This window comes from Muntiacus reevesi, chromosome 3 (genome assembly GCF_963930625.1).
Source record: "Muntiacus reevesi chromosome 3, mMunRee1.1, whole genome shotgun sequence".
Classification (NCBI taxonomy): Eukaryota; Metazoa; Chordata; class Mammalia; order Artiodactyla; family Cervidae; genus Muntiacus; species Muntiacus reevesi.
The window spans coordinates 53357989-53934704 of record NC_089251.1 but is presented as its reverse complement, the minus strand read 5'-3'; the positions used below and the strand labels follow the sequence as shown (position 1 = coordinate 53934704).

General features: G+C 41.0%; 2 protein-coding genes, 1 non-coding gene and 2 pseudogenes across 3 annotated transcripts; 2 read left to right on the top strand and 3 right to left on the bottom strand.

The window, feature by feature from the left end:
- Window positions 1–76170: 76170 nt before the first annotated feature.
- LOC136165615 (U6 spliceosomal RNA) lies at window positions 76171–76277 on the bottom strand. The gene has a single exon (XR_010662622.1). It is a non-coding gene; the product is annotated as a U6 spliceosomal RNA (small nuclear RNA).
- Window positions 76278–102389: 26112 nt separating this feature from the next.
- On the bottom strand, window positions 102390–368631 carry DNAH6 (dynein axonemal heavy chain 6). The gene is made up of 77 exons (XM_065927280.1): window positions 368516–368631; window positions 366493–366725; window positions 355531–355707; window positions 350561–350820; window positions 340198–340465; window positions 334682–334816; window positions 334480–334600; window positions 333521–333635; window positions 331310–331478; window positions 328354–328470; window positions 319448–319648; window positions 313463–313583; window positions 309561–309712; window positions 307263–307415; window positions 304305–304556; window positions 301020–301148; window positions 296350–296463; window positions 292507–292650; window positions 289229–289441; window positions 288468–288560; window positions 285909–286028; window positions 283392–283572; window positions 279680–279776; window positions 277077–277296; window positions 273699–273863; window positions 273500–273613; window positions 271026–271151; window positions 270785–270940; window positions 269639–269800; window positions 265388–265525; window positions 264005–264172; window positions 260026–260174; window positions 259036–259143; window positions 252797–253352; window positions 251727–251849; window positions 245084–245266; window positions 244402–244545; window positions 234738–234959; window positions 233575–233722; window positions 230129–230286; window positions 226542–226673; window positions 222383–222554; window positions 221315–221461; window positions 220628–220701; window positions 218457–218611; window positions 210921–211152; window positions 206548–206700; window positions 204976–205116; window positions 201989–202231; window positions 200532–200699; window positions 199621–199856; window positions 197679–197940; window positions 196264–196387; window positions 195071–195267; window positions 193604–193807; window positions 190829–190954; window positions 186134–186298; window positions 181174–181241; window positions 179814–179994; window positions 178204–178383; window positions 173496–173729; window positions 166824–166959; window positions 162235–162404; window positions 156687–156877; window positions 148507–148667; window positions 144388–144476; window positions 143162–143308; window positions 140010–140148; window positions 127518–127637; window positions 126388–126509; window positions 121699–121828; window positions 118005–118132; window positions 112124–112309; window positions 111505–111577; window positions 110319–110470; window positions 106347–106569; window positions 102390–102493 (listed from the first exon to the last, which is right to left on the bottom strand). Exons 2-77 carry the CDS (start codon window positions 366715–366717, stop codon window positions 102390–102392), a joined length of 12462 nt encoding a protein of 4153 aa, XP_065783352.1. The 5' UTR covers window positions 366718–366725; window positions 368516–368631.
- Window positions 368632–392798: 24167 nt separating this feature from the next.
- SUCLG1 (succinate-CoA ligase GDP/ADP-forming subunit alpha) lies at window positions 392799–431761 on the top strand. Its single transcript, XM_065929091.1, has 9 exons — window positions 392799–392952; window positions 403043–403146; window positions 408085–408201; window positions 411442–411654; window positions 411799–411856; window positions 419749–419832; window positions 421919–422070; window positions 429856–430044; window positions 431509–431761. The coding sequence occupies exons 1-9, from the start codon at window positions 392856–392858 to the stop codon at window positions 431533–431535; spliced, it is 1041 nt and encodes a 346-aa protein (XP_065785163.1). The 5' UTR covers window positions 392799–392855; the 3' UTR covers window positions 431536–431761.
- Window positions 417584–419735, top strand: LOC136162763 (ribosomal biogenesis factor-like; annotated as a pseudogene).
- Window positions 431762–524801: 93040 nt separating the features above from the next.
- LOC136165732 (5S ribosomal RNA) lies at window positions 524802–524919 on the bottom strand (annotated as a pseudogene).
- Window positions 524920–576716: the final 51797 nt, after the last annotated feature.

Sequence of the window (576716 nt, the reverse complement as noted above, 5' to 3'; positions counted from 1 at the left end):
TGGTGCTACTTTTACTTGTTCCTTGGAAGTAAATTTATGACAAACCTAGACAGCATGTTAAAAAGCAGACATTACTTTGCTGACTAAGGTCTATGTTTTTTCCAATAGTCATGTACCGATGTGAGAGATGGACTGTAAAAAAGGCTGAATGCCAAAGAATTGATGCTTTTGAATTGTCCTGCTGAAGAAAACTCTTGAGAGTCCGTTGGACTGCAAGGAGATCAAAGCAGTCAATCCTTAAGGAAATCAACCTGAATATTAATTGGAAGGACTGTATATTGTCACCCTGCTTATTTAACTTATATGCAGAGTACGTCATGAGAAATGCTGGGCTGGAGGAAGCACAAGTTGGAATCAAGATTGCTGGGAGAAATATCAATAACCTCAGATATGCAGATGACACCACCTTTATGGAAGAAAGTGAAGAAGAACTAAAGAGCCTCTTGATGAAAGTGAGAGGAGAGTGAAAAAGTTGGCTTAAAACTCAACATTCAGAAAACTAAGATCATGGCATCTGGTCCCATCATCTCATGGGAAATAGATGGAGAAACAGTGGAAACAGTGGCTGACTTTATATTTTTGGGCTCTAAAATCACTGCAGATGGTGATTGCAGCCAGGAAATTAAAAGAGGCTTACTCCTTGGAAGGAAAATTATGACCAATCTAGACAGCATATTAAAAAGCAGAGACATTACTTTGCCAACAAAGGTCCGTCTAGTCAAGGCTATGGTTTTTCCAGTGGTCATGTATGGATGTGAGAGTTGGACTATAAAGAAAGCTGAGCGCCGAAGAATGGATGCTTTTGAACTGTGGTGTTGGAGAAGACTCTTGAGAGTCCCTTGAACTGCAAGGAGATCCAACCTGTCCATCCTAAAGGAGATCCAACCTGTCCATCCTAAAGGAGATCAGTCCTTGGTGTTCATTGGAAGGACTGATGTTGAAGCTGAAACTCCAATACTTTGTCCACCTGATGTGAAGAGCTGACTCATTTGAAAAGACCCTGATGCTGGGAGGGATTGGGGGCAGGAGGAGAAGGGGATGACAGAGGATGAGATGGTTGGATGGCATCACCTGCTCGATGGACATGGGTTTGAGTAAACTGCGGGAGTTGGTGATGGACAGGGAGGCCTTGTAAGCTGCAGTTCATGGGGTCACAAAGAGTTGGACACGACTGAGTGGCTGAACTGAACTGAACTGAACTGAAGATTCTACAATATTAAATGGGTGAATCATATAGTATTTAATTAATACACATTGATTTACATTTATATTGTTTTCAGTAGTTTGCTACTGCAAACTACTACCCCTAATGGTTGCAGATCCCAGGGCAAGAATATAAATGGAGACTCACATGCCACGTGTTTAAATATTTAATTTATAAAGCAAATTAGCATACTGATGAAGAAAATATATTTTATTCCTCTGCATAAGAGATTCAATTTCATTATATAATTTAGAAAATGTGATGTGATGGTTTTTTTGAGTGAAAGTGGACAAACTATCACAGATAATTGAATTTGAAAAATAGTATGCAGCTCTGGGCATTCTATTCATAAATTGGGACATTTAAAAGAAGACCACAATTAAGATATACTAATAAAAACATTTCTAATAAATTACTGGAAATTTATTCCACAAATTTTTCTTCTGTTCTCACTTAAGCATAATTACTAACTGTGTTGGTATCAAGAGTTTTACATAACTTGTGTTCCAAAGATAGTAATTAATATATTTATATATTATAAATATATAAGTAATATAATTATATATTATATACAAATATATAAGTAATATGGTAATATAAGTAATATAATTATATTCTAAGTGTACAAAATTTAAACACACAGGTGATTTTCCTTATTCAGGGAAGTTTTGTACCATAAAGTCTCTGCCAAAGCTGAATTGGTAAATATCAAACTATTATTCCAAGAGATAGTCAGTTTCCTGTAAACATCTGGTCAGAACATTTTCATCAGCTGATCCATACGTAAGCTTGTTTTATGTGTGTTTCTGTTGAAAGACACCTTACTTAGGATATATTGTTGATTCATTAATGTTGAATGCACACAGCCAACAGCATAAAATGCCTGGACAAAACTTATGTAACAAGTGCATTTTTCTCTGTAAAACATGTCTCAGTCTTATTCTCAAGAACACTAGATAGCACTTCAGCACTCTGGTTGGGCCATTTTAAACAATGAAATCACCAACAAAAATGAGAAAAATGAGGTACTAAATAGACTGCAAAAAGAATACTTATTTATAGTATAAGAGCTGAAATAAGAAGGCAGAGTGTTGCCTTGTGTGGCCTCCTCTGGGGAACATGTGCCTTGGGAGCTCAAATATTCCAGCATTCTGTGTGTGTCTTCAAGTGACTACAAAATCACTGTGAGCTTGATTTGGGGGTTAAAAATGAACTTTAGCCTGGAGAAAGAAATGGCAACCCACTCCAGTATTCTTGCCTGGAGAATTCCATGGACGGAGGAGCCTGGTGGGCTACAGTCCACGGGGTCGCGAACACTCGGACACGACTGAGTGACTTCACTTCATTTCTTCACTTCACCAGATACAAGATCACTGGAGCCAAGATCTTGAACTTCTCAGCCTTGAAAACTGTGAAAAAATAAATATGTTGTTCTAAGTCACCCAGTTTTTTTTTTTTTTTAAAAAGAACTTTAGCAAGTACATAATTCTCAACTATGGTATCCATGAATAATGAAGACCAACTTTATTTTCATAAAACATCTGAATTCAATAGGTAAACAACAGCAAAAATTCATTCATGTTTGAAATATTTTCTTTTATTCTAAAGCAAAATACAAATAATTATTAATAAATTTCAAAGTCATGTCAACATTTTAAAATATAAAATAATATTTTTGTAGGCATAATTGAATTCAATGAAGAATTTTCTAAAAATTAAACTATTTGCATTTATGGCATTCAAAGTCAATCTTGCGGCCATTAGAAAGAATCTGTATTTTGCTTCATAAGTATTATGTCCGGATCTACAGATGCACAAATTAAAGAATAATATGTGTACACACTGCTCTATTTTAAATGGATAACCAACTCTGTAGCACATGTAACTATACTCAATGTTATATGCCAGTCTGGACGGGAGGGGAGTTTGGGGTAGAATGGATACATGTAAATGTATGGATGAGTCCCTTCACTGTTCACCTGAAACTATCACAAAATTGTTAATTGGCTGTACCCCAATTCAAAATAAAAAAGTTTTTTAAAAAGTCAAAAAAAAAAAAAAAAGAATAATATGAGTTGTTCATTACTGCAAATTATTCCTTAGCTGTCACATGCAACTATTGGGAATACTGTGCTAATCTGTGAGCAATGCCTGCAGCTGCAGGAATTCCTGTGCTAATTTTTGGAGGCGCAGACTGGAACAGGAAAAGAAGCGAGATAATGGGCGCGTGGTACTCCTGGGAATCATCGTTAAGCAAGAATCTATGAGAGAAAAAGTTTGAGTGACAGAAGTGCCTGGGTAAGTGCCTCTATCATTCCAGTCATCCCTAAACACAATAACACATCATCTTCGGTGCTGTCAGCAGCACAGCCCACAAAGCTCCCTGGCACTGAGATGCGGTCACCCTTTGCTTCCGGGACTTAGAGCCGAGGAAGCCTGCGAGGAGGCTGTTGGTGCTTGTGTGTGGGGTGTGCCTGTGTGCTAAGTGGCTTCAGTCGTGTCCGACTCTTCGAGACGTCATGGACGGTAGCCCACCAGGCTCCTCTGTCCATGGGATTGTCAAGGCAAGAACACTGGAGTGGGTTGCCATGCCCTCCCCTAGGGGATCTTCCCCACCCAGGGATCGAACCCGGGTCTCCTACATTGCAGGCGAAATTCTTTACCTTCTGAGCCACCAGGGAAGCCCTGTGTGCGGAGGGCCGTCTACTAAGTGCCAGCGCCCCTTGCCAGGGTCTATGGAAAGCACCACCAGAAAGGATGCTGTGAATGATTTAAAGCAAACAAAACCCTAGCAAGCTTCTGTGAAGGATAAATTCTCTCGGCTTTTTTGAATCATTGTTGTAGTTGTCACCGATTTTCATTCATTTCTAATTTCTTTTTAATTTGCATAATTACTAGAAAACTGGCCTCTTCTGCATACTCTTTTTTTTTACCCTCCTACTTACAGAACATCCAAAATTTCTATTTTCTTTTTAGCTGATTTGTTCATTTGAAAATTCATATTCTTTTTCTGTCTCTTTTATGCAGTGTGTTCCTCTTTGGCTTGGAGCCAAATTTAACAGCTTCCTCCCAGTGAAACCTTACCAAAAGCCAATTACAAGCTTACTGGGAAGGGAATAACAATTTATAACAGGCAAGTAGGAAAAAAAGGTTTTATTTATTATCTTTGTACCTTCAGAAAGGAACGTGGCAAATGTGTGCTTTCAGATTGTTGTTCAGTTGCTAAGCTGTGTTCGACTCTTTGTGACCCCATGAACTACAGCATACCAGGCTTCCCTGTCCTTCACTATCTCCAAGAGTTGGCTCAAGCTCATGTCCATTGGGTCAGTGTTGCCATCCAACCATCTCACCCTCTGATGCCCCCTTCTCCTCCTGCCCTCAATCTTTCCATCAAGGTATTTTCCAATGAGTTGGCTCTTCACATCAGGTGGCCAAAGGATTGGAACTTCAGCTTCAGCATCAGTCCTTCCAACGAATATTGAGGGCTGATTTCCTTTAGGATTGACTGGTTTGATCTCCTTGAACTCCAAGGGACTATCAAGAGTCTTCTCCAGCAGCACGATTCAAAAGCATCAGTTCTTACGCACTCAGCCTTCTTTATGGTTGAGCTCTTACATCTGTACATGAATTTCAGGTAAAACTCCTCATTTCTAATAAAGTACCTCAGATAGCACGTGAGGTCAGGAGACCTGGGTCCCGGTGGTGGTACCATTACCTACTAACCCTGGGCTCTGAGCCAATCACTTCATTCTCTGAGCTTCGATTTTCTCATCTAAGAAATGAAGATAGTAATTGAGCTGTCATGAGGATCAGGGAGATCAAGTATGTGAAAAAATTTTGTAGGTGAGATGTATTATATGAAAGGGAGTGGTTCAACTACTTTAGTTCATTTTTATCATTTTTCCCCACACTAGGCTAATTACTTCTCTGCAGCATTTTCTGAGCTACTTTCAGTATTGTTCTACTTGCATCGTTACATGTGGCCCAATAAATGCTCCCAAGCTGAAAATGAATTATTCACAAGCGATTTCTGGACATGTTAAAGGGACAGGGTCATTTTCGGCATAGTGATGATGGGTGGAATAAACTGTCAGAGTCCTGAAATTAAGATCAGATGATATCTGGAACTGATGGGAAAATGTTAAAAAAAAAAAGAAAAGAAAAGAAAATGTTTACCAGGAAGTTATGGGAGAGTTCCAATATAGAAGTGGGAGGGGAAACAGGAACCGGAACTCGCCCATTGTGTTAATTTGCTAGGGCTGCCATAACAGAACACCAGAGACTGTGTCTTAAACAACAAAAGTTCATTTTCTCACAGTGTGCATGCTGGAAGTCCAAAGTCAGGGTGTGAGTAGGTTTGGCTTCTTCCAAGCCTCTCTCCCTGGCTTGTAGATGGCTGCCTTCTCACTGTTCCCTAACAATGGTCATCCTCTGAGCATGTCCATCCCTGATGTCTCTCTGGGTATCCATATTCCTCCTTATAAGGGCACCAGTCAGACTAGATTTGAGCCCTACTCTAATAACCTCATTTTAATTTAATCATCTCTTTTAAGGTTTTATATGCAAGCACGGTTATATTCTGAGGTGCTGGGGATTAGGACTTCCAACATAATGAATTTGGGGAAGAGACACATTCAGTCCATAACGCCCATCAACACTTAAATCACATGCTTGTACAGGTGCCAGGTTTGGTCCAGGACAGGAACTCTGACTCCTAGCTCTCGGTCAACTGAAGCAAACATACAAATTTTTGTCCGCAAAGCATAGGCCAATACATGCTGTAAGCGGATGAGGAAACCAGGGAGCCCTCACCTGAGAATCTGAGTGTCACTTGCCCTGGCTCATTCTTTCATTTGCTCATATATTTATTCAACAAGCATTTCCTAGTGCCCGTCAGGTGCTGGGCAACAGACCGGGTGCAGGCATCTGGGCCTCTAACTTTTATGTGTTCATGGTTTCTAATGGGAAATAGACACATAAATAAATGGATGTGATGACATGTGATGGATATAACAGAACAACTCCACAAGATTCAGTGGTGACATGGGCTAATCCACATGGCTGTGGACATTTGAGCTGAGTCTTAAGGAATGTGTAATGTCACCAATAATAACTGATATTTATGCAATCTTTTCTATGTGGCTTAAAGCACCAATTCGGTGCTTTAAGTTTTAATTATGTTATCTCAATAATAATCATCTTAGCCACAATTACTACTGGGTTATTGAGTCCTTATGACTACCGTGGGGGAAGTATTATTACCTTCATTTTACTAATGAGGAAACAAAGATCTAGGGAGTTTGTTAGGGACTGAATGTTTATACCCCCCCCCCTCCCCGCAAAATACACATGTTGAAGCCTATAGCCTAGAGCACTGATATTAGGAGGTGGGACTGTTGGGAGGGAATTAGGTTTAGCTCAATAAAGGACAGAAATGGTATGGACCTAACAGAAGCAGAAGATATTAAGAAGAGGTGGCAAGAATACACATAAGTAACTGTACAAAAAAGATCTTCACGACCCAAATAATCATGATGGTGTGATCACTCACCTAGAGCCAAACATCCTGGAATGTGAAGTCAAGTGGGCCTTAGGAAACATCACTATGAACAAAGCTAGTGGAGGTGATGGAATTCCAGTTGAGCTATTTCAAATCCTGAAAGACGATGCTGTGAAAGTGCTACACTCAATATGCCAGCAAATTTGGAAAACTCAGCAGTGGCCAAAGGACTGGAAAAAGTCAGTTTTCATTCCAATCCCAAAGAAAGGCAATGCCAAAGAATGCTCATACTACTGCACAATTGCACTCATCTCACACGCTAGTAAAGGCTTCAGCAATACGTGAACCGTGAACTTCAGATGTTAAAGCTGGTTTTAGAAAAGGCAGAAGAACCAGAGATCAAATTGCCAACATCTGCTGGATCATCGAAAAAGCAAGAGCATTCCAGAAAAACATCTATTTCTGCTTCATTGACTATGCCAAAGCCTTTGACTGTGTGGATCACAATAAACTGGAAAATTCTGAAAGAGATGGGAATACCAGACCACCTGACCTGCCTCTTGAGAAACCTGTATGCAGGTCAAGAAGCAAAAGTTAGAACTGGACATGGGACAACAGACTGGTTCCAAATAGGAAAAGAAATATGTCAAGGCTGTATATTGTCACCCTGCTTATTTAACTTATATGCAGAGCACATCATGAGAAATGCTGGGCTGAACAAAGCACAAGCTGGAATCAAGATTGCTGGGAGAAATATCAATAACCTCAGATATGCAGATGACACCACCCTTATGGCAGAAAGTGAAAAGAACTAAAGAGCCTCTTGATGAAGGTGAAAGAGGAGAGTGAAAAAGTTGGCTTAAAGCCTAACATTCAGAAAACTAAGATCATGGCATCTGGTCCCATCACTTCATGGGAAATAGATGGGGAGACAGTGGAAACAGTGTCAGACTTTACTTTTGGGGGCTCCAAAATCACTGCAGATGGTGATTGTAGCCAGGAAATTAAAAGATGCTTGCTCTTTGGAAGGAAAGCTATGATCAACCTAGATAGCATATTAAAAAGCAGAGACATTACTTTGCCAACAAACGTCCATCTAGTCAAGGCTATGGTTTTTCCAGTGGTCATGTATGGATGTGAGAGTTGGACTGTGAAGAAAGCTGAGCACCGAAAAATTGATGCTTTTGAACTGTGGTGTTGGAGAAGACTCTTGAGAGTCCCTTGGACTGCAAGGAGATCCAACCTGTCCATCCTAAAGGAGATCAGTCCTGGGTGTTCATTGGATGGACAGATGCTGAAGCTGAAACTCCAATACTTTAGCTACCTGATGTGAAGAGCTGACTCATCTGAGAAGACCCTGATGCTGGGAAAAATTGAGGGCAGGAGGAGAAGGGGATGACAGAGGATGAGATGGTTGGATGGCATCACTGACTGAATGGTCATGGATTTGGGTGGACTCTGGGAGTTGGCGATGGACAGGGAGGAGTGGCATGATACAGTTCATGGGATCGCAAAGAATCGGACACAACTGAGTGACTGAACTGAACTGAGGCCATGAGGGTGGAGACCTCATGATGGAATTAGTGCTCTAATCTAAGAAAATGGTGAGCATGTGCTCAACTGTGTCATCTCTTGGATTGGAGACCCCATAGACTGTAGCCCTCCTGGCTCCTCTGTCTATGGAATTCTCCAGGCAAGAATACTAGAAAAGTTTGCCAGATCCTCCAGGGGATCTTCCTGACCCAGGGATTGAACCTGTTTCTCCTGTGTCTCCTGCATTGGCAGGTGGATTTTCTTTTTTAAACCACTGAGACACCTGGAAATCCCCCATCTAGGAAAAGAAGGAAACATGAAAACCTCCCGCCTCTCTCTGCATGTGCAGGGAGGAAAGGCCATGTGGGCACCAGTAAGAACGTGGCTGTCTGTAAGCCAGGAAGGAGCCCTCACCAAGAGCTCAAATGGCTGGCCCCTTGATTCTAAATTTTTCAGCCTCCAGAGCTGTGAGAGATAAATGACTTTTATTTAAGCCACCTAGTCTACCATGCTTTGTTATGATAGCCCAAGCTAAGATAGAACCAAAGGAACAAGCCCAGGCTCTCTCGGTCCTAAGTGACAGAGCAGCAATCTGAATCTATGTTGATATAAATCTGGACAGAATTTAGGCAGAGGCGAGCATGGAAACAGTTAGTGAGGGATGGAAGAGACTGTCCAGGTAAGAGATCAAGAGGCGCTGACTCAGAGAGTGGGGCTAGGGATAAAAAAACGGAAGAATCTGAGAGTTGATCACCACAGAAAATAAGCAGTGGTGGGTGTGATATGTTAGTGTTGGTCGCTTCAGTCGTGTCTGACTCTTTGCAGACCCCATGGACTGTAGCCCACCAGGCTGCTCTGTCCATGGAATTCTCCAGGCAAAGAGGTTTCTAGCAGGTTCAGGTGACATAGCAACTTGAACAGAAATAACTAAGACTGTGTGTTAGGCTCTGTGCTAAATGTCCCTCCCTGTGTGTCCAAAGCCTCACCCAGCTTGATTATTTTTTCATAAAATTTATCATACCATGTAACTTATGAATGGGTGTGTGTGTGTAGATACATAGTTAATAAATAGCCAAGACTGTAGCCTACTCAAGAATCAAGGTGACACATTAAAAAAAACCCATCCCAGGGACCCTGATGGTCCAGTAGTTAGAACTCAGTGCTTTCACTGCTGTGGCCTAGGTTCAGTCTATGGTAGGGGAACTGAGATCTCATATGCCATGCAGCAGTTTCAAAAAAAAAAAAAAAAAAAAAAAAGACATCACGGAAATTAGGCAATCTGGCCTTAGAGGGCACCTAGTTCCTTTTACCTGCATGATCAGCTCAGCAAGTACAGAGGTCCAAGAATGCCCCAGGGCCTCAGGGAGAAATATAGAAGTTCCCTGAGGGATTGACTGATACGTTTGCAGAGATGAGGGTATCACTACGGCAGGGGCTAACTGACCTCATAAAGAGGGCCCCAGGGAAGGTTGCCCAAGCCAGAGATGAAAGTAAAGCGGCCTTCAGATTTCAGGTAATGTGCAAGTCAGGAGATCAGCCAGGAACACAGGCTCTGGGCTGCATCAGCGGCAGATGCTTCGGTGACAGGTGAGCCTCTGGCTCTTGGACCTCCTTGGGGAGGAGGCAAAAAGAAAGAACCATCCAACACTGAGCATTTCTCCCTGGCAGGTGGGAGTGTGGGGGGTTGAATGAAGTCCTAGAAGACTGTTTTGATCAGGAAGAGACTGAATTACCTTTAACTGGCTCACCCACTCACTATCTGCTGGAGTGGGCTCCTCAGCCCTCCCAGAGAAAGAAAGCAAGCTGAATCCCCCTCCCCTCACATGTGCTTTGCAACTTCCCCAGACACATACCATGTAAACGTCTCTCCTATTTGCTTTGTCTTTCTTGTGGCTCAGCTGGTGAGCATCTGCCTGCAATGCAGGGGACCTGAGTTTGATCCCTGGGTTGGGAAGATTCCTTGGAGAAGGGAGTGGCTACCCACTCCAGTATTCTGGCCTGGAGAATTCCATGGACTCTATAGTCCATGGAGTCACAATGAGCTGGACATGACTGAATGACTTTCTCTTTCACTCTCCTGTCCCGATATCTGTGTTTTCTGTGAATAAGGTGTAGCAGTCCTTACTGTCTCAATAGAATGACTCTCTGGGTGACTGTATTAATAATGCTTTTTATTTGTTTTATTAAAAATTTATCCCTTTATTTTTGACTGTGCTGGGTCTTCGTTGCTGTGAAGGCTTTTCTCTAGTTGCAGTGAGAAGGGGCTGTTCTCTAGTGGCGGTGTGTGGGATTCTCATTGCAGTGGCTTCTCTTGTTGTTCAGCATGGTCTCTATAGCAGGTGAACTTCAGTAGTTGCAGTTCCTGGGCTCTAGAGCACAGGCTCAATAGCTATGTGGTACATGGGCTTAGTTGTTCTGAGGCACATGGGATCTTCCTGGATCAGGGATCAAACCTGTGTCTCCTGCATTGACAGGTGGATTCTTTACCCTGAGCCACTAGGGCTTAGGGCTGTAAAACTTTTTAGAGACAAGTAATATCACATGTTGGGTTTCCGGGGAAGCAGACTCTGAGATGGTTTAAGGTGCAGGATGTTTGTTAAGGAGTGCCCTAGGATTACCTCCTGTGGAAGGGGAGGAAGGAAGTGAGACTGGGCAAAGGGAAGAGAGCTAAGATGGCTTCAGTCTCCCTTTGGGGCTCTGGAACTAGAGTTGTCCCAAGAGGGGCTGAGCAGGTGCCTTCTGCTGCTCAGGCAATACTGAAGGGCCTGACACAAGTCTGCAGATAATGCCCTCAGCCAGCTAGGGCAGCTAACCCTCCCTTGAACTGGGATCTCAACTGTGCTTCAAAGTGTCCATCCCAGGAGGTTTAGGGTAAGAATGGCTTCGGGCTGGAACCTGACTGCTGCCAGCAGCCCCCTTGGAATTTTGAGCACCCCACAGTTTTCATGATCCTTGTGCTTTCTCTCTGGGTCTGGCCTGCTCTTTCCTGGGCACTACCTGGATCACCCTCACTGTGTTCTTCTGACCAAGTCCTGGAGGAGATACTCACAATGACCTAGGTCTGGGATTCCCAAACCCTTCTGTGGAATACTGATATGAGAGATGCTAGCATGATCTTCACAAGCTGGGTGATATGTACACACAGGTTCATACTCCTCCCCCTTCTTTTGTGTGTGTTTGCAACCCCACTCCTGGGCATATACCCAGAGAAAAACATGGTCTGAAAGGATATATGCACCCCAGTGTTCATTGCAGCACTGTTTACAATAGTTAAGACATAGAAGCAACCTAGATGTCCATCGACAGAGAAATGAATAAACAAGATGTAGTACATACATACAACGGAATATTACTCAGCCATTAAAAAGAATGAAGTAATGCCCTTTGCAGCAATGTGGACAGACCTAGAGGTTGTTATGCTGAATGAAGTAAGTCAGATAGAGACGGAGAAATATTGTATGACAGTTCTTATATGCGGAATCTAAAGAGAAATGATGCAGGTGACCTTATTTGCGAAACAGAAACAGACTCACAGACTTAGAGAATGAACTTATGATTGCCAGGGGGGGAAAAAGGGGTAGGGGGAAGAGAGGGAATTTGGGATTGACAAGTACACAGTGGGTATTTAATACGGATAACCAACTAGATCCTGCTCTATAGTACTGGGGACTCTGCTCAATATTATGTGGTAGCCTGGATGGGAGGGGAGTTTGGGGGAGAATAGATACTTGTATATGTATGGCTGAGTCCCTTTACTGTCCACTCGAATCTGTCACAGCATTGTTAACCAGCTATCAGTTCAGTTCAGTTCAGTTCAGCCGTTCAGTCATGTCTGACTCTTTGCGACCCCGTGAATCACAGCACGCCAGGCCTCCCTATCCATCACCAACTCCCGGAGTTCACTCAAACTCATGCCCATCGAGTCGGTGATGCCATCCAGCCATCTCATCCTCTGTCATCCCCTTCTCCTCCTGCCCTCAATCTTTCCCAGCATCAGGGTCTTTTCCAATGAGTCAACTCTTCGCATGAGGTGGCCAAAGTATTGGAGTTTCAGCTTCAGCATCAGTCCTTCCAATGAACACCCAGGAATGATCTCCTTTAGGATGGACTGGTTGGATCTCCTTGCAGTCCAAGGGACTCTCAACAGTCTTCTCTAACACCACAGTTCAAAAGCATCAATTTTTCGGCACTTAGATTTCTTTATGGTTCAACTCTCACATCCATACATGACCACTGGAAAAACCATAGCCTTGACCAGACAGACCTTTGTTGGCAAAGTAATGTCTCTGCTTTTTAATATGCTGTCTAGGTTGGTCATAACTTTCCTTCCAAGGAGTAAGCGTCTTTTAATTTCATGGCTGCAGTCACCATATGCAGTGATTTTGGAGCCCCCAAAAATGAAGTCTGACACTGTTTCCACTGTCTCCCCATAACCAGCTATACTCCAATACAAAATAAAAATGAAAATAATTATCCACAATACCATTATCATCTTTAATAACATAAACAATAATTCCTTATAATGAACAAAAACCCAGAGTTCAAATTTCACCAAAGTCTCTTAAATGTTGTCATTATAATTCATTTGTTTAGATTGGGGATCAAATAATGCCCAATTACTCTAATGGGTTGACGAGTCTCTCGCATGCCTGCGTGCTACCAGTTGCTTAGCCATGTCAGACTATTTGCGATGCTCTGGACTGTAGCCCGCCAGGCTCCTCCGTCCGTGGGATTCTCCAGGCAAGAATACTGGAGTGGGTTGCCTGTGCTCTCCTCCAGGGGATCTTCCCAACCCAACATGAACTCGTGTCTTCTGCATTGCAAGCAGATTTCTTACTGCTGAGATATTGGGAAAGCCTGACAAGTCTCTTAAGTCTCTTTAAACCTCTAGTTTCCTCTTCCTCTTTTCTTTTTTTTCCCTTATAATTTATTTGTTGAAGAAAACTGATCATTTGTCCTGTAGAGTTAGTGACCACACTAATTGAATTTTGCTATTTGCATCCCTGGTGGTGGTGTTTAACATGTTTCTGTGTTCCTTGTATTTTAAAGAAAAAAAAATCTAGTAGGAAAAATAATGATCTAATGTAATTACCTGAATAAAACTATTTTTATTCCTGAAAAAAATCTTCATAATGGAAGATATAAGCAAATATATCTCCTTTAAGAAAATATGAGGTGGTAATGAGAGGAGGAGGTATAGTGAAGCAGGTGAAAGTCTGGATTCTGAAGTCAGAGTATGTGAGTTTGACTCCAGCACCTACCAGAGGCAGTGACTCGGACAAGTGACTTAACCTCCATATGCTGTACTCTGCTTCCCTGAACAAGGAGGGCAGGTCTTGACAGATGGGGACATTGTCCATATCCACGTGGTTGTTTTGTGGAAAAAATATCAAATATGAAGCACAGGATGTTTTTTTTTTTTCAAAGTTGTACATGTGTGTATACAAGGGCCAACTGAAGAAAATAATTTTATAGATGCCTCATTTCTGGGAGACTATAAAACACATTTCTCTCTGTAGATGTACCTCTGGTTTTGGACTGTGTGTGTCCATACACACATGGAGAGAAGCTGACCCTTGGACTGGAATTCTGAGCCACAAGGGAGATTAGATTAGAATCTAATCTTTGTTAGATTCAAACTCACAAAGAAGTGAGTTTCCTTCTTAGGAAGAAGGAAAATCTCTGAGCCCCTGGGAAGGATGACTTACGGCCTACAGATGAGAGGGGATGCAAGCAGAGACGGTTCCTCACTAAGGCTACCGACAGTCTGTGAAGCCGGGTTGCATGTTAAAAGACCTTGGGATGCTGGGGGGCAGCCAAACTCTGGCAAGAAATGAAGAAGCAAAGACGAGAAGCCTCCACTCTCCATCATGAAAATATCAGATGTCAGAGCAGTGGCATTCAAAGGCTGGTGGGGTCTCAGGGACCAGCTTGGGGTCATGGCAGAGGTCAGCAGAGAGAAGATGGCTGGGAATGCTGGTAGCACGATGCATCTCTTGAAAGAGGCCAGTCACTCAGGGCCACTGCTTCTAACAGATAAGTCAGAGTCACAAGAATACCCATGGTTTCCTCTGCCCTTCTTCTCTCCCCAGCACTCTTCCCTGCAGAATTATTTATGGTCATGAGAAACGACAGGGAGGCCCTGTTGTGGAGAGCACTGTAGCTGCTGGGAAGAACAAGGCTATTAGATTTTGAAGTGGAGGAATGTTCCCAACTGGACAAGCCATAGAGTGAGTGCTCAAGAAGCATTCAGTCAAAAAAAAAAAAAAATCATTAAGGGCTTCCCTGGTGGCTCAGTGATGAAGAATCCACCTGTCAATGCAAGAGATGTGGGTTCGGTCCCTGGTCCAGGAAGATCCCACATGCCATGGAGCAACTAAGCCTGTACGCCATTACTACTGACCCTGTGCTCTAGAGCCGGGAAGCCACAACTACTGAAATCCAAGTGCCCTAGAGCCCAGACTCTACAACAAGAGAAGCCACCACAACAAGAAGACTGTACATTGCAATGAAGAATAGCTCCAGCCTGATGCAATTAAAGAAAGCCCACGGAGCAAAAATGACCCAGCACAGCCAAAAAAAAAAAAAATCAATAATTTAAAAAAATCGTTAAAACTAAATGAATTATAAGAGTTGTGCTTGGTATAAAATAATCAACTATATAGAAGCTCTCTGCAGTGGAAGCTCAGAGTCTTAACCACTGGACTGCCAGGGAAGTAATATAGAAGCACAGAGAATCAAAACGGAAGTCCCTCTGCAGAAGTCATGAGTTTGGTGTGAACATGAAGATCTTCCTCATTTGTTCAAACAGCCATGTAACTTTTCATTTTAAGGACTGTTTGAGATTGTTTTTTATTGTTCTAATGCTCCAGTGAGCCCAGTTTCACTTCTAATGCTTCAGAGTGTGTGTGTGAGTGCGTATATGTGCATGTGTGTTTGCACATATGTGTCAATATTTCCTTTGGACAGATTTCTGCACTGGAATTTCTAGGTCAAGGGGCATCCACATTTTAAATGGTGCTGGACAGTGTTACACAAAACCTGTACATTTCGACTGAATGTTGCCATGCTTTTACTTTTGCCAATTTAAGTGGTGAAAAAATGTAATCCTTAGCTGTTTTATTTTGCTTGATTAAAGGAATATTATATCTTTTAAACTGTGGTAAAATACACTTAACAAAATTTACCATATTAATAATTTTTAAAAATCATTTTTGAGTGTACATTTCTGTGAAATTAAGTTTATGTTTATTGTTGTGAGACCATTACCACCATCCTTCAGCAGAAGTAATTTGTTTTTGATTAGTTAACAAGGGGCTTCTCATTTATCCATTCACTATTGTATTTTTCTTTTTCTCTCTTTCCTCCCTCCATCTCTCCCTTCTTCCTTCTGTTTCTTTCTTCAGCCTCTTTATGATCTTTGCAAATTTCCTAACCTGGCTTATCCTTTTTTCTTTCTTCTATTTTTTAAAGAAATGTGTATTTGGGCTTGCTCAGTCACCAAGTTGTGTCTGACTCTTCTCAACCGCATGGACTATAGCCACCAGGCTCCTCTGCCCATGGTATTTCCAAGGCAAGAATACTGGAGTGGGTTGCCATTTCCTTCTCCAGGGGATCTTCTAATCAAGGAATAAAACCTGAGTCTCCTGCATTGGCAGGCAGATTCTTTATTACAGAGCCATTAGGGAAGCCCTTAAAAGAGATGAGAGTTTCTATATTACCAGTATCATCTATTTTTAGTTTTCTACATTTTGCTTGGTTCCTTCTATATTACATTAGTTCTTAATCTTCACATCTTTACAAGTGTTATTATTCCCACTTGGCAGATGAAGCAGCTAAAGTTTACTGAGTTTCCATGAGCTGACTTGCAAAAGTCCATAAGGGTAACAGGTGGCAGAAACGAGATGGGACTCTAGGTCTCTGGCTTTTTCAGTTTGGAGCCAAAGGGAGGCTGCTTGACGCAGTAAGACTCTGCTAAGGGTGGGGAAGGAACTGGCAGCCCACTCCAGTGTTCGTGCCTGGAGAATCCCAGGGACGGGGGAGCCTGGTGGGCTGCCGTCTATGGGGTCGCACAGAGTCGGACACAAATGAAGCGACTTAGCAGCAGCAGCGGCAAGGGTGGGGCAGCAGAAGGAGTTCAAAAGACTTCAGGGGGAGGCTGCGGTGGAGGAGTCTGGGCGGATCTAGAAGTGGGTGTTTCTAAGGGTGGAGGAAATAAGAGACAGGCTCCTCTGTTCCCCTACTGCTCTTACAGGGTGAAGGGTCACCGCAGGACCTTAGAATTGAGAGTCTTGTGGCTGCTGAGTAGAAGCCACAGGGCATGGTCAGGAGGTCCTTTCTGGGTGCTAATTCCAGGAAGTTTCTTGTTGTCCCTCTCCCCCACTCAACTCACCATCTAGTGCAGTGGGGTTTCACTTCCTTGTTATCACTTCACTTTTCTTCATCCTCTGCCAGGGCCTGGCCAGGGGCCTCCATCGTCTCTCCTAACTGGCCTTGACATTTCCATTCTGGGTCCCTCCAATCTCCCCTCCTGCCGTGGCCTGAAGGATCCTTCTAAAACTCCCATTTGACAGCCTGGATGGGAGGGGGGTTTGGGGCGAGAATGGATACATGTGATGTATGACTGAGTCCCTTCACTGATCACCTGAAACTATCATAACATTGTTCGTTGGCTTTACCCCAACACAAAATGTTTTTGGTGCTAAAGCGCACATTTGATTGTGCAACTCCTTTGCTTAGGACTCGTGGGTGCTCAGCAGTGCCTTGTGGATGGGGGCCAACTCCTCCCAGCGCACAGGCCCTTCACCTACTGGTGACTCTTATCTCTCTGCCTCCCTATCACTTGCTTCCATTGATGGGTCCATCAGGCTGAATTCCATGGACTAGGTAACTCTCACTCGTGCCTCAAGGCCTCTCCCTGGAATTCTGTTATCCTACTAACTCCTACTCAAAACATAGGTCTCTGTTGCAATAACATTCGGCTGGGAGGCCCTCCCTGGAGGGAGAGCCTGGTTACGGGCTGCCTTAGATCTTTGTCACGTACACTCTACCACCTTGTAATTTTCTTTTTGTCAGTCTGTCTTTTGATCCTGGCTGCATGTAGCACCACCAGGGCTGCTTTTAAAATACTGATGCTTGGGGAATTCCCTGGTGATCTGGTGATTAAGACTCTGCACTTTCACTGCTGAGGGCGTGGGTTCAATCCCTGGTCAGGAAACTAAGATCTTGCAAGCTACATGGCGTGGCCAAAAAAAAAAAAAAAATGCTGATGCTGGGGCCCTAGAAAGTTCTGAGTTAACTAACCAGTGGTGGGACCTGGGCTTCAGTAGATTTGGAAGTCCTCCAGGTGAGTCTGATGTGCATCTGTGGATGAGAACATTGTTCCATCGTGGGGCCAAGAGTCCTGTCAGAGTCATCATTCTAAACTCTTCACTTGGCATTGAAATGCTCATGTATTAATATTTAGTAAGTGTGTTGAAGAAATGAATGAAGTGGTTTCTAGAAGGGATGCAGGAACCACTGGAGACAAAATACAATGCACACCATACATATGCTGGGTAGCAAGTTAAGAGTTTTTGAGAGGTTTTAGAGAACAATTGGGGCTTCCCTGGTGGCTTAGCAATAAAGAATCCATGTGCCAATGCAGGAGACTCAGGTTCAATCCCTGAGTCAAGAAGATCTCCTGGAGAAGGAAATGACAACTCATTTCAGTATTCTTGCCTGGGAAATCACATAGAAAGAGGAGTCTGGTGGGCTACAGTCCACGGGGTTGCAAAGAATCAGATATGAACGTTGCTACTGAACAACAACAACAACAAGAGAACAATCACTCACCTGTCATGAAAAAATGCATCAATTATTCAGGTCACTTAAAAAAAATTGTAGTTTTGTTTAGATTCATAATAAAATTGACATTCAGACTGTTGTCACATGTGTGTGACTCATCCTTCTTTGGAAGCCTTCTCTCCTCCCCAGGCCTTCTTGAAGTCAAATGCTGCACTGTTAAGAGACCCCAAAGTTCACCTCCCAGAGACTGGTATGTAATTTAAATTTTACTGAAAATGTCCTGAATTTTTCATTACTCATGGACAATAAAACATGATAAAACTACCCTGACCAACACCCTGAGTTTCTTTCTTCCCTAATAGCCTTCTGTGGTTTCCTTGTGTCTAGTCTTTTCATCTTTCCTCCCATCTCTGAAAAAAAAATTTCTCTCCAATGTCCAGCAGTCCAGCTTTTTGCCTCTGTCTGCATATTCCACTGAGAAAACCAGAGTGGCTGAGTGGTGACCACTCAGTTTCTCCAACACTCTCCCAGGAGGCCTCAGTTCATCCAGATATATCATTAAGCTCCTTCTGTCAAAAATCAGTCACACAGGCACCATCGCTGTGCCAGAATTCTGGGGACAAGGTATCATTCACCTCATCACTGAGTCACCCATGTGGACGAAGGGAGGGAAGGGGTTGGAGAAGAGGAAGAGGGGCAGAGAATGGAAACATGCCAACATTGGGAGAGCTTCTCCCCACACCAGGTCTGACGTAAGCCCCTTGTGAAAACACATGGGATGGCTTGCGGTGCTGGCCAAAGTGACTTCAAGCAGAATAGTAGTTATCAACACCCTTCAGGCACAGACCACCAGAGACACAGCTGAAGTTGAATTAGTTGGATTTCTTGCTCTTTGCAACTAGGAAGAATGCATACTTTGAGGAATGTGTGTGCCATCTCAGAAGGAGGGTGTTGGGAGGGCTTATTAAAGGATTTGGCTTTGCTGTTAGGTGATTTTGGGAGAGGTTTAAGGAAGCAAGGCTTTGTTCTGGATTGAGTATTTTCAGGGAGTCAGTGTAATTCTGAAATTCGGATTGAGCATATGTAAGAGTTTGCTAGGGCCCCATAGACTTGACTTGGGGTGGCTTGAACATCAGAAGTTAAACATTTTTCATGTTTTGAAGGCCAGAAGTCCAAAATCAAGACATCAGTGGATTTAGTTCCTCCTGAGGCCTCTTTCCTTGGCTCAAAGATGGTCATATTCCTGCTGTGTCCTCACATGGTTGTCCCTCCAAACCCAAGTTCCCCTGTGTCCAAATCTATCATGTGTCCAAATTTCCTTTTCTTATAAGGACAGCAGTCAGATTAGATTAGGAACACTGTGTGTGTCTATGCTCAGCAGTCTCTGACTCTTTGCAACTCCATGGACTATAGCCCACTAGGCTCCTCTGTCCATGGAAATTTACAGGCAAGAACACTGGAGTGAGTTGCCATTCCATACTCCAGAGGATCTTCCCAATCCAGGGATCGAATCTGTGTCTCTTGCATCTCCTTGCATTGGCAGGTGGATCTTTACCACTAGTGCCACCTGGGAAGCCCAGGAAACACCATAACAACCTCCTTTAACACAATCACCTCCTAAAGACCCTATCTTCAAATACAGTCACCTTCCGAGGTACTGAGGTATGTACTTCAGCATATGAATTTTAGGGGGACCAAAGTTCACCCTGTAATAGCACTTTAATACATGTTGTTTATAAAGTGGGGAAAATGATGGAGACCAGAGCTGGGATTGGTAAAAAAGCATTAGTTACTCATTCATCAGGATAGGTGATGTTTAGTTCTTTTTGTGGTTTGGATAATACTCACATTTTGTCTGTGTTGTACAGTAATTGTGGAGTGGTCTTGTTTTTGTCTTTATCCATGATAGTCACAGTGCAGCCTTGGCAGATGTTGATATTCTGTGAATTATTTATGCTCAGCAGGGGAACACCACAATCTGGCTGTGGATATTGTACAGCAACACCAAGTCCTTGTTGATAGAACCAGGTCAGCTCCTGGCTGTCAGGAGATGTTTCTTCTTTCTTGAAATCTGTGTACTTACTAAGCCAATGCAGCTTTGGGATGATTGCCACCCTTTCCCATTTAGAAATTCTGGTACCAAACTTGGGAGACCAAGAGTATGGCAAGACTCTAGCCCCCTCCCAGGAATGCATGGAGCCTGGAGACCAAGAAGTGTAGGGAATCAGTCTTCAGCTGCCCACTTCTAAAACACACCCTGATGGTGGAGTGCCATGCTGGAACTTCTGGGAATTCCTTGGCACCCCACTTCACCTGGTATATTTGTTTTCTGTTACTGTGTAACAAAGCATCTCTAGCTCAGTGGCTTAACACAGCACACACTTATCTTGCAGTTTCTCTGGGTCAGGAGTTCAAGCATAGCTCAATTGGATCCTCTCACAAGGCAACAGTCAAGGTTTACCCAGGACTGACTTCTCAACAGAGGCTCTGTTTCTGAGCTCTTGCAGTTGTTGGCAGAAATCATTCCCCCAAGGCTGTAGGACTCATGGCAACTCATTTTTCAAAGACACCAAGGGAGACTTTAGCAAGCTTGTTACTCCATGGATATCACATCCCTCTTGCCACATTCCATCCCTTCTGCCGCATTCCACTCATTAGAAGCAAGTCACAGGTCCCGCTCATACTTAGGACAGGGGATTGAACAGAAGTATGAATACCAGGAGGCAGCTGTTTGGACCATTTTTGGAAACTTGTCATGTAGTAAGTGACTCAGAACTTAGATGGTTGCGGTTTGGCATAGCCAGGCTGGGAAAGGCACAGAGGTGCAATGGAAGCCATGGCAAATCTTCTGTGTATCCTGAAAGCTTTGCTTTTGAGGAAAGATCTGATTTTGGGGAAAGAACAAGAAGATATCCAGGGCATTATTTCCTCAGGTGATTTCTGTGAAGGGACCAAGACTCACAGGGTGGTGTAAATTCAGGAAGCCATCGGTAGGAGCACAAAAGAATTTAAGAGTAGGTAGACAGAAGGAGGGTTGCTGGGGTATCAACTGTACTTGAAGGAGAAACACAAAGAAGCAGGGGAAGACTTAAAATTGGGTCTCTGACAGTGGGATGTGAGTGGTATGGATCAAGAAAAATGTTCAAGTGAGGGAATTGAACCAGATACAAAAACTTTCTGGAGAAGCAGAGAGCAGGCTACAGGGATCTTTAGCATCTCCTTCCTGACCATGAAGCAAAAGCAAGGAAGACCTTCAGCCCAGTTGCCTTTAGAAGGTAAGTGAGGACCAGGCCATCCCCACCTGCTGGTCACCAGGTCAAAGGTAGTATCCTAGAGTGATGGGGGACAATGTATGTAGGGTATATGTGATTCTACTGAACTTTTAAACACAGAATGACTTGTAGAATAAATCCTCTGTAATGATGGGTCTTGGGCTTCCCAGGTGGCACTAGTGGTAAAGAACCCACCTGACAATGCAGGAGACATGAAAAAAAAAAAGATGTGGGTTCGATCCCTCGGTTGGGAAGATACCTGAAGGAGGGCATGGCAACCCACTCCAATACTCTTGCCTGGAGAATCCCATGGACAGAGGAGCCTGGTGGCCTACAATTCAGAGAGCCTCAAAGAGTCAGACATGACTGAAGCAACTTAGTATGCACTCAATGATGGGTCTAACAAAGGCAGGAAGTCCCACTAAAAAAGTATTAGAACCAAACAAATTTATCTATATACCAGATGTTTCAAATTCAGTGTCTGACCATATCCTGGGTCATGAAACAAATCCAAGTAAATTTAAAATATCTTAAATTATACTGAGTTTGTTCTCTGATTATAATGGAGTTAGATTAGAAATCAACAACAACAAAATACCCAGGAAAAACTCATAACTTGGAAATTAAATAACATTCTGCTAAACTATCCATGATCAAAAAAAAAAAAAAATCAACAAGGAAATTAGAAAGCATTCCCAACAGCATGGTAATGAAAATAAAGTTTTTCAAAATCTGTGTGATGCAGCTAAAGCAGTGCTTCAAGGGAAATTGATAGCTGTAAATAATTATATTAGAAAAGGAGAAAGTTTAAAAGTCAATGATTTGGATTTCCTGGTGGTCCAGTGGCCAGGACTCTCCATACTCCCAATGCAGGGGACCCAGGTTCCGTCCCTGGTCAGGGAGCTAGATCCCACATGTTGCAATTAAGACCCTGAGCAGCCAAATAAATATTTTTTAAAAAGTCAATGATCTAAGGTTCCACCTTAAGAAGTTATTAACAGAAAAAGAAGAGAAAAGTAAATCCAAAGTAAGTAGAAGGAAGGACATAATAAAGGTAAGAGTAGAAATCAAAGGAATAGAAAAGAAACTTTTCTTTTCCAGAGACTGGGCTTCCCTGGTGGCTCGGATGTAAAGAATCTGCCTGCAATGCAGGAGACCCAGGTTCGATCCCTGGGTGGGGAAGATATTCTGAAGAAGGGGATGGCTACCCACTCCTGTATGTTTGCTTGAGAAATCCCAAGGACAGAGGAGCCTGGCTGGCTGCAGTCCATGGGGTCACAAAGAGTCGCACTCGACAGAATGACTAACACTTTCACTCAGAAAAGAGAAAAGAGAAAATTAACAAGCTCTATCATGTTTTCTGACACATTATTCCCCTCTCTCTTCCTTCTAGTCACAGCACATTGGATTAGAATTCATTTGGAGTGGGGGAAAGAGTATGAAATAATAGTTCCTTCCTTTGGAGTTCTTGATGTTTGTATCTCACAACCAGAGAGAACTTTTTTTGCCAGTAGGTGGCGGCACTGTCACCTTGAAAATCAGGACAGGCTGCCTTCTGGGTTGGCTTGGGGACCAAAGATAGCCTGGGGCTGAAAGGAAGGCGTCATTTCAAGGTCAGTTCAGTCGCTCAGTCGTGTCCAACTCTTTGCGAGCCCATGAATCACAGCACGCCAGGCCTTCCTGTCCATCCCCAACTCCCGGAGTTTACTCAAACTCATGCCCATCGAGTTGGTGATGCCACCTAGCCATCTCATCCTCTGTCGTCCCCTTCTCCTCCTGTCCCCAATCCCTCCCAGCATCAGGGTCTTTTCCAATGATTCAACTCTTCGCATGAGGTGGCCAAAGTATTGGAGTCTCAGCTTCAGCATCAGTCCTTCCAATGAACACCCAGAACTGATCTCCTTTAGGATGGATTGGTTGGATCTCCTTGTAGTCCAAGGGACTCTCAAGAGTCTTCTCCAACACCACAGTTCAAAAGCATCAATTCTTCGGCGCTCAGCTTTCTTTATAGTCCAACTCTCACATCCATACATGACCACTGGAAAAACCATAGCCTTGACCAGACGGACCTTTGTTGGCAAAGTAATGTCTCTGCTTTTTAATATGCTATCTAGGTTGGTCATAACTTTCCTTCCAAGGAGTAAGCTTCTTTTAATTTCCTGGCTGCAGTCATCACCTGCAGTGATTTTGGAGGCCCCCAAAATAACACTGTTTCCACTGTTTCTCCATCTATTTGCCATGAAGTGATGGGACCAGATGCCATGATCTTAGTTTTCTGAATGTTGAGCTTTAAGCCAACTTTTTCACTCTTCTCTTTCACTTTCATCAAGAGGCTTTTTAGTTCCTCTTCACTCTCTGCCATAAGGGTGGTGTCATCTGCATATCTGAGGTTACTGACATTTCTTCCAGCAATCTTGATTCCAGCTTGTGCTTCTTCCAGGCCAGCGTTTCTCATGATGAACTCTGCATATAAGTTAAATAAGCAGGGTGACAATATACAACCTTGATGTACTCCTTTTCCTATTTGGAACCAGTCTGTTGTTCCATGTCCAGTTCTAACTGTTGCTTCCTGACCTGCATACAGGTTTCTCAAGAGGCAGGTCAGGTGGCCTGGTATGCGCATCTCTTTCAGAATTTTCCACAGTTTATTGTGATTCACACAAAAGCTTTGGCATAGTCAATGAAGCAGAAATAGATGTTTTTCTGGAGCTCTCTTGCTTTTTTGATGATCCAACGGATGTTGGCAATTTGATCTCTGGTTCCTCTGCCTTTTCTAAAACCAGCTTGAACATCTGGAAGTTCACAGTTCATGTATTGCTGAAGCCTGGCTTGGAGAATTTTGAGCATTACTTTACTAGCATGTGAGATGAGTGCAATATTTCAAGATAGGAGAAGTCAATTCTGGAAAGTAAATCCCCACTTTTAGAACAGGGAAGTTAGAGATTATACATGCACAAACACACACATGCAGAGTGCTTAAGCCGAAATCTCCATGGAATCAAAGTTTGAAACACTTGCCCTTTAAAACCTGGGTTTCTGGGGGACTTCCCAGGTGGTCCAGTGGTTAGGACTCCAGGCTTCTAATGCAGGGTGTTTGGGTTACATTCCTGGCTGAGGAACTAAGACAATGCTTGCCACACGAGTGAGGCTACTCCCCAAACAAAGCAAAACAAAAGAACCCCAAAACAGCCCCCCTCCCCCACTTAATTGGAAGTACCATAGGTGGGAACCTGAGGCTAAGAAAACTCCTCCCATTGTGTGCAAATCAGGGGCACCCTCTCCCCAACTGCCACTCTAAATTTCCATCAGATTTCCCAAACACACGTAGTGCACTGGACTTAAAACAATTAAGATCCCCTGCCTAAGAATGCGCCATTAAACACCACTAATAAGTTAATCAAGCAGGAGTCTGGGCTGTCAAGTGAGGAGGTGGAGTACCCTCAGGCCTTGGGTGGGAGGTGGGAAAGGCTTTTTCCTCCACGGTCCCTGCTGTGAAAAGCCCCTTGGGGAGTTTGGAGTGGAAATTTTGCAGACCTACTGGGTGCATCTGCGTTCTGGTTAAGTCGCTCAGTCGCGTCTGACTCTGCCACCCCATGGACTGTGGCCTGAAAGGCTCTTCTGTCCATAGGATTCTCCAGGGGTGGGTTGCTATGCCCTCCTCCAGGGGATCTTTCCAAACCAGGGGTTGAACCTGTGTCTCTGGCGTCTCCTCCTTTACCACTAACGCCACCTGGGAAGCTCTACGGAGGTGCTTTTCCTAAATGTCCTCATTTAATCTTTGCAGTAATCCTTTTTATTATCTCTCCAAATCCCTTAAGAAGGCACTTAATGGAGTGCTTGCTCGCTTTCGTGGTTCCGGGTTTTAAGTGAATGCACACACTGAGTATTCCCCTCTTTTTCACTCACACAAGACTTCTGTGCGATTCCCTTCGTTTAAATGAACTTGCCTTTAAAAACAGCCTTTCATTTATTTCTTTGGTCTATTTCTTTCTAACAAGAGTCACCCTCAGGATTGGCAGCAGAAATGTAGACAGGGCAGGAGGCAGTAGGATTTTCGGTTGAATTTAGATGACAGTCCTGGAGTCTCACTTTTCCCTTCTACCCGGCTCACAAGGTGTCGGGTGGCCAGGGCTGGGTTTGGGCGGGAGAAGCCGGGCCAGAGCTCCCGAGAACGACTCCGCGCGGGGCTGGTGGGCGGCAGAGCGGTTGAATGGGGTCGGGATTTAGCCCCTCGTGGCCGCCACCCGGCTCGCCCCAGCCCCGCCCGGAGGCGGCCGCGCCAACCGTGAAGGGAGCCGGCGAGAGGCTCCCAGGATCCCCAGTGCTCCACGGCCGGCGCTCGGCGAGTCCGCAGCCTCTAGGTCGCCGACTGCTGGGCTGGGCGGCCACTGCTGAGTCCTTCCTTGCCTCTGCGTCCCGGGCCTCAGAGTAGGGCCTCAGAGAGGAGGATGAGTCCCTGGAGCTGGTTCCTGCTGCGCACCCTCTGCCTCCTGCCGGTGAGCTCAGGCCCTCCGCGCAGCGCGCCCGCCTCTGCTAACTTCGAGCTCGACCTCCCAAAAAAGGCGCGCGGTAGGCGCAGACGCTGCAGCCTCCTGGCACCTCCCGGGGGGTGGGGTGGTTACCTCCCATCCTCGCCAAGCTCCGCGCTCTCGGACCCCGAGCCGACTCGGCAGGCCAGGCTCCCACCTGCCTCGGCGGTTCCTCCTAGCTTGCACTTCTCGCCGCGCCCCCGGTTCCTCTTTCCGGTGGGGGCGCAGCCCTCCGGCCAGACGAGACTGTCCCCCAGCCCCGCCGTCTGTCAGCCGAAGGGAGTCTCGGGCCAGATCTCCTGAGTCTCGCCAGCCTGCTTCGCTGGAGATTGGGACTCGAACCTGAGAAGACCCGGTGGGCCCGGAACTTGGGCTCATTGAAGTTTGTTCTGCCCGCTCTTTGGTATAGTTTCATTTATGCTCTTACGGAAATGATAACAAGCCCGCAGCAGTTGCTTGATTTAACCTTTGTCTATTCAGTGCCTGAGTTAGGAAGGATTTGGAGGCTTCCCTGATAGCTCAGTTGGTAAAGAATCCGCCAGCAATGCTGGAGGCCTCGGTTCGATTCCTGGGTCAGGAAGATCCCCTGGAGAAGGGAAAGACTACCCACTCCAGTATTCCGGCCTGGAGAATTCCATGGACAGTCCATGGGGTCGCAAAGAGTCAGACACGACTGAATGACTTTCACTTTAACTTAGGAGGGATTTGGGAGAACTGAAGTCATCCCCCTTGATTTACTGATATGGGAAACTGAGGCTCACAGAGGGACATTTGGACTTCAGGTCACGGAGCACGTTCCTGGAGAGACCGGGTCTGACACTCACTGTGCGCCTCGTTAGAACTTGACATCAGCGTTTTGGGGTGAGGGGAACCTAGGTGAGAGAGGCCCCGTGACCTGCTCGGGCCCACCCAACCCTATTGGAGCAGAAGCCGAGCGGAAACCCCGTAGGTCTGGCGTCTCCGGCGCTGGACCTTTTTCGAAGAGAGGGTTTCCTTTTCATGATCAGTTTTCTTACTCTCGGAGTTTTCTGCCTTTCTAAAGTCCCTCTCTTATGAGCGGTGTGGAAGTTGAATTTTGCGAATTTGCATCAGTGGTTTCAGTCTCTGTGGAGCCCTGGTGTGGTGGGGTGGTCGTAGACCTTGCGCCCTCGGAAGCCGAGGGCCAGAGTTCGGGTATCTGCCTACCTTCCGTGATTCCTGCGCAGCATCAGAGGTCGCGTGATTTTATTCATTGTCCTAACCTCAGCGAGGGAGAGGGTGACCTCACTGAGCCATTCCTGGCTCACGGGTTGCCTAAGAAGCCACACTGTGTTCCTATGACGCCCTGGGCTAGGGACCTGGGGAAGCTGTCCATCTAGTGGAGGTCAGTCAGTGGCAAGACTGTTTGAACACCTGCAGGCTGTAGAGAGCGCTGTGGATGGGTTCTTCAGGGGATGAGATTGTAGAGTCAGGCTCTGGAATCTAGCCTCCCATCCCGTGTGGCTGCTTCCTGCTACATTCTGGAAGGACTGTGGCTTGAGAGCTGGCTTGGTTTTCAACTTTCATTCATCATTAGGGAGATCTCCTGAGTCAACTTCAGCCACAGACAAGGCAGGCTTGACCCAGAGCACGGCACAGGTTGTTGATATTGTTCAGTTGCTCAGTCGTGTCTGACTCTTTGTTACCCCATGGACCGCAGCACACCAGGTTTCCCGGTCCTTCACTGTCTCCCAGAGTTCTCTAAAACTCATGTCCATTGAGTCAGTGAAGCCATTCAACCATCTCACCCTCTATTGCCCCCTTCTCTTCCTGCCTTCAGTCTTGCCCAGCATCAGCGTCTGTTCCAATGAGTAGGTTCTTCACATCATGTGGCAAAGTATTAGAGCTTCAGCATCAGTCCTTCCAATGAATATTCAGGATTGATTTCCTTTGGGATTGACTGGTTTGATCTCCTTGCAGTCCAAGGGACTCTCAAGAGTCTTCTCCAGCATCATAGTTCGAAAGCCTCAATTCTTTGGCACTCAGCCATCTTTATGAGCTTTCTTCTTTCCTTATCAACATTTAAACACAACTCTAGAGTTCTTTACTACCGCTGCTGGAGTCTATGCCACTTAGTGTTTCTCCCCACAGAATATCCTTCAGGATTGCCTATTAAAGATTATGTCATTCCCATCCCTCCACCCACCTGCCCTCTTATCTGCTTTTCCAACTTACTTTTTTTTGACTTAAAAAATTACTTATTTATTTTTAATTGATTGATGATTGGCTTACAATATTGGTTTCATTTCTGTCACACATCAACATGAATTAACCATAGGTGTACATTTGTCCCTTCCCTCTTGAGTCGCCCTCCCACCTCCCACCCATTTCCACCTCTCTAGGTTATTACAGAGCCCCCATTTGAGTTCCCTGAGTCATATAGCAAATTCCCATTGGTATCAAGTTACATATGTTAGTGTCTATGCATTCATGCTATTCTCTCCATTTATCTCACCCTCTCCCTCTTCTCCACCAGCCTTGCCCATAAATCTGTTCTCTATGTCTGTGTCTCCACTGTTGCTGTGAAAACAGATTTGTCATTACCATCCTTCTAGATTCCACATATGTGTTAATATATGGCATTCGCTTTTCTCTTTCTGACTTACTCTGTATAATAGGCTCTAGGTTCATCCACCTCTAGAACTGACTCAGATGGGCTCTTTTTTACGGCTGAGTAGTGTTCCATTGTACCACAGCTTCTTTATCCATTCATCTATGATGGACATCTAGGTTGCTTCCATGTCTTGGCTATTGAGAATAGTGCTGCAATGAACGTTGGGGTACATGTGTTGTTTTCCGTTTTGGTTTCTTCAGGGTATATGCCTGGAAGTGATATTGCTGGGTCATATGGTGGTTTTATTCCTAGTTTAAAGGAATCTCCTTACTGTACACCACAGTGGCTGTATCAATTTACATTCCCACCAGCAGTGTAGGGTGGTTCCCTTTTCTCCGCACCCTCTTCCGCACTTGTTTTTGGAGTTTTTTGATTATGGCCATTCTTGGGCTCCAGAATCACTGCAGATGGTGATTACAGCCATGAAATTGAAAGATGCTTACTCCTTGGAAGAAAAGTTATGACAAACCTACACAGCATATTAAAAAGCAGAGACATTACTTTGCCGACAGACGTCTGTATAGTCAAAGCTATGGTTTTTCCAGTAGTCTTGTATGGATGTGAGAGTTGGACCATAAAGAAGGCTGAGTGCTAAAGAATTGATGCTTTTTTGAACTGTGGTGATGGGGAGGATTCTTGGGACTCCCCTGGACTGGAAGGAGATCCAACCAATTAATTGTAAAGGAAATCAGTCCTGAATGTTCATTGGAAGGACTGATGCTGAAGCTGAAGCTCCAAAACTTTGGCCAACTGATGGGAAGAACTGACTCATTGGAAAAGACCGTGATGCTGGGAAATACTGAAGGCAGGAGGAGAAGGAGATGACAGAGGATGAGATGGTTGGATGGCATCACTGACTGTATGGACATGAGTTTGAGCAAGCTCTGGGAGTTGGTGATGGACAGGGAAGCCTGGCATGCTGCAGTATATGGGGTCACAAAGAATTGGACACAATTTAATGACTAAATGACAACAACGCAAAGCCAATTTACTTCAGTGTAATTGCAACTGGTTTCCTGAAGTGTCCTCTTGGAGAAGAGGAGATATTGCAGGTCCAGGAGCTGGGATGGGAGGAGCTGAGACGGGCTGTGGTTTAGGGTCTTAGCTCATAATATACAAGCTGTCATTGTGTGCCTTTGTTTCAGTGCATGGATTACACATGTGTGTGTTAAAATCTTTGGTGATTCAGGCAATAGAACTTCTTGTGTCTCTATCATCCATGGATAAGTCTTTTTCTTTTAAAAGAAAACTGTTCATGGTATATGTTTTGTTTTGTTTTTTTGAAATCATCAAACCCTTAAGATACTTGGCTCTGTCTAGTAGTATCTGGGGTTCACAATTACATTGCAAGTAGAGTGGTAGAGCCATTTTGGTTTTTAGCTTTTTTGGAGATAAATAGCCCTTCCACTGAGGGTGTCCGTGTGAGGGAGGCAGGGACAGCTGCAGCTGTAAGGTTGCTGCAGCAGCCTAGGGGATCACCTGTTTGCAAAGGTGAGGTAAGGACTTTTCAATCAGATGCCCTGATTACTTGTCTCTAGATGGGCTAGTAGGGAGGTATCTGTGGCCAATGGGGGAGACAGTGTGCCCTTCTGGGTCAGAACAGAACAGAACAAGATAAGGATCCTTTCTTTAAAAACACTTAAAAATCCTGGCTTAAAAAAAAGTGAAGTCTCCCCAAGTTGTGTTATCCTGAAAAGAGAGATAGGAAAACTTGGTCCCCTGAGGATTTAAAGATGTCAGTGTGGATTCACTCATGCCATGTGGCACAGCCAAAAAAAAAGGTAGATGCAGAGTCAGGTGGTCCTCCCGAGTGATGGCTAATTAGAGTACTAATTGAAAAAGATGTAAGTCTGATTGTCAAGGCATGTCTGTTGCATGTTAAGGCAGAATAATGTGGTGTTTAATACCTGGGGCTCAGGAACAAGTCTGCCTGGCTTCAAATCCTGGATCCATTACTCAGCAGAGATAAGACCTAGGGTAACATAATAAACCTCCCAAAGCCTCAATTCCTCCATCTGAAAATGGCCAGTGCCTTACTTAGGTGTGTATCCTCCTTCCTCCTCTCTTCCCCATCTCTCCTGCATGGATACCATTTAGGTGTTCACCCCCATCATGCCCCCAAAACCATTCTTGTCTGGTCCCCCACTGACCTCAGTGTTGCTGCAGCCAGAGGTCAGTTGTCAAAATCCTCAACTTGCTTGGTTCACCAGCCACACTCAACCCACTGGCATACTTTCTCCTCTCCAAAACTTTCTTCTGTTGGCTTCGTGTTCTGATTTTCCCAACCAGCTGGCAGGCTGCTTCTCTTTTTCTGGCTGTTGTTCTTTGCCTTGACTTCACAAGGTTGAACCATTTCTAGACCCATTCTGTCCTGTTTGCAATGAGTCCCTTGGAGATCTCCTCCCATCCTGTGCTTTAAATAACATCAAAGTGAAAGTGAAAGCAGCTCAGTCCTGTCCGACTCTTTGCAACCCCATAAACTAGTTCATGGAATTCTCTAGGCCAGAATACTGGCATGGGTAGCTTTTCCCTTCTCCAGGGGATATTCTCAATCAGGGATTGAACTGGGGTCTCCAGCATTGCAGGCAGATTCTTTACCAGCTGAACTATTGGGAAAGCCATTTAAATAACATCAAGATGGTGACAAAATCCTCTTTCTTATCTGTAGCCCAGACCTCTCCTGGACTCCAGACACATGCTTCTGCCTACCCACTTGGCTTCCCCACTCTAATGGATGGTCTGCTTGACACTTCATCTCACAGGGCCAAAACCAAACTTTTAACCTTCCCTCTGAGTCTTGTTCTACCCCTTATTCTCCATCTGGGTTGATGATAACTTCATCCTTTTAACACATTACTGACTGGGGGATTTATGCAGAAACTAATGCCTGTGGCTGGAGATTTGTTATGTAAGTGAATATTGAAACATTCCAGTCAATAATGTTTGGTTAACAATAGATGTATTAATACGTCTCTGGTCAGTAAGTTGTTAATTAACTGATTCATCATCAAATCCTATTAGCTCTCGATTCCAGAGTACAGCCAGCATCTCTGATCACTTCCCATCAATTCTGTCACTCCCACTCTGTTCTCTCTCTTGGATCATTTTGGTAACTTCCTAACTACCCTCTTTTGTCTGCCCTCTGTAGTCTGTTCATCACAGCCACCAGCATGGGCCTATCAGCACGTTAGCTTATTTCACTTTTCTGATAAAAACCTGCACGAACTTCCATGTTGCTAGCATAAAAGACCCCACTGTTCCAGAAGTTCAGGGGCCCTGTTGACCTCTCTGACCTTTACCTCCCGCCTACCTCTTGAAATGCACAGCTTCAGTCATACTGGTCTCCTCTCTGTTCCTGCAGAAAATTGAGGGCCTTTCTGCCCCAGGGTCTTTGCACTGCTGTTGTGTCCTCCTGGAGGGAATACAATTCTCTGAGATAGCCCTGTGCTTTGACCTCTTATCTCCTTGTTGGCAAGGCTTAAGCATTCTACTGGACGTTTAGGGACTTTCCTGCTCACCCTATTTAAGACAACATCCCCTCCCCCTCCACCAGTACTTCCTGCTTGCTTTCTGCTTCTGTGTTCTCCTTAGCAGTTACCACTAAAATACCCGAGGCAGGGACCTGTGCTCCATTTACTGCAGTATTCCTGGTGCCACGTGCCTAGAACTATGCCTGGTGCTTGGTGGGCACAGCGTCAAAAGTTGGGAAACAGAGGAGCATTGAACAAATGCAGGGAACCATCCATGTGCCATGCCTGGATGGTGTCTGGCACACAGTCAATATCAGCCAGCTGCTTTCAGTATCATTACTATCAGTACGTGGCTAGATGCCAGAACATGAATATCTTCTCTAAAAAAATCTGAGCAATTTTGGGGACTTCCTGACAGTCCAGTGGTTAGGACTCTGCACTTCCAGTGCAGGGGATGTGGTTCAATCTCCGGTTGGGGAACTGGGATCCTACTGGCTAAGGGGTGTGCCCCCCCTCCGCAAAAAAAAACCTAAAAAAATTTCTGAGCAGTATTCAGTGAAAATATCATACAGGGGCCCTATTTCTAGACTAATACTAGTTGAAAAGGCAACAATAAAATAAATAAGGAATAAACTAAAAATGGACACATATAATTGAACAGAATTTGTTTCTGAAGAGAAGTGCAGGTGTTATGAGTAGAATGGGATGTTAGGGAGCTTAAGTGTGTTGGGTGAAAATAAACCAAAACCAAACCAAATTGAAACACCCCTCACTCCCCTTACCCCACCCCCACACTATGATCCTGCAGTAGAGGTTTGTTTTTTCTGGAGATGTATTGGTTTATTATCATGATACCTGGATGGATGACAGTGAATCAGGTGCGCATGGATTTAATAGTATTTCAGCTTTTTAGTGTGTCTTCCAGTTGGAAACTGTGTAGAAATCCTTTGGTAGATCATGTGGAACTATGTGACCAGATGCAGAGGTCAGTGGTCTCCAATCATATCGTCATCCAGGACTCCTCTGATCACCGACTTTCCCGCTAAAATGAATAGATAAACCAAACTAAATCTATGCTTGGAAGGCCACGTCTAGCAAATCAGTTGCAGCTTTTGGATCTTTGTTGCATCATGCAGGATCTTCCCTTGTGGCCCACGGACTCTCTCGAGCACAGGGGCTTAGTTGCCCTGAAGCATGTGGGATCTTAGTTCCCCAACCAGGGATCGAACCCTTGTCCCCTGCATTTGAGGGCAGATTCTTAACCACTGGACCGCCAGGGAAGTCCCTTTGTTACCCATTTAAGATTAACCAGAGCCATAACTGTCAACTTCAGTTTTTGATTACCATCTAAGCAGTGTTTTTCTACGAGCTTGATCTAATTCTAATCAACAGTGAGATATTTCACTGCTTAATTAGCCTTGGCAACCATTTTCCGGTAGACTAGAGTTTCCATTTGGCTTTTTGAAGTAGTATTTAAACCCTGGGGACTCTCATTACTCCCTAAGAGGACTCTTGAGTACTGACCAGAGACCCTCTACACAGTTCATCTCTTAATGCTAATTTGACCATTAACAGGTTTTAAAAATTATTTGAAAAATGTAGTCTTTCTCTCATTTGTTCAATCATTTAACTGTTACTTGTTTAACTTGTTTATTACTATTACCTATGATAAAGGTTCTAGAGGAGGGCATGGCACCCCACTCCAGTATTCCTGCCTGGAGAATCCTGTGGACAGAGGAGCCTGGTGGGCTATAGTCCATGGGGTCACAAAGAGTCAGGCACGACTGAGCGACTAAGGACAGCACAGCATGATAAATGTTACTAACTGCCATTCACTAATGAGGAAACTAAGATATAGAGAAATGAAGTGGCTTTAAAAAATTTCAGTGGGGGGAATTTCTTGGCTGTCCAGTGGTTAGGGCTCCAGGTTCGATCCCTAGTCAGGGAAATAAGATCCCACAAGCCACACAGTTTGACCAAAAAAAAAAAAACAAAAAAAAAATCTTAGTGGGGTGGCTGAGTCAGAAATAGAATTTAGACTTCTTTTCCTCAATTAGTGCATTCTTGAAAAAAATGGGTGTGTGAGCAGAATTATAATTTGAATACTTTAAAAAACAAGGTTGGGACTTCCCTGGTGGTCCAGTAGTTAAAACTCTGTGCTCCCAACTGAGCTAGGATGCTCAGTTTCCTCACCTATAAAATAGGGATGATACGGCCCATGTTGTAAAGTCCTGAGGATTCAGTGCAAGATTACCAGCAGGCCTGGCTCATAGTGGGCACTGCATATTAGTTTTCTTCCCCTTACATTTGCATAGTATTTATGAAGTGTTTTCCACGTTGCTGTTCTATTCGCTTCTGACAACAGAATGATAGGGCAATTATAATTATCCCCATTGGAAAAGATGAGAAAATAAAGTTAAACGGGACTTTGTTCATTTTAGAGATTAACGGTGGTTAAGAATTCGCCTTCTGATGCAGGGGACACAGGTTCGATCCTTGACTAGATCCCATATGCTGCAACTAAAGATTCCACACTTGCAATGAAGACCCGGCATGCTGCAACTAAGACCTGGTACAGCCAAATTAAAAAAAAAGTTTCATAGCCTAGAAGCCTGTGAGATGAGTTCTGTCTGGTGTGCTTGGCGTTTGAGAAAATTGAGACCTTGTTTTCCAGCTGGAAGAGTTTATTTAACATCAGGATTTCTAGTCTCTGTCGAGAAGTCCCTTCTGGGGCACCAGGCCTGTTCCCCTGTGGCCAGCCCCGCTTGGGCTGCTTAGACAATGTCCTTTGTGGAGAGTTGTGGGCCACTGACTGGCCCCCCTTGTTATGTCACCCCCAGCCGGTGTGTTTTCCTGCCTGCCTCTGCCCTCACCTGAGTGGTCAGATGGTGTTTTTGTGAAGGTGGCAGAGGGCCAGGTGGTAAAGAGCAGGCTGCCTGCTGTGAGAGTAGGGCCCCTGCCCCAGCCAGCTCCACCCTCATCAGTCCTACATTTTGAGGTTTGTGTAAGTATTTTACTTGAGACTAGACTGCTGCTGCTGAAACAGCCACACGGAAATGCAAATATAGTTGATCCTTATCAGTTGTGGGCTTCCCTGGTGGCTCAGATGGTAAAGAATCTGCAATGAGGGAGACCTGGATTTGATCCCTGGGTCAGGGAGATCCTCCAGTATTCTTGCCTGGAGAATCCATGGACAAAGGAGCCCGGTGGGACTACAGTCCATGAGGTATAGTATAGTATACTATACTATGTGTGTGTGTGTGTGTGTGTATATATATATAGTATAGTATAGTATAGAGTATACTATATACAATATACAGCATACTATTGTATAGTATACTCTCCATGCATGTATAGTGACATGGAGACCTGCCCAAAACTGAAAAGTTTGAGTGGTCTGATGCACACGCTCCCAGCTGAAGTCCAGTAAGTCAACCCTGTGTCTTGTTTCAAACTAGGAACAAGTAAACAAGTGGACTTTTTGTGATCTACTGAGTGCCACATTTTTTTTTTTTTTTGCATTTTTATGCTTTTTAGAGGTGATTTGACTGTTTAACATAAATTCAGGCTTAGCGCTGAAGTGCTGTCTAGTGTTTTTAAACACAAGAAGGCAGTGATGTGCCTTAGGGAGAAAAGACATGAGTTAGATGAGCTTCATTCAAGCATGAGTTACAGTGTTGTTGGCTGTGAGTTCAGTGTTCATGAATCAACAAAATATATTAAATAAGCTGCTTTTCAACAGAAGCACACTTGACAAGGTTTATGTATTGATTTGTTGATAAAAATATCATGACCATAGTGACTCCCCTAGTGGTCCAGCGGTTAAGACTCCGAGCTCCCAGTGCAGGGGGCACAGGTTTGATACCTGGTTGGGGAACTAAGATCCTACATGCCACACAGCGAGGCACCCCTCAAAAATGACATGACCAGAGGCACATGAGAACATAACCCTGTATTTTCCCTAGGAGTATTTGGTAATTTAGTCTTCATATTGACTTTATAGAACATAACTATGACAAATGATGAGACTGATCATAAATTGAAACCCCAAAACCCAGGAAAGCATGTTGCATAAAAGGCTGCTGAAATGAAGCCTTTATAAAGAGAATGCATTCTAAATTTTCTTTCTTATAAAACCTGTATTTTCACATTTCTGCGTTGCTGAATGTGTGACTCATTCCATGTATATATCTGACATTTACACTTGAACTTCTTTGCTTTTAAACTTTTAAGCTATGTCCCAAAGCATATGGGATTTTAGTGTCCTGACCAGGGATTGAACCTGGGCTCCCTGCATTGGGAGCAGGGGGTCTTAGCCACTGGACCACCAGGGAAGTCCCTGTCAGTTAAAGTGCATTAGATACCTCTAGGGGCCAGTGGAAATTTAGCAACATGAAATAGGTGTTCTTGTGTTGCAGACAGTCTGGTTGGCTTGGTATGTTGGTTCTCAGAATAAAACCCATTCATCCCAGCCTGCAAATTTTTAAGTGCTGAAACGGAATTGTTATTTAAAGGTTTAAGGACATTCAACAGCCTAAAAGGGGCTTCCCAGGTGGTGCAGTGGTAAAGAATCCGCCTGCAAGGCAGGAGACATGGGTTTGATCCCTGGGTCGGGGAGATCCCCTGGAGGAGGAAATGGCAACCCACTGTAGTATTCTTGCCTGGAAAATCCCATGGACAGAGGTGCCTGGCGGGCTACAGTCCACAGGGTCCCAAAGAGTCGGACGTGACTGAGTACACATTCTCTGACTCTCTCAGCAGCTTAAAAATGGTGTTCTGGAATTGAAAATGAAAATTTTAAAAAACATTTATTCATTTATTTGACTGTGTCGGGTCTTAGCTATGGCACTGGAGATCTTTCGTTGTGGTGCAGGGACTCTCTCTTTGTCTTGTGCGGGCTCAGTAGTTACAGGGCGCAGGCTTAGTTGCTCCTCTGTATGTGGAATCTTAGTTTCCTGACCAGGGGTCAAACCTGAGTTCCCTGCAAGGCAGATTCTGGGGAAGTCCTGATAGTGAAACTTTTAGAGACCATCTTGCTAAAATTTTATAGTATTAATAAATACTCAGATGCTAAAATATAGTGTTTGTTTGGCATGTTAAGATCTATAGACAAAATGGGGACCACTGATTGTATCAGTGACCTGAGGGTGTTTTCTTGCATTGTTTTGGAAACCCCCAAAGCCAATATTATAATTTTTTCATTGTCTGCATTTAATACAAATGTTTTCAAAAAGACAGGTGCTTTGATTTAAAGGCTCATTGATTTTGACCTTACCAGTTTGAAATTTCTGAGCATTTTTATCTGAGCCAAAGCCTTTTGTACTTCCAATTGCAGGGGAAAAGGCTTGGAAGTAACATATTAGCTTGAGGAAGATATCTTTGTAGTCAGGTGTGCAGCATCATTTTTTTTAGTGATAGGTCTAAGAGACATTTTAAGCACTATAATTATACACTGAGATGTCATGTTGATTTCATGACATCTTCCTGAGGTTCAAGTACATTCATAAACTAAATTTCTTATAAGACCTTTTTAAAATTGAAGAATAATTGGCTTAGAATGTTAATTTCCACTGTACAGCAAAGTGACTCAGTTATGCATATATACACACATTCTTTTTTATTGGGTTGGCCAAAAAGTTCATTTAGGTTTTTCCGTAAGATGTTATGGAACGAAATTTTTGGCCAATCCAATATATTCTTTTCCATTATGATTTATACTTGTCCATCCATTCTATATGTAATAGTTTGCATATACCAACCCCAAACTCCCAGTTCATCCCTGCCTGACTCCCCTCCTCTTACAGGACCTTGAGGTTAAGCTAGTGAGGTTAGAGTTATTTAAATTTAGGAGAAACTTTATATTACTTGTTTCTAAGACTTTTTTTCTTTTACTATACCTCCCTTATGTTTCATTTTTAGAGATAAGCAATAAAATACTCACAACCGAAGTGTCCAGCTCAATGTGTTTTGGCACATGTATATAGTCACCACCAGATCAAGAAGATTTCTGAAAGCCCAGAAAGTTGTATAAAGTTTTCACTATAGCATAACTCTACAGAAAATTGCACTTGATGAATTTTCACAAACAAAAACCATGCGCCCCCTGTCCAGGGCAGGAAACAGAACAGCTCCAGCTCACCATAAGCCCTGTGGTCCTACCCTCGTCCCCACCCCAGGGATACCCCTTGTCCTGAAAATTTTTGAGCATAAGTTAGTTTGACTGTCCTAGAATGTCACATCAATGCAGGCACCCAGTATGCCCCTTTGGTGCTTGTTCTTTCACTCAGCTATGCTCTGTGTGGTTGTCCATGGACCGTTCTCACTGCTGTGACACATTGTAGAATTCCATCTGACTTTCAGGGTGATAGTTGATGGAAGCTCCCTTTTCAGTAAGCGAGATCATTTGTCCTCTTTGTGGTAGAAGACAAACCCTAACTCATCCTCTGGGACTCTTGTCTTCTCTTGCTCATTTGAGGGGTGGCTGGTTCCTTTCTCCTTAATCTGTAGCAATCGCCTGTTGTTCTGAAGAAGGACATCACTGGGTGCTGACTACACACTGAGAGAGGGAGATGGCCAACCCCGTGGGTTCCTGAGCCCATTTCCCAAACTAGGAAGAGGCCAGAGAAGCAGGAAGAAGCAAACAGCAGAGCAGTAAGGAGAGTCAGGGTCTTGCCTTTGAGGGCGGGAGGAGCCCTGAGGCCTATGCTTCATGGCTCCTCAGCTGCTTCTTGGATTGTGGGATACAGGGAGCTCAAGACTGAGCTAGTGGAGGAAGCCCTGGATCCAGAGCCAGAAGAGCTGGGGTTAGAATTCCCACACTGTCACTTACCAGGGTGTGACTTTGAGGGGGTTCACTTAACTGCTCTCAATGTTCTTTCTTTCTTTATGGCTGTGCTGGGTCTTTATTGCAGCACTTGGCCTTAGTCACCGGGTGGCATGTGGGATCTTGCTATGCAGATGTAAGGGGAAGAGACCTAATATAGAGTGCTCACTCTGAGCCAGGCCTTGTTGGTAATGTTACTTTGAATCTTCAGGATTTTACAACATGGGCAGTATCATCCCTATTTTCTTGGATTGATCCTTTGATCATTATGTAGTGTCCTTCTTTGTCTCTTTTCACATCCTTTATTTGAAAGTCTATTTTATCTGATATGAGTATTATGGCTCCTGCTTTCTTTTGGTCTCCGTTTGTGTGAAATATTTTTTTCCAGCCCTTCACTTTTAGTCTGTATGTGTCTCTTGTTTTGAGGTGGGTCTCTTGTAGACAGCACATATAGGGGTCTTATTTTTGTATCCATTCAGCCAATCTTTGTCTTTTGGTTGGGGCATTCACCCCATTTATATTTAAGGTAATTATTGATAGGTGTGGTCCCGTTGCCATTTACTTTGTTGTTTTGGGTTCACGTTTATACAACCTTTCTGTGTTTCCTGTCTAGAGAAGATCCTTTAGCATTTGCTGAAGAACTGGTTTGGTGGTGCTGAATTCTCTCAGCTTTTGCTTGTCTGTAAAGCTTTTGAATTCTCCTTCATATCTGAATGAGATCCTTGCTGGGTACAGTAATCTAGGTTGTAGGTTATTCTCTTTCATTACTTTAAGTATGTCCTGCCATTCTCTTCTGGCCTGGAGGGATTCTATTGATAGATTAGCTGTTATCCTTATGGGAATCCCTTTGTGTGTTATTTGTTGTTTCTCCCTTGCTGCTTTTAATATTTGTTCTTTGTGTTTGATCTTTGTTAATTTGATTAATATGTGTCTTGGGGTGTTTTGCCTTGACTTTATCCTGTTTGGGACTCTCTGGGTTTCTTGGACTTGGGTGGCTATTTCCTTCCCCATTTTAGGGAAGTTTTCAGCTATTATCGCCTCGAGTATTTTCTCATGGCCTTTCTTTTTGTCTTCTTCTTCTGGGACTCCTATGATTCGAATGTTGGGGCGTTTCACATTGTCCCAGAGGTCCCTCAGGTTGTCCTCATTTCTTTTGATCCTTTTTTCTTTTTTCCTCTCTGCTTCATTTATTTCCACCATTTTATCTTCTACCTCACTTATCCTATCTTCTGTCTCTGTTATTCTACTCTTGGTTCCCTCCAGAGTGTTTTTGATCTCATTTATTGCATTATTCATTTTTAATTGACTCTTTTTTATTTCTTCTAGGTCTTTATTAAACATTTCTTGCATCTTATCAATCTTTGTCTCCAGGCTATTTATCTGTAACTCCATTTTGTTTTCAAGATTTTGGATCATTTTTATTATCATTATTCTAAATTCTTTTTCAGGTAGATTCCCTATCTCCTCCTCTTTTGTTTGACTTGGTGGGCATTTTTCACGTTCCTTTACCTGTTGGGTATTTCTCTGCCTTTTCATCTTGTTTAGATTGCTGTGTCTGGAGTGGGCTTTCTGTATTCTGGAGCTCTGTGGTTCCTTTTTGTTGTGGAGGTTTTACCCAGTGGGTGGGGTTGGACGATTGGCTTGTCAAGGTTTCCTGGTTAGGGAAGTTTGTGTCGGTGTTTTGGTGCATGAAACTAGATTTCTTCTCTCTGGAGTGCAATGGAGTGCCCAGTAATGAGTTTTGAGATGGGTCTATGTGTTAGGTGTGACCTTGGGCAGCCTGTATGTTGACCTTCAGGGCTATGTTCCTGCGTTGCTGGTTAATTTGCGTGGTGTGTCTTGCTCTAAAACTTATTGGCTCTTGGGTGGTGGTTGGTTTCAGTGTAGGTATGGAGGCTTTTGGACGGTCTCTTATTACTTAAAGTTCCATGTAGTCAGGAGTTTTCTGGTGTTCTCAGGTTTTGGGCTTGTCTCCTGCCTCTGGATTTCAGTTTTATTCTTCCAGTAGTCTCAAGACTTCTCCAACTATACAGCACTGATAATAAAACTTCTAGGTTAATGGTGAAAAGATTCTCCCCCATGAGGGACTCCCAGAGAGGTTCACAGAGTTACATGAAGAAGAGGAGAGGGAGGAGGGAGATAGAGATGAGCAGAAGGAGAAAAAGGGGGACTCAAGAGGAGAGAGACAGATCTACACAGTTGTCTGTTCCCAGAGTGTTCTCCGTAGCCCAGAAACCCACAAAGGTTCACAGAATTGGATTGGGAAGAGAAGGGGAAAGGAGGAAATAGAGGTGTTCTGAGGTAGAAAACAGAGAGTCAAGATTGGGAGAGAGTAATCAACACACTCCTGAATAAAAATGGGAACTGAATATTGGATTCTTAAATGTCCACAATTTATATCATATACTGAAAAACAAAGATTAAAAATCTAGAGTAGAGGTTAGACTCTTAAAAATACAATATTAAAAACAAAAACCAAAACACACAAAAAAATTTTAGAAATATATATGAAGTTTGGTTTAAAAATAGGGCTTCTCTTTTTTTTTTTTGGTAAGGTTATAGTGTAATGAAAATGAAAATTAAGAAGTAGTAGAGGAGTAATAGAGGACTTTAAAAGGAAATAAGAGAAAAAGAAAAATAAAAAATAGAAAAGAAAAAGGGAAAAAAAAGAAGAAAAAAAATTTTTCCTAATTAAAAAAATCATAAACCTCTATGAAAATGAAAGTTAAGGAGTAATGGGGGAGTTATAGGGAATTTTAAAAGAAAATAAAAGAGAAAAAATAAAAAAGAAATAAAAAAAAAGTAAAAACATATCTAGGAATTTCTCTGGAGCTGTTGTGGTCAGTGTGGGTTCTGTTCAGTTTCAGATATCTCCTCCTTCCAACTTACACTTCTCGATATCTACAGGCCCCTTCCGGTGTAGTCAGTGTTATCTACAGGGATTTTAATCTGTTGCACTGGTCCCTTCTGAAGCGGTTCCCTTTGTTTATTTGGCTTCTGTCTGCCGATCTCTTCAGTGCCTAATTTCCGCCCTGACACAGGCGGGCCGAGGTGGTCTCTTGTTCAGGTTGCTAGTTCCGTAGCGCTGCGGGGAGGGGCTGCCGCTGCTTTCCCCGCTTAGGCTGCTCAGGCTCCTGGCTGTTCTATATGGAGCGTGCCCCACGCTGCGCGCGGTTCCAGCCCTCGGGTGTTCCACAAAAGCGCGGAACAAAAAGCTGCGCCTGCTTTTTGTGCCTTCCCAGTCGGAGCGGCTCAGGCAGCCAGGAGCTTGACGGGCACCTTCTCCCCTCCGCGGTCCCCAGCCCCAGTCCCCGCCCGCGCTGGTCGGGTGCCTGCGCCATGTGTCTCTCTGCGACCCCCCCCCCCCCCCCACCCCGCCCCGGTGGATGTCGACCATCCAGAATCTCAGGAGGTCTTTGATTAGAAACTGGAAGCCTGTTTGCAGTGTGGTAGGGGATGAGTCCTTGGGGCCGAGTTTGCCCCTTCCCCCTCCCCCCTGCCTCCTGCCTCCGGAGGGGCTGGGCCGGTCCGCAGCCTGGGAGCTCTTCTCTGGACTTGCTCGGTCCCTTTGTTCTGTGAACAGCCGGCAGTGTGTTCTGGCCTGTTAATTTTCTCTCTCTCTTTTGCTGTCCCACAGTTTAAGTTGGTGACTCACAAAAGCTCCCTCCGATTGCCCTCAGGGCACTCAGGCCCGGTCCTTACCCTAAGCAATGCCGCCCGCTCCTCTCCGTTCTGCCCCCACTTGCTGGTGGCAGATGCGGGCGTCTGGGGTACTTTTCTGCTGGGAGTTGCTTTTAGGCAGGTAATCTGTCGGTTTTATTTATTGTTCCCCTCCCAGTCAGGTTGCCCTCCGAGATTCAAAAACTTCCCCCAGACCTGCCAGTGCGAGGGTTTCCTGGTGTTTGGAAACTTTCTCTATTAAGACTCCCTTCCCGGGACAGATCTCCATCCTTAGCTCTTTTGTCTCACTTTTTATCTTTTATATTTTGTCCTACCTCCTTTCGAAGACAATGGGTTGCTTTTCTGGGCTCGATGCCCTCAGCTAGTGATCAGAAGTTGTTTTGTGAAGTTTGCTCTGCGTTCAATTATTCTTTTGATGAATTTGTAGGAGAGAAAGTGGTCTCCCCATCCTATTCCTCTGCCATCTTAGCTCCTCTCCCCCATCCCTATTTTATAGGTGAGGAAACTAAGGGACAGTGAGCTTCAGGGCACTGAAGAGTAGCCCCAGCTTGCCACAGCTAAAGAAAAGCCCCTGCAGTAGTGAAGACCTGGCACAGCCAAAAATAAATCATTTTTTGACAAAAAAGCATGCTTGATCTGCCCTTCGGGTCCATAAAATTTAGAGTTGAAAAAGGATGTTCAGGTGCTCAAGTGGTTCCAAACATACATGAAAATTTTCCTCTTGATGCATCAAATATCAACTTTTAAACTTTAATTCAAATTAATTAAAATTAAAAGTTCACTTCCTTTGTCATAGTAGCCACAATTCAACTACTCAACAGCCAACCTTACATGGCCAGTCACTGATGCATCAAACAACTTAGTCCAAAATCCTCTGCTACAACTCAGATCTCCAGGGTCTCACATTGGCCACCATATCCTATTGGATACTCAAGGTCACCAAGACTTTTAACACATCTAGAATCAAATGCAAATTCCTCCATGTGTTTGCTCTGTTCTTTTTTTTTTCATGCGAAGTTCATGCCTACTTGGTACTCCTGGCAGCATGGCCATTCCCTGTGTGAAGAAAGCACATTGATAGCTTTAGCTTAGCCCCCAAGATAATAGCTAAAAACCTTGTCTTGGGATCCCAGCAAGTTCCCGAGATGATAGATGAAAGCTTATGGTGTTCCACTGGATTTGTGGTCTCTGAAGGAGAAGATTTAACTCAGGAACCAAAAGGCAGTCTCAGTCACTCAGAGCTTTGTGTAGTAGAAATTTTATTAAAGTGATAGTGACAGAAAAAGTTTCTGACATAAATATCAGAAGGGGGTAGAAAGATTACCCACCTTGTTAATTTAATCAGGTCTTTATATACTTTTCTGCTGGCTACTGAGAACAGAAAAAAATACCTCAAGGTTATGAAAATGTTGCCCAGACCTTTTCCCATAGCATACATCCTGGGATGACATCAGCACCAGATTAGCCAGAAGGAATGGGTTAATCCAGAGCTCAAGGCTGTGGAAGTTTTACCCAGACCTTCTCCCATAACATATGTTCTGAGCTCAAAAAAGCTTGTCGTTGAGCCAGAAATACTGCTGCCTATGAGGCCTACATGTCTAAGACAAAAGACTGAAAAAGAAAGAATGTTCACCTCTTCCTTTTTTTTTCTCTTCACCTCTTCCTTAAAGGGGCTTAGGCTTGGACTCCTTATCAACCTGCCTAAGTTAACTCTCTTAACATGAGCTCAGCCATGAGTGTCACTTCACTTCCCTCTCCTTCTGCATAGATTGGTTCCCATTCAAGACTTTGAGTTTCTTAGAGAAGTGATGTTTCTAAATTCCATCTCCACAGTCACGTCCCATCAGGCATCTCTGCTCAAGCTCCAGACATGGTGCATTATGTACTTCCTCCAAGGAACTAACCAGAATGACTGACTGTCCAATCACAAGATTCCCCCGCCTGCTTCCCCAGTGAGGGACTGGCTGTCAGGGTGTAGTGTGGTGGGAATATGAGACAGCCCCAGTCCGCTTGGCATTGGGGTCCATCCTTGGGACCCAATCACACTTGGGTCTGTGGTCTGAGTCATGGGATCTGAGAGCTGATATGAATATAGCCAACAGGTCTGGCGTTTCCCTCAGTGTTCCACGTGCAAGGCCTTGTTTCTGGGCTTCCAGTAGCCTAAGAGGCAGTTAGTGGGATATGAGTCCCTTGCAAACCTCACAGTGCTCTTTAGATGATATGTTTGTGTTCTTATTCTCTGAATTGCTGTTGGCAAAGAATGGTTCCTTTGTATATTGTTTATTCTTGACAGTGGGCTTCCCTAGTGTCTCAGATGGTAAAGAATCTGCTTGCACTGCAGGAGACCCAGTTTCCATCCCTGGGTTGGGAAGATCCCACTGGAGAAGGGAATAGCTACCCACTCCAGTATTCTTGCCTGGAGAATTCTATGGACAGAGGAGCCTGGAGAGCTATAGTCCATGGGTCTCAAAGAGTCAGACACTACTGAGTGACTGTCACTTTCACTTTTTCATTCTTGCCAGTACATGGCACTAACATATTTGCCATGTCAGCACTTACTGTTTCTACAGTATGTTCCAGCAGTAGCTGTGTCACTACCAGTTCCTGTCCTTTTTATCCCAGGACCTAATAACTCCATCACTCTTTCAGCTGAGAAGTTCTTTTCTTTTTTACAGAATGAAATCTTAATTAAAACAACAACAACTTTTGGCTCTACCACATGGCATGCGAGATCTTAGTTCCCCAGTGAGGAATCTAACTTGTGCCCCCTGCATTGGAAGGGTGGAGTCTTAACGACTGGACCGCCAGGGAAGTCTCACAAAATGAAGACTTAAATGATGGTTTCATCTGATGGACATACTTGGAGGTGCGTTTCTTGAGTCACAGTTTTGGAGAAGATGTAGATCTTTCTTCTTTAGAGGAAGCGCTCTTTAGGCAGGTCAGTCACTTAATAGAAGAAGCACTGGAAGTGTCCAGGGCGGAGGGAGTTGGGGAGGCAGCCCCTGCCCCAAGGAGATCATGGTCTGGCTGGTGAGGCTGGGCAAGTTCCTCAAAAGATGCCCCATGTCTCTGTCCTTGGCTAAAGTTGGTGGAGGTTGGAGAAGAGGGAAGTTGAGAGGTGCTGGCGAAGTTGGGTTGGTGCTCCCTCCCTTGAGATAGCTTCTGGAGGAGAGGGTCAGATTCTTTGTGAAGGAGGCAGACCCTCCAGGCCCAGGGGAGGCTGAAGGCAGGAATACTGCATAATGCCTTGTTTCATACTTTGTAGTTCTCTTTGCATCTTCTCCCATCAGTGTGTTGGGTCTTAAGAACAGCCCTGTGGGGCTGGTAATTCTCTGTTCTCAGAGGCCATAGAAAGAGTGAGGGTGGGTCAGCGAGCAGAAGCCACTAGGCAGAGTTTCCTACTGGAATGACCCTGGTGTTGCGGCTGGAGTCTCAGGAGACTGTGCAGGGCTGGCCTGCCCCCTTGGTCTCCAGTTTTCTAATCTAGTTCTGCCTCTGAGCACGGCCACTCTCCTAGATTTACAGTCTGACTTGTTGAGGGAGTTCCTGCTGCTCCCAAGTCATAAATTCCAGTAAAAGCAAGAGATCTTATCTTTGAGACTGACCATGTTTTCCATCATTGAGATGGAATGTGCTTGAAGATGGAGATCATGATACGAATAAAGTTATTTACAAAGCAGAAGCAGACTCACAGACATAGAAGTCAGACTTATGGTTCCCAAAGGGGTAAGGGAGAGGGATAAATTTGGATCTTGGGCTTAGCAGATACAGACTACTATATATAAAACACATAAACAACAAGAAGCTACTGTAAAGCACAGGGAACTATATTCAAAGTCTTGCAATAATCTATAATGGAATAGCATCCAAAGAAGAATGTATAGATATATATGTATAACTGAATCACTTTGCTGTGCACCTATATACTTTAATTTAATAAAAAGGTGAAGATCTTGATATTGCGTCTTTCCTTGGTAGGTTTAATTTACAATAAAGACCTAGAAAAAAGTATGTGAAATCTCTGAAAGGGACGTGCGTACTCACTCACTAAGTCATGTTAGACTCTCTGAGACCTCATTGACCATAACCCGCCTGGATCCTCTGTCCATGGGATTTCCCAGGCAAGAATCCTGGAGTGGGTTGCTATACCCTCTTCCGAAGAGGAGATCTTCCTGACCCAGGGATCCAACCTGCATTTCCTGCATTACAGGCGAATCATTTACCACTGAGCCACCTGGAAAGCGCTCTCTGAAAGGGAACCGGTTCCTAAAATACGGGCAGATTTGCTTTTGAACAAAAACATCCTTCGAGGAATTCCCTGGTGGTCCATTTGTAAGGAATCTGTGCTTTCACTGTGTAGGGCCTGGGTTTGATCCCTCGTCAGGAAGGCCAAAAAGAAAAGGAAAAAGAAAAAAACAAAAGGACACATTTCCTAGCCTAGTGAAGGACTCAGGAGAGCTCACTGTAGGTACACACTGTTCCCTCCGCTGGGAACCTTTGCCATGCTGCACCTCTGGCCGACAGCTGATTCAGCTAACATATTGGTCCTCTGTGAAGGCCTCCCAAGCCTAAAGAACCCTCTGCTGTCCTCTCAGTGTCTCCATGGCAGCCTCTGCCCCTGATAACTGCCTCCCCCAAAGGCTCAGGCTTCTCCAAAGCTGGGCTACGGTCTCTTGGTCCTTGTACCCCAGCTTCTAAAAGGGCACCTGGTGCCTTGGAGGGGCTCATCAATGGCTGTTGGCTAACGAGTGAGCTACTGCTGAATGTGTCAGCCATCTAGGATGTGTGAAAGTCCGATCTCAGTGGGCACAGCTTGGAAAGAACAACGAGAAACCAGTGAACTTGTGGATACCTTGCTAAACTGGGATACAGCTTGAGTGTGTGCTGATAATTTACAGAAGTTGAATATAGTCTTTCTGACAGCTGTTTAGAATATATATAGACTGGCACCTTAAAATTCACATTAAGTTCAATCTTTCTTGCTTGTATTGAATTCTTTTGCTTTTTAAAGATTCTTTCCCCCACATTACCACATAATATTTTCATGTTCTTTTTTTTAAGTTAAAAAAATATTTTTTGGCCACACCACATGGCATGCAGGATCTTGGTTCCCTGATCAGGAATCAAACACGTGCCCCTTGCAGTGGAGATGCAGATTCTTAACCACTGGACCACCAGGGAAGTCCCTATTTTTGTGTTCTTATGCAGAGCTGGGTGAAGTGTTGAAGTTACTGTAAATGCCCCAGGAGTAGTGACATCTCTTCCTTGATTTAACCTGTCCCTGCTTTCACATATAGCATCCACACAGGTGCTGCAGGTGGACACAGTCTTCAGAAGTTGGAAGTCTGGACTGGTCCATTAGCCAAGAAGAAGTTTTCCACAGCATTTCTTGGCCATCCCTTTAGTCCCTTATTTTTTGACCAGTAATGGAAAATTGAATCAACGGTATCCCTATGGCTGGCTGTGATGTTCAGATACTGCAGAGTTCAGCTCTGTGTTTCCACCTGGGCGCAGGCCTGCTTGGGACCTGAGTCGTCATTCCTTTCGTTTGTGAGTCTTTATTTGGGACACATCTTCTGAAGCACTCAGCATGGACTGGATTCTCTGTTTCTCATTTTCAGGATTCAAAGACAAAGCAGGTGTTGATCTCGCCTTCCCCCGGATCTCGGTGGCCCTTCTAAAGTCTAAAGTGAACTAAAAAAAAAGTCTTTTTGTACAGGTGCCTGGATCCCACATGTGCTGCTGGGTTTCTGACCTCAGCTGCATCTGACCCTGCTTGGCTGCCTTTGGGGTTACAAGAGCAACACTTCAAGGGAGGCTGCAGTCTCAATTTGGCTCATTTTAACTTAATTACCTCTTTAAAGACCCTTCTCCAGAATTAAGAGTTCCATAAAGAAGACTGAGCACCAAAAATTTGATGCTTTTGACCTGTAGTGCTGAGAAGACTCTTGAGAGTCCTTTGGACAGCAAGATTAAGCCAGTTGATCCTAAAGGAATTCAACCCTGAATATTCATTGGAAAGACTGATGCTGAGGCTGAAACTCCAATAATTTGGCCACCTGATGCAAAGAGGCTACTCACTGGAAAAGACCCTGATGCTGGGAAAGACTGAGGGCAGGAGGAGAAGGGGGTGACAGAGGATGAGATGATTGGGTGGCATCACCATCTCAATGGACATGAGTTTGAGCAAACTCTGGGAGATGGTGAAGGATAAGGAAGCCTGGCATGCTGCAGTCCATGGGTTTGCAAAGAGTCAGGCACAACTTAGCGACTGAACAATAAACCAGAGTCACATTCTAAAGTACTGGGTGTTAGGGATTCAACATAAATTTTGGGGAACATGATTCAGCTTGTAATAGCATCCAGGGTAAAGTTGCATAGTTTGGGCAGAGGGGGTAGATTTTGGCATCATTTCAAAGGTGTCTTGTTACAGGAACCAACTCAAGGTAAAAACCTATATGCAAAATAGAAAGCCCAGAGATAAATCCATGCACCTATGGACACCTTATCTTTGACAAAGGAGGCAAGAATATACAATAGAGAAAAGACATCTCTTTTACAAGTGGTGTTGGGAAGACTGGTCAACCACTTGTAAAAGAATGAAACTAGAACACTTTCTTAACACTATACACAAAAATAAACTCAAAATGGATTAAAGATCTAAATGTAAGACCAGAAGCTATAAAACTCCTAGAGAAAAACATAGGCAAAACACTCTCTGACATAAATTACAGCAGGATCCTCTATGACCCACTTCCTAGAGTAATGGAAATAAAAGCAAAATAAACAAATGAGACCTAATTAAACTTAAAAGCTTTTGCACACAATGAAGGAAACTATAAGCAAGGTGAAAAGACAGCCTTCAGAATGGGAGAAAATAATAGCAAATGAAGCAACTGACAAAGAATTAATCTCAAAAATATGTAAGCAGTTCATGCAGCTCAATTCCAGAAAAATAAATGACCCAATCAAAAAATGGGCCAAAGAACTAAACAGACATTTCTCCAAAGAAGACATACAGATGGCTAACAAACACATGAAAAGACGTTCAACATCACTCATTATTAGAGAAATGCAAATCAAAACCACAATGAGGTACCATCTCACGCAAGTCAGAATGGTTGCTATCAAAAAGTCTACAAAAAATAAATGCTGGAGAGGGTGTGGAGAAAAGGGAACCCTCTTACACTGCTGGTGGGAATGCAAACTAGTACAGCCACTATGAAGAACAGCGTGGAAATTCCTTAAAAAACTGGAAATAGAACTGCCATACGACCCAACAATACCACTGCTGGGCATATACACCGAGGAAACCAGAATTGAAAGAGACATGTGTGCCCCACTGTTCATTACAGCACTGTTTATAATAGCCAGGACATGGAATCAACCTAGATGTCCATTGGCAGACAAATGGATAAGAAAGCTGTGGTACATATACACCATGGAATATTACTCAGCTATTAAAAAGAATTCATTTGAATCAGTTCTAATGAGGTGGATGAAACTGCAGCCTATTATACAGAGTGAAGTAAGTCAGAAAGAAAAACACCAATACAGTATATTAATACATATATATGGAGTTTAGAAAGATGGTAACAATGACCCTATATGCAAGACAGCAAACAAGACACAGATGTAAAAAACAGACTTTTGATCTCTGGGAGAAGGCAAGGGTGGGATGATTTGAGAGAATGGCATTGAAACATGTATGTTATCATATGTGAAATAGATCGCCAGTCCAGGTTCAACGCATGAGACAGGGTGCTCAGGGCTGGTGCACTGGGATGACCCTGAGGGATGGGATGGGGACGGAGGTGGGAGGGGGGTTCAGGATGGGGGACAGACACCGTACACCCATGGCTGATTCATGTGAATGCATGGCAAAACCCATGACACTATTGTAAAGTAATTTGCCTCCAATTAAAAAATAAATTAATTAAAAACCTATATGTGCATGGTCAGGTGAGGGGTTGTCTAGCAGCACTGAGTACATTGTAGGCACTTTCAATGTGGCTGAATCTCTTGTAGCAATGTGATTTTTGAGGATGTCACTAGAGGATGTTGTCAGGTGGCAGAAGTAGTGGAATAAAATAGCAAGTTTCAAGAGATGTTAATATTTACAATATTAGAAGGCTCAGGGTGGAGCCCAAATGGAAGGACATGTGAGAACTGCCATTGGTTAATTTAAAAAGTCCAAGTAGAAAAGGTGTCATTTAGCTAGCTGATTTTTTCTCATTTTGTGTTATAACCGATTTAAAATGCTGTCTTTAACCTTTTTGTGGGTGTACTGTATCAAATTGACCCAGTAATCCAACCTCTATGAATTTATCCCAAGAAATGATGGAGCAAGTGACAAAGATGTATGTTGATTGTGGTTAACTGCAGTGTGTGATGCAAACTATGGGCTCAGCCACTGAGAATTGGTTAAATTATGGTCTGTCCAGGCTGTTGAATCCAATATGGTAATTAAAGGTGCTTATGTAGATATGGATCATAGGGACTGGGTAGACAAAGGCATGCATGCATCTGGCCTGTGTTGGGAGTGGGGAGTGATAGGAACTGTGGCATTTAGGGGGTGAAACTGCTAAGTGAAGATGACAGTGGCTACTTGGTTCTAGTTGTTTGCTGGCCATGTGGAAATGTGTACCCAGTGTGGCCAGACCTTCCCATTTAAAAAATTTTTAGTTTGGAAGAACATTATAAAATCTATTTATTTTATTTTATTTTTTTCTGTTTTAGTCAGATGGCTTCCCAGGTGGCTCAGTGATAAAGAATCCACCTGCAGCGCAGGAGATGCAGGTTGGATCCCTGGGTTGGGAAGATCCCCCTGGAGGAGGGCATGACAACCCACTTTCAGTATTCTTACCTGGGAAATCCCATGAACAGATGAGCCTGGTGGGCTACAGTCCATAGGGTCACAAAAGAGTGGGACATAACTGAATGACTAAACATCAGCAACGACAACAAAATTGACATATAGCATTACGGAAGTTTAAGATGTGCTAAGTCGCTCAGACATGTCTGACTCTTTGCAACCCCATGGACTGTAGCCCACCAGGCTCCTCTGTCCATGGGATTCTCCAGGCAAGAATACTGGAGTGGGTTGCTATTTCCTTCTCCATTAAGGTGTACAAAATGATAATAATTTGATGCACACAGATTGTGAAATGATTATCACAATATGTTTAGTCTGTTGTTGTTCAGTCGCCAAGTCGTGTCTGATTCTGTGACCCTGTGGACTACAGCACATCAGGTTTCCCTGTTCTTTACCATCTCCCAGAGTTTGCTCAAACTCATGTCCACTGAGTTAGTGATACTATCTAACCATCTCATCCTCTGCTGCCCCCTTCTCTTGCCTTCAATCTTTCCCAGCATCAGAGTCTTTTCCAGTGAGTCGGCTCTTCACATTAGGTGGCCAAAGTATTGGATGTTAAGTTTAGTTAATATTCATCACCTCCTATTGGTACAAAAAAGAAGAAAAATGTACTTTTCCTTTGTGATGAGAACTCTTAGGATTGACTGTCTCAGGAACTTTCTTCTCTTTTTTAATAAAAAAAAATTTTGGTGGCACCACATCTTTGTTGTGGTGTTTGGGCTTCTCTGTTTGTGGGGTGTGGGCTTAGTTGCCCCACAGTATGTGGGATCTTAGTTCTCTGACCAGGGATCAAAGCCACATCCTCTACATTGGGAGGTGTATTCTTAACCACTGGACCACCAGGGAAGTCCTTGACTCTCTTAAGAACTTTCATCTACACCACGCAGCAATGTTCATCGAAATCATCGTGTTGCTGGTTATATCTTTAGAACATATATTTATCTCATAACTGGAAGTTTGTACTTTTTGTCCACCTTCCATCCAATTCCCAGATTTTCTGTTTTTTTAAAACAGAAATCAGAAGTCTGGAATTTTTTGGGAAATGTTCTGGTTTTTTAATGTTGGTAAAATGCTTCCTTGGTGGCTCAGTGGTAAGTAATCCACTTGCCAATGCAGGTAATGTAAAATGTTAGTCCCAACTCCAGACTTCCTGAATTAGAGACTCTGGAAGTCTTCAATTTTCCAGACCAGAATACTGGAGTGGGTTTCCATTTCTTATTCCATGGGATCTTCCCAGTCCAGGGATCGAACCTGCATCTCTTGCATCTCCTGCTCTGGCTGGTGGATTCTTTACCACTGCGTCACCTGGGAAGCTCCTCCTACTGTCACAGAATTCTTTTCTAATTTTTATCTGTTTACTTTAATAAGCATATGAGAATTTGAGCTGATTTCCATGGAAAGGCTAGGATTTGCCCAGGTGGAAGAAACAGGGAGATAGTTCAGATGAGCCAGCAGTACTGGCAAACCTGGCCAAAAGCCTGATGTGCTGGCTGAATGGTAGTGGGCTGGGCTTGTAGGAGTGAGGTGGGCAATGAAGCTTGAGAATGAGTGTAAGGTGGGGAAACCACCGTGCTCCCTGAGGGCAGTGCCCCCTCGTGCAACCAAGGGGTGAGGATGTTAGGGGGACGACATGGCTACTTTCCAGGGACAGTGAGAGCAGAGAGCAGGACTGTAGGACATGCACCTGGCAGCTGAGTTTGGGCCAGATGGGGCCAAGACGCTGGTCACTTCTGCAGGGCTGTTGGCGTTAGTTAGCCTCTTGGCTGAGTGCTTCAGTTGTGTTAGCCCAGGACCTTGGGCCATCAGGAGGGAGATGCCAGTGGTCTGGGGGAGAGAAGCAGGAAACTCAGAGGATGTCTGTCATTTAGAGTTGCTCTCTGTGTGGACTTGATCATGAGCCTCACATAGGTTGTTGTTTAAAGAAAAACCTACTACAATTGCTGATATTGGAGAAAATGCAAAATAAGAGAAAGGCCAGAAGCAGCCTGGACTCCAGGACTGTTGACTACAGTAAAAACACACAAGGTGAGAGCTATGAGTTTGGGTTTTATTTGGGGGCCTTACTGAGGCTGGTAGCTCAGACGGTAAAGAATCTGCCTGTAATGCAGGAGACCTGGGTTTGATCCTTGGGTTGGAAAGATACCCTGCAGGAGGGCATGGCTACCCACTCCAATATTCTTGCCTAGAGAATTCCATGGGCAGAGGAGCCTGGCAGGCTACAGTCCATGGGGTTGCAAAGAGTTGGATGTGACTGAGTGACTAACTCTTCCACTTTCACTTTTCACTGAGAACTACAGCCTGGTCGGCAGCCTCTCAGACAGCTCTGAAAGACTGCTCCCAAGAGGTATGTGGGTGCAGGGGGCAGTCAGTATATATGTGGTTTTGATGAAGGGAAGATGTATAACCGGGCACACATCTTGTTAAGAACATAGCTGCTAGTCACAAGGAACAGATGTCTCTGTTAATGATTTTATTGCTTTTTCTAAGTATGGGAAGATGTTGGAATCCAGGTTCATTAAACATTTCTCCTAAAAATATCTGTCTGAAGGCCTCTTCTGCCAGTTTTTCCCGGAGCACAGAATGCTTTGTTTCTGATCTCCACCCTGAGCTCCTCTCAGTGTGGGTTAAAGGTCAGTGACTGCTGTGGTGAGTGACTCAACCACCCCCACTCCCCCTCCCTCCGCACCCCCGCCCCCGAGCCAGATGGTGGCGGGCAACATTCTTTGCTTGGCAGAAGCAAATACAGTGTGTGGCTGTTCTGTGAGCTGCTGTCCACTTGCAGTCCCAGGTCCAGACATGGTTAAGTGTGTAAAGCCAGCTTTTTGTTCTTCATATGATTCTTTGTAGGTTATTGCTCCCAAGGCTTGTCTGTCTTGTCAGAACTTTAAACAATTCAAAGGGAAATTACCTTTCAGGGCTTTCCTGGCTCAGTGGTAAAGAATCTGTGTGCAATGCAGGAGACCTGAGTTCAATCCCTGGGTTGGGAAGATCCCCTAGAGAAGGGCCTGGCAATCCACTCCAGTATTCGTGCCTGGAGAATCCCTTGGACAGAGGAGCCTGGCAGGCTATCGTCCATGGAGTTGTAAAGAGTCGGACAAGACTGAAGCGACTTAGCACCAGCAGGCACCTTTCAGGGCAATGTAGAAATAACAAGAATGGAAATTTCTAGGAAGGGACTGTGACAGTCCCGAAGGGCTTAGCAGAGTTTGTGACTTTTACTGGGGCTTGGAGGTGGAGGGATTCATGTCAGTTCTTATTGTTACTCCAGCATCCTGTGGGATCTGAGGGGAGGAAGTATGCTTGTCTGCTTGGACTGCCTATGGTATCATAGGATACCATAGACTGTGTGACTCAAAGAACAGAAATTTATTTCCTCATAGATTTGGAAGCTCCAAGTACCAAATCAGAGTGCCGCCTGGTTGGTTTCTGATGAGGTCTCTCTCTTTTGTTTGCAGATGGCTGCTTCTTGTTGTGTCCTCACATGCCCCTAGGGGGAGCAAGAGAAAGCTCTGGTGTTTCTTATTCTTCTTGCAAGGACACCAATGTTATTGGATTGAAGCCCCACCCATATGCCCTCATTTAGGGCTTCCTAGGTGGTGCAGCGGAGAAGGCAATGGCACCCCACTCCAATACTCTTGCCTGGAAAATCCCATGGACAGAGGAGCCTGGTAGGCTGCAGTCCATGGGGTCGCTAAGAGTCATAACACGACTGAGCGACTTCACTTTGACTTTTCACTTTCATGCGCTGGAGAAGGAAATTGCGACCCACACCACTGTTCTTGCCTGGAGAATCCCAGGGACGGGGGAGCCTGGTGGACTGCCGTCTGTGGGGTCGCACAGAGTCGGACACGACTGAAGCGACTTAGCAGCAGCAGCGGCAGGTGGTGCAGAGGTAAAGAATCCGCCCTCCAATGCAGGAGCCGTGAGAGACATGCATTTAATCCTGGGATTGGGGAGGATGATCCTTCTGAAGTAGGAAATGGTAACCTGTTCCTGTATTCTTGCCTGGAAAATTCCATAGACAGAGGAGCCTGTTGGGCTACAGTCCATAGTGTTGCAAAGAGCTGGACGTGACTGAGCACCCATGGGTGCTCCCATAATCTCAATGACCTTCTTAAAGTCCTGTCTCCAAATACTGTCACAGGAGGTTGAAGTTCACAAGAGAACTTTAACCTATGAACTGGGGATGGTGGGGGGCGGAATGAGGGAAATAGTTCAGTCCACATCCATAACAGAAGACAATGTGCTCAGTCACCCATGAAGTCAGGGCACATGTGGGCTGGATGGGAGGAGAGGTGGTCAGGGGACCTGATCAAAGGGAGGAGAAGGCTGGGAGGATGTGCAGGAGGTGGCAGGAGGTGAAAGAGGAAAGGCCCAGTGTTCTCTTCCAGCTTGTCTCCCTGTGCTCTCCTGGAATTCAGAAATCGTCATCATTAACAAAATGACACTTCTTCAGGTCGGAACATCACTGAACATCACTGAAGTTTCTCTGGTCCTCACCTGAATCCGCTGGCTGAGGTGCTCCCAGGTTCAAGTTTTGAGAAGCATCTTTTCCTTCTGAAAGGCAGACCTCACATCCTGTGAAGTGTGGGGAAGCTTTAGTTCCCAAGTCTGGCAGCATCTATTAACATGACAAGAAAAGGAGTCAAATTTCCCCCATCATTTTGCTATGAAGGGTCAGTTTAGACTGTTCAAAGGGCAGGGTCCCTTTTTAGGCAAAGAAGAAAAGAGATTTTTAAGAGTGGCCGAGGGGCTTCCCTGGTGGCTCAGTGGTAAAGGATCCACCTGCCAGTGCAGGAGCCTCAGGTTTGATCCATGGTCCGGGTGGATCCCACATGCCAGGGGACAAATAAACCCATGTGCCACAACTGTTAGGCCTGTGCCCTAGAGCCTGGGAGTTGCAGCTACTGAGGCCTGTGTCCCCAGAGCCCGTGCTCAGCAACAAGAGAAGCCACTGCAATGAGAAGCCCGCACGCTGCAACGAGAGAGTAGCCCCTCCTCGCCCCAACTAGGGAAAAGCCCACACAGCAAGGAACACCCAGCACAGCCAATAAATAAGTGAATAAATAAATAAAATATTAATAAAATAAAAGAGTGTGTGAGAAAGGGTGAAGTAAATGAGCTTGAGGTGGGAGAGGTAAGGACCAGAATCCTCAAGGTGTCTTGAAAAATGATGTGAGTGGAATGACCTGAGAGTGAGAGAGAGCGTCCTCTCTGCTCCCCTATTCTACTTAAAGGGACTGAATCGCCCACAAAAGTGAACTAAGAAAAATGAAGATGCAACAAGCCAGTGCCCCAGAAGGTGAGGACTGTGCCTAAACAGATGCCAGGGTCTTTGTTGAGAGCAGCAGCTGATGCGGTGGGCTGGGGCTGATGGGAGCCACATTATGGGTGGTGTTTTTCATATGCAGAGCAGCCCTTTGATCTGAGGGGTATGCAAGTGCTGGAAACTGGAGAGGCTCGGGTGGAGGGGGCCTTTGTCTTTGACAGAAAAAGCATCTGCCTGACTCCAGCTGCCTTGCCTGCCCCTTCAGCCTGTGGGCTCCCACAAAAATGTCTCAACGGGAACCTGGGTCTCCCCACAGCTGAAGAAGTCTCAGGAAAGAGAAAGAAGACTGCTGCAAGTGTTGGACAAGGAGCTTAATCAATTCTTTCCACAGCTCGGAAAGAAAGGGAGAGAAGAGAGGAAGTGCAGAGGCAAGCGGAGAGTGGAAAGGGAGACAGGGCAGGAAGCAGGGACGAGCGGCAAATTTGAACACGGAAATAAACGGTTGGGTAATAAGCTTGCTGTCTTTCCCAGTGAACATGACTCTTCAGAAAAAAGTGCAGGTGGGACGAGTATGTGTCATTGGAGTGAGGGAGAAGAGTATTCAGCTGACAAGACATGGCTTTTGATGGGCTGATACTTCTTTCTTCCCCTAAAAGGCAGTATTGCTGTTGTTAGTCACTAAGTCGAGTAAGTCACTCAGTCATGTCTGACTCTTGGCGACTCCATGGACTGTAACCCACCAGGCTCCTCTATCCATGGGATTTCCCAGGCAAGAATACTGGAGTGGGTTGTCATTTCCTCCTCCAGGGGATCTTTCCCACCCAGGGATCAAACCTGCATCTCTTGCATTGGCAGGCGGATTCTTTACCACTGAGCCACCAGGGAAGCTGGCTAAAAGACAGTATAATACAAAGCAAACACTAAAGTGAAAGCAGAAATCTGTTTATCTAGCTGTGTTTTTGCAGGGTGAAAGTAAGTCCCTGTATGTCTTTGCACTGTTAGAAACTTCATGCTAATTGGAATTTTATCACAATCACAATAATTTATAATAGTTCTTCCTTTCTTGTTGTTTCTTACCCTTCTTACAGTCTCAACCGATACAGATTAAGATACTTGAAACAAAGCAATGGCTTTTTGTCCTGAAGATGAGTATTTTCTGCTTGTGGAGATTTTTGAGTTCATCCTATGGGGTAGATGTAAATCTTTGGGTGTACATCTCATACACTATTTGTATGAGCATGTCCACTCATACTATATATTTAAGTCAGATGTCTGCCCAGACATGGGCATTTGGCATGGCATGGCAGACAGTTGGCATGGTCTGGGGTGGGGAGGGGACAGGCAGAATCGGGTCTTATATCAGATTGTCTCTTTAGGGGCTCTGGTTTGGGCAGCAGTTTGGGAGAGCAGGCAGCATGGTGATTTGGCACTTCTTGAACACCTAGCAGAAAAGAAAGGTCTGAAATAAAAGAATGGTTTCGTAGATTTTTCTTTCCTCCTATAGGTGGAAATTGACCTGACACAGTGATCTAGGTGAGGGCCATTAGTTAACAGATTCGGAAGGTGGATTTGGGATTGTTTTTGAATCTTTACACCTGAGTGGCACTGTTATAACCAGGATGGAGCATTCAGGAGAAGTAGGCATACTGCTTTTGAAGTGGGGCTGGAGAAGACTCTTGAGAGTCCCTTGGACAACAAGAAGATAGAATCAGTCAATCCTAAAGGAAATCAACTCTGAATATTCACTGGAAGGACTGTTGTTGAAGCTGAAGCTCCAATACTTTGGCCACCTGATGAGAATAGCTGACTCGTTGAAGAAGACCCTGATGCTGGGAAAGATTGAAGGCAGGAGGAGAAGGGGGCAACAGAGGATGAGATAGTTGGATGGTATCACCTACTCAATGCACATGAACTTGGGCAAACTCTGGGAGATGGTGAGGGGACAGGGAGGCCTGATGTGCTGCCAGTCCACGGGGTCACAAAGGGTCTGACACGACTTGGCATTTCAACAAGAACAGGCATACTGCCTCTCCCTGCTTAGGGGTACATGTGCTCTGAGGAGTCAGACCTTGCCTTAGGGGAAGTCGTCTTTGGACACCTTGAAGAGGTCAGGGTCAGTCCTGCTGCTAGCCTCACCAGCAGCTACCCAGCTTCTCAGTGGAAAGAATATGAAGTTTGGAAACCATAGATCTGGGTTTAAGCCCTGGCTTCCCTGTTTCTTAGCATCGTGACCTTGAGCCATATAGTCCTTGAAAGATAGTCCTTTCTACATCTGATTCCTCATCTGTAAAATGGATGTGATGAAACAAACCTCATAGGATTGTAATGAGGAATAAACAAGATAACCTTTATAAAGTGCGTCAAAGACATTTAATAAGAGTTTGTTTTGCTTTGCTTCTACTACTGTAAAGTGGTTGGGTTTACCTGTAACTAGCAGGTTTACTCTTATACCTCATCCTTGCTGACACGTTTTACTGAATAAAAATTTTTTCCCCCAGCTGAGGCATGTGGCATGTGGAATCTTAGTTCCCTGATCAGAGATCCAACTGGGGCTCACTGACACATTTTAAACCCTCGGTTCCCCTTGCCACATTCCATTTCTTTATTCCTAGGCATTATTTTCAAACTAGCAAGAGAAACTGGAACAGGGTTGGGATTGAATTCTGTTTTTGAATCCAACAGCTAGTCATCTTACTTGTTTTTACTCTAAGTGTTCCTCTTGGAGTGATTGGTCCAGGACCCAATCTTCTTAGTGATTGGTTCAGCAATCTGGGTTTAAGCCAGTCAGCACACAGTATTCCTGTCTACTTTTATAGGTGTGGGTGTGAGCATGTGTCTTTTGTTGGGTTCATCTGGTCAAGGAGATGTTGGAAGGGAGTTTTTGTTGTTGTTGTTTTGTTTGTTTGTTTTTGCTGAGACTGGTGTTGGATTTTCTCGTTATAAGGGCAGTTACGTAGACCAGAGGAGTCCTGATCTTACTATGCTCCTCTGCTTTTGACTTTCTGCTGTGTGACAGCCTGTTCTGTCATTGTTTAAGCCAATTTAATGCTGGGATGTTTGTGTTAATCGCTCAGTCTTGTCCAAATCTTTGGGACCCCTGTAAACTGCAGCCCTCCAGGCTCCTCTGTCCATGGGATTTTCTAGGCAAGAATACTGGAGTGGGTTGCCATTTCCTACTGCAGGGGATCTTCCCGACCCAGGGATCAAACTTGGGTCTCCTGCACTGTGGGCAGACTCTTTACTGTCTGAGCCACCAGGGAAGCCCTGATTCTAGCTGATACCTGCTGTCTCTGTAACAGTTCCATATAAACTCCCTATGCATTACCCGAAGTCACCACATATGTATCCTAAACAGTGTGTTATTGGTGTTGGTTTTTCAATTGTTCTATACATGCAATTACATGATATACATTCTTCTATGCCTTGCTGGCTATGCCTTGCTGGTTTACTGAACATTTTGCAACAGTCATTAATGCTAATAAATGTGGCCATGATTCGTTTTGTTTGTTGCATGGCATCTCACTGTACATATACCATCATCTATCCTGCCTCTTTTTAATGGACTTTTGAGCTGTTTTCAAGTTTCTGCTGTTTCTAATTATTTTGCTGTAAACATTGTGGTATTGTGTCCTAAAACATATGAAAGTCTCATGCTCAGATTCTATGGATTTCCTTTTATTTAGTTGAACTGAAGTAAGGAAAGATGGAATGACTCTGTAGGGATCCGTCACTAAGTCTGGTTTTCCTACTCTCCTTTTTCTTTAACCTGCTTCAGAGATTACTGCCTTCTTGGTCACAGGATTTAGACCAGGATTTAGTCATAGGATTTAGGTACCTGTGATCTTTAGCCTCTTACCACCCTCTGATGTTCCTCTGCTCTTCATCACAGTCTTAGACACACTGTACCTTCCACCAAGAGTTGGGGCACTTTTAAAAAAAAATTGAAGTGTAATTGATTTACAATGTTCTTACATACAATATTCAGTTCAGTTCAGTTCAGTAGCTCAGTCGTGTCCGACTCTTTGTGAACCCATGAATTGCAGCACGCCAGGCCTCCCTGTCCATCACCAACTCCCAGAGTTTACTCAAACTCATGCCCATCGAGTCGGTGATGCCATCCAACCATCTCATCCTCTGTCATCCCCTTCTCCTCCTGCCCCCAATCCCTCCCAGCATCAGGGTCTTTTCCAATGAGTCAACTCTTCGCATGAGGTGGCCAAAGTGCTGGAGTTTCAGCTTCAGCATCAGTCCTTCCAATGAACACCCATGACTGATCTCCTTTAGGATGGGCTGGTTGGTTCTCCTTGCAGTCCAAGGGACTCTCAAGAGTCTTCTCCAACACCACAGTTCAAAAGCATCAATTTTTCGGTGCTCACCTTTCTTCACAGCCCAACTCTCACATCCATACATGAACACTGGAAAAACCATAGCCTTGACCAGACGGACCTTTGTTGGCAAAGTAATGTCTTTGCTTTTTAATATGCTATCTAGGTTGGTCATAACTTTCCTTCCAAGGAGTAAGCTTCTTTTAATTTCCTGACTGCAGTCACCATCTGCAGTGATTTTGGAGCCCCCAAAATAAAGTCTGACAGTTTCCACTGTCTCCCCATCTATTTCCCATGAGGTGATGGGACCAGATGCCATGATCTTAGTTTTCTGAATGTTAAGCTTTAAGCCAGCTTTTTAACTCTCCTCTTTCACTTTCATCAAGAGGCTTTTTAGTTCCTCTTCACTCTCTACCATAAGGGTGGTGTCATCTGCATATCTGAGGTTATTGACATTTCTCCCGGCAATCTTGATTTCAGCTTGTGCTTCTTTCCAGGCTAACGTTTCTCATGATGTACTCTGCATATAAGTTAAATAAGCAGGGTGACAATACACAGCCTTGACATACTCCTTTTCCTATTTGGAACCAGTCTGTTGTTCCATGTCCAGTTCTAACTGTTGCTTCCTGACCTGCATACAACTTTCTCAAGAGGCAGTTCAGGTGGTCTGGTATGCCCATCTCTTTCAGAATTTTCCACAGTTTGTTGTGATCCACACAGTCGAAGGCTTTGGCATAGTCAATAAAGTAGAAATAGATGTTTTTCTGGAACTCTCTTGCTTTTTTGATGATCCAGTGGATATTGGCAATTTGATCTTTGGTTCCTCTGCCTTTTCTAAAACCAGCTTGAACATCTGGAAGTTCATGGTTCACGTATTGTTGAAGCCTGACTTGGAGAATTTTGAGCATTACTTTACTAGCGTGTGAGATGAGTGCAATTGTACGGTAGTTTGAGCATTCTTTGGGATTGCCTTTCTTAGGGATTGGAATGAAAACTGACCTTTTCCAGTCCTTTGGCCACTGCTGAGTTTTCCAAATTTGCTGGCATGTTGAGTGTAGCACTTTCACACCATCATCTTTCAGGATTTGAAATAGCTCAAATGGAATTCCATCACATCCACTAGCTTTGTTCGTCATGATGCTTTCTAAGGCCCACTTGACTTCACATTCCAGGATGTCTGGCTCTAGGTGAGTGATCACACCATTGTGATTATCTGGGTCATGAAGATCTTTTTTGTACAGTTCTTCTGTGTATTCTTGCCACCTCTTCTTAATATCTTCTGCTTCTGTTAGGTCCATACCATTTCTGTCCTTCATCGAACTCATCTTTGCCTGAAATGTTCCCTTGGTATCTCTAATTTTCTTGAAGAGATCTCTAGTCTTTGCCATTCTGTTGTTTTCCTCTATTTCTTTGCATTGATCACTGAGGAAGGCTTTCTTATCTGTCCTGGCTATTCTTTGGAACTCTGCATTCAAATGGGAATATCTTTCCTTTTCTCCTTTGCTTTTTACTTCTCTTCTTTTCACAGCTATTTGTAAGGCCTTCTCAGACAACCATTTTGCCTTTTTGCATTTCTTTTCCATGGGGATGGTGTTGATCCCTGTCTTCTGTACAATGTCACGAACCTCCGTCCATAGTTCATCAGGCTCTCTATCAGATCTAGTCCCTTAAATCTATTTCTCACTTCCAGCGTATAGTCATAAGGGATTTGATTTAGGTCATGCCTGAATGGTCTAGTGGTTTTTCCTACTTTCTTCAGTTTAAGTCTGAATTTGGCAGTAAGGAGTTCATGATCTGAGCCACAGTCAGCTCCTGGTCTTGTTTTTGCTGACTGTATAGAGCTTCTCCATCTTTGGCTGCAAAGAATATAATCAATCTGATTTCGGTGTTGACCATCTGGTGATGTCTGTTTTTGTTATATTCATTTGTTGTTGTTGTTTTTTTTTTTATTCCACATTTAACTGATAACATACAGCATTTGTCTCTATCTGACTTATTTCACTTAGTATAATACCCTCCAGGTCCATCCATGTTGTAGCAAATGGCTAATTTTCATTCTTTTTTGATGGCTGAGTTGTATTCTATTATATTTATAAACCACATCTTCTTTATCCATTCATCTTTTGATGGACACTTAGATTGTTTTAATATCTTTGCTTTTATAAACAGAACTGCTATGAACATTGGGATGCATGTATGCTTTTGAATTAATGTTTTTCTTTTATTCAGATACAAACTCAGGAGTGGAATTGCTGGATCATGTGGTAGTTTTATTTAATTTTTAGGGGAACCTCCATGCTGTTTTCCAGGCTGCACCAATTTACATTTTCACTAACAGTGTACAAGCGTTCCCTTTTCTCCACATCCTTGCCAACATTTGCTTTTTGTGGTATTTTTTATGATAACCATTCTGACAGGTGTGAGGTAATCTTACATTGTAGTTTTGACTTACATTTCTCTCATGATTACTGATGTTGAACATCTTTTCATGTGCCTGTTGGCCATCTGTATATCTTACTTGGAAAAATATCTATTTATATCTTCTGTCATTTTTTAGCTAGTTTTTTTTTTGATATTCGATTCTGTGTGCTATTTATGTATTTTGATATTAACCCCTTATTGGTCACATCATTTGAAAATATTTTCTTCCATTTAATACGTTGTCTTTTCGTTTTGTTGATGGTTTCTTTTGCTGAGCAAGAGATTTTGAATTTAATTAGACACCATTTGTTTGTTTTTGCTTTTATTTCTTTTGCCTTGGGAGATAGATCCAAAAAAAAAATATTGCTGCAATTTATGTCAGGGAGTATTCTGCCTATGTTTTCTTATAGGAGTTTCATGGTTTCTGGTCTTATAGTTAGATGTTTAATCCATATTGAGTTTATTTATCTTTTTATGTGGAGTGAGAAAATGTTCTAATTTCATTCTTTTACATGTAGCTGTCCCCCAACACCACTTATTGAACAGACTCATTTTTTCATTGTATATCCTTGCCTCCTTTGTCATAGATTAATTGACCATATGTACGTGGGTTTATTTCTGGGCTCTGATTCTATTTCATTGATCTATATATCTGTTTTTGTGCCAGTACCATGCTGTTTAGATTACTGTAACTTTTTCTTTCTTTCTTCTTTTTTTTGATTACTATAGTATAGTAAACAGAAGTCAGACAGTATGATACCTCAAGCCCTGTTCTTCTTTCTTAAGATTGCTTTGGCTAGTTGTGGTCTTCTGTATTTACATACATATTTTAGAATTATTTGTTGTAGTTCTGTGAAAAATGCCGTTGGTATTTTGATCAGGATTGCACTGAGGGCCCACCAATTTTGGAGTAGGACTAGTCCTTTCCAATTCTTCAAGAGAGAGCCAGCCCAGCAGGGTTTTTAACCGGTAGAACCTGAAGTAGCTGTAGATCAGCTCGTCTCATTTGTGGTGTCCTAGATCCTTCCTGGTGGGACTGTGGTGAGACCAGGAGCAGATCTGTTCCCCAAGTATTAGTTTCCTAGTGCTGTGATGCCACAAACTAGGGTGGCTTAAAATGATAGACACTTATTCTTTCATAGTTTTAGGGCCTAGAAATCTGAAATCAAGTTGTTGGCAGGGCCATATTCCTTGAGAGATCTGGAGAAAAATCATCACTTCCTCCTTCCAGTTTCTGGTAGTTGTCAGGAATCCTTGGCTTGTAGATGTACACTCCAATCTTCACTTCTGTCAACACATGACTGTCTTTACACTGTGTTCCCTCTGGGTGTGTGTGTGTGTCTGTGTGTGTGAGTGTATCTGTCTGTGTCCAAGTTTCCCTGTCTTTTAAGGACACTGTAATGGAGTAGGGCCCACGTCAGTGACCTCATTTTAAATTGACAACATCTCCAAAGACCCTGTTTCCAAATAAGGTCATATTTGTATATCCTGGGGGTTAGGATGACCTTGCCTTTTGGGGAGATAAAATTCAATCCATAAGCCCTCTTTTGCCCAGTCTAGTGGCTCTACACCTGGTTAAGGAGATGGATTTTGGGTTGACCAGCTTTTCTTGTCCTGTGGTGACTTTCACCTGTCCTGTGGTGATGGTGACTCTTCCTATCATTAAATCTATCTTTTTTTTTTCTCTTTACTTTTTATTTTATATTGGAGGATAGCCAATTATGGGCATGAGTTTGAGTAAACTCCAGGAGTTTGTGATGGACAGGGAGGCCTGGCGTGCTGCGATTCATGGGGTCACAAAGAGTCGGACATGACTGAGCGACTGAACTGAACTGAACTGATAGCTAATTAGCAATGTTTAATTGTGATAGATAGTTTCAGGTGTGATAGTTTCGGGTGCACAACAGAGGAACTCAGTCATACATATACATATATCCATTCTCCCTCAAACTCCTCTATTCAAGCTGTCATATAACATTGAGGAGCTCTATATTTCTTTTTCCTTCTGGGCTTCAGCTTTGGCCCAGCAGACTCTGGCTTCCATTTTGCTCACTTATGGAGTGTTCAGTCTGCATGGTTGAGAAGAGAAGTCCCATCAACTGAACATTAGCTGTTTCCCTGGTAGTTCAGGTGGTAAAGAGTCTGCCTGCAATGTAGGAGATCTGGGTTCGATCTCTGGGTTGGGAAGATCCTCTGGAGGAAGGCATGGCAACCCACTCCAGTATTCTTGCCTGGAGAATTCCATGGACAGAGGAAACTGGTGGGCTGCAGTCTGTGCAGTTGTGAAGAGTTGGGCATGACTGAGCAACTAACACTTTCACCTTCACCACTAACTTACTATTAGATTGATGAAAAAGTAATTGCAGTTTTGGACCATGAATTTTAAGTCATGACTAGGCTCAAACACATCTTTATTAATAAAACTAAGAAACTCTACAACCAATATATTTTTGCCAATGAGAAATAAATTAGTGTATTCTTGTAGCATAAAAATCATTGGTTTAGAATTCAGCAAACTCTTGGAAAGCATTTTCTGCCGCCTGCTTGTTGTGGAAACATTTTCTCTGCAAAAAGTTGTCAAGATGCTTGAAGAAGTGGTAGTCAGTTGGTGAGAGGTCAGATGAATGTGCGGGGGGTAGGACAGAACTTCGTAGCCCAATTCGTCTAACTTTTGAAGTATTGGTTGTGCAAGGTGCAGTCAGGCATTATTGTGGAGAAGAATCGGGCCCTTTCTGTTGACAAATGCTGGCTGTAGGCATTGCAGTTTTTGGTGCATCTCATTGATTTTCTGGGCATACTTCTCAGATGGAATGGTTTCGCCAGGACTCAGAAAGCTGTAGTGGATCAGATAGTCAGCAGATCATCAAATAGTGACCATAACTTTTCTTTGGTGCAAGTTTGGCTTTGGGAAATGCTTTGGAGCTTCTTCTGGGTCCAACCACTAAGCTGGTTGTTGCATAAAATCCATTTTCATCGCAGATCACAATCTGATCGAGAAATGGTTTGCTGTTGTGTCGAATAAGAGAAGATGACTTCAAAATGATGACTTTAAAAATTTTCATCAGCTCATTAGGCATCCACTTATTGAGTTTTCACCTTTTCAATTTGCTTCAAATGCCTGACGACTGTAGAATGGTTGACGTTGAGTTCTTGGGCAACTTCTGGTATAGTTGTAAGAGGATCAGCTTCGATGATTGCTCTTTATTGGTTGTTGTCAGCTTCTGATGGCTGGCCACTGCACTCCTCATCTTCAGGGCACTTGTCTCCTTTGCAAAACATCTTGAACCACCATTGCACTATACATTCATTAGGAGTTTCTGGGCCAGATTTGTTGTTGATGTTGCCAGTTGTCTCCTCTGCTTTATGACCCATTTAGAACTCAAATCGTTCAAATTTGCTTTTTGTCTAATGTTTTTTCTATAATCTAAAATAAATATCAAATAAACAGCAAGTATATGCAGAGTACATCATGAGAAATGCTGGCCTGGATGAAGCACAAGCTGGAATCAAGATTGCCTGAAGAAATATCAATAACCTCAGATATCCAGATGACACCACCCTTATGGCAGAAAGTGAAGAACTAAAGAACCTCTTAATGAAAGTGAAAGAGGAGAGTGAAAAAGTTGGCTTAAAACTCAACATTCAGAAAACTAAGATCTGGTCTCATCACTTCATGGCAAATAGATGGGGAAACAATGGAAACAGTGAGAGACTATTTTCTTGGGCTCAAAAATCACTGCAGATGGTGACTGCAGCCATGAAATTAAGACACTTACTCCTTGAAAGAAAAGCTATGACAAACCTAGACAGCATTTTAAAAAGCAGAGACATTACTTTGCCAAAAAGGGTCCGTCTAGTCAAAGCTATGGTTTTTCCAGTAGTCAAGTATGGATGTGAAAGTTGGACTGTGAAGAAAGCTGAACACCAAAGAATTTATGCTTTTGAACTGTGGTGCTGGAGAAGACTCTTGAGAGTCCCTTGGGCTACTAGGAGATCAAGTCAGTCCATCCTAAAAAAAGTCAGTCCTGAATATTCTTTGGAAGGACTGATGCTGAAGCTGAAACTCCTATCCTTTGGCCACCTGATGAGAACTGACTCATTTGAAAAGACCCTGATGCAGGGAAAGATTGAAGGTGGGAGGAGAAAGCGTCGACAGAGGATGAGATAGTTGAATGGCATCACCGACTCGATGGTCATGAGTTTGAGTAAGCTTCGGGAGCTGGTAATAGAGGGAAGCCTGGCATGCTGCGGTCCATGGGGTCACAAAGAATTGGACAGGACTGAGCGACTGAACTGAACTGCACTGAAACAGCAAGTAACAGGTCATTAGCAAAAAACATAAAGTGAGTAATGCACATTACAATGATGTATAGCATAACTACATTTATTTAAGAATGTACTCCAATATCAACTGGCAAATTTCAACAGTGCAAAACTGCAATCGCTTTTGCGTCTACCTAATAGTTGTCATTGCAGTTGCCACACCCCTGCTGCCCCCTAGGGGAGGACTGACTCCTGGTGACATGCTGGAAGCAACCCCCAGGACAAGCTTGCAGCACTTACCCTCACAGGCCCCACCCCATTGTCATGCTGGTTGCACTTCCTCCTAGATTCCTAGTGTTGCTATGTTTGTCTGTCTTGGGTCAGCAGACTTGGTTGATGCCATGCTCAGAGCAGCTGCTGCATTCTCTGTGGCTACACCTGTTGTTGCCCCATTTGAAGCCCTATAGGTTTCATGGTTATGGAAATGTGTGTGCTTGGGATGGGTACACTGGCCCTGTGTTTTTTTGGTGCTATGTTGGATTCCCTCCTCCCAGCATAACCAGAAGAGGTGGCCCAGACACCTCAGGGACCTCCTGATGGGCACCTGGTCCTGATCCCCTTCTCCATGGAGCCTCATGGCCAGTGCCGAGGGAAGGAGAAACAAGGGAGGCAGAGAGGACAGAAAGTGAGACCAGAGCACCTGCTCTTCCTGAGATGCACTTCCTGAGATGGAGCAGCTCAAGGTATAAGTAGAAGATCATCTGAAGCCATCACCTCCACTCTCCCATTCTGTTTGATGCAGGAATCCCCTCTGTGTGGTCATTCCAATTTTGATTGAACAGTCCCAGTGCCAGGGAGCACCCCGTTACAGTTCCCCAGGGACCATCCTCATGCACTCACATATTTCTTACGTACTTGTGCTCATCTTTCTTTCTTCCTCCCTCCCTCTCTTCCTTTCATTTATTTGGCTGCACTGGGTCTTGCTTGTGGCATGCGGGATCTTTAGTTGCAACATAGGAACTCGTAGTTGCACTGCAGCATGTGGGATCTAGTTCCCTGACCGGGGATAGAACCCAGGCCACCTGGACTGAGAGCTCAGAATCTTAGCCACTGGACCACCAGGGAAGTCCCTGTGCTCGTTTCCATGGGACAGATTCCTAGAAGCGGAACATGCACATTTTCCATTTGATGGTTAACAAATTATGCATGCGTGGAAACACATACTATCGATATACACAGAAGACAAGTACAGGGTAATCATGACAAGATACGGAGCTCAAAAAGTAGGAGGGACTTCCTAGTAGTTAAAAGTGTCTCCGAATAGAGCAGAGCCTCTGACTTGGCGTATAGAGCAGAGCCTCTGACTTGGCGTAGCAGGTGTTCAAAAGGTAAAGCTTGGCACACTCCGGAGAATCACTGGGAAACTCTCCAAGGAGGTAAGTGCCCCAGTGGTGGCTTCAGTGGCCTGGAATCCTTCCAAATGCAGTGCATTTTCCAGGTGAGACTTGGAGAACATCTGAGGTTCTGCAGGACCATCCCGAAGCTCTCTGAGCCCCTCTCTTTGCAGACGCTTTCCCTGAGCTTTGCTTGTCCTCTGCTGCAGACATGGGCCTGTCCACTCTATCCCCAGCTGCGATGCCCTGGACTCTGCTGGGATTCTCCATTGGTGGCCTCAAGAGATAAACGAGTTTTCCTCAAAAGGTCAGAAGTCTTCCTATGAGCCCTCTTTCTCCCCAAAGCAGCTCCACCTCCGAGGGGACAGCCTGACTCTGCAGGGTGGGAGAGGGCTTGCTGCTGCTATTATTATTATCATTATGAATTAATTAATACATTTGGAACTGCATTGGGTCTTAGTTGTGGCATGTGGGATCTAGTTCCCTGACCAGAGATCCAACCTGGGTCTCCTGCATTGAGACTGCAGTCTTAGCCACTGGACCACCTGGGAAATCCCTACCGATATTATTATTATTGTAAATGCATCAGGCTGACCCCTGGTTGTCCCCTCCAGGTTGCTCAGAGTCCTAAGATTCCGCCGCCTCCACCTCATCCTCTCTTCTCTAACGCGTCTTGCTTTGATTTCAAGTGCTCTGAACAGATTGACAGTGAGTGACAAGGGCCTCTGTGAAGTCAGCTGCCCAGCAGTTTTCCTTTAAGAGGATCTGTTGACGCTGTGTCAGCACGGTAGTTTGGCAAGAAGCAACCATATGGGAAACATTAGGGAGGAATTCTCGGCGCTTCCTGGTACATTCCCAAAGCTGGGCTGAAGAAGTTAGAATGTGGGGTTTTTTTGAAATAATGTTTTACTTCTTTAGTATTTATTGGAGTTTGGTTGCTTTACAATGTTGTGTTAGTTTCTAGTGTACAACAAAGTGAATCACCTGTATGTATACATATATTCCTTTTTTGTCACTTGTTACCAAGTCTAAGTTCTTGCTGGTCATCTCATGACAGGCCAATAATTCTGAGAGATGAGGTGTTGAGGTAAGCAATACAACTTTATTTGGAAAGCCAGCTGACCGAGAAGATGGCAGACTAATGGCAAACTAATAACTATCTTTTCAGGGTTCGAATGCCAGGTTCTTTTATACAACAGAGTGTGGAGAGATGAGAAAGTAAAGTAAAAAGGCCGTTAATCTTGCTAATACCTTCTGGAATGGCCTCTGGAAGGGGATGTGTCCATTTCTTCCTTCTTTAGCCATCCACAGGTGGGCAGCATCTTGAACAAAGCCATTTTGATTTAACATTCAGACCGAGGGGCAGGGTTCCCCGAGGCAGGCCCTTGTGACAGAAGCAACAGGAAGCAAATGTTAAAGTAGAAGAAACAGGTGTAACATGGAGTCAGTTCTCTCCTGTAAAAACCACAGAGCATTGGGTAAAGTTCCCTGTGCAATACAGTAGGTTCTCATTAGTTATCTATTTCATACATAGTAGTGTATATATATATCAATCTCAATCTCCCAATTCATCCTGCCTCCCTGAAATAATGTATCAGTAAGTTGAGTCCACTGGAAGGCTTACGTTTGTGTGGAAAACCCATAGAAGCAGTACTGTTTCAGAAGCATGCTGGCCCCACCTGTCAGCACCCTGACAGCCCACATCCTTCCTTGTGAGGACATGAGTCAGACCTTGAAAACTATGGTGCAGCGAACTGTCAGTAAGGGTCAGAGGACTGGGCTGGGAACTAACTGCACTCAGGAGACATTTCATATCTGAACGAGTTGAGTCTGATCTGTAAGCATCTCTGGAGGTTCTTAGAGCTCTGACCCTGACTGAATTCAGTCAGTCGCTCCCAGCCCTGCCTGCGTGTTGGAGTCATCTGGGGGTTGTTGTAGGCGGTGATTGACACTGCCGGAGCACGAAGGAGGACAAAGTGGCCCAACGTAGGGGGCTGATGCAAGCGCTTGTCCTGGTCTACAGGCAGCCCTTAGGAAGCATGAGGCGACCCATGAAGTGCACTGTGTGGACTGTTATCTGGATGAAAGGAGATGAACAAGCTACAGAGCGGTGGGTGAGGCCTGCCAAAATTTCTGTCCACCATGACATGATGGATAATGAGTTGTAAACCATGGTTGGGAAAAAAAGAATTGGTTTAGGAGGTTTCTGGGAAAAAAGCAAACCATCTGGGTATCTGAAAGGGAAGGCTTATTTGAGATCTTGGGGGAATGAGTCTGAATCTTTGTAGTATTGTATGAAATCTTCAACTGTCGACTTCTGCCTGGATTTCTCTTGGGGTCTGCCTGAGTTAGCCTGAGCCCAGAGCAGAGGGCCCATGACAGCTTTGGATTAAGGGCCATGAGGTTACCTCCTGGGTGCCTCCAAGGGGCTTGTGCATCCAATCTGCTTTCTCACTGGAAAGGCAACCTTAACTTTGTCTCTTCTTGCTCTCAGAAATTTCCCTTTTCCTTTTCTATGATTTAGCTTAGTCACTGATACTATCTTGTGGATAGAAAATCTCAGATTCCATTTACTTCAAGAAGAGTGGAGAGTGTCACTGTTTGCCAAGATTTGGCATTTTATTCCTTGCTTGTTTTCCCTTACATTGTAATACACAGCTTCAGTATTTATTTATGGAAAGGTTTTTTTGTTTTTTTTTTTTTTTAATTTGAGTGCTTAAAAACCAAAGGAGCAAAAATAAAAAAGTGGAGGAGATACCTCTGTTTCTCTCTCTCAACCGTCTGTCCATGTATGTATCTGGCTGCTTTACATGCAGAGGCTACTCTTGGAAAGAGATATAAGACACCAGCAGCAGTGATTACTTTTGAGGAGGGTGACTGGGGAACAGGAATGGGAGGGAGATTAATTTCTTTCTACCCTTTAAAATTTTTACCATATGCATGTGTGAGTGTGCTAAGTCACTTTAGTCGTGTTCGACTCTTTGCAACTCTGTGGACTGTAGCTCACCAGGCTCCTTTGTTCATGGAGTTCTCCAGGCAAGAATACTGGAGTGGGCTGCCCTCTTCCAGGGGATCTTCCTGACCCAGGGATTGAACCAGCATCTCCTGCATTGGCAAGTGGAGTTCTTTACCACCAGTGCCAACTGGGAAGCCCACTGTATGCATGTTAACTATTTAAAAAAAAGAGTACAGCTGTCCAACTTATCGTGGCTCTTCTAAACTGGTGAGGAGTTCCTCAATGCTCTATAAAAATTATTTGTGTTTTATATAGTGAGTTTTTCCAGTAAGTGTGGCTTAATATTTTAATTCTTAGAATGTATCTTCTCTATTAGTTGCAACTCAATTCTGGTTTTATTTTTTTTTTTTTTGTGGAATGACTCGCACAGACCAACTTCCTCTTCCCTCACTTAACAAAAGACCCATGAGCTGTTAATCAAGCTGTTATCTCCATGGTATTACTTTGCTAAATGCACTGATTTCATAATTATGTGGAATCCTCTTGCTTTTGAATCTGTGTATCATATGTAAGACTGAATCTACTTAATAAACACTGAGTAACAAGCTGAAAAAAAAGAGTAGAGCTGAGATTGATATGTTTTATGAATTGACTTGTGTTGCCAGATCTTACGTTGAAGTACTAACCCCCAGGACCTGTGAATGAGACCTAATTTGGAAACTGAATCTTTGCAGATGAGGTCATCAGGGTGGGCACTAATCCAGTATGAGTGTGTCCTTATAAAAAGAATAAATTAAGACACAGAGCGACCCACAAGAAAAACGAAAGCCACATAAATACTGGAGCTATGTTTTTACAACCCAAGAAACTCTCAGAAGATAGGAGAGAGGTCTAGAACTCTAGTGCCTTCAGAGGGCACATGTCATTGCCAGCACCTAGTTCCTGGACTTTCAGCTTCCAGAACTGTGAAACAATACATTTCTGTTGTTTCAGTTCCTCAGTTTGTTAAGACAGTCCTAGGAAACAAGTGCAACATGTGAGAAAATGTTCACAGAAACTGCAAAGAAAGGAACTGAATGGAGACAAGGGGTAGTGGGCAGGGAGGAGTTGCTTGGGGAGGAGGTGGGGGGCGGCGTGCATGGCCACTGACACTCGTTGGGACCCCTTGCCTGCCCCTATGCCCCTTTCCTCTTCCTGGTTGCCTCCTCCCACCCCGTCCTGCCCCCCCATCCCAGCTGGACATGCCACCCACTGCTCCTGGGCCTTCTGGTTGTCCAGTTAACAGTTATTGTGCCCCACTTGTGACCACCTGTTACTGATCCCACGGTGTGGGAATTTAGAGCACTGACCGAAATATTCCAGGTTCCTTCTGAATGATCTCATCTGAATGGGATGGCTGAATGGGATCACTGATTCAAAGGACATGACCTTGGGCAAACTCCGGGAGATAGTGAGGGACAAGGAACTCTGGCATGCTATAGTTCACGGGGTCACAAGGAGTCAGAAGCGACTTAGCAATTGAAGAGCAACAACAGGTCACTGACAATGCCCGTCAGGAGGAACTTCCTGGACTCGGCGTCTGCGGTCAACTCAGTCAAACACAGCTGCTTCTGAGGATTCTGCTTCTCTGTGAGTCACATCCTGAGACCCCACATTTGTGAGACTGCCTCAGCCTCTGGTAAGCACAGTAAGGAGAGAAAATTACATGAGGATGATTGACAGCTGATAACCTTTTGGAGATGCCACTGCAGGTTTCTGAGGAGGCTAGGTCTGGCTCTCAGTGGCTTTAGCTGGGCCGAGTTTTGTTGTTGTTTAGTTGCTAAGTCGTGTCCGACTCTTTGTGACCCCATGGACTGTAGCCCATCAGGCTCCTCTGTCCAGGTGATTTCCCAGGCAAGAATGCTGGAGTGAGTTGCCATTTTCTCCTCCAGGGGATCTTCCCGACCTAGAGATCAAACCCACATCTCCTGCATTGGCAGGCTGGTTCTTTACCGTCTGAACCACCGGGGAAGTCTTCCTCTGGGTTTCTTTCAATGTGTTTCATGAAACAGATAATGAGCACTTGGGATCTGCCAGAGAGAACTGTGGGCCAGGCTCCTTCCTCTTCCCAGCCAAGAAAACACAGCCCTCTCCACCAAATCTCCTAGGTGGGAGCTTGAGACACAGTAGTCAGTAGCTTTCCTGTGTTGACCTTTAATGTGTAAGATGCTTAAGGCCTCTTGGAAGTTGTTAGGCTATAAATAAGCACAATATAAAAACTTCCAAGGTTAAGTTAGAACCATTGTAGCAGCTCTAAAAGGAAAGACTCGGTGACTATAGGAAATTGTATTAGAGATTCAAAAAGGGCATTTGTGTATTTTTTTAGGAACAAGAGAAGGACTTCGCATCAACTCAGACACATGTCCAGTTCATTGTTCACACTTACTTAAAATACACTGATTTGTAGTATGGCCTCCTCAGAGTTGCTGGGTGACACAAAATGATCTCCTTCCTGCCAAGGAAAAGCAGCAAAGGGCTAACTTGGGAAGCGTTTTGACTTGCTGTGAATGGATTGTCCCAGCAAGTCTGGCATCACTGACTGAAAGTTTATTTTGGGTCGCTACCTCTGGGAGGAAGATGTCCTGTGATATCCCAGGTCCCTCGCCCCTCCCCGTCTTCTTGACATCACCTCCCCCACTTCCAGGTAAAATGAAACCCCAGGAGGGCAAGGATCTTGTTTTTCTTGTTCATTACTGTCTCTTCAGTGCTCGGATCCAGTAGGCATCAGTAACAATTTATTGGCTGAATTAATGAATGGAAGAGGAATGAATGAGCTTCAGGAATTTTTAGCACTATACTTGCTGTTGTGATTCTGTTCTTCATTAGTTGAGACAAGAATGGTCATTGACATCTCTCATGACATCTTTCACAATCCGTTACACTCTCTTGTTCTTTTTTTTTTTTTTTCCCAGTGGGTTTTGTCATACATTGATATGAATCAGCCATAGAGTTACACGAATTCCCCATCCCAATCGCCCCTCCCACCTCCCTCTCCACCCGATTCCTCTAGGTCTTCCCAGCCCACCAGGCCCGAGCACTTGACTCATGCCTCCCACCTGGGCTGGTGGTCTGTTTCACCATAGATAATATACATGCTGTTCTTTCGAAACATCCCACCCTCCCCTTCTCCCACAGAGTTCAAAAGTCTGTTCTGTACTTCTGCGTCTCTCCTTCTGCCCTGCATATAGGGCCATCGTTACCATCTTTCTAAATTCCATATATATGTGTTAGTATACTGTAATGTTCTTTATCTTTCTGGCTTACTTCACTCTGTATAATGGGCTCCAGTTTCATCCATCTCATTAGAACTGATTCAAATGAATTCTTTTTAATGGCTGAGTAATATTCCATGGTGTATATGTACCACAGCTTCCTTATCCATTCATCTGCTGATGGGCATCCAGGTTGCTTCCATGTTCTGGCTATTATAAACAGTGCTGCGATGAACATTGGGGTGCACGTGTCTCTTTCAGATCTGGATTCCTCAGTGTGTATGCCCAGAGGTGGTATTGCTGGGTCATATGGCAGTTCTATTTTCAGTTTTTTAAGAAATCTCCACACTGCTTTCCACAGTGGCTGTACTAGTTTGCATTCCCACCAACAGTGTAAGAGGGTTCCCTTTTCTCCACACCCTCTCCAGCATTTATTGCTTGTAGACTTTTGGATAGCAGCCATCCTGACTGGCGTGTAATGGTACCTCATTGTGGTTTTGATTTGCATTTCTCTAATAATGAGTGATGTGGAGCATCTTTTCATGTGTTTGTTAGCCATCTGTATGTCTTCTCTGGAGAAATGTCTGTTTAGTTCTTTGGCCCATTTTTTGATTGGGTCATTTATTTTTCTGGAATTGAGCTTCAGGAGTTGCTTGTATATTTTTGAGATTAATCCTTTGTCTGTTTCCTCATTTGCTATTATTTTCTCCCAATCTGAGGGCTGTCTTTTCACCTTACTTATAGTTTCCTTTGTTGTGCAAAAGCTTTTAAGTTTCATTAGGTCCCATTCGTTTATTTTTGCTTTTATTTCCAATATTCTGGGAGGTGGGTCATAGAAGATCCTGCTGTGATTTATGTCAGAGAGTATTTTGCCTATGTTCTCCTCTAGGAGTTTTATAGTTTCTGGTCTTACATTTAGATCTTTAATCCATTTTGAGTTTATTTTTGTGTATGGTGTTAGAAAGTGTTCGAGTTTCATTCTTTTAAAAAATATGGAACGCTTCACGAATTTGCGTGTCATCCTTGCGCAGGGGCCATGCTAATCTTCTCTGTATCGTTCCAGTTTTAGTATATGTGCTGCCAAAGCAAGCACCACTCTCTTGTTCTTGATGGTGCTTTGCTGACCATCCACTCAATTTCCAGAATTCTACACTAACCCAGGATTATGATTGGCATTTTGCTCCCTAGCCTGTGCTTCCCCACCCCTATTCTCAGCCTCTGCAGTGCCCAGTCTTTCTGTGGCTGGAGGACCACAGGCTGACAGGGAACCTTCATGATGAGCACCACGAGCCAGGTTACTGTCCAGATGTCCTTCCACCAGGGAGAGTGTGTAATTCTGAATAGGGATGCGTCCGATAGCATGAATCTCTATAATGCACTAAACTCCCCATCAACTGTTTTAATGTCTTAAGGACATTCTCTTTCCTCAGTAAATGGAAAGAATAATTTCCTAGCACCCTTAAGGATTAGGCAAGACCATGTGACTGCTTCTAGCCAATGAGTTGTGGGAATTCCAGGCAAACTGTAGGTCACCTGCCATGTCCACTCCGTGGCACCCCATGGAAACCATATATTGGGAGGGCAGTGTCACACGAGAAACAGAACTGGATTCCCAAGGGACTAGATGGATGAAAAAGTCACTAACTCACTCTGATTGTGTGAGCAAGCTAAATATATCTGCTAAGCCACTGAGAGTTCAGGTTTAATTTGTTACTGAGACATAGTTTACCCAATTTTCCAGGCAAGAATACTGAATCCCTTACTCCAGGGGATCTTCCTGATCCAGGGATCAAACCTGCATCCCTTGTGTCTCCTGCATTGGCAAGTGGATTCTTTACCACTGCACTACCTGGGAGGCCCCTATCCTGACTTATACCAGGGGAGAATATGGGAGTTTAAGAGCATTCAGGCTTGGTCAGGACAAACATTTAAGGAGTAAGCCCAAATGCAGACGTCCCAAAGCTGGCTGAGAGATAAGCTCAAATAAAATGTGAGTCTCTAGGGGGTAAGACTCACTCCCCTCCCCCATTAGCCCAGCATTCCTCCCCTGCCCTCACCCCCATTTACTTTTCTGAGAAGTTTGGTGGGTCTGGGTTTCCCAGAGATGCTTCCTGTTTGTCTTGGCTGGCGAAATTTTGCTGAGCTTCCTTTATGAGTCTTCAGCCCACCTGAGACTTCAGTTTTTGGCAGAGTCATTTCTAGATTTTATTCATTCAGCCAAAATTTATTGAATGTTTACAGTATGTCAGGTCCTGTGTGCCGGATGGGAAGAATAGAGAGGTGAGTAGGGCATGATTGCTGTACATGGGGTGACAAAACAGGGCGATGCCATTAGTGGTGTGATAGAATAGTCACAGGATGCTCTGGGCAAAGAGGAGATGGTCTCACTGTGCCCCGGAGTGCCCTCAGGACCGTGGCTTCCTGAGGAGGAGGTTCCCGTTTCGATATCCAAAGGACAGGAGTGTTATCTGTCATAGGGACGAGGGTAGGAGGAACCTCCCAGGCAGAGGGAACAGTGGGTGAGCGCGATCACAGCAGTGTGTTTGCACGGGTGTGCCACTGGGGGTAGTCGGTTCGGAGGTACAGATTGTGTTAGAGTTGGAACTTCTGTATAAAATTGGCTTTGGGAGATTGTGTTACCACTTAATGTTTATTGAATTTGTTTTAATGGAGAATTAAATTTTTACTAACAAAGAAAAGCACAAGATAAAAGAAGTTTTTAGAAAAAACAGAAATAACAATCTTTTGACTGGTTCATACCCATTGACTCAGTAGGCCTGGTCTTAGGAATCTATACTAAGGAAATAATTAGAAAATAGAAAGAACCTTCTGCTCCCGGATGCTCTTGATGGTGTTATTCATGATAGTTTAATTAAATGATAGCATGTAGTGTGATGCTAAGGACTCCATACTCTGGTGAAATGCTTACACTGTCATACAAAAAGTGTAGGATACTAAATTTTATATATAATACACACACATATATATATATACACACAAATACATACATACACATATAGTAATTTTATTTATAGGGATCCCCAGGTGGCGCAGTGTTAAAGAATCCACCTGCCAATGCAGGGAAGACAAGAGAGGTTGGTTTGATGGCTGGGTGGGGAAGATCCCCTGGAGAAGGGAATGGGAAACCACTCCAGTATTCTTACCTGCAAAATTCCATGGACAGAGGAGCCTGGCTGGCTACAGTCCATGGAGTAACAAAGTCAGACATGAGTGACTGAGCATGCAATAATTTTATATATAATACAATCGATTGCATAAAATAAATAAACTCAAAGGAAATAAACTCAAAATATCACAGGTTTTAAAACCAACTATAACCCGAGTGTTGAAATTATCGGCAGTTCAAATTTCTTCTGTGTAACATCTTCTGTTTTCTAGATACCGTGTGCTTGGTGCACTTACCTGGATGGAAAAAGCTTTTGTGTGCCCTTCCTTCTGTCTCGTTTTCTGCCTTCCTCTTTCCGTCTTTTCTCCCTCTTGTCTCTCTCTCTCTCCCTCCTTCCTACCCTCCCTCTCTTCTTTCCAGTTTCAGATGCTTAGGTCTTTACTGTAAGCCTAATAATTTAAATTAGACCATGTGACAGAAGTCAGTTATGCAGCATACCTCGTGTATAGCATATGGTGGTGAAGATCTCAAGTCCTGGTGTTGAACTGTTTCCGTTCACACACTTTGTGGGGACACTTTGGTTTGCTAAGCTTTGTGATCGTAAGCAAGTTATTTAACTTCCTTTCCCCTCATTTTCTTCTTTTTAAACATAGATTTAAAAATAGTTACTACTTCAGGATGTTGAGAGCATTAAATGAGCACAGACGTGAACTATTTAGCAGGGTCTATAGTTAGCACTCAGAAAATCACTTATACTATGGAACTTATGGTTGCTGGGGGGAAGGATAGGGAGAAAACATAGTTAGGGAGCTTGGGATGGACATGTACACACTGCTATATTTAAAATGGATAATTAACAAGGTCCTACTGTATAGCACATGAAACTCTGCTCAATGTTATGTGGCAGCCTGGATGGGAGGGGAGTTTGGGGGAGAATGGATAAATATATATGTATGGCTGAGTCCCTTTGCTCTCTGCCTGCAGCTATCACAACATTGCTAATTGGCTATACTCCAATACAAAATAAAAAATAAAAAGTTTTTTTTAGAGGAAAATCATTAATGTTATTGACTTGGTTTTGGTATGCAAATTTCTTTAAAGCTTAATCATCAAAAACAAAGACTAACATCTCAGCAAGTCTTTGTAAACTTCTCATGAACAGGTGGACACATGAGCATGTTGAGAAGGACCTGAATAAACAAAGTTCTTATTTAATGTATAATGTCCCTGTGACTTAGCACACACACATGCATGCATGTCCCATACAGCGTTCCCCAATTTGCAGACAGCTGTGTCCATTAGAATGAGTGGCTCAGTCTTCTTTAAATACCAAGCATCTCACAATAAGTGGCAACTATTAGAGGAAGGTCTCTAGCAACAGGTAACTTGGGCTTGTCCCTTAATGTCTTTAGAACATCCAAAGCCATCAGCAGGTGTTTCTGAGCTGAACCTGGGGATCTGGAGGAGTTATACTGAGATGGAACATGTGAGACCTTAGCCTGGGGCGTGGCGTACCTGAGAGGTACTTCAAAATGCCTCCTGGTACTCCCTCTGAAGATTCCTTCCTCCAGCTGATCATAAGTCATTTAGCAATTCCCGGTGGTGTGGATAGGTCCTCATTTTAAGGTTTTGGAACCCATAAGCTCATCTTGAGTTTCCTCACTTAAACCAAAATTTGCAGACCTGTCCATGAGTGGATGTATCTGTCTCTGTCAACTCATGTCACCAGCAGAGGGGTAGGAAGGGTGGAAACAGAGCATAGTTTTGGTATGCATGATTGTTCAAAGTTTAATTATAGCAAAGACAAACATCCTAGTATGGCTTTGTTAGTTTCTCATGAATAGGTGAGAACCCCCAGGGCCCATAGAAAGTCCTGTCCCAAGACAGAAGAGGCTGATCTATAGATCCCTGGGGAGCTGACCTCTGAGAGCGGGGGGGGGGGAGGAGGAGGTGTCCCTGATGGAGGGGGCATGTGGAAAGAAGAGAGGAGAGAAGGGGATTTTATAAAGAAGGACCTGCCCCCTCCCTCTTTGGTTAAGGCCCTAATGGGGACAGAGTAACTGAGGGAGGAAAGGATGATGAAGGAGGGTATGTGGTAGGCAGGCCCATGCACAGTGGCCTGTGAGGAGCAAGGTGACAAGACTCCTGGCCTCTTGGCCACTCAGAATGAAGAGGAGAAAGCATGGAAGGAGAAGGAAGGGGATGGGGGCTGCACAGTGTCATTTGATGGCTTGAGATCTGCAATGTGTTATCTCCAGAGAATTGAAAACTTGATGCTGAAGACCTCAGGGTCAGACAGGTCCCACCTGCATTTGAGCCAAGTGGGTGGGGCAGGCATTCCAGCAAAGGCAATATCCTATACACTGCCTACTGGGGTATCTGTCAAAGGTGATATGTCCGCATCCATACTTGGGTGAATGAGAAAGAAAAAGTCACAGAATCTCTGGTGTTGTCAGAAGTCTTGTGGAGGGTGGTGGTAGTATTAGTTGCTAAGTCATGTCTGACTCTTTGTGACCCCATGGATGCAAAATAGCCATGGGGTTGCAAAGAGTAGCACGCCAGGCTCCTCTGTCCATGGGATTTCCCAGGTAAGAATACTGGAGTGGGTTGCCATGCCCTCCTCCAGGGGCTCTTTCTGACCCAGGGATTGGACCCATGTCTCCTGCATTGGCAGGCAGATTCTTTACTGCTGAGCCACGAGGGAAGCCCTGTGGTGGGTGTCTGACCCAGTTTCCACCTGGTGCCATATTCTCTGTCTTTCCCTCTGACCTAGCTCTCCAGTGCCACAGAGAGGTCACAGCTTTGTAAAACTCCTTGAGTCTGGATTGTCCCCAGAGATGTTCTGGGCAACCCTTCTCTTGTGATGTGTACCCTTAATCAGCTTGGGAAACCCAGCGCGCCCTCCCCCTCCTCAGGGAGAAGCACAGTGCACTTTAGTGCGTCAAAACTCTGGGGAGTTTTGTAAGGATAAAAACCTGTTTGTCTCCCACACTGTTGGTGGGAGTGTAAGTTGGTACAGCCAATATGGAAAACAGCATACAGGTTCCTCAGAAAGCTAGAAATAGAATTATCATATGATCCAGCAATCCCACTCCTGGGCATATATCCAGACAAAACTACAGTTGAAAAGATACATGCACCCCTATGTTCATAGCAGCACCATTCACAATAGCCAAGACATGGAAACAACCTAAATGTCCATTGACCAATGAATGGATAAGGAAGACATGGTACATATCTACAATGGAATATTACTCAGCCATGAAAAAGAACAAAATAATGCCACTTGCACCAACATGGATGCAACTAGAGATTATCATACTAAGTGAAATAAATCAGAAAGAGAAAGACAAATACCATAAGATATCATTTATACGTGGGATCTAAAATATGACACAAGTACATTTGTCCTTGAAAAAGAAACAGACTCATGAATGTAGAGACCAACTTGTGGATTCCAAGTGGGTGGGAGGATGCGGGAGGTTGGGGTTAGCTGATATTAGCTACTATATATAGAATGGATAAACAAAGTCCTACTACACAGCATAGGGAACTGTATTCAGTATCTTGTGATAAACCATTATGGAAAAGAATATTAAAAAAGAATCTATATATATATTTATGTATAACTGAATCACTTTGCTGTGCAGCAGAAATTAACACAACATTGTAAACAAACTATATATCAAGTAAAAAAAATTTAAAAAGATAAAAACCTGTTTGATTTTGTGTAGCCCTCATTTCTCCTTTCTTGTGCCATAATAGAGGCATCCCAGTTGGCGCTAGTGGTAAGGAGCTGCAAGAGATGTGGGTTTGATCCCTGGGTCAGGAAGATCCCCTAGAGTAGAAAATGCAACCGACTCCGGTATTCTAGTCTGGAGAATCCCATGGACAGAGGAACCTGGTGGGCTACAGTCCATGGGGTCACAAAGATTTGGACACGATGGTATACACACACACACACACACACACACACACACACACACACACACACACACACACAGCCATAATAACTTTCATTAACATCCCGTGGACCTAATAAACTCATTAGCCTGCAAAGCTGCCCTGATGGTTGGGAAAGACCTGTGTGCATTGTGTATAATCCTGTCTGGTTGTTCATGTAATTCGAACATGTTGACATGTGTGTCTGTGTGTCCCTCCCTGCCTCACTTCCCCAGCTTCAGCCGGTCCTCACAAGCCAGCTCTTTGGGTCCCTCCCCTCTTGGTAATGAGAGAGTTCCAGGTTGTCAGTCTCCCAGGTGTCATCTGATGGGCTGATGTGGGCAGGACTGTCCTCTTTTTTCCTTTGGACACCACCCAGGGATTTGAGTTCCTTTTTTCAGCAGCAGGGTCCATGTTCTTACATAACCAACACAGGTGAGGCTATTTGCCAACCACGGACAGAAGAACGAAGATGGCAGCTTATTTTTGCTGCATCAGTGGACTTAAAAGAGACCTGTGTTTTCTCCCCTCAGATCGTCTTTGCTTTGAACCAGACCCGCCTGCAGCAAGAGAGCCTATGAGCAGGCAGCCTTCAGGTTCCCTGCACACAGAGGACCTCCTCAAACACTTAACTGTGGGGACCTCGGCTCCATCATCTTCAGCCATGACAGCTCCCAGATGAGGGCCCTTGACCCCCGCCCAGCTCAGCACACATTTAAGTGCAAGAATAAGGACATTACCTGCCGACACCAGGACATCCTGTGTACAGAGGATGGAGGTCATGAAGGGCTCTAAAAATAACCGTGCCGATGTATGTATTGAGTGAGATGCTGCAGTCAACAAAGACATTCTTTAGGAAGCTGAGGAACAGTGGGGGTGCTGATGGGAATTCATTCCAGATGAAGTCAAAGGATAAAGCTTCTTGGGACTGGGCAGCAGGCATCATGAACCAGCCTGTAGAGAGGGGAAGGCGTCTGATTCTGAAAGCTTCCTGGCTGACTTAGGTAATGTTTGAGAAATGACGGAGCAGAGTGTTGGCTGCGGCTTTTGGTGGCTTTCAGAAACATGTGAGCACAATACAACAGGAAGTGTTCAAGGTATTCTTACAATGGGGTCGGGGGCACACAGAAGAAGCTGGGGAGGCTGCCAGCATTTCCAGACATGGATTGCATCCTGCAGTGTTATAGTGAATGTGGTAGAGCTAGTGCCATGAGTGTTGACATAGGACAGGCCTGACCTGGGGACCATCTAGGGATGGTCAGGTTGGCCAGGTTTCAGAGGATGGCAGCCTCGCTACCGGAGGGAGGTGGATGGATATTTGTTATGCTTTGATCAAGAAGTGTCCCTTGAAACAGACCCTGGCTTCCTTCCCTCCTCTACTAAGATCAAATGAAAGTGGTGAGTCCAGCGGAGCTTCTGATATGGGGGAGTGTATTGTCTCCCCCACCTGTAGGAGGAAGAGAAGGAGAGACAGGAGGGAGCTGGTGGGTGTGAGTGATGCTGTGTGGGTCTGTTAGCTCTGGGAATCCTGTCATATTGAGTGAGTGTAAGATGCGAAAAAGGAATGTCCCAGGGAGAGGGACTTGCCCTGCAAATGTCAAAAGAGAAAATGAACTTTCCAGGGAGTCTAGAGTGGGAGGAAGTAAAACCAAGGCAAAGCATACAAGAGGAAGGGGAAAGCAAGAAATACACTCAAGAAAGCACAGCAGAGTTTATGGTGCACTCTGAGTGGGGGTGGGGGAAGTGGGGCAAAGGGTCAAGATCAACTGGGAAATTATAATTTGAAGCTGTAAATAGAAGTTAACATGGGCGGGGGAGTGGGGCTTGCAAGTTACAATGGGCAGATGGCAAGGCTGACAGAGCCGTTAGTGGGTAGATGTCTCATGTGTTCCTCTCCTGTGGCTCTTCAATGCCTGTCCTGCTCCCAGCCCCTGTGGGTGATGTGGGGTGTGGAAGGTGCCTGCCCTTGTGGAATGAGGGCCAGGCGGGTGTCTGAGTGGTATAGGTCCTAGGTCATGTCTGACATTTAGAAGGTGGGGCAGGATGGCAGGAGGCAACCACCTTGCACATTCGGGGATGTTTCTGTGGAGAGGATACTGGGACAAAGGGAGTGCTGTGTGAAAGAGAAGAGATTTTTGGGAAACAGACAAGAGGATCTTATGTAAATGATATGACTTAAAAAAAAAAGATGACAAAGGGGAAGATGAAGGTATTTGACTTGAAAGTGAAAGAATATCATTGCAAGGAAATAGCAGGACAGCTGTTATCCATAAAGCTGAAGCTGATGGCTCATTACAGAGAGTGAGGACTTCCTAGGTGGCACTAGTGCTAAAGAACCCTCCTGCCAATGCAAGAGACATAAGAAACACAGGTTTGATCCACAGGTTGGGAAGATGCCTTGGGCTAGGAAATGGCACTCACTCCAGCATTCTTGCTAGGAGAATCCCATGGACAGAGGAACCTGGTGTGTTATAGTCCCTAGGGGCACAAAGAGAGAGACACGACTGAAATGACTGAGCATGCACACCCACTTGCAGAGAGTGAGGATTTTCAAAAGGTCTTTTGGAGGTTCCTGGAAGTTGGAGATGGAGGAAGGTGGATGTCTTTTTCTGTATTGGGCTCGGGCAATGGTTAAGAGGAGGAGAGGAGGGCGGGGCGGGGAGGCTGAGGTTTGGGGCTGGAGAGAGAAGGTGGTGTGTCAGCTTCACCTACAGCCACTGTGTTGCAAAAACCACCCCTGGTTGGCACAGTTTTGGTGTAACAGCACCCTGTTGTTAGCCAAAATACTGAAACTGGTTACCATGTGCAGCAGAATCAGGTGAAATGTTTTACCAGTAGGGTAAATAACACTGGAGAAAGCATGAGGGAGAAACAGGAATTAAAGAAATAAGGAAAATATAAAGGCATAGAATTTATAAATCAGCCATAGAATTTCCATGTATTTGGTAATTGAATTGTAATAGTTGATTCTAAAGTATGTAAATATGTAGTTACTTTTATGAAAAAAATTGTGTGTGAATAAAACAAGCTAAAACCATCTATGTGCTTGGAAGCAACCCAAGTGTTCACTGATGAATGAATAAAGAAGACGTGGTACATGTAATACAATGGACTATTATGCTCTCATAAAAAGAATGAAGTAATGTCATGTGCAGCAATGGATGCAGCAATCTCTAGAATGGACCTAGAGATTATCATACTGAATGAAGTAAGCCATACAGAGAACAAATATTATATATCACTTATATGTGGAACCTAAAAAATAATACAGAAGAATGTATTTACAAAACAGATTCACAGACATGGAAAACAAACTTATGATTACCAAAAGGGAAAGAAAGAAGAGAGGCATAAATTAGGCATACGGGATTAACAGATACAAACTGCTGCTGCTGCTAAGTCACTTCAGTCTTGTGATCCCATAGACGGCAGCCTACCAGGCTCCGCAGTCCCTGGGATTCTCCAAGCAAGAACACTGGAGTGGGTTGCCATTTCCTTCTCTAATGCATGAAAGTGAAAAGTGAAAGTGAAGTGGCTCAGTCGTGTCCAACTCTGCAACCCCGTGGACTGCAGCCTACCAGGCTCCTCCATCCATGGGATTTTCCAGGCAAGAGTACTAGAGTGGGGTGCCATTGCCTTTTCCAAGATACAAACTGCTATACATAAAATAGAGAAACAACAAGGATTCATTATATAGCACAAGAAACTATATTAATGTCTTCTAATAACCTATAATGGAAAAGAATTGAAAAAAATATATTTATAACTTAATCATTTTGCTACATACCTGAAACTAACACAGTGTTGTAAATCAGCTATACTTCAATTAAAAAAATAAAAAACCAAACAACTGTGGATGTGCTGTGCACAGAAATTGTTTCCTTTCTTTCCCAACTCCCCAACTCCCATTCAGGCTGGCACTTAACCTTGAGCAGAGTTCCATGTGCTAACAACAGGTCTTTGTTAGCTATCCATTTTAAATACAGTCCCTTCAGCTTTTCACCTGAAACTATCACAACATTGTTAATCGGCTATACTCCATTACAAAATAAAAAGTTTAAAGTTTTAAAAAAAGAAGAAATTGTTTCCTTACAGAAACACATGGCATCAAACAGAACCATTTAAGTGGAAAAACAAATTCTGTTTGAAATAGCCTAAGAGTTCTTTCAGGGCACTTTATTTAATATTTTTCACTTGGGTTACAGGGAATGATATCACAGTCTGGAAAAACAGCAGGCAGGGGGCTCCCAGAATGGTGTGTCAATCTTTTTGTTTTTCTTGACAGCAACTTGACTCTTTGGGCTGGGTGATATGATGCTCAAAATTAAGCAACTTCATTCATAACTCTGTTGTCCTTATTTCTCTTTATATTGATGGAGGTTTTCAATTTTAACGCCACACTACCACTGTAGTCTTGCTTCACTGCTCAAGAGTTTGACAGCTACTTCCTCTGGGGAAGGTTATCTACAAGAGAAAGTAGAGGAAAGGGAAGCGGGTGAAGGCCCTTTTGGAGGAGTTCCCTTGACAGAGGCTTTTTCTTTGCCTTTGGAGCCGGTGTGTTGCAGGTTATCTCTGATCAGACTCAGGACGCTGCTGCTTCTGCCAAGGAGGGGATATTGAGAGGGGCCCTGGTATGTGTGAGAGGAGTGATGCCTTCTTTGACTTTTTTAAAATTAAACTTTTTATTTTCTATTGGAGTATAGCTGATTAACAGTGTTGTGACAGTTTCAGGTGGACGGCAAAGGAACTCAGCCATACATATGTATATTGTGTTCTCAGTCATGTCCAACTCTTCAAAGCTCCATGGACTGTAGCCCTCCAGGCTCCTCTGCCCATATGATTTTCCAGGCAAGAATACTAGAGTGAGTTGCCAATTTCTACTCCAGGGAATCTTCCCAACACAGGGATCGAACCCTCATCACTTGTGCCTCCTGCATTAGCAGGCAGATTCTTTACCACTAGCGCCACCTGGGGAGCACCAACCCTACATATACATGTATCTGTTTTCCAAACTCCCCTCCCATCCAGGCTACCACATAACATCAAGTAAGCAGAGTTCCATTTGCCATACAGTATGTCCTGGCTGATTATCTATTTTAAATATAGCAGTGTGTACTTGTCCATCCCAAACTCCCTAACTGTCCCTTTGATGGTGTGAAACTTTGCTGGATGGGCTGGTGCCTGTTATGTTCGCTCTTTTTCCACGAGGGTTTCCTGATACACTCCCTGGCTGGAAAGGCATTTACCTGGCACTTAATCCCAACTTTTTCCTGGCACCTTTCTGTGTTTTAACTTCCCCTAAAATTTTTCTTCTCTGTGCTACCTAACCGTGAGCTTCCCAAGCCTAAGGTACACCAGCTGTTATTAACTATTAGTAGTGTACATGGAAATAGACTGGAAAAATTATTTCCTTTTGTGGAATATTGAAATATATTCCTGTATTTCTTGAGCAATTCTAACGTATCTTGGCAGCTTCCAGAATTAAGGATGGAAATGCTGGAGGCTGGGCAATATGCAGAAGGAATATTTGCTTTTTTCTTTCAGTTCTTCCACTTGCTTCTTGAAATTGGACTAGTCACCCCACTCGGTTTTTTCTTACCGGATGCAGTGACTGTACAGAAGCACTTCTGGAGCGGAAGAGTGAGTGATCTAGTGTCATCTCCTGGTCTCACAATTCTTAGCTTAATTATATCTGCAAACTACCTACCTGCCTTTTTTTTTTTTTGTTTTTTGCCATGTAAAATTTCTCCCTGGTGGCTCAGTGGTAAAGAATCTGCCTGCCAATGCAAGAGACTCCAGTTTGATCCCTGGGTTGGGAAGATCCCCTGGAGAAGTGAATGACTATCCACTCCAGTATTCTTGCCTGGAGAATCCCATGGACAGAGGGGCCTGGTGGGCTACAGTCTATGGGGTTGCAGAGTCGGACATGGCCTAGTGATTAAAACAACAATAAGATATTCACAGGTTCTAGGGGTTATATAATCAGTTTATCACAACATCTGAAACTCAATTAACGTAGTAGCTCATATTGATGGAATAAAGGACAAGAATGACAAGATCATCTCAACAGGTGCAGAAAATGCATTTGACAAAATGGAATCTTACAGATAAAATCACTATTCAGACTAGGAATGGAAGGGGACTTTATCAACCTGTTAAAAAAATTTCTATGAAAAACCCATAGTTGGTATCATATTTAATGAAGAAGACAGAATCCCTCTAAGAACAAGACACAGATGTCTGCTCTGACCATATCTCTTTGACCTTGTGCTGAAGGTTGTAGCCTTCAGGGAAATTAGACAAGGACAAGAAATAAAGGCTATTCACATTGGAAAGGAGGAAGTGAAGTATCTCTTGTTTTCAGAAGACATCATCTTAGGTATAGAAAATCTTAAGTAATACACACACACACAGAGAAACCTATTAAAACTATTAACTGAGTTCAGGATATAAGATCAATACAAAAATTATTTGTGTTTCTATACCCTAGCAATGAATAATGTGGAAATAAAAAAACCAGTTCCACTAGATTCGATATCTTATAATAACCTATAATGGTAAAGAATCAGAAAAAGAACCCATCTATGTACAACTGAATCACTTTGCTGTACACTTGGAATTAATATTCTAAATTAACTATACTTCAATTTAAAAAAAAGGTTAAAAATAAAAGAAACCAGTTCCAGATGCAACAGCACAAAAAATCTTTAGGACTCAATTTAGTAATGAGCAAGATGTACAATAAAAACTAAAAACATCATTGGAAGGAATTAAAGAAGATCTAAATAAATAGAAAGACATCTCATGTTTGTGGATTGGAAGACATAATAAATAGTGTTAAGATGAAGTATTCCCCAAATTGAGCTACACATTCAGTGCAAGCCCTATCACAATCTCAGCTGATGAAAAATTTTTAAAATTAGTGGTAAGGGTTGCACACAGTATGAATGTTCCCCAAATTCCCGAATCAATGAATTTTATGTTATGAATATAATGTCCAAATGAAACTGTTTTAGGAAAAAGTCGGATTTCTTCATCTTGTTTGTTGAAAAGTTCTACTTGAAACAAATGGCTTGGTAGCCCTGGGTGGGTCTGGGAGCAAGTTTCCTTCTTGTGAGTCGTGTATGCTGTAGTTGGATGGCAGACTGCTGTACTGCCCACATCAAGCTTGTCTCAGTGAGCTGTCATCCATTGCTCTGCAGGCACCCTGACAAGGCTCAGGTCTTAAAGGTGTCTGTGGCTTGTCCCCCAGTTGGGTGGTGGAGGTTCTCTGTTAGGATTCGGAGCTGGTGACTTTGTTCCAGTAGCCTTGCTAGGTCTGAGAGATGAAACAAGAGAGAGCTGGGTGCTCAAGGCTGCCCGCCTCCTTAGTGTGGGTTTCTGCCTCCCACTCCTGCTGACTTGGCTGATGTTTTAAGAGCTTCCCAGATGTCCAGTGCTGGGATGATAGGGTGCTGGGGGCAGGGACCAGGTGAGGCTTTGAGATGACATTGGTCTGCCGATGTGAGGAGGGCCGGCCCTCCAGATGGAGACTGTGCTGGACGGATGGCACAGGCAACACTGGGACACCTGGGCTTGCCTGGTTCTCAGGCGTGGTACTTTATACAGCTGCAGCTCTGGATAGAGACCTCACAGTCCCCGGACCCTCCGGGTGTTGGGAGTGTCCTGGAAAGCCACCAGGGCTGAGCTGTCTTCACGGGGATGCTTTCTGCCCCGCGTGTGTCCATTTCTCCTGGTGCCTTTCTGAAGGCTGAGTTAATCAGAGGGAACCACAGAAATTCAGAAATTGCTCTCAAACTCTTAGCCTTGGCAGTGTGAGATTGAAAACTTTTAATTGTAAAGTGAGGATAAGCCCACCTCAGTTTCAGAGGTTTAAAAGGAAGCAGTAGCTTTTGTCATGGGGACCTGCAGGTGAAAGATGAGATGTGGCGCTTCTCTTTGGAGTAGGAGGAAATTGAAGTCATGCAGTATAGTATGTTCCATAATGATAACACTCACTGATAGGGACTGTTCATTCACTGGACAATTACTGTTTTCATTCCTATTTGGTTGAGAGTGTGGACGCTGGAGCCAGACCACCTGGGTCTGAGTTGCAATTTGCTTAATCTGTCTCTGCCTCTTCCTCATCTGGATAATGGGGTTAATCATACACCTGCCTTATAGGATGGTTGGGGGGGAGGCAGAATGCTGTGTAAAGCACCCAAAACAGGGCCACACACCTTGTAATGCTCAGGAAATGGTAGTTGTTTTTATTGTTGTAGTTTCTTCTTGCTAACATGGACTGGGTAAGGGCTAGGGAGGCAGGGGGTGAAAGCCGTCTCTGCAGCACTCTGCAAGCTCAGCCCCCCTCCCCCAGTCCAGGCATACTCTGTACATGAGCTTGCTCACTTCTACACTGGGCCTTGCCAATGTTCTTTACTTCGGAGTCCTTTGCATGTTTGCATGCTCAGTCGCTCAGTCATGTCCGACTCTTTGTGACTCCATGGGCTGTAGCCATCCAGGCTCCTCTGTCCATGGGGTTTCCCAGCAAGAATACTGGAGTGGGTTGCCATTTCCTCCTCCAGGGGATCTTCCCAAATTAGGAACTGAGCCTGTGTCTCCAGCATTGGCAGGCGGATTCTTTGCCACTGAACCACCTGGGAAGCTCTGAGTTAGTTGCCCCTCTTCAGTCTTGGGTTCCTAGACTATGGCTGGACCCAAGGATGCAGTAGAGCCCAGTACCTTCTCCTCTAAATACCACCCTCAGTCTCCCCAGGTTCTAAATTTCCTCTGCTTTTTATCTCAATGGAGTCAGCAAGGGAGAGTATGGATGGACCTTCATTTGTTTTCCTGGTCTCTGGCTCTTAAGTATTCTGTTGTCAAAATTGCATAGACCCTGGGGCCAAGCTGCTTGCATTTAGGTTCTGCTTTGCTGCTGCTTTGTGTGTGAAGTCCTGAACCTGTTTTACCTGTTTTCCATTTTCAAGTGGAGATAATAACAATCCATCTAAGTTTTTTTTTCCCCTGGATCAGAGGATGGTATGGTGCAATTTAATTAGCTATTTAGGACATTAATGTGCCAACTGTCACAGAAGGGGACATCGTGACCTCGGAAGATCATGTCAGTTCTGAGCATCAAAGACTGAAATGGAAGAAGACAAATCCCAGGATCTACCCCTTGAAAATACTTATTTTAAGATGCCACTGTAAGATTGTCTGGTTGATCTTTGAGGCTTTTTATTGAAAAAGAAAAAAGCGATATGAAATCCAGGTTGAGGTTTCCAGCTATGGTGGCTTCTGCTAAATGGAGGATTTTATTATGTATTTATAAGTATACCTAGGGCAGAAAGGGGCTGGGGTCTTAGAGATGCTCAGTTTTCACAGAATGGTCAGGACTTTCAATACTGGACTCTGAGGTGGAAGGTTGGGACTCAGTGCCTCCTTAGCTGTTTGGCTCAGGGCAGCACCCTGCCCACCTCTGATCCTGAGTCCTCATCTCTGAGACACTGCTTATTGCCCGCTGTGGCCCCACTGCAGAAGCTCTCCGAACTTCTGGGTTGGACAGAGGGAGGGGGTTGGCAGGGTTATTTCTTGGTCCTTGGGCATGTATTTGGGCGGTGTGTTTAGGGGCCACAAAAGCTGCCACATTTCTGATCGTTTTTCTCACCACAGGGCATTTCATGGGCAACAGCACAGTTTTCCATGTTCTGTGGTAGGAAGGCTGTGAAGTAGAACATCCCCCCACTGGATTACCCATCAACAAATAACCTTCCTGTGCTTCAGTCCCGGTTGGGGAGCAGTTAGGGGAGCCAATTGCCCCACGGGGCTGCCTGGGCACCAGAGCGAGAGGTGTCCAAGGGGTTCCAAGGGCCCCAGCAACAGCCATTAAGCAACCTCTTGGCCCCCGGGTCAGCTGGCGCCCCCAAGTGGCTGGGATTGTGTCAGACAAGTTGGCCGGCGGAGCACTTTGGGTAGCAGAGGCTCCAGTGGCCTTTTGTCAGCAGAGCTTGGGGAAGACACGAAGGTGAAGGGAATTCTGCTCTTTGGTCCTGGGTCCCAGGCCGGGTGATTCAGCTCAATGCTCTGTCTTTGACCTGGACATTTGTGAAGTTGTAGGGAGGCATGTGGTGGAGTCAGTCATAAAGTAAGGTGGAGGGGGTGGTGGGTGATGGTGGGGTGGTGGGGCAGAGATGCAGGAGTGCCTGCAGACCCATCTCTGAGACAGCAGCAAAGCCCCTTCTCTTTCTCTGAGCTGTTTCCTCCCTCCAGGTCTGTTTATTTCTCATTTTTATGCAGAGTCAGCCTCCTGCCCTGTGGACCTTCTGTAAAGAATTCAGACGGCCAGGATCCCTCACTCTCAGCAATGCTGCCGCCCCATGCTGGCCACCCTGCTAGTCTCTGCCCTGTGTCCAATCCCTCTGGGCACTGGGTGGCCCTTCCTACCCCCCTCTGTAGGTCTGACTGGGCTGCCATAACAAAACACCACAGACTGGGTGACTTCAGCAGTGGAAATTAATTTTATCATGGTTCTGGAGGTTAGAATCCAAGATCAAGGTGTCAGCAGGTTTGGCTTCTCCTGAGGCCTCTCTCTTTGGCTTGCAGATGGCCACCTTCTCACTATCCCTATGTGGCTTTTCCTCAGTATAGTTCTGGCTTCCCTGTGTCCACACTTCCTCTTCTAAGGATACCAGTCAGATTGGCCTAGGACCCACTCTGAAGGTCTCATTTTAACTTAATCTCTTTAAAATTCTTGTCTCCGAATACAGTTCTATTTTGAGGTTCAGGGGTTAGGGTTTCCGCAGGTGAATTTTGAGGGAACACAGTTTAGCCTGTAGCTCACCTTCCGTTCCTGGCTCACTCCCTCCAGATGGTGGTCACCAGCGCCCCCTCCTGGCAGAGTCCTCAGCTGTGGTGAGAGGACTCCAGGAAGAAAATGCCAGCCCTTGGCTGGGCTGAGGCGGGTGGAGAGGGGGATCCAGCTGTGGTGTCTGCCTGATGCCTGCCCTTCTCCAGGTGCCCTCTTTCTCTTCAGAAAAACCACCTTCACCTCATGTTGTCTCAGACCAGGTCTTCCGCTATCCCCTCACTCCAGAAGTTCCTCCTTGGGAATCCACTTTCCATTTTAGGAGCCAGGATTCTCTGGGTCTCCTTCAGCGGGAACCTTGGCTACATCCTGGGCTTGTCTCACCCCCACCCCTCTCGGCATCCTGCATTCCATGTATCAGTAAAAACAGTCCCTCACACAGTACTTTCTAGTTTACAAAAGCCCTCACCTAAGACTTCTCATTTTCCACCTTCACCAGGGCTTTGGCTTCTTCTAGTAAAACCTTTCTCGGATTTGTCCCCTTTGTTCCTAAGGTCATCATCCTCTGGTCACTCCTCCACCTTTCGGTGGGACTCATCTTGCAAGTGTCTCTTACTCAGAAGCCTTCAGGATTTCTTGTTGTTCTCTTCGAAAGACCAGTTTCTTCATACTGACACCTTGGCACCGAGACCCCGTGTTTTCCTAGGTTCTGCCTCTGATATTCTGCTTCAGAAACCTATGTCCCTGCCGTTGCCTCTCCGCCTCTGTTAATGCTCTTCCTTTCCATTGTCTGCAGTGCCTTCTCCTCTCCTTTCCGCACTGAGAAAATCCGGCCCCAGGTCTCCAGCCGTCTTTCTCTCCTATCCTCCTTCAGCTCTGCGGGGAGAGCCAGAGCTGAATAGAATCCGTGGATCTTTCCTCACCCCCTGGACTGAGTGCTTGGGTAAAGCAGAGTGGACTGGACCCTCTGATCATTTCTCAGCCTCTGACCCCAGGCTGACTGGCAAGGCTGGGATTTGTCACTCTCTCTTTGGGTTGTCAGAGTGTGTGTGTGTGAGTGTGTGTGTGTGTGAGTGTGTGTGTGTGTGTGTGTATTGCTGCTTGCTCTCAGACTCCTTAAATCTGCCTCTAACCCTGACACCTGCCCCTGAAGGAAGAGAGCTCAGGAGTCAATATTTTAAAAATCTGTCCATGAGATTCTGACACACAATGAGGGCTAAGAACCAGTCCTATCATTTACTGGGCTGCTCACATTTCCTGGGGTGGAAGGAATATTTATGGATTGATTGGTGCTAACTGGTTCACACAGACTGTCAATCCTTAAAACTGTAACCAGGAGGGGTTAATTTTGAGTTTACATCGGATCTGCTTCTGTGACTTTAACCCTTACCTTGCCACTTTCGTTATTATAGGCATACCTAATGAACAGACTGGTTCCAAATAGGAAAAGGAGTACGTCAAGGCTGTATATTGTCACCCTGCTTATTTAACTTATATGCAGAGTACATCATGAGAAATGCTGGCCTGGAAGAGGCACAAGCTGGAATCAAGATTGCTGGGAGAAATATCAATAACCTCAGATATGCAGATGACACCATCCTTATGGCAGAGAGTGAGGAGGAACTGAAAAGCCTCTTGATGAAAGTGAAAGAGGAGAGTGAAAAAGCTGGCTTAAAGCTTAACATTCAGAAAACTAAGATCATGGCATCTGGTCCCATCACCTCATGGGAAATAGATGGGGAGACAGTGGAAATAGTGTCAGACTTTATTTTTTTTTGGCTCCAAAATCACTGCAGATGGTGACTGCAGTCAGGAAATTAAAAGAGGCTTACTCCTTGGAAGGAAAGTTATGACCAACCTAGATAGCATATTAAAAAGTAGAGACATTACTTTGCCAACAAAGGTCCATCTGGTCAAGGCTATGGTTTTTCCAGTGGTCACGTATGGATGTGAGAGTTGGACTGTGAAGAAAGCTGAGTGCCAAAAAGTTGATGCTTTTGAACTGTGGTGTTGGAGAAGACTCTTGAGAGTCCCTTGGACTGCAAGGAGATCCAACCAGTCCATCCTAAAGGAGATCAGTCCTGGGTGTTCATTGGAGATGAAGCTGAAACTCCAATAATTTGGCCACTTCATGCAAAGAGTTGACTCGTTAGAAATGACCCTGATGCTGGGAGGGATTGGGGGCAGGAGGAAAAGGGGACAACAGAGGATGAGATGGCTGGATGGCATCACCGACTCGATGGGCATGAGTTTGAGTAAACTCTGGGAGTTGGTGATGGACAGGGAGGCCTGGTGTGCTGTGATTCACCGGGTCGCAAAGAGTCGGACACGACTGAGTGACTGAACTGAACTGAACTGAATGACCTGCCTCAGGAAGTTACCTTTACCCCATCCACCTGTGAAGGACTGTGACATTCTTGAATTCTTTGTGTGGCAAATGGTGCAGCCACCTGGTGCCCCTGTCTGCTCACTTAGTGGCCCAGAAATTCACATTTTGGGAGGCCAGAATCACAGATAGATATGACATCTTTGTTTGTTGATATGACAGGAGATATTCCATTTCACACCACCCATGAAATGACTGTAAGGAAGTGAAACTAACACACCCTCATATCTGAGGCTTGCCATTCTAGCAGATATTTGCAGGAATTAAATGGTATTTTTACTTTGTTTCCTCACCTCCCCCATCTCTGATCCATAAAAGAATCTGGCATTCAGGCCCCGACAAGATGGTTATTTTGAGGTTCTGACCTACCATCGTCTTGGTTAGCTGGCTCCAGAATAAAGTCTCTTCCTTGTCTTAACACCTTGTCTCAGATTTATTGGCCTTTCATGTGGGGACCAGAGCAGGCTTGGGCTCTGTAACAAAACCAACCTCTGAGGTGGTGGTTTCTTCTTACTGATGAAAAAACTGAAGGTGATGCAGCTCATCAAAGTCAGGAGACAGTTCAGAACCTTTGCTTGTACTGCCCTTCTCTTTCTGCCTTTTCTTCTCCTACTTTTAGCTTTCAAGCCCCTTCCTCTTTGTTCATGCAGTTTCCCCTGCCCGGGATCTGTTAGGGGAAGCACACTGACTGAAATCACTTACCCTGGCCAGGCACCATAGTAACCATTTGCGTCAATTATTTTATGACAGGAGGTTCTTTTAATGAACGTGGAACTAATAAACCATCACTAACCAGAAGAGTTCAGGACAGGTCAAAGGGAGACATCACATGTCCTACCACCTCCCAGAATCCCTCTCACTGGCATCCACCTTAGCTGAGCACTGCATGCACTACCAAGAACTCTAAGTCAGAATGATTGGCCAAAGACAACCTGGAAGCTAATACCATCACCATAAAACCCAAGATTCTGAGCCAGGAACTGAGCAGTTCTCCTAGGTTCCCTTACCCTACTGTTTTCCTCCGGGGTACCCTTTCCAATAAAATCTTTTGCTTTGTCAGTTCATGGGTCTCCTCGGGATAATTCATTCCTGGGTACTAGACAACCACTTACAGGCCCTAGAGGTGATCCCCCTTCCTACAACAGATCCACTCAGTGCCCCCACCCCTAATTCTATCAGAGTCTGTGAGAACCAGCACAAAGACCTGGGTTCCCCTCTCATGTGATCTTCGGGAGTTTGGTGTATGTGGCTGCAGCAGCTGTCCTGACTGTGCTCTGTGAGGGCTGCATCAAAGAGTTTTCAGTGGTGATCTTGTCTGGAGTTCTCTTAGGTGAGGCTGCAAGGGAGCATGAGGTCTCCAAAGATGCTCCTCTTCAGGGAGAAGAAGAGATGAGGGGCTAACAACCCAGAGCCAGGGAGACACCCACAGTTAAGGGGTGGGTGAGGGGGCCTAGGGCAGTGGCTGTGGAGAGACTGCCTTCCTTCCTCCCCTTCTTGGCAGCATGTGATAATCCTTAAGGATGATTCTGAGCATATGACACTTGAATCTGGGCAGGGCTCCGTGGGTGTTAAAGAGTCTTTTTATGAGCATGGACCTTACAGGGATACAGGAGGGATTAACAGGGTTAAGGGCCAATTCAGTTGTTCTAAGTAAATAGTATTTAAATATTTTTCACCCCTCTTTAAATGCTGTAATCTTCAGTGACTTTCTAGATGGTGGTGATCCATTGTTAGGCAAATGCAGTAACTATAAGCAATTAACAAGGAATCTTACATTTCTTCCCCAGAGCTAGGCGATCTGGAGAGAATGTAATGATGGCATATGAAGGAAAAACAAAGCTTCGAAAGTGGTCTCTTCTTCTCCTGGTGACTTCCAGACCGCGGCCTCCCCAACCTTCTTAAACTTTCACATTATCTGCCTTTGTGAGGTGCTGAGCCTTAAAGGTGTGGGAGGGCATCATGCTGTGGGACCTTCCTTCGATCCCTCGCCCTTCCTCTCCAGAAACCCATTGCCTCTTCTGCCATCTTGGCTACGGAAGTGCCCGCCCCTGAAGCGCTAGTACCGGAAACTGGGTCTACGGGGCGCTCACTGTCGCTGTCGCACGTGTCTGGGTCCAGAAGTGCCCACCTGCCAGGGATAGCACCAGGAAAGTTCCAGAAGAAGTGGAGGCGACTGCAGCAAACGCAGAGTCTCCGGCAGTTTAGTGACCAGTGGGTCCGACTGGAGGAGAAGTGAGGCAACTGGGCCGGCCAGAACCCCATCACCTGATGGATCTTCACTCGGTAAGTGCGGGTGAGCAGCAGTCCAGGAATGTGGGTCTTATTTGCTTAGGCAGAGGTTCAAGGCTGTCGTTGGGGTGAGTGTCCCCACCATTAGGGAGCAGCCTTTCCTGTTTCTCACAGCCCTGGCGGGGGGGCGTCTTCTGCCCGCTCTGATGGAGGGGAACCCAGATTAAATTTAACCAGCCTTCACTGATGGAGGTATACACTGACCTGTTTATTACCTTCTCAGTCTGGGGTCTTTTCTTTCAAGGTGGCCATGCAAGCGTTGGACACCTTACACCTGAGCTGAGCTGAAAGGACCAAGTGAACCTGAGGTCATGGGCCTCTTGGCTCCTACTGTCTTGACCTGAGATGGCTGCATGGTGTTCCCACCAGACCCAAGCTGGGATAGGGGAGAGAGCCAGAGAGCCAGGGAGGAATCATACTGGCTTGGTGGTGCCTGTGTGTGTGGTCAGGGTCCTTGCCTGACATTGCCCAGATGCTGATGATTAGCAAGTTTGAGTAACCTAGTTTTAATAATCCTTGAACCAAGAAGCAGAGAGCTGAGGGAGAGTCGTCAGTGTGCTAGTCTTAGCATCTGTACCATTTGGTTTTCTTGTGGCTGGGGTAAAAAGGCCGAGATGTAGGAAACCTATTAACATCCTAAAATCCAGTCCTGTCTTTGGAGGAGAGAGGTGGAAAGAAGCCGTGCAGGCCTCTGGGGGCCTTGGAGTGTCTAGTTGCTCCTGTTGTGCCCAAAGACACTTTTTCTTTGTCAACGAGTGCTGCAGTCCCACAGCTCCAGGTCCCTGTTCTGGACAGGCACATCTCCACTGATCTGTTGCTCCTCGTCCCAGGCAATAACCCCACAGCTAGATGGTGGCCAGCAGTGCCTACCTGTCTCTCTGGACTTCTGCATTCTTGGTGCTGGTGCTGGCTTTCCAAACAGAGACATACTTCCTATATTGACCAGAGGAGTCAAGCCAAGACCCTGACCCCTTGGACTTGAAGGACAGCCCTTCCTGTACTCCACACTCTGGGCTGGCCCTGATAAGCACAACCCAAAAGAGACTCAGAATAAAAGTCAGCACTGATTCTTTTTTCCAAGGAATGACTTTGGGTTATCCACGAGTGCTTGGGGGAAGTGTATAGTTTTGTAACATAATGAGCTGTGTGATAATAATTAATTGTAAATGAATTGTATGAAAATCATTTTTTGTGTGTAGATTTCCCCCTCTCCATTGTGTATATCAATCAGAAAACTCTTTTTGCTGACATGCTCTGAATCCCACCTCTGCTGTACTCCTAGCCCCACTCCTGGGCCTGCCTGCAGCCATGGACCTTGTCCCTTCTTTCTGCCACCCTTCTCCTCATTGTCTCCTGGTTCTGGCTGCAGTGCAGACAGCAGGCCCTGGGACTTCTGTTCTGCTCCTCTCTGTTCAAGGTCTGGTGACTAGGGTGCCTCCTGCACTCTGACTGATGCTTTCACCAGGTATAGTGTGTGAGGTTGTTTTATCTACATGGGAAGACTGATGGATGGTAGGGTTTGTCAGAGGTGCTATGCGAGAAAGTGATTTTCAAACTCTCCTCCTACTCTTGTCCTGTGTGTTATTTATTATTTATATGTCTTTGCGTTTTCCGAATAAAGTATTATGGAGAATATCTCTAAATAGTGAGTAAGAACCAAACTGCCCTGATTGATTCTGAAATGGAAACTTTCAGCTAGTTTCCACGCACTCTCCCCCCAGCCCATCCCCCGGGATTCACCTTGGTTACCGACCAGGAACTCCTACATGTGGCTGAGTTTCCTTATGGTTCTCCTGCACCTCTGAGCAGCTCACAGAAACCCAGAGGGCCTACCCAGAACTTGGACCAGGCCGATAAGCAGTAGGTGTGTTTGGTTACCTTGATTGCCTGGGCTTGCAGCTCTGCTTTCCTTTCTAGAGACTTTCTCTCTCTCTCTTTTTTTCAAACTTTATTTTGTATTGGTGTGTAGCTTATTGACAATGTTGTGGTAGTTTCAGGTGTTCAGCAAAGAGACTCAGCCATATGTATGTGTATCCATTCTCCTCTAAACCCCACTCCCATCCAGGCTGCCACTTAATATTGAGTTCCATGTGTTATACATGTCCTTGTTGGTTACCCATTCTGAATATAGTTGTGTGTACATGTCCATCGCAAACTCCCTATCCTTGTCTCCCTGGCAACTGTAAGTTTATTTTCTAAGTCTATGAGTCCCAGAGACTTTCTTGTGGGTTCATTCTTTATCGTTTCCAGGGCTGGGAATGTCTTTGGGGTCCCACAGAAAGAGTAATGTGATGGCACTCAGGATCCATGTCCACCACCTTTGCTCCACTCCGTGCCCCCTGTGGGAGGGCTGAGGTGGGAGGGCGGAACTTTCACAGATACCCTTGCTGCTGTGATCGAGAGTCTTCTCATGAGATACACTGAGGGAGATTCAGAAGGTGAAAGGGGCAGAAGACCCTTTTCTTCAATAGTGGTGGCAGTTGTGTGCCGGCTCCAGCAGACACAAGTTTGTGCAGTGGCTAGGCTCTGCATGAGGTTGGCACAGTTTCCTGCAGCTTTCTGATCTCGGATTATAGCTGCTCAGGTACCTAATGTCAACCATCTGACTTCTGCAACTGTAGCCACTCCCATAGCTTAGGAAGTACCTCTTCCTTCTTGAAGCACCAAGAGGAGTTGCTGATTTCTGCACTGATGTAAGTGGTGCTCCTTGCTTCTCAGTGACTTGAGTCTGTTCTTAACTTTGGTAGGTAGCTGGATGAAGGTGGGGTTGTTGCTGCTGTTCAGTCACTCCATCGTGTCCGACTCTTTGCCACTCCATAGACTGCAGCACACCAGGCTTTCCTGTCCTTCACTATCTCCCGGAGTTTGCTCAAACTCATGTCCACTGAGTCAGTGATGCCATCCAACCATCTCATCCTCTGTCATCCCCTTCTCCTCCTGCCTTCAGTTCTTTCCCAGCATCAGGGTCTTTTCAGTGAGTCAGCTCTTTGTATCAGGTGGTCAAAGTATTGGAGCTTTAGCATCAGTCTTCCAATGAATATTCAGGGTTGATTTCCTTTAGGATTGACTGATTTGATCTCCTTGCTCTCCAAGGCACTCTCAAGAGCCTTCTCCAGCACCACAGTTCGAAAGCATCAACGCTTTGGTGCTAAGCCTTCTTTATGGTCCAACTCTCACATCCATACATGACTGCTGCAAAAACCATAGCTTTGACTAGACGGGCCTTTGTCAGCAAAATTATGTCTCTGTTTTTTAATATGAAGGTGGAAGAAGGGAGGTAAACAGGAGGGAAGGATTACTGTGGCTGATTCTGTTCTTTCAACTTCCTGTTAAGCGGGTGTCATGGCTTTCTCCAGAGGCCCACATCCTAGCTGAGTGGTGCCCCCAAGTTCTTGGCTCATATTAAGGCCAAGGAAGCAACAGATTCTGTTGGCAAAATGGTTTGCAAAACTCAGTGGTGGTACAGTGGATAAGAATCTACCTGTCAATGCAGGGGACATGGGTTCAGGGACATGGGTTCGATCCCTGGTCTGGGAAAATTCCACATGCCAGAGAGCAACTAAGCCTGCGTGCCACAACTACTGAGCCTGTGTGCTGTAACTTCTGAAGCCCACATGCTTAGAGTCTGTGCTCTGCAATAAGAGAAGCCACTGCAAGGAGAAGCCCACACACAGCAACCAAAACTAGCCCCCACTCGCCGCAACTAGGGAAAGCCTGGGCACAGCAGTGAAGATCCAGCACAGACAAATAAATAAAAATTTAGAAAACAAACCACCCCAAAGTGGCTGCTCCATGTCAGCACTGGCCCAGCAACCTCTGAGGTGGCAGGGGCGCCAGTGCACCTGGGGGGGACTTGGCCAGTTTTCACATGAAAGTGTTAGTGGCTCAGTCATGTCTGACTCTTTGCAACCCTATGGACTGTAGTCCAGCATGCTCCTCCGTTCATGGGATTCTCCAGGCAAGAATACTGGAGTAGGGAGCCACTTCCTTCTCTAGGGGATCTTCCTGACCCAGGGATCAACCTGGGTCTCTTGCTTTGCAGGCATCTGAGCCATCTTTACCATCTGAACCACCAGGGAAGCCCAGTAGTTTTATCCTAAAGTGGAAAGTTCCTCTGTACTTGGACAGGAGTGACCTACTCTTTTGTGAGAGCACCACAGGCTCTTCTAAGAATTGCAATCCAGCCCCACAGGGTGGAGGAATGTCACTGTGGGCCCAGATCTCATGCATTGGGCTCTTAATCTGGCCTAGAAATTGAAGGACCTAGGGCCATGTGACTGACATGTACACTGGGCCTTTCATGTTCATGTAAAGAGGAAGGAAGCTCTGATGGATGAGGAAGTCCTGGGCTCTGACTCTGCCCAAGCCCTTTCTGCCCCTTCATGCTGGGCCCAACTCCTTACAAATGGGAAGCTGCCTCTCACATGGGGGAGGGGGAGTAGGCTTAAGATGTGAGGGTTAAACCCACTGCTTTTACATCAGAGTTTAAATTACCAGCAGAAAGAAAGAACTCAAACACTTTATTCTAGGTTATAAAAGAAATAAAAGCCACACTTGCTACGTTTACGCCAGATCACAAGTAAACTTCTTTTGCTTATTTGTAAGTTATGCAGAATTTTCTCCCCATTAGGGAAAGACCTCTGGTCTGGTTCTCTTTCAGCACAGAGGTGGCATGTTTTCACTCATTTAGCTGGCAGAGTAAAGCCGATCCTTTGGCAATCCAGTAATCTTTGGACCTCTTGGAAGGTAAGAGGACGGTCACCACAAAGTTGGTTGAATGACCTAGTAAAGGATACAAGGAAGAAAGTGTTGTTAAAGAACAACCCCATAATATAAAAATCATGGTACCAGGAGTCAAGACATCTGGGTTCCAGACCTGTCTGTGCCTCTAAAGAGGCAACAATTCTCTGTGGAGTTCAGTTTTATGCTCCATAAAATGAAGATGTTAGAACAAATGATCCTTTAGGACCTATCCAGTTTAGACCTTGTATAACCTTAGAAAATTATGTTTCAATCTCCCTGCAGTCTGTCTCCGAGCATTGCATTAGGAGATTGAGGCCTGAGCTTTTAGTGAGACTCAGGGGATTTGGTTGGTCGGTTAGGCATCCATCCATTTGTCCGTCTGCTTGTCTGTCCATCGGCTTGTCTGTCCATCCATCATCCATTTGTCCATCTGCTTTTCCATTCATCCTTCCATCCATCCATCCATCCATTCATCTATCCTTCTGTTTGTCCATCCATCCATCCATCCATCTATCCATCCAGCCATCCATTTGTCCATCTGCTTGTCTGTCCATCCATCCATCCATCTATCCATCTACTTGTCCATATGCTTGTCTCCCTCCAGCCAGCCATCCATTTCTCCATTCACCCATCCATTTGTCCATCTGCTTGTCTCCATCCATCCATCTACACTTTGTTCCACCCAGGTAGGCACTGGGTTCCTGAGTCACAGGTAGTTTGTCCTCAGCTCTGAGACATCTGAAGTAAGAGATCAGTTTTGCAGTTTCTTCATCATGGGCCTGTGTGAGGGGACGAAGACCAGGATGAGAAGAAGAGAGCCTTGCCCTCAAGATGGGAGCTGCTATTTCTGGCATTCACAGCAAACTTCATCTGCCTGGAAGTTGGGAAAACTGGGGGTGTCCCCAGCAGATAATGCCTACATCTCCCCTCTCCTTATCTTTGTATGTCATTCCCTGCATGTGCCTTGGTGAGTGCTTGAGTAACATTTTTTTTTTTCATTTATTTTTATTAGTTTGAGGCTAATTACTTTACAATATTGTAGTGGGTTGAGTAACATTTTTATAGCAATATTACAGTAGATATATGTATAGTAACCATTTGTTTGATTTGAGATACAAATAAGGTCCGCATCTTGCAACAGTGATGTGTCTCTTGGATCTCTTTTGATTGGTAGTTTCCCTCTGTTTCTTTTGCCACTCCTTTGTAATATATTTGTTGGAACAACCAGGCTGTTTGTCCCATAAGGTTTCCTGGAGTCTGGCTTTTGCTGACAGTGTCCCTTTGGTGATTTTACACATGTTTCCCTATCCCTGTAAGAGTGGTTAGATCTAGAGGCGTTATCATATTGAGGGTTGAGGTTTTTTGGCAAGAATACTTCCTAAGTGGTGTGCACTGCCATCAGGAAACGCCTTGTGTCTGGTTGTCATTCTTTGAAAGGAGTGTCCAGAGAAGCTAATTATTACTTGTTATTTAGTCACCAAATTACGTCTGACTCCTCTGTGACCCCATGGACTGTAGCCTATCAGGCTCCGCTGTCCATGGACTTCTCCAGGCAAGAATACTGGAGTGGGTTGCCATTCCCTTCTCCAGGGGATCTTCTCTTCTCCTTCATTGGCATGTGGATTTTTTTTTTACCACTGAGCCACCAGGGAAGCTCAATTACTATTTAGAGCCATCATTTCATTTAGGTTAATCATTTTAAATTTTAATGGTGACTAAGTCCACCTGTGATTTAATTTTTATAGTGATATGAGATAAGGATCTTAGTTTGGCATAACCAGTTGTCCCAGGATCATTTATGGAATAATCTCCCTCTTCCTGACCAATTTTCTTTTCTTTTTTTAATTTTTTTAAAATTATTTTTATTAGTTGGAGGCTAATTACTTCGCAACATTGCAGTGAGCCTGACCAATTTTAAATGATGCTGCTATTTCATGTGAAGTTCCCCGTATACACAGTGTGTTTCTGTGCTGTCTGTCCAGTACCAAATTTGATCTGTTCATTGAGTCTTGTGCCAGTGCATTGTCATATTAATTACTACTTTTGCCTCTTCCTGCAAACCACAGACTTCCTGTTGGAATTTTAGCCAATAATAAATAAGAGGAAAAATGACTCTGTTAAAAAATGGACAAAAGATTGGAACAGACACTTCATCTGAGAAGATATAAATAAGCACCAGAAAAGATGGTTACTGTCACTAGTCATTAGGGAAATGAAAATTCGATACCACTATATTCTATTATCTATCTATCATCAAGCTATCTGTCATCTATCATCTAAAATTAAAAGGACAGATCATACTAAGTGGTGGTGAGGATCTGGAGGATCTAGAACCCCCATATACTGCTGGTGGGGATGTTAAGTGCTGTGGTCACTTTGGAAAACATTTTGGCTGTATCTTAAAATGTTAAACATATACCTACTGCCTGAGTCATCATTCCATTCCTAGATATTTATCCAAGATAAATAAAGCATATATCCCTACAAAAACTTGTAAATACCATATTAATTTTAAAAATACCTTTGAATAATGTGTGTTTTAGACTTGTCATGTGAGTCGTAGATCATGTGACATGAGTGGCTACCTTAGTTCTACTCTGTACCTTGCCCTGAGAGGACATCCTTTAACTGAGAAAAATAAATATCACCGGTATCTACACATCCTCCATTGAAATGAGAACAACTGTTTTAGTTCTTTTTGCCCTGCTCCCCCATATGATATTTCTGTCATTTGGAAATTTAGTTCCAAGTTATTATAAATTCATTTTTATCATCAAACTATTAAAGATTTAACTCTGTGTGTGAGTTTTAAATAGAGGATCAGTAGTGATTAATATAGAGACTTTGTATGTTCAAGACAATTGTTATTACAACTTTCCTTTCAGATGATAATCTGGTTGCATTTGCCATTCTAGTTTACCATTTGCCATTCTAGTTTACGGTCATTATCTTCAACACTTTGCAGAGGTGTCTCTATTATCTTTTTATGTGCACTGTGGATGATGAGACACGTCTTAAGTCAATCTGATTCTCATTTTCTGGAATTTTATTTCCAGCCTATTAATACATTTTATCTCTTTGAGAATTTTCTTTCTGATAATCATAAGTATCACTTTGATATATCTAGGTTTCTTTTAAAATTTGATTGTTTATTGGCTTGTTGTATATTTTAAAAAATGATCTCTTCTACGTTGTGAGCTCTCTTAACCTGAGGACTCAAGTGTTTCTTCGGTTCTGGGGAATTATCAACCACTTTTTCAAATATTATTGCTCTTCCGTTTTTCTCTCTTTTCTCTTTCCAGATTACCTACTAGATAAATGTTGGAAATTTTGACTCTTTCCACAGTGTTACGTTAAAAAAAAATTGCTTTGAGCTGTATTTTTAGGGATTTCCGCAGTGCATTCTCTTGGTTCACTCTTTAGCTATTTGCATTCAGTCTTTCATTTTATCTATTGATAATGGCTTTTTAAAGATCTGGTTCCTTTTTTTCAGGGCTGTATCTCAGTTTCAGGACTACTAAGATTTCCCCTTTTGTACCATGGCATTCGTTTATTTATTTTAAAACCTCTTTCTATGCTGAGTCACAATGTTTTAGTGTCTACTCAGTCCATCATTTTGAAATTAGGAGACGTTGCTCAATAAACTATTTTTAACTCATTACCTCCACCAGACTAATAGAAACAAGCATTGGTTTTATAATATTAATCTATACTCAGCATTAATATGAATAGAATTTACAGCACTGATAAATTTGTATGTTATAAGCGGCGTTATTTTAAGCCTGGCTAATTGACCCAAGACCACCATTTGTACATTACAAAAAAGCATTTGGATTTTGGTTGTAGTCTGCATTTAGTCATTATTTATATGCTGATATGAGAATGTCCTCACCTGTGGTTGAGAGGGTTCCTGCTCGAGCCCCTGTCTTATAAAGTGGGGAGTGGTAGAGTGTTGGGCTTGGCTCATAATTTTGTCGTGGTTCAAAATGCACCACAGGCAGCATTGGATTCATCTGTCCAGGCAGTGCATCTTCTATCACCATGTCCTTATTATCCCATCGAGAAGCATCCATGAACATCCCATGGACAAGAACGCCATCCTCAGGAGAGGGCAACTGAAAGATACGCAGACGTTCAGAGGTGAGAAGAGCAGGAGGGGTCACCATCTTGGGCCTCCTCCTATTCCCACATCCTCAGTCAGTTCGAAGAACTATTCTAGAGATTCTCTTATCCCTCACATCTTAGAGAGGAAAATGCCAAGGCTCCAAAAGGTGAAATAATTTGCTTTTCAGTTTTCACCAAATCTCATACTCCACGAGGAGTTCACACTCCACGTTCACACTCCTCGTTCACACTCCACGAGGCTGTCTGGTACATGGTACCCCAGGGAAATCCACTGATGGGCTTCAGTCTCTGATACCATGATGTTAGGATCTTCCCCTTCTCATGGGAAGTGGCCAAGAGGGCTGATTATCATCTGTTATTTTTAGCAAGGCCTTTCAAAGATCTGAGTGCTCTTCCAGAAGATAGATTATATAACTGTGACAATATTTGCAGAATGCTTATGGAAAAAATTTTAAAAGAAATTTTGTGAGAGAACAAGACAGAGACAGAGACCCTATTCCTCAATGTCCTGTGGTTAGATGTCATCACTAGTGTCTAGTTTCTGCCAGGCATGAGCTCTGTGTATCCTTCCTCAAGCACTGAGTGAATCTGGCCAGTCCTGGGGCCCTAGATCTTTTTACAATTGGAGCTTCACGCCTGCAGACAGAGGACTAAGCAGTGTAGTTTTAAGTGGTATGTTTTATAGTGAATCAAAGGATGATAGGCTCTTTTTGGTTGGACTTTACTTTCTAGCATCTTGTAGTTTGTCCCATGGGTACAGCGTGGTGCAGTGGGCCTTCCTGTTATTGGGGCTGCCACATACACTTGTGCAGGTTTGCTTGAGTAGAGGCTGAAACCATCTTGCCATGTACTTGTCAGGCTGTGTGTAGTAGTCATCTGCACACACCTCCAAGAGGGGTGCCTTTTCCTAAATGGCATCAAGGCCGCACTGGGCTGACAATGGCCCCGTTGTTGGTAGCAGAACTCAAGTTGTCTAACAATCTCTTGCTGTGTTTTCTGGGAGGACCAAGAGATGGGATGACCAAGAGATGGGATGACTATACAATATGCAGTCTCCACAGAAAGCAGATTCCCAGGCATCACTGTAGCTCATTGTACATGATCCATGTGGAGATGTGTGTGTACTGGTGCGGCTGGAGGGCAGAGAGACCAGTAGTTACTGTGAACTTCTGTCTGTCAGTTGGCCTATGTGGCAGATAGAGCATGCCAGGCACAGAGCAGGGCCAACATCCAGGATGGCCTGGATGAAGGCTTTTATGTGGGTATTGTCCTGCCCTTCTGCAGACTCATTATTCCTGACCTGGGCCTGTGACACTCTCCTGGCTGAGAAGGGTCTCAAAATAACAGCGAGTGCATTTCTAAATTGATTTCCTCCCTACTTTTACATGCTAATACTTTAAGATAAAAAAATTTTGAGGCTAAAACAAATGTTCTTAAAGACATAAACTCTTTCACTGTCATTTTAAGATACAGGCAATTAAGAGGCATGGGGAATTATAGTATTTTGTAGAATAATCCATGAATATGGGAACAATCTTACTTTTGTGCACTTTTGCTAATCAGAGCAAAGACTAGATAAAGCAGATCTGAGTGGGGTGGATACTGATTAAATTACCCAGGAGAAATTACTATTAATACTATGATATTTTAAGGAAACTCACTAAAAGTCACTTATCTCATCTACACTGACTGGCTAGCAAACACACATTCCAGATTGCTTAGCAAAAGCAATCTGGAACAGATCTTTGATGTCATAGCACACATAGAAAATGACATTTATAAGCCCCCCTGGGATGGACAGGTGCTCTGGAGGCTCCCCTGCCCCATTAATATCTCAGCACATTGGAGGCAGCCAGCTCAGATGAGCAGCAGTGAGTCTCAGCCCTGGCTGTATGCTGGAAGCACCCAGGGAGCTTTAACAAGTAGATGACTGATGTCATCGGGGTGATTCTGATGCAACTGGATGTGGTCTGGGCATCAGGATGTTTTTAAAGCTCCAAAGATGATTCTAACCTGCAATCCAGGTTGAGATATTCTAGAGTAGGGATTCTCAAACTTGAGGGGCTAAGAACCCCCTGGAGGACTTATTAAAGTATAGATTTCTGGATCCCAGTCCAGAGTTTCTGATTCTGTCTGGAATGGGTCCTTGGGACCCATAAATAAATTGTAATTTACTTTACTTTAAAAAAAAAAAATTAAGTATGTTGTGTTAGTTTCAGGCACAGCGATTCAGTTATACATACATACATATATATATATATATGTACATGTGTGTATCTACTTGTATATATGTATGTGTTTAGTTGCTCAGTCTTGTCCAACTCTGTGATCCTTTGGACAGTAGCCCGCCAGGCTCATGGAATTTTCCAGACAAGAATACTGGAGTGGGTTGCCATTTCCTCCTCCAGGAGATCTTCCTGACTCAGGGATCAAACCTGCATCTCCTGTGTCTCCTGCATTGCAGACGGATTTTTTACCCACTGAGCCATTGAGGAAGCCTCATGTACTTGTATATATATTCTTTTTCAGATTCTTTTCCCTTACAGATCATTACAAAACATTGAGTATAGTTCCCTGTGCCACACAGTAGGTCTTTGTTGCTTATCTGTTTTACATATAGCAGTGTATATGTCTTAATCCCAACCTCTTAATTTATCCCTTCTCCCCTCTCCCCACTTTTTCTTTCTCCCCACTTTTCTACATCTGTGGGTCTGTTTTCTGTTCTGCAGATAAGTTCATTTCCAATAAGTGCCCAGGTGATGCTGCTGGTCTGGGGATCACACTTCAAGAATCTCTATTCTAGAGGGAGTAAACCACGTAAGCAAAGAGCCTGAACTGCTTCCTTAGTGCATTACTACTGGTTATGTAATGTAGTGACAGTTACATGATATGTGAAGTTAGCCTATCAGCTCTGCTAGGAGACAGCTGAGAGAATGAGGCAGATAAGTTTAACTTCTGGTAATAGTTATATACTGTGAGTGGACTACATGGTGGTCACGTGACACCTGCAGTCTCATTGACAATGCACTGCAACTCTGAAGTTGGTGGCTCGAGCCCTATTTTGCAAATGTGAACACTGGCTGCAGACATTTTAATCATTGCTGTAGCGCACACAGCTGGGGAGAGGGAAGGCAGAATTTACCCAGGCCTGCCTGATGCCGAAACTCTGGTTTTCAACCTCTTGCTACATTGCCTCCTCTGGTGGCTCAGCGGTAACAAATTCGCCTGCCAATGTGGGAGACGTGGGCTCAGTCCCTGGGTTGGGAATATCCCCTGGAGGAGGGAATGGCAACCCACTCCAGTATTCTTGCCTGGAGAATCCCATGGACAGAGGAGCCTGGCAGGCTACAGTCCACAGGGCTGCACGAAGTCGGAGATGACTTAGTGATAGACAACAAATATTGCCTCCACATGAATGAGAAAGTTACTGTAAGTAACTAAAGAAATGAGCAGTATTGATGTAAAATATATTCTACAGATCAGACTAATTTAGGTGGTTGCCATCCAGTCTCTGATAATTGGAAGCTTGTCTTGAGAGTCTGACACAACTGGAGCGACTTATTATTATTTTTTTTTCTGAAGCGACTTAGTATGGATGCATGCACGCATGCTTGGAGGTGTAGACCTATCCTGTCCTCTCCGACTACTGTAAATGGAAAGTGGGAGGGGAGATTGCTCGAGATCCTGATGACAGTAGATAGAAGCTGCTGTGCTGTAACAATGGTCAGGGGGACAGTACCTCTGTGTCCATTGGCAGTTCTTGTCCAAATTGCACTGTCTTGGCAGCTTCTATGACTGTGGCTTGATCCCGATAGACAGGAACCATGTTGTATTTGAAGCTCAGCTCATCTATAGGCAAATTGTATTTGCGAGCATGATTTTGAAGAGTTCCTGTAAATACGAAAGCCAGAAAGCTGAGTTGCTATTATCCAAACACAGCTTCCACTTGCCTGGACCAGGATGCTCTAGCATTAAAGAGCTTCCTCTCCATCCAGAAGACCCAACCGTTAACATCTTACTCTGAATTACTGAGAGGGGTGGAGTCAAAGCATGTATGAATTTTGGGCCTGGTGGGAAAGAGAGGGCCAAGTCTAAAGTGTACTGCTCTGCCAATGGGGGAGACAAGCTGGCAAGGGTGTTTCAGAGCCCAATCTTCCCAACTTTAACATCTTGCTTAGCTTGTCCTGTATGGGCTGTTTCTGGGCTGTGTATGAGGGACTCGGGATGAGACAGATTAAGAGCTGGACTAATTAGCATCTAGGGCTTCCCTGGTGGCTCAGCAGTAAAGAATCCACCTGCCAATGCCGGAGATGCAGGAGATGCAAGAGATGTGAGTTCAATCTCTGGTCATGCAGATCTCCTGGAGAAGGAAATGGCAACCCACTCCAGTACTTCTTGCCTGGGAAATCCCATGAACAGAGGTGCCTGGAGGGCTATAGTCCATCGGTCATAAAAATTTCGACAGGACTTGCAGACTAAACAACAACAAAATTAGCATCTAGGAGCCCAGAGGCTTTAATGCCCTCTGGGGCTCTCTGACCAGAATCCCTGAGGACCACTGGAGGAGCACCAAAAGGACTTTTTTAGAGAGAAGGACGCTTCTCAGAGTTGGAACCAAAGATATTGGAGCATGGGTCCCTTGGGGACTTGGGGCAGCTGTGTGTGTTCTCAGGGAAGCAGCATTTAGACTTGTAAACTGAGAGCAGCGGGGATTAAGTTGTTGGGGGAACACCTGCTATTTCTGCCATCCTTTTCCTCTGCAAGCGAGGAAGAGCAGGGCCTTGTTGGGTGCCGTATAATCAATTCCCCTTGGTTTAGGCCATCAGCAGTCATGCCATTTTCCCAGTTCCCAGAAACCCAGCATGACTCATCACACACTTATTGATTTTTTCCTAGGGGGATTTTTCTAGGGAAAGCAGTGATACCTGTTAGAAATCCTTGAGGGAAGAAGAAACCGGAGATCCAGAAGGACTTGGGCTGTCCTCTTTTGAGCCACAGCTAAAGGAGAAACATTATACTATAATGTACTTTTTTTTGGCCTGAGATAGCAACTGTCATTTAAAGCAGAGTTATATTTCAGAGGGTCTCTTAGGAGGCAGAATCTAAACCAATCCCTGAGTTATCACTGGCCCCATTCTTACTGCCTGCCCTGTCCCCCTTCCTCACCTACCAGGCTGACCATAAACCCAGAACCTGGTTATTACGGAGGTTCTAGAAGAGGGAGATAACAGCAAGGTCACGCTTGGCCACTTGGACCCATGTCAGATTGGTTCTGTACCTCATGATGGGGATTCTATGAATAAGATCTAAAACCCAAGGATGGCCTGGAATTAAAATGAAAAGTGGGGATAAGGGCACAGGGCAAACTATACTATAATCAGTGCAAGATTTTAAAAGTGATGCTATTCCAGAAGTTTCTGTTTCTTTGGATTCAGATGATCCCTCAGTGGTTGTCAGTATTTCAGTTAGTGAGGGCTTCCTAAGGACCCCAGGGCCAACCATGTCATCAGATTGATCAGACCCCAAAGAAGTAAATTTTCATACGTCCACAAATGCAGTCCTCAGAATAAGGTCTTTGACCCAAGATCCTAGTGGTTTCAGGGATGGGTAGGCGGTATTGGACCATAGAGAGGGAACCTGGTTGTTGAGGAAACTGTTATACACCTTTTCCATTTCCTCAGACATCACCACCAGTCCAGCAATGGCTTTGTTGAGTGTATCTAGAGAGGTCTGAAAGAACAAGAAAGGATTGGTGTTATCAGGTGGGAATGACCCTCGTTCATGGTGGCAGGTGTTGCCTTGGGCTGAAGGGCCTGCTTGGTGGCTTGTGTCCTCTCTGCAGACCCTCTGCTGGGTCAGACCTTCCAATCTTCGTGCAGTTTTTACAACCTGTGACATAGAGGTATAAGACCTCAGAGTGGGCATGGCTTAGGCAGTTAGTAGCATGATACAGTGAAGTGGATGGAGAAGGGAAGGTGAAGAAACGTCTTCCAAGCACTTTGAGAAGTGCCACTGTCCAGCTCTCCTCCAGGCTGAAGGAAGAATGAGCCTTACAGTTAGTGATCTGAGAACCACGGCGGGATTTGGGGACATGGGAAGTACCTCCAACTCTGCCCAGAGGATGCCTGCAGCCCCAGCAGTTATAGCAGGAAGGGGAGATTCTTAGATGAGACCAATCTTTCAGTTGATACCAGAGAGCTTCCTTATACTGGAAATACTTCTTTAAAGATACACTCCTTATCATCCCCTCATCTCAACAAAAGACAGAGGCTGGCAGCAGTCCTGGGAGACGCTGGGCCAGCAGCAGCCATGGGAAGTACAAAGCAATATCTGCTATCAGGCTAAAGGTAAAAGCAGGGTGTATAGATTTGTATAGGGATTTCCCAGTGGCTCAGCAGTAAAGAATCTGCCAGCCAATGCAGGAGATGTGGGTTCAATCTCTGGTCTGCAAGATCCCTTGGAGAAGGAAATGGCAACCCACTCCAGTATTCTTGCCTGGGAAATCTCATGGACAGAGGAGCCTGGCAGGCCATAGTCCATGGCATCTCAAAAGAGTCAGACACGACTCAGCGACTAAACAATAACAACATAGATTTGTACATGGCTCTCGTGGGTTCCAGTTTTGTGAAAACTGCTGCCATATATGGGGGAAATATTACAGGAAGATATTAGAGGGCAAATTTATGTTGATGAAAGTGTCCAATTCTTTGCGAACCCATGGACTGTAGCCTGTCAGGCTCCTCTTGTCCATGGGATGCTCCAGGCTAGAATACTGGAGTGGATTGCCATGCCCTCCTCTAGGGGATTGTCCTGTTCTAGGGATCGAAACCTCATCTCTTACATCTCCTGCATTGGCAGGTGGGTTCTTTACTAGTAGTGCCGCTTAGGTAGCCCAAGTCCTAGGACCACATGCAAATAGTTCTAGAGACAAGGTGACATGTGAATAAGACAGGGCTAGTCATCCTTCTATTCCTTCATGGAGTTTTTCCCCTCTTCCCATCTCTTGTCACAAGAGGCAGTGCTGGAAAAGAGGAGTTTTAAGTAGATATGCCCTTAGGATCTGAGGAACCATATGCAGCAGAGCAGAGGAAAAGGGCCTTTAGCCAGGGCCAAAACACCACTCGACCTTAGACACCAAAAATGGAAGAAGGTAGCAGAAGACATATCTAAGATGCCTGGAGAACACTTGAGTCAGATTGCTGGAGGGACCAGGCTGCCAGTGCCGTCTAGATCAATGGAAAGTAGACAGAGGTCACATTGCCACCAGTTCTTCCAGAGGCAGTGGCTGACAAGAAGTCATGTTCAGTGAGAAGAATGCACTTCAGATCTTTCTCCCTTACATCTAGAAGCTTGCAGCCCTGAGCGACCTCATCTCTCCCAGGACCTGCCTGGTCTCATGGTCCCGTACCATCAGGAGGCCAGTGAGCTCACCAAGATGGCAGCCCAAAGCCCCGGATGCTCCCATCCCTTGGCCTTTCTTGTTGCTGCCACAGTGCAGCCTGGCTGTTTGCTGGGTGAAGTGAAGGTGAGGCTGCGACATAGTCAGGGCCAGGCAGGAGTGGGCAGGGGTCAGGATGAGGGAGCCTAGCACCCTGTGGTGGCCACTACCCTCCCTCTAATGGGAGTGCTGAGCTCTGACTCCTGATTGCCTTGCAGCTTGCTTCTCCCGGGGCTCCTCTTTCTTCTGCTTTTATTAGGTGAATTCTTCCATTAGTGGTGGACACTACTGTTTGACCAGGAGGGACTTTGTTCCTGAGAGCCACATTAGTTCACTTGCATGTTCAAATATTCATGGAAGATTTAGGCTGTGTCAGGCACTGGGGAGACAGAGATGAAAAGTGTTAGTCACTCAGTTGTGTTTGACTCTTTGTGACCCCATGGACTGTAGTTCATCAGGCTCTTCTGTCCATGGAATTCTCCAGTGAAGAATACTACTAGAGTGGGTAGCTATTCCCTTCTCCAGGGGATCATCCCAATCCAGGGATCAAACCTAAGTCTGTTGCATTGCAGGCAGATTATCTACCATCTTAGTCACCTGGGAAGCCCCCAAACAGATATGAATTATGTATTAATACCAATCCTTTTGTCTTCAAGTTCATTGTCTGCTGGGGGAGCCATACTCATGGAGGAATAATTACAAAGCACGGTGGTATGTTGTACACAAATACAGTGATGGACACAGACACCTCAGGTGATGGAGCCCTGAGAAGGGGGCCCTGTCATCTGGTGGTGGAGGGAAGGACAGGTGTTCCAGGAAGACTTTATGAGGAAGTGACATTTGGACTCATTCATCCTTAAGTGGGTGACCATGCATGAGGTGGAAGAGGTCAGAGATGAGCAACATCTATCTCTTCTTCTTCCTTTGAATAATCCGCTTGCCAAGCAGATGTGGGTTCAGTCCCAAGGTTGGGAAGATCCCCTGGAGGAGGAAATGGCAGCCCATTCCAGTATTCTTGCCTGGGAAATCCCATGGACAGAGGAGCCTGGCAGGCTACAGTCCACAGGGTTGCAAAAAAGTCGGACATGACTGAGTGACTAACAGCAACAACAATCACATTAGTTTTAGCTGGGCACAGAACAATCCAACACAGAGACTACATTTCCCAGGAACACTTGCTGCTGGAGTGCTGGATGTGATCAAGTTTTGGCTAAAGAGATATAAGAAAAAATGATGTATGCCACTTCTGTGTGACATTTTTATGAGGGAGCTGCTCTCCCTTGGCCCTCTTTCCCCTGTCTCAGTGACCGGCAAAAGGGAACACTTGGAACAGTCACCTTAGTACCAAAGGTGGAAGTGACCCGTTGAGGCTGGCAGAGCCAGCCATCCAGTGGGATTCCTGATTAAACTCACAAAGCAAGAGTAACTACCTGCCTTAGGCAGGGCTTCCTCTAGGCTCTTCGCAGAGAAAGAAGTGAATTCCAATCTTGTTTTGGCCACTGCATTTGGGAATCTTTATCACAACAGTTTAATCTATACCCTGATTCATTCAATGTAGAAGGTGATTGCTTACTTACTTGCTTACTTAACTTATATGCAAGAGTATATCATGTGAAATGCCAGACTGGATGAAGCACGAGCTAGAATCAAGATTGTAGCGAGAAATATCAATAACCTCTCAGATACGCAGATGACACCACCCTTATGGCAGAAGGTGAAGAGGAACTAAAGAGCCTCTTGATGAAGGTGAAAGAGGAGAGTGAAAAAACTGGCTTAAAACTTTATATTAAAAAAACTAAGATCATGGCATCCAGTCACATCACTTCATGGCAAATAGATGGGGCACAATGGAAACAGTAAGAGACTTTATTTTCTTGGGCTCCAAAATCACTGCAGATAATGACTTTAGCCATGAAATTAAGATGCTTGCTCCTTGGAAGAAAAGCTATGACAAACCTACACAGCACATTAAAAAGCAGAGACATCACTTTGCCGACAAAGATCCGTCTAGTCAAACCTATGGTTTTTCCAGTCATGTATGGGTGTGAGAGTTGGACCATAACAAAAGCTGAGTGTCAAAGAATTGATGCTTTTGAAGTGTGGTGTTGGAGAAGACTCTTGGGAGTCCTTGGATAGCAAGGAGATCAAATCAGTCAATCTTAAAGGAACTCAGTCCTGAATATTCATTGGAAGGACTAATGCTGAAGCTCCCATACTTTGACCACCTGATGTAAAGAACTGATTTATTGGGAAAGACCCTGATGCTGGTCAACATTGAAGGCAGGAGGAGAATGGGATGACAGAGGATGAGATGGTTGAATGGCATGACTGACTCAATGGACATAAGTTTGAGAGGGCTCCGGGAGTTGGTGATGGACAGGGAAGCCTGGTGTGCTGCAGTCCATGGGGTTGCAAAGAGTTGGACATGACTGAGTGACTGAACTGAAAAGGTGATAAGCTCTGACCTGACTAGTTGTCCTTCTGGTACTGCTGTTTACCTAGTAGACGCAAGGTGAAGATGTCACATGTTCAGCTGACCTAGTTTCCCCTCACCCCCATCCCACGAGCCTGGGTTTTGTCAGACAATCAGAAACATTTGGAGACTTGATTTCCTAATAGGGAATAGTTAGTCTTTAAAAGATCTACCCTAGTGCTTCCTTGGTGGGCCAGTGGTTAAGAAACTACCTACCAATGCAGAGGACATGGGTTCAATCCCTGGTCTGGGAAGATCCCACATGCCACAGGGAAACTAAACCTGTCAGCCACAACTACTGAGCTTGTGCTCTAGAGCCCTGGAGCTGAAACTACCGAGCCCATGTGCCACAGCTACTGAAGCCCATATGTCGAGCCCATGCTCTACGAAAGAAGCCGTTGTGATGAGAAGCCCATGCATTACAACTAGAGAAAGCCCATAAGCAGCAACAAAGACACAACACAGCCAAAAATAAAAATAAAGTTCATTCACATAAAAAAATAATCTACCGTGGCTGTCCTCTCCAGTCTTATCACTGAGCCTTAATCCTGTGCCAGCTGTTTGGTTCCCAGCTTGGCAGTAAAACTTCCCCTGTTACTGCTCAGTAGTCAGTCTCTGTTTCCCTTATTAAAGTCATGCACAGAGAAACCAGGAAGTCCTGTAGTCATCATTACAAAGTCAAGGGCCTTTGGAAAGTATTCCTGAGCATAAGGCAAAAGTTTAAATAGTTATTCTCAAATTTTAGTTGCAATGACATCGTCTGGGGGTATTCATTTAAAATTCACCTCTGCAGGAATTACTCAAGATTCCTCACTCGGTAGGCCTGGAGTGGAATCAGGGAATTTATACTTGGAACACACAGCATAGAGGATCCTAATGCAGGTGTTTTATGGCCCATACTTAGAGAAACTTGGTTTTCATAGTCTTCAGAAAGACTATGGTATTAAATGCTAACTAGACATTGGGCTTCCCAGGTGGTGCTAGTGGTAAAGAACCCTCCTGCATATGTAGGTTAGACATAAGAAACATAGGTTCTATCCCTGGGTCAGGAAGATTCCCTGGAGGAGGGCACAGCAACCTACTCCAGGGTTCTTGCATGGAGATTCTCATGGACAGAGGAGTCTGGTAGGTTAGAGTCCATAGGGTCCCACAGAGTAGGACAGGACTGAAGCAACTTAGCATGCAAGCAGACACTGGGAACACTGAATCTGAATCTCTCTTAATTGAGTGCTTAGGTCCCTGCTCAAATTCCTAAAGCGTCAATCAAATTCTAAGGGTGCAAGTTAGGATAATGAAGGGTTTGTAATGCCCTGTAGTCATAAGCCATTATTAGAGAAAGGGAACACAGACTAGTGAGAGGAGGGTGAATTAAGGTTTAGACAAGTTGGGCTTGAAGGGTTGTTAGCACATCCACATGGAAATGTTCAAGTGATGGGAATGGAAACTTCACATTGATATACATGCTCCACAACGCTTTGATCCCCAAGAGCAAGGATGGCAGTGAGCACTCATACGTGTATCAGCTTCAGCAGATTGTTAAACCGGTCCACTTCCTGTCCAAGAACAGTGGTCAAGGAGTTAAGGCGTCCTTGAGGATCCTTGACGAAAAGGCTCTCAGAAGCGTTTTCCATCTCCAGAATTTCTGAAATACACATGGCAGGTTCATCAGATGGATTATCATTGATTTCTCGCCTTATAACATTGCACTTATCTTAAGCTTTCTTAAAGCCAACTTCTCTTGTCCCTGGGCCCAGGATGAACAGGAGTCAGGCTGTGCACACTTCAGGGGCAAGTGCTACATGGTAGACAAGGGACATCCCTGAGACCAGAGGTGCCAGGGGTCTCAAGTTATCTCCTCTGCCTTGGTGTACACAGGGTATGTAAGCCTCACTCTTCCCTGCACACCCATGTTGCATCTAGTCACTTGGTCTTATCTGACTCTTTTTGTGACCCCATGAACTTTAGCCCACCCGGCTCCTCTGTCCATGGGATTTTCTGGGCAAGATTACTGGAGTGGGGTGCCATTTCCTTCTCCAGGGCATCTTCCTGACCCAAGGATTGAACACATGTCTCTGTGTCTCCTGCTTTGCAGGCAGATTCTTTACCGCTGAGCTGCTGGGGAAGCCCTCTATGTTGCATCTAGGCATCTAGGAGAGGAAGGGTTGGGGCAGGACACCCCCCCAAGAGAGGAGAGACTTGGCGTTTATCTTACTGTTGTTCAAAGGGGCTGACTGGATTCTGAAATGAGTTCATGGTTCAAACTGGATGAAAAATTGTGCTCTTCTCTTTTCCTATAATCCACCCAGTGGGGGTTCATATAAGCTCTGAACAAAGAAGGACCTGCATTCTCCTGACATATCTGAGCAAAGCATGAGAAGACAAGTGGTTCTGAGCTATGTTCATTAAGTTCCTTCTAACTACTCATTTTGGCTGCTGTAGAAAAATCACGCTGCAGTGTGGGTCAGTGCAAGCTCTTGGGTCCATAGGGCTGTGGTTACAGGCCCCTGCTCTTCTCCTTCTGTCTGTCCCCTTGGGCTATTCCGAACCTCAGTTCTCCGGTTGAGCCAAATGTACCCCTACCCCCTCAGTCTCAACAGATGGCATTGCTTATCATTTCACAGCAAAAGTACAAACTTAATGAAGCATGGAGAGAAAAACTTCCTAGGTGTCAATGGAACTCTATGAAACAAGAACCTTTACTCTCCGTTCATCTATTCATTCATCTACCCATCCATCCATCCATCTTCATCCCTTTTTCTACCCAGTTCTCCATCTCATGTTTATTAAAAAATGCTTTCTAAAATAACTCAGTTGCTTTGATATCTATAGAACTCTCTACTCAAGAGAAGATTCTTTTGAGGACCTGTTTAGGAGGAACATAACTGCCGTCTGAGGTCACATAGGTCTTTTTTTGGGGAGGGCCTTTAGAGTATTGGTGGAACTTCACTGGTGCCTCGAATGGTAAAGAATCTGCCTGAAATGCGGGAGACCTGGGTTTGATCCCTGGGTCGGGAAGATCCCCTGGAGAAGGGAATGGCTACCCATTCCAGCATTCTTGCCTGGAGAATTCCATGGACAGAGGTTACAGTCCATGGGGTCCCAAAAAGTTGGACACAACTGAGCGACTTTCACTTCAAGAGTATTGGTAAAGCTTAATGTGATTGCGTGCACGCGTGCTCAGTTGTGGCCAATTCTTTGTGACCCCACAGACCGTAGCCCACCAGGCTCCTCTGAAATTGAGTTTTTCACACAAGAATACTGGAGTGGATTGCCATTTCTTACTCCAGGGGATCGTTCCAACCTACTGATTGAACCCGAGTCTTCTGCACTGGCAGGTGGATTCTTGACCACTGCACCACCTGGGTGTGCTACTATATGTAATAAGAAATCTGCATTTTGGTCTTTGTCTCCATCTTCTGGCCAGAGTGCCTAAAATTCTTATAATTTTCTCATTGATAAGAGTGATAGGAGCATCTTTTATATAATTATTGGTTTTTGACCCCAATTCCTGAAATAGCTCTTGATGGATAAAGGTGAAAGGGGTATCTTTTATTATTGATAACAAGCCCTTTTCAACCACACCTGAGTTTATGTTAAGGAGGTGACTCTAGTACTAACCCTAAAGATGAGGGACTGGTTCTCAGGCAAACTAACCATGTGATTAGAGATTTGGACACTCTAGCTTTACTCTCTGACCTCCTGGGAGAGGGGAGGGGCTGGAGGTTGAGTTACTCATTAAAGGCCAATGATTTAACCAATCATGCCTATGTATGGAAGCTTCCATAAAAACCTAACTGAAGGAGTTTGGAGAGTTTCTGGGTTGGTGAACACATCCATGCGCCTGGAGGGTCATGCACCCTGACTCTGCAGGGACAAAATCTCCTGTCCTTGGGACTCTTCTGGACCTTGTCTTATGTATCTCTTTATCTTGTTGCATATCTTTATCCTTTATAATATCTTTTAAAATAATCTGGTAAATGTAATGAACTGTTTCCCTGAGTCTTGTGAGCCAGTCTAGAAAATTACTGAACCCCAGAAGGGGTTTGTGGGAATCCTTGATCTATGGCTGGCTGGTCAGAAATAAAGGTCACAGCCTGAGGACTTCCAGTTGACATTTAAAGAGTGGACAGTCTTATGGGACTGAGCCCTTAACCTGTGGGATTTGTGCCAACTCTGGATAGTTAACATCATAACTGAGTTGTAGGACATCCAGTTGGTGTCCAGAGAGTTGGAGAATTGCCTAATGTGGGGAGGCGGGTAACCCATACACTTGGTATCAGACTACTGTGAACAGAGACAGAAGCACAGTTTACTTTTATAGTCACTCATTTTTTTCTCTGCCTCATCTTTTTCCTATAATGACATTTCCAACCATGAAAAATAGATTAAGGCATCTAAATCTATAGTCACTCTAAGAAAAGTGTGAAAGTGGATCTCTGTGATCATTTAGGAAGTTTCCTTAACTCACCAGAAAATGAAGTGAAATAATAAATTATTCTTCTCTACTTCTCACTTCCCAGGTGGCCTTAGTGGTAAAGGGCCTGCCTGCCAATGCAGGAGACATAAGAGATGCAGGTTTGATCCCTGAGTCAGGAAGATCCCCTGGAGGAGGGTATGGCAACCCACTCCAGTGTTCTTGCCTGGAGAATCCCATGGACAGAGGAGCCTGGCAGGCTACAGTCCATAGGGTCGCAAAGAGACGGACATGACTGAAATGACTTAGCATATATGCACGCACTTCTCTTGTTGGAGAAAAAAAGTGAAATGGATTCTAGAGCAGGGCTGTCCAATAGAATATTTTATGATGATGGAAATGTTTTCCGTCTGCGTTGTCCAATATGGCAGCACTTAAAATGTGACTAGTGCAACTCAGGAAATGAATTTTAAAGTTTAAGTAGCCACATGTGGCTAGTGGCTACTGTCTTGGACAGTATAGATCTAGAGACATTAGGAAACTCAGAAAAAAGTCTGTTTAAAGTTATATTGGGCTAGAAGCCAACTTGCTCTTCATGCTTCTGGCTGTTGAGATGTCAAGGGGCTGTAGGCTTCTAATCTATAAATAGAGGCCTCTACATTGAAAGAGCTCTCTCTCTATAGAAAGAAAAACTTCTACATAATAAGCAGATTTGGACACCTGCCTATCACTCAGCTTTCTGAGTTTATTCCTAAAAGTCCCATTACCCACATAAGCCAACATTTATTTACTACCTGGAACTCTGGTCCGGACAGAAGCAACAAGTTCTTGGACAATTTCATCGTTGCTCTTTCCCTCTCCACCAGAAGAGGACCTTGGTTGAACGTCAAGTATAGTGTTGATCAAAGTGTTGGTCTCTTTGTACTATAATGGTGAGAATAGACAAAACAGTGAGGACCCAAATTCTCAAAAATATAATTTTGCAGCACATACAGTTTATTACAGAAATAATAGCTGTTGCCAAAACCAAGGACATTTTAATTTTTTATGTTGAAGACAGAGTTGGTAAAATGTGCTCATTGGAAATGCATAGTATTTCATCTATGGTGTTACAGTTAAATATTTCTGGTTGAACACTTTAATGTAACTGTCATTTAATCATATTTTTAAAAATGGTTAAAATGATAAATTTTACATGTTTTACCACAATAAAAAATGGTTAAACAATCTTTGGTTAATTCTTTAAAAGGCAGTTATGAAAGTGAGGAAGAAATAATGAGAATTCAGTTTTAGAACATACTTTTATTCAAATAATGTTATCTCAATTAGAAAAGTATTATAGAACATTATTAAAAATTTACAAAACACAGAAAAGTAAAAAGAAAAATTATTCATGATTTTGCTTTTAAGAAATATTTATAACTTTAGTTTACCTGCCCCACCCCTGAGTTAGCCATCTGACTACCAGGGAAGTCCCCACTGGCTCTTTCTAATGTGATTTATTTTTCCTTTGATTTTATGGTTAGAAATTCCTATTCCAAGATCAGTTAATATTGTTAATTTTTCTAGATTTTTCCTTTATTCAGAAACATAGTATCTTCTCATGTATATTTGTTGGAATCTCTTAGAGGTTTTCTTTATACTGGTCATAACACTCATCATTCACTTACCCAAGAAAAGAATTCAGAACCTAGAATTACAGATCTTGATTGTAAAAATTATATTTTACATGACAGATCTTTCAGATATTACTTTTGACATGTTCATTAGGTCCTAAACAACTGTGATGTTATTTACTTAATGCTAAAGTTAAATAGTTTGATTTCCTTGCTCAGTGCCAACCATTTAATAGTGACTTTTCCATTTTAGTTTGTGATTCCCAGGTGTTGCTAGTGGTAAAGAATCCACCTGCCAGTGCAGAAAATGCAAGAGATGTGGGTTCAATTCCTAGGTTGGGAAGATCCCCTGGAGGAGAAAATAGCAAATCATTCCAGTACTCTTGCCTGGAGAATTCCATGGACAGAAAAGCCTGGTCAGCTACAGTCCATGGGGCCACAAAGTGTCCGACATAAATAAGCACATACACTGTTTTAGTTCTTGACTTCCTGGTTAGTCAAAAGCCTTGAAACATTTAGAACAGCCAGGCCCAGTTTTCTTTACTGGTCTCTAGTATGCACCTTTGTAAGTGTAGTTTGCTGAGCTGAGGAAGGAATCATTCATATTTTTTGCATTAAGACTCTATTGATGATACAGAATTATCTAACCTAAAGCAAAAAGAAGGGATATGTTGGCATATATAGCTGGGAAGAAGAGAACTCAAGTCATGTGGGTTTCAGGCATGGATGGATCTAGCATTCTCTCTCCTGTTCATGTATGGTTGTTTCTCTCAGTCTTTCCTGTGGCAGATGAGCTTCTTCATGTGGTAGGGAGAAGGGGTCAGGGTATCAGGGTAAGAGCACAGAATGCTGCAGACATGTGGCATCTTAGTCAGTCATCCCAGAGGAAAGACAGCCCTCTCCCAGTCCAGCATCTATATATCTTGTCTCAGGAAAGGACTCTCATTCTCCTAGCATGGGCTATGGACCTGCTCCTTGGACCAGGTCCAGTAGCTGGGTGATGCTGTGATGCCTGGGTCACATGCCCACCTCTGTGAAGGCAAAGAGTGGTTGGAGGTTTTACCAGAATCTAATAGAATGAGGAAGTGGAAGCTGTCCCAAAGGAAAGAGGTAGGAATCAGGTGCATACTGTGCCAGAAAAATGAAGGAAGGGAGGCTTGAAAGAAAAATATACCTGGGGCCTCACCACATGCCTATTCTCTCATTCTCAGTCATTCAGAACTGATGGAGAACACAAAAAACTACATTCACAGGTATACATTGCCAAGAACGCTACTCTTCCCCAAAGTCTTGACTTCTCATTGAATGCAGCAAGTCTATCATTTCCACACTGTTCTCTCACCTCCACATCCACCCACTCTAGGGCAAACAGTCAGATAACTGAATATTAACACTAGGTTTGGCCACCTCTTTTTCCTCCTGAAAGTAGAATCAGGAAAAATAAGATATTCCAACTCTTCACTGAATGTGCCGTGCGTAGTTGCTCAGTTGTGCCCAACTCCTTGCGACCCCATGGACTCTAGCCCAGGCTCCTCTGTCCATGGGGATTCTCCAGGCAAGAATACTGCCGTGGGCTGCCATGCTCTCCTCCAGGGGATCTTCCCAACCCAGGAGTCGAATCCAAGTCTCCCGCCTTGCAGACAGATTCTTTTACCATTTGAGCCACCAGGGAAGCCCTTCACTGAACAGCAAACCAATTTTTAGGGCAGAGAGCATGACATAGGTTTTGGATCACTGAGAAGTCCCACAGTTGTTTTGTACATGTTCCTTGATAATCTAGGCTGATTTTACCCTCTAATTTGTCTCTTATTGTAGAGACAAAATTTAAATTGCAAAGAAAGGTGATTCCCTTCAGCTTCATGAGGCCAATCTGGTCTCCAACATTTAGAGTATTCCAGGGCCCCAGGGACATACCTCTTTTCTTGGCTTTGCTTCACCTAAAGATTCCAGAACATGATAGGTAATAAAACTGGAAGGATATGGAAGGGACCGGTCATGGGGGAGTCTTGAGTGCCATGCTGAGGAGGTTGGACTACCCTTAAGTAATGGCGTGGCATCAGAGGGTGTTGGGGGAGTAAAATTATCCATTTTGCTCTTTGGACCTACTGCTGTGGTCAAGTTGTTGTTATTCTGTTGCTAAGTTATGTCCAATTCTGCAGCCCCATGGCCTGTAGCATGCCAGGCTCCTCTGTCCTCCACTATTTCCCAGAGTTTGCTCAAATTTGTGTCCATTGAATTGGTGACACTATATAACCATCTCATCCTCTGCCGCTCCCTTATCCTTTTCCCTTCAATCTTTCCCAGCATCAGGGTCTTCTCCAGTAAGTCAGCTCTTCTCATCAGGTGGCCAAAGTATTGGAGCCTCAGAATTAGTCCTTTCAGTGAATATCCAGGATTGATTTCCTTTGAAATTGACTTGATCTCCTTGCAGTCCAAGGGACTCTCAAGAGTCTTCCCCGGCACCACAATTCAAAAGCATGAATTCTCAGTCTTTGTTATGGTCCAACTCTCACATCCATACATGACTACTGGAAAATCATAGCTTTGACTATACGGACCTTTGTTGGCAAAGTGATGTCCTACTTTTTACTATGCTGTCTAGGTTTGTCATAACTTTTCTTCCAAAGAGCAAGTGTCTTAATTTCATGGCTGTAGTCACTGTCTGCAGTGATTTTGGAGTCCAAGAAAATAAAATCTGTCACTGCTTCCACTTTTTTGTCTTCTATTTGCCATGAAGTGATGGGACCAGATGCCATGATTTTAGTGATCTGGTCCTATGACCTTGATGAACTGTGCTTTCATTTTTAAATTTTTAGATTATTTTTTAAAAATTAAGATATAATAACTAGGGAACTATATTCACTATCCTGTGACAAACCATAATGAAAAAGAATATGAAAAATAATATATATGTATATATATATGTATAACTAAGTCACTGCTATACAGAAGAAATTAACATTGTAAATCAATTACGCTTCATTAATTTTTTAAAAATTATTGAGTCAAAAAATTGAGATATAGTTGATGTACAATATTATATGTTACAGATGTACAGCAGAATGATTCACAATTTTTAAAGGTTATACACTATTTATAGTTATCATAAAATATTTCCTCCTTGTGTTGTACATTATGCCCTTGTAGCTTTCTAATTTTATACATGATAGTCTATACTTCTTAATCTCTTACTCCTGTTTTGCCCACCCCCCCTTTCCTTTCCTCACTGGTAACCACTAGTCTGTTCTCTATATCTGTGAGTCTGCTTCTTTTTTGTTATCTTCACAAGTTTGTTGTATTTTTTGGATTCCACATATAAGTGATATCACACAACATTTCTCTCTCTCTGTCTGACTTATTTCACTCAGCTTAATGCCCTCCAAGTCCAACCTGCTGTTGCAAATAGCAAAATCAATGATCTGTGCTTTTGAAGAGCAGTGTTTAATTTATCTGCCTTGGGTATTTGCTATTGTACTTTTATAACCTATTCATCTGTGGATCCATAAATCCTTGTATAATATGATATAAATATCCCCAGAATGGAGAGAGGAGAGCAAAAGAGAAAGGACTGTCTGGATTACCATCCAAATCCCCATATTATGGAAGACTAGCAGATAGATTATGGACCAGGCAGAGGCTAGAAGGTGAGGGGTGGACAGTGACAAGAAGATACCTAACTATCTTAGGATTCCATGAAAGATCCAGAGACAACAGGTGGCTAAATTGGAACCAAATGCTGAAGCTGAGGTGAACATTTATTTTATTTATTTAAGAAGATTATAATTTACACAAGCAGTGAGATGATTATGGATGTTTCAGGTTTATATACACAAAATGAATATGCATTTAAGTTGAAAGGCCACATACCTGGTAAACTAGGTTGGCATTTTCATGCATTCCAAATATTTCTGGGTCATCTATCAAAGGCAGGTTTTCAATGTAGTCTTTAAACTCTTGCAGGCTGTCAGCCAGGGGTGCAAAATAGATACCTGTTATTGAAGACACAGAAGGCAAATATGTCTTAAATAGATGACCTTTGAGTACTGCCAAGTTTGGTGCTTCTCTGTCTGTTCAGATGGTGGCTATTATCAGCTGCATCGTGGAGAAACAGGGATTTTTTTTTGCAAGCCCCCTAGCTTTCATTGTTGTGTTAGATTCCTTCGCATTTTCTGGAGGCCGTTAGCATCTATCAGTGTCCTAACATGTCAGCTGCAGAACATTCCAAGATTCTGAGAATTCCGGGATGTGCTGCTGAAAGGTGTGCTCTGAAGTGATAGAACTTTGAAAACACATTTAGACAGAGTACAATCTATTTTAGACCAGAAATAGTTAAAAACGGTTATCACACAATAGATATCTTTGTACTCTTACAACCAAAGCTGAAGCTTTGACAATCCTGGACAGCATATTAAAAAGCAGAAACATCACTTTGCCAACAAAGGTCCATGTAGTCAAGGCTATGTTTTTTCCAGTAGTCACGTATGGACATGAGAATTGGACGGAAGAATTGGTGGTTTTGAACTACGGTGCTGGAGAAGACTCTTGAGAGTCCCTTGCACAGCAATGAGATCAAACCAGTCAATCCTAAAAGAAATCAACTCTGAATATTCATTGGAAGGACTGATGCTGAAGCTACAATACTTTGGCCACCTGATGCAAAGAGCCAACTCATTGGAAGAGACTCTGATGCTGGAAAAGATGGAGGGCATGGGGAGAAGGGGGCAACAGAGAAAGAGATGGTTGGGTGGCATCACTGACTCAACGTTCATGAGTTTGAGATAGTGAAGGACAAGGAAGCCTGGCATGCTGCAGTCCCTGGGGTTGCAAAGAGTCAGACACGACTTAGCAGCTGAAAAAGGAACAAAGAAAGGGGATGGTGAATATGGGGGTCTAGGTGGTGAGGACTGGACACAGACAGCTCCTGGTTGGAAAACTGAGGATGCTGTTAATGACTTCTTGGAAAAGGTCTTTTTCCATAGTATTGAAAAGTCACTCACCTGATTCAGAATATTTATAACCGTCTTGTAATGTTTCAGGAGAAAAAAATCTTTTCAAGACAGTACGAAGGCATCTTTGGTCCCAGGTATCCGTAACTCTTCCACCATAGGTAATTTCACCTGAAAAGGAGTTTGCATTTAAAAACGTTGTTTGTTTTTAATTGATATGCATACCCACATTCTAATAGGTTTATTTATTTACACATTTGGCACACTGAGTGTCTTTCCACTAATCTATCTCTAAAGATAATAAAAGTCAATTTTTAAAAAGCAGAAAGAAGACTAGCATATGTTGTTGTTGTTTAGTTGATAAGTTGTGTCCAACTCTTTTGTGACCCCCACCTGAACTGTAGCCTGCCAGACTCCTCTGTTCATGAGGTTTCCCAGGCAAGAATACTATGGTGGGTTGCCATTTTCTCCTCCAAGGGATCTTCCTAACCCAGGGATGGAACCCTTGTCTCCTGCATTGGCAGGTGGATTCTTTACCATTGAGCCACCAGAGAAGCCCAAGGAGGTATTTGTACTTTCCCCAATTATTTTGCCTTTCCCAAATAATTGAAACTAAAGCAACTGAGCTCTGTTTACATATTTCTTCCTTCTTCCTATTTTTTTTTTCCTTTGTTTAAAAAATATTGAAATATTAACTTTTGGCCTTATCCCATCACTGACTGTAGTATTGTAAAACATACCTACTTTGCATCAAAGACTGCTTTTTTGGGGGCCAGTAAGCTAAATGAAACCAAAATATTTACAACAAGGCATTCAAAATCTATGCATACCTTATACATTATTGATGTACAAGGAGGAAAGGATAGATTCAAGATGCAAGAGACAATTTACCTCACAGAAATTAGATTATGGGAAATTAAAATTTATTGGTATCCCATCTCTCTTTCCACAGAGAAGCTATGCTTCATTGTCACCCCCACGTTACAATAGGAAAGATAGTTATTCTGTGCTGTAATGGTTGTATAACTGATGTGGTGGTTTAGTTGCTAAGTCATGTCTGACTCCTGTGACCCCATGAACTGTAGCCTGCCAGGCTTCTCTGTCCATGAAATTTCCCAGGCAAGAATACTGGAGTGAATTGCCATTTCCTTCTCCGGGGGCTTTTCCCCACCTAGGGATTGACCCTTCATCTTCTGCCTGGATTCTTTACCAGGCAGAAGGTGGATTCTTTACCCCTGAGACACCAGGGAAGTCCACTGCTGATATAATTCCTTGGAAAAATTCCAGACCCATTGCTACAATTTATTATTCACCTCTGTAGTGCTCCAAGAAGAATTTTACCTATGATACTGATGTTGTCAACTTCTGAATCTTTTAAATGTTTATCTGCTCATCTCCATCTCTTATTAAGTCAAGATTTTTTTTCCCATTCTCTTTCAAGCTGAGATGGTTGGTTGAGAGAAAGTTATTTGTGCTTGGATCTTTGTAGTTTATTTCTTCCAGGACAGCAGCGTGCTAACTGGCATCTATTTTTCTTCTCCTGTTGAAGCACCTCCGATCAGTCTTTTTTTTAAAATTTAATTTCTTTATTTTAATTGGAGGCTAATTACTTTACAATATTGTAGTGCTTTCTGCCATACATTCACATGAATCAGCCATGGGTGTACATGTGTTCTCCATCCTGAACCCCCCTTCCACCTCCCTCCTCATCCCATGACCTCAGGGTCATCCCAGTGCACCAGCCCTGAGCACCCTGTCTCATGCATCAAACCTGGACTGGCGATCTATTTCACATATAATATACATGTTTCAATGCTATTCTCTCAAATCACCCCACCCTCGCCTTCTCCCACAGAGTCCAAAAGTCTTTTCTTTATATCTGTGTCTCTTTTGCTATCTCGCATATAGGGTCATTGTTACCATCTTCTTAAATTCCATATATATGTGTTAATATACTATATTGGTGTTTTTCTTTCTGACTTACTTCACTCTGTTTAATAGGCTCCAGTTTCATCCACGTCATTAGAACTGATTCAAATACATTCTTTTTAATAGCTGAGTAATATTACATTGTGTATATTACCACAGCTTTCTTATCCTTTTGTCTGCTGATAGACATCTAGGTTCCTTCCATGTCCTGGCTATTATAAACAGTGCTGCGATGAACATTGGGGTACACGTGTCTCTTTCAATTCAGGTTTCCTCGGTGTGTATGCCCAGCAGTGGTATTGCTGGGTCATATGGCAGTTCTATTTCCAGTTTTTCAAGGAATCTCTACACTGTTCTCTATAGTGGCTGTACTAGTTTGCATTCCCACCAACAGTGTAAGAGGGTTCCCTTTTCTCCACACCCTCTCCAGCATTTATTGCTTGTAAACTTTTTGATAGCAACCATTCTGACTTGCATGAGATGGTACCTCATTGTGGTTTTGATTTGCATTTCTCTGATAATGAGTGATGTTGAGCATCTTTTCATGTGTTTGTTAGCCATCTTTATGTCTTCTTTAGTTTAGTTCTTTGGCCCATTTTTTGATTGGGTCATTTATTTTTCTGGAATTAAGCTACATGAGCTGCTTGTATATTTTTGAGATTAATTCTTTGTCAGTTGCTTCATTTGCTATTATTTTTTTCCCATTCTAAAGGCTGTCTTTTCACCTTGCTTATAGTTTCCTTCATTGTGCAAAAGCCTTTAAGTTTAATTAGGTCCCATTTGTTTATTTTTGCTTTTATTTCCATTACTCTGGGAGGTGGGTCATAGAGGATCCTGCTGTGATTTACATCAGAGAGTGTTTTGCCTATGTTTTTCTCTAGGAGTTTTATAGTTTCTGATCTTACATTTAGATCTTTAATCCATTTTGAGTTTATTTTTGTGTATAGTGTTAAGAAAGTGTTCTAGTTTCATTCTTTTACAAGTGTTTGACCAGTTTTCCCAGCACCACTTGTTAAAGAGATTGTGTTTTCTCCATTGTATATTCTTGCCTCCTTTGTCAAAGATAAGGTGTCCATAGGTGCGTGGATTTATCTCTTGGCTTTCTATTCTGTTCCATTGATCTATTTTTCTGTCTTTGTGCCAGTACCATACTGTCTTGATGACTGTAGCTTTGTAGTATAGTCTGAAGTCAGGCAGGTTGATTCCTCCAGTTCCATTCTTCTTTCTCAAGATTGCTTTGGCTATTTGAGGTTTTTTGTATTTCCATACAACTTGTGAGATTATTTGTTCTAGTTCTCTGAAAAATACCATTGGTAGCTTGATAGGGATTGCATTGAATCTATAGATTGCTTTGGGTAGTATACTCATTTTCACTATATTGATTCTTTCAATCCATGAAGATGGTATATTTTCCCATTTATTTGTGTTATCTTTGATTACTTTCATCAGTGTTTTATAGTTTTCTATATACAGGTATTTTGTTTCTTTAGGTAGATTTATTTCTAAGTATTTTATTCTTTCATTGCAATGGTGAATGGAATTGTTTCCTTAATTTCTCTTTCTGTTCTCTCATTGTTAGTGTATAGGAATGCAAGGAATTTCTGTGTGTTAATTTTATATCCCGTAACTTTACTATATTCATTGATTAGCGCTAGTAATTTTCTGGTGGAGTCTTTAGGGTTTTCTATGCAGAGGATCATGTCATCTGCAAACAGTGAGAGTTTTACTTCTTTTCCGATTTGGATTCCTTTTATTTCTTTTTCTTCTCTGATTGCTGTGGCTAAAACTTCCAAAACCATGTTGAAAAGTAGTGGTGAGAGTGGGCACCCATGTCTTGTTCCTGACTTTAGGGGAAATTTTTTCAGTTTTTTCACCATTGAGGATAATGTTTGCTGTGGGTTGATAGTATATGGCTTTTATTATGTTGAGGTATGTTCCTTCTATGCCTGCTTTCTGGAGGTTGTCTTTTTTTTTTTTAATCATAAATGGATGTTGAATTTTGTCAAAGGCTTTCTCTGCATCTATTGACATAATCATATGGTTTTTATCTTTCAGTTTGTTAATGTGGTGTATCACAGATTGATTTGCAAATGTTGAGGAATCCTTGCATCCCTGGAATAAAGCACACTTGGTCATGATGTATGATCTTTTTAATATGTTTTGGGATTCTGTTTGCTAGAATTTTGTTAAGGATTTTTGCATCTATGTTCATGAGTGATATTGGCCTGTAGTTTTCTTTTTTCATGGCATCTTTGTCTGGTTTTGGTATTAGGGTGATGGTGGCCTCATAGAATGAGTTTGGAAGTTTACCTTCCTCTGCAATTTTCTGGAAGAGTTTGAGTAGGATAGATGTTAGCTCTTCTCTAAATTTTTGGTAGAATTCAGCTGAGAAGCCATCTGGTCCTGGGCTTTTGTTTACTGGAAGATTTCTGATTACGGTTTTGATTTCCGTGCTTATGATGGGTCTGTTAAGATTTTCTATTTCTTCCTGGCTCAATTTTGGAAAGTTAAGAACTTTTCTAAGAACTTGTCCATTTCTTCCAAGTTGTCCATTTTATTGGCATTATAGTTGCTGATAGTAGTCTCTTATGATCCTTTGTATTTCTGTGTTGTGTGTTGTGATTTCTCCATTTTCATTTCTAATTTTGTTGATTTGATTCTTCTCCCTTTTTTCCTTGATGAGTTTGGCTAATGGTTTGTCTATTTTATTTGTCTTCTCAAAGAACCAGCTTTTGGCTTTGTTGATTTTTGTTATGGTCTCCTTTGTTTCTTTTTCATTTATTTCTGCCCTTATTTTTATGATTTATTTCCTTCTACTAACCCTGGGGTTCTTCATTTCTTCTTTTTTCTAGTTGCTTTAGGTGTAGAGTTGGGTTATTTATTTGATTTTTCTCTTGTTTCTTGAGGTACGCTTGTATTGCTATGAACCTTCCCCTTAGCACTGCTTTTACTGAATCCCATAGGTTTTGGGTTGTTGTGTTTTCATTTTCTATGCATATTTTCTATGCATTCGTTTCAATGCATATTTTGATTTCTTTTTTGATTTCTTCTGTGATTTATTGGTTATTCAGAAGCGTGTTGTTTAGCCTCCATATGTTTATATTTTTAATAGTTTTTTTCCCTGTAGTTGACATCTTACCACATTGTGATCAGAAAAGATGCTTGGAATGATTTCAATTTTTTTTGAATTTACCAAGGCTAGATTTATGGCCTAGGATGTGCTCTGTCCTGGAGAGGGTTCGTTGTGCACTTGAGAAAAAGGTGAAATTCATTGTTCTGGGGTGAATGTCCTATAGATATCAATTAGGTCTAATTAGATCACTGTATCATTTAAAGTTTGTGTTTCATTGCTAATTTTCTATTTAGTTGATCTATCCATAGGTGTGAGTGGGGTATTACAGTCTCCCACTATTACTGTGTTACTGTTAATTTCCTCTTTCACACTTGTTAGCTTTCGCCTTACATATTGCTGTGCTCCTATGTTGGGTGCATATATATTTATAATTGTTATATCTTATTCTTGGATTGATCCTTTGATCATTATGTAGTGTCCTTCTTTGTCTCTTTTCACAGCCTATTTTATCTGATATGAGTATTGCTACTCCTCGTTTCTTTTGGTCTCCATTTGTGTGAAATATCTTTTTCTAGCCCTTCACTTTCAGTCTGTAGGTGTCCCTTGTTTTGAGGTGGATCTCTTGTAGACAGCGTATATAGGGATCTTGTTTTTGTATCCATTCAGCCAGTCTTTGTCTTTTCATTGGGGCATTCAACCCATTTACATTTAAGGTAATTATTGATAAGTATGATTCCATTGCCATTTACTTTGTTGTTTTGGGTTCAAGTTTATAAACCTTTTCTGTGTTCCCTATCTAGAGAATATCCTTTAGCACTTGTTGAAGAGCTGGTTTGGTGGTGCTTAATTCTCTCAGGTTTTGCTTGTCTGTAAAGCTTTTGATTTCTCCTTCATATTTGAATGAGATCCTTGCTGGGTACAATAATCTGGGTTGTAGGTTTTTCTCTTTCATCACTTTAAGTATATCCTGCCATTCCCTTCTGGCTTGAAGAGTTCTATTGAAAGATCAGCTGTTATCCTTATGGGAATCCCCTTGTGTGTTATTTGTTGTTTTTCCCTTGCTGCTTTTAATATTTGTTCTTTGTGTTTGATCTTTGTTAATTTGATTAATATGTATCTTAGGGTGTTTCGCCTTGGGTTTATCCTGTTTGGGACTCTCTGGGTTTCTTGGACTTGTGTGACTATTTCCTTCCCCATTTTAAGGAAGTTTTCAACTATTATCTCCTCACGTATTTTCTCATGGCCTTTTTTTTGGTCTTCTTCTTCTGGAACTCCTACGATTTGAATGTTGGGGCGTTTGACATTGTCCGAGACCTCTGGTCAGTCTTGTTGGCTTAGCCACTTAGAGTGAGGGTGTAGCTGACTCCCTGTATCAACAGTTCTAAGAAGGAAGAAGGAGATGCTGTTGTACTTTCCTGAGAATATTCTTCAGTTACCCTCTGGGAAGTCTTGGAACACAAAGTTGGGTTAAATCTTTGTGGTCAGTTTATGGTCCTGGGGGCTAGATGGGAATATAAAGGTCAAGTTTCTTCAGTTGTATGATGATGTCTGGGAAAGGATGGTGGCTTGGAAAAGTCAGGCTCCAATAATTAGTCAGTGGTGAGAGGAAGAGTTGTCCTAAAATGCATTATTCTAAAAAAAAAATTCAGGGACTTTCCTGGTGATTAAGTGGTTAAGATTCCATGCTTCCACTGTTGGGAGCATGGGTTGATACTTGGTTGGGGAACTAAGATCCTACATGCCTTGCAGCAGGGCCAAAAAATTTCAAACTAAAATATCTACATTTTGAGAAGTAGCATGGAAATTATTTGCCTTAAAAATCAGGCTTGGTGATTTTGTGTCCAGATTCAGTGTTACCTTTTTTGTTGGATCAAATGAGTAAACCAGGAACTCAAATAATTTGACTCAAGGTATCTGACTCACTTTTAGGCTTACTTTTAAGCAGCAATCTTCAGGATTTAGAAGAAGAACATTTGGGAAGGGGTGTCCACCACACATGTCCACCGCATGTCCTAGCCCTGGCATGATGGTTCCTAAGGGTCTCACTGCAAATCCTGATGTCATGGTTTTCCCCTTCTCTTCTATTCTTATCCCCATGGGTTGGTTCAGGGATGGCCTGATACAAACTGGACAGGCCTGAGGTTTGGCTTTGTCCTTGTCCACTCTGTGCTCAGATCTGATTCCTGGACTTAGGCATTGCTCTGGCTTACTCTATAAAATTTTAAGGATTCCCCGCCCCCCCCCCCCACTTCCTCCAACCCCAAACAGCTTCTCATATTCAAAGCCTCCTTAATCTTTTTCTGTTTATTCTCTCCTGTCTAGTCTCCCCCTTGGTGTTGCTAAAATCCCCTTGTTCAATTTTTCATCTTGCTTTTACTATAGCTTTGTAAATGATTGCACCTCTTCCCAGCCTAAAAGACTGTAATTGCCAACCATTGCTTATAAGGTAGAGTCCAAATTTATGAAGAACACACACAGGCTTTCAAGATGTGCCTGCAGATCACTTTTTTTTTTTTTTTTTAGTTTTATTGAAGGTAAAGCTTTCTTCTACATACAACACCTCTTTTAAAAAATGATTTATTTATTTAGTATTGGCTGTGCTAGGTCTTTGTTGCTGCATAGGCTTTTCTCTAGTGCAGAGCAGGGGCTACTCTCTAGTTGTGGTGTGTAGGCTTCTGATTGCAGTGGCTTCTCCTGTTTCAGAGCACACGTTCTAGAGTGCTTGGGCTTCAGTAGTTGCAATTCCCCAGGCTCTAGAGCACAGGTTCAGTAGTTGTGACGCATGGGCTTAGCTGCTCTGTGGCATATGGGATCTTTGTAGACTAGAGATTGAACCTGTGTCTCCTGCACTGGCAGGTGGATTCTTTACCACTGAGCAACCAGGGAAGACAACATCATCTCTTTATAGCCTGCTCCAGCACTACTGAACTGTTCACAGTGTCTGCAGGCATAGCTCATCCTGACACTGCTGGGCCTTCCCATCAGTGTTCTCTCTGCCAGTGTGTTCTCCTGCCTCTTCTCTTCCGCTGAGTCCAATCCACTTTTCAGCATCCCGCCCAACCATCACACCTTGGTGGAGCTTCCCTAGATTCCTCCAGGTAGCATTATTTGCTCCTTTTGAATTCCCATAGCATTGTCCTTACAACTTCTATTTTGGTAATTATACCATATTATAGTTTATTTATTATCTCCACCCATGAATTTTTGGTAGATGGGGGCTACATCATCTTTGTATTTCCAGCCTTTAACATAGTAGAACTAAGCTGTATTTTCTGGATTAATCCATAGATGACTGCCTAAAATTTCATCATGAGCAAATATCATTGCCTGGATACAGCACTGCCTTTTTAAAATAAGTTTTAAAATTTATTTTATTTTTGGCTACACTGGGTCTTCATTGCTATGCTCAGGCTTTCTCAAGTTGCAGCTAGAGAGGGGGCGACTCGTCGTCGTGGTGTGTGGGCTTCTCATTGCAGTGGCTTCTCTTATTGCAGAATACAGGCTCTGAGCTTCAGTAGTTGTGGTGCATGGGTCCAGTTGCTTGAGGCATGTGGAATCTTCCCAGACCAAAGATTGAACCTGTATCCCTTGCATTGGCAGCATATTCTTAACCACTCTGGGCCACCAGGGAAGTCCCCAGCATTGCTTTTTCCCTCCTATTTTTCAAAAACCTTTTTAATGAGCTATACCTTGAACATCATAAAAATCACTTAAGTTTCACATGTATAACTAGTTTTTTAGTAAATTGACAAGACTGTGTAACTATCATCATAATCTAATTTTAGAACATTTTTATTATCTTCCCCAGAATACATCTTGTGCCCATTTGCAGTCACAGTCCTTTTTATTCTGCCCCATGCAATCATTCTTTCTGTCTGTATTCTACTTTCTGTCTGTGTACTTGATTTTTTCTGGAAATTTCACACAAATGGAATATACAGAATGTGATATTTTGTGTCTGGCTTCTTTGACTTAGCATGTTTTTGAAGTTCATCCATGTTGGAACATGTACCAGTACTTTATTTCTTTTTATGGAGCAATTATGGCTCAGCTGATAAAGAATCTGCCTGCAATGCGAAAGACCTGGATTCGATCCCTGGATTGGGAAGATTCCCCTGGAGAAGGAAAAGGCTACCCACTCCAGTATTCTGGCCTGGAAAATTCCATGAACTGTAGAGTCCATGGGGTTGCAAAGAGTTGGACACGACTGAGCCATTTTTACTTTTCAATACTACATTGCGGGGTTTTCCCAGTGGCTCAGCCATAAAGTATTCACTTTCAATGCAGGAGAATCAGGAGACATGGGTTCCATCCCTAGGCTGGGAAGATCCCCTGGAGAAGGAAATGACAACCCACTTCAGTATTCTTGCCCAGGAAATTCCATGGACATAGGAGATTGTGGGTTACAGTCCATGGGGTCACAGAGAGTTGGACACAGCTGAGCACACATGTTGTCAATCTTACATTGTATGGAATATACCTTGCTTTATTCATCCATTCATCAGTTGATAGACATTCAGGTTATTTCCACTTTTTGGTATTATGAATAATGCTGTTATGAACATTTATGTACAAGTTTTAGTGTGGACATGTGTTTTCATTTTCCCTGATATATATGTAGGAGTGGAATGGAATTTATAGGTCATATGGTAAGACTACTAAAATATTTTCCAAAGCAGTGGCACCTCATTACATTGCCACCAGCAATATATGAGAGTTTCAGTTTCTCCACTTTCTTGATAACACTTGTTGTGGTCTTTTTTTTTTTTTTTATTATAGTCATCCTAATAGGTATAAAGTGGTATTTCAATATGGTTTCAATTTTCATTTTCCTAATGATTAATTGAGCATCTTTTCATGGGCTTATTAGGCATCTGTATGTATTTTTTTGTGAAATGTACATTCAAATCTTTTGCCCATTTTAAAATTGGATTTTCTTTTCTTACTGTTGTAGGAGTTCTTTACACACTTCATAGACAGGTGCCTTATCAGATACATGACTTGCAAATATTTTCTCTCAGTATATGTCATGCTTTTTCATTTTCTTGATAGTGTTTGCTGAGGTGTAAAAGCTTTACATGTTGAAAAAGCTGAATTTATTATTTTTTTTTAATTACTAGTGCCTTTTGCACCATATCTAAGAAGCCATAATTAACCTAAAGTCATGAGGATTTATTTATATGCTTTCTCTTAAGAGCTTTATAGTTTTAGCTCTTACATTTAGATACACCACTCAGTTTGAATTAATTTTTTTGTATGCTATGAGATAAGGATTCAAATTCTCTCTTTAGCAGTTAGGTATCCAATTGTCCCAGCATCATTTGTTAAATTGTCTTGGTGCCTTTGTTAGAAATGATGATAAATATAAGTGTTTATTTCTGGATTCTCAATTCTGTTCCACTGATTATATGTCTAACGTTATGCCAGTACTATATAGTCTTTTTTAAAAAAATTGAATTTAGTTGATTTACAATATTGTGTTTAAGGTGTACAGCAAAATGATTCAATTATACATATATGTGTATATATCTTTTTTCTAATTCTTTTCCTTTATAGTTTATTACAAGATATTGAATATAGCTCCCTGTGCTATACAGTAAATCCTGTCTTGATTATTGTGGCTTTGTATAACTTTTGAAATTGGGAATTATAACTCTTCTGACTCATTCATTTTTTTCAAGATTGTTTTTGTTTTTGGGGCCCTTCACATTTTCACAGATTTTATGATCAGCTTCAGCTGTTAAATGTGTCAGCGATTGTGTTAAATCTGTGTTGTGCTTGTGCTTAGTTGCTCAGTCGCGTCTGATTGTTTGCGACCCCATGGACTGTAGCCCACCAGGCTCCTCTATCCATGGGATTCTCCAGGCAAGAATACTGGAGTGCGTTGCCATGCCCTCCTCCAGCGGATCTTCCCAACTCAGGGATCGAACCCAGGTCTCCCGAATTTCAGGCAGACTCTTTACCATCTGAGCCACCAGGGAAGCCCGTGTTAAATCTATAGATTGGTCTGGGGAATGTTATCACTTTAACAATGTTGTATCTCTCATTTCATAAGCATGTCATGTCTCTTCACTAATTTAGATTATCTTTAATTTTCTTTGGCAATGCTTTGCAGGTTTCAGTGTACAAATCTGCACTTCTTTTATTAAATTTATTCTTAAGCTGTTTATTCTTTTTGACATTATCATGAACATAATTACAAATATTTTCAAATTGTTCATTGCCAGTGTACAGAAAAGGAGTTAGTTTTTGTATATTGACTTTGTATCCCACAGCCTTGCTGAACTCATTTCTTACTTCCAGTTTGTGTGTGTGTGAATTCTTTAGGATTTTCTGCATTCAAGATGTTGTCATCTGCAAGTAATTTACTTCTTCCATTCTAAACTGATGCCTTTTATTTCTTTTCCTTCTCTAATTTCCCAGGATAGAAACAACAACATTGAATAGTAGTAGAGAGAAAAGATATATCATTGTCTAGTTCCTTTCTATGCTTTTCAAAACCCAGTTACTTTCACGGCAGTAGAAACAACTGAGCTAACAGAAAGGTCAAAGGTTCTAGGAAAGAAAGCAAGCAGAGAAAAGCTAGGAAGCAGAAATTTCAGGGTATGTACAGGGTGGCAGGGAAGAATACTGTCTAGTTCACTGTTATGTTAAGCAATCTTGGCCCCACAGGACTGGCTGGGGGTAGAAGTACAAAGGAGCTTCCCAGGTTCCATGCCCACCCTTCTTCGTCCAGCCTGGAGATAGGTCCTCATCCATTTTCACTGTTGTTTCACTGCCCTTCACTCAAGCATGTTCCAAGGTGTCACATGCTGTTCAAGTCTTTAGATCAGCTGACCCCTCTCTGCTGTTCCTCATTTTCTTTGCTCACCAATGAAAACCATCCATTCCCATTTTGCTCCTTTGCAGGCTCTCTCCCTCCCCCACCTCCTAATGGGAATTTTTTCTTCATTATTTGGGCCTGCATGGTCTACACTGGATCTAGTTTTATCAGTAAGATCTCACAGGGCCACAGTTAATATTTGCTAAAAATTATACTCCATAAAATATTTTTTCCTTTGTTGTAAGTACCCCTGACTCAGTAGGTCTCTACTGGTGAACCATGTTGAGATTCTTTTGAATTTAAGAGCACAAACTCTGGAGGCTGGACTGCCTGCATTTAAATCTTGCCTTCACCCTTGTAAACTGTGTGCTTCAGTTTCCTTATTCGTAAAATAGAGATATAATGGTCTTTACCTTATAGGGTTCTTATGAGGATTAAATCTTCTAATTCATGGGCTGTGCCTGAAATGTGCTTGGCATGTAGCAAGAACTATCTAAGAGTTCACTATTATTATCTGAAAAATATCTGTCCCGTCTTCTCTGTATAAACATTCTTATGATAGTCTTATCATGGTCTTATCTTCTCAAAGGGAATATCAGAAGTCATCACCACCCTCACCATACACTTGGGAGGACACCATCTTGGTATAAGCCAGGTAGGTGTAAACCAACAACCGTGTGGTGGAGAGCTGGACATCAGACCATGTGGGCATACTGACCAGTGATGTAAATCAGTGCATCCCAGGGAATCTTTCCTTCTTGACAGTAAAGGTTGAGGTTCAGTAGAGCGCATTCCCTGTCACTATCATTAAATTCATAGCAGATATTCCAACCAAGAGGGCCAAACTTTTTTCTCTCCTAGAACAGAAAATGAAAGTGGTCTTAAAATTTGATAAAATTAATTATGCATTAAATACTTGAAAACCAGAGTTTCTGTTGAAGTTTGGCATCCTCATTGTGCAAAATGCCATTCAACTTGAGTGAGGCTTTCAGTTTGACTTTCACCAAATAGGGCAGGCACCTCTTCCTACAACTCTGGCCTTTTTCCAATTTTCCAAAAGATAATTAGATGTTACTGGAAATGTGAAATCGTGACAGAACTGACAAAAGAACACTTATTTTTCATGGTAAAATAAAATATTTCCCCATCAAAATAGGAAAAAATATCACACCTTAGAGTCTTCTTGGTATAAAAATACTGATGCTAATCACCTGTCTGATGGAGAGAGCTGCCCCTAAATCTTCTCAGTATTCTGTCCATCACTAGACTTTTCAGTCATGCCTGATGGGTTGATTATACACTGATTTCTCTATAGAGATCTTTTAAAAAAACTGGTATCCAGAATCTCAGTTCCTGTTTCATGACTCTCCACAGGGAAATCTTTCCTGCTCTTTGTTATCGCCCTCTTCCACCTAATTTCTTAGCTCTAAACTACTGATTATATCAGAGGATGGGTGCCATGTTCCCTCTTCTTTTTCTTTTTTTAAACTTATCTTTTATAAAATTTTTAAAGGCTACACTCCATTTACATTTGCTATAAAATATTGGCTATAGTCCCCATATTGTACAATACATTGTTGAGCTTATCTTATACTCAACAGTTTGTACCTCCTGAGAGAGTTAATTCTCAGATAGGTTGATAAGGAGTCCCTGGCTCTCAAGGAGGAGAAAAGGACAAGTTTTTTTTTTTCCTACATTCCTTCATCTTAGTCACATAAGACATTATTTTCTTTCAGCCCAGAGCTAATTATTACACAACAAGACAACTCATCTTGATCAAGGGTATGTTTTTCCTTAAGCTCTGTACTAATGATTATATAACAGCAATGTATCTTGCTCAAGGACATGTTTCTCCTTCTTAAGGAGAACCTTCTGTCTAATCCTGTTATCTTACGTGGGAGTGGGTCTGGCAAGACCTTTCTATTGTTAGTTCTAATCCTGTTATCTTAAGATGTATGTTGTGGGAGTGGGTCTGGTAAGACCTTTCTATTGTAGAAACCAATTGTAAAAGTATATAAGGCCTTGATAGAACTATTGAGTGGGGCACTCTCTACCCCCTTCTGATATCTATGTCAGAAGCTTTCCTTATCCCTTTTTCACTGTAATAAAACTCTGCTACACAAAAGCTCTGAGTGATCAAGCCTTGTCTCTGCCCCAGATCTAAATTCTTTCCTCCAGAGGTCACAAATCTGACACCATTCATCATAAACTATCACTCCTCCTTCCCCACCCCATGTAGCCTCCCACCTGTAACCACTAGTTTGTTTTCTGTATCTGTGGGTCTGCTTCTTTTGTGTTATATTTGCTAGTTTGTTGCATTTCTTATATTCCATGTATAAGTGATGTTATACACTATTTGTCTTTCTCTGACTTATTTCACTTAGCATAATGGCCCTCCAAGTCCATCTATGTTGCTGCAAAGGGCAAAATTTCGTTCTTTTTAATGGATGATTAGTATTCCATTGTGTATATGTATATATTTGTCATCATTTTTATCCATTCATCTTTGAGGGACACTTAGGTTGTTCCCATATAATGGCAATTGTACTGTTTGCTCCTCTTGATTTCAAAATTTCCCTAAGTCTTAAACCACTTCCTACATCTCAGATGCTTTTGTAGTAGAACAAAGGCCTCCCTCATAGACCCTCTAATCCCAGAGTCTTTGATTTTCTCTAGGGTCTTGTTTACTTATTTATTCCATATCTTGCATATTTAGTCTTTGTTTTTTTCTCTACTCTTTCTTGGCAGACCAAATACATTTGAAAACCAGGCAGCCTACCTAATCAAGATAAGGATACAGAGCTAAAGTCAGAGTTCCTGTACAAGGCCACAGAATGGACACCAGGTTAGGGCAGTGAGTTTGAACAGAGGGAAGGAGAAAGTAGTGCTGAGTTGAAGGTCACTGATCAGGGGACTTGGGGATCTAATCACAGGGAGGAAGCCATTAAGGGTGGTAAGCCCACTCAAACAGAAACAGGTGAGAGTGAAATTATTGTAATAAAAAATGAAGATTTGCTGACCAACATGATACATATGTGTAAAGGAGGAAGGATAAAAACAGTCCTGAAATTCTGATGGTAGGTGATTAAAAAAATGGGACCGCCAATTTCAGGAGTAGAGTCTGGAGGGGAAGCAGATTTTGTGAGTGAAGCACAGCTGAGGAGACAACTTCATGCTTTTGAATTTGACCTACTGCATTCGTCCAGGCCATGTGGCTCCTTAGGTCAGAGCAGAGCTGGGAGGCAAAGCTGTGAGGTACAGAGGCAAGAGTCATACAGAAGTCAGGGAGTGTGCATGTTAGTCGCTCAGTCATGTCCGACTCTTTGCGACCCCATGGACTGCAGTCTGCCAGGCTACTCTGTCCATGGAATTCTCCAGGCAAGAATACTGGAGTGGGTAGCCATTTCCTTCTCCAAGTGAGCTTCCTGACCACAGGATCGAACCCAGGTCTACATTGCAGGCAAATTCTTTATCATCTGAGCTACCAGGGAAGTCTAGGGACTGAGTTAAAACAACTTGGGTTCAGACAGAACAAAGACCTCAGCATTTCACAATGTCGTTTGTAAGCTTTTAATTCTTACTTTTTATTGATTTAAAGTGTTAGTCACTTGGCCATATCCAACTCTTTGCAACTCCATGGACTGTAGCCCGCCAAGCTCCTCTCTCTGTGGAATTCTCCAGGCAAGAATACTGAAGTGGGTAGCCATTCCTTTCTCCAGGGGATCTTCCTGTCCCAGGGATCGAACCTGGGTCGCCTGCATTGCAGGCAGATCATTTACCATCTGAGCCACCACAGAAGCCCCCTTGTTGACTTTTAACCTAATACACTTCTCCTTGTCTATATTTAAAAAATTAGCAAATTGGGTGTACCTGAATAATTGCATGGAAGAAACAAATGCCGAATATTATTTGTCTCCATTTTCTTCCAAGTATATTTTCTTCAAAAAATGAAGGCATCATTTCGGTAAATGCACGTCTGATATTTGCACGTAAACCTTTTGGAGGCTCATTGGTTACCTGTATTTAGAGACACATGGCAGAGAGTGTAGCTGTACATTTTTGCATTCTTTCCAAATAACACATATAGAAGCCAGTGAGGGGATGCAGGTAACTGATGCCTGGGAACCATTCCTGCTCTGTTCCTGCCGGCTCTGTATCTCTTTCAGCCTTGGCCTCTGGAGAATAGGGGGTCTTCAGGCCTACAGTGGGTGGGTGAACCATCTCCACAAGAACCTCAGACCTTTCCATTTGGTGTCCATTTTTCTAACCAAAGGCCAGAAAGGATGCTCAGGCCTTCTGCACTGGATTTTCTGTTCATCTCAATGTCCACAATCACTCCACACTTTGCCTTGATGGCACGGGGTACCAGGGAAGAGACAACCCTGGTTCTTGAGTGATCATTCATATGCAGAAGTGTGTGTTAGTTGCTCAGTCATGTCTGACTCTTTGTGACCACATGGACTGTAGCCCACCAGACTCATCTGTCCATGGGATTCTCCAGGCAAGAATACTGGAGGGGCTTGCCATTTCCTTCTCCAGATTCATGCAGAGGCTTCCCATATATGGAAACTTCGATCCCTAGTCGGGGAACTAAGATCCTGAATGCTGTGCAGCATGGCCAAAAAAAAAAAGAAGATGCCTTCTAGGACTTGCCATAGGGTCTCCAGCCTCAGTTTGAAGGTCTATTTTCCTTAGTAAGTCTCTCTATCCAAGCTTTCTGAATCACGTGAAAGATGATTGAGGTTTCAATCCATCAGCCCTACTGCCTCTGGGCTTTCCTGTCTCCCACATGCTGAAACATTTTCTTAACTCTGGGAAGGGTTCTATTCTCACCTCTCTGTGTCCTAGACATTTTCTTGGAGAGGGGAAGCAGGGAGGTGTTGAATGACTGGCAGAAGGGCACACAGGAAGGGCAATGGCCTGGGAAATTGTTTCCCTACTCACTCTCCGGTGAATGGACACTGACTCCTGCCTCCCCACCTTGGCTGACTGAACCCTGACACAACCCTGCACAGGCCCAGTGGGCTCCCTGGATCCACTCGGGGAGCACCCTGAGGCCAATCATGTCACAGAGTTCAACCATGAACATATGTTACCTTGACCGAATTTTGAAGGACTGTCACAGGAAATGTATTACTAGGCATGGAACTTAAAAAAAGTCGAAATGTGTCCTTGATAACAACATCTGTTTAAAACAAAGACAAAAAGAAAATGATTAATTCAGTAATATTTTTCTATAAGAAATAATTATTATAGGATAGAAAAAGATAAGCTCTGTTTAAGAACTAGTTTATCTTTTTAAAATATTTGATGTTGTAAAATGTTCTAAAATGGAGGTGAGGGGACTCCTTCTAGAAGCTCTTCACCCAGGTGAGTCTGGCAGTCTGGATGTTGGCACAGTTGAGTAAAGAAATTAAGAACTTGTTCTTTTCTTTTTTTAAAAAATTATTAATTATTTTGACTGCGCTGGGTCTTCATTGCTGTACATGGGCTTTCTCTGGTTGCAGCGAGTAGGGGCTACTCTCTGGTTGTGGTGTTCAGGCTCTAAAGTTCAAGGGCTTCAATAGTTGTGGTGCACAGGTCCAGTTGCTGTGAGGTATGTGGAATCTTCCCGGACCAGGGATCGAACTTGTGTCCCCTGCATTGGCAGGCAGACTCTTAACCACTGGACCACCAGGGAAGTCCAGGAATGTTAATTTTCAATGCTTGATAGAAATGTTAAGGATCATTCCTCCGAAATTGGTAATTTTTCAAACGAAAAAAAGGACAGTTACTGTCTTTATGCTTGTGAAGTTGTTTTAGTTTTTGTTTGTCATTCAGCTTAGGGAAAATTGCATGAAAATGGTCAGAAAGCCTTATGGAGAATAAAGGAATGTATTCCTTCTGCAGAGAAGAAGCAAAGAAAACTCAGTGAGCAGGGAAATGGAGAGACGTCACAGGTAGCATCAAGAAGTCAATATGCTTCCTTTCTGAGTTGTGCACAGAGAACCTAAGAAAGAACAAGCTGCATTCCAGATTCAAAAGGTCAGAGCAAAACTGGGAAAACCACTGTTCCTGTCACTGGAAGACACAAGTATCATCCAAGGAGGCCTTTCTTGGCATTGGTCTCTAAGCAAAAGTGATGGTGTTCCTCTGGTATGCTCCTTAGGGGGAGCCCCCAAGCAGTGGCTATTCTGTTTACTTGGAATGCTCTTCCCTTAGACTCCCTGACTTTTCTCAAGTGTTGATCAAATACCAACTTCTCAAAGAGGTCTACCCAGACCACCTGATTTAAAACTGCTCTCCACCCTTCCTCCTTACTCCCATTCCACCCCGACCTTCCTGTTCCTCCTTACTTTACTTTTAATTTTTCTGAAAGCACCAACCACATTCTATCATACCATATACATTACTTATTTGTTATGTGGTTTGTTTATGTGGTTTGTCTGTCTCCACTCGCTAGCACGTAAGCTTGAGGAGGGCAGATGACTGTGGTTGCTTTGTTCACCAACATGCCCTAAGTAGCTAGAACAGTGTGTGGTACACAGTAGGTTCTCAAATATTTATTAAATGAATGGCTGCAGATTAAAGTTGTATTTATGCTTCTTAGTTTAGTAATCTAAACTAATGAGCTACATTAAATAGCCAAGATTAAGTTAGTTCTAGTATTGTTCTAGTAAAGTTAGTCCACTTTTTGTTGGTCCAAAAAGTTCAAGGGAAGAACCCAAACAAACTTTTTGACCAACCCAGTGCAATTCTAGAGCAACATTAAAGTTGTTTCTGTGGTAAAAAGTTTTTCAGTAATCATGTGTGGATACGAGAGTTGGACCATAAAGAAAGCTGAGCACCGAAGAATTGATGCTTTTGGACTATGGTGTTGGAGAAGAGTCTTGAGAGTCCCTTGGACTGCAATGACATCAAACCAGTCAATCGAAAGGAAATCAGTCTTGAATATTCATTGGAAGGACTGATGCTAAAGCTGAAGCTCCAATACTTTGACCACCTGATGTGAAGAACTGACCATTAGAAAAGACCCTGATACTGGGAAAGATTGAAGGCAGGAGGGGAAGGGGACAACAGAGGATGAGATGGTTTGATGGCATCACTGACTTGAAAGACATTATTTGAGCAAGCTCTGGGAGTTGGTAATGGACAGGGAAGCTTGGCGTGCTGTAGTCCATGGGGTCGCAAAGAGTTGGACACTACTGAGCGACTGAATTGACTGACTGATTAGCATAGAAGTCAGATATCATAAAATCTTAGGGCTAATGATTTAATTAACCAAACACTCCCCCTCCGCCCCCAAACAAAAAGACTGAAGAGTGAAAAAGGCCAGGCTTAGAGAAGCATCTTAAAAATCCTTTTTTTCTCTCATGACTGCAAAGGCATCAAGGATCTTAACATTTACAGACATCATAGAAGTTTAGAACTGGAATAGAATAGAAATCATCTTAGTATGGGACTTGTAGCAGTGGGGCTGTGTAGTCACTTTATTTCTGAGGAAGCAGAGGCCCAGAGATGAGGTGTGATATATACAGTCAGGCAGTGGTGGGGGCCAAACTCTACTCAGGTCTTAGAATTTCAAGACCAGAGGCTTTCCCCCCCTTTCTTTCTCTCTTTTTTCTTTCATTCACTTTCTCTTTTCAACTTCTTACCTGAATATAATTTTTAAAAATATTTATTTATTTATTAGGCTGCTCCTGGTCTTAGTTGTGGCATGTGGGATCTAGTTCCCTGACCAGGGATCTAACCTGGGCCCCCTGCATTGGGAGCATGGAGTCTCAGCCACTGGACCACCAGGGAAGTCCCTCCCTGAATGTATTTTATTTTATACTGGTTCAGGTTAAACATTAGAACCCAAATGGTTATGTTAGTAAACAGTTGTAACAAGGACCAGAAGAGGATTTTTCTGTCCACTTAAGCACTTAAACTTCATCAACAACTTCTCTGGCTTCCGTGGCCCATCCAGCCTCCTTGGAGGTCTGGCAAGGTCACTGTGAAGGTGAATGACTGGTCCTTATTCAGAAGGCTCCCATAGTACCTCTGCAGCAAACTGCTTTTTAGATGCCTTCTCTAGTATTTTTTTTTTTAATCATAATCCTAATCAGGATAAGGACTCTGATGATACAAGTAATAAACAACTTATCATTTTTCTTTACTTATTTAAATAGAAGTAAGTCACAGACCCCACAGGAAGCAAGCCATCTCTTGTTTGTATTGCGAAGAGTGGAAAGAGTGGAGATTCTGGATGGCAGATGCTACAGACTCTGTCCTTGATGCAAGCAGTGTGTAGAAGGCAGGGCACGGGGCAATCAGGGAGTGAGGGATCTTTGGGGAAGGCTGCTAAGCCCTGTTGGTGGCTTGGTGACCAGTGCAGGCTAGCTGCTCTGTAAAGGAGAAGGTCTTCATCTTAACAGGCAACAATAGGGAAAGTCATCTGCATAGTTCTCACCTTTCTAGAAAGCCCTCTGTCAGGACACAAAAGAGGACACCAGAGAAAAGGCCCTGGATATCCCAGATGGGCAGTTCTCTGCCATGACCTCCTGGGACAGTGAGGAAGTGTGTCCTACCCAGCTTATTATTATTATTACCTATCATACAGTTCCTAAGGTTTCAACTATTTTTATACCACTGAATAAAAATGAGTCAATTCCAATTCCACTTCTTCTCTCTTTGCAGTCCATTATACTTCCTTGAGTGGGAAAGAAGGCAGTGGTAGTATAGTTAGTGGTGGCAATTATGACTTAGATGTTGAGCAAACCCATGGGGGTGTGTGTGTCTATGAGACACTTGTGAAAGTTAATTGTCATGTGGGTTATAGAGGATACAAAGTAGTAAAACACCACCATGAGAATTGGTGTTAACTTGAACTCTGTTCCTGAACTTCTCTCATTCTGTAGTGAAAAATAGAATTTTCTTCTTTTGTCCTAAGTCCATTTTCTATTTCTTTTTTTATTAATATCATGCTTAGATGTTATTTATTTTGAATTCAAATGGTCTCCCATAGAGGGTAACATGAAACAAAAATGACCCAGTTCATTGTACCCTCAGCTTGGAGTCTGAACATTTTTATTTGAATCTGGGTCGTGTAACCTGACTAAACCCCTCTAGATCTCAAATTTTTCCTTTTAATATAGGGTAAACAATGCCAATAGTAATTATTATAAGGATTGGACTCAACAAGAAAGGCCACATAAAAATTGTATTAGTATATAAATGCTATATGGTTAACATACTTGAATCTGTGAAGGTTTTAATTAGCTCCTCCATTGCCAACATCCAAGAAACAGCAAGGTGGCAGTTTTGCAGAAACACCCAGTTTCCCGATTTCATTGCATCCTTGATCATTCTTTCAGCAATAGGTCCTTGTCCTTGTCCCAGTGAAATTGACTGCACCCTGAATTCAAAAACAACAGTGAAATGCTGTTTCATATTACTTATAAGTAATGCAACTATTAAGAAATGTAAATACGGTAGGCTTCTAGAATATGCATACATTTCAAATTCTCATTCTGATAGATGTAAAAATATTTCTTCCTATTTTTTTTTTACTATAACACACAAAAGTGCATAAGACAAATATAGTTCTGTGTATACAAATATACAAATAAAAGTGCATAGAGGAAATAAACGTCTGTGCTTGAGAAGAGAACTTTCCTAACACCCCAGAGACATCTCTCCTATCTCCTTTCTATTCCAATCATCTTCCCTTCCTCCATCCCAAAGGTACCCTTTGTCCTGACTTCTAATGCTATAGGTCAGTTTTTAAAAAGTTTTTGAAAACCCAAAGTCTAACATACATACAAAAGTACACAAATCATTAGTGCTTAGCTTGATGAATTCTCTCAAAGAAAATGTACACAAGAACCACCACCCAGGGCAAAAAAAAGAGAACATTACTAGTACCCTGTCAATTAGTATCCTCCCTTTGTCTCAAAGGCAACAATTACTTTGAATTCTAACACCATAGACTAATTTTGCTTGCTTTTGAATTTATATAAATGGAATCATAAAGTGTATATTTATATTTGGTCTATTTCAATCAACATTATTTCTTCAGATTAATTCATATTACTGTGCATCTTTCATTTTCATTGCTGTATAATATTCTACTATATGCTTATATCACAGTTTATTCACCCATTCTGCTCTTGCTGGACATTTGAGTTACTTCTGGTTCTTTGTTATTACAAACAATGCTGCAATAGCCATTCTCACAGATGTCTCTTGGCATACATGTGTACTCCATTTTGTTGTGTATATTCCTAGGAATGGAACTGCTGTTTGACAGAGTATGTGTATGCTTAATTTTTTTTATAATATCAAATTGTTTTTAGGAGTGATGCCATCATTCTACACTTGTACCAGCAATGGGTGAGAGTACTTATTTTTCCATAACTTTGCTAACACCTGATAGATATATAATGGTATCTCATTGAGGTTTTAAATTATTTCCCATTTTCATAGGTTTATTTATTGGGCATTTGGATATTTGCTTTTATATTCTTCTCTCCCCTTTTTTCCTACTGGTTCACCTGTCTTTTTTTTTTTTTTTTTGACTTCTAAGAGTTCTTTACATTGGATATAAACTCTTTGTTATTATTATTTTTTTTATTGTCTTCACAGTTTTGCCTTTTCCAGAATGTCATATACTCAGAACAATCCAGTATATATAGCCTTTTCAGATTGGCCTCTTTCACTTGGTAATATGCATTTATAGTTCTTGCATGTCTTTTCATGGCTTGATAGGCTCATTTCTTTTTAGCACTGAATAGTATCCATTGTGGGCTTCCTGGGTAGCTCAGCTGGTAAAGAATACACCTGCAATGTAGGAGACCCTGGTTCAAATCCTGGGTCAGAAAGTTCACCCGGAGAAGGGATAGGCTACCCACTCTTGTATTCTTGGACTTCCCTGGTGACTCAGATGGTAAAAGAATCCACCTGCAATGCAGGAGACTTGGATTCAGTCCCTGGGTTGGGATGAGCCCCTGGAGGAGGGCATGGCAAGCCACTCCAGTATTCTTGCTTGGAGAATCCCCATGGACAGAGGAGCCTGGTGGGCTACAGTCCATGAGGTAGCAGAGAGTTGGACCTGACTGAGCGACTAAGCACAGAAACCACAGCACAGTATCCATTCTATGGACACACCACAGTTTATTCATCCATTCATCTACTGAAGGACATCTGGGTTGCTTCCGAGTTTTGGCAATTATGAATAAAGTTGCTATGCATTTAATGTAGGCTCTAGTATAACGTAGGTTCTTGGGTGAACATAAGTTCTTAACTCCTTTGGGTAAATGCCAGATGGCTGATCATATGAAACACTAAACTCTCTTCCAAAGTGACTCTACCATCTTGTATTCTCACTAACAATGAATGAGAGTTTCTGTTGCTAGTATGCATTAATGCAATCTATATTAAGTCCAGTAACCTTGCTAAATCCACTAAAAATTAAGATACATTTTATCAGAGTAGAAGAATGTCCTATTTCTGTTTTTCTCTTTTTAAGACATGATTTTCAGATTCTTGGTTTATTAGGACATTTCCCACCATGAATTCATGTTGAATTTTAATAGATGCTTTTTCTGCTTATGTTGAATTAATGGTTTTCTTCTTTAAGGATATTTTGCCATTACTCTTTCAATGTGGTGAATTAAATTAATTTTCAGTATTTTAATGCATACATTACTGAAATAAACTGAGAATTCTGGGAAGGTTTTTAATAATGAATTCAATAAAAATTATTGAACTATTTATATATTCTGATTACTCTATTAGTTTTTTAAAGGTGTGCTTTTGGAGGAATTTTCCTGTTTATCAACATTTTCAAATTCATTGGCAAAGTTTACTTTTTAAATATTATGCTTTTAGGATTATTTTAATGTCTGCAGGTCTGTAGTGATATTCTCTTACTCATTCATGATATAGGTTTTTTGAATTTCTGTTTCTTTCTCTTTGTATCAGCAATTTCAACAGAGATTTATATTTTATTAAATTTTTCAAAAAAGCAACTTCTGTTCTTTTAGATCTTGTCTATTGAATGTATGTTTTCTGTCACTAGTTTCTGCTCTTAGCTTATTATTTTTTCCTTCTATTAGAGCGTAACAACTAAGTTTTCATTTTAGTTCAGTCGCTCAGTCGTGTCTGACTCTTTGTGACCCCATGAATCTCAGCATGTCAGGCCTCCCTGTCCATCACCAACTCCCAGAGTTTACTCAAACTCATGCCCATCGAGTTGGTGATGCCATCCAGCCATCTCATTCTCTGTCGTCCCCTTCTCCTCCTGCCCCCAATCCCTCCCAGCATCAGGGTCTTTTCCAATGAGTCAACTCTTCGCATCAGGTGGCCAAAGTACTGGAGTTTCAGCTTCAGCATCAGTCCTTCCAATGAACACCCAGGACTGATCTCCTTTAAGATGGACTGGTTGGATCTCCTTGAAGCCCAAGGGATTCTCAAGAGTCTTCTCCAACATCAGAGTTCAAAAGCATCAATTTTTCGGCACTCAGCTTTCCTCACAGTCCAACTCTCACATCCATACTTGACCACTGGAAAAACCATAGCCTTCACCAGACGGACCTTTGTTGGCAAAGTAATGTCTCTGCTTTTTAATATGCTATCTAGGTTGGTCATAACTTTCCTTCCAAGGAGTAAGCTTCTTTTAATTTCCTGACTGCAGTCACCATCTACAGTGATTTTGGAGCCCACCCCCCAAAAAAGTCTGACACTGTTTCCACTGTCTCCCCATCTATTTCCCATGAAGTGATGGGACCAGATGCCATGATCTTAGTTTTCTGATCTTAGAGCTTTAAGCCAACTTTTTCACTCTCCTCTTTCACTTTCATCAAGAGGCTCTATAGTTCATCTTCACTTTCTGCTATAAGGGTGGTGTTATCTGCATATCTGAGGTTATTGATATTTCTCCCGGCAATCTTGATTCCAACTTGTGCTTCTTCCAGCCCAGCATTTCTCATGACGTGCTCTGCATATAAGTTAAATAAGCAGGGTGACAATATACAGCCTTGACGTACTCCTTTCCTTATTTGAAACCAGTCTGTTGTTCCATGTCCAGTTCTAACTGTTGCTTCCTGACCTGTATACAGGTTTCTCAAGAGGCAGGTTAGGTGGTCTGATATTCCCATCTCTTTCAGAATTTTCCACAGTTTATTGTGATCCACACTGTCGATGGCTTTGGCATAGTCAATAAAGCAGAAATAGATGTTTTTCTGGAACTCTCTTGCTTTTTCAAGGATCCAGCGCATGTTGGCAATTTGATCTCTGGTTCCTCTGCCTTTTCTAAAACCAGCTTGAACATCTGGAAGTTCACGGTTCACGTATTGTTGAAGCCTGGCTTGGAGAATTTTGAGCATTACTTTACTAGCGTGTGAGATGAGTGCAATTGTGTGGTAGATTGAGCATTCTTTTGGATTGCCTTTCTTAGGGATTGGAATGAAAACTGACCTTTTCATGTGGCTACTGCTGAGTTTTCCAAATTTGCTGGCATGTTGAGTGCAGCACTTTCACAGCATCATCTTTTAGGATTTGAAATAGCTCAACTGGAATTTCATCACATCCACTAGCTTTGTTTGTAGTGATGCTTTCTAAGGCCCACTTGACTTCACATTCTAGGATGTCTGGCTCTAGGTGAGTGAACACACCATCATGATTATCTGGGTCGTGAAGATCTTTTTTGTACAGTTCTTCTGTGTATTCTTGCCACCTCTTCTTAATAACTTCTGCTTCTGTTAGCTCCATACCATTTCAGTCCTTTATCGGACCCATCTTTGCCTGAAATGTTGCCTTGATATCTCTAATTTTCTTGAAGAGATCTCTAATCTTTCCCATTCTGTTGTTTTCCTCTATTTCTTTGCATTGATTGCTGAGGAAGGCTTTCTTATCTGTCCTGACTATTCTTTGGAACTCTGCATCCATCTCCTTTGCTTTTCACTTCTCTTCTTTTCACAGCTATTTGTAAGGCCTTCCCAGACAACCATTTTGCCTTTTTACATTTCTTTTACATGGGGATGGTCTTGATCCCTGTCTCTTGTACAATGTCACGAACCTCTGTCCATAGTTCATCAGGCTCTCTGTCTATCAGATCTAGTCCCTTAAATCTATTTCTCACTTCCAGTGTATAGTCATAAGGGATTTGATTTAGGTCATACCTGAATGGTCTAGTGGTTTTTCCTACTTTCTTCAGTTTAAGTCTGAATTTGGCAATAAGGAGTTCATGATCTGAGCCACAGTCAGCTCCTGGTCTTGTTTTTGCAGACTGTATAGAGCTTCTCCATCTTTGACTGCAAAGAATATAATCACTCTGATTTCGGTGTTGACCATCTGGTGATGTCCATGTGTGGAGTCTTCTTTTGTGTTGTTGGAAGAGGGTGTTTGCTATGACCAGTGCGTTCTCTTGGCAAAACTCTATTAGCCTTTGCCCTGCTTCATTCCATACTCCAAGGCCAAATATCAGCCTGAGTTCTTAGTCTGACATTTCTGGAACCAGAAGTCATTACATATATATACATTTACATTAAGTGTCTTATTACTAAACCCTCCTGGTTTTTGACAGGTTATATTGTTTTTGTCATTGTCCATTTATTGGAAAATTTCCAGTATGATTTCCCTTTAACAAACAAGCTGTTCAGTAGAACATTTTTTTGCTTTCCAAGTATTAAAAAAATTAACTTTTAAGATTTACAAGACTTATTGTGGTCAGGGAATAAGTTTTATTCTTTTTGAAATACCTATCTCTTAGAAAATGCTGCATACGTATTTGAAGATCTTGCATTTGTTTTATTTGTTGAGTATAAAGATTAAGGCTTATTAATTTCATCAGCCAAGTATTTTACCTTTATAACACCTTTTTAACACCTTTATAACAAAAGGTTATGTCACCTTTATAACAAAAGTTATAAAGTTAATATAAGTATTTATGTATCCATACCCAGCTTCAGAAGTAAAACATTATCCATATGATCTGAGCTTGCATTATGTCCCTCCCTGTTCACTTTTTTTCTTACCTAAACTTTACCTTCTACAATGTCACTGCTTTCCTGGACTTGGTATAACTTTTATATTTTTATTTATATGATTATTGCAAAAATGTGAATTCATAAGCAGTATATAATATATATCTGTTTAATAATTTTATATTATTTATCAAACTTCTCCAATATTGTATAATTTTTGTGCATCCTAATTTACTTTGCCCGATATTAGTTTGTGTGACCCATCCGTATTAATAAACATAGTCCTAATTTATTTATGTTCATGACTATAGTTATTATATTCAATTTTATGAATATGCCACAATTTATATAGTTTTTTAAGATGGACATTTTGGTTGTTTCCAGGTTTTTCTTTGTTGTTGCTATTATAAACATGTTTCTACAAATGTTCCTGAATATGGCTCTTTGCCCAGTGACTGACTTTGAACATGCAAATTCAGTAGTGAATTGTTGGGGCATGGGGAATACTCTCTGCAACTCTGATATACTGCTAATTTCTGTTCAAAATGGTTTTAACTAATTTTTCACTCCCACTTGCAATATGAATATTTCTATAGCTCCCTGTCTTTGGTATGGCTTTGCTAATTTGATGAGTGTGAAGTATCTTCTTAATGGTTTTAACTTATTGTTTCCTAATAACTAGTGAGGTTGGACTGGGTCACACAGTGCCCAGACATTAAGTCAAACATCATTCTGAATGCGTCTGTGGGGATGTTTCTGGGTGAGATTAATATTTGAGTTAGCAGACTGAGTAAAGCAGATTTTCCTCCTTAATGTAGATGGGGCCCACCCAATCAAGAGAAGACTTGAGCAGAAGACTTGAGGAAGAGGGAACTCCTTCAGCCTGACTGAGCTGGGTCATTTTATTTCTTTGCCTTTGGACTCAAATGAGAACGCTGCTTTTCTTGGGTCTTGAGTCTGCTGGCTTTCAGATTGGGACTTGTATCATTATTACTTCTGGTTTTCAGAGCTCTGGACTCGGACTAGAATTACGCCTTGACTTTCCTGTGTTTCTTTCTTGTTGACTGCAGATTTTGGAGATTAGCCTCCATAATCATGTAAGCCAATATCTCATTTTATGTATAATATATATACACACATATATAGCATAATATAGTCAAGGCCATGGTTTTTCCAGTAATAATGTACAGGTGTGAGAGTTGGACCATAAAGAAGGCTGAGTGCCAAAGAATTGATGCTTTTGAACTGTGGTGCTGGAGAAGATTCTTGAGAGCCCCTTGGACTGCAAGGAGAGCAAACCAGCCAACCCTAAAGGAAATCAACTCTGAATATTCACTGGAAGGACTGATGCTGAAGCTGAAGCTCCAATATTTGGACACCCTATGCAAAGAGCTGACTCATTGGAAAAGACCCTGATGCTGGGAAAGATTGAGGGAAGAAGGAGAAGGGGATAGCAGAGGATGAAATGATTGGATGACATCATTGACTGAATAGATATGAGTCTGAGCAAACTCCAGGAGATAATGAAGGACACAGAAGCCTGGCATGCTGCAGTTCATGGGGTCGCAAAGAGTTGGACATGATGGAGCAACTGAACAACAACAACAATAGGGTAATATATATATGTTATTTACATAATATATATAATTTGTATTATACGTGTATGTGTATATATATATCCACATATATCTGTTTCTCTAGAGAAGCTTGACTAATAAAGATTGTTGTTGTTTAGTTGCTCAGTTGTGTCCGACTCTTTGAACTTCAAAGAACAGATGGAATTCATTGTCATGTAATCTCCATGCAAGGGCCTGTTGGAGCTGGAGATTACCTCCTAGATATGAGACCCCTACTCTCCCCTGCTATCCCATGGTCTTGTGTACTTTCCTACCCATCAGAACACCATCTTGGGGAGGACTGGGGAAAGAAGGAGTCAGGAAGACTGAGTTTTCATGAGAAAGGAGTCAAAACAGCTTACTCTGGAGAGATTTAAGTCTGAAAAAATATAATATTGTAAATTCATAAGTTTAAACTTCCCCCTCCCTTTCTTACTCCGCAGAATAGAGGCTCAGGAGAAAGAAGAGATTAATAATACAACCTAAAGAGCTATGGGATTTTTTTGTACATTTGAGCATAAGGCGTAAACTACAGTCCTTTTACAGTTACAGTAAAATAATGTCTTAAATAGCAAATGTTTTAATTATTATTTCATTAATTATGCTTCAATGTTTAAACAATCTCCCCTTTGCTCAAATGAAGTTTACATCTCTTTTTATGAATTTACTACCACTTTAATCACATGCATAGCTAACTATTAAAGTATTTTAACTTATTTAGTTAGGGATACCTGAATTAGGAATCCACATTCCACAGAGGAAAGGAAAAAAAAAGGCAAATTTTAACTAGGCGATGTTCATATGAATGATTAAAACTGCACAATGTGACCTTACCTTTCTGAATATCCACTTTCCCGGGCAAACCTCTGAAATGCACCCATGGGATCTGAGCCTGTGCTTAAGATAAATACCAGGGGAGTGTTGTATGACATGTCTTGATACAGAGTGGGCAGGTCCACAGGTGGTGTCTCTATAAAGGCTTTCCCAAGATTTTCTATTACAAAGTCTGTAAGAGCAAAAACCACCTGAAAGTTGAAAGAAAAAACAGTGAAAGACTATATCCATTTCAACATGGTATCAGAAGCTCTAACCAGAGCCATCAGGCAAGACAAAGAAGTAAGGCAGCCAGATCAGAAAGGAAGAATCAAAAATGTCCTTATTTGCAGATGATATGATCTTAGAGTCAACCCTCGAACAACATGAGTTTGACCCAAGATATGGGTTCATTTTCATTTTTATGCATCTGAATATCCAATTTACCCAACACAGTTTATTGAAGTGACTATGCTTTCCCATTCTGTTTCCTCTAATGGCTATACCAATTTACATTCCTGCTTATACCACTCATAAAAATAAACTCAAAATGAATTAAAAATTTAAATATAAGACCCCAAACCATAAAACTCCTAGAAGAAAACAGGGGAAAGGCTCCTTGATGTAGCTTTTGGCAATGAGATTTTGCATATGACACCAAAAGCACAAATAACAAAAGCAAAAATAAGCAAGTGGGACTATACAAAATGAAAAAGCTCCTGTGCAGCAAAAGAACCAATCAACAAAATAAGAAGACAACCTATGGAATGGGAGAAGGTATCTTCAAGCCATACATCTAATAAGGTGTTAAAATCCAAAAATATATAAGAAATTCATGCAACTCAATAGCAAAAAGATCCCAAACAATCCAATTAAAAAATAGAAGATCTGAATAGGCACTTTTCCAGAAAAGACATATATCTGTCTACTTAGCATCATTAATCATCAGAGAAATGTAAATCAAAATCACAATGAGATATCATTTCATACCTGTTAAAGTGACTATTATTAAAGAGACAAGGAATAAATGTTGGTGAGGATCTGGAGAAAAGGGAACCCAAACTGAACTGAACTGAACTGAGGCATCATTGCTAGGAATGTAAATTGATGTCTCCACTATGAAAAACAGTATTTATATTTTGCGAAAAGTTAAAACCAGAACTACCATATGATCCAGCACTCACAATTCTGGGTATTTCTCTTAAGAAAATGAAAGCAGTAACTTGAGAAAAATACATGCACCCCCATGTTCACTGCAGCACTATTTACAATAGCCGGGACATGAAAACAACCTGTGTCTTTCAATGGATAAATAAATAAAGAAAATGTGATACACACACACATAGGAATATTATTCACTCATAAAAAAGAATGAACTCTTGCCATTTGCAACAAAGTGAATGGACCTTGAGGGCACTAGACTAAGTGGAATAAGTCAGACAGAAGAAAACAAACAAATTATCTTTCATACGTGGAACCTTAAAAATAGCAACAACAAGGCAAAATATTCTGACATAAATCACAGCAATATCTTTTTTGACCCAACTCCTGCAATAATGGAAATAAAAACAAAAATAAACAATTGGGACCTAATTAAACCTAAAAGCTTTTGCACTGCAAAGGAAACTATAAAAAAAATGAAAAGACAGTCCTCAGAATGGGAGAAAATAATTGCAAGTGAAACAATTGACAAAAGAGTAATTTCCAAAATATACAAGCAGCTCATGCACCTCAATATCAGAAAACAAGCAACCCAATCAAAAAGTGGTTGAAAGACCTGAACAGGCATTTTTCCAAAGAAGACATACAAATGGTCAATAAACATATGACAAGATGCTCAATATCACTCATTATTAGAGAAGTGCAAATCAAAACCACAATGAGGTATCACCTTACGCGGGTCAGAATGGCCACCAACAAAAAATCTACAAAAAAATAAGTGCTGGAGAGGATGCGGAGAAAAGCGAACCTTGTTGCACTGTTGGTGGGGATGTAAATTGATACAGCCACTAAGAACAGTATGGAGATTCCTTAAAAAACTAGGACCAGAACTACCACATGACCCAAGAATCCCAGCACTGGGCATGCACCCTGAGAACACCATCGTTCAAAAAGATAAATGCACCACAATGTTCACTGCAGCACTATTTACAATAGCCAGGACATGCAAGCAACCTAGATATCTATCAACAGATGAATGGATAAAGAAGTAGTGGTATATATATATATATACACAGAATATTACTCAGCCATAAAAAGGAATGCATTTGAGTTAGTTCTAGTGAGTTGGATGAACCTAGAGCCTGTTACACAGCATGAAATAAGTCAGAAAAGGAAAAACAAATATCGCATATTAACACATATATATGGAACCTAGAAAGATGGTACTGATGAACCTATTTGCAGGGGAGGGATAGAGATGCAGACATAGAAAACAGACTTGTGGACAACGAGGGGGAAGGAGAGGGTTGGATGAATTGAGGAAGTAGCATTGGATCATATACACTGCCATGTGTAAAATGGATAGCTAATGGGAGATTGCTATATATCACAGAGTGCTCAACATTGTGTTCTGTGACAACCTAGAGGAGTGGGATGGGGTAGGGGGTAGAAGGGAATTTCTGCAGGGGAGACATATGTATACTTAGGCCCGAGTTGTGTTGCTGCGTGGCAGAAGCCAACACAACACTATATAACAACTACCCTCCAATTAAAAATAAATTAAAAAAATAGGAACAACAACAAAAACTTCTGGATATAGAGCATACACTGGTGTGTGCCAGAGAGGGGAAAATGGATGCAGAGGGTAGAAGGTAAAAATAAAAAATGTAAAAAATAAATGTGTGTGTGTGTGAGAGAGAACACACTTCATTTCCCAAGATTGAGATTCTTAACTAGAATTAGATAATCATACGTGGAAGAGCATTTGTGTATTTTCTAAGAAGGCTTGCAAATTTCATCATATTCTTCAAAGGGTCCAAGAGGCAATAAAAAAAAACCAAAAAACAAAAAAAACCTCTCAACATTGTAAATCAACCATACTCCAATAAAAAATTAATTAAAAATAAACAAACAAAAAAATCCTTGTCCTCAGGCTGACCTGGATTTCATGACTGGGAGGGGTAGGAAATAGTTTTCTACCAAGCCCCTTTGCTCCTCCCCTCTCCAAGCCTAGGTGGTGCCTGAGGGGAGTGACTCCACCCACTTCTGGTGCAAGCCTCGACTCCATTTCTCATTCTATTTATTTCTTTTTTGTTCCCATGAGCAATCACCCTAACCACAGCTTGAAGGACCTGGCTCTGAGCTATTCCTGGCCCTTCTCTGGAACCCTCTTCCTTCTCCCAACTGGTCTGCTCTCGAGTCTCTGCTAGGCTTCCCCACCCAAGGGCACTGTTCCAGGTCTCCCTGCTGCTCCCCCGACACTCTCCAGTCTGCCCCCACAGGATGATGGTATGACACAGGAAACGATTTATATGAGAACTTGAGACTATCACCTCTTCAAAGAGGTCCTTCTTGGCTTCCTACTCTAGTTTCCACTCTACTACTTTTATTGAAACTTCCATTTCATGTCCTTACAATAACTTTTTGCAAGCAGAAAGTATTTTATTCTTTCTGTCCCTTCTCTCTCTCACTAGAATACAAGCCTTTGGGAGTAGTTTTTCTTTTTCATAAGAAAAAAGATTTTTTGCTCTTTCACAATTGTATCCTCAGTGCTTGGAATACAACAATTGCTCACCAAGGTATTTGTTAAATGTTTTATGGACAGAAGCTGAGGGACAGGTACTGGTCTTTAAATGATAGAAGGTGAGTCTTAGGTCTTTCCTGAGTCTGATCTTCTTTGGACCAGAGAAATGAGAATATTGGCTATGAGACAAGGCCCCATGGCAGGTGGAATCTTGCATGGATGTAGCCCACCAGCATCTGTTTTCTTCCCTAGAACTCTTGTGTAGTCATATTTCTACTGCATGATGCAATTTTGCTATCTGTAGCTGATTGGACCAGGAACAAAACTTAAGTTGAGCTGGACCAATCAGAATCTCTCTCTTGAGAATTTGAAACTAGAGGAACAATTTCATTGAGAGTTGAGTGCTATCAACGGCAATACTACAGAGTTATGTTCAGTGAGTTGCCCAGTGAGCTGCTCCTCCTGAAGTGTGATTAACTGGCTTTTCCTCAAATTTAAAGAGCTACCCCAGTATCCTTTTATTTTAATATGTCCTTTTTAGTCTTGAACTTATTAAATTTGTTCTCTATGGTTATAACCTTAAGAACCTTAGCTCATACACAGAGACACAGAACCTGAAACAAAAACAACAAAAAGTTCCCATAGTCTATAATTTTCTAGCCTATGTCTCAATCTTTAAAACTCCTTCTTTGGGACTACTGCTGTTTAATCATCCTTTCATCTTTGTCAGTATCCAACCTGGTAGCCACTGTCCCATATCCACTGAAGACTTGCCACCTAGCTTATGGCTTCCTCTCCATTTATCTGTTCCAGTGATTTATCAACTGTGGCTCAGGCACTGTCTGGTCATCATCTGGGGTGACACAACCCAGGTTCAGGGTCCAGAAGGACCTCCCATATCCTAACTGCACAGTGCCTTGACCTCAAACTCTAGTGCACATCATCTCATCACTTTCTCAGTCACCCATACCTATGGCCACCCTCAGGACATAGTCACCACTTGGAACTTCTCATTAGAAGTTTTAAGCTCAACTTTGATCACAACCTCTCTTGTCCTTCTTACTGTGCTAGATTCCTAGTTCAACTACATTTGCTTCCAAAGAAACTTTCAAGGTTTTCCCTCTTCTTCCAGTCTATAAGCTTTTTCTTGAAGCTCTTCCCTTTATAGAACTGCTTTTACCAACAGTCTCAATGACCTTCTATCTTCCATTCATCTACTGCAATTATCAGTTGTTCAGGCCAACCCCACAGCCTTTCTGTTTTCCTAAAGAGATGGTAGAAAATCCAACAGTATAGCCTCATTGTATCACTTTTTTATTAGATTTCACATATAAGTGATATTATAGGATATTTCTCTTTCTCTGTCTGACTTAACTTCACTTAATATGATAGTCTCTAGGTCTATCCATGTTGCTGCAAATGGTGCTATTTCGTTCTATTTTATGCAAGCTGCCATAATTTCTTACATAAATATGTCAATCATCTTCAAAATGGTCTTGGTGACTATGTTTTTTCTGTTCAAATGCCTCGTTCTCACTGCTGCCAAGTTCTGAAAGGCCCACTAGTCCCCTGCTAACACCATCCAACAGAGCCCTGACCTCCCTGGCAGGAAGCACAAGTTCCCCATGGCAACATTAAGGAAGTTCCTCTGGGTCCCCGGATGACTCTCCAGCCTTTTCTCTCATAATTTCCTACATAAAATATTGTGCTTTACTAATAACACAAAGTTTCCGTTTCTTATTAACAACACAAAGTCACAAACCACTTCCCAGATTTGGCCATTGTTACTTTCTAAACAAATCTAATCAGTCCATGAATCATAACTGGCTGGTGAGCTTTATCAGAAATAATTATAACACAGTTCTTTAATGAAAAATATCCTACCTTTTCTTCTTTACAGCATTTAATAAGGATTAACTTATGGAAAGAACTTAGTTCTGGATGCCAAAAATTATAGCTTGAGGGCCCCCTTTCCATTGTTATGAGTTGATCACTCTCCTTCACTATAGAATAGGCATCCCGATCAGGTGGGTTAATATAAGTCTCAAAAGACCCTGGAAACACAATTTTAAAACATGCTTTAATTACAGTTGCTATGACCGTGATATTAAATAAATGTGTGTACTTAGTTGCTCAGTTGTGTCTGACTCTTTGTGACCCTTGGGACTATAGCCCGCCAGGTTCCTCAGTCCATGAGATTCTCCAGGCAAGAATACTGGACTGGGTTGCCATTTTCTATCCCAGAGGATCTTGCTGACCCAGGAATCGAATCCACATCTCCTGTGTCTTCTGCGTTGCAGGTGGATTCTTGACCCACTGAGCCATTGGGGAAACTCATTAAATAAGTATATTTGGTAAGGAAGAAATTTCTATGTTTACTATCAATTTTTTATATTACAGCAAATGTAAATATATTAATCCCCCTCTACCCAACCTAATTAGGAAATACTGAATTCAAAATTGGATCAGAAAATGAATTCAAACCACTTACAAAACATTACATTTTTACAAAATTACAAATTTTGTAATTTGTACATTTTTTGTACAAAATTACAAAACATTAAAACAAATGACAGAGAAGTTACAAATTAAAGGATGCATAGAGATATATCAATCAAATGTGAGCAAAAAAAAAAAACAACCCTAAGTGATAAGAAGTGATAAGAGTAACATTGGCTATATTAGAATTCAAAGCAAACATAATTAAATGGGACAAAATAGGTCAAGTTATATTAAGTACAATACAAACTCAATAATAAAAATACAATAAAATAAATCAGTATGTGTCAGACAATAGCATAAAAATACATCAAACTATCACTGCTGGGACTTCCGTGGTGGTCCAGTGTGAAGAATCTGCCTTCCTATTCGGGGGATGTGGGTTTAATCCCTGGTTGGAGAACTAAAATCTCACATGCCAAAGGGCAACTAAGCCTGAGTGCTGCAACTAGAGAAAGTCCGAGTGCCACAACAAAGACCCAGCGAAGCCCCACCTCCAAAAAAGCCCCCAGAACCACCATCACTATTGGAGGCAGAAGAAAAGGCAGAAAAACACATAGCAGTGATAGAAAATAACACAATTATTAGTGTGAGACAGATGAAGCAAATAAAATATTCAGACATATATACTTTTTTACCATATAAATAGCATATGAATAAATTGTGTATTATACATGAGTCCTGAAGAATTGATGCTTTCGAATTGTGGTGCTGGAGAAGACTCTTGAGAATCCCTTGAACTGCATGGAGATCAAACCAGTCAACTATAAAGGAAATCAACCCTGACTATTCATTGAAAGGACTGATGCTGAAGCTGAAACTCCACTACTTTGGCCACCCTGATGTGAAGAACCGACTCACTGGAAAAGACCTGATGCTGAGAAAGATTGAGGGCATGAGGAGAAGGGGCCAACAGAGGATGAGATGGTTGGCTGACATCATCAACTCAAGGGACATGAATCTGTGCAAACTCAGGGATATAGTGAAGGACAGGGAAGCCTGGCATGCTGCAGTTCACAAGGTGGCAAAGACTTGGACACGACTGAGCGACTGAACAAGAATTAGCACTGAAATTCCTGCAGGGCGCACAGAGTGCTGCTGTAAGCCACTCCGCAGACCAACACGGCCATCTAGTGATGAAAGAGGCTGCTGGGGTTGAATGTTACACAAAATGGTTGGCTTCCATGGCAGGCTGGAAAATGACTTTCTCTGGCTAGTCTGTGGGGCTCTCCTCTGAGGGCCTAGCAATAGCAGCTACAGAGCTGGTGACAGAAATTTAGTGACACTTAAGCCCATGGCCTTGCAGCAGTAGGTAATTCTGTAAGACTTTTAATTTCCATGTGAGATATAGACAGGTACATGGTATGAGACCGCAGGGTACAGCACACCACAGCACTTTTTAGTGGATGCATTATTCTGAGAACCAGGCAGTAGAAACATTTATTCCAAAAGGACTTCTTTTCTCCTCAGGTTCTCATTATTGTAATGTAATGATCACTAGAACTTTGGCTAATAAGGCAGGATAATTTAAAATTCTAACTCCCAACTAATAGAACATGAAACACACAGAAACCATCAGAGGCACAAGATTAAGGCAATTAGGAGGCCTTTGGAGGTGAGTGGCTTTGAAATTAATTACTAAACTTCACCTGCAAAGACCTAAAGCTCACTTTCAGAACATAAGCCATCCTATCACATACAAACCTTCGTAACACTGCAGGATTTCCAGAATCAACCTTGAAATTTAACAAATGAAAGCAAGGAAGTTGTTTTAAAGTGCTAAAATTTTAGTCTCAGATGACAGTAATAAATGGTGCCTTTTGTCCAAACATGATGAGTTGTTTCCAGAATTACTTTGTCTTTTAGCCTTTATGTTTGTGAAGTTCCATCTAGCCCCTTCTGCTTTGGGTCTTTCCCCAACTGTCCATCACTAGACTTCTCCTATGAGTATTTTTCTTCTGTGTTCTACCTCTTCCTCTAGCCATCTTGTTTAATTGGTCCATAATATAGAAACACAATTTTCATTTGGTTTATTTACTGAAGAGTATTTTATTTTCCCTAGTCTTTATTTAGAAATTAAATGAGCATATAAGGATCCCAGAATTTCTGGTCCACACAGCCTTTAAACCACAATAGTTACTGGGTGTACTCAGGAAAAAACCCATTCATATGAGAAGTAGAAGAATAATTACTAAAAATAACAACAGAACACACAACTTCAAATGAGTACAAGGAAAATAAAAAAAGAATGTAGACAACTGGCCTGCAGGAAAGAAAGAAGAAGTAAAAAATAAAGAAAAAGCATGCCAAAGAAAAAAATCACTATAAATAAGGTGACAGAAGTAAGTCCAAATAAGTGAGGATTTTCTCAACCCTGCCACTACTGCCATTTCGTCAAGTGGTCATTTGTTGCAGAGGGTTGTTCTGGTTGTTTTGAGCATTGTAGGATGTTTAGTTACACCTCTGGTTTCTACCTACTGGATGCCTGTAGCACCACCCCAGTTGTGGGATCCAATAATGTCTTCAGAATGTCCCCTGGGGAACAAATCTTCCCCAGTTGAGAGTCACTGAAATAGAGGTATAACCAACTTTACAATAGTTGGATTAAAAATTGCTTGTTTAAAAAGAGACTGCCACATTGCTCAAAGCAACAAAATCCTACTAAAGATACACTGAAGCATGATGATGACCCAGAAGAGATAAAAATAAAGAATGTAGAAATATACAGAGGGAATACTAATGAAGACAATCCTGCTGTAATAATATTAGTAATACTAATATTAGAAAATGTATTTTAAGGCAAAAAGCACTATTCAGGTATTTTACTTGTTAGGAAGATAATCACCCTAAACCTATTGACGCTTAATTAACAACTTTGATTCCACAAGATATAATGGGAGAAATTCTAGAATTACAGAGAAATTGTCATAGTGGTATACCTTAATATATCTCTCTTAGAAAATGACTGGTTAGGTGTAAAAAACAGTAAAAGAGATGCCACAATTAATAGGTTTGAATTAAACTTTACTTGGGGCTTCCCTGGTGGCTCAGTGGCAAAGAATCTGCCTGTCAATGCAGGATATGTGGGTTCAATCCCTGGATCAGGAAGATCCCCTGGAGGAGGAAACGGCAATCGACTCTGGTATTCTTGCCTGGGAAATCCCATGGACAGAGGAACTTGGCAAACTACAGTTCGTGGGGTGGCAAAAGAGTCAGACATGACTTAGTGACTAAACAACAACAGCAAAGATTACATACACGTAGTAAAACATGGGGGGAAAGTAACATAGACTGTTATAATTCAGAGCAGGCATAACCTTTGGGAAAGAGGGAAAGGGTTCCATGAAGGAGTATAAGGGAATTCTGTGATACTAATGCTGGTCTAGTTCTTGACTTGGGTAGTAGCTCAGAATTAGTATTTTATAACAGGCTGTTGATTTTGATTTGTGTAATTTTCCATATGTATGCTGTCCCTCAGTAAGAAGTTAAAAAAAAGTACAAGCTGCCATGCTCAGTTGTGTCTGACTCTTTGCCACCCCGTGGACTGTAGCCCCTAGGCTCCTCTGTCCTTGGGATTCTCCAGGCAAGAGCCCTGGAGTGGGATGCCATTCCCTTCTCCAGGGGAATCTTCCTGACTCAGGGATTGAACTTGTGTTTCCTGCACTGCAAGAAGATTTTTTACCATTGAGCCACCAGGGAAGCCAAAAACAGTATGAGGTGAAGCTAAAACAATACTTGGAAGTAAATGCATCTCTTTAAAATGGGTATAATTGTAAACATGAAATATTGAAAATTCATGGGCCAAGCATTTACCTCAAGAAACTGGGCAAACAAGTAATTCAAAATTTCTTAAAAATGAAGACTTTCCTAGTGAAAAATACTGATACTGCAGAAGAGGTTAAAGGAGACTTTTAAAGTTAAGGTTCATGAATTTGTTTACAACCTCCTATAGCAGATCCTTTTTGATGTATTACCTATGCGTACGGAAATAGGATATAACACTATATATTGTGTAAGTCCTTTGAAAACTGGAAATAATTCTTCTAAGTCACAGCAGGCGAACCACATGGCAGTAACCAGCCAGGGAAATTCGGGCTTAGGTGGGCGTTCCTGTTAGAAGACAGAAAAAAAGTGAATAGTAATTCACAAAGACAACCACAGAATATGCTTTCACCTTGTCTAAGTGAAAAATCAAGCTCTAGTAGCATATTAAAAATAACCATTTGCCCAGGACAGATATAAGATATGATGAAATAGATAAGCTGTTGAATCAATTCTACCTGTTGGTGTTTGAAATTAAGTGCAGCTGATGAAAGCTTTTCATGTTGACATGTGCTGAAAGTCATTGATCTTGTGAAGGGTTAACAATAAATCTGTAAAGTCTACTTGTAGCCTGTTCTCCAACATGCCACACCGGTCTCTCCCCACCCCTCAAATATTCTTATATTGATGATTTTTTTCCCTAGAGAACTAGTTTCCAAATCCAGTTCCTAGATGATCTCACTTCTAGGAGACAGGGAAATCTGAGAAGTAGAGCAAAATAAGCAGCAAGACAAGTAGTAATCTCCTTCCAGCTGGGCTGAGTGTATATGTCTAATCATTTCACATATTACCAGAAATTTCAGGGAAAAGTATCATATGCCATCTGGCAATATTTCATGAAGCTCTTACATGTGGGTAAAGAGTTTTAAAAGAGACAGAGAAACAGCTATAATTGTAGACTGAAACTAGGTCTTTGAAAATTTAATGAATATTTGCCTGAGGCTTTTATCAGTTCAGTTCAGTTCAGTTCATTTCAGTCATTCAGTCATGTCCAAGTCATTGAGACCCCATGTACTACAGCATGCCAGGCTTCCCTGTGCATCACCAACTCCCAGAGCTTGCTCAAACTCATGTCCATCAAGTCTGTGACGCCATCCAACCATCTCATCCTCTCTTGACTCCTTCTTCTGCCTTCAATCTTTCCCATCATCAGGGTTTTTTCTAATGAGTCAGTTCTTCCCATCAAGTGGCCAAAGTACTGGAGCTTCAGCTTCACAATCAGTCTTTCTAATGAATATTCAGGGATGATTTCTTTTACAATTGACTGATTTGATCTCTTTGCAGTCCAAGAAACTCACAAGAGTCTTCTCCAACACAGTTTAAAAGCATCAATTCTTTGGCACTCAGTTTCTTTATGGTCCAACTCTCACATCCATACATGACTACTGGAAAAACCATAGCTTTGACTAGATGGACCTTTGCTGGTAAAGTGATGTCTCTGCTTTTTAATATGCTGTCTAGGCTGGTCATAGCTTTACTTCTAAGAAGCAAGCGTCTTTTAATTTTATGGCTACAATCACCATCTGCAGTGATTTTGGAGTCCTAGAAAATAAAGTCTGACACTGTTTCCACTGTTTCCCCATCTATTTGCCATGAAGTAATGGGACAAATACCTGTGAAAAGAAGAGAAGCAAAAAGCAAAGGAGAAAAGGAAAGATATGAGCATCTGAATGCAGGGTTCCAAAGAATAGCAAGGAGCGATAAGAAAGCCTTCCTCAGTGATCAATGCAAAGAAATAGAGGAAAACAACAGAATGGGAAAGACTAGAGATCTCTTCAAGAAAATTAGAGATACCAAGGCAACATTTCATGCAAAAAGATGGGCTCAATAAAGGACAGAAATGGTATGGACCTAACAGAAGCAGAAGATATTAAGAAGAGGTGACAAGAATACACAGAGGAACTGTACAAAAAAGATCTTCATGATACAGACAATCACGATGGTGTGATCAGTCACCTAGAGCCAGATATTCTGGAATGTGAAGTCAAGTGGGCCTTAGGAAGCATCACTATGAACAAAGCTAGTGGAGGTAATGGAATTCCAGTTGAGCTATTTCAAATCCTAAAAGATAATGCTGTGAAAATGGTGCACTCAATATGTCAGCAAATTTGGAAAACTCAACAGTGGCCACAGGACTGGAAAAGGTCAGTTTCATTACAATCCCAAAGAAAGGCAATCCCAAAGAATGCTCAAACTACCACACAATTGCACTCATCTCACATGCTAGTAAAGTAATGCTCAAAATTCTCCAAGCCAGGCTTCAACAATACGTGAACCATGAACTTCCAGATGTTCAAGCTGGTTTTAGAAAAGGCAGAGGAACCAGAGATCAAATTGCAAACATGCGCTGAATCCTTGAAAAAGCAAGAGAGTTCCAGAAAAACATCTATTTCTGCTTTATTGACGATGCCAAAGCCTTCGACTGTGTGGATCGCAATAAACTGTGGAAAATTCTGAAAGAAATGGGAATATCAGACCACCTGACCTGCCTCTTGAGAAACCTGTATACAGGTCAGGAAGCAACAGATAGAACTGGACATGGAACAACAGACTGGTTCCAAATAGGAAAAGAAGTACGTCAAGGCTGTATGTTGTCACCCTGCTTATTTAACTTATATGCAGAGTACATCATGAGAAATGCTGGGCTGGAGGAAGCACAAGCTGGAATCAAGATTTTTGGGAGAAATATCAATAACCTCAGATATGCAGATGACACCACCTTTATGGCAGAAAGGGAAGAACTAAAGAGCCTCTTGATGAAGGTGAAAGAAGAGAGTGAAAAAGTTGGCTTAAAGCTCAACATTCAGAAAACTAAGATCATGGCATCCGGTCCCATCACTTCATGGGAAATAGATGGGGAAACAGTGGAAACAATGGCTGAGTTTATGTTTTTGGGCTCCAGAATCACTGCAGATGGTGATTGCAGCCATGAAATTAAATGACACTTACTCCTTGGAAGGAAAGTTATGGCCAACCTAGACAGCATATTAAAAAGCAGAGACATTATTTTGTCAACAAAGGTCCATCTAGTTAAGGCTATGGTTTTTCCAGTTGTCATTTATAGATGTGAGAGTTGGACTGTGAGGAAAGCTGAGTGCCGAAAAATTGATGCTTTTGAACTGTGGTGTTGGAGAAGGCTCTTGAGAATCCCTTGGACTGCAAGGAGATCCAACCACTCCATCCTAGAGGAGATCAGTCCTGGGTGATTATTGGAAGGACTGATGTTGAGGCCGAAACTCCAGTACTTTGGCCACCTGATGCAAAGAGCTGACTCATTTGAAAAGACCCTGATGCTGGGAAAGATTGAGGGTAGGAGGAGAAGGGGACGACAGAGGATGAGCTGGTTGAATGGCATCACCGACTCAATGGATATGGGTTTGGGTGGACTCTGGGAATTGGTGATGGACAGAGAAGCCTGGCATGCTGCGGTTCATGCGGTCGCAAAGAGTCGGGCACGACTGAGCAACTGAACTGAACTGACTGAATGCTTAAAAGTACAAAATCCCTATTTTGCCCTCTCCCCACATCATGCTTCTGGCAGTCACTTATCTATTCTCTGTTTCTATGAGTTCTGTTTTTTTGTTTTCTTTTGTTTGTTTCCTTTTTAGATTCCACACATAAGAGAGATCTTGTTGTTTTAATTGTAATCATTTTGATGCCATCATTTCGTGGTAGTTTTAATATAGAACTCATGAGTTATGGTGTTTAACACTTTTTCAAATATTTATTGGCTATTCTTCCTTTATGAAGTGACTGTTCAAATAATGTGCCTGTTGAAAAGAATCAGAGTATTTTGCTATTATTATTGATGCAATACTTGCTGTGATAAAGAACCTATGAACAGACCCACATTTATACAGCCATTTGATTTCTGACCCAGATGTCAAAACAATTCAATGGGAGTTTGCGACCCCACGGGCCGCAGCCTGCTAGGCTCCTCTGTCCATGGGGTTCTCCAGACAAGAATACTGGTGTGGGCTGCCATTTCCTTCTCCAGGGGATCTTCCCAACTCAGGGATCAAACCCAGGTCTCCTGCATTGGCAGGTGGGATCGTTACCACTGAGTCACCTGGGAAGCTCTAAAATAGCTTATTGAGATACAATACAGATACCATGGAATTCATCCATTTAAAGCATACAATCCAGTGTGTTTTAGTATATCACAGTTATTGTAACTATGACCACAGTCAATTTTAGAATATTATAGAATATTTTTTCTCCTTACACAGATACACACACAAAACCATGATGTGTTTAGCAATTTCCCTCCCACCTGCCCATGCCCTCTAGCCTTAAACAGCTAAAACTAGTTCTTTGAAAATTTAGTGCTTGGGAACTAAACTTTGAGAGCTTTCTATCTCTATAGATTTGCCTGGTCTGAATATTGCTGTTCATTTGCTAAGTCATGTTTGACTCTTTGCAACCCCATGGACTGGAGCATGCCAGGCTTCCTTGTCCTTCACGAACTCCCAGAGTATGCTCAAATTCATATCCATTGAGTCACTGATGCCATCTAACCTCTGCCGCCCTCTTCACCTTTTTGCATTCAGTCTTTCCCAGCATCAGGGTCTTTTCTAAATGAGTTGGCTCTTTACATCACGTGGCCAAAGTATTAGAGCCTCAGCTTCAGCATCAGTTCTTCCAATGAATATTCAGGGTTGATTTCCTTTAGGATTGACTGGTTTCATCTCCTTGCTGTCCAAGGGACTCTCAAGAGTCTTCTCTAACACCACAGTTTGAAAGCATCAATTCTTCAGTGCTCAGTCTTCTTTATGGTCCAACTCTCACATTGGAACATGACTACTGGAAAAACTATAGCTTTGACTATATGGACCTTTAGTCTAACAAAACATGGTCCACTGGAAATGGGAATGGCAAACCACCCCAGTATTTTTGCCTTGAGAACCCCATGAACAGTAGGAAAAGGCAAGAAAACAGTGTTAGGAGAGGATTAAGAGAATACGTATATATGCAGGGAGGGTGAGGGTCAGGGAAGCAGGACTGTTGGATGGAGAGGTCTTGCCTGGGCTTGACTCAGAGTGCTGGGTCAAATGAAAGCATGAAGTCCAATGTCCCAGTGATACATTGAGACTCAAATACTGGCAAGCTCGTGCAGGTGTCAGGTCTGTAGGGGCCAAGGGCAGGGCTTCAGATGGACAGAACAAAGCCAAGAGTTTAGAGTTGGGGTGGATGGTAGTCAAGGGTTGGGTGGCTGTGTTTCTGATCTGTGAGTGACCAGGTCTGTGGTATGTGGGTGGGTTAGGCCAGTTAGAGAGACTGGAGCAAGTTAGACAAATATTATGTTATTACAGAAGGCAACAAGCAAGTTCTATTCTTCCCCATGTTTTATAATGAAAGATGTGTCCAGGCAAGAGAGGATCATGACTTCACAAACACTATGGTCAGATCTGTGAATTACTACTTTTACTGGATTTTAACTCTTCCCATTTGTAAATGGTAAACTTTTTAAAACATGTTCCCATCAAAACCAAGCAGGACCCTTGGGACTCATAGGCCCCAAACCTTTCTGTGTCCCTTGATTTCTTGATTACAGGAAATAGGCTTCATTCAGCCTCCATAACCTTCCATGAGTTCCAATAAGCAGGTTCAGTTCAGTTCAGTTCAATCACTCAGTCATGTCCAACTCTTTGCGACCCCATGGACTGCAGCATGCCAGGCTTCCCTGTCCATCACCAACTCCTGGAGCTTGCTCAAACTCATGTCCATTGCGTCTGTGATGCCACCCAACCATCTCATCCTCTGTCATCCTCTTCTCCTCCTGCCCTCAGTCTTTCCCAGCATCAGGGTCTTTTCTAATGAGTCAGTTCTTTGCATCAGGTGATCAAAGTATTGGAGCTTCAGCCTCAGCATCAGTCCTTCCAATGAATATTCAGGACTGATTTCCTTTAGGATGAACCGGTTGGATCTCCTTGCAGTCCAAGGGATTCTCAAGAGTCTTCTCCAACACCACAGTTCAAAAGCATCAGTTCTTTGGTGCTCAGTTTTCTTTATGGTCCAACTCTCACATCCATATGTAACTTTGGAAAAACCATAGCTTTGACTAGACAGACCGTTGTCAGAAAGAAGCAGGTTCAATCAGCTGCTAATAAGGGAAGGGAGGGGATGTGGAGGGAAGGGGGAAACAGTCAAGAAACAATAGTGCAGCCTTGGGGCAAAGTCTGGTTCCCCTTCAGGGGATATACACAGCAGTATTTTTGAGGTGTTTTTCAGATACTGAAACTCCCACCAGGTGGGAGAAGTTAAATGTTAATGATGGTAAGATGCCACAAGCATGGAGACACCAGAAGGGTTGGAACCAGAGGCTGATGATGCTGACTCTCACTCACCTCACCACCAACCATTCAAAAGAATGTCCACAAGCTGATCACACCCTCTTTGAATCATTACTCTAAAACTCCCTCCATCCCCTCTAGGTTGGGACACCCAGTGTTAATTCACTGTGGCCCCCTCTGTCTGGAAAGCAATAAAGCTATTTTTTTCTACTTCACCCAAAACTCTTGTCTCCAAGATTTAACTTGGTGTCAGGGTGGAGAGGCTGGATTTGGCTTTACCATATGCTACCTCACTGGTTACTTCCAACATCCCTTTTCTATAGGTGAGGACACTGTTGCATAAAGAGGTCAAATGTTATAGTCACTACACAGCTACTAAAGCCAGGATTAAGTTATAGCCTGGGTCCCAGACTCCCAGTGGGCTACACAGCTGAAGGTAAAACTTTCAGTTACCAGAGTCACTGTGGAGCACTGCTAGGTGTTTATGAGCTCTAACTAATAACATTCACTGTCTAAACATTACACAGGTACCTTCTCCAGTCCTGCAGAACCTCGAAGAAAGAAATTCCATTCAGCTTCAGTTAATCTTCCTTGCTGACGCATGATCTCAACACAGAGCATAAAGCTGTAGATCAGTTTATGTTGTTCAAAAAGTCCTCTTGACACATTGACATAAGCAGTTAGGAGAGTCTGTTCCAGCAGTATTTCCATGCGCTGCTGTAGATCATCTATCCTTACAGACGTCTCAATTGTTGTGTTGAACAACTGTGAAAGAGAACTCTATCAGTGTCTCTGATTTAATTCAATTTTGTGAAGGAAAAAAAAAAACCCTGCTCTTCACCTGGACTCCCCCAAATTCAGTGACTAAATGTGTAGCAGCACAGGAGGTGAATAGTGTACAATGACAGAAGTCCAGGATTCATCCCCAATTCACACATTTATATGTAGTGTTCTGTGTGTTCCTTTTCCTCTCCCCATTTTCCAGAAATGGACCAATGCCAAATTCTTGACTGTTCTGTAGGGATCATCTTGATGTGGGACAGAAAATGGAAAATGAAGGTGAGCTGGCAGAACCAGTGTCTCATGTCCTCAAATCACATTTGATAAATCACTTTGGATGAGAGGCCTAAGTGAAACAGGAGAGAAGGGGGCAGGGCACAACATTTAAAACAATGACATAGCCCGAGGACACAACATGAACTGATTAGAATCAAATAGGTTCAAGGTGGCGGATTAGTTGACTTCCCCTAGACCTTGAGCCTCATTGTAACACCTCAGCAAACTAAATGACACACCCACAGGTGCCATGACAATTCCACGTGAAAGTCACTCAGTTGTGTCCGACTCTGTGAATTCTCCAGGCTACAATACTGGAGTGGGTAGCCTTTCCCTTCTCCAGGGGATCTTCCCAACCCAGGGATTGAACCCAGGTCTCCCACATTGCAGGCAGATTCTTTACCAGCTTAGCCACAAGGGAAGCCCAAGAATACTGGAGTGAATAGCCTATCCCTTCTCCTGCACTGCAGGTGGATTCTTTACCAACTGAGCTATCAGGGAAGCTGGCAATTCCAAGGTTGACCATAAATGTCAAAATGTGGGCAGTGGCCCAGTTCCTGAAATCCACTCCTTCCCCATAATAGCTGGAATACTCCTCCCACTCATGAAATTACCCACACCTATAAAAAGTGACATCCCCATATCCTGGGGTCAATCTGGTCTTTTGAGATGGTTCACACTGTGTCTGTGGAGTATGTTTCTCTCTAAATACATTCACTTCTTACCTATCACCTTGTCTATCACTGAGTTCTTTCTGTGATAAGACATCAAAAACGTGACCTTCATTAAGCCCTGAGACCAGGCCTGATCTTGGTTAAAAGACCGTAAGTTCAAGTCCCATTCTGGGTTGCATGGTTTTAGCAAGGCAGGATGTCAGAGTCATGCCCTCTTCTTGGCATTTCCACAAGATAATTCTTAGTGTGTGGGAAGAATGTGCAAGACTTTTCTTTGAAATTTAAGAGAAACCAGTTTTAAAGGGGGCTTCCTGGGTGGCTCGGTGGTAAAGGATCTGCTTGCCAGTGTAGGAGATGCAAGAGACATATGTTTGATCCCTGGGTCAGGAAGATCCCCAGAAGAAGTAAATGGCAACCCACTTCAGTATTCTTGCCTGGGAAATTCCATGCACAGAGAAGCCTGGCAGGCTGTAGTCCAGGGGGTTGCAAGGAGTTGGACACGACTGAGCACACGCTCTCAATTTTAAAGGAGACTTCCACCTTGCTTCCTACATAGAAATTCTGGAAACAGGTCTACTTCCCAAAAGATGCCCTACATACATTACAAGAATATCAGGAAGGCAGCAGAGATGCTGGCATTGAGGTTTCATGTGAGAGGGACAGAAGCAGCCCCACCCATTTCCTGCCACTTCCAAGTAGCGCAAGGCAACTGGGGAGAGAAGATCCCAAAATTCCCAAGGGTCTCAGGCTGTGTGATGAAGCTGAGCAGAGCCTGAACTGATGGGCTTGCCTGGAAGTCATGGGCAAGAGCATCTTGCAGTGGTGACTGGGGAGGGCCACCCATGTGACTTCAGCTTTGAGGGTCCACAGCACAAAGGGCAACGATGTGAGGTGAGGTCATGATGCCCAATCTTTTGGTCACCTTTAGAGGGGTCAAGATGCATTGCTCGTGGGGAGATCAGGTAGGTCAAAGGTGACTAGTTGCTGGAAGCCAGCTGAGGACCAAGGCAGACCGGGGTCAAGAAGTATGCTTCACTCGCCCCTAAAAATGCTGCACAGCCCTTGTGCAGGCCTTGCTGTATCCACTTCTCCTGCCAACAGGATGGAGTACAAGAGCTGACTCTCTCAGGCTCCTCACCAAAAGTCAAGCTTCTATTCCCTAAAGCAAAGCCCAGGGAGCTCTATTTAATACCCTGTCATGACTTACATGGGAAAAGAATCTAGAGAAGACTCTTGAGAGTCCCTTGGACTGCAAAGAGATCAAACCAGTCAATCTTAAAGAAATCAACCCTGAATATTCATTAGAAGGACTGATGCTGAAGTTGAAGCTCCAATACTTTGGCCACCTGATGTGAAGAGCTAACTCATCGAAGAAGATCCTGATGCTGGGAAAATGAGGGCAAGAGGAGAAGTGGGTGACAGAGGATGAGATGGTTGGATGGCATCACTGACTCAATGGACATGAGTTTGAGCAAACTCTGTGAGACAGTGAAGGACAGGGAAGCCCAATGATCTGCAGTCCACGGGGTTGCAAAGAGTTGGACATGACTTAAAGACTGAACAAGCAAAACAAAATATGTGTATGTATAACCGACTTATTTTGATAAACACCTGAAACTAACACAGTACTGTAAATCAACTACTTCAATAAAATTTTTTTTTTTTTAAAGAGCTTCAAGGAGGCATACCCTTATTCTAGAGAGTTGAGAGTTTGGTCAACAAAGAATAATGGAATTGTTACTTTAACACACAGAAAAAAAGAGGATTGGGGCGTTCTTTAACAACCTGACAAGAGGCAGAGTTTAAAGTCCAGTGAAGACGTGGTAAATTCGGTGCTCAAATAAAACATAGTGAATCCTGACACACCCTAAATGATTTCAGTGTGAAACGGATTTATGGATGGTTTGGTAGAGGATGTCTTGGCCAGGGTTGTCACCTGCAGTTGTGTTTTGGGTTTCTAGTTTCCCTTCCAAACTGAAAAATTCCAGTGTTTTGATAATTCATCCTACAATTTTTTTTCCTGTCAGTCCAACATATTTTCAGAGCATCTTCATTTTTATTGCTCAAAGGAGATTTTAAAATCTTGAAAAGCATGGAAATTCCCTGGTGATCTAGTGGTTAGGAATCAGTGCTTTCACTGCTGAGAGCCTGGGTTCAATCCCTGGTCGGGGAACTAAGATCCCTCAAGCTGTGAGGCATGCTAAAATGAAAAAACAATAACCTTGAAAAGCATGAATTGCAAAACACCCAGGATGAGAAAAGCATTATCAGAGTCATTTAGGTGGAATGAAAAGATTTACCTGTCCTTAAGTAGCTTGGTCTAATATGTGTGTGTGTGTGTGTTTGTGTGTGTGTGTGTGTATGTGTATGTCTGTGCTCAATTGTGTCCAACTTCTTGTGAACCCATGGACTGTAGCCTGCCAGGCGTCTCTGTCCATGGGATTTCCAAGGTAAGAATACCAGAGTGAGTAGCCATTTCCTTCTCCAGGGGATCTTCCTGACCCAGGGATCAAACCTGTGTCTCTTGAGTCTTTTCCCTTGGCAGGTGGATTCTTTACCACTGTGCTACCTGGGAACCTTGGTTTAATATCCACCAAGTAAAGGGGGAGATGGCAACCCCTTGTGAGAACAGCAACCCTGCCATTAGGGACAAGTGGAATGGCTTGTAAAGGCTGCTGCAACAGATGCACGTCTTGTTGGAAGAGAGCCCAGGTGTGTCTATACAATGTGCCTCCTATTTCTCGCAGTTCATTACCATTTTCTCCTGCAGCTCCTATTGCTGCTGGCCCCCTGACCATAACAAGGGGATAAAACAAGACATCTAGAGGAAAAACGAAGCTTGGTCTAGTGTATAAAAATTGTCTGAATATTTTAACGTCTTTTTTTTAAATTAATTTTTATTGGAGTATAGTTTCTTTACAATGTTGTGTTAGTTTCTTCCTGTAGAGTGAAGTCAATCAGTCACAAGCGTTCATATATCCCCTCTTTTTTTGGATTTCCTTCCCATTTAGGTCACCACAGAACACTGAATAGAGTTCCCTGTGCTATACAATAGGTTCTCATTAATTATCTATTTTATAGTATCAACTGTGTGTATATGTCAATCTCCCAGTTCATCCCACCCTTCCCTCGCCCACTTGGTAGCCATATTGTGTCTTTTTTTTTGGGGGGGGGGGACACTTTGCAGCCTGAGGGGACCTTAGTTCCCTGACCAGGGATTGAACCCATGTCCCTTGCATTGGGAGTGCAGAGTCTTAACCACTGGACCACCAGGGAAGTCCTCACTTATTTTTATGGAGGGTCAGAAATAGCCTCTTCGCTCCTGAAGTGGAAGTGAAAATCACTTCATTCATGTCCGACTCTTTGTGACCCTGTGGACTATAGCCCACCAAGCCCCTCAGCCCATGAGATTCTCTAGGCAAAAATACTGGAGTGGGTTGCCATGCCCTTCTTCATTTCGCTCATGGGGCACTGATACATTTCTTTAACAACAACAACCACGCACTTACCTGTTTAAAATATTTTAGTGAGTACTGATACATGGGATCTATCTCTGAGAGGCTTGCAATGACAAAGTACATAACAGAGCCTTGAGTGGCCACAGGACGATACTTCTCACGAGCGATGTTTATCATCCGTTCAGTAGACTCGGCTTCCTTCAGTCTGATTTTAATGGCACCGGAAGTGATCTGAATAAACATACGAAAACAAGTCCTTGATGTGCTTCCAAAAAATGGTGGGATTTAGGGAACATACCCAGTTAGGTCTAGGGAAGAAAGAAGATGACGAATTCATGATTATAATAAGGAGGCTCCCCAGACACATGACTCAGTCTCAGGACTCAGTGACCTCCATCTAACGGAGCTGACCTCCTTTCCAGGCAGAGTTAGGGATGGGCAGAAGAAAATAGGCAACACAGCAGACTGGGGGAGAAGTACAGCAGAATTTCTCTGAGCCTGAAACCTTGGTGCCTTCTGAAATGGAAACACTAACACACAATTACTCCCTGGCTTCATCATGAGCAGTCCTCAAGTGATCCAGGGTTCCTGTAAGGAAAGGAGATAGGAGGGGAGAAAGGATATCCATGAAACTGCTCACGAGAGGCGGGTGGAGAGAGCCCAAAAGGCAGTGATACCACATCCCACTCTGGAATAAGAAGGAAATCTAATGTTCTTTCTCTTTTCCCGGTACTCCAGGTGTACATACAGGGAAACCCGGGGGTAGAAGCTGTTGTTTGAGAAGGGTTATTGGCTCAGTGTTAAAGAATCTGCCTGCCAATGCAGGAGACACTGGTTCAGTCCCTGGGTTGGGAAGATCCCCTGGAGGAGGAAATGGCAATTCACTCCAGTATTCTTGCCTGGGGCTTCAGACAGAGGAGCCTGGTGGCTTACAGTCCAAGGGGTCGCAAAGAGTCGGACACGACTAGTGACCAAACAATAACTGTAATCGTAAGTAGGCTAGAGATGTTGTCAAGGTCTCTCGCCGCTCTCTTGGTTTTCTGTCTTTTGGCTTTGTGGCTCTGGGGAGCCTTCTGGACAGTGGGGTTTCCAAGATTCCCTCCTCTGTCTCCTTCAGTCTCTCTGCCTTTCTTATTGCTGTCCGTCCCTGTTCACCACTCTCTCATCTTCTTCAGGTGTGGACATCCCTAGGTTGGGAAATCCTAGGATTTGAAGTCACAGGGTCTAGGGCAGGGACCATAAGCAATCATTATAGAACCGCTGGCCTATGAACTATAGGCAGGAATTGGCAGTAAGTGCAGCCCGGGAGCAATCAATCTTGACTCTATTCTTTTTAAAAAAAGAAAAATTTTAAATTTATTTTTTAATTGGAAGAAACTTGCTTACAATGTTGTGTTGGTTTCTACTGTACAACAATGATGTCTCTACTCTATAGGAAGGATGTCCTCAAGGCAACGCCTTGCAGACAGAAACTAGTTTACAGATACAGGTGATAGGATACTGGAGAGAAGTCCCCACTTGTGAAGCTAGAGAAAGCCCATGCACAGCAATGAAGACCCCACAAAGTTAAAAATAAAATAAACTGGCAGGACCCTTAAAGGGTGCAGTTATATCTTTTGAAGTAACACGCTGTTTATAAATAATAAAAATATTTGACTTGCCTTTGAATCCTGGAGTGTGTCAATGAGTTCTTCATTGTCCAGAATATTTCCCTCAGATGTGAAGAGCATTTTCAGGATTTTCTCTTCAATAGCTTTCAGTTGGTTTTTATCGGTGTTGATCCTCACGATGAGTTTGATCCTTTGTTCTTCCAACTCAGGCCTCTCGAGTCGCACGACATCACTGGTGCCAAAGTGAATCCCTAAGTTAGGTCTTTCTCAGGGCTCTAGGGTTCTATTTTTCTTTCCGAATATCTCATTGTTTGTATCCTGAATACTACTTACCTGAATATTAATGCTACTAGCCAAATCCTAGTGCATAGGCCCCTCTTCTGGGTGTCCCCAGTGACTATTTGCTGCATTACATAACACGTTTTAATTCTTTATCTTAGATCTCAGAGACCTGATCCTGACCGTAGTGCCCATGGCTTCTGCTCGTCTTCTCTTAGGAAAATCTGCTCAGTGCTTCATTTCTCTAATCATTTAATTTCTGTTTCTAATGGCTACTTGTCCCAAGCTGAAAATGGTGCCTGGAACATTCTTTTCCTACTAAGAGGGGAGACTCATGAAATCCCACCACCTCTCTGAAACAATTCTTGGTTGCATCTAAAAAGGGGCTTTATTCATGATGAGAAAGCACAGGATGCTGGCCCCAGATAGCTAAGATGCATATCAAAGGAATGATTTCAGGGAGCCCAGATTCTTGCATCTTTCCATACAGAGAAAAGCACTAGATTCCTTAACTTGACTTAATCCAGTTTTCTTTGGTGGTGGTGGTTTAGTCTCTAAAGTGTGTCCGACTCTTGTGACCCATGGACTGTAGCCCACCAGACTCCTCTGTCTTTGGGATTCTCTAGACAAGAATACTGGAGTGGATTGCCATTTCCTTCTCCAGGGGATCTTTCCAAGCCAGGAATCGAACCTGGGTCTCCTGCATTGCAGGCAGATTCTTTACTGACTAAGCTATGAGGGAAGCCCATTTATGAGGGAAGTTTTCTTTAATTAACAGCAACCTTTTGGTTACTTTGTTGCAAAAACTCTTGTATATCCTGGCTCCCCTCCTTGCCTGCTCAGAGCAGTCCGTCAGAATGATCTTCGAGTCCCGTCCCCCAGGCTCGAAGCCCTCAGAATGTCCACCAAATAACACATAAATCTCAAAAGAAAAAGAAAAGAAAGAGGCTATACCTATAGCTTCTCTCGTCTAAACATGCAAACTGATGTCTCCCCTCACTTGCCCTTTCATCATTTGCCCCCATACCTCTATTTGAAAGCTAATCTTTTTCTTGTCAAAATTTCTAAACAAAATATTAGGAAATCTTTGCTCTCCCCACCACTCCCTTCCCACCCGCCCTTCGTTTTTTACCTTAACAACTGATCCTCCAGACCTGATTTGGTTACAGTGAAATTGATGATGGTAACTTTGATACACACCTAGAAGAGAAGCAGAGAGTAATTGGTTCAGACTAATAATATATGGACGGTTTTCTTTATTAGAACAGGGCTCATTATTGCCCAGCTGAATGTATTCCAGGTCTAATGGTGAACACACTTGCTACCCACACAAGGCAAGCAATAAAATCCTAGTCTAAGTTCTTTTTTTAAAAAAAAATTATTTAGCTATATTATTTGGTTGTACTGGGTTTTAGCTGCAGCACATGAGATCTTTGATCTTCATTGCAGCATGTAGAATCTTTAGCTGCGGCATAATTGTGGCATGTGGGATCTAGTTCCCTGACAAGGGATCGAACCCAGGCTCCCTGCATTGGAAGTGTGGAGTTTTAGATATTGGACCACCAGGGAAGTCTCATGTCTCACAAAATTATAATGCAATTTTCTCTACTGCCGTGAGTGACAATCTTGCTCCTCAAATGCCACCATTAAAGAATTGTATTTTACAGAAAGGTGAGCCAGCAAAGGGTTAGAAAGAAGCAGGCTCAAATTTTAGCTTTACCTGTCAGTGTGCATGTGACGTAGAACAAGCCAGTCCATTCTGAGCTTCAGGTCCTGATCCTTAAAAATTGGGAAAATAGGGGACTTCCCTGGTGGTTCAGTGGCTAAAGATTAGTGCTTCCAATGCAGGGGGTGCAAGTTCAATCCCTGGTCAGGGAACTAAGATCTCACATGTCATCTGGTGCAGTCAAAAAGTTTTTTTTTTAAAAAAGAGAAAAACTGGGAAAATAGGAAGCAACAATGCATAGGGTATTTGTGAGGCTAAATGGGCTAATAAAAATCACTTATAGTGACTTTCACAATGTTTACCTTTGTTAAAAAGAAGCTATATGGCTTTCACATAGTTTGCCTGGGTTAAAAAGAAACCATTGATACTAGAGTTTTATATACTTTGTCTCATCATACTATTTTTATGAAAAATTGTTGCTATAATATTCTGACATCACTCGGCTAGGGAAACTCGCTCAGTTGTGTCTGACTCTTTGTGACTCCGTGGACTGTGCCCAGCAAGGCTCCTCTGTCCATGAGATTCTCCAGGCAAGAATACTTGAGTGGGTTGCCATTTCCTTCTCCAGGGGATCTTCCTGACCTAGGGATTGAACCTGGACCTCCTGCATTGCAGTCAGACGCTTTACCATCTGAGCCACCAGGGAATAAGTCAACAGCAAAAATCATACATGTAGTGTTTAAATGTCATTTATTTTATAAACATTCTTACAAAATTTTAAACAATTTTGTTGACACATAGTTGATTTAAAATGTGTTAGTTTCTGCTACACAGCAAAGTGATTCAGTTTTATACATATACATATATGTAAACATTAACATTCCCTTTTATATTCTTTCCGATTTTATGGTTTTCCATAGGATATTGAATATAGTTCCATGTACTATTCAGTAGGACCTTGTTTTATATCTACACACATTATTCTTATTTAACCTTCACAGACAAATCCTTGAAGCAAGTTTTATCTCCACTTTAGCTGATTGATTCGATGATCCAAGAAGTGGAATAATCTACCTGCAGTCCCAGAGCTCGAACTGGGGAGGTGTGTGATATTCTCCCGAAAGTTAAATAAGCGAGAAACTGAAGGCTGTGAATCAGCACGTGAGTAGTGCTTAGTTGCTCTGTTGTGTCCGACTCTTTGCTGCCTCGTGGACTGTAGCCTGCCATGCTCCTCTGTCCATGGGATTCTCCAGGCAAGAATACTGGAGTGGGTTGCCATGCCCTCCTCCAGGGGATCTTCCCAACCCAGGGATTGGATCCAGGTCTCCTGCATTGCAGGCAGATTCTTTACCATCTGAGCCACCAGGGAAGCTCAAGAATACTGGAGTGGGTAGCCTATCCCTTCTCAAGGGGATCTTCCTAACTCGGGAATTGAACCAGGGTCTCCTGCATTGCAGGTGGATTCTTTACCAACTAAGCTTTCTTAAACCTAAAATGGCCCTTGGGAAGTGAGCTCTGGCAGCAGCTAGGCATTTAAACCCCTTGAGGCTGACAAGCAAAACCCTGACCTAGGCTTTTAAGAGCATTTCCCTCATTTTATGCCAGAAGGGTGTCAATTCAACCTGAATACATCTAGGGAAGACAGGCGGCTATGAGGATTCAGTCATTAAAATGAAATGATACTCTTTAGAATGTTATGTTCCAAGATGACTTTTAGAGGAGTGAAATTGAGGAAAATTCCCTTCTCTTACTCCTTGGACACCACTAGAGAATGGGTTGGGGCCTGTGGGGCTGGGAAGATCCTGCAGAACTAGCAGCTGTGCCTGGAGCGGAGGCAGCCCCAGGCTGTGATGGGGTGGGGAAGGGAAGTGGGGATGGGTAGGTGGGTAGGAGGAGCTGCCCCCTCAGAGCTCCCTGTGGCGAGGGAGAGAGGAATCCCAGCTGTCTTCTTTTCTGTTACAACTGCCTCCGGCTCTGCAGCACAAGAGGAGGGAATCTTCTGGATCTTACTGCAGTTCAGAGACTTGTGGATGGATGTGGGGTTCACACAGCTCCCCTCAATATTCTGAGAGCACGAGGAAGGGGACAAGATGCCCCTCCCCCAGAGCTCTAAGTACAGACTCCAGGCATTAGAATCATGATCCTCTGATGTCATCGGTCACCAGAGTTCTCAAGCAGGCCATCTTCTCATTTGAGGCTGTCTGCTGGGCGCCAGCACACTTAGACATTGACAGATCCCCCCACCCCTGGAGGCGCTCTTCGGCTCTGAGTCATTTCTCAGCCACAATAAGAGGGGACAAATGGCCTTGGTTCCGAGGAGAGAGAAGAATGATTCAGTTCAGTTGACTGAGTTGCTCAGTCATGTCGGACTCTTTGTGACCCCATGGACTGCAGCACACAGGGCCTCCCTGTCCATCACCAACTCCCGGGGTTTACTCAAACTCATGTCCATTGAGTTGGTGATGCCATTCAACCATCTCATCCTCTGTCGTCCCCTTCTCCTCCCACCTTCAATCTTTCCCAGCATCAGGATCTTTTCTTTTTTTTGGAGATGCTATTTTTTTTTTGTTTTGTTTTGTTTTTTCAGTTATTTTTATTAGTTGGAGGCTAATTACTTTACAATATTGTAGTGGTTTTTTGAGCCCGTTCTTTACATCAGATGGCCAAAGTATTGGTGTTTCAGCTTCAGCATCAGTCCTTCTGATGAATATTCAGGACTGATTTCCTTTAATATGGACTGGTTGGGTCTCCTTGCAGTCCAAGGGACTCTCAAGAATCTTCTCCAACACCACAGTTCAAAACCATCAATTCTTAGGCCCTCAGCTTTCTTTATAGTCCAACTCTCACATCAGTACATGATTACTGGAAAAACCATAGCCTTGACTAGACAGACTTTTGTTGGCAAAGTAATGTCTCTGCTTTTTAATATACTCTCTAGGTTGGTCATAAGCTTCCTTCCAAGGAGTAAGCATCTTTTAATTTCATGGCTGCAATCACCATCTGCAGTGATTTTGGAGCCCAGAAAAATAAAGTCTGACACTGTTTCCACTGTTTCCCCATCCATTTCCCATGAAGTGATGGGACCAGATGCCATGATCTTAGTTTTTCTGAATGTTGAGCTTTAAGCCAACTTTTCACTCTTCTCTTCCACTTTCATCAAGAGGCTCTTTAGTTCTTCCCTTTCTGCTATAAGGGTGGTGTCATCTGCATATCTGAGGTTATTGATATTTCTCCCAGAAATCTTGATTCCAGCTTGTGCTTCCTCCAGTCCAGCGTTTCTCATGATAAACTCTGCATATAAGTTTAATAAGCAGGGTGACAATACACAGCCTTGACGTACTTCTTTTCCTATTTGGAACCAGTCTGTTGTTCCATGTCCATTTCTAACTGTTGCTTCTTGACCTGCATACAGATGTCTCAGGAGGCAGGTGAGGTGGTCTGGTATTCCCATCTCTTTCAGAATTTTCCAGTTTGTTGTGATCCACACAGTCAAAGGCTTTGGCACAGTCAGTAAAGCAGAAGTAGATGCTTGTCTGGACCTCTCTTGCTTTTTCAATGATCCAGCAGATGTTGGTAATTTGATCTCTTGTTCCTCTGCCTTTTCTAAATCCAGCTTGAACATCTGGAAGTTCACGGTTCACATACTGTTGAAGCCTGGCTTGGAGAATTTTGAGCATTACTTTACTAGCATGTGAGATGAGTGCAATTGTGTGGTAGTTTGAGCATTCTTAGGATTGCCTTTCTTTGGGATTGTAATGAAACTGACCTTTTCCAGTCCTGTGGCCACTGCTGAGTTTTCCAAATTTGCTGGCATATTGAGTGCAGCACTTTCACAGCATCATCTTTCAGGATTTGAAATAGCTCAACTGGAATTCCATTACCTCCACTAGGCCCACTTGACTTCATATTCCAGGATGTTTGGCTCTTGGTGAGTGATCACACCATCATAATTATCTGGGTCGTGAAGATCTTTTTTGTATAGTTCTTATGTGTATTCTTGCCACCTCTTCTTAATATCTTCTGCTTCTGTCAGGTCCATACCATTTCTGTTCTTTATTGTGCTCATCTTTGCATGAAATATTCCCTTGGTATCTCTAATTTTCTTGAAGAATGATTAGATGATTAGAATTCATTAGAATTAGATGATTCATTAGAATGATTGGAGAGCAGAAAAGGAGCACAGGGAAGTGAGACAGGATAGGGATTGAGGACCCAGCAGTGGGAGGGATTTGAGTCCCAATCAGAAGGTGAGCAGAAGGGTGACTGGAATCAGTCAGGACTCTGAAGAGAAGCGAGTAGAAGATGGTGGGAGGAGGGAGTGAAGAGGGGAAGAGGGATTAGGAGGAGTCATTCTTTTCAGCAAGAGGAGACCCATCACACCAGCAAAATACTCTCAGACTGGGGGTTCCAGGCCTGCAGCTTGTACCTCAGGTAGGTAGTGGGGGTTTGGCAGTTTGGTCGTCATGTAGAACTTGAAGTTTTTATCATAATCAATGTCCGAGTCTCCAAGGCGAATGAGCAGTCGTCCACCACTGATGAAAGTCTGTTTCAACAGGATGGGTTCCAGAGCTGGATCCAGGGTTTCTCTAAGCTTAAACATTAAAATAATAAAATATATATTTTCAAAAGGCATTAAATTCACAGCAGCAACTTTTTCAAATTTCTTATTCAAACTTTACTCTGAACAGACAAATTTTCAGTGATCTTATGGATATTTCTTAAACTCCTCTCACTCCCTCTAACAGTGTATATTTTCCAGAATTTGTTTCCTTGATACTCTAGAGATAAGAACATGGGAATGTCATATATTTATTTGGGCTAAATTTATACACAGTTCATCAAGAGAAAGCAGCTAAGAAAGAAGAGAAAGCAGCTAAGAAAGAAGAATCCACAGGGTGGTCCTTGAACAGGTCCTAGACAAAGGAAACTCTGTTCACCTTCATGGTTTTTCTAGGTCAGGAGCAGGCAAACTCCATTCTGCAGGTCGAATCTGGCCCAGTGGGGCCTGTTTTTGTATAGCTCTTGAGCTAAGGATGGTTCTTACCTTTTTAAAGGGTCGTAAAACAAATAAACAAAAACCCCAAAGTAAACAAAACAAAGAAGAATATTTGTTCAGGGAATGTTTGTAGATACATAGTGCATACTAAGTTGCTTTAGTCATGTCTGACTCTGTGTGACCCTATGGACCAAAGCCCACCAGGCTCCTCTGTCCAAGGGATTCTCCAGGCAAGAATAGAATATGTGACCTGAAAAACCCAAAATATCTGGTTCTTCACAGAAAGTTTGTAGATCTCTACTGAACATCGAAAAATTGAAGCTTTTGAACTGTGGTGTTGGAGAAGACTCTTGAGAGTCCCTTAGACTGCAAGGAGATCCAACCAGTCCATCCTAAAGGAGATCAATCCTGGGTGTTCATTGGAAGGACTGATGCTGAAGCTGAAACTCCAGTACTTTGGCCACCTCATGGGAAGAGTTGACTCATTGGAAAAGACCCTGATGCTGGGAGGGATTGGGGGCAGGAGGAGAAGGGGGTGACAGAGATGAGATGGCTAGATGGCATCACCGACTCGATGGGCATGAGTTTGAGTAAACTCTGGGAGTTGGTGATGGACGGGGAGGCCTGGCGTGCTGCGATTCATGGGGTTGCAGAGAGTCGGACATGACTGAGCAACTGAACTGAACTGAACTCTACGTGACAGTAATTTGTACCCCCCCTCAAAGCAAATCTGATTGTTGGTAAGAACATGGACATGTAGACTTTGCCAACAACCCTCATGATTAACATCTTTATATCAGCTTGTATGTGATGGGGACCTGGGGGCTGCCAAAATTTGATGTAATTTATAGCTAACAAGACCTGGACTTCTCTGGTGGCTCAGGTGATAAAGAATCTGCCTGCAATGTGGGAGACTTGGATTCAATCCCTGGGTCAGAGAGATCCCCTGGAGAAGGGAATGACAACCGACTCCAGTATTCTTGCCTGGGAAATCCCATGGACAGAGGAGCCTGGGGGCTACAGTCCCTGCGGTCAGAAAGAATTGGACATGACTTAGAGACTAAACAACAACAATAGCTAACAAATCTATTTTAAATTGCGATGTGTTACCTGAGCATGCAATTTCTTAAAGCAAAAGTTTATGAGATAAAAGTCCCTTACTACCCACAATACAATTTTGTGCTTTTATACTATTTTTAATTTTTTAAAAATATTTATTTATTTGGTGGCACTGGGTCTTAGTTGTAGCACATACAATCTTCTTTTTTGTCGCAGGATATGGGATCTAGTTCCCCAATCAGGGATGGAACCTAGGTCCCCTACACTGGGAGCACAGAGTCTTAGCCACTGGACCACCAGGGAAGTCCCCAGTTTTGTGCTTTTTAAAGTCTATTCTATGATATGTCCCTCATGGAGGAAGTAGGTGAAGCTCCGCTTGAGGATTAGTTGGCTACCTGTTCAACACTCTGTTTCCATTCCCTCTGATGATGTTTTCAGGTATTTCCTTAATTTTATTAACATTTAAAAATCTGCATGACAAGGGAAGATAGGATTTCTTTCTACTAAGTGTGACACTGTGATAATTTTGGCACTAAAGTAGAGCTAGTCTTTCTTTTCTACTTTCATGTTGGCTTAACAGACTGAAGTAGTGTTTCTTGTAAGGTGTGTGTAACATTACCTTCGTGGCCTGAAGTATTTAGCTATCAAGCAGATTCTTTAGTGGACTGGATCTTTTGTCACTGAAGTGTTCTGAAATATTCATATACACCTTGATAGTTAAAAGAAAAATACTCATTAAAGCTGGGCTTCCCTGGTGACTCAGTGGTAAAGGATCCACATGCAATGCAGGAGACTCAGGTTCAGTCTCTGGGTCAGGAAGATCTCCTGGAGAAGGAAATGGCAACCCACTCCAGTATTCTTGCCTGGGAAATCTCATGGACAGAGGAGCCTGGGGGGCTACAGTCCAAGGGGTCACAAAAGAGTCAGACAGGACTGAGTGATTAAATAAGAACAACAACAACTTGTTAAAGTGACTTTCATCTTCTGGAATCTACTTTTTTAACCTCCCATCCCCTGTAGGGATCAAGTGCATGTGCCAAGCCTCTAGAAATTAGTGTGTTAAAATGAACCAACTTGATGGAAATAACTACCCATGGGACTTGTTTTCCAAAGAAAAGTGTTTTTTAGAGTGGCACGTTTATAAGTCTAACTAGGAATGTTGGAAAGCCATTTGAAAAGTAACTCAGAGCAAGTTTTGTGAATGTAGTGCTTAAACCACATTCCAGCTTTAAAAGTCGTAACAAGTGCAGATGAATTAAAAATACATAAAAATCTATTCTATCTCATTAAAAGATAGTGATTGAGATTGGTTAACTCTATTTCACACCCATGAATGGGTGGAGGCAAAATTTCAAAATACCACCCCACAGATGTAGAAAGCAGTTAGGTGTATAATCTGAGTGACACCAACTCACAGAAAGCGAGAGAGACTCCCTGCCAAAGATGTTTGGAGATCTCACCCTCTCCCGTAACTTCAGGGTTTAAATGGGGGCCTGGGACACATTACAGAACCTTGCCCATTTTGGTCAAGGTCACAGCCACACATGGAGGATTCCTCTGCTCTTTGGAGCTCAGACTGGGAGCCTGGTAACTTGCTGTGGATTTTCAAGACAATCAAGGCTGCTCAGATGGTTTACTTCACATTTCTGTGCCTCAGATTCCTCACTGGTAAAATGGGATAACAGTAGTAACCACCTTGTAAGGTGCAGTGTGGATTAAAGAGTTCATACACATAAAACACCAACACCAGAGTCTGGTGTGTAGGAAGCATTCAGTGAGTGATGCGTGCGTGGTAAGTTGCTTCAGTCGTGTTCGACTTTGCAAACCTATAGACTGTAGTCTGTCAGGCTTCTCTGTCCATGGAATTCTCCAGGCAAGAATACTGGAATGGGTTGCCATGCTCTCCTCCAGGGAACCGAACCCACATCTCTTTTGTGTCCTGCATTGCAGATGAATTCTTCATTGCTGAGCCACTAGGGAAGCCCATCAGTGAGTGGTAGCTGTTTCTAATATTAGCTGCACCATGCCAGGGTTGCGGCTAAGCTGCCCCAGGTCCTTGATCTGTTCTGAGCTTCTCGCCATTCTGCTGCTGCAGAGATCCTTCTAGACACAGTTACGCTGAGACTAAGCTCACAGTGTTCATTTACTCATTCTTCTCTTATACAACTAGTATGGGAACTTAAGTAAATAAACTACAATTGTTACCCAGTTTCTTTTGTGTCCAAGGCTACTGTGCATGCCGTCCTCTTTGCCTGGAAAGCCCATCTTTCTGAGTGCTCATGGTGAACTCATCATACAGGTCACAGCTTAAATGTTACTATTAGTAACCATGACGATAGTCAGCTCTCCCCACCCCATCTACTTATTAGCTATGTCAGCACTGGGTTTATCTCTTCCCTCTTTGTCTCCTTCTGTCTCATTTTCTCTCTCTTTTTTCTGTTTATTGTCTCTGTCCCCAACTAGATAGTCAACTTATTAAGGGCAAGAACCATCTTTGTATTGTTTGCCATTGATTCTCAAACAATGCGTGTTGAATGAATGAACAGTTTCAAAAACATCCACTCTTGGAGTGATTTGATTCTGAAGAAATAAAGCACAAAGACTTAACAAATATATACTTTTTTAAAAAAATGAAAGTTTGTATCATACCACTTAATCGAATTCTAACTTTGTGTCTAAGTGGAAAATAATATTTATACTTATTGGGGTGTTTTACTGGCTTCACATCACTGGTGCAAGGAGATATGCCCTGATGAAATTGCTGCTTTGAATTTCTGGGGCTGTTAATGATCAAGAGTCACACGAGGCCTGAGAATCAGCATTGTTAAAAGAGAGTGACCATCCCACTCAACACCAAAGCAGTGTCTTCCAAAAATTGGTTCAGTGACAGATCATTCCCCACATGAGAGTGTATTGTTTAAGGAGCAAAGCAATTGGTTTGACCAGTTAGAAAAGGGAGCTGACTGGTGTCTTTGTCATAATGTAGGCATTACCTGTACAGGATTTCAGATATGGTCTGAAGGTTGGAAACTAACACAAGCGAAAAAAAAAAGTGAAAAAGCAAACCTCTTCCAGTAAGACAGGTAAACCAAGCCGGATTGCATTTTCAAGAGTGCGTAAGAAATTACTATCTGTGAGCTTAATGATCTTTAAACCATTTTTGCTTTCTTTGTTTCTTATCCAGCGGTTTGCCTGTATGAGAAAGCACAGAGTAGGACATTTCAGTTTATAAAAATGTGAAAGTTTTTAAAGTTTATAAATTATGTTCAATCTAGAAACAAGTTTGAAAGATTTTACACAGCAAAGGAAATATTTCTGTTTAATGTTTTCATTCATTAAACAAAATGAAAAGACAACCCTCAGAATGGGAGAAAATATGTGCAGATGAAGCAACCAACAATGAATTAATCTCCAAAATATATAAACAGCTCATGTAGCTCAATATCAAGAAAAAAACAGACAATCCAATCAAAATATGGGTGGAAGATACAGCATTTCTTCAAAGAAGATATCAGTTCAGTTTAGTTCAGTTCAGTCACTCAGTCATGTCCAACTCTTTGCGACCCCATGAATCACAGCACACCAGGCCTCCCTGTCCATCACCAACTCCCAGAGTTTACCCAAACTCATGTCCATCGAGTCAGTGATGCCATCCAGCCATCTCATCCTCTGTCGTCCCCTTCTCCTCCTGCCCCCAGTCCCTCCCAGCATCAGGGTCTTTTCCAATGAGTCAACTCTTTGCATGGGGTGGCCAAAGTACTGGAGTTTCAGCTTCAGTATCAGTCCTTCCAATGAACACCCATACAGATGGATAAAAATACACATGAAAAGATTCTCAATATCACTAATTATTAGAGAAATGAAAATCAAAACTACAATCAGGTATCACTTCACACACTTCAGAATGACTATCATCAAAAAAATCTACAAACAATAAATGCTGCAGAGGGTGTGGATAAAAGGGAACCCTCCCACTGGTAGTGGGAATGTAAGCTGGTAAAGCCACTATGGAGAATAGTATGGAGGTTTCTTAAAAAACTAAAAATAGAGTTGTCATATGATCCAATGACAATCCTACTCCTGGGCATATATCTGGAGAAAAATGATAATTCTAAAATATATCAGTGTATGAATCCCAGTGTTCTTGGCAGCACTATTTACAATCACCAAGACATGGAAGCAAACTAAATTTCCATCACAGAGGAATGAAAAAAAGATGTGGTACACCTATACAATGGAATATTATTCAGCCAAAAAAAGAACAAAATAATGCTACTTGCAGCAACCCATGTTGCTGCAATATAAAGATTGCCATACTGAGTGAAGTAGGTCAGAGACAAACATCATGTGATACCATTTATATGTGGAATATAAAACAAAAGGGTACTAATGAACTTATTTAGAAAACAGAAATAGAATTACAAATTTAGAAAACAAACAGGGTTACCAGAGAGTAAGTGAAAGTGAAAGTGAATTCCCTGTCGTGTCTGACTCTTTGAGACCCCATGGACTGCAGCCTGCCAGGCTCTTCCATCCATAGGATTTTCCAGGCAAGAGTACTGGAGTGGATTGCCATTTACTTCTCCAAGAGAGTAAGTAGGGGAGGGATAAGTCAGAAGATTTGGATTGACATATACACACTACTATATATAAAATAGATCACTAATAAGAACCTACTGTATAGCACAGGGAAGTCTACTCAGTACTCTGCAATGGCCTATATGGTAAAAGAATTTTAAAAGGAGTGAATATATAACAGATTCCCACTTGAAACTAATACAACTTTGTAAGTCAATTATACTCTGATTTAAAAAAAAAGATAAAAGAAAAATCACTCCCCTTGAAAATAAAAACACCTTTTAATTCTAATGTTTGTGATTCTTTTTTGCTATTGTTCAAACTTGGGACAAATAAAGATTTTTTTTTTTTTTTTTTTTTTTACCATCTAGGTTAAAAAAAAGTTCACACAAGGTGTTCAAGATCCATCTATGAAAATAAAGCTAACACAAGTTGTTCAAGGTTGTTTCCCTTGCTTTCAAATTGACTCCATTTTCTAAACCCCATTTAGAACATGATGAGATGGTTAGATAGCACCACTGACTCAATGGACATGAATCTGAGAAAGCTCTGGGAGATAGCAAAGGACAGGGGAAGCCTGGCGTGCTGCAGTTCATTGGGTTGCAAAGAGTCAGACACGATTTAACAATGAAACAACAACCATTTAGAACAACTGATCCAAGGACTTAGGAGTCAGATAATGGAATTCAGTAAATTCCAGGAAAGCTGGCCCCAAATTCATCATGTGAAAGTGAAAGTGTTAGTTGCTCAGTCGTGTTCGACTCCTTGCAACCCCAAGGACTGTAGCCCACCAGGCTCCTCTGTCCATGGAATTCTCCAGGCAGGAATACTGGCGTGGGTAACCATTCCCTTCCTGACCCAGGGATAGAACATGGGTCTTCTGCATTGCAGGAAGATACTTTACCACTAGCACCAAATTCATCATACCCTGAACTCCTCAGAACTCCTCATCATTCTGACTCCTCAGAACTCTTAGGGACAAGGACTATACAGGAGTGAATTTCTGCTCCCATAGAAAACAGAAAACAAACGGTCAACTCTCTAAATAAAACCAACCAAAATCAAGTGTGCAGAGCACTTGGACTCTTCCTTTTTTACTTTCTCCATAAACTGAGGGATGTAAACTAGAAGACATATTGATGCCCTTGTAGGTTTACGTCCAAGATCTTACAAGTACATTGAAGTCTACTTTTAGAATTTGTAATAGAATGATATTAAGCAGAGTTAATAGGCTGCTCTTCATCTGGAGCACTGGTTACACACCTGATCTTGGGGATCAATCATCAAAGGCCACCTTCTGCCTTGAGTAACCAGAATGCCATTTTCCGTTGATATCAAGTCCCGGGGCAGCCCATCTGTATTCCACTGCCGTATTTCATAGGGATCACCGAGAGTGTTAATGAGACTGAAGTCGGGATTGATTGGGATCTCCAGAGACTGACAGTCCTGGATCCAATACTCTATAAGCTGTGGAAGGAAAAAAACTTACTTGTAAATGAGTTAGGAACACTTAGTAAATGAAGATCCACACAACAAATCCTACCAGGCTCCACAGACATCCTGGAATCAGAGCCCAGGACATAAGAAGTAGACAAAGAATTTAGGAGATCCAGGGGCTAGAACTACACCATTAGCTAGGTGTGACTTTGGGCATGTCATACACACTGTTGGGACCCCAGGTTTCTCAAGTATAAAACACAGGGGTTGTCATGGTAGTCTTCACTCTGGGGAGAGTCTGAGACCACGTGGAGAAGTTGGGGGTTCCCACAATGACTTTGGTGATCCGGGAATTAGCAGATGGGCAGAAGGCTGTTAGCATTCACCTCCTTCAATGAGTGGGGCAGACATGCACAACAGGGACCTGTCTCCCCCAACAGCACTCCTGGCCCCCCTTGCTTGATTAGAATCAGTTGACCCCTGAGCTCCTGGAGGGTCTCTATGAATCTTAAGCCAACTAGGTTTTAGAACTCAAGTCAGGGCAAAACATTTTTTGAAAGGCATTTCATGAAAGTGTTTTGCAATTATCTCCAAATAATCCCTGCTCTTTCCCATTGCTGAGCCTCTGTAGCAGCTTCGCCAATTCAGAACACTTCATCCTGGCTGAATTTGATGGCACTTCTGGTCCTAGGGGTGGGAGACTCCCTGTCTCTTTTTCTTCTCCCAGTTTGCTATGTTGTGTAAGCAAAGCTGTGAGTAACTTTCTAAGGCAGGAGAGGAAAAGGAGGACTGTGTTAAGGAAAGCCTAGGGGTATAGGGGAGTCCCTTGGACTGCAAGGAGATCAACCTAGTCAATTCTAAAGGAAATCAACTCTGAATATTCAATGAAAGGACTGATGCTGAAGCTGAAGCTCCAATACTTTGGCCACTTGATGGGACGAACTGACTCACTGGAAAAGACCCTGATGCTGGGAAAGATTGAAGGCAGGAGGAGAAGGGGGTGACGGAGGATGAGATGGTTGGATGGCATCACCAACTCAATGGACATGAGTTTGAGCAAACTCAGGGAGATGGTGAGGGAGAGGGAAGCCTGGTGTGCTGCAATTAATGGGGTAGCAAAGTGTCAGACATGACTTAGTGACTGAATAACAATAGGGGAGGTGGTTGGTAGTGGAATGTAGACCTAAGTTTCCATCATGGAGAACCTCCCTCTAAACCGAGAAAAATGACGCACACATCCTGCCTCCCCCAGTATCAGCTCCCCCAGTCCTCATAGGAAGCACGTTTGCTCACCAATTGCCTGTACTGGGCTGTGAAGGCCCCGTAGTAGGCCACACAAGCTGCTGCTATGAACACATTCCCAACGATATTCGATATCTCCTCGTTGAATTTCTGGATGCTTTCTTCCCATCGGACTTGCTCGTCTCCTAACGCAGCCGTCAGCTTTCCAGCACGTACCAGACGTGCTTTGGTCAGTGCCATCGTCTTCGCTAAAAAAATCAAACGAAAATCAGGTAATGTCATTCAGTATTTTCCTACAGTATGAGAAGTTTACTCATCTGCTTCTGCTTATAGCAGAATGAGCATTATTTGGTTAATGATGTCAGTAAATCTCTGGGAAACCTCAGGCCAATTTAGCCCAAGTTCTTGTTTCAGAGCCACGTCCAAGTTCTTTGAATTGCCTATGCAGAAAGTTCCTTTCATTTTATTTTAAATTAATTAATTTTAAATTGGAGTATAGTTGTCTTACACAGCTGTGTCCGTTTCTGCTGTACCACAGAGTGAATATGTATAAATATATCCCATCCTTTTTGGATCATCTTCCCTTTTAGGTCACCACAGAGCACTGAGTTCCCTGTGCTATACAATAGGTTCTCCTGAGTAATCTATTTTATGGGGGCTTCCCTGGTGGCTCAGTAAAGAATCTGCCTGCAATGCAAAAGACCTGGGTTGGATCCCTGGGTCAGGAAGCTTGTCTGGAGAAGGAAATGGCAACCCCCTCCAGTATTCTTGCCTGAAGAATTCCATAGACAGAGGAGTCCAGTGGGCTATAGTCAATGGTGTCCCAAAGAACCTGACATGAATTTATACAGAGTATCAACAGCGTGTATATGTCAATCCCAATTTTTCAATTCATCCTTCCCCGTTCCCACTTGGTATCCATATGTTTGTTCTTCACATCTGTGACAGAGAGCTCCTTTTTGATAACTCCTTTCTTCTGGCTGAAGACAGAACTTTCTTCCTGCCCCCATAGTATTTATTTTCTGGATCAAATTCATGTGCTGCTCTGTCTCATTCAGACATAGAAGTTGAATACATACAATATATTCAGTTCTTCTCATGTTATACTTGAAGGTTAAAACCATCCATCTAATGCAAATATGCCCATATGTTGGATGGAAGCTGAGATTCGACTGCCTGAAAGCACTGTCTCCTTTGGAAAACCTGGCATTTCCTAACCAACACAAATCTTATGAGTTACTTACCCAGACTTTCTTTCTCATTCACACCTTTGTCATATTCATCTTGTAAGGCTTGTATTTGTTCTTCCACTTGTCTTAGTAATGCTTGCTTTTCTCTCAAAGTAGCCATAGTGATATCAAGTTCAGCCTAATAAAATCAAGTAAATATTTTAAGAATAAGCTCCAAAGAGGGTTGAATTTGCCCATTTATAATGGGCTATTTTTTAAAAAATCAGATTTACTTTTTCCCCAAAAGATTTTGATACGATATACAAAATTAAACCAAATATAAAATAGAATAAAATATAAGAGCAGGACCAAACAGAACAAAACAAAGCCCAATGAATCATAGAAAGATCAGCAAAACAGATGTACAAAGCATTTGGAGGTGAATTAGTTACTACAATGAACTATTAACTTTAAATGATAAAACAGGGCTTCCTTGTAACTCTGGAGCCAGGGAGTTGCACCTACTGAGCCCATGTGCTGCAACTACTGGATGCCATGAGCCCTAGAGCCCGTGCTTCACGACAAGAGAAGCCACTGCAGTGAGAAGCCTGTGCACTGCAACTAGAGAGTAGACCCTGCTCACCACAGCTAGAGAAAAGGCCTGAATAGCAATGGTGACTCAGTGCAGCCAAAAGTAAATATTTTAAAAATGATCAAACAAATGAAATACTCATGCAATAGTGAAAACTAATCTTTCCTAACTAGTTATCTAGAGCAGAGGTCTGCAACTATGGCTTGCAGGCCAAATCCAGCCTGCTACCTATTTTTGTGTGGTTACAGTTTTAAATGGTTGGGGAAAAAAAAAATCAAAGGAATAATATTTCATAACACATGATGATTGTATGAAATTTGAATTTCAATGACCATAAATTAAGTTATATTGAAACACAGCCACACTTATTCATGTTTGAATCTTTGTTTACTTATTTATTTGGCTATGCTGGGTCATAGTTGTGGCATGTGGGATCTTTAGTTGAGGCATATAAACTCTCAATTGCAGCATGTGAGATCTGGTTCCCCAATCAGGGATCAAACTGGGCCCACAGCATTGTGAACATGAAATAACAATCTCTGCTAGCTATTTTGGGCTTCCCTGATGGCTCAGATGGTAAAGAATCTGCCTGTTAAGCAGGAGACCAGGTCAACTGCTCAGTTGAGAAGATCCCCTATAGAAGGGAATGGCGACCTACTCCAGTATCCTTGCCTGGAGAATTCCATGGACAGAGGAGCCTGGTGGGCTAGAGTCCATAAGGTCACAAAGAGTCAGGCATGACTGAGCGACTAACACTTTTGTGAAAATGAAAAATAATCTTCAAGAGGATGCTTACTATGTATATTGCATAGGGTCTCAGTGGCACCACACAAGAAGCTTGAATGTCTGATGATCATGGTCATTGATTCTATAAAATATCACAACCCAGACAATATACCTGTGCAGCACGGAGTTTCTGTCTCTTTGGCTCGACTTCTTTGACAACTCGAGAATACAAATCCATGGCTCTTACCCACATGCACATGGATTTACATGCTTTGGATACTTTCTCAACTTTTTCAGGCACAAAATCAGGATTATTAATATATTTTTGAAGTTTTGCCAGGATTTGAGGCTTAATATTTTCCTTATCATATTCTAAAAGTCTTCTTAGAAAGTTAGAGTCACCAAGAAGTTGCTTTGCTGTTGGCCAATCAGGTCTAAAAGACACAAATGGTAAGTTAATAGCATTGTAATAAAGGAATGTGACAACAAAAGAAATGTATTCCTTTGAGAACATTAAGATATTATTCTACAGATTAAAAAAATACTTTATGTCAATTACACATGATTTCATGGAATTGGACTGCAAGGAGATCAAACCAGTCAACCCTAAAGGAAATCAATTTTCAATATTCATTGGAAAGACTGATGCTGAAGCTCCAATACTTTAGCCACCTGATGCAAAGAGCCAGTTCATTGAAAATGACCCTGATTCTGGGAAAGACTGAGAGCAAGAGGAGAAGGGGATGACAGGATGAGATGGTTGTGGATGGTATCACCAACTCAGTGGACTTGAGTTTGAGCAAACTCTGGGAGATAGTGAGGGACACGGAGGAAGCCTGGCATGCTGCAGTCCATGGGGTTGCAAAGAGTTGGACATTACCTAGTGACTGAACAACAACAGTGTCAACTGTCTATGTCATTAGTTATGTAACTAGTTTAACTTGCTCTGAGTCTTCCTATTATAAAGGAAATATAACACAATTTACTGAGAGCGTTTTGCTAGACTTTAAGAGCACCATGAGTTACTACTTTTGTTTTCTAGGCATACACTTATGCTATTTACTTTCATAGTGTGTATAGCCTGTTTTTTCTTTTTAATGTTTATAATGACGTTTCTGAAAATGTTTTTATTTACTGGTTGAACGTGTTAGGCGCTCAGTTGTGTATGACTCTTTGCAACCCTATGGACTGTAGCCCGCCAGGCTCCTCTGTTCATGGAATTCTCCAGGCAAGGATACTGGAGTAGGTTGCCATTTCCTCCTCCGAAGGACCTTCCTGGCCCAGGGATCAAATGCAGGTCTCCTGCACTGCAGGCTATCTGAGCCACCAGGGAAGCCCCATTTACTGGTTGAGCTATAGTTACAAAAACTCACTTTGTTTGTATCTAACTGACTTGCAAAATTTGTAGAATGACATTTATGTTAATCTCCACCCAAAATGAGTTTTGTTTTACTGCTACTATTACTACTGTCATTTCTAAGCAAGAGAGAAAATTGAAGATAGTCTAAAGAATGTATGGCAAAACCAATACAATGTTGTAAAGTAAAATAAATCAATAAATAAAATAAAAAAAATACAGTATGCAAAGTCTTTAAAACAAACAAACAAAAAAAGAAGCTATAAGGATAGGTGTTTAATGATGTCCAATCTGTGTGTCACTTATAATTAAAAAAAAACCACTATTGGGACTTCCCTGGTGGTCCAGTGGTTGGAAATCTGCCTACCAATGAAGGGAACACGGTCTGGGCAAATTCTATGTGCTGTGGGCCAGCTAAGATTGAGCACCACAACTACTGAAGTCTGCCTGCTCTAGAGCCTGTGCTGTGCATCAAGGGAAGCCCCTGCAATGGGAAGCCGGCTATAACGGAGCTGGAGAGCAGCCCCTGCTCACCGCAACTAGAGAAAGTCCGAGTAGCCATGAATACCAAGTAGCCAAAAATAAAAATAAATAAATTAATTAAAAAATACTATTAAAGCACCAATCAATTTGTTGGATGACTGATCGAATCAATGAGAGGGTGGAGAAAAGAATGAAAACATGTAAATGAGAATGAAGGAAAAAAGCAAAGAAATTCCACCAGGCATTTTGTATTGGGTGATTGTGAGGCACTCACTTGGCATTCAAAAGAATGGAGATGGCTTCCATCACGGTCATGACCATATCTGGGGGCTTTGTGAAAACTCTGATTTCAGATATATCCGCTTTATCTAAGGAATCCAACGCTTTGTTAGCAGCCTCGAGGGCAGGGAGCGCTTCTTCAAGATCCCGCTGAGCATCGTCAGCTATGGCTTGAGTCTCTTCGGCTTTCACTTTTGCTATTGCTTCATCTTCTTGCACAACGCTACGGACCTAATCATTGAAACATGACTGCTCAAGTGATCTCAGTATTTGAATTTCAATGTTTAAAAACAAAGTGAATAATGGATAACCAATAAGGACCTATTGTATAGCACATGGAACTCTGTTCAATGTTATGTGGCAGCCTGAATGGGAGGTGGGTTTGGGGGAGAATGAATATATGTCTATGTATGGCTGAAACTATTACAACATTGTTTCTTAATTGACTATACTCCAAAACTAAATGAAAAGTTTCAAAAGTAAAGAAACAACAAAACAAAGGAATAATAGTGAGTTATCTATACCCCTTTGAATCAGACCAATGATGAAAGAAGATTAGGTATACTGCATTTTATACTGTTCTTTGTCCATTTCATGCCATGATGATAAAATAATGGAGATAAGAACAAATAATTAATTCATTCTTGGGAGAAGATCGGATGCTTTATATTTGTAGCTTGTACTTTTCTTACAGCTTTCTCTGTCCCATTCATTGCATTTCCTCATTCTCAGGGACAGAGCCAGGATTAAAAGCATGGCTAAACTGATCTACCAGTTCATTGTTTTAACAACATATTTAAATTAAATTTAATAACATATCAAAAAAGTCCAATTCTTTATCACTGTGTGTAAGGGATCAGCTGGTGGTCAAAGCATCCTCACCCACTGTCAGGTGATGCTGCATACCTGATCTGCATTTTCTTGATCCTCTGCCAATTTGTCCATCAGGGCTTCAACATCTTGTGATTTTGTTAAAAGGACAGGTTCTAAAGCTGAAAGATCTAATTTCATTTTATCTACTAGTACATTTGTTTCTAATAGCTTGGTGAGGCCATTCTTCACCCGTTCACGTGCCTAAATGACAAAGAAAATAACTATTATGTTGAGTATTACAATGAACTATGAGTTTATTGGTATCTCTCTCTGATTTATGTACTAGAATTTTGCACTGGCAGAATTAGTGAATCAGTTTGTAATACTGAACACTGAACGTACAGGAACACGTGGCCCTGAAGTTCACCACAGTGGGTTTGGATCCCTGGCCCCTGGCCACGGGAGTAGGGCATCGCTGAGGGATCACACTGTAATTTTTAGCCCCTGTGGTAGCTTGGTGGCATGGTGAATGAATGAGGGACAAGTTCAGATAGAAATTCCTGGAGCCCACAGTTCTGGGAGCTTGTTTCCTTAGGATGGACCAGCAGGGCTGAGGCCCACTGGAGACAGTGTCCCAGATACTCATCTCTGGTTGCTGATGTGTCCGCAGGGGTAGGAAACCCTTGACTAGGATCAAAGGGCAGTATTTGGTAAAGAAGGTACCTGGGAATAACTTTTTTGAGGATGAGACAGAAAATGTGGCTCCAATAGGCTGGTTTCAAAAATATCTGCTAACATTATTTTACTAGGCATACATTTACCAGGTAATATCCACTGAAAAACATTTAAAATATCTAAATGATAAATGATTCCACTTTTGTTATTTAAAATATTGAAAATTTTAGGTCATGTTAATAGCTTAATGATGATTACCACGATGACAATGTAGTAGGCAGTCACTATTCTGAGCACTTGTTTGTATCAGATCATATTCCAAGCACTTCACACACAGTACCTTATTTAAATTCTACAACAATCCAAGAGGTAGATATGGATTTTTAAAAACCTTATTTTATACTAACATTGGAGTAGTTACAAAACCTGCTCAAAGAGGTGCAGGAAGAAAGAGTCAGCGTAGAGGTGCTACCTGGTCTGCCTGACACCAGAGTTCTTGCTCTAAATGTGAATCACTGACAGGTAAGACAGCCAAACTCCCATCTCCATTACTAAACCAAAAGTTTCCCTTCTTACTAAGCACTGCAGAGGTGGCTAGATATGGGCTTAACTTTAATTCTGTTACAATGTCCATATCATATCCCCGAGTTAAGGACATTTATGTAAATGATAGAAGACAAAATATCAAGGAAGGGCAAGGCCTCTAGCCCACCAGCACAATATACTTTTTGGTCATATTGTAGGTTGTCAAGGGCATGTTAGGATGGAGAGATGTCCAATAGGCAAGATGGCACATAGATCTTCCACACATTCTGGTAAATGTTTTGAGACCAAGCAAAAAAAAAATTTTTTTTAATTAATAATATTAAACTTACAGAAACCAACTGCTTCCTCTTTTCAGTCAGCATAGACAGGTAGAGATTGATGAGTTCCAAGTAGGAGGTGGGTGTTGTGTAGTACCGTCTCCGGAGCTCTGCATAATAGCGTTCTGCCATATTGGAGACACTCAGGTGGACATTCACACACATGAGGGAAAGCTTTTCTTTCAGTTCTTCATTTACAGCATCAACATTTGAGAAAAACGTCTTTGAAACAGAAAGAAGTGCTTCTCTGGGCCACTGTAAATAAAGATATGATTTGGAAAGTCAGTTGCTCATTTCCATAATGCATGGTTTAACTATTAAGAGAAATGCATTTCTCTGCAACTCTTCCTCACTTTGGCCCCCCTTCACTGTAACTCCTACTTGTGTCCATGATGTCTCATAAACTGAATGGCTGTGTTCATTAGACAGAGGTCTGGATTTGCATTTGCTGACTCCAGCACAGTATCTGCTACACAGAAGTTATTCAATAACTACTATTGGTTGAATGAATAAGTTAGTCAGTTCAGTCACTCAGTCGTGTCCAACTCTTTGTGACTCCATGTACTGCAGCACGCCAGGCATCTTTGTCTATCACCAACTCCCAGAGCATACTCAAACTCATGTCCATTGAGTCAGTGATGCCATCCAATCATCTCATCATCTGTTATTCCCTTCTTCTCCCACATTCAATCTTTCCTAGCATCAGGGTCTTTTCAAATGAGTCAGTTCTTCAAATCAGGTGGCCAAAGTATTGGAGCTTCAACTTCAGCATTAGTCCTTCTAATGAATATTCAGGACTGATTTCCTGTAGGATGGACTGGTTGGATCTCCTTGAAGTCCAAGGGACTCTCAACAGTCTTCTCCAACACCACAGTTCAAAAGCATCAATTCTTCAGCATTCAGCTTTCTTTATAGTCCAACTCTCATATTCATATGTGACTACTGGAAAAACCAAAGCTTTGACTAGACAGACCTTTGTTGGCAAAGTAATATCTCTGCTTTTTAATATGCTGTCTAGGTTGGTTGAATGAATGTCTAGGTTGAATGAATAAACGTGGCTGTTTTTAATTTCATAACTAAAGTAATGTACATTACAAGGATCTCATATCCTCACTCTGTCTATTATACAATTTGAACTTGGTATAATCACTGTCCTGTTCACCTCAACTCATTTGCTTCTCTCCTGACTCTGAGCTCACCTGAACATCAGTCAAATGCAACTCTGTTACCCCATGTCTACAATCGTGCAGCTAGCACAGCTAGAGAAAAACCCATAGCTGTGCTAACTGGTCTCATTGTCAATTCACAACAACTAGCTCAAGTGAGTGTTCAGTGCTGCCCAGAAAAACTTCTGTGTTGTCTCACCCATCACTTCTGTATCCCCCCGAGTATTTCACACCCTGTGTTACTTCCTAAGACTGCTAACACTTCCTCTCTCCTCTTTACCATTCATGACTTTGCTTCCCACATCATTAATAAAATAGAAGCAATGCAAATAGAACTTCAGTGAGCTTTCACCCTGTCTTCCCCTCCACCTGCATTTTATGCTCTGGGGTGAGTTGTACATGCTCCCTGCCCAGGTCAGCTCCATCCCATCCCTTCTTGCCTGTTCAGTCACATTGGTCCAGCAATGCCTAACTCTGTCTGCTGCACCATCAATACAATTCTGTTTTCTGAATAATTTCCATCAGCACACGTGCGTTGCTTGTGTTCCCCACTTAAAAATACTTCTCTCTTGACCTCGCATACCCCTCTAGCTATTACCCATCTCTTGGTACTCCTTTGGGGCAAAACTCCTTGAAAGATTTGTCTCTGATTCCTCTTCCTTCATCTCTCTTGAAACTTCTCCCCCATCACTCCATTGAAATAACTCTTGTCAAGATCACTGATAACCTCTGCATTGACAAATTTAATGGTTTCCTCTTCTTTATAAATTCTATTTGCGTTTGTTCAATGATTGTCATTGTCAACCCTTGCATGTATGTAAATTCCCAGTGGGTTTTGAAGCTAATATAAGTACCTAAGTTGAGTTCTTAGGACAGTGTGTTACCTTTTTAAAATCAAGCAACCTCAGACATATACCTGAAAAAGACAAAAACTCTAATTCGAAAAGATACATGCCCCCCAATGTTCACAGTTAGCGCTATTTACAATAGCAAGACATGGAAGTGACCTAATTGTCCATATACAGATAAAGGGATAAAGAAGATGTGATATATATACATACACACACACATATGTACATATATACAATGGAATACTAATCAGCCATAAAATACAATGAAATACTGCCATTTAAAAGCAACATGGACAGACCTAGAGATTATCATACTAAGTGAAGTCAGACAGAGAAAGACAAATATCATATGATGTCACTTATATGTGGAATCTAAAAAAATGATACAAATGAACTTACAAAACAGAAACAGACTCAAAGACATAGTAAACAAACTTGTGGTTACCAAAGGGGAAAGGTGGGGGTAGGGATAAATTGGGAATTTGGGATTAACATATACATACAATTATATATAAGTGGCTCAGATGGTAGAGAATCTTCCCTCAAAGCAGGAGACTGGGGTTTAATCCCCAGGTTGGGAAGATCTCCTGGAGAAGGGAATGGCTACCTACTCCAGTGTTTTTGCCTGGATAATAGCATGGGCAAAGGAGCCTGGTGGGCTACAGTCCATGGGGTTGTAGAGTTGGACACCATTGAGTGACTAACACTTTCACATACATAAAACAGATAAACAACAAGGACCTACTGTATAGCATTTGCAGGGAATTGTATTCAATATCTTGTAATAACCTAAATGGAAAATAATCCAAAATATATATATATGTGTATATATGTATATATATACACATATATAACTGAATATATATGTAACTGAATCACTTTGCTATACACCTGAAACACTGTAAATCAATTACATTTTAATAAAAAAATTAAAGTCAAGTAAGTCCAACTTTTCAAAGAGATATGTTGTGATGTCACTGACCTGGACAAACCAGTCAATGGTGCAGCAGTTCACAAGGGATGGAAACATCCGGCATCGGGACCGGAAGGCCTCCCCAACGGGGCTCATGCAGAGCACAATGTGCAGCTTCTGACGGACTCTGCTGATGAAATACTGAAACACCTGACAAAAAGAAAGATATTTTCAGTTTAGAATAAGGCTGAGCCCATGATGAAAATAAGTGTTGGCTAATGCATCTGACTCTACCAATACCAAATTTTAAAAAAGTTTGTGGAGTGGATGTGAATTGTTTTAACATCCCATTCCAAGTCCTTTCTCATGCAGACTTGAAAGATTAAATGATATTTTTCAGACTCTGTTGCAACTTGGGTTTGGGATGTGATATGAGTACTCTTCCTTGGTGGATTTAAGAGACTCCTTGAATAAAGTGGAGAGGTGTGTTCATACAAAGTTTTGCTTTGAGGTAGAAGACCACTGGGAGAGAGAGACATGGTGCAGGGCAAGTAGTTTTGCAGGTGCAGAGTCCAGCAGAAATGGCATGGACCTGTTGTCACTATCACTGGATGTGGCTCCTTACTTCAGCTGCTCCCGACATAGTGGGGGACACATGGCTCGGGAGCTGAAGCAGTAGCATTCTGGGTTAGAGGCTTCCTGGCTCAGCAGAATGACTGTTGACTTCTACCGTGTCATTTCATAATCATTCCAAGGAATTCAGCGTGCTATCCCTTTGTTTAGCCCTCCCATTGTTAAAACCACTTCTGCTCATAATAGTTGTCTGTGCCCATAAGTCCTGACCTAGCAGTGGAGGAAATTCTCATGAAAGGACACAGAAGAGATAATGAGAAAGAGTGGCCAAAAAAGATGCAGAAAGAAGAGAAAGACCTGGGATAAACAAACAGTGGCTTAGAGAATCTAGCACAATGTTGGAGAAACGAGAGTGAACTGCAGTTGTGTTTTGTGCATGTGTGTGTGTGTGTGAGAGAGAAAGAGAATGCATTTCATAATTCTGCTGATAGGCTATTATTGTTGTTTAGTTGTGAAGTCGTGTGCAACTCTTTTTGTGACCCCATGGACTATAGCCTGCCAAGCTTCTCTGTCCATGGGGTTTCCCAGGCAAGAATACTGCAGTGGGTTACCATTTCCTTCTCTAGGAGATCTTCCCGATGGACCCAGGGATTGAATCTGAGTCTCCTGCATTGTCAGGAGGATTCTTTATCACTGAGTCACCTGGGAAGCCCTCTTGCTGACAAGGCATGGAGTCAAAAGCCCTGAACTCCTCAGGCAGGGCACTGCGGGAGGGGTGTGTGTATGAAAGAAACTTGTATTTAAGAAGGATAAGAGAAGCTTTCCAGTTTGGACAGGATTATGACCCTTTGTAGGTAGTAGGGATTGTTTTGTGCTTTCCCTAACCATCTCTGGAAGTCTCATGAACTAATGCTTTAAATGCAGGAAATAAAGTACATAGGACTAAAAACAAATTACATTGAAAAAATTCTATCCATGGACTGCTTAAAAGGGTTTGTGAATGACTGGAAAAAGGCTGAGACAACTTTTTCTTTTCCAAAATCTTATTACCATTTTGACATGTCCTACCTCATCTCTATTTCCCTCAGAAATTCCTACTTCTTTTGCTCTTGGTCTGGTGGCTGCTAAAACCTGCTCCAGTTCATCCTTTTCAAATAAATTAGGCACTTCACCTGAGTTCAGGATGTTATTTATATCTTCTAGAAACTCTTCCACTACAATCTGTAGAAGAAAGCAGAGTGGTCATTATAAGTTAGTCAACCATTTTACATTTACTTCCTATACATTATAAAGCAAACATATGATCTAAAATTCACATTGAGTTAATTTTATCTTTAAGAGAAGAAAACCTTGGGGGATCAAACCAGTTCAGTACTAAAGGAAATCAACCTTGAGTATTCACCAGAAGGACTGATGCTGAAGCTCCAATACTTTGACCATCTGATGCAAAGAGCTGATTCATTGGAAAAGACCATGATGCTGGGAAAGATTGAGGGCAGGAGGAGAAGAGGGCGACAGAGAATGAGATGGTTGGATGGCATCACTGACTCAATGGACATGAATCTGAGTAAACTCAAGGAGAGAGTGAAGGACAGGGAAGCCTGGTGTGCTGCAGTTCATGGGGTTGCAAAAGTCAGACATGACTTGGCAACTGAACAACTACAACAATCTTGGGAAGTAGCCAAGATGTTAAAGTAGGATAACCCTGAGCCCACCTCCTCCTATGGGCACACCAAAATTACAACTATTAATTGCAACGATGAATGAGAATGACCTACTTAATGCATAGAAATAAAAACAGAATTAGGCAAAATGAGGCAGCAGAAGATTATGTTGCAAATGAAAGAAAAGTGAAAGTGTTATAAGCTCAGTCCTGTCTGACTCTTTGTGACCCCATGGGCTGTAGCCCGCCAGGCTCCTTTAGCCATGGGATTCTCCCGGCAGAAATACTGGAGTGGATTGCCATTTCCAGGAATGAGATAAGATCCCGCAAGAAGAGTAAATGATGTCCCCTTCCAGATTTTACTGGTTCACTTTGCCAGAGATTGTTCTTTGCCAGTCAACTCAGTTTGGGTTTCTGGACATGTCAACTGGTAACGCCTCTTAGCAGGTGGGACTTGCTGTCAGTGTCTACTTTGGGGTGAGGACAGTGCCTGAGCTCTGAGGTCATGGGTGATGCTACTGGCTGAGAACAGTTGGAAAGGACTTCTGACTTAGTTTTGAACGAGCAAGGCTATAGGACGAACTTTGTGATTTCCTGGGTTCTCTGATCAGGTTTCCTAGACTATAGGAACTGGGTACTATATTTAGTAGTAGGTGGGGCTAGGAATTAGCTTTCCTGTCCTGGCAGAGTGGAATAACTGGCTTCATGTGCATCAAGGATGTCTGTGATCTCGACGCTAGCCAACCTGCCTGGCTGAGTGGGTGACTGGCTTTGCTGTGTGGACAATCTGCTCTTCCTGCCAGACTCTTTAAGCACTGCTGGGCTACACAGCTTTCCAAGTGTTCTGGTCAGGTTCTTTGGCTGGGAAGGGCCAAGAGCTACACTCAGCAGTGATCAGGGTGTGACTCAGTTCCCCTGCCTGGGTGAGTGTGGGGCCTGACCAGGCTCCAGGGCTGGCAAGGTGCTTCATTTGAGGACTTTGAATCAGGCAGATCTGCATCTGCTAAGCTCCTTGGTCAGACTGACTCTGCAGATGAGTAAAGCTGCTGGCTTGGACCACTACTTGGGTGCTGAGGGTAAGAACTTGGTCTGTCGTGATCAGAGTGCTGGTTATTATATCCTCAAGCCTTCTATGACACAACTGGATTCCTAGGGGTCAAATGCTGCAGAGTGTCTCACCATCTCTGTGATTCGAGACTGGGGTGAAACCCCAATGTGGCCCAGAACACCGGGGAGTGGGATGTCCATCCTGGCCTCTTTCTTCCCACTGGAGGAACTGGTAGGCTTGGGGGAGACCTCTTAATGTGGTGCTGTGATGGCCTGGGGTAGGGCAGTGTGGTCAGTGTGTAATTGCTCCTCTTATCCTTCTAATATGTCTGACTCAGTTACTGTGGCACAGGGGTATGCTTCAGCCTCACCCCCATGTTCTAGGACTTTCTCCATGTCTCATCCATGAATAACTGTTAGTTGTTCTTGTGAGGCAGAGCAAAGTGGGGACTGAGCTATAGGGCCATCTTGGTGATGTCACTTGCTGTCACTTTATTCTTGCATTATCTTCCTGATGTCATGAAATTGTTTATCTGTGTTCTCTTGTGACTCTCAGAGAATCTTTAGAACAATTATTTTGAATTCTTTGTGGGCCAACTTGTGGATCTCCATTTCTTGCGGCCAGTTATAGGAGGTTTACTGTGGAGTTACATTCCCCTGATTCTTTGTGATCCCTGTAGACTTAAATAGCGTCAGTGCATTTGAAGAAGCAGTCACTTCTTCCAGATTTCATGGGATGATTTCGGTAAGGGAAGATTTTTACCTGCAGGTTGCGATCCACTGGGGTGTTAGGACTCCAGGTCTAGTGAGGCAGGGCATCAAATGTGGGGGCATGTGGGATACGGTCCACAGGATCAACAACTATGTGCACTCTGCGAACACTGCAGAAGGTTCACAGAGGCTGCAAGGGTCACTGATGTCTTCAGCAGTGCCTCCATGTGCAGCTACCAGGGCCCAGGGCAGGGAGCTGGTGGTGGCCACATACTCAATGGCGTGTCTTCTCATTTGTAAAAAATATTTACAAACTCAGATATAAGCTCACTGCATGTAACAGATGTTAAAATATTTTTCTTATTTTGTGATCGTACTTAGTCATGTTTACTGTGTTGAAACTAAAATAAAGTTAAAATAGTTATGTGTCAGATTTATCACTTTTTCTTTGGCTGATTTCTGTTTTAAAAAAATTTTAATTAAAAAAATTATATATAGGTATTAAAATTTTTTATTGGAGTATAGTTGATTTTGGAGAAGGAAATGGCAACCCACTCCAGTCTAGTGGACTGCTGTCCACGGGGTCGCACAGAGCCAGACACAACTGAAGCGACTTAGCATGCATGCATGCATTGGAGAAGGAAATGGCAACTTACTCCAGTATTCTTGCCTTGGGAATTCCAGGGACAGAGGAACCTGGTGGGCTGCTGTCTATGGGGTCGCACAGAGTCGGACACGACTGAAGCGACTTAGCAGCATAGTTGATTTACAATGTTGTGTTAGTTTCAGGTGTAAAACAAAGTGAATCAGTTATACATATACCTATATCTACTCTTGTTTTAGATTCTTTTCCCATATAGGCCATTATAGAGTATTGAGTAGAGTTCCCTGTATGGTACTGCTGCTGCTGCTGCTGCTAAATCACTTCAGTCGTGTCCAACTCTGTGCGACCCTATAGGCGGCAGCCCACCAGGCTCCCCTGTCCCTGGGATTCTCCAAGCAAGAACACTGGAGTGGGTTGCCGTTTCCTTCTCCAATGCATGAAAGTGAAAAGTGAAAGTGAAGTCGCTCTTCGAGACCCCATGGACTGCAGCCCACCAGACTCCTCTGCCCATGGGATTTTCCAGGCAAGAGAACTGGAGTGGGTTGCCATTGCCTTCTCTGCCCCGTACTGTACAGTAGGTCCTTATTAGTTATTTATTTTCCCTAATATTAAAATATCCAAGTGTAATCAATGTAGAAAATGAAGTGAAGTGAAGTGAAAGTCGCTCAGTCATGTCTGACTCTTTGCAACCCCATGGACTATACAGTCCATGGAATTCTCTAGGCCAGAATACTGGAGTGGGTAGCCCTTCCCTTCTCCAGGGGATCTTCCCAATCCAGGGATCAAACCCAGGTCTCCCACATTGCAGGCAGATTCTTTAGCAGTTGAGCCACTTTATTAGAGAATAAATTCAAAATCAGTTAAACTGGTTGTGGTAGACATGGATGTAATCCTACTTTAACTTTTAAGTTAATTTAACTAAAATATAGCTATTATTTTTTCCTTTTCTTGAGTAAAGCATATCTCCCTAATTGATTTCACTTAGGGAATTACTTTTTTATATTTACCTCCACAGAAATAGTTTATCACCTTCTGCTGTCTACGTCCTTCCTCTCCAAGTCCCTTCTTAATGCTCTTAACCTCTGATTACATTTTCTTATGTAGAATTTAAAGGTGGAAGTAATAGTTGTTAAAAGAAGTAAAAACATATTATAACAGTATTTTATAAGGTCCAAGAACTCTGTTAATAGATGGAAAGATTCCCCGAACTACATCATTCATACAAGCTATTCAAAGGGCACATGCGATTATAACATGTGTCCTTTTCCTGTTATTTTTGTGTGGAAGTCGCTCAGTTGTGTCCAACTCTTTGTGACCCCATGGACTATACAGTCCGTGGAATTCTCTAGGCCAGAATACTGGAGTGGGTAGCCTTTCCCTTTCCTGTTCTTGTTCTTTGGCGATTTAAATATGTACCTGGGTGTCTGTGAAGAGGAAAACCATATTCTTGTCTTCTACACCAGCCAGTTTGTACAGCTTCCTCAGGTCCTCATGAAAACTGTCGTAATTATATCCCCGGCTCAACTCAATCTGCAAACATCTATAACCACATATGTGAGCTGCGAGCCTTGTAAGAGACTGCTTTCCTGTACCTCCCACTCCAACCAGCAGGGCGTTGCCTCTCTCCTGACGAATCATGCGAGCGATCCTGTGGGAGACGAAGCAGAAAAAGGTTTTGTTACGGGGTACAAATATGGCTTCTGCTCTGAGGGCCTGCCCCAGAGTGGAAGGCTAGTGGCTGCTGGAGAGTTATTCCCCAGCCAAAGGCCACAGGGAAGAACAGGGTATGTCTGAGGTTCATGGTTGGGAGAAAAGCACTGGTGGTTTCCTTATAGCCATCTCTTGTCTATTTCCTACATGCTGTTGACCTGGGTCATGAAAATTGAGAAAAACAAATATACTATATTAAATACATGTGGAATAAGAAAAATGGTACAGATGAACCCATTTGCAGGGCAGGAATAGAAATGTAGACGTAGAGAACAGACATGTAGACAAAGGCAGAGAAGGGGAGGGTGGGATGAATTAGGAGATTAGGATTGACATACATACACTACCATGGGTGAAACAGACAACCTAGTGGGAAGCTGTTGTATAGTGCAGGGAGCTCAGCTTGGTGCTCTGTGATGACCTAGAGGGGGGTGTTGGAGGGAGGTTCAAGAAGGAGAGGATATGTGAATACATATAGCTGATTCCCTTCATTGTTCAGCAGAAAAGAACACAACATTGTAAAGCAATTATATTCCAATAAAAAAAAAAGTCTCTTCTCCCTTTAAAGTGTGAAGGGTCTTATCAGGAATGCTGGCAGATTTAGGCCACGACTTACATTAATCATTATATTGGCAAGCAGGTCTTTATTTCTAAGGATGAGCAAGCAGAAAAATCACTGAACATAAGAAAAGAGACTGCAGCTCAAGAAAAGATCAACAGGAACAATCTGAAGTGGATTTACTATATACAATTTCTGGTTCATGTTAACAATAAAGATTTTTTTAAAAAAATGCTATCATGATACTAGAGTCAGTACTCAGAAATGGGGGAAAAAATCCAAGTTGAGGAAAAACTGATTGAAGATGGAAAATCTGACTACCAAAGTGAAAACATCAGTGGAAGATGGGTCTTGAAAATAGGATACAGTGAAAAACTGAATGGGTAGAGTAGAAGACAAACTCAAGGCATTTACCCAGAACTCAAATAAAAAAGATGATATTAAAAATTGTGAGAGAAAATGGAATACAAGGATGACAAATCTAGGAGAAACAAATGGAATCACAGAGACCACACTATAGGAACTGTAGAAGAAACGAAGGGACCAGAGTTGAAATAAAAGAAAAAAACCTCAGAGTTGAACCCATTGATCTGAGGAAGTTACTGAGGGTCAGGAAAGAAGGTCAAAGAAGAGAAGCAAAACACAATGTTTTCTAAAAGAGATATAAATATAAAATAAACTCTGTGTGTTTGTGTGTAGGTGAATGAATGTATGGATGCATATATGAAATAGAAATCTATATATCTACATTAGACATAATTTTGTGAGCATCTAAAAAGTAGATATAATAAACTACTCCCAAGGGGGTTTCCCTGCTGGCTCAGACTAAAAAATCTGTCTGTAATGCAAACAATCCAGGTTTGATCCCTGAGTTGGGAAGATCCCCTAGAGACGGGAATGGCTACTCACTCCAGTATTCTTGCCTGGAGAATCTCATGCACAGAGGAGCCTGGTGGGCTACAGTCCGTAGGATAGTAAAGAGTCCACCATGACTGAGTGAGTAACACTTTCGACTTAGCATGCATACATGAATCAATATATGAAACAGAAATCTACATTTTAGACATAACTAAAAATGTGTGAGGATCTAAAAAATAGATATACTAGATTACTCCTAAGGGATCAAATAATTATAGGCTGGCCTCAAGCATCTCTTTTACAAGATGCCATTCCACAGTGGTTAAGAGGGAAAACTATCATGTTATTTCTCAGAGAATAAACCACCTGCAAACCTATCCTAAAAGGTTCCTTGAGGTATATAGAGAAGCATGAATAAAATTCAAACACTCAAGAAAGGGGAAAGGATGTCAGTATAAAAGTGAGCAGTTTGTATGAGAGTCAAGTTCACTGCTGTTAAGATAAAACAGTAGGGACTTCCCTGCTGGTCCAGTGGTTGAGAATTTGCCTTGCAATGCAGGGAACACAGGTTTGATCCCTGGTGGGGGAACTAAGATCCCACAGGTTAAGGAGCAACTAACCCTGTACACAACGAGAGAGCCCACAAGCCATAACTGAGACCTGATAGAGCCAGATAAATGAAATAAATAAATATTTTTAAAGGTTGGTAAACTCTCCTTAAAAAGAAGTTGCAAATGTAAAAGCTTTTTTTGAAAAATTATCATTGAAAATCTCAGATTGGACTATAGCTTGCAAGGCTCCTCTGTCCATGGGATCCTCTAGGCAAGAATACTGGAGTGGTTTGCCATTACCTTCTCCAGGGGATCTTCCCAACCTAGGGACTGAACCCAGGTCTCCTTCATTGCAGGCAGATTCTTTACCATCTGAGCTACCAGGGAAGCCCCAACTGGATCATGAGAAACTAGAAAATCATGAAATGTTGTTGTGTGTTTAGTCTTTCTGACTCTTCGTGATCCTTTGGACTGTAGCCCACCAGGCTCCTCTGTCCATGGGATTCTCCAGGCAAGAACAGTGGAGTGAGTTGCTATTTCCTCCTCCAGGTGATCTTCCTGACCCAGGGATTGAGCCTGAGTCTCCTACATTGCAGGTAGATTCTTTACCGCTGAGCCACTGGGGAAAGCCCAGGAAATCATGAGAGAAATGTAAAAGCAGGTTTAATTTCTCCCTCTCAATCTCTGTTTTTTTAAGGAAAGCATCTTTCTATCCTCTATCTTCTTTATTTATTTCTAATCCATAATGCTGATAACCAAAATAATAAAAAAGGTTCAAATATTTGAGAAGGATAACGGCTTTATTCAGTTCAGTTCAGTTTCTCAGTCGTGTCCGGCTCTTTGCAACCCCATGAACTGAAGCACGCCAGGCCTCCCTGTCCATCACCAACTCCCGGAGTCCACCCAAACGCATGTCCATTGAGGCGGTGATGCCATACAACCATCTCATCCTCTGTCGTTCCCTTCTCCTCTTGCCCTCAATCTTTCCCAGCATGAGAGTCTTTTCCAATGAGTCAGCTCTTTGCATCAGGTGGCTAAAGTATTGGAGCTTCAGCTTCAACATCAGACCTTCCAATGAACACCCAGGACTGATCTCCTTTAGGATGGACTGGTTGGATCTCCTTGTAGTCCAAAGGACTCTCAAAAGTCTTCTCAACACCACAGTTCAAAAGCATCAATTCTTCTGTGCTTAGCTTTCTTTATAGTCCAACTCTCACATCTATACATGACCACTGGAAAAACCATTGCCCTGACTAGACGGACCTTTGTTGGCCAAGTAATGTCTCTGCTTTTTAATATGCTTTATTACTTTTTAAATTAAAAAAGTAAAATATGATAATTATAACTGATAGGAAAGAAACACTGCTAACTCTTTACCACATGTACACTCCATCATGAGGGTCTGGAAGCTATCCTGTTCTCCATGGGAGTAGTGTGTAGCTCATAGGTGGTGTTGTTCAGTTGCTAAGTTGTGTCCGACTTTTTGTGATCCCATGAACTGCAGCACGCCAGGCTTCCCTGTCCTTCACCATCTCCTGGAGTTTGCTCAAATTCGTGTCCTTTGAGTTGATAATGCCATCCAGCCATCTCCTTCTCTGTCACCCCGGTTTTCTCCTGCCCTCAGTCTTTCCCAGCATTAGGATCTTTTCAAATGAGTTGGCTCTTCACAAAGTATTGGAGCTTCAACATCAGTCCTCCCAGTGAATATTCAGGGTTGATTTCCTTTAGGATTGACTGGTCTGATGTCCCTGCTGTCCAAGGGACTTTCAAGAGTCTTCTCTAGCATCACAGTTTGAAAGCACCAATTCTTTGGCACTCAGCATTCTTTATGGTCCAGCTCTCACACCTGTACATGACTACTGGAAAAATCATATCTTTGACCATACGGACGTTTGTCAGCAAAGTGATGTTTCTGCTTTTTAACATGCTGTCTAGGTTGGTCATAGCTTTTCTTCCAAGGAGCAAGCCTCTTTTAAGTTCATGGCTTTATAGTAAGTGCTTCATAAACAAGTTGTCTGTTGACTTGTATGTGTGTGTTCACAAAAATGGACTTAAACTCTATACCACATTTTGTTTTGTGATTGTTTTGATAAATAATGCTTTATGGACATTCTCATGCTAGTTATAATGGCAGAGTTGAATAGGTGTGACAGGGACTGTAGCAGAGCCTAAAATATTTATCACCTGGTTATTTACAAAAAAAAAAAAAAAAAAAAAGCTGTGGCTCCTTTCCTTAGGAACTGCCAGCTAAAAACTGATACTTGCCATCTGGTTCTACAATAATGGAGTCACTTGTCACTGCAATTGCTGACCTTCAACACACCCTGAAAGGAGTTCAGGGTGGAGATCAGGTGTTTCCCTAAAGGTCCAGAAGCGAGCGACGAGAATGAAAATAGAACACAAAATCTGGTGCAATGGGTCAGGGGACCTGCAGCTTCTATTGGACTGAGGTGCAGAGTCCACTGTGAGTCCAGCTCTTATTTCTAATTGCAGACTATAAACTTTCTTTGATCTATCTTTCCCAAGACACTACATCAACATAGTCCAGATCTCCTTGTTTATACTCCAGGTCGTTCCTTTCTGGGATAGTCTCAGGAACAATCAGCAAGTGCGTAGGCAGTGTTCATACCTAATGCTGACCCAGTGTTCCAAGGTCCATGATCCCAGTCATACTCCCTTTTGGGTCTAGCCTTGGGGTTTGTAACAAGGAGATTATTCTTAAGAAAAACTTGAAAGATAACCATTAACACAGTTTCTTAATATATGCTGTTTTTCCAGGTGCGATTTCTGTGGAATTTCTCAAGGCTGTGAAAGTACATTATTAGAAATTCCCACTACAATCAGGAATGAGGCACTCTGTGCCCTGGGAAAAACTGGTAGGACAGGCCTTCAGATATCCATTTTCAGGAGATTTTATGAACTCAATTTCTTATATCGTCTCATATCTAGAAGAACACTAAAATCATTAAAGGAGACATCTGCTCCTTGTGACTAGCAGCAGCCTTCTGTCAAAATGTGTGCCTGACTGCATGTATCCCCCTTCACTAAAATCACATACATACTGACTTCCCCCCTACCTCTCTGGAGCAGTTCCTTGGAGTTATCTGAGAGGCTGTCTCTGGGGCTATGGTCCTCATTTTCCCCCAGATAAAACTTAATTCACAACTCTCACACTGTGCTTTTTTTTTTTTCCAGTCAATACATTCTTTGCTAATTCCTCTCCCAAAGCAACTAAGACCCACAGGTATGATCTCCACTGCTATGTCTCTATCACAACATACATCTAACAGAAGACACTTCAGATCATCTCTTTGCTTATATTTCCTCAGTTACCTCTGAGAGTATAAAGTTGAGGGTTCAATGGATATGTCCCAGTGTTTTGGTTTTTTTTCCCATAATGCATTAGGGTGCTACAGTGGATAAATATTGAATATTATTAATATCTTGCACTATTTATATTACTCTTTCCTTTTTTCATTTACTTTATAGTAATTTGTTACTTTCATTTGAGAATGAGAAAACAAATGGCTTGTCCATCTGCTTCCTAGTGTTATTTTTTTCTGTCAACTTACATATCAATGGGTAAAAACCTCCTTCCATTGAGAATCCTCCAAAGTTACATTTTCTCTACTGTAGAGGCAAGAGATACATTTCCTAATTAGCTGTTTAATTTTATTATTACTAAAAATTTTTTTGGCCATGATACACAGCATTAGGAATCTTAGTTCCTAGACCAGGAATTAAACCTATGCTCCCTGCAGTGGATGCCTGGAGTCTTAAGCATACTGGACTGCCAGGGAAGTCCCATTAGTGACTTTAGAGAGAGATCCATTTGACCATCCTTGGAGTATGATGATAATTTTGGGGGGCATGTAACAAATTGTCTGATGCAAACTGCTCTTTGAAAGCACAGGCTCTGAAGTCAATTCTAAATTTTCTGAGTTGAGAAAGCTTTTATTCAGTTATTCAATGCAACAAAAGCCTAGAATGTTAACAAATGGAAATGTACTATCTGTTATATTACTGAATATTTAGTATTTGCCCCCAAACTGCTTCCCACTATGGAAGCCCTGTTCATTGCTAATCATCAGTAGGTGTTTGAAGGCTCTTATTTCCTCTAATTCCTAGCTACCAATCTTCTCTAGAGGAAAACATCTACATCGTTATTCACATGGCAGTCCTTTCTGCCAGAAAACCAAATCTCCCCCATTCTACAAATGGTTTTTAATTTCCTTCTGTAATAATTTAAGCAAACTTTAAGTAGCCTGGTGATTTCCATTCATGAAAGTAAGAGAGGTTATAAATATAATTAAGCTGACTTTTCCTATCATCTGGTCTATTCTTCAGGAAGTTTCTCAGACCAGGATTCTGCTGTTAATTTATTTTCTTTCAGACTTAGGGACCGCCTGAGCCATGGGAATAAAAGTTGTTAGGAGAAAGCGTGCGGGTATTTTGGCAGGGGACAGATGGGAAGCAAGTGGTATCTTGACAACCCAATGATAAACTATTGTATTTTACAACCCTTGAGTTCTGATGAACATAAATCTTTGAATTAGAGTTAATTAAATAGCAGAAGTATGGGAAGCACAAAAGACTTGGCTTGCTTATGGCTATAGAAAAAATGGAGATTTGTCAATCTTAATAAGGTCCAACACTAAAATATAGTTGACAAGGGAAACAAACAAAGCAATTGTTGTCTTCCATGGTAGTAGCCTATGGGAAATCTTGCCCTCATACACATTTTGCACAGCGTATTCCACAGAATACTACATCAAATCTGGGTATCACATGTTAAGTGAAACACTGAAAAATGATAAAGGGCTCAGTATGTTGAAGACTGGAAATAATTGCTAACAGGAAAGAGTGAAAAATCTGGGATAATTGTGCCTGAAGAACACAAAGTGAATCCATTTTGGGCTGAGGCATCTACCAGTGAAGCTAGAATCTAAGCACTGGATATGAACCCCATAGCTTGTCACTAGCCAGCTAGAGGCTGTTGTTGTTCAGTCACTAAATTGTGTCTGACTCTTTGCACCCCATGTACTAGAGCTGACCAGGCTCCTCTGTCCATGGAATTCTCCAGGCAAGAATACTAGAGTGGGCCATTTCCTTCTTGCCAGTTGCCATTTCCTAACTTTTAAGTCATAGCAAGATTTGGTAATAAACCTTTGTCCATCTAGCAGTCAATTTAAAGAGTTTGTATAACTTAATCCTTACCTTTTAATATAAAAGAAAATAGATCAATGCATTATTGGGTACTTGATGGTACTTTACCTTGAAACATGCTCTATAGCATCTTGAAAGAACACCAATTTTACTTCTTTGGGGTTTATAAGGTTATAATCATCAAGGTAGTCCTGTAGAACATTTGCGATTTTCTCCATATCAGGCATGTCATCATAAATCCGGTCAGATTTATCTGCTCCAAACTAGAAGATGATTTATTGGATAAGAACCAAGTTGGATCAATTCTGATGTATAAACATATATAATATACATAACCTTAGGAGGGGTCATTATTTTTATTTCTATTTTTATTTAATCATTTGCTTATATATGCTAGCAGGGCTGTAAAACGAAGGAAATGGGATTAAAGCAACTCAGATATTCATGGTTAACTGAAAAATTCATTCAATTCAACCTCTTCAAGTGAAACACTGGAATTTCAAATGATCTTTGCAATAAAATTCACACAAAAGTTCAGAAAAAATTAAAAAAATTTTCTCACTTCTCTCTCATTTAACTTAACTCTGGTTTCATACTTTTGCTCCTAGGCTGCTGACATCAGAAAAGCAAAATGGTTGAAAATTAGGTTTGGCAGACTGTTTTATTAAAAAATCATGCCAGAACTATATGTAGTTTTTACATACTAGTTATTTGTTTACATAAATCATTGGGCATGGTATTCGGTACAAACTATAGGGCACTGAGTTCCTGTTTGGACCTATTGATAATTTATTGTCTTTGCCATAGCAACTGCCCTGGGGACATTTTGTTGTGAAATCTTTGACTAAAATACACATAGTCAATGAAAGAATAGTCCAGTTGCTCTTTTTGCTTTGCTTCATTTTCCTATTTGATAATACCACCATTAGAAACAAACAGGAAATATAATCACTACCTGAAAATAAACTTCAAACTTTTAAAAAGAAGTATTAGATATAGCTCATAGAATAGATCGTTTATTATTAGCATTTTTTTCCTAGGGTTACCAGAATTGGTGAGATATTGCATAAATATAAAGACGAATCCATTCATTTGTTTAAACTCCACTGGTTGAGAGTCACTGCTGAAGCTCTATGTAGGAAACTGAGGATTTAGATTGAACTAAACAGACATGGTCCTGCTTTCTCAGAGACACTAGTAGTGTTGTGTGTGCCCAAGCAAGAGTCAGCTTGGTAAAACAAGATGGCTGCCTGTCAACATAGGTATGGTAGTTAGTTAGATACAAGTCTTTTAACCTAGAATAAGGTTATTCACCTATAAGAAGTATATTCTAGGTAGGTCCAGAAGGTAAAATTAGGGCCTACATATAGATGTTATTAGGGGGGACAGACTTGAAGCACTTCAGTTCAGTTCAGTCGCTCAGTCATATTCAACTCTTTGTGACCCCATGAACTGCAGCATGCCAGGCCTCCCTGTCCATCACCAACTCCCGGAGTTTACCCAGACTCATGTCCATTGAATCAGTGATGCCATCCAACCATCTCATCCTCTGTCATCCCCTTCTCCTCCTGACCTCAATCTTTTCTAGCATCAGGGTCTTTTCAAATGAGTCAGCTATTCACATCAGGTGGCCAAAGTATTGGAGTTTCAGCTTCAACATCAGGCCTTCCAATGAACACCCAGGACTGAGGCAGTTAGTAAAAGGAAAATTTTGCTACTAATTAGAGCTACCCTGAAATGAAGAAGGCAGAACTGCTAACTAATTAGCTTCTCATCACTGGAAGTATCTGAGCAGAGTCTGAAGAGCTACATAGACTATGGTAAGAGAATTTCAGTCCTGAGTTAAGAGACTAAACTTCTTTGCTTCCTTTCAAATGGAATACCTGATAATTCAGTCTCTGATTCACTATTATCAAAATGAATGTAACTAGATCAGAATCAGTGATCTTTTTCTCTCAAGAGCCATATAGCAAATATTTTAGCCTTTGCAGGTCATATAGTGTCTGTTGCTAGTACTTTAGTCAGCCTGGTCATTAGAAAGCAATCAGATAAATAAGACAGAGTCAAATGGGTCTTGTGCTCCTATAGAACTTCATTTACAAAAATTAGTGGTGAGTAGATTTGGACTATGGACCATAGTTTGCTGATCACCCCCCACCCCCCCATCTAGGTCTTGAATCTTCACATGTGCAAAGCTCCTGTAGAATATGAACTTGAGCTAGAAAACAGTAAATGTTTTATAAACTTCAGAAGTAGTCAAGGCAGTACAATACACTTACCTTAATGAAATCTCCAAATATGATGGGCCTAGTCAAAAAATATTCCAGGCCTATAGCAATTCCAAAATGCTTATCTATTCAAAAAATAAAATCAATTTTTAATATGATGATTAGCTTGAATGCAGGGTATTAATGGTAAGATATACAGAATAACTACACCTGGTACTTTACTGAGAAGCCTAATTAATACACATGAAACTGAGAGAAAGCCCATGTTAACACCACATCACTTTGGTTTGATTGATAATCTCTTGAATTTAAGGTTAAGAATATTTACTATTAATAATAATCATTTTTATTAAATAACATATATGAATACATATTAATAAATAAATACTTTAGAAGTGTCCTGGCTTCTTACCTGAAAAAAATGCTGTTTGTTTTCTACTTTCCCTCTACTTAAAATTCTATACTGAATTAGGAATATTAATCCTTCCTGAATTTCAACAAAATGATTTTCATAATATTTCACATGTTGTTATGTATGTGGGTCATTGAAGAAAAAAACTTTTACTAATGAATGATTATAATTGATTTTGCTCATTTTAGAAACCAAACTGTGTCTCCTTGGTCATCTAATGGCTAGGATTAGAAAACAAATTGTTTTTCTCTAAAACAATAAAAATAACCCCTGAAAAAACCTAACTGAATAAAGAATGATAGACTGACATAAAGATTGATATTTACTGGCCATTTCTGTCAAAATAGCATGGAAATAGTGCTTATCTTCGTTATTAATCAAACGATCATGGAAGACTCTTTGACATTCATGGCAGAAGAGTCTGAAGATCTGTATTTCTTCTCTTATTGTTCCTGGGTCACACTGAAGAATACCTGTTTTTTCAGAAAGGGAGAAAGAAAAACTCTACAATTGTGGAATATCTGGTGATAGTTTAATTAATGAGAAAATCCGTAAATTCAACTTTATCCCATATTAAAGAAAATGGGTAGTTCCCGGTGAATATATACATATAATCATTGTGAGCTCATTTTTTGAAAGTAAAACTGGGGACACATTATCAGTGCAAATGAGGAGGGTAGCAGAAAGGGGATATGGGGCCTAAAGAGAACTATTATTATTATTTTTAATATCTTTATAGCTTATTTTATTTTTTAAAAAGTTTTGGACACATCACTGTGGCATGTGGAATCTTAGCTTCTTGACCAGGGATACGAGCCACATTCCCTGCATTGGAAGGCAGAGTCTTAACCATTGGACATTCAGGGAAGTCCGAAGAGAATTGTGTCTTTTAAGATGGGAGGTATTATAGCAGAATTGTATGCTGTTAGGGATGATCTGACAGAAGAAGAAGCACTGACAATGCAGAAGAGAAGGGGGACACATAAAAGCAAAATCCTAGAGTCAGCAGGAGGGGATGGGTTCAGTAGCAGGGGGGCTGTTGGCACATATTAGGGGCAGGGACAGCTGAATCACTGCAGTGGGAGAGAAGGCAGGGGCAGGGTATCTGGGAGATTTGGAAGAGGAGCCCTTTCTGGTTAGATTTTTTTTTTTTTTATTCAGTGAAAAAGAAGACAGGCCACCAGCTGGGAGTGAGAAATGGGATGGTGGTTTGAGGAAAGTTGTGAAGTAGTCAGTGAAGGGTTGGGGTGGAGGGTGACTAAAACAGGAATACTGTAATGGAATTTCCAGGCAAATCTTAGACACCCATGTACATACACTTTTACGCAGGGATGTGTGGGTAAATGGAAATGGAAGGAGGGTGTAGGCCAGGGAACGAGAGTTCCATACACTACCTTGCACACATTTAGATAAATCCCTCAAGTTAAAGACATAATGAGACTTGGCTGGTGTTGGTAGAAGATCAACACTCATCCTGTTGTAGATTTCAACTGAGGCTTCCACAATGTTGGATGCAGTTTGCTTTACAGCTGGTGTGAAGTCACTCAGGAAGCCGTTTAAGATGGCCTAGAACCAGAAATGTAATATAAGAGGGTTGGAATGTTTTTAACCAAAATTTATCTTTCAGATACTCCAGACCTGATGTTACTTTTTCTAATAATAGCAGAAATCCAAATTCCAGTGCAAGGACATGTGGGTGTTAAAATTCTTCTTTTCTGGGGAAAGGGATAAATTAGGCATTTGGGCTTCCCGGGTGGCTCAGACAGTAAAGAATTCGCCTGCAGTGCAGGAGACCTGGGTTTGATCCCTGGGTTGGGAATATCCCCTGGAGAAGGGAATGGCTACCCATTCTAGTATTCTTGCCTGGAGAATTCCAGAGACAGATGAGTCTGGTGGGCTACAGTGCAGGGTCACAAAGAGTTGGACACAACTGAGCAACTAACACTTTTCACAAATCAGGCACTTGGGATCAGCATATACGAATTACTGTCTATAAAAGAGATAAACAACAAAGTCCTACTGCAGTCCTATCTTCAGTAGGAAGATCCTCTGGAGAAGGAAATGGCAACCCACTCCAGTATTCTTGCCTGGAAAATCCCATGGATGGAGGAGCCTGGCAGGGAACAGTCCATGGGGTTGCAAAGAGTTGGACATGACTGAGCAACTTCTCTTTCACTTTCACTGACTCAATGGGACATGAGTTTGAGCAAACTCTGGGAGCTAGTGAAGGTTAGGGAAGCCTAGGGTGCTGCAGTTCACGGGTTGCAAATAGTAGGACATGACTTAGTGACTAAACAACAACAACAGTTGTATATATACAAATATAGTATTTTACATACAAATATAGTTGTATGTAGTTGTATATATATTTGTATGTACATATATATATAGTTTATATATATATACAAATATATATAAAAAATATATATATAGTATTTTACATACAAATATAGTTGTATATAGTTGTATATATATTTGTATGTATATTTACAAACTATATTTACATAAAAATATAGCTGTATATATACTATATTTGTATGTAAAATACTATATTTAGATAGTATATAGTTATATATATATATAAAGTATATATTTATAGTTACATATATGTTAGTTTATTTATCTATATTATCTCTCTCTATGGTAGAAGATCTATGAAGACAGGAGTGACATCTGTTTTGTTTAAAGTGATGTACCAACATCTGATGCATGGTTGATACTCATCAAGTATTTCTTTAGTGAATGAATGAAGGGCTATTAAACTGATATTCATAAATTAAAACCATCAGGTGACTATCGAGTTTACTGAGGATCATAGCTTGATATTCTGTCCAAAGATCTGGCTTATGTGAAATGTTTGGCAACTTTTAAAAAGTTTTACTGAGAATATGCATACAACATAAAGACAGAACTTCCATAGTTTAGGGAAAGATGACTTTGTCATGAGGACATTAGTAATGTTTTATGGAGTTGATCGTGGCTTTTAATCACTGCTGTTATATCTTTCTAATTAGAATTTACAGCTAAGTTCAGGGACCACCCTGGTGGTCCAGTGGTTAAGACTCTGCATTTCCAATGCAGGGGTGTGGGTTTGATTCCTGGTCAGGGAACTGAGATCCCAGATGCCAAGTGCTCAAAAAAAAAAAAAAGAAAAAAAGAATTTATATCTAATTTAGTGACAACATTATCAATTTAATTTGGTGTGTGCTATTCAATTTACCTTCAGAATGTATAGTGATGCATATTTTTGCACAAAAAGTTCCAGCAGATAAACAAATAAAATGTGTGTGAACTGTGGTTCTTGATTCACCTACAACTGTACATAATCCAAATTGTGCAAATTGTGATCCATTGTTAATGGGACTCTCCCCACATATATGTGTAGTTTAAGTAACTTAAAATAGACTCTCAAGAAAGTAGTGATATTACTGATTGTTTTAGAACTAAGAGATGATTAAAAACATTATAAATACAAGCATATTATGTATCATATATGTATACATAATTATGTAGACTCATAGGTTTCTTTTATATAGTAAACATAAATCTTTTATATAGTAAATATAAAAAACAAAAGTTTATTTGTGTTGCTATCAACAAATTTACTTTTACTAGTTGATTTTGCTTTTTTTAATTCTTGTTTATCCCCAAGTTCCTTCTCCTCCACACAATCACAAAGGACAGGAAAGGTGGACTGTGAACTCTTGAACTCTGCTTAGATGGGCTGTGATTAAAAAGAAAGCTTGGAATCCAAGTCCTTTCTTTCTACAGATAAAATATCCAGTCCGTTCTGGTAATGAGGAAAACACATGTTTCCATGTGAATATAGTCCAACTTAGGGGCCCCCAGAATCTCAGTTTTGTTGCTTTTCATTTCCATTGTGGCCTTAGTTTGGGTTTTAAATACTAGCCTCTAAGTTACAGCAGGAAGAAGCAATTGCTGCTCATTGTCACCTGTGACATATTTGCTGCATGATGCTCCTGTAAGTGACACATTTCTGTGGATGTAACATTCCTACAGGCAGAGGCAGGAGGCTGAGTGTTTGGATCAATTTGATTTCTAGGAGCCCAGATTCTATCTTCTTCTTCCCACCCAAGAAAGCATTTTCGAATGAGTTAACAATGCCATTTTGTTGTTGTTATTGTTGGGATAACTCTGAATTTGCTTGAATTTATTAAAATGTAAAATAATTTGTAAATTCAGTACTTTATCATCAGGCATAAGTTACCTGGGACATTCCCTCACCACTGATCACATCACAAGGGTGTGTTAGGACAGCATAGTTGTGAATTACTCATTTCAGACTTTAGAATATATACAGAAAGGTAATCAATAAAATGGAGGGGAAGTCTTCTAATACCTGTATTGGTCCCTGTTACCTGCTTCCTGTCACGTTCTTTACTTGCTGCTTAATTATGGGAGATAAGCTCCCATCCTCCCCTATTCTAAATTAAAGTACTCTCTAAAAGTTTTTCCAAATGTGGCATTTCTCATGCATCCTTTTGACCTTAGATCCTAAATAGCTTATTGTAATGACTTCAAATTTGTTAAAAATAATTTTCCATGGATGCAAGCTATTTCAGTATGAAAACTACTTTCCATAATCTGTTGTGTATGTGCTGGGTCTGGTCCTTTCTCTCCTCTAAGAAGGCCCCATTGGAAGGAGAGGCGGATGCTGGTAAATGTAGAGGCTGGTTAATGCCAGCATCACTGATTCTCTGACTCCTGGGCGATGGTCACTAAAGCCAGTTTCTCCTGACTAGTCACCTTTCTTAAGCTACCTGGATGCCCACATTACCACTTCCGGCCTCTGTGACCACATTCACCTGTGTGTTTCTGATTCTCTCTGTCAATTTCACCCTGCAGGACTCGGCTCACCAGCTGTCTCCTCTAAGCATCTTTGCTATTAATAGTTGGCATGACATACTCGCTTTGGTCATGCTGCTTCAAGATCTCTCATCATTCTATTCAGAATAATGCCATGCACTTAAGGAACACTTCTGCCGAGCACTTAACAAGGCAGAAACAGTTACTTGCCCCTTCTAAAGGACAAAGAAGTGGTCTCCTGGGGAAGTTTGTACAGGTGGAAGAAATACCGGTGGCTGTTTCTCTTGGGAGGGTGGGGGCGGCAGGGGTGATGAATTCTGGGTTAGGTATGTTGAGCTTGAACTCGTTGGTTATTGGGGCTGGCCTTTGCTGGGCAAGCGGACACAGACAGGGTGGTCAGGGAGGAGATGAGCACCGAGGTGGGAGCTAGGTGGGGATGGTATCTCCTGGGAGTCAAGGGCCCAGAATACAGCCTTCCTTAGAGGTATGGGAGGTGTTCTGACTCTCTTTCCTCATTTATAAGACTACCTCTGAGACTACAAACACAGAAGGTCATGATGCAAATGCCTATCAACTACTGCCTAGATGCCCCTGTGTTTACCTGGTTTCTGATCAGGCAAGGATGGATGGGATCCCTAGAAACACAACAGACTGTGCTGATTGTGTGAGCCTTGGAACAAATACATTTTCATTACCCCTTGTGCCCAGATTGGAATCCACATTCACCTGAAAAATCTGTTTCAGACTGTGCTCTGAGGGCATTGGGAGGCAGAGCATGCTGAAGTGCCGGATGAAGCGAGGGGTCACAGGGTTGCGGCCACCACCTGGAGGTGCACATGCTGATACGATTGTTACGTCCTGTATGGAGAGAAATCCACTTGGGTCACCCAGCAAAGATGGAGATGAGATCTACCCATCCCAATGGCAGGACTCAACCAACATTTTTGGAGGACCTATCATAGGACATCCTGGTAGCTCAGTGGTAAAGAATCCGCCTGCCAATGCAGGGGACCTGGCTTTAATTCCTGGGTTAGGAAGATCCCCTGGAGAAGGAAATGACAACCCACTCCATTATTCTTGCCTGGGAAATCCTATGGACAGAGGAGTCTGGTGAGCCATAGTCCATGGGGTTGCAAAGAGTTGGACAAGACTTAGTGACTAAACAACAACAACACCATCATAGGATAATATTGTGTTGTATTTTCCTGCACATTATCTAACCTAATTCTCACAACCACCTTAGGAGATCACTGTTGTTACCTCCACTTTATAGATGAAAAAAAAAAGAAATCAAGGCCCCAGATGGATAAATAAGTTACTCAAGGTCATTCAGCTAACTCACTGACCTTGCAGAAATATTTTTATGTAAAAATTGAATTTTAAAAAATTGCACCTTAGGTTAAAGTCCATTCATTCAACACATAGTAAGAATAATCAATTCTTATTATTTGTGGTAGTTATGTTCTATAAAGTCACTAGGAACACTGAATTAATGCACCCTGAGCCATTGCTCCGAGGGGAGAAACAGAGCTAGGTTCCTGCAAGCCTCTGGCCATAACATGTTCAGTTGGTCAGTATCTGATATTGCAGAGAACTCTGACCTTGCCTTCTCCCTAGTCTACACCTTCCCTGAAGCCAAGGGGATCTTTCTATAATGCCTCCTCAGAGGCTCCCCATGACTTACACCAGTGGTCCCCAACCTTTTTGGCACCAGGGACCAGTTTTGTGGAAGACAATTTTTCCACCTACAATGTGGGGGGATGGTTTTTGGATGATTCAAGAGCATAACATTTACTGTGCACTTAATTTATATTATTATTACATGAGCTCCACCTCAGATCATCAGGCATTAGATCCTGGAGGTTGGGGACCCCTGTCTTAGAAGATAAATCTATATTCCTCTTCACGGCTCTATGACCCCCTGGTCTGACCTCTGCTTCTCCTGTTGCTTTGGTGCCCACATTCCACACCCTGCAAGTAATGTTCTACACCCTGCAAGTAGTGTTCCAAACTATCTGCTTTGAGATGCAAATAGCTCCTTTTCCTTGGTTTGCCCTGCCTCACCTGCAAAATCCTGTTCTGATATCACCTCTTCTAGGAAAGATTCTCTGACCCACTGCCCACTCCTGCCTCCCTCTAGTCTCTCTCCACATTATAAAACCCTGCATTACAAACACACGCTCTTCTATCCTCTGAAGCTAAGGAGGCCAGGGCTGTCACACTTGTCTATAAATCTCATGAATCAAGTATGGTGAGAACTCAATATAGATTGAATGAAGTTACACACAGGAAACATCGAAGCCATATGTCATGGGCTGACTTATGTGTCTGTCTGTACCTCCTTTCCACCTCTCATGTGCTGAAGCCTTAACTCCAGGTGGTGCAGCGGTAAAGAATCTTCCTGCCAGTGCAGGAGATGCAAGAAACATGGGTTCCATCCCTGGGCTGGAAAGATAGATCTCTTGAAGAAGGAAACAGTTACCCATTCCAGTATTCCTGCCTGGAGAATCCAATGGACAGAGGAGCTTGGCAGGCAACAGTCCATGGGGGTGGCAAAGAACTGGACGCGACTGAGCAACTGAGCACACATATAAGAAACATCGAAGCCATTAGCCATGGGCTGACTGTCTCTACCTCCTTTTGGCCAATCACGTGCTCAAAATTCTCCAAGCCAGGCTTCAACAGTACATGAACCAGCTTTCAAGATGTTCAAGGTGGATTTAGAAAAGGCAGAGGAACCAGAGATCAAATTGCCAACATCTGTTGGACCATTGAAAAAGCAAGAGAGTTCCAGAAAAACATCTATTTCTGCTTTATTGACCATGCCAAAGCCTTATCACAACAATTTGTGGAAAACCCTTAAAGAGATGGGGATACCAGACCACCTGACCTGCCTCCTGAGAAATCTGTATGCAGGTCAGGAAGCAACAGTTAGGACTGGACATGGAATAACAGACTGGTTCCAAATCAGGAAAGGAGTACATCAAGGCTGCATATTGTCACCCTGCTTATTTAACTTACATGCAGAGTACATCATGTGAAATGCCAGGCTGGATGAAGCACAAGCTAGAATCAAGATTGCTGGGAGAAATATCAATAACCTCAGATATGCAGATGATGCCACCCTTATGGCAGAAAGGGAAGAAGAACTAAAGAGCCTCTTGAATAAAGTGAAAGAGGAGAGTGAAAAAGTTGGCTTAAAGCTCAACATTCAGGAAACTAAGATCATGGTATCTGGTCCCATCACTTCATGGCAAATAGATGGGAAAACAATGGAAACAGTGAGAGGCTTTATTTTTGGGGGCTCCAAAATCACTGAAGATGGTGATGTTAGCCATGAAATTAAAAGATGCTTGCTCCTTGGAAGAAAAGCTATGACCAACCTATACAACATATTAAAAAGCAGAGACATTACTTTGCCAACAAAGGTCTGTCTAGTCAAAGCTATGGTTTTTCTAGTAGTCATGTATGGGTATAAGAGCTGGACTATAAAGAAAGCTGAGCATCAAAGAATGGATGTTTTTGAACTGTGATGTTGGAGAAGACTCTCGAGAGTCCCTTGGACTGCAAGGATATCCAACTGGTCCATCCTAAAGGAAATCAGTCCTGGGTGTTCATTGGAAGGACTGATGCTGAAGCTGAAACTCCAATATTTTGGCCACCTGATGCAAAGAACTAATTCATTTGGAAAGACCCTGATGCTGGGAAAGATTGAAGGTGGGAGGAGAAGGGGACGACAGAGGATGAGATGGTTGGGTGGCATCACCGACTCAATGGACTTGAGTGTGAGCAAGCTCTGGGAGTTAGTGATGGACAAGGAAGCCTGGCATGCTGCATTTCATGGGGTTGCAAAGAGTCTGACATGACTGAGCTACTGAACTGAACCTCCTTTTGGCCAATCATGTGCTGAAACCTTAATTCCTAGTATCCACAATCTGACTATATTTGGAGATGGGTATTTAAAGAAGTAACTTAGTTAAGAGGAAGTCATTAGGATGGGCCTTAATCTAATATAATTGATGTCTCCTTATAAGAAGACACGATTTGAACAAAGATGGGCACAAGGAGAAAATCAGAAGACATACGGGGAACATGGCCATCTGTAAACCAAGGAGAGATGCCACAGAATAAAGCAACGCTACTGATATCTTGACCTTGGACTTCCCTCTTTGAGAACTGGGAGAAAATAAATTTCTACAGTTTGAGTTACCCAGTGTATGGTACTTAGTTATGGCAGTTCTAACAAATGAGTGCACCACATTTCATTGCTGTTTATATGGAGACATACATGGTCATTTAAAACTTAAAGTAACCTGTATATCTTTCCAAAAGAGTTTGTTTCTGTCATAAAATCCACCAAAATCTTGATATTGCCGAAGTAATTCAATGGGAGGCTGAGAGCCATAGCGATCCAGCCTAGGCATGTTTAGGTCATCAACAAAAATCACAACTCGTTTGTTTCCTGGTGCTCCTAGGGAAAGAAAATGAATTTAAGAATTATGATTTGTCTTCAGTAAGGTGGCTCAGATGGTAAAGAGTCTGCCTGCAATGCAGGAGACTCAGGTTCAATTCCTGGGTTGGGAAGATCCCCTGGAGAAGGGAATGGCAACCCACTCCAGTATTCTTGCCTGGAGAGCTCCATGGACAGAGGAGCCTGGCAGGCTAATGACCATGGGGTCACAAAGAGTTGGACACAAATGAGTGACTTTCACTTTTGAAACTTTCAAAACATAAGACAAAGCTTAGGTAAGGCTTTGAACTCAATGCACACCATGTAGGTCATAATGAGCTCAGCTGCTAAGTGTGAGGAGGGCCCTAGGGGAATCCTGAGTTAAGGAGGAGAGACCTCCCTCTCGCCCCATCCAGGCCCTGACAGGAAGCTATAGACTCAGCCAGGATACCCACATTATCAGATGGTCCCTCACCAAAATGGCAACTCTGACTCCAGTACCTTTGCCTGGGAAATCCCATGGACAGAGGAGCCTGGCAGGTTACAGTCCATGGGGTCTCAGAGTCAGACATGACTGAGCAACTGAGCATACATAATTGATTTACAGTGTTGAGGGATTCTTTTTGATTGCTTGAACCCTTTGGAAAATATGCTGAAAGTGCAGGCTTTCTTAGAAAATCCATGAGTGCTCTCCCAGATATGATTTTGTAATTCTAGAACCTCCATCTTAGGAAATGAAGCTCATTCTAAGCACAGCACTCACTCTCACCCTCCAGGTGCAGGATGATCCCAGCACTTCAAGTGACCTTCCTCAACCCCAGCCACTCCCAACTGTCCTCACCAACTGCGCAGCCTGGGCACAGAGTGAAGAAGGTCATTTCGCTTTCACACTAGGAAGCAGACAGATCTCCAGGTTTCCTTGCATAAATGCCATCCCACTACCCTCTATAGGGAAAACATGGCTGGATTTTCAAAAGCACCTTTATAACGTCAAAACAGGGATAGTGAAGGACAAGGAAGCCTAGCATGCTGCAGTCCATGGGGTTGCAAAGAGTCAGACATGACTGAGTAATTGAACAACAAACTACATCAAAGGGAAATCCACTGGAGCTGTACAAGGTCAAATTTAACCTAGAGAAAGTCAACATGTACATTCAGGGGAAAAAAATTTGATTAACAGAGAAAAGAGAACAACTTAAGCAGAGGAAGTGACTCCACCCATGCTGGTATCTGGCATCAGTGACAACTGCAAAGGAAATAAGGTAAATCCCATGGCCTCACCTCATTTTCTGGCCTCTGGAAGTCAAGTAGCAGGTCAGGGATATGGAAAGGTTCTAAGACAATCATTCATAAAAATTTGGGGCCCCCACCAGAAAGACTGGCATCTATTGCCCTGCATCTACCTGAGCAGGAAAGGAGGAACAAAAAGCGGTTGGTAGAGCAGCTGGCGCGGCAAGGCCTGTGAGATGATAGACCATGTGGAGGGCAGCTGGGCCTGGGCTTGGCCTAGTGCTCCACCCAGGAGGCTGTGGGCTGCGCAAGCAGACCATAACACAAGAGGCTATAGGATGTGCCGTGGGAAGGTGGGACAGAGCGGCTGAGACCCTCATTGCCAACAGCAGGGAACTTTTCAATGGAGAGGTCAGGGAATCTTCCACTGGGGAGGTCAGGGAAACTTCCTGTGGGGAGGTCAGGAAACCTTCCAGTGCAGAGGTCAGGGGAACCTTCCAGTGCGGAGGTCAGGGGAAACTTTCACTGGGGAGGAGGTCAGGGGAATCTTCCACTGGGGAGGAGGTCAGGGAAGCTTCCAGTAGGGAGGTCAGGGGAACCTTCCACTGGGGAGGAGGTTAGGGAAGCTTCCAGTGGGGAGGTCAGGGTAACCTTCCAATGCAGAGGTCAGGGGAACCTTCCACTGGGGAGGAGGTCAGGGGAACCTTCCACTGGGGAGGAGGTTAGGGAAGCTTCCAGTGGGGAGGTCAGGGTAACCTTCCAATGCAGAGGTCAGGGGAACCTTCCACTGGGGAGGAGGTCAGGGAAACTTCCACTGGGGAGGTCAGGGTAGCTTCCAGTGGGGAGGTCAGGGAAGCTTCCAGAGGGGCAGTCAGGGAAGCTTCCAATGGGGAGGTCAGGGCTTGGCCTGCACACGGTTCTTTCAGGAATCCTTCAGAGGGCCTGCTCCTGGAAGCGTGTCACACCAAGGGCATGGACAGCCGTCTGACCAGCAGAGAAGCAGAGACAATCCACAGAGGCTATCTAAACTTCATTTACAGAGAACCTTGTCCTTCCCTTCTCCTCCCATCCCAGTACACTAGAGCCTCCCAGAGGCAGGGTGGGAAGAATAAAAGAGCACCCATGCCCCTTTTCACCTCCAGCACCTTCAGCCACAAACCTGGCTTACAACAAAGGAGAGGAAGAGCTTTTTAAAAAAGTCTTTATTGAATTTGTGACAACACTGCTTCTGTTTTATGTTTTGGATTTTGGCTGTGAGGCATGTGGGGATCTTAGCTCCCTGATCAGGGATCAAACTTGCACCACCTGCTTACGTCATTGGACCACCAGAGAAGTCCCTGGGAGGAGTTTTAAATTAGGTTTGGGATTGATAAACAACAAGGCCCTACTGTAGTGCACAGGAAACTAGATCCAATCTCCTGGGATAAACCATAATGGAAAAGAATATAAAAAAGAATGTACATCTGTGTATAACTGAGTCACTTGGCTGCACAGCAGAGATTAACACAACAATAATTTAAAAAAAGACAAGGAAAAAAAACTGGGTTTGGGATTGAAGATTTCATTGGGCCAGATTCAAAATGACTGCAAGTGACCAGAAAGTTATGGTATTGATTGAAACAGTTGAAAAGGAAGGGTGAGGGAGATCCCCCAAGGCCTGGGGGCAAGTGCTGCCTGAAGAAACCCCAAAGCAGTTTCATGCTTATTCCCTACTGGGTTCAGGTAACTCAATGCACCAGATATAAAGAGGTTTGTTTGCTTTAAATAAGGGGAAACCAATGCAGGTTTGAAAGAAGAGCGAGTAGAGGGAGGGGGAGCCTTGGAGAGGTAGAGACAGAAGATGTTCTGAGTTGAAGGTGATGACAGACATAAACTATTGCTTGTTAACTGTAAGATATCTAGATCTAAAGCCATGAAAGAATATCATGAGGGGCAGTCAGGGAAGCTTCCAATGGGAGCTTAATTTACAAATAAATTAAGCAAAGGAAATGTCCAATTGTAACTTTATTACATGTACTGTTTTTGTGAATTAGCTTCATAAATAATTTATGTGAGGAAAATGACAAGAACAAATCTTACCTAGGATATTTTTTCTTTTCCTTTCCAGTTTTGATTCAATTATCTCTTGTGTTCTTGAAGATGAAGTTTGTGCAGAAAAATTTAGATAAACAGGGACATAGCCGGCTGATTCTTGAATTCTATTTAGCAATCCTTTTGCAATAACAGACTTTAAAATTAAAAAAAGATGTTAATTGATTTACACTCAATATCTTTCAATTATGTATATCAGTAATAATCTGGTACAATGAGTAAAATCAGGATAAGAGGAGGGAGGGAGGTTAAAGCTAGATGGAAATGTCTTTTTCTTCCTGGAGAGTACATTTAATTACAGTTACCAGAACCACGGAAATATTCTAATCAGCTCTATTTCAGCAAAAAAATTCATTTTCATTTTATACCCAAATCCATCTTGGTTACTATCCAAGTTAACTTGATAGCAATAATCAGAGACTTAGAAATAATTTAGAGGGAAAACAGTGAGTCCCTATTCACATGGACTGCCCCCAAATCAAGAAGACCAAATAATCAGCATTTTCCTCTATATTCTACTTTTCCTAAACACCATCACTGTGCTGAGTAGAAGTAAATGGGCAGGAGGCGAAAGACCTTCATTAATAATCTGCGGGGACACAAACAGCCTTGACAGGTTCCCTCCCTAACTTGTGAAGTGGGAGCCCTAGAAATTTTCAGGGACACAACAGAAAAGCTCCCAAACACAAAAGATTGGTTCACAGGGTCCTCTGGTTTATATATATTATTGACACCAAGGATTTATTCAGAAAGTGGCAAACTGGAGTTGATATAGATTCAGTATAGTTATATTCTTCCTGAAAAAGTGACACAAATTCAGAAGAAATTCTCCTGAGAAATAAGGTGTTATTTATGGGGCTCACAAGTCTAGATTCATCATGCCCTCATTCTGGACAGAGCTTCTTGTATGATGTGGGGCTTCCCCGTGGCTCAGATGATAAAGAATCTACATGCAGTGCAGGGGACCCAGGTTTGATCCCTGGGTTAGGAAGATCCCTTGGAGAAGGGAATGGCTAACCACTTCAGTAATTCCTGCCTGGAGCATTTCATGAACAGAGAAACCTGGCAGGCTACAGTCCACAGGATCATAGAGGTGGACACTATGAGCAACTGAGCAACTAACTCTTTCTTGTTTGATGTAGGTTTCCTACCTTGCCAACTCCAGTTATTCCGGTAAACAACACTGAATGCTTGACTGCCAGTAATTTTTCCATTAGGTACCCAAAGCGCACTGTGTCAGCTGTGGGGACAAGCATTTCAAAAAACGGAGTTTCTCGGCTGTATTTGAAGGTGGGTATGATTCGTTCCCAGGGATCCAGCCGTTTGGTGTCAAAATCCATGTGAATGCTCCACAGGTCACCAGAACTGGGAAGCTAGGATACAAAATTAAACACCACTATTGAAAGGACTGACACATGGTCATAGAAATAGTTACATAGAAGCAAAAGCAGTCAGAGAACATGGATGGGTTTGGATTTCTTGTTGCTTTGTAGAGAAGTAGTTGCTTAAGTATCAGAGTCCACTTCTTTAAGTAATCATGAAATACTGTACAGTAAAAGCCTGATGTACTGACTATGTTAAAACTATATTAAAAAGTATTTAATTCAACATTAAGCCCCAACATTCAGGGATTACTCTATGCCAAATACTGTTTGGTGTGGGGGGAAAACCCTGAATGAGACCCAGCCTTTGCCTTCAATGACTTTATATTCCCCCTTGAGGATGCAAGCACACTACTTAATACTCATGGAGAAGTAAGGGTTCTAATATAGTTTAGTACATCCACAGAGGAGGGATGGCTCATATCCACTCACAGGGGAATTGTAGTGGTGGCTAGAGATTTAGGTGGGCTTCCCTGGGGGCTCAGACAATAAAGAATCTGCCTGCACTCTAGGATTCGCAGGTTCCACTCCAGGGTTGAGAATATTCCCTGGAGAAGGGTAAGGCTACCGACTCCAGTGTTCTTGCCTGGAGAATTCCGTGGGCAGAGGAGCTGGGTGGGCTATAGTCTATAGGGTCACAAAGAGTCAGACAGGACTGAGTTACTAACATCTAACACATTAGGGGATGGTGATGCTACAACTCAGACTTGAAAGATAAGCAGGAGTCAGATGGGCAGAGAAGGGATGAAGTGGGGATGGGGAAAAAGGAGTCAGGGTTCACACTAAGAAAACAGGTCTGGAAGCCGTGGAAAGTGCCATGCATGTGGAAACTACAAGAGATAAGTCTGGACACACAGATGTGACTAAGTTATAAAAACCTCATTTGTTAAAGAGCTTGCAGCAAGAGTTCAGTGAAGAATTCTAAGTAGCTGGGTAACATGATCAGATTCCATTTCAGAAGGTTCATTCTGGCAGCTGCACAAAACAGTGGTGTTTCAAGCTTACTGGGCACTGACCCTTTTAAAAAAATTATTTTTAATTGGAGGATAATTGCTTTAGTGCTGTGTTGGTTTCTGCTGTACAACAGCATGCCCCTTCCCGCCCCTCTAGGTCATCACAGAAGTCATCACCGGAGTGAACTCCCTGTGTTATGCAGCAGTTTCCCACTAGTTATCTACTTTACATATGGTAATGTATGTGTTTCAATGCTACACTCTCAATTCATCCCATCCTCTCCTTCCCCTGCTGTGTCTACAAATCTGTTCTCTATGTCTGCATCTCTATTCCTGCCCTGCAAATAGGTTCATCAGTACCATTTTTCTAGATTCCATATATATGCATTTAACTATACAATATTTATTTTTCTGTTTCTTACTTCTCTCTGTAAAACAGGCCCTAGGTTCATCCACCTCAGTTCAACTGACTCATATTCTTTCCTTTTTATGGCTGAGTAATATTCCATTGTATATATGTACCACAACTTCTACTTTATTCATTTATCTGCTGATGGACATCTAGGCTGCTTCCATATTCTAGCTATTGTAAATAGTACTGCAATGAACACTGGGGTATATGTGTCTTTTTCCATTCTGATTTTCTCAGGATATATGCCCAGTAGTGGGATTGCTGGGTCATAATGTCATTTTTATTCCTAATTTTTTTAAGGAATCTCTGTACATTCTCCATAGTGGCAGTAACAATTTACATTCCCACCAACAGCACTAGAGGCTTCCCTTTTCTCCACATCTATTTGTAGATTTTTTGATGATGGCCATTCTGAACAGTGTTAGGTGATACTTCATTGAACTTTTGATGTGCATTTCTCTAATAATGAGTGATGTTGAGCATCTTTTCATGTATTATTGGTCATCTGTATGACTTCTTTGGAGAAATGTCTGTTTAGGTCTTCTCATTTTTTGATTGGGTTGCTTGTGTTTCTGATATTGAGCTGCGTGAGTTGCCTATACATTTTTTGGATTAATCCTTTGTTAATTGCTTTGCTATTATTTTCTCCCATTCTGAGGATTGTCTTTACGTTTTGTTTATAGTTTCTTTTGCTGTGCAAAAGCTTTTAAGTTTAATTAGGTCCTGTTTACTTATTTTTGTTTTTATTTCTATCACTCTATAAGGTGGGTCAAAGAGGATCTTGCTGATATTTATTGACAGTGACTCAATTTCACATGGTGATCTGGTACATACATATAAATGTGTTTGTTTAAATATGTATAATATTTACCCCAAGTATCACTCTATTTCACATTCTATTCTATTAAAAAAGCCTTATTAGGATTTTCTACATATTCAGTTATGTTTCCTTCAAATAATGACAGCTTTATTTCATTTCTAAAGTTTATATTTTCCCCCTGCCTTACTGCACTGGCTAGGATCTCCAATATAGTGTTAACTAAAAGTTGTGATGGTGGCTATTTCGTTTCTTTTTTTTTTTTAGTTAAAAGTGATTTTTATGTGTCCATGTTCTCGTCTAGTCCTTGTGCATACATGTATATAATTTTTAAAAGTCATAGAATGAGAATAGTTTTATAAAACATATAGATATATGGCACATGTATATAGGTATCTAAATATATATATATGATATGATTTTACAAACCACATTTTGTTTTGCTTACTTAAAATTATCACCAATATTTTTTTATTTGGTATATAATCTTTTTCATAATCATGGATGCTTAATATTTCAAAGTTCTAAGAGCTTTCTGTTTTATAACTCATTCAATCCTCACAGCAAGTCTATAAAATTGCCTTTATTTTGTATATTTGAAATTTTTCACTATTTCATTGGTATTTACTCTCATCTTTATTATTGCCTACCATCCGCTTTTATAGGGTTTGATTTAATATTCTTTTTTATTTGTTTGTTTTTAATTTTTTAAAAATTTCACTTGGAGGCTAATTACTTTACAATATTGTGGTGGTTTTGCCATACATTCACATGAATCAGCCATGGTTGTACATGTGTTCCCCATCCTGATCTTCCCTCCCACCTCCCACCCCATCCCCTCTCTCAGGGTCATTCCAGTGCACCAGCCCTGAGCACCCTGCCTCATGCATCGAACCTGGACTGTAGATCTATTTCACATATGGTAATGTACATGTTTCAATGCTATTCTCTCAAATCATCCCACCCTCGCCTTCTCAAACAGAGTCTAACAGTCTGTTCTTTATATCTGTGTCTCTTTTGCTGTCTTGCACATAGGGTTATTGTTACCATCTTTCTAAATTCCATATATATGCGTTAATATACTGTATTGGTGTTTTTCTTTCTGACTTACTTTGCTCTGTATAATAGGCTCCAGTTTCATCCACCTCATTAGAATGGATTCAAATGCATTCTTTTGAATAGCTGAGTAATATTGCATTGTGCATATGTACCACAATTTTCTTATCCATTCGTCTGCTGATGGACATCTAGGTTGCTTCCATTGTAAACAGTGCTGTGATGAACATTGGGGTACACAGCCTCTTTCAATTTCGGTTTCCACGGTCTGTATTCCCAGCAGTGGGATTGCTAGGTCGTATGGCAGTTCTATTTCCAGCTTTTTAAGGAATCTCCACACTGTTCTCCATAATGGCTGTACTAGTTTGCATTCCCACAAGCAGTGTAAGAAGGTTCTTTTTTCTCTGCACCCTCTCCAGCATTTATTGTTTGAAGACTTTTTGAAAGCAGCCATTCTAACTGGTGTGAAATGGTACCTCATTGTGGTTTTGATTTGCATTTCTCTGAGAATAAGTGATGTTGAGCATCTTTTCATGTGTTTGTTAGCCATCTGTATGTCTTCTTTGGAGAAATGTCTGTTCAGTTCTTTGGCCCATTTTTTAATTGGGTCGCTTATTTTTCTGGAATTGAGCTGCAAAAATATGTATATTTTTAAGATTACTTGTCATTTGATTTTGTTTCCTATTATTTTCTCCCATTCTGAAGGCTGTCTTCTCACCTTGCTTATAGTTTCCTTCGTCGTGCAAAAGCTTTTAAGTTTAATTAGATCCCATTTGTTTATTTTTGCTTTTATTTCCAATATTCTGGAAGGTGGGTCATAGAGGAGCCTGCTGTGATTTATGTCAGAGAGTGTTTTGCCTATGTTCTCCTCTAGGAGTTTTATAGTTTCTGGTCTTAATATTTAGATCTTTAATCCCTTTTGAGTTTATTTTTGTATATGGTATTAGAAAGTGTTCTAGTTTCATTCTTTTACAAGTGGTTGACCAGTTTTCCCAGCACCACTTGTTAAAGAGATTGTCTTTTCTCCATTGTATATTCTTGCCTCCTTTGTCAAAGGTAAGGTGTCCATAGGTGTGTGGATTTATCTCTGGGGTCTATTTTGTTCATTTATCTATGTTTCTGTCTTTGTGTCAGTACCATACTGTCTTGATGACTGTTGCTATGTAGTATAGTCTGAAGTCAGGCAGGTTGATTCCTCAGTTCCATTCTTCTTTCTCAAGATTGCTTTGGCTATTCAAGGTTTTTTGTAATTCCATACAAAATGTGAAATTATTTGTTCTAATTCTCTGAAAAATACCGTTGGTAGCTTGATAGGGATTGTATTGAATCTATATATTGCTTTGCGTAATATACTCATTTTCACTATATTGATTCTTCCAATCCATGAACATGGTATATTTCTCCATCTATTTGTGTCATCTTTGATTTCATCAGTGTTTTATAGTTTTCTACATATAGGTCTTTTGTTTCTTTAGGTAGTTTTGTTCCTAAGTATTTTATTCTTTTTGTTGCAATGGTGAATGGAATTGTTTCCTTAATTTCTGGCTATTTCATTTCTAAAAACTGGGTTGTGACTCTTTCAACTGACTTCATGATCAATTAATGCATTGCAACCTGTAATTTTTAAAAATAATGGTGTATAGCTTAATCAGAAAGGACAGGACCAAAAGCAAAGGGGTAATGAATTTGCCATTTTAACAACCCAGAAAAGAAATGAAAAGAATCTGAGTTATTCAGAGACAATAAGGATGAAGAGGAGGAGGACATGCCAACTCACTCCAGTATTCTTGCCTGGAGAATCCCAAGGACAGAGGAGGCTGGTGGGCTACAAGTTTATGGGGTCACACAGAGTTGGACATGACTTAAAGTGACTTACCATGGATGCATGCATACAAGGATGAAGAGAAGATGCCATATTTGAAAAAAATTTATTAGAAGAAAAAATTCTTTTACTATTTAACTCACTTTAACTCAGGTGAGTAAAGAAGGAAGAATCTATGCACTCATTGAGCTCTGGCTACTACCATGTGGCTGTCAGACCATTTATTGAGGCAAGAAACAAAAAAAGCCAACAGCCCGTTCATTTGGGACTTGCAGACAGAAGGAGGAATCCACCTTTTCATCTGGACCCCCTCCTGTTATCCAAGTAGCATTACCACTGCCAGGACAGGGGCTGGCCTGTCCTTCTAAACATCTTAGGTCATAATGCTTCAATAGCTTCTCATCACACCCAATGTGAAATCAAAGTCCTTACAATGGCCCATAAGGCTATATTTTTTGTCCCCCTGCTTACTTCCATGACCTCATTTTATACTACACTCCCACTTGATTTTTCCACTCTGACCTCACAAGTCTGCTGTTTTTTAAAACTGTCAAGCAATCATCCATTGAATAAAGGCATTCATATTTGCTTTTCCTTCTGACTGGAATGCTTTCCCCTAAGGAGCCATTAAAGCTTTGACTTTTTTCAGAACTCTGTACATGACCTAATTAGCAAAGCTTTCCTGACTAATATTAATATATAAAACAGTTTCCCCCAACCCTCAGTACTGTCATCCTTACTCTGCTTTATTAATCTCCACGGCACTTAATTGTCATTTATGTATATATGTCTGTGGCTGACTCCCCCGACTGTAATGTAAGGTCTATGAGGCTAGGGACTTTGGTTACTTGATTTAGTTCCCATACCCAGAATAGTGTCTGCCATGTAAGAGGTTTTCAACAGATATTTGTTGAACTGAATATTTGCCCTGGGCCATCTCCCACAGCCTTTTGATGAACCCAGATCATTTCTCTCAATCCAGAGGGATCTGTCTCTCTCAGATTCTCAGTTGTCCACAACTTGGTTCATCTTGTCCAATTAGGATACAATGATCTTGAAAATCCAGCAGAGTTTCATATCTACTAGAAGGTTCTAATCCATAGGCCTTAGTTTCTGATCTTAGGAATTTTTCTTTTGGTAACTTTTAATTTTGATATAATTCAAAACTTACAGACAAGTTGAATAGTACAAAGAATTCCCATATATTCCTTATATAGATTAACTGTTCACATTTTGCCTCTTTTGATTTAGTGTTTCTCTTACTCTAAGATGTCAGTTATATACACTATTCTCTATTATCCTAAGTACGTGAGCATTTCCTAAAAAAGAGGGATATTTTACAACCACACTAAAATGATTGAAATCAGGAAATTGAATATTAATACAATGCTATTATCCAATTTACATTCTATATTCAAGTACTATTAACTATGTCATTTATAGCCATATTTTTTTCAGTCTAGGATCCAATCCAGGATATTGCACTGCATTTGATTATATCTCTTTAGTCTCTTTATCTGAGAAAGTTCCTCAGTTTTCTTCCATGACAGACACTGTTGAAGAATATAGGCCAGTTTATTTTATGGAATGTTCATCAGTTTGAGTAGTCTTGGTGTATCTATAGTCAGAGTTCAGTTCAGTTCAGTTCAGTTCAGTTGCTCAGTTGTGTCTGACTCTTTGCAACCCCACGAACCGCAGCACACCAGGCCTCCCTGTCCAACACCAACTCCTGGAGCCTACCCAAACTCATGTCCATTGAGTCGGTGATGCCATCCAACCATCTCATCCTCTGTCATCCCCTTCTCCTCCTGCCCTCAATCTTTCCCAGCATCAGGGTCTTTTCAAATGAGTCAGCTCTTCGCATCAGGTGGCCAAGGTACTGGAGCTTCAGCTTCAACATCAGACCTTCCAATGAACACCCAGGACTGATCTCTTTTAGGATGGACTAGTTGGATCTCCTTGCAATCCAAGGGACTCTCAAGAGCATTCTCCAACACCACAGTTCAAAAGCATCAATTCTTTGGCACTCAGCTTTCTTTATAGTCCAACTCTCACATCCATACATGACCGCTGGAAAAACCATAGCCTTGACTAGATGGACCTTTGCTGGCAAAGTAATGTCTCTGCTTTTTCATATGCTATCTAGGTTGGTCATAGCTTTCCTTCCAAGGAGTAATCATCTTTTAATTTCATGGCTGCAATCACCACCTGCAGTGATCTTGGAGCCCCCAAAAATAAAGTCTCTCACTGTTTCCACTGTTTCCCCATCTATTTGCCATGAAGCGATGGGACCAGATGTCATGACCTTAGTTTTCTGAATGTTGAGCTTTAAGCCAACTTTTTCACTCTCCTCTTTCACTTTCATCAAGAGGCTCTTTAACTCTTCTTCACTTTCTGCCACAAGGTTGGTGTCATCTACATATCTGAGGTTATTGATATTTCTCCCAGCAATCTTGATTCCAGCTTGTGCTTCCTCCAGGCCAGCATTTCTCATGATGTACTCTGCATGTAAGTTAAATAAGCAGAGTAACAATATACAGCCTTGGCGTACCCCTTTTCCTATTTGGAACCAGTCTATTATTCCATGTCCAGTTCTAACTGTTGCTTCCTGACCTGCATACATGTTTCTCAAGAGGCAGGTCAGGTGTTCTGGTATTCCCATCTCTTGGAGAATTTTCCACAGTTTGTTGCGATCCACACAGCTGAAGTCTTTGGTGTAGTCAATAAAGCAGAAATAGATGTTTTTCTGGAACTCTCTTGCTTTTTTGATGATCCAACAGATGTTGGCAATTTGATCTCTGGTTCCTATGCCTTTTCTAAAACCAGCTTGAACATCTGAAAGTTCACAGTTCACGTGTTGCTGAAGTCTGGCTCGGAGAATTTTGAGCATTACTTTACTAGCGTGTGAGATGAGCATTCTTTGGCATTGCCTTTCTTAGGAATTGGGATGAAAACTGACCTTTTCCAGTCCTGTGGCCACTGCTGAGTTTTCCAAATTTGCTGATATATTGAGTGTAGCACTTTCACAGCATCATCTTTTAGGATTTGAAATAGCTCAACTGGAATTCCATCACCTCCACTAGCTTTGTTGTAGCACAGTAAAGTTATGCATTTTGGAAGGAATAGCTCGGAAGCAAGGCTGTATACTTCTCCATGTACCACATCAGAAGGCACAAGTTTGTGCTAATATTGATGATAAATCAGTCACCTAGTTAATATGGTGTCTACAAGGTTTTTCAGTATAATGACATTATTTTTCTCTTTACAACTAATAAGTTATTTGTAGAAGATGTTTTGAAACTATGTAAATATTGTTTTTCAAGAAACCTTCACCTACTAGTTTTTGCAACCATTGGTGATTCTTGCCTGAATCAATTATTACTACAATGGTTGCAAAGTAATAACTTTCTAACCCCATCATTTCTCCTATATAGATTAGCTGGTATTCTCCTGTAAGGAAGAGCTCTTTCTCTCTAGTTTATTTATTCACATATATTTTTATGTGGATCAACTCACAGACTTTTATTTCATTCAATGGCTTGTAATCCACACCATCATTATCTTGATGCTTAAATATGCCTAGATTTGTCTAATGGGAATCCCTTCAAATTGGCTCCTGTGCTCTTTTGACAGATGCCATAGTTCTTCAGGCATTTATTCACTATCTGACATAAGATATTCTGAGCTCATTTTGAACTTTCCTCAACTCAGTCCTGAAATCAGCCATTTCACTAAGGTGCTTTGGTTCCCTTTCATGGAAAAGAGTATTCAGAAATCAGCAACTAAGTATGCTCATTGCTATTGATGTGTCATTGCTTCTAGTTTGTTTCAGCACACAGAACTTGGAAATTTGTGTATGTATAGATATATACACCATATACATATGATCTATCTCTCTATTCCATGAGTCCCAAAAACCTCTAATTCCAATCCAATAACACAAAATACATTCTAATCTTTCTCCTCTATATTTGTGTATCCCTCCTCTTAACAGTGAGAAACCTGGTTGCCATTATCTCCAACATACTGATTCATTTGCTCAGTTTTAGAACACAAAGAAAGTAGTTTCAGAACTGCTAAACCATAGCACCGTGAAAGTATAAATTTACTAGCTAGAATTAAATATTTTTGTTAATAGTAGGCAGTTTTTATTCACTTTTACACCTTACATTCTTCATATGCCCTGGAGAGGATTCCTAAAAAATTTTAATGCAATAAATGTTATCGCTAGTTTAAGAAAGTGAATAATTTTAGACACCTTTCAAATGAAGAATTTATATTTATACCAGAACTAAAGCTTTGAAAGTTTTAGTCTTGAAATTTAATTTTAATGATTCAAAGTTATGTTAAAATTAAATTTATTTAGCTCTTACCCTGGCATCAGGATTGTCATCAAATTGTGTTCTAATAAATGTATCAAAAGAATCCCAGTGATTTTCAGTTAGATTTCCACCTAAAGACCATAAGTAACAGAATACAAAAGTCTGACACAGAACAGTGTTCAATTTTGACTGTTCCTGAAAGAACAAAGAGAAAACCTTTTAATATCTTATGTTAGCATAAAAAGAATCCTAAGTAGAAAAGCCTAAAGAATGTTTTCTCTTGTTTAGACTTATGTATTTTTAAAAGGGCATGGTGCATGTTTCTTATATTTCACTCAATAATGCACCAAGTGATGTTTTATAGTGGCATACGTTTAAATACTCTGATGAGAAAATGAATGGCAAGAAGCATGGAAAACAAAAGTTCAAGGGTGTCTTTCAACTATTATAACTATGTCTATGCTTGTATGAAGTTATTTAAGTAGACACACACTGGGAATATGTTACAGACTCTAAGGAAATTTAAACACTGAGTAGAGGAGTAAAATATAGTGTAAAATTCCTTCCAATCTAAGATTCTACAAATCTATTCACGTTCATTAGTCCCCTAAAAAAGTAACTTGAAAATCAAATAACTGTATGACAGAAAGTTTGGAATTGTTTATTTGCAAAGAATCTATATGATAATCACATTTTCCTGGCTTTACAACAGTAAAAAAAAAACTCTACCTACCATTGTCAAATTAACTCCATCTTTCTCAAGTATTAAAGACTCCAATAAGCAACAGAGTGTAGTAACTTTGCTGATGTCCACTTGTGGAATTGCTTGGTGGCATTTTTTATTGACAAAATTTAAACCATCATCAACATAACGCTGGAAAAGATTCAATATATATTCTTGAGTTTCTTCACTCAGCTGAAAATCAAACAAACAATATTTTAGCAAGACCAGATAAAATATATAATTAAGTTTGAAAATAATTGGTTCAAACTTGTATATTACATTATATCTTATGACTTTTAGACTAAAGGATATAAGCATCACATGATATGAAACAAGTTACATTAAAAAAAAAAGACATTCTATGGTAAGATTCTGGGTCACTGATAAGTGATCTTGATCTGGTAGTTGGTATATAGGTGTTTTGGGTCAGGAATATCCCCTGGAGGAGGGCATGGCAACCAGCTCCAGTATTCTTGCTTGGAAAATCCCATGAATAGCGGAGCTTGGCAGGCTATAGTCCATAGGGTCACAAAGAGTAGGACATGACTGAAGCTACTGAGTACACACACACACACACACATATACAGGTATTTATTTATAATCATTTTTTAAACTGTCAACATGTATTCCATACAGTCTTCTATACTGATGATTATCTTTCATAATTAAGAACAATGAAAAAAGTATAAAAAGAAGCATTGTAAATATTTATTCAAGGTAAACGACTAATTACCAAAGATTTAAAAAAGAATGTTGCCCCTCTCACCACTTTTATTAACATTGTACTGAAAGTCTTAGCTAATGTGATAGGACAATAAAAGGGGAAAAAAGTATACAGATTGAGAAGAAAGAAAAAAAATTTTCTTTACAATTATCCATACAAAAAAATCCCAAAGAATTGAAACAAAACTAGTAAGTAGTTATAGTAAAATTGTAGGATAAAAGGTAAATATACAAAAGTCAATTGCTCTTTTTATATATCAACAATGAATAATTAGAATTTGAAACTGAAGATACAAAATCATTTAATTAGCATCAAAAACATAAGATAGGCATATTTTAAACAAAATATTTCCAAGAGGAAATGTGAGGAAAACAACACAATTCTGATGAAAGAAAACAAAGAACATCTAAGTAAATGGAGAGGTTGTGCATGGATAGACAGACTCAATATTGTGAAGATGTTAGTAATTACCAACTTGATCTATAGATCTGATGCAATCTGAATTAAAATCCCAGTAATTTATTTTGGGAAGAGCAACAAAGTGAATCTTACATTTATAAGAAGAGGGAAAAGGCCCAGAATAGTGAACACAATATTGGAGAAGACAGTAGAAGAGCTGACTACCTGACAAGACTTAATGTAAAGCTACAGTAATAGACAGTGTGATGTTGGCAAAAAAAATGAGACAAATAGGTTAATGGTGTTAGAGCCCATAAACAGACTCATACAAATACAGTAACCTGATTTTTCACAAAGGAACAAAAGCAATCCTGTGGAGAAGGGATGGTGTTTTCAACAATGGTACTGGAATTGGGCATCTGCATGCCAAAGAGATACAGAAAGAGAGAATCCAGACATTGATACCATGGCTTTCAGAAAAAGTAACTCAAAATGGATCATAAACCTAAATGTAAAATGCATAAACATCAACTCATAGAAGGTAACAGAGGAAAATATTTATTTAGGTGACTTTTGATTTGGAAATAAGTTTTAAGATATAACACCAAAAGCACAAACCATACAAGAAAAGTTAGACCATTGAAATTAAAAATGTGTGTGCTGTGAAAGATATTGTTTGAAAAAAATGAAATGAAAGGCAGACTTGGAGAAAACACTTGCAAAATACATATAAAGAAACTGTATCCGAAATATATAAAGAACTCCCGAAACTCAGTAACAAGGAAACATACAACCCAAAAATAAGTGGGCAAAAGATGTGGACACCTCATCAAAGAAGATATATAGATGGCAAATAAACATATGAAAAGACACTCAACATCTTATATAAGAAAACTACTCACTGAAAGCAAAATGAGCTACAAATACATATGAGTTGTGTTAGTTGCTCAGTTGTGTCTGACTCTTTGTGACCCCAAGGACTGTACCCCACCAGGCTCCTCTGTCCATGGGATTGTCCAGGCAAGAATACTGGACTGGATTGCCATTACCTTCATATTAGAATGGCTAAAATCTAAGACACTACACCACTACATGCTCGTGAGGATGTGGAGTAACAAAAAACTTCTGTTTATTGCTGGTGGGAATGCATAATGGTGCAGCCACTTTGGAAGACAGATTGGCAGTTTCTTCATAGTTTCACCATATGATTGAGAAATCACAGTCCTAGGTATTTATCCATACGAGCTGAAATCTTATGTCTACACAAAAATCTGTATATGAATGTTTATATGAGCTTTATTAGTAATTGCCAGAACTTGTAAACTTTGAGGTGTCTTTCAGTAGGTGAGTGAATAAACTTGGTAAATGCATACAATAACACTGAGTATTATTCAGTACCAAAAAATGAGCTATCAAGCCACAGAAGGACATGGAGGAACTGTAAATGCATATTACTAAGTGAAAGAAGTCAATCTGGAAAAACTACAGACCATATAATTCCAACTATATGATGTTCTGGAAAAGGCTAAACTATGGAGACAGGGAAATTAGTAATGTCAGGGGTTGGGAGAGGGTGTGGATGGACAAACAGGTGGATCACAGATTTCTTGGCAGCAAAACTATTCACATGATACGTGATATATTCATTTATCAAAATTCATAAAACTGCACAACACAAAGAGTGAACCATAATGTAAACCATGGACTTTAGTTCATAAGCATGTACTCATATTGGTTCATCAATTTTAACAAATGTACCCCCATAAATGTGCTTAGTCACTCAGTCTTGTCTGACTCTTTGCAACCCTAAGGACTATGGTCCACCAGGCTCCTCTGTCCATGGAATCCTCCAGACAAAAATACTGGAGTAGGTAGCCATTCCCTTCTCCAGGGCATCTTCCTGACTCAGGGATCAAACCAGTGTCTGCTGGTAGGTTCTTTTGCATCTGAGCCACCAGGGAAGCCCACCCACAACAAAGAAAAATGCTAATAAAAGTGGGGACTATGTTTGGAGGAGAGAAAGCATATGCTAATCCTCTGTACTTTCTGTTAAATTTTTCTATAAACCTAAAATTGTTCTGAATAATAAAGTCTATTTAAAAAGTAAATTCAGAAAGGTTTAACATCTTATGGCAACCCATGATAGTCTCAATTCTGAGAATTACTTTCTTTAACAAGGTTTTCTGTTCATTTGCTGTACACCTAAAACAAATATTGTAAATCACAATATTGTGAATCAACTATACTCCAGTAGAAATTTCAAAAAAATAAGGTACTCTAAAATGGTATAGACGAACTTATTTGAAAAGCCGAAATAGAGACACGAACATAGAGAACAAACATATGGATACCAAGGTGGGGAGTGGGTACGGGATGGATTGGGAGATTAGGATTGACATGTATACACTAGTATGTATAAAATAGATAACTCATGAGAATAAACTGTGTAGCACATGGAACTCTACTCAATGCTCTATAGTGAGCTGAAAGGAAAGGAAATTCAAGTAAGAGGGGATATACGTATATGAGTGGCTAATTCATTTTGCTGTATAGCAGAAACTAACAAAACATTGTAAAGCAAATATACTCCAACAAAAAATGTCAATTAATGGTTGAGTAATATTCCATGGTGTATATGTACCACAGCTTCCTTATCCATTCGTCTGCTGATGGGCATCTAGGTTGCTTCCATGTCCTGGCTATTATAAACAGTGCTGCGATGAACACTGGGGTGCACATGTCTCTTTCAGATCTGGTTTCCTCGGTGTGTATGCCCAGAAGTGGGATTGCTGGGTCATATGGTAGTTCTATTTCCAGTGTTTTAAGAAATCTCCACACTGTTCTCCATAGTGGCTGTACTAGTTTGCATTCCCACCAACAGTGTAAGAGGGTTCCCTTTTCTCCACACCCTCTCCAGCATTTATTGCTTGTAGACTTTTGGATAGCAGCCATCCTGACTGGCGTGTAATGGTACCTCATTGTGGTTTTGATTTGCATTTCTCTGATAATGAGTGATGTGGAGCATCTTTTCATGTGTTTGTTAGCCATCTGTATGTCTTTGGAGAAATGTCTGTTTAGTTCTAAATGTCTGTTTAGAATTCATTTGAATCAGTTCTAATGAGATGGATGAAACTGGAGACCATTATACAGAGTGAAGTAAGCCAGAAAGATAAAGAACATTACAGCATACTAACACATATATATATGGAATTTAGAAAGATGGTAATGATAACCCTATATGCAAAACAGAAAAAGAGACACAGATGTACAGAACAGACTTTTGGACTCTGTGGGAGAAGGTGAGGGTGGGATGTTTCGAGAGAACAGCATCTAAACATGTATATTATCTATAGTGAAACAGATCACCAGCCCAGGTTGGATGCATGAGACAAGTGCTTGGGCCTGGTGCACTGGGAAGACCCAGAGGAATCGGGTGGAGAGGGAGGTGGGAGGGGGGATCGGGAAGAGAATACATGTAACTCCATGACTGATTCATGTCAATGTATGACAAAACCCACTACAATATTGTAAAGTAATTAGCCTCCAACTAATAAAAATAAATTAAAAAAATAAAAAAAATAAACAACAACAACAACAACAAAATGTCAATTATACCTCAGTAAAGGTATTTTTTAAGAAGCTGATTACGGGGAAAAAAGTAAGGTGCCCTGAGAGTAGGTCACAATATTCTTAAAATGTTGATGCCTAAGAGGGAGGAAAACAATAGTTCTCTGACTCATCTTTGGAGGGGGAGAGGCAGGAAGATGGCTTTCTCAGAATGGCGATTGAGATGAGATGGGGAAAAACATTTAAAAAGATTGCTTATTAAGTTAAGTGGAGTGGGCTGTCATTTCCTTCTCCAGGGTATCTTCCCAACCCAGGGATCAAACTGGAGTCTCTTGCATCTCCTGCATTGGCAGGCAGATTCTTTACCACTGAGCCACCTGGGAAGCCCTTATTAAGGTAAAGAGAAATCCCATTTTAGAATGGAGAGGATACAGAAGATAATATGGAACTGCATTGTTCTGAATAATAATATAAAAGTTTTTCTTCACTTTAGATGGAATCCTACCTCTAAGGTTAGAACGCTAACCTTAGATAAGGTTAGCGTTATCTTAGATAAGGGGCCTAAGATTGAGTCAAAGCTATGGTTTTACTAGTAGTCATGTATCGATGTGAGATTGGGCCATAAAGAGAACTGAGTGCCGAAGAATTGATGCTTTCGAACTGTGGTGCTGGAAGACTCTTGAGCATCTCTTGGATAGTGAGATCAAACCAGTGAATCCTAAAGGAAATCAACCCTGAATATTCACTGGAAGGACTGGTGCTGAAGCTGAAGCTTCAATACTTTGGCCACCTGATGTGAAGAGCTGACTCATTTGAAATGATGCTGGGAAAGATTGAAGGCAAGAGGAGAAGAGGGCGACAGAAAATGAGAGGTTGGATGGCATCACTGACTCAGTGGACATGAGTTTGAGCAAACTCTGGGAGATAATCAAGGACAGGGAAGGCTGGCATGCTGCAGTTCATGGGGTCGCAAAGAGTTGGACACGACTGAGCGACTGAACAACAACAACAACAAGGCTGAGTGGAAAGCTAAACTGATTTTTCTTCCTTCTGGCTCTCAGAGGCATTGTTGTTGTGCAGTTGCTAAGTCCTCTCTGACTCTTTTGTGCCCCCATGGACTGTAGCCTGCCAGGCTTCTCTATCCATGGGATTTTCCAGGCAAAAATACTGGAGGGGGTTGTCATTTCCTCCTAGATGGAATGTTCTTGACTCAGGGATCAAACCAGAGTCTCTTGTGTCTCCTGCATTGGCAGGCAGATTCTTTACCACTGAGCCACCAGGGAAGCCCCTCAGCAGCATTCAGTTCAGTTCAGTTCAGTTCAGTTCAGTCACTCAGTCATGTCCGACTCTTTGCAACCCTATGAATTGCAGCACGCCAGGCCTCCCTGTCCATTACCAACTCCCAGAGTTTACTCAAACTCATGTCCATCGAGTTGGTGATGCCATCCAGCCATCTCATCCTCTGTTGTCCCCTTCTCCTGCCCCCAATCCCTCCCAGCATCAGGGTCTTTTCCAATGAGTCAACTCTTCACATGAGGTGGCCAGTGGGGGCCTCTAAAATCTAAAAACAATGACCTGCCCTGGATTTAAGTGTTCTTTTCCTTTGTTGTGCATCCCCCTCATTAACTCAAGCCTTCTGCAGAGTCTTTTTTTTTTCTTTGTTAATGCCTCTCCTTGTTCTGCCTGTGTTTGGGGAAACTAAATGAAGTGTTTCTGTTTGTATGTGAGAGAAACTAGTTGGGGGTAGGGGAGGAGCAAGGCAGGGTAGGTAGAAACCAGAGTGACTAGGCGGGCTGGTGCGCTGAGGTCACAAATAATGAAGACAGCTATGGGGAGTATACAACCTCCTTGGAGGATCCCAAGAATTCAAGGGAGAGGGCTTAACCAGTTGCTATCTGGGCTCCTGAGAGAAGGGTGAGCCCTGACAGATGGAAAGGGTGGGGAGTGTCCAGTTGCACTTACTTTTTTAGAAACACTCTGCATCCAGGTTTTAACATAAGGCATCCACTTCAGTTCTTCAGGATCCACAAACACCATTCCACATCTACTGACTGTTGCAGGAGAGGCAACCTTTAGATCTTGCACCTAAAATTTGAAAAAGTTGAACAAGAAATGGCTAATGTGATACTTCCTTGTCCCTCCCAGTTCAATGCTAATAAATCACGCATTGAAAGTTTAAGGTAACATACTGTTAGGTTTTGCATACAAGAGAGTGAGAGAGTTATAAGTGACTTAAATTGGAGAAAGAAAGTTAAATGAGGCATGAGGAGAAATATACATACATATATATGTAAGTATAGAAGGATACTGGAGAAGGAGATGGCAACCCACTCCAGTATCAGTATTCTTGCCTGGAGAATCCCATGGACAGAGGAGCCTGACAGGCTACAGTCCATGAGGTGGCACAGAGTTGGAAAACGACTAAAGTGACTTAGTAGCAGCACAGATGGATGCTGTCAAATTCTTATGGGAAGGTATACATAGTTATTCCCTTCTTATTCCTTCTTACCTTTTTAGTCTTATATCCAATGCATAATCTAATACCTAGGACACAGTAGGTATTCAATTAATGTTGGATGAATGAACACAGCAAGGGTGGTGTCTTCTGTAATATTTTGTAAAGTATATTTGACCCGAATTCCTTTTCTAATCCCATTACCAAATAGTCATACCACAGAGGGATGACTTATTCTTCTTAAATGGAACAATTATTTTTAACTTGGAAAGCATTTCAAATCATGTAAAGACACTAATATATATAACTACCTCCAAAGGGAAAGAAACAAGTACTGGTGAGGACAGAATTTATTTTATTTCCCATTTATAGAGAGACAGGAACATTTGAGAGACTCTGGTTGTCAGAATGGAAAGTCTATTATAAAAGGAAAATTTGATAAATATTTAGTGTATAAATGAAACACCATGGTAGGTCTTACAGATAATCAAAGATAAATCAGTAAGAGAAAAAAAATTAATGATGTTATACCAATCTAACAAATGATTTCACTCCACAGTAAGGAATGTATATGTACCTCAAAAAGCATGTGGATTTGAGGTGTGAGTTTAATCCTTTCACTGTTAGCCAAGCAAAGCATCTTGTTATCATCCAGCACTGTATTCATATTTTCAATCCAAAGAGCGTCTACTGGCCCATCACTGACAATCCATTTATGGTCTTCTGAAGTATCATTCACAGCCGCTCGGACACTTAGTGCCATTAAACCATCTTTCCATTCCAAGGTTATGTTATTAACTTCACCATACAATTCACCCATTGTAATTGATTTAGGATTAAGAACATATGTTTTAACTGGTTGGTAAAAGGGATTCTCTACACCAAGTTTTTGCAAATTCCCTAAAGTTTCTGCTAGTACTTGGTACACTGTGGTCTTGCCACCACCTGTTGGCCCAACTAACATTACCCCATGTCTTACTAGCATTGTTTCATAGAACTGTATCACTTTTTTAACCATACACGCTTCAGGCTGAAGATTCTTTTTCTTCATGACATCTATAATTGTTGACTGTAATATACCATAATCATGTTCTGGAATTTGGACTCCAGGAAAAAGGTCAGATATGATTCCACTGGAAAAACAAAATAAAATCAATTAGGAACCACTGGCCATTGATATCCACCCATGTTACAAATAATTTTTTAAACATTACCAAGGGTCTTATTTTTCTCATTATCTTTTCTTCTAAACACACAATGCTACATTGTCTTATGTGTTATACCAGAATCTATCATTTCTCTGATTTTTGTATGATTTTGCTTGTTCCTTGTACAGTGGACCAATGTTCTTAAGTATATTGGGAGCTTTTTGAGATAGAAAATATTTCTTACACTTTTGTATTATACACAGTTCATGGCATAGTACCAAACATACAGGCAATGATTTTGTCAGTTTATTTTAAAAATTATATTTATATCTCAACTTTTCCCAAAAAGCACTTATGTGTGCTTTTCAGTTTAGTTCAGTTCAGTCGCTCAGTTGTGTCCAACTCTTTGCAACCCTGTGAATTGCAGCACGCCAGGCCTCCCTGTCCATATTTATAATGGTATATAAATATTTAGAAAAAAGGGATGGAAATGGAAATAGAAAACCAGTACTATGTAAAAAAGGGAGTAAAGGAAAAAATGGACTATTTCAACAGGAAACCAAATGGCTGTATGGGTAAAAAAGAAGTGAAACACTTACATACACAAAAAATGTTTGAGAAGCAGTAAAGAACTTAACATAAAATGACAAGAAAAGTACAAGATGGGGGAGATCAAGATGATGGAATAGGAGGATGTTGAGCTCACTTCCTTCCACAAACACATCAAAAATACATCTACATGTGAAGCAACTCTCACAAAGACAAACTGGAGACTTGCAGAAAGACTCTTCTACAACCAAGATTATAAAGAAAGATTCACAAAGAGTTGGGTAGGAAGGGAAGAGAAAGAAGCAATCAGGTTGGTATCTGTGCCTGTTGGAGGGGACACACAAGAGGAGGGGGCTTACATGGGCTTGGAGATCCTCCCTGGAGAGTGAGGGGTTTGAACCACATTGGGCACTGCCATCCTAGAAGCTGATACTGGGAAGACAAGCCTCTTAGCTGATTTAAAAGCCAGTGAAACTAACAGCAGAGCTGTAAGAAACCTATATCCCACTTGTGAAGAGTGGTTGTTTATTCCAAGAACAAGAGAGGAAACAGAATGAAACTGCCTAGGGCTCTAGGCTGTTTCCCACAATCCTCACCCTCGACTTTGTGCCCCAGCTCACAATGAGCACCTGCCACAGAACTGCCTGCTCTAGCACAGCTCCCCACTAGGGTGAAGGGTGCTATGTATAAGGAGAGTGCACAGTAAGAGGGAAGGAGCAGGCTTGGATCCAGCACTGAATCTGAGTAGGGCGAGGATGGCTATTACTGGAGTTCTTGGAGGCAGTGGTTCGGGAGTGTTCTAGAGCTCCGATGTGCTGGGACTACCCCAGTGCTTGCCCCAGCCTGCACTTGGCACCCAGTCTGGCCCCTCTTACTACATCGCTGCTTCTCTAGAGTAAAGGTACTGATGCTGGGAGAAGTAGATCACACACTCGGAAGAGAACCAGCCCAGACCCAACCCTCAGGGCTTCTGCTCCAGTATCTTGGGACCTGCCCCTGCTGCAAGAGCACAGTATTGACCACTGAGAACAGGACAAGCCATGGCTCACATCTGGCTCTGGCTCTAGACAGAGAGAAAATTACACGTCAAAGTCTCTGATACTATACATGCAAACATTCTCAACAATGATATGCCAAAGATTAAGTTGCATTTATTTCAGGGGTGCAAGAATGGTTCAATATTTGCAATTCAATAAACATGATATACCACATTAACAAAAGGAAAAATAAAAATCACATGATCATCTCAGCAGTCACAGAAAAAGCAGTTAACAAAATATAAAATCCATTCATGATAAAAATTTTCAAGAAACTTCACATATAATTCAACATAATGAATGCCACTTATGACAAACCCAAAGCTAACATTATATCCAGTGACAAAAAGCTGAAAACTTTTCCTTTAAAATCAGACCAAGATAAGTATGCCCACTCCTGTCACTTCTATTCTACATAGTATTGGACACCCTTGTCACAGCAATCAGATATGGAAAAGAAATAAAAGGAACCCAGATTAGAAAGGAAGAAGTAAAACCGCCACTTTTTGCAGATGACATCATATTATACATAGAAAATCCTAAAGATGTCACAAAAAATTGCTAGAACTCATCAACGAATTTGGTCAGGTTGCAGGATACAAAATTAACATACAGAAACATGTTGCATTTCTATACACTAACAACAACCTATCAGAAATAGAATTATGAAAACAGTCTCATTTACATTTACATGAAAAAGCATAAAATATCTAGGGACAAACTTGCCTACCAAGGTAAAAGACCTATACTCAGAAAACTATAAGAAACAGAGGAAAGAAACTGAAGAAGACACAAACAGATGGAAAGATACACCGTGTTCATGAATTGGAAGCATCAATATTGTCAAAATGATCATCTACCCTATAGATTCAGCGCAATCTCTCTCAGAATACCAATGGCAATTTTTCACAGAAATAGAACAAGTAGTTTTAAAATTTGTATGGAAATATAAAAGACTCCAAATAGCCAAAAATAATCTTGATAAAGAAGAAAAAAGCTGGAGTTATCACACTCCTTGACTTCCAACTATGCTAAAAAATGATAGTAATCAAAACAGTATGGTACTGGCCCAAAAACAAACTCATAGATCAGTGAAACAGAATAGAGAGCTCAAAAATAAACCCATGCACTTATGGTCAGTTAACCTATGACAAAGGAGGCAAGAATATATAAGGGAGAAAAGATAGTCTCTTCAATAAGTGGTGCAGGGAAAACTGGGCAGTTGCATGTAAAACAATAAAATTAGAACATTTTCTCACACCATATAAAAATGAACTAAAAACAGATTAAAGACATAAATGTAAGACTAGAAACCATTAAACTCTGAGAAGAAAACACAGGCAGAATACTCTGTGACACAAATTGTAGCAACATTTTTTTGGAATTGGTCTCCCAGTGCAAAGGAAACAAAAGCAAAATTAAACAAATGGGACCTACTTAAATTTAAAAGTTTTTCACAGCAAAGGAAACCACTGACAAAATGAAAGGACAACCTACTGAATGAGAGAATATTTGCAAATGATGAGGGGTTAATATTCAAAATATATAGATGACTCATACAACTCAATATCAAAAACAAACAAACCCAATTAAAAAGTGGACATTAGACTGAAGAGACATTTTTCCAAAAAAGACATACAGATGACCAACAGCCTCATGAAAAGATGCTCAACATCACTAATTATCAGAGAATGAAAATCTAAGCCACAATGAGATATCACCTCACACCTGTCAGAATGTCTATCAATGAAAAGACCACAAATAACAAATGTTGGTGAGGATATGGAGGAAAGGGAACCTTGTAAACTTTTGGTGGGAATGTAAACTGGTGCAGCCACTATGGAAAATAGTATGGAGGGTCCTTAAAAACTAAAAATAACTACCATGTTATCCAGTAATTCCACTCTTGGATATATATTTGAAGAAAATGAAAACACTAATTTGAAAAGACATATGAAGCCTAATATTTATAGCAGCATTATCAAGAATTATTACAATAACCAAGGTATGGAAGCAACCAAAGAGTCGACCAACAGACAGATGGATAAAGAATGTATGTATGGTATGTATGTTGGAATATTATTCAGCCATAAAAAATGAAATTTTGCCATTTGAAAAAATATGGGTGAACCTGGAGGGTATTATGCTTAGTGAAATAAGTTAGACAAAGAAATACAAATAATCTGTTATTACTTATATGTGGAATCTAAAAAATAAAACAAACTAGTGAATATAACAAAAGAAATAAACTCACAGATATAGAGAACAAACTAGTAGTTACCAGTGGTGAGAGGGAAGTGGGAGGGGCAAGATAGGGGTAGTGGATGAAGAAGTATAAACTGTTATGTATAAAATAAAGAAGCTAAAGAATATATTTTTCAGCACACAGAGTATAGCCAACATTTTATAATAACTTCAAATGAAGTATAATCTATAAATATTCAATCACTATGCTATACACCTGAAATTAATACAATATTGTAAATCAATTATACTTCAATAAAAAAGAGCAAGGGAAAAATACAAAAAGAAAATATAAGAAGTGAATTTATAGTACTGTGTTAAGAAAGTCTATCTCAAAAAGATAAAAATTCTATAACTTTAAACAGTTGATAAAGTGAAAAAATAAAAACACACAAGGAAAAATCAAACTTCTGTGAGGTAAGAGGTTTTAAACGTAACTTAGAGTGAATTATATACTTAGAGAAATATTTCCAATGTTTTACCAGATAAAGTTCATGATTTCTCACAAATTGCTAAGTAAAAGAGTACAATAGAATAATGTTCTAAGAATAATGAATATAAATGACTGAAGAACAGAAAAAATGATGCTCAGTGGTACTAAGAAAATAATGTATATAAAATAGGCTACTATTTTGGTATCTCTCTCTAAAACATATAAAAGAAAGGCATATTTTCATAAATCTGTATCTATAAATGTAAAATGCCTTTGGAGGATGTACTGATAGGATCTATCTAAATTTAAAATGTCCATACCCCATGATCTCAGGAATGTACTTCCTAGAATCTCACTTATAGCAATATCATAAGTGTGCAATCATTAATATATAGGAATTTTCATCATTGTGTTCTGCCAAAAGTGCAAAGACACATATTCTGGCAATCAGGGGATCTGATGGTGGACAAGGCAAAGAGGATCCCCAGTAAGGTTGTAAATAGACATCCCAGGATGACAGATGTGTATGACTGAAGGTCGTTTTTGTTTTTAGGAGATTGATACTCTGGCAGAATTTTGAAATGAATTAGTGATAGAGGTATAGAAAAGTTGGTGAAGGAATAAAAAACAAAAATTAAATAATAAATGCAGGAAAAATAAGAAGCAAGGTACTTTAATAACAAGGGAAAGATGGCTCAGCTTTGGTTAATATTTATATCTCTAAAATAAATTACGGAAATCCTGTATATTTAGCTCCGGTTATATTGTCACATGACTACACATAGAGGATAGGTTGGTGAGGAGAGAAGTGTGTCCATATCTTCATCTCTCTGTTAGTAACAATAACATCTAAAACTGAAAAGTCATGAAATGACACAAATATGGTACCAAAAGATATGGATAGAAATAGGAAAATGAAGGGATGAATAGATGAATTAAAAAGTTACTGTCTTTAGGAAGTGGGAGTTGGTAAAGGGCAGGAAACTGTTGTTTTCCCTGAGAGTAACTTAAAACAGCATTTCATTTTTAAAACCACATACATATATGACTGGAATAAACATAAAACTCAGTAATGAAGCTAGAAATAGAAATAGATAAAAGCAATCACATTTGTGTTGAGACCCCAATCTACTTCTTTTGAGTGTGGAACTTCTCTTAGGTCAGGAATTTGTAACCAAATGCTACTTTGCATAGCATGCAGTTTGGTGGTCAATATGTTGAAAAAAAAAAATGATTGGATTGATGCTAAAACTTTAGTATCTTTATTTGAAACTAGCATTTTGAAAATTGCAAAAAGTATCTCTAGAAAAGATAATACCTTGCTAGAAACTGACATGTTTGAAGATAAACTATCCTTCACCTTTACACAGTAGCTATGTTTTCTCTGTAACACTTAGACATTTACCTGAATAGAATAGCATCATCTGTTAGGAATTTTGGCAAGTTAGAGTCCCGCAAAGCTCTTATCAACACCACATCTTCACTGAGGTCTGGGTTCTCTCTTTTTAAAGACCTAAATTTAAAGGAATAATTCAGATGACATTGCAAGTACATAATGTTGAACATGATTTTCTAAATCTCTAGGCTAGGGATTCTGCTTGCAGAAAGCTGTGGAGGGCACCCCACTGCCAATTCCTACTGGAAGGATGGGACAATTTTCCTGGCATGCCCAGCGTCAATCTCTAAAACAGCACATGGACAAGTTAGGCACAGGCTGCTTTGCATTGAGGAAAATGATAAGGACATTTTCTCAAGGACCTCCTATCAATCCAGACTTTATCCAACCTGAATTGATAGCTCTCTGAATACATCAGAGAAGCCTGGTAGGCTACTGTCCATGGGGTCACAAAGAGTTGGACATGACTGAGTGAACTTCACTTTCACTTTCACATCCTGGCTCATGGTGGTTAAGCCTTTAATATGCTGAAACCCATTATATTGGATGCATTCAGGTGAAAAAAAAAGCTAGCCAAAGCTTAATGGCAGCTATGTCTGTTCTCACAGGGAAGAACTGTTGTGGGATGAAGAGAAATGCCCTCTTTCACTGTGGCAGAGGGGGTGTCAAGGTAAGAATGATGACAACAGTGGCAGTTAACATTTATTAATCATGTTGCTGGGAAAGACTGAAGGCAAAAGAAGAGGACAACAGAGGATGATATGGTTAGATAGAATCACCGACTCAATGGACATGAACTTGAGCAAACTCCAGGACATAGTGGAGGACTGGGAAGACTGGTGTGCTGCAGTCCATGGGGTCACAAAGAGTTGAACATGACTTAGCCACTGAACAACAACAACATGTTGCTTTAAGAGCCATCTGTGAATTACTCATGAAATGTATGAGTAATGCATGATACAGTTTGGAACTCAACTCTTGCCCACTTTGGTTTCTTACCCAGCCATGACCAGTACAGACTTTACAGCTCTCATGCCAAAGTCATAGTGATCCTGCTGAGAGAGCTGTTCACTGCAAAGTTTATACATCTGGGTCATTTTTCTTGCTAATATCTTACTCGATTCAAATCCTTCAGAATATAGAATTACCTAGAATGGAAAAATATAATGCAATGCCTGATTATATTATACTGATAACAACACAGTAGCATAATACCAATGTATTAAAAATCTAGTTAAGATATTAGATATCTCCAAGTGGTTGTTGTTGTTGTCCAGTCACTCAGGTGTGCCCAATTCTTTGCAACCCCATGGACTGAAGCATGCCAGGCTTTCCTGTCCTTCACCATCTCCAAGAGCTTGCTCAAACTCATGTCCATTGAGTCGGTGATGCCATCCAACCATCTGGCCCTCTGTCGTCCCCTTCTCCTCCTGCCTTCAATCTTTCCCAACATCAGGGTCTTTTCCAATGAGTCAGTCTTTCACATCAAGTGGCCAAAGTATTGGAGCTTCAGCTTCAGCATCAGTCCTTCCAGTGAACATTCAGGATTTATTTCCTTTAGGACTAACTGGTTTGATCTCCTTGCAGTCCATGGGACTCTCAAGATTCTTCTCCAGCACCACAATTCAAAAACATCAGTATGGCACTCAGACTTCTTTATGGCCCAACTCTCATATCTGTACATGACTATGGAAAAACCATAGCTTTGACTATATGGACATTTGTTGGCAAAGTAATGTCTCTACTTTTTAATATGCTGTCTAGGTTTGTCATAGCTTTTCTCCCAAGGAACCAGTGTCTTTTAATTGCCTGGCTGCAGTCACCATCTGCAGTGAATCTGGAGCCCAAGGAAATAAAGTCTCTCACTGTTTCCATTGTTTCCCCATCTATTTGCCATGAAGTGATGGGACTGAATGCCATGATCTTAGTTTTTTGAATGTAGAGTTTTAAGCCAGTTTTTTTCCCCACTCTCCTCTTTCACTTTCATCAAGAGTCTCTTTAGTTCTTTTTCACTTTCTGCTGTGAGAGTGGTGTGGATATTACATAAGGATGTCTGAGAATTGATTTTGCTTTCTTTCTATAGATGAAGATGTGGTCTTGTTATGTTTGGTTTGAGGAGCTGCAGAGCCCAGTGTGGAACATTCACATCATAAAGCCTGGATGGTGTTGTGAGCCTGAGTATAAAAGCAAGACTTGAACTTCCCTGATCTGAGTCAGGGATGAGTCAGTGATGCCCTCTCTTTAGGCTCCCTGATAGTCAAGGAAAGCTATACAAAAATGTGCAGCCTCCTCCTGCCCTAGGAGGGCACCATGCCTCTGACAAGTTTGTGCGCTCTTGGTTATATAAACCATTGATGACCATGGAGGGGGGTGTGGACCCTTCTTTCAATGCATAATCTACTCGAGTCACTGCACTTGGCCTCAGAATGAGATCTGAGATGTTGCTGAGACTGCATGCTGGTGTCTGTTTTCCTCATTGCTCTATCATGACCTATTAACACAGCACTCTGGGCACTGAAGGTGATTAAAAATACTTACTGACAACAGACCCTGATTCATTTGATCTGTAACAACAATAGGAACAGCATTCAGAAGACTGGATTTTTAAATTTCTCCAATTGATTCCTGAGTAATTTAATAATAGAACAGGAGGTGTGAATATGATGTTGGACTGAGTTTCAAGCCTGTTTTTTTCCTATCAGCTTTGGACAATGAGCAAGTCATTTACTGTCCTGTCCTCAGAGGGTCTAGAGTGAAGACGCCACTGTCTTAGCTGCCCAGCACTCCATCTTACCCATAGGGGCACTGCAGGACTCATGAGATGCTGTAGGCTTTATATTAATACTATTAAAAGTTGTAATTTTTCTAATGATAGGATTTGGCATGGTCTATTCTTAGGAAGTTACTTTTACTTCATTGAGAGGAATATTCTAAATTAGCTGTTGTCAGAAATTTACTAGCCATGGGGGTAACAAGTGCTTTCTGAGAAACTCCATTCTAAAAGAGGTGGTGTCCCTCCCAGAATATTGGAAATAAAAGCAAAAATAAACAAATGGGACCTAATGATACTTAAAAGCTTTTGCACAACAAAGGAAACTATAAGTAAGGTGAAAAGACAGCCCTCAGATTGGGAGAAAATAATAGCAAATGAGGAAACAGACAAAGGATTAATCTCAAAAATATACAAGCAACTCCTGAAGCTCAATTCCAGAAAAATAAATGACCCAATCAAAAAATGGGCCAAAGAACTAAACAGACATTTCTCCAAAGAAGACATACAGATGGCTAACAAACACATGAAAAGATGCTCCACATCACTCATTATCAGAGAAATGCAAATCAAAACCACGATGAGGTACCATTACACGCCAGTCAGGATGGCTGCTATCCAAAAGTCTACAAGCGATAAATGCTGGAGAGGGTGTGGAGAAAAGGGAACCCTCTTACACTGTTGGTGGGAATGCAAACTAGTACAGCCACTATGGAAAACAGTGTGGAGATTTCTTAAAAAACTGGAAATAGAACTGCCATATGACCCAGCAATCCCACTTCTGGGCATATACACTGAGGAAACCAGATCTGAAAGAGACATGTGCACCCCAGTGTTCATCGCAGCACTGTTTATAATAGCCAGGACATGGAAGCAACCTAGATGCCCATCAGCAGATGAATGGATAAGGAAGCTGTGGTACATATACACCATGGAATATTACTCAGCTGTTAAAAAGAATTCATTTGAATCAGTTCTAATGAGATGGATGAAACTGGAGCCCATTATACAGAGTGAAGTAAGCCAGAAAGATAAAGAACATTACAGCATACTAACACATATATATGGAATTTAGAAAGATGGTAATGATAACCCTATATGCAAAACAGAAAAAGAGACACAGAAGTACAGAACAGACTTTTGAACTCTGTGGGAGAAGGTGAGGGTGGGATGTTTTGAAAGAACAGCATGTATATTATCTATGGTGAAACAGATCACCAGCCCAGGTGGGATGCATGAGTCAAGTGCTCGGGCCTGGTGGGCTGGGAAGACCTAGAGGAATCGGGTGGAGAGGGAGGTGGGAGGGGGGATCGGGATGGGGAATACGTGTAACTCTATGGATGATTCATATCAATGTATGACAAAACCCACTGAAAAAAAAAATTAAAAAAATAAATAAATAAAAGAGGTGGTGTCCCTTGTGAACATTGAGCATGAAGGGCCTTCCAGAGTCTTAAAAATATCCTATATCTTGGTCTTGGTGATTACACAGGTGAATACGTATGTAAGGATTCACTCAGTTGTACCCTTCAGATTTGTGCGCTTTACTATATGCAAATTATACCTCAGTAAAAAGTGTTAAGAAAAATACATTTAAGATTTAAATTCACTGGTTATTAGCTAGTATGAAGAAACAAACAAACAAACAAAAAACAGTTTAAATAGAAAAGTTCCTAGATAGAGAAGAAACAAATACAAACATAAATAATTAACTTATTAATGATGGCTATTTTTTCTTTTTACTCTATTGATACAAACTAGAAACAAATCATTGTCTTTCATCATTAGTGATTGGTATTGTTTCTACTCAACACCCCTTGACTCTAATTAAGAAAATAATGCAGCAAGAGAAGTGATAATAATATAGTCTTTTCAGGATAATCTAGACATTTTAATTCCTACAGACAAACTGATAAATTCCAATGAAATGGCTAATTAAGTTCATTTATTTATTTATTCCAGTTTTCAGGGCTTAAAATATTCCAGATGGCAAACTGGACTTTGGGGATATAGCAGTTACACACACACACAAACACACACACAACATTCTAAGTGGTAACAATCATATCTACACACTTAAGTGGAAACAATACTGTATAACCTTGGCCAGAGTACATTCATAATGGAAACTTTCTACCATGATAGAAATCAAATACTAAATAAAAGAAACAAGCTTAAAGTTTTGCTGCTTTATAACATGAAGCTCACCTCTGCAATCAAGGCATAATTTGGAACCATCATTGCAAAGGGTCTAAACAGGGCTTTCAAATTATCTGGCAACTCAGTTCTGCCTGCATATCCAGGATTCATTGTGATGAAGGCTGCACAAGTCATAACCAACTTTATTTCTCGTCCCTCAAACATGAATCTAGAGAGCTGTTGAAAAGAAAGAGAAGATATAAGTTAACACTTCTCCAGATATTTGTAAATTCTTTCCCATAATTACTACTCGAGTACAAAACTTGTGTGATGTGTATTCAAGCAAAAACTACTGAATCCTATTGTTGGGAATGTTTTCCTCCTGATTCTGTCCTACTCACTCTCCCTCTCTTCTGGGCTAAGTACTTCCTGCTGTCTGCCTCCTTACCCCTGCCTTGCCCCAAGTGTTTCCTCTTTCTTGGCCTGGTCATAATAAAATAAATGAATAAATAATAAACTAAAATAAAATAATTTAAAAAATTAAACAACTTGCAAGGTTGTTCTGGTTTGTACTGGCTGAATACCCGCCTGCCCTTTGGTGCCCTCATGACCATAATTTTGTAAGGTCAACAAAACAGGGTGGTGGGGGGCTTGGTCCTGCCCTTCACTGCCATCACCTTTCCAGTACAAAATCCTTCTCCAGGAACATGCTCAAAGGGGCTAAAACAGATTTTAAATACTGAAGCCACCCTAATTTCATCTGTCCCTACACTCCTTGGCTTTTACAGTCCAGTGACTTCTGGAGAGTCAAGGCCCCTTTGGGTCCCCCAGGACCCCTCTCTCATTTTTTTTTTTTTTTACCAGCAACAGGCTGAGACTGGGGCCATGAGGAAGGCAGTGGAGCCCAGAAGAGGTAGAATTAGAGAAACAGAGCAGAGAAGTCAATGTCAAAGGCAAGAACAAGAAAAATAAGAGGAAAATAAGAGGTGGAGGAGAGAAGAACAAGGGAGTACAAGCATGCATGTGTGTGTGTGTGTGTGTTGGGGGAGCAAAGAATAAGAGGGTTACATGAAGGCACAGACTGAGTCTCACCAACTCTATATCCCTAGGTCCCAGCACAGTGTCTGCCATACAGTTGTTTATTGTGTTGCCTGGATGAGCAACTAATTCACCCAGCTCAGTTCCACTGCTGCAGTACTCACCAATGACACTGGAAACATGGACTAGAGAGGCTGAAGTTAGCACTGTCCTTCCTAAAATGCAACATGATGCAAGTTCGTTATTAACTTCTTGTTCTTTAGTTGCTAAATTGTGTCTGACTCTTTTGCGACCCCATGGACTGTAGCCCACCAGGCTCTTCTGTCCATGATATTTTCCAGGCAAGAATACTACAAACTTAAGAAACATGATATCTATGGACTAGAAACATGATATCTATGCCCAGCCCCTTACCTTTGCAGCTTTGGCATTCCTGATGGTAATGAGCTGCTGAGCAATGACGGACAAAACTTCTATGTCAATCCTATTAAATTCATCAAAGCAGCACCAGGCTCCTGACTGTGCCAGACCGCTGAAGAAGCGCCCCATCATCTGAAATCAAAAGAATGCCATTCAGCTCTGTAGTGTAGAGTTGAACTTCTCCCAAAGTTAAATTCTGAGCTGAGGTATTAAGAAGACAAGAGGTGGTATCTGCAAACAAGCAATAGGTTTGTGTGACTCCTGGGTCATGGCAGACGTTAACACCCTTTTCTTGGAGGAAATATCTTTTTGCCGCTCTCTGGATGATTTGTAACTTATTTTTATTTTTAAATAAAATGATAATCTGACCTACTTTTTCATAATCCTCATTCACCTATGTAAATACAGGTTCTCAAAGAAACTGACAGATAGAATAGATATTTTAATTACTTAAAAAAAACTTGAAAACTTTGCTGATGGAAACTTTCATCATCTTTACCAGGTACTGCACATGGCAGGCAACATGCAGGAACAGCTGAGCAGAAGCACAGTCACTTGAGCATACTAAGTTGCTCCAGTTGTGTCTGACTCTTTGGGACCCCATGGACTGTAGCCCGCCAGGCTCCTCTGTCCATGGGATTCTCCAGGCAAGGATACTGGAGTGGATTGCTGTGGAAGATCCTCCTCCAGCGGATCTTCCTGATCCAGGGATCAAACCCACATCTCTTACATCTTCTGCGTTGGTAGGTAGCTTCTTAACTACTAGTGCCACATGGGAGACCCATACACAGGGTAATGTAATGGTGGTTGATTTCTTCTACAGCAGAATCCTAGTGGTTCAGGAGAATGAATACATACCTGTGGCCATCTACAGAGGAAAGTTCCTTTAGAGACTTGAATTTTGGGTTAAGCATTAGTACAAATATTGCATCATACCATATCTCTATCTCTTTAAAAATAGAGCTAATGGTTTTTTATTTCAAGGTGGTCAACGGAGCACATAGGGATAACATCCCTTTCTCTGAAATGACCACGTATGAAAGACAGAACTCTCTCCATTTCTGTGTCTGCATTTGTACCTGCACCTACCTGATAAAAACATAATGGAAAGGAAAACCAGCAGCAGAAAGCAAGTTTTGAAAAAATATCTTGGAAGATGGAAAGTTCATAAATACCGATTACTCAGCTGAGAAGGGCAGAATTCAGTCCAAGCCAGAAGGAAGGAAGAACTACCCTTCAGGAAAATCTCCAAGAAACTCTGAACCCATCAGTAACACATGCAAGGAAAGCAGACAAGGTCCCAGGGCAATCCTTGGAAATTAGTCAAAGGTGAGTACTTGCAGTGATCAGGTTTGTGGGCCCTTCCTTTCTCTGTGCTTCTCTCTCCTCAAGTAGAGTAAACAGGGCTCTTGAGGCTGGCATTGCTGAATTTTCCCTCCAGCATAACACCCAAGGACTGCCTTGCTGAGAAAGGGCAAGATCTGTCTTTGGGAGACATTAGGAGATACTGGGAGAAGACATACTTGGGAGATAACGAAAGCAGAGAAAAGAAAATACAGATAACTTCAGACCTTCACATTACTCAATTGAGAGTCAAAAGGACAGACAGCTCCATCCATGAGTGAAACCCACTGAATTCTACTACTGTAGAAAAAAATCCTTATTATTTTGGTATTTATAAAAGGTTTCTGGCTTTCTGGCTGCCCATGCCCACATACTCTATGGGGAAGCCTGCCAATCAAATATCTTACACTCTCACAGAGATTACAGAAGCTCTTTCATTGAAAGCAGGGGTGAAACAAGTTATTCTAAATGATCAACTTAGTCCCCCATCCACGCTTATGGACTAATAAGTAAAGATCAACAGACGTTTAAGAAAAATCAACATCAAGAAAGAGAGAAGAAAAATAAACAAAATAAGCAACTCTGAAGAAAATGGAGGTAATCTGGGGGGAAATAGAAAAAATTTAAAAATTCAAATAAAATCCTCAAAGAGGTTTTAGAGGAAATTGCATTACTATAGTAAAACAAGATGCTCTAAAAAGAAAGAGTCAGAAATAAGAAACAATCCTTGGAACTTAATTATAATACAGCCTAGATTACCAAAGTGAAATAGATGGACTGAACAACGGAACAACTAAAGATCAAGCTGGCATTCTTTTTTGACTGAGCAGCTTGTAGGATCTTAATTCCCCGACCAGGGGACAGAGGACAGAAAGCTCACAATGATCTTGGTCATTCAGTCACAACCTGCTCATGGAAGAGTTTTCAATGGTATATAAGGACTGATGGCCAACAGGAGACAAAAAGAAGAAAATGAAACGTGTCTCCACTGGAGTGATGCTACGCAGTCTGTACCACCTCTGTTAACCGCCTGAAGTTACTACCTGCTGAAGTGAGCATGAGAAGTAGGACTCCAAAAAGGGGGAAAAGACATTTTTCAATAAAGGTGGGTTCCCACAAAGCTCTCTCTTAGTATCACTTAATTTTATTACTTTAAAAAGGGACTTAATTTTACTCCCTAGGCCATTTTAGCATGACATACAGGTTCCCCTAGTTTCAGAACTCAATGCTAATATATTTGGGGCACACTGGAAGCTCTCTTTCCCTTCATGTATGCTTCCTAAAGTCCACAAAAGGACTAATGTCTAATGTCAGTAACTGCTTCTGCTGTCAGCCACTTCTATGTGGGAACTGACAGCTGGTTTGTCCTTCCCTTGTTTCTGCTCCTGGAAGAGGCATCCACATCCACCTGCCCTATTGGGATGGACGAGGTGGAGGTGGCACAGTGTCTCCTTCGCACTGATAAGTCTTTCTCCTCCCCCGTGTCTGACTGGGAAGTTGGGAAGTTGCCAGGAATGACCTTTGTCTTTTTCTGAAGGTCCTCTACACCAGTGGTCCCCAACCTTTTTGGCACAAGAGATGGATATAGTAGAAGACAATTCTTCCACAGACTAGGGAGGGGGGATGGTTTCAGGACAATTCAAACACATTACACTTATTGTACACTTAATTTATAACCTAATGCCACGGCTGGTCTAACAGGAGAACAGCAGTTTCTAAAGTGTCATCTGGGGACCCCTGCAAGTCTCAGAGTTTCTTTTAGGGGGTCTGTGAGGTCAAAGGACTCATTATAATGCTAAAATTTTATTTGCCTTTTCAGTCTCATTCTCTCAAGAGAGAACAGAGTACGAAAAAGTTATTGATGTTGTTTCAGTTTCCACATCACAAATAATCTTTAAGAAACTGCCATTTGTCAAGTTTTAGTATAGTTTCAAAGAAGAATATCAGCAATTATCTGAAGAAGCTATTAACTTATTCCTCTCTTTTAGTGTGTATATCTGTGTAACACTAGATTTCTCTTCAAATACTCAATCAAAATAACGTATCTCAAAAGATTTGATGCAGAAGCAGATATGGGAATCTGGTAATATTCTGTTATACCAAACAAGAGATTTTAAAATATATAAAATAGTGTCACTCTTCTCACTAAATTTTTTGTTTTGAAAAATGGTTATTTTTCTCAAAATATGTTTATGCTAACATGTAAATAATTGATTATGGTTATTTTAAAACAGATAAATATTTAAGATGCATCAATTTTAACTTATAACATGGAAAATATCAACAGATATGATCCATACATATAAACAAAAACTCTTTGGAGGGCTCAATAATTTTTAAGAGTGTAAAAAGATCCCATGATCAAAAAGTTTGAGAACTACTCAATGCAAGAATCTTTCCCTGAATTCTCACCTCCTATGCATTTCATTTTTAATAAAAAACTTTGAATTGCTCATCTCTCTTTTAATATTGATTTATTTATATGGCTACACCAGATCTTAGTTGTGGCATGTGGGGTCTAGTTCCCTGGCCAGGGATCAAACCCAGGGCCCCTTGCATGGGGAGTACAGAGTCTTAGCCCCTGGACCACCAGGGAAGTCCCTACTCTTCTCTTCCTGTAAGCTTATTCCTTGTTCCTAGATTTCCCTGCTATTCTATCTTACACCTCATTTTTACCACCATTTGACAAATCCTGGCCTTGATTCCTACCTGGCCCACCCAGACTGCCTTGTGTTGACTACTCTCCCTTGCTCTATTTACTCCACTTTAATCATTCCTGTCCCCACTAGTTTTCCCCAGTTTGCCATCACTCCTTTTTCTCCTTCTTTTGCTGTGTCACACTGCAAACAGAGAAAGCCACATGAAGCACTTAATGTTAGCATTCATACGCCAAGACTGTACCTTGTAGTCCAAACCATCAGAGCAGTTAAAGACCACACACTGGATGGCAAGGGCTTTTGCGAGATCTTTGGTGGTCTCCGTTTTCCCAGTTCCAGCAGGACCAGCTGGTGCGCCTCCCAGGTCCAGCTGCAAAGCCCCCATGAGGCAAAGGTAGCAGCGATCCTGAAGAAATGGATAAATTGTCATTACTGAAGGAAACTGACACTGGCCACAAATTTATAAGTACTTTCTATAGTAGGAGGGTCATTATCTATTTTTTAAAATATGTTTTTAAGTGGAGGATAATTGCTTTACAATGTCATGTTGGTTTCTGTTGTACTACAGTGTGAATTAGTCATAACTAATATCCTCCTTCTTGAGCCTCCCTCTCACCCACCTCCTCATCCCACCCCTCCCCATCTAGATCATCACAGAGCAACAAGCAGAGTTCCCTGTGCTATACAGCAGCTTCCCACTAGCTATGTTTTACACACAGTAAGCTAAAGCTAAATCACTTCAGTCGTGTCCGACTCTGTGCGACCCCACAGACGGCAGCCCACCAGGCTCCCCTGTCCCTGGGATTCTCCAGGCAAGAATACTGGAGTGGGTTGCCATTTCCTTCTTCAATGCATGAAAGTGAAAAGTGAAAGTGAAGTCGCTCAGCCGTGTCTACTCTTAGCGACCCCATGGACTGCAGCCTACCAGGCTTCTCTGTCCATAGGATTTTCCAGGTAAGAGTCCTGGAGTGGGGTGCCATTGCCTTCTCCATACACACAGTAAAATGTATGTCAATGCCACTTTCTCAATTCATCCCACCCTTTCTTCCCTCCCTGTGTCCACAAATCCATTCTCTACATCTGATTCTCTATTCTTGCCCTGCAAGTTTCTTCTAGATGCTTTATATATTCATTAATATATAATATTTGTTTTTCTCTTTCTGACTTACTTCACTCATGAAAGGTTCTACAGCAACTGAAATATACTAAAAAATTCAGGCACATGGTCAAATAAAGTAAATAAGTCTCTGCTATACGAAGATGTATTCATCTTCGTGAATTCAATTCAATTCATCTTCGCAAATTCTTTCAAGGTTTAATCTTAGAAATGTTTCAGAACTATTATGGTGGGGAAAAAAAGCAGTCATGAACCTAATGGTCAGTAACTTACCGTGAGAGGAGTAATAACTAATCTTGGGCATGCACCTAAATACTCATATCCATAGGTGTACTGAGAGAGTGCCATCCTCGCCACACAATTGTCCAGGTCTACATCCCAGTAATAGCGCAGCTGTCTCTGCCAGTCAAAGGAGTCAACTACCTCCACCTACATAAGTGATGACAATGATACACTTGGTAGATGCATTAATTTTAGAAAGAAACATATGATTTTATTTGAATGAAACAGTTACCTTGGCTTGAACAAGTTCAGTGACTATGTCTCTTGCATGTACATCAATAGTAATTAAGGCAGTTATGATGTTTCTGTGTAATTTAGGAAGAGTGCCTCGGACTATTGCAGCCAGGGCATTTAATCTCTACAAATGAAAAAAAAAATGTGATCATTAATTTTCAAAAATCAGTTTACATGTATATCTTTTTACTATTAGGTTTGGAATAGATATTTGCCAGAATTATCTATAAAACTCAGTATCTATAAAATTAGATAGTTTTAGGACTTCCCTGAAGGTCCAGTGTTTAACATTTTGTGATTCCAGTGCAAGGGGCACAGGTTCAATCCCTGGCCAGGGGACTAAGATCCCACATGCCATGTGGCATGGCCAAGAAAATAAAACATAAAATAAAGATGACAAATTTATTAATATTTAAAAAATTAGGCAGTTTTGACAAGTGTCTATTCCAAATTTCATAAAAATCTGTAATTCTGTGACCAAATAGAACAACAGTTTAACTTATTTAATTCCAATACGACTTCTGTGAGGTACATACTAGATTTACCCCCATTTCACATGAGAAGACTTCCCTGGTGGCTCAGATGGTAAAGCAACTGCCTACAATGTGGGAGACCCAGGTTCGATCTATGGGTTGGGAAGATCCTCTGGAGAAGGAAATGGCAACGCATTCCAGTACTCTTGCCTGGAATATCCCATGGACGGAGGAGCATTGTAGGCTACAGTCCATGGGGTAGCAAAGAGTTGGACACGACTGAGCGACTTTACTTTCTTTCACATGAGAGGAAACTGAAGGTCAGACAGGGTTAGTAAACTGGTGGCAGTCACAGTCAATAAAGTGGCAAAGATGAGACTTAGGTAGACATTTGCCTTGAGGAAAGCTCTTAACCATCCTGTGATGATGTCTCCAGAGAAGACTGTTCTCAAAAATTAAATGTGATTAAGGTAGTGCTTCTCATTTATAGGGCTAGGTTCTTTTATTTTTGGATATTCAGAAAACTCAGGCATTTTAACCAAGTCAATGGCTGTTTAACCAAAAGCATTCACGTTAAGTCGTTAAATCTTTTTCAAAGAAGGACAGTGACTCTGAAAACCTTGATCGGCTGAATTTTCACTCAGGCTGATCCTGATCAAGGGTCACCTCTGTAAAGAGATCAGTGGGACTTTCCTTAGTGAGTCTTCTCTCTGGAGCTCTCTGAGGTGAAATTCTATTGAGAACTTTATAATAGAGTTTTATTTCAAGGAAGTTCTTTCCTCCTTTTTCTAAGTGTGATTTTCTAAAAAAAAAAAAAAAATATTTTGGCCATGCCATGCAGAATGCGGGATCTCAGTTCCCCAACCAGGAATCAAAGCCGTGCCCCCTGCAGTGCAAGAGCAGAGTCCTAACCACTGGACCACCAGAAAACTCCTCTAAGGGTGAGTATTTAAAAATGCAACATTGCTTGGAAGTAGAATTGAATTTGGAGTTGAAGATTTGGTCCTGCTGTAAGCTGCATTTTCTAAGGATAGCTCAAAAATTTGTGTAGAATGGTATTTAATTCATTCAATCTTATGGCTTTATTGATCATTGCCTGAGGGTTCTATAAAACAGTAGAAAAGCATGTGTTGGGCTTAAGAACAGAAATGGCATAAATCCTGTGGTTTTCCTGGATCAAATCAACTTCTGGGAGAGACATCAGGATCCAGTATATTATTTCTCCTTAAAGGTGGCAAACTCTGATAATCCTGACATTTTCCTTTTAAATTGCTTTTTTTTCCCTTCTATTTTTAAAAGTATTCATATAAATATGGCAATGCAGGCGACCTGGGTTTGATCCCTGGGTTGGGAAGATCTCCTGGAGGAGGGCATGGCAACCCACTTCAGTATTCTTGCCTGGAGAATCCCCATGGACAGAGGAGCCTGGCGAGCTTCAGTCCATGGGTTCACAAGGAGTCAGACATGACTAAGCGACTGACCACACACATAAATACTATGCAAACATCAAGGGAGTATTGCTGAAAAAACTTGAACAGAGATGGTTTTTGTGAGCACCCCAAATCTTTGGATATCATCTCAGAGCCTTACAATTTTTTTCAAACAGTTAAAAGCCATTCAGCTTTATTAATTAATATATATTTACTTCATACATAGTTGAAATAGAGCCTTTTACAATTCATTCTGTGATCTTTGATTAAAATACAGATTACAGGCTTTCAGAAACATATTTATTTATGTGACATAATGACGTAATGACACTTCATGATTTCTATGATTTACAAAACGGAGGCTAATCATTTAGTTAAGTAATATTTATGACTTCTCTCGTCGATATTAGAAAGATGCAGCAAGATTTTAGTAACGTGTCATTGTTTTATCCTTACAAGAAGAGCATTATAATTTCTGAAGTAGTGAATTTGTATCAACCACGCCCATAAGAGCCACTGGACCATCTTGCACAGTGATACGTCTGATATTAACCTGCCCGTATTCTCACCTCAAAGTTCACTTTTTCAAAATCTTCCAGGGCCTCTAAGTGATTCCCCTCTTCTTTTTCCAAACACTCCGTCAAATCGCGGCACCACATGATTTGAGAAACAGTCAGGATCACCTGCAGGGAAACACCCTCCTTCAATGTGGGCTTCCTCTCAGCCGAGTAAGATGCAGAGGTGGAGATTTAAAGGCGCCTAAGTTACCTGAGAAGGGTGGCCTGCGACCACCCACACCGTTCTCTGTTTCCCCAGATAGTCCGCGATGGCGGCTTTGCTCAGGCGGCGCAGAGACGTGAACATGGCTTCCTCCACTTTGCCCAGCCACTCCTCCACGTTGCCTCGGGCCTTTAGGCCTTTCCCCAGGCTCACCTGGGAGGTAATCAGAGAGGTGATAACATGCTCCATACCTCCCTGACAGAATCCTGAGCTCAGTAAACACGGAAGCGTGGCCACAGACACTGAAAGTTTCTATTGATATTCCCCTCTCACTTTACCCACTTCTACTTTAAAAACAACAACAACAACAATTGTTTGGCTATGCCTCATGCGGAGAAGGCAATGGCAACCCACTCCAGTACTCTTGCCTGGAAAATCCCATGGGCAGAGGAGCCTGGTGGGCTGCAGTCCATGGGGTCGAGAAGAGTGGGACAGGACTGAGCGACTTCACTCACTTTCACTATACCTCATGCAGAAGTTTTAGTTGTGGCACAGTGGGATCTAGTTCCCTGACCAGGGATCAAACTCATGCCCCCTGCATTGGGAGGATGGAGTCTTAGCTGTAGAACCTCTAGGGAAGTAGCTACCCACCTCTACTTAGTGCGTTATTTCATGGTCCCTTTGGGGCCAACTCTCAGAAAGAGCAGAGGTGTGTGTGTGTGTGTGTGTGTGTGTGTGTGTGTGTGTGTGTGTGTGTGTGTGTGTGTGTGTGTGTGTGTGTGTGTCTCAGCTGTGTGGAAAGAGGAGCCGTGTGTGTGTGTGTATGTATGTGTCACTCAGTTGTGTCCAACTCTTTGCTCATTTGTATCCCATCAGACTCCTCTGTCTTTGGAATTCTCCAGGCAAGAATACTGGAGTGGCTTGCCATGCCCTCCTCCCGGGGATCTTCCTGACCCAGGGATGGAATATGGTCTCCTGCATTGCAGGCAGATTTTTTACTGTCTGATCTACCAGGAAAGCCCAAAGAAGAGTTTATGTGTGCTAAATGAATTCCTTCACTTTCTTTGCCTACCTGCTGCCATATGATTTTTGGCTCCAACCATTCCTCTAAACCTGCTCAGGTTATTAAGGTGATCAGGTGGGTGCGTGCTCAGCAGCATCTGACTCTTTGGAGACAAGCAGACTGCAGCCTGCCAGACTTCTCTGTCCATGGGATTTTTCAGGCAAGAATACTGGAGTGGGTTGCTATTTCCTACTCCAGGGTATCTTCCCAATCCAGGGATCAAACCTGCGTCTCTTGCATTGGCAGGTGGATTCTTTACCACTGAACCACCTGGGAAGCCCCTAAGGTGACCAGTGTTCTCCCAATTGTTCACTCCAATTGACAGTTTTCGGTCCTTTTCACATTTATTTCTTGGACTTTCAATGACCTGCTGCTGCTGCTGCTGCTAAGTCGCTTCAGTCATGTCTGATTCTGCGTGACCCCATAGACGGCAGCCCACCAGGCTTCTCTGTCCCTGGGATTCTCCAGGCAAGAACACTGGAGTGGGTTGCCATTTCCTTCTCCAATGCATGAAAGTGAAAAGTGAAGGTGAAGTTGCTCAGTCGTGTCTGACTCTTCGTGATCCCACGGACTGCAGCCTACCAGGCTCCTCCGTCCATGGGATTTTCCAGGCAAGAGTACTGGAGTGGGTTGACTGCCTTGATTATCTGGGTTCCAGAATCTGCTCACTTCTTCTACCCTCGCTTTACATGTCCTGTGTTCCCTGAATTCTAGCCTAGGTCTTTCCTCTCTCTTCTGCACTAGTGATAAGCAAAGTCTTTTGCCAGAGAATCAATTTAGGTCAAGTAAAAAATATTATTGAGGTATACTTGGTTTACAATATTCTGTAAGTTTCAGAAATACAACATAATGATTCAATATTTTTATAGATTCTACTTCATTTAAAGTTATTACTTTAATGGTTAAACTGCCCTGTGCTGTACAACATTTCCTTGTTTGTTTATTTTATATATTGTATTAGTAGTGTGTACCTCTTAATCCCCTACCCCTACAATACCCTACCCTCCTTGAGTCTTCCCACTGGTAACTAATTTGTTTTCTATATCTGTGAATCTGTTTCTGTTTTGTTATATTTACTAGTTTGTATTATTTTTTAGATCCCCTATTAAGGGAAAATATACAATATTTGTCTTTGTTTATTTCCCTTGGCATAAAACCCTCCAGGTCCATGTATATTATTGCAATTGGTAAAGTTTATACTTTTTTATGGATGAGTAATATTCCATTATTCTGAATGGCATTACTGATGCAATGGACATGAACTTGGGCAAACTCTAGGAGATGGTGAGGGACTGGGAGGCCTGATGTGCTGCAGTCCATGGGGTCACAAAGAGTTGGACTGGACTTGGCAACTGAACAACAACAATGATATATATATATATATATATATATATATATATATATATATATATTCACACACACACACACACACACACACATATATATATATTCACATCTTCTTTATCTATCCATCTGTTGGTGGACACTTAGTTTGCATCCATGTCTTGGCTATTGTAAACAGTGCCACCATGAACACTGGGGTGCCTGTATAGTCCAAGTAAAATGCCTATGGGCTCTTACTGATCCCATAGATATACTACTGTGTTCTAACTGGACTAAAATCCTTGGCATTTCCCTGAATGATGTGTCTGTGTGGAATGCTCTCCCTTCCATATCTCCTCTCCATCCTCCTTGGCTGCCTCTGTGTGTGTGTCTATGTGTGTGTCTGTGTGTGTGTGTGTCTGTGTGTGATTCTCCTCTGTGATGTCACTTGGTTCCCCATAGTCTGCTAGTTCATTCAGTTGATGCCTACTGTATTCCAGGTACTGTGCAGAGCCTAGGAGACACTGCAGTCAAACAGTGACAACTAATACTTCATAGCACCCGCTTGGTGCTATTCTTAAGTAATGTACATACAGGAATACCTTAAAAATCCCTAGCAACTCATTAATTGGGAACTATTACTAATCCTCATTTTATAGCTGAGATTAAAGATTGGGAGTGGAATCCAGGTGACCAGGCAGTAGAACCAGCTCTTATCTAGGCTACTTCTTTGCTCCTTGTGGAGAGTTAAGACTTGGCTCCAGTTCTTTCCACCCTGTTTCCAAGAACAGAGCACACACCTCTGTTATTACATTTAGTATGGGACTTTTCAGTTGTTTGACTATGTCTCTGCTGGACTTTGAATTCTTTGAGGGAAAGAATTTAATCATGGTTATTTTTGAAATTGTTGAGCCAGCCCAAGACCAGGGCATGTAGCACTTGATGAATGCTTAGCATGCTGATGAATAAAATCTCCATTTTCCAACCCTGGAAGAGTAACAAAGTTTACCCATAAAGAATTATTAACAAGAATACCTTACCCTTTCTCCCTCTGGTGATAGCATCGCTAAAATATCATTAGTGTAAACCTTTTCTGGCTCTCCATCCATTCCAGGAATTTTTCCCTCAGTAGGAGGCAGGAGAGCAAATTCAAGCTTTGAAATGGAGTCGAAGCATTTCCTTAAGTGCGGCTGCACAGCTTGGGGATTTCGTGTCTGGGCCAAAATCTCCAAGAGCTCATCATTTGACAAGAAGTAAAATCTAGATTAAAGAATATACTTAAAATGTAACTTGAAATTGAAGCAAAACTTTATACAGGCATGAAAGGTGAATCCCTTGCCCATATCTCTTCCCCATCCACTGATTTCCTGGACCTATTGGTTTGAGGTTTCTGGAGAAGCCACACATCTCTAAATATGATTGTTATAAAGATTAGTGTGGCTGCATCTCAAGCTTCTGGAGTTAGTGCCTGGTACATAAAAGGTAGAAATTTTTCATAAAATTTGTAAAAATGCTAGCACTTGCTATGATACTGATTTGGTCACATGTCTGTTACTTGGCTTTGAGCTCCTAAAGTGAAGGTATATTATTTGTTTTCCCTAGAACCCAGTCTTGTACCTCATATATACCTGGTACTCAATACATAATTTGTTGAATAAATGAATGCGTGGTTGCTGGAACCTTATTTGATTCTGTGACTACACATATGTGGGCTGTGCTGATGTGAGCTGGCAGAGAACTTTCTTAGATCTTGCCCAACAGGGCCATTTGAAGGCATGAAGATACTCTATGAAAAATAAAAAAGAAACTGGAGAAGGGGCATACCTGGATGCTGAGGGATGAGAGAGAGGGATGAGGGTCTGGCTGGAGAAGACACCTTACTCCTATGGAGGAAACTGCCTATGAGAGATCCCTCAGGACTGGAGGAATCTCATGAGCTCATGGAAGGCACCATGTGAGACAGGGGGCCAGGTGGGTACCAGCCAACTCAGATTTCTCCTGCTGTACTGCCTCTCCTCTCTTCCCTGCCCCAAACCTGGAGATCCCAGAAACCTAATAGGAAGTAGGGAGGGTTGACCATTATACATCCTTATCACCACTAAAGACTTCAGCCTTGCAACAGGCCTGGGCCAGAGAAGGGAGATGTTTTCACTTTAAAAGAATTTCAGAGTTTCGATGATTACAAATTGTTTAGTGGGTTAAGGCAACAAGAGAATTTTTGGCATTATTATCTGAGAATGGCTAGAAAATTCATGAGGTCTGCTTAAGATTCTGAGCAGGAAGAGACTAGCCCCTTGAAGGTAATGCAGAGGTAGTCTTTAGAAATAAAGATGTTTTGGGGTTGCACTCTATCAGTCCTACCAGATACAGGATCATTCATCTCCCTTTTCAACTAATGAAACAGACAACTGTCAAGATTGAACCCTGACAGAGCAGGAACCATGCTGCATTCCTCTTGAGTCCCCAGGACCTAACTTGTGGCCCCAGGAACTAATTCTTATGGTTCGTAACATGTCTTTGTTAAGGCTTGGAAAGTGAAATCAATGGTGCACAGAGCCTCTTGACCTAATAAACACTGCAGACCTGGTTGACATAGTTCTAAACAAAAGGAAAAAATAAAAGTTGATGCTTTTGGTGTTCATCATTATCACAGGTAAATTTGTGTCCGGGTTTCTTTAAATATCAGAAGCAGTGTACAGATTTTCTCTGTACACTGGGGACACCCAAGCTGGGAGCCACTGATTTAAGAATGAAATAAAAGGCACATCTCAAACATATTCCTCTATCTTTTCCTGTGTTGCCTGAATCTGTTGAACTCAATCAAATCTTTCAGATCTTGGATATCTCGTGCATACACATACCCTAGCATGGTACCCAGCAACAACCCCTCTTAACCAAATAACCCACATAAGCGTGTAACACTGGTTGACATGGATAGAACTTATCAGCCATTTCTTTTACAGCTAGCAGGAAAAATCCACAGAAGATGAACATTTTGTGATAGTGTCTATGTTACAGTACAGTGTGCCCCAATGAATGAAATCTGGAGCTCTTGTGATCATCAAGTAGTCATAGTCTCTTTGTATATAAATGCACCAGAACAGTGGTATTTACAGTATTTACATGACTGCCCACGTGCTAACCACGAACTCCATTAAAGCAGGGATCTGGCCTTTTCTTCTTATGTCTTTAACACTGAGCAAAACATTTGGTATGTGTCTAGAATGAATGGATGAGTAAAAAATTTCATTTGAAATTTCTGAAATGACCTTTTAGATGACTTCTACAGTGACCCTCTTAGGCAATCAATTAGCCTAAAGAAGTCAGCTCAGGCAACAAAGGTCTCAAACTTTTTACGGATACATCCGTGGACACATGCACACATACACACCCAGCAGTGAAACAATGCTGTGATCAAGAGTTCTTTCAGCACCTATTCACTTAAACCAAACACTGTATCTTTATCCTTGACACTTACACTCCCCAATCAAGATATGAGCTGCATTGCTATTATGAAATATATTTCCTGCTTCCCTTTTTGGTCCCCTAATATTTTGAGGTTATAGTTTGTTTTAAAGTATATCTTCACAAAATCATGGAAACCCAACTACTAAAAATGTTGTTGGTAGCTTTATAAACTTACCTTGGAAAGATAACTCTTTTTGATTCTAAATATGCCTCTAGACACTTCTGAATTTGGTCAAGTAATGCATTATTATTTTGAAAAGTCTCCAGAAGTCCTGTTCATTGAAAAAAAGGTATTGGTAAAGTCATGTTGAAATAAATAGAGAATATAATTTTAAATATGATATCAACTTTTTAAAAAAGCTTTGGTTTTATTTGGTAAAAGAATGGTCTAATAAATTAAAATTTGGGAAGGTTGGTTAAGAATGTTAAGTATTTTTTAGCATCTATCTTATTCTATTTTTTAATTGAAGTATAGTTGCCTTACAATGTTGTGATAATCTCTGCTGTATAGCAAAATCACTCAGTTATACACATATATACATTCCTTTCTTTATCTTCTTTTCCATTATGGCTTACCCCAGGATACTGAGTATAGTTCCCTACGCTATACATCAGGACCTTGTTGTTTATCCGTTCTAAGTGTAATACTTTGCGTCTACCAACTCCAAACTCCCAGTCTATCCCTTAATAATGACATTAATTTTAATATTTGCCACAGAAGAACAAGCATTTAATTTGAAACCTTTTTATCTGGCATCACCCACTTCAGGGGATTAGGGGTGCACAAACTAAAGCCAAACAACTGCCTCCTCTTGACCCTCCAAACAAAGCCATTCTCTAAACTATACATATTCTTGGTCACAACTGCCTCCTCCTGACCCTCCAAACAAAGCTATTCTCTAAACGATACATATTCTCGGTCACTTCCTTATTCATGTCTTCTATTTCTTCTGCCATCTTTAGATGCTGAAGTTGTGGCAATCGCATCCTATTTCTTCATCACTAAACAGTAGCACCTTAAGAAGCAAGATTCATGTCTTACTTGACATTGATGTTTTGGTGCCTATCATATTACCTGACTTTCATACCTGTTGAAGAATCAAATCCAGTCTTTTCCATGGTCTCCAAGGCTCGATGTGATCAGTGACCCAATCCAATCCCAAACGCACCACCCAACCACACTTTCCTCTCTGGTCTCACTCCTCAGCCCTCTCCTGTGCACTGCTCTCCACCCTGCTCTGGGTTCCCTGCTGACAGGAGCACACGCTAAATGTGCTTTTATTGCAGGGTCTCTACCTGTGTTCTCTCCGATGTTAGCAATACTCCCTTATATCCACAGACATATTTCATTCCTTCATTCTTGCAGATTTCTACTCAAAAGTAGTCACTTTATCAAAATATCCTTTCAACACACACACATACACAGCAGGTCCCAGCTATTCTTTTGCCATATTACCCTGTTTAATTTTTCTTCACAGCTTTATCATCATCTGAAATTAAATATATATGTATACATGACAGTGTAAGTCGCTTAGTTGTGTTTGACTCTTTGTGACTTGATGGGCTGTAGCCCACCAGGCTCCTGTGTCTGTGGGATTCTCCAGACAAGAATACTGGAGTGGATTGCCATTCTCTTCTCCAGGGGATCTCCCTGACCCAGGGATCGAACCCAGGTCTCCTGCATTGCAGGTGGATTCTTTACCATCTGAGCCACCAGGGAAGTCATATATATATATATATATCTCCACACTTCTGTATCTTATGGCAGAAAATGAAGAACTAAAGAGCCTCTTGATGAAAGTGAAAGAGGAGAGTGAAAAAGTTGGCTTAAAACTCAACATTCAGAAAACTAAGATCATAGCATTCGGTCCCATCCCTTCATGGCAAATAGATGGGGAAACAGTGGAAACAGTGGCTGACTTTATTCTTTTGGGTTCCTAAATCACTGCAGATGGTGATTGCAGCAATGAAATTAAAAGACGTTTACTCCTTGGAAGGAAAGTTATGACCAATCTAGACAGCATATTAAAAAGCAGAGACATTGCTTTGTCAACAAAGGTCTGTCTAGTCAAGGCTACAGTTTTTCCAGTAGTCATGTATGAATGTGAGAGTTGGACTATAAAGAAAGTTGAGCACTGAAGAATTGATGCTTTTGAACTGTGGTGTTGGAGAATGCTCTTGAGAGTCCCTTGGATTGCAAGGAGATCCAACCAGTCCATCCTAAAGGAGATCAGTCCTGGGTGTTCATTGGAAGGACTGATGTTGAAGCTCCAATACTTTGGCCACCTGATGTGAAGAGCTGACTCATTTGAAAAGACCCTGATGCTGGGAAAGATTGAGGGCAGGAGGAAAAGGGGCAAAGGAGGATGAGACGGTTGGATGGCATCACTGACTCAGTGGACATGAGTTTGTGTAAACTCCAGGAGTTGGTGATGGACAGGGAGGCCTGGCATGCTGTGGTTCATGGGGTCGCAAAGAGTCGGACACAACTGAACGACTGAACTGAACTGAACTTCTGTATCTGAAATCCCTGGGACTAAATGTATTTTTGAAATCTTTTTTTAAATTCCAAAAGTTATACAACAAAAGTCCCGTAGGGACTGGGGCAGCACTCTGCAATAAGACACATTAATATTATTGCAGCAAAAGGTTTGAATATGCACATTGAGTGGGGGGGGGGGTGCTAGACAAGACACAAGGTCTTTCAGAGATATCCATGTTTTAATCCCCAGAACTTGAAAATTTATTAGTTTTTATGGGAAAAGGCACCTGGCAGATGTGATTACATTATGGATCACAGGCGGGGGAGATTATCATGGATCATGCAATGGGCCCAGTATAATCATGGGGTCTTTATAAGAGGTAGAGAGGGAGATGTGATGGCAGAAACATAGACTGGAGTGATAACAGCTGTGGCTGAAAGAGGACTGGGAACCAAGGAATATGGGCAGCCACTTGAAGCCCCCAAATTTTAAGGTTTTCAATTCTATCATCCCATAGAGTTTTTCCTGTTTGTTTCTGTAAGAGTCTTTGGGCAGAGAGCACAGGCCAGCAGCCTCTTCTGCCTGAGGGAAGCTCTCTGGGTTATCACCAGGACAGACCATGTGCTGCCATTTACAGAACAAGCCGTTGAGCTGAGGCTTTGATAGAAAACATGAAGTTCAATCACTGAGTATGTGCACTCTGAAAGATTTTGATCCTACATCCCTAGAAACAGGACTTATTAAAACACATTTCAACTGTAAAACACTGAGGACTCTACTCAATACTCTATAATGACCTATATGGGAGAAGAATCTGAAAAAGAGTGAATATATGTTTATGTATAACTGATTCACTTTGCTGTATACCTGAAACTAACACAACACTAAAAATCAACTATACTCCAATAAAAATAAACTAAAAAATAAATAAAACACATTTCAACCCTGAGGTTAGAATTATCATTAGTGGCATTATTCATAAGTGGCTGTAATGAATTACTTAAAAGTGTGGAAATTTTTATGGTTAGAAGTCTGTAAGAACTTTCACAGAATGGGTCAACTGAATGTAAATGTATATTTTGTAATCTAAAATTGTGAGATGGAAGCATCAATGATACTGTGTGAGGCAACATTCCCCAAAGCTACACACAGCAAAAGAAGTAGATGCTTGTGTGCCAAAACTATGAACTGAGCTGAAAGATAATGATGGACAATACATTAATAGTAATAAAATAACAAGTGTTCAATTCACATTGCTTAGCAAGAGTGTCAAAGGTACTACAAATGTTCCTGGTCATCAGTGCTGACTAGATCAAGGGTTGAATGTACCACATATTATCAGAATCTTACAGGTGATAAATGCTTTGGATGATTGTAAAGTCTTTTTGTGTGTTTCTTTTCTACCTGGTTGAGTAGCTGCTCGGAGAGCGTTAGGCAGCCGGTTAACCTTCCTCATGATTTCCTTCCATGACTTGTCCACTTGAAGGAACATCTTGGCCTCTGCAGGCAACTGCCTTTGAATATCTGGAGCATTAAAAATACTCTCTAGGTAGAGCCAGTTTCTCTGGCAGTTCAACCATTCTTCCTAGGAGAAAAATAAGGACATTATCAAATTTTTTCACCCAAAGTTGAAAATACACAGCTATGTTAAAAATAACTACACGATGAGTTACTGTATTTTCTACATTTTGGCAGTGTCTCACAGGCCTTAATTTTTCATTAAAATTTTTTTACTTTATTTTATATTGGAGCATAGTTGATTAGCAATGATATGTTAGTTACAGGTATACGGCAAAGTTATTCAGTTAAACCCACAGAAGCATCAATTCTTTTTCAAATTATTTTCAAGTTATTATTACAGAATATTGAAATGAGTTTCCTGTGCTGTGTAGTAGCTCTTTGTTGGTTATCTATTTTAAATTCAGTACTGTATACATGTCAATCCCAAACTCCCAACCTATCCCTCCCCTGGCCCCCACACTTTCCCCCCATAACGATAAGTTCATTCTCTATGTCCTCACAGCTCCTTTGAAATAAAACTTCTTTAAATATCCAAAACTCATCTTAGCCTAATTCCAACTCAGGTTTTTGGTATGAGTAGAGTTATAATGAACCCAAAGAAAGAGGATTAAAATGCCCAGAGGAGACATTCTAGGGGGAAGCAAGATGCTTCAAGGAATCTGAAGGGTTGGGAAGCTGTTAAGTTTAGTGACTGTTTCCAAATATATAAAAAAGGTTCTTTGCCCCAATGATGTCTATATTCTTCCCTCTCCCTCCTTTTAAAGAAGAAATATAATTCATTTTATTCAATTAAAAGAGTAAAACTCGCTTATAACAGAACATGTGGCAAAGACATAAGACTTGGAAGAAGAAGAAAACCATATACTATCTCTCCTCTTAGAGATGATCACTGTTAACCAAAGAAAGCACAAGTGCAGGGTCAGATCTAAAGTCTGTAGACCTCACCCTTCCACTGTGCCTCTTATCATCACATGTGCAGGCCTGAGATTTGGAAAAGAGCATCTCCTACCTCACTCTAGATTTGGGGGCTATGCCTAAACCCTAATATCCCAACCACTCCCTGGTTTGTTTCAGGTTCATACCTTCTATGCAGTTAATTCTCTGGAGGGTCCCTGTTATTCAGGGATCAGATTATAAGGTGTACATTGAAGAGGATGGATTCCTGAAAAAGGTTTCTATGAAATAAAGATGAGACAAATTGTCTTTTCCTACTTAGTGCCTGTATTAAGTCACAGATAACTTTTCATATTAGAACACATAGGGAATTGTCACCTAGGCATGTCCAGCTCTTTGTGACCCCCTAGGTTATAGCCCACCAGGCTCCTCTGTCCATGGAATTCTCCAGGAAAGAATACTGGAATGGGTTGGCATTTCTTTCTCCAGGGATCAAAGGATCTGCCTCCTGCATTGCAGGCAGATTCTTTATTGTCTGAGACTCTAGGGAAGCCCCAGAACATAGAGGAACCCCAACATAATTAATTCAAGATAAAAAACTTAAGTCAAAGACAGATGTTGGGTGGGAAAAAAATTAGAGCAGAGTAAGTGGGCTCTTTGTTTTATTATGGGAGAATCTGAAGTGGAATAAAATAAAAAGGAAGTGTGTATGAAAGGAAGGCCACCTTGGAGACTTCGAGGAACAGTAATAGTCCAGTAAATATGAGCTTGCTGTGATAAGACTCTTAAGGTGGCCCCAGGACCTGGGTTTCATATCCTTGTGTGATCCTCTCCCTCTGAGTGTGGGTGCCACCTGTGACTTGCTTCTAGTTGTGGAGAATGTGGTAAAGGTAATAGGATGTACATAATTAGGTGTATAATACACAAGGTTGTAGCCTCCATCTTGCCTACAGACTTTCTCTTCCCTGCTATACTGATGAAACAAGTCATCTTGTTGAGGAAGTCCATGGAAAAAATCTGAGCAACATGGAGGAGCTGAGGATGGCCTCTGACTGACAGCCAGTGAGAAACTGAAGCCCCTGGTCCTGGAATTGCAAGGAAATTATATCTGTCAGCATCTTCCCTTAGTTGAATCTCTGATGGGAACCCACTCCTGGCTTACATCTTGATTGAACCCTTGTGAGACCCTTAAGCACAAGACCCAGTTAAGCCATGAACGCCTGACCCACAGAAAACTATAGGATAATAAAAGTATCTTGTTTTATACCACTAAAGTTTGTGGTATTTTGTTTCAGAGCAATAATAACTAATTATTGATGGTATAATCTTATTAAAGAAGAGCTCAAGGTATTTGCATTCTCCTTATATTCTGAGAATAATAAAATGTCAGTAATTGAATCTTCTATCTAAGCTCTATATTATCTAACCCTAAGTGAACAAATGACTTCTAAGGTCCTGTGACTTTCCAATTCTCTGAGTCCGTGAATTGAAATTATCCTTACTCACCAGTGTTTGATTAAATAAAGCAAGCTGTTTCTGCCATTCATCTACTCGAGCTTTCAGTGGGCCAACATAACGTGACGAGGCAATGGTTGCAATGTTGATAGTGCTGTCATCAAGAAGGACCTTTCAGGAAAGGTGAAGAAAATATGTGCAACATCGTATGTTAGTGCTCTCAAAGATAATTATAGATATTTAACTCCAAGAGTCTATTTATTTATTTTATTTTTACCTAAAAATTTTTATTTTATATTGGAATAGAAATTTCTATTGGATTTACAATGTTGCATTAGTTTCAGGTGTATAGCAAAATGATTCAACTACACACATACATATATCCATTCCTTTTCAGATTCTTTTCCTATCTAGGTTATACAGAATATTGAGGAGAGTTCCCTGTGCTATACAGTAGGTCCTTGTTGATTATCTATTTTATATATAGTAGTGCGTATATGCTGGGACTTTCCAGGTGGTGCTAGTGATAAAGAACTTGCCTGCCATTGCAAGTTAGACACAAGAGATGTGGCTTCGATCCCTGGGTCCATAGTGTCGCACAGAGTCAGACATGACTGAAGTGACTTAGCACACATGCTCCCAGTGTGTATATGTTAATCCCAAACCACTTAAAAGCCAACTTTCTGAATTAACAGCTTAGTCCCACCCATTATTTCCCATCCACCCACTTCCTCTCCTTCTCCCCTTCATCAGGATTTACAACCCGCTCTGATGTTTTCTTCAGTGTCACCATGGAACTTCTGATTGTCAAATCCTGGCTATTTCTGTCATTATTAACGGCACACGTTTCTGTTTAGCTCAGCCCTTTTCTTCAATCTCCCCCTACAAGTTATCTGGTACTTTATACCACTTTGTCATCCAGGTCTTTATTTCTCAAAATGCTTAAAACTTGAAAAAGTAGCTCCCTTATTTATCTAATGAAACATCATTCTCCCTCAATTATCTTGAGGAAGAGGAAAAGTTAACTCATTCATGTCAAACTCTGGATGATTATAGACAAGTTTTCATCTACCTCCTTTCCCTACTCCTCCATATGCCATAGCAACCCTTGCAGAACATGTACATTTTAAAAAAGGTGTCTGCTAATCTAAAGAATTTTCATTGCTCTATTTAAATTATAAACTTCTTCAGAGCAGAAGTCCCATCACCTGTTATTACCTGGTCTCATACTGACTGATTTCCATCTTGGGTCTGCTCTCCCCTTCACCACCCAGAAGGCTGTCTGGTCTTGCTCTTCCAAACTATACCTGGCAAAGACATTTCATCTCCAATTCTAGTTTGGGGACACACTAAGAGAATGGGTCTTTGCTTTAAAAAAATATTTTATCGAAGTATGACTGATTTACAGTGTTGTGTTAATGTTAGCTATACAGCAAAGTGATTCAGTTATACATATCTATAGTTTTTCACATTCTTTTCTATTATGACTTATCACAGGATATTGAATATAGTTCCCGGTGTGGGATTTGCTTTTTAAATTGAGTCATAATCCCCAGATTCCTTTGCTAAGCAAATATGCCTTCAGATATTAAGTCACTAAGAATATTCCAAACACATGGATTAGATTTATCTTCTTTTGCTGTTATTAGGGCATGACCATTTACTTCTAATCTCAAAAATTTCAAGTGAATTTAGCTTCTTAGTGTGCTATAAACCTGAAATGCTTATTCATGCTTCTTTGCCTTATTTAAATGGTTTGAAGTGCCTTCTATTCTCATCTATAACTATTAATATCAAACTCCCATATTTTTAAGGTCTAGAATGTCTTAGCTGGTCTAGCAAGGATTCTCTGATCACTTCAGTTACAACTGATTTCTTTGCTATACCAAATTCTCCAGCAGTTACTGACTACAAGATTTTAAACTCATATATATATATATATATACACACACACATATATATATATACAGTTGATAAATGAATATGGAATGAAATAATGGAAATAATGTAAAACTTCATAATTACCCTAATCTCCTCCTAATTGCTTTTAAAATTCTTAAAATCCTCTTCTCCATTAGATGACACTAATTTGCTTAATTTTATTAAAGAGCATTAATGCATATGAAAACTTGTGATACTTTAATGTGTATTCCTTTCCATCTTATGCTTTGATTAAAAGGAAAAAATTCTTTATATATATATATATATATATATATGTCATATCTATTGCTTTGTTAAGTATTTCATGTACAAGCATTCATGTCCTGGTGGCTCAGTGGTAGAGAGCCTGCCTGCCAACACAAGAGATGTGGGTTTGACCCCTAGGCTGGTAAGATTCCCTGGAGAAGGAAATGACAACCCACTCCAGTATTCTTGCTGGGGAATCCCATGGACAGAGGCGCCTGGCAGACTACAGTCCATGGGGTCTCAAAAGAGTTGGACATGACTTGATGACTAAACAATTATTTATATTCATATTTTGCCTTCTCAATTAGATTTCTCCCTGACAACTCTCATATTTCAGTCCTTCATTATAATCTCCCATAGGATATTTAGGACTAGGTCTGGCAAGAACCTTTACCATAAATTTCAATAATTCAGTTTACCCACCTGTATATCATCTGTGCCACCCAGGATAAACACATCTTTGGAGTCACGGTGAGGAAGGACGACAAATTCAGTTGTTTTCCAAGAATCCTCCACCTAGGAAATTGTTCAAGTCTTAGTATATCTCAGTTCATTTATGCTTAGGTTGATAAATGAATATGGAATGAAATAATGGAAAACTCCATAATTATCCTAATCTCCTAATTGCCTTAAAATTCTTAAAATCCTCTTCTCCATTAGATGGCACTAATTTGCTTAATTTTATTGAAGAGCATTAATACATATGAAAACTTGTGATACTTTAATGTGTATTCCTTCCCATTTTATGCCTTGATTAAAAGGAAAAAATTCTTTTTACATAGATCCTTGGTAGATGTGTATTTTTAGAGTAAGGAGGTTAAACATCCTAAGTAGAGAAATCTCAATGAGCTTTTGAAGCATTTCATAGTTAGTCTTCTGTAATATGTACTTTGAAAGATAATATATTTTGGTATAAGAGATCTTCCTTGGTGTATGGTTCTTCATACAAAGCATGCAAATGTGTTGCCATCAAGTTCCTGTTGGAGTATAAGCTAAGCAGAAAGAAGATATGTATAGAGGTGATAACAATAATAATGATAGTAAATGTAGAGAAACAGCAGAAAGATAATTGATAATGAGACGGTGGAACTTGCAATGTTGAAAAACAAAGTTGATGATCTTCCCAGTGAATATGAAAACCTTTATATCTCAGGACCTTCAGAATACACATTTTTCAGGTTTACCTTTTTAAGGATTGTTTCTAAGGCAGCTTCTCCAGAAGCCTGTCCAGAAATGTCCTGAATTTCTTGGCCAAAGTCAAAAACATGCAACTCGGCGAGCTTCTCCAAGGTTAACGGAACTTCAAGGTCCACTAGGGTGGCATCAACTGTTTGTTCAATAGCTGCCCAATGTCTAGGCTTCAGAGTTGGGTTCCTCAGGTCCATGATAACTGGAAGCTGGAAAACACACACCCTCTGAGACACCATTCTTTTTATCCTAAAAAATACAGTCCAATTTGGGCATGTAAAAAGCTGGAAGGAATATCGCTGATGTATGTAAACAATGAAAAATCTGGACAAACTGCAAATTAATGACTTGTATTGAATTCATCAGAAAAGTGAGATTGCAGCAAAACCAGCTAACTCAATATTTAGAGAGATACTGGTACCCATAGCTTTCTCCACAGGAAGAAGTTTCTGAGAATTTGTTTACCTAGGAGAGATATCGTGGGTTGCCATTTAAGCTAGTTAGAAGATGTAGCTGAATTTTAAAAATAAATTGCTAAGACTGAGTGTAGGGTAGCATGAGTGTGAAGTCTCAGGGGCAACAAATACATAGAGGGGTACACAGAGAAGACTGGAATAATCCTAAGAAAGCCTATCTTATGGTGTGGTTAGAAACATGCAAGTAAAAAGGTAATAAGAAAATACTTTTACATTGTTGGAAGAAAACACAAAATCTGCCCACTCAGAATTATATGCCAGTGAAAATATCATTTAAAATAAAGGATAAAGACAAAAATTTGGGGAGCTCATTGCTAGCGTACCTACTCAGTAAGAAATATTAAAGGAAGTTCTTCAGGCAGCATGAATGTTATGAGTCAGAAATTTAGATCTCTACAAAGAAATGAAGAATATTGAAAATGGAATATATGTAAAATAAATTTCATTTTATTTCCCATTTTTATTCCTTAAAATGTAACTATATAAAACAAAAATAGCAGCAACATGTTGTGTTTATACTACATATAAAAGTAAAATACATGACAACATTAATACAAAAGATGAGAGGGAGGAATGGGGAATATGGTATTATAAAATCTTTATACTCTACATTAAGCAGTATAATATTGAAGGCTGATTTGGATTAATTGAAAACCTAAAAATTGCTTAAAACAGGTATGAACAATAACTCCGTGGAGAAGATAAAATGGAATAAAAACACATACAATTAAATCAAGAGAGGGAAGAAAAAGAGGAAAAAAGAAACAACAAACAAATTAAAAAACCAGCATGACAGCAGTTTTAATCCAATCAGATCAATAATGCTTTAAATATGAATGGTCTAACCATGTTAGTTAAAAGACTTAAAAAATCAGATTGTATAAAAAAGCAGGAACCAATTATGCACTGTTCGAGAAATCCTCTTTAAATATAAAGAGAAAAATTAAAAATAAAAAGATGGAGAAAGTCATATTGTGCAAATTCTAAAAGGAAGCTATACTATATATATATAAATTAATATATAACTATATTAATTTCAGACAATTCAGACTTTAGAAAAAGAAATCTTATAAAAAATAAATGAAGCCTCTCAGAAAACTAGGAAACTTTGTTATCTTAATATAAGGCATCTATAAAAATATTTGACTAACATCATACTCAAAAAGAGATTGAACGTTTCCCCTTTAAGATCAGGCACAGGACAAGTATATTTTCTCTCATCAGTCCTATTCAATATTGTATAGAAAATCCTGCCCAGTGCAAGAAGGCAAGAAAAAGAAAGAAAAGACACAGATTATAAGTGAAAAAATAAAATTGTCTCTATTCACAGTTGAAGTAATTTTCTATGTTGATAATTATGAATAATGTACAAAAGCTCCTAAAATTAAAAAGCGAATTTAGTAAGATTACAGGATATAAGATCAATATACAAAGGTCAACAGTATTCCTACCTACCAGAAATGAACAATTAGAATTTGAAATTAAAGCAGTATCATTTAAGGTAACATAAAAGAACAGTTTTAAATCTAATAAAGTATGTGCATAATCTGTGTGTTGAAAATTATAAAACAATAATGAAAAGAAATATAAGAAGACCTAACTAAATGAAGGGGTAGGCTGGTGGGAGATTAGAAAATTCTGTCTTGTGAAAATGCCAGTTCTCCTCAAAATGATCTATTGATTTAACACAGTCTCCCCCCAAATCCAAACAATTTGTTGTACATATTGATAAGCTAATTTTAACATTTATATGGAAAGGTAAAGGAATTAGAATTGACAAAATTGTGAAAAGAAGAACAATGAAGAACTTACACTATCTGATTTCAAGATTTTCCAGCTATGGTTAACAACACAGTGTGGTACTGGTGAAAAAACAGACTTAACAGAGCAACAAAATAGAATAAAGTATTCAGCAATAGACTAAAAAACATAGTTAGCAGATTTTTCACAAAGATGCAAAGACAATCAATGGAGAAAGAATACTCTTTTCAAATAATGGTGCTGGATCCACTGAATATCTACATGCAAAATGTAAATAACTCAAAATAAATCATATATGTTAATTTTAAAAAAGCAAAACTATAAAACTTCCAGAAGGAAATACAAGAGAAAATTTTTGTGATCTTTAGGTTTGGCAACAAGTTGTCAGATACTAACTAAAAAAGTAATATGTAAAATAAAAAATATAATAGGACTTCATTCAAATTTAAGCCTGTTGTTCTGTGAAAGTCACTATTTAGGGACTAAAGACAAGTCATTGACTGGGAAAAATATTTTCAAGTTACATATTTGAAAAATGATTTATATCAGACTGTATAAAAACGTCTTAAACTTCACTAATAACAAAACAAACAAGCCAATTAAAAATTGGGCTAATATCCAGACAGACATTTCAGCAAAGAAGGTGGATGAATTGCAAATAGACACGGGCAAAGATGCTCAACATCACTAATCATTAGAAAAGTGTTAATCACCATTATGAGATATTACTACACATTATTAGAATAGTTAAAATTAAAAACAAAGCAAACCAAATTTTAAAAGAACTCCTTATTGATAACAAGTGCTAATGAGGATAAGAAACAACTAGAATTCTCATACTATTCAGTTGCATGATTTGCCCAGCTAAAGAGAAGGATGCAGTTTGTGCCTCTGCAGTAACTGGATTTGTCTGTTGCTTCTTCTGTCTGCAAAGGTAATTTAAACAGGGAAGAATTCCTGGCTTTGGTTAAGTAGTAACTTAAGTAAGTAGTAACTGATTGACCTGGAGTTTCTGAAATAATTTCGTCTAAGCTTACCTTTTCTTTCATTTTTTCCACCTTACTTTTTAGCTGGGGCACAACACTGTTGGGTGGCAAGCCTTTTTCCAGTTGAGTCACAAATTTGGCATATTTAGAAACTTGACCGTTTAGAAATTCTGGATCCAAGGAGTCAAATTTGGACTGTGAAAATTAGGGGGAAAGGAGTTAAGACATATGATAAAAGGCAAACTTGAAATAGTAAAAATTTCTTTACTCAAATTTTCTGGTAGCTATGTTGTCAAATCAAATCAACTTTATGCTTTTTTAAATGGCTCTACTTATGAAGATTTCTAATAGTAGACCAGGCATTGTTTATTACTTTCAAGTCGTTTTCTCACATGTCATCAAAAGCAGTATTACAATTTCTGTAATTTATTACTAAGGGCCAATCATTGTAAAGTTACAGATAGCTAATTTTTATTCTTGTGACCTAGAAATTTCTTACCCAGTAGTCTCCTATTATATTTGATTATGTACACCTTTAATGTAACTTATTTAAACATGCACTTCAATGTATGCATGCATTTATATTTATCAGTTACATAAACATGTAAGTGTATACGTATCATGTCAGATGGTCATATGAATTGAAGGCAATAGAAAATTTATAAAAATGAAAAGATACTTGATGCTCATGGATTGGAAGAATTAATATTGTTAAGATGCTTATATCACCTAAAACAATCTACAGATTCAATATGATCCTTATCAAAATTCCAATGGCTTTTTTTTTCACACAAATACAACAAACAATCCTAAAATTTGTGTGGAATCACAAAAGACCCTGAATAGCCAAAACAATTTTGAGAAAGAATAACAAAGATAGAGGTATCAACCCCTTGATTTCAGACTATGCTCCAAAGTTACAGTCATCAAAACAGTATGGTACTGGCACAAAAACAGACACATAGATTAATGGAACAAAAATAAACCCGCACATATATGGTCAATTAATTTACAACAAAAGAGTAAAGAATATATAATGCAGAAAGGACAGTGTTCTCAATAAATGGTGTTGGGAAAACTGGGCAGCCACAGGCAAAAACAAAGTAACGAAATTGAATCACACACAAAAATAACTCAAAATGGACTAAAGATCTGAATATAAGACCTGAAACTTTAAAACTCCTAAAAGAAAACGTAGGTATTAAACTCTTTGAGAAGGGTCTTGGCAATGATATTTTGGATTTGACATGGAAAGCAAAGGCAAAAAAGTAAAATAACAAATGAGAATCTAACTAAAAAGCTTCTGCACAGCAAAGAAAACCATCAACAAAAGAAAAAGTCAATCTATTTAATGGGAGAAAATGTTTGCAAATTATATGTCTGATAAGGGACTAATATCCATAACTCATATAATTCAATAGCAGAAAAACAAATAACCTGATTAAAAGTAGGCAGAGGATCTGAATAAACATTTCTCCAAAAAAAATGTAACAGATATCTAACAGGTACATGAAAAGATACTCAACATCACTAACCATTGGGAAATTAAAATGAAAACCACAATGAAACATCACCTCATACCTGTTAGAATGGCTAGTAACAGAAAGACAAAAAATAAGCAGTGGAGAAAAGATATGGAGAAAAATGAATACTTGTGCACTGCTGGTAGAAATGTAAATTGGCACAACCACTATGAAAAACGGTATTAAGATTCCTCAAATAATTAAAAATAGAACTACCACATGACTCAGCAATTCCATTTCTGGACTTTTATCCTAAGAAAACAAAAACACTGATTTGAAAAGACATATTCATAGCAGTATTATTTACAATCCCCAAGAAACAGAGACAACCTAAGTGTGTTCACCAATGGATGAATGGATAAAGAAAATGTGTTGTATGTATACAATGGACTATTATTCCACCATAAAAAGAATGAAACTTTGCCATTTTGGCAACATGGATGGACCATGAGGGCTTTATGTAAAGTGAAATAAGTCAGACCAAGAAAAATATCATATAATCTCACTTATATGTGGAATCTAGCACAAAACAAAGCAACAGTCTAAAGTAAAACAACCAAAACAGAATAGATTGATGGTTTCCAGAGAAAAGGGGTGGGTGGATGTAATGGGTGAAAGAGGTCAAAAGGTACAAACTTCTAATTATAAAATAAATCAATCACGGGAATGTAATGTACAGAATAGTGACTAGTTAATAATACTGTATTGCATATTTGAAAGCTTCTAAAAGAATAGATCTTGAAAGTTCTCATAAGAAAAAAAATTATAATTGTGAATGGTAGCAAATGTTAATAGACTTACTATGGTGATCATTTTACAATACACACAAATATAGGATTGTCATATTATACACCTGGAACCAATACAGTGTGTCAAATATGCCTCAACTAAAAATTTATAAACATTCATTTTTTTCTAGATACAATGTCTACTTTTTGTGCACTTCCTGTGGTAAATTTGTCCCACGTTGGAAGCCACTACTCTAATATGGTGGGAATCAGAGCACTTTCTAAGCTTCTTATTTACTACTCAGGAGCATTTTCTGCTTCTGAGATAACTGATAAGTGAGTTATACAATGGAACCTAAAATCCTCTGTTATAATAGCATATATGTGTTTGTTTGTTTCATGCTTTCTTCACCAAAAGGTAAATTCTGTGAGAGTTTAGACTCTGTCCCTTTTATTGTCTGCTGGTATCCACTGTATCCAGAACATTATCTAGGAATCATTCTTGTGTCACTGTAGTTTAACCTAGATGTGTGACTTCTAATTATGGGTACCAGCACAGGGAAGCTGAACCAGCAAGTGTAAAGCAATATTTGTGAAGTTGATGGTATTTCTAGTATGTGCATATCACACTGGAAAGAACAGATGGTCATATATCCTGTCTCCTAGAGGGTTAATCTTTGTTAATGTTTGAATACAAGAGTAGACCCTAAGAACCAAGCCCTATGATACTTGCCCCCCTAATTTACTATGGTTAGAATTTACTAGTGAACTCTCAAAGAAAGATCCTAGATCTCATTACCATGATTCTATTTTATCACAGGGGGGAAAAATGGCTTCCTTAAAAAAAAAAAAAAGACAATGAAAACAGAACCTCAGCCAACAGAAATCTAATGTTGTAGATCATAAATAAAATTCTACAATCCTTCGAAACATCCCACCCTCACCTTCTCCCACAGAGTCCAAAAGTCTGTTCTGTATATCTGTGCCTCTTTTTCTGTTTTGCATATAGGGTTATCATTACCATCTTTCTAAATTCCATATATATGTGTTAGTATACTGTGATGGTCTTTATCTTTCTGACTTACTTCACTCTGTATAATGGGCTCCAGTTTCATCCATCTCATTACCCAGAGGGATCGGGTAGAGAGGGAGGTGGGAGGGGGGATCGGGATGGGGAATACATGTAAATCCATGTCTGATTCATGTCAATGTATGACAAAAACCACTACAATATTGTAAAGTAATTAGCCTCCAACTAATAAAAATAAATGAAAAAAAAAAATCTACAATCCTTAATAACACTTGGCTGTATGTATCAGGACAACACTGTATTCAGAAACCACAAAGCAGTTAAATGCTATATGGTAAGGTCCTTTGATCCCTCCTTCTTTTAGTGTTCTTAAACAGAAAACCTGAGAAGCCTGCCTTACAATAAAGCCTTCTTTGTGGTACTTAAAGATTTGTGTAGTAGAAAGACCTCTGTGCATTTCACTGGAAAGCTGATAAATTCCCACAAAATTATAATATTGTATATTTTACTGAAACACACCAGATTATTTAAAAACTATAATCCATACTACCATGATTTTAAAGTTAAATAATATAAGAATGATTTAAAAATTAAGAGTTTTTCTTTTTTTTACCTTTAACCATTCTTGCTGGAGTTGATCCCATTCAGATAAAGAATCCCAGAGCAATTGTTTAAGCTTCAATTCAGCACTAACTTCTTCCAAAGCATCAAACTTGGACACTTCGACCTTTAAAAATATAATAAGCAAAATGTACAATTTAATTTTCAGATATAGAGATCTCATATGTTATCTTCCTATTAGTAATTTTTGTTTTTTCATTTGTTTCTATCTAAGAGAAACAAATGAAAAAAACAAGTGACAAAACCCCACATACATTCAAATTTCTATTTGAGGGACAAAATAAAACTATATATCCTTAGAACTTAGAAATTCTCAAAAGACACAAACATTACAGAGTTTTAAGGGCATTTTCTCTTAAGTTGGATCATACCTGACTGGTTTTTTACAATAGATAGATGAATCCTCAGAGGCATCTATATCCTTTCAGTTCAGTTGAGTTCAGTCACTCAGTCATGTCTGACTCTTTGCGACCCCATGAACTGCAGCACGCCTGGCCTCCCTGTCCATCACCAACTCCCGCAGTTTACTCAAACCCATGTCCATTGAGCCGGCGATGCCATCCAACCATCTCATCCTTTGTTGTCCCCTTTTCCTCCAACCTTCAATCTTTCCCAGCATCAGGGTCTTTTCAAATGCGTCACCTCGTTGCATCAGGTGGCCAAAGTATTGGAGTTTCAGCTTCAACATCAGTCCTTCCAGTGACTATTCAGGACTGATTTCTTTTAGGATGGACTGGTTGGATCTCCTTGTAGTCCAAGGGACTCTCAAGAGTCTTCTCCAACACCACAGTTCAAAAGCATCAATTCTTTGGTGCTCAGCTTTCTTCACAGTCCAACTCTCACATCTATATATAACCACTGGAAAAACCATAGCTTTGACTAGATGAACTTTTGTTGGCAAAGTAATGTCTCTTCTTTTTCATATGCTGTCTAAGTTGGTCATAACTTTTCTTCCAAGGAGCAAGTGTCTTTTAATTTCATGGCTGTAGTCACCATCTGCAGTGATTTTGGAGCCCCCAAAATAAAGTTTATCACTGTTTCCACTGTTTCTCCATCTATTTGCCATCAAGTGTTGGAACCGGATGCCATAATCTTAGTTTTCTGAATGTTGAGTTTTAAGTCAACTTTTTCATTCTCCTCTTTCACTTTCATCAAGAGGCTCTTTAGTACTTCTTCACTTTCTGCAATAAGGGTGGCATCACCTGCATGTCTGAGGTTATTGATATTTCTCCCGGCAATCTTGATTACAGCTTGTGCTTCCTCCAGCCCAGTGTTTCTCATGATGTACTCTGCATATAAGTTAAATGAGCAGGGTGACAATATACAGCCTTGACGTACTCCTTTTCCTGATTTGGAACCAGTCTGCTGTTCCATGCCCAGTTCTAACTGTTGCTTCCTGACCTGCATACAGGTTTCTTAAGAGGCATGTCAGGTGGTCTGGTATTCCCATCTCTTTCAGAATTTTCCACAGTTTGTTGTGATCCACACAGTCAAAGGCTTTGGTGTAGTCAATAAAGCAGAGGTAGATGTTTTTCTGGAACTCTCTTGCTTTTTCTATGATCCAACAGATATTGGACCCTATATCCTTTAGGGCTTATATGTAGATGGTGGAAGAAGGATGATAGAAGATGGAGAGAATGCTTGTGTGGTAGTTGGTGGAGGGGATGGGGAGATTTAAGATGGAGAGAACATTCTGGTTTCTCACCTATTTCTAACCTAATGGACTGTTTATGAACCCTATAGAGAGAAAGGTTCCAAGAAAATCTAAAGAAGCCGTTTTCATGGCTTAGAGGTTAGTTGCACAGAAACTATGAAGCTTGAGATAAGCCAGGATTTCAAACATTCCACAGAACAGCAGTAAAATACACACTCTTATCAAGTGCAGTCAGAACATTCCCCAGGATAAATCATATGACAGGGTACAAAAGAAGTCTTAACAAGTTTAAGAAGATTGAAATCATACTAAGTATTTCTTTTAGCCACAGTGGTATGAAACTAGAAATCAACAACAGTAGGAAAGCTGGAAAATTTACAAATGTGTGAAAACTAAACAACACAGCCCTGAACAACCAATGGGTTAAAAAGGAAATCAAAGGGAAATTTAAAAAAATATTGAAACAAATGAAAATGGAAACAGCACACTATAACCTATGAGTTGTTGCAAAAGCAGTTCTGAGAGGCAAGTTTTTAGTGATAAATGGATATACTAAGAAAACAGAAAGATCTCAAATAACATATGTTTACACATCAAGGAGCTAGAAAAAAGAGAACAAGCTAAGTCCAACATTTTCAGAAGAAAGGAAGTAAGTTCAGAGTGGAAATAAATAAAATAGGGATCGGAAAAATAATAGAAATGATCAATGAAACTAAAAGCACTTTTTTAAAAGATAAATCTTTAGCTAGAACAAGAAAAAAAGAGAAGTGATTCAAATAAACAAAATCAGAAATGAAAAAGGATACATTACAACTTACACCACAGAAATACAACTGTAGCCCACCAGTCTCCTCTGTCCATGGGGTTTCCCAGGTAAGAATACTGCAGTGGGTTACCATTTCCTTCTCGAGGGGATCTTCCTGAGCCAGGGATCGAACCCATGTCTCCTGCATGGCAGGAGGATTCTTTACCACTGAGACACATAGGAAGCCATGATCATAAGAGATTACTATGAAAAACTAACTGTATACCAACAAACTGGATAACTTAGAAGCAGTGCATAAATTCCTAGAAATGCATAACCTATTAAGACTGAATCAGGAAGGAATAGAAAATCTGAGCAGAAAAATAAGAAGGAGAGCAAATCAGAAATCAAAAACCTCTTAGCACAGAAAAGCCCAGGACCAGATGTCTTCACTGGTAAAATCTACCAAGCGTCTATGGTGGGGGTGGGGGGAAGAATCAATGCCAATCTTTCTCAAACCTTTCCAGAACATTAAAGAGGTGGGAACACTTCCCAACTCATTTTACAAGGCCAGCATTACCCTGACAACAGGTATCTAGCCTTGTCTTCATTAAGAATTAGAAATGATTTCCTATACCTCTTATGCCTTCACTCCTGTTCCCCCTAATAACCGAGAGCTGGAGAGGAAGGTTGGATATGAGGTCCTCCTCTGCTGTGCTGTGTTTAGTCACTCAGTCATGTCCGACTCTGTGACCCCATGGACTATAGTCCCCCAGGGATTCTCCAGGCAAAAATACTGGAGTGGGTTGCCATGCCCTCCTCCAGGGGATCTTCCCAGCCCAGGATTGAACCCAGGTCTCCCACAGTACAAGCAGTTTCTCTACCATCTGAGCCTCCAGGGAAACCTGAGGTCATCCTAAAGAATCATAAAATGTAGATATGGAGCCTGGAAGGAGGGAGACACACTTCTATTTCAGGCTCTGGTTCTAGCTACACTATTCTTCCTGACCCAAAGGAGTGCCTACCTGCTATAGCTTTTTATTAGGTAATGTTTCATCCATAGTTCCCTTCTTACTGCACACTTTCCTGTCTAATAGGTCACTTAATTCAATCTGGGAACAACTCTGAACCATAATTCTCTCATGCACAAACCTCCTGCCTCAAGTATTATGTCAGTTGCACTTTCTAGTGCCCAGGTTATTATTCTGCAGGTTGCTCCACCAAACCTCAGGTCTGGAGTGGAGACCTGGAGGGCTCAGGTCTCAGAGCCCTCAGACCACTTTCTGGTCATCCATCTGGGGCTCTGGAAGGAATGGATGCATCTCCATGTGACGTCCAAGCACTTCTCTGAAATTTGGGGGAGACTATTAACACTCCCTCATTGCTGGTGGCCTCTGTTTTTGGTCCCAGGAATTTCTCCTATTTGCTTTTCTCTTTGTTCTCTAAAATACCTATTCTGATACTTTAGCTCCAACACTTTGGCTACCTGATATGAAGAACCTACTCATTGGAAAAGACCCTGATGCTGGGAAAGATTGAAGACAAAAGAAGGGGGTGACAAAGCATGATATAGTTAGATCGCACCACCGACTCAATGGACATGAATCTGAGCAGGAGACAGTGGAGGACAGAGGAGCCTGGCATGCTGCAGTCCATGGTGTCACAAAGAGCTGGATATGACCTAGTGACCGAGCAACAATAATATCTGTTCAGAGCACTTATAACTCTCACTCATTTCTTTTCATTTGGGGGGGGGCGCATATCATTTAGCTTTTTAATTTTTTGGAATCCATCTTTTGGCTGGCTTAGTCAAATTCTCTTCTTTCATCAAGCTGGCACGTCAAAACCAGAGTAAATGAGACAATATTGATGGTATCAATAATATACACATGAATGAATGTAAAAGAAGCTTGAATATTAAGAAAAAAATCAAGGGGTTTCAATTGATTACATTTAAAAATCCACATGCATTTTAACATAGAAACTACAGTTCCTGGTCGGAGTATTTGTCTATAATTCACAATTACTTTTTAATAAAGAAAGATATTTTGTCTCTCATGTGTCCTGATCTTTAAACATTTCAAAGGCAGAGAATATACCATATTTTGTATTTCAGATGATTCCAGTACAGTGACTAGCACATAGGTGTCTAAACATTGAGCACTATTGAAAATGAGTGTGCATCAATGTCACTTCTGTGCATACACAAAGATATATTTTATAGTTCTATATTTTAGGAACAGATGTGTAGCACTGTCATTACCTTAAAATTCTTCTGATAGGATTTATATTGAAAAGCTCGTTTTTGAAGATCATCCAGAACTAACAGCAGCTCATTCAACATGACCTTTATTTTCTCTTGGTCAGCATTAATGTCCAAAATCTGTGGATCCTGTAAAATTAAGATAGCTTTTGATTAGTCATTCCTACTTTTTGAAGTACGCCATCAAATTACATGAATAAACACTTTCAAAACATATTTTTGCTAATTCCTTCTAATTTTTAGAAAATATATGAAAATGGTTGCTTTTCTTGAATTTTAAAACAATGCAGATACCTTGTAAAAAGTACAGAAATGTATAAGTAAGTACAATGGGGATAATATTGTTTTTAAAGAGTACATAATGCATTTTCCTTTATCTTCTTTCCTATATTACATTTTTCTTTCAACTAACGAGACTTCAGTTAAGGAAAGGTGAATACAATATGGAAAAGAATGAAGGGAATATAAGGAAAATTATCATTTTACAGTAAAGGAATGATTATAATTTACAAAAAAGGTAGAATTTTATTTGATTGAAAAAATAGGCAAAAGCAATTTATGGCTTTAGAATTCAGGGTAGTGGTTGCTTTTGGAAAGGAAGGAAAGGTTAGTGACTAGAGGGCACCCTAAGGATACCAAGAACAATAGCTCTTGACTTGAGCAGTAGACATATGGATGTGTTCACTTTCTGAGAACTCACTGAGTTGTTCAGTTATTATAGTTATGTACAGCTTTCTCTTGCAAAATACAAAAATACTTAAGTACAAAAGTAAAAGCAATGCCAAGTTTTTTAGACTAAAAGTTGACATATAGTGAGTACACAATAAATGTTAATACTTTTAGCCATGTCAACACATATAAATGCATGCTGTAATCTTCAACATCGGTATTGTATTCCTTTGAGTGGAAGTACGTCAACACATTTTATTATTCTGTTGAAGGACACTGAGTTTTTCCCATTTTTTTCTGATTTGTTCATAAGTTTATATGGCTGTGGGCTTCCTTAGTGGCTCAGCTGGTAAAGAATCTGTCTGCAATGTGGGAGACCTGGGTTCAACCCTGGGTTGGGAAGATCCCCTGGAGAACTGAATGGCTACCCACTCCAGTATTCTGGCCTGGAGAATTCCATGGACTGTATAGTCCATGGGGTCACAAAGAGTCAGACACAACTGAGCAACTTTCACTTTCACTTCACTTTATATTGCTTTAAACTTTTGGGATAAGATTTAGTCAATGTTAATAATTAAATAGTAGATCATTATTATATGATCTATTTTCACATTTGCTTCAGTTAAGAATTATCCAGATGTCTATTCTAAGATCTTAAAAAATTCCTTTTATATCTTTAGGATAGTAAAATTGGTGCAAGTTAATCAAACATTCCTTATCACTTATTAATTTATACTCTGCCTCTTTCTAAGATGGAATTTTCTAATATGTGACTAAGATAACTCTAAAATTGTGACAATAGCTATAAAATATGCTAATAGGATGTAAAAACACTAATTTCAAAATAATAAATAGAAGCTAGGAAAAAGAGAATTCACTACTATTGAACTGAGTTTTTCTTACTTTTTTCTGATTCGACCATAAGACTTAAAAAAATTTTATTTAATTGGAGGATAATTACTTTACAATTTTGTGGTGGCTTTTGCCATACATTAACATGAATCAGTCATGGGTACATATGTGTACCCCTATCCTGAAACCTCTCCCACCTCCCTCCCCACCCCATCCCTCTAGGTTGTACCAGAGCACCAGCTTTGGGTGCCCTGCTTCATGCATCAAACTTGCACTGGTCATCTATTTTACATACAGTAATATACATGGGAAAGGAGTACATCAAGACTGTATATTGTCACCCTGCTTATTTAACTTATATGCAGAGTACATCATGAGAAATGTTAGGCTGGATGAAGAGTAAGCTGAAATCAAGATTGCTGGGAGAAATATCAATAATCTCAGATATGCAGATGACACCATCCTTATGGAAGAAAGTGAAGAGGATCTAAAGAACCTCTTGATAAAAGTGAAAGAGGAGAATGAAAAAGCTGTTTTAAAACTCAACTTTCAAAAAACAAAGATCATGGCATTAGTTCCCATCCCTTCATGGCAAATAGATGGGAAAACAATGAAAACAGTGAGAGGCTTTATTTTCTTGGACTCCAAAATCACTGCAGGTGGTGACTGCAACCATGAAATTAAAAGATGCTTGCTCCTTGGAAGAAAAGCTATGACCAACCTAGACGATATATTAAAAAGCTGAGACATTACTTTGCCGACAAAGGTCTATCTAGTCAAAGCTATGGTTTTTCTAGTAGTCATGTATGGATGTGAGAGTTGGACCATAAAGAAAGCTGGGCATCAAAGAACTGATGCTTTTGAACTGTGGTGCAGGAGAAGACTCTTGAAGAGTACCTTGGACTGCAAGGAGATCCAACCAGTCCATCCTAAAGGAGATCAGTCCTGAATATTCACTGGAAGGACTGATGCTGAAGCTGAAGCTTCAATACTTTGGCCACCTGATGCAAAGAACTGACTCATTTGAAAAGACCCTAATGCTGGGAAAGATTGAAGGAGAGAAGAGAAGGGGATGAAAGAGGATGAGATGGCTGGATGATATCACCAACTCAATGGACATGAGTTTGAGCAAGCTCCGGGAGTTGGTGATGGACAGGGAAGCCTGGTGTGCAGCAGTCCATGGGGTCGCAAAGAGTTGGACATGACTGAGCAACTGAACTGAGCTGAACTGAATGTACATGTTTCAATGCTATTCTCTCAAATCATCCCACCTTTGCCTTTTCCCACTGAGTCCAAACAAGTCTGTTCTTTATTACATCTGTGTCTCCTTTACTTCCCTGCATGTAGGATCATCATTATGTCTTTCTAAATTCCATATACATGCATTAATATACAGTATTTGTCGTTCTCTTTCCGACTTGACTCTGCATAATAGGCTCCAGTTTCACCCATCTCATTAGAATGGACTCAAATGTATTCCTTTCTATAGCTGAGTAATATTCCATTGTGTATTTTTGATCATAAGTACTAAAGCAATACATACATCTGTTAGTTGCAGTGGCCTAGAATTTATTCAGTACCTCAGAGAGGTTCAGAAACACTTTAAATTTTCAGTAGCTGCTCAAAGACATTGTTAATTGATTAGAAGGAAGCATAAAACAAAATGAAAGTTAAACCAGATTAAAATGAAATATGCTTTCTAAACGGTTTATTAAAATGCAATAGCCTTTACATAGATTATTTTAAAATTCTGCTTCAGCTTACCTGTGCTAGCAGCTTTACTTCATTTACTTCATTGCTTAGATCTTCAAGATCTCTACCCAAATGCAGACAAAATTGCTTAATGCTTGTTTCTCTGTCACCTACAGATTTATCAATGGCATTCCGAACAGCAACAACGGATGGCTTCATAGTTGCAAAAACGGCAAAGTCTTCAGGAGGTGTGGGAACCTGATACTGTTCAATGAGCTTGTACATCTGAACCACAACATTCCCTTCTTCTTCAAGGCTTTCAATCTAAATGGAAACATCAGTTGCTCATTAAATAAATCAGTGTCCTGTTATACCTGTTAAGAGTGACTGATAGGAGGCAGTCACTGTGCACCACGTTGTAAAGAGCCAGCACACAGAGGAGTGCATTTAATGCAGATCAAATTGGCTGGAGCTGGCTGGATGACAAATACAGTCATTACTACGATGCAGACAATGAGGTCTAGGAGGTAAGCTGTTCAGAACTGAGCACAGTTAATATTACTCTGATAAGTATTTACTTTTTCTCTCTCTCTTGTTCCCTAGTAAATTAAATAGTAGTGCTCAGTCGCTTTAGTCATGTCTGACCCTTTTGCGACTTCTTAGACTGCAGTTCACCAGGCTCCTCTGTCCATGGAATTTTCCAGGTAGGAATACTAGAGTGGGTTGCCATTTCCTCCTCCAAGGGATCTTCCCAACCCAGAGATTGAACCCGCATCTCTTATGTCTCTTGCCTTGGGAAGCAAGAGCGCAAGCACCACCTGGCAAGCCTCAGATTAAACAGTGCCAATATTTAAAGTTTTCAGAGATGGCAGGTGCTGTGAGGATGCTCAACTGTAACATCTGAGATTCCAGGCAAGTGTGCTGAGCAGTGAATGTCCCAGGGCAGGCCCTGAGGTGTGCGGACCATGTACCTCTCTGTGTAGATTCAGAACCCTGATCGATGGTAAGCATCGTGCTACCCTCTAATAAAGGCTTCTACTACCACTATTACTGACTCCTAAACATCTCTGCTCTGATGCCCTTGCCTCAGTGGACAGTGTCTTTCCTAATTTTCTGGCAAGGTCTCCCCAGTTTGAAGGGAACCCTCCTCGCCACCACTCTGCCACAAGGTTATAGAGGAAGCATCCAGGTTCTATAACTTGACCCACCTCCTGGCCACAACTTAACCAGGGAGCATCAAATTGGGACAGAGTGAATCCAGCTCAGTCTGACCTTTCTCTTGACCTTGGGAAGAGTTAGATTGTATCTGTGGGCAGAGGCCATTTGCTTTCACGGGTTAACAAAACAGGTCCTAAACAGGAGAAGAAAACTGTGGAGAGGCTTTAGAGAGATGGTTCTCAACCTTGAGCTGCGTCCCAATCACCCTGGCAATACTCCACTACTGTCCTCTATACAGTATGGTACAGTGAAGTACACAAAAGCAAAACGGCTTATAGAGGATGCACACATGTGACAATGCATACCAGATATGTGAACTAACTTACCGTGACTGGATATGCAAACGCACCTTCACATCTTTGGAAATTCCCAAGGTGAAAGTTCGCATGTAAGGGATTTACTGTAGAATTGTAATCTAGATATTAGTCCTAATGGAAGTCATGATCCTTCTTAATCTATATTTGTATAACAGTCAGGAAACCTACTAGCAGGAATGAAAGAAACCCAAGTTAAACTAGCTTAAGTAGGCAAGTGGGTTAGGGAGACAACAGCAGATATAGAGATTCTTCTTGTCTGTTCGCTCGATGCCAGCTCCCACATGCCAGTGCACTTTTCAAGTACTGTACTGTAAGATTAAAAATGTTTTCTTTGTTTTGTTATGCATTATTTGTGTGAAAAGTATTAGAAACCTATTACAGTATAGTACTATATAGCTGATTGTGTTAGTTGGGTACCTAGGTTAACTTGGTTGAACTTAGGAAAAAATTGGACTTAAGAAACTCACTCAGAACAGAACTCATTTGAATTTAAGGGACTTACTGTATTATCACTCATTACAAATAAGAACTGTAATAAACTGGGGTTGAGAGCACTGGCTTTGTTGTCAGAGACCCAAATTTGAATTCCAGCTGTACTGCGTACAGGTCTGTGACCTTGGACACAATGACCTATTTTGGTCCTCATTTGCTTATCTGCAGAATAAGAATAAAAATTATCTATACTTCTTTCTGGTGACTGCAGCCATGAAATTAAAAGACTCTTGCTCCTTGGAAGAAAAGCTATGGCAAACCTAGACAGCATGTTAAAAAGCAGAGACATTACTTTGCTGACAAAGGTCTGTATAGTTAAAGCTATGGTTTTTCCAGTAGTCATGTATGAATGTGAGAGTTGGACCATAAAGAAGGCTGAGGACTGAAGAATTGATGTTTTGAACTGTGGTGTTGGAGAAGACTCTTGAGAGTCCCTTGGACTGCAAGGCAATACAAGCAGTCCAGCCTAAAGATCAGTCCTGGGTGTTCATTGGAAGGACTGATGTTGAAGCTGAAACTCCAATACTTTGGCCACCTGATGTGAAGAGCTGACTCATTTGAAAAGACCCTGATACTGGGAAAGATTGAAAGCAGAAGGAGAAGGGGACGACAGGGGACGTGATAGGAGAGGTTGGATGGCATCATTGACTCAATGGACATGAGTTTGAGCAAGCTCTGGGAGATGGTGAAGGACAAGGAGGCCTGGCATGCTGCAGTCCATGGGGTCGCAAAGAGTCAGACATGACTGAACGACTAAACAATACTTCTTAAGCTTTTGTAAGGATAAAAAATGTAACATATGTAGAAAATGTAGTACATGCCTGACTAGTAGTGATCAATGTTAGCTGCCATTACTACTGTGAGGTAAGCCATCCACTTCCTTTGCCTGAAAGTGTTTCTGATATTCTGACAGCTATATCTTGACCTTCAGTCCCTCAGTTTTTCTTATTTGCCTTCCTTCCCATAAGATTTGGAATAGTGAGTTACACAAGAATCAACTCACCCTTTCCTGAATTTCGTCAAGAAATACTAAGCTGTTAACATATTCTATGGTAGTAGTTGGGACAAATTCAAGTTTGTATTCTGCATCTTGTGCCTCAGAGATGATGGCATCCACTTTTTTCTTGCTTAGACGAGGAAGCATATAATTCAGCACCTAGGAAAGAAGAAGGAACTGTGAATCGTAACTACTTGAGTATTTCTACTTTATTATGCATTTTAGATAAAGTCTAACTGAATGTCTGTTAAATTAGCAGGTAATGGAAGCAGCAGTATATGAAAGGGCTTTTTTTTTCCCCCCACACTGAAACAATAGGATTAGTTTTGAAAATTATTTCCAGAATAAGCTAGATTTCACAACTTATTAAAAAGTTTACCTAGGGACTTCTTTAGTGGTTCAGTGGTTAAAAATCTGCCTTGCAATGCTGGGAAAATGGATTTGATCCCTGGCTGGGGAACTAAGATCTCACATGCCAGGGAGCAACTAAGCTTGAGCACCACTACTGAAGCCTGTGGGCTCTGGAATCTGTGCACCACAAACTAGAGAGCCCACATGCCACAGGTAGAGAGTTTGTGTGCCACAAGGAAAGATCCCACATGACTCAACCAAGATCCCATGTGCTGCAACTAAGACCTGATGCAGCCAAATAAATAAATATATATTTTTTAAAGTCTGCCTAAATGCCCTGATATTTTGTAAGTACCCTTTCTGTTACTTTGTCCTGTGCAGTGAACATTGTGGTACCATCCTCAGTATCAACTCCACTTCTTTTGTGTTGGGTGGTAGTAATGATTCAGAGGAAGGTGATCTCTCCTTTAGAAACAAAGATTGGATTGAGTCTGATTGGTCATAAGGTAAAATGAGCATGGCTTTCTTTGGCTAGTGTGATTGGATTAGGGTGAACCTCTGACATTAGCTGATCCAATTAAGTAGAAACCCAAGACTTTTGTTTAAGGCTGAGATCTCTCTCTCTCTCTCTATGGACATGAATAAGGAAATAATTATCCTATGGAGGCTTTGACTACCATTTCAGAAAAGTGAGGGTATACAAGCTTCAGGATGAAGCAGGCACATCAGAAGGAAGCTGGCACATAGTGAATGGAAAAAATCAGGTCTTTAGAAACCACTGAGTAACTAGATCACACCTTCCTGATGCCCATCCACCCTCTGGACTTTTTAGATCCATACATTTTCTGATTGCTGAAGCCAGTTTGAGGTTTTTTTTTCTGGCTTAGTATACAGTAGTACTCATAGTGCTCAGAAATGTTTGCTGAAATTGACTTTGCTTCAATTCTCTATTGTCTTCTTTTTCAACAGATGAAGCAGAAAAGCTCTATAAAGAAGTCCAATGCCATACAGCTAATTAGTGTCAGAAAAGATATGAGCACTCAGGCCTGCAGTCTTTTAGACAGAGCACTGTCTTCTTTCACCTGCAGCAGGGGTCAGTAGGGGTTTTATGTAAGGGCTAAATAGTAAATACTTTAGATTTGCAGGATATATGGTCTCTGTCGCAACCACTCAGCTCTGCCCTGTAGAGCAACCATAGGCAATACATAAGCGAACTGCCACGGTACAAAACAGGTGGCAGGCTGGAATGACCCTGTGGGATAGATTTGCCAATCTCTGTTCTATACCATTGTGTCTCTAGAGGTATTTTTTAGAGTCTTTATTGAATCTGTTACAATATTGTTTCTGTTTTATGTTTTTGAGGGTTTTTTGGCTGTGAGGCATGTGCGATCTTAGCTCCCTGACCAGGGATTGAACCTGGGCCCCTTGCTTTGAAACGTGAAGTCTTAACTACTGAACCACCAGGGGAGTCCCTTTGGGGTGGTATTTGATGGTATATATGACTAAAGGAAGACCTGATAGTTATTGTAGAAGCAATCAAATCTCCTCAGCTCTACCACTCACTAAAATACAATCAGACCTTTAGGGACAGTTTCAGATCAGGAAACCTCAGTATCTAGGATACCTCAGTATCCTAGAGTCAACCAGCATTCCTACTAGGACTCTGAGCTGTTACAGCAATGTCTCCTCTGAAGGAAATCTTGAAATGCTCCAACAAAGGAAAAACGAGTGGATGTAAGAGACTAGTTTAAGGACTTTGGTTCCCTCACCTGCAATTGACTATGCTTGGGACAGAAAGGAAAACATGGAACTTACCCTACAAATTAAAGATGCTGAATAGACTTAATTTTAAATAGCTGCAGTAATAGAAAATAAAGACAGGCTATTTGCAGGAGAAAAATCGTAAAATAGTTGTAGAGACCATAATTAAACTTTTTCCTAGTTCATAGTTACCTCCAAGCATCGCAAAGGTGATGGAATTAGTTTTTCTTTTAGTTGCTTAGTGTCAATGAGCAGCAGTCCTACATTCCTGGTGGGTCTCAGAGCCACTGAATCCTTGTGCTGTCTGTGATATTTTTCCAGTTGTTCACTAAAGAAATTAACACCTACATAGAATAATTCATATACAGCAAAGAATATATGTTAGATTTTAAAAATCAAAATCATTGCATTAATACACTTACATATGTATTTAAAATGAGCTATCCATAGGTAGAGAACCTTGTATAATTTTAAAATGTTAATTCATGATGCTTTATATTCTTATAATGAAGAAACTAACATTTCATAATGTAAATATATTTTTTGACTTTTGCTAAGAATAGCTCATGAAAATAACTTGTAATTGCATTAGAGAATCTAGTCTATAATGGGGTAGATTCTAGAATCACACTGGTTTGAAGTTCACTTAATCTAATGGTTCCTCCACATTGTACCTCAAAATAAGTGTGAATATGCATCTTTAGTTGTATTCGATTCTTTGTGACCCCATGGACTATAACCCATCATGCTCCCCTGTCCATGGGATTTTCCAGGCAAAAATACTGGAGTGGGTTGCCATTTCCTCTGCCAGAGGATCTTCCTGACCCAGGGATTAAACCTGCATCTCCTGTGTCTCCTGCATTGCAGGCAGATTCTTTACCAAGAATATAAGGATATTAACAACAGAGAAAGATTAACAACTCAAGAGATCAGGCATAGCTAAAGCTATTTCCATTCCTCTTCCCAATACCTCTGCCAACCCTGCTCCCATGTCAAGTTAAGGCCATTGTCAACTTTGTCTGCCAGTGCTGCAGTTGCATTTTGATAATCTTCCTGTCTCCAATTTCTCCCTTTCCCAAATCACCAGTGGAAGTCTGATTATCTTGAAATCGTACTATTTGTCAAAAACAGATCTTACTAATACACATATAATACAAAACAACTCCTTGTCTTTAAAAATTCAGCTAACTTTATTTCCAGTTGCTCCCTCCACTTGAGTCAGACTGTTTTCCTTACTGCTTCCTGTTCTTCTCTAACCCTCTTCCACCATCCCCAAGAGAAAAAGTTGTTGATCCCTGCCTTTATTTCCATCACCTCTTGTCCTGGACACAAGGGGTAGTTTGACACAGTATAAAGAACACATCACACAAAGTCTTAGAAGTCCTAGGCCCAAGTCTTTGACCAACCTGTTGCTTTGGGTAAGTTACTTAATCTTTCTGAGCTTCACCTTCCTCAAGATACAAAAAAAAGGGATGACAATTACCTGTCTGACTCATTTTAGAAGGTTTTGATGTGTTTACTTTTGAGAAATGAAAAAATTAGGATATCAAATGATCTGAGAAAACCCCTGGTGAGGAAAGCTTTATAATGTTGCTTGGTCTAGTATTTTCCCAATTTATTTGAACACAGAATCTTTTTCATAGTATCATGTAATATCCTTCAGAGTAGTGGTTCAAGGAATACCAATTTGGGAAACACCAATTTTGTCCAATACTTTCATTTTATACATAAATAAATTTAGATCACTCAAAGTTAAATGACTTAGCCATGGTCACATTTATCCATGTTCAAAGGGAAACAAAAGAATAAAGCCAACAGAAGGGCACTCTCTTGATGAGATGGAGGTGGGATGGTTTGTATAACAAACTCTCAGGTCAGGGGAAACAATTTCTAAACCACTTACTCACTGTATAATCTTGGAGTTGCCTTATCTCTGTATTTACACTTACCTATTTATAAAATGAGAATACTCACCTATATAGAATTATGAGGATTAGATAAAATAGATTAGATGAGACAGCACAGTACCTATCATAAGTGCTTAGCAAGTATAGAAACTATTAGTAGACACTGACTTTTATAGAAATTTAGTGGCGAGATATGGCTGATTATTTCAGAAAGTCAGACCTGTCTTCTGATCACCTTCTGGGGCTAAACAAAGGGCAGTCTGGCTAAAAGTTTGGTTAAACAGGCATTTATTAAGTATAATTAACTATAATATATCCTAGGGCTTCCCAGATGGCACTTGTGGTAAAGAATTCCCCTGCTGATGCAGATGCAGTTTCAATCCCTGGGTGGTAAAGATCCCACTGGAAGAGGAAATGGCAATCTGCTCTAGAATTCTTGCCTGGGAAATCTCATGGACAGAAGAACTTGGAGGGCTACAGTCCATGGAATCACAAAGAGTTGGACATGACTGAGCACAATAAGTGGTAGGCAGTGTTATAGTAATTTGAGGGAATATGGTATAACAGGCAAGGCATGGTATCCAAGGGGCAAAGCTACATTCTAATGGGAAATAACCGGGTTCAGAGGTTTAGGAAGTACCAGAAAGTTCCTAAAAGAGGAAGAAAACAACTTTTAGGAGTCCAGGCCAATCTGCTCCAGATTCCCAGACAACAAATAGCTAATACCTATGATACCTTGGTTCAGAGATTGAGACAGGATTGACAAGCCAAGGCAGGACTAGATGAAGGGCAATCTGGGAGCTTGGTGGCCTTATCCAGTTAGGTAACTGGTGAGGGAGTAAAGGTATCCAACTTGAGGAACATGCTAACAGGAGACTCAGAGGCCTTTGCTCAAGGCTGTGAGTAGACGATCTAGATGGTTAGAACTGGTTATTCGGATTAGTCTATTTCATGTACTGAAATGCCAGGCTCCGCATCTTACTGTTACCATCGTGCCACCACAGTACCTGTCGGTTCCCTTCAGTTCAACACACGCTAAGTCTCAGTGTGACAGTGTTGGTGAAGAATGGTAGAAATGAACTTGTCTAATTCTTTTTTTAATTTCTTAAAACCCCACTTTTGTTTCTTGAGCAAGTTAGTGCTTTGGAAAAAAAAGGTCTGTTTCAACTTTTCAAAACTTAAGAGACATAAAAAGTAAATACAGTGTCTATTCTTGGATTAGATTCTGGGCCAAATCAGCTGCAAACTGCTTTATTGGGCAGATTCTGAATATGGACTAAATGTTGATTTTAGAGATTTTTTTTTCAGGTGTGAAAATATTTTGGTTCTGTAGGGACATGCTTTTTGAAGATGCATATTGAGGTATTTCATTTAGGGACTGGCATGTCTAATTTGCTTTAAAATACTTCAGTGTAATAAAAATAATGAATTGAAAGAAAAACACAAGAGTTTCCAGAAAAAAATAGTGCTCATTCATGAGGCAAAGTATCAGAGTAAACATTTTTGTGCATGAGAAAAAAAAAGAATAAAACCAGTTAATGAAACAAACCAAAAAAAGAATATGAATGATATGCTTCACATTTTTAAATGGTAATAATGAATGCTATATACTTAATTTTCATAATCACTTGGAAACTTTCTCGCCTGAAATTTCACTTGGGCATTGTATTTTATTTTCTTTGGTTGAAGAAAATAAGTTTAATAAAATAACTTCTCCATGGTTCTAATCTCATGACTAAGGTGTCGATTCATAGATTCATACCTACCCGGTTGCAACAGGGCTGTAAAAATAGAGTAACTTGAATTCCTGAGACAGAATGAATTCCTGAGATACATGTTACACTATGTAAACATTTTTTAAGGAATCTGAGGGGAAAACATTCCTTTCAACTCCTTTCCATATAGAGGCTATAGGACCTTTGCACTGATACAGTTTCATACTAAAAGATAAGCTCTTAGGGAAGAATTCCTTCCCATAATATTCTGAAATAAAACATAACAGTAAAACTAAAGAAAAAAGTGGTTCTACAGAAAATAATCTAGAAATGAATAAACTTTCGTGTTCTGTCAGGTCAACTCTTTTGGGCTACCATCTCTGTCACCACACACCACAAAGCAGAAACCTAGACCATGATAAACCTTGATATGACTCTTAGACATAATTAGCAAGGACAAATGAAAACTTACCAGGTTCTTGAAGTTTAAGAGCTTCTAGGTCAAGACTTTCATTTTCCTTGAAGAATATTTGAAACTTTTCAAATGTAGCTGCATATAATTGGGCAGATTCAAATGCTGCCTGTATGGCTTCCTACACATTATATAAAATAAAAACAGACAAAACTATATTTTTCCTGAGCAGAATTTAATTCTATACAACTAAAAAATGCAGATGCACACTGTGCTGTGACCTGGGGATATATAAGTGAGAGAAAATGTACCATTCATGATGACAAAGGGCAGTTAATAAATTCTCTAATGAAACTTAAAAAAAAAGATACATCTTTAAATGTGACTTCCAAAGAATCGTTCCTTATGATTAAAAAGAAGTAAACTTGTAATTTTTTAGCTTCATGGTGAACTTATACATCACTAGTAGATATATGGCAAGAGACAATGCCTATTTATTTTCCAAATCACAAATTTTATATCTTGGTTTAAGTGTTTTTGAGCCAAGGCAAAACCATTTAGCATATGTGCAAAAATACTTGCCTAATCTCATTATTAAATTCTCTATGCTGGCAAGTTTCCTATTTCAAAATGTCTTCAGAATTTGCCCTAATAAATACTTTCCCTCACTTTGCTTAAACTTGGCGCCAACCTCCACTTCCCTACAAGACTTTCCCATAGTACCATGTCAGTACACATTATCATGGTTCAAAGGCATCGTAATGCCTGCAAATGGCAGTTAGGACTTGTTTCTTGTTGATCTTGGCCTATTACTCCTTGGCTGCACTCCATTGTCTTCTCTTAATATTTCCTACTAAGACTTCTTGCAAATGACTGCAATTTGTCCCAAGGAAAACTAGAGATGACCAATGGAATTTGCCATTCCATACACCCCAATGCTAGGGTAGGTGGCTCAGACTCTTGCTTTACATACTTAGTGGGTAGTGGCAAAAATTTTAATTACAAACAATAGCACACACCCTAGATGGCCATATTTAGATATTTGTTCATTTATTTCCTTTCAATAGGCTTCTTATATAATATTCCAGAATGTTTCTGCTGTTTATTTCTTTACATTAAAAATTGAAGGGAAGATACTATGTCAAAGTATATCTCCTTTGAGCAGATTTAATAGTGTCTCTGGTACATGATCATGCAAGTGTTAGGCAGAAACACAATGGGTGACCCAAAAGTGGAAAGATCCACCAACATGTTGAAATATGATTTTTAAAACCTCACAGTATAGTTGCTGGAATAGTTCAAAGAATTCCATATACGGTCACTGAATTCCTTAAATTTTAATAATATATCACATTTGCTTTATGATTCTCTCTATATTTCTGAACCACTTGGAAGAAAGCTGCAGACACAAGATATTTCTAACACTAAATATTTCAGGGTTATTTAACAAATATAAAAATATTTTCTTAAGCTGTCATAGTATTAATATTATGACTTAAATCAGGAAATTAGCATTTATATTAATACTATTATCTAATTACAGACCTTTATACAAATTTTGCCATTTCTCCTAATAATGCCTTTCATAGCAAAATAAAAAAAATTTTGTTCCCCTGGCCCACTCTCCTATCCAGGATCAGGTATTGTATCTTGTCATATATCTTGGTGTCCTTTAATCTGGACCAATTTATCAATCTTTGTCATTCATGATCTTTACCTTTTTGAAGAGTAACATGTGTGTGTGTGTGTGTGTGTTTGTGTAACACTTCTTAATGCTTACATTCAGTTATACATTTTGGCAATAATGCAACAGAAATGATGTATGTTCTCCATGTATCATGTTTAAAGGCACATAATGTTGATTTGTCTCATTACTGGTGATGTTAACATACTAAAGTGGTATCTGTGAGGTCTGTCAATGTAAACTTACTATTTTCTCTCTTTAAATCAATAAATATCCTATGCAGAAATGTTTTGAGATAAAAGTCCTTTTTCTCACCATACCTTTGCATATCCATTTCAGTATGCATTGGAGATTCTCGCCTATTTCTATGGTTGCTATAATGGTGATCTTTCTTTAGGTTTTCCTTCTACATTTACTAGTTGGCATTTTACTGTAAGGAAGAACTTTCCATTCTCACTCCATCGATTCATTCATTCATTCATAAAATATGCTTATGTATTCTTATTTTATTCAAACACTGTTATAACCATTACTTATTTTAATGGTCAGATTGTTCTAGGGAGACCCTTCAGGTTGGCTTTTTAATCTTTTCTGCATGTCTCCATTAGTTCTTAGACATCTTCTTATTTGTGTGTGTGGGGGTGGGGGTGGCAGGACTTTCCTGGTGGCTAGATGGTAAAGAATCTGCCTGCAATGAAGGAGACCCTGGTTCAATTCCTGGATCGGGAAGATCCCCTGGAAAAGTAAATGGCAACCCATTCCAGTATTCTTGCCTGGGAAATTCCATTGACAGAGGAGCCTGGCGGGCTACAGTCTATGGTGTCACAAAGAGTCAGACATGACTAAGCAATTAATGCTTTCACTTTCACTCATATTTTGGTTCAACACTATGCTCTGGGCTATTCTTGTACTTTAGTTGTCCTAGGAATAAGCAATTTCTTCAGAGATAAGGATCTTTTGCTTTGGAATGATACATAGAAATCAATGTGTGGACACTAAATGGACTCATCGCTATTAGGATGTCACTGCTTCCACACCATCTCAGTGAGCAGAACAAGACACACACACCCACCCCCCACAAAGATACATACATGCATACACAAAACCCTATATATAGCTCTCTTTCTATTGATTAATTAAAAATCATGAGTTCATAATCCCATTTCCAATATAACACCATTCTGGCCTTTTCCATATTTGTACTTCCCTTTCTGAGTATGAGTAGCTTCATTTCATTATCCACAATATGTTTAGCTGTTCGCTAAACTCCAGAATACACAGAAAGTCATTTCAGAATTGCTAATGCACTAATACCACTGTGAAAAACAAACTAACTGGAACCTAATATTTGTTATAATTACAGTGATCATATAGACAAAACAGTGTATTTAAAAGTTACTTGTTTTAGTGTTTCCCCCTTCCTCGCAGTGTGGTTATTCATTTGAAATATAGAATAGTTCATTTGTTTTTTTTACTGCATTCTATTTTAAGATTTTGTTTCCTCATTCTCATGGCTTTCCTGTTGTTGTTATTTAGACACCAAGCTGGGTCCCATTCTTTTGTGACCTCATGGACTGTAGCCTGCCTGGCTCCTCTGTCCATGGGATTTCCCAGGCAAGAATACTGGAGTAGGGTGCCATGTCCTTGTCTGGGGGACATGTCTGTTCTTTATTGTACCCTTTGCATGAAATGTTTCCTTGATATCTCTAACTTCTTGAAGAGATCTCTAGTCTTTTCCATTCTATTAATCACAGTTGTTCTATTAATCATGCATGCATGCTCAGTCACTTCAGTCGTGTCTGACTCTCTGTGACCCCATGGACCATGGCCCGCCAGACTCCTCTGTCCATGGAATTCTCCAGGCAAGAATACTGGAATGGGTTGTCATTTCCTTCTTCAGTGACTATTAATCATAGTTGTATGATTATTTAATTACAGTTGCTTTAAATTCTGGGTCTGATATCTCCAATACCCCTGCCATGTTTGGGTCTGATACTTGCTCTGTCTTCTAATTTTTTCCCTTTTTAATAAACCTTGTAACTTTTTTTGATAACCAGATGTGATATACTTGGTAAAATGAATGGCTGTTAATAGGTCCTTAGTTAGAGGATGATATGTGTCAGGGAAGGGGATATATTTTACCTTCATCCTTTGATTAGGTCTCAGTCTTTTTTTGAACCAGTGCCTCTGGACTGTGAGTATCATAAATGTCTTTTGCTTTTTTCCCCCCTCTCTCCTTAGGTGGGACAGGATGGCTAGAGCAGGCTGGAGTTGTGTATTTCCCTTCCCTCAGGTCAGTAAAGACCTGACAATACACTAGCAAATTAAACTCTGGATAACTAATTTCCTCTAAGGGCAGGCCTTGTTAAGAACAGAGTGCTCTGATGTATTTCAAATTATTCCTTTTCCCCTCTCCCTGCTGGAAGCATGAGGAGATCTTTTTCTAATATTTACTGTGAGAACCTGGTTGAGCTGCAGGTAAATTTCATAATACTGTGGGAGTCTCCTATAACTGCGTCCCCTGAGTGTTTTACTCTGAGTTGTTAACACTGAGCCTCCAGCAATGTACCAGTTACAGTTCTGGCTTTCCCGTCCTGGCACTGGTTCTCACTGAGATTTCTGTCCATGAGTCTCTGCTCTCAGAACCATGACTCCCTGTATATATTTCTCTGTCCTTTCAATCTTGAGGGCTGTGGTTTTCCCTATGTCCTCGCCTCTCTTAAAAACGCATTAACAGTCTATTCAGTCAACGTGTTCAGCTTTTACTTGTTAGGATGGAGTGGCAACTTCCAAGCTCATTACATGTGGATCTACAAATAGAAAGATCAGTCTTATTACCAGCTATCTCTTGGTTGGATGAAACTCATCTTCGTTCCACAAAAACTCCAGATCAGCGTCAATTTCTCTAGGGCATGGTATTTCTGAAACTACTTTTTCTATAACCTTGCTACTTGAAGGACTGGCTTATCTAGATAAAAATTCTTGATTCATACTTCTTTCCCTTGAGTTTCATTAAAAAGTACTGTTCCATCATCACCTTGCTTTATATGTCATTTTTGAGAAGCCTGATGCTGGTCTAATTCTCTTACTTCCATATGTTATGTTATTATTTTGCTTTGAGACCTGGAGGAAATTTTTTTTTCTTTAAAAGATAATATTTTCAAGAGTATGTATCTCAGAGTTTATTGATCTAAGTCAATTTTCCAAGGTACTCTGTATATAGATTCACAGTTTCTTTTCTCGGGCTATAGTTATTTGCTTGTTCTACCCCTTGTTTTGTTTTTCTTCTTCAGAGACTTCAATTATATGTCTATTATTTTTTCTTTGCCTGTTTTCTATTTTGATTATTTTCTTTCTAATCATTTTTTTCTTATATCTTGTACAGTGGTAAAGAATCTGCTTGCCATTGAAGGAGACATAAGAGATGTGGGTTCTATCCTTGGGTCAGGAAGATCCCCTGCATCCCACTCCAGTATTCTTGCCTGGAACATTCCATAGACAGAGGAGCTTGGTGGGCTACAGTCCATAGGGTCGCAAAGAGTCATACAAAACTGAGCAACTGAGGAGATGCAAAAACACTAGCTTATTTTCATTCTCTTAGTTGTTTTCTTGTCTTTTAAATTTTAGTTTCAGTTTATTCTCCTTTGGACACTATGCCATTTATTCTACATTTCTGAGATAATTTTGTCTTAAAACAATACCATTTATATTTTGAATTTTGAATTTTTGAGATGTTATTTCACACATATTCAGGCTTGAATATGTGTTTGAGGTTATATACTTGAGTTTACAGTACAGCTTTTGTTTCATGGCTTTCAGGGGGAAGAGAAGGAATATTCATTAGCTTTTTTAATCTTCATTTTTCTGATTTTTCCTTATGGTAAGTTCTCATGTATTTAATATATTTTCATTAATTCAGTTCATGGATTTGGAGTAATTTATAAGATTTATAATTCAAAGGCATTCTATTTTGTTAAGTGTAGCAATGTGCAGATTATCTTCTGGTTGTGGGGAAAGAGTTGGGTATATTCTGATTTTTTGGTTCTTTTTTGTTTAGCAGGACCTTAACTTTTCATCAGTTGCTTTATTTCTTCTGCACCACTCAATGCTCAAATAATGACTCTTCTTCCTTTTTTAACCTTATTTTGTCCCCTAGAAGTTATGCCATCTTGAACAGCTTGTTCCTTTACGTCTTTTTCCTATCATCAGTGCTCTGATATACTAGGACTTTAAAAAAATTTCTTAACCATCTAGAGATTAAGTAGCACTCAATTTAAAGATAAGACAGGAAGAAAATATGTTGCTCAGTTAATTAAAAATTTAAAGTATTGTAAAAATGGCTTTAGTAAAAGAAAATATACCTTTATTTTGAAGATAATTGTGTGAAAATTCTTATCATCATCAAATACTGCTGATAAGCTTGGACCGAACCCACAAGTTTTTTCTTCCATTTTGTTGTTAATGTAAGGGCTGGTGAAAGCATCAAAATATGAATCAGGCACGAGATTAGGAACTGATAACACAGTGTTTTGGGAATGATTAATTGCACCTGAAATACCATCCTGTTAGAGAGAAAAGCACAAACAAAAATGTAAATACATATATGGGTATATTTATAAAAAATTTTGAATTTTCTAAAATATTAAAATAAATAAGAATAATTCATTCAACCATACCAAGTACTACATTGACTCTAAGTATATGACAAATCAGAAGACACAGCCCCTGTTTTTAGGAACTATGTTTTCTAGTTGAGAGAGAAACTGATAAACAAAAAATTGCAACACGTTAAGATGAATATATTACATTCATTTGAAATACGAACAAAACCCAGAAAAGTCATAAGGGAAAGAAAGCCAAGATAGGCTTAAGCAAATCAGGGAATGTTTAAAGGGTAGCTAGGTCTTGCTAGGTGGTATTAGTGGGAAAGAACCTGTCTGCCAATGCAGGAGACATAAGAGACACAAGTTTGATTCCTAGGTCAGGAAGATCCCTTGGAGAAGGGCATGGCAACTCACTCCAGTATTCTTGCCTGGAGAATCCCATGGACAGAGGAGCCTGGCAGGCTACGGTCCACAGAGTCACAGTCAGACACGGCTGACTAGCAGGCAATCAATAAAAGTTCATATTCTTTGAGCAGTATTTTCCATTCTAGATATCTAACTTTAGAGAACAATTAGGTATGTAAACAATAGTTCATGTGGAATGGCACTCACTGAAGCAATACTTACAGTAAAAACTAATTAAAGAAATACTTTAGTGTTCAAAAATAGAGGAATAGTTAAGTTATAGTATATTTATACAAATGAAAATTAGGCACCTTTTCAAAATGGTGTCTCCAAAGATTGATTAATGAATGACATGGGAAAAAGTTTATAATATAATGCTATAAAGCTTATAAAAAAAAAGAGAGGAAGATAAAACTAGTGTATAAATCCCATTTTAAAATGCATATGTAAAATCTCATGGCAAGGTAAGTCTGTTTGTATATATCAGTATGTCCTAAAACAAAATTGGAGAAAATGTCTAAAAATGTTAAAAGGTTATTTCTATTTGTGGCACATGGGATGACCAATGTTGCTAATAATGTCTTTCCGTGTCTTTCACATTCTCTTCAGTGAGCACAAATTAATTTTTAATTCATAATAAATATAAAATCTATCTAAATGATATAAAGAAAAGGTACTTCTTGATATGAACCTTAAAAGATGAGCAGGAGCTTCTCAAGTATACAAGATGGGAGTAGAGTTCTTTTAAGTCATTGTATGTGACAGGCCCAAGGAGGGCAGCAGGACTGTGTGCTGGAGTTTAAGTGCCAGTGTGGTAAAATGCAGTTAACCCCTCATGAAAGGCCTTGTGAGTGATGCTGAGCTAGTGGCCCATCATTCCCCAGATTGTGACCATGGACTACCCTGAGTTAAAAGGGTCCCAAGGTCAGATAAGTTTGGGAAGAAACCTCAGATTAAGGAAAGTTAAACAGGATTTTCCTCTGGATCTGTTAAAAAGATGTTTTCATATTTGTTAATATGTAAAATGCATATCACAACCCCCTGTTTCCTAGAATGTCTATCGGTATCTTATATAGCATCCTTTGAAAATGCTACTATAGACAATGGAGAAATTTAATTTTAAGTGACATGATAAGATATGTGTGTGAAATAATCTTGCAGTCAGCAATGCAGAAAATGGACTAGTAGAGAGGCAGACAGGTGAGAAGAGACTGTCACAGTAAGGATGGGGTTCTCATTGAAGAGAAGTGCAACTAAGGTCAACACACAGGAATTGATCCCAAAGAGTAAGGGAGGATCTAGGATGACTCCTAGATCCTAGATCAAGGCTTTCCTGATGACTCAGTGAGTAAAGAATTCACCTGCAGTGCAGGAGACACCAGAGACACTAGTTCGAACCTTGGGTCAGGAAGATCCCCTGGAGAAGGAAATAGCAACCCACTCCAGCATTCTTACTTAGGAAATCCTATGGACAGAGGAGCCTGGTGGGCTACAGTCCATGGGGTCACAAGAGTTGGACACGACTGATCGACTAAGCACAGGATGACACCTAGATTGCTGGCTTGGGCATCTGGATACTGTTTTTCATTCAAATACAGAAGGAAAAGTAAGTTTTGGAAGAAGTTGATAAGTTTAATTTATTTTGGTGTGTGTGTGCTCGGTCGCTCAATTGGGTCTGACTCTTTGTGACCCCGTGGACTGTGGTCCGCCAGGCTCCTCTGTCCATGGGATTTTTCAAGCAAGAATACTGGAACAGGTTGCCAGTTACTCCTCCAGGGGATCTTCCTAACTCAGGGATCAAACCTGCATCTCTGTTGTCTTCTGCATTAGCATGTGGATTCTTTACCTCTGTACCACCTGAGAAGACCTTATTTTGGTTAGTTGGACTTAACTGTGGAGATTTCCAGATGGCTCTAAGTCTGGAGCCTAGAATAAAAATACTGGATGGAAATATACATTTAAAGATGCCATTCTAGAAGCAGTATTTAGAACAATGGGCACAGACACAAGCACCCAGGAAGAATATATAGCATGTGAGGAGGAGAGAGCCTTTAAGGATCACAACAGTCAAAGGTCAGACAAAAAAGATGCTCCAAAATAGAGGACTGGAAAGGATGAGATGTGGCACAGGAGTAAAACCAAGAGAAATTTAACCAAGGGGGACTCTATTTCCAGAGGTGGGAGCAGTAAGTAAGAGTCATGTGCAATCAGAGGTCTGTTAAACACAACAGGAACAGGAAAGAATTGAAAAATGTATGTTGGATCAAGTATTCAGGTCAGTTCAGTTCAGTCTCTAAGTCATGTCCAACTCTTTGCGATCCCATGGACTGCAGCACACCAGGCTTCCCTGTCTATCACCAACTCCCGGAGTCTACTTAAACTCATGTCCACTGAGTCAGTGATATCATCCAACCGTCTCATCCTCTGTTGTCCCCTTCTCCTCCCACCTTCAGTCTTTCCCAGCATCAGGGTCTTTTCAAATGAGTCAGCTCTTCACATCAGGTGACCAAAGTATTGGAGAGTTTCAGCTTCAACATCACTACTTCCAGTGAATATTCAGGACTCATTTCCTTTAGGATGGACTGAGTGGATCTCCTTGCAGTCCAAGGGACTCTCAAGAGTCTTCTCCAACACCACACTTCAAAAGCATCAATTTTTCAGCGCTCAGCTTTCTTTATAGTCCAACTCTCACATCCATGCATGACTACTGGAAAAAACACAACCTTGACTAGATGGACCTTTGTTGGCAAAGTAATATCTCTGCTTTTTAATATGCTGTCTAGGTTGGTCATAACTTTTCTTCCAAGGAGTAAGTGTCTTTTAATTTCATGGCTGCCGTCACCATCTGCAGTGATTTTGGAGCGCCCCAAAATAAAGTTTGCCACTGTTTCCACTGTTTCTTCATCTATTTGCCATGAAGTGATGGGACCAGATGCCATGATCCCAGTTTTCTCAATGTTAAGCTTTAAGCCAACTTTTTCACTTTCCTCTTTCACTTTCAAGAGGCTCTTTAGTTGTTTGCTTTCTGCCATAAGGGTGGTGTCATCTGCATATCTGTGGTTATTGATATTTCTCCCGGCAATCTTGATTCCAGCGTGTGCTTCGTCCAGCCCAGCATTTCTCATGATATACTCTGAATATAAATTAAACAAGCAGGGTGACAGTATACAGCGTTGACGTACTCCTTTTCCTATTTGGAACCAGTCTGTTGGTCCATGTCCAGTTCTAACTGTTGCTTCCTGACCTGCATACAGATTTCTCAAGGTGGCCTGGTATTCCCATCTCTTTCAGAATTTTCCATAGTTTATTGTGATCCACACAGTCAAAGGCTTTGGCATAGTCAATAAAGCAGAAATAGATGTTTTTCTGGAACTCTCTTGCTATTTCGATGATCCAGCAGATGTTGGCAGTTTGATCTCTGGTTCATCGTCCTTTTCTAAATCCAACTTGAACACCTGGAAGTTCATGGTTCACATATTGTTGAAGCCTGGCTTGGAGAATGAGCATTATTTTACCTAGTGTGTGAGATGAGTGCGATTGTGTGATTGTTTGAGCATTCTTTGGCATTGCCTTTCTTTGGGATTGGAATGAAAACTGACCTTTTCCAGTCGTGTGGCCACTGCTGAGTTTTCCAAATTTGCTGGCATATTGAGTGCAGCACTTTCACAGCATCATCTTTTGGATCAAGTATTTGGATCAAGGAGTAGGAGATCATAGTTAACCCAAGCAAGAACAATGTCAGATGTCAAGACTTAAGTATATAATTTTTCCTTTAGATGAAGCTCTACATGCATATGCATGTTTGAAATGCTAAGACTAATGACCAAAATAAGAGTGAGAAAAAAATAGAAAATTCATGATTGACAGTCCTGTTTTTACTGCTATTGGCTAATTTGGGGCTTCATGAAGCAAAATCTTATGTGTGGTGTGAATGTATGAACGTGCTTAGCCTACGACTTATCTAGGAATTAAAAATACTCGTGTTGGGCTTCCCTGGTGGCTCAGATGGTAAAGAATCCACCTGTAATGCAGGAGACCCGGGTTCAGTCCCTGGGTTGGGAAGCTCCAGGAAAGACTATCCACTCCAGTATTCTTGCCTGGAGAATTCCATGGACAGAGGAGCCTGGCAGGCTGCAGTTCATGGGGTTGCAAAGAGTGGGACACAAATGACTGACTAATACTCATGTTGGGAGTAGGGTCCTACAACAGGAAAGATTAAGTGTTGAAGTCTTCAAGGCCTATCCCTTGACGCTTAAGGAGAACAGCCAGCTGCTAGCTGGAGAGAGCTTTCTTGTGTTATCTCCTGTACTCTGTCTTCCATGTTAAGGCTATGAATATTCTGGCCTGGAAAGGGCATGAAAATCCAGTGCCTCTCTTATTGGGAACTCCTGAGAGAGAGTCCAACCACAGGGACCTCAGCAGTCTGCTCATTCTTGTACCCTAAATGAGTCTGATGATCTCATAAATTACAGAATCAAAAACTGTTGGAAGAGGAAGCAACCTTAAAACTCACCTGCCTCCTCATTTCACAGATGCATGTACTGAATCTCAGAGAGGTAAGTGGTTTCCCCAAGGTCAAAGAGCCCACTAATTGAAAAGTCAAGACTAGAATCTAGAGATCCTGATTACCAGTGCTTTTCCATCACAGTACACTAGCTAAGGACAGAAAATATAGTCCCTGGTTGGTCTATTAACCTGTGCTTGTACCTGAAGGAGGAAAGCAGAATTCTAAGATATCTTCCCGGATCCACCCTCCCTGGTTTATATGCCCTGTATAATCCCCTTCTCTTGGGTATGGGCAGTATCTGTGAACACGATGGATGCCACAGTCATGATGAGGTTACATTATAGGGAAAGATGAAGGGACTTTGCAGACATAATTGACTGTGCGTTAATCAAGAATGTGATGGGACTTTCATGGCCCAGTAGTTAAGAATCTGCCTGCCAGGATATAAAATTAACACACAGAAATCCCTTGCATTCCTATATACTAACAATGAAAAAACAGAAAGAGAAATTAAGGAAACAATACCATTCACCATTGCAACAAAAAGAATAAAATACTTAGGAGTATATCTACCTAAAGAAACAAAAGACCTATACACAGAAAACTATAAAACGTTGATGAAAGAAATCAAAGAGGACACAAACAGATGGAGAAACATACCGTGTTCATGGATTGGAAGAATCAATATTGTCAAAATGGCTATTCTACCCAAAGCAATCTATAGATTCAATGCAATCCCTATCAAGCTACCAACGGTATTTTTCACAGAACTAGAACAAATGATTTCACAATTTGTATGGAAATACAAAAAACCTCGAATAGCCAAAGTAATCTTGAGAAAGAAGAATGGAACTGGAGGAATCAACCTGCCTGACTTCAGACTCTACTACAAAGCCACAGTCATCAAGACAGTATGGTACTGGCACAAAGACAGAAATATAGATCAATGGAACAGAACAGAAAGCCCAGAGATAAATCCACGAACCTATGGACACCTTATCTTTGACAAAGGAGGCAAGGATATACAATGGAAAAAAGACAATCTCTTTAACAAGTGGTGCTGGGAAAACTGGTCAACCACTTGTAAAAGAATGAAACTAGAACACTTTCTAACACCATACACAAAAATAAACTCAAAATGGATTAAAGATCTAAATGTAAGACCAGAAACTATAAAACTCCTAGAGGAGAACATAGGCAAAACACTCTCTGACATAAATCACAGCAAGATCTTCTATGACCCACCTCCCAGAATATTGGAAATAAAAGCAAAAATAAACAAATGGGACCTAATGAAAATTAAAAGCTTTTGCACAACAAAGGAAACTATAAGTAAGGTGAAAAGACAGCCCTCAGATTGGGAGAAAATAATAGCAAATGAGGAAACAGACAAAGGATTAATCTCAAAAATATACAAGCAACTCCTGAAGCTCAATTCCAGAAAAATAAATGACCCAATCAAAAAATGGGCCAAAGAACTAAACAGACATTTCTCCAAAGAAGACATACAGATGGCTAACAAACACATGAAAAGATGCTCCACATTGCTCATTATCAGAGAAATGCAAATCAAAACCACAATGAGGTACCATTACACGCCACTCAGGATGGCTGCTATCCAAAAGTCTACAAGCAATAAATGCTGGAGAGGGTGTGGAGAAAAGGGAACCCTCTTACACTGTTGGTGGGAATGCAAACTAGTACAGCCACTATGGAAAACAGTGTGGAGATTTCTTAAAAAACTGGAAATAGAACTACCATATGACCCAGCAATACCACTTCTGGGCATACACACTGAGGAATCCAGATCTGAAAGAGACACGTGCACCGCAATGTTCATCGCAGCACTGTTTATAATAGCCAGGACATGGAAGCAACCTAGATGCCCATCAGCAGATGAATGGATAAGGAAGCTGTGGTACATATACACCATGGAATATTACTCAGCCGTTAAAAAGAATTCATTTGAATCAGTTCTAATGAGATGGATGAAACTGGAGCCCATTATACAGAGTGAGGTGAGCCAGAAAGATAAAGAACATTACAGTATACTAACACATATATACGGAATTTAGAAAGATGGTAACGATGGCCCTATATGCAGGGCAGAAGAAGAGACGCAGAAATACAGAACAGACTTGTGAACTCTGTGGGAGAAGGGGAGGGTGGGATGTTTCGAAAGAACAGCATGTATATTATCTGTGGTGAAACAGACCACCAGCCCAGGTGGGAGGCATGAGTCAAGTGCTCGGGCCTGTTGGGCTGGGAAGATCCAGAGGAATCGGGTGGAGAGGGAGGTGGGATGGGAGACCAGCATGGGGAATTCGTGTAACTCTATGGCTGATTCACATCCATGTATGACAAAAACCCCTGAAAAATAAAAAAAAAAATAATTAAAAAAAAAAAAAAGTAAAAAAAAAAAAAGAATCTGCCTGCCAATGCAGGGAATATTGGTGCGATCCCTGGTCTGAGAAGATTCTACATGCTATGAGGCAACTAAGCCCGCGTGCTGCAACTACTGAAGCCTGCAAGCCCTAGAGCCTGTGCTCTGCAACAAGAGAAGCCGCCGCAATGTGACGCAAACACACCACAGTTAGAGTGTAGCCTCTGCCCACCACAACTAGAGAAAGCCTGCATGTAGCGAAGACCCAGCGCAGCCAAAAAGTCATATATAAATAAATAGACATATTTAAAAAAGAAAGGATGTGCTGAGCCACGGTAGACCTGACTGAATCAAATGAAAGTTCTTAAAAGAGAGATTGGGCCCTTCTCAAAGGAGATTCTCCAGCTGGTCTTGAAGAAGCAGACATACATATTTGAACTGGATGGTTCTCAGCTGACTTCTCTCAGGAAACCAGGGACTTCAGTCCTATAGCTGCTTAGAGATGAATTTTCACAACAACCTGAGGGAAACTGGAAGTAGATCCTTCTCCAGTAAAGCCTCTGAGGAAACCTCAGCCCAGACAACACCCAAAGGGCAGCCTGGAGAGGCCCTGAAGCAGAGAAGGAGCTAAAAGGTGCCCAGACTCCTGACCCACAGAGATGGAGGTAAATATTGCTTTAAGTGGCCAAACTAGTAGCAATTGACTGCATAGCATAGCAAAAACTGGATGTATGGAAGAAACCAACACAATATTGTAAAGCAATTATCCTCCAATTAAAAAATTAAAAATAGATACTAAAACAATAAAATCCTCTTAAATGTGACATATTTAAAAAAGATTTCAAAATGGTATTTACAACAGTGGTTTCTTGGACTCACATTAGAAGGATGCCTATAAGTGAGTGAGTGAAGTCGCTCAATTGTGTCCAGCTCTTTGCGACCCCATGGACTGTAGCTATTGGGCTCCTCCATGGGATTTTCCAGGCAAGAGTGCTGGAGTGGGGTGCCATTTCTTTCTCCAGAGGACCTTCCCGACCCAGGGATCAAACCCAGGTCTCCTGTATTATAGGCAGATGTTTTAACATCTGAGCCACCAGGGAAGTCCTCTAAATTCATATACAGATTATATTCTCCTGATAGTATACCCTATCAAGCCCCTAATCTGTCTTAAATGAAAGAGAACATGCTCAACTTTCAGATACTTTTTATGTAGATGCCATGCTGTGCACAGAACAAAGCTCTGTCTTTTTCTTACGATCATTTTAGAGAAAGGACAATAGTGAACCTGCTAATCATTTAACAGTAGAAAAATTGCTTCATTTTCCAAGAAGTTATTTATACACAGACATTAAGGGAGGAAACACTTACCAGAAAATCTTCCAAAGAAGGCTCAAAGAGCAGTGACTGGACTGTCAAAATCAGTTCCGTGAGAAACATCGGAATGAGAGATTCATCTTCTTCCTGCTTCTCCAACACAGGGGCCCCCTGCAATGAGCACATGTGCAGTGTTATAAAGCTATAAGTTGTTGGTTGGTTAGTCAGTAAGTCATGCCTGACTCTCTGAGACCCCAAGGACTGTAGCCTGCCAGGCTCCTCTGTCCAAGGAATTCTCTAGGCAAGGATACTGGAGTGGGTTGCCATTCCCTTCTCCAGGGCATCTTCTTGACTCAGGGATCAAACCCATGTCTCCTGCATTGGTAGGTGAATTCTTCGCCACTGAACCACCAAGGAAGCCATAAAGATGTTAAGTATCAAGGTCTAAAATAAAAAACCTCTGTATTACAGAAGGCACATAAACTCATACAATTAGCTGATTTTATAATGCTGGCATGTCTTTCAAAGAATACTACCATAGAAATTAAAATATAGAGGCAAATACGGAAAGATTATGCAATTATGTAAAACTTCTCTCCTTGTAAAAAAACTATCAACAAAGTGGAAAGGCAAACCACAAACTGGAAAAAATGTATCAGTAACGGATATAGCAGACGGAAGGTTGATTATATTTAAATAGAAATTACTTGATATAGTCAAAAGGAATATATACTAATAACATGATCACTGACAGTAAACTTAAATAGAAAAATGGGCCAAGGTCATAATCTGAAGTTTTTTAAAGGAAATGCCAGTCAACATCCTCTTCTTTCTCTTTCTCTTGATACTTTATTCAGTAACATTTCTTGAGTATTTACTGATTGCCAGACAGAGCTGAGTATTCATGTAAATCGCATACCAACCATATGTAGTGGATATTAGTAGGTATCATTATTACTCCCATAAGAAAATAGGATCTGGAGAAGGTAAAACATTTCATTCAGGACATACTGCTTCATAAATGGCAGACCAGAACAGACACCCAGGTTTTTCTCATCACAACACCTATCCCCTTGTCCTTGTACAGGGTTGGTAGTTAAAGGAACATAATACTTTAAAGTAGTGATACACTACTTTACATCCATCAGATAGACAAAGACTGAAATGAATGCTAACATCTAGATTGCATGTGAGTAAAAGTTCATCCTTAAACCTTGCTAGGAAGGTTGTAAACTGACACAAAAATTTCTAGGAATTTATACATAAATTCCAAAAGTTTTAATGAGTGAGTATATTTCTGACTCAACAGTTCCAGATTTAGAAATTTCTTCTAAGGGGAATAAAATCAGAGATGCATGAAAAATGTATAGACGAAGATGTTCTTTGCAGCATTATTTAGAGTAGTGCAAAAGTGATCAACAACAGAAAACTATTTACAAGATGTATAATACATTTCTATGTGAGAATGTTATATGGAAAAAAATACAAATTGACTTGGAAGATTTTTCATCATATATTGCAAAGTGGAAAAAGCAGCTGATAAAGCAGTAGGTAAAGTATGATTCTTTTTTCACCCTTGGAAATAAATGTCTTGGTATAGTAGAGAATGCTTTTCTTTGTGTATTTCTGTGTTTTTCAAATTTTCTGCACAGCATACATTACTTTAGTAATTAGAAAGATAAATGTTACTTTCAAAATGTGATAGTATTGAGGAAAAAAAGGAACTAAGAACAAGGAAGGAAAGAAAGTAAAGAAAAGGCATGTGCAGTTAAAATTCAACTTTTAGAGAAAATGAAAACTATTACAAAGAGCACCAGCCCTTAAACTGCATAGTTGGGTTTCCTGGGGATATATAGAGATATGGAGGTAGGAAGCTTGATGAAACCAGATAAACATGTTTGGCTGTGTTTTTAGGTACCTTGTATGGCACCATCTTTCATATCTTTTTGCCTTTTCATACTGGATGTGAGAGTTGAACCATAAAGAAAGCTGAACACCAAAGAATTGATGCTTTTGAATTGTGGTGTTGGAGAAGACTCTTGAGAGTCCCTTGGACCGCAAGGAGTTCAAACCAATCCATCCTAAAGGAAATCAGTCCTGAATATTCACTGGAAGGACTAATGCGGAAGCTGAAGCTCCAATACTTTGGCCACCTGATGCGAAGAACTAACTCACTGGAAAAGACCTGATGCTGGGAAAGATTGAAGGCAGGAGGAGAAGGGGACGACAGAGTATAAAATGGTTGGATGGCATCACCGACTCAATGGACATGAGTTTGAGCAAGCTCCATGGGTTGGTGATGGACAGGGAAGCCTGGCATGCTGCAGTCCATGGGGTCACAAAGAGTCAGACACGACAGAGCAATTGAACTGAACTGATGGTGCCATAATCCAGGATCGACTAGGGGAAAGTTTATTGGGATGACAGATAACATGCCATCTTTGTACGATTTAATCTCAAACATCTCAAATTACTCTAAGATCAACATCCTCCCAAGAGGTTATGCACTGAAAACACCAAGGTTTGCTCCCATGATTTTCTTCTTCTTGCCTCTAAACCACTGTTTATCTCTTTCATTTATACCACTTTACCTGCTTCTCTGGCAGTTCATGCTCACAATGACACCTGAACTCTAAGCTTCTTGGGGGCAAGTATTCTGTCTATGCTTTTCATCACTCTGTACCCAACACTGAGCATAGGGATTGGTACACAGTAGATACTTAAGGAATATTTATGGAGTGAACACATGAGGAACCTTTAGCAAATGCCTGTGAGAGTGACTGCAATATTCAGCACAATAGATGTTTTCTCTGCTATGAGATACTTGTTGATATGCTGATTTTCATTCTTCCATTCCGTATGTGCACAGTAGACTGTTTATACTGTGAAACCCCCTAAGCATTTCTCCTACTTTTTCCAGTACGCAAAATATAGCATAATTCATAGAGCATAGCAAGCACTTCTCAATGAATCTTGCCCAGTGAATTTTCTTAATTGTATCTGAATTTACCTTTTTATCAGTGACTTCAGGTTTCTCTTCTGTAATCCATTTCTGAATGACATCTGCTGAAGGTGTTCGTTTTAATTTGTCAGTGAGGTAATTCAAAAGAGAGCTAGCAGAATTTACTGTTAGGACATGCATTGTATTCTCAATTAGATAGTCATTTAGACGAATAAAGCTTGAAAAGAAAAAAAAAAAACAGCTTCAGTTTTCCATAGTCACTGCATATTTTTGAAAGTGACTCTAAAGCAAGTATTTAAGTTTTAAAATATAATTTCTCTTTGACTTTCTATTTATATTGTGATATCAGGGATTTACTGTCCAGAAGAGTTGTTCTTAGACATTCTTCACTCTAAAACACAAATATACAGCATCAATTTAGCTAGACGTTCTAACCATTCAATAGGGTATTTAATGAGCAATATAGTTATGAAAAAAAGCACATAGCTCATCTAGCCAAAGGGGCCATAAGAGGTTTTTTAAAAGATGCTTTAAAGAAGAAATTAGTAAATACACATCTGTGACTTACATTCTAATGGTAATGAAATCTTTGCTATTCAGTAATTGTTGCTGGACAGCAACTGCTAACCCCAAGATGAAAATTTAGTGCTTCCCTACTTGAGTGCTTAGAATGCAAACTGAGTCAGCAAGGCATTAGGAATAACTTTTTATTCTGCTTAAGTGGAGCCTGAGGTGCCTCTAGCCTGTGAGAATAGGCTCAGGGACTGCGTCATTGCTTTCTGTTGAAATACAAGCGTTATTATTCGATTATCTCACATTTAAGTGTTAGTCACTCAGTCGTGTCCAATTCTTTGCAACTCCATAGACTGTAGCCCACCAGGCTCCTCTGTTCATGGAATTCTCCAGGCAAGAATACTGGAGTGGGGAGTCATTCCCTTCTCCAGGAGATCTTCCTGACCCAGGGATCAAACCTGGGTCTCCTGCATTGCAGGCAGTTTCTTTACCATCTCAGCCACCAGGACTGGGACACAATTAAGGTTAATCAAATAGCTGTAAAAGCTGGACCAAGTTAATGAGCACAGAGTAACAGTCATCAGTGTTTTCTAGTGCCACATACACTCTTCAGGTAATATTTGGTTATTTTGTTTGCAAGGGTTACTTGCAGTGATGAAGTTTTAGAATGATGCAGAATCCAGTTGGGTAAGCAGGTGGGTCATAGCTCAGCTGGTAAAGAACCCACTCCAGTGTTCTTGGGCTTCTCTTGTGGCTCAGCTGGTAAAGAATCTGCCCACAGTGCAGGAGACCTGGGTTTGATCCCTGGGTTGGAAAGATCCCCTAGAGAAGGGAAAGGCTACCCACTCCAGTATTCTGGCCTGGAGAATTCCATGGACTGGGTTGCAAAGAGTCGGACATGACTGAGCGACTTTCACTTTCACTTCACTTCAAGTAGGTGGAAGGTTCTGGTGAAGTCTGGAAGGCAGACTTTCTTCCCTGGTCTCCTGGTGACAAAACCTGACTCAGAAAGGCAGTGGAACTTGGTGTGGCCACACAGCTGCCTGTAATTCTTTAGGGACCAAGACAGGTGGAGCAGACCCTCCAGATCCATTGGAAAGTCAGTGTCAGTCGCTCAATTGTGTTCAACTCTTTGCGACCCATAGACTGTAGCCCGCCAGGCTCCTCTGTCCATGGAATTCTCCAGGCAGGAATACTGCAGTGGATTACCACTCCTTTCTCCAGGGTATCTTTCCAACCCAGGGATTGAACCCAGGTCTCCTGCATTACTGGCAAATTCTTTACTGTCAGATCCACTGGAGAAGACTCCAAATCTCTATGTGCCTGGCTTCTTATTACCACCTGCCTGGTGCTCCTGACTGGGCCAGAGGGAGAAAAAACCTTAGAGATCAACAAGCAGTTCTTGACCCTTGGACATACCCACCATTCTTTCTGGACGCTTTGCTGAGTGGCAGCTGGAGGGGTGGGTTTCTGGGGCCTTCATTCAGGTTACTGGGTCCCCCAAAACCCTCATCACTACTAGCAAATCCTGTGATAAAGCTTTAACTTTAAAAGGTTTTTTTGCTGTGCTGTGTGGCATGTGGGATCTCATTTCTCCAACCAGAGATCAAAACCTCACCCTCTGTACTGGGAGTGTGGAGTCTTAACCACTGGATCACCAAGGAAGTCCCAAAGGCTTTGACTTTTAATGAAACCTGAGAAGGATGGAAGCTCTAGTTTTTCCTGAAAGAAAGAATAAACATTTACCATGTCAGCCTCATGCAGTGATGCCTTTTGCTGGCCTGCTCTGTGTAGGTCATTTTATCAGAGTCTCCTGCCGGCAACTCAATGAGACTTCCGCTTTCTGGCATTTTAAAAGGACCTACGAACAACAGAAGAGGCAATAACAAGAATCCTTCTGTAAAAATTCCATTTCTTTCAATATGGATTAAGAGACAAGTGAAATTTAAAACTTACAAAATGCTTTGGTTCATGAGATATTTCAGACGCCAGGAAATAACCCAGTTATCCAAACAAATTCCACATCAAAGGATTTCAACTCAACAAAAGATGCTAGACATCTTACTCACATCCCTTTTAATAGGATCTGATTTTCAGGAACACTTTTACTCTTCTTTTCTGCCTGCATAAAATTTTCCTTTAGCCTTCCTGCCAGGTGGGGCCAGTCCTGAGATTGTCTATACTAATAGGTCGAACATACATTTAAGTAGAGACACCCTGAGTCAACTATAAAATGCTTGTGAAAGAAAGGTTCTGTAAACCATTTTAGAAATACTATACACAAGCAGGGGTAATGAAAGAAAGATTCAGTATTTACTGTTTTCCCCCACTTTATAATATACAATGAATGTATAATCTATCAAGCAATGTTTGGAAGAACTGAAATATAGGATCATTATTTTAAACTTAGGGCTTCCCAGGTGCCTCAGTGGTAAAGAATCTGCCTGCAATGCTGGAGACGTGGGTTCGATCTCTGGGTCAGGAAGATCTGGAGAAGGAAATGGCAATCGACTCCAGTATTCTTGCCTGGAAAATCCCATGGAAGAGGAGCCTGGTGGGCTACAGCCCGTGGGGTTGTAAAAGAATCGGACATGACTTAGCAACTAAACAATGGCAGTTTAAACTTAAGAAAAGTAGAAAGAAAACAAGTTAACATTTCAGAAAGCCACCACTTTCAGTCCAGCGGCATTCTTTCCCATTCATACCCTCAGAAGATTCACGTGCACAGTCGTCAGGAATAAATCCTGCAGCACGCAGAGCAACTCGACAAGCTTTTCTGACCACATCTTTTGCCTCGTTTCGAAATTCTTCTAGGCGCTCTGTCACCTAGACATTGATGAATATATATCATTAGTGGCACCAAAGTATCAAAAATGGGGGAAAAACTCTTGAAACAAATTTTCTCACCTCTGCTAGCCGTACAACTTGTGCAGCTTTAAATTCTTGCAGGGTGTAGGTATGACATTTTTCAATAGAACATAGTCCCATAAAACTCAATTGATAACACAATTCATTTATTTTAAGGAGAGCTGGTCGCAAATACTGAATGAAAATAAAAAATTACCATTGTTTAGTTTAAAAAAAAGCTCAACTTTTAAGGTATAAAATATTTGGAAAGCAAGAATAGGAATTAAGAAAAATAAATAGCTCTGTATGTTAATTTCAGCTACAACTACGAAGAACATACATTAAAAAGGGATACTTCTGAAATTCTGCTCTGGAAGTATTTTTTGAGTTATCAGATTCTGTCTGAATTTGTCTGAATTTGTCTGAATTCCTTTCTTTTCATTTTGAATACACATGCTTCAGCTATGAAGTTGAGGGCAAGAAACAGAGGAGTGGGCAATATCTTAAATTTTACTAGGTTTGACTAATAGCTAGTAAAAGATTCTTAGTGTTCCTGAGGACTTTACAATGTCCAGTCACCATGATAATGGAGGTGCCCATCTATTGATCTAGGAGGTTATAATATAGAACAAAGACAAATTTCACTCTACAATTTCAGTGGGTAACAGTCACTATTAAGAATCTATCTTGCAGCGTGGTCTGGGAAAATGAGTGGAATTATTTGTGGAATAATGTCACATAATGTAACTTAATCTTCCACTATGCCATCATCATAAATCTGGGTTCTAGGATGCTGGCTTTGAAGGCACATGTTCCAGGATTGTTTCTAGGTCATTCCTCCTCACTTCTAATCTAATCAGAGGAGGAACAGATAAATTATATTTTTTTAAAGTTTAATTTACTTATATATGACAGTGGTTTAAGTATTGTATACAGCATACTCTTGGACTCTTTTCCAGGAGTTTCTAAAACAGGACAAACAGTAGTCATTTAGATGTCATGAAATAGTGCTTTAATTATTTATTCTAAGTACAAATAAAAGGAAGTTACAATTAGTAGAGCCCTCAGTGAAGAGATTTATTTGAGAAAACATCTAGGAAGTAATTTAGTCCCTAAGATTCATCTCATGGAGGAATTTTCATGATAAAAGAAGCAAAATACAATATTGTAAATCAACTATGCTTCAATTTTAAAAAGAAGCAGAAGTTTACAGGTGATGTCTCTGAGTTGAAATAAGATATTAAATGAATTAATATGAAGACAGAAGTAGAAATGAGACTGTAATCAAAATTGGGCAGCAAAAGTAAGAAAGTCCAGTGTACTGTGCAGAAAAAGTCTTGAACCAAAAATATAAGTTCTTTTAGTAAAGGGATAATTAGCTAGGATCCAAGTGGACAGCAAAACTGGTATTGATGGTCTGCCAAAAAGTGAGAGTTTGACAGTGGAAATTTGGGATATATATATATATATATATATATACATACACACACACACACACACATATATAATCTGAGAAATTACTTTGGCTTAACTTAAATATTGGCTATCAGCATAAAGGACAAAAGAGAAAGTTGTTGTGAATGTAAGAGAGACTGAAGGTGTTTTGTTTCTTCCTCTCATGATTGTTTCTGCTGTTAGCAAATTTCAGATGGAATTTGGGTTAGGTGGTTCATTCCTGGGCTGGTATATCAAGAGTGCCCATTGAAGGTGATAAGCATTAGCATTATTTTAATATTTTATAATAAGTATAAGTAGAATATAACCTTTAAAATTTGTAAATCACTATGTTGTACACCTGAAACATGTAATATTATATGTCAATTGTGCCTCAATAAAAATTTAATTAATTAACTGAAACACAACAGTCAAACTACTAGAGTCAATAATAAATTCTGCAAAATTTTAGGAAATAGGCTCAATATACAAAAGTCAATTGTATTGCTATATAGAATATATATATACACATACACACACGCATGCTGTTTATATATGGGGCTTCTCTGGTGGCTCAGACAGTAAAGAATCTGCCTGCAATGCGGGAGACTCAGGTTCAATCCCTGGGTCAGGAAGATCCCCTAGAGAAGGGAAAGGCTACCCACTCCAGTATTTTTGCCTGGAGAATCCCATGGATGGAGGAACCTTCTTGGGCTCCCATCCATGGGTTCACAAAGAGTAGAAAATGACTGAGAGACTAACACTTCAACTTTCACACTTTATACATATATCACTTAGACATATTCTATAATACACATATATTCTACACATATTCAAAATGAAAAAATCCAAAGTGAAATTTTAAAAAACAATTCCACTTACAATAAATAAAGAAATAAATAAAATATATTTAATAAATAAATAAAGAAAGAAAGAATAAAATATTTGGGAATTAATTTAACAAAAGAAATGTAAAATATATACACTGAAAACTACAAAACACTGTTGAAAGAAACTGAATAAAACCTAGTAAATGGAAAAGGACTCTATGTTCACAGACTTGAAAAGTTAAAGCTGTTAAAATGGCAATACTTCCTAAATTGATCTACAGATTTAAAACAATTCCTACCAAAATGCTAGTTGGGTTCTTTGTAGAAATTGACAAATTGATCTTAAAATTCATATGGAAATTCAAGAGTCCCAGGGAACTTACACTTCTTAATTTTAAAATTTACTACAAAACTATAATATTCAAGAGAGTGTGGTGCTGGCATAAGGATAGCTGTAGATCAACAGAAAAATAGTGAGAGTTCAGGAATTCTCACATTTACAAGCAATTGCTGACAAAGGTGCCAGGACAATTCAATGGAAAAAGAAAAAGGAAAAGAATAGTCTTGCAGCCAATGGTGCTGGGACACCTGGACAGCCACATGCAAAAGAACTCCTACCTCATACCATCAGCAAAAATTAACCCGAGATGGACTGAAGTCCTAAATGTAAGGCTTAAAACTATTAGAAGAAAATATAGGGGTAAATCTTTGTGATGTGAATTGAAGCAATAGCTTTTTAGATATCATACCAGAAGCACAAGCAGCAAAAAAATGGATAAATTAGGCATCATCAAAATTAAAAAATTTTGAGCTTCAAAGGATAGTATCAAGGGAATGAAAAGACAGCCCATAAGAAAAGTTTTGCAAATCATTTCTCCAATAAGGGGCTTGTATCTAAAATACAGAAAGAATTTTTACAACTACAGATAACCCAATTAAAAGTGAGAACAGTATCTGAATTGATAGTTCTCCAAATAAGATTTACAAGTGACCAAACTCATATGAAAAGATGCTCACCACTGTTAGCCATCAGTGAAATATAAATCTAAACCACAATGAGAGGGGTGGGATTGAGAAGGAGATGAGAGGGAGGTTCAAGAAAGAGGGGACATACGTATACCTATGTCTGATTCATGTTAATATTTGGCAGAAAACCACAAAATTCTGTAAAGCGATTATCCTTCAACTAAAAAATTAATTAAAAATATAAAATGATGTGAAAAAAGAAAAAACAATGAGATACCACCATCGCACAACCAGTAAGAAAGACTATAATGAAAAAAGGCAGATGTAATAATGGTGAGAAAATGGGGAAACTGCAGCCTTCCTATTTTGTTGGTGGTAATGTAAAATTGTGCAGTGGCTTTGGAAAGCTGTTTTGCAGTTCCTCAAAAGGTTAAACATAGAATAACTGGTCATCTGGCAATTCCACTCCTAAGTATATACCCAAAGAAATAGAAACATGTCTAGACTAAAACTCACATATAATTGTTCGTAGTGGCATTATTCATAATAGCCAGAAAGTGGAAGAACCCAAATATCTGTCAATAGGTAGATGGATAAATAAAACATACGTATCCATACAATGGAATATTATTTACCAGTAAAAAGAAATGCCATGCTACTACATAGATGGATCTTGAAAACATGCTAAGTTAAAAAAGTCAGTCACAAAGAACCACATATTGCATGGTTTAATTTATTTGAAATGCACAGAGTGGACAAATCAAGAGAGAGAATACGTAGATTGGTGGTTGATCAGAGCTGGGGCAGGGGTTGGGCTGGGGGAGTCAGGGAAACCTGATGTTAATCAAGGAGAGTGATCACTCTTTTTGGAGTGATAGAAGTCTTCTAAAATAGACCATGGTGATGGTTGATCATTCTATGAATATATTAAAACCATTCAATAGCATACTCTAAATGAATAAACTGTAGGAATTCTATTGCAACAAAGTTGTTATAAGGAAATGTGGGCACAGATGCTAATACGGTTGGTTTCTAAAAATAATAAAAAGAAAAATTTCAAGGATATCCCTTCAACATGGTCAGAAAAGAATGAAAAGAACCAACCCTCCTAGTTAACTTGTAAATATAAGACTAGTGGTGTGTGGTAATGATAGCATCTAATATTAATAGATATTTAAACAAATAAAATGAGTCTTTTGGTAGTATCAACCTAAGATTAAAATGATGTGAACTTTCTAGTCTGCTTGGACTACATTAAAAAGAAGATATTATCAAGGTCAAAGGACTATTGGTATGAATGGTGGGCAAAGAGAATGACAACTCTCAAGCACATGATATAAGGAAACAAACTTAAGGATTGAGAGGCTAAAGGAAGGAAGAACTATTCTATTTATCTAGGAATAAATTAATGAAATATATAATGACCAAGACACGGTAAAAGATGAAAGGTGGTAAAACAGTGGTAAAATAGGTTCAAATGATTGATAGATCCTTAGTGAAATCAGAGGTCTAGGGCTGAGTTTGATATCAAGAAAGATTAGAATCTTTTCGACAACTCAGAATGCTTGATTGGATGGAGGACTTTAGATGGTACATCTTATATACCTGTCTTTGTACTAACATCTTATGTGAGTTGTATTCCTTTCAAGTTCATTTATTGTGCAACTGATGTCTTGATAACTGTCTTTCAGACTACCATATGCAAAGAGAAGGAAATGACCAGTAAAATGCAAACATGAAGTTTCTGATATGAGAGGGTGGTGATTCAGTGTCATAAAATAGACACAAAATAACAGTGATTACAGTTCATCCCCAGGGGCCAATCAGAAAACTTCTCTTGCAAGTTGAAATTCAAGAAGTAGAGATTTTAAATATGGCCACATCCACTTTAATAGTTCCCTTCCCATGATTATCCCTTCCTTCAAAGTAAACACTAAAAATTTCCCTACTGTTTGAATTCATGATTGAAAATACATGTTACATTGGAAGATACTGGCTCAATGAAAGCAATGAAAGCAAGCCCACAAATTATTTTGGACCATATAGTCCAGAGGGTCTCAAAGATAAGAAGTAATAGGAGTTGCTAGCCTGCTCTATTCAAGAGGATACACAATTTTCCTGATCAACAACAAAAGGAATCATGAATCCAAACCTCTAAGGCTGCTTCTAAACAAAGGGGACCTGTGAAAACCCTAGGTAAAATGTAGAAACACATTAGACTGCTAGACCCTTAAATGACAAATAGGACAAAAACTGTCAATTCTCTTAAAAGAGGAAATATTCTATTTTGGAGATTAATTTTTTTCTGTTAGTAATTCTTTTAAAATAGGATTAACAAATACGTACATGATTAACAATAAACAGATCTTTTTGTAGAGATTTTCGACATCCACTGATTTTTTTGGAGCGAACATTCTTCTTCCACACGTTAAAAGCCTTCCATTTCCGAAAAAGTGAAAATATGGGAATCTTAGTGAGTTCTCTGTGATATAGATATTCCTGTTCCCATCGATCAATTTCGATAAATTCAATGTCATTATTATAAACATGTGTTACTGCCTTTTTGCTAATAGTATAATAGTCATTTTTATTGATGTTCTCATAATTCACAACCCTATGAACAAAAAAAAATTCGAGCAAATGAATACAGTAGTCAACATAAAATTAAGCAATTGCATTACTATTTTGTTTTAAAAAAGTAAAAGATTTCTGGAAAATAAATGTTTAAAATTTTTTTAAATTCTAACAAACCACTTTGAGACTGAATAAATTATTCAAGAAAAGGGAGCTACTTTTAACAACAGTTAGACTTACTGTAACTCTTAAGTATTTTACAATTTTGGCAGTATGTTTGATAATTTCAGCTATGTAATTTTTACAAAAACAATTGTAGATTTTTAAAGTGAGAGATACCTGGAAATAAGTTTTTATTTATCATTGATTGCTTAGAAACTATTCAATAATAATAGTGTGAAAGAGTTTTACTCTACCCAATATTGACAGAACTATGAAAAAGATCAAAACAAGAAAATAAGAACTGGATTAGAATCAAGACCCAGATTAAACTTTAAAAAGTCCAATTTATCACCACATATCAAAATAATTGTTAATGAGAAATTGTTTATTTCAAGATATTCCTCTTCAACTGTCATTAAGGGTATTCTTCAATCTCATTCATAATAAGAAATAGATCAAGCAAAGGAGTAAAGCAAGAATGGGATAAAAACCAGAGCAAGGATAGGAGCGGGAAGCAAAAGAATGAGAATAGAAAGGCGATTCCCTAAAACTTCTTAAAATCTTGCTTACAGACACAAAGATATTTGTAATTTTAACTATAGCACTGAAATATTGGATATTATTTAAATGTTTATTAACAGACCAAATGCAAAATATGACATGGCAAAAACAAAACCTCAAATTGTTTCTATGTTAAACTATGCAAAAATTGTAGTTATGTATGTTATACAATAATTCTAAAAATTACTATACAAAATTCAGACAGGATCCCTCCAGTGAAAATCAACTGTTTCCATGTCTATTTTTCTCTTCCAGTCCTTAGCTCTGCATTCTGAACCTGAGTTCATGATCTTTAGCACAGCCTTCAGGTCACATGTAAAATACCTGAAATTACACTTAGACAAATTTATGTACATATGTGGGATAAGTTTTTTAAGGGATTGGAACAAAATTCTCATATGCTTTGTGTCTGTTAATCAAAAAACGATGAACCAGTGGCAAAAATAATTTTTAGGTTTTAATTTCTATTTTTGTTTTAAGAACACTAAGAAAAATATTTAAAAATTAGGGCATGCAGGACCAGAATGAAAGTGAACTCAAAGCAAGAGCTCTTCAAGTGAGCACAAAAGGAAACTAGGGGGCTGGTGGGCTGTGGAGTGGGGGGAATCTCAAACGTCTCTCCCCCAATTCAGTGCTGTAACAGAAGAATTTCAACTTGCTTAGCTCCTACCTAACAGCACTGTCTGACTCTGTCTGTGTTCTAACTGACTCACAGCAGAAACATTTGGGAAAATGCCAGGTATTACATGTTGCTGGTAAGTTGTATAGAAAATGTTAAAATGTTTTTCCTTTTTTCTTTGTTAACAGTTTAACATATAATTAGGGCATTCTTCAAGTGATTCTCTACAAAGTGGGAAATTTCAACTTGTCTCTGAAACTGTAATCAACCTTAGATGTTTCATTAACTTCAGTCATCCAACCAACCTAAAAGCAAGAAAAACAGTTCACTAATGGCCCTGGTGTGTGCGTGTCTGGAAAACTTACTCTGTGTGGGTCTATATGCTACTAAAGGCCCTTCGATTGACAGAAGATAGCAGGCGTGGTCCATGACATTGAATTTTTTTTTTTTTTCATGACATTGAATTTTAACTTATGGGTTCTCAGTGCCACAAAGAGATTCTTTTTATTTACACTTTCCTACCTATTCAAGATTCTCATTCTCAAACCCCTAAGCCTTTTCCTCCACTCTACATCTTTACTCCTCACAGGGCAAACAAACACATGAGAGTCTTTTTAAAATTTGGATCATCAGCAAAAAAATCAGCTGGTGTGCTTAAGAATCCAGATTTCTGGGTCCAACACAGAACCAGAATCTTTATGTATAGAACTCGAGAGTCTAGCTTAGCAAATTTCCTGTGTGATTCTGACACACAATTATGTTTGTCACCACTGAATTCTATTTGAAAGCAAATCAACAACAACAAAAACATGATGGTGATATGATGAGCTCTCTTTTGTACCTTCACTTGAAAATCTTGTCCCAGAACTTCCCTGGTGGTCCAGTGGCTAAGACAACATGCTCCCAGCGCCGGGGGCCTAGGTTGGAACTAGATCCCACATACCACAACTAAGAGTTCACATGTTGCAACTCAAGATCCCACGTGGTCCAACTAAGACCTGGTGCAGCTAAATAAATAGTAAATTAAAATAAATATTTTTTTAAAGAAAAACTTCACTGTACCTTCACTGTGTTTTATCCCCTTGAATACATTTTTCATGCTTTCCTCCAAAGAGAGATGGAGAGGTTTCACATCACCTTTTTCTACCTCTCCTTGTATTTGAATACTTTTTCTCTGCATTTAAAAATGTATAGAACTTCACTTTAACTTGTAGAAAGCTTTCCTTTAGCTTCCTTTTTTTTTTCTTGACCCTGCTGCCCATTTAACTTAAAATCCCCTGTCATCTTCCTTCTCTTAAACTTCCTGATTAATGGTTGTATCCACTCCATCCATTCCTTCTTGTTGTTCAGTTGCTAAGTTACATCTGACTCATGGCAACCCCATGGACTGCAGCACATCAGGCTTCCCTGTCCGTCACTCTCTCCCGGAGTTTGCTCAAACTCATGTCCATTGAGTCAGTGATGCCATTCCACCATCTCATCCTCTGCCACCCCCTTCTCCTCTTGCCCTCAATCTTTCCCATAATCAGGGTCTTTTCCAATGAGTAGCTCTTTTCATCAGGTGGCCAAAGTATTGGAGATTCAGCTTCAACATCAGTCCTTCCAATGAATATTCAGTGCTGATTACCTTTAGGATTGACTGGTTTGATCTCCTTGCAGACCAAGGAACTCTCAAGAGTCTTCTCCAACACCACAGTTCGAAAGCATCAATTCTTTGACACTCAGTCTTCTTTATGGTCCAACTTTTACATCTGTGCATGACTACCAGAGAAACCATAGCTTTGACTACATGGACCTTTGCTGGCCAAGTGACGTCTCTGCTTTTGAATATGCTGTCTAGGTTTGTCAGAGCTTTCCTTCTCAAAGTTTCTGAAAACTAGTCTTGTTCCTCACTACTCTAATACAGTGATTCTCTTGAGGATCAGCAGGAATTTCCTTTAAGCCCAATCCATTTGGTAGGGACAGCAGGGTCAAGGAAAGCTTTGCAAAAGTTAAAGAAGTATATGCACAGTTCTCTGGAATCCTATTCTGCTTAGACTCTCTCGTTTGTTCCCAAGAGGCTAAACCCTAAATATACTCCTGGACTGTTGTGTTTTACTCCTCACATTGTAAATCTTGGCATTCATCTGTTCCAGGAATTAATCCTCTACTCTGAAGTAAGGGCTGTCTATTCAGCACTTCTTGGCATTCAGGATTCAGCCTCAAACTTCAACAGCTTCCTTTGTTTTTGTTTGTTTATTTATTTTTTGACTTTGTGTGGCTTGCAGGATTGTTCCGTGACCCGGGACTGGACCTGTGCCCTCAACGGTGAAAGTTCAGGGTCCTAACCACTGGACTGCCAGGGAATGCCCTCAGCTGCCTCCTTCATCAAGGCCTTTCTTTGAGAAAATAACCAGCAAAATTAGTCTTCCTTTAAGACCTCAAAAGAGAACTTAACTTTTTAAATTGCTGTGCTCTAATATTCCTATTTTGCTGGTAAAAGACTTTATGACCTAATTAACTTAAACAGAGATCCTTGGACAGTTAATCAGGCTGAGAAGAATGTCTTGAATAAAATTATACTTAACTGTGTTTATTTGGAGAAGGCAATGGCAACCCACTCCAGGAGTCTTGCCTGGAGAATCCCATGGATGGAGGAGCCTGGTAGGGTGCAGTCCATGGGGTCGCTATGAGTCAGACACAACTGAGAGACTTCACTTTCACTTTTCACTTTCATGCATTGGAGAAGGAAATGGCAACCCACTCCAGTGTTCTTGCCTGGAGAATCCCAGGGACAGGGGAGCCTGGTGGGCTGCCGTCTATGGGGTCGCACAGAGTCGGACACGACTGAAGTGACTTAGCAGCAGCAGCAGCAGTGTTCAACTGGAAAAAAAGATGCTTGTTGTCTTTTCTTGCTGTTCAGTGTAGAATCATGGAATCCCTTATCAAATTATTTTGTGGTAGAGCCTCTGTCCATCTGAAGTGAAACTTAGACTCAAGGCTTCTATAAATGTCCAAAAGAGTGTGTCATGTTAAGAGACTTGCATGGCCTATTGTGGGAGGTCATCCACTGTCCTGTTATTCTTCATTTCAGATAAACGAAATCTACTGTGGTTCTAAAAAGCATTAATTTTTTCTCTTGATTTTTCTAAAACAATCTCAATGTGATTTGATATTTCAAATAGCACCTTTATCTGTTAGTGATAGAACATGCATCCGTTCATCTTTAAACAGATGCACTAGACTAAGACTGCTAAAGTATGAGCCTTCTGATTGAGAATTTTGAACAGCCTCCTACTGCTTATGTCATTAAATCCAAATTATTCTGTCGGGTGATGTGGCACTCTTCTCCTGTCTATATTAGTTCCTTCTCTGTCCACACAACTGCCCTTTTTAATCAGGCTGGTCTCTCAATCATCTTAGGCTTAAGATGGTCGCCTCAGCACAACTTAAGACTATGCTAGAACGCATGCGCATGTCTTTGTCCACCTGATCCCTTTGCCCCTTCCAATTTCTACAAACAAGTGAGTAATTCTTTACCTGCTTTTAGGTGTTGGGGTGAATTAGATGAGTCAAATCTAAGTTGTCTTATTATCACACAGTTTTAATCACAGTTTATTACATAGTTTTATGATTTTAACATGTTTATTGGACAAAGGTAAACAAGCAAGAGCCTGGAAAGAAATTAGCTATTTCCTGAGTTTCGCATTTGTAAACCTCAATCTATTTGATGATGGTCAGTATCATGATTCAGTATGCATTCAGATCTAGCTTGAACTAGAGAAGAGTCATGGCTTGCTTTGCTTCTGGTTTGATTAACCAGAAATGGTAAAAATAACTGATAAGGAACTCCTAGAATATTAGACTAAAGCATAACTTCCAAGTTTCTTCAATAATACAGCACTCTATGGTCAATGGTTTTCAAAGTATGGTCCTTGGAACAGCAGCATCAATGTTACGTGGGAATTGCAAATTCTTAGGCCTTCTCCAGACCAACTGAATCAGAAACTGGGGGTGGTTAACAATCTATGTTTTGGCAAACCCTTTAGGGCCTGCTGGAGAACCATTGTTCTAGCCCCATGGCCTACAACTCTGATTGAATATTGGGATCATCTCATGAGTTTTAAAGAAATGCTGTTGCTTGGGCTGCACAACAAACCAATTAAATATAACTCTGGGGGTGGGTCTTGGGTGATTCTAGAAGCCAAAGCTGAGAACCACTGCTCTAGGTTCTTCAAATTTTTGTATAAAATGAAATAATCATTCACTAAGTTGTAACATCACCAAAATGGGGTGTGTGTGTGTGTGTGTGTGTGTGTGTGTGTGTGCACGCCTGTGTGTGTGTTGAAAGGAAGACAATCTGAAACTGGGATTTTTGATGATTCCAAGTGAAAATACCAAAGATCCGTGGTGTTTCCACTTGATTGAAATTTCTACATGTGCTAGCCCAAGAAAGATGTCACTATATTAGGCAACCTGGGGAGGTTTCTGATAATGTGGCTTGAAAATGATCTTTTCCTTATTATATAACATATGCCTCATTATAATGTTTTTTTAATAGTTATGAGTTCATGTAACGAGAAACGCTTTCACTTAAGAAAGCTGATATTTATCTGCATATTCTGTTTTAGACTACTAAACATGTAATCTAGATGAAAGGATAGAATAGCTTTAGTTTGAAATTTTAAAAACTGTCTAAAAATTATTTTAATATAACGGGCTTAGAAACTATCTGAAAACCAACTTGACCACTTAGAAAGTAATATGGCCTGATCCCAGTATAGACTTTTATATCGTCCTAAATCACATAATTACGTTTCATAGAATTCTAATCCCAACAGGTATCCCACAAGAATTGGTTCTTTGTTTATACAGGCTACAGTCTATAGGGTCACAAAGAGTCAGACACAGCTGAAGTGATTTAGTATACACTCAGGCACCTAGAAGGCTAGGACAGGAGCTACTTCCTGCCTTCTAAGCAGGATCAGGCTTTGCTTTTGCGTGGGATTCCTTGCAGCAATCCAATGGCCACCCCAAGCTGTCCTTTCCCAAGGTGACAACTCAGATGCTAGGACATGAGATACACAGTGGGTCCACTCTGGCTTAAGAGGAGTCAATATTTCTTCCAATAAGTTTAAACATAGATTTTAGGGTTCCTGAAGAGACATGCCCAGAGAAAGAACCAGTGTACTATGGAAAGTCCAAAGCTATGGCTCCCCATCAGTTATTTATAATTCAATTTTAGTTCCTCCCAATGCAGATATAATTTAGCAGTCAGGGGTCATTTTTATCATAAGCAATGTTGCCTAGAAACAACTGATATACTACTTTGTATCAGGTTACCAGGGGAACAGAGCTTCAGAGTTAACCAAAGGTCAGATTCTCATGTGAAGAGTGAGATCCTCTAAAGCAATGTTTCCAGCACTTGCATGTTTTAACACGTCCGAACAATGATAACATTTTATAAGGTACACTGGCGAAGACTTAATTATAATTTGTTTGTACTAAAATAAGAAAAATAAAACATGAAATATTCAGGGAAATATTCAATATTGAAGTTGATGAAAGTCCAGATAAAGTCTTAGCTCATAAACAACTGCACCTGTGACCATAGCTTTTTTGAAGTAGATACTGCATTTTTAATCAAGACATGATGGGTAGTTGGTTCAAATTCTTAATAATCACCACTGCTAAGGAATACTGCTTATGGAAATGGGAGATAGCAAGTGGCAGGTGATGATTTATTGCTCTGTGTCCAATGAATAGAAACTCCCTTCTCCACTGATCAGAATTTGGATCATCTGTTCTTTTGAAATTATGCGACAAAGGTACCACCACTCTTTAATTCTAACAGCTTTTCCTTTTCTCTCTTTGATGATTGCCATGTTGAAATTTCTTATTACAAAATGATTTAAAACCCAGTCAAGCATTTCCACATGAAGTATTTCAGAAGCAACGGTGAAGCTTTCTCTCAGACAGAGATGTTACTGTTTGACTTCATAACTTTTCCTTAAGTTTAAATTCTTAACAATGACTTAAAAACATCACTAGAGAGCCATATGAAATTTCACCTTTCCAAAGTTGAATTTTTGCTGTGAATTCCTAATCTTCGTCAGTATGTGTTAAAACATTTTCAGGAACCTTTAATAATTTTTTATAAAGTTCATTCAGGTACTCAAATGTCAGTTAAGTAACCCAGCTGTGAAACTAAAAACTATTTTTTACTAAATCCACAAAGTTGAATCATTTGCAAAATACGTTCCAATTCTTAACAAAATTCTGCCTTGGGATCACCTATGCACTTGAGTCTGAAACAAAAAAGAATGGTATTCTGCTCCTATATTTTTGTAAAAGGCGTAAAAACAGAAGGTCAAGTGGTGACTTGGATTTTATTATAGTTACAATTTTGATAATATTATTTAATTTGGAATTCTTAACTGCAGAGAAACATTTACATATGGGAGTTTTTTTGTGAATAAAAAAATGTATTATGTATCTTAATCTCAGAATTATCAGAATAAACTCTACATGGAAAATGTATTTTAAAGAAGTATTTCCATAACATCTTATTTTCTTTGGATATTTCAACCCCAGTAGCTTTCTTCCCTAAGAACAAAGTTCTTCCAAATATTTCATTGCAGGGATTGTAGAGCTGTTATCTAGCAGTTATTAATGTCTGCACAGTCATCAGTACACAGTATAATTTTAATAATGTCCTCAACTGTGGTCATCTCTGTTATGTAACATGTGGAGCTAATGGTATTACTGATTGATTTCCTTTGCTTTTCTGGTTCCAAATAGAATAATAATTTCCACACAGACTGGTAAAATTGCAATTCTGCAAAAGAAAGTTTTTCTGACATTAAATATTAACTTTGTGATTTTTTTTTGTTTTTTGGCTTCACAAAGTGGCATGCAGAAATTTTAGTTCCTAGACCAGAGATTGAACCTGTACCTCCTGCAGGGGAAGCAGAGGTCATAACCAGTGGATTGTCAGGAAAAGTCCCTGAAATTTGAATTCTTGCATTCCTAGCTTCTTAAGCTTCTTCATCAGATGGTAATCTAAAAATGGAATTTGGTTTCATATTTTGTTCTTGCACATGCCTTTGAAAGTTCAAACCCTTTGGGGGCAGGGTGGATATCTTTCAGTAAGGTGTTGATATAGCTTTCTCAGTGCTACTGATTCATTTGATAACATTTTCATACTAATGAGATATTTTTAAAAAAAAGGACAGGAAAATTGCTGTGGTTCATAAACCCAATTTGAGTTATCCTAATTATGTTGCCTAATTGCTAACCTTTTCTTTTTTGAACACTGTTTATCTGATCTAATTTATTCCATTTCCTCTCTGAATATAACTTTGTACAGGTGTCTCAGTAATGGTATGACATATCTTTGTTTTGGGTTGTTGGGGTTTTTTTTCTCTTTTTTTGCTATGAGAGTACAACTTCCAGTGATTTCTAGTTGGTATCTCAGTTCCATCTCTCTTTATCAATTTTCTATCGAGAAGAAAGCATTATTTTGCATTTGCTCTGGAAAAGTTCAATAGGTTTATGTGAGAACAGATTATTGTGCTAGATTTGGAAATGATAGAAAATGTTTCCTTGCCTTCCATTATTCTTTGAAGCAAATTCTCAGTCTCAAGGGGGTCTCATGGACTCCTCAGAGTTTCATTTTGAGAGGCAGTAGAGCAGAGAAATTAAGAGTATACATTCTGAAGTCAGCCAGACCTGTCATCTACTTATTGTACAATCTGGGACAAACCAAAAACCTCTAAAAAGCCAAAAAAAAAAAAAAAAAAAAAAAAAAACCAACAACAACAACAAAAAAACTACAGTGCTGAGTAAGGAAGAAGAGAACTCCTAAAAGAAACTTTTATCTTCTTGTTCAGCAGAGACTGGGGAAGGCAGCTCAAAGAATTTGGTGGCAAAGCTCAACTACAATCACCTTCAAGGAAAGACCATCTCAACAACTGTATTCATTCCAGCTAAACAACCATGGGCTTCCCAGGTGGTGCTAGTGGTAAAGAACCTGCCTTCCCATTCAGGAGACGTAAGAGATGTGGGTTCGATCCCTAGGTGGGAAGATCCCCTGCAGGAGGGCATGGCAACCCTCTCCAGTATTCCTGCCTGGAGAATCCCATGGACAGAGGAACCTGGAGGGCTACAGTGTATAGGGCTGCAAAGAGTCAGACAGGACTGAAGTGACTTAGCACACACGCATGCAAACAACCATAGAGGAAGGCTGGCATCACCTTGAAGCCCTATTTGCCCATTGTGCTCAACTTTAAATCAATTCAGAGACTCACATTTGGGTGACTCTTCAAATTATTTCAACAACAAATGTGTGTTTAGTAACAATAGAGAGTATATGTGACTGTGTGTGTACTATTAATCTATATAAATACCTGAAATTATCACTCATTTTACTTTAAAAAACTTATTTCTATTCTGTTAAGGAAAGCTGAAATGACAAGTAAAAAAAATCATGTATCATCCATTTTTTAATGCATGCCCTCTTCTTTTCTCAGTAATCACAAAATATCAAAATTGTTTGTAATATTGATTAAAGAAAATGGTATTATATTAATATAAGAAGCACAGCAGTATACCACTCCATAAAAAGTCTATAAGTAGAGATTAATGGGCAAAATAAGTAAAACTGTTGTGATTAAGATTCATTTGTCATTGGATGATAACCAAAATTATAATTTATCCTGTAAATCATTAATACCCAATTGATTATGGATAACACTTGCAACCTTATTTGTTATTTTTACTGCTAAATAGATTGCTTCATAAAAGAGAACTCACTTCAGATTATATGTATCATATTCAATGGAAGATCTTGGCACTGCGGAGATCATATAAAGAAATCCGATGTGTTCGTTTTCACGGATTATTTTAACGATTTGCAAGGGATCTCGAATGTTAGCTTTAATGACTTCTTCTCGGTCATGGAAATAGTACTTAGGGTAAGTTAAGGAACTAGTCTCGTAGAGGCCTCTTCTTCCAGTGCTGGTACGTGACAGTTTAGCAGGAGAGGGAGACGAGTCCGCAGAGGGCCACTGGATCTAAACAAAGCCAGTTTTTCAGAAAGTGAGTTTTTTATACATAGTATCAAGTATATATATGTCAATCCCAATCTCCCAATTTATCGCACTTCCCTCTTCATCCCTCGGTGTCCATACATTTGTTCTCTTATGTCTGTGTTTCTATTTTTGCTTTGCAACCATATTCCAATAAAAATTAACGTAAGAAACAGGGGCTTCCCTCGTGGCTCAGGGGTAAAGAATCCGCCTGCTAACGCAGGAGACGTGGGTGGTGTTCCATCCCTGGTCCAGGAAGATTTCACGCTGTCGCGGAGCAATGGACCTTGATAGACACAACTACTGAGCCTGCGCTCTAGAGCCCAGGAGTCACAACTACTGAGCCCATGTGCCCCAAACACTGAAGCCAACACACCCTAGCGCCTGTGCGCCGCAAGAGAAGCCACGGCAAGAACAGTGGTCGCGCTGCAACGAAGAGTAGCCCCTGCTTGCCACAGCTAGAGAAGAGCCCGAGTGGCAACGAAGACCCAGCACAGCCAATAAGTAAATAAACAAAATTATTTAAAAAAAAAATTAAACCCAAGTAAAAAACATGAGCTGGGGGGCGGGGGAGGGGGGCAGGGGACCACATATATAAGTAACAACTATTAACCACCAGGTCTAATTACCACACTGCCTATGTCTAGGGCTTAAAGGCAAGCATTTTTTAACTGAAGATTTTCTGATTATCATTTGGCAGTGATAGATCCCTGTCAGTACCCCTACCCAGATATCTGCCTTCCTCTCACACACCGCCCCAGCGACGACTCCCATTGCCTTCTCCCCTTCCTTTTTCAGTGTTTCTCACATCAAAATGCTCCCAGCTTCCGGGTATTCATGGGAGCCCAGCACTCCCCTTGCTCAGTTGTTCTGCATCTCCCCTGACCACGGCCTTTCCCGCCAACATCCTCTTCCTTCTGACGACCATGTTTTCCTGTGAGTGACATCTTGGACCACTGTCATCATAACTCATGATAAACTATATTTTTAGTGCCTGTGAAGGGTTGGTACATTGAGTATTGGGAATCAATATGTCATAGCCTTAGAGAAGGAGATGTATAACTAACTTACAGTTGCTTTTCTGGGGTCAGTGCTTCTCACAGGTCAGGGTGCACATGAATTTCCCTGGGGCTTTCTGTTCAAATGCAGATTTGCCAGCAAGCCGGGGGGGGGGGGGGGGGGGGGGGGGAGCCTGAGATTGTGCATTTCTCACTTGCTCCCAACAAATGCGGAAGCTGCTGGCCCTTGACCACAAGTGGAGCCCCACGGGCACGCCCCACCACGTTTATATACTTGAGTGCATGCACACGCGGTCAGTTACGTCCGACTCTTTGCAACCCCATGGACGGTAGCCCACAAGGCCCATACTCTTGAGCTTTGCTCCAATTCCTGGGTCCCACTGTCTGCCCTCAGTTCCACCCCACTCCTTTTCTCTTGCCCCTTTGGGACAGCGTCACAAATCCTCTCTTCCTGAGGAGGAGGTAGATGACTGTGTTTGAGGAAATGTGACATCAACTCCAACAGTCGTCCCTTTGTCTCTCTGACAGGACTGACTGGCTTTAAGATAAAAGACTCACCACTGCAGACCCGCTTTGATGAACAATTGAGGTTCATATATAAACGATGTCTTTATCGTCTATTAGCATAGTCAGTAGAAGCTGCCATTTCCACAAGAGAGTTACTACCATAAGCCCTCTGGAACAACTTCCCCCAAAGATGTGTATTCATAGAGGTCATTATTCTCCATCTCTGATTAAATACCCCACTGAGTAGGAGTTTCAGAAGAGAATCCTGGGAAGTTCAGAGCTAAAGGACATACATCTTTGAACTCAAAAGATAAAACGTGCTTCTTTCACTTACTGACCAAGGATAGTAGCAAAGGCATTGTTTTCTTATGTAAAAGAAGAGGCCAAACCAGATGCCAGAACCAGAGAAAACACACATTGCTTTCTTTGTCACAATGTTTCAACATGAGCTGTGATCAACTTTTTTTATGAGACAAGAGTGCTAATACTTTGACAGCAAATGTTTTTATTTTCTTTATTAGAGCGGTTAAAAAAGTATACTGCATTCTAAATGTGCTCATGTGCTCAGCCGTGGCTGACTCTTTGAGACCCCATGGACTGTAGCCTGCCAGGTTCCCCTGTCCATCGAATTTTCCAGGCAAGAATATTGGAGTGGGTTGCCATTTCTTTCTCCAACTGATAATCAATCTTCCTTAATTACCAGAAGCAAACCCTTTAACTTTCCTCCCTCCCTCCCTCCTTCCTCATTTATTCCCTCCCTTCCTTCCTTCTTTCCTTCCTTCATCTCCCAGGAAATCCTCATTGTTACATATCCACTCTAAACTCATTCTGAGAAATCAATACCCAGAAAAATAAATATTTTTCAAAATAAATATCCTTCTTTTAAATGAAATATCCCCTTCCTTCCCCATTTCCTTTCAAACTCTCTTTACTGAATTCTTCACTGAGTTACAGTTACAACCAAACATAACCTGTAATGTATTCCTTTTGAGTTGCTTCTTTCATTCCAGAAGTGCACAAAATCTCTCTTTAATTTTTTTAATTAAAAAAATTGTTTTTGTAGTTGATTTGGGGGCTTCCATGGTGGCTCAGGGGTAAAGAATCTGCCTGCCAATGCAGGAGATGCAGGTTCAATCCCTGGGTTGGGAAGATGCTCTGGAGAAGGAAATGGCAACCCACTCCAGTATTCTTGCCTGCGAAATCCCAGGGACAGGGGAACCTGGCCAGCTACAGTTCATGGGGTCACAGAGTCGGACACAACTTAAGTGGCTAAGCATGCATGCACAGTTGATTTACAATGTTGTATTAACTTCTACTGGACAGCAAAGTGATTCAGTTTGCTGAATTTTATGTGTGTGCATGCTAGATCTCTTCAGTTGTATCTGACTCTTTGTGACCCTATGGAATGTAGCCCACCAGGCTCCTCTGTCCATGGGTTTCTCCAGGCAAGAGTACTGGAGTGGGTGGCCATGACCTCCTCCAGGGGACCTTCCCCACTCAGGGATTGAACCTGAGTCTCTCATATCTCATGCACTGGCAGGCGGGTTCTTTATCACTAGTGCCATCAAGCAAGCCATCAGTTAAACATATATATATATATTCTTTTTCATATTCTTTCCCATTATGATTTATCACAGGATATCGAATATAGTTCCCTGTGCTATACAGTAAGACCTTGTTTTTTATGCTTCCTATATATAATAGTGTGCATAATCTCTCTTTTTAAAATTCAACCTACTTTATATCAAATGAATTAATTAACAACCAGATCTTCCTCAGCCCCACTTAAAATATCTGATTTTCTCTACTTCACAGAAACCAAATTAACCAAAGTTATACAATTTCATGTAAAGATTTCACCTGCCAATGCAGGAGATGCAAGAGATGTGGGTTTGATCCCTGAATCAGGAAGATCCCCTGGAAGAGGGCATGGCAACCCACTCCAGTATTCTTGCCTGGAGAATTCCATGGGCAGAAGAGCCTGGTGGGCTACAGTTCATGGGGTCACAAAGAGTCAGAAACGACTGAGCGACTGACCACACACACACACACACACACGTTCATGCAATTTATTATATGATATTCTCTCAGGATGATCTCAACCAAAGGCATGGGTGAGCCTTCTTCCAGCTGTCTTTCAAGTCCACAGTTGTCCCGTCTTATCTGCCTTGCTACCTTTCCACTCATTCCTCTGAGTTTAGTGCAATTCCTTAGGATAGTTTTTCTTCCACAAATGGTCACTCTGGCCACCAGATATAAGCATCCATTCTGTTTAGTTTTCCATTATTTTGTTCTTTAAATGATCAGTGAGAGCTCTTATCACACTCTACTAGGCTTAAGTGTTTACTTGTCTATTTCCCACCTCCAGATTCTATAATTCTCAAGGACTCAGCTTGTCCTCAACTCTTCATTCCTAGCGATCCAGCCTAAAGCCTGAAAGAGAGAGCTAGCACCGAAAGATCCTCTCAATAAAAAGCTCAGAGAATTCTTGCCTCTATTGGTATTTTTATTGCAGGTGTGTCCTCCATATTTTCTCCCATTTCTGTTTTTTGTTCTTGTTAAATATCTACAGGTATTCATGTAAAGCCAGGCTCTAGTGATTTTGCCCTACACCTACTATTCACTTATTCCTTCCCCACTCTATAACTCTCATCAATTATAAAAGTTGTCTCTCTAGCTGGTTCAGTTTCTATTTTATTGCCCTTCACCAAGGTCTTCAAAGATTTGGGGGAATAATGATGAAAATTTCATAAAAGTTATAATAACATTCAAAACACTATTATGTCTTCTTCTAACATGTCTTCTAGAGAACATCAGAAGATAGTGTACAGATGCTGAAAGTTTTCCTTTATGATTTTATCCTATTCTTGCCTGGGAAATCCCATGGAGGGGGATCCTGGCTGGCTACAAAAATCCTGGAGTCAGACATGACTTAAGTGGCTGAACATACATGCACAATTGAGTTACAATGTTGTATTAACCTCTGCTTGACAAATTTCCCTTAAATAGGAAGAACTGGGAGATATGTTGCCCAAATCCATTATATAACCTAATAGAAAAAGACTTTGCCACTAACATTGCGAGTTAAAAGTTTAACTCATGCTAACTCAAGTTACCAATGCTGTAGGAACTAAATTGAAAGAGTCAATGAAACACTTTAATACTATACCTGTTTTTTCTTTTTCACAGCCTCTCCATGCTCAAGAAAATGAACAAGAGATTTGGTAGAAACTTTTATTTCAGGACTTGTTGGAGGTTTTAGGACACCAGAAGCAATTAACCGGTTTCGGTTCTGTTCATATATGTAATCAGGCATCTTATGATCTTGGTGGACTTTTAGCACTGGCTTTGGGAAATAAACAGACATGTTAATCTCTTAAAAATTAATGTGAACTGGTCTTTTTCTTAACTAACTTGGGTTCTGACTCTTAGAAATTGATCACCTTCCAGGACTAGGACTACTTCCTATCTAGGCCACAATCATTATAGCAGCTACCACCAGTCTGTCCATGGCCTGCTGTGTGAGTAAGAATTTTCTACTTAGTTTCCATTAATTCTGCCTTTTAAGCACCAATGAATACTTCTAAGGGTGATGTTATGACAGAAAGAGTACGGAAGCATGAAATGACATACTCACAAATTGTTCAATACAAACCCCCTACCATTCACTACAACAGCTACCGTGGGAAGGATCATACATTCCTCCAACCTTACCCAAAAGTCACTGTTCACTTTCTATAGACATAACTGGTTGAAGACCATCACAAAACCACACAACCTGATTTTTTAAATGGGCAGAGAATCTGAATAGACTTACTTCCAAAGAGGAAATACAGATGACCCACAGACTCATGAATAGATGCTCAGTATCATTAATTATTAGGACAGTGAAAATCAAAACCACAGTGAGATATCACCTCACACCTGTCAGAATGACTGTTGTCAAAGAGACAACAAATAACAAGTGTTGCTGAGATGTAGAGAAAGGGGAAAACTGCTGGTGGGAATGTAAACCGGTGCAGCCTCTATGGAAAATAGTATGGAGATTCTTAAAAGAAATTCAAAAAAGAACTACCACATGACCCAGCAGAGAGTGAAAAAGTTGGCTTAAAGCTCAACATTCAGAAAACTAAAATCATGGCATCCGGTTCCATCACTTCATGGCAAATAGATGGGGATACAGTGGAAACAGTGGCTGACTTTATTTTTCTGGGCTCCAAAATCACTGCAGATGGTGATTGCAGCCAGGAAATTAAAAGACGTTTACTCCTTGGAAGGAAAGCTATGACCAACCGAGACAGCATACTAAAAAGCAGAGACATTACTTTGCTAACACAGGTCTGTCTAGTCAAGGCTATGGTTTTTCCAGTGGTCATGTATGGATGTGAGAGTTGGACTATAAAGAAAGCTGAGTGCTGAAAAATTTATGTTTTTGAAGTGTGGTGTTGGAGAAGATTCTTGAGAGTCCCTTGGACTGCCAGGAGATCCAACCAGTCCATCCTAAAGAAGATCAGTCCTGGGTGTTCATTGAAAGGACTGATGTTGAAGCTGAAACTCAAATACTTTGGCCACCTGAAGAGCTGACTTATTTGAAAAGACCCTGATGCTGGGAAAGATTGAGGGCAGGAGGAGAGGGGGATGACAGAGGATGAGGTGGTTGGATGGCATCACCGACTTGATGGACATGGGTTTGACTGCACTCTGGGAGTTGGTGATGGACAGGGAGGTCTGGTGTGCTGCGGTTCATGGGGTCGCAAAGAGTTGGACACAACTGAGTGACTGAACTGAACTGAACTGATGACCCATCAATTCCACTCCTGGGTATTTATCTGAAGAAAATTAAAATAGTAATTCAAAAAGATATATGCACCCTAAGTTCACTGAGGCTTTATTTACAATAGCCAAGATATGGAAGCAACCTAAGAACCCATCAATACACACACACACACACACACACACAAACACACACCCCATGGAGTATTATTCAGCCATTGAAAAGAATAGAATTTTGCCATTTGCAGCAACATGGATGAACTTGGAGGGTATTATGATAAGTGAATTAAGTCAGACAGAAAGACAAATACTGCATGATATCACTTACACGTGGAATCCAAAAATACAACAAACTAGTGAATATAACAAAAAAGAAGCAACCTCATAGATATAGAGAACTAGTAGTTATCAGTGGAGCTGAAGGGGCAACACAGAGGTTGCGGAGTGGGAGGTATAACCTATTGGGTATAAGATAGACTATAAGAATATATTTTACAAAATGGAAAATAGAGCCAATATTTTTTAATAACTGTAAATGGAGTGTAACTTTTAAAAATTGTATATAAAATACAACAAAATTCCAGTTATAAGATAAATAAATACTATGGATGTAATGTGCAAGATGATAGATGTAATACATATGAAAGTTGTTAAAAGAGTCCTAAGAGTTCTCATTATAAGGAAAATTTTTTTCTTAAATTTTGTATCTATATGAAATGATGACTGTTCACTAAACTTATCATGGTAAACATCTCATGATGTATGAAAGCCAAATCACTATGCTCTTGATGTCTAGCTTATACAATACTTTATGTCTATTATATCTCAGTAAAACCGGAAGAAAAAAAAGAGAGACAACCAGATTCTATATGTCAGTTTAATCAAAGAACACTGCACTTGGTATGGAAGTATTCAGTCCCAGAAAATCAAACTCAAGACTCTAGACCTAAATACCAACATATAGGAAATATAAGAACCAGAGAAATAGGTTAGCTACCATGGTGGGGATGCAATCAACAAAACTAGGCTGTGGGACTAGATAGACAAATAACCAAATTTTACCAATTAAAAATTTTTCCCAGGAAAAAATAAAAGAGCTGATGGAGAACTTATAAATCAAGAGACTTAAGAGAAATATCAATCAGTTAGAAGAAAAATATCAACCAGTTAGTGCATAGATCTTCTTTTGATCTAAATTTTAACAAGGACTTTGCAAACAAAATTATTATAAGATAATCAGGGAAATGTGAATTTTTTTTTAACAGTTTAAATTATTGTAACAGCTTTCTTGAGATATAATAGGCATACATTAAGCTGTACTTTGGAGAAGGAAATGGCAACCCACTCCAGTATTCATGCCTGGAGAGTTCAATGGACAGAGCAGCCTGGCAGGCTACAGCCCATGGGGTTGCAAAGAGTCGGACACAACCGAGCAAGTAACACACACACACACACACACACACACACACACACACACAAGCTGTACATATTTAAAGTGTCCAAACCGATGTGTTGACATAATTTGAAAGTCATATCCAGTTCAGTTCAGTTCAGTCGCTCAGTCGTGTCTGACTCTTTGCGACCTCATGAATTGCAGCACACCACGCCTCCTTGTCCATCACCAACTCCCGGAGTTTACTCAAACTCATGTCTATCGAGTCGGTGATGCCATCCAGCCATCTCATCCTCTGCCGTCCCCATCTCCTCCTGCCCCCAATCCCTCCCAGCATCAGGGTCTTTTCCAATAAGTCAACTCTTCGCATGAGGTGACCAAAGTCATATGTATATACATATATATATATATTTATGGTCTAGTTTTTTCATAAGATGTTTTTGGCCAACCCAATTATATATATGAGACAGTAAAGATAATGAACAGAACTCAAACATGAGCCTTCTCAGGTTCCTTTGCAATACTCCTTCCTAGGCAAATACTGATCTGCTTTGCATCATTATTTGTTAATTTGCATTTTCCAGGCTTTTATGTAAATGCACTAAAATAGTATGCATTTTTTTGCCCACCGTCTTTCAGCATAATTAATTATGCTGAGACTCCTCTATGTTGTTTCATCCATAATTCATTTATTTTTTAGGCTGAGTAGTATCCTATAGTGTGGAAACACCAAAATTCATTCATCTCTTGATGGACATTGTGGTTGTTTCCACTTTAGGACTTCTAAAAACAAAATGTTGGGGGGGGGAATCAAGATGGTGGAGTACAAGGGCATGGAGCTCACCTCCCCCAAAACACATCAAAAATCCATCTACAGGTGGAATGAGTCTCACAGAAAACCAGCTGGAAACTTGCAGAAGATCTACACAACCAAAGCTGCAAGAAAGATCTCCAGGTAAAGGGGTAGAAAGAGGAGGGGATGGAAGTGGCTTGCTGGATGGAACTGGCATCCCTGGGAGGGATCCATAAAGGAGAGAAGTTCCACAAGGTCAGACCCTCACCCTGGGAAACCCCCTGGCCTGCCGGGAGGTCCACTAGTGCAGATGGCCTGGAGAAGGCTAATTTGACTTGGGAGGAGTGTAGGTGTGCTGACTTACTTTCAGGGCAGACAGAGACCACTGCTAGTCACTGCTGCCATACCACACTTCCAATTCCAAGTACACACCATACCAGGCTCACCAAGGCAAACTGCCAAGTCTTAGACAGACACACCTTGGGAGAGGACTCCATCTACCTGTAGCGAGATAGCCTAGAAGGCCTAGCGTGTGATCTTGGTCAAACCTTGGATCCCTTTGCATGCACACACAGGGCGGGGGAAGGTCTGGTCCTTATGGACTTTGTCAGCGTGCACACTAAGTGGTGCCACAGAAACACACAGCAGCTAGGCCCTGAGTCCCTGGAAGACCAGAGGCAGGAATATACAGGTTTTCTGGCAGCAGAACTCTGGCCCTGCCCACTCTACACTGCAGTTTGGAGCTGAATCTGGGGAGGATGGTTCTGGGACAGGTCAGCAAACAGGCAGCCCAGGTCCCAGGTGGCAGCAAAACCACTCAGATCCCTGCAGCCACGAGCACCCTGGCCCCAGCTCCAGCCCACTCCACACCAACAGTAGATGTGGGACAAACACACAAAGAGACATGATCATGGGCTGCTTCTGGGTGGAACCATGGCTGCCTGCACGTGCCATCCACAGGTTCACTGTGACCATATGGGCCTCACTTGCTTTAACAGTCACCTCCTGTGGGGCAGGGCATTCACTTGTTGATGAAAAATGAATCAATTGGTTAATGAAGATATGGAAAGTTTTATTCAAGACATATTTGAGGATTATAACACAGACAGAGAACCTCAGAAAGCTCTGAGAATTCTTCTACTTGTTAGAAGTCAAGGCACAGTTATATAAGTGTTTCTGAGACAGAGATGTATATTAGATGTACATCAAATGACATATTATTGGCAGTTTACATGATTCAGATCTAAGAGTATTGTCATGGTGGGTCATGTGACCATGTATGAGATCAAGAAGGAATGTTTTCATTTAAAGAGCTATCTTGTTGATTCTGGGAGATGTTGCTTTTTATGGTTGAACAGGTATTCCTGCCTCTAGGAGAGATCTAGCTGATGCACATTGCAGATACACAAAGCGTGGTGCAAGGAGAGAGAAGGACAAAGGGCAGAGAATTATTAATGTTTCAATTCTTCTTGTTTAGCCATAAAATACAAATTTTATTTCATACACTCAAGGGCAATGGATCCTGATTAAACCCAACCTTCAGTGTTTCTACTCCAATAACTAGAGAACAGACTGTCTCCCCAGTAGAGCAGTGACAGCCATGGAGAAAAGAAAAGACCTCACCGAACATCCAGCACTAGCTCTGAAGACCACAATATCTACTGTCACAGCTACTATCAAGGAATAACAGCAAACACACTCAGGATAGATGTGGCTGGCATTCAGACCAAAGCCAGCCACTACACAAAAATACTGGACTCACACAGTCTACACACCTTCTACGAACACTCCTTCAAACACCAACTAGATAACTGGTTCTCCTAAATTCACAGAGACAGAGAAAGTTTAAGTGAAATGAAAAAGCAGAGGACCCATTCTCAGTTAAAAGAACGAGAGAAATTTCATGAAAGAATAAATAATGAAAAAGACTTCACCACACTATTAGACCCCAAGTTCAAAAGGAAGATAATAAAAATGCTAAAGGAATTGAGAAAGACGATTTTTGGAAATGCAGATCATTGTAACAAGGAACTAGAAAGTATACAGGAGAACCAATCAAAATCAGACAGCTCAAGTGGTGAGATAAAAACCAATCTAGAAGCAATAAATGGCAGACTAAATAACAAAGAAGAGTGAGCAAGTGATCTGGAAGACAGAATAATGGGAATCACCCAATCAGAATGGCAGACAGAAAGAAAAATGAAGGAAAAAAAGCAACACGTAAGATATATGGAGTAATATAAAGCATGCCAACCTATGCATAATGTATTCTATCAGTCTATTTGTCTATCTTGACACCAATACTATAATGTCTTAATTATTGTAGTTTTATAATAAATATTGAAATCAAGAGTGTTAGATTAAAAATTTTTTCTTTTTCAATGTTGTTTTGCTTGTTCTAAGTCCTTTGTATTTCTCTATGAATGTTAGAGTCAGCTTGCCAATTTCTACGAAAAAAGAAATATTACATGGACTGTGATTGGAATTGTGCTGAATTTATAGGTCAATTAGGGAGAATTGACATCTTAAAAATATTTCTTCTAGACCACACAGCATCATTCTTCATTTATTTAGATCTTTAATCTCTCTGTTATATTTTGTAGTAGTCATGAACAGATGTGAGAGCTGGACTATAAAGAAGGCTGAGCACTGAGGAATTGATGCTTTTGAATTACGGTGTTGAAGACTTTAAGAGTCCCTTGGACAGCAAGAACATCAATCCTAAAGGAAATCAACCACCAAACTGGACAAAGATAATACCACAAGAAAACTTCAGGTCAATACTCCTGACAAACATAGATGCAGAAATCAATAAAATACTAGCAAACAGAATTCAGCAATACCTTAAAAGGAGCATACACTATGATCAAGTGGAATTTGTTCCAGGGAAGAAATGAATTTTGGGGTTCCAAAATTGGGGACTGGCATCTCTGAAGGCTTGTCCATTCAGTCTGGCAGGTGATAAAGTCTGGGACTCAATCAGATGACATCTCCTCTAGGATTCATTCAGGTGACATCACCCAACCTAAAAGAGCCTGCAGTTTGTCTTGACTAGGTTCCCAATATTATTTTCTTAACAGTAACTATCATTAGATGACATTGCTCAGTTTATTTACTTAGGATCATTAGAATGCCAACTGGGATCTTGTCTGCCTTGTTCATTGCTTTTTCCCCAGAGCATGACTCAGAGACTGGAAAATAGCAAGTATCGAATAAATATTCAACATATATGAATTTATCACACTGATAACAAATGGAGCTTACTTTAATCATCAAAGGTTCATTACACCCTTTTGCCAAGTGAAGTAAATCCATCAGAGAAAATAAGTGTAAAAGTCCATGGGAAAGTCATATTAAAAGTCATACAAAGTTCATGGGGAAAAAATAGTAGGGAGGCCCAGATACTCCCCATTACACATAGTGCAGGCACACTGCTCTCTGGAGAAGAGAGCAGCTACAGACAGTACCCTACCCACCTTGCAAATGGAAGTTCAAAGACAACAGCATCTTTTACTTTGTATTTTTTGTTAATCTGAACTGCAATTGGTTGTATAGTTTTCTTTGTATTTAAGCTGCTAATTTTCTTATTAAATATTTCAATTAATTCCATCAGTTTAATTCAGTCACTCCTTTGTGTCTGACTCTTTGCTACCCCATGGACTGCAGCATGCCAGGCTTCCCTGTCCATCACCAACTCCCGGAGCTTGCTCAAATTCATGTCCATAGTCAGTGGTGTCATCCAACCATCTCATCCTCTGTTGTCCTCTTCTCCTCCTCTGTAGTCCCCTTCTCCTCCTGCCTTCAATCTTTCCCAGCATCAGGGTCTTTTCAAATGAGTCAGTTCTTCACATCAGGTGGCCAAAGTACTGGCATTTCAGCTTCAGCATCAGTCCTTCCAATGCATCTTCAGGACTGATTTCCCTTAGGATTGACTTGTTTGATCTCCTTGCTGTTTAAAGGACTCTCAAGAATCTTCTCCAACACCACAGTCCAAAAGCCTCAATTCTTTGACCCTCAGCTTTCTTTGTAGTTCAACTCTCACATCTATACATGACTACTGGAAAAATCATAGCTTTGGCTAGACGGATCTTTGTCAGCAAAGTAATGTCTCTGCTTTTTAATATGCTGTTCCTGGAAAAGAAATGCAAAAAGGCAAAATGGTTGTCTGAGGAGGCCTTACAGATAGCTGTGAAATGAAGAGAAGCGAAAAGCAAAGGAGAAAAGGAAAGATATTCCCATTTGAATGCAGAGTTCCAAAGAATAGCCAGGAGAGATAAGAAAGCCTTCCTCAGCGATCAATGCAAAGAAATAGAGGAAAACAACGAAATGGGAAAGACTAGAGCTCTCTTCAAGAAAATTAAAGATACCAAGGGAACATTTCAGGCAAAGATGGGTTCGATAAAGGACAGAAATAGTATGGACCTAACAGAAGCAGAAGATATTAAGAAGAGGTGGCAAGAATACACAGAAGAACTGTACAAAAAAGATCTTCATGACCTAGATAATCATGATGGTGTGTTCACTCACCTAGAGCCAGACATTCTAGAATGTGAAGTCAAGTGGGCCTTAGAAAGCATCACTACGAACAAAGCTAGTGTATGTGATGGAATTGCAGTTGAGCTATATCAAATCCTGAAAGATGATGCTGTGAAAGTGCTGCACTCAATATGTCAGCAAATTTGGAAAACTCAGCAGTGGTCACAGGACTGGAAAAGGTCAGTTTTCATTCCAATCCCTAAGAAAGGCAATGCCAAAGAATACTCAAACTACTGCACAATTGCACTCATCTCACATGCTAGTAAAGTAATGCTCAAAATTATCCAAGCCAGGCTTCAGCAATACGTGAACCATGAACTTTCAGATGTTCAAGCTGGTTTTAGAAAAGGCAGAGGAACCAGAGATCAAATTGCCAACATCCACTGGATCCTTGAAAAAGCAAGAGAGTTCCAGAAAAACATCTATTTCTACTTTATTGACTATGCCAAAGCCTTCGACTGTGTGGATCATAATAAACTGTGGAAAATTCTGAAAGAGATGGGAACACCAGACCACTTGACCTGCCTTTTGAGAAACCTGTATGCAGGTCAGGAAGCAACAGTTAGAACTGGACATGGAACAACAGACTGGTTCCAAATAGGAAAAGGAGTACGTCAAGGCTGTATATTGTCACCTTGCTTATTTAACTTATATGCAGAGTACATCATGAGAAACGCTGGGTTGGAAGAAGCACAAGCTGGAATCAAGATTGCCGGGAGAAATATCAATAACCTCTGATATACAGATGACACCACCTTTACGTCAGAGAGTGAAGAGGAACTAAAAGGCCTCTTGATGAAAGTGAAAGAGGAGAATGAAGAAGTTGGCTTAAAGCTTAACAATCAGAAAACTAAGATCATGGCATCTGGTCCCATCACCTCATGGGAAATAGATGGGGAAACAGTGGAAACAGTGTCAGACTTTATTTTTTTGGGCTCCAAAATTACTGCAGATGGTGACTGCAGCCATGAAATTAAAAGACGCTTACTGCTTGGAAGGAAAGTTATGACCAATCTAGATAGCATATTAAAAAGCAGAGACATTACTTTGCCAACAAAGGCCCATCTGGTCAAGGCTATGATTTTTCCAGTGGTCATGTATGGATGTGAGAGTTGGACTGTGAAGAAAGCTGAGTGCCGAAAAATTGATGCTTTTGAACTGTGGTGTTGGAGAAGACTCTTGAGAGTCCCTTGAACTGCAAGAAGATCCAACCAGTCCATCCTAAAGGAGATCAGTCCTGGGTCTTCATTGGAAGGACTGATGCTGAAGCTGAAACTCCAGTACTTTGGCCACCTCATACGAAGAGCTGACTCTTTGGAAAAGACTCTGATGCTGGGAGGGATTGGGGGCAGGAGGAGAAGGGGACAACACAGGATGAGATGGTTGGATGGCATCACTGACTCGATGGGCATGAGTTTGAGTAAACTCCGGGAGTTGGTGATGGACAGGGAGGCCTGGCGTGCTGCGATTGATGGGGTCGCAAAGAGTCGGACACGACTGAGCGACTGAACTGAACTGAACTAGGTTGGTCATAGGTTTTCTTCCAAGGAGCAAGCGTCTTTTAATTTCATGGCTGCAGTCACCATCTGCAGTGATTTGTTTCCTAGGTTAATCTTTTTTCACATAAAGTAACATTAAAATAAAAATAATGAAATCAGCACTATGGATCTTCAAGAATGTCTATCTCTTGCATGAATTCATACTTAAATTTGAGAAGCAATGGAGTAAGGGTCAATGTCCATTACATATATATACAGTTAAACATACACATATATATGCATATGTTTTAAAAACCTCAAAAGCTGATAGGAAAAAAGCAAACAACTTAATTTTAAAGTGGAAAATGGTTATGAACAGAATCCATGGAATAAGTAAGATGCACGCCACTGAATGAATGAAAATACACTCAATGTCTACCACATATATACTGCCTCCCACTCTTCTTTTACACTTTTCCTTCTTTGAATTCTCCAATCTCTGACTCTCTTTTCTATGGTAACTGTCATTAACAACAATCGGATATTTATCCTTTCTCCATGCTCAATTTTACATAAAATTTTATGTAATGTTTTACATAAAATACATATTTTTACATAATTTGTTAACTTCATTAATAAGATGCAAACCACAACAACAATGTGATGTCACGTTCAGCTATCAGTCTAGCAAAAATAAGAGAAGTTATAGCCTCAGTTTTGACAAAGATGTGGATTCTTAAAATTATTTTTCAGACATGCACAAAATTTTTCAGGACACTAGGCATTTGCTTGAAAATAATAAAATTATACAATTATACATATTACTCTTACTGAAGTTTCTAGTATGAAATGGTACCCAAGCACCTAAAATAGCCTTACAACCTACATGATTAAGTATCCGTATTGCACATAATGCTAGAGAGGACTTATGTGCTACAGAACTTTTTCAACACAGCATCCCACCACCTCAAACAGTACTTTTAGAATGCAACATTTTTTAAAATAAATAATTATGTTTACATGCTCTTAAGTCCTAACTTTCAAGTTTTCATTCCTTCTTTGTTAATTAAGAGTCTAGAAATTATTGCCATCCCCCAAAGCAACTCTGCAACTTCCTCTGTAGCCAAAAGTAGCTAAAATGCTGGTTTTCAACCTTACCAAAGGCTCCAGTTTTATAGGCTGTTGTCGTTTTCTCGTCCTTTCCTGAGCTTTTGTAGTGTGTTCAAATGTCAGGAATTGTGTATCACCTTGATTTTCTGTGGGTGTTACAAAACTCAGTCTTCCCCTTGTTCTTATACTGTTCAGTCTTGTAAGCATGGGGTTTTCTGACAGCTCTCCAATACTTTTCAGGTCCAACTCATTCTCTGAGAGACGAAAAGCCATCTTCCTCCCTGGAGAGGTCAGGGTCAAGAAAAGAAAAATGAAAAGTAAAGCGAAAGAATGGGGGAAGTAGGGTTAAGCAGAGGTGTTTTAAGAACCAAGCAGAGCTGCATTTGCTTATCCCCAAAGAAAACCTATCAAAGCTACCCCATTCTTCCCAAACTAAGGATTTGAATTAGAGTAATGAAAACTATGCCTGGCCTTCTAGAAGACCCACCGCTTAGGTGGGACCCAGAAATTTGCATTTCTAATAACTTCTGAGGTGATGCTGTTGCTGCCTCTGATTTGGGAACCACATATCTGCATGCATGCTAAGTTGCTTCAGTCATGTCCAACTCTTTGCAACCTTACGGACTGTAGCCCTCCAGGCTCCTCTGTCTATGGGATTCTCCAGGCAAGAACACTGGCGTGGGTTCCCATGTGCTCCTCCAGGGGATCTTCCCAAGCCAAGGATGAACCCATATCTCTTACATTTCTCCTGCATTAGCTGGCAGGTTCTTTACCACTAGTGCCAGCTGGGAAGCCCACTAGACCAGATTTGGAAGGATGAATAGAAATGAAATCATACTGAGACCCTTTCTCACATATGAGTGGGCAAAATATTTCTGAGGGTGGCGGTAGTGTTCAAAAGAAAGGTAATTCTAACACAGGCAATCCGAGATATCTAGCCTAGATACTTATAGGTAAACCAAGTAAAGGGAAAAAGAAGAGTTGATGGCTAAATCATAAAATAGTGCTTATGGGATTTTATGAGCATGAGACTCACTTGAGAAACTTGTGAAAAAGCAGATTCTAATTCATAAACTTTGAGTAGCAAGGTCCCAGAATACTAGAACTATGAGCGTTTTGTAATGGTCTTGTACTTTCACCAACACTCACACTCCAGTCCCATCACATGGATGGAAATACTTTTCTTAAAAACAGTATTAACACACACAAGGTCTTAAACCAGGTGTCAGCTGGTCCAAGTTTTAGTCTATATCAGCACTGGCCAATCAAAATACAATGCAAATTTCCTATGTAATTAAAAAATTTTAAGTAACCACATTTAAAAACAAAAAGGAATATAAAAAATTTTTTAAACATTTTATTTTGTGTTAGGGTATAGCCAATTAACAAGCAATGTTGTGATAGTTTCAGGTGGACAATGAAAGGACTCAGTCATACATATACATGCATTTGTCATTCTTACCCAAACTCCTCTCCCATCCAGGCTGATACGTAACATTGAGCAGAGTTCCCTGTGTTATACAGTAGGTCCTTGGTTGTTATCCACGTTAAATATAGCAGTGTGTACATCTCATCCCAACTTCTCCCTCACTACCCCTTTCCCCCATACTTCCCCCTGGCAAACATAGGGTTCCTTCTCTAAGTCTGCGAGTCTAAAAATAAATTAATTTTAATAATGTTTTTTATTTAATATAACTAAAATATTATCATTTCAACATATAATCAGTATAAAACTTGTTAATGTGATAGTTTTACTTTTTGTTACTATCTCTTTGAATTATTTCATCTTCAGGACACATTTTAATTCAGCAGAGGCCCCCCTGTGTGGCTAGTGGCTACCATATTGAAACAGGTCCAGATCTGACCGCTCAGTGAGAGATCTTGGACAAGTCTCTTGGTATCTCAATTCCTCAGTTTCCAGCCCTGTAAACTGGTAGGTAGGCAGTAGGAATCATTAAAATGAGACTTTCTCTGCCTCTCGGAGCCTTTCCTTCTATACTCCAAAGGTCATGCTGAGTTTCTTGCCTAGAAGTCGGAGTTCAGCCCCACAGCTCGATTCCTCAGGACTCACCAAGTCAGACTAGAGAAGCAGCCGCCACAGAGGGTCTCCTGAGACAGAGCTAAGACAGATCTGGGAGTAGAAAGTTGTCTCTTAAGCCTAGACTGTTTCCCGTTGCCTAGCAGCCACCGGACCTCCACTCGTGCTTACTGCGCCTGTGCAGGATCTGTCGCCACTGGCAACCCCTCAGCCAACTGCTGCTCAGATTCTGAGTCCAGGGCTGTGCCGAGCAGTCGAGCCAATGACTGTGTCAGAATATTTACGTCGTCGTCGCTGTTTGGTGGAGAGCCAGCCCTAGACCTGCAGGCTCCTGAGGTCTAGGCTGGAAGCCGGTGCAGCCAGAGGAGGTGGTTACGTCTGTTTGTTCCTTTGCTTGCCAGCGGCTCACGCTCACTGCCCCTCCCCCCTCCAGCAGTGTTTTCTGTTGCTCTTCAAGAGGTTTGAGACTGCCTGACATTCGCTTTAATCCAGCTTTGTCTGGTTAGAAAAATCAAGTGCTTTTGTAGACAGTTAAGGCCCCGCTCTCCGAGAGAGCGACCGTCCTGCATCTCTGCCGCACCCATTGACCTCCTCCCAAGAGTGTCCTAAAACACTAGGAATGCGGGTTGTTCCCCTCAAACTTCACCCTGTCCTTTATACTTATGTTCTTTATTACCTGAAAGGTAATTTAGTGTCCTTAGTGTCAGGCATAGCAAGTCCATATTACTTGGTCTCTGCACTATATTCACCAAAACAGACCCTGGATCTTGCATGGTATTTGCATGCATGCTAAGTCATTTCAGTCGTGCCTGACTCTTTGAGACTCTATGAACTGTAGCCCGCCAGGCTCCTTTGTCCATGGGATTCTCCAGGCAAGAATACTGGAGTGGGTTGCCGTGCGCTCCTGCAGGGGATCCTCCTGACCCAGGGATTGAACCTGTATCTCTCATGCCTCTCCTACATTAGCAGGCGGGTTTTCTACCACTAGCAGCACCTAGGAAGCCCCTATGACTTTTAGACCCACCAATTAAGGTGGTGCTCAGATGGTAAAGCATCTGACTGCAATGCAGGAGACCCAGGTTCGAAAATCCCATTGACAGAAGAGCCTGGCAGGCTGTACAGTCCATGGGGTCACAAAGAGTCAGACATGACTGAGCGACTAACACATTAAGGTGGTGCAGTGGTAAAGAATCCTCTTGCCAATGGAGAAGATTCAAAGAGAAGGGTTCAATCCCTAGGTGGGGAAGATCCCCTGGAGGAGGAAATGGCAACTTGTGGCAGTATTCTTGTCTGGGAAATCCAGTAGACAGAGGAGCCAGACGGACTCCAGTTCATGGGTCACAAAAGAGTCGGACAGGACTGAGGGATTAAACACACAACAATCAACAAGTCTCCAAATGACTGCTGGTAATGCTATATGGAAGCAACCCCGTGGATGCCCCATGCAGTTGCTTACTTTAGATGCCTTATCCCAGTTATTGATCAGGGGAAGCAGTCTTTCACCTATCTGGGGTAAATATTCCACCAGATGACAGAGTCTTGGTTTTCAGCCTCCCCTCAAAAATAACATAATCACCTCTGAAAGTCATTGTTTTACTTTTTCCCTTTTGGTCCTTTTTGTTTTAACCTTGGTATGTGTTTCCTGCTTTGAATGCAAAGCTGTATATGGAGTGCTCTACATATTAAACTCACAACATGCAATTTATCAATCTTAAAATACTCAGGTATGTATTTTACATGTCTACAAAGTGGAGAGACATGTTACATTAAAGCTGAAGGGATATAACAGACCACTCAATCCAACTGCTTCCCCATTTCATTAAAAAAAGCGCTGAGACTTACTCCAGGTCAGGCACCTAGCCCTGGTATAGAATACAATACAATACAGAATACAAATACAATATAGAATACAAATCTCCTAATCCTTAATCAGGACTAGGAAACAGCAAGAGAGGAACTTCAGTTTAGAAATAATTAAAAAACTCAAATGTAGATATCATAAGGTACACACAGGTAATCAATCAGAGTGAATACAATACAAACTAGTAATGAAAAAAATTCAAAACCAACCCAATATACATCAAAGCATATTATAATAATATGTAATGTGAGACACACCTCCCAAAATAGATTACATTTTGGACGTGCAATGAATATTTTTACCTGTTCCTTTCAAAGTTATGCAATGGGAGACAAAAACCTATTGCTCCTCAGGTCAAGAATCCCTTTTTTAGTAGATGAAGGTGTCTGTATTCTGATGTTAGCTTATGAAGCTAAGGATTTCATTCCTAGAGCCAAGAATGGTGAGGATAGGAGACATGGACACATAGAGTTTTATGAAGGTATGGCTATATTGAACACTAATCATCAAATCTCTAACAACTTATTTTTTTTTAATGTGGCAAGATGTCATCTTAATTATCAAATACATACATATCCAGTCACTTCAGTCGTGTCCGACTCTTTGCCACCCCATGGACTGTAGCCTGCCAGGCTCCTCTGTCCATGGGATTTTCCCGACAAGAATACTGAAGTGGATTGCTATTCAGTCCTATTGAATACTTAATGTATCAATACAAATAGGAGCTTTGTTTATTGCATGTTAATTGTTTCATAGTTTCTTCAATAGCAATGATTGTTCCTGTTTATTGAGTGCTTCCTATGTGCCAGGTACTATGCTATGTATTTTTCATTTATTCTCTCAAATACATCCAACAAACCTGAAATTCCCATCTCATAGCTAAAGAACTAGGCTACAAAGGATTTACAAGAATAGATAATGACAGCAGTAATACTAAGTGAAAATGGTTAAAATTTATTGAGCACTAAGTTAAGTTTTATATGTTGGACCTTTGTGAAAAGTTTCCTACTATTATACTGTTCATTGCAACAGCTCATATTGTATTAGAGGTATTATTGTACCTACTCCACCAAAAAGGAAATTGAGGCTTAAAGAGGTTGATTAACCCGAGATCACTCCAGAAGTGGTAAATGGTAGAGCTAAGATACACATTCAGATTCATGAAATTTAAGTTAAAGTTCCAAAATATTAGTCATGGAATTCTGTTACTGGAGGTATGGTAGACTATATTCTTAAAAATTCCTGAAGCAAAACTCCTGTGTATTTGGACAAACTCCAAGGCACATTGTTTTAACCGTATTGCTAAACTCACAAGAATAAGAGAACCATAACAATAGAGTACTGCTGATGGAAATGTAAATTGGTGCAATCACCATAGAATAGAAAACAGTATAGAGATTCCTCAAAAAATTGAGAATACAACTACTGTGTGGTCCAGCTATTCCACTTCTGGCTATTTATACAAAGAATACATATTTTCTAATATATTAGAAAAAACATATTCACCCCTACCTATGTTCATCACAGCATTATTTACAATAGCCAAAATATGGAAATAACATAAGAGTCTGTGAATAATGAATGGATAAAGAAGATATGGTATGTATACACAATGGAATGCTACTCAGCCATAAAAAATAAAATCTTGCCATTTGAGACAATAAGTATGGATCTTGAGGGTATTATGCTAAGTGAAATAAGACAGAAAAAGACAGAGACCATATTATTTCACTCATTCATATATGGGATATAAAATAATAATAATAAATGAACAAACCAAAGCAAGCAAAAATAAAAGCATAGGTATCACAGAGAGCAGAGATGTGATTGCCAGAGAGACTGCAGGTGGTGGGGAGGAGAAAATGGGGGTCAACTCTATGGTGATGGGTGGAAACTAAATTTTTGATGGTGAGCACACTGTAGTGTATACAGAAGTTGAAATAATGTGTACAATGTTATATACTTGAGATTTATGTCATATACCAATGTTACGGCAAAAAAAATTTTTTAAAAACCAAACTGTATACATAAGTGTGTGTAGCCAATTGTGTGTAAGCTGTACTTTAGTAAAATTTATCCAAGAAATAATAAAATGTATGCACAAACTTTTTAGAAAAGTAACAATTATTCCTAGAAGTACACTTCAAAATCACTTGGAAGTGTGAAAGAATTAGTCACTGAGTCATGTCTCACTCTTTGCCAGCCCATGGACTGTAGCCCTCAGGGCTCTTCTTTCCATGGGATTCTCCAGGCAAGAATACTGGAGTAGGTAGCCATTCTCTTCTCCAGGAGACCTTCCCGACCCAGGGATTGGACCCTGGTCTCCCATCTGAGCCACCAGGGAAGCCCAAAAATCATGCGAGGCTTTTCTAAACACACAGATTTCCAGGCTCATGCCAGACCTGGTAAATAGAAATCTTTGATGTTGGCGTTTAGGCAAATATAAGCTTAAAAATCTCTATATGTAAATCAAATGAACATCTCTGGCTAGGAATCACAACTGCAAGTGAAAATGTATGAATATTAAAAGATGTTACATTAAATAGGTCATAAAACTGTTTGCATAACATGATTATATTTTTACAAGCAGAAATATATATAAACTCAGCAAACTATATGGAAGAAAAATATAGTAGTTTATGCAATTTGTGGGTATTTTATACTCTTTGCTCTTCTGCATATTTAAAAGTAAGAGCTGTATACTGCTTTTGTGTACAAAAAAGCAGACGGTGGCTCAGATGGCAGACCCAGGTTTGATCCCTGGGTCGGGAAGATCCCCTGAAGAAGGGAATGGTTACCCACTCCAGTATTCTTGTCTGGAAAAGTGAGTTATTTTTAAGTTAACAAAGAAAATGTATGAGAGCATAAAATAGAGGGACCATGAATTTGGTGGAGGCCAGGGTGAATGGAGTAGGGACACAGGTGGAGGATTTAGCCTTCAGTGTAAACAAGACACACTTTCCTCCATGTGGAGGGAAGGAAGGTGGAAGTAGATTAGACGGATTGGTAGATTCGGGCCAGATTTCTTCTTTTTCTCTGTGAAGCAGGAAGTAAGCTCAGCCGCAGATAAGGATGGACATGGGGGTGGTCAGGCTCCTTATAATTTATATGGTGTGATAACCCATCTTTAATTTTGACTGTTCACAGTTTAGTTTCAGGGTCTGTAAAACTGCTTAAAATTGTGTTCATGGGTGGGAGGAATTGAGAGATTGGGATTGACGTGACTGATACTGTGTATAAAATAGATAACTAATAAGGACCTACTGTATAGCACAGGGAACTCTACTTAATGCACTGTGGTGACCTGAACAGGAAGGAAATCAAGAGAGGGGAGATCAGTGTTTGTTCAGGTGATTCACTTTGCTAAACAGTAGAAAGTGACACAACATTGTGTTGCAACTATATTCCAATAAAAACTAATTTTAAAAATACCTACAAAAAAAATTATAATCATGTTTTGTTCCCAGCTGTTTGATTTTCAAAGGAGTCTGTGATCAATCCTGGCTCAGAGCTGGGAACTCTGCCTATTCTAAGTGGTGATGGGGGTGGTGGCGGTGATATCATATTCTGTTGCTCTATCACCACCCTGTGATCAAATGGATGTACTGCCAAAGGTGGATTTGAAGCCCAGAGTTTGAACTTCCCACGTGGCTCAGGGATAAAGAACCCACTTGCAGGAGTTCGATTTCTGGGTCCCGAAGATCACCTGGAGTAGGAAATGGCAACCCACTGCAATATTCTTGCCTGGACAATCCCGTGGGCAGAGAAGCCTAGTGAGCTACGGGCCATGGGGCTGCAAAGAATCAGACACAACTTTGCCACTAAACAGTAACAGCAACAACAAAAATAGCTTTTCTTCTTAGATTTGGAAGGGACTTGGGGCGTTCTACAATCTAATGTCCCACACATTATGAGATCTAATAATAATAACTACAAAGTTTTCCTCCAAAATGTGGAACCAATGTTAATTATTCATGAATGCGAAGTCCCGCCCAAGCCCAGATAATTATATTCCAATTAAAGATGTTTATAGAAGTGATCTCTGAGCCAGTGTTGAATGTTTCTGAAAGGTCAAAAGCATTATGTGTGTTGAGACTGACTAAGAGAGTTTTGAAACACCCTGATGCCCAGGCCAGATGCCATGCTAATTAAATTCTCTAAGAGTGAGAGACCCAAGCATCAGGGTTTTATCTAATGACCTCTTCCTTGTGTGATTCCAATGTCCAACCGAGTCCAAGGCCCTCAGTCACAAGTCCTTGTTGTTCAAGGTATACTCCACCATGAGCCAGCAGCATTGCCACCGCCCCGCCCCCCCCAACTCCAGGAGTTGTTAAATTGTCGGATCTCAGGTCCTGCCCCAGATCGCCTGAATCTGTCTGTATTTTAATAATTCTCAGGTGACTCACTGCATATCAAATTAAATTCTGTTAAAGAGATCAGAATGGTTGTCCAGTAGGTCCGCTGGATACACAAGGCAGGAATGGTGTTTAAAAGGTGGGCTTTTCATCTCTGATCATTTCCAGCTACAGAAAATGTGTGACTTCTATGCCAGTGCTGAACATTTCTAGTTGTCTGAAAGATTCTTTTCTTTTGGTAGATGTCAAAATATACTTTCTAGCAAGTTCTGCAAATTGCCCCCATGGTCTCTTTTAAAATATCTGAAGGACTTCCCTGGTGGTCTAGTGGTTAAATATATACTTGCCAATGCAGGGGACACAGATTCTATCTCTGGTCCGAGAATATTCTGCATGCTAAGGGACAATTAAACCCGTGTACCACGACTACTGAGCCTGAGAGTTGCAACTATTGAAGCTCATGCGCCCTAGAATCCTTGCCCTGAAACAAGAGAAGCCTCTGCAATGAGAAATCTGCGCACCGTTAACTTGAGAGTAGCCACTCACTAGAGATAGCCCACATGCAGCAACGAAGACCCAGCACAGCCAAAATAAGTAAATAAAATAGACAAACACCTTGCAACAGCAATACCACTTCTGGGCATACACACTGAGGAATCCAGATCTGAAAGAGACACGTGCACCCCAATGTTCATCGCAGCACTGTTTATAATAGCCAGGACATGGAAGCAACCTAGATGCCCATCAGCAGATGAATGGATAAGGAAGCTGTGGTACATATACACCATGGAATATTACTCAGCCGTTAAAAAGAATTCATTTGAATCAGTTCTAATGAGATGGATGAAACTGGAGCCCATTATACAGAGTGAGGTGAGCCAGAAAGATAAAGAACATTACAGTATACTAACACATATATACGGAACTTAGAAAGATGGTAACGATGGCCCTATATGCAGGGCAGAAGAAGAGACACAGAAGTACAGAACAGACTTTTGAACTCTGTGGGAGAAGGGGAGGGTGGGATGTTTCGAAAGAACAGCATGTATATTATCTGTGGTGGAACAGACCACCAGCCCAGGTGGGAGGCATGAGTCAAGTGCTCGGGCCTGTTGGGCTGGGAAGATCCAGAGGAATCGGGTGGAGAGGGAGGTGGGATGGGAGACCAGGATGGGGAATACGTGTAACTCTATGGCTGATTCATATCAATGTATGACAAAACCCCCTGAAAAATTAAAAAAAAAATAATTAAAAAAAAAAAAAGATTACAAATCTCTCAAATTTAGAATGAAAACAGTGACACACTTAGATTAAAAAATAAAATTATTTGAGAGCAGAAATGTCTTGCCTTTAATCTTTCTTCTTTGAACCCCCCCCCTTTCAACCTTCTAGTTTCTTTAGTATGGTATTAATATATTTGCAGAACTCCTAGTAATTCTACCCTAAAAATGGCTCCCAGAAGTGAAAGTGAGAACGTAGACGAGGTGTGACATAACAAGAATAGTAGGAAAATGACTTTGGTTTCTCAGGAAATTTTACTAAAGCCTCCTTTTTCCTCCTGAAAATAGATATTAGGATCTTTGTCAAATGCGACATTATAAAGAACATGGATTCAGTAAACAAATCAATGCTGATGGTCCCAGAGAACCTCAGGTCATTCACACGTGACCACTGCTGGTCCCTTGAGCTCAGAGAGACCATAGGAACCTCCAATCTGGGCTTCCCCAGTGGCTCAGCATTTGCACTGCAGGAGACACAGGAGATGTGGGTTTGATCCCTGGATTGGGAAGATCCCCTGGAGGAGGACATGGCAGTTCACTCCAGTATTTTTGCCTGGGGAATGCCATGGACAGAGGAGCCTGTGGTCTACAACCCATGGGGTTACTAAAAGTCAGACACGACTGATGCAACTTAGCATGTACCCACTAGTGTGCAGAGTGGCAGAGAGGGGGCAGGTTTGTGGGACTGAGCCCTTATCCTGTGGTGTCCAACACTGTCTCCAGGTAAATCCTTGTCAGAACTGAGTTGGATTGTGGAGACGTAGCTGGTGTCTAAGAATTTTGTGTTGGCATGAGAACCACCCCTCCTCCTGCCACATGTTGGACATGAGGTCAGAATCTTAAGAGCATAGAGCAGGGTTAGCAAGTACCACCCCCTGAGTCAAATCCAGACTGTTGCCTGTTTTTGTACACCAAGTTTTACTGGAATACAACCATGATCATTTATTGACATATTTGTTGGTCAGTTGCTCAGTCGCATTTGACTCTTTGTGACCCCATGGACTGCTGCAGCACGCCAGGCTTCCCTGTACTTTACCATCTCCTGGAGCTTGCTCAAACTCATGTCCATTGAGTCAGTGATGCCATCTAACCACCTTGTCCTCTGTCATCATATTTACATATTTACTATAGCTATTTTTGCACTATACCAGCAGAGTCATATAGTTGTGACAGAGACTATCCGAACCACAAATATTTACTATCTGGTCCTTTAAAGACAAAGTTTGCTGACTCCTGCTACAGTGAATAAATATAATATAGTAAATAAAAATATAAAAAAGGACTCACCAAGTCAGGACAGACTACAATTCTAACTTCAGTTAGATTAAATCTCCTGGGAAAGGTCTCATTGCTGTCAATTTTTTGCCTCTGTAGACATTTTATAGTTTATATCATCATTTTTGGTCTTTAGACAAGTTGGAAATAGGTGAGCTGATACCAGAGTCTAGTAATTGTGTTTGCAAATGGTAAGAAGACAGTGAGTGACATGTAGTGGACAATAGCAGGAAGTTCTGAAACTTACACTTGCCCCAGGCACTGAGATATTTGACTAAAAATTGTTTGAAAAGATTATTCTTATAGACTCTTGGGCAAATGTGGCATTTTGAATATACCCAACTACTTTCATCCCTCCCTACAACTGTACAAAAGATTTTTTAAAGTTATAAACTCGGAGAAATTAGGAGAATGTGAGAAGAGACAATAGGTATAAAAATCTGGATTCTAGAAAGCAGAAATATGAGTGGTAAGTGGTTAAACAAACACAAAAATGATAGTCTAAGCTGTTGTGGAGAAGGATAATGTCCAACCTGATGGGCACTACAGAATCCCCAAAGCCTCTGAAATCAGCGGTATCAGATATCTCTGGAAATAGGGCCTTTAAATAAGGATGTTGGCTGACTGACAAGGAAGTGGTCAGGTCTTCAAATCTGGTCCACCCTCCCCAAACCCAGCAGAAGTCTGAAAACTTATACTCTGGAGTGAGTAAAATAGCCTCTAGACTGATACATAATATGCACATTTGAGGGTGGGTCACTATCCATGGGGACACAGGATCCATCAGATACAACTGGAGCGACTTAGCATGCACACATGCACACCATACTGAAAATAGTGAGACGACCTGAATATGTGCATACCAAATGAGATCACCCAACCCTCTTTTCCCACTTAATTCCCAGAATAATGGCCTAGGGTGTCCAACCATCTCAATTTTCTGGGACTGCAGGTCTTTCCAGGGTGGAGACTTGGAGTTTCAAAACCAATGCAGTCCTGAGCAAACCAAGATGTCACCCTAGTCTCAAAACATTAGCAGTTATACCCTTCCGTTCAGGAGACTGGAAGAATCTTCTTTGGGGAATTTTACTAGCCCAAGGGGTACAACCTGAACATATGGGGAGTGGAGGTTCTACATCTTAGTGGTCCAGTCAGATCAACCTTGTAGGGATGGTCTTTGAGCAAGCTCCAAATGGGCGCATGGACGTTCCAGTTGTGTTTTTAGATCCTCTTTCAGAAATAAGCATACAACTAAGAATTATTAGACAATTCAGGGAAAGTCTCACACAAAAGACAGAAGCTAGAACATCCAAACAGGATAAACAACAAGGAGAGGTAAGTACCTGATTCAAGTTGGGATGTCAGAGTCTTTCTCTTGGATCTCAAAAGGTGCACCTGGAAGGAGAATCTTCTCTTCCTCTCCAGCCATGTGCTGTTAGGATGTGTCTGGAGCTCCTGGAGGCCCTATTCTCCTCTGAAAAGGGAAGGCCACAGATGGCCACACAGAGATGCACTAATGGGACGTGAACTCAGCCTAGCATCTCTGTGGCTTTTCATGCCAAGATCATTATCTCTAAAGCTGTCTTTCTTTTTCCAAAGTTTGGTGGTATGAGTCAATAAATTCCAAGACTTTTCCAAAAAGGCAAAAGTTTGAACAGATTTTTTTTGTTCTGGTCCTGGTATGCCTCATGAATGGCATTGCCCATTCTACACATCTGCCTTTTTAATCCATATTCTATATCCAGAAAGTTTCCAAGTCAGCTTTTGCCCCTATTTATTTATATATTTATTTTTTACCTTTTATTTTTTATTTTTTTTAGGGGGGGCTTCTTTTTTTTTAAATTTATTTTAGTTGGAGGCTAATTACTTTATTTTGCCCCTATTTAGAATAAAGATTGTCCAACTTATGAGGATAAAAATACATGAGATTTCAGTGAGCATTGGATGCTTTTAGCAAACTCAACAAACACTAACTTTTCATTATCTCTCACGATGATGTCCTCCCCCCCAAAAAAATCTAGATAAATGACTGAAATATAGATATCTGGACCGTAAATCAAAAATAAAGAGAAGAAAGAAAACTGCATTAACTCTGCTAGTCTTCCTCATAGTAGTGAAGGGAAAACGTGGTATCCATAAGAATTGTGTTCAACAGCAAGTAGCAGAACACCCAATTAACAGTGACTTAATTGAACAGGCTTGTTGGGAGTTATTAATGCCATGTGTTCCTATGATTCTTGGCCTTATCATTATGATGGCAATAGGGTTATTGCAGTCCCAGCCATCATGTGCACATACAAGAGAGAAATAAGGGGATAAAGTCAAAGGATGTATTTACCTCTTTACAGAGGAAGAGCAAAAGCTCTTCCAGAAGCCTCTACATCAGACTAGATTTCCCCTTTGGGCTTCCCTAGTGGCTCAGATGGTAAAGAATCTGCCTGCAATGCAGGGGACCTGAGTTTAGCCCCTGGGTTGGGAAGATCCCCTGGAGAAGAGAAAGGCAATCCACTCTCACATTCTTGCCTGGAGAATTCCACAGACAGAGGAGCCTGGCCAGCTACAGTCCATGGGGTCACAAAAGAGTTGGATGTGACTAAGTGACTAACAATTTCACTGTCTATATGTCTTTGGCTGGGATAGGGTCCAAAGTTTACATCTAGCTGAAACCGAGACTGAGAAGGCAGGAAACAAGATTGTTGCAAATGACTTGTTACCATCATGATTCATTACCTAGGGCTAGACAAATGTGCCCTCCTCCATGAGGCGGTATTGACACAGAAGGACAGGCAAAGCGATGCTATGTGGGGAGGCATGCCTACCACAGGAACCAAAGTAAGTAAGTTACAGTGTTAAAAATACTGCTGAAACTGAAACTCTCACATATGGAGGGTGGGACTTCAGAAAGGTACAATCACTTTGAAAAGCAATTTGGCAGTTTTTTTACCTGCCTAGATGAATTTCACAAATGTGATTAAAGATCTTGAGATGGGGGAAATTATCCTGGATTATCCAGATGGGCCCAATGTAAACTTAAGAGTCTTTACAGGAGGGAAGCAAGAGAATCAAAGGAAAAAAGAAGTGAGAGGGAGGAAGCAGAGGTTGGAGAGATGCACTTTGAAGATGAGGGAAGGGGCCAAATGCCAAGGAATGGGGATGGCCTCTAGAAGTTGGAAAAGAAAAGGATTCTCTTCTAAAGCCTCCAGGAGTGATGCAGCTGTGCCAACCTTGGTTTTAGATTTCTGATCACTTAGTTAAAGTCAACTGTATAATATACACACTACCATATTTAAAATATGGGCTTCCCTGGCAGCTCGCACAGTAAAGAATCTGCCTGCAATGCAGGGACCCAGGATCCACCCTGAGTGGGGAAGATTCCCCTGGAGAAGGGAATGGCTACCCACTCCAGTATTCTTTCCTGGAGAATTCCATGGACAGAGGAGTCTGGTGGGCTACACAGTTCGTGGGGTTGCAATGTCAGTCCTCATAGACAGGGACTTGAGACGAGGTCCAAAGAGTGTTGTCAGCAACTCAGCAAGAGGCTGGTAGTGCTGACTTAGTTCTCCTGTGATCTGGGAAAGTGGACCAGTCCTTGCACTCTGACTGCTTCTTCCATTGGACCCAAATCATGTTTGCCAAAGTCTAGCTAGTGGTAAATAACCTGCCTGAAGAAGGAAACGGCAACCCACTCCAGTATTCTTGCCTGGAGAATCCCATGGACAGAGAAGCCTGTCCATGGGATTGGAAAGAGACAGACACGACTGAAGTGACTTAGCACTCAGCACAGCAGGAATTTGCCAAGGGCAGGCCCTGAAGTCTCCTAATTCATAGTCAGCTTCTTTACCATTGCTGACAATCTGCAAGGGCTTGGAATTTAGCCATAAATCTTTCCTATGTTGGGGCTTCCAGGTGGCGCTAGTGCTAGAGAATCTTCCTGCCAGTGAAGGAGATGCAAGACTCATGGGTTCGATCCCTGGGTCAGAAAGACCTCCTGGAGAAGGAAATGGCAACTGACTCCATATTCTTGCCTGGAAAATTCCATGGACAGAGAAGCCTGGTGGGCAACAGTTCATGGACTTGCAGAAAGTCAGGCACGATTGAACACATACACACACAAATAAGTGGATGACACCAAAAGCCAGACTTGGGGACTAGCTGTTCTCTGGGACCCCAGTTGAAGGCCTCTCAGTATCAGGAAGCTTCCTTTGCTCAACACTTTGGGCTGGTCCAGACACATAGGCAATCCTGAATCAATATTTGTTGAGTTGACATGTGATCTATTGATTCTAATCATTAAATTCCTTCTTAAACACTGAGTGCAGGGAACACTGCAGATAGCCTTGAAGATCAGGTTTCCTTGGGCATCTTTGTCTGTTGCAGATTTTGTTCTATTGCCTTTGCAGTGAAAGCAAGCTCCTCTTTTCTTGCCATGGGAAAGGTCAACAGCTATGCAAACCTGGGCAATAAAGTTAACTCTTAACCAGTTAGCTATTAACCAGCAGGCAAGATAACTTAACTCCTTATCAAACTCCAGGCACCTCCCTTTCCTAACTCTTTCCAGCCCCAAGTGGAAAATTAGATTAAGGCCTTGGGCAATCACAGTGTGCGTTTGCCGTCAATTCCTCCCCAAGTTGTATCTGGGTGGTAACAGGTCAGAATCAATAGCTGGCAGCTTGAGGGCTTCCCTGGTGGCTCAGACCCCACTCCAGGATTCTTGCCTGGAGAAACCCATGGACAGAGGAGCCTGGTGGGCTACAGTCCACGAGGTCACAAAGAATCGGACACGACTGAGCAACTAGGCACACACAGGCTGAGGTGGAGGAAGGCACCGATTGGCAGGCAGTCTGCAGGCTGAGGGGTGGTGAAGCTGGAAAGGGGCAGCGGCCTCAGGAGTTGATGATGGGGTTGGGGGGTGACTTAATAACCTTTTATACTTCCCTGGAACTTTGAACTTATTTTGGACCCATTTAAGTCTTCTTCCCCACTGGGGGGCCCACAAGGCATTGAATCCTTATATTTTATAATTAAAGCAAAGATACAGAATTGTGGAAAATGTTAAGCTATGTTTGAGAAAGGAGTAGTGTAAGGATGTGTGTAGAAAAAACTAATATCTCTAATGGGAAATGAGGCAGAAAAGAAGTTTGGGAAGAAGTCCCAGAAGACTTCAGGGATAAGCGTGTTAAGCTGTTTCCGACTCTTTGCGACCCTATGGACTGTAACCTACCAGGCTCCTCTGGTCATGGGATTCTCCAGGCAAAAATATTGGAGTGGGTTGCCATGTCCTCTGCCAGAGGATCTTCCCCACCCAGGGATTAAACTAGCATCTCTTATGTCTCCTGCAGTAGCAGGTGGGTTGTTTACCACTAGCACCATGTGGGAGAACTAAGTATTAGTAGCCATTAAAGTAAAATTCTTTCCACCAGGTCTCACAAAGTTAATATTATTGTGTAAAGTCACAGTTTCAACCCCTTTTTTTAATTTTTAAATTAATTAATCAATTTATTTATTTATTTGTTTATTATTTTTGACTGTGCTGGGTCTTCATTGCTCTTTTGAATGAGCAGGGGGATTCTTATTCACTGCATCATCAGGGTAGTCTTAATCTTTTTTTTAAAACTTAGTATCTTCCAAGCATTTATCCTAGGGTGATTGAAGGTTTTTGAACATGAAGACACCTCAGTCTGTGAACCAGGAAGTCTGGACGCACATCAAATACTGAAACTGCCAGTGCCTTGATCTTGAACTTCCCAGCCTCTAGAACTGCAAAAAAATACATTTCTCTTCTTTATAAGCCACCCAGTCTATAGTATTCCTTGGTATCAGCCCGAATGGACTAAGACACCACCCTACTCCATCCAAACATCATGGGAAAATCATGACCCTAACCCCACCCTGTCAACCATGGTCAGGTGGGTAACCACAACTTCCATACTTGCTCAAGATGTCTCATCTTCCCCCAGAAGACCTATGGGAAGCTGGCACTGTCCTCTCTACTCGTTAATAAGAAAACCCTCTCACAAGGGTATCAGTGGAGGCCATGTGGGATGCTAAACATCCACCCCCACCCAGTAGTAATGAAACACACTCCTTTTTCTCCTGGGTGGAGTCAGAGGTGGCCAAATGAGAGGCAGAACTTTCACCATCACCCAATATAACAAGGCATCCTCCACCTCCTGAATCATCATTACATTTCCTGTAAATCTATATTTCTTAATAAAAATAAAAATTTTGTTGTCCTCTTTCTCATCTCCTCATGGTTGTGCTAGGTGATTGTAAGTTATCAACCTGGGGGCAAGGTGAAGGGAGCAGATAAAGACAGAGAGACCAACCTAACATGACTGAGCTCATTTCTAATTGTTTCCCAACTGTTGAATAGTGTGAAACACTGTCTGCAACATTCGTTTATTCTCAATACTTGCTGGCAGGACTGGCATGTATGTAAAGGGCATTCAGAGGATAAGCAAATGCCAAATGTTGGGGCTACCTGAGGATCAGCTGGAAAGCTTTTTGAAAATGCAAATTCCTGAGATGCTTCCCTTGGGAGGTACTGAGTGCTTAGACCCTGCAGAAGCATCACTAAGCCAACAACACGGAGGTTCCCATTGGCTCCAGCTGTTGCTCTGACTCAGTTGCTGAACTTTGGTGTTAAGGGGTGTGGGTGATAATGCTTGATCTAAATAGATGACCAAGGACATATCATTTTTCTTTTCTCTTATGAGTGTATTGGTTTTGAATGAGAGATGGGCTTAACTTCCCCAGTTTTTGGATTATCAGAATAAAATAAAATTCAAGAAAAACCTGGAGTTAAACAAAATGTGCTGGCCTCAATGCCATCTCCACCTGTGTGACATCTGTGTTTTTGATGGCCTCCTTCTGGGAGCCTGAATCCTGCTGGCAGGAAAGCAAGCCAGGGAGACTTGGAAGGCCTCCTGAATCCCCTCTATGGAAATCATGCTCAGAAACATGATTGCCTCCGAACAATCAAGAACACATTGACTGCAAAACCTAGAGTGTCATTCAGAACCATGGCTACCAGGTGTTGATAAGTGAGGTCAAGTCTGCCCTGAGGAGCTGCCTCCTGAATAGTGGTGGTTGAAGAAAATAAAACTGTGAGTCTGGGGTTGCTGCTTGTCATGAGTGAGACAGCGAACATTGTGCTGGTCAGAGCCCCCAGACTGGTTTAAGGCTCCAGGAGGACAACCTGCTCTCAGCTCCTCACTTAAGGTGATGCTATTTAATACCTTGATACATAAAGGGCCTGCCTGGTTTATTTTACTTTCAGGAAGATCCAAAACTTTTAACCTTCTATTTAACCTGGAAGTATTTGTACTTAAATGTCAGCTGCAATATCGTGGTAAAAATAAACTAGTCGGATCAGAGGGAAGGTGAACTAACATTAACCACGGACCTTCCACGTGATCAGAGAGAAATTGACCTGACATTGATCAAGGATCTTTCATGTGATCAGCGGGAGGGTGAACTAACATTGATCAAAGATCTTCCATGTGCCAGGAAGTGTGCAATGTAATACTTTGTGTGAGTGTTGGTCTTTCCATTCTTTATAATAACCTTGTGAGGCAGATGTTATGATCTACATTTTATATATAGACATAAAGTTATATGTCTTGTGAAAGCCATGCAAGAGGGATGCTCTCTGGAGATTAAATGTGTGAAGGTGTACGTGTGTGTGTTGGAGGGAGGTTTCCTCTTCTTTAGGAAAAGAAATTGCCACCTATGTCACAGCATAGGAAATGGCCTGGGATCCTTTGAAAGCAGCTGGGACAGAGATCTGAGCTCTGCGCAGTCTGATGGCAAAGTCCACGTGTATTCTGTCCTATATATTTGTGAGCTTTGTTGCTTTCACTGGCACTGGATGGGCATGTAGAGGATATTTTCATTTGCTTTTTCAATTTAAATCGTGTCTCTTTACTATGTAATTCTGTGTCTCCTTGAGCTAAACTCTTCGGGAAGCGTTTTTAAGGAAAGATATCATGCTAATTGTTATTGGTTAAGCATTTGAACGTCTCAGGCTAAAATCACGAAGTAGGAGTAAGCAGGGATATTTGGAGCAGTGTATGACTTTAGGGCCTTGAGCCGTGAGAGCAGGACACAGATTCCAAGGGCACAGAGTCACTGCTGTGACTTTGCCTCTATCAGGGATGCCTGTTGCCCACCTTTGCACACTCCACTGACATCTATACCTTCAAGTGCATGCAAGTCATTCCAATCACCTAGCCCCAGTGTGATTTCTAGAGAAACCAAGACAGAAGTATTCTCAGTGAAGGATTTGGTTGGAGTTCTGAAGATGTATGTCTGAAGGGAGGCGGGTCCTCATGACTTGAGTTACACCTGAAGGCTATGCCCCAGAGTTTTCAGTTAAATGAGCCTGTGAGCCTGTGATAATAATGGGCAACATTCACCAAATGTTTTCTTAGTGTTTTACATGGAGTGTCTCATTTCCTCCACACAAAAACTCTATTACTTTTTAAAAAAAAATTAAATTTTATTGGGGAATAGTTGCTGTGCAATGTTGTGTTCGTTCCTACTGCACAGTATGTATACATATATCCCTTCTTTTTGGATTTCCTTCCCATTTAGATCACCATAGAGCACTGAGTGGAGTTCCCTGTGCTATATGGTAGGTTCTTATTAGTTACCTATTTTATAGGTAGTATCAGTAGTGTATATGCATCAATCCCAATCTCTCAATTCATTGCACCACCCTACCCTGATCCCCCTTGGTGTCCATATGTTTTTTCTCTACATTTGTGACTCTGTATCTGTTTTGCAAATAAGATCATCTATACCACTTTTCTAGATTTCACACATATACATCAATATGTGATATTTGTTTTTCTCTTTCTGATTTCACTCTTCATGACAGTCTCTAGCTCTATCCACATCTCTACAAATGACCTAATTTCATTCCTTTCTATGACTAATAGTCCATTGTATACATGTACCACATCTTCTTTATCCATTCCTCTGTTGATGAACATTTAGGTTGCTTCTGTGCCCTGGTTGCTGTAAACTCTGTGGTGCATATAACACCACTATTATTATTTATAAGTGAGACAACCAAGGGACAGAGATTCCCAAGTGACATAATAAAAGTAGGAAATACTCAGCAGGGCAAGAAAACTTGGGGGGAAGTGGGTTCAAAACTTTGGAGTTACTTTTTCTCCTGGAAAGAGACAATTTGTATCTCTGGCAGACAAAAATCTATAGGCTAACATAGAGGATCACAGATCATCCATAAAAACCCAAACTACTGATTATTCTTTCTGGTTAGAGAAGTAATGTGTTTAATGTTGGAGGATATTTAGAAGACACTGAAAAGAATGAATCTCAAAATAGAAATTATCTGTAAAATGTATAGTGAGTGAGTTTATTACCTTTGAATGAGACATGAAGCAAACCTAAATATATGTTCATCCCTCTAGGTAATAAAATAACAATCCAGTGGCCATGTGAGACAATGTCCCAGAATGAAATTGCATCCTCTTGGGTCCATGAAGATCCTTTCAACTTCTGTTAGGTGATACCATTCTTCAAAACCCAATACCCTCATTTATTTCACTAACATGTAAAGCCTCAATGAAAAAGGCAATTTTCAGAGCCCCAGGCTATGAAAATACTGTACACAGAGGAGTTAGGGACCTGAGACAGAGGATTCATGACCTGGTAGCCTTTGGAGTTGCTTTTTGAGGAGTCCATAGTCTTCCAAGAACATGGGTTACTCTCTTCCCCTTGGAGTACTCTTTCAGACCATACCTGACTTCTCCCGTCTCCCTTCCTCTCCATAGGCCTCAAGACCTTGCTTTTCTCTCCTTTCAGTACTAATTCTCAGGACTCTTCTTTGCAGTCCACTAGATTGCAGAGTGGGACACAATGTTACATCTCCAGCTACATTCCAGAATTTCAAGGAAAGTTGCTCTTTCCTGGTGTCTTGATTTTCATCTGCTACAAAAAATAAAAAAGTAAACACACACACACAGATACACATCTAGAGAGATATATGAATAATACATATACACACATATATAAAGATACATGAATATTTGTATATATATGTACACACACACATATATAGATATATGAATACATACACACACACACACACACACACACAGAAAAAGAGAGAGATAGAAAACTTTTAAAGCTGTACTTGATGAAGAAGGAAAATTATCCTAGAAGCATCAGAGAGGGGTGCAAAAGAAGCTCTCCTGGTTCTAATTCCAGAAATTCTCAACATGAATCACCTATTTGTGAAGATGTTGGCAATAGCTGTCAATATATGAATGCATAACTTGGGAGGGACCATCTATTAAACTGGGCCAATAGCATTGTTCCATTTCTCAAGGCAATGAGAAACTTTGTGAGAGAATGACTGGTCCAACTGGACATCATGGGAAAGCAATGATTACCCTGAGAAAGGAAAGGACTTGGACTTCAGGTTCTAGATTTCCCAACAGACTTCCTCCTGGAAGGGACATCTGGTTGATACTATGATGGGCCTCCCATATGCTCCTACACTGACGGATATGTTGTCTTCCTATTGGGGACCACTGTTGGCAGAGAATCTTCAGTTATCTCCCCAGCCACCACCACACTTTCAGGAATTTCATGGATTCATTATCATGCCCCTCCCAGGGCTGCTCACGCATGTTGATGACCCGTATTGCCTTGTTGTTGTTTAGTCGCTAAGCTGTGTCTGACTCTTTGCAATCCCTTGAACTGCAGCATGCCAGGCTTCCCTGTCCTTCGCTATCTCCCAGAGTTTGCTCAAACTCATGTCCGTTGAGTCGGTGATGCCATCCAACCATCTCATCCTCTGTTGTCCCCTTCTCCTCCTGCCCTCAGTCTTTTCCAGCATCATGGTCTTTTCCAGTAAGTCCACTCTGCATCAGGTGGCCAAAATATCAGAGCTTCAGCTTCATCATCAGCATCTTGCCTCGTTTAGGGCAATTGTTATGGGCACTGGCCAAGATTGGCATTGGGCCTGCACTTTCTCTTGGACCTCTCTCTCTTCCCATCTTGCTCTCTTCCCTTCAACAAGAGTTGGTCCCTAGAGTATTCTTGCACGGGGTATTCAGAGTTTCCTTCCTAGGGGACCAAATTTGCAATACGGCTCAAGTACGGGGAAAAGAAATTATGTTTGGAAGCCATTTCTTCCAAAGGAAAGATCAAAGCTCTTGACATTTCTGTAAGGGTACAATGCAGATGAAACCTCCCCTTCAGAGGTGCTATAACCCTTCAAAGAAGTGTAACAGGCTTTGAGAAAGGCTCTTTAAGTCAAAAGTCATTTGTCCTCATTCTTAGGCAAAGGTAGCTAAGCTAGCAGTACCAGTTCCTGTAATGGGAGAGGGAAAGAGCCTGCCTCTGCTCACATCAGTTAATGATGTTAAGTTGGTTCTTTCTCAAAATTGCGCTGTGTGATTCTGCCTCTGTAGCTGTACTTGAGATAAAAATAATCCCCAACCCTTCTCCCAATTTTCCAAAAGCTGAAGCTATTCTGAGGTTAAGTGTTTCTGATTTGTGTCATACCATCTCCCATAAACAAGGCCAAGAATACAAGCTCCCAATTCTCAACATTGTTTTATGAAGGGATCAATGATACCTACTGAGGGTTTAGGCTGTCTCATCAGCCCCGAAGACCTAGCCTCTCTTGTTTACAACACAGTTCTCTCTAAGTGTACTTTTATTACAAAGGATAAGGCAGCTATTTTTCCCTTTAAAAGGTAATTTTTTTCCCAGAAAGAAGTGGGCAAAACTGGGCTTAGGTACAATGTTCTGAATGTTTGCATCTCCCTCAAATTTGTATGTTGAAACCCCAAACTCCAATGTGATGTTTTAGGAGGTGGGACTTTTGGGAGGTAATTAGGTCACGAGGGTGATACCTTCTTAAATGGGGTTAGTGCCTTCATAGAGGGGACCCCAGAGAGCTCTCTCACCCTCTTTCTGCCATGTGAGGCTATAAGAAATAGGCGGTAGAAAGACAAGTGGAAGGAAGTTTTCTCACTATATAAATTTTTTGTACTTTTTGAATTTTGATCCATGGAGATAAATAACCTGTATTTAAAATGAATAATGGTGTCCCATTAGATCCAATTTAAAACTTCAATTGTTTACCTAATTCAAAGCTTCTTCCCCCTTTCTGGTCTGGCATGAACTATGGACCCCCAATCTGCAGCTAGATGGAGTAAGGTCTCTTTTCTTTTCTATTTACTCCTCCCTCCTTCACTCCCTTGCTCTTGGCCTGCAGGGGTGGGGTGCAGTTTGGATAAAATCTCTTTGAATGTGCTGTTTGTGGTTCTCTCCTGATGGTCCACATGCTCTAGGTTTCTGGCTCTTTGTGGATTTTTCAGTAGTTCCTCTCCTCCTTTCCTGACTAGTGAATTCCATCTGGACAGCATCCTGATGTGAGTTTTATGCTCTTTGGCTGAACTCTGATAACTCCCTCTGCCCCCTCTTGCTCCTGGGGGTGGGGAGAGGGGAGTCTTCCATGGTCTTTTATCCTAAGGTTCTTTGTTCCAGTAGATCCTCTTAGGGGGAAGCTCAGCTTTCTTTCCCAACGTCCATTTCACTGATGGGACTATTATGCATTTTGCCACACCAAATACTTCCCTGCCTGCCAACGAGGGCTGCTCCAGCTGGCCCCCTGTCTGGAATTCTCCAATCAGGATGCGGACATTAGTCTCTACGTTAGTCTCAACCAAACTCAAGTTTTCCTGAGCATTCTTTGCCCAGATCTACTCTAAGGCATTGTGAAGGGCGCATGAATTTCTGCCTTGGATTTAATCTCGTATTTTTGTCAGTTTGCTTGTTAGGAGCCCTCTCCCGCTAATCTGCCTGGGAGTGGGGGGAAAAAAAACCATATCAAACTGACAACTCATGACTCAGAAGAATTCCCTCACTGAATGAATTCCTGTCTTTTGCTGATTGGAGCTGCTGGACAGTGACAGTGAAAATCCGAAGACAAGTTTGGCCACTTCTTACTGAAGTCAGGAGAGAGGTAGCCTCTAGGCTCCCCTTCTTAGAATGTGGAGGTCTTTATGACTTGTTGCCAAATGGAAATGTCCTGTTCCACATCCAGTTACTAATATTAGTAAAAACCTCACAGTATCATCCTACCATATGAAGAAGAAAGTTACTATCTTTAGTAACTACCATTTATTGGAAAATCCCATGGACGGAGGAGCCTGGTAGGCTGCAGTCCATTGGGTTGCTACCAGTCGGACATGACTGAGCGACTTCACTTTCACTTTTCACTTTCACACATTGGAGGAGGAAATGGCAACCCACTCCAGTGTTCTTGCCTTGAGAATTCCAGGGACGGGCGAGCTTGGTGGGCTGCCGTCTATGGGGTCGCACAGGGTCGGACACGACTGAAGTGACTTAGCAGCAGCATTGAAGGTTTCAGTTCAGTTCAGTTCAATCGCTCAGTTGTGTCCGACTCTTTGGGACCTCATGAATCGAGGTTTGATGCTAAGTCACTTCAGTCATATCCGACTTTGTGCGACCCCATCCCTGGGATTCTCCAGGCAAGAACACTGGAGTGGGTTGCCATTTCCTTCTCCAAAGCATAAAAGTGAAAAGTGAAAGTGAAGTCACTCAGTCATGTCCATTCGCGACCTCATGGACTGCAGCCTACCAGGCTCCTCTGTCCATGGGATTTTCCAGGCAAGAGTACTGGAGTGGGGTGCCATTACCTTCTGCAGAATCGAGGTTTACAAGGTACTAAAAACTTTACATACTAATACATTAATTGGTCATAACCCTATGATGAGTTAGGGAGTTTCATCCCCTTCTTGGTGAGAAAACCTGAGACCCAGAGGTCATAAAGTCAGTGGCAGAGTTGGAATTTGAATCCAGATCTGTCTGACTCCAAAACAATCTGCATACAAAAATAAACGGTATAGATCATGTCTAGTGCAGTAGCCTCTCATTAATGAGCTGTGGACTTGGGGTGGTGGTGTAGTTATTAGCAGGGATTGAAATATCTTTAGGAACATCAACCACTGTGGGTGAACTCAATAAATAATGTAAATGGTATTTCTCTTACATGTTAAGTCAGTAAATAATGAGTTCTCTCTTTGTGCCAGGCATTGTTCTAGGTGCTGGAGATACATAAGTTTCCAAAATAAAAAAAAAAAAAAAAAAGAAAGAAAAGCCCTTTCTTTGTGGAGATGAAAATTCATTAAAATCATACCAAAGTTATATATTTCATCATCATCCATTTTAGTAATTAAATGAAACAAAAATATAAGTATTATTATGTAAAACTTTGCTCTTTAAAATGAGTCTTTATTCTGAACCTATCTGGAAACCACTGGTAATATTTAAATGATAGCAAGATGATCCATTAGATTGGAGGAATTTTGGGTACTGTCAAATCCAAGCAGGGATTTGCAATATCTGGGTCACAGAGCAAATACTGGGCAATCTCCATGGGTAATCCCACTCCTACCTTACATGTATCTCTGTGTAGATTATGATGATTACTTAAGTAAGTTAGGGTTATAATTTCATTGATGATAAAGATGAGGACTAACGATCAAGGTCAAAGGCAGGGAGGTGGGTTACTTTATTTCTTGCTAACCCTTTGACTCTTAAGACTCTAGGAGGTCCCTTCTAAAGCTCTTACAGAGTGAACGCTTTGTTCAAACAATGAGCGGTCTCATTTGATCTAGGGCTTCCCTAATGGCCCAGATGGTAAAGAATCTGCCCGCAAAGCCAGAGACCCGGGTTTGATCCCTGGGTCGGGAAGATCCGCTGGAGAAGGAAATGGCTACCCATTCCAGTATTCTTGCCTGGAGAATCCCATGGATTGGGGAGCCTGGCGGGCTACAGTCCATGTGGTCCTAAAGAGTCGAACACGACTGAGTGACTAATACTCATTTGATCTTTAACTTCAGTCCTCCGGGATCTCCAGGAGAGGCACTCTATAGGCTTCATAATAGCTTGTTTAACCAAAAGCTTCATATTCCAAGAAGTTAGGTGCCAGGAAGGTAGCGTTTGGTCTCTCTCTTCACATCCTCGTCTTCACTGCTCGAGTTCACATTCATCGTTCCCTTTGGTAATTCTTCCCGGTCCTTGCAAGGGTATCACCCTCTCCATATGGTAGATGGGGAAATGAAGGAAGTCTGCACCTTGGCCTTGGAAGGGCCTTGAAAGGTTCTGCATTGCTCTTTGCACCTCGCTTCACTGTTTCCTCACTCCTTTTGACACCGTGCCGGTGGTTTTGACTCCCCCTTTTCTCTTTCGCTTCCCTTCCCGCAGGCCCCCACCCAAACTTCCCACAAATTGTGGCCATTGAACTACATTTCCCATAATGCCCCGCGCCCGGCCGGCGTCGGTGGGGTGTCCCCTGAGCTGCCAGTTGTAATTATTGTCGGGCTAAAGCCACGTTTCCGGGGGAAAGTCAAGCTATTGTCCACTTCTTCGTTAAGAAGCCTTTTTCTTCTCTACCTGCGAGGGCCAATGTTGGGTGAAGAGGCCTCTGTGGAGGTAAATTCATACCGGCGAACGCTCTGGCCACGCGTTTCCTCCTCGCGCCTCGGCCCCCGCCAGGTTCCCCGGGGGCTTGGGAGTGTCATTGGCGGATGACCGCAGCCCTCGCCGCTGCCCGTGCCCCTGCGACCATGGCCTCTGGCAGCAGCGGCCTCGCCGCCGCCCGCCTCCTGTCCCGCGCCTTCCTCTGTGAGTCCGGCCGGGACTCTGTCCTCCAAGCCCCCGCGAGTTCTCGGCCTCAACTGGCCCAGCGCCCCGGTCCAGGCCGCGGCTGGGCCCTCCGGGGCGGGATCTCGGCGGGGGCCCCAAGCTTGGGACCCCCGGGGAAGGAGGAAGCTTTGCTCGTTATGTGGGGCGGGAGCCTGTTGGGCTGCTGGCGAGTGGGGAAGTAGAGCGACTCAGCCAGGATTCGGGTCTCGGAGCACTGCAGACGTGGTGTCTGGATCTTGCACGCCCTTGATGAGTGGGGGATGGGGGCGGCATCTGGACAGGATCTTCAGGAAAGTGACAAGTGATGTGGCCCAGGATGAAGTCTCTGGGAGGGTGAGTGGGTTGAGAAGTACGGGCAGGGAATCGGTAGGAAATTGGAGAGTCAGCCTGAGCCTTGTACAGGACGGTCCTATACTTTAAATTGTCTATTCCTTAGACTGTAAGGTGAATCTGCAGGAGAATGCATTTAGAGTCAGCACAGCCCAGAAAACTGCAAGCTTAGGGTTGGCTAGGGTCTTAACCAACTTTCTTGTAGTGTCTTCACCAGACAGTGTGAATTCTTCAGTTCCTGAAAACTTAACACCCAAGGTTGATAATAGCGCTGACTGTTGAAAATTCTTGCTATGTTCAAAGTCTCTGTGTTTGTTAGGTAGGTTGTGTAGGAAAAGACTTTGGAATCAGCCACATCAGCGTTTGAAGTCTGCCTGGTTCTGTACAGTCTAGGTAATAACTCTGGGGGGTGTTTCTACATCTGTTTCTCAATTTCTGTTCACATTCCATGAAATCATTACCATATTTTAATCAATCTGAGACACTGTCACTTGTAAGATGTACTGCTGTTTTGTCTGCCACTAACAGTGGGAAATGATTGCTAATTAAAACTGCGACACACCATTGGTTGTCAGTCTCATCCTGATTTAAGAAATGTAAAAAAAGATAAATTGAAAAAAAAAAATGCATTCTAAAAACGATGAAGTCCAGGATTCACCATGCAGAATAAGGGGAAGAATTTATATAAAGTACCTTGGATGAAATAGGTACTCTACCAAAGTTAGTTTTTTTTTCTATCTCCCTTTTTTCTGCTTTGCTCCTAGTTCTGCTGCTGGTACTGAATATTAGGATGAGATGATTCATTTCTTGAGAAAATTACATTTTAAAAGTGTACAACAATGATTGTACACTCTGTTGCTACACTTAGCTACCAGATCACCTGAGAACAAACCTTGGCAAGTAGGAAGAAGTTGGGTTTCTTTGGAAGAGTTTTCTGGAGATTTTTATTACATAATTTTAAAGGATAATCAAGGATATTGTAAGCATAAAGAAGAAAGGAATTAGTTATACCCATGTCTTTCTTGCTTTTCTGAGTTTCTGAAAAATTCTTGCTTCAGATAGGTTTGCTGTCTTAGGAGCAGAGTCTATAGAAGAAAGTGTCTGAAAGATTAAGATCTTGAATCCACCCTTAGCGATACTTAAAGAACCTGTTCTCATAGAGCTTGAGCTTCTTTATTCTTTATTCCTAGACTTCGGGATCCTGAGGCCTTAAGAGGTCATCTAGTTTAGCTTCCTGTTGCTGGCGTGGCCTTGAATTATCCTAGTCATGTGATTACCTTGTCACTAAAGGTCTGAGATCTAAACCAAGGTATCTTTTATATTAGAGAGGTTGCAAATAATGGGGTTGATGTTTAAGAACCTCTGAATCTCCCACATCTTCTCTCATGTCACATTCCTAAGCTCATTTCCATTCTCACTAGAAAAATCACAGCCACAACAATAGCACCTTGCAAACTTTTTTTTACAGACAATCACAAATTATTTAGGCTCTGAGGTTAGTAGTAGAACTAGAGTTACTGTGGAGTTTTATTCTCTTAAGTTTTAATGCACGTTTTGTGCTGAAGGTCGTAAGTGTTGCAATGTTGATTTGAGTTAGGAGAAAACTCCACAAACGCTTGTCGATGCCTCTGGGAGACCTGATGAGGGCAGCCTAGAATATTTAGAAATTCTTGAGCCACAAGAACAGTCCTTAGGAAAAGAGAGAAAGAACTCAGTTGAAACGGGGAGAGAAAATAAAATGAAAAATAAGAAGGATTTTTTCCATGAGAATGCTTAAGGATTTTATTAGCACCTTTGAAATTGAAATAGTGAAAGATTTCAAGAAGTATAGGTAGTACAAAATTGTTTTAAACACAAGCCAATAGTTCCTATGAGTTGGGTCTTTGAGAAGTAAATAGAGAACAAGAGCTAGTATTTTTTATCTTTATTGCGGTATAATTGACACGAAACATTAGTTTTAGGTATACAACCTAATATTTTGATATTTATATATATTGTGATGTCTGTCTACTGTGATATATGTCTATCACCATGCATAATTTCCCACTTTTGTTTCTTGTGATGAGAACTTTTTAGCTACTTTCAAATGTGCAATATGGTATTATCAACTGTAGTCACCATGCTGTACATTACATTTCATGACTTATTTTATAAGTGGAAATGTGTGTCTTTCCTCATTTGCCCTTTCACCTTCCAACTCTGGCAGCACCAGTCTGTTTACCTGTGAACTCAGGTTTTGTGTCTCTGTTTTTTTTTTTTTTTTAAGATTCCGCATATAAGTGAGATCATCTGGTATTTGTCTTTCTCTGACTTATTTTACTTTGTGTAATACCCCCCAGGTCCATGTGTGTTATCACAAATGGCAAGATTTTCTTTTTTATGGCTGAGTAATATTACATATTGTGTGTCTGTGTGTGCAAATTAACATATATACCACATTTTCTTTATCCACTCTTCTGTCGATGGACACTTAGGCTGTTTCCATATCCTGGTAATTGTAAACAGTGCTGCAGTGAATATGGGGCTTCCTTTCAGTTTAGTGTTTTTGTTTCCTTCAGGTAAATACTTGGAAGTGGAATTGCTGGGTCATATGATAGTTCTGTTTTTAATATTTTGAGGAGCCTCGATTGTGTTTTCCATAGTGTCTGCACCAATATCCTTCCTACTAAAGGCACCCAAGGGTTCCCTTTCTCCAGATTCTCTTCAACACTTACTTCTTGTCTTTTTGGTGATAGCCACTGTAACAGGGGTGAGGTGAAATCTCACTATGGTTTTAATTTGTGTGTTTCCCAGACAAATAGTGATGTTGAACTCCTCTTCACGTTACCTGTTGACCATCTGTATATATTCTTTGGAAAAATGTCTATTTAAGAGCCAGTATTTTTGAACTTCAGAAGTAAGGCGTTTTGATGCCAAAAAGTGAACCTTACAGCCAAACTGGTCCCATTCCTTTGTTTGGCAAATATGGAAATAAACCCCAAATATTTCCTTGCCAGTATCAGAATGGGTACTAGAGCTGAGGTCTTCTGACTTTGCAGCATCCTTTCTACTTGCTTGCTGCTGGGTGATACACTGAGCTTCCTTTTTTGAAGTTCTGATTTTTCTTTTTCTTTGGCAACCTCACTGGTTTGTTGAGAACATTACTATACTGCTCAGAGGTGTCATCTGCCTTTTCCACGTGTTTGCCAAGTTGTACAGGCCTGTTTCGGGAATTGGGAAGATATTTAGAAGTGTAGTTTGGAAAAGGGAACCCTCAACAGTGGTGTTTCTGATAACTAGTACCTGTTGTCATTGCATCTAAGAACCAAATCTTTATTTCAGAAATGCAAAATGGCCTTGATCTCAATGTATCAATGTAGCCATGAGAAGGTGACTTGATTATCTGACCTCAAACTTGTTTTTCCATAAAATAAAAGTAATTTCTCCAAATATAGGGGAAGAATATAATTTCCACCAAAGGCAGGCATTTTGTTGCCATAAACCCACATTTTTTAATATTAATAACATTCCTAAAATTGGGATGTCTTATAATTGATGGTATTTTACAGTAAATTGGCAGTATTTTCTTCACACTGGTTCTTAATAGCACTTCTTAAAATTGGTAGTGTTTTAGGTTTGATAAAATATAGTACTTAGAGCCCATTATGCTTCATCTGTAAGTAAATACTAAATGAATATATAATTTCACATCTGAATAGTAGATTGGAGCTTAGAAGTAAGTGGCTGCTGAGCTACTCTGCTATACTTTAAGGCCCTCTAGGTAGGGACCCCCATAGCCTGCACATTACAGATGCATAATACATATGATTAGTAAGTATACATTTGTTAAATCAGGAATACATACCTGATTAAATGAGCAGCAAGAGCATAGTTTGAGAGAGCAGTTGGAGTGGGAGTATTTCATGAATAGTCTCAGGCTCCTGGTTGGGAGCACAGTACTGGTCACACACCAGTGACCAGCGCCATCCGCGGTCTTAGTCCAATGTGGGCAGCTGCTTTTGGCCACACTTGCGTGCACGCTGCAGCCATCTTGTGGATGGTGTGGTCACTCTGAGGAAGAGAGGACTCGCATGTGGCTGGCTGATACACATTTTTTTCAGATTACTTAGTCTCTTTCGTTCATAGCCTTTATTACAGTTGGCACTGTTGGGGTTTTGTGTTTCTTTGTTTAGTGTTTCTATCTCAGGAAGCTTCATGTGGGCTTCAGTCTGTCTTGTTACCCCTGAATCTCTAGTGTCTGGGAGAGAGCCTGGCACAATGAATATCTCAAAGCAGTCTGCTCTTTTCATTCTATGTCAGTAATAAATAGCTAGTAGTGAAATCACACTTTCTCTACCCTAGTTATTATGCTGCTTGCTCTCTGTATTATTATCTCATCTATTCTCATGTTGCCTGTGAGGTGCATAATATTATCCCCATTTTTACGATATGGCTGCATCTTTAAAAATATTTCAGATGCTAAAAATTTACTAGTACATGTCTGCCTACTGAATGTTTTATGTAGACATGGATTAGTATATTTACATATAAGCATATAATGGTTATGCATGAGAATGTAAAACCCTTCTGACTTATTTGATTTTAAAATATGAATTGTATGTTCTCTCTTTTTAGGAAATGATTGGCCCTTGTGCTCATGTAGGATGTGAACCCAGTTCAGGGAGGACCAGGCACTTCACAGTTTACAGGCGTCATCTCCCATCTGTTGTTCCACTTACAGAAGGGAAGTCTGAGGCCAGGGGAGGTCAAAAGACCTGCCTCAGGTCACCGAGCTGGTGAGCGGCAGGCCCTAAATTCAAGCCCAGGCCTGTCTGATTCCTGGCTGTGCTTTTCAGCTGCTCTGAGAGGCAGTCCCAAGGTTAGGTTGGCCCATTTCTGAGAACCTGGAGAGAAGGCGACTCCACCACATTCCCTGGAGATGTCCCAAGGTCTTCACCACTGGGAAATTCTGCCTGGTGGCCGACTTCAGGCCTTCCTGCTGCCCTAATATTTAATTAAAAATACTCACTTCCATAATATTAGTTGAGTCATTATCTTCTCATAGGTTGATTTATGATTTGTTTGTCACCAGTTGTGTTTCTTGTTAATGGTTTTGTCCATTTTCCTGTTGGACTTTCATCCCCTCCTTCCTCTTGGCCCCTGGGTTGCTCAGGTTGCTATGATCTTCCTCCTTGCCTGTCACGTGTTACGAAACCACTCTCCTGGTGGGTCATTGCCTTTAACTCTGCCTGTGCTATGTTTTGCTTTAGGATTTTTCTTTTCTCCTGTAGTAGAATAGTCAATTTGTATTACATTACTGCTTCCTGGATTTCATTTGTTAAAAACAAAACAAAACTGCTTAGCATGGAATTTGTACTAGATTGTAGCAGCATTGAGGACTGCTAGCAGTATTTAGGACTGGATTTTTTATACAAATTATTGGGAAACCAATGATCTTTGCATGTACAAAATTAGATATAGGATTTTTTCCCCCTCTTTTCCTGGTAATGGGTTGACATTTTTCCAGTTCACACAAAAAGAGATGGAACTTTTGATATTTAGTTCTATATGTATTTCTTTTCATAGATCCCATCTCTTGTCCTGAAATTAAATTATTTCCTGTACATGTGCTTTGTACAGCCCTGTACCATATGCCATGGGAGATGCTAGGTACAAGCCATGGTCCTTATACTCTTGGAATTTACAGTTAGAAGTTCTGAAAATATTTAGATGATACTAAAAGAAACTTGTGCGTGTGCTCAGTCACTCAGTTGTGTCTGACTCTTTGCAACCCAAGGATTGTAGCCTGCCAGGCTCCTCTGTCCATGGAGTTTTCCAGGCAAGAATACTGGAGTGGGTTGCTATTTCCTACTCCAGGGGCTCTTCCTGACTCAGAATTTGAACCCGCATCTCCTGTTTCTCCCGCATTGGCAGGCGGATTCTTTACCACTGTGCTACTTGGAAAGCCCCAAAAGAAATGTAGCCAGAAATACTTTCTTGACTGCATTATTTCTAAGTAAAATTAACAAAATGTTTGCACCCTTTAGCCTGCAGGTGTGGTACTTATAATTAGACACCACATGAAAGTATTTTGTTTCCATTCTTTCTAATCTCAGATCCCCTCCAAACACCCCATTGTATTCACAAGTCACAAGTGTCATGTGAAAATTCAGGTTCCTCACCACATGACATTTTATTTAAACGTGAACTTACATGAGTCATTGCATGTGAAATTCTCAGGAGAATGAGTACATTGACTCATTGGAAGGTGAGAAATACTTGTCAGACGGTTTGACTAAAGTATGCCGTATGTTCTAGATTTATTTTTAGGAAATAGGGTACTCTGTTTTAGAGATCAGGTTTGTATTTAAAACCAAAATATGATTAGGCCTCTTGAAGCAATGGACAGACCATTGAAGACAGCAGAAATAGAATAAACTTTTTTTTTTTTAATTGTCATTACTTAGGACATTTGATTGATAATTTGGACGGAGAAGAAATCAAGTAGTGAAAGAAAATGACCAGTCTGACAGGTTTAATGTTTCTAGCAGCTGGTAGCTTGCACACTCTACCAGTCCAAATTAGAGAACTGTGGAATTGTTGGGAGGAAAGGTGAAGGGGTATAGTAGTGGTAGGGGTATAGTAGTGGTGAGGAAAAGGAGAAGCTGCTTTCCTTTGGGTGTCTGCAGCCTGTGATTCTGAGTTTGGACTGTCTATGGTGGGGAAGAGTTAGGAAAATGACATTGTTATTGTTCAGTCCCTAAGTCATGTCTGACTCTTTTGCGATCCCATGGACAGTAGCCTGCCAGGATCATTTGTCCATGGGATTTCCCAGGTAAGAATACTGGAGTGGGTTCTCCAAGTTTCCTTCTCCAAGGAAAATGACGTATGTGACTTAAAACTTGGTGAGATTTACTAGGAATATAAGTATATTTTGCATTATGTCCATTGAATGCAAACAAACGGCAAAAGCAGAAGAATTTCCTTGATTCTCTGATGTCACCAGTGGTGAGATTTATCATTGCTTTGATTATGATTCTGCCTTAAATAGAACCACCTGTCTTGACCTGTGTCATGGTGGCTTGGGGTGGCGGAAGTCTGGGGTCCTCCTTACAACTGCCAGTTGGGCGAGTGCGACTAGTGTAAAGGGCCAGAGAAGGGGCAGATTCGTCTTCTGTTTTCTCAACTTAAAAAGGCATTTTTGATGATTATGGAACACCATGGGCAACACAAGGTTTTCCTTTGAGTTTCATAAGTGCTTGATTATTCTCGCTTCCTCTCATTTCAGTATGGGTGATACCTTGTCTGGCATGTACAGGTTTCTTGTTGGGACAGATTGTGGTCAGAATTTCATTTCCTTATCTTTGAACATGTACTTTGGGGTTGGCTCAAAGGTGACGATAGTCTGTTGGTTCCAGCTTACCTGAAGCCTTGGTATCAGCTCATACAGTGAAAGGGGAGAGTTCATGTACCCATATGTACATGATAGATCTCCCAAGATCCACTTCTCTAGATGGTGTAGAATGGTAGGGTCATCACATAGGCTGAGCAATACTAAAGGGCTCCGAGGTTATCTGGGAGGTGAGTTGCTATTCATCACACGTGCGGATGTAGTTTTTATAAGCACCAGAGATCTGGTGGTGTGAATTCTTGGGCTCCATAAAGCTGATCTTAGAGATTTGGAGTAGAAGGAAATAGGAGAGGGTAATGATCGGAGTTGTACTGATATTGAAGCCGTGCTTTACAAATGTAGGCAGGCCTGTCCTTTCTCAGGGTGACAGGGCCACTCCTGCCCCATGGAAGGAGAAGTGAACTGTCTGCTGTAGGCTTTGTTAAGGTGGAGTGTAAGAGTACTTGTGGAGGACAAAACTGTACCTTCGGAAAGCAAGTGTGGGTTCCAGATATCCTCATCTTATTTGCTCTTGTAATCAGATCCTATACTTTTCCTCACTGGAAACTCCTGACAGATGGGCTGTGTGTTGAATATTCCAGGAGTGGGAGGGACTGTTGGGCAAGTTCTGCCAGCATATTTGCTATGAGTTTTGTGGTTCTGCGTCTCCAGCCGGGAGAATGGGGAACCAAGGGCAAGCACTGGTGAGGGTGGGCTCTCAGGCCACAGTTCCTGTTCGCTGTCCCGGGTTCAGGTGCTTAGCCATGCTCACTGGGCCGGGACTGCCCCTCAGCGCTCCCTCGGGGCCTCTTGTTCAGCTTAGTCTAGTCCAAGAATGCAGCTCATCTGTGTGCATACTGAATACTTCTCTCCGGGTTGGTCAGGGCGAATTCCAGCCCTCTCTCTTCCCTTGAGATTCAGGGGACTCCAAAATTCAAAGTTGTTGGAAGCTGAGGTCAGTGTGGGCTTCCCAGTTGGCTCAGTGGTAAAGAATCTGCCTGCCGATGCAGGAGGCACAGGTTTGATCCCTGGGTCGGGAAGATCCCCTGGAGGAGGGCATAGTAACCCACTCCAGTATTCTTGCCTGGGAAATCCCATGGACAGAGGAGCCTGGTGGGCTACGTGTGAGGTCAGTGAAGACGAATCAAGGGGTGCTCAAAGGGCCAGAAGCAGATCAGTTGTGGAATCTGAGGTCTGAGGGCTTAGGAGGATATAAGCTGTGATTCAGGGCAAAAAGTGTTGAGTCCACTCTGGACGAATTTATGATGAGATAGATGTCCTTTTCTAGACCTGACTTTCATGGGCTGCCTCAGTGGTAAGTGTTAGCAATTCAAAAGGGCCAGGATGGGCCACAGAGACAGCATTTTGGGGCCTTGGTGGGGATTTAGAAGATAGCCCACAATTTTTAATTCATCTGTGCTCTGCTTCCTACTGATTTTTGAAATACAGGGAGCTGGCTCTGGGAGCTACTTAGGTTTCTCAGTTTCACTGAGGTGTAAGTTGGTGAAAATAACTCAGGTGTTTTTTACATGTTTCTCCCTCATCTCCTTTTCCTATTTATTTTATTTTCCCAATTTCTTTTAGATGTGAGGTCTTCAGTCTTACATCAGAAGAGACCAAATTTAAATAATTTTTGGATTATGTTTTAGACAAGTTTTATCCTATGAAAGTGAAAGTCAGTCAGTCATGTCTGACTCTTTGCGACCCCATGGACTATACAGTCCATGGAATTCTCCAGGCCAGGATACTGGAGTGGGTAGCCTTTCCCTTCGCCAGGGGATCTTCCCAACCTAGGGATCAAACCCAGGTCTCCTGCATTGCAGGCAGTTTCTTTACCAGCTGAGCCACAAGGGAAGCCCTTATTTAACATTTAATGTTAATATTATTACCAGGGAATGAGTTGCAGAGTAGTTCTTAGTAGTTCTGACAAAGCTGGCCTGTTAGTTCATCTTTTGTTTAGAGATGTTGGGCTTAAAAATGGGGGGTCAAATAGGGAAAGCATATGGCTGTTTAGTAAAGAGTATTAGAGTGATACCTCATTTTTAATTTGAGCTATTTATCTGAGCACTGGATTTCTTTCTGAGGAATAAAAATTATGAACTTAACCTCTCCTTTCTTCATTCAGAGAAAGCTACAAGATTGGGGTTCTCAGTAGAAAGGGGATTCTGAAGAACAGAACAGTATCTCTTTTTTGTTTCTTTAATCAATTTTTATATTTAATATGTCTTATTTAAAAAGTGACATTGAAAGCTGCCACCATTATGTGATAGCTTCCTCTTTATAGGGGATTTTTTTTTTTTTTTTGCCACTTGGTTAAGTTCGTAGTCCAAAAGTTTAGAAAAAATTGTGTCATATTTTCTTTATTTTCAGTGCAACAGAATGGAATTCGGCATTGCTCTTATACAACTTCCAGGAAGCATCTCTATGTTGATAAAAATACGAAGATTATTTGCCAGGGTTTCACTGGTAAGCAGGTATGTGTATTAAGATTTTTGTTTTTTTAAATGTATATTAGAGATACAGAAATATTGAAGTATTGTCTGTTTTTTGTTTTTTTTTAATATCACAAAAGTCATAATACATGTTTGTAGCAGAAAGGTGTACACTACAGCAGTGGGGTTGTATCTCAGGAGGGGGTTAGGTGCTATAGTCAGGTAAAAATTGTATTTGTTATCTCGAGAATCCCTCCCTAGGAGTATAGTATTTTGTTGGAAACCCACATGTTTTCTTTCAGCAAGTATAACACAACTGATTTTTCTCCAACATTGGAACAGGTCACTGTTTCTTTAATTAAGCACTCAGTAAGGTAGATGGACATGAACTTGAGCAAACTCTGGGAGATAGTGGAGGACAGGGAAACCAGGCTTCCTATAGTCCATGGGGTCACAAAGAGACACGACTTAGCGACCGAACAACAACAGCAAGGTAGATGGCTTGTGTCTAGGCCTTGCTGTCTCCCTATCCTCTGCCTACATCATAGAATTTGCGCAAGTTTAAATATGTCTGTGATGTGATTCCACATTAAAGTGTGACCTAAGACTCTCCTTTCTCTCCTTCCTACCATTCTACTCCCCTGGAAGTCTTTCTGATAACAAGTTAACATGTATCCTTCTAGATACTTTTCTTACTCATATAAAACACTTAGATAATAGGCATTCTACAAAGTTTATTTTATAGGATGTGCTCTCTTTCTCTGTATATATGTGTATATATATATTTAAAACGTATTATACAGTATATAATATATATATATATATATAGCTGGTTTTAGAAAAGGCAGAGGAACCAGAGATCAAATTGCCAACATCTGCTGGATCATCAAAAAAGCAGGAGAGTTCCAGAAAAACATCTATTTCTGCTTTATTGACTATGCCAAAGCCTTTGACTGTGTGGATCACAATAAACTGTGGAAAATTCTGAAAGAGATGGGAATACCAGACCACCTGACCTGCCTCTTGAGAAACCTGTATGCAGGTCAGGAAACAGCAGTTAGAACTGGACGTGGAACACCAGACTGGTTCCCAATAGGAAAAGGAGTACGTCAAGGCTGTATATTGTCACCCTGCTTATTTAACTTATATGCAGAGCACGTCATGAGAAATGCTGGGCTGGAAGAAGCACAAGCTGGAATCAAGATGGCCGGGAGAAATATCAATAACCTCAGATATGCAGATGACACCACCCTTACGGCGAAAGTGAAGAGGAACTAAAAATCCTCTTGATGAAAGTGAAAGAGAAGAGTGAAAAAGTTGGCTTAAAACTCAATATTCAGGAAACTAAGATCATGGCATCTGGTCCCATCACCTCATTGGAAATAGATGGGGAAACAGTGGAAGCAGTGTCAGACTTTATTTTTTGGGCTCCAAAATCACTGCAGATGGTGACTGCAGCTATGAAATTAAAAGACGCTTACTGCTTGGAAGGAAAGTTATGACCAACCTAGATAGCATATTAAAAAGCCGAGACATTACTTTGTCAACAAAGGTCTGTCTGGTCAAGGCTATGGTTTTTCCGGTGGTCATGTATGGATGTGAGAGTTGGACTGGGAAGAAAGCTGAGCGCCAAAAAATTGATGCTTTTGAACTGTGGTGTTGGAGAAGACTCTTGAGAGTCCCTTGGACTGCAAGGAGATCCAGCCAGTCCATCCTAAAGGAGATCAGTCCTGGGTGTTCATTGGAAGGACTGATGCTGAAGCTGAAACTCCAGTACTTTGGCCACCTCATGCAAAGAGTTGGCTCACTGGAAAAGACACTGATCCTGAGAGCGATTGGGGGCAGGAGGAGAAGGGGACGACAGAGGATGAGATGGCTGGATGGCATCACCGACTCGATGGGCATGAGTTTGAGTAAACTCCGGGAGTTTGTGATGGACAGGGAGGCCTGGCATGCTGCAATTCATGGGGTCGCAAAGAGTCGGACATGACTGAGCGACTGAACTGAACTGAACTGAACTGAACTGAACTGAATACATATATATCTGTTAAATAAATTCCTGAAAGTAAAATTGAGTGTCAAAGGTTCTGTGTATTTAAAATTTTAACAGCTGCTACCAAGTTGCCCTTTAAAACATTTGTACACATTTATAGTTCTACTATAGTAGATACGCAGATTTTTTTTTTAAATACCAAGGAATGCTTCCAAATCTATTAGAAAATAATCCCTAACCTTAACTCAAAGTGTCCCTTCCTCAGTTATTAAGGGAGACATGGCAGAATAAAAGTGATGAATGATTTTTGTGCAATTTAAAGTTAATGATTTTTCTGTGATTAAAAGAACTATGATATTCATTCTGTGATATTTTGGTGATCTAGCATTGGCAAGTTTATTCTGTAAAGACCAAATTGTAAACATTTTAGGCTTAATAGGCCATGCAGTCTCTGTTACAGCTACTCCATAGCATTGGAACAGCAAAAGCAGTCACAGATAATACATCAGTGAGTGGACATGGTTGTATGCCAGTGAAACTTAATTCACGAAACCAGTGGTTGGCCAGATCCCTCAGGCCACACTTTACCAACTCCTGATCTAGAGGAGGATACCCAAATATCCAAACTTCTATAACTTTTTTTTTTTAAAGTACTTAGGAATTGCTTTAAACTTATTTCTTTTTTTTTGAAAAATGAATTTTGATTCGAAGTTGTTTCATGTGAAATGTTCTGCTTTTTGACTTTACTGAAATAACTGGGCACAGAAATGTGAATTGCAGTGGACTGTTCTTCTTTTTCTGCCATTCTTCTACTATTTTTAAAAAATAGCCACTGCCAGTGAAAAAAGAAACAACCATAACCTTGAAATTTTGTTCATAGATAAAATTGGTTTACTTATTCTGAGAGCCATATATTTTATGAATACCACTTCCACATACATACCCTTTATAGAAAGTTGAGGCTTCATGCTCATGAAATACAGTTTACCATTCTTCTGCCAATTAAAATCATATTCAGTCCCTTTTGGGATATATATTAATTTTATTAGCATATAATTAAATGTTTGATTAACCCAAATTCCACACATAAATTTATTATATGGAATGTTGTTTTTCTATTTGCTAAGCTTTATACGACCCTATGACATTTTCCCTGGAGGAGGGCATGGCAGCCATCTCCAGTATTCTTGCTTGGAGAATCCCCATGGACGGAGGAGCCTAGTGGGCTGCAGTCCATGGTGTTGCAAGTTGCAAAGAGTCGGACACGGCTGAGTGACTAAACAGAGCACATAACATTTTAACGTCTCCCTTTTTTAAAGAACCATTGTCTGTGCTGTAAGCACTATTTGTAACTGTCTCTGCTTCTTAAATTAGATGATGATTTGCCTAAATATTGAAATCCAAGGTTGGTTTCAGTGTCTTAGTTACTGGCAAATACATTCTCATTCACTGTTTTTTAAAGTCATTGGGAACCATAATTGTCTATTCGTTGGTTAAGTTTCTGCTTCTAGAGAATGATGAAGTCTGAAATTTAGAGTTTATCTCTATAGAAAATGTAAATTTTGTCTCATTTTTTTTTCACTGTGCACATTGTTGCACATATGAATGAGGAATATTTGTATTTCAGAGCAGATTCCAACAATGCCGTTTTCCCAAGGCATTGTTATGAGCCAGTAAAACTATTATTTTAACCGTACACTGGATGGTAATAGTGAGAAAACTAACAGAAACAAGGACATTAATAGGAAATGTCATCACTGTTCAGCACTACATTAGGACTAAAAAATGTGAGCATTTAAATTTATTTAGCAGTGTAGTAGTCTAGCGCAGTGCTTCTTTAACTGTCTGGAGTGAAGGACCAGTTTGGGTGTGTGTTTTTATTTCCACTCTATTGCAGAGCAGTACTTTTTACAAAATACAGTAAGTCATAGCAATATCATATTGCTATAAAATTTGCAGACATTTTCACTTATTTTTTTTATTAGACTTGTTTTTTGTTCTTTCTTTTTTTTTTGTCATTTCCCCCCCCCTCTTTTTGCATTTACCTCACTGCACACCCATAAGAGTCTACAGATAACACTTTGAATGGTACTGCTTTAACGAGAGCACTGGCCTGTGGTCCTTTACAAAACTCCATCATCGACTTTTAGATAAGTCAGTTAATGTGCTTGGGATTAGGTTTCCTGTTTTGAAGAATGAAGACTTTGAAATCAGGAAATTTCTGAAGTCCCTCTTAAAGCCCCAATTTTTATGCCTTTAACAGAACTTTAGTAGTCGAGTCAGCATTTTTTGGTCCTCGCAGAATGACCGTGTAGATCCACTTGGTTTTCAACAGCTACTCATTGAGTGCCTACTGTATGTAACTGCTTTGGGTGCCATCTCTCAGTGAACAAAGTAGATAGAAATCATTGCTTTAATGGAGTGGTGAGTAGAAGAGGGATGTGAGGACATCAGGGGTTGAGGAACAGGGAGAAGGAGGTGTTCTTTTCAGATCAACACCAGGGAGTTTCTGATCACCAGCTCTATTTGAAAGCAGAGTGAAAAGAGACCTCCTGTTAAAAACAAAAAACAAAAAACACAAAACAGTGATTTTGGCTCTGTAGAGACCTGTTTTACTTCAGGGTTGAAAGCTGTGTTCAGAAAGTTGATGAGGATGCTTGGGAATATGACTGTTCCTACCAGGTGGCTCAGTGGTAAAGAATCCTCCCAACGCAGGGGACGTGGGTTTGATTCCTGGATTGGGAAGATCCCTGGAGAAGGGGATGAGACCCCACTCCAGTGTTCTTGCCTGGGAGATTCCATGGACATAGGAGCCCGGTGTGCTGCAGTCCATGGGGTTGCAAAAGTTGGACATGGCTTAGTGACTGAACAACATCAACAGACAACAGATACTTAACATATTTGTTTTTCTTTTCCAGGTTGCTGAAGATTGCCTTTAGGCTTCCCAGCCAGCCTTTTCTCACTACTTTTGTGCTTTTCCCTCTCAGGGCACCTTTCATAGCCAGCAGGCACTGGAATATGGCACCAAACTAGTTGGAGGAACCACTCCAGGGAAAGGAGGCAAGACGCACCTGGGCTTACCAGTCTTTAACACCGTGAAGGAGGTAATGAATGGTACCTGAGTTTGGCAAGAAGAAGAAACAAAGGGAAGAGTTAGCACACTTTGGCTCAAGATTTTGACTGTGCCCCTTTTGGAAGTGTCACTTGCCTTCTAAAATTCCAGTAACCTAGAGAAATTTGAAACGTGGTAAAAACGATTGGGTTCACTTTAGTCACGTAGGCTCAGGATGTACTCTCCGCAGCATGGGTCATTTTTGCTTATAGGCGTACATCAGTTCTTCAGGGAAGAAGTGCCGTGGCTTGGCTTCTATTTGGCTTATTTTTCTTTCCTTCCCATTTCTTCTTCTGGGCGGTTAGAAGTGCACATGTCGGCATCCACGCTTGACCCTAACACTCAGTGTTAGTGGGAGCTCTGCCAGGCACTGTGCCAGGCGCTTCATCTTCATGGCCTCATTCAAGCCTCACCACAAGCCCCCAGGTAGGGGCTGGTAGCATCCCTATTTTAAAGACAAGGATACAACAGGTACAGAGGGTGAGGGGCCTGTACATAGCCTCACAGCTGATCAGTGGCAAACTTAGCCTGGCTCACAGTAAGTAAGTAGTGGCTGGTGTTCCTGTGTGGAATAGAGTCCAACGGGCAACTCACAGAGTCCTGGTCTCTTCCTCAACTTGCTGATTTCTCAATACTTTCAGAATGACTTTAAGCTAAACTTTCTTTGTTACAAGGCTAATACGTACTTATGGTACAAAGTTAGATGATATGAAGGTATGTAAAGTTAAGTTTTATATGGTGTTTTCCACTTCTTGAATTTTGCCTTCATAGACAGCTTATTTCAGCTCAGTGTATACTCTTCATTCTCTTTCTACACTTACGTGAATATGTACAAAAATAATAGTAGTATGAAAGAAGCCATAGTACATGTTCTTGGCTATTTAATTTTTAAAAGATCAAAGAAATAAACTTAGTACTTGGGATTGATGTATTGAGGTTAAAAAATAAAAATGTAGCACTCCCCGTCTTCTTAAATATACTTTTAAGGCGTGTTTTAAAGAATTTCATTTTTTTTTAAGTACAAATTTATAGATTTACTCTGTTTTTGGAATACTAACTTCAAATTGAGGTAATTTGAATTCTTAATGTAAATTAAGATAAAGGATAAAACAAATATTCAAATTTGGAATTTTCATTTTACTTTAAACTTGAAAATAGGGTATACTGTATATATGTGTATGTGTGTTTTGAGTGTATCATACTTTAGAGAGTAAAAAATTCATAAATTCTGTAGAATAATCATTTAAAGTTTTGCTTTGCATTTTTTAAAACTTCCTAGTTAAATTTGACTTTTGCCATGAGCCTTTTTTTTGCTTTCCTTTTAAAAAAAAGTTTTTGTTCCTAGCAGTTCATTTATTATTCATTTTGATACAAATAGATACGGCTTTTGGAAGATAATGTCAGTTCTTTGACAGATGCTGTTTATTTCTCCCCTGTTCTGCTCTTACAAAGAGATTTCTGAGTGAATGGAATGGTTTCCTTTCGTGTAGTATTACTTGCCGACACAGACCCTGTGGTCATAGTCCAGCTTCTGAAAGTCTTTGTATCCTTAAGAGGTAGGAACCCGTGGGATATATTTTCCATAAAATACCTGCACATCTATGATCTCATTTCTGTTCGTTCCAACCTAGTTTTTTTCTTTGGTGCCCACTTCCCTATTATCACTTTGAACATCATTTTTAAAAACATTGATTTCAATTATTTTTAACCCTTGGCAAGTCAGCATTCTTTGACTTGTTCATCTGTGACTGTCAAGATACCTCTCTTTATTAGGGATGCAGTAGAGAAGGCTCCTCGACCTCTGGGAACATGGGCAGTCAGTTTGGAATGATTCTCAAAGACACTGTCTTTTACTTCTGCCCCTTCCAGCTGTACCTGCATGTTCTGTAGCTTGGTATTTGTATCCATTTAAAATCTCATGGCTCAGCCTTCTAAAATGTTTTGATTTGTATCTTAATTAAGCTTCATTTTGACATTTATAGGGAGGTAGCCTGCTGTAGCTGAAAAGAACTGACGCTGTGGAATCAGATATCCTTAGGTTTGAATCTTGGCTCTGCCACTTCCTAGCTCTGTGACCTCATGCGAGTTATTTAATATTTCTTGGCCTCTACATCTTGATTTGTAGATAGGGTGGTAAGCAGGCAGCGTTGCATAGTCTTTCTCAGGGCCTCTCACAGAATAGGTGCTGCCTCTCTTGGAGAGTCAGAGACACTGACTGTCTCTGTCTTCAGGGAACTTCTGTTATAGGAGAAGAGTCATGGCCACATGTGGAAGTGGGTGGAAGGCTACATCTGTATTAATACATGTACAAAATATATAGAAGATCACAGAGAGAACAGTGGCCACAGTGGTGGTCTTTAAGTGCCTTGCATTGTGAGGGGTAATGTAGCATAGACTCTTAACCTCATATGACCGATGCTTGTTCTATGGCTATTTACGCATGTGTATTTTAACTTATTTCTAGTCAGCATGTATTAGAGTAAAAATTGGCAGCTAGGAATAAAACCACTTCATTTTGCTTCCTCTTGATAATATTTATTCTTTGATCTATTTTTATTTTTTTAATTAAAAATTTTTATCTATTTTGGCTGCATTGGGCCTTAGTTGCAGCCTGCAGACTCCGTGGTTTTGGTGTGTGGGCTCAGAGGTTGCAGCACATGGGCTTAATTCTAGCCCCGTGGCATGTGGGATCTTAGTTCTCTGACCAGAGATTGGATATGAGTCCCCTGCACTGGAAGGCAGATTCTTAACTACTGGGCCAGCATAGAAGTTTCATGGTTTGATAATATTTTTAAAAACATGTTTGAGAGCTGAGTTCTGAAGTTTGGGGCTCACTAGTCCTTTTCTCCTGAGGAGATGCAGGACCTTTTGTACTGAATGGGTGATAAGTTCTGAAGAACAGAAATAAACGTGGCCCAGGAATGAGGGGACCTAAACACCAGTCAGTGCTTTCGTGTGTGTTGACATGCTGTCACATCACCTGAAGGAAGGGGAGGTCACAGAACCTTCCAGTTTCGAGGGGTGTCCCAGTGGGGCGGAGAGGAGGCCACACTTAACTCTGCTGTTTTCTGACAGCAGAGTGAGCTAGTTAATGGGAAGAATGAAGACATCCCAGTGTCTCCTGGTGATGTCCTTTCCTGATCCCATGATATCATTAAAGCCATGGTATTGAGTTTGTTTTACAAAGTGTCTGACTGAACCTATAGTAAAGTGCTTTGTATTAATGTTTCAGGCCAAAGAACAGACTGGGGCGACTGCGTCTGTCATTTATGTCCCGCCTCCCTTTGCTGCTGCTGCCATTGATGAAGCTATCGAGGCGGAGGTGCCCCTGGTTGTGTGCATCACTGAAGGAATCCCGCAGCAGGACATGGTGCGGGTCAAGCACAAACTGCTGCGCCAGGGAAAGACCAGGCTGGTCGGGCCGAACTGCCCTGGAGTCATCAATGTGAGTGCGCAAAACGAAATGAGCCCAATTTTAGCCTCCAAAGGCTGGCTAACTTTGAATCAGTCCAAGTATATTTGTGTGTATGATCTTGGAGTTAAAATCTTTTTTTTCACTTTTCTGATACTGTGAATTACTTTCCTTTAGCCTGGAGAATGCAAAATTGGCATCATGCCTGGCCATATTCACAAGAAAGGAAGAGTTGGTGAGTATGTATTTCTTATAGATTATAAAACAAAATTTCTTGCCCCTATTCTCAAAATTAACAGAGATTTGATGGTACAAATCAAATTCATTTTAATTCTTTCAACTTTAAGAGAGTTTACCTTGAAAGTTCTGTAGTGAATTGATTCTGTGACCTGAATTAATGTTTGAGGAACACTAATTCTACAGAATCAAGATATTTTTGAGTTTTTTTTAAGATTCTTTTCCTGCTCAAGCACACTATGGATTTTTCCATGTATTTGCATGTATCCATAATTTTATCACTTAGTAATATTTTATTGAGTGATTATATCACAATTTGTTTGCCCATTCTCCCATTGATGAACATTTCTGTTATTTTCATGTTTGAGTCATTATGAATAAGATTAAAGTAAGCTTTTGTGTACAGGCCTTTTTGTGGGTACGTTTTCCTTTCTTGTGGGTAAAATGCTTGAAGTAGAATTGCTAAGTCATAGTGTCAAAGTATGTTCAACTTTTTAAGAAATTACCAAATAGATCTGCAAAGACACTGTGTTCTAAACTCCCACCATCAATGTCTGAATGTTCCAGGCATTCTGTACTTAGGCTTTATGGGCCTGTACTGAGTTGCCTTTCTGATCACTACCCTGCTTTTTGAGGGGCCCATAAACCTCAAAAACAACTAAGAGAAGTTTAGGAAAGTTCTTTAGACCTTGGTTCTTGAGATGGCCATAACATATTGATGAAGAAGTCCTCTGGGAGACTGCCTTTATTTTATTTTATTTTTTTTTATTTTTTATTTTTTTTATTTTTCAGTGGGTTTTGTCATACATTGATATGAATCAGCCATAGAGTTACACGAATTCCCCATCCCGGTCTCCCATCCCACCTCCCTCTCCACCCGATTCCTCTGGATCTTCCCAGCCCAACAGGCCCGAGCACTTGACTCATGCCTCCCACCTGGGCTGGTGGTCTGTTTCACCACAGATAATATACATGCTGTTCTTTCGAAACATCCCACCCTCCCCTTCTCCCACAGAGTTCAAAAGTCTGTTCTGTACTTCTGCGTCTCTTCTTCTGCCCTGCATATAGGGCCATTGTTACCATCTTTCTAAATTCCGTATATATGTGTTAGTATACTGTAATGTTCTTTATCTTTCTGGCTCACCTCACTCTGTATAATGGGCTCCAGTTTCATCCATCTCATTAGAACTGATTCAAATGAATTCTTTTTAACGGCTGAGTAATATTCCATGGTGTATATGTACCACAGCTTCCTTATCCATTCATCTGCTGATGGGCATCTAGGTTGCTTCCATGTCCTGGCTATTATAAACAGTGCTGCGATGAACATTGGGGTGCACGTGTCTCTTTCGGAGACTGCCTTTAATTTAAAGGACTTTAAAAAAAAATTCACCTGAAAGGAATACATGACACTACAAGATTTTCAAGGAGGTGGTGGAGAAAAGATGACCTTTTTTGTACTAATTATTCCTATTTTGATACCAGTACTAATATTCTCAGAAACCTCATTAACTTCCAGTCCTTAAATTAAGTGTTTAGGGAAAGGAAGGAATTTTCAGTCTCTTGGGTATTTCTGAAGGGGACATCATGTAATATAATAGCAGTGCAACAGTATAGTGGCTTTCTAGTTTGTGTTAATGATAATTAAAATTGTATAACAGCTAATTGAGTGTAATTGAAGAAAGTGATTAGATTCCAAATTGATATTTAATGATGCAGTATTTTTGCATTTATGTTAGACTTTTTACTCTCAACCTCATGTTACATACTTGACTCCTACATCTTTAAAAATTTTTTATTTTAATTAAACTTTTTATATCTAGATAATTATAAATTCACATGTAATCATAATATGGATAGATCTCTGTGTACCCTTTATTCACTGTCCCCCAATGATAACATCTTGCAAAACTATAATGCCATGTAACAACTAGTATATTGACATTATGACAGACATAAAGAATTTTTCCATCACTACAGGAATCCCTCATCTTAACATTTTATAGCTACATCCACTTCCTTCCTACTGCTACTCCCTTCTTAATCCTTGGAATCTAAAAATCCTCTTTTTTTTCCCCTAAATTTTTTAAATTTCAGGAATGCTATGTAAATGAGAGCATATAGTATGTAGCTTTGGAGATTGGCTATTTACACTCGGTATAATTCTCTGGAGATTCATTCAGATTATTGTATCAGTAGTTCATTCCTTTTTATGACTGAGTAGTTTTCTAGGGTACAAATGTTTGTTGAACTAATCACATGTTGAAAGATACTGGAATTATTTCCAGTTTGGGGCTGTTAAAAGTAAGTCTGTTGTATACATTTGTGTACTAGTTTTTATATAACACAAAAAATCTTCATTTCTTTGGGATGAATGCTCAGGAGTGCAGTTGCTGGGTTGGATAATAGTTGTGTGTTATTTAAGAAACTGCCAAATTATTACCCATCGTGGCTGTACTGTTTTGCTTTTCCATCACCAGTGTACCTGTGATCCAGTTTTTCTGCATCCAGTTTTTCTGCATTTGTAGTCACTGTTTTTATATTAGCCATTCTGATAAGTGTTCGGTGATGCCTCATGGTGGTTTTAATACATTCCTCTAATGGCTAATGATCTTGAACATCTTTTCGGGTACTTGTTTGTCACCTGTATATCTTCTTCCATGGTGGCTTAGACGGTAAAGTGTCTGCCTACAATGCAGGAGACCCAGGTTCAATCTCTGGGTAGGGAAGATCTCCTGGAGAAGGAAATGGCAACCCACTCCAGTATTCTTGCCTAGAAAATCCTATGGATAGAGGAACCTGGTAGGCTACAGTCCATGGGGTTGTAAAGAGTTGGGCAAGACTGAATGACTTCATTGTGTCTTCTTCAGTGAAATGTTTCTTTGAGTTTTATTTGCCGCTGGTCTAATTGATTACTGTGGAGTTTTGAGAGTTCTTTCTATATTCTAGATACTAGTACTTTGTTGGATATGTGGCTTGCAAATATTTTCTCCCAATCTGTAGCTTGTGTTTTCATGCTTTTAACAGGATCTTTCAGAGAGCAAAAGTTTTTTCATGTTGATGAAATCTTACTTATTGACTTTTTTCTTTTGTGAAATATGCTTTTGACTTCAAATCTGATAACTCTTTGCATTGCCTAAGTACCTTTTTTTTCCTGAAAGTTTTATAGTTTTATGTATTTTTATTTGCTTGCCTGTGCTGCACGGCAGCTTGTGGGATTTTATTAATAGTTCCCTGACTAGGGATTGAACCCAAGCCCTCAGCATTGAGACTGCAGAGTCCTAACTACTGGACTGCCAGTGAATTCCTGAAAGTTCTGTAGTTTTACACTTAAATCCCATAGTCCAATTCAAGTAATTTTTCTAGGCGTGAGATTTAGATCAAAATTCTTTTTGTCTGTTTGTGTTTGGTTGCTTCAGCACCATTTATTAAAAAGATCATCTTTCTTTCATTGAATTGCTTTTGTGTTTTTGTCAGTAAACTTCTTATTTGTTTTGATCTAATTCTGGGTTTCATCAATACTGTACAAATTTAATATTTTGTTGAAATAATAACTCTTAAAATTGGATAGATTGCTTCTTTGTACTTTTAAAAAAATTATTTTAACTTTTCTAGTTTACTTTTTCATATAATTTTAAGGTAATCTTGTCTCTATCTACAGAAATTATTGCTGGGATTTTTATGTAAATTGTGTTAAATCTATATGTCAGTCTCAGGTGAATAAACATGTTTACTCTGTTTCATATTCCAGTCCATGAATGCAGTATATCTTCATTTACTTAGATTGCCTTTGATTTCCTTCATGAACATTGTATAATTTTTAACATGAAAGTCCACTGTGTGTTTTGTTAGATTTACACTAAGTATTTCTTTTTATTAAAAAAAACCATTGTAAATTTTATTGTATTTTAATTCTGGTGTCCATATGCCTGTGGCTAATGTACAAGAAATACAAGTAATTTTTGTTTATCTTGTATCTTGCCATATTGCTGTAGACCTTAGGGGTTTCTTGGTAGATTCCTTAGCATTTTCTATGTTAGACAACCCACATTATCTACAAATAGGGATAGTTTTATTTCTTCCTTTTAGGACACTCAAGAGAAAGTCTTTTCAACTATTCATGTTTTGCTTGTTACTGTGTTCTTAGTTCTTGAGGCTCCAGCGTTCCTTCTTTTATCACTTCTCTTCTTTCCAGAGATCTTATTAATATATTAGCCATTCTTTTATGATGGAACTGTTGGTAACCAATTCTTTATTTTTCCCTTTTGAAAATGTTTTTATTCCCCTTTCATTCATAAAGACTAACATCACTGGGTACAGGATTTAGGGTTGACAGTTCTTTTAGTAGTTAAAAAATGTTGACCCATTTCTTGATCCCATGGATTCTGATGAGAAAACTGATATCATTTGAGTTGTTTTTTCATGTACAGGAAGGTGTTATTTTTCTCTTGCTGCTTTCAAGATTTTTTTTTTGAGGGGGGAGTCCTATTTTGATTTTCTGAAGTATATTAGAAGTTTTGGTGTGCATTTCATTGGATTTATCCTATTTTTAGTTTTCTCACCTTCTCACATGTAGATTTAAGTTTCATAAAATTTTGAATTTGGTAAAATATTATTCTTCAAGCACTGTTTCAGCCCCATGTTCTTTTTTCTCTCCTTCCAGGACTGTCATACAGGAATATTCAATCTTTTATTATAGTTCCATAGGTCCCTGAGGTTCTGCTCATTGTTTTTTCCTAGTCTGTTCTTTCTGCCACTCAGGTGGGATAATTTCCATTGTTTTATCTTTCATTTCACTGATTTTTTTCCTCTCTGCTCTCCATTATTCTATTTAACTCATCCACTGAGCTTTTAGCTTTGGTTATAGTATTTTTCAGTTCTAAAATTTCCATTTGGTCCCTATATATCTTCCTTTTCTTTTTTGAACTGAGGCTTCCTTCATATTTCTTTGATAAAGCTTCTTTTTTATTATTTATTTCAAGCATGTTCATAATTATTGAAAGTGTTTTTATCATGACTTCTTCAAATTTCTTGTTAGATAATTCTAACATCCTTTCATCTTGGGATTAGCATCTATTGATTGTTTTTTTGTTGTTTTTTTCTTTTTAATTCAGTTTGAGATCTTCCTGATTTTTGGTAGGTCAGATGATCTTTGGTTGAAACCTGAAAGTGTGGGCTACTATATTATGAGGTCTGGGTTTTGTGTGAACCTTCTGTTTTAGCTGACTTAATTCACACTGCTTCAGCAGGGAATGTGGGGGAGGTACATTGTTCCTGCCAGGTGGAGGCAGAAGTCCAAGTTCTCTTCTTGCTTCTATTGCCAGAGTGAGTGGGCTCCTGCTCACTGGGGAGAACAGTTCCAGCTCCTTACTTGGTCTCCCCTGACACTAGCGAGGATGGAGTTGTTATTGCTGGTCAGTAGTAAAAGCCCGGATTCTCCACTAGGCCTTTTCTGATCCCACGAAAAGGAAAGAGGCCTCACTGCTGCCAGATGAGGATGGACATCCAGGCTTTTCACCTGGTTTTCACCTGACACTGTGAGAGTGGGGCGGGACTCAGTACCAGCTTGTGTAGATGAAGAGCCTGGTTGTATACATGCTGGTGGGCATGCTGCTAGGGTGCCTTATTACAGCCTTGTAAATGTAAAGTCTGGGTTTCTTTTTTGGCCTTTGCTTATGGAGAAGGAAGTGGCAACCCACTCCAGTACCCTTGCCTGGAAAATCCCATGAACGGAGGGGCCTGGTAGGTCCATGGGGTCGCAAAAAGTCGGACACAACTGAGCAACTTCACTATGTGAGTACAGGTAGTGCATAGTTGGTATGGAGTGGTTATTGTCTGAAAGTTTTCTGTTTTGCTAGGCTGTCCTCTTGGTTCTTTTGCTAAAGAGGGCTACTCTTTGGGTAGGGAGTTCTGTGCCTTTGTGTGTTTCTAGGATGTGAGCTTCTTTATTTTTGTATCTGGGACACATGAGGCAAAAGGGAACTTGGAAACACTTCATTGTTTTACTGGAGTCTCAAGGTCTCAAGGACTCTACCTTCTATCTAACTTTCAGCGATTTCTTGTATTTGTTTTATATGTAGTGTTCAGGATTTTTATTTGTATTTAGCAGCAAGAATACAGGAAAATACCTCTGCTTTTTGGAAGCAGAATTATCCCTATGGTAGATATTTTTAAGTGATAGTCTCTCTTACTATATATATACTTCAAGGATGGCAGGAGTAATCTACCCTAAAAACATTGCTTTCATTACCTTAAATGTGTGTACTTTGCATTTATATGAATTATATATCACTTTCATTTTAGATGAAATTCCCTTAAAAGAAGGATAAAATCCTAGTACTGCTATTCACTGATTATTATACTGATCATCAAAAAAAAAGGCTGGAATAAATAAAATAGTTGTGCTTCCCAGTAATCTAGGGTGTTACATGAACAGGAACATAGTTCTGTCTTAAGAATCAAGTAGGAATGTAAAGGAGACTAGGTAATTACATACAAAGAAATACAACTAAGTTACTTATTGTCTTTGATTTGAAAGCAAATGCACCAAATGTACATAGGTGTTACCTACCTATCTACCCTTCTCATTTATGAAAGGTCTTATAAAGGAAGGACTATGTTGAGGAGAGAGGTTATAGACAGGAAGCTCCTGAGAGTGGGGGAAAACTGATGAGTGAGACACGTGGGGTATGGTGTTATTGGTTGTCATTTGTCGTGAGATAGGGTCCAACCAGTGATTGGTCTTATAACTATCACCAGTTAGATTTTGTTTAAGAGGGTGATTGTACTCCATCAATTTTCAGTTTTGACCCATTCGGTACATATTTACTGAATTCTTTTTGTTCCTTAACTGTGCTCTATATGGGGAACGCAGGGGTGGGGAAAACAGTCTCGGTTACTAACCCCTGGAAGTTACAAGTCCAACAGAAAAGATAATCACTGCAGAATCTCCAACAGCATTGGTGGTCTCTACTGGTCAATGTAGGAAAGCAGGGTTCTGACTTGAGGAATCTGTGTGGTCAGGAAACAGGAAGCCCCTAACTATGAATGTATTTTCTGAAACTGGGGTTATTAACCAAAGGTTAATACTTGAAATTTATGCCTTCTTTTTTTCCATATGGACCTTTATGTAGATTTATTGTTCCACTTTACTTTGCACTAGAAGGTCATTTTTTGTGGAAGACTTCAGATATCTCTTAACTGCTTTTGTAGTCATAAAACAAGCCTAACTAGCTGGATTGTATGCGTACAGATGGCATCACTTGAAACTTGAGAAGCCACACAAGGGTCTTTCTTGGAGGCCTGGTGAAGGACAACCGCCAGGAACCAACTAAGAGGGCAGAAGTCCAGGAATGTATTCCACGTAGCCAGCCAAAAAAACTTTAGGGTTAAAAATAAAGCGAAACCAGTTACCACTAATCTTAAAAAGATAAACATTGTGAATGATTAAAAAGTTAAAAGAGTGAATCAAACTCTTGTAGATATACAGAAGAAACTTGCAAACTTCCCAAAAAGCCTTTCCATTGAATCTCTGAAGAAACAGTTGATTTCTCAGCAGTGTCGTGAAAATGTACCACAGTTAATGTTGATGAGGCTACAAAACTAGTGACTCAGTTGTAATACACTGGTGATGCATAAAAAAAAACCCAATAAATTAAATGTTTTATATTAAAAAAAAAAACCCTAACTAATAAAATCCTTTCTTTTTCTAACTTTTAAAACCTCCCTGCTGTAATTTAGGCCTTTTCTCCTTATTCAATGACTTGATGGTGGTGGTTGTTTGGAGGACAAATTGTGGGATGGGTTCTTTATATACGTGTGTTTGTGGTTTATTTTACTATATGAGAGTCACATGAGCACTCTAATATTTTTGAGTTCTCCTTCTTTAAGGTATCGTGTCTAGATCCGGCACCCTGACTTATGAAGCGGTTCACCAGACAACACAAGTTGGATTGGGGCAGTCTTTGTGTGTTGGTGAGGACTTTTTCTAAACTCATTTTATCAGAGTTCAGTGTCTTCACTGAATAGGTGTAATAATAATTATTGGTTTGACTATTTGTGAGAGATTTTGATGTCATTTTATGAAAAAGATGTTATGATCTTGAGATTAATTTGCTTATACATGAAGCCGGCTGTTACATTTTCAAGATTCACGGTCCAGGGTTTAACTCCCACGTTTCAGAACAAACGTCCTGGGGTGTATGGCTCCTAGAGAGCCTTCGTCCCTGAAAACAGGACTCACTTTGCTTGTTGTGAAGCAGTGGTCCTTGAAGACAGGACTTTGGTCAGTGTAACTGGCACTGTGTTACCGTTGCCAGCTGTCATTCAGCGCTTCACAGGCACCGACTTCTCTGCCAATCATTGTCTCACTCTGCAGAGGCAGCCCTGTGAGGCCCTGCTGAGCTGGCACCGAGTCCTGTGGCCACTTGATTGGTAGATGGAGGAGGGTGAGCTCCCTGGACCCTCTCTGCCCCATCATACTGCCTCCTGTTTACAAAAGAGTTTTTACATTTTAAAATAATGTTGATATTTTTTGCCAAAAGCCAGGCAAATTTGTCGTTTTTATAGCAATTCCTTCATGTTTTTAGACCATCTTTTAAAAGCTTTTCAAAAGCAGCTTTTGATGATAAAAAAAAATTATGAAATATAACCCTGGAGTATTTTTATTGACTGAAATTGATAAAATCAGTATTAAACATTAAATGAGCTTTTCTATGTGCAAAAGCACAATCTTCAAGACAAGGTAACTTAACATGATAGAAAATGAAAAGTTTTGCAATAGTGTGGCAAGTTCCATCTTCTCTAGCTCTGTTTTTAATCTGTAAGTTGAGAGTAGTAATTCCTCTCTCACAGAGAGTATGATGATGAGGAAATGGCAGGTCTGATGTGTGCTAAGGCACAGACCTGACACGTGGTTTGAACTCAGTCGATGCTCCTCCCCTTCCTCAGCTTCATTCTTGAGTCATGCCTTCAAGAGTAGGAAGCCAATCCTGCCTTCAATAAGTTTATAACTTAAAAATTTAGAAAGTGGCCCCCAGTGGAGGGAATCTTGACTTGAATCCGATCTCAGTACTTGTGCTAAAAAGCCATGTGTTTGTGGTAGAGCCCCTGTGTGTGGTCTCTGTCATCTCCCATTCCAGGTTAGAGGGAAGAGGGATCAGGACACCTACCCCACCCACTGCAGGGACATGTGTCTTAACTTGTGGGTGGTTCCTCTGCAGTGTCCCTCACAGACAGTTACTTAGTGCAAAGAAATTTATTTATTTTTTCTTTTTTTTACTGTAGACGAATTACAAATATCCAGTATTTCTAATATGGCATTAAGTCTCCAGTATGGTAATAAGGTTTGTGGTTCATGTGAGCAATAACAAATCACAACAGACTACCACAGTGAGGGTAATAACATATAGACACCCACACCCACACACCAGGTGAGGGTAATAGCATACAGACACACCCCCCACCCCATTAGCTAATTAAGATACTATTATACTTCATTAACCTTTTGTGCTAGGAGATGATAAAGGAAACTTTTTGATTATAATATTAAGTGGTATAATTATTTTTATTATAATATTATGTAGTATAATTATTTTTAATTTCAGAATTAATTGCCTGTTATATGCAAAGTACTGATACTGAACTACTCACCAGAAGTCAGTGGTTAAAAGTTATAACTTACTAAAGAGTAACTGTATTCCTGAAAAAGCTAATGTGTTTTCAAAAGTAACGTTCTTCTAATTAGGGAAACTATATAGAATGCTTATTATTAAAGAGCTATGTAGGAGTAATTTTGGGAGGGGGGAAGAGTCTTGATAAGGAGACAAAGAAAAAGATGGCTCTTTTTGTGACTAGCAAGACCCAACCACCATTTAACATTCATGTACTATTATAAGCAGAAATAAGTTTAGCATTTTATGATTTTTTGAATGTTAAATGCAAGAGTGATAACACATTTAAAAATATTTGTAAGAAGGGTGTAGGCAAAATAAGAAGCCTGTTGAAACAATATTTCCTGACTTAATTTTCAGAGGGTGTTGATATTCTTTGACTTTTCCAGGCATTGGAGGCGATCCTTTCAATGGAACAGACTTTACAGACTGCCTTGAAATCTTTCTGAATGATCCAGCCACAGAAGGCATCATATTGATTGGTGAAATTGGCGGTAATGCTGAAGAAAATGCTGCAGAATTTTTGAAGCAACACAATTCAGTAAGTTTGGCTGTGGAAAGATACAGCTCTTTGCTCTTGAATAATATCTCAGGTTTGCTTTAGAAGTTGTTTTTGTTTAAAGATGAATTTTTTAAGCAAACATGAAAGGTAAAATTAAATCTTATTGAGCTGAGCCTGGAACACTGGCCACTCAGGAAATGTGGGACTCTTTCTGGGTTGATTCTCCTCCCCATTTCCCTTGATGCCTGTTCTTGGCTTCTCTAATGAATCCTCCCTCCAGGCATCTCCTTTTACTTCCTGGTAGGTCGTCTGCTAAATGGAGAACTTTCAGGCCATTAGCCTGAAAGCTCTCACCTGACCTACGTGTTTCCATTTTCACCTGTCATTGATGTCCTTTCTCCTGACCTCAGGGGATGTGTGTTCTTTCTCTTTGTCAAGGCTGGCTGTCTAGTGATCCTGTCCTTTATATCCTTTTCCAGGATCTTGTCTCCCTCTAGCTTCAGTCTTTCCTCATAGAGTAGCACTTTGCTTCAAAGGTCAAGTGGAAAAGCTTTATTGACTGTCCTATGAAGGCTTTTCCTTGTTGCCTCTCCCTTTGAATTAAATAAAAAAGAACAGTGTGGTGTTGTATCGTAATTGCTTTTAACTCAAGAGAATTAAGCTCTGTTTCTGGGGTGAAGGAGGGTGGTAGGAAGAGAGCGGGGGGCATGGTAAAGACAGGAGCAGCTTGGTGCCCCACGGTCCCCTCCCCCCATCACTGAGCGTGTGTGCTCTGAATTACTGTGGCCAGGGCCTGGGGAGAGCATGCAGATGGTTTCCAGGGTGGCCCTGACACTGACGAATGAGTGAAGAGTGAAGGTGAATCTTCAGGGGGCCGGGCAAGAGGGCAGAGAGAACTTGTGTCTGTGCTTGTGAAAGAAATTGAGAGTAAGTGTGTCAAAATTAAATGCCACAGAAAAATAATGAGTACCGGAGTTAAAGGAAAAGATGCTATCACCTGCAGAATAGCCTATGCAAAATGATGCATGGTTATGTATTGCTGTTGTTTAGTTGCTCAGTCGTGTCTGACTCTGTGCAACCCCATGGACTGTAGCCGCCCTACCAGGCTCCTTTGTCCATGGAGTTTTCCAGGCAAGAGTACTGGAGCAGGTTGCCATTTCCTTCTTCATATTTATATGTAATTGAAGGAATTTTCAAAGGCTGTTTTGAATCTACATGTTTTTCTTCAGTGGTAATTTTAAGAGTTCCTCTTATTCTGGTGAACTTTCCTGGTGGTTCAGATGGAAAAGAATCTGCCTGTAGTGCAGGAGACCCAGGTTCAATCCCTGGGTCGGGAAGATTCCCCGGAGAAGGGAATGGCTACCCACTCCAGTATTCATTCCTGCCTGGAGAATTGCATGGGCAGAGAGGCCTAGCAGGCTACAGTCCATGGGGTTGCAAAGAGCCAGGCATGACAGAGCGACTAATGCTTGTACTTTACTCTCTGGATCTCTTTCTTTATTTTTTATTCACTCCCTAATCCTCAGCGGTTAGGTTTTGTCTGCCGCTTAGAAGCTGTGTGACCTTGGGCATGTTCCTTAACTTCACTGTGCCTCAGTTTCCTCATTGGCTAAATAGGGGTACAGTCGCGCTTCCCTCGGTGCTCTTGTAGGGCTGTGGAGATAGATGGCCCAGAGCTGCCCCGGGCATGTGGTGAGCACTTTTGGCGGGCTGCTGTGGGGTCTGCTGTCTGCGCTGGCACTGCTTTGGCTGAAGTCAGCAGCAGCCTCCATTCATTCTCCTGGTCCTTCTCGTCTTTATCCTTTCCCAGATTTACCCTTTGTGCTTATTCCCTAAGTGTAACTGTTCATGGTGTATAAACAACGTTGTACTTCTCTCTCAGCTCTTGCTTCCCTTCAGTTACCCGAGATCTTAGTAGTTTGTGGAGATTCAAAGTATCATCATGTGTAATTAGTCCCTCTGCTCCGGTTCAGTCTCTTATCTTATCTCACCTGGACCATCTCAGTAATTTTTTTCCTGATGTCTCTGCTCCTTTCCCTCCCGCCTGGCCAACCTGCTGTTAGCCATCCGTGTGGGTTAAAGGGCAGACAGCATGGCTTTCCAGCTGCCTACACACTACCCTGACGCTCCTTTTCAGATCCATGTCCCATCTCATGTGCTGCTTGTCTTCATCCTTGCTTGCCTTCGCTTGTTCCTTCTGCAAGGCTTGCCGAACACCTGGCTTGCTCTTGTAGACAGCAAGCAACTGCTATAGCCTTGCTGCCCAGCTCAGCCTCTGGCATATTAGGAGACAGTAAATGGTGTATAAGTGAAAGAGTAGGTAAATTGGTAGGAGACTAGAGTAAAATGTTATGAGTCTCTCAAATTTACAAAGGTGAAGTTTAAAAGTTAAAAACTGACTTAATTTTACAAAAAAAAACCAAAAACACTTAGGTTAATATGACATAGTCATCGCTCGCTGTCCATGGATAGTACCCCTGCTGACACCAAAATCTGTGGATGCTCAAGTCCCTTATATAAAACAGTGTAGAATTTGCATATAACCTTCATATACCCACCTGTACTGTAAGTCATCTCTGGATTACCTACAATACCTAATAAAATGTAAATGCTGTGTAAATAGTTGTTAGTTTGGCAGTTTTGCTTTTTGAAACTTTCTGGGATTCTTCCCCTGCCTCACCAGAGTTTCCTGTGTGCAGTTGGTTGAATTCTCCAATGCAGACCTCATGGATAACAGAGGGCCAACTATATACTATTGTTAAAGTGAATTTTAAAATGTGTTTAGAATACATGAATCCCTTGATGGGAAAAGCTAAACGTTACATTTTGTTCATTTGCCATGTTTTCCTATTACTGATTGGTCTCATGAAGCTAAATTTTACTGAGGACCTACTGTGTACAGGCTTCTAGGTTGAACAGTGCAGGTGACATACTAGACGCTTAGCATGGAAACTGACACAGAGTGAATACTCCGTAATCTTGTGTCCTGCGAGGACTGTATTATCATCATTATAATGACAGTAGTTATCTGCAGGAGTCATGTTTTTTAACCTTTATCTTGATGCTTTGAGTAGATGTTTTTGTCCTTTTTTGAGTAAGGAAACTGGCAACTTGCCAGTGGTAAGTACTTCAGAGCTGAGGTTCCCTCCACGTGTGCCTGACTTCTCCATTACATCATCAGGGGTCAGAAGTCAGGTCGCAGGGCTCAGGGACATGATGCCACAGTCCTGGGCATCTGTTTGGATTCCACTCATGCCATCCTAACTCATCTTTTTGTTTTTAGTCTTTCACATTTCTGTGTCCTGTTCCACACTACATTTCCTCATAGTCTTTTCTATTGTATTTTTCGGTCCTTAAAAAAATCTCAAGTGACTCTTCTTTGACAACAGGATGGAGTATACATTTGTCAGACATTCTAGGTTCACCCTAATCATGTTCCCTTCTAATATAATATTCTCACTATTTGAGTATGGGGACAGGGATCCAGCAGAAAGTGGTGCCACTCACATATCAGATGCTGACATTCTTTGCAAAGCACACAGTGAATAAATGATTTAGCTTTTTCTTTTTAATTCTCTCCTATGGTAGATGTTGGGCATACAGAAGTAAATGAAAACATAGTCTCAGCATTCAGAGTCATCATTTAGGACAGGAGTATGTGGGGAATAAGTCACAGCCAGTGTGCTGTGGGTCATGATAGAAAAGTATAAAAGTCTCAGCAGAGTCACTGAACAGAAGACGAGCAACTGAAGGGAATTTGTGGAGAGAGTGGGAGGAAGAGTCAGAATGGTTAAAGAAGAGGCTTGAGCCACGTCTTTAAAGGTAAGTCAAGATTTGCCAGCTATCCAAGGAGGATGGAGAACTTTCTCAGCAGAGGCCCAGAGGCAGAGCAGTCTGGCATTACTGGAGGATAAAGAGCAGGGAAGATCTTTACGACCCAGATAATCACGATGGTGTGAACACTCACCTAGAGCCAGACATCCTGGAATGTGAAATCAAGTGGGCCTTAGGAAGCATCACTACAAACAAAGCTAGTAGAGGTGATGGAATTCCAGTTGAGCTATTTCAAATCCTGAAAGATGATGCTGTGAAAGTGCTGCACTCAATATGTCAGCAAATTTGGAAAACTCAGCAGTGGCCACAGGACTGGAAAAAGTCAGTTTTCATTTCAATCCCTAAGAAAGGCAATGCCAAAGAATGCTCAAACTACCACACAATTGCATTCATCTCACACGCTAGTAAAGTAATGCTCAAAATTCTCCAAGCCAGGCTTCAGCAATACGTGAACCGTGAACTTCCAGATGTTCAAGCTGGTTTTAGAAAAGGCAGATGAACCAGAGATCAAATTGCCAACATCTGCTGAAACATCGAAAAAGCAAGAGAGTTCCAGAAAAACATCTATTTCTGCTTTATTGACTATGCCAAAGCCTTTGATTGTGTGGATCACAATAAACTGTGGAAAATTCTGAAAGAGATGGGAATACCAGACCATCTGACCTGCCTCTTGAGAAACCTGTATGCAGGTCAGGAAGCAACAGTTAGAACTGGACATGGAACAACAGACTGGTTCCCAATAGGAAAAGGAGTATGTCAAGGCTGTATATTGTCACCCTGCTTGTTTAACTTATATGCAGGGTGAGAAACGCTGGGCTGGAGGAAGCACAAGCTGGAATCAAGATTGCCAGGAGAAATATCAATAACCTCAGATATGCAGATGACACCACCCTTATGGCAGAAAGTGAAGAACTAAAGAGCCTCTTGATGAAAGTGAAAGCAGAGTGGAAAAGTTGGCTTAAAGCTCAACATTCAGAAAACTAAGATCATGGCATCCGGTCCCATCACTTCATAGCAAATAAATGGGGAAACAGTGGCTGACTTTATTTTGAGGGAGTTCCAAAATCACTGCAGATGGTGATTGCAGCCATGAAATTAAAAGACTCTTACTCCTTGGAAGGAAAGATATGACCAACCTAGACAGCCTATTAAAAAGCAGAGACATTACTTTGCCAACAAAGGTCTGTCTAGTCAAGGCTATGGTTTTTCCAGTAGTCATGTATAGATGTGAGAGTTGGACTTTAAAGAATGCTGAATGTGGAAGAATTGATGCTTTTGCACTGTGGTGTTGGAGAAGACTCTTGAGAGTCCCTTGGACTGCAAGGAGATCCAACCAGTCTATCCTAAAGGAGATCAGTCCTGAGTGTTCATTGGAAGGATTGATGTGGAAATTGAAAGTCCAGTACTTCGGCCATCTGATGAGAAGAGCTAACTCATTTGAAAAGACTCTGATGCTGGGAAAGTTTAAGGGCAGGAGGAGAAGGGGACAGCAGAGGATGAGATGGCTACATGGCATCACTGACTCAATTGACATGGGTTTGGGTGAACTCCGGGAGTTGGTGATGGACAGGGAGGCCTGGCGTGCTGCAGTTCATGGGGTTGCAAAGAGTCGGACACGACTGAGCCACTGAACTGAACTGAACTGAAAGAGCAGGGAAGAGGGATGAGGATGAGGCTGGAGTCAGCAGTGTCAGAGTATGTAGAACCTGTAGAATCTGGCATGCTTCAACCTTCACGAGAGTCAAGTTAGTGGAAGCAAATTGTGCCAGTGAACTTGCACTGCCATGCACTTAAAAAAGTCAATTTTACTTAAGAATGTCCTTAATGAAGTAGTAAAGATTACTAATTTTGTAAAGTCTTGACCCTCAAGTCAGTAGTTTTGTGGTGAAATGGAAAGTAAAAGCACTGTCCTAGTTGAATCGTGAGCTAAATTAGCTGCTTTTTTCATGGACCACCAGTTTTACTGGAAAGAGTGACTGCCAGGAACACTGGTTATTGAGTATTTATTTGGTGAATCTTTTCTCAACAATGAACAAAGCAGTCCTGCTGTGTTTGTGTGTATTGTCAAGGAAAACAACTCATTGCATTTGTTGACAATGATTAAGTTTGAGCTTTCAAATGAATATTCTTAGAATACTTGTTTCTGCTACCATGGACTTAACAACTTCCCCCTACTAAAAACTTCTCTAATGAGGCTGAAGGTGGTAATGAAGAATGATTTGTTGATATTGAATGATGAAATATTATCAGCATTTAGAATGTTTCCGTAACTTCAGTGAACCTATGTTTTCCTTCCGACCAATTAATGTTACAAAATCATGATAGGTAAAAGATCCTAAAAGATGAGTGGATTTTAAAGTAACAAAGGACTGTGGTTCCAGATTCCAGCATTGCATCATCGTCATCTTTAGTCGTTCAGTTGTGCCTGACTCTTTGTGACCTCGTGGACTATACAGCCCACCAGGCTTCTCTGTCCATGGGATTTCCCAGCCAAGAACACTGGAGTGGGTTTCCATTTCCTTCTCCAGGGAACATTGCATCTAACCTTTAAGAAATTACCACCAAAAGAGGTTCATTTCAGTGTCAAAGAATATCCTCAGTTATCTGACAGATTAAAATATTTCTGCCTTTTTCAAGTACATATGTGTGTGAGGCCAGATTTCTCTTGTACTTCAGCCAAAATAACATTTTTGCAGTAGATCTAACGAAAAGCAAATATCAGAATCCTTTTGCCTCTTATTAAATTAGACGCTTAAGATTGACAAAAATGTAAAATAATGCCACTCTCCTCACTTAAATGTTTTTTTAAAAATAGTTTTAAAAAATTACTATTTTAAGAGAATAAATATTTATAAAATTTCTCAACTTTAATTTCTAATACTGTAAATATCTGATATAATCTCCATTAAAAAATAGTTCTTTGGGATCCACAGTCATTTTTGTAAGTATAAGCGGTCTCAAGACCAAATGATTTGAGAACTGCTGGTCTGGGAGAAGATAATAGTGCTTGAAGGCACCCAGATTCCACTTGTGCTCAGGTTCTGCTTTCTGTAGGCAACTCTGTTTTATCTGGATATCTTATTGCCTCTGAATTACTATTAAGAACATGGTATTTTCACTCACTGTGAAACATAACTGTATGTTGCTCCATGACATCTATTAAATGATTGATATATATATATATATTTTATATTATTTCTTCAACAACATTATGAGTCTAGAGCACAGGAATTCTTTTTTTTTCCTCCCACAGGAATTCTTATATTTCCTGTGTGTTGGGTTTTTATTTTTATTCTCAGAATCTACTGTTATGCTGTGCTGTTTATGCGTGTAGCAGTTGTGCATTAGAATGGATTTTTATTGAATAAAACCAGTCCTGATCTTCCTTCTTAGACATCCTATAATGTCAGAAGAAAGAACCCTCAGCTCCCAATCTAATTTAGCTATTTCGTTTCATAGATGAGGCAGCAGAGGTCTAGAGGTGATGGGCCTTGTCTAAGGTCCTGTCGCTTTAGTCAAGTGGAAATTGATCCTGGAGACTCCCACTCTTCAGTCCTTTCCAATATGCTATCTTTCTCTTTTAAATAAATTTATTAAAGGTAAACTAGTAATGAATTAAGACAAAACAACCTGACCTGGGTCTTAATTTGTTATAATCACAAATCCTATAACTTACGTATTTTCAATTTTTTTTTTCAAATGAAAGAGTCACATGTGTATGTGGAAATCAGCTTATGCCAGTGAAGTTGAAGTTTAATGTCTAAATAGTTAACAGTTTTGCTTCAGGATTGTTTTTGTGAGTTTGGAGGAAAAGTTGAGTCATCTCAAAGGAGAATGCAGTAGTTTCAGTCACAGCTCAGTATTTCTGTTGGTTTTCTTAGTGATAATGAGTGACTGGCCCCAACCACTTGCCATTTTCTGGCAGTCATGAATTGGAGGTCCAGTTTTGATCAACTTCTTCATCAGTGTGTTTAAATTCCCACTTTCCAGGGTCCCAAGGCCAAGCCTGTGGTGTCCTTCATTGCTGGTTTAACTGCTCCTCCCGGCAGAAGAATGGGTCACGCAGGGGCAATCATTGCTGGAGGAAAAGGTGGAGCTAAAGAGAAGATCGCAGCCCTGCAGAGTGCTGGGGTTGTGGTCAGCATGTCCCCGGCACAGCTGGGAACCACCATCTACAAGGTGAGCTGGAGCAGTGGCCTGAATGCTCGGAGGTTATGGGCCTTAAAGTGGGAGGCCACACAGGTGGCCTGGGAACTGTGGTCTTTTCTTCGGAGTCTCTTCTGTTTCTTTCATTCTGGTCTGCAGCTTAACGGTCTGTAGCAACCCCACCAAGATCCTAATATGCTAATTGGGCATGACCAGGAATAATGTTCTGATTAAAAAACTTGATTCATTAAACATTTCACTTTGCTGTTTTGTGAGTAGTGAGAGAGGGTTTACAAGAAAGGGTTTCACAGTCCGTAAATGCTGTGAATTCCATTTTAGGAGTGGTGCAGAAAATTGCCTTGTGTTTTGTTTTTTTCCATGGAGAGCTTTTGGGGGTATAGTTGTGCTGATTCCATAGGTATTTTTCCAGGGAGAGAGGTTGAAAACTGACTAAGAAGAGATAAAAACTGGGAGTCAGGATGGATGGAGACTAAGGACAAGGATGGGGATTTTTAGTTGGGGTCTTCCATAATCTCTTTGCAGTGATTTTTGGCAGTCTGTCTCTTTGATTGATCATTTAAGACTCTCTCTCTCTTTACTTTTATGATGATCATAGACATTACCAAAAAAAAAAAAAAAAGCAAAAAAACCCCCAAAATTTTGTACACATGCTGAAAACAGGTCCAGATAGTCTTCCCAGGAGGGAACATGTTTTGGCATACTCTTCTTTGGCACTATCCTAGAGATAATAAAATAAACTCCTTGGTTTATTGAATCTTTGCATGATCCTGTTGTATGGAATATGCCACTGTGTGCCATAGCGTTTAAAAGAAATCTGGGTAGTTAGTGAGTGTTGTGAGGAAGAATCTTCCTTATTTGAGAGAAGAGGAAGGGAAAAAGCAAATGCTTAAATTCTTATTGAAGGCATGTATTACCATTTTACTCCAGTAGGTGGCAGCAGGCACCTACACATCCTGTTGTATTCTAATTATCACAATGTAGAGAAACTGATTTTCAGTATTGTTGCCTTTTCATATATTTCTGAGGTTCTTGACGTTTTGTTTAAATCTGAAATGAATCTGTGTTTTATTCTCTGAGAAACTAAACAAACTTGTTTCCATTGCCTTATTAAAAGGGCTGTTGTGGCTCACAGATAGCATTGCATGTTTGGATAACCACAATGGAGTTTGTCAGCTCCTAACTGTAATACTGCAGTAGAAAATAAGCATAATTCCAAACCTCTCAGCCTCTGCATTTAGGAGACATAAAGTCTTAAGTTCTGAATCTAGCTTAGTGAAATCAGACTGACACGGACTCATTTGAAAGCTGTCATTTTGTGTTCAAGCACCTCATCCTGGTACATTTTACCTCTATAATTTTTGGTTGCTCAAGGGATCCTAAAGACAAGAGGTTTCAGTATCACTTTGACCATGAATGTAATTTGAGGCTTTAATCTTTTTATCCCCTCTCCCTTCTCCTGTTCCTCTGTTCCTGAAGGAGTTTGAAAAGAGGAAGATGCTCTGAAAGAAAAAACAAGACAGAAAATTCCTTAAGCCTATGGATGAATCATTGTAGCAATGGGAGCGGTGGCTGTTTGCTTCTGATGTCCACTGACCGTCCGCCCGCCCACCTGTCGCTGGTCTTTTCAGCACAACAGGAAGCCAAAACAAGGTTTAGAGTGTCCTACACTGAGGTGTTTTCACCTCACTAAATAAGAGAAGCAGCCAATAAATCTACCACTTGATTTGAATACGGCTTTGGAGACTTTTTATTGTTCCACCGTGGGCATGGGGAGAGGGGGAGAGTTGGAGGAGGCTGTGTGTGCACATGTATGCCTGTGTGCGTGTGTGTGTCTTTCATTGGGCTCTGTAGAGGACTTTCTAACTAAAACTTTTGAGAGAATGAGTATAAACATTTCAGTTTGGCATTATCAGATACAGAGTGACTAAGTTTCTCTGAATTACAATTTTCTCATATCTACATATATAATAGTCTTCATCTTACAGGATAGTTTTGAGGATTGGAGATAAATCTATGAAGTCCTTGGCACGTGATAAGGCAACCTAATTTTTGCCAGTGCCACCATCATTATCACTGGGATTATAGGCAGGAGCTCATCCAGGTTTCAGTTTTTGCCTAATTGGGAAGTGGAGAGTCTTGAATAATGCTTTGTTTTTCTGTGGTTCTGCAGAGGGCTGTTTCCTTCCCCACCCAGAGCCTACATTTCTTTGCTTGAGGTTTCAGACATTTCACTTTGAGAAAGCAGTTAGCCATCCTCTTGTTTGAAAGGGAGCTTGTTAACAAGCAATACCAGTGGAGAAGCAAGAAAATATTCTCACATTGTGTAGCTGCCCTGAAGGAAACAAGAGCTTCTGGAAATAGTAATAGAAGACCTTCAAGAAGGCTGTTTGGGGAGGCCTTTCTGGGGAGGAGTAATGAGTAGGTACTTAAGGGCTGGGAAGGTACCAGCCGTGCAAAAAGGAGGACACATACTCCGGCAAAGTCAGGGGACAGGAAAGAGCTTGTTTTGGGGAGGTGCCTGGGGAAGTGATCCCGAGAGGGGCTGGAGGATGTTTGGAAGACTGGGAAAATAGGTGTCCCATGACTTTGCATAGGAGATGGATCCAGCCCAAATATTCTGCCTGGGCCAAGGACCATGTTTGATGGACTTTGGGTCAAGTAGACTTTAGTTCCTGTTCATTTGTTTCCTCATCTTGAAAGTGGGGCACATGACCCCCACTCCACAGGCTACCTGGGTAGAATATACATTATGCATATGTGAAGGTGGGCTCTACCAGGGCTTGATGTTGCTTCATAAAACTTTTGTGGGGGGGTTATTTTTTTTTTTCTTATTTTTTTATTCCATAAATTCTTGAACTTGCCTCCTGCTTGTGCTCAGTGCAGCCCAGCTGACCTGGTAGCCAGGGAGGAAGTCCCTTCTAGTCTCTCTGATTGGCACCTCCAAGGTCCCTCCAGGGCAGACAAGTCCTCCTTTTGTCTGAGGCTTTGTGACAAGTACACAATCCAGATGAGAGGCCACTGACTTCAACATCCATTTGAGGGTCCCAGATTCCAGGCTCAACCCCCTGTTCTGTCCCACAAACACCCATCCCAAGATGACCCCTCTCTCCTCACACCTCTGGTCCTAACCCGGGAAGTTCAGCGCCCTCTTGGCCCCTTCTCTCTCCCACCTGCCATCTTCCATTTCTACTTGCCTTCATCTTTGCTTTCCATCTCCCCTCTCCAACCCCCGCAGCATCTTGAGAAGTCACCCACTCCTCATCTCTCACTTCTCTCCCCTCCTACAACTGCTCTGAGCAACTCAAACATAGCTGAGCAAGATATTTGGTTCTGGTTTTTCTGATTTCATATTTACAAGCAAAAGGTAAAAGTTTTAACTCATGACCCCAGTGCATTTTAAAAACTTTTATTACAGAAACATTTACAAAATGATTATGGTAATATAATGAACTCCTGTGCACCCATCACCCAGCTATGACATTGAGCAACATTTTGCTCTTACTGTATAATGTCTACCTCCAACCCATTCCTGCCAGTGTTTTTATTGTGATAGGTGTTTTGTCATGGTAAAATTTATATTTGCTGAAATGCATAAATCTTAGCTGTGTGTATTGAACAAATGGACAAAGGTATGTAACCACACCCTAATGAGGATATACAACATTTCCTTCATATGAGAAAGTTCCATCCTATTCCCCCAATAGATAATCTGTATTTTTTATTCATCTTAAATTAGTTTTTGTCTGCTGTAGAAATGTGTATGAAAGGGTTGCTATAGGATGTAGTTTTTTTTTTAGTGGAGAATAATTGCTTTACAATGTTGTGTTGATTTCTGCTGTACAACGTGAATCAACTCTAAGTATACATGTATCCTCTTCATCTTGGGCCTCCCTCCCCATCTCACCACTCTAGGTTGTCACAGAGTGCCAGTCTGAGCTCCCTGTGTTATATGGCAACTTCCCACTAGCTATCTATTTTACATATGGTAATGTATGTTTATCAGTGATACTTCCTCAGTTCATCCCACCCTCTCCCCCAGCTGTGTCTCTATTCCTACCCTGCAAAAAAGTTCATCAAGACACATGTACCCCAGTGTTCATCGCAACACTTTACAGTAGCAACCTAGATGTCCGTTGGCAGATGAATGGATGAAGTCGTGGGACATACATATAACGGAATATTACTGCACCGTGTGCTGCTCGGTTGCTCAGTCACGTCTGACACCTTGTGACCCCATGGACTAGAGCCTGGCAGACTCCTGTCCGTGGGATTCTCCAGGCAAGAGTACTAGGGTGGGTTGCCATTTCCTTCTTCAGGGGATCTTCCCAACCCAGGAATCAAACCTGTGTCTCCTGCATCTCCTGCATTGTCAGGCAGATTCTTTCCCCACTGAGCCACCTGGGAAGCCCCTACAGTGGAATATTACCCATCCATAAAAAGGAATGAATTTGAGTTAGTTGAATTGAGGTGGCTAAACCCACAGCTAGATAATACAGAGTGAAGTAAGAAAGAAAAGCAAATATATTAACATATATGTATGGAACCTAGAAAAAAAAGATAGTCTTTTATGTTTGGTTTCTTTCACTCTGCATGATTTCTGTGATGGTCTTCTAAGCCAATGCTTATATCAGAACTTTTTCCTTTTTATTGTTCCATTGTATGGATATGCCACAATGTGTTTACCCATTCTCTGGTTGCTGGCCCTTTAGTCATTTCTAGCTTTCTGCCGTGGTAGATTAAGCTGCTGTGATCCTTTATGTGCAAGTCTTTTTCTGAACATAGACTGCTTTTTTCTTGGAGAGATACTGGGAGTGGAATTGCTAGAAGACACGTTCTCCCCAGCAAAATGAGTCTGGTTTTGTACGTCTTCATCAACATTTGGTATTTTTGATCTTTAAAATTTTTGCTATTTCTAATAAGAGGTGTGAGGGGTATCTCATTGTGTTTTAATTAGCATTTCCCTGGAGAGTAATAATGTTGAACATATTTTAATAGGTTTATGTTTTTGGTATTTCTTTCTTTATGAAATATCTTTTCAAGTCTTTTGTCTATTTTCTATTTCATTGGATTTTTTATTTCTGAGTTCTGATAATTCTTTATATATCCTAGATAAAAGACCTTTCTCAGATATATACCAATAGCTTATGAATATTTTCTGACACTCTTTGACTTGTTCACTCATTTTGTTGCTGATATCTTGATGAATGAAAGTTTTTAATAAAGAGCAACATGTCTTTTCCCTTTTAATTCACTGCTTTCTGATCCTGAGACATGTTTGACTACTTCAAATTTTGTAGCATGATAAAAATTTTAGAATAAATTTGTTCATTTCTATAGGATGATGGTTGGGATTGAGTTAAGTAAGTTTTATAAACTGTTTTGGAAAGAGTTGCCAGTTAACCTTATTGACTCTTTCATATTCCAGTTTTCTTTCTTGCAAAAATATACACACGTAAATTGATTTTTGTACATTGACCTTCTACCCTAAAATGAATTTATTAGACCTAGCAGTTAAAAAAAATTTCTTTTGGTTTTTTTAATATAAAAATTCATGTTAACTCTGAGTAGAGTTTTGCTCCTGTTCCAGTTGTCATGCCTAGGTTCTCTTTTTCTTGATGTACTTACTCAACTGCAGTGTTGAATCAGTGTGAGAATGGATGCCTTTGTCTAGTTTTCAATCTTGAGGTTGTTTTTCCATATTTCACCATTAAAGTGATGCTAGCTTGAGGATGTTCATAAATGTCCTTCCTGGGGAAAATTTCCCTCTATTCTAAGTTAGCTGAATGTTTTTGTTGTTGTTGTTTGTTTTTTAATTGTGAATGGGTGATGAAGTTTATCCACTGATTTTTCTGAATCTATTGAAATGACTATTTCCCACCTCCTTTATTTGATCATTTTAAATGTTTCTTTCTGGGGAATTCCTGGCAGTCTAGTGGTTAAGACTCCATGCTCTCAAAGCTGAGGTCCCAATTTCAATCCCTGGTCGGGAAACTAAAGTCCTACATCCTGTATGGCATGTCTAAAAAAATGTTTGATTTTTAGACGCTAACTTGTATTCCTGTTCACAAAGGCCACTTGATTATGAGCCTCCCCTTGTCACATGTTGCTGAAATATTTTGCTGGTATTTTGTTAAGGATGTTTGTCAAAACTTTGTTTCCTTGTAATATCTTTGCCAGGCTTGGTATCAGGATAATATTGACTTTATACAGTAATTGGGAAATTTTCCTTTTTTTCCTCTATTTTCTGAAAGAGTTAGTTTAAGATTGGTACTGTGTCTTCCTTAAATTTAAATAAGATTCTCCTTGAATTCTTCATACCCTCTTCAGGAGGCTGGGTGTGTGGTAGGCTCTTGCTGAGAGAAACAGCAGGGTGCTGTCAACCCAGGAGTAAGAATCAGTCACACCTTTTCTGGAGTCCTGCCAAAGCCTCAGAGAAATCCTCACTGAATCTTGTCTCTTCAGTTCCCACTCCAACCCTTCCCCCTCAGGCAGAGATGCGGCTTCTCCTGACCACACAACACTCCTGCTATAGTTCTTCTTCTTTTTTTTTAATTGGAAGATTCCATTCATATGAAATGTCCAGAAATGGCAAATTTACAGAAACAGAAAGTAGATTAATGATTGCCTGGATCTAGGGCTGATAACTGTAAATGGGCATGAGGAATCTTTTCTCCCCCATTCAAATGTTTCAGTGTTTTTTAATTTATTTTTAATTGGAGGATAATTGCTTTAGTATATTGCATTGGTTTCTGCCATACATCAACATGAATCGGCCATTAGTATACATGTGTCCCCTCCCTCCTGACCCTCCCACCCACCTCCCACCCCATCGAGATCGGAGCTCCTGGCTGAGCAACCAGTGTCATACGGCAAGTTGCCACTAGCTATTTGTCATACGGCAAGTTGCCACTAGCTATTTGTCATACGGCAAGTTGCCACTAGCTATTTTACGCATGGTAATGAATATGTTTTCATGCTAGTAAGCATGAGGGAGCTTATTGGGAGGATTAGAATGTTCTGAAGCCAGTTTATGGTGATGATTGCACATTTGGTAAAGTTATTAACAAGTATTGAATAGTTACCAATATGAAAAATTCAAGTTAGGAGGAAAATAATGGGAGTAATGCAATGCATGCAAAGCATTTTGCACTATGTCAGGCATATAGTGAAAAGGTCATTAAACCTTCAGTTTAGTTCAGTTCAGTCACTCAGTCATGTCCGACTCTTTGCAACCCCATGAATCGCAGCACACCAGGCCTCCCTGTCTATCACCAACTCCCAGAGTTCACTCAAACTCATGCCCATTGAGTCGGTGATGCCATCCAGCCATCTCATCCTCTGTCGTCCCCTTCTCCTCCTGCCCCCAATCCTTCCCAGCATCAGGGTCTTTTCCAATGAGAACTCTTCGCATGAGGTGGCCAAAGTATTGGAGTTTCAGCTTCAACATCAGTCCTTCCAATGAACACCCAGGACTGATCTCCTTCAGAATGGACTGGTTGGATCTCCTTGCAGTCCAAGAGACTCTCAAGAGTCTTTTCCAACACTGTAGTTCAAAAGCATCAATTTTTCTGCGTTCAGCTTTCCTCACAGTCCAACTCTCACATCCATACATAACCACTGGAAAAACCGTAGCCTTGACCAGACAGACCTTTGTTAAACCTTAGGCAATGGTGAATATTTAAATAGTAATTTTTCCAAAAATTCTATCAGTCTTTGATTTCTGATCAGGTCACATTTGCCTTCCCATCTGCAAGGTTTGTAGTTATTTTTTTCTATATTTTCACAATGAAATGAGTAGTTTGAAATAATAAACAAAAACTCTTGGCTAATGGTAATTTTTAGATGTTTTTGATATTTATTTAAAATTTTTCTTTTATATTGGAGTATAGTTGATTTACAACATTGTGTTAGTTCAGATGTACAGCAAAGTGATTTAGTTATACATATACATATATCTGGGCTTCCCAGGTGGCGCTAGTGGCAAAGAACCTGCTTGCCAATACAGGAGACACAAGAGACATGGGTTCGATCCCTTTTGGGAAGACCCCTTGGAGGAGGGGATGACAATCCACTCCAATATTCTTACCTGGATAATCCCTCAGACAGCGGAGTCTGGTAGGCTACAGTCCATAGGGTCGAGAAGAGTTGGACACAACTGAAGCGACTTAGCATGCACGCATGTATCTATTCTTTTTCAGATTCTTTCCCATATAGATTATTGCAGCATATTGGGTAGAGTTCCCTGTATATAGTATAGGCCCTTGTTGGGTACCTATTTTATATATAGTGAGTGTGCAGCCACTGCTGTAGTTCTGCTCTGCCCGCTGCTCCAGCTCTAGCTATTGCCAGCTCTGAAAGCTGCTCTGCATGGGCCCAGCACAACCCAGTTCTCCAGGGAAGGCCTGATGTTCGTAGTCACATTAGCAACCTTCATATAATGTTCTAAACAACCAAAATGACAACTGTCCCCATGGGAGGAATTCTGGGCTCAGTACAAAATGGGATTCTCTTTTTGCCCTGCTTCACAATTCCCAGCCTTTAATCTGGCTGATTCCATTCCCACATTGCATTCCAAAATCAATTAGGTGTTGAACAATTTAATTCAATTCTGACATATAGCTACTAGGAATTAACTCAGACCTCATGGATTAGGGATCTCAGTCCCAAAAGACTGTCCCCGCTTTAGAGACCAGCTGCAAGTCCTGACTGTCCCCAGGCCACTCATCCTTCTGTCCTATGTGGCTGCAGATTTGAAGCATCCCACAAAGCCCTCAGGTTCAATAATTTGCTAGAATGAGTTACAGAATTCTCTAAAAGCAATATACTTGAGCTGACATTTTTATAAAGGATGCAACTCAGCAACAGCCAAATGGAAGAGATAAATAGGAAGGTCTGGGTGTGGGATGCAAGAGCTTCTGTCTCTATAATGTTGGGTTGCATCACCCTCTTGGTACATCAGTATGTTCCTTAACCGGGAAATTCCCTGAATGCCACTGTCCAGAGTGGTACTGATATTTCATTACATAGGCATAATTGAGTCAATCAATAACTACATGATAGAACTCATCTCCAGTCCCCCTCCCCTCTCTAGAGATCTTCAGGGGACCCTGAAAATGCCAACCCTCTAACCACATGCTTCATCTTTCTGGCCTGCCCAGGTTCTCCCTTGAAAGTATCCAAGATCTTACCATGAGTCATTTGTTGCCATCAACTCAGGTGTGATCTAAAAGGGCTCATTTATTTTTTTTTCCATTTATTTTTGTTAGTTAGAGGCTAATTACTTTATAATATTGTAGTGGTTTTTTCCATACATTGACATGAATCAAAACACAGGCAGTCTGTAGTGAATTTGGTCCCAGAACACTGCAATAAAGTTAAAATCACAATAAAGGGAGTCACACAAGTTTTTTGGTTTCCCGGTACATATAAAAGCTATGTTACCCTATACTGTATTAAGTGGTAATAGAATTATGTGTTAAAAAAAATGTACATACCTCGATTAAAAAATACTTATTGCTAAAAATACTCACTGTCTTCTAAGCTTTCAGGGAATAGCTGTAGCCTTTTTGCTGGTGGAGGGTCTTGCTTTTATGTTGGTGACTCTGCTGACTGATCAGGGTGGTGGTTGCTGAACACTGGGGGCTGTTGCAGCAATTTCTTCAAATATGACAGCAATAATATCTACCAGATGGATTGACTCTTCCTTTCAAGAATGATTTCTCTGTAGCATGCAGTGCTATTTGGTAGCATTTACCCACAGCTAAAACTTCTTTCAAAACTGGAGTCGATCCTATTAAAACCTGCCCCTGCTTTATCAGCTAAATTGATGGAATATTCAAAATCATTTGTTGTCATTTCAGCAATCTTCACAGCATCTTCACCAGGAGTGGATTTCATCTCAAGGAATCACTTTCTTTGTTCATCCATGAGAAGCAGCTCCTCACCCATTAAAGTTTTGTCATGAGTCTGCAGCAATTGAGTCACATCTAAAGGCTCCAATTCCAATTCTAGTTTTCTTGCTATTTCTACCACATCTGCAGTTACTTCCTCCACTGAAGTCTTCAATCCCTCCAAGCCATCCATGAGGGTTGGAATCATCTTCTTTCAAACTCCTGCTTGTGGTGCTATTCAGATCTCTTCCCATGTATCACAAGCATTAATGGCATCTAGAATGGTTCTTTCCTGTGGACTTGGGCATGGATGTTCCATTGTCTTTCAGCATTGCTGGGCCATCCCTTGTAGGTGTCTGACACTGTTTCTGAGATGAGGAACAGCGAGAAGCCCTCACCACCTTTGGCTCTAGGTTGGCAAGAGAAGGAGGCTTTTTCCAAAGCTGAGAGCAGAAGCTGTGCCAGGAGGAGGGGTTGGGGCTGGCAGGAGCTGTGGTCCTGCCTAGAGGAGCACAAGCACTGCCCAAGTCAAGACCCGACATGGAGGAAGTGAGGGGAATCAATACTCTGACCTCACATCCCTCTGGTCTTCTGATCTCCTGCCATGGGACTTGCAGAACCCAGCGGGAAGGCAGAGGTTGGGGAGCCCAGGGAATGCTGTGCGTAGTGAAGCCTCCTGGGGACACGGAGCAGGGCAGATCAGAACAGAGGCAGGTAGAGAAAGGATCCAGAGGGGTACATGGAGGGAGAGACACAATTCCATTCATCTTGACTCTTAACATTTGGGCAACACCCAGCCAGGAGAGCACAGGTCCCTTTGTGGGAGAAGCTGGGGAGAAGGCAGCTTTCAGGTAGGTCAGCAAGGGCACATTCGGGGCAATACCTGATGACATCCTTAGGGGAGTATTGCATTGCATCCTATGCTAAGTGGTATTCCCCAGGAAAAAGTAGTTAGTTGTTGATGTGCTCTCTGGGCTTCCCAGGTGGCGCTGGTGGTAAAGAAGTCACCTGCCAATGCAGGAGATGTAAGAGACAAGGGTTCGATCTGGGTTGGGAAGATCCCCTGGGCCTGGCAACCCACTCCAGTATTCTTGCCTGGAGAATCTTGTGGACAGCCTGGCAGGCTATACTCCATGAAGTCACAAAGAGTCAGACACAACTGAAGTGACTTAGCACGCACACACGCACATGATCTCTAAAGTGTTGAAAGATAAAAAAGACCACTGTAGGTGAGTATAGTTTTGTATTAGTGTTTCATGGGATGAGGAAGATGAATGGAGAATGTTAAGGGTATGAGGGCTGCAGCTAAAGATGGGTACCCTGGGGTCCAGGAGGTGAAGGGCCTGAGACCCAGGAGGGGTGGGCTCAGGAGGCTGGGCCAACTTGACGTCTTCGGAGAGTCCAGGACCCACACTCTGTAGTTTTTCAGAGTCTGGGTGGTGACTAGGCAGTTGTGAGCTCCACTCTCTGGCTGGCTTTTCAGAGTGGTTCTTGGAAAGTCACCTAGCCTTTTGCCCAGGGCACAGAGGGCAGGATGGACTTGTACCTGAGGCTCACACATGGATAGCACTGGCCCAGGAATCTCTTTGTGTGATTTCTAGACAGTTTGCCTTTGTCTCTTGCCTCTGGGATGGACACAGAAAAGCTGTAATGGAGATGATCTGAAGATTGATCTAACCTCACGTTTCAGGTTAGAGAGCTAAGACTCCTAGAGGTGAAGGCCAAGTTGGCTGTAAAACTGAAATTTGAATCCAGGTTGCCTGTCCTGGCCCCCAGACCTGTGCTTCACTTGAGAGTCATAAGGAGGACTTGGGGTCTGGTCCTCACCAAGCAGTTTAGAAGTGATGGGAGGGGCGTGGAATAGACAGCTTTTTCAGGACTATTGAAGGCACAGAAAAGTTATTCAAATATAGAGAACAAGCATATGGACACCAAAGGGGCAAGTGGAGGGTGGGATAAATTGGAGATTGGGATTGACATATACATACTACCTTGTGTAAAACAGACAACTAATGGGAACCTACTGAAGAGCATAGGCAACTCTACTCAGTGTGATGACCTAAACGGGAAGGAAATCCAGAAAAGAGGGGATATGTGTATATATATAGCTGATTCACTCTGCTGTACCACATAAGCTAACACAATACTGTAAAGCAATTAAACCTCAATTAAAAAACCACTTATGCAAACAGAATGAATTATGACTGTGATGCACCCTCCTTGAATTTTGCAAACAAGAGAGATGGGCTTGCCCTGGTGGGAGGCATGGTCAGAGTAAGATCTACATGAGACGTAGGGGAGCTGGAGGCCCAGACACAGTTCAGTTTCATTCAGTCGCTCAGTCGTGTCTGACTCTTTGTGACCCCATGGACTGCAGCATGTCAGGCTTCCCTGTCCTTCATCAACTCCCAGAGCTTGCTCAAACTCATGTCCATCGAGTTGGTGATGCCATCCAACCATCTCATCCTCTGTCTTCCCCTTCTCCTCTGCCTTCAATCTTTCCCAGCATCAGGGTCTTTTCAAATGAGTCAGCTCTTCACATCAGGTGGCCAAAGTATTGAAGTTTCAGCTTCAATATCAGTCCTTCCAATGAACACCCAGGACTGATTTCCTTTAGGATGGACTGGTTGGATCTCCTTGTAGTCCAAGGGACTCTCAAGAGTCTTCTCCAACACCACAGTTCAAAAGCATCAATTCTTTGGTGCTTAGCTTTCTTAATAGTCCCAACTTTCACATCCATACATGCCCACTGGAAAAACCATAGCTTTGACTAGATGGACCTTTGTTGACAAAGTAAAGTCTCTGATTTTTAATATGCTCTTTAGGTTGGTCATAACTTTTCTTCCAAGGAGTAAGTGTCTTTTAATTTCATGGCTGAACTCACCTTCTGCAGTGATTTTGGAGCCCCCCAAAATAAAGCCAGCCACTGTTTCCACTGTTTCCCCATCTATTTGCCATGAAATGATGGGACCAGATGCCATGATCTTAGCTTTTATGAATGTTCAGTTTTAAGCCAACTTTTTCACTCTCCTCTTTCATCAAGAAGCTCTTTAGTTCTTCTTTGCTTTCTGCCATAAGGGTGGTATCATCTGCATATCTGAGGTTACTGATATTTCTCCTGGCCATCTTGATTCCAGCTTGTGCTTCATCCTGCCCAGCATTTCTCATGATGTACTCTGAATATAAGTTAAATAAGCAGGGCGACATTACATAGCCTTGACATACTCCTTTTCCTGTATGGAACCAGTCTGTTCCTTGTCCAGTTCTAACTGTTGCTTCCTGACCTGAACACAGATTTCTTAAGAGGCAGGTCAGGTGGTCTGGTATTCCCATCTCTTGAAGAATTTTCCACAGTGTGTTTTGATCCACACAAAGGCTTTGGCATAGTCAATAAAGCAGAAATAGATGTTTTTTTGGAACTCTCTTGCTTTCTTCTTTGATTCAAATAAAGATGTCATATCTTTTACTAATAACTTTTTAGCTCATTAGGATTCTGAACTGTAAAGGAAAGCAGCTCAGCTGCTGAATTAATGGTGGTTCAATATGAGAGAACTTTAATTTTGACCCCAGGGTCGGTAGGGAGGGCTCTGATATCCTAAAGGAAATCAGTCCTGAATATTCATTGGAAGGACTGATGCTGAAGCTGAAGCTCCAATACTTTGGCTACCTGATGCAAAGAGCTGACTCACTGGAAAAGACCCTGATACTGAGAAAGATTGAGGGCAAGAGAAGGGAGTGACAGATGAGATGGCTGGATGGCATCATTGACTCAATGGACATGAATTTGAGCAAACTCTGGGAGATGGTGAAGGACAGGGAAGCCTGGCATGGTGCAGTCCATGGGGTTGCAAAGAGTCAGACATGACTGAGCAACTGAGCAACAACAATAAGATCAAAAGACTGGTTAGGTATGCTTTACCCTAAGGGGAAATTGAGCTGAGAATGTGAAGGTCAGCACTCATGGCTTTTATTCAGATAAAGATGTCATACCTTTTAATAACTTTTTAGCTCATTAGGATTCTGAACTGTAAAGGAAAGCAGCTCAGCTGCTGAATTAACGGTGGTTTAATATGAGAGAACTTTAATTTTGACCCCAGGGTAGGGAGGCCTCTGTCGTGTTATCTGGTGGGCCTCTGTTGTGTTATCTGGTGATTCCTAGCAGCTGGAGATGAAACACGCAGTGATCCAGAGAAGAGTGTGTCAATTTAGCAAGGCACCCTGTGACAAGTTTTCGGGGGTGAAGAGGAGGAGATGCTGAGTCCAAGAAAGTATCTAGGGAAGCAAGAATCATTCTCAAACACTACACCCTCGTTGGTCATGTAAGAACTTTCCTCCTCTCTGGCTCCAGTCCCAAAAGGGTGAGAATATCAGCTGACAAGTGAGGAAAATGGTGATGGGGAATCTGACTCTGCCCCCACCACAGCAGCTGATTGACTTCTTTCCTAGAGCAGGCCCTGGACCTGGTGGGGAAGGGAAGTGAGGCTGGTGAGGGTCAGGAGCCTTACCTGTGAGTGGAAATGGTTGATTATAGCTTGGAACTGGAAATACTAAACTCTGACTCAAACTTCCTCTAACTTTCAGGGAATGTTTTTCTCTTAAAAAAGAAAAAAAATTTTTTTTTTTAAAAAAAATTTGTGGAAAATTGCTTTACAATGTTGTGTTGGCTTCTGCCACACAGCAATGCTGCTGCTGCTGCTAAGTCACTTCAGTCGTGTCCGACTCTGTGCGACCCCATACACGGCAGCCCACCAGGCTCCGCTGTCCCTGGGATTCTCCAGGCAAGAATATTGGAGTGGGTTGCCATTTCCTTCTCCAATGCATGAAAGTGAAAAGTGAAAGTAAAGTCGCTCAGTCGTGTCTGACTCCTAGTGATCCCATGGACTGCAGCCCACCAGGCTCCTCTGTTCCATGAGATTTTCTGGGCAAGAATACTGGAGTGCGTTGCTATCACAGCAATGCTAATCTATCATAATTATATATATGTACATATTTACCCCCCTTCTTGAGCATCCCCTCCCCCCCCCCCCCCCCCCATTCCTCTCCTCTAATTCAGTATGAAGGGCCAGGCTGGGCTCCCTGTGCTATACTAGCACTAACTTCCTGCTAGCTATTTCTTTTGCACATGATAGTGTATGTGTGTTAATGACACTTTCTCAATTCATCCATCTTCACCTTCCCCTGCTGTGTCCACAAGAAAGGTTATTGAAGATAGGATGTGATTAGCGTGTGGACATGCTTCTGATTGGTTGGTGGTGAGGTAACCCCGGAGTCAACATCATCAAGCCGCTGGTTACGATCACTCTGCGATCTACATGCTTGAGGGCAGCATACAGTTAACTTCTACCTGGTGGGGATTTCCATATCTGCAAAATAGCTCAAAGGATATGGCTCAGAATATTATCTATAGCCCTTGAGGAGGAAATAAAAGTCTTTGACTTTGTTTAATGGCTAAACTATGATTATTTTGTCTTGCTTGACTGTTTTCCTTTGCTTCTACATTTTTCTCACTTCTCTGATGAAATTTATTCTTTGGAACTCAGGGAAGGCCTAGGAAGCCAAAGTTTTCTTACAAGTAAGAGGCAGGCAGAGGACATGGGGGAGGGGCCTGACCCTGGAAGGCCCCATGGGGTCCTGCTCAGTTACAAGGTCTGGGTTTGAACCTTATTCTGAAAGCCCCAGGTGTTGGGTCAGGCAGCTTTTCTGTGTAGCAGGAGGGAGACAAGACTCTGAGTCCATGGACACCATGTGGGAGGATGATGGAGTTGCTCTGTGTTTGCTTCTTCTTCTTCCTTTTTAACATTTCTCAGTGAAATGTAGACAAGGTCATCAGCTAAAAGTGAAAGTGGGGGAGGGTTGAAGAGGAAGGGCAACAGGTGACACTGTCCTCAGGAGAACAGAGAAGAGAAACAGTTCAGGTCTGTATCTTACACCTCCATCGCTGCTGCTGCTTAGTCACTGTTGTGTCCGGCTCTTTGTGACATGACCGACTGTAGCCTGCCAGGCTCCTCTGTCCATGGGATTTCCCAGGCAAGGATACTAGAATTGGTTGCCGTTTTCTTGTCCAGGGGATTTTCCTGACCTGGGGACTGAACCCACATCTCCTGCTTGGCAGCTGAATTCTTTACCACTGAGCCATCTGGGAATCTCACACCTCCACTAAGTACTCACAATTGTTTCCCTGCCCCAAACTCTCCTCTGTCTTGATTGTCATACCTCTCCCCCCTCTAGCTCAAGAACCTTCAGTGAGTCCCTATGAAGACAGTGAAGTTGACATTCCACAGCCTAATAAGCCCCACCAGGATCAGGGCCCCAACAGTTTCCCTGCTCTTTGATCTGTTCAAGGATTGCTCCTCTGAGAAACCAGGGATGGCACTTTTTCCTGTAAAGAACCAGATAGTAAATATTTTAGGCTTTGCCAGCGGGAGCTCTACACGGTGAGACCTTAATTCTGCTGTTGTCATGAGAAATCAGCCAGGGACAGTTCTAAGCAAGTAAAAATCTGTGTGCCCATCTAACTTGATCTGCTTGGAAATTTGAACTTCCTACAATTTTCATGAATCATGAAATATTTTTTATTGTTTTCAACCACGAACAAATGTAAAAATTATTCTTAGCTTGCAGGCCTTGCAAACACATAGCAGGCTGGATGTGGTCTGTGAGCCATCAGTGGCCAAACACTGAGATAAACCACTTTTGTTCCACTCTGACTATCCCGCCCGCCTAAGATCCATCTTATAAGTAGAATCTTCCCTAGTGGCTTAGTGGTAAAGAACCCGCCTGCCGGTGCAGGAGATGTGGGTTTGGTCCCTGCATCAAGAAGACCTAGGAAATGGCACGCCAGTATTCTTGCCTGGAAAATCCCATGTACGGAGGAGCCTGGCGGGCTATAGTCCATGGGGGCTGCAAAGAGTCAGACATGACTGAGCAGGAGTACAAATTGCTTATTTCTTGTCCTATACTTTAGCCTACATGCTTCCTCCTCCTTTTCCATCAGTATTCTCAATCTCCTACCCACCCCAGACTGCATGGGTATGCTGCTGGTGTTTGACTTCCTAGAGTCCAAATTATCTGAGTCTCTTTTTCTGTTCACCTGGACCTCTTTCTCTTTTTAAAATCTTTTCTATCATATGCTTCCCAAGCAAACTGTCTATTCTGAAGGGCAGAGCTTGCATTTTATGTCTCTACGTGTCTCCTGCAGTCATGCCCTACACCTACTTGGAGCTCAATAAATATTCCAGAAAAAAAAAGTGCTTCTTAAACCCTATTCTGCTGGCTCAAAGGGATTATTTTATGTGCAAAGTTCAGAAGTAAAAAAGCCAAACCCCAGCAAAATTGCTTCCTTTTGCATTCTTCATTTTGATGATGTCTCTAAGGTGTGGTTTTCCATATTTTTTATGCTCCTAATATACTCCAAATTACCTTATATTTCTGTTGTACCTAATAGAAAGGAGGTGACATGTAAGGGTACAGGGCCCCCGGTCACCTAGAGTCATATACCAAAACCTGTCTGAGTGATCTCCAAAACAGACTGCGCCAGACATTTTATTAAAGGCTTTTACCTTGTGCCATAAAGTTAATCCACACTGGAAGGAAGCAACAGGAATTTTGAGTGGGTTGAATGTAAATCAGCCAGTTGGGACAATGGTGACTGGGACTGCTGTGGGTGAAACGACACTATGTCATTCTGATCCAGGCATTATCTGAAGGTCATTGAACATATGTTATCTGAGATACTGTTGCACTCAGGGAAGGGAGGAAAGGGAGAAAGTAGCAGAAGATTTTGAATGGTCCAAATTCTGTGCCTGAGGTATTTAAACCGATAAACTTTCCATCCCACCAGCACTGCAGAAGCATTCAATGTAAGTCTGTAAAACCTTCACTTGAACTCAAATTAGCCTACATACTATTTCTGCAAAGTAGATAATGACAATAGCTGAGGATGTGTCTCACTCTAAAAGCATTGTTTTAAAAAAGGAGGGCTGACCCAACATTTTCCCTCTTCTCTCAGAGTCGTTACCTGAGGTACTTTAGGGCGGTGGTTTACTCCCGATCAGCCATGGGAATCCAGCCTTCAATGCTGCAGCCAAATCCTGCTCTTGTACTCCAGCTGGGAAAGCCAAAGACCACACATCCAGAAACCCACGTGTGGAAATTCTGCCCCTTCTTTCCTCACCAGTCTCTATCTCTGCCTACAAAATCTAACTAGTTGCTAAGTACTAAAATGTCTTATACAGAGGAGCTATATATATATATATATATATATTTATTTATTTATTTATATATATATATATATATAAAATGCAGCAAGCAGCAGAAAGCTGGAGATGATACCCATTTATCTTACAAGGCAGTCTTTCTATGAGAGTCTTCAAGATCTGCTTTTTAAAGAACTTGATACTCTCTGGGAAGTCATTAACTATGGTGATCAGGTCACCATAGTCTAGACTTACAAAGAAGGCCTAAAATCTTCTCGAACTTGAAAATTCCTAAGGCAAATGTAAGGTGCTCAATCCTTGAATTCCAAATTCTTGGGCTCCAAAATCACTGTGGATGGTGACTGCAGCCATGAAATGAAAAGATACCTGCTCCTTGGAAGGAAAGCTCCTTGGAAGATGCAAGATGCTTCTTAAAAGATGCCTGCGCCTTGGAAGGTGGGGGTTAGACAAACCTAGACAGCATATTAAAAAGCAGAGCCATCACTTCGCTGACAGAGGTATAATTTTTCCAGTAGTTATGTACGGATGTGAGAGTTGGATCATAAAGAAAGTTGAGCGCAGAAGAATGGATGCTTTCAGATTGTGGTACTGGAGAAGACTTTGGAAAGTCCCTTGGACTGAAAGGATAACAAACCAGTCACTTCTAAAGGAATATTCATCGGAAGGGCTGATGCTGAAGCTCCAATACTTTGGCCACCTGGTGCGAAGAGTTGACTCATTGGAAAAGACCCTGATGCTGGGAAAGATTAAAGGCAGAAGGAGAAGGGGATGGCAGAGGATGAGATGGTTCAATAGCATCGCCAACTTAATGGACATGAATCTGAGCAAACTTCAGGAGATAGTGTAGGACAGAGAAGCCTGGCACACTTCAGTCCATAGGATCACAAAGAGTTGGACACAGCTTAGTGACTGAACAACTGAATATAGTTCTCTGTGCTATATGCTAGAGCTTTGTTGTTTATCTATCCTATGCATACTAGTTTGCACCTGCTAATCCCCAACTTCCAATACTTCCCTCCCCATTTGTTGCTGCAAATGGCATTACTTCATTTATTTTTATGACTGAGTAGTATCCCATTCTATATATTAATGTTATACCACAACTTCTTTAACCATTTTTCTGTCAATGGACATTTAGTTTGTTTCCATGTCTGGGCTATCGTGAATAATGTTGCCGTGGACATAGGGGTGCATGTATCTTTTTGAATTACAGTTTTTTTCTGGATATATGTCCAGGAGTGAGATTGCTGGGTCATATGGTACCTCTAGTTTTAGTGTTTTCTTAATTAATTGATTTTAATTGATGGATAATTACAATATTGTGTTGGTTTCTGCATTATATCAACATGGATCAGCCATAGGGATACCTATGTCCCCTTCCTCTTGAGCATCCCTGCCAATCTCCCTATTTTTAGTTTTTTAAGGAACCTCCATACTGTTTTCCATAGTGGCTATATCAATTTACATTCCCACCAACAGTGGAGGAGGGTTCCCTTTTCTCCAGACCCTCTTCAGCGTTTATTGTTTGCAGACCTTTTAAGAATTACCATTCTGACGAGGGAGAGGTGGTACCTCATTGTAGTTTTGATTTGCATTTCTCTGAGCAATGCTGAGCATCTTTTCATTTGTCTGGCTTAATTTTTATTTGTTTATTTTGACATTATGATTTCACTGCACATTCCTGCTCTAACAGAACAGACCATATGTTTTATATATCAGGCAAATAGATAAGCACTTAAAAACATAAGAATTAAAAAACTAGTGCAGTCTACACAGTTCATATGCAGTGATTACTGAGGTATCTGGAGCCTTGCTCATGTACTTGGTTTGATTTCTGCTGGAGTAGAAACAGCCAGCCAGGGAGAGCCTCAAAACCCTTGCTTTCCAGCTTTCTGCTCCTGTCCTTATAGGTGATGGGCTTTAAAAGCAGGAGGCAAGGCATCCTTTTCTTTTTGTTGTCAGTTCTAAAGAGCGTCTGAAACACTGGAGAAGCAATGCTCAAATTGGGCACCAGGAGGATTCCTGGGGAAGCTTTGAAAGAGCACAGCTGCTTGCATCTCACACCAGAGCAATCAGAGCAGAATCTCTAAGGCAGGGTCCATCACCAAGCTCCCAGGGGAGACAGAAAGACAGATACTGCATGACGTCACTAACATGTGGAATCAAAAAAAAAGTCGGACTTGGGAACAGAGAGTAGGATGGTGGTTGCCCAGGGGCTAGTGGTGAGAAGGGGGAATGTTGGTCAAGGGGTAGAAACTTCCAGTTAGAAGATGAGTAAGTTCTGAGTATCTAATGTACAGCTTGCTGACTATAGGTAATGTTTTGTATTTTTACTTGAAGTTTTCTAAGAGAACAGATATTAAGTGTTCTCACCACACACATATACACCACCCCCCCCCCATACACAACACAAGGGTAATTATGCAACATGATGGATGTGGGAGTTAACTTGGTTGTGGTAGATATTCTATAATATATACATGTATCAACACATCACATTGTAAATTTTAAATTTACACATTTTTAAAATCAATTATATTTTAATAAAGTTGGGGAAAAAATAAAAGCTCCCAGGTCATTCTAATGTGCAGCGAGGTTTGAGAAGCACCGCCCTGGAGGAATAAACATGGCTGATGCATATTCTGAAGAGGAGTTCATGGAGTCTCAGCTATAGTGACTGTGTGTGAAAGTCTTAATTGCTCAGTTATGTCTGACTCTTTGTGACCCCATGGACTCTATCCCGCCAGGCTCTTCTGTCCATGGAATTCTCCAGATAAGAATACTGGAGTGGGTTGCCATGCTCTTCTCCAGGGGATCTTCCTGACCCAAGAATCCAACCTGTGTCTCCTGTATTGCAGCAGATTCTTGACTGTCTGAACTACCAGGATAGTGACTGGAGTGATGGCCAATTTAGGTTTTCTGTGACAAGCAAGCTTTGCTCCCAATCAATTTTTTTCTTCACACAAGTATGGAAGGAATGACCCTAGAAAGTCCCTCTCTGTGGCCTGGAAATAGGACTTTGGGACCTGGAATTTCTCATCTGATTTCCTACACTCCTTTCGTCAGTGGGGCAGTCAGGATTTATGAGGTCTGTAGGCAATGGGGCCATGGTGCTTTGAGGCTTATTCTTTGGGGTGTCAGAGTATTCAAGAGAGAGATGTCCCTGAGAGAATCAGAGGTGCTAGGATTCTAGGTAGTCATTCAATTTGCAGTCAGGAGGCCTGGGTTTGCTTCTCAACTTGGCTACTTACTGTGTGTGATTCTGGACAAGTAACTCAATGGCCTGAGTCTTGAAATTCTCCTTTGCTAAGTGGGGATGATGGCACATATCTCACTGGGTTGTGAAGATTAAACAGATAATATTTGTAAAATACTGAGCATAGCAACAGATGCCTAGCAAGTACCCAACAAAAGTGTACCTGTTGGTAAAAGGAAAAACAAATGCAAGGTGTCTGAACTCTACATGGCCAGACTTGGGGTCCTTAATAGCAGGAATTATTTCACTTGTGTTTTTCTGTCCAACCCCTACTGTGGGTCCTGTTCGTGTGTGTGGGCTTCCCAGGTGGTGCTAGAGGTAAAGAACCTGCCTGCCAATGCAGGAGACATAAAAGACAGGGGTTTGACCCCTGCGTTGGGAAGATCCCCCTGGAAGAGGGCATGGCATCCCATTCCAGTATTCTTGCCTGGAGAATCCCATGGACAGAGGAACCTGGTGGGCTAAGGCTCATAGGGTTGCATAAAGTCAGGTAAGACTGGAGTGACTTAGGAAACAAGCAAGCAAGCAATCATGTGTGTGGGACTGAAAGGAGTGGGTTGTAAGGCTCTGCCTGCAGTGAGGCTGGGGATAGAAGTAAGGCTCTTCAGGAAGATTCCCCTAAGCAGAAACCTGTTTCTAGCCTAGACTAGCGATCTTAAATTTTAGTGTATCTGAATCACCAGCAGGGCTGTTATAACAGATGTCTGGATCCCATCCCAGACTTGCTGAATCAGTGGGTCTGATGGGTATCCTTTGAGATACCCGCCCAATGATCCCTCCTCCTGGTGTTCATGCCTCTGTGTGATCCCTTCCCCTTGAGTGTGGACTGGGCTTAGGGACTCACTTCTACTGAAGAGAATATAGCAATGGTGGTCTAATATAATTTCTGTGATTAAGAGACTGTGGTTTCCATGATGCTCTACCTGTTGTGAACTGCCCAGTGGAGAGGACCCAAGTGGCAGGAAACTGACATCTCTAATAGCCATTGAGGACAAGAGGCTGGCCACCAGCTGTGTGAGTGAGCTTGGAAACACATCCTCCCCACTCCAGTCTTGGAATGACTGCAGCCTTGGTCAGCATCTTCACTGCAGCCTATGAGAGACTCCGAGGCAGAGGCACCTGGCTAAGCCACACCCAGGTTTCTGACCCCACAGAAATGGTGAGATAATAATTAGCTGTTTTAAGCCACCAACATTTGGGATAATTTGCACATAGAATAGGTAAGTAACAGTAGCTCTGGAGTGAAGCCCAAACATTACATTTTTATCAAGCTCCCAGATGATGTTGATGCTGCTGACCTAGGGATCACATCTGGAAACCACTCGCTTATTATCCTCGGATTATTCTGGCTTTGACTTCTCAATTCCTGATTATTTTTGGCTAAATGAAGCATCATTTGAATGTATTTCTCAGAGGACAGTGTGGAATAATAGCATCCTGCTCTCTCTGCCTTACTTCATCCTCTCTACCAATTGTATCCACCAGCTCAAGAGTTGCTTTCTTGGGCCAGCCTTCCCTGGTTATTAAATTCAAGCCCAGGACCAACTACAGTGCTTGATATGTGCTTTGGTTTGTAATTTTATTTCAGTAGATTAAAAAAAAAATTTCCCATTCGATATCTCATATTATATATCTCATATAACTCTTTAGGAAATCAAGTGGGACAGATGATATTATTCCCATTCTAGAGGTAAGAAAATGTAGTCATCAAGAGGTAAAGTGAATTGTTTAAGTACATAAGGAGATAGAATCAGAGCTAGGATTAAAAATCATGTCTCCTGAGTCCATGAAATGGACTCTTTTCTAAGTGTACACTTCACTCAACATCTATCTTTTGGCTCTTGTATTCAATGACTATTTGCTATGATGGCATAATAGAATGGCTGTATTATAACCTCTAATCAAAGATCAATGGTTGCAAGGAGTAGAAACTCCTTAACTTCAGTTAAGTATTATGGAAAATTATTGTAAGTTAGAAAGGTGATCTTCTCATGATCTGTAATTTTAAAGGATGCATATTTGGAAACATGAGCACTGAAGCCAGAAGTGGTAGCATGAGACAAAATTATTTACATAGATTATAGGTTCATCTGGGATAAAGTGCCTATTGCAACTGTGGTCATTGGGATAGCATTACAAGGACCATGGGGATGGGCTTGCTTCTTCCTGTAATATTTTTAAATTTTTATTGTTTATTTACTTGGGCTGTACTGGATCTTCATTGAAATATGAGGGATCTTTAGTTGTCATACGTAGGATCTTGTTCCCTGACCAGTGATTGAACCTGGGCCCCCTGCATTGGGAGTTTGGAGTCTTAGCCTCTGGACCATCATCAAAGTCCTCCAGTAGTATTTTTAAACCAAAAACAAAACAAAAAAAACCTCTTGGATTTCTAATTTTTCCTTTCAAGGCTCAGAGACCAAGTGAGTTTCTTCTGCCCTGAGAGAATCTCTTATCTCTTGTTGCCTCAGAGTTGATATAGTCAAAATCAGCTCCAGATTCTGATGGGAGCTGACCACACAGGTTGAGCTCATAGCTTCATTAGATCATTTACAAAGTTGGAGCATTTGTGGGAAGGAGGAGAAACTTAAAACTGGGAATGATCACATTTGGGAGGCTTTCAATGTTTCAGAGAAGCAAGAGAGAGCTTATAGATACTATGGAGTTTTTTGTGCAAAGCCCACACTTCCTTGTATCTTGGGCTCTGCAAATGTTGTGGCTTCCACCAAGCAGATATCCCCCTTCCCATGAGACTGTGAAGGTAGAGTGTACATAGGGAGGCACATGCTTCCATTCTGGTCAAGCTCACCACATGCTTATCATGGGAGAGGCAGTGTGGTCCTGGAGCCAACGGAGGTAATGGGAAGCTTCCTGTATTCTCAGCTTTCTTTCTGATTTGGCTGAGGCTCCCTCAGAGCGTGAGTTCTGCTGTGTGGTTCTGAAAGTTGCTCCTAAAATCTCAGCCTTGAGCCTGCCTTCCAGGTATATCTTCCAGTCACTTAATAACACTTAACAAATTCTTTTCTGCTTAAAGCAGTTGGAGCAAATTCCATCCTCTGCAACTGAACCTGGATACAGAGAGGTAATAAACTTATTATCAGTTTTTCTAACCATTGTAGAAATTGTTCATAACAACCATAAGAGGAAGACATATAAGCTCTGCTTGAATCTCTCCAGGGACAAGTTTCTTAGGGATCTCATTACATTTTGAACAAATTCCCATTTAAAAAAAAATTTTTTTTTTGTAGTTTTCTGGAGTCAATTTGTTATTTGAGGTCATTGATTTAGTTTCCTTGGTGAATTGGTTTGGTTTCCTATTAGTTTCTTGGAGAAGAAAAAGTCCTACCCAAGCTAAAACCCCAAATTCCTCTCCCTCTGTAAGATGGTTCCCAGTTTCCTTACCACTGTCTACAACTAGCTGAGAGAAAAAGAGAAGAAAGGAGGGGAGAGGATGGGGCTCAGATAGTCTTAGACGGTAGGTTGAAGTATTTGAAGGTGGCAGAATATGATGACATAAACCTTTATGTGGAAAAGAAAAGCAAAAAACAGAGGTTGGATGAGTATACACAAATAAAAACTCTTGTATTTCATGAGTCCTGGTACCAGCTCATGTTTGTTTTGTTAACCTCACTGGAATATTTTATTTTTGCAGTAATTTATCTTTCATCTATTCGTCCATCTTTCTATTGATGATTGAATGATTCTTGGGTCATCCACTTGATAGAATGAATTTTATTGTTTTGCCCAAAGTATACTTATCCATATTGAAAAGAAACCAGAAAGGGGAATAGAAATTAAAAACAAATGTAAAATTAGAGATGATTAAGTAACATTCCCCTGGTTATTTTTATTTCTCAAACTACTTTTCAAAAAATACGTTTTTAAATATGTTTATCATCTGTCTTCCTTCACCAGAATGTACACTCCAAGAGAGCAAAGACTGTTTTGATCCTTGCTGTATCTTTGGAGTCTGGTCCAGGGCATTAAATGGAGTAGATTCTCAAAAATTTAATGAATAAATGAATGTTTGCAGACATAAGGACAAAAAGAAAAGGGGGAGGTGGTGGACCAGGAGAAGAGACTGTTAGCTTCCTACTGTGGCATAACAAATTATCACAAATGTAGTCACTTAAACAATGCATATATATTTTTTATCTCACTGTTTCCATGGGTGGAATCTGAAGGGCAATGCTTGACTGGGTTCTCTGCTCAGGGTCTCACCAGACTGCAGTTAACATGCTGATTGGGATGCATTCTCATCTGGAGGCCCATCAGAAAAATATCCACATTTGAGCTTACTCAGGTTATTGGCAGATCCCTGGGACTTACTGGTTACTGGCTGGAGATTGCTATCAGGTTTGAGAGGCTCTCTTGCAGTCCTCCACCATGTGGTTCTCCCACAGTTCAAAATACAACATGACTGTTTGCTTCTTCGAGGCCAGCAGAGAATGTCACTTTCCAGTCTGCTGACACAGAGTCTTATGCAATATAATACCACCATGGGAATGACATCACCTCTGTCATGTTCTATTGGCTAGAAGCATGTCTAGGCTTTGCCCACACTCAAAGGGAGTGGATTATACCAGGATGTTCATTCATTGAGAATCATCTTGTTGTTCAGTCTCTCATTCATGACCAACTCTTTGCGACCCCATGGACTGCAGCATGCCAGACTTCCCTGTTCTCCACTGTCTCCCAGATTTTTCTCAAACTCATGTTCATTGAGTCAATGATGCCATCCAAACATCTCATCCTCTGTCATCCCCTTCTCTTTTTGCCCTCAATCTTTCCCAGCATCAGGGCCTTTTCCAGTGAGTCAGTTCACATCAGATGGCCAAAGTATTGGAACTTCAGCTTCAGCATCTGTCCTTCCAATGAATATTCAGAATTGAATTCTTTAGGATTGACTGGGTTTGATCTCCTTGCTGTCCAAGGGATTCTCAAGAGTTTCCAGCACCATAGTTTGACAGCATCAATTTTTTGGTGCTCCTCCTTCTTTATGATCCAACTGTCACACCCAAAAATGACTACTGGAAAAACCACATCTTTGTCAGCAAAGTGATGTCTCTGCTTTTTAATATTCTGTCTAGGTTTGTCATAGCTTTTCTTCCAGGGAGCAAGCGTCTTTCTTAGGGTATGTCCATCATAGGAGCCCAAAAATAGCCAAAGAAAAAGTTGGGTTTTGTTTTTAGGACATTTTATTGTCTTGTGAAATTCACTGTTCATTTCACAGAATATAACAGATTGAGCTTAGGTGGCCCCAGCTTTATACATTTTAGAAACTTTCAGGGTCTGGAACTTTTGGATTGGTTAATGATTCACACTATTTGGAGTTCTTCCCTAGATTTTAGCTTCTCTTTTGAGAAGAGGAAATTTCAAGACAAAAATTTAGACTGAATCTGGATCTATGTCTACTTAGGAAATAGAAGTGTCTTTGTGAACAAGAGGGGTAAAATTCCAAGCTGAGAGGTTAGGGTACCTGGCAATATCTTCCAATGATTTAATAGGCGATGTCCCTTGGACTGCAAGGAGATTGAACCAGTCAATTCTAAAGGAAATCAGTCCTGAATATTCATTGGAAGGACTGATGATGAAGCTGAAACTCAAATACTTTGGCCACCTGATGCGAAGAACTGACTCATTTGAACAGACCCTGATGCTGGGAAAGATTGAAGGCAGAAGGAGGAGGGGACAACAGAGGATGAGATGGTTGGATGGCATCACCAGCTCGATGGACGTGAGTTTGAGCAAGCTCTGGGAGTTGGTGATGGACAGAGAAGCCTGGTGTGCTGCAGTCCATGGGATCGCAAAGAGTCGGACATGACTGACCGACTGAACTGAACTGAAATATACAGTTGTGGGAGTGGACTTTTCCCTCAGAGTGGCACTATTTAGTAACAAATGAGCCTGGGCAGGTAAGTTCCTTAATGCAGCTCTGCAAAAAGGCATCCTTTTTTAAAAAATATTTTCTCTCTTTAAAAAAAAAAAAAGACAGAAGGTTTTCTACTCTCTGCCCATGTATTGTGAGTAATTCTGAGTATAGTGAGTAATTCACTACCTCACACAGCATCTTGTTGCATTTTTGGTGTAATTTATCAGGTAAATGGGTCCCCATTTAAACCTAACCATGCTTACCCAGACTTGACCATGTGTGAGAAAGTCTGGATGATTAGTAGGTGGACGTCACCTGTGAAAGAGAAAATGAGGTTCCTGTAGGGAAAGCTCATCCCTAGGGAAGAGGGAGTGAGGCTGACAAGGGTGCCAATGACAGCACCTCGATTCATTCCTTCCTTCCTTCAGTGAGAATACTCACCACGTGCCAAGGCCTAATCAACAGCAGACACAACTACCCAGTTTCTGGTCCTCTCAGCTCACAGCTCTTCCAACTCCAGTCTGGAAAATATAGAAGAACTCTGATTGGATGTGTTTGGCTCAGGTACCTGCATGTGGTACTGACACCCCCACCTCCCCTCGCCAATGCTGTAATGTAGCACAGACTGGTCACTGGCCTTTCCCCTTGTGGAACCTTGACTCAGGGGGTGGTTTGGGTGCTTTCCAGGTGGTGCTATGGTAAAGAAACTGCCTGCCAATGCAAGAGACATATGAGATGCGAGTTCGATCCCTGGGTATGGATGATCCCCTGGAGGAGTATATGGCAACCCACTCCAGTATTCTTGCCTGGGAAATCCCATGGACAGAGGAGCCTGGCAGGCTACTGTCCATGGGGTCACACAGAGTCGGACACTAATAAGGTGACTTAGCAAGCTTGGGGCATAGCATTGTGGGGTATCAGTTGGAAGTGAGGAAGCACTGTGATTCATTGTTTTGCCTGAGAGTTGAAAGAACTAGACTGACAATGAGAACAGAGGAGGTGAAAATGACACCACATGGCATCAGAAGGGTCGGTATTAATCACATCTGGGGAGACACCTTGGTGGCCTTTCTGAAATAGTTGGGGATGTTTGCAATGAACCAGAACCTTGAAATTTCCATCATACTCAAGAGAAAATTGAAGGACCCTTTGCACATTATTAGTCAGTGCCAAGTAACCCTGCTTTTACCACCAGTAAAGAAATCTGCTGAGAAAAAGGATTATATTTTTACCAGTTATTCTCATTATAACATAAACCACTCTAGTGGCTCTTAATTGTCATTAATAAAATATCAGCATTTTATTAAACCTTAATAACATATTCATAAAGTATTATTGTATTTTATTTATTCATATTTGATTGTATATAATCTCACTCCTCTCTGCTATAAGAAATGAGTCTAATAGTCACACTCTTAAGAGAGTTATTAATAGCTGTCTATATCTAATTTCAATTTTAGCAAGGTATAAATAGACTTTCAAAAATCTGTGCCAATGACTTGTTAATGGTCATGGAAAAAACTAAATGAAAAGAAAATTGTTTTCTTTTGACTATAAAAGTCACATTTGCATTTCCTCATGGGGAAGTTAGAGATATGAATAGGATGAGAACAACATTCAAGTTGATTGCAGTGCTTACTGTTGTAATATTTCTAAGTTTTGTACTTTGAGTTGATTTATATATATTGATTATTGGCATTCCACAATTTTATTCATCTTAAAACTTTTTTCTCTTCTCATTTCTGGTTTTTCTACTCTTCCTTCATCATTCTCTGTCTTGGTAATGTAGCATTTAACTTTGGGGAAATAGTCTATTTTATTTTTTCTGCATTTTAATGTTATTTCTTCTCTTGGTTCTTATACACAGTTGAGCTTCCTTTAAAAAATGTCTCAAAAATTTAAATCCCTTATTGAGTAAAAGAAAGCTCAAAAAGCATCAAATACTTTGCATAAGAAGGCTGAGCTCTGAAGAATTGATGCTTTTGAATTGTGGTGCTGGAGAAGACTCTTGTACAGCAAGATCAAACCAGTCAATCCTAAAGGAAATCAACCCTGAATATTCATAAGGATAACTGATGCTGAAGCTGAAGCTCCAATACTTTGGACACCTGATGCAAAGAGGCCACTCATTGGAAAAGACCCTGATGCTGGGAAAGACTGGACAGGAGGAGGACGGGGTGACAGAGGATGAGATGATTCATCACAAACTCAGTGGACTTGAGTTTGAGTTTGAGTAAACTCCAGGAGGTAGTGAAGGACAGGGAAGCCTGGTGTGCTGTGGTCCATACGGTCACACAGAGTCAGACATAGCAACTGAAAAACAATAACAAGAAAATGAAACACAGAAAGTCATAATTCTGATATTTTGATATTAACTTCAATTTATGATAAGTATTTGATATTCCAAAGATATTCCAAAGATACCAAGTAATACAATGAAAACCAGAATACTCATCTCAAGAAGAAAAATATAATCAACACAGCTAAAGCCCTTGTGGACGCTTCCTCAAAATGCATTCCTTATCCTCCCATCTCATGTAAGTATCACCCTGAATTTATTACTATCCCATCATGTCTTTTTGATTTAATTTACATATTTAAACTTGTCTTCAATAATATACATTATTCTGTATATTTTGCAATTTTATCAATACTAAAATTGTATTGTTCTGTATGATTTTTTTTTCAATTTGCTTTTGTCACTCAAAAATATTTATTTCTAACTTTTACTCACTTTGACATATAACAATAGTTCATGTTAACAGTAGTGTGTTATTCTAAAATGCCTCCATTTGTTACCACTCTCTTGATGATCAGCATTTAGACTCTAATCTTTCCAGTATTTCTATCTTGTTACATGCTATTACAACAGATGCAATAAGGCTGCTTACACATTTCTTTTTTTTTTTTATTCTTTTTATCCCCCATTTATTTTTATTAGTTGGAGGCTAATTACTTTACAATATTGTAGTGGTTTCTGTCATACATTGACATTAATCAGCCATGGATTTACATGTATTCCCCATCCCGATCCCCCCTCCCACCTCCCTCTCCACCCGATTCCTCTAGGTCTTCCCAGTGCATCAGCCCTGAGCACTTGTCTCATGCATCCAACCTGGGCTGGTGATCTGTTTCACCCTTGATAATATACATGTTTCGATGCTGTTCTCTCGAAACATCCCACCCTCGCCTTCTCCCACAGAGTCCAAAAGTCTGTTCTGTACATCTGTGTCTCTTTTTCTGTTTTGCATATAGGGTTATCGTTAACATCTTTCTAACTTCCATATATATGCGTTAGTATGCTGTATTGGTCTTTATCTTTCTGGCTTACTTCACTCTGTATGATGGGCTCCAGTTTCATCCATCTCATTAGAACTGATTCAAATGAATTCTTTTAATGGCTGAGTAATATTCAATTGTGTATATGTACCACAGCTTCCATTCATCTGCTGATGGGCATCTAGGTTGCTTCCATGTCCTGGCTACAATAAACAGTGCTGCGATGAACATTGGTGTACACATATCTCTTTCAGATCTGGTTTCCTCGGTGTGTATGCCCAGAAGTGGGATTGCTGGGTCATATGGCAGTTCTAGTTCCAGTTTTTTAAGAAACCTCCACACTGTTCTCCATAGCGGCTGTACTAGTTTGCATTCCCACCAACAGTGTAAGAGGATTCCCTTTTCTCCACACGCTCTCCAGCATTTATTGCTTGTAGACTTTTAGATAGCAGCCATCCTGACTGGCGTGTAATGGTACCTCATTGTGGTTTTGATTTGCATTTCTCTGATAATGAGTGATGTTGAGCATCTTTTCATGTGTTTGTTAGCCATCTGTATGTCTTCTTTGGAGAAATGTCACAACAGGATCCTCTATGACCCACCTCCCAGAATATTGGAAATAAAAGCAAAAATAAACAAATGGGACCTAATTAAACTTAAAAGCTTTTGCACAACAAAGGAAACTATAAGCAAGGTGAAAAGACAGCCCTCAGATTAGGAGAAAATAATAGCAAATGAAGCAACAGACAAAGGATTAATCTCAAAAATATACAAGCAGCTCCTGCAGCTCAATTCCAGAAAAATAAATGACTCAATCAAAAAATGGGCCAAAGAACTATACATTTCTTTGTGTCACAAGGGAGAGTTTCTCCAAGGAAGCTGTTTGTCTGAACTGTGTTATATCTGTACAAATTGCATAAGTTGAAGTCTTAACCCCCAGAATTTCAAAATGTGACTATTTTTGGAGATAGGGACTTGAAGGAAGTAATTAGGCTAAAAATGAGGCTGTTAGTGTGGGGACTAATCCAATCTGACTGGTTTCCTTAAATAAGAGATTAGGTTACATAGAGAGAAACGAGTTGTGACCTGAGGGGAGGCCATGTGAAGAGGTAATAAGAGGATGACTAAGTCAAGTGGAGAAGGATTGGAAGGACCCTACTGACATCTCGACCTTGGACTTCCAGCTTCCAGAAGTGGAAGAATATAAAAAAGTTATTTTTAATTGGAGGATAATTACTTTACAGTATCGTGCTGGTTCCTGCAATACAGCACATTGAATCAGCCATAGGTTTATATATGTAGCCCCCTCCTGAACCTCCCTTCTGTCTCCCAGCCCATCCCTCCCCTCTAGGTTGTCACAGAGCACCAGGTTAGAGCTTTCTGCATCATACAGCAAATTCCTACTAGCTATCTATTTTACATATGGTAATATATATGTTTCAATGCTATTCTCTCACCAGTTTCTATGCGTCCCACCAATTTCTGTTCTTTGAGCTACCCAGTCTGTGTTTTGTTATGGCAGCCTGAGCAGACTAATACACTCCCATAGGAGTAAACCTGCTGATGAAGGGATGTTTGCAAGTTCAACCTCCAGCAATAATATCACACACCCTCCAAAATGGCAGAAGCAAGTTAAGCTGCCACCACTGGACCTCTTCCAGTATCCCATCCTCACTGACGTCATGGTACTGCTGATATGGCATCTTATTATAGTTTCAATTTGCACTTGACTTTTAATGAGGTTGGACATCTCATGTTTATTAGCCATTTATGCTTTCTATTTTTTTGTAAATGCCTTATACATATGTCTTGCTCATTTTTATTTTGAATTGACTTGGCCAACAATTGTTAAATGTAGTGTCCTATTAATATCATTAGTTTACATTTTTAATTTCTAGCCTCATCTTTTCATGTGCTTACTAATTTTGTTAGCTTTAATTTTTAGTTACTGAGAGACTTCTTAAAATTCTGTAGTTCAATGGCTATCTGTTAGATTTTCCTTGGTTTTAAATATTGCTTTATACATTTTGAGGCTGTTATCAGAGATGCATGAATTTAGGATTGTTATATCTTTCTGTCAGTTAAATCTTTAATGACTTTTAAAATCTCTCACAATACTGTTTGCCTTAGTGTTTGTTTTGTCTGATATTAATAATATTCTTATGATTACTTTGGTTTTGATTTCCTTATTATAATTTTTCTATTCCTATACTTCCAACTTAAAAAAAATTCTTTATTGGATTTGTTACACTATTGCTTCTGTTTTATGTTTTGGTTCTTTGGCAATGAGGCATGTCGTATTTTAACTCCCTGACTAGGGATTGACCCACAGCCCCTGTATTGGAAGGCCAAGTCTTAACCACTAGACCACCAGGGAAGTCCCTACATCCAACTCTTCTGAGTACTGATGCTTTTTTTTTTTTTAATTGAAAGATAATTGCTTTACAGAATTTTACTGTTTTTTGTCAAACCTCAACATGAATCAGCCATAGGTATACACATACCCCTTCCCTCCCAAACCTCCCTCCCATCTCCCCTCCCATCCCACCCCTCAAGTTTGACACAGAGCCCCCTTTCGAATTTCCTGAGCCATACAGCAAGTTCCCGTTGGCTATTGACTTTACATATGGTAATATAAGTTTCCATGTTACTCTTTCCATATATCTCACCCTCTCCTCCCCTCTCCCCATGTCCATAAGTCTGTTCTCTATGTTTGTTTCTCCATTGCTGCCATGTAAATAAGTTCTTCACTACCATTTTTCTAGATTTGATATATATGCATTAGAATGATATTTATTTTTCTCTTTCTGACTCACTTCACTCCGTATAATAGGTTCTAGGTTCATCCACCTCTTCAGAACTGACTCAGATGCGTTCCCTTTTATGGCTGAGTAATATTCCATTGTGTATATGTACGACAACTTCTTTACCCACTCATCTGTCGATGGACATCTAGGTTGCTTCCATGTTCTAACTATTGTAAATAACGCTGAAGTGAACAATGGGATACGTGTGTCTTTTTCAATTTTGGTTTCCTCAGGGTATATGCCTAGGCGTGGGATTGCTGGGTCATATGGTGGTTTTATTCCTAGTTTTTAAAGGAATCTCCATACTGTCTTCCATAGTGGCTATATCAATTTACATTCCCACCAACAGTGCAAGAGCATTCCCTTTTCTCCACACCAACATTTATTGTTTGTAGACTTTTTGATGATGGCCATTCTGACCTGTGTGAGGTGATATCTGATTGTGGTGTCGCTTGCCTTTCTCTAATAATGAGTAATGTTGAGCATCTTTTCATGTGTTTGTTAGCCATCTGTATGTCTTTGGAGAAATGCCTATTTAGGTCTTTTTCCCACTTTTTGATTGCGTTGCTTGTTTTTCTGGCATTGAGTTGTATGAGGTGCTTGTATATTTTGGAAATTAATCCTTTGTCAGTTGTTTCATTTGGTATTATTTTCTCCCATTCTGAGGGCTGTCTTTTCACCTTGCTTATAGTTTCCTTTGCTGTGCAAAAGCTTTTAAGTTTAATCAGGTCCCACATGTTTACTATTGTTTTTATTTCCATTACTCTAGGAAGTGGGTCATACAGGATCTTGCTTTGATCTGTGTCATCGAGTGTTCTGCCTATGTTTTCCTCTAAGAGTTTTATCGTTTCTGGTCTTACATTTAGGTCTTCAATCCACTTTGAGTTTATTTTTGTGTATGGTGTTAGGAAGTGTTCTAATTTCATTCTTTTACATGTAGCTGTCCAGTTTTCCCAGCACCATTTATTGAAGAGGCTATCTTTGCCCCATTGTATATTCTTGCCTCCATTGTAAAAAATAAGGTACCCATAGGTGCATGGGTTTATTTCCGGGCTTTCTATCTTTCTCCATTGGTCTATATTTCTGTTTTTGTGCCAGTCCCATACTGTCTTGATGACTGTAGCTTTGTAGTATAGTCTGAAGTCAGGAAGGTTGATTCCTTCAGCTCCATTCTTCTTTCTCAAGACTGCTTTGGCTATTCTGGATCTTTTGTGTTTCCATATGAATTGTGAAATTTTTTGATATTGTTCTGTGAAAAATGCCATTGGTAATTTGATAAGGATCACATTGAACCTGCAGATTGCATTTGGTAGTATAGTCATTTTCACAATATTGATTCTTCCTACCCAGGAACATGGACTATCTCTCCATCTGTTCATGTCATCTTTGATTTCTTTCATCAGTGTCTTATAATTTTCTGTGTACAGTTCTTTTGTCTCCTTAGGTAAGTTTAATCCTAGATTTTTAATTCTTTTTGTTGCAATGGTGAATGGGATTGATTCCTTAATTTCTCTTTCTGATTTATCATTGTTAGGATATAGAAATGCAAGTGATTTCTGTGTATTGCTTTTGTATCCTGAAACTTTGCTAAATTCACTGATTAATTCTAGTAATTTTCTGATACTGTCTTTAGGGCTTTCTAAAGACAGTCATCTGCCAACAGTGAGAGCTTTGCGTCTTCTTTTCTGATCTGGATTCCTTTTATTTCTTTTTCTTCTCTGATTGCTGTAGCCAGGACTTCTAGAACTCTGTTGAACAATAGTGGTGAAAGTGGACACCCTTGTCTTGTTCCTGACCTTAGGGGGGAATGCTTTCAGTTTTTCATCATTGGGAATAATGTTTGCTGTAGGTTTATCATATATGGCCTTTATTATGTTGAGGTAGTTTCCTTCTATGCCCATTTTTTGAAGAGTTTTAATCATAAATGGGTGCTGAATTTTGTCAAAGACTTTTTCTGCATCTGTTGAGATGATCATATGGTTTTTGTCTTTGAATTTGTTAATATAGTGTATCATATTGATTGATTTGTGTATACTGAAGAATCCTTGCATTCCTGGAATAAACCCAACTCGATCATGGTGTGTGAGCTTTTTGATGTGTTGCTGAATTCTGTTTGCTGAAATTTTGTTGAGGATTTTTGCATCTATGTTCATCAGTGATATTGGCCTGCAGTTTTCTTTTTTGTGTTGTCTTTGTCTGGTTTTGGTGTCAGGATGATGGTGGCCTCATAGAGTGAGATTTGAAGTGTTCCTTCCTTTGCAATTTTTTGAAAGAATTTCAGAAGGATAGACATTAGTTCTTCTCTAAATGTTTGACAGAATTCTCCTGTGAAACCATCTCATCCTGGGCTTTTGCTTTTTGGGAGATTTTTTTAAATCACAACTTCAATTTCAGTGCTTGTAATTGGATTGTTCATAATTTCTATTGCTTCCTGGTTCAGTCTTGGAAGATTGAACTTTTCTAAGAACCTGTACATTTCTTCCAGGTTATCCATTTTATTGCCATATAGTTGTTCATAATAGTTTCTTATAATCCTTTGTATTTCTGCATTGTCCATTGTAACCTCTCATTTTTCATTTCTGATTTTGTTGATTTGATTCTTCTCTCTTTTTCTCTTAATCAGTGTGGCTAAAGACTTGTTAGTTTCATTTATCCTCTCAAAGAACAAGCTTTTAGTTTTATGAATCTTTACTATTGCTTCTTTTATTTTTTTTTCCATTTATTTCTGCTCAGATCTTTATGATTTCTTTCCTTCTATTAATTTTGATTTTTTTCTTCTTTTTCCAGTTGCTTAAGTGTAAAGTTAGGCTGTCTATTTGATGTTTTTCTTGTTTCTTGAGGTAGGATTGTATTGCTATAAACTTCCCTCTTAGAACTGCTTTTGCTGCATCTCATAAGTTTTGAGTTGTTGTGTTTTCATTGTCATTTGTTTCTAGAAATTTTTTGATTTCCCTTTTGATTTCTTCAGTAACCTGTTGGTTATTTAGAAACTTGTTGTTTAGTCTCCATGTGTTTGTGTTTCTTACAGTTTTTTTTTTTTTTCTTGTAATAGATATCTAGTCTCATAGATTGTGGTCAGAGAAGATGCTTGATACAATTTCAATTTTCTTAAATTTACTAAGGTTTGATTTGTGACCCAAGATGTAGTCTATCCTGGAGAATGTTCCATGTGCACTTGAGAAGAAGGTGTATTCTTCTGCATTTTGGTGGAATGTCCTGAAGATATCAATGAGATCCATCTCATCTAATGTATCATTTAAGACTTGTGTTTCCTTATTACTTTTCTGTTTTGATGATCTGTCCATTGGTATAAGTGGAGTGTTAAAGTCTCCTACTATTATTGTTTTACTGTCCATTTCTCATTTTATGTCTGTTAGAGTTTGTCTTATGTATTGAGGTGCTCCTATGTTGACTGTAAAGATATTTACTATTGCTATGTCTTCCTCTTGGATTGATCCCTTGATCATTATGTAGTATCCTTCCTTATCTCTTGTAATATTCTTTATTTTAAGGTCTATTTTGTTTGATATGAGGATTGCTACTCCAGCTTTCTTTTGCTTCCCATTTGCATAAAATATATTTTCCCATCCTCTCACTTTCAGTCTATATGTGTCTTTAGGTCTGAAGTGGATTTCTTGTTGACAGCATATATATGGATCTTGTTTTTATATACATTCAGCCAGTCTGTATCTTTTGGTTGAAGCAGTTAATTCATTTACATTTAAAGTAATTATTCATATATATGTTTCTATTGCCATTTTAATTGTTTGGAGTTGATTTTGTAGATATTTTTTCTTCTCTTTATTTCTTGATTATGTAAGTCCATTTAACATTTATTGTAAAGCTGGTTTGGTGGTACTGAATTCTCTTAACTTTTGCTTATCTGAAAAGCTTTTTCTTTCTCCATCAGTTTTGAATGAGGCCTTTGCCAGGTACTGTAATCTTAGTTGTAGGTTTTTTCTCTTTCAATACTTTAAATATACCCTGCCATTTCCTTCTGGCCTGCAGCATTTTTGCTGAAAGATTGGCTGTTATGTGTATGGGGTTTCCCTTGCTGCTTTTAATATTCTTTCTCTGTGTTTAGCCTTTGCTAGTTTGATTAGTATGTCTTTGCATGTTTCTCCTTGAGTTTATCCTGTATGGGACTCTTTGTGCCTCTTGGACTTGATTGACTATTTCCTATTCCATGTTGGGGGAATTTTCAACTATAATCGCTTAAAAAAATTTCTCATACCCTTTCTTTCCCTCTTCTTCTTCTGGGACCCCTATAATTCGAATGTTGGTGCATTTGATATTGTCCCAGAAGTCTCTGAGACTATCCTCAGTTCTTTTCATTCTTTTTACTTTATTCTGCTCTTCAGAAGTTATTTCCACCCTTTTATCTTCCAGCTCACTGATTCATCCTTCTACTTCAGATATTCTGCTATTGATTCCTTCTAGAGTATTTTTAATTTCAGTAATTGTGTTGTTTGTTTCTGTTGGTTTATTCTTTCATTCTTTTAGGTCTTCACAATTGATTCTTACATTTTCTCCATTTTGTTTTCAAGGTTTTTGATCATCTTTTCTATCATTATTCTGAATTCTTTTTCAGGTAGTTTGCCTATTTCCTCTTCATTTATTTGAATTTCTGTGTCTCTAGTTTGTTCCTTCATTTGTGTAGTATTTCTCTGACTTTTTTTTTTTAAACTTACTGTGTTTGAGGTCTCCTTTCCCCAGGTTTCAAGGTTGATTTCTTTCTTCCTTTTGGTTTCTTCCCTCCTAAGATTGGTCCAGTGGTTTGTGTAAGCTTTGTATAGGGTGAGATTTGTGCTGAGTTTTTGTTTGTTTGTTTATTTTTCCTCTGATGGGCAAGGCTGAGTGAGGTGGTAATCCTGTCTGCTGATGATTTGGTCTGCATTTTTGTTTTGTTTGTTGTTCAGGTGAGGTGTTCTGCACAGGATGCTACTGGTGGTTGGGTGATGCTAGGTCTTGTATTCAAGTGGTTTCCTTTGTGTGAATTCTCACTATTTGAGACTCCCCAGGGACGAGGGAGCCTGGTGGGCTGCTGTCTATGGGGTCGCACGGAGTCGGACACGACTGAAGTGATGCAGCAGCAGCAGCAGGGTTAGTTCTCTGGTTGTCTAGGGTCTTGGAGTCAGTGCTCCCACTCCAAAGGCTCAGGGCTTGATCTCTGGTCAGAAGCAAAGATCCCACAAGTGGTTTGTTATGACATTAAGTGAGATTAAAACAAACATCCAAAAATGAGAAAACAAAGATGAATCCCAGACAAATGGCAGTTACAAAATCAGGCAAATAATAATTAAAATAATGGAATATACACATATGCATATACACCCATGAGCAAAGTGAAAACAGCCCAACAAAAATAAAGAACAGTAGCTTGACCCAGCAAACAAAGTAAACTAAAAATTACATTTACTAGTTAAGAACAAAACTAACTAAAGCACAAACTGGAAAACAAAACTAAAGCAAGATGCCAAGGGGGGAATAAAGTAATGAAAACAAAAATAGCAAATATATTGAGAAGGAAAGAAAGAGTAGGTATGCAAAGTTAATAGAGGTAGATGAAGAAGATTTATATACATCAAAGATTAACTGCAAGGGGAAAGAACAGTAAGAAAAGAAACAAAGGAATAAATATAGAAAAAAATTAATAGGTTTTTAAAAAATTAAAAATTAAAATTAAAAAACGAGAAAGGAAAAAAGAATGGAAGAAGAAAGAAAAAAGAAAGGAAAAAAAAAAAAAGGAAAACTCCACAGAACTGCAAAAGCTCAATGTAGATGCAGAGATTTATACCAACAATAAAAACTGTGACTGAATATGCTGCTGCTGCTGCTGCTAAGTCGCTTCAGTTGTGTCCAAATCTGTGCGACCCCATAGATGGCAGCCCACCAGGCTCCTCCGTCCTGGGATTCTCCAGGCAAGGATACTGGAGTGGATTGCCATTTCCTTCTCTGTGACTGAATATACACATATACATATACACCCATAAGCAAAATCAAAACAGTCCAAAAAAATAAAGTACAAGAGATTGACCTGGCGAACAAAGGTAACCAAAAATTATTTCTACCAGAACAAAATTAAGTAAAGCACAAACTGGAAAGCAAAACTAGAGCAAGGTGCCGATTGGGGAATAAAGCAATGAAAATAAGACGAACAAATATGTTGAGAGGAAAGGAAAGAAAGAAAAGAAAGAAAAAATAGACATGTAAAGTTAAATAGAGGTAGATAAAGAAGATTTATATACATTAAAGATTAACTGCAAGGCGAAAAGAACAGAAGGAAAAGTATACAAATGAATAAATGTAGAAAAAATCATAATAGGTTTAAAAAATTAAAATTAAAAAAAGAAGGATAAAAGGAAACTCCACAGATCTGCAAAAGCCCAATGTAGAGGCAGAGGTTTATAACAGCAATAAAAAATGTGACTGAGAAAAAAAAAGCTCAAAAGCTTAATTAGATTTCATAGCGCCAATAAAATCAACAACTACAACAGAGAGTGAAAAAAAAAAAAAAAAAGAAAAGAAAAACAATTCCAAAAGAATCTACAGAGCAAGTAAAAACATAAGAATAATAAATGTTTTTCTTGAGTCACTGCTGTCAGTGTCTTTTCCCTCCCTGGAGGTCACAGTCCACCTCACCTCCCTAGGACGCCCTCCAACACTGTGCTGATCTCTGGACCTTCTGTGGGGCAGCTCAGATTCTAATCTGGTCCTACTTCTCTGCGTTCTTGCCTCCAATGTCCACAGGTATTAGTACGTTTTCTTTTGTGGGAGCTCTCAATGATCTTTTATATATTCCATAGACACAGAATCCTCCTAGTTGACCCTGTGGATTTAATCTGCAGCTTGTACAGCTGGTGGGAAGGTTTTGGGTCTTCTTCCTTAGCCACCCTGCCTCTGGGTTTCAATTGTGGTTTTATGTCCACCTCTGCATGTGGGTCGTCCACTGGGGTTTGCTCCTGTGGCTGCCCTGGAGGACATGGGTTTGCCCCTGTGAGGGCCAGGTGTGGAGGTGGTGCAGCTGCTTCAGTCGGAGGGGTTCTGGCAGCACCAGGTACTCAGGGGAGTTGGCGGCTAGGGCAGCAGGAAATACAGTGCTCTAGAAGGTGATGGCAACCAGTATTGGCCAATACACTCCAGTTTTCTTGCCTGGAGAACCCCCCTCCCTGACAGAGAAGCCTGGCAGGCCACAGTCTACAGGGTCACAAAGAGTTGGACACTACCAAAGCAACACTGCGTGCATAGATGCAAGACTTTTTTTTGCCAGTGGCAGCTCTGCCCCAGGGAGAGTTGAGAGTGAAGCTGGCACAGCTGCTTGGCTTGTGGGACTGTGGCAATGACAAATGTGCAAGGACATGGACTGCCTCCACCACAGGAGCTATGGCCCTATCAGAGTCTTTTTTTGAGCCTCTTCTAGCTGGCAGTCAGAAGGCCTTTTTGGCCAGCCTTGCCCCGTAGCTCTGCCCATTCAGGAACTTAGAGGGCTCCCTTGCCTGGGGTCCTTCTCTGTTGTTTGGGTTCCTCAGGCACATAGAGGGGCTCCCCTGGCTGGGGTCCTACGCTGGAGATCAGTGCATCAGTCACTTAAAGGAGCATCCTGGGTGGGGTCCTGCTCTGTATTTGAGTGCCTCAGGCATTTGATGGGCCAGCCTCTCTATTTTTCAGCCATCCTCTCTATTGTTCAGCCATCCTTTCTATTGTTCAGCTGCCCTGTGGGGAGAGAGGCTGTGGTGATGGCTCCACCCGCTACATGACTCAGCAGTATCGCCTTGCTTCCTTGGCTGCCCGGCTTTCCTCCACAGGCATTTCTCATCACAATCTTCTCCCTCACATCCCCGCCATCTGTTCCTCGACAGTCAACAGCAGCCCCCGCCCTGGGATCACTCCACACTGCCCAAATTCCAGCTCCCAGCCGCTGCAGGTTCGAGGGGATCTTCACCCCTGTCCAGGGTATGTATGGCTGCAGAAAGGACTGTCTGATTTTCATTCCACTTAGGCTGCAACAGGTCAGCTGTTTCACTCTCAGCCTTAAATGTTTCTCCCCTGACTCAGAGAATTGCCCCGATGTGGGGATCGAACCCCTGCTTCAGTTCCCCCACCTGCTTAGGGCAGGTCTAGTCCTACTAACACTCCTGTTTTTCCCCCAGTTCCTTCATCCTATTGAGTTTTGAGTGGTTCTATATATTCTTTTCCACTGGTCAGGTACTCCTGTCCATTCTCAGCTGGTGTTCTGCATGCACTTCTGTGTCTGAAGGTGTATTCCTGATGTATCCGTGGAGAGATGTACTTCACGTCCACCTACTCCTCTGCCATCTTGTTCTCCCCAAGTACTGATGCTTTTAAGCATTTTTTTGTGAATGACATTTAGTTGGATTTTTAAAATCCAATCTGAAAATATTTGTCTGTCAACTTCAGATTTAGTTCAGTTATATTTATCATAATTATTAATATATTTGGATTCATTTTGCAAATCTTAACTTTTGCTTTTTATTTGTCACATTTTTTCTTCTTTTTGTTTTCTTTTGGATTAATTTTTCCTTATTCAATTATTTTTTCCTTTACATGTATCAAAGGTTTTCTCTCAATGTTGTTATTTTTTACTTTCCCTTCTTGAGCTGTGTTCAGAGGGGCTTTGAGTGCCAAGTCTATATTCTTAATTAGCTCTATTATCTGTCTCTTTCCCCCTCCTCCTCTCTGAATTCAGGCCTTCATCATTTTACACATCAAGTATTGCAGTATTCTCTCTCTTCATTGCCACTCTCTATTCTCTTTTTTGTTCAGTTGCTAAGTCATGTGTGACTTTGCAAGCCCATGGACTGCAGCATGCCAGGCTTACCTGTCCCTCCCTATATCCCTGAGTTTATTCAAACTCATGTCCCTTGAGTTGGTGATGCTCTCCAAACATCTCATCATCTGCTGCCCCTGTTCTCTTTGTGTGTGTGTTAGTCACTCAGTTGTGTCTGACTCTTTGTGAACACATGGACTGTAGCCCACTGGGTTCCTCTGTTCATGGAATTCTCCAGGCAAGAATACTGGAGTGGGTAACCATTCCCTTCTCCAGGGACTCTTCCCAACCCAGGGATTGAAGCTGGATCTCCTACATTGCAAGCAGATTCTTTACCATCTGAGCCACCAGGGAAGCCCATTCACTTTGAGAGTACTCTAAAATATGACATTTGCTTAGAGCTCTTCAGTGGCTTCCATTTTTGTTTTGGGTAAAAGTCTAAATCTTCCTATGGCATGCCAGCGCCATGATGTTGACAGGTGACTGCCTCTCCTGCAACTCCCTCATATGGCACGTGCCCTGGCCACACGACCCCTGTAGCAGTTGTGAAATCTGCCTTGCTCATGGAACCACCATGTGTCTGTGAGATGTGGAATTCTTTCTAGTGTACAACTTGTATACTTGACAATTTCCCACTCACCTTTCAGGCTTCAGTTCAGGATTACCTTCTATATGAAACTTTAAAGACTCTCTGAGCCTAGGAAGCTGAGCCACATCTTCCTTTCTGTTTTAATAACATTCTGCACATGTTTCTGTTCCTGGTTATGGTTTGATCATATTTGTTTGGTAGATGCATGTTTAAGTGTCTTTCTTCTGTAGACTTTGAGCTTCTTAATGGCAAGAAGCATGTTTTACTATTCCATGGTTCAACAGAGTACTTGTCCCAACTCATATGTGTTGAATAAATGGATAAAATAATACATGTTACTATAAAGAAAAAGTGCCTGTGCTGTACTTAGTTGCTCAATTGTGTCTAACTCTTGTGACCCCATGGGCTGCAGCCATCCAGACTCTTGTGTTCGTGGGATTTCCCAGGGAAGAGTACTGGAGTTGGTTGCCATTTCCTCCTCCAGGGAATATTCCCGACCTAGGGATCAAACCCACATCTCCTGTGTCTCCTGCATTGCAGGTGAATTCACCCACTAAGCCATTAGGGAAGTCAAAGATACTATTTTATAAATCATAAATAATGTCACTCTCACATCTGATATTCATTTGCCTTTTTTCTCTCTCAGTGAAAGTGACTCACCTTCCCAGCTGAACTGTGAATTTTACATGGGGCAGAGGCTGTGTTTTATACTTGGCTGGCGTCACTTTGGTCCTTAGCACAGTGATAAGGATATAGCACAATCCCAGAAAATACTGGTTAATTGATGAGAGACTAAATGTAGCATACATTCTTGTCCTTTATATTGTATATATAAATATATGCAATTTATCCATACAATATATCTTTTTATTAAAACAAGGATGTGACAGCTAATCATTATAATGCACCCAGTTACTTGAACAAGGTGCCATATGGGGATGCATGTAAAAAGATTCAAATGCCTCAGGAGAACTTGACTCTCCCTTCAGTGGAATCAATGTCATGAGGCCAGAAGGTGTTGTGGTCAGTTCTCACCTTTTTCCAGCAACCCCCAGGCTCCTAGAGAGGCCCAGCCTGCCAGTCTCAGGGGATCTTGAAACTGCTTTCAGGTTTACTCATTATCATTATTTGGAGTATAATTGCCTTACAATGTCGTGTTAGTTTCTGCTGTACAAAGAAGTGAATCAGTTCTGTGTATACATATATCGCCTCCCTTGGGGACCTCCTTCCCGTATTACCCCTGCCTCTATCCCATCCTTCTATGCCATCACAGAGCAGTGAACTGAGCTCCCTGCGCAATACAGCAGGTTCCCACTAGCGATCTATTTTACACAAGGTGTGTATATATATATATATATGTCAATCCTACTCTCCCAATCTGTACTTACTCATTTTAGTCTTTTCATTTTTTTCTTAGAGACAGAAAACCTAAGACCATGTATCTTCCCTCTCAGTCTTTACACAATCACAAGTGTACTCTTTGGTTCTCCTTTTTCTCTTCAGGAGAGAGGGCCCTTCTTCCCAATGACATGAAAATGACTTAGGATGAATTTCTTTAATAGACAAAGTCTGTTAGCCTAATGTTTCTCTACAGGTATAGTCTCTAGATCAGTGGTTCTCAAAGTGTGGTCCTCAAAGAGTCAGCTTCAACATCACCCAGGAGCTTGATGTACATTCTTGTGCCCTACTCAGACCGCCTGACTCAGAAACTCAAGGTGTGAAATAGCTTGTGTCTAAACAAGCTCTCCAGGGGATTCTGACATATGCCAAAGTTTGGGAACCACAGTTTTCAACATTTGGCTAAACGTCTAAAAGGAATAATGCCACCCTCCCCCTTTTATCCTTTGTGTTCATTTTGTTGCTTTTGTTTAGTTGCTAAGTCACATCTGACTCTTTGTGACCTCTTGGACTGAGGCGCGCCAGGCTCACCTTCACTCTCTCCTGGAGTTTGCTCAAACTCATGTCCACTGAGTCAGTGATGCTATCCAACCATCTTATCCTCTGCTTTCCTCTTCTCCTCTTGCCCTCAGTCTTTCACAGCATTAAGTTCTTTTCCAATGAGTCAGCTCTTTCCATCAGGTGGCCAAAGTATTGGAGCTTCAGCTTCAGCAGTCCGTCTAATGAATATTTAGGGTTGATTTCCTTTAGGATTGACTGGTTGGACCTCCTTGGAGTCCAAGGGCCTCTCAAGAGTCTTCTCCAGCTCCACAGTCCAAAAGCATTAGTCCTTCGGCTCTAATCCCTCTTTGTGGTCCAGCTCTCACATCTGTACATGATTACTGGAAAATCCATAGTTTGACTACATGGACCTTTGTTGGCAAAGTGATGTCTCTTCTTTTTAATAGACTATCTAGGTTTGTGTTTATTTTAAAGACCTTTAAGCAGCACAGACCTGTTCATAAGCAGTCAGACAACAGTGATAGAACAAGACATGATCAGGTCACGGAGTAGTCAAAAAGACAGCATTGAATGTTCTTTGGAAAAGAGTCTGAAACCAGAAGTTGGCTTGTGTTCACATCCTGCCCTCATCATTTCTCCTTGAGTCATGAACACATTACTCAGCTTCTCTGTGGCATCTGTGGCATTGTGATCATGGGAATATTATGATCTTAGAGGGCGAGTTGTTGGAAGCACTTAAAGAATTCATATTGATAGGGGCTTGAAATAGTTTCTGGCACAGAATAAGTGCTCTGCAAGTGATTGTTAAATAAAATAAATGAACTTGAAGCTGAAAGTTCCATGATCTGGGATAAGCCCCTATGAGAGGGTCACAGAACAGCTGGGTTGATCACAACCCTTGACAAGAGACTTTGCTAGTGCCTGCTGGTGACCACTGTCTGTGTATCAGGACAGACAGACAGGGCTGTTTTCCCAGAAGATGAGGAAAGAACTGGGCTGCCAATGCCTGCAGAGTCCAGAACACCTGTATATATTTAAGCAGAATTGACACCTGTGCTGTTCAGATTCCTGGAAAGGAGGCACAAGAAATGCCACACATCATCCTTCACCAGGATGTAGCAGGTGTTTGAAATCCCCAGGTCATAATTTGCCCAAATCTTAGCGTTTGCGTATGTTCTGCTTTCTTTAAAAAAAAAAAAATCAGTTCCACATAACCTAGGGCCTAATATCCATCCCTGGTGGTTGTTGGTATATTCTCCATCATTTGGCAAATCTGATGCATTTTAACTCAGCTTTCAGCTTTCTGTAATCTCGCTTCATCAATCCTTCTTTGCTCAGGTATGTCTGCCTTCATTTGGCAGACATGGCAGATTTTTCATTTCCCCCGTGTAAATGACTTGTTTATTACAGTAGGGGTCCCTGGTCTTTGAAAACAGCTTACAGATACCCTTGAATAGAGCTCAGAAAGGGCTTCTTGAATAATAATGCCTAAGTAATCCGGAGATGAGCTTGGACTTCGCCTCTTTGAAATTCATGCATCATCCTAAGTGCTGTCATTTAAACAGAAAATGTAGAAGGCTGCCTGGAAAGGCTCAGCCTGAAATATGCTTTCTTTATAGAACTTATCATTTTAGTAGAAAACAAACAAACAGCAGAGAGCAAAGGAGAGAGTAGGTGACTCCTGGCATGTGTTTTACCTGAGCATAAGATTTGTTCTGATTGTACTGGGACTTTTCATAGTTCCTGATTTTAACTTTCAGATTTGTATTTCTCTTTCTATTAAATATTCCTCTGCTTCCTTACTTCTAGATGATGAATTTGTAGTGAAGGCAGAAGACCAAGGATGAGGAGACAGCCATCCAAAGTAAGTTAACTCTCAATTCCATTTATCTTGGAATTTTTGATGCATTTGTAGCCTGAACTTCAGTTTCTTTCTGGACCACACAAGTCCTTAAACTTGGCTGTGCACTGGAATCACTTGGAGATTGTTATGTATTTTGGACATTGCAATTTGTCAAACATTCCCAGATGATTGTAACATATGGGAAAGTTTGAGAACTGATGCTCATTGTGTCAACTACGTAGATTTAAAGATGGCCAGCCATTCACAGCTTCACCAGTGGCTCAGACAATAAAGAATCTGCCTGCAATGCAGGAGACTCAGGTTTGACTTTTGGGTCAGGAAGATCCCCTGGAGAAGGGAATGACAACCTGCTCCAGTGTTCTTGCCTGGAGCATTCCATGGACAGAGGAGGCTGGTGGGCTACAGTCCATGGTGTCACAAAGAGTTGGACATGACTGAGCACACAGCACAGCCATTCACAGAGACTGAGTCAGATAAACCTAACCTAGGTCCACTTGGAGATGCGGTGAGTAGCCTCTTAGGAAAGATCCCATTCTGAGAGTGGAAGGAGGCAGGTACACCCAGGCACTCACTTCACTCTGTCCCTTCCCTAGTGACATGGTTGCAAGTCTCAAACTTTGGGAGAGAGAGGACTGTGAGCAGAAATGAAATGTTTTTCCAGTGAAAGCTCTGTGAAGCATTGGGTCCCAGCAGAACTGGCAATACAGTGTGACCTATGACATAACGGGAGGTAGGCCCCTCTTCGTCACATACTGAGGCCTCTTGTAGGCTGGAGGGCAGCAGTGTAAGTGCCCTAATGAGCATCCTGCAGAACCTTGTGCCACAATAGTGTGGTTCTGGCTGAAGTCTACACCCTGGGTTTTGCAGGATGAGGGCCTGCCTCTGGTAGACAGGTTGGGAGGACAGCAGATTTGTCAAAGTGCTGAGATCATGTACATTGGCAGGTAACAAGATAGAGTTTTCTTGGACTCTACATCTAGCAGCAGGTGAGGGCTGGAGACTCAGGACATAGTTTATCCATGTAACTAACTATGTGAGGCTATAACTGTGCTCTTACACATAGAAAAATTTACTTGCTCAGTCGTGTTTGACTCTTTGTGACCCCATGTACTGCAACCTGCCAGGCTCCTCTGTCCATGGACTTCTCCAGGCAAGAATACTAGAGTGGGTTGCCTTGCCCTCCTCCAGGGACTCTTCCTGACCCAGGGCTTGAAACCAGGGCTCCTGAATGGCAGGCTGATTCTTTACCATCTGAGCTGCCAGTGAAGCCCTAGAAAATAAGAATGCTTTCTGACCATATTGGTTTAGCTCCATATTGGTTTAGTCCTAATGATAAGTTCTTTGTCTGAACTGAGGAAATAGCAACATAAGATGGTTTTGGCCGTTAGTATGGAATTGCTGTTAGAGGAATCGCTCATTAAGTTGTTCAGTGACCATCCAAAAGTTCCATGGGATAAATTTCTTTCAGAATACAAGAATGAATCTCTCTTGAATAATTGGGATGCTTCCATTTGTGAGCTAATGAGTACTGTGCACCCCAATTCATTGCCTGTCCTCCTGTCCTTCTCAAAATCAAATACAATAATGCTTATTTGCAATAAATATAACCTCGGGTGGTTAACAGCATTACCAGTAATGTGAGTCTTTCCTATAATGGCTTAGCTGTGATCTAATCATTTTTCTATGTGTCTTTTGCTTTAAAGCACTCCAAAATATTTTTTTTTAAAGAAGCAAAGGGAAAACATAAAAATCTCAATTTTATATAATTTTTTTCTTAGCTTTTTTTTTTAAAAACAAACAAACAACAGCTTTATTGTGGAATAACATGAAGTAGACATTAGGCATACCTGCCGTTGTGTCTGACTCTGTGGCCCATGGACTGTAGCCCAACAGTCTCCTCTATTCATTGCATTTTCCAGGCAAGAATACTGGAGCGGGTTTCCATTTTCTCCTCCAGGGGATCTTCCTGATCCAGGGTTTGAGCTCATGTCTCTTGAGTCTCCTGCATTGGCAGGTGGATTTTTTACCACTGGCACAACCTGGGAAGCCATATTATACAATAAGCTATACATAGTTAAAAGGTAACATTTGATGAGTTTTGGTATAATAAATACCCCTGAAGCCATCACCACTGTTTAGATAATGAACATATTTATCACTGGCAAAAGTTTCTTCATGTCCCTTTATAATCACTTCCTCTTATCCCTCCCCAGTTCCTTCTCATCCCTAGACAACTATGGATATGCTTTCTGTTACTACAGATGAGTTTGCATTTTTAAGAGTCTTATTCAAGTTGATTAATACAATATGTTCCCTTTTTTGTTGGGCTTCTTTCACTTAGCATAATCATTTTAAGATTTATCCATCTAGTTGCACGTATTAATGGTTTGTTGGTTAATGTATTAATTATGTATTAGTGGTTTATTTATAAGTTGTTTAGCCATTGATTAGCTATATAACAAATTCTTTATGTGTTCAGCTGCTGATGGACATTTGGGGTGCTTTCAGGTTTTCACTATTATGAATAAAGTTTCAATGAACATTCATGAACAATTCTTTGTGTGGACATATGCTTTCTTTCATCTCGAGGATATACCTAGGAGTGGAATGCTGCATTGTTAGGCCAGTACATATTTAGCTTTTTGAGAAGTTGCTGAATTTATTTTGCAAAGGAGTTGCACCATTTGAACATTCCTACCAGCAGTGTATGAGAGTTCTAATTGCTTTATATCTTACCCAACACTTGGTATGATTGGTCTTTTAACTTTTAGCCATGCCACTCCTGGACATATATCTGGAGAAAACTATAATTTGAAAAGATACATGTACTCCAGTGTTCATAGCAGCACTATGTACAATAGCCAAGACACAGAAACCACCTAAACATCCATTGATAGATGAATGGAGAAAGAAGGTGTGGTACATATACACAATTGAGTATCACTCAGCCATAAAAAGAATGAAATAATGTCATTTGTCATAACACGGATGAACCTAGAGATTATCATACTAAGTGAAGTAAGTCAGACAAAGACAAATATCATATGATATTGCTTATATGTAGAATCTAAAAAAAAGATACAAATGAAATTATTTACAAAACAGAAATAGATTCACAAACAAAATAAATTTATGGTTACCAAAGGGAAAGGGGGGAGAGATAAATTAGGAGTTTGAGATTAACATATATACACTACTGTATATAAAATAGATAAATAACAAGGGCCTACTGTATTGCACAGGGAACCACACTCAGTATTTTGTAATAACTGATAATGGAAAAGAATATGAAGAAGAATGGATTTATATATACATGTATATGTATAACTGAATCACTTTCCTTTACACCTGAAACTAACACAGCATTGTAAATCAACTACACTTCAATTACAAAGAAAAGACAAAAAACCAATTTAGTCAATCTAGTAGTTGTGAAGTGATATATTATTATGGTTTTGCTTTGCATTTCCCTAATGACTAATGATGCAGAGCATCTTTTCGTTTATTTGAAATTCATTTATCTTTGGTGAGATGCCTGTTCAAATTTTTTGCCAATGTTTTAAAAAGCTGAATTGTTTGTTTTCTTATTGTAGTATGTTGAAAGTTCTTTATGTATTTTTGGATATGAGTCATTTATTTGATATGTGATTTGAAAATATTTTCTCACAGTTTGTGGCTTATCTTTTCATAGACTCTGATTCTTAAGTTTGCCATTTAAACTTTGCCAGTGCAGTCCAGGCATGTGAACCCATGAGGAGTATTGTTCAGAATTACAATTTGGAGACTGTAGCATCCTCAGGCATCATCCCTCTCCCCCACAGTGATTTATACTCACCAAACATCCCGGGCTTGTCAATCTTGACTCAAATTGGTCTTCCTCTCAGAAGCCTACACCTCCTCTAGCCTCTCCCTGCCACATAGCCACTGCTGAGATTCAGGGAAGTCATGAAATGAATCCCCACCAGCTAAAATAGCAGTTGTTTATCTTTAATCTGCTTGACTTCAGATTGTATGTTTGTAACTCAAACATACAAGAATTTGGAAGTCCCTCCTATCTTTCTCCAGAGACTAAAACCTGGCTCTGCTGGGGCTGAGGAGAGGGAGAATCCAACAGTCTCTTCTCTTGTATGTAGGTTGCTGCTGCTGCTGCTAAGTCGCTTCAGTCGCCTCCGACTCTGTGCGACCCTATGGACAGCAGCCCACCAGGCTCCTACATCCACAGGATTCTCTAGGCAAGAGTACTGGAGTGGGTTGCCATTTCTGTCTCCAGTATGTAGGTTGGACTGAGTGAAATTACTGCTTTTTTGTTGCTTCCAAAGCTTCAAATGCAGGTGGATTTGTTTCTTGGGGCTGCCGTATCAAAGCATCACAGATTATCTGGCTTAAAATACAGTTCTGGAGGTGAGAAGCCCAAGCACGAGGGGTCAGCAGGGCTGGTTGCTACTGAGAGTTGAATATGTGTGCTCAGCTGTGTCCGACTCTTTGTGACCCAATGGCTGTAGCCTGCTGGGCTTCTCTGTCCATGGGATTTCCCAGGCTAGAATACTGGAGTGGATTGCCATTTCCTTGTTCAAGAGATCTTCCTGACCCAGGGATTGATGCCACGTCTCCTGCATTGACACGTGGATTCTTTACCACTGAGCCACCAAGAAAGCCACTGAGGGTTGAGAGGAAGACTCTATTCCAGGGAGACTCTCTCCTCAGCTTTTGTTTTGGTTAGTTCGTTTTTAATGATTACTTGAAGTATTTTTATTTATGTATTTGACTGTGCTGGATCTCAGTTGTGGCACACGAGACCTTTGATCTTAGTTGTAGCATGTGAACTCTTAGTTGCAGGATGTGGGATCTAGTTCCCTGACCAGGGGTTGAACCCAGGTTTCCTGTCTTGGGAGCTTGGAGTCTTAGCTGTTGGACAACCAGGGAAGTCCCACTTCTGGGGGTTTGCTGGCAATCTTCGGCTTTTAAATGCACCACCGAAATCTCTGCCGTTGTCTTCACATGGTGATCTCCCCATGTGTGTCTCTGAGTCCAAATGTCCTCTTTTGATAAGGATACCAGTCATAAGGTCATTTCCCAGGATTACACTGATGTCCATTATAAAGACAATTGGGTATGCAGCCCAAGCATCATGTTCTTTGGTGATGTTCAGTTCTCTCACTTATCTGGTATCCTTATGAAAAGCTCATGCTGTTCTATTTCACAAATAAAATTAAGTGTAGCTTCAAACTTGTGTTAGCGAAAAATTAAATATTAATGGGACAACCCTGCCAACTCTCTAAGTTCTTAGAATAACCTCATTTCTTGATAAGACCTTGTTCTCAGTGTATTATTGCCTTCCTTTCTTGTTCTCTTTTCTTGTTCTCTTACAGGCTGCTTCTGTTGAACCTGGCTCTCCTGCTTCTGCCAATTTGGGGAATCCTGTAACCTTGCTGTTGGCACTGTTAATTGCTTGCCCAATATTCATTCCCTCTTCTTACTGCCAGTGTGGGATGATCTGACTGCTTGGGATGGCCATGTGCCCAGCCCTAGGTCTTGTAGATTAGGTCGTGTGACCTCGTTCTGTTGTAAATAAAGATGCTGTGAGAACTTCAGGGAAGCTTTTGTTTTATTGTTTAAAACAGCAGATGGTGCTTCTGTCATTTCCTCCCTATTCTTGCCGTGAAGGTGGGCATGATACTTCAGAGTTTGGACTACCACATTTTGATCATATGAAGGGCTCTCTTTTTACATTCATCTTTTAGAAACAGGCAAGGGACATGAAGGACCGATTTATTGAAGTTGTTTATAAATCTTTGGTATGATGGTGACCACAATTAGTCAAAGTGTTAGGTAGCTAGTCAGACATGAATGGGTCCCGCTCTATCCTGGATGGTTAGTCTTTCCCTCCCACACTGGTTGATCAGAACACATCCCGAGAGCCTCCCTTTTGTGGTCAAGAACCACCACTGTTTCCAGCCTTAGCAGGACCAAGCAAGATAAAACCACCAGCCCAGGTTGGTGCAGGTGACCTAAAAGGTGACTCAAGGTCACGCAAGGTTCATTATGCTGTATTTGTAATAAATTAGCCTTGTGAGTCCCTCCTCTCCCCACCCCTTAACCTATGGATTTTGCTTGGGTGCTTATGGGTAAGTACCTGAGCATTAGGAGAAAAGTTATATAACCTAAAGCTGTCAATCATTTTGTCTGTCAAGTAATGAATGGCAGAGGGCAGGACCACCACTGTTAAAACCACAACCCTATTGCATTGCAGGTTCACTTCTAGTTTCCAGGCAGCCCACTCTCATCCTTTATTAGGAACATACTTCTGCTCTTGTTAATAAAACTCTTGCTACTTACAACTGCTCTATACCTCTTGACTGAATTCTTTCCCTCAAGAAGGGCTGGAATTGAGGAAATCACCCTTCTGCCTCTGACAGAAGTTTTGTGGCAAGTGTGAAGATCTGTTCAGAAGTTCTCCTATATTCAGAAAGGGAGTTTAGTGCCCAGACAATAGAACTTGAGGTTCGGAACACTTGGGTTTGGGCTGTGACTCTGCTGTATATCAGCTGCGTGAAACGTGACAAGTTGGTTTGAAAGCTTAGTTTCCTCATCTGTACAATATAAAAATGATGTTCCTTGGCATGTAAATTGAATTGTGCAGAAAAACATGTGGGATAGTTTTCACTAAAATAATTTGTCAATGGTAAGGCTCTTCTATCTAGCCATTAATTGTTAGGACAGAAAGAATTATTTTGCAGATGTGGAAAGCTACAGAACTGAATAATAATAGTTAACATGCATTGAGAAGTTACTTTGTATCAGTTACAGTTCTTATCCACTTTACACATGAACGGATTTAATCATCACAACTACAGTATGAAGTGGGTGCTGTTTAGGCTTCATTGTAGAGAGAAGGAAACTCAGGCCTGGGGGGATGGGGCTAATCCTCTTAAAAATCTCTCCTTTTGCACAAGACTCAAGCCAGCTGTCATTCTCTCCCAGAACACTCTCCCCAAGTCTATTTTCTCCACTTCCCTCTGTTGTCAGAGAAAGGAATTTCTCTCTTTATCTATGTTCTTCTTTTCACTGGGGCTCTGAATCCCTTCTCTCTGTACCTCATAAAACCCTCACTATCCTGAATCCTCACTCATTCCATACCATCCCCAGGTCCCCAGATTTATGTGGTTAGTTTCTTACCTATTCAGAAATTTACGAGACCATTAAAAATAGGGAAGTGCTTGATTCTGCTACATTTTAAAAATCTGCCTCCTATTTATGCTCATTCCTTTTTCTATCAAATCATACTGAAATCCTATATACATCTAGTCTGTAACTAGACTTAATTAATACTTTTTCTTAACTCCTGCAATCTGGCTTCTAATCTTTGCTGTCCAAGCACAGTATGGAAGCAAATCTCCTTGGCAATCTCCCCAAATTTCCTTCCCTTGCAAGAACAGCAACCTGTTTTATCTTCATTTCTTACCCTTATCCACCTGTATCAGACTTCTGATGGCACCTGTTGTCCTGACTCAAATCACATGGTCCTGAGCTTTCTTTCTAACCTGTACCTTCTTTGTTTGATCCAATCACCTCCTCTCCCTGAATAACTTGAGTCACTCTTTATCTCATTATATTTTATCTTATTTTGAGAAATGACCACTACTCAAAGCCATATTTTATATTTATTTCTCTTTTCAGTCTGACATTGATCATTTTCTTTCTTCAGCTTGTCTGTCTCTGGACATTATTTCTATAAGAGACACACTGGGAGGTTAGAAGGCAAAATAATCCAGCCACTTCTGTGTTTAGATCTAGAAAGTGAATAGCATTTGGATCAAGCCTTTTTATTTATTTATTTTTAATTGAAGGATAATTGCTTTACAGTAAGGATCAAATCTTTTTGATCTTTGAAGAGTAATGTGAGAGCCTCTGCATGTTTTTCCTATTGTAACCCAGAAGAAGAAACCTGACTCCATATGTGGTCTATTCCTTTTAAAAAATTTATTTATTTGACTCCAATGGGTCTTAGTTATGGCACAAGGGATCTTCCATCTTCGTTGTTTCATGTGAGATCTTTTAGTTGTTGCACATGGACTCTTAGTTGCAGTATGTGGGATCTAATTATCTGACTAGGGGTAGAACCATGTCCCCTGCATTGGAAGTGCAGGGTTTTAGCCACTGGACCACCTATAGCAGGATCGATTCCTTTAGCTCTAACGCATGTGTTCTATTGCCTGTGCTCAGTCATGCTGTCTCTGCACCTTTTGTAAAATAATGTTGCCTATAGCCTGAAATATACACGATAGCTCATTCTCAAGGCTCTGATCTTTAAAGGTATAACGCTTTTCCCTTCAAAGAGAGATTAAAAAGTTGCAAAATGGAAAATAATATTTATGTTGTTTGAGGTTTATAGAAGCATTGTGACCAGACTTATATGGACAGCTGCAAGAGCAAGGGATTCCTGCACCAGGAAGTTTGCCACAACCAGCCACACTCCGTCTCCATTTAGTATAAAGGAAGCCTGAATTCTAATTTAGATAAGATGGTCCCTTGGGCCACTAGACCACCATTCTCTCAGTCTACTGGCTTTCCAAAGAGAGTTGCTATTCCTTGCTCCAACAACCAGTCTTGTGATTTATGGGCCTATGTAGTGAGCAGTATGAGCTTGGACACAGTAACACTATCACTATTAGTGATTTTGGGGGTGACAGAGAGAACACAGAGAGTGTGGGAGGAGAAATAGACCAACAAGGTGGAAATGAATGAAGGCGCCAATACCGGGGATTCTTTTTTAACTGAGCCTGAGCCAGACCAAAGCTAGAAGAAGAAAAAGTTTTCAATTGAGTAAAAGAATCAGTGTGAATTGGAGTCAAGAGGCTATTGCAATAGGGCAGGTGAGTGATGGCAGGTAAGAAATGAGAGAGGATTAAACTTTGGCTATAGCTGCTGCTGCTAAGTCGCTTCAGTCATGTCTGACTCTGTGCGACCCCATGGACAGCAGCCCACCAGGCTCCCCTGTCCCTGGGATTCTCCAGGCAAGAATACTGGAGTGGGTTGCCATTTCCTTCTCCAATGCATGCATGCATGCTAAGTCGCTTCAGTCATGTCCGACACTGTGCAACCCCATGGACAGCAGCCCACCAGGCTCCTCTGTCCACGGGATTCTCTAGGCAAGAGTACTGGAGTGGGTTGGCTATAGAGGAGATAAGAAACGGCCAATTCTGGTTCTGTTTAGAAGGTAGAGCAAATAAAATTTGTGGTTGGGTTGGATGTAGTGGTTAAGAGGTTACCCTTACAATTTGGGACCTGAGCAATTTGTCAAATGCATATGTTGTTTACTAACAGAAAGACAGAAATAGCAGATTTGGTGGTAAATCAAAACTTGGTTTTAGCTATGGTGTTTGAAATGCCTTTTGTGTATTCTAGGGGATGTAGAATAGATTTTCAAGAAATTTTCTGGCCAGAAAGGTTATCACAGTCCCTAGATTTCAAACCTCTTTTTGATGTTAATTTTTGAATGTATGAAAAGTTCTATAAGTCAGGTGAAATAAGTGGTGGCAAAGGTTGTCTGGCAAAACTTCCCACATCTATCACATACAGGATTTTTCCTGTACTAATTTTCTAATCAAAGATGGCAAATGGTTTCATGTTGCTTGCCAAACTAAAAAAATAGTCTTCATTAACAATGTCACTTTCCATGGGTGGAAAAATAATAAATCAATATGATTTACTAGAAAAGATTTAATAGAAGTACATTTTCATCACTGATTCTAATAAAATAACACAGAGGTCTGATCAGTATTGATGATATCATTTTAAATTTGTTTTATAATGTAAAGCTATTCTGGTCCTTTGGGAGCAAAGTAAAGTTATTGCTGACTAGATACAATTTGTAGTAGAGAAAAGACATCAAGAAAAGTTAGTTACTGGAAAGAAGAGTCAAATACAAAATTAAATTCTTTAAAAGTCATGGAAAATATTAGGTTATAATTTTGGAATATACAGATAACACAACCTCAACTTTCAGATAATACAGAAAGTACCTGTGTTGATGTCCTTCTGCAGTGACTGGTAACATCCTGGTAGTTCAAATTTGGTCTTTAACTGCATTTTAGCTCAGTTTAAATTCATGAATGTATGTAAAAGTTATTTTGGTCTTTACTTTTCAAAACTTGAAAAAATAAAATTTACAGCTTTAAAAATAAATTCATTTTTCAAAAATGGTTAATCTTTGACATTGACGAACATTTATTAGGCATCTACTGTATGTCAGATTCTGTGTTAAATACTGAGTACACACAGGTGATGAGAACCATCAAGGTCAAGTCTTTGTGGAGATTACATGATTATTTTGAGTTCAAATATAAAGATATAAGGCAAATCTCTATAATTTGAACTGCTTATAAATTTTTGTAATTTATTTGTTTTATATGTTTTAAATATTGGGAAATAACTTCTCATGTTCATTTATATTTCTCTTGCTGATAGACCTATGCTTTAAAATGTATTTCTGTAGAAAATAATATGCAATCAATTGCGTGAATTACTGGTAGTCATCAAAAAGAATACAAATAACAAATGTTGATTGAGGATGCAGAGAAAAGGTAGCCCTCATACACCCTTGGTGGGAATGAAAATTGGTGCGACCACTGTGGAAAACAATATTGAGGTTTCTCAAAAAGCTAAAAGTAGAACTTCCATATGACCCAGCAATTCTACTCCTGGGTATATAGCTGAACAAAACCAAAAGACTAATTCAAACATATACCTGCACCCCAATGTTCATAGCAGCATTATTTACAATTGTCAAGACATGGAAGCAGACTGAGTTCATCAACGGATGAATAAGGTGTGATATATATTTACAATGGAACTACTCAGTCGTAAAATAATTAAAATATGCCATTTGTAACAACATGGATGGACTTGGAGGGTATTATGCTAAGTGAAATGTCAGACAGAGAAAGATAAATACTGTATGATATCACTTATATGTGGAATCTAAACATTACAACAAGCTAGTGAATGTAACAAAAAAGAAGCAGACTCACTGATACAGAGAATAAGCTAGTGGTTACCAGTGGGGAGATGGATGTGGGGATGGGCAATATAGGGACAGGGGATTAAAAGGTACAAACTATTTGGTATAAAATAAGCTAAAAAGGTATATTGTACAACCAGGAGGATATAGCGACTATTTTATAATATCTAGAAGTGGAGTATAACCTTAAAAAATTGTGAATCACTCTTCTGTACCCTTTATATGAAGATGTAAAAATTTGTATAATATTGTACATCAACTATACCTCAATAAAATATTTACATTGAACAAAAAACATATATACAAGTGATAGAAAATGTAAATGTACAAATTGGTGAATCATCTTGTCACTGAAACACAAAACTTTATTCTCCTGCTTCAAGAATAAGAAAGAAAATATTAATCATGCAGTAACTTTTAAAATCAAATGTTATATATACAATATGTTTAATACAAAGACTTGTATTTGTTTTTACTTTAAGTGAAAAATTAGCAGGAGAAACTAAGAAAATTTCAGTTATTTACAAATGTTTAAAAATAAAAATATTGGTTTAAAAATTAAAAGTCTAAAAGTTAAGCAAATATTAAAAAATAATATAACAGTGAAAAAATAAAATGTCTTTTTACAGAAAATAGTATGCAATGAATTGATTTAAAGCATACAACACTTGACAATTTATTTCTGCAAAATACCAATCTGCAATTCACAATATTTCAATCATATATATCTTCCTTCTCTTCTTTTTTACCTACTAAACTTTAAAATTCAACTGGACAGTCAGTGTAATTTTCAAGAAATCAAATGAAGCTCATTTTAGTTCCTGTTAACAGAATTTGAGAGTGGCAAGAAAGTCATTCAAGAAGCCAATATTAAATAAAATATTCACAACTCTCAAGTTCAAAATCAAATGACAGCCCTCAAACCAAATGGAAAATTTTTGATTGGGCTTTAAAAACCCTTTTAGTGAAACAGAAGAATAGCACATGTGATAGATTTGAAAACTACACAGAATCAGATTTCCAAACAAGTAGAGCATTCAGTTATGTACTGAGTTACTAGGATTATGCTTAAGCAAGGTATATAGCATGCATTCATGTATTGTAGAACATCCTGGGGTGGTCAGATATCATTATAGTCATTGACATTGTCATCTGATTCATTATATCATCTTATCATAGTCCCCACAGAAAAACTAAGACAACTACATCATAATAAAATAAGAGTGGAAATCCAAGTTAATAAAAAATCATACCCTTTTAAAATTTATTTTTTTCTAAAAATTTAATTGGAATGTCAAATGAGATTATTAAAGTAAAATAGTAACTTTAAAAACCTTTACTGTGGTAGCATTAACAAATGATCCCTAATGCATATGTGTGCACCTATAGATAGACACACACTTACTGTTCCTACTTGATAGGAAATCAACCCTGAATATTCAATGGAAGGATTCTTGATGAAGCTGAAGCTCCAATACTTTGGCCACCTGATGCAAAGAGCTGACTCATTGGAAAAGACCCAGATGACAGGAAAAATTGAAGGCAAAAGTAGTAGGGGCCGGCAGAGAATGAGATGGTTAGATAGCATCATTGACTCAATGGACATGAGTTTGAACAAATTCCATGAGATAGTGAAGGACAGGGAAGCCTGGCATGCTGCAGTCCATGGGATTGCAGAGTCAGACACAATTTAACAGCTGAACAACAAGAAGAAGAAGAAGATATATGTGCTTCCATATCCTTATATTCATGTGTTTTTATTTCTCCTCAGGATGAATCTCTGATGATGAATAAGAAATTTATTCTGGGGGAATTTTCTGGTGTATTACAGAAAGTTTCTATTTCTCTGGGCTTCCAGCTTCTATAACCTGGGCCATCTTATTTAGTTAGAACACATTAGTGGTTCTTTAGAATCCAGAGGGTGAATCATTAATTCCTGAGGATGAAGGCTAAGCTACAACATCTACAGGTGATGTTGGCTCATGGTTCAGGAATTAGACTATCACGCTTGGATTCTGGAGCCCTCATTAGGCATTCCATTCTATTACTACCTCAATATGTGAAACCCAAGCTTCCCCAGACTTCATTCACTTTTGAGGATAAAATTAAATTATACAAATGGTCAAATTTCACTCTCTCCTCACCTACATAATAAAGGATCTCATATTCCTAAAAGAAATCCCTCTCTTAAGGATGTCGCATGTACATTTGACAATGGTCTTGGTGCTCTTCCCTTTGTAATCCCCTCCAGATATATTCATGGGTGCCTGTAGGACCTGTGAACTCAAAGGAATGGTACTTTCCACCTTGGTTACCTGTAAGTCTATGTTTTGTTTGTCAAGTGAAATTCTCTGAATTCAATGTTTTTTCATGTCAGGAGGGATCTCTCATTGCAGATGCTTGTACTTAACACAATAATATGTCTCTGGCAAAGCCAAGCCAAATGCAATGCCAAGCTCCCTTTTCTTTTACGGCTGTGGTTGAGGCTGGTATGGGTGCACCAGCCAGCAGCAGGACAGGCCATTCATCACTGAATACCTGGAACCAAATAACAAGGTAAGAGACATTCAGAAACCTCTACTGGGGGCTTTTGATAAGAAGCCATGTGTTTCTGTCAATTTTTTTGTGTGTGATTCTATCATGCAAAAAATCATGGCCAGACTCTGTGCTAGAGTCTAGAGGCTAGACCCACACTTTTAATAAGAAAGGTAGTTAAAGAATTCTCTGATGACTCAGTGGTTAAGAACTCACCTGCTAATGTAGGGGACACAAGTTTGATCCCTGGCCCAGGAAGATCCCACATACCACAGGGAAATAAGCCCGTGCGACAGAACTGAGACTGTGCTCTAGAGCCCAAGGGCTGCAGCTCCTGAGACTGAGTGCTACCCTATGGTAGCACTATGTTCATAGGTAGAACCTGTGAACACCCAGAACCCATGCTCTGCAATAAGAGAAGCTACTACAACGAGAAGCCCTCACACCACTACTAGAGAAAACCTGTACACAACGTCAAAGATCCAGCACAGCAATAAATAAATAAATAAAAATTAAAAAAAAAATGGTAGTTCAACGCAGAGGATGAGATGGTTAGATCGCATCACCAACTCAATGGACAGAGTCTGAGAAAACTCCAGAAGATAGTGAAGGACAGGGAAGCCTGACGTGCTGCAGTCCATGGAATCACAAAGAGTTGGATATGACTTTGCGACTGAACGATGACAACAAAATTAAATGTAATATCAGTATATAAGCCCCTTATTATTTTAATTGAAATAGACATTCAGGCCAAGACTGAACTTCTAATTACATCTAGGCCAAGGCAGAATGGCTGAGTTTGCCTCAGCCTCCTAACCACTCTACCTAAGGAGGGTTAGATTCTGGCAGGTAAAGCCCAGGTGTGGGTTGGTTTGTGCAGAGTGAAGGGAACTTGATTTTCCTGTGTCCTTTCTGAGCTGAGGTTTTAGAGCCCAAGATTGTCTATAGACTTGTGCAGTGTCCCGAAGGCTTCCTTGAGAACACCCATCACCAACCCTGGCCACTTACCCTTCTTGGGATTTTCCCTAGTCAATGACTGTCAATCCTGGCTGCTTATAATAATCATCTGAGGAATTTTTAAAAAATGACTGTGTCTCAACCTTAAATCCTTGGTTATATAGAGTCCATATCTACATTTTTATTGATGCCCGGATAGTTCTCACATAATGCCAGGGTTGACAAGTAGCCCAGAGAGATGAATTGTGAACCTTGATTGCATATTATAATTACCTTACCTTTAGGAATCCTCATTTAGTTGATGTTGGGTGTGATCTTTATTTTTCTCCATTAGGACCCATTACCACGGGTATGCTTTTTTAAAGAAACATATTATTTGTTTATTTTTGGCTGAGCTGGGTCTTCATTGCTGCGTGCGGGCTTTCTCTAGTTGCAGCGAGCAGGGGCTGCTCTTGTAGAGCACAGGCTCTAGAGCATGTGGGCTTCAGTAGTTGTGTCATACTGGCTTAGTCGCTCCTCAGCTTGTGGGATCTTCCTGGATCAAGGATAGAACCTGCGTCCCCTGCATTGGCAGGAGGATTCTGGACCATCAGGGAAGTCCTCGTGTTACACTTTATTTTGTAATAGGTGTCTTCAAATATTTTAAAAAGTTCTCAGTTGATTGCATTATTTCACTGTAGAGCCAGTCTTGGGAATAGAGCTCACAAACGTGAAGGAGGTTATGTCTGTGAGTGTTGGGACCCTCATAGCTGCCCAGTTTGAATGTACTTTCCTTTTTATGAACTCCTTCAAATGACAGCTTCATTCACTAGTCTAAAGACAGGAAGATGCTGACCATTGTCTTGTCTTGGGTACTTGGGAGACATCATTCCCTCCCTAACAGATCTAATTGGAATTCTACATAAATCATATTAAGTGGCCCCACCCCAGGTCAGATGTGGGATCATTATAGATTCTTAATTTTGGGAGGATCATTATGGATTCAGGAGATAAGCCTTGGCCAGTTCTCATGTTCAGGGTAATCTCTTGTCCCTGGAATGAATTCACTACATCACATACTCTATAGCCAGCCAAGAGTGTTTTAAAACTAGACTTATTGCGTGCTCAAAGACGTATAACCTCTGAAGTGGACCAAGTAGTAAGATTGTTGGGGAACTCTGTGCTCAAGGAGCTTGTTCTCCATTTCTGTGGACATTTAAATTCTTTTTCTATATTGGGGTATGTGGGGAAAGGACTGATGGAAGTGCCTGCTTCTCCAAAAGGAACCACAATATTTTAGGTATTCACCATGGCCACATCATGTCAGTTCCTTAATAAATGATAGGTGGTACCTCCATGAGGATCTTTTTTATGATGTAGCAGGCAATATCTCTAGTCCTTAAAACTTAGTGGAACTCTTACTTGGATTGATAATGAAAAAATAAGCAAACAACCAAAGTGGACTTTCCTGGTAGCTCAGACAGTGAACAATCTACCTGCACTGCAGGAGACCTGGGTTCAATCCCCAGGTCAGGAAGATCCCCTGGAGAAGGGAATGGCAACCCACTCCAATATTCTTGCCTGCAGAATTCCATGGACAAAAGAGCCTGGTAGGCTGCAATGCATGGGGTCACAAAGAGTAGGACAGGGCTGAGCAACTAACGCTTTCACTAACACTAAAAGTAGTATATAAATTCCAGGCTCCACCCAAAAGTAAGAGTAATATTAAGATTCTGAGGATATGTGGATATGTTTAAAATGGTCTTCCTATAGCTCCAACTTGGCCAAATGATCTCTGGGGGTGATGAGTTATTATCTTCTGTTTCAAGTGCTAGCACTCCCCACCCCACCCCCATCACCCCCAAAATGGATGTCTTACATTTCTCTGCAGAACTTCGTCATGTTATTTTTAGGGCCAGACAACCATTTGTTTGAAAACTCCATGTCTCAGGCAGTACTTAAAACTTATGCCAAGCTACTTCCTTTTACTTTAGATACATTGACATCCAAATGACACTGCTATCTAGAGTCACAACATGTTCTATGTCACCTGGACTGCAGGAAATTTACTTAGAAATTTGGTATTCATCTACAACCAGAAAAAAGTATCAGAAGTTTCAAGAAGAATTAGAGACTTAAATGTGTTCTGATATGACCAACTTCTGTGTGCAATAATGCATTAGAAATTACTGAGTCTGGAGGCCAGTGTCTTTGTCCTGCCCCCACTTTTGACAACTTACTGCCCCACCATGAGCAAAGGGAAGGTGAAGGGCAGCTGACTATGAAACATGGAACAAACATAGACTTTCATGCTGTGCTCAATGCTGCTCCCACAGCTAAGCTGTGATTAGCTTAACTTCCAACATAAATCCATTGGTATCCTTTGACAGTCAAAAATCACTAAGTGAACTTGCTACATAGCTGAATATTGCTTGGTTTTCCAAATTATGAGAACAGAAACTACTGTTGATAATGTTACCAACCAAAAGTTTTCAAACTCTAGGAAAGGAGCAGGAAAACTAAAGGAAGGATGGAAATGGTGATGGAGTAGAGGTAGAGGGGCTCCCAGATATCTGGCAAACAAGGGGAAGGTTATTTGAACAGTGGTTAAAAGATGAATCACCTGATCTTTGTCCCACAAACCTTCACTCCTTGGGTTTCCTCCTTCACAACAAACCAGCTCAGGAAAGAGTAACATTATCTTTTATTTTCTTTTATTTCAGTGACACTGAAATTTAGTGCCCTGTTGACTTAGGGACCAGTCTTAGATCTCTTTAGACCTAAGAGCTCAAGATTTCCCTTACAATCTTTTAGCTTTTGAAATATTTAATGCAGTAGTAAATTTCTCATCACATCATCTCATACTATGGACACTTCTCTCCAGTCTTTTTCTGACCAGTATATTTTTCTCTTAAGACCATTTTCTCCCATGTTACTCATTAGATCTGTAAAATGGGAAGCCCCTCCTTTGTGAAGGAATTCTTTGTACATGCTTACTTAATTTCCCTATCCAGAACCTTCTTTCTAATAACCTCTGCTCATTAAGAAATATTTACATCTGTATCTTCCCACTCACCCTTTTGGGTCAAAACAGAAATGAGACCAGACTCATTCATTCTACCCAGCAGTGAAAATCAACAAAAATCCTACCAAGCCCCTCCTGCATTGCCTCAAATTGCTTGCAGCTAGAGTCAATCATTTTTCCTACTCTGTTCTTCCAACTAAAAACCTAAAATCTGTTGAAGACACATATTCCTATAGGATTTCCAAATGGTGTGCATGCAGGCTTGCCTTCTTTTCCTGCCATAACCCAAGCCACAGCCCAGATGCTCTGGTGATGCATCTTGGTCCTACTTACTTTTTTATAATAATGCATCTTGACAGGCAATTTCTTTTTTCTTTCTTCCCATTATGACTCCCATTTTACCAGAATTCCCCAAGGCTAAAATCCATAATCTTAAAAATGGTGGTGGTTTAGTTGCTCAGTCATGTCTGACTCTTGCAACCCCATGGACTATAGCCCACCAGGCTTCTCTGTTCATGGGATTCTCCAAGCAAGAATACTGGAGTGGGTTGCCATTTCCTTCTCCAATGTCAAAAGTGATCTAGATTATATTAGGTTTCCTGGAAACTGTTTTTGTCCAATAAATTTGTGACCTAGTGTAACCTCTCCCTGCCTAGAAGCCTGGGCTTTCCAGATGGCTCAATGGTAAAGAACCCACCTGCCAGTGTAGGAGATACAGGAGACTTGGGTTTGATTCCTGGGTCAGGAAGATCCCCTAGAGGAGGAAGTGGCAACCCATTCCAGTATTCTTGCCTGGGAAGTCCCATGGACAGAGGAGCCTGGAGGGCTACAGTCTGGAGGTCCCAAAAAGTCAGCTATGATAGCAACTGAACACATACTCCTAGAAGACTGCAAATAAGATACCTTCATATTGCTTGCTTCTCCAGAGCACAAGGCTATACAAACCTCTGAGAAACAACTGTAGTTAGGTCAAGGTTGAGCTGAGCTGTAATTTAGGAGATGGTAACTCAGCAGTATAAAAACATTTCTCCTCCTCCTCTTTGGAAGCTATCCTCACCTGGGTAACCTTATGGTGTACATACACTCCATACAACTTTTTATGTACAGGGTCTGGTGGGGAGTAGATACAGTAATGTGCTTCAGTGACAATGTTTCTATCACATCCAACTAAAACAGATGATTCATAACATTTTTAAGCAACTTTCACTTTGATCAAAATGTAATTCATTTTGGAATGTTTGGTTTCTCTCTCCTGGTCATAGTCCTCTCACTCATTGTCTCACATTAAACCTAGTTTATTCATTTTTATTGTTCACATAAAAATGTGATCCAGAGCCTTATGATTATCTTCAAGTTAACTGAAAAGTGTTAGTCGCTCAGTTGTGTCTGCCTCTTTGTGACCCCACAGACAGTACTTTGCTGGGCTCCTCTGTCCATGGAATTTCCCAGGCAAGAATACTGGAGTGGGTTGCTAGTTCTGTCTCCACAGGATATTCCTGACCCAGGGATGGAATCCAGGTCTTCAGCATTGCAGGCAGACTCTTTACTGTCTGAGCCACCAGGGAAGCCATATATGATTAAATCTCATGAGGGTTCAAAGACACACCATCTGCACAAATGACCTCATCTTTTGTGTAGATGGGTCTTGTCCAAGACTACCAGGGAAAGATGGTCTCCAAATGAGGCAGGAAGAAGTTTCTCTTTGCCTTCTTAACTCTGCTCAGGGGACCAGATTCTCCTACACCCCCAACCTAGAGAGGTAGGTTTTCTTTTTATAAGTCTTTGTTTTGGCATTGCTGATTATGCACAGTTGTGGAATCAATATGGATTCTCCCTTTGGAAAACAGCAATCTTGTATGGTACTTTATCTTTCATATCTCTGCTGAAACTGACATGAAGTCTATTGTCCACCCAGGAACCTTTGATGAGGTTACACATAGCCCCTGGCTAATGCTTTGGCTCATGTTGCATCAAAACCAGCAACAATTTGCCCTTCCCAGGACATGCCTTTGTTTCTTTCCCCACTTTTGTAACAATTCTCTTGGGTACTTCCTGCTCTCCCAGACTCCTCATCTTCAGAGATGTCATTGCTACCTGTACTACCATAAAGGGCCACGTTCTTCTTATGGAATCCATAATCTCATGGCATGAAGATGCTACTCCAGGGACATAATCCAGACTGACCATTTTGGCACCTCCCTGTTAAGAAAGAATGGCCTCCTCTAACGGCCAGTGTTGAAGTCACCTCTGCATACCAGTAAGAAATTGCTCTGGTGGTGGTTAGTTTTGGCATCATTTTCTTGCTTGGTCGAGTATGATCTATTAAAGAAGGTGAAGGGGATTTGAAAAAAAAAAAGCCATTACAGAGTGAGAAGGGTTTGCTTCTCCAAACAAGTAAAACATTCAGGTGTTGGGTCTATATTAGTCTACTAGTGAAACAGGAGGGAAGAAGGCAGGCCAAAAGTTTTAAATTAATGATATGGCAATAGGACATGGTTAGAACCAACTAGGTCCAAGATGGGGAAAGATTCAACTTCCAGTAGAATCATTATGTGATTCTTGAGCCTCATTGTATGCTCATTGTAACATATTAGCATACCAAATGACACAAACACCAGTGCCATGACAGTTATGAGGCTAATCATAAAAGACCAAAAGGTGGGTTTGGCCCAATTCCTGGAGATCTCCATCCCTCCCCCAAAGTAATTGGAAGAATCCTCCCACTCATTAGCCTATAAAATTACCCAGCCCGTAAAAACTAACCATACCATATTTCAAGGCTCTCTCACTTTCTGAGATGGCCCACACTCTGTCTGTGGAGTGTGTTTCTCTCTAAATAAATTCACTTCTTACCTACCACTTCATTCTCTGAATTCTTTCATGATGAAGCAAGAACCTCAAATTCACCCGGAACAAAGCTTGTTTACTGTCATATTTATGTTTACACTGAATATTTATATAATTATGAGATATGTATCAGGCAGGTGCGGAAATGGGCAGGACTTTAGTTAGGAAAAGAGGCAGTAATATTAAAAAAAACTAATATAGGAAATTAATAAACAATGATGAAAAAGGAAACCTCAAAAATTCCTAACATAATCATTACTTAGTAAAATGGAAGAAAATACCAAAATACTAAACTGAATATTTTGCACTGAGAGTAATTGCCTATAAGGAGCAGGGAATGGTAGGTGGGGGGCTACAAGGGGAGGTTGGTGAAGCAGGTCAAAAGACTATTTTTATAAAACAAAACAAACTTGTAGAACTACTTAACTTTCTAAATTGTGTCTATTCGTAACTGACAAAATTAGATTAAATTCTGAAAAGAAGTGATAATAAAAAGAATGAATTTTTTCTTCTATCTGATTGGAAAAGCTTTAATATATTAATGACTTTTTCAAAGGGATGTTTGAAACTACATATGAAAACTTCATGCTATATGCTCTTGTGCTCTGAATCTCTGGTTCTAGAAATTGACCCCCAAAGAGTTCAGTTAAGTTACTTTGTTTGAATGTACAGTCACACCTGTTCTATCATAAATATCCATTTCAGCTGCCATTTTTGAGCATTTATGTATACCTGGCATTTATAAATGGCAACTAATTTAACTCAAATGACAACACAATTATTTAGATATCATCAGTAAGTTCAGTCACTCAGTTGTGTCCGACTCTTTGCGACCCCATGGACTGCAGCACACCAGGCTTCCCTGTCCATCACCAACTCCCAGAACCTACCCAACCTCATGTCTATTGTGTCATTGATGCCATCCAACCATCTCATACTCTGTTGAGAGGATATCATAAACCCCCTTTTACATACAAGGAAATAGCTCTCTCTTTTTCTTGTTCCTCTTTTTCTCTGCTTTTTCTCCTCTTTCTTCCGTCTCACTCCTCATTTGGCTCCTTCTCTCCTTCTCCTCCCCTTTCTCTTCCTACATGATAGGAACTCCTGTCTAGCAGTCAGTCTTCCATTTATTTAACTTGTATGATTGGATTCAGTTCAAGGGATGGTAGAGGAGATGAAAACTTTCTTGTCCACAGAATATGTTCTGTAAGGTAGCTTTTTTACTTTTTTTGTTAAGAAAGACTGTATTTTGTCCTCCTGTTTTTCTCAGTTGGTGAGAACTGAAGGTGGAGGACAGTAGATGACAACAATCAGATCTTCAAAAGTCCATGTTGAAGAAAATCTTATCAATGAATAAAATTGTAGCCTAAGAATGTTAGGTACAGCAAAGAAACATGCCAGATTGGAAAACTTGATGTGACCTCTTAACTGCATAATGAAATAGATATTCTAGTTAAAAAAAGTGGCCCATGACAATAATAATTTCAACTGCAGCAATTTTGTTTATCACTGAATCTCATGTGTGCCTCTAGTGCCAGAGATTCATCTGGTTTGCTTTTATCCACTAAAAGATCTATGTCTTCTTTAAAAAGTAGCTAATTCCCATGTTTTGACAGGAAAATTCAGGTCTTATTTCTAGAAAGCAAGAATGTGATCAAAGTGTCAATCCCCTAGTCAATGAACATCAGGAACATATTTAAATGTATTTAGTTTGCTGAGCAGGAAATAACACACAAGGAGAATCTTGGGTGTGTAGGTAAAAAGGAGATGAGAGAGACTATTATATGATTTGTGCTTATGCTGAATGGTTTTATGGAGAGGTTGCGGAAGCAAGTACCAGCTCTGAATTGAATAATGTCAAGTAGCTAGAAGTTCATCAACTGAGTAAGTCAGGAATCCTTTTTCAGAAGGCAGGAGGATTGAAGCTAGACTGGGGATGTCATTGGTAAGAAAGCAAAAATTACACAGACAGCTTTTCTGCTCTATCTGCTTGACCATGTTTGTTACAAATTGTCTGTCATAGCTTGACAGCCAGCAGGGCTGATTTTCACTTTTACAAAAATATTCAGTTCAGTTAAGTTCAGGCACTCAGTCATGTCAGAATCCTTGTGACCCCATGGACTGCAGCATGCCAGTTCTCCCTGTCTATCACCAACTCCTGGAGCTTACTCAAACTCAAGTCCATTGAGTCGGTGAAGCCATCCAGCCATCTCATCCCCTGTCGTCCCCTTCTCCGCCCACCTTCAGTCTTTCCCAGCAACAGAGTCTTTTCAAATGAGTCAGTTCTTCACATCAGGTGGCCAAAGTATTGGTGTTTCAGCTTCAACATCAGTCCTTCCAATGGATGCTCAGGACTGATTTCCTTTAGGATGGACTGGTTGGATCTCCTTGCTGTCCAAGTGGCTCTCAAAAGTCTTCTCCAATATCACACTTCAAAAGCATTAATTCTTCAGCACTCAGCTTTCTTTATAGTCCAACTCTCACATCCATACAAGACTACTGGAAAAACCATAGCTTTGACTAGATGGACCTTTGTTGGCAAAGTAATGTCTCTGATTTTTACTATGCTATCTAGGTTGGTCATAGCTTATCTTCTAAGAAGAAAGCATCTTTTAATTTCATGGATGCAGTCACCATCCGCAGTGATTTGGGAGCCCCCCCCAAATAAAGTCTCTCACTGTTTCCACTGTTTCCCCATCTATTTGCCATGAAGTGATGGGACCAGATGTCATGATCTTAGTTTTCTGAATGTTGAGTTTTAAGTCAACTTTTTCATTCTCTGCTTTCACCGTCTTCAAGAGGCTCTTTAGTTCTTCTTCGCTTTCTGCCATAAGGGTGATGTCATCTGCATATCTGAGGTTATTGATATTTCTCCCGACAATCTTGATTCCACTTTGTGCTTCATTCAGCCTGGGATTTCTCATGATATACTCTGCATATAAGTTAAATAAGAAGGGGGGCAATATACTGCCTTGACATACTCCTTTTCCTATTTGAACAGTCTGTTGTTCCATGTTCAGTTCTAACTGTTGCTTCCTGACTTGCATACAAATTTCTCAGGAGGCAGGTCAGGTGGTCTGGTATTCCCTTCTAAGAATTTTGCACAGTTTGTTGTGATTCACACAGTCAAAGGCTTTGGCATAGTCAATAAAACAGAAGCATATATTTTTCTGGAACTCTCTTGCTTTTTTGATGATTCAGTGGATGTTGGCAATTTGATCTCTGGTTCCTCTGCCTTTTCTCAATCCAGCCTGAACATCTGAAGTTCACAGTTCATGTAATGCTGAAGCCTGACTTGGAGAATTTTGAGCATTACTTTGCTAGCATGTGAGATGAGTGCAATTGTGCCTTTGTTTGAGCATTCTTTGGCATTGTCTTTCTTTGGGATTGGAATGAACATTGACCTTTTCCAGTCCTGTGGCCACTGCTGTGTTTTCCAAATTTGCTGGCATATTGAGTGCAGCACTTTGACAGCATCATCTTTTAAGATTTGAAATAGCTCAAGTGGAATTCCATCACCTCCCCTAGCTTTGTTCACAGTGACACTTCCTAAGACCCAGTTGACTTTGCATTCCAGGATGTCTGGCTCTAGGTGAGTGATCACACCATCATGATTATCTGGATCATGAAGATCTTTTTTACATTGTTATTTTGTGTATTCTTGCCACTTCTTAATATCTTCTGCTTCTGTTAGGTCTATACCATTTCTGTCCTTTATTGTGCCCATCTTTGCATGAAAAATTCCCTTGGTATTTCTAATTTTCTTGAAGAGATCTCTAGTCTTTCCCATTCTATTGTTTTCCTCTATTTCTTTGTGTTGATCACTGAGGAAAGGTGTCTTATCTCTCTTTGCTATTCTGTGGAACTCTGCATTCAAATGGGCATATCTTTCCTTTTCTCCTTTGCCTTTCACTTCTCTTCTTTTCACAGCTATTTGTAAGGCCTCCTCAGAAAACCATTTTGCCTTTTTGTATTTCTTTTTCTTGGGGGTAGTCTTGATCACTGCCTCCTGTACAAGGTCACAAACCTCTGTCCATAGTTCTCTAGGAACTCTGTCTATCAGATCTAATCCCTTGAATCTATTTGTCACTTCCACTGTATAATCATAAGGGATTTGATTTAAGTCATACCTGAATGGTCTAATGGTTTTCCCTACTTTCTTCAATTTAAGTCTGAATTTGGCAATAAGGAGTTCATGTTCTGAGTCACAGTCAGCTTCCAGTCTTGTTTTTGTTGACTATATAGAGCTTTTCCATCTTTGACTGCAAGGAATATAATCACTCTGATTATATTTTGTTATAATATATTATAGCATTATATATAATATTGTATTATAATATTATAATGATAATATGATATTATATTATAATGAAATTATATTATATTACAATGATCATCTGGTGATGTCCATGTGTAGAGTCTTCTCTTGTGTTGTTGGAAGAGGGTGTTTGCTAAAAATATTCCAGGTAGCATTTAAAGAATAAAAGAACTAGCTTAAAGGGACTCTTCCTGGTTAAGCTCAGACAACTTCAGCATCAAAAAGACACTGATAATTGATTATTAAGGCTATGAGGCCATTAAAATACTCAAAATGAAAATTAATATAAGGTACACAAAGGTAGCTATAATAAGATAACTATGATAGAATATATATAATTCTTTGGCTTTCCAGGTGGTCCTAGTGGTAAAGAACACACCTGCCAATGCAGGAGACATAAGAGATGCAGGTTTGATCCCTGAGTTGGGAAGGTTGGGATTCCTGGAGTACGGCAACCCACTCCAGTATTCTGGCCTGGAGAATCCTACGGAGAGTGGAGCTTGGTGGGCTATAGTCCGTGGGGTCTCAAAGAGTCAGACATGACTGAAGCTACTTAGTGAGCATGCATATTTAATTCTTATTGGTTATATAAGTTTTCAATTAATACCCACAGACAGATATTCATTACCTTCACGTTAAGAAATGTTAGTCATCCAAAAATTAAGTAACATTATTTCTGGAAAAGCAACATGTTTCAAAACTTTAACACCTGTTTGAAAGGTATGCTTTCAGAGGTGCTGTTGGAGATGGACATGGCAACCCACTCCAGTATTCTTGCCTGGAGGATCCCATGGACAGAGGAGGCTGGTGGGCTACAGTCCATAGGGTCACAAGAGTCAGGCACGACTTAAGAACTAAACCACCACCATCAGGGATGCTGTGGGGTGACCATGGCTGTAGAGAGTTGAAGCAAGATCTCAGTTCCCCAACCAGGGGTTGAACCTGAAACTACAGAGCTGCCCTGGCTCTTGTCCCTTTTGGAAAAGAATTTCAACAAAGAGATAGAAAATAATAAAGTAGGTAGAGTGTTTATTAAAAGATGAATATGTGTGGATAGACACATGGGCAGGCTTAGTAAGAGAGAGAGAGAGCAATGCATTTTAATCCACCTTTGGGGTGGGTTAAGTCACTTATACGATGACAGTTCTTCCAGGTCTTTGTTTTCCTTTGGCCAATCATCTTGCTTAGTTCTTTGACTCAGGGCCCTCCCCTCTGTGTGCATGCATCCTTTAGCCAAAATGGATTTCAGTGCAAGGGTCCCTGGGAAGTTAGCAAAACTTATTATGGCCTGGTGTTCTCTCCCTTTAGATACCCAAGGAAACTTTCTGACGTATGTAGTCAAGGTCTCCTTGACCCCAAGAATGAGACTATGTCACCTATTGATCTTTTACCCAAGCAAGCTTTAGTCCCTCTGCATCCCTGCTATTACTGTTATCTTAACGTGTACCCAAGAGAAAAAGTCCAGCTATTCACCCCTTTCCTGTTGTTACTTCTATCTTGAAGTATAAATAAGACACTGGGAGTAAATATCTAGTCTCGAGCTCATCTGTCACCTGCCTCAGGTAGAGACTTAAAAGTCTCATAGTGTAGCTATCACTAAGTTGTGTCCGACTCTTTGCAACTCCATGAAGTCACAAAACCAGGCTTCCCTGTCCTTCTCTATTATTTTAAAAAGAGACTCAGACTAATATCCCAAGGCTTGGTTTTAAATCACAGTGGTCTACCCAGTTAGGATTTATGGCTAACCAAAATCTATTAGTTATAGAATTTCAGAACCTTGTATCTCAACTGCACTAAGATGGTAATCTTTTTCTTTTGTGACTAACTACGTCAGTCCTGAGAAAACTTTGTACGACGTAAAAAATAAAAATTCTAGGAAGGAAGAAACATAAGAATATATGATAAAATTAAAATTTATTTTGACTCCAGCACATTTGTAACCAGTTTAAAGAATCATAAAAAATATTTAAATTTGTTTTGTTTTTTCATTTTGTTAGACTTTTCAGAAAATATGAAATATTAAAATCACAATTTTAATTAAATTATTTCTAACACTTTATTATATTAGTTTGTAGCCAATTAATATGTTTGGGGAAATCTAATTTGTTAGATTCCAAATCCAGATATTAGTTACAAAAGTTACATGTGAAAATTTAGACTAGTGACTGCTTGCTTCTTGAAAAGAATGTTAGTTTTTAACTGAAGTTATACAATTAACAAATGAGACATTAGTAATACTAGTGAATCTTCCTCTTTATGTCCAGGGTTTTCTAAGACATCAAAGAGTCTACTAGCACAGCAGAGTTAAGGAGAGAACTGAAATGCAAGAGAACTGAAATGCAAGAGAACTGAAATGCAAGGTTTCAGATGTTTCCAGAACAAATGTTCTTCTCTGAGAGCAGCGTGTCACCTGCATCTCCTGAGAACTTTGTGACTCTATGGTCTTGGACATAAATAGGTTAGAGAAGATGACATTTGTTTCTCTTGGTTGTTCCCTATTGGTCACAAAATGATACCCCCAGGATTAAGTGGGAAGAACAGAGGAGAGTGATCAGAAAGATGCTGCCTTGAGTCTTCCATGGAAGAATACAGGTCTGGGTCTACTGAGCCAGTCAGGATTTCCCCTGCCCCATTAGGGCTTTTTAACATACAGAAGTCATACACTGCAGTGCCTAAAATTCCCAATCCCAACACGTGTTCGCAGCAGACATCCCTACTTGCCAACAGAGGGACAAGACTGCTACCACTTAATGTTTCTTTGGCTAGAGATGTAAGGGAGGCTGGGAAAGCAAGAATTTAAGTGAGTTATTGCTTCTCCAAGAAAACTTGGGCCATTTAATAAGGAAGATAAGAAAAATAGATATTGGGTGACAAATAGCTGTATTGGCCACAAGAATGATCAATTTTCTAAACCAGTATAATCTTGTGATTGGGAGAAAGAAAAGAAAAATGGTTACTATGAGTGAAAAAAGTCCCTGGAGATACCCAGGTGTGGACTGGGCAGATAGAGCATTTGAATGCAAGAAGATGAAATCTTTTGTGATTTTGGGTTGGCCTGTGGCTAGATTTAGTCATCAATTGTGCACTCTCAGAGCCCTTGACTTTATCTACTATCAGCAATTTCGCTTCCTTTATCCTCTCACACTTCCCCTATTTCAGAGGAAGAAAAGACCTGCTGTCTATTGAAGTCATCCTTGCAGCCTGCCGTGTGGATCAAATCAATCCCACTTCTACTGCACCCTTGTAGTCTCTCTGTGTGCTTCTGTCTCATTCATGTCAATGCTCTATCTTCCTACATTTGTCCATTTCCCTTGGTAAAATATGAAACCCCAGGCTTGCCTCTCAACTCACCCATATATTTGTTCTAGTATTGTTTCTATTTCTAAATACTTCAATTTTGTGGCTCATACCCACAGTTTCTTTTCTCTTTCTGGTGCTAGAAATTTGAAGACTCCCTTCCCACTCCTTTATTAAATCTACTCTTCTGTGGACACTTTAGATTTCTTCCTATCCAAATTTAATGAATTAAAAACATTTATTATCACCTTCCAACTTCCTGTTGGAACAAGTAGTCTTGACCTTGGGCTCTCCCTGAAGGCCTTTTTTCTTGGGTTTTCTTCTTTCTTTCATAACTACTTTCTTATCAGCTTTCCTCTCATCCTCAATCTGCAGATACCCTGGGGACAGCTTTCCATTTGTTTTTCTGACTTTAGAGAAAAATCACATGAAAGCCAGACACTCAAAGAATAGCAAGGAGAGATAAGAAACCTTTCCTCAGTGATCAACACAAAGAAAATAGGGGAAAACAATAGAATGGGAAAGACTAGAGATCACTTCAAGAAAATTAGAGATACCAAGGGAAATTTTCATGCAAAGATTGGCACAATAAAGGACAGAAATGGTATAGATCTAACAGAAGCAGAAGATATTAGGAAGAGGTGGCAAGAATACACAGAAGAACTATACAAAAAAGATCTTCAAGATCCAAATAATCACGATGGTGTGATCACTCACCTAGAGCCAGACATCCTGGAATGCAAAGCCAAGTGGGCCTTAGGAAGCGTCACTACAAACAATGCTAGTGGAAGTGAAGGAATTCCAGTTGAGCTATTTCAAATCCTAAAAGATGATGCTCTGAAAATACTGCATTCAATATGCCAGCAAATTTGGAAAACTCAGCAGTGGCCACAGGACTGGAAAAGGTCAATGTTCATTCCAATCCCAAAGAAAGACAATGCCAAAGAATGCTCAAACTACAGCACAATTTCACACATCTCACACACTAGCAAAGTAATGCTCAAAATTCTCCAAACCAGGTTTCAACAATATGTGAACCGTGAACTTCAGATGTTCAGGCAGGATTGAGAAAAGACAGAGAAACCAGAGATCAAATTGCCATTGCCATTGCCATGCCATTGCCATCCAGGTGATCAAATTGCCATTAGATCACCAAAAAAGCAAGAGAGTTCCAGAAAAACATCTACTTTTGCTTTCTTGACTACGCCAAAGCCTTTGACTGTGTGGATCACAACCAACTGTGGAAAATTCTTAGAAGGGAATACCAGACCACCTGACCTGCCTCCTGAGAAATCTGTATACAGGTCAGGAAGCAACAGTTAGAACTGAACACGGAACAACAGACTGGTTCCAAATAAGAAAAGGAGTACGTCAAGGCTGTATATTACCCCCCCCCCCCTTCTTGTTTAACTTATATGCAGAGTATATCATGGGAAATGCCAGGCTGAATGAAACACAATGTGGAATCAAAATTGTCAGGAGAAATATCAATAACCTCAGATATGCAGATGACACCACCCTCATGGCAGAAAACGAAGAAGAACTAAAGAGCCTCTTGATGAAGGTGAAAGCAGAAAGTGAAAAAGTTGGCTTAAAACTCAACATTCAGAAAACTAAGATCATGGCATCTGGTCCCATCACTTCATGGCAAATAGATGGGGAAACAGTGGAAACAGTGAGAGACTTTATTTTGGGTGCCTCCCAAATCACTGCGGATGGTGACTGCATCCATGAAATTAAAAGATGCTTTCTTGGAAGAAAAGTTATGACCAACCTAGACAGCATATTAAAAATCAGAGGCATTACTTTGCCAACAAAGGTCCATCTAGTCGAAGCTATGGTTTTTCCACTAGTCATGTATGGATGTGAGAATTGGACTACAAAGTGTGAGGCTGCCAGGGCTAACAGGCGGCCCGGACCTAAGTTTCAGTTTCCCCTGAAATGGTAAGATTCCCCACCCCTATCAGGCCGCCTGGAGCCAGCCAATCAACAGGAGCCCAAGAGGGAACAAAGGGAACATGAGAGAAAGCAGAAAAGCCCGCGAATGCCTAAGTTTGAACAAAAGCCCGGGAAAGTTTGTACCAATAAAATTGCTTTGCAAACATGTAACCAATCCGCTTAAGCCAGCTACCAACTGCTTATGTTCACCCTATAAATTTATGTAACAGCTGGGGCTTGGGGCTCTCTGACCCTGCACCACTGCGTTGGTTGCGGCAGGAGCCCTGGCTCGAGTCAGTAATAAACTTCCCTTTTTTTGCGAGTTTCATTGTCTTGGAAGCCTTCTCTCTTCCCGCTCGGGGATTCGGACATCGGGCAAAACACAAAGAAAGCTGAATGTTGAAGAATTGATGCTCTTGAACTGTGGTGTTAGAGAAGATTCTTGAGAGCCCTTTGGACAGCAAGGAGATCCAACCAGTCCATCCTAAAGGAAATCAGTCCTGAGCATCCATTGGAAGGACTGATGCTGAAGCTGAAACTCCAATACTTTGGCCACCTGATGTGAAGAACTGACTCATTTGAAAAGACCCTGTTGCTGGGAGAGATTGAAGTCAGAAGGAGAAGGGGACAACAGGGGATGAGATGGTTGGATGGCATCACCGACTCAATGGACATGAGTTTGAGTAAGATCCAGGAGTTGGTGATGAACAGGGAGACCTGGCATGCTGCAGTCCATGGGGTCGCAAAGAGTCAGACTTGACTGAGCAACTGAACTGAGCTGAACTGGACATGAAAGTTCCCTGTCTCTATGTATCTAGTTCCCTGTCTCTATGTATCTAGTTCTCTTGTCTCTCTTCTCCTCTAGTTCCACATTCTGAGTTGCTGTGGGGATTTCCAGTTTAAGTCCAACAACCAACTACAGCTCAGTTAATCTCTTACAAAACCAAATACCCCTTCCTATTGTCTCCACATCTAACTATGTGACAGTGTTTCACAGCATGAACTTTGAAGTCTGAAAACAGAAATCTGGCTCTGCTACCTACCTGCTAAAGGTGTGCTAAGTCACTTCAATCATGTCGGATTCTTTGAGACCCTATGGACCATAGCCCACCAAGTTCCTCTGTCAATGGAATTTTCCAGGCAAGAATACTGGAGTCGGTTGACATTCCCCCCTCTAGTGAATCTCCCTGACCTAGGGGTTGAACCCATGTCTCATTTTCTGCATTGGCAGGTGGGTTCTTTACCACTAGTGCCACCTGGGAATTTGGAAGCAAATTGCATAACTTCTCTCTTATCTCTTTTTTCTTTCCTGTGAAATGAGGACACCAGCCCCAGAGGGACTGGTGCTCCTTGTAGAGTTATTAGCTGTTTACACATATTTAGTTCTCTCCTCAAAGGGAAATGGCAGGGCTGCCCCATTGAACTCAAGTTGACCATTTGACTTGATTTGATTAGTGAAATGTGTGCAGAAGTGATAAGTGCCCTTACTGGAAAGAACCTTCAAAAGCCACAGTCTCCTTCTTTCTGTCACAGTAATTCCCACTGGTGAAATCTCTTTCACTCTAGAATAGAAACGACATGGGGCACAGCCCCACCAATCCTTGATAAATGTTTAATGTTAGTGAAAGCCTTTGTTGTTGAAAGCCACTAAGATTTTGGGCTGCTTTGTTACTGATGTGTAACAGAGCCTGGCATTGACTGTTATACCCCTACACTTTGAACAAGGCTGTTCTTGATTTCTTTGGGCTTATAGCTAAATGGGAGGGCTTCCAAGGTGGCACAGTGGTAAAGAATCTGCCTGTCAATGCAGGAGACAATGGAGACTCAGATTCAATCCCTGGGTCAGGAAGATACCCTGTAGGAGGAAATGGCAACCCACTCCAGTATTCCTGCTTGGGAAATCTCATGGATGGAGGAGTCTGGCAGACTACAACTCATGAGATCACAAAGAGTTGAGCATGACTGAGCGACCACAAAACAACAGTATAGCTGAGTGAGAAAGATAAACACTGGAATGTAATTATGTAAGTCTTTTATGACTGGCAGCTCTTGTTTTTGTATCACAACTTAGTCTTGAATACTGTTAATTGCTATTAGTTCTCTGACAAAAACCTTCTTTTGCCTAACCAAAGTCCCTTTTGCTGCTACTGCTGCTAAGTCGTTTCAGTCGTGTCTGAATCTGTGCAACCCCATAGATGGCAGCCGACCAGGCTCCTCTGTCCCTGGGATTCTCCGGGCAGTTGACATTAAAAACCTTTGTTTTACATAAGTGGCTTTCAAATGTAAGCATGCATCAAAATCATCAGTAGGGCTATTAAATCAGAGTGCTAAGCTCTACCCTCAGAGATTTTGATTCAGTAGGTTTTGGGTGGGGCCCAAGAATTTGCATTTCTGACAGATTCCCAGGTGGTCCTGATGCTGTAATTCACATTTCTAACAAGATCCCAAGGACCATTTTTTGAGAACCCATGTTTTACTTGTTCTAGTCCATCCTCATCTTAATACCAGTCTTTATATTCTCATTGTTAATGTTAAGTCTGGTTTCAGTCTTACAGGAAAATGTTATTTTAATACCATGAAGACAAGGAATATTGGGGACCATTTGGGAAGAAAAATCATAGGGGTAGGAGTGGTAAAATTTGGATTCCCTGGAGGCTTTGTGACAATACCAGGGGCAAGGCAAACAAAACTCAAGCTGGACTTTGAGACCGTGGTGCAACTTAGCGTTGCTTTTATTGATTAGTGCATGCCTGCTCAGTCACTCAGTCACGTCTGACTCTTTGTGACCCCATGGACTGTAACAGCCCGCCAAGCTCCTCTGTCCATGGAATTTTCCAGGCAAAAATACTGGAGTGGGTTGCCATTTCCTACTCCAGGGGGTCTTCCCGATCTAGGGATTGAATTTGTGTCTCTTGGGTCTCCTGCACTGGCAGGCAGATTCTTTACCACTGTGCCACCTGGGAAGCCCATTGATTAGTGAGCGGGCCACCCTGACCCTGCCAAGAGCTGAGTCCAGCAGAAAAGATATGGGATTCAACCTTCTCCAGGGCATCAACCACCTACCTGCACCTGTCTGCTTGTATGTGTTGGGTAGTTAGAATAGGAAAAAGGAATCCAAAATGGCAATGGCTAAAAGACAAAGAATGGAAAAACCCATGAAAATAGAACAAAGAAAGGTCCGAGGATTGAAGTGAGGACCTCAGGAAAAACAAATAGCCTTCCTGGCTAGCCCAATTTATATAGGACAGGCTCACGGGGAAAAGAAAAACATATAAAAAGAGGAGCCAAAATTGATTCAGGTTGGGGGGGGGGTGCTTCTCTTCTCTTTGTGTCTTTTGGTTTGGCCTGCCCTCACACCTTTTCCTTTGCTTGTCAATAAAACTGAGCTATAACACTGGTCCACCTGTCATTTCAAATTTTTGCTGTGGCAAGACAGAACCAAGGAAATTACATACTCCCCCACTATATGAAAGGGGAACCTCTTGCAGAAATAGGTCCAGGCCAAAATCTGATGTGGACTGAACAACATTGATTTAGCTGTAAGACTGATGTTTTTAGATTTTCTTAAGACAAAACAGAAGATATTGGGGGAAATTTTCATTTAAAACACAGATAAAAATCAACTATATCTTGAATGTTCAGCTCTTCCTTTGCTATTCAATTAGGAACACTAACCACTGATGTTCTTTAACCCTAATAGCTTGTGTTTCTTCTAAAGTTTGTGGCTCTTTGAGCAATATAAAAGTAACTAATTTTTTACTACATCCCAGACACCATATTAAACCCTTTTATTACTCATTATCTTATTAAATTCTAACTTCAACATTTCAGTGTAGGTACTGATAATATATTCTCATTTTTTTTATAGTCAAGAAAACCAAGGCCCTGGAAATAAATAAACTGCCAGTGTTACCTGGCTAATAAATGGTAGCACTGAAGCTCAACTCTGACTGACTGACGCCACGCAGTTTAATCTCTGATTAATATGTGTGAAGTTAAATATTCTCAACCTGAAAGTTGAGAGCTGTTTTATTTGGTGGGAATTTTTAGGACTTTAAACCTGAGAGACAGCATCTCAAGTAAATCTCGGAGAACTGCTCCGAGTTGGTGAGGGGAAGAGTCAGGTTATATAGAAGTTTTATGACAAAAGGAAGGTAGTCTGAACATCAAAAGCTTTTGTAAATTAAAGAAAACCTCATAACTCAAGTTAAGGAATTTAGTGCTTTTCTACATATGGGAAGATGCAAGAGTCTGGGTTCATTGAAATCATTCCTTTGATATGCTCCTCAGCTATCCTGGGGCAAGTATCTGGTGTTTCCATCCTGAGTTTCCTCTAGGCTTAACGTAGGGAGTGGCTGCAGTCTGATGACTGCTAGATGAAAGGTATTCTTTTCTTCCGGAGTGCCCTCAGGGTTCACTAGCTCCTGTTGGAGGGCTTTAATTGCCTGTGGCTGTGACAATCTTGTTTACTGAAATGGCAGGAAATATTCCATTTTTTCATATACAACAAACTCAAGTTAGGTTAACCTTACAATTAAACTTGAAATCCACTCCTTTTTTTCCTAGGCATTTTAAAGCTTCCTCTTTTGTATCAAAAACAGCCGAAACAAGATAATTAAGTGACAGAATGAGCCAGAGGAAGGGGTCCTATGAAAATACCTCCTGTTAGGTTTGTCTCCAAAAGTAACTCTTGTTTTTGACTCAGAAATGAAATGGGGAGTTTTCATCTTTAGACTCTTGGTTGGCATTTCCCAGACGTGTGCTCTTCTTTTAAGTCCTTTCTGATGTTTTTAATTAAGGCCAGAGCCCTAGTGTATTTGCCTGATTACTCAGTAAGATATTTTAGCCAAATGTTAAAACCAGTACCCTCAGTCTGCAATAGTGTGAGTTGATGGTTTAGGGACATTTCCCCCAATGACAATACCTTTTCTCAGACAATATTTTACATGATGCCCAGTGTATAAAAGGCATAATAGTGGTTCTACCTAGATTGGGCCTCTGATTCACTAACTTCTTTCTCTGACCTCCTGCTTTCCTTACATCTGGGTTACTGACTTCATATTCAACTTATCAACATTCTTGTTCTCAGCAGTCTTCCCTGGTGGCTCAGAGGGTAAAGAATCTGCCGTAATGCAGGAGATTCAGGTCCATTCCCTAAGTTGTGGTTACCTACTCCAGTATTTTTGCCTGGAGAATTCCATGTACAGAGGAGCCTGGCAGGCTTCAGTTCACGGGGTTCTGACCATAACTGAATCACTAACACTAACTTTTTTTTTTTTTTAATTTTTTTTTACTATTTTCAGCATCACATTTACCTCATTTTTTTTTTTTTTTTAACCTCATTTTTCAGAGCTACCTGTTGCAACGAATTCCTGAGCCTTTTGGAGTTCTACAGCCTAAATGAATTTGCCTCTTACTTTTTCCCAGGTTTCAGCATTCTTGGGTTGGCTAAGTTAGTTTCTACTAACTACCTGCTTCTCAAAGCTTCCCTGGTGGCTCAGTAGTAAAGAATCCACTTGCAAGGCAGGCGATATGGGTTCTGATCCCTGGGTCAGGAAGATCCCCTAGAGAAGGAAATGGCAACCCACTCTAATATTCTTGCCCAGAGAATCCCAAGGTCAGAGAACCTGGCAGGCTACAGTCCATGGGGTTTCAAAGAGTCAGACAGGACTTGGTGACTAAACAACAGTAATCTGCTTCTTAGCTTTTTATATATGTATGTACATATGTAAGTATTACAGTTGCTCCTCCTCTTTGTTGTAGATTGTGCCTTTAGTAACCCATTCATTGTCATTTTAGTAGAATTTTAAGAGAGGTTTCTTTAAGCAGAAAGAAAGAAAAAAAGTGAAGTCATGTCCGACTTTTTGCGACCCTATGGACTATAGCATACCAAGTTCCTCCATCCATGCGATTTTACAGGCAAGAGTACTGGAGTGGGTTGCCATTTCCTTCTCCAGGGGATCTTCCCAACCCAGGGACTGAACCTGGGTCTCCTGCATTGCAGGCAGATGCTTTACCCTCTGAGCCACCAGAGAAGTTTCTTTAAGCAGAAGTCATCAATAACTCCTTAAATCTTGCCTCTCCACCTATTCCATCTGTTCCCTGCTTATAGTTCCCTAAACGCACACACACACACACACACACACACACACACACATATATATATATATTTTTTTTTTTTTGAGTGGGGTTAAGGTTTGTATATTGTTTTGGGGGGTAGGTGAGGTTCTGTCTGAAATCAGAGTACCAGCTTGCTCCCAAATCAGCTCTTTTAGATTCTGTGGTATGAAAATATAAAAGATACACATTTCCCTTAGCTAATATTTACTCCTTTCATAGCATAACTTTCCATGGATTATTGAATTGTTGGGCTAACACAGTTTATGTCTCTTTACCACAGATCTTTTCTCAAATCTTCCTAGAATAAAGTTTAAAGATAGCAGGGTGTTAAACCAGGGGTGAGGGTGGAGGATTGGGAAGGAAACTCTTTCAGCTATTAAAAAAAGTATTTTTCAGGCCAGCATGATTAGTTAACATTGATCTTATTTGTAAACTTAAGCTTATGAAGTTTAAAACCTTGCAAGGTATTTTAGCATTTAGTTCTTGGACTTTAATAGTTGTCTTGAAGTCTTAACTCAAAACTCTTTTCTCATTCGTGATGCCTTTTCTCATTGCTTGAACCCATTTCCTCCTTCCCTTTCCCCTACTGCTACCTGCATACACGTTCAGAGGTTGTACCTTAGAATGCCTCACTTAACTATGCACTTTGGGGGGAGTAGTTAGAGGTGACGGGTTGAGTCGTCACTGTCCTATGTGTTTCTGTCTCTCTCCTCTAAGGTGTTAAGTCCTACAAAGGCAGATTGTTTTTTCCTACTTTTATGAACAGATTGTGATGTTTACATAACAATAAACTCTGAGTACAGATTAATTTTCTTGAAGATATATAGGATGGTTCCAGCCAGCATTGCTACTCTGGGTGTGCTCATTTGGATACAACTTGCACATTTATATCTTCAAGACCAGAATTCATCTGTTTTCTGTATCCAGTGCCACAAGGTGTTCATTCATGGGGGAATTATGGGATTGGAAGGGAAGTTAGGGACATACGATCCAGTGGTCCTCAGATGTTTTCTTAGCCAGGGAGCACTGTCTTCAAAAGTCTTTACAAAAGATGAATGAAGGATGGTGGTTAAGCTGTTCTTGTTATGTGGGATCTGGGGGAGAGATATAGACATACCTTTGCCTTCACACCCTTACCATTCTCTCTCTGCCTCTCCAGAAATGACCCAGTGTGTAATTGGAGAGCCAGAATCCACAAAGAATATTTGAAAACTCTTGATATACTTCACATCCCTTATTTGTATGAGCTGAGACCCATGAAGGAAAAGCAACTTGTTCAAAGTCTCTTGGCTGGTAGCAAAGGCAGATGTAGAAGTGGCCGATTATCTGACACCCCTCCTGCCTTCTGTCCCTCTCTACTATGGTCTCTTAACAGAGGTATAAATAAAAAGACTGTTAACCAAAATTGCACTGAGAGTTCCCTCCTTTTTTATGCCACACATCCAGACACCCTCTCCTGTCAGTTCAGTCACTTCAGTTGTTCAGTTGTGTCCGACCCTTTGTGACCCCATGACCTACAGCATGACGGGCTTCCCTGTCCTTCACCAGGTGTCTGGATGTGTGTCCTTCACACACCCCCTCCTGTGGTGAGCCCCAACTGGAAGAGCCAGTTCAGCCAGCTGTCAAACCCACTGGCTTAGTCCTTTGCGGCAGATCACTTCTGAAGGCATGTGAGAAGTCCTGGGCTTCATTCAGCCTTCCAGAAAGAGTTTCACTGAATGTCTATTGAAACTTAATCGTTTAACTTAGCCCAGTTCTATCTTCTAGCACCGGTTCAGATTTACCCACAGCATCCTATTCTAGGAGATCTTCACTAAGAGTACCACTGAACAGAGGATGGATCTGGAGGGATTCAAGTACTAGGTAGAAGGGGTAGGAAAATATTAAGGTATGTGATTTCCTAGGTTTAAAAAAAAGAATCTGTAAACATCCCAATCCATATTTTTTTTTTTTTTTGTAATTGAATATACTAATATTTGGCTTCCTAGTTGGCTCAATGGGTAAAGAATCCACCAGCAATGCAGGAAACACATGTTCAATCCCTGGGTCAGGAAGATCCCCTGGAGGAGGGCATGGCAACCCACTCTAGTATTCTTGCCTGGAAAAGTCTCATGGACAATAAGAACCTGGTGGGCTACAGTCCATGGGGTCACAAAGAGTCAGACATGACTGAAGTGACTGAGCACAGACACGCTGTCACATACTAATATTTCATCAGAATATCAGAGACCCAAAATTCTGATCAGATTAGGAATTTTAAAAGTAGGTTCATAGAAAAGTTAGTAATTAGATTTTGTGAAGTGACTTAGACAAAGAGAAATATTGTATGATATTTCCCTTAAGTGGAATCTAAAAAATGATACAAATGATTTTATTTACAAAACAGTTACAGACTCACGGACTTAGAGAAAAGGGCAGGGAGAAGGGATAGGTTGGGAATTTGGGATTGACATGTACACACTGCTATATTTAAAATGGGTAACCAACAAGAACCTACTCTATAGCACAGGGAACTCTGCTTAATATTATGTAACAACCTAGCTGGGAAAAGAATTTGCAAAAGAACAGATACATGTATATGTATAACTGAATCCCTTTGTGGTACAACTGACATTAACACAAAATTGTTAATCAACTGTACTCCAATATAAAATAGAAAGTTTTTTTAAAAAAAGAAACTAACTCTTTAGGACATAAAAGAAACCCATGCTGGACAACAGCTGTGATTTAGATGTCATTCAGCTAAATTAATGAGCATATTTAGTCTATGTTACAGTCTGAAAGATACTTTTAAAAATATCATCTCATTGAATTTTCATATCACCAAGAAGATATTGTTAGAACTATTTTATAGTTGAGTAAACTGAGGCTGGGAACAGGTAAACAACCGCCCAGAGTCACGCAATGCAAGGTGGTGACAGCAGGCCTTAAATTCAGGTTCTTTTGTCTCTGAATTTCCTATTCTTTTATGCCCTCTAAAAGGCAGAGTACTGGACAGGACAGATCATTGATCTGAGCCAGTTCAGTAGTTTTTATGTACAGTGATGCCTCATTAATCTCATATTACTAGGGAATGAGCTCTTCTACGTAAGTGAATATATCATGTAATGGAAGCTTTAAGCACTAAAGCTTAGCATAAAACTTAACCATTTTGAAGGGAATCTTTCTGACTTGGGTTAGATAGTTTTGTTCTGTCTGTCACTTCTGTGCCAGCCCTATTTTCTCTGTCCCCATTATTGTCTGCCATATGCAGAAATGACCCTACCCAGACTTGGGGCCAAGGAAACCATGGGGAAAGGTATGAATGGGTTGTTCCTACCTCTGAGGAAACTGGAACCTGTGTTTGGGGCTCCACTTGCTTATTGAAATATGGATAGATTTATGCCCCTAAAGGGAATTCCCTGGCAGTCCAGTGGTTAAGATTTCACACTTGCACTGCAGGGGGGATGGGTTTGATCGCTAGTCGGGGAAATAAACTGCATGACTCTGCCAAATTAAGATAAAAATAAAAAAAATTAAGCCCCCGAGTATCTTCATGATCACTAAACTGTCACTAGCTAGTCTTACACCAACGTATGCCTGGAAGGCAGATGTTATTGAGATTTTTCATGAGCATGTGCTCAGTCGCCCATCAAAGACTGAAATGGGAGTGCTGATTGCTATGCAGTAGAACTGGAGGCTTAACCCATGGCCATTTTTCCTAAGACAGAACTTTATATTTTTGAGCACTCTTTATATTTTTGAGCACCTTAATTAAAAACATGCATGCTCACCTGAGGTCAAGCACAGACCCTAGAGTATTTTCAATACTCCTTGCCCTGCCCCTTTGGACATGATCCCTTGGACTTTGGTGATGGCTCAAATCATTTTGGGTTTCCCTGGTGGCTCAGATGGGAAAGAATCTGCCTGCAGTGCAGGAAACTGGGTTTGACCCCCAGGTGGTGAAGATCCCCTGGAGAAGGGAATGGTCACCCACTCCAGTATTCTTACTGGGATAATCCCATGAAGAGAGATGCCTGACGGACTTCAGTTCATGGGGCTACAGTTGGACATGGCTGAGTGACTGAGCACATGTTCCCTCTATATCCACTTTGTTGAGTTTTTTTTTTTTTATCATAAATGAATGTGGAATTTTGTCAAAAGCCTTTTTTTTGAATCTTTTGAGAAGAGAATATCATTTCTATTTTTCAGTTTGCTAATGTGATATGTAACAGTGATAGATTTGCAGCTATTAAATGAATCATTCTTGCATTCCTGGGATCAGTCCCACTTGACTATGGTATATGATCTTTTCAGTGTATTGTAGAATTCAGTTTGTCAATATTTGTTGAGGATTTTTGAATCCAAGTTCATCAGAGACATTAACCTCTTCTGTAGTACCTTTAGCTTTTTGTTAGTGTCTTTATCTGGTTTTGGTATCAGGATAATCCTGGCTTCGTAGAATGAGTTTTGCAGCTTTCAATCCTCTTTTTGGTAATAGCTTGAGAAGGACTGGTATTAATTCTTAATTAAATATTTGGGAGAATTCACCTATGAAGCTATCTCATCCTGGACTTTTGTTTGTTGGAAGTTTTTAAACTATTGGTTCAATTTTATTGCTAGAGATCAATCTGTTCAGATTTTTTATTTCTTCCTGATTCAGTCTTGCAAGATCGTACTTTTCTAGGAATTTATCCATTTCTTCTTGGTTGTCAAATTTGTGGGTGTGTAATTGTTCTAGAATGTCTTATAATCCTTTTTATTTCATTGGTTGTCATTTGTAATGTCTCTTGTTTCATTTCTAACTTTTATTATTTTGTCTATTCTTTCAAAGAACCAGCTCTTAGCTTCATCAATCTTTTGTTTTGTTTGTTTTGTTTTCTCATTTATTTCCATCTGATCTTGCTTTTTGCTTCCTTCTACTAACTTTGCACCCTCCAGAGCTTCTATCCCCACAGAAATTCTGCTAGCTTTCTGTCCTTCTGACACACACTCTAAAATTAGTCAATACATCTTCTCATACGATCCAGGTACTTTTTAAGCAGTTTCTTCTGCTCTGGGACTTGGGTCAGGTGAATTTGTGTGGGAACTCTTGAAGAACAGTCTCAGTTTCCCACTGCCCTCCAGCTCTTCCAGATATAAGTTGTGCTGGTTTTCAAATCAGATGTTACGGCAGCTCATCTTCCTCATGCAAGTGTTCAGGCTGGGGAGTTGGATGTGGGGCTTGTACCCCTCACTCCTCAGTTGGGACATCTGCAGTTACGATGTTCCTCCTGCTTTTGGGGCCACTGCCCTGGAGGTGTGGGGTGTGAAGTGTGGGTGTGTGGTCTATCCATGTGTCTTGATGTGGCCTTTTCTTTATATCCGTAGTAGCAGAAAATCTGTTCTGCTTCAGTTTGTTCTCAGAGACTGTTCTATATGTAGTTGTAGTTTTGGGGCATCCATGGGAGGAGGTGAGCTCAGCATCTTCTTATTCTGCCATCTTTATCTCAAACATCTTGACTTTACATTCTAAACTTTCCATGACATTTTTTTCCTGTTGAGTCTTTTATTTCAAATTTTATATTTTCAAATTTCAACAGTTCTAATTTGTTTTCTCTTTGTTAAAAATATGGCATCCTGTTCTTTTGCTGTCTAGGAATATTTTTTCTTACTTCTAAGGATATCAGTTACATATATTCAATGTTTTCCTCTCCCTTCACTCTTTTGATTTCCTCTGAGGTTCTTTTGTTAATTGATTTGGTGTTGGTTTTTCTTATTGAAGTCTTACTTCCAGGTTTTGTTTTGTCTGTTTATACTTGAGAATATCGCATGCATGCGTGCTAAGTCATCTCAGTCATGTCCAGCCCTTTGTGATCCTACGGACCATAGCCCACTAGGCTCCTTTGTCCATGGGTTTCTCCAGGCAAGGATACTGGAGTGGGTTGCCATTTCCTACTCCAGGGGATCTTCTCAACCAAGTGATTGAACCCACGGCTCTTATGTCTCCTGTGTTGGCAGATGGGTTCTTTACTGCTAGCACCACCTAAAGCAAATTGGTTGCTTTTTTTTTCAGGGAGAGGCAGTGCTTGCCAAATATGATGCAGGAAAATCCTGCATGCAAGTGTAGTTTCTAACTGTCAATATCACTTAGTATCTGTAAATACTGAGTGTCAGTATTTAGAGCTCTTTTCTTTGAATGTATTCTGTTTCCCCAGATAGGAACTCTCCAGCTTCCTGCTTGGGTGGGTGGTGTTGGGAGGGGTGTCTCCCTGAGATGCCAGTGTTCTTAGAGGCCAGAGAGATGAGGACACCTAGATCTCACTCTTTCTTCTTTATCTGGACTTTCATTCACGCCCCTGTTTTCTGATGTGTGGCTTTCCTTACCACCCACTTTGATCCTGGAGCAGGACTGTCTCCAGATTTTTTTTCTTTGTGAAATAAGCCTTTAGTTTCCTGCCAAGGCAGGAGAAGGAACTTGAGAATTTAACCACTTTCTTAACAGACTTTCAATAAATCCTCCTGTTTTCAGCTCAGTTCCTTTGGCCCGTTGTTTTAGTGCCTTTGATTTCTGAGTCTTTCCAGGGATCTGAGGGCTGACATGGCTGGCTTCTTATTTCCCTTCTGCAGGCCCTTGCTGTTCCACTGTATCAGCTTGGATCATTTCATCTGATGCTTTCTTGCCTGCAAATATTGGCTAACATCTCTTTTTCACTGTGGATCCTTCCCTCTCTTTCCTTTTGGAGATCACATTACACACATTTTTAAGTAGGATATTAGGAAGGAGCAGATATAAACACATGTGCTCAATCTACCACATTTAACCATCTTAATGAGAGCTAATAGAAAGAAAAAGTGAAAGTAGCTCAATCATGTCTGACTCTTTATGACCTCATGGACATAGCCCATGGAATGTTCCAGGACAGAATACTCGAGTGGGTAGCTGTTCCCTTCTCCAGGGGATCTTCCCAACCCAGGGATTGAACCCAGGTCTCCCTCAGAGACCTCTCTCTTCTCCCAGAGTCTTTACCAGCTGAGGCACTTGAGAGCTTATAGAGTACACTTTAATTTTCCTTGCTGTCTTTGCTACACAGAAGGATATAAATTGCAGTGTGTGAGACAGTCTTTGGAGAAAATGTGTGTGGTCATTTGTACCTGTACTAAGTGTTCCTTGACCACTATTCTTAAAAAAAAATTTGTATTTGTCTTTTATAAGTATTGCTTTCATTAATTAATTAAATCAACATTATTGTGCATATTCTAAGTGCTTGACACTAGGTATAAGGAATGAGCCAGATAACGTCTTGCTCTCTTGAAGTTTTCTGTTTTCTTCTTTGGGCTTTCACATATTATGTTACTAAATCAGGTCCAGATGCTCACTGCTCAAAAATCAATACTTGCAAATGTTGGTAGAAAGGAAAGTTTCTTTTAATCAGAATGCCGGCAACCTGGGGAGACGGTAGACTCAGAGTCCTCCCAAAATCATCTCCGAAGATTGTGTTCAGCGATAAAAGATTTTAAAGGGAAGAAGGGAAGTAATCTCAGTTAATCATGGAGATAGGAGGTCAGAGTCCTCACCATCCACCATGGTGTGCAGCCTTGTCGACTTCTTGTGGTTTTTCTTTAGTTGCTTTCTTGGTCACATAGTTTGTTTGCAAGATGGAAAGCTAGGGAAGAGATCTGGTCATCTGCTAATTACTTAGTCTTCATTTCTACTTCTTTGATCTATGGGAAAGAACTAACAGATTAGGCAAGATATTGTGTGATCAAAAGATTTGAAAGCTGTGCTGGGGCTGGAAATGAGTAGAGCATCGGGGTGCTAAAGTTAGCAACAAGACAAGAGACCACCTGTAGAGAGCTCTTTACTTCCAAATGCTGCTTACAATTTTTGTCAGTATTCTTGCAGGTTTCTTGTAACTTGTCCTTGCTAATGTGTTGTGAACTTGGCAAATAGGGCAATCAAGTAGTAGGCAATCAAGTAGTAGGCTAGTATATGAAGGAAGAATAAATTGATTCTGAGCATGGCCTACAAGGTCCTGGAAGGTATACAAAGTGTAAACTTTGTAAAGTCAACTTATGGGTCCTTTCTCCTCTGTTCTTTTCCCTTCTTCCCTTCCTTCTGCCTTTCCTGCTTTCTCCCTAGTTTGGATTCATCGTTATATTTTTAATAGTTAAAATAGGCAGAAAAGGGGCATCTGAGTATAAATATTGTTTAGGATCAAAGCATTTTAAAGCTGGAAGATACCTTTGAAGGCACACCATAAAATCTTTTCATTTCATAGTTACAGTAGTTCATGCCTGGGGAGGTAAAAAGAATTGCTCAAGGTCATAGAGTTAGTGATTGCCTGAAGCCAAGGCTGGAACTAGATCCCTGCGGACTCTGTGCCAAGAAACGTTCAGGTTTATAATCTTAAGAAGAGCTCGTGGAAAATTAGCTGCCAGTTCAGGTAATGGGAAATGACACCAGAGATGAGGCACCCTCTTCTGATGGAAGTGGATCTCATTAGAATACCAGGGCATCTTCAGCCTGAGTCAACCCAAGGCTGGAGCAGGAAAAGCTTTAATATCTGTACCCCTCTTATGTGTAATGTAATTACATTTTCACTTCAGCTTAACTGGAGAAAGAGCCTGAATTTACACTGCACACAATTTTTACATGTTTTCTGCTGATCACTGCTTAACAAGGTATTTCACAGGAGAGATTTGTTAGCTTTAATAGCCCTTAAATTACTTACGGCAATTACCTGCATCACTTTCAACTCCATGGAGGTTATTAAAATATTCTCATGGCAACTGTAAAGAAATATGAAAATAGGTAAAGATGAAATTATGCCCTTTCCCTGAAGACATTTGCTTGGAATGTATTTGCATTGCTTTTTATACAGGGGGATGCATTTAGTTGAAGACAAATATTCTAACCACTGAGCTTTAATCAACCTAAAAGCAGGCATATGTCTCTTGAAGAATTTTTTTCTCATCCTTCCAGGTTTATTCCAGTGCTACCCTCTCACGGTAACTGGAAAATATTTTGGTTGAGATTTAATGAGCATTTGCTGAACCTCTAACATATGTCAGGCAATGTCATATATGCTATTTTATTTGAATTAAAAGAACTCCTGAGAGTTATGTGATATTATATCAATCTCAGAGATAAGGAAACTTAGATCCATAGAAGCAAAGGAAAATTCACAAAACCATATAGCCAGTAAATGTAACAGATGGGATTAAAATCCACTCTTAATTCCTGCAAGAATTGTACTGTATCACAAACGTTGTTGATCAGTCACTATGTTGTGTCTGATTCTTTGTGACACCATGGACTGTAGTTTGCTAGACTCTTCTCCCCAAGGGATTTCCCAGGCAAGAATACTGGAGTGGGTTGCCATTTCCTTCTCCAGGAGATGTTCCTGACCCAGAGATTGAACCCATGTCTCCTGCACTGGCAGGTAGATTCCTTACCACTGAGCCACCAGGGAAGCCCTTAGATCAGTTTTATGGAGGTATAATTTACATATAACAAAGCATACCCATTTCAAGTCTACATATTATAACTACCACCCATTAGATAGCTTTACGTATAAGCAGAGAACTTATTTTTTTAAAAATTTGTTTATTTATCTTATTTTTGACTGCACTGATTTTTCGTTGCTACGTGTGGGTCTTCTCTAGTATGGCGAGTGGGGGCTACTTTCTAGCTGTGGTGTGCAGGCTTCTCATTGTGGTGGTTCCTCTCATTACAAAGCCCAGGCTCTGGGGTGTGTGGGCTCAGTAGTTGTGGCTGCCTTCAGTAGTTGTGGCACACAGATTTAGCTGCTCTTCCTGCATGTGAAATCCTCCCACACTGGGGATTAAACCCATGCCTCCTGCACTGGCAGGTGGATTCTTAACCACTGGACCAGCAGGGATATTCAGGAGAGCTGCTTTTGTTTGCAGGATTCGGGGGAGGTTTTATTGGCTCTATCCAATCTCTGAAATTTCTTGTTTTCCTGTAGGCTAAAGTAGTGTCTGGGATTCTTTTATGGAAATCAAAATTCAAATCTGGGTAAAGTCTCTAACCCCTAATGCCTGGCTACTCGAGGGCTAGCAGCATTAGCATCCCCTGGAACACATCAGCAAAGTAGAATCTCAGGCTCCATCCCAGACTTACTGAGTCAGAACCCACATTTTAAAACAAGATCCTTGGCCGATGTATATGCACTGCTCTAAAAAACTATTTTGAGAAGCACTGCTCTAATATGAGGGAGTTTGCAAAACAGACTTCTTAACTGTTTGAAAGTGAAAGAAAGTGTTAATCACTCAGTCATGTCTGACACCTTGAGACCCCTTGGACTGTAGCCCTCCAGGATCCTCTGCCCATGGGATTTCCCAGGCAAGAATACTGGAGAGGGTTGCCATTTACTTATCCAGGGGATCTACCTGGCCCAGGGATTGAACCCAGGTCTCCGGCATTGCAGGTAGATTCTTTACTGTCTGAGCCAACAGGGAAAGTATTGATCATTTGGAGAAGTGGGTAAGAGGAAGAGAATAAAGAGAACTGACTCAGCAGAGGTAGGGAATGCTCCTGCATAGGAGGACTTTGCACATGGTTCCCATCTCCATTTCCACCTTGTCTAGTGTTATGCCCGATGTCCGAATCCCCGAGCGGGAAGAGAGAAGGCTTCCGAGACAATGCAACTCGCAGGAAGGGAAGTTTATTACTGACTCGAGTCAGGACTCCCTGCCGCAACCAACGCAGTGGTGCGGGTCAGAGAGCCCCGAGCACAAGCTGTTACACAATTTTATAGGGCGAGAAGTGGATTGGTTAAACAATTTCATTGGTCAATACTTTCGCGCGGGCGGGACTTTCCTGGGGGTTTCCGCCCCATTCCTAATTTCCTAATTGGCAAACATCGGTGAAAGCTTAATTGGTCCTAATTGGCAAACAGTGGTCATTGTTAAGCGAAAGCTACCTGATAGTAGGAAGGCCTGCTCCTAATCTAAGCTGCGTTACTTCTGCTCGCCTCACATCTAGGACTTATTTCAGATAACTAACACAGGAGGTGTTTGCACACAAGGATTTTTTTTTTCAATGCCATTGTGACTTTTCTTAGAAATGGTCCACAGCATTTTCATGTGAAATGGATGAGTGTGTTTCTTTTCTCTGCGGTAAAGAAAACCTTCCCAAACCATGCCTTCATCACTTTTATTTTTCATCCTTTTCTTTCTCTGAGCTCCCATCTCTATTTTTGAGATATTTCTGAGCATCCTAATCCAAGTATCTCATAGTAGCTTTTAACTCAAAATAGCTAACTCCAAACACATCCCCTTCTCCTTCCCTTCTTCAGCAGAGCTGTTTTTACCAGTGAGTGGTCAATGGTGACAGTGATTTATTAATCCAGTCAATCATTCACAAGGCGTTATTATACAGCTTCTATGAGTCGGTCACTATTAATGATCCTGTTTTTAAGGTCCAGCATGCTAAGAGGGCAGATGAATGTGTCAACACAAAATTAGACTGCAGTGTGTGAGCTGTTATATTAGGCTGTACTGTCAGTTCAGCATTTATCAGCCACAGGTGGCTACTGAGCACTTGAAATGTGGTCAGTCTGGATTGATTTGTGTCCTAAGAGTAGAAGATACTCTGCGTTGCAAAATGAAAAAATAGAAGGAAAAAAAAAATAGAAGGAAAATATCTCATTAATATTTTAAAAATGTTGATTCCATGTTGAATTGATACTATTCCCTGGTGGCTAAGAATCCACCTGCAATGCTGGAGATCTGGGTTCAATCCCTGGGTTGGGAAGATCCCCTAGAGAAGAGAATAGCTACCCACTCCAGTATTCTTGCCTGGGAAATCCCATGGACAGAGAAGCCTGGTGGGCTACAGTCAGTCCATGGGGTCACGAACAGTCAGACACGACTGAGAGACTTTCCCCAGATACATATATTTAGATATATGGGTAAGAGATGTGGCTCAGCTGGTAAAGAACCTGCCTGCTAACTCAGGAGATGCAAGAGATGTGGATTTGATCCCTGGGTCAGGAATAATCCACTGAAGAAGGAAATGACAACCCACTCCAGTATTCTTGCCTGGAAAATCCCATGGACAGAGGAGCCTGGTGGGCTACAATTCATGGGGTCATAAAGAGTTGGACATGACTGAGTTTGGATGCACACACACACACACATACACATACACACACATTTAGATTTATGTGTTTAGTTACTAAGTCATGTCGGACTCTGTAACCCCATGGACTGTAGCCAACCAGGCTCCTCTGTCCATGGGATTTCCCAGGCAAGAACACTGGAGCAGGCTGTCATTTTCTCCTCCAAGCCCTACAGCACCAGGTATTCCCAGATGGTCTCCCATCCAAGTATTAACAGGCCCGACCCTTTTTAGCTTCTGAGATCTGATGCCATCGGGCATGTTCAGGGTGATATGACTGTAGTTACATATATATATCAGTTTGAGTAAAATGTACTGTTAAAATTAGGTTCACTTGATTCCTTTTAGTTTTTTTTTTTTATGCAGTGATTTAAAAAATGTAACATTACGTGTGTGTCTAGTATGTATTTCTGTTGGGCAGCGCTCCATTCCAGGTTCTGAGCTCGGGTGAACTACAGACTAAGGGTTCAGCAAAGTGCAGGGAAAGGCAGTAGGCGTTTTCCAGGTAAAGAGGAGAAAAGGCTGTGGTGTTAGAGACGCAGGAAAACAGGCAAACTGAAATTAAAGGAAGTTAGCAGAACCGCTGTTTTTCTGTTACCAGCAATCATATCACAGCAGAAGCCTGGAAGCTTCGTGACATGACCAGTCAGAGGACAAGAGTCATCTCCTCCCATAGCTGTGTGCTATCTTATGGAGCCCTGGGTCCTGCTCACTTGGCTGTTTCACCACAGGGCTTCCTGGAGAATCACCCTTACTTTCCTACTCTTTCTTGTAACAGAGCCCTTGCTTCTACTTGTAGGCTGCAGTGCGAGAGAGCGAAATAAAATTCATTTCCAGCTCCAGATGAAGGGCTAAGGATAGCCCAAGATTTGTGTGTGGTGTTCTGTTGTCTCTGCTAAACAATGAACTAAAATCAATTATAATCAAAGGGACACAGGCAAAAGTTGCATTTCCTGAGACTTTGGGGAGGGAATGTGTTCACAGGACTGGAAAAGGTCATTTTAACTCCAATTCCAAAGAACGGCAATACCAAAGAATGCTCAAACTACCAAACAATTGCATTCATCTCACGCACTAGTAAAGTAATGCTCAAAATTCTCCAAGCCAGGCTTCAGCAATATGTGAACTGTGAACTTCCAGATGTTCAAGCTGGTTTTAGAAAAGACAAAGGAAGCAGAGATCAAATTGTCAACATCCTCTGGATCATAAGAAAAACAAGAGAGTTCCAGAAAAACATCTATTTCTGTTTTATTAGCTATGCCAAAGCCTTTGACTCTGTGGATCACAATAAACTGTGGAAAATTCTGAAAGAAATGGGAATACCAGAACACCTGACCTGCCTCTTGAGAAACCTGTATGCAGGTCAGGAAGCAACAGTTAGAACTGGACATGGAAAAACAGACTGATTCCAAATAGGAAAAGGAGTACGACAAGGCTGTATATTGTCACCCTGCTTATTTAACTTATATGCAGAGTACATCATGAGACATGCTGGGCTGGAAGAAGCACAAGCTGGAATCAAGATTGCTGGGAGAAATATCAATAACCTCAGATATGCAGATGACACCACCCTTATGGCAGAAAGTGAAGAGGAACTAAAGAGCCTCTTGATGAAATTGAAAGAGGAGAGTGAAAAAGTTGGCTTAAAGCTTAACATTCAGAAAACTAAGATCATGGCATCTGGTCCCATCACTTCATGGGAAATAGATGGGGAAACAGTGGAAACAGTGGCCAAGTTTATATTTCTGGGCTCCAAAATCACTCCAGATGGTGATTGCAGTCATGAAATTAAGACACTTACCCTTGGAAGGAAAGTTATGACCAATAGCTAGCATATTAAAAAGCAGAGACATTACTTTGCCAACAAATGTCTGTCTAGCCAAGGCTATAGTTTTTCCAGTGGCTATGACTGGATGTGAGAGTTGGACTGTGAAGAAAGCTGAATGCCAAAGAATTGATGCTTTTGAACTGTGGTGTTGGAGAAGACTCTTGAGAGTCCCTTGGGCTGTAAGGATATCCAACCAGTCCATCCTAAAGGAGATCAGTCCTGGGTGTTCATTGGAAGGACTGATGTTGAAGCTGAAACTCCAATACTTTGGCCACCTCATGTGAAGAGTTGACTCACTGGAAAAGACCCTGATGTTGGGAGGGACTGGGGGCAGGAGGAGAAGGGGACGACAGAGGATGAGATGGCTGGATGGCATCACCCACTTGATGGACATGGGTTTGAATAAACTCCGGGAGTTGGTGATGGACAGGGAGGCCTGGTATGCTGTGATTCATGGGGTCGCAAAGAGTCGGACACAACTCAGCGACTCAACTGACTGAACTGGAAGAAGCTGGGATTTTGGTTCATCTTTTTACCCCCTTAGATAGAAGCTGGTCCTTAAGATCCCAGGTTTATGGTGTGGGTGAGAGTTTTGAGATGTGGAGCAGTTATATTCCCTGGAGAAGGAAATGACAACCCACTCCAGTATTCTTGCCTGGGTAGTTACAGGTACATTTAAATTACCTGGAAAACTTCTACTCCAAATCCTAGCAATGAGGACTGTGGTATCCCAGATGGGAAGAAAGTCAATCTCTGAGTCAAGCAGCGGCTGCCCTGTTTGTTGCCTGTGGGTCTCTCGTCTGTTTTGGGAAAACATAGTGTTCAGATGGGCGGTCCTAGAACTATAAAGGATGAAAGCATAAGCCAGGAGCTAGACATCTAGGTAATATTCCAATCTAGGTACTCTGGGTTTATCTTTCAGCTTTGGAGAGAGAACCTTTAGGTAAGAGGGATTCTCAGGTGGCGCAGTGGTAAAGAATCATCTGCTGGCCAATGCAAGAGATGCAGGAGATGCAGGTTTGATCCCTAAGTCAGGATGATCCCCTGGAGGAGGAAATGGCAACCCACTCCAGCATTCTTGCCTGGGAAGTCCCTTAGAAAGAGGAGCCTGGTGGGCTACAGTCCACAGGGTCACAAAGAGTCGGTCACTACTGAGCATGCACGCATAGCTGCAGGGTGTTTAGGTGATAATAGGCTGAAATTTTACCTGAAGACTCAGTGCTGTCTCTGGACAGATGTGAAGTTTATTCAGTAAACATCTCCCAAATTATTTCTCTATGCCAGGCATGGAGGCATAAAAGGAAAGGAAGGAAAATGCTCTAACCTTGTGAGATGGATATTTTTGTCCCTGTTTTATGAATGAGAAGCCTGAGATTCAATGCCTGGCTCCAGATGCCCTGAAACCCAAGTCAGTAACCTGGGGTCTATGGTTTTATCCTCTCCAAGGCCATGGAGCCTCTCTGACCTTCTCTGCTTGTTCTCTCCATTTCCACTCTGTTGAGGCCCACGGTAAGTACACCCCAGGTCCAAAAGGGCAGGGATCCAGGGAAGCAACTAAGACAGGCTCTAAGCTCCCTTTCCTCACAGTATGTGTTTTGAGGGGTGAGGGAAGGGGGTCAAATTTTGGATAAGTGGACTTAGTCAAACCTGCCAAGTGTCCCCCTCACTCAGGATCCAGCTGCTTTTTTAAGTGAAGTGAGTGGAGACGGCTGACAACAGAATTCTCTCACTTTTCTTTCTTCTGTGACTTGATATCTCTGAGACTTTTATAGATATATTTAGGATACACAGTAAACTTTCCTCTGATTTATCATCTTACATCCCATAATCTCTACCCCCAGGCTGATCAGAGCACCTGGAAATCACACAGTTCTGCTGAGCTCTGGCTTCCAGGTGTCTGAGTCCAAGCCTGAGAACCCAGATTTGAATGTTCAGGAACCAAACTGCCAAAATATCAGACATATAAGTGGAATAAGTTTGTCCCTTTTGGGCTGATAAATATTTATCAGGTATGTAAGATATTTTTGTTGAAACCAGTCTGGTAAGCCTCTCTCTCCTCTCTATTCCTTCAGACATGCCAGTGTTTAATGTCTGTCTAAAGACCTGTCCTGAGCTAAATGCCTGTTGTTTAAGCCACTGCCTCTCCTGTTTTGTTCTAGAAGCCTAGGATGATTGAGGTAAGATTCCAGTGGCTTGTCAAATGAAGGTTTCAGTCAGACACTGTGTCAGAGAGAAGAAGCAGCTGAGCTGAACTTGAGAAATCTTCCAGCCTTTTGCTTGACAGATGTGGAAACTGATGCCACGAGAGGGGACCTGGCAGAGTGCCATCCATGGGGCAGATGAAGCCAGGCTGGGAACCAGGATCCTGGATGACTTGTCCAGTTCTCTCTCAGGGAAGAGAAACAAGGGGCTGCCTTCCAAGAGGTGACATCAGGTAGGAAGCAAAAAACATGAAAATCCCATGGTTCCTTTCACCAGAGAGACCTCAGGGCTTTTTCAGAGCTCGGATACTAAGATGTTTAGAAGCGCTCACATAGTCCTGGGTGTTGACTTAGTATTCAGCTCACGCTCCACTGTGGACAGGTTTTGTTACCTCTGAGGAGGCTCTGAGTTTCTCTGCACCTCCCTCTCCCTGTCAGTGGAGGAGGGCCTGTTGGACTTGCTGGATTAATCAGGGAAGGTGTGGAGAGATGTCAAGACACCCTCCAGAGAATCCAGATCAATACCATGCATGAAAACAAAGCCGGCTTTGAAGCCTTGAGTTCACAAAAGAAAGTTTCTTTGCTGCTAAGACAAATTAGAACAATACAAAGGTGGTTAAAACTAGTTCAGGAGGTTTTTCTTTTTTTCCCTCACAAAGTTTTAGCATTGGGGAGGGATTCTCCCATACTGCATCTGGGCATATTTGTATCTGTATAAGGAGGAAAAAATGTGAAGTCAATGAGTGTGCTTTCTGTTGGTTAATTGTTAATCTACAAACTTCCTCTCACCCTCTGCCCTGGCACCCAGGACTCATGCTTCTGACTGTCTACTGCCGCCGAAATGAGTGCACTCTTCTTGACCATGGGCTCTTATTCTGGAACTTTCCTCCTTTCACCCAAAATTATGTGTCATGTCCACCTATCCTCACGCCTATTCCTTTGAAGCCTTGGTCACAAGGCTGGGAAGGGTGGTGCTAGGGGTAAAGAACCTGCTTGCTAGTGCAGAAGATGTGGCTTCAATTCCTGGGTCAGGAAGATCCCCTGGAGGAGGAAATGGCAGCCCACTCCAGTATTCTTGCTGGATAATCCCATGGACAGAGAAGCTCGGTGTCCATGGGGTGGGGGTTGCAAGAGTTGGACATGACTTAGTGACTAAACCATCACCACCAAGTCTTAAAGAAGCCCATCAAGAGTTCGACTAGTGGCAGCCACTGGAGAAGAATCAATGCTTTGCCTTTTACTCCTTTCAGGGCCTACATGAGTGCTGGACCCAACTGTCTAGGGAGCAGATGCTGAGTGGGACCTGTCAATTGCCCAGAATTGGTACCTAGAGGCCCAAAAATGAGGATGAAAGGGTACCAAATAACCCACATTCTAAAGAGAGATGCCCAAAGTGCACCCCACTCCTAGCCTCGCCTTCCTGAGAGGTGGCAGCTGTCTGGGTGACATTCCTCACTCCCCACTCGGCGGGAAGTTTATTGCTCTGGGAAGAGAGAACGCAAGGAGGGAGAGCTGTCAGTGCTGGGAGGCTCAGGGCATGAGTGCCCTTAGGAGAGGTGCTTCCTTACCCTCCCTGTTGGGGAAGGAGAAAGTCCATCTCTCCTCTCTCCAGTGGAGGTGAAGTGGGGAGTTGGGTGAAGGCAAGTCTCCAAGTATATCACCTGTGAAGACTTTGGGGGACCTGCAAGAACAGACAGACAGCTTTTCATTTTCTAGAAGGATGCTCTTACTGATCTGTCCTGGCCATGTTTTAGGAGGTTGAGCGTGGTTATGGAAACAGCCTGCATTCATGTTTCTCTTAGGGCAAAGATGTGAGTTTCCTGTGGGTAAAGGAAACTAAACAGAAGTAATCCACAAGACCCCCAGCCAAGGCTGCCAGAGATCCTGGCAGAAACTATCATTGGGTCCACTTCTGGTGTTGGTCCCTCGGGGTGGGGGTGGAGGTAGACGGTGGGGAGCTGTTGGAGCCCACCCTCCCACGGGGCACTATGCCCAGGGTGTCTTGACAGCACTCTCCAAAGAGCCCTGTTGTGTCCCTAAGGGAGAGCCAGCACTTGACTTCCTGCCAAGGGGTCAGTTTGTGTTTTCTAAGAAAGCTGCTAATGGAGAGAGGGCTCTGAGAATGGCAGTCGAGTAGAGGGACATTGCACTCTGACCTTTACCTCCTCCCGTGTGCTGCAGAGTGAGGGGGAAGGAGGCACCCCAAGCTAGACCAGGTCTTCTGCTTCCTCTGCTCCAGGAGTCAGGGGCCCTGTACTTAGTGAAAAGATGGGATAGGAGAATATGAGAGGAGTTTAAAACTGACCCAGGTAAGTTTTAATAACCAGAAGTGTCCTCAAAGTTATGATTTATGTTCAAACTCTCATTAAGAGCTCTACTTTCCAGCAGGGAAGGATAAAGTAGTTAAGAAATAAAGCAATTTGCATTTTCTCCCCCATTGAGAATTCAAAAAACTAAGATCATGGCATCCAGTCCCATCACTTCATGGCTAATAGACGAGGAAACAGTGTGAACAGTGACAGATTTTATTTTCTAGGGCTCCAAAATCACTGCCATGAAATTAAAAGACACTTGCTCCTTGTAAGGAAAGCTATGGCAAACCTAGGCAGTGTATTAAAAAGCAGAAACAGTACTTTGTCGACAAAGGTCCGTCTAGTCAAAGCTATGGTTTTTCCAGTAGTCATGTGTGGATGTGAGAGTTGGACCATGAAGAAAGCTGAGTGCCGAAGAAACTTTGTGGTGTTAGAGAAGACTCTTGAGAGTCCCTTGGACTGCAAGGAGATCAAACCAGTCAATCCTAAAGGAAATCAACCCTGAATATTCATTGAAAGGACTGATGCTGAATCTTAACATTAGTGAAAGTCGCTCAGTCATGTCCAACTTTGCGACCCTATGGACTATACAGACCATGGAGTTCTCCAGGCCAGAATACTGGAGCGGGGAGCCTTTCCCTTCTCCAGGGGATCTTCTCAACCCAGGGATTGAACCCAGATCTCCCACATTACAGGTGGATTCTTTACCAGCTGAGCCACAAGGGAAGCCAAAGAATACTGGAGTGGGTGACCTATCCCTTCTCCAGCGGATCTTCCCAACCCAGGAATTGAACCGGGGTCTCCTGCATTGCGGGTGTATTCTTTACTAGCTGAGCTATCAGGGAAGCTAAAGCTCTAATACTTTGGTCACTTGATGCAAAGAGCTGACTCATTGGAAAAGACCCTGGTGTTGGGAAAGATTGAGGGCAGGAGGAGAAGGGGGTGGCAGGGAATGAGATGGTTGGATGGAATCACTGACTCAACGGACATAAGTTTGAGCAAATTCTGGGAGATTGTGGAAGACATGGAAGCCTGGCACGCTGCAGTCCATGGGGTTGCAAAGAGTCGGAGATGACTTAGTGACTGAACAACCACAATTCCTGTTGACACCTTAGTGAACTGCTTGCAATGGGAATGAAAAACAAGATAGGCAAGAGCGTCTTGGGGACTCATTTCGTTGCCGACATGCCTGTGTCCTGTGTCTTCTCCTACTTAAGCACTGGGCTTATCCCAGAAACTTAGTATGATGAGCATTCCACCAGAAATGGATTCCAGCTTGGGACCTCCGGGGTCCCCATAGTAACCTTGTTCCTGACATGTCTTTGGCAGCAGCAAGAGCAATCTGAAGAGATAAACTCTGAGGTTCCAGGAATCCTCAGAAATGACCACAGCAGAGGTGCTGCTCTGAAGGCTGCTGACCAGGGCAGGTGTGAGGTCAGTGGAAGCCTCCAGATTCCTGCCTGAGGATCAGCAGGGGGCTCTCCGAGTCGCCTGGTTCTCATCTTAGCACCTGTGTTGTTTTGCAGTCTTCTGAAAGCATGGCCCTTTCGATTGATCTGGCCGAGAAGACTCCTTCAGGGTCCTCCTAACCCCCTGCAGCCTGAGTGGGCACCACCTCTGGCTCCTTTGCAAAGAAAAACCTCTGTTTTGGGATTGCAACCCCAGGGACCTGCTGAACAGATTAACCTGCAAGTTGTTAGGTGAGTTAAGGCCACAAGGTGGCAGCAGAGGACTAGCCTGGTCAGAGGCACTTGCTGGCTGAGTTGGGAGGCCTGGTGGGGGCAGGTGCTTTCCTCCACACCAGGCGGCTTGGAAAGGGAGGGGCGTGAGCCAGCATTTTAGACGGTTGGGGGATCAGTACTAACAGATGCAGAAAGATTACAGGAGGGTTTTAAGGTGAAACTTAAGAAGTAAAGTTGCTCAGTCGTGTCCGACTCTTTGCGACCCCACGGACTGTAGCATACCAGGCTCCTTTGTCCATGGGATTTTCCTGGCAAGAGTACTGGAGTGGGTTGCCATTTCTTTTTTCCAGGGGATCTTCCCGACCCAGGGATCGAACCCGGTCTCCAGCATTGCAGATAGACGCTTTACCGTCGGAGCCACCAGGGAAGCCCAAAATCACGTATTGAGTATTTACTGTGAGCTGGGTAATCTGCTTAACACAACATCAACTATATGTTCCATTTCTTGGAATAACCTTATTATCCCTCTTTGATGTATGAGGAAACAGAGGCTCAGATGAATCAAATTACTCACCCAAGCTTGTATAGTTATAGGTGATGGAAGCAGGAATGAAAATCAGGTCTGTCTGCCTTGTAAGCCTGACTTCTGAACCTGTGTTCCACAGAGCAAGTGTCAGTGTAGACCTGTGGTTCTCAAAGTGTGATCCTGGGACTCTGGTGTTGGGGTGACTTGATAGGAATGCAAATTCTCAGGCCCTGCCCAAGGTCTACTGAATCAGAGACTCTGGGGTGGGAGCTGAGCAATCTGTGGTTTAAAAACCCTCAGAGGGAGTCTTTTTTCTTTTTCTTTTTTTAACAAAAGGAAAAGAAACAGAAGTGTGTTATCATGTATACTTCCCCGGTGGCTCAGTGATAAAGAACCCACCTGCCAACGCAGGAGATATGGGTTCTATCCCTGGCCCAGGAAGATCCCGGAGAAGAAAATGGCAACCAACTCCAGTACTCTTGCTAGGGAAATTTCATGGACAAAAGAGCCTGGTGGGCTACAGTCCATGGGGTCGCAAAAGAGTCAAACACGACTTCACAGCTAAACAAACACACACACATAGTTCATATACACTTTGATGCTGGCTCAAGTTTGGAAAGCAGTGCTATAGACAAGGGCTTCCCGGGTGGTGCTAGTGGTAAAGAACCCACCTGCCAATGCAGGAGACTATAAGACGCGGTTTCAGTCCCTGGGTTGGAAGATCCCCGGAGGAGGGCATGGCAACCCACTCCAGTATTCTTGCCTGGAGGATCCCATGGACAGAGGAGCCATGCTATAGTACACAGGCTTGGAAGGAGTTGGACATGACTGAAGCGACTTAGCATGCATGCACGTAAGGTATAGACAATGGTCCAGGCTGCTTAAAATCTGGGCAGCAACTTTGCCTCTGGACATCACCTCTCCCTCTGTAGTCACTGCTCTGACCCCAGCTGAAATAGTCAATCCTGACTTTAGGTCAGCTGATCCCAAAGGGAAAGAAGTTTTTTTAAGATTTGCCCTAATTCTGCCCCTGACTTGCCAGTATCTTTCTCTCCCCTTTAGGTGTGGGGGGAAAAGTCTTTATGGAACTTGGGACTTTTTTCTTCATGAGCATGGCAAGCAGGCTACCTCTATCAAAGGCAGCCAGGTGAGACCAGACTAGAATTTAGAATCTCCTTATAAATAAAGCCTCAGATTTAAGCATTAATGAAAGACTTGGGATCTTTATGGCACCATTCATTTCTGATCTTGCCAATTCAGTAGTCAGAGAGCATCTTCCATCTTCACCCCTGCCACTAATTATGGAACTCTGCCCTGATGTGTGGGTAGTTCAGGTTTTTAACAGAATCGTTACTCATCTAAAAATATTATATAATATGTAAGACTGGAGGAAAAGACTCCAAATTATTCTTATTTGTATTTCTACCTAAACATTTCTGGGTGATTTTAACTTGTTTCTTGGTGCCTTTAATTTTTTTTTTTAACTTTGAAGTGTGTATAACTTTTTATTTAGTAAGAGAAGAAAATAATAAATGCTGTCTTATAAACAAGTCTTTTAATCTGGGAGATGAACCCAGTGGAATGAAAGTTATGAGTCTGAAAATTCCTCATGGGGTTGATTTGACTACGACAGAACTGTTTGAAGTTTGTGTATAGCCATTTAAAGAAAAAAAAACTCATTAATTTTCACTTTATTCATTTAAAACTTGTGATCATATCCATAGAAGATAGGCATCCTTCTTGCTGAGGCCACAAAAAGAATGTTAAAGAATGAGACTGTGTTTAGGTGAACAGATTGTCTCCATAGAGCTTGAACTACCTTTACATTCTCATGTACAGGCCAGCTGTTGATATGCTTATTATAAATTTTTCTCATATATCCACTTGTAGATGATAGGTGGTTGCCCTCTGCCTTAACACCTATCTCTAGCCTTGAAATCAGATTGTGTGATATATAACAGTTAAGCTCAAATTGTCTGTGAATGTTCATCCAGATAAAGATGCAGATCCTCTCTCCAGGCCGAATTCCAGACATCTGATGGATTGGATGTCTGTTCTTGCAGGACTGAAGCAACAAGATGTATGGAAATGACCACCTCTCAGAATATGGGTTTCTGTTGTGTCCGACTTCCCTGTGCTTACTTGTGTCTGACTCTTTGTGATCCTTTGAGCGGTAGTCCACCAGGCTCCTCTGTCCACGGAATTTTCCAGGCAAGAATGCTGGAGTGGGTTGCCATTTCCTACTCCAGGGGATCTCCCAGGGATTGAAGCTGCATCTCTTGCATCTCCTGCATTGGTAGGAAAATTGTTTACCACTGTGCCACTTGGGAAGCTTCTGGACATTTCAAAATTGTTTTAAAGGCCAAGCAGCTTTAACGAAGTGTAGATAACTTAGATTCCTTTTATCAAAGGACACTCCCTCTGATGTCCAGAAGCCAAGGCCTATCCCTCCTCATAGGCAGGCTGGTTTCCAGAATCCATCAGGTCTTTGGTAAGCCTTTGAAGATAGAGGCCACAACAGTAGCAGCTGCCACACATGCCAGCAGACCCACATGAACTGAGCCTCTGAGCCCCCGTCCCAGTCCCCATTAAGAGGGAAAACGGCTCCTCAGTGTTTGAGAGGACCGAGGAGGAGCCCTGAGCCCTCTTTTATAGGACTGCAGGTAGACAGGACCCAGGACTGAAAGATGTGCATGATTCAACACTATCTCCTTTGTATATTTGTCTATTTGTCTCCCCCATCAGAATATACAAGCTCGGGAGTTGGTGAAGGACTGAGAAGTCTGGCATGCTGCAGTCCATGGTGTTGCAAAGAGTTAGACACAGCTGAGCAAATGAACTGAACTGAACTGAACTGATCAGAATATATGCTACCTGAAAGTCACCTTGTCTCTCAACTTCATAGTGGTATCCTCATCATCTTGTTGTTGTTCAGTTGCTAAGCCGTGTCTGACTCTTTTTGACCTCACAGAGCGCAGTACATCAGGCTTCCCTGTCCCCAACTATCTCCCAGTGTTTGCTCAAACTCATGTCCATTGAGTCAGTTATGCTATATAACCGTCTCATCCTCTGCCACCCACTTCTGCTCCTGCCCTCAATCAGGGCATCAGGGTCTTTTCCAATGAGTTGGCTCTTCCTATCTGGTGGCCAAAGTATTGGAGCTTCAACTTCAGCATCAGTCCTTGCAATGAATAGTCAGGGGTTGGTCTCCTTTAGGATTGACTGGTCCTCATCATCTACAACATAGTAGATGACCCATAAATATGCACCGAGTGAATATGCAAAGGTTAGTATAAACTCTAGGTTTACAGCATTCATGACACTTATGCTAAGTTATGACATTTTTCTAAAAATTCAAGCAATTTTTTCCTTTTCTACAATAGCATATAGGAATGCCTATAACCAAAGTACCAGTATGTAACATCCAAAATGATGCTGAGAGAAGGTTTTCTTGATGCAAAAACTCCATGGATTTTTTTACATCTGAGAACCTTAAGAGAGTGGTTCAAATTTGTTTATTTTGTTAGTATCAGAGTTCTTTCTTTAGTGCCAACCTGAGGCAGAGGACCAAGATATGAACAAGATAAAAGTGGGGATGTTTGGTTCAGGCGAGAGTCAAGGGGCCTGTGTAAAACGAACCCCTTCCTTTCCTTCCTCTGAGGAACCCCAGAGCGGCTCCCTACAACACCTGGGACACTGGTTCTCAAAATAATCTGGGCAGCTTACAAAACCCCAGACATAGACATCTAATCATACCTCAGAAACTGCCAATGCCTGGAGTCAAGGGGTGAGTTGGACTCTGGTTCCGTTGGTTGCTTACCTCTCTCCTGTGAGCACACACAGAATTTGTTTGGTTTTGACTTTATTTCAGGAGTGTTGAGAGTGTAGGACTTGGAGTCAGAAAGAGAAAGGTTTCAGTCCTAGCTCTACCACTTCCTAGCTCTGTACCTTTGGATGAATTGCTTTAGCCCTCTGTGGATAAAATCCATGAGAGGATAGGGTCTATCAGAGCAGGAATGTCACCTATCTTTTTTTATTATTGTACCTGTTTGTGGTACACAGTGGATAGTCAATAAACATTAGTTTAATTCAAGAATATTTCTTTAATTATTCATTGCCACAAGGATGGACTGAGTTTTGGTTTTTAAGATCCCCAACATGTTTAGGAAGTACGAGATCAGAAAATGTTAAGTGCTGTTACCCTCTGGCCCTCCCCTGCCTAAGATTCTTAAATGCATAGGACCTAATTCCAACCTTATTGTGCCCATTCCCTTCAGCTTGGAGTTCATAGGCTCCCTGTGCTCTTGACTTTGGGTGAAGGGGTAGAGCAAGGAAGGGGGAGGGCATAGAATCCAGGCATACTGCTCCAAGACTACTCACAAAGAGGGTGGAGCAGATACATAGAAGGGACCTGGGAAACTCATCTCTGGACCGCAGATATGGGAGCTCATTCTTTCATTTGCTTCTTAAATTGTTCTTCTTCTTTTTTTTTTTTCATAATACCATCTCTCTATAGCTTTGCCTGATTCCTCCCTGGCAAGTGATCAGTTCCCTCACTTGTGTTTCATGGCATTCTATGCATTTCTCTGCTGAAGTTCTTATCACATCACATTACCAATTCTCTTGTCTGTCACTTGAGCTTGTTGGGAGAAGTGATTCTGATTCACTTATCTTTATATTTTTAGTCCCTAACAGGGTACCTCCCACCTAGTTAGATGTTAAATTGGTTTTTAAAGTTAAATCATTGAAAACAGTTTACAAGACCACTTACTGTAAATGCTGGAGAACTAACAGATGATTTGAGTGTATAAGACTTGATCACTTGTTTCCCTATTAGTTACTTTGTATGTGGGGTTAGTCTGTATACATTGGGTTTGATTACAAGAGTAAAAAGCCTTTAGAAATGATCATTAATATAGTGAATGCAGCAGTGCTGCTTGTAGTTTAAAATGAAATGAAAAATATTGTCTACAGGGGTGGAGTAATGAAGTGTATATTTCTGGAGCACTTTTCCAGTAACAGCTCACCCATGGTCCCTCAGCTGGTGAGGATCTGACCCATTCTGTGAAACCGTGCTCAGGTGTAGCACCTGGAGCATGGTAGAGATTCAATAGACAGTGCAAGAGATGGTGAATGATTGCATAAATTGGTGAGTGAAAGGAGAAAGCCAGGAAAGAATGAGGGGAAAATGCAGGTAAGAGCAGAAAGACGGAAGGAAGGGCGGATACAATTCAGACTCATGAGGAGGTTGGTTCTTACTGCCAGCTCTCGTTGGAGGCTCTTCCAAGTACAAATAAATGGCTTAATCCACTTTAAATCACTTTGTCTTTCAAGATTCTTAGGGCCAGAGAGTTTGCTTCTTAGCCAGCTAAGATTGAGGAACTGTAACATGGAGTTTCTGCTCAGTGAGAACAATATGATGCTTTTTAAAAAAGTCTCAATAGAGCTATGAAAATGTCAGCATAGTCACAAATGCTTCCTCCCATTCACTCACAAGGGAGATACAGTTTATAAAGTCTGTATACTCTGTTTTCATTTTACCCTTTTGAGAAATTCCTTAGGGTAGACAGAATGAATATTTTTAACTTTGTAAACTAGTAAATAGAAGGGCATGAAAATCAAAATACTTATCACAAGATTCCATGGCTGTTAAATGGAGGTTGTTGGAAATAAAAATTAAAAACCTCTAAAGTCATTTCTGGAACTCTGTGCTAAAGTTTAAAATTAGAGCAAGATTTATAAATCAATCATTACTATTCTTTCATAGACTCTGTAACTGATAACAAGTTGGTCAGGTACTCATGTTATGGTACTCATGTTATGGTTCCATAACATTTACTTCAGAAACTGGCTCTGCCCTCACTTGTTCAGCAAGTTGATTACATTTGGAGAGTGTTGGAGTGAGGGAAATTGTCTACATCCTTGGAAGCAGCTTTAGCCAAGTGGGGAATAAACCATTTCTTCAGATGATGATTTGTAGAATCTCACCCTGTGCTCTGTGCTCTGCTTAGTCGTTGAGTTGTGTGCAACTCTTTGTGACACCATAGACTGTAGCCCACCAGGCTTCTCTGTCCATGAGGATTCTCCAGGCAAGAATACTTGTGTGGGTTGCCATGTCCTCCTCCAGGGGCTCTTTCCAACCAAAGGATCGAACCTAGGTCTCCCCCATTGCAGACAGATTCTTTACTGTCTGAACAACCAGGGAAGCTAGTGATGTTGCAAAGCATTATATTAGCAGTATTGCCTGAGAATTAATGGTGAATTAGGAGCTGATGACCTATGGTATCATTCAATCACCATGTCTGACTCTGCCCACATAACAGCTTTTTATGACACCATGGACTGCAGCACACCAGGCTTCCCTGTCCTTCACTATCTCCTGGAGTTTACTCAAGCTCATATCCACTGAGTTGGTGAGGCCATCCAACCATCTCATCCTGTCATCCCCTTCTCCTCCTGCCCTCAATCTTTCTCAGCATCAGAGTCTTTTCCAATGAGTCATCTCTTCACATCAGGTGGCCAAAGTGTTGGAGCTTCAATTTCAGCATCAGTCCTTCCAATAAATAGTCAGGGTTGGTCTCCTTTAGGATTGACTGATTTGTCCACGGGACTTTCAAGAGTCTTCTCTAGCACCACAGTTCATTGTATGGCCTTGGGCTATTAACTGCTATCTTCATTACTTTCATGGGAAGGTCTTGAGCGCTTGTCTTTCTGAATGCTATTAGGAAATAGTTTAAGAGAAATAAATGCTTTATTTTGCAGGGGGAGGTCAGGAGAATTTCAAAAAAACTAGATATTGTGTACCAACCTCTTCCTGGAAGAGCTCCTGGGGCGTGAATGTATGTGTACTTACAAGATCAGGTTCAAAGTTAGTCTCCAGTCCTTGGGAAACTTGGTGACAAAGAGGTGACCTCTTCAAACTTTGTCAAAAGAAGTACTTACAAAGGAACAATTGAGTTAGGTATTTCATTTTGTGTTTTGATGAAGAAAAATAAATCGGAACAAACTGATTGACTTCTGTGTTACATTGGGAAGGTGCTAGAGTTGGGACCACACTAGGTTGGACTGAATTAAAGTCCTGGTCACCTGCAGCTTTGGTGCTTATTCTCTTGCTCTGGACATCCTCTATCCCAGCGAAGCATATGGGACTTGATGTCCCTCACCCAGGTTCTTAGAAAGACTCTATAATGGATATTGTTGATTTGGGTCTGCTGAGCTTTCATTTCTCCTCCTAAGAGCACCTTGGATTCCTTCTGGGGAATTATCCCTTTGTCTTGTGGGGCAAAAGTGTGGATACCAAGCCTCCCATCTCAGACCTCTCTGAGTAATCCTGGGGATTCTCTTTCAAGCCCTGGCACAGTCAGGCAGTAGCATACAACATTAACTCAGTCAACTGAAATTTCTCTTCCAAAGCCTGGAAATTGACAAAATGGGAGGAATGGCTAGAATCCTTGTGTAGACAGCAGCAATGTGCAGTTGAGTAGGTCTTATCTTCACACTTTCTGCAGCTGTTCGTTTTCTGGGGGTTACAAACCTGGTTCTCTAGTCCCCTCAACCCTGTGAGATTCCCCAAAGCCTTTTTATAAATTTTCCTTCTGCTTCTGTTGGTCAGAGTTGCATTCTGTTGTTTGTAATTACAATGCCTTAAATGAAAAGTCCCCCTTCATTGGTCCCCTTGCCCTAGAAACCCTGCACATTTTTTTTTTTTTTACAAATTGCAAGTATGAGTATAACAAACCCAAATCTGAGATTCTGCAATGTTTCCCTGTAGCCTACAGAGAAAACTCAGGCTCTTTGTCATAGCAGAGAAGTCTCCCTACCTTACCAGTACATGAATATGACCTCCTATTCAAGAATTTTCTCTCTTCCAAACCTTTACCCTCTTACCTAATTTACCTAGCAGGCCCCTTATCTGTCTGAACTGAAGGCAAGAGTCACCTCCTTTATGCACTCTTTCTTGGTCTTTTCTTTCCTAGGAGGAGACAGCACACAGGATTGACTACTTTGTATGCAAATCTGCTTTGATCCACTTATTTGTATCTCTATGACCTGGTTGTTGTTCAATCATTAAGTCGTGTCTGACTCTTTGCAACCCCATGGACTACAGCATGCTAGGCTTCCCTGTCCTTCACTATCACCAGTAGTTTGCTCAAATTCATGTCCATTGAGCCAGTGATGCCATCCAACCATCTCATCCTCGGTCACCCCCTTTTCCTCATCCCTCAGTCTTTCCCAGCATCAGGATCTTTTCTGATGAGTCAGCTCTTTGCATCAGGTGGCCATAGTATTGAAGCTTCAGCTTCAGCATCTGTCCTTCCAATGAATATTCGGAGTTGATTTCCTTTAGGATTGACTAGTTTGATATCCTTGCTGGATGTTATATCATTTTCATCTTTATATTCCTGGGACTTGGGCACAGAGTTAATTTTCATTTGTATTTGCAGACTGGATGGATGGATGACTAATCTCCTAATCCTTAAGACACACTCACACACATGGGTATGGCACGTGTTTTTTTAAATGCCTGGTATAGAGCTTTCACCTGCCTTACAATCAGGGAACTGATCCTGATAGTCAGCCCAAAGGGAGTAGAAGAACAGGTCTGTAAAGATGGCTACTGCTGTACCTTCCGTCCTGTGCACATAGACCTTTACACTAGAACTTTACTGCATCTCTTATCAAGAAGGGTGTTTAATTCTCCTCCCATTGAATCAGAACCTGTGATTTACTTTGACCAAGTGGATGTGTTTCAACTGATATTGTGAGACTTCTAAATCTAGGCCTCAAAGAACCTTATTGTTTCTGATTTTGCCCTTTTGGATTGCTTTTGCCAGACTGCCGGGGTCCAGCCCCAGCAGGATTCAGGGGAACCCTCAGGATGAACAGCATCAGCAAATGAGAGAGAGTGAGACAAAGCTCGGGGCTAAGTCTGAAGTTTATTTTTGCACGGCTCCTTTATACCCTTAACAACCTCTTTGGGGGAAGTGCATATTGCTTACACACAGGGCATCTCAAAACATTACAGCAACTTGACCTTCAACAGAAACTGGATGTCACCCACATACTTTTCGTTCACAAGAGTCTGTCTTATCATTTGGCCTTCAGGTCTGCTAACATTTTATGGCTTGCACCTGGTGTGACTTAAGCAACTTCAGTAGCCGACCCTGTTTTTCTTATAATTAATCTATTTTTCTTTCTAATAGGCATCATCTCTATGGGAACTAGATAGGATTACATTTTTACAGAACAGAAATGCGAAGGACTGCAAAAACAGCAGATATGGCACAAAACAGGCTCTTAGTCCAAAAGTTAACCACCTGCAAGGAGTCGCCAGCTAATCTCTATCTAAACTATTTTCTATTAGGCACATATGTGGCTATAATATTTGTGGAACTTTTCTCACCCTGTGGAGGGACCTATGCTTAATAGTTTCTTTTGTTAGCATAATGTGCTTAGGATGTTTAGAACAATCAAGAGCATTTTTTGCAATGAGAGCACACATTTATCACACAAGCCAGAATGCCAGCAAAAGGGTTTGAATTGAAGCATTTCCTTCATCCCTGGTCCCTTCATAGGGTACCAGCGTCCAGGACATTTGTTAATTGGCATTTTAAGTTGGTCTTTATTCAGTGAAAGAGGAGCAGGAGAGCTCTCTGCAGGCAACACAAGAATCCGCAGCAGGGCAAACAAGAACAACAGCTGAAAAAGTGGGGAGGATACAGGGTGGGGTAGAGGCCGAGGTCAACCTGGAGGGTCCCTTATCCTAGATGGCCTTGCCTGTCAGGTTTTTTCCTCATGACCTCGTCATGGATGGGATCCTGGACGGCCTTGCCTGCCTGGTATTTTCTTCATGACCTCGTCATGGGCGGGACCTCCCATAATGGCTCCCGGCACCAGACCACCATGGAAAGCAGCTCTTCTCTGCCCATTGGATTGTGAGAACACACACCCTGCAGCCAATAGCCAACTCTACTTGCCAGACATGTGAACAAGGCCATCTTCTGGCATCCTTTCCTGGTCCAGCTGCAGATGATTGCAGCGTTGAGAGTGACCTTAGGAGAGACCAGCAGAAGTGCTCCCAAGTGAGCTCAGCCCACGTGGTTGACCCGCAGCTCTGTGAGGGTATCCATGGTAGGTGCTTGAGCTGCTAAGTTGTCTAAGCTTTAGATGGCTTGTGACCCAGCAATCTAGGACTGATACAGAGATATTGGGAACCTTCTCAATTAACAAAGAACATGGATACCTGTTCCTCTAATCACTTTCTATTCTTTACTAATTATGACTCTTTGCCTCTGGGGTCCATTTATAGTGCTGGTGGTCACAGTGAATCCTAGACTCTTGGTTGCCTGCATTAGTTGACCCAGACTACCATAACAAAGTACCACAGACCAAGCAGCTTAAACAGCAGAATTTTATTTTCTCACAATTCTGGAGGTTTGAAGTCCAAGATCAAGGTGTCAGCAGGGTTGCTTTCTTCTGAGACCTCCCTTTTTGTTGTAGATGGCCCACTTCTCCACGTGTCATCACATGGTCCTTTCTCTGTGTATGTAAGTGTCCTGTTCTCTTCTTAAAAGGACACATTTCAGATTGGATTAGGTCCCACCCACATAACCTCATTGTTGTTGTTCAGACTCCTTGCGACCCCATGCACTGCAGCACGCCGGGCTACCCTGTCTTTCACTATCTCTCGGACTTTGCTCAGATTCATGTCCACTAAGTCAGTGATGCTGTCTAACCATCTCATCCACTTCTCCTTTTGCCATTAATTTACCTTAATTACCTCTTTCCAGACTCTGTCCTCAAATATGGTCATACTCGGAAGTACTAAGAGTTAGAATTTCAACATATGAATTTTGTGAGGGGCTCAGTTCAGTTTATAACATGGCCCTAAAGCCTAAGCCATATCTTATTTTACTGTCCACTTCTTGCCTTGTGGCAGTTGCAGAAGTGATTGTATCATGCTTGGATTGACTTGCCATTACATGCCCAGATACCTTTCTTAGCAGTGCCCTTCCAGGTGTGTAAAACCTGTAAAACAATTCAGTGAGTATAGGCGCATATGTTTTCTTCTCATCCAAGTACCATGTCTTTCCTGATTACCTTCTGGGGTTGTTTGAGTGTCTTCTGAAGGCATACTGCAAGAGGCCAGATGGGGTGGTCTGAGGTAGAAGGCCATCACAATCTGGTGCCCTCTCTGCTGAAGCTATGGTGTTCCTGTAGCAGGAAACAGCTTCTTGTGTAAGGGGCACAGTGGGAATGTAAGTTTTGCCAAGCTCTCAAGAAGAAAAACAAACTCACATGGTTTGGAGAGAAGGGATTTGCTCAGTTTCTAAGAATTAGACCTGGTCCCTTAGCAGCCAGCTCCCAAATGGAGAAGGGAAAGCCAAGGACGGACGTGTAGGCAGGATGGACGGTACATATGTGTGTCTGTGAATGTTTACCTTGGCTAATCAATAGACTCAGCAAAGGAGGGATTTAGTTAGTAGAATTATCTCGACTTCTGAAGGGTCATCAGTTAATAATTATCAAATGTTGGCTGCATGTGAAGCCCCATGTTAAGAGTTGTACAGAAAAATTTCAATCTTAACTCCTGCTACTTAATTAATTTCTGAAATGACTGAGTTGACTTTTCTGCCTAATTGAGTCTGAGTTAGATTGTAAGACTGAACCTGATGACTTGGCTTCTCTAACCTTGGGGCACTAACTCTTATTTCTAGGAATCAATCGCATGGACTGGAGCTAGCCGTGGAAAGACAGTTGGGCTGCATGTCAACGAATCCAATTCATTTTTTCAAGTGTTTATACAACAAACATTTGTTGAAGATTTTCTTATATGTGCCAGACTTGTGCAATGTAGTCTGGGATCTGCCTACCCCAGAGCCAAGGCCACAGTGCCAGAGAATATTGAGCCTGGAGAGTTGTTTAAAGACACAACCTGGAACCTACTCATTGGAGTGAATTCTTGAAAATGGCAACAAGTGTTTCAGTTACGTGCATTCTTTTAAAAGTAGAATTCTGTAGGGGAGAGATAAATTGGGAGATTGGGATTAACATATATACACTACTATAAATAAAATAACCAGTGAGGACCTACTATATAACACCAGGAATTGTATTTGATATTTTGTACTAAACTATAAAGGGGAAGAACCTGAAAAAGAATATATATGTATATATGTATGTATGTATAATATGTTGCTGAATCACTTTGCTATACACTTGAAACTAGCACAATATTGTAAATAAACTATATGTCAATTATAAAAAAGAAAAAAGTGGAGTTCAGCAGAAATATTCTCATTAGTTAAAACCAGTTAGTTAGGTTATATGAAATGTTATTAAGTGCACATCTTGATTGTTCACTTTTAATTGCATGTGTCACACACACACACATATACACAAACACATAGACAACTGTATATAATGATCAAATGATCAAACATTCGTATTAATCAAGTCATTGCTGTTATTCTTATGTCCTTGCTTACACATGTATGTGCACACAAGCCCATTTGAACTGACTTATATTCATCAGCATATCTGTGCAAGAAAAGGAATTTTGTATGCTGCCAGTGCTAGGAGAGAGACTGCAGGGGCAACCACTAGCATGCAATTTGGAAAGGGAGACCTTAGATGCTAAATTCAGTCTGAATTGTGTGGTGAGCTCTCACATTTAGGTACCGACTTTGCTGGGAGACAAGCTTGTGCATTAAGTACAACCAAAAGCTGGCTCCAGGATAAGTGACCAGGGAGGCAGATGAGGTGATAGAATTAAAAAAAAAAGAGTAGAACATTCAATAAGGCAAGATTGATTCTTCTGAATAATTCTATCTGACACTGGCTCTGTGGGAGGTTATACAATATAAAACCTTCTCACACTGATGCCAGAAAGACCTTGTTCTGAATACTAGTTCTTCTAGCATTTCTTCACATCCCTTATCTTCTTTTCATACTTATTGGGAGGATTAAATGAATAGCATGTATAAAGCACTTAGAACTCTTTCAACAAATATTAGCTCTTCTCCTTTTCTGGCCTGAAGTCACTTTTGGTGTCTTAAATGTGCCACCCAGAGGTAGGAAAAAAACACTGACAGATCATGCAGAGTAAACTCCCCCCAAATTCAAATGTGCACTTCAGATTGATAAAAGTTGAGACATAGTTCTCTTTTCAGAGCTATTTTGCTTCACAGGGAGCATAAGAAATGTCTGGGGAGAATTGAATTCCACATCTCTCTGATCTTGAAGTCTACAGAACTAGGCCGTCCTCTTGGTAGGAGGCTGAGGCACCTGCAGATGGCAAGTGAAGCACATAAATATCGACACATGCAGGAAACTCATGCAGTGAGAAGAAGCTCTTCTGGCAGAAAATTTATCACAACAGCGTGAAACCTCACAGGGTCTTGTTTTTTAGCTGTTGCTGGGGAGTAGCAAGGACTGATCATGGGGTCTGAGTGAGCTGGAAGAGGAACTTTAAAAGCAGAACAAAGATATCACTACTGAGTCCTATAAAGAGGGGGTCCCCAACTCCTGAGTCACAGACTCGGTTCTGGTCCATGGCCTGTTAGGAACTGGGCCACATAGCAAGAGGTGAGTGGCGGGCCAGCAGGTGATGCTTCATCTGTATTTACAGTTGCTTCCCATCACTCACATTACTGCCTGAGCTCTACCTCCTGTCAGATCAGTGGTGGCATTAGATTCTCATAGGAGCGTGAACCCTAAATGTAGTATACTTGAATCATCCTGAAACTGTCCCTCCCCACCCTAGTTAATAGAAAAATTATCTTCCATAAAATTGGTCCTGGTGCCTTAGAAGTTGGAATGTAAAAGTGAAAGTCACTCAGTTGTGTCCAACTCTTTGTGACCCTATGGACTATACAGCCCATGGAATTCTCCAGGCCAGAATACTGGAATGGGTAGTCTTTCCCTTCTTCAGGGGATCTTCCCAACCCAGGAATTGAATCCAGGTTTCCTGCATTGCAGGTGGATTCTTTATCAGCTGAGCCACAAGGGAAGCTGATAAAAAAGTTGGGGACCACTACCATAAATAAATGAGCCTTCTTCATTCTAACCTCTTTTACATTTATTAACTCATTTAAGCCTCATAAAAACTCGATAAGGTGGACACAATTACATCAGGCTTAATAGAGGCACAGAGAAGTTAAGCAAGCTTCTCAGAGTCACAGAGCTAGTGAGTAACTGAGCCAAACACAGGCTCAAACACAGGCAGCCTGCCTCCTGGTTCATGCTCAAACCATGATGCTATGGCCCCATAGTAACTGGACAAAGAAATCTGAGACATTTTCCGGTTGAATACCTAAGGGATAAAAGATCTAAATATGAAAGGCAGAACTCTAAGTCTTTTCTCAGTGAATATAGGACAATATTTTTGTGTTCTTATAGCAGGGAGGGATTTCTTAAATAATACACCAAAATCTCTAACTCTTAAGGAAAGACTGATAAATTCAACTAATCAACTATTAAAACTAAGGACTTCTTTTCAACAAAACACATCAACAAGAAAGTGAAAAGACCATCTGGGGGTGGGAAAGATTAAGAGTGATCATTTACAAAAGGTTAGTATCCAGAATACATAAATGATGACAAATCAATAAGAAAAGATAAACAATTCAAAAGAAAAATCAGCAAAGAATTTCAACCCACTTTTCATAAAAAGGAAATACAAATGGCCAATAAATATGTGAGAATGTGCTTAACTTCACTAGTCATCAAGGAAATGGAAAATAAAATCACCATGGAATAGCATTACAAACTCACCAGTATAGCTAAAGTAAGACATTGCAATACCACATGTTGGTGAGATGTGGAAGAGAGGAAATTCTAACTCATGCTGGAAAGAACATAAAATGGTATGAATGTCTTGGAAAACTACAGTTTAAAGATATTCTTACCTTATCACTCAGGGCAATCTTCTGGGGAGCTACACCTAGAGAGATGTGTGCACAAGTGTACCAGGAAACATTCATGAACAATACACAATGTTTCTAACAGCTTAGTTCCTAAGTGATTCAAACTGGAGGAACCTAAGTGGTTATTAACAGAGAAGTGGATAAATAAATTGTGCCACATGCATACAATGGAATATTATCCAACATTGAAAAGGAATGAAAGAAAGCTACACACAATGACATGTATGAATATTACAATCATAATGATGATTGATGAATGGCATCACTTCTGCCACTGAGAATACTACAAGCCCTGCCCCACTCCCCTGATGCTGAGGAGGAGCAGGAAGCAAGCTCCGATACTCTCTAACCAGTAAGTCTGCATTGCTCAAGAATTTCTGGGATTGTTTACCCAAGTTCTTGGATCTGTTCTGTTCTCTAAATTGCACCAACTGAAACATGCTTGAATGTTAATGATTCCTTTCTTCAGGGGATCTTCTGGACCCAGGGATGGAAACCAGGTCTCCAGCATTGCAGGCAGATTCTTTACTGTCTGAGCCACCATATTCACATTTAAAAGGAGTCTTCTGGAGAAAATGCATGAATCAGAACAGTAAGCCACTTGGGGATTAACTTGAGAACTAGCTACCATTTCAAGCAGAAATAGCAGCTTGCTCATTTTGAGGCTGCATGATCTAAAACCTCTTCTGCATTCTGTTGCTAAACTGAGATAAGGTTCTAATAGATGCAATTTGTGACAATCCCTTTGGGCTTGGGATTCAGAAGAAACACACATGATGTGTCTGCCATGGCAGAGGGTGGCTGAAATTTTAGTGGAGTCAATGTTCTCTGAGCAAATTATTTCCCAACTGGTTCAGTTGTCTCCTGGGGTTTCAGGGGCAGGCAGCAAGAATGGTGCTGCAGCTGAGGTTGCACTGAGATTACATCCTTTGGCATGTCCTGCATTTCCAGGAAGGAAATGGAAGGAGAGGTCCTGGGTGAGACACACCCAGGAACTCAGAATTCTCATGCTGCCTCTGATGCTCTGTTAACTTTGGGCTTTAATTTCTTCATCTATATAATGAGAGATTTAAATAGTGACTATTAAGGTTGATCTGAGCTCTTTCCTCTATACATATCTCAATGAACACTTTTCAAGCCAGCAATGTGGATTTTACAGCTTTCAGTTCATTTGGCTGCTACTGATTTCTCTGCCAATGGATGGAATAGCTGGACCTTAACTGAGATTTCTAGACCTAGATCTGGATATATGTACCACACAATTGCACTTATTTCATGGGCTAGCAAGGTAATGCTCAAAATTCTTCAAGATAGGTTTGAACAGTATGTGAACCGAGAACTTCCAGATGTACAAGCTGGATTTGGAAAAGGCAGAGAGAGGAACCAGAGATCAAATTGCCAACATCTGTTGGATCATAGAATAATCAAGAGGATTCCAGAAAAACATCTGCTTCTGCTTCACTGACTATGCTAAAGTCTTTGTGTGGATCATAACAAACTGTGGAAAATTCTTAAAGAGATGGAAATACCAGATCACCTTACCTGCTTCCTGAGAAACCTGTACACAGGTCGAGAAGCAACAGTTAGAATTGTACATGAACAATGAACTGGTTCCAAACTGGGAACGGTGTAGGTCAAGGCTGTATATATTGTCACCCTGCTTATTTAACTTCTATGCAGAGTACATCATGTGAAATGTTAGGATGAATGAAGCACAGGCTGGAGTCAATGCTGCTGGGAGAAATATCAATTACCTCAGATATGCAGATGACACCACTCTAATGGCAGAAAGTGAAGAGAAATTAAAGAACCTCTTGATGAAGGTGAAATAGGTGAGTGAAAAAACTGACTTAAAACTCAACATTCAAAAACTAAGATTGTGGCACCAGATCCCATCACCTCATGGCAAATAGATGGGGAGAAAATGGAAACAGTGAGAGACTTTATTTTCTTGGTCTCCAAAATCATTGCCAATGGTGACTGCAGCCATGAAATTAAAAAACGCTTGCTGCTTGGAAGAAAAGCTATGATGAACCTAGATAGCATATTCAAAAGCAGAGATATTACTTTTCTGACAAAGGTCCATCTAGTCAAAGCTATGGTTTTTCCAGTAGTCATGTATGGATATGAGAGTTGGACCATAAAGAAGGCTGAGAACTGAAGAATAGATGCTTTTGAATTGTGGTGTTGGAGAAGACTTGAGAGTCCCTTGGATTGCAAGGAGATCAACCAGTCAGCCCTTAAGGAAATCAGCCTTGAATATTTATTGAAAGGACTGATGCTGAAGCTGAAGCTCCAATACTTTGACCACCTGATGTGAAGACCTGACTTACTGGAAAAGACTCTGATATTGGGAAAGATTGAGGGCAGGAAGAAAAGGGGGCAACAGAGGATGAGATGAATGGCATCACCAACTTAATGGACATGAGTTAGAGCAAACGCTGGGAGATAGCAAAGGACAGGGAAGCCTGGTGTGCTGCAGTTCATGAGGTGGCAAAGAGTCAGACATGACCTAGTGACTTAAGAACAAGAAGAAAAATCCTTCTCAGCATAATGCGTCAACTGACCAGGGAAGGCACCTAAGACGGAACTGATCTTCCATCTCTGAGAAAGAAAAAATGTATATACCTTTAATTCAGACAGAGAATCTGAGCATAATCCAATCTAGCCCCAAATTGCATGGCCTGTGATAATTCACAGCCTTATATTCGATTCTGTGAACTCCTGGAGAGTTACTTTCTTAGGGCCCTGCTTTCTATTTCTGTCTTCATGTGCTTTCCATGTTTCACCTAGTATCTACTTCTTACATTTTTCCTAGTAAATACACTTGCATGATTTTACTTGGGGAATCCTGGGGGCACCATCACACCTCAGGAAAAACTTTTACTGTCACTTGGATTCCTTCTCTGAATTTCTCATCTCTCCTTCATCTACATCTTTTCTAGGAGTAAATAAATTCCTCTTCTCATCACATCCATAGCATAACAGTTTATTGAAAACTCTCCCTTTGCCAGATACTAGTCTTCATTCTTTGTATGTATTATTTTATTAATATTTAATCTCCATTTAATCTCATGAAGAATCCACTTTCATTATTCTCTCTTTGCAGATGAGAAAAGTGAGGCAGAGAGCAGCTAGTAACTTGTTTAAGGTTGAACATGAAAGTGTTATTTGCTCAGTCATGTCTGACTCTTTGTGACTGCATGGACTGTAGCCCACCAGATTCCTCTGTCCATGTTTTTCTCCAGGCAAGAATACTGGAGTGGGTAGACATGCCCTTCTCCAGGGGATCTTCCTGACCGAGGGGTCAAACCCTAGTTATACAGCAGATGAACCATTGACTTGGGATTCAAACACAGGCAATCAGATTCCAGAGTACATGCTCTTGGCCCTAATACTTTATCATCACCCATGAAAGCATTTCTTCTGCACAAACTCAAGACTCTCCCAAGGAGAGACTTTGATGAATGAAATCTTCTCCATTTCTTTCCATAAATGTGTATATTTCTAAATTTGCACTGGATAGTCAGCATTGAGTATACTTTAGATTGGAAATACTGTATTTTATTGACTCTAAGACATCATTGATGGGAAGATGCACCATTGGTTTATGCATCATTTAAACCATGACACATGGTCTTAGATGGACAGCATGACCCATGATCTGGTCTCATTTTTTCAAAACTTTTTAAAAATGAATTTCAAAAATCTAGGCAATTTCTCCTACTTTCAGCATCAGAAACAAAATATTACATGACCCCATCCACTTGTAGTTATCTTTCTTTCTTAGATCCCAGGAAGAACTAGCTTATTATTTTCTAAGAAATATGAAATTGCAGTTACTCCTTCAATGTCAAATGTCTGTTTTACTAATATCAGAGTGACACCCACTGCTCTGTTTCTTCCTTTTCTGGAAAACATGATAAGCATTTTACTTTAATGCTGTCTTACTGTATATTTGGAGGATAATTTTCTTTTTTTATTCTGGAAGTGTTTAAACATATAAAAAAGTGGAAAGAATAGAATAATAAACTCCTATGAATCCTTTATTCTAACTTTGAGGATTACCAACATTTTTCTCTTTTGGTTTGAAGATATTTTAAATTTTAATTAGACTCCGCACATAAATGAAGACAATGGGAATAGCTTTGACCTCCATGGGGCACGAGGGCCATAAAATCACCATAATTGCCTTCTGGCTGGAAGAGACAGAGGCCACTGTTACTGCAAGATGCAATCCAACTTCAGAGATGCTATAATAAACTGTGAAATAATATGTGTCTTAGAATTGATGACATGCAGCCGCAGGGCAGCTGGACTGTACTTAGGAGTCAGGACCTAAGAAGTCAGAGTTTTCCTTATTTGGTGCTTTTGAGATTTTGTTTTTGTTCTTCTTTTTTCCCTTTCAGCCTGTATCCTCCATCAAAGCACAAACAGAGAAGAATTTCAGCATGTTTCCTGAAGAACCTCTTTGCTTTTAACCAGTCTTTGGACTGTCAGGGCCAGGTAGGCAAATCATGGATCACTTTTGTGGTGCCTGTGTAGAGAGACCCAGAACTTGCATCTTCTCCTCTCAGAAGCCTGGGTCACTCCAGTATGCCTGAGCATGTGTGCCCAGCTCAGATCTGGTTAGCTCTAGGCATTTGAGCCTTGTTCAAACAGATGTGCTTCTGTGAACCATTAGGGATGCTCAGTGTTTGCAGATTTAGTACCTGAACCAGATGCTGAATCCCCTGTACCCTCTCCTGCCCTAATGGTCCTGCCATTTGAACTTAAGCACTTGCCTTTTTGTCTACTTGCCCCTCAGGCTTCCCAGTCCCATGACATCTGGTCCCATCACCTCATGACAAATAGATGGGGAAACAATGGAAATAGTGACAGACTTTATTTCCTTGGACTCCAAAGTCACTGCAGATAGTGACGGCAGCCATGAAATTAAAAGACACTTGCTCCTTGCAAGGAAAGCTATGACAAACCTAGACAGTGTATTAAAAAGTAGAGACATCACTTTGCCAATAAAGATCCACATAGTCAAAGCTAGGATTTTTCCAGTAATTATGTATGGATGAGAGAGTTGGACCCAAATGAAGGCTGAGTGTCAAAGAATTGATGCTTTTGAATTGTGGTGTTGGAGAAGACTCTTGAGAGTCCCTTGGACTGTAAGGAAATCAAATCAGTCAATCCTAAAGAAAGTCAATCCTGAATATTCATTGGAGGGACTGATGCCAAAGCTAAAGCTCCAATACTTTGGCCACCTGATGTGAAGAACTAACCCATTGGAAAAGACTCTGATTCTGGGAAAGACTGAGGGCAGGAGGAGAAGTGGATGACAGAGGATGAGATGGTTGGATGGCATCACCGACTCAATGGACATAAGTTTGAGCAAACTTTAGGAGAGGGGGAAAGACAGGGAAGCCTGGCATGCTATAGTCCATGGGATCGCAAAGAGTTGGACATGACTGAGAGACTAAACAGCAACAACAACAATGGGCTTCCCTGGTGTAGAGAATCTCAGATGGTAGAGAATCTACCTGTAACGAAGGAGACCCGGGTTCGATCCCTGGGTCAGGAAGATCCCCTGGAGAAGAAAATGGCAACCCACTCCAGTATTCTTGCCTGGAGAATCCCATGGACAGAGGAGCCAGGTGAGCCACAGTCCATGGTGTCCCAAAGAGTCGGACATAACTAAGTGATTAACACACATTCTCCCTTCTGTCAACGTGTGTCCCTGATATCTGGAATCCCTAGGCCTGGAAACTGACCCCAAATCTGTGAACTCTGATGTTAAGTACTCTGTGCTGGCCTTGCAGGAGTGGGCATTCTGGGCTGATGTCAGAAGCCCTGGAAAAAACAGTTTGACTAAGAGATGCCATCTCCCATCTCTGACCACTCAATGGTGCTGCCATATATGAGAATGATGACTCTGGTAAGAAGCCATCTGGGTAGAAACCTCATGAGGTCAGGAGTGTTCTTCCATAATGTCAGAGGAGCATGTGAAATGGGACAGTGAGAGACCCTAAGAGGATGTCAGGTAACCCGAGTTCTGATCAGTGGTCCAAGCTACTGTGATGCCACACACATATTCAGTTGGCTTTATCACTTCAGTGCATGCTGGTCAAGCTCCAACTGCCAGCATCTTCTTGCTGTGGTTTGCAGTCTTTCTATAAGGAGCCATGGAAGGCTACTCTGCTCACCCCCTCTTCTAGGAGCTCTCAGCTACCCACTCTGGGAAGTAGATGTACAAACCCTCCAGCTCCCTCACTGTGAGAGTGGGACAAATTCTACTCCTTTTCCAAAATTTTCTCTTGGAATCCACTTTCAGTTGCCCACAGTGGTAGCTGAACTGGTAACACATCCTTTACTGGTGACTTCTCTTTCTTGACTCACTTCCTCCCTCCTCTGTTTTTTCTTGTATCTCTTAAATTAACTATTTGCACTTGAACTTTTGTTGCAGGATCTACTTCTGGGGGGATCAATACTAAGACAATAGGCATGTGTGTCATTTAATTTCCTCAGGTCATTGTCTTCTCATCTGTTGCGTGTGTCCATGCTAAATTGCTTCAGTCATGTCTGACTCTTTGTGACACTATGGAAGTTAGCCTGCCAGGCTCCTCTGTCCATGGGCAAGAATACTGGAGTGGGTTGCCATGCCCTCCTCCAGGGGATCTTCTTGACCCAAGAATCAAACCCACGTCTCTTATGTATAGGATTGAACCCATGTCTCTATGTCTCCTGCAATGCCAGATGGGTTCTTTACCACTGGGAAGCTTTCTCACCAGTTAGATAAGAGCAAATTTTGCAAGTATGTTGTGGTGTTAGAGTTTCCCATGCATTTCTACATGCACGATTCTTATTTGGAGTTCAGGACAGACCTGTGAACAGGCAAGGCCTTTTTTATTCCATCTTCTAGATGAGGAGTGAGAGGCTCTGAGAGGTTTTGTGAGTTGCCCAAGGACTCACCACTGAAAACTGGCTGACTTGAGACTGGAACACACACCTTCAAACTCTGAGACCACTCACCATCCTTTCCAGTGTTTCTTTTTTCTTTTTTTTAAAAAATTATTTATTTATTTATTGACTGTGCTGGGTCTTCACAGCTGTGCAGGTTTTTGTCTAGTTGTGGTGCATGGGCTTCTCATTGCAGTGACTTCTCCTGTTGTGGAGTAGGGGCTCAAGGGAACAGGTTCAATAGTTGTAGTGCATGGGTTTAGTTGTTCCACCACATGTGGGATCCTCCCAGATCAGGGATTGAACCTGTGTCTCCTTCATTGGCAGGTGGATTCTTTACCACTGAGCCACCTGGAAAGCCTTCTCATGTTTCTTGACTTTCATGGTTCCTTTCCAAAAGTTGTCTTTGTATTTCTCAGATTCTGAGGATGAATAATTTAGCATCAGATACAGATTTCATCATCTGGGATTTGTTTTGGGGACTACAGTCAGCCCTAGATGGAGGCAGTGCCCTGGGGGCCTCTGGTACCCTGGATGGGCTCAAAGCCTTCTCCATACATCTCCCAAGGGTCCTGAGCTCCCAGGGTCTTGGAGTCCTAAGGAGGACATTCACTTCTCAGGATCCCACTTTTTGGCACTATTCTCTAATTGGCTTTGGACCATTAGCTCCAGTATCACAGTTTAACCCAGATGCATAGTCAAGGCTGCCTTCACCACAGGCTGCAGGATGGGTTGCCTATACTGGGTCAACATCTCCATTTGGCTGAGTCTTCCTAACCACTTTAACTATTTCCTGGTATTGACTTTCAGCAAAGCCTTTGTCATATGACATCCTGAGAGGAAGGTCACTAAGTCCCACTGGGGGGCATTTCCCCCAGTAAGACAGTAGCCTTATTATTAGCCCATCCTGGGGGTATGTCTTTGGTTGATGTCCTCTGATCCTACACATCCAGCCTGATCCCACATCTCACCCAGCCTTCAGGCAGGAAAACAAGTGTGTGCCTCTCAACTTTGTCACTAATCCTTTTGGAATTGCTGACTTCTCTCTCTCTCTCATTTATTCTTGGAACACTTCTTTGCCCCAGCAACTTTCTCTATTAACTCTATTCCTTATTCTCAACCTCATTCTCTCCCTTAGTTCTTGGAAGAGTGACATCTGACCAATTCTATTTTGATTTGGCATTCTTTGCACAAGCTTACAGTATCACCCCCTGCACCTGCTTCTGGCTATTTCAGGTAACTACTTCTAGCTTCCAGGAGCTGGTCAGGTGTTAATTTCTTGACCAACACCTGGCTGGGCCTGATCATGACAACTTACCATGAATATTTAGAAAAGTACCATGGATTGCTTAGGTGACCTTTCTATCTCTGAACAGAAGCAACAAAGGCCATGGTGAGCTTTTGCAAACTCAAAACTATCTCAGCTAGCTTTTTTGTTTCATAGGCTATTTTTATTTTGAGATTTTGGGGTATTGACCATGATCATGGTCAGAGTGGTGGATAGGCAGTAATGATGCTCTGATTGAGGGAGGCTGGAAACTGTCTCAGTTCCCACTCAGTAGTACCTATTCCCATTAGCCAGAGCAGTGCCTGAAACTCTCACTGTGGGCTTCCTGTTGAGTCAACAGAACACTCCTCAGTAATGGAATGCTCTCAGGAAGGGATAAAATTAGAGTGACTTTCCCTCTTAATTAAATATCTTAGCACACAAGAGGAGAATCATGATTCTTAGAGTGGAAGCATCTTCCTGGGAAGTCTAATGATCAGATTAGAGTAGATCAGTTGCTTAGAGAGAGGCTGAGACAGTATGACACAGGTAAGGACAGGTAAGGTTTGAAGGGAGGGAAGGAGTGAGCAACATCTGAATACCGATCGCCACTCATGCAGACAACACAGGAGAGTTCCCTGTTTAGCAAAGGGGAAGAATGAGAATTCTGGGCATCAGAGCATAGAGAGTAATGTCCACAAAGGTGATTCTTAGCAATTTTGTCTCAGATCAACCCTCACCTTGATTGGGCTCATCCACACTTAACAGTGGTCTTCCCGACTCTTTTGTGAGATATGCCACCCCAATTTCTCAATTTATTCCATTCAGGAGCAGTGTGAAATGAAAGATCAAAAACAAAAAAAGAGCAGATGTCCAAAAATAATACTTGAGTCTCCTCTTACTCATCTCTAGAATGGGAGAAATACATAATTACTGTGAGGATCCAGGAAGATCAAGTGTCTAAAGTATTTTTAAACTGTGAAACTCCCAGGCAAACATCCAGTTGAGTTGTCTTGAAGAACACCTTCCCTGATACTGTCAATCACTCTCACCTTTTAAAAACTAGTCAAAGAATCCACAGCATCTTACTGAGGTAACCAGAAGCCCCTTTGTGTTTTGCAAAATCTAAGTGAGGGTTTATTTCAAGCTTGCAGGAAATGGTTGTTTTTATCTCTTGGGCTCACCTGGGAGGAACCATGAAAAGCATCATCTCAGAGGAAGTTCAGAGGAGAAGGTGATGTGCCTGGGGAGGCAGGTGGGGTTGAGCTGATGACCCTTCGAACATGAAAAAGCCATGCTCCCTGAGACCTTTCGTTCAGTGGTTTCTCAGCCTGCAACTAAAAGCCTTTCCCAATTTGTGGGGTTCACAGTGGTAGGTACTGTTGCCTAAGAACCCTCTGCAAATGTCAAACCCATTATCAGGCTGAGGAAGGCAGGGTTTTAATTGAACTTTTCCTCCAACCTTCTGCCCTTCACAACTATAGTAGCATTGCATGTGTCATTATGGCCTTTTTACAAGGCCCGGAATGGAAAAGGCAAATTATCTGCAAAGAAATGTTTAGGAAAGAGTAAGTCTGAACTTTTGAAGTGTTTATTTTTTTTTATGTCCCACTACTATTTTGTTGCTGATGTTTCTTGCTCACAAGATCAGGATACTTACTATCTGTCATAACAGGTCTTCAGGCAGGTAAAAAGAGAAGAAAAATATGAGCAAGAAAGATAGGCTTGGTTCATTTCCCTTGTTACTTTAAAAAGCCACCCTAGCTCTCTCCCATTTAAAACATGGATATCTTCTCACCCCACCAAATCCTTCTTTAACCCAGAACTTCCTTTCCCTGTTCCTGGTGTCAAGCTTCTAAAACAAATGTAACATACGCTTGCTGTCTCTACTTTTACATTCCATAACTTGCCCACATACTCAGACTCCCTTCTGCCTTCACTAGTACATTGGTCTTGACCTTATAATATCCCTACTGGCCTCTCAATTGTAATCTAGTTCCTCTCTTTGGCCTCACTTCTTCTACTTCAGTCCATTATCATCTCTGGGCTGGTTTTAACAGCTTCCTAGGTGGTCTTCCATCACCTATCTGTTTTCTTCTTATCCTTTCTAATCCATTCTCTTCACTGTTGCCAAATGAATCTGCAAACGTACTACTTCTGGGCTCTCAGGATGGCCCAATCCCTTTGCCTGGTTTATGAAGCCATTTGAACTCAGCCCCTGCCCACTTCCTGCCAGTCCCTTCTCATGACAGATTCTCATGATATGTTCTCTAGACACACTGGTTTATTTGCAATTTTCCCAACTAGCTCTGCTGCTTTTTTGTATGGGCTACTTCTAACATTTTGTCAGAATGTCTCCTCCCTTTGCCAGGCTGATCTCTATTCATCTCTGCAGCCTCAGTGGAGACTTTCTAGGCTCCTGGAAGCCCTTTCTATCTCCAGAAGTCTCATTCCTCCAGCTCATCCTCTCCTGCCACATCTGTCTGCGGTTCACTTGCTTCCTCCCATTTCTAGACAGTGACCACTTTGAAAGCCTCAGAGGCTGACTCTAACATTAAGACTCATGGATAAGTGACTTTAAAAGAGAATTTATTTATTTTTGGATGCACTGGATCTTCGTTGCTGTGCAAGGGCTTTCTCTAGTTATGGTGAGTGTGGGCTACTCTCTAGTTGTAGGTCTCGGGCTTCTCATTGTTGAGACTTCTCTTGTTGAAGAGCTCAGGCTCTGGAGTGTGAGCTCAGTAGTTGTGGCAGCCAGGCTTAGCTGCTTCTAGGCATATGGAATCTTCCCAGACCAGGAATCGAACCTGTGTCCCCTGCATTGGCAGGCAAGTTCTTTTACACTGCACCACCAGGGAAGTCCCAAGTGATATTTTAAAGCAAGTGCTCCCTGCAGTAAGGATTTAGGGAAGTAGGATAGTAAGGGAGAGAGAAACAAGCACAGACCTGTCCTCAGGGCACCTCCGGGGAAGGTTCAGCCTGGTGCTGCAAGGGGCGCTGAAGTGTAAGTGATGCCCCAGCGTTTTCCCATGGGTGCCAGGAAGCTGGGCTGTGGAATTTCCACTCTTGTCGGTCAAGAGTTGCCACAGGGGAAGTAGATTCCCGCTCTCCTTCTATGTGTAAGTCTGCATTAAAAATGATTAGAGATGATACAATAAACTTTAACACTTCATGAAGCAGACAGCCTCCATTCCCAAGAGTCCAGGGAGCTGCAAAACGGAGTAGAAGGCAGGATGCTTTTATAGCATAAAGAATAGAGAATGAGGAAGAGAAAAACAGACCACCTCCTTGGTCTCCTTCATTTGAGCAAAATTTCAGAGTAGTTTGTGCATCTCCAGGAATCTGTGACCCAATTCTTTTAATTTATAGACACAACTCTGAACTGGATGCCTAGGCTAAGAGAGGTTCTGGAACAAGCAGCTATAGCATGACCAGACTGCTCTGATCTTTAGACTCTGCTCTGGCCAGCCTCTTCCTCCCTGATGGAAACTACTTTATTAGTCTCTTTATTCCATCTGTAATCTTTTCTTTTTCTCTCCACTTTTATTGAGATGTAATTGCCATGCAGCTTGCAAATTTAAAGTGTCCCACAGAATTATTTGTTATACATATTTTTGCAAAATGATCATCACAATAAGTTTAGTTGACATCCATCTTTTCCTATAATTCCAAAATATTTTTTTCCCTTGCAATCAGAACTTTTAGAATATAATCCCTTAACTTCTTTCAAATATACTTTATAGTCCACCTGCTGTCTTTTGAAGTCATAGCAGTCACATTTGAACATGTTCAAAACCCCCTAGAATACTGGAGTGAGTAGCCATTCCCTTCTTTAGGGGGTCTTCCCAACCCAGGGATTGAACCCTGGTCTCCCACATTGCAGGCAGATTCTTTACCATCTGAACCACCAGGGAGGCCCCTCCACTAATGGACAGGGTTCTTTTTTATTTTTATTTTTCCCTTTTTCTAAGCCCCTGTGTAGGGATGAAAAGTCACCTAATTCCAGCCTTCAGATAGGGCTGAGAGCTCTGGCTGATCCAGCCTGGCTCCTTCCATGTCTCTCAAGATCTCTCATGGTGTAACTATTGGCCGTTTCCCCAGCCCATCTTCATCCCACCCCTCATGCCACATTCCATCTCTAACAGAACTCTCTGTGGTTCCTCCAGCCCAGAGGTTTCATGTTTCTGTGCTTTGCAAAGGTTTCCTCTTTTCCAGGAAAATCCTTTTTCTATTGTTCTCTTTGGAAATTCTCACTTTTCTATCAAGACTAAGCTTAATTGTTATGGGCTTTCCAAATGGCTCAGCAAGTAAAGAAACTGTCTGTGATGCATGAGACACAGGTTCAATCCCTAGGTTGGGAAGATCCCCTGAAGGCAACCCACTCCAGTATTCTTGCCTGAAAAGTCCCATGGACAGAGGAACCTGGTGGGCTATAATTCAAAGGGTCACAGAGAATCAGACATGACTGAACACAAGCTTAATCGTTATCTTTTCTGGGATTATTTCTTCTCTTAACCCTGAAATTGTTCATTGGAAGGACTGATGCTGAAGCTGAAACTCCAATACTTTGGCCACATCATGCGAAGAGTTGACTCCTTGGAGAAGACCCTGATGCTGGGAGGAATTGGGGGCAGGAGGAGAAGGGGACGACAGAGGATGAGATGGCTGGATGGCATCACCGACTTGATGGACATGAGTTTGAGTAAACTCCGGGAGTTGGTGATGGACAGGGAGGCCTGGTGTGCTGCAATTCATGGGGCTGCAGAGTCGGATACGACTGAGCGACTGAACTGAACTGAACTGAACTGAAGTTGAGCTCATCACGTTAACTTATTCAATGCTGTCTCTGGCACTGATTTCAGTTATTCAAACCATGATTTGTTGCCACAATTTTGTTTTTGCTTACATTTTTCTCTCTCATCAATCCTATGAACAATTTGAGAATAAATACTTGACGTTAAAATGTATGCATGTCACATAGGTGGCATTCAGCAGGCGTTTCTTAAATGAGCTCATATATATAATACATAATTTTTGAACTTGGGCAGCTCTGGTGTTCATTTGATTTTGGAATCAAGTGAGAAAATTTGGGAGCTGCTGTCCTACACCCTATAGTCTAGTGCCCTCTGCATGCAATCTGGTGTCCCCTGGATCAGGAAACCTGGCTCTCAATCTGCAGCCCTCAGTAGCTGCCACAGCAGGCAGACACTTAACTCACTGAGCTTTGGTTTCCTTGTTGGAAAAAAAGCGAGTTTATACATCCTGCAGAATTCTGGAAACTAATTGTGATGATAAAAAGCTGCCTAGAAGAGTACTGGGCTCCTATTGGGAGTTCAGTATAGGTTAATTTAGTGAATGAATAAGTGAATGAGATATATTAATATCTTCCTGGTAGAGTAATTGACATCTGGTCTGACACAGCATCTTGTACTTGTGCTAAGCCTCTCAGTTGTGTCTGACTCTTTGCGACCCCATAGACTGTAGCCTGTCAGACTCCTCTGTCCATGGGATTTCCCAGGCAAGGATACTGGAGTGGGTTGCCATTTCCTCCTCCAGGGGCTCTTCCCAACCCAGGGGTTGAACTCATGTCTCCTGTGTCTCCTGCATTGGCAGGTGGATTCTTTATTACTTGAGCCACCTGGGAAGCCTCCAGTATAGCATCTAAAGGAAAACAGCTGACATAGAATAGCAGTGTGGACAGCAGGCCATCAAAACGGCTGGCAGCAACCAATAGGAACACCAGTCTGATTTGTAAATATATTTATGGCTTCTACATTTTGTTCTTGCTCTCACACATCCACACACACACTCTTCCTCTTTTGGACACACATTTCCAGCGTGTCCCAATTTTGTTCACTGGTTATACAACAGATCTCCAGGATGCAGTCTACTGTTGACAGGGTTGAGGGAGCTTTGGTTGCAGTTTTGACATCATGCACCAGTGGCGTTTCATCTTCCTATATGCTTTAGTCCAACGCTGCAGCACATCTTTCCTCTATGTGCACAGCTGGAGAGGGCCGCTCACTACAGTTGTCAGCCTTTTTGATGACCTGCTGTCCACACTGCTATTCTACAGACCTAGGATTTCTGGTCTTCCTGGAAAGCCTTGATATCTTATCATGTGGATACAGGAAGTTTTTTTTCAGTACTTACTTTGCTTCCATTTTAGGCATGATTGAATTCTGCAAAAGCCTCTCAGTGAAAGAATGTTTTTTAATAAGTTGTTGAAATCCTCCCTTTGTCAGATTCCGCTTTAAGTTGGTGTCTGGCTACTTTATACAAGGTAGGCACCCTCAGGCCCTCTGTCTTTCTCTGTCTTGCAAGCACATATATCACATATGTTCCATCGCTGCTGAGTAGCCAGCCCACGTAATAGCAGAGTGTATCTACATTCAGTCCCTTCTCCATCTTTGAGCATATTTGTGGGAAAATGCCCCCTATGGCTCAGCATGTGAAGAATCTGCCTTCAGTGCAGGAGACACAGGAGACGTGGGTTTTATCCCTGGGTTGGGAAGATCTCCTGGAGGAAAAAATGGCAACCCACTCCAGTATTCTTGCCTGGGAAATTCCATGGACAGAGGAGCCTGGCAGGCAATATAGTCCATAGGGTCGCAAGAGTCGGACTCGACTGAGAGACTAAGGCATGCACGCACTGGGTAAAATGAGTTTCTTCCATGTCTGTTCCTGAGTTGATTTAAACTCAGCTTACTTCCCCACCATCAGGCCCTTCTCCATCTTAGTTGTCAGGTCTTTGCACCAATGTTGTGGCCCTTGGTGCCTGGAGCCCTCCCTCAGTAAGACACTGTTGTCCCCATACTTAATCTCCCAGAGACTGAGCATGTTTGGGGAACAATGTGTGGGGCAGGTCCCCCGCCCCCATGCACTGCACATGAGCCAGACTTTATTTCTCTAATTCTAGCAACACCAGCCTGATATTTGCAGTCTTAGAATGAAATCTTGAGAACACCAAGAAGAATTCTAGTACAGAACAGAAGTATCTTGAAACTCTTCCCCCAATTGACTGGCCACCATCCAAAAGAATCTCTCCCTAGTCATGTCTTACCTGAGCCCCACTCTGCTGCTGAATTGGTGAGTTGCATTTTCTTCGCAGAGAAAGCTTCTCCACTTTGTTCATTATTGAACTCAAAGCCCCCACCCCTGCCTATCTGGTTGTTCATAAGAAAGCTCAAATCTTACTCCTGTACTACTCAGGGTAGATAACCTTCCCTCTGTCTCGAACATTCTCTCCAGCACAGCCTTGGCTTTTCACTCATTTTCACACCAGAAAAACCCACAGGGTGCTTGTTGTTTCAGTCACTAAGGTATGTTCGACTCTTTTGCGACAGTATGGACTGTAGCCTGCCAGGCTCCTCTGTCCATGGAATTTTCCAGGCAGGAATACTAGGGTGGGTAGCCATTCCCTTCTCCAGGGGATTTTCCCTACCCAGGTATCGAACTCACATATCCTGCACGGCAGGCAGAATGTTTAACAAACAGAAAAGCAAACTTTCCGCTCTCTCCCTTGAAAATTTTCATGCTCTTCTGAATCTGAAACTGATTACATTTAATTTCCATATTCAAAATTGGTAGCATTTTTTCCTTTACAACATATAACTTTACAAATACACACCCCAAGTTTTATATTCCGAACAGTTTTGTTTTTGTTTTTTTTTGGTGGCCCATTAAGTAAAAATATTTTGAGCTCGCTGCTGCTGCTACTAGCTCACTTTAGTTGTGCCCGACTCTGTGCGACCCCATAGATGGCAGCCCACCAGGCTCCTCTGTCCATAGGATTCTCTAGGCAAGAATACTGGAGTGGGTTTCCATTTCCTTCTCCATTGAACCCACTAATCCAAGGCAATATCTGTTACAATTGGCCTGGTAACTCACACTTCTTGCAACAATTATGATACTTGTTAATTTTAAGGGAAATTATTGTTGATTGTTGTCATATAACACATCTGTTAATATTTGCCATAACTCATAACTACATATTCAGGAAGTCTTCTCCTTAGATTCCCACACCAAGGAGTGTTTAACTGAGGTATGTCTCTGTGTGTGCTCAGTTGTGTCCAACTCTTTGAGACCACATGAACTGTAGCCCGCCAGTCTTCTCTGTCCCTGGAATGTTGCAGGCAAGGATACTGGAGTGGGTTGCCATCTCCTACTCTAGAAGATCTTCGGGACCCAGGACTCAAACCCTTCTCTCTTGTGTCTCCTGCACTTGCAGGTGGATTCTTTACAACTAGCGTCACCTGAGAATTTAAGGGGTACCGTGTACCAGAGCAGTGTACCAGTCAGCACACAGTTTGATTGAGCCATGTGATTGATAGGTGCCCTGCTAAATATTTTCAATATTATCTTTGTCTACCTTCCTGTTTGGCATCTAATAAATGATTGAAAGTAAAATCTTTTGTTTCTGACTACTTGGAATACCTTAGTCCAAGCATTAACTTATTTAAATTACTGAATTGGTTTAACTCAATAGGTACTTGTTATAGGAACAGACTTTTTTAATGTATACAGTGTAGAACTCCATCCTAAAGGTTGGGACTACGTGTCCAGGGAACTAAAATTCAAATTGGGTAGATAGGATCATCCCACATAATGAGTGCTTTATGCTTTAGTACATTATTATTGTTTCCCCAGATCTTTCCCACTCTTGGGGTAGCCTTGGTCTCGGTTGATGATGACATGGTTTTTGAGTCTTGACAATCATCACCATTTGATCCTCAGAACTCTTTACTGCCTTGGGTTTCTGGTGGTTCACTCACTCCTTAGGTGTGGTTTCCTACTCTACTGTGGTAACCTGGTGGTAGGCAACTTTCCCTGATCTTCTGGTCTTCTATGAGTGGCCTTCCTGGGTTAACAGGAGGTGTGGGCTATACAGCAAAGAGGAACCAAAGACAGCATCTCAGAAATAGTATAAATCCAGAGGAGTTTAGTAATCTGGGTAGGAAGCAAGACCTAGAGCATGCTGACCAAAGAGGTCAAGCAGGGGAGGAGAGATCTTTGAGGCAATGAACTGCAAAAGGTAGGCGCCTTTCATGTGGGGCTGGTGACTTGGGTAGGAACTGAAAGGCTGGTGATCTTTCCTGTTTTTTTTTTTCCTCTCATTCTGGGCATCTTCATTCAGCAGGGGACTCTGTTTACACCTCCCAGGAACCAATGGCTCTGCAAATATAAAGGAACCCATTCCCCCACTGCCACCTCCATCACCTACAAGAGATCTTTGCCAGCATGGTATGATCTAATATCCAATTAACGATAGATCTCAAGTGCTGTGCTTTATTTATTTATTTATTTTAAGTGTTGTGCTTTAAATTTTCCTACCCTTTCTTTTATGAAACATTAAACAAATTTTCAAGGGAGCTTGACACTTGTGTCACTTGTCACTGTGACACTTGTGAACCACCTTCACACCCATAGGCTGTATGGGTCCCTTTGGCTCTCTCCCATTTCCAGTGTGCTCTCTGCCTTTCTGGTGCATCTTCTTTCACAGAATCCTTCCTGTGGTTTGGGCATCCATCAGTTTCCTCTTTGTCCAAATGTCATAATCCCAATGTCCTAGGGCCAGATGTCTAGTCTCTGAGTCTCTGTTGATCTGGAAGCTTCCTGGTGTCCTTTCTTGTAAACTCATGCTCAGTAGTGCCTGACTCTTTTGCGGCCCCATGGACTGTAGCCCATCAGGGTCTTCTATCCATGGAATTTTTCAAGCAAGAATACTAGATCGTGGGATCTAGTATTTCCTACTGTAGGGAATTCTCCCAGCCTAGGTATCTAACTCACATTTCTTGTGTCTCTATCATTGGCAGGCGAATTCTTAACCACTAGCGCCACCTGGGAAGCCCACCTGCTATAATCCGCCAAAATAAAACTCAGGATAATCAACCAATATGGGAAATCCAAAAACCATTCAAATCTGTCCAGACTGCCAGAGCAGTTGGATGGGCACAAGGGACCCCTGCTGCCAAGACTCTGGATCCTCCTAGAGTTCAGGTGGAAGAGAGGAATCTGCTCTGGTCCCTTTGTCAGTCGCCATAACTATTAAAAAATAGTCACAACCTAGAAGTCAAGAGTTATGTTTTATTCAGTGGAAATTTTTAGGACACCAGGCCCAGGAGATAGTATCTCCAGAAACCCTACAAGAACTACTCCAAGCTCAGTGGAGGTAAACAGATGGATCTTTTCCCTGACACTTCAGATGGTACCCAGATGGAGATGCAAGGGAGTGTGCAGGGACCCCCAAGTGCGAGGCTCAACTGTAGCTGTTCATGTCAAGAGAATAAGGGACCCCCCACAACCAGGTTTGTGCTTCCTTCCTCTGTTCTAAAGCAACATCTTTCCATTCCCCCTGCCTCCTCCTCTCCTGCTCCAGTCCTGGCTTGTCAGCCTGATGAAGGGACTTCAGCACTAACCTCCCTTCTGCCTCTGAGTACCATTCTACATGTTAATGCTTCTCTCAATAGGAGCGAGGCAAATGTTTTTGCCACTCGGTTTTCACTGGGCACCTCTGGTCACTGCAGTGCCAGTTCAGCCTGACAGGAGCTGGTCAAAGGATGACTGCATGGAGTGCAAGCTTGTCAGCTGCTGTCAGTAATGGATGGGAAGGATACTTCAGGCTACAGTGACATTACAGGAAGGAGGCCTGAAAGGAATTGTTCCCTGCTGTTTGGAAATTATAAGATTCAGTTTATCCTTGGTAGCAAAGTGGACCCTGCTTTTCTGGTAGGAAGTACATATTTCTACCATCATTGCAATCTTTGTTGGTACAGAAAAATGAACCAGCTGAGCTCCTTCCCCAGCTCCATGAATGTGGATGTCTGTTTCAGGAGCTATATGCTAGAAGTGATGTAAGGATAACATAGGAACCAATGCACCAGAGGGCTTCCTAGGTGGTGCTATAGGTAAAGAATCTGCCTGCCAATGCAAGAGATGCATGTTCGATCCCTGGGTCTAAAAGATTTGCTGGAGGAAGAAATGGCAACCTAATCTGGTATTCTTGCCTGGGAAATCCTATGGACAAAGGATCCTGGTGGGCTACAGTCCAAACAGTGGTCACAAACAGTTGGATATGATTGAGTATACACACATAGCACCCCAGAAGAAGGCAGTGAATTGTAGGTGACTCGTAGCAGGGCAGAGTCCTAGGCTGTTTAGCAAGAGATGAAGCCTCTCTATAGTTAGACATTACTTGAGTAACTTTGGCTACTGTCTTGGTCAATTCAGACTGCTATAACACAATACCAGAGCCTGTGTGGTTTATAAAGAACACAGCAATTGAACCTGCATCTCCTGTGTCTTCTGCATTGTTGATGGATTCTTTATCTGCTAAGCCATTGGGAAAGCCTTTTACCCATGATCTAATCACCCCCTAATGCTGTCATGCTAGGGATTAAGATTTTAACATGGAAATCAGGGTTTCCCTGATGGCTCAGGGGGTAAAGAATCTGTCTGCCAATGTGGGAGACCCAGGTTCAATCCCTGGGTCAGGAAGATCCCCTGGAGAAAGAAATGGCAACCCACTCCAGTATTCTTGCCTGAGAAATGCCATGGACAGGGAAGCCTGGTGGACTACAGTCCATGGGGTCACAAAGAGTCAGACATGACTGAGTGATTAAGCATGATGTACATTTTTGGGAAACAAATCACATTCTCTGTTTCTGAGGTTCAAAGTTCTTTGCATCCTACTTCCAAGACCCTCAGCCCTTCACTTCTTGGAGAGGGGGTGGGGCTCTCTCTTAATTCCCATTTCTGCCAAGCCACATCAAAATCTAAGCTCCTCTCACTTGCTATTCCAACCAGGTTGGTGCAGGCAGCTGTTCTTCCCTAGGATGTAAGGCGCTGGGGTCCTGTGTTCTTAAATCCCCCAAATGTGTCTGGAACTTCTGTCTACTCCCTTTTGCCTCCCTACCCCCACCCCAGCTCAGTACTGGACTGAGGGACACACAAGACAGTTTATATTTGTTTTTTCACTCTCTGACTTTATTTCTCCCTCAGCCAATCTAGTCTAGATTGGTGGGGACCCTGGCACCTCACATATTCTTTTTTATTTGAAGATGCTAACATTTCATGGTCCATATTCTTTAGGGCTTAGGCTTGAAACTAAAAACCCCCAAAGGTTTGCAAATAAGAAGCCATGACTTTTAAGTCTTGGCTATAATTTTCTAATTTTTTTTTTAAAGCTCTAAAGCATTATGAGACTCTGTTTCTTTCTATTCTGAGTAATTCTTCCCAGAGGGTAATACTTGTCATGGACTCAAGGGATGTAGATGAAAAATCTGGTAAGAAAGTGTGAAAGTGGGAGGGTGCAGGAAGAGCTGAACCAATCTGATCATACAATGGGATATATATCACATTTCTTTTTGCTTATGGCTTGTGGCATGTGTTGTCTTAATGCCCCGATCAGGGATTGTACCTGTGCCTTGTGCAATGGAAGTGTAGAGTTTTAGCCACTGGATTGCCAGGAATTCACATAATTTATTTCAGTCCATTTTCCTCTGCTGGATACAAATTTCCCATGGCCAAAACAAACAGAGGATTCATAATCAGTCATTATAAGCGGCTTAATGTGAATTACTTTCTCCTCTCTATGGAGGCTAAGTTCTGAAAGCTCTTGACATGGAAGAGTGGAGAGGCAAGTTTAGGATAAGGGCAGCAGACAGGCCAGGCTTCCCTGGTGACTCAGTCAGTAAAGAATCCACCTGCAGTGCAATGCAGGAGACCTGGATTTGACCTCTTGATTGGAAACGTCCCCTGGAGATGGCAAAAGCAAACCACTCCAGTATTCTTGCTTGGGAAATCCCATGGACAGGGAATCCTGGTGGGCTATAGTCCATGCGGTTGCAAGAGTCAGACATGACTTAGCAGATAAATCATCACCACCAGCGGAGAGGCCAGATGAGGTGGGAGGAAGGAGTAGTCAAAGGGCATTCTATGGGCAGTGGAAGGAAGGCTGTGACCAAGGGTTAAGGCTTAGGGAGACAGAAAAGGGAAGGAGTGCCCAAGATGACCTTTATGCATTTCTCAGTTATGCCAGAACTGGGGAAACTTGGGGTCACCACACCCAGGCAGAGGAAGAGAGAGATCTGTGTTCAAAGCCAGGTCAAGAATTGACTCAATGATTTGTAGAAGTCTGTAGGAGACAGAATTCTCAAATTTTCAGGTGACTGAAAGTGATGGAAGTAATTGCCAATAAGACAGAGATCAAAGCAGCAAAATAAAAATGAACATGAAAGGGGATGCCTAGGTCCCTTGGGGAGAAAAGCTGTTTAGGAACACAGGAGAGAAGAATGGTCCTTGCATGACCTGAACCCATTATGGGGCAGTGTTCTAGGCTGGAGGATGGACACTCCTGAGGGGTGGGTGGGAGTTATCATCTTAAAATTATAGCTTTTAAATTAGAAACTGTGGCAATAATCCAGCTGGAAGGTCAGAGTGGCTTGGAGTCATGTAGTGGCAGTGGGTGTAAGGATAAGGGGAAGATGCATTCAAAAAATATTTATGCACACAAGACATTGAGAAAAGAGATGGAGTCAAGGATGACATCCAGATTATCCGGTGTGAGAATTTGGGTGAATGGTAGGTGATTTATAAAAACAGGAAATACCAGAGAAGTTGATTATGAAGAGGAAACACAAAGATGTTCCTATAAAGAACAAGTGAAAAGATTCGCCTCCCAACAGAGGACAAAAACCTCTTCCACTATAATAGGAAGGAGAAAGGCAGATGTATAAAATTTACACGTACAATAAAACATGTAGCTGAGGAAGTGTCCATCCGAAGGCGTCTATCTTTTTCTCCAACAGTAGAACTGTAAATCATCTGTTGTAAGCACAGTCAGGGGATAAAGAATGGAAATAAACATTCGGGGAAGAATAGATAAGATACGAAGTGTCTTTTGCAAATAATGTAGCTGACAAGGGATTAGTCTCCAAAATTTACAAACAGCACATGAGGCTTAACAGCATCAAACAAACAACTCAATAAAAAAATATGCAGAAGACCTAAATAGACATTTCTCCAAAGAAGATATGTGCGTATGTGCAGGCTCAGTCATGCCCGACTCTTTTGAGACCCCATGGACTGTAGTCCACCAGGCTCCTCTGTCCATGGGATGTCCCAGGCAAGAATACTGGAGTGGGTTGCCATTTCCTTCTCTAGGGGATCTTCTCAAAGAAGACATGTGCATGCGTGCTAAGTCACTTCAGTCGTGTCTGACTCTGTGGGACCCTTTGGATTGTAGCCCGCCAGGCTCCTCTGTCCGTGGGATTCTCCAGGCAAGAATACTGGAGTGGGTTGCCATGCCCTCCTCCAGTGGATCTTCCTGTCCCAGGGATCAAACCTGGGTCTCCTGCATTGCAGACAGTCTCTACCAACTGAGCCACCAGAGAAGCCTAAAGAAGACATACAGATGGCCAAAAGGCACATGACAAGATGTCCAACATCTCTAAGTATTAGAGAAATGCAGATCAAAACTACAATGAGATATCACCTCACACCAGCCAGAATGGCTATCATCAAAAAATCCCAAAGCAATAAATGCTGCAGAAGGTGGGAACCCTCTACACTGTTGATGGGAATAAAAGTTGATACAACCATTACCACTATGGAGAACAGTATGGAGGTTCCTTAAAAAGCTAAAAATAGAGCTACCATATGACCCTGCAATCTCATTCGTGCATATATCCAGAGAAAAACATGGTTCGAAAGGATACATGTACCACAATGTTCACTGAAGCACTGTTTGCAATAGCTAAGACATGGATGCAACAGAGGAATGAATGTAAATGTCTGTAAATGTCCATCAATGGAGGGATAAATAAAAAAGGTGTGGTATATTTATACAATGGAATATTACTCAGCTACTAAAAAGAATGAAATAATGCCATTTGCAGCAATATGGATGGATCTAGAGATTATCACACTGAATGAAGTCAGAAAGAGAAGGACAAATATTGTTCGACATCCCTTATATGTGGGATCTAAAAAGAAATGACACAAATGAACTTACAAAACAGAAAGAGACTCAGAGTTAGAGAACAAACTTATGGTTTCCTGTACACATTGCTATATTTAAAATGGGTAACCAATAAGGACCTACTGTAAGGCACATGGAACTCTACTCAATGTTATGTGGCAGTTGATGGGAGGGAAGTTTGGGGGAGAATGCAGACACGTATATGTATGACTGAGTCCCTTCACTGTTCATCTGAAACTATTACAACATTGGTAATTGGCTATACCCCAATGTAAAATAAAAAGTTCTAAAAAAAAAAAAAGGTATGAAATATCTTAAGCACTGACCCCCCTGGCTGGGCAGTATTGAAGAGTCAACCAAGGCCAATAGTTATAAATTGACAATGGGATCAATCTTAAAATAGATACTTACTATAGTTATGTGTATTCATACCTTTTGTTAAATTATCAATCAATAAAAGATCACTTAAAGTCTTTTGTGGGGAAAAAATAAATGTACCTGGACTAAGTGAGAACTAGAGATAATAAATTCCATAAAAGGCAATTTCCTGTTTTTAGTGATGCCAAAGATTTCTACTGTAAAAAAATAAAAATAAAATAATAAAATTAGAACTTTTATATGTACAGTGAGACAAAATAGAGTTTTTCTTTTATTGCACACGGATGAGAACAGCTGGACCCTGTCTTACATTCTTTTCAGTTTCCTGCATTGTCTCCCTGCTCTGTTCTGGATGACAAAACAGTATTTCCCAAATCTTTGTTTTGATCCCAAGTATCAGAAACCGTGATACTGTTTGATAGTCAGGGGAAAGAGGAATTCAGCTTTTTGCCTTGAAAGTGCCTTGTGTTTTGAGTTTTGGACTCTCATTTTAGGATATCTTCACTAAAAACCATTCTATCACATGATGGCAGTAGAGACATAATCTAAATTTATAAGCTACGATTCATGCATACATCCCAATGGGGGAAAGGTCTAATTTATGTTTGTCCATATATTTTTCTTTGGTTGGTGTTTGTGTTCTAAGTTTCTGGAGGCATCAAACATAGAAAGGCCCTGTAATTCCAGACGGGATTAATGCAGACAGTATTTCATTCAGGAAGTAAGACCGTAAATAAGAGGAAGTACTTTGAGATGGCCTTTAAATTTTTTGAGATACCACTCAAATGCCCGCAAAGACCAAAATCAACTTACTACTTGCATTCTTAATTTTCTCTGCACCTCATTTTTTTCCTAGATAGAGACCATTTTTCAGGTTGGACAGGAGAGAAAGAGCTCCTATGAAAGATGTTTTTCCTTTCCTGTTAACTTCACCCTACCTCTGAATTCTGTTTTATTTGAAAGAAATTTTCCTTGGTTCCTAAACAGTGCTATAAACCAAGCAACAGGGAAAAGGTGGACCCCATTAGGAAAGGTCAAACACCTTTGGCTGGGAAGATGTATATATTTTACCATTCTCTCTGGATGTGTCTCTCTCAAGCCATAAAAGGGTTCTCTAGCAGCACCCATGTTTTTTTCAATAATGCCAAATTTTCTTCTGACAGAATGCAAACATTTCTCAGGATTCATTTATTCCTTCAATGCACTAAAGATGGCACCACACACTAAGGAAATTAGTTAAGTGACCACTAACAACATGTCATAGTGCTCTGAGTTCTTTACACATATTATTTCATTTGATCCTCTCTGCCTTGCCATGAGGCAGTTACCAGAAATATTCCCATTCATGTTACAGATGAGGAAACTGACACCCCAGGAGGCAAAGTAACACAGACAGCTAGTTAGGGGCTGACCCATGATTAACAACCTGCTCTTAACTATTGAGCTGCAGGAGATCAAGTTTTTCCCTTCAAGTAGTTTAGAATCTAGTAAAAATGAAAGCTTACAACTCTAGAGTTGACTTGCTGAATCAACGTGAGGTGACACTTTGGTGGCCTATTGAAAGCGACAGATGAAAAAGTGTCAGCAAGAACACAGGTCAGTTCATTAAACATTCATGGCTTACACAGGGAAATATCCAGAGATAGGATATTCTTTCACCTGGATAGTGAGATGGATATTTCCTTTCTTTACTTCTCTCTGAATACTGCAAAGTTTTATCTAGGATCTTTAATGGAAATGTGAAGATATTTAGGATCAGAAATTTCAATTGGACATTCGATTTGGGAGAGGAGGACAGTGGAAACTGGCCTGTAATTTTGGAAATATTTTGATCTGAAAGCTTTTGTGAGGCTGTCGTTTTTTCACTCTTACTATTTTACCTGTTTAAATGCTTTCTTCCTAAGAGTCCGCTTTGAATCTGGAAAGCTCAGAAAAGACAAGGAAGTAGGCTACTAAGTTTTAAAGGAAGAGATGGGAACTTTTAGACCTCCTTTAGTTTGTCTTGGCTCAGGAAAGGAGGCAGAGATTTGGGGTAGAAGCTCTGCCGAGCAATAGAAAGTATGCATTTATGTGAAACATCTCTTGTGCTGTAATTCTCAAGAAACAAGGTGAGGCAGATGGAATGGATGAACCCAATGCTGGTCTTTTCATATGAAAGCATATGAAAATCAAATCACTTCCTTAACAGCAAAGGTGTCACTAAGTCATATTCTTGGTACATCCAAAATCGTGTTAAGTTTATATTTTCCAATTAAATTTCATGCTAAGAATAACTGGGAGTTGTTTAGCTCTTTGTGTCCTAGATAAAACTATTATTTTGGGATAATTTTAGTCCTCTCAGTTTTTGCTTTTATACATTTTGAAATTTGCATGAGTTAGAAATAAACTATCTAAAAACACCTGCTTTCTTTGTACTTTTAAAAAGCAGAGACGATTAAGTTCTTTCCTAGTCCACTTCTAACTGTCTGAAGTTTGAGAAAACCATCTTCAGAAGATAGATCATCAAATTGAGGCCATTCTTAGGGATTGTGATATTAACTGGTGCTAAGGATACTCAAAATGACAGAAATCCAAGAAATAAAAATAATACTTGGCTTTCATTTTACTGTGGAATCATTTGAACTATTAAAAGTGAGAAAATTTATTATAGTGCAAGAGTTTATGTTTTCCCATTTCTAAAGAGATAAATAAATACAGAAATGGGGCCATATTTCTCCCAAGATGAATGGCTTAAGACAACAGAGAGACTATTCACTAAGAGCCGTAATGAGTAGGGGCTAAAAATATAGCCATGTTATGATGTCTGCAGTAGCCCTTCAGCTCTGCATTTTATAGGATAGAAGAGAAAGTGTCTTTACTTGCTCTGACATGTCCTCTATTCATTGCACTTACTCCATCTCTCAACACCATTTTCTGGTGTCCAATGTATTTCCTTTTATTTTTACAATGATCAAGAAGCAGGTTGGCTTAGAAGACTAATCTGAGTGTGAGGATAGGGCAGAAGGCAGGACCTGGTGTTATAGTTTTGACCAAAATGTCTATCTGTGTGAATCTAAAACCCTAGAAGTGAAATTTTCAGTCATTTGTTCTCTCTTTTTTTTTAAATCTCAATGCTGCCAAACATTCTTATTAAGAATAACAATTTTATTCTTATTAAGCATTCTTAATAAGAATGCTTGGCAACATTGAGATTTTAAAAAATGAGAAGAAATGACTGAAAATTTCACTATTAAAAAGACTGCATTTGAATCAGTTCTAATGAGATGGGTGAAACTAGACAGCCTATTATACAGAGTGAAGTAAGTCAGAAAGAAAAACACCAAAACAGTATATTAAGACATATATATGGAATTTAGAAAGATGGTGACGACAACCCCATGTGCAAGACACTGATATAAAGAACAGACTTTTGGACTCTATGGGAGAAGGCAAGGGTGGGATGATTTGAGAGAATAGCACTGAAACGTGTATATTACCATATGTGAAATAGATGACCAGTCCCAGTTTGATGAAACAGGGCACTCAAAGCTGGTGCACTGGGGTAACCCAGAGGAATGGGATGGGGAGGGAAGTGGAAGGCGGGTTCCGGATGGGGAGACACATGTACACCTGTGGCTGATTCTTGTCAATGTATGGCAAAACCCACGATATTGTAAAGTAATTAGCATCCAATTAAAATAAATGAATTCATTTAAAAAAAGGAATAAATAAGGTAGTATTACAAAATAGGAAAAGTACTGGGTCCAGTAGTAGGGTTACTCTCAGGTTGCATTTAAATAGTCAAAGCTCTTTTCTGTGGATGGTGCCATTGTATGTCCTATAGAAAGAAACCCATTCATTTTAAATTACTCCTTTCCCTGATTCAGAGGGTTTCCCAGATGTCTCAACGGAAAAGAATCCACCTGCCAATGCAGGAGACACAGGTTTGATTCCTGGGTTGGAAAGATCCCCTGGAGAAGGAAATGGCAACCGACTGAAGTCTTCCTGCCTGGAGAATCCCATATACAGGGGAACCTGGCAGGCTACAGTCCATGGGGTCACAAAAGAGTTGGATACCACTTAGTGACTAAACAACAACAACCCTGCTTCAGAGAGTCACACGGGGCCTGAGAGGACTAATAAGCTCATTAGCTGACATGAATTCAAATGCTAAATCCCTGAAGAAATGGGGAGTTAAGAAGACTCACAGTTCGGAAAGTAGAGGGTGTTCTAATCAGTTTACTATTCTGTTTATTGAGCTCATCAAAATTCAGAGGAAGCTAGAATAAATTATTATCATCTGCTTTTACTGTGTCAATTCTTTTGACTGACCTTACATGATTCTCCATAAAGAAGCAGATCAACCTGGTCAGTTCTGGGCTTCGGTGTTCATCCACAAAAGACCTGTGGGGCATTAGATGTTCTCATTGTAATGGGCCAGCCGAGCCCATGACACAATGACTCTTATCACTTTCTGGGAAATGATCTCCCCTCCTCATCTATAGGAATGGGCTTCCAGTTCCACATTGGTTCAACATGACTCTTTTCCCTTGGGAAGGACTAAAAACTCTATCATGAGTTGAAATTTGTCTCCAGTTGGGAATATTTTTTTCCTGGGTTTGGAAGAGAGAGGGAGACGGAGAGAGACACAGAGAGAAAGAGAACAGACAAAATGTGCAGCGGCAGGGGCTTTGGGGTGGCCATGTTCCCCTACAGTCAATGGAGAGAAAGCTGAGAAAGTTGGTCTGGAGTAAAGAAGTCAGAAAAAGCAGCAGCAACAGCTTTTCACTTTTTTTTTTCCTCCTTGGGTTTTGTGAGAATACCTACATCCCTATAATATACTGCCCAATTTATTTCACCTAGGTCAAATTGTTTTCTGTAACTTGCAATCAAAGGATCTTAACTAAAACATAGCTTAAGGAAGACACTGATGATTTACTTGGCTTGTGGATTTATTTCCAATAATTTAAAATATAAATCTGAAAAATGGCTTTGCCCAATTTGATATGACATTAGAACAGGAAAGACAAGTACAGACTAAATGGGGCATAAAG

Bases quoted from the DNA above. Each gene is read 5' to 3' on its own strand.
- DNAH6 (XM_065927280.1), bottom strand. From the start codon at position 366,717: ATGGCTTTTCGTCTCTCAGAGAATGAGTTGGACCTGAAAAGTATTGGA. The intron at 331,479-333,520 runs GTAAATGTTTAT...TTTCTTTTCAAG, and splicing joins CACTGCATGAGGCTGACATG to CTTTATTCGTCTAAATGACT. The intron at 205,117-206,547 runs GTAGGACATGTC...TCTTTTTGTCAG, and splicing joins CTGAGGGAAATAGAGATGAG to GTGTTTCAGTATTTCATCAG.
- SUCLG1 (XM_065929091.1), top strand. From the start codon at position 392,856: ATGACCGCAGCCCTCGCCGCTGCCCGTGCCCCTGCGACCATGGCCTCT. The intron at 408,202-411,441 runs GTAATGAATGGT...TTAATGTTTCAG, and splicing joins TCTTTAACACCGTGAAGGAG to GCCAAAGAACAGACTGGGGC. The intron at 430,045-431,508 runs GTGAGCTGGAGC...CTGTTCCTGAAG, and splicing joins TGGGAACCACCATCTACAAG to GAGTTTGAAAAGAGGAAGAT.